At 43.4% G+C, this 572179-nt stretch overlaps 5 protein-coding genes, 1 non-coding gene and 1 pseudogene across 8 annotated transcripts; 4 read left to right on the top strand and 3 right to left on the bottom strand.

The window, feature by feature from the left end:
* Positions 1 to 90048: 90048 nt before the first annotated feature.
* LOC125116994 (NEDD8-conjugating enzyme UBE2F-like) lies at positions 90049 to 90663 on the bottom strand (annotated as a pseudogene).
* A 38010-nt stretch (positions 90664 to 128673) lies between these two features.
* LOC125117095 (U6 spliceosomal RNA) lies at positions 128674 to 128780 on the bottom strand. Its single transcript, XR_007132471.1, has one exon. It is a non-coding gene; the product is annotated as a U6 spliceosomal RNA (small nuclear RNA).
* Positions 128781 to 144714: 15934 nt separating this feature from the next.
* On the top strand, positions 144715 to 267361 carry PIK3AP1 (phosphoinositide-3-kinase adaptor protein 1). The gene is given in 18 exon segments (XM_047761949.1): positions 144715 to 144860; positions 152606 to 153019; positions 204953 to 205062; positions 205064 to 205090; positions 208472 to 208616; positions 210394 to 210536; positions 210665 to 210797; positions 213252 to 213448; positions 216025 to 216214; positions 231328 to 231423; positions 235830 to 236027; positions 238539 to 238604; positions 240429 to 240634; positions 243817 to 243889; positions 250528 to 250683; positions 255703 to 255773; positions 257324 to 257442; positions 264073 to 267361. Coding segments are annotated over 18 exon segments (2415 nt in total). The 5' UTR covers positions 144715 to 144847; the 3' UTR covers positions 264131 to 267361.
* A 4962-nt stretch (positions 267362 to 272323) lies between these two features.
* TM9SF3 (transmembrane 9 superfamily member 3) lies at positions 272324 to 339629 on the top strand. The gene is given in 16 exon segments (XM_047759479.1): positions 272324 to 272562; positions 282376 to 282454; positions 282457 to 282570; positions 292046 to 292168; positions 295278 to 295438; positions 296757 to 296834; positions 303768 to 303899; positions 305229 to 305395; positions 308622 to 308716; positions 312528 to 312658; positions 320982 to 321121; positions 323706 to 323774; positions 327529 to 327675; positions 328135 to 328218; positions 328342 to 328418; positions 335441 to 339629. Coding segments are annotated over 16 exon segments (1761 nt in total). The 5' UTR covers positions 272324 to 272466; the 3' UTR covers positions 335509 to 339629.
* A 4349-nt stretch (positions 339630 to 343978) lies between these two features.
* Positions 343979 to 492361, top strand: TLL2 (tolloid like 2). Of its 3 annotated transcripts, XM_047761818.1 has the most exons (21): positions 343979 to 344385; positions 380498 to 380608; positions 411650 to 411727; positions 429774 to 429929; positions 432716 to 432833; positions 438382 to 438560; positions 439470 to 439575; positions 448452 to 448576; positions 451112 to 451227; positions 456894 to 456996; positions 464841 to 464957; positions 466007 to 466152; positions 466640 to 466835; positions 475671 to 475796; positions 476761 to 476921; positions 477532 to 477712; positions 479115 to 479240; positions 481522 to 481649; positions 485267 to 485480; positions 488573 to 488823; positions 490660 to 492361. In XM_047761818.1, the coding sequence occupies exons 1-21, from the start codon at positions 344196 to 344198 to the stop codon at positions 490792 to 490794; spliced, it is 3063 nt and encodes a 1020-aa protein (XP_047617774.1). In that variant the 5' UTR covers positions 343979 to 344195; the 3' UTR covers positions 490795 to 492361. The 3 variants fall into 3 exon arrangements, with proteins under 3 accessions (XP_047617774.1, XP_047617775.1, XP_047617776.1); XM_047761819.1 differs by lacking the exons at positions 343979 to 344385; positions 380498 to 380608 and adding an exon at positions 410498 to 410612; XM_047761820.1 differs by lacking the exons at positions 343979 to 344385; positions 380498 to 380608; positions 411650 to 411727; positions 429774 to 429929 and adding an exon at positions 431444 to 431540.
* Positions 492362 to 497429: 5068 nt separating this feature from the next.
* Positions 497430 to 514680, top strand: OPALIN (oligodendrocytic myelin paranodal and inner loop protein). Its single transcript, XM_047760951.1, has 6 exons — positions 497430 to 498019; positions 501441 to 501476; positions 506825 to 506860; positions 508464 to 508583; positions 510908 to 510964; positions 512868 to 514680. The coding sequence occupies exons 1-6, from the start codon at positions 497822 to 497824 to the stop codon at positions 513042 to 513044; spliced, it is 624 nt and encodes a 207-aa protein (XP_047616907.1). The 5' UTR covers positions 497430 to 497821; the 3' UTR covers positions 513045 to 514680.
* An 8410-nt stretch (positions 514681 to 523090) lies between these two features.
* Positions 523091 to 556374, bottom strand: DNTT (DNA nucleotidylexotransferase). Its single transcript, XM_047762266.1, has 11 exons — positions 556154 to 556374; positions 542661 to 542835; positions 541356 to 541484; positions 539978 to 540148; positions 538847 to 538918; positions 536697 to 536820; positions 534669 to 534801; positions 533448 to 533556; positions 530373 to 530618; positions 525097 to 525180; positions 523091 to 523219 (listed from the first exon to the last, which is right to left on the bottom strand). The coding sequence occupies exons 1-11, from the start codon at positions 556354 to 556356 to the stop codon at positions 523133 to 523135; spliced, it is 1533 nt and encodes a 510-aa protein (XP_047618222.1). The 5' UTR covers positions 556357 to 556374; the 3' UTR covers positions 523091 to 523132.
* Positions 556375 to 572179: the final 15805 nt, after the last annotated feature.

Here is a 572179-nt window from a genome sequence, read left to right as displayed (position 1 = left end):
CGCAGGGCACTAACTTCCGTTTAAACATGATCCTGATCTTAATTATTTGACTTATTTGGGAGAAAAAGAGAAAAGAGAGGGAAAAGGTGAAACTAAAAGAGAAAGGGAACATGCAGCGGGTTTGGTTGAGATGGGGTGGGAGCGGAGGCAGAATGCAAAACCAAAAGAAAAACCGGTAGAGATCCCTCTTCACCAGTAGGCCCAGTGCCCTAGGATTCTGATCTCTTCCGCACCTTTGGGGTTTAAAATTAAGGATGGTGTATTCCTGCTTTTAGATATTTAAATTTAAATTTGAAGGCTTAATTTTAATTACTATAGTAGGTAATACAAAGTCATTAGAAATAGTTGACATCAAGGATCCCATTGGTGTATTGATCTTTGTCCTTTCAAAGGCTGTGGCCTTGGTTCTCTGAACCAGGTACTTGTGGAATCGCCTGTCCATCCATAAGGAGATGGATTGGGTGGGTCTCTTGGGTAGGAGGGATTTGAGAGGTATGGATAGAAAGGCACCTTTAGCCCCCTAAATCTTAAAAGCAGTCATGTTTCCATTCTCATAAGTCCACAATATTTCATTGGCTTAAGAGTATGTCAAATAAACATGAACAAGCTATTAAGTCAGGAAGTATTGAATTTCTTTGTACATGAAACTATCCTGAGTGGTGAGGGGATAGAACAAAAACAAGATAAAAGATTGCTATGGACAGCCATCCTGCACGTAGGATGGCGAGATGTCGCCAACCTGAAACTTTCTTCACCGCTAGGTGGTGCGTTTGAGTCTTTTGTGGCTTTTAACCAAGTCTATGGTTTTTGGAAGTATGTTTCATAAAGTTTGAAATAAATGAACAACATACAGCTCTAAAATGAGTTAACAATGAGTGTATTTTCCAATTATCCCACCTAAGTTGTTTAAAAAAATCATCAAACCGGAGTTCCCGATGTGGCGCAGCAGAAACAAATCCTACTAGGAACCACGAGGTAGCAGATTCGATCCCTGGCCTCACTCATTGGGTTAAGGATCCGGCATTGCTGTGGCTGTGGCGTAGGCCGGCAGCTATAGCTCCTATTTGACCCCTAGCCTGGGAATCTCCATATGCTGTGAAGGCAGCCTAAAAAGCAAATAATAATTATAATAATAAATAAAAATTTTAAAAATCATCAAAACCAAGGGTATTATTGCCTCAAAACAATCTCTTTGTCTCAGACATATAGATTAAGAGGATCCTAGACACTTCAAAGATCAACTTTAACATGAGATATATATTCTCTAATTTTTTTTCTTTTTTAAAGATGTTGAATATAGTTCCCTGTGCCATTTGGTAGGTCTTTGTTGTTTATCTATTTTATGTATAATGGTGTATGTATGTTAATCCCAAACTCCTAATTTATCCCTTCCACCTTTCTCCTTTGGTAACCACAAGTCTGTTCTCTATGACTGTGAGTCTGTTTCTGTTTTGTAGATAGGTTTACTTGTACCATATTTTATTTTATTTATTTATTTGGTCTTTTTAGGGCCACAACCATGGCATATGGAAGTTCTCAGGCTAGGGGTCGAATTGGAGCTACAGCCGCCAGCCTATATACCACAGCTACAGCAACACCAGATCCGAGCTGCATTTGTGAACTACACTGCAGCTCATGGCAACATTGGATCCTTTAACCTACTGAGCAAAGCCAGGGATCGAACCCACATCCTCGTGGATACTAGTTGGATTCTCAACCTGCTGAGCACAATGGGAACTCCTGTTCTCTAAGTTAAGGTAGGGAATTGGAAGCCCTAACAACTTGAGCAAGGTTATGTAGGTGCTAGGTAGAAGGAGGGCAACAAAAGCCAGAAGATAGGTTTCCCAATTCCCAATTCAATCTGTATTCTACTTTGAATTTTAATTAGTCTTCACTGATTTTAAATTGGGAACCAACATATAGCTGACCTCTTACAAGGTCTATTTGGAAAAAAGGATAAGGGGACTCGTAATAATATTTACTAAGTAACTACTGTATGTTTAGCATTGCAAGTTTATTCTGTGGGAATAAAAATGCCATAAAGTAGGTATTATTTTCTACCTACTTTTTACATTTTCCAGATTAGAGATTGGAGATTTAGAGGGGTTAAATGCCTTTGTACAAGGTCACAAAGCTACCAAATTGCAGAACCAGAATTCTAATTAAGAAGTCTCTGACTCCAAAATAATCTGAAGTGTCCTGGAAGTAGAAACAGGACTCTGAATGCAGAGGATATATTCATTCTGTATTAAGAATTGATGTTCTGTTACACAGGTGATTAGTTTCACAAACATTTTGAGCTATTATATGTCAGGCAGTGTCCTAAGCAGGTGAGGACACATAAATATCTAAGGCATATTTTCTTAGACCTCTAATGCTTTGGCTACCCTGGAATAGGGCCTGAGCTGCAAGTTCTTTCCCGCTCTGGGGAGAGTCAGGCAATATAACACAATGGTTAAGAGAATAGAATCTGAAGACAGCTTGTCTCTATTCTGATTCTATCCATGAGTAGCTATGCAGTTTTAACATACTTTTCTGGTTATCAGGTTCCTCATGTGTAAAACAAGAATGGGGTTTGTGTGAAGATGAAATGAAATTTTAGTCATATACAACAGCTAACACATCAGTGGCATGAAATGAGTGTCAGTTCTTGTGATTAGACCTTCCTAAGCTCCTATCTGTTTGTCCAGACTGCAGGGTGACAGGAAACCAAGGTGTTTGTGCAGTTTGGAGTCAATCTGTGACAATATGACGGAAGACCAGCAATGACTGTGGCCTTTGAAAACAACATTCTTTGAGTCATATTCTACAGTTCTCACGATGGGTAGATGATAGGGAGGAACAGAATACAGAAAGGACCATGGAAGGTGGGGTGTAGACTTTATGAACCATAGGACTCGTTGGTCAGTATTACATCAAGCTTGTGTCTGATTAGTTGGAGGTAGCATGTAATAGAGAGGATGAAATGGATTGGGGCCACTAAGAAAGAAAAGACAACCTGATGGGAAACTTTTAAAAAATATAGAGAGTCAATCATTGACAGATACTTTTTTGTTTCTTTTTCTTTTTTTGTTAACGGCCACACCTGTGGCATATGGAAGTTCCTTAGCTAGGGGTCAAATGGGAGCTGCAGCTACAGGCCTACACTGAAACCACAGCAATGCCCGATCTGAGCCGCATCTGTGACCTATGCTGTAGCTTGTGGCAATGCCAGATCCATAACCCACTGAGTGAGGCCAGGGATCAAAGCCGCATTCTCACAGACAATATATTGGGTTCTTAACCCACTGAGCCACAGTGGGAACTCTGACATTCTTTTTAAAACACTTTTCATTGGATTAAGTCATTATTTCTCACAATAACCCAGTCAGTTATCCCCATTTTTGTAACAGAGCAGAGAGAGATTAATTCGTCCAAAAAGTCACACAGGTCATAATAGATTTAGATTCAAATTCAGGCAATCTGATTGCAGAATCAGCTCTTTAACCTTTACACTATTTTGCCTCCAATTCTATTCAGGGAAATGGGACTTAGAATGAGAGATAAGACCCAGACAGACAGAAGGGAAGCCCTGTCCCTTGGTGGAACTACTCATGTTGGGGCTCTTCTTGCTTAGTGAAAGATTTTCAGAGTTCCTCTCTTCTTTCTTTGTCTGCCTGTGGCCTAGAAAATCATATGACTTCATTGTGTATGTGTGAAATTTATTTTTCTTTTGAAGTTTTATTGAGATACATCTCATGTACTATTTACCCACTTAAAGTGTATACTTAGTGGTTTTTAGTATATTCCCAAAATTGTGCAACCATCACCATAGTCACTTTGAGAGCTTTTTAATCAACCCAAAAGAAACTTAGTAGAATATTTCATTGTATAGATATACAATGTTTTATCTATCCATTCCAGTTGGTGGATATTTTGATTATTTACACTTTGGGGGCTATAAATAATGCTGTTATGAATATGTGTGCATACATTTTAGTGTGGGCATATGTTTTATGTTTATTTTAAACATGAATATATATCTACTTTGAAATAATTTCAAATTACAGACAAGTTGCAAGAACTTCCATATTCTCCCCACTTACATCCCCTAATTATTAATATCCTACCACATCTGCTTTCACTCTCTGTATGTATCTACATATATGGTTTTGTTGGTTTCGTTTGTTTGTTTGTTTTTGTCTTTTTGCCATTTCCTGGGCTGTTCCCTCGGCATATGGAGGTTCCCAGGCTAGGGGTCCAATAGGAGCTGTAGCCACCGGCCTACACCAGAGCCACAGCAATGTGGGATCCCAGCCGTGTCTGCGACCTACACCACAGCTCACAGCAACACCGGATCCTTAATCCACTGAGCAAGGTCAGGGATCGAACCTGCAACCTCATGGTTCCTAGTCGGATTCGCTAACCACTGAGCCACAATGGGAACTCCCTGGTTTTGTTGTTTTTATTGAGTCGTTTTTTGAACAGTCTTACAGAAATCTGTAGACTTGATACCCTATCAGTCCTACACATCCAGTGCATATATTCGCAAAACAAACACTCTCCTTTGTAACCATTATATAACCTTCCAAGTCAGGGAATCAACATTGATATAGCACAAACGCCATTAAAATTTCACTTTCTGTCTTAGCAATGTCTCTTTTCCTTTTCTGATCCAAAATCCTATCTAGGAGCTTAAACTGAATTTAATTGTCATGTATTTTCAGTCCCCTTGAATCTGGAACAATTCCTGCCTTTCCTCCTTTTTTATGACCTTGACAATTTTAAAGAGAACAGGGCTTTCATTCCATTGGATGATCCCCAAATGAGTCCATCTACTACTGTTCCTCATGACTAGACTTGGGTGATACATTTCAAGAAAACCATAGAAATGAGGCTAGGCTCTTTGCATCTCCCTGGGTCTCATGGTGTCAACTCTTTACACCACTGTGATGAGAACTCTTCATCTGGTCAAGTGGTCTTCTCCACCATAAAATCACATCATTTCCTTTGTACTTGATAAATGCTTTTAGGGACATATTCTGAGATTGTGCCAACCTTCACGTCACTCACCAGCTCTAACATCCATTTATTCTTGCTTGAATTACTCATCACAATGGTAATGATCAAACAGTGATTTTCTTTATCATTTCTTCTCTATTTACCAGTTAACATTCTATTATAAACAAGAGTTTTCCCTTTTATTTCTTTGCTTGTTTATTTTCTTATTTCAGTATGGACTCAGGGACTCCTGTCTCATTCAGTGGGTTGTAATTTTTTACTGTAGTTACTTATTTTCATGCTCAAATTGTCCCAGATTTGACCAGTGGGAGTCCTTCAAGATGACTTCTGTTCTGTTGGCATATCCCTGTTATTCTGTAAACATTTCCTTACTTTCTGGGACAAATAGTTGTTCTGGGATAATTTCTCTGCCTCAGCTCTGAAATCAGAAACAAGATCTGGGAATTTCCTGGTGGCTCAGCTGGTTAAGGATCCCATGTTGTTGCTGCTAAGGTGTGAGTTTGATCCCTGGCTTTGGAACTTACAAATGCCGTGGTTGAGGCCAAAATCAAAAATCAAGATCTGGACTTGCAGCGTGTTTACTGCTACTGAGGTATCATGGTGTCTCAGTTCTATCAGCTGTCAAAGTGAGGAAATATATATACTTATATATATATACACAAACATGCATGTATTTATATCTATTTCTAAGTCTGTCACTAAATATTTTAAAAACCCTGAGTTTACATTGATGCAGTCAATTCCAGTTCAACACCTCTAAGTACTTGTAAGCCTTTCCTGCTCTGTATTTGTAAATCTCCCTTTGACAGTGAGAAACCAGGCTCCCATATTTTTTTCATATTGATACGCGCGCACACACACACACACTTACTTGCTTGACGCCCTCTGTATTAACAGTCTCCTGACCACACTGGGTGCCTCACTGGTCTGCTACCTCTGCAGCTCCTTTTCCAGAGCATCGTCTATTTGGCCACCACCTAAATGTCATCTACTTGGCACACCACTACCCTGTGGATGTCAATTCTCCCCACGTTGAGTGACATACATTCTGTGCCATTCCAACCAATATTCCAAAAGGAACACAACAAAACCTTCCAAAATTTATAAAGAAAAGTAAAGACCTAGGAATAATTATGACATCAATTTAAAAAAAAGAAGAGTATGTTACACATGGAGGTGTGCAGCCTAGATCCTCCTTTGTGCAAGAACATACTGCCTAGCTGTGGGGAGGGCAGTCACTAAGCAGCTTCCAGCTCTCAGCTGCTTCAGGGTCAACCTCAGCTGCTGGGAACTCTCTTGCCCAAGGTTACTTCCTTCCAGGGCTGCCAGGATATGGTGACTAAGAGCAGATGTGCTTTAAAATCTGGCCATTTCAGCTTGATGCAGTACACTCTGATGATTAATGCTGCTTGCTCCAAAATGCTTCACTGGGTTGGCTGATCAACCTGCATCTTAGTTCAATTACTTTCTCTGCCCGGTTCTGCTTTCCTCCCTTCCCTTTCACAGGTGCTAATCTTTAATAAACCTTTTGCATCCCGAAGTCCACCTCAGCTTCTGTTTCCAGATAATCTAACATGTGGCAAGGAAGGATTCACTCTGCTAGAGTGGTACCATCATTACTGTAGTACTAGTGTAGGAAGAGGGTCATGGAGAATAATATCTTTGTGGCTTTGGTATGGGAATAAGTTATAAACCAGACCCCCCCCAAATATTTTACATACATATATATGTATACATATATATATATTTATATATAGAGAGAGTGAGTATTTATTTTTTTGGCTGTGACCATGGCATGTGGAAGTTCCCTGGGCCGGTGATCAAACCCATGCCACAGCAGTGGCCTGAGCCACAGCAGTAACAATGCCAGGTCCTTAACTCATGGAGCCACCAGGGAAGTTCTATAGTATATTTTAACATCAAAATCAATGGTCTGTAAAGGACACCATACACACAGATTTATGTCAAGAATTTAGCAGATACTTGATATACTGGAAGAAGATACCTGTAACATCTAAAACCAGTAAGAAATTTAATATCTAAAATATACAGAGAAATATTTGAAATCAGGAAAAATATAAGTAGCCTAATGGAAAAATGGAAAAGACCCTAATTGGGAAATTTAAAGGTATAAACACCATATGGCCCATAGGTGTATGAAGAAATACTAGGTTTCACTAGTAATCACAGGAACACAAAATAAAACTATGAGATGAATCTAAAAGTTGTTGTTTATTGAGAAGTAGGAACCCTTACATGAGAGCATTAGTGGGTGCAGCTGCCCTGAGAGCAAACTGGCCAGACACAGCTGTGCAGATCCCGTGATCCAGGGTCTTGGGGCTGGAGTCAAGAATTTTTTCATATTTTTTATTATTTTTTGGCTTTTTAGGTGCTAAGCCAGTGGCATATGGAGGTTCCCAGGCTAGGGGTCAAATCGGAACTGTAGCTGCGGACCTGCACCACAGCCACAGCAATGTGGGATTTCAAGCTGTGTCTGCGACCTACACCACAGCTCACAGCAACGCGGGATCCTTAACCTACTGAGCAAGGCTAGGGATGTGAACCTGCATCCTCATGGATACTAGTTACCGCTGAGCCACAACAGGAACTCCTGAAGGCAAGAATTTAAATTTGAATAGTCTATTACAGAGATGATTCCAGGAAACATCAGTAAGGAGTGGGAAGTGAGACAGAAGAGAAGAAAACCAATTAAGGATGCATTCTTGAACAAATTACTGATATGGGCAACTGGAGTTAATCTCTCTGGGGAAGTCTGAGACATAGTGCCTCAGATAAACCCACCTGAAGAATGAAGGGACTGGAGTATTTATACATGAATCCCTTTAATCATTGGTTAAGAGCTACTCTGAATGCAAGGGAAAGATTAATTTCCCAGACTTCTGCCTGCCCTGTTCATGGGCAGAGCAGGCTCCAGGAGCCAGAGAAAGCCCTCAGCTACAGAGATGCAGGTGCTGGTAAATGGTAGTCTTGAGCAGCTGTTAACAAAAACGGTAAGGTCCAAGGGCATAGGAGTAGGGTATTAAAACAGTATTTGCTGCACCCCGTAATCCTGCTCCATTGTGGCTATTAGAATGTGGGTATGAGTGGTGATGCATGTCACTAATATTAAGTGGAATTTTAAGATTATGGGGTATTTTCCAGATGACAATAGAATTAATCAACTAAGGTATAAGTGGTTTCAGGAGGATGTAGGGATAAACCTTAAATATCTTTAGCATTATTTTTTATTTCTTTTATGGAGTGAGTGAGCCTTTTTTCCATAAGCCCTCAGAATCTTGTCCTATGCTGATCAGTAGTTCCCTAAATATTTTGTTCATCTGCTTTTCAGGAAAAAACAAACTGTTCATTATTTTCTTTGTTAGGTGATTGTAAGAAAAAAAGAACCACCAGAAGTTGTTTATAACTTGGTGGCAAACAAAGGTTGTTTTCATGGAAAACTTGTTACAATTTTTAAAGCCTGAAAAGGTATAAAATGCAACTGAGTCAGGCAAAATGAAAGTACACAGAAGCAAATGAAGTTCTCAAAGTTTTAATTTAAATAAGAAATACAAAGTTTGGCATTCCCATTGTGACTCAAGTAACAAACCCAACTAGTGTCCTTGAGGATGTGGGTTTGATCCATGGCCTCACTCAGTGGGTTAAAGGATCTGGCGTTGCTGTGAGCTCTGCTGTAGGTCACACGTGGCTCAGATCAGGCATTACTGTGGCTGTGGTGTAGCTTTGATTAGACCCCCAGCCTGGGAACTTCCGTATGCCATGAGCGCAGCCCTTAAAAAAATAAATAAATAAAAATAAATAAATAAGTAAATAAGAAATATAAAGTTTGATAAAATCACTAAAAAGTACTTAAATATCCTTACTGAACTTTAGCAAAACACTCATTTTAAAATTTATATTTAATAATTTTCCCATCTAATGAAACAGGTCCTCATTCCTGAGAGACCCTTCTAATTTGTTTGTATTTAATCTTTTAAAAGATTGGTTGTTCAAAGCCAGTGTGCCAGCTACCCAAACAAATAGGTGACCTCTTCTAGTTAATGAACTAATTGTGAACAGAAATGCGTGGGGGGGGGGTCTGAAGATGCAGGTGCAGAGTCGTTAGAAGTTTAGACCAACTTCAAGGATGGATGCAGAATAGGTAGAGCTGGGCATAGAATTCACACCTGTTCACTCCTTTATACAATGGTCTTTTAACGCAGGCCTATGGGAGTATGCTATGTTATGCTATGCTGTGAGATAATATAATAGGATACTAGGTTATCATAAAGAGTGGTTTGATCATTGTGGGTGAATCTTATGTTTCTTGCAAGGAATACAGTGATTATTACTGCAGAAAGACAATACAGACATCAGTTTAGGTTTAAAAAAAAATCGGAATAACTTACGTGAATTTCTGGAATAATAATAGGAGCTTTATTATCACTAATAATGATAGAAGGACTAATAGTCCTCACTACTTATTGGGTGAGGACTCTAACCTAAGTCCTGAGCTAAACACCTTTTTCATGTAATACTTAAAATAATTTTACAAGTTAGGTACTATTTTAAAATCTCATTTTAGAAGTAAGGGAAATAAAACATGGAATTGTATTCTCAAATTCACACAACAGGTAGATGAAGGAATTTGAATTCAAGAGGTTCCAACAATTTGGTTTTTATCTTTTTTACTGTAGTGCATCACATATCAAGGTAAATTCTAGCTTGGCTTTGTATGTGTTGAAAGATAGCTGTCAAACTTCCTGTCAAACTTCCCTTTTACTTAATTAAACATTGTGCTATTGACATTTAACAAATACTTATCCACTAAGTCTTTGAAGTTTTACATCATTTTATTAGGATTTTTGTATTTTTAGAACATGAAAGCTCTTGGGTTGACTAATAACTGATATTTTGAAAAATGATAAAAAATGATTAAATTAGAATATATTTAATAATTCCATTAACCAATTCACACTCTTTTCCAAAAATAAATTCCTGTTACTATTCTTTTATTTGGGATTTCACCCTGAAATGCGTTTTCAAAAGTTTGAGCACTGTCATTTGCCACTAAAACTGTACTATTCTCAATGACTTATGTGGTTACATATGCTATGACTCTTATTATTTTACCTAAAGCACTGTCTGTAATTTCTTCTCAAGTATTGTCTTATTGATCCAATAACAGCTGTTCCCAAATCAACTGAAATGCAAAAGCAGCAAATTCTGAGGCACACACTGTGGAAGATTTGAAGTACTATAGATACAGTACAACATAAAACAAAGGACAGTTCATCTATTCTTGGAATGGGTGACATTTCATATTCAGAAGAAAGAGAATAAGAACACTAAAGTGATGAATGACATCTTGATCTTTTCCTCACAGTCTCTTAAAAAAAAGAAAACAATTTCCAGAAGTTGCTTGCAATTGATGTCACCTCAGTATAAAAAAATTCCCTTTACACCTCTTCTCAAAAATTACTCTGTACATCTCTCTGAATGCTTTTATTCTCTCAATCAGATTCTTCTTGACAGATGCTCTCCTGGAAATAGCGTTAATGATGCCAGTACGCTTTAGGTGTTCCAAACAGATAGATATTGCTACACAAATGCTTTTTCATATTATCTGACACAATTGATTCTGGAAAACTCTATCGGTCAGTTCTTTGATCCCTTTCAGAAATTTGAGGATCATAGTCATCTTTGAAATTTGATGGATATCTCTTTTGGGAGTCAATTTTCTTTATTACCTTCAACAAATCACTGAATTCTCTGGCCCTGGTTTTCTACTTCTATAAAAGGAGGTTGGATTGGCTAGTTTTTTTTAAGAGCTTGAGTTGCCTAAGTTATTAGGATTCATCAATGTCAAGTACCTGAAAATTTCAAATAAATATTCTATATTTGCAGATTTTAACAAAATACCACAATATGTTACATAGAATTGCAAAATCATAGTAACACATACTATGGTAATATTAAAATAAGTAAACTGAGCTTTGTATGAATCCATTTCATTTTAATTTGCTGTAATATTATAGTAATTGATATTTGGTTTTCATTGGGTAGTATAACATATCTAGAGTTTAAAGCATTAGAAGTTGTCTAGGAAGAAGATTGTATATGTAGGAAAATTACGCCTATCTCTTGGCCAAAGCCATCTAAATTTAGTAACACCAAGAGGGAAACCCAAAACAATTAATAGCAACAAAACCTAACACAAAACAAAAGGATTGTAAAATACATTTTATGTATCCAGTTACCAGGTGTTGTACCAAAATAGAGAAATCCTTTTTTTTTAACACACACACACACACATATACACGTACACACATATATTTATATAAAACATTTATATACATATTTTTAACATTTATATATATAAATGTATATTTTAATTTTCATTAAAACATAGTTGGTTTACAATGTTGTTAGTTTCAGGTGTATAGCAAAGTGATTTAGTTATACATATATAAAATATATATTCTCTTTTTACATTATCTTCCATTATAGGTTATTATGAGATATGAGATATTGAATGTAGTCCCCTGTGCTGTAAAGTAGGTCCTTGTTGGTTGGAAAAACCTTTTGCAGGATCTTCAGAAAGTGCTCAAAATGGCAGAAATTCAAGCCCATGTGAAGACTCTTAAGGCAATGGACAATAAGAACAAAGTTTTAATAAACTGTTAATGGAAAAAGCAGAACCAAATTAATGTTCAACAAAGGGAATTGGGAGTTCCCATCGTGGCACAGTGGAAGCGAATCTGGCTAGGAACCATGAGGTTGTGGGTTCGATCCCTAGCCTCGCTCAGTGAGTTAAGGATTTGGCATTGCCAAGAGCTGTGGTGTAGGTTGCAGATGCAGTTCGGATCTCTTGCTGTGTCTGTGTCTTAGGCTGGCAGCTGTAGCTCCGATTAGACCCCTGCTGGAAATCTCCATATGCCACGGCCCTAAAAAGAAAACAAACAAACAAACAAAAAAACAAAAAAACAAAAAACAAAGGGAAGTGATTATGTATGTAGTGAGACTGCCTTTCCCAGATTACCATATATATAGCTACTAGAAAGTATGTTCTAGAAGAATATTGGTTGACAATATGGCACAGCATGTTCACCACATGTTTCTAGTTCTCTCCACTTCTGAACATGATAGCATTTAATGTCTGGTCCCTTGTGACTGAGTGGACCATGTGACCCATTCTAGTCAATGAACCAATTATGAGCAGAAGTGATATGTATGACTGCAGGTTGGGTTATCTGAGTGTTGATGTAACAGCCTCCTGACACTTTTTTCTCTGTGGAATGGCAACCAGAAACATTCTAGGTGGTAGCTACTCTGTCAGCTTGGGTCCAGAGTGATTCTGGTGAGCTAAACCATTCTGCTAACGTTCAGTGAATATATACTGTGAGCAGATGTCCTTAAAATACTGAAATTCTGGGGAGTTCCCTGTTGGCTTAGCCAGTTAATGATCTGACATGTCATTGCTGTGGTGTGGGTTTGATTCCTGGCCCAGGAACTTCCACATGCTGTGGGCACTGCAAAAAAAAAAGGAAAAGAGTTGAAATTCTGAGATTGTTTCTCACCTTAGTAGAAGTGCATAGTGTGTTGATATCACAAACTGAACATAGCTGTTCACAAACTGAATATCTAGGTCAAGCTTGGGCCCAGTCCTTGCGTATCCCTTCTTGTAAGGGAAACTATTATCCTGACTTCTAACAGCATAGATTAGTTTTACTGAAATTCTACAGTATATACTTTTGGAAGGGCTTCTTTTGCTGAATATTGCACCTATGAGATCCATCTATATTGTTTCATTGGTTTGTGGTCCATTTTTTCTCATTGACCAATATTGTTCATGGTATGAATGTATTAAATTTTATGTTTTAATATTGTTACACTTTTGCATAGTTTCCGTTATTTCACTATTACAGTGTTCCAGTGAATATTCTGGCACATATATTTTCATGAATATCTGTTTGCATTTCTGGGCATATACCTATGAGTGGAATTGCCCAGAAATGCAATGCGCTTGTAAAGTTAGTATTGCCAACTAGTTTTCATCATTTCATACTCTCGCCATCAGCAGAGAAGTGTTTTGGATGCTCCAATATCTGGCATTTTTTTACTTTTTTATTTTGGCCATTCTGGAGATAACTAATGACACTGAGTACCTTTTCACATATTTATTGGCTATTTCAGTACTTTTTTTTTTTTTGCCACACCTGTAGCATATGAAAGTTCCCGGGCCAGGGATCAAATCCAAGTTGCAGCTGTGAACCACGCCACAGCTATGGCAAAGCTGGATCCTTAACCCACCGTGCTGGGCCAGAGATCGATCCCCCACCACCACAGAGACAGTGCCAGACATTAACCCACTGCACCACAGCGAGAACTCCAGCTATTTCAGCCCTTTTTTTGGTAAGCTATCTAGTCATCTTCTGCCTGTTTTTCTATTAGGTTGTCTTTATATTTCTTTATATGTCCCTTATTTATTTGTTTATTGTTTATTTATTTTTAGGGCTGCACATGCAGCATATGAAAGTTCCCAGGCTAGGAATCGGAGCTGCAGCTGCCAGCCTCTGCCACAGCCACAGCAAAGCTGGATTTGAAAAGTGTCTACAACTTACACCACAGCTCACAGCAATGCTGGATTCTTAACCTACTGAATGAAGCCAGGAATCGAACCCACATCCTTATGGATACTAGTTGGTTTCCTCCTACTGACCCACAACAGGAACTTGTATATATCTCTTATTTATCAAGTTATTTTTACATATAAGTTCTTTGTATATTCTAGATATGAGTCTTTTGTAGAGTATATATATTGTGAATATCTTTTCCCATTCTTTGCATTGGTTTTTCATTCTCATAATAGCATTTTCTTTTTGAACAGAAGTTCTTAATTTTAATATAGTCCAATATATCAAAAATCTTTTTTGGTTAGTGCTTTTGTGTCTTTGTTTTTAAAAGTTTTGCCTACTCCATGGTGAAGATGTCCTAAAAGTTTTATTGTTTTATTTTTCACATGTAGATCTGCAGTATATTTGGAATTAATTTTTGTGTGTAGAATAAAGTAATGATCAAGATATATGTTTTCTATGTTGTTAGCCAATTGCCTAAACACTATTTACTAAAATATTGTTTTTCCCACGGTAGTGTTATCTTTTATCATAAATCAGATGACCATATATGTTTGGGTGTGTTTCTGGCCTCTCAGTTACATTCCACTGATCAATTTGTCTTTCTTTGCACACTGTGTTAATTACTCTGCCTTTATAATAGGTCTTAAAGTCAGGTAGTGTAAGTTGTCTGGTGCTATTTTTGTTCTTCAAGATTGCCTTGGCTATTCTTGGCCCTTTGAAATCAATCCGAATTTTAGAATAAGCTTGTTGATTTACACACACACACACACACACACACACACACACACACACACACACACACACACACACAAAGTCCCTGCTGGGGTTCTGATTAGGATTGCATCCTTCTATTTATTTGAGTATTTAAAAATTGATCTCTGTAATATTGTGTAGTTTTCAAGGTAGAAGTTTCACATATCTTTCATTAAATTTATTCTTAAGTGTTTCATTTTTTTATGATATTCCAAGTGGGGCCTTCTTTGTTTAATGCTATTACATATATCTTATTTTTAAATAGACTTTTTGTTTTGGAATAATTTTAGATTTACATAAAAGTTGCAAAGATCATGCTCTCCATCCAGTTTACCTTAATGTTAATATGACCATGGTACATTTGTCAAGGCTAAGAAATTAGTATCAGTTAATAGTTAATAGTATTCTATTAACTAAAATACAAACTTTGTTTAGATTCCAGTAGTTTTTCCATTAATGTCCTTTTTCTGTTCCAGGCTCCAGTTAAGAATGTCACAGTGCAATTTGTCATTATGTCTTCTCTAGTCTGTGACAGTTCATCAGTCTTTCCTTGCTCCTCCTGACCTTGACACTCTTGAAGAGTGCTGGTCAGGTATTTGTAGACAATCCCTTATTTCGGGTCTGCCCGATGTGTTCTCATTGTTAGATTGGGCTTATGGGACCTGGAGAGGAAATCCACAGAAATGAGGTGCTCTTTTTAGTGCATCATGTCAAGTGTACATGATACCAATATGACTTATCATGGGAAGATGCTAGTCTTGATCACTTTAAGCTGACATTTGCCAAATTTGTTTATTCATTTATGTATTGACAGATATGTAGGGACAGTCAGTTAATGGGGCTTGTGTTAGTTTGCTAGGGCTGCCATAACAAAATACCACAAGATTGAGTGGCTTAAACAACAGAAATTTATTATCTCACAGTTCCCACCAAGACTGGTACATTATATTTTCATTTTGATTAAGTTCAAAGTGACTTCTAATTTCTCTTTTGATTTCTTCTTTGACCCGTGGGTTATTTTGAAACATGTTTTTTGTTTGTTAGTTTTATTTTTTATTTTGTTTGGCCAGGCCCATGGCACGTGGAAAGTCCCGAACCAGGCATCAAAACCTGTGCCCCAGTAGTGACCCTAGCCACTGTAGTGACAACACTGGATCTTTAACCCACTCTGCCGCAAGAGAACTCCCAGAAGCCTGTTATTTTGTTTCTAAAAATTACAATTTTTCTATAGATCTTTCTGTTATTGATTTCTAATTTAATTCCATAGTAACCAGAGAACATATTGTGTGATTTGAATTGTTTAAATTTATTGAGACATTTTTTTACGGTCCAGAATATAGTCAGTCCTGGTAAATGTTCAATGGGCTCCTGAGAAAAATGTATATTCTGGTGTTGGGATGGGTGGAATCCAGTAGTATCAGAGTGCTGCTGAAGTCTGCTATATTTTTGCTCATTTTCTGTGTATTTAATTGGTCGATCTACTTAATTATTGAATTAAGAATGAGATACTCTAGATACCTTGGTGACTCAGCAAGTTAAGGATCCAGGGTTTTTGTTGCTGTGGGGCAGATTTGATACCTGCTGGCCTGGGAACTTCTGTATGATGCAGGCACAGCCAAAAAATAAATACATAAAAAGAATGAGATGCTCCAAAGAGTACTGAAGCCTTTAATTATTATCATGGATTTGTCTATTTGTATTATGGTTTTGGTCTTCTCATGACCAGAAATTGCTGCCAGATATTGTGTATAAAGAACCATGACCATATTATGCTCCAGTGATATTATCTTTTCATTTTTTGGGCTGAGGAAGAGGGCTTATCATCTCATTTCAGTCTGGGAGTGAGTGTTGAGCATAGGGCGGATACAGAGAAAACGGGTTACAGTTTTGTTTAGACTCAGCCTATCTCTGATTTATTCTCTTTCCTAGGGAAAGAACTTCCAGAGCTTTTAATTGAGATACAGAGGTTTGTTTTCTCTGAGGTTTTCCACAGATTTTCTGTAGAGTCTGCCTTCAAACGTACTGTTTGTGTATTTAGTCTCCCACTCCAAGCAGCTTCAAAATTTGGCATATATCTTAAAGGGATATGGAGACTGGATATCTCCATTTCCCCCTGAAACATCCAATTTGTCTTCTTCGGCCCCACATACATACCAAAATCTAATTTCCCTGTTCCCTGCCCCCAGGGCCAACCCTAGATTCTCAGCCTTCAACTATAATTAGTTAGGTGTCTCCAGGGCAAAAATATAGATTCTCAGTGTCATTTGGCACCCCCTTTACCTTAACCTATTTTACCTATTTTAGTTTTGGACCCCTGTTACTGGTAGATACTGTGTTAATGCTTTCTTTTTTCAAATTTATGTCTAAACCTTTACTCAGATGTATGCTTTACCTTGTTTACTGTGATTTCACTGTTTTTAGAATATAATATAAATCAGTTTTCAAATGCATATTTTACCTTCTGACCCTGAAATGCACATGAATCATTAAAAAAAGAAGAAAAAAAAAGGAAAAAAGAAGCAGTTTTCCAGGACTTTGAATTCTGTCAACATGGGAGATTCGATACTGTTTTTATATTGTACCCTGCTACTCTGAAACAAGGGGATTTTGGAAGAGGTTAATTTTTTTTTTAAATACATCACAGGATTTACAATAAAAAAAGAAAATCTTTAAGCAATCGCTAACAAAAAGTAAGGTGAAACCAGGATGGGAGTGTGTGAAACAAGGAGCCAGGAGGTTGAAGTTGCCTTGTGGCACAACAGGTTAAGGATCTGGTGTTGTCACCGCAGCAGCTTGAGTCCCTGTTGGGAACTTCCATATGCCAGGGGTGCAGCCAAAAAAAAAGGAGCCAGGAGGTTGATATTGCCCTAAGAGTAAATGTAGATATATCAGTGTGTCAATTGATCAGTGACCAAGCCATGGACTAGTTCCAAATAGGTTTATTGAAAATGACATTCCTAAATAAAGAAAGATATGTTTAAAAAAGTTAAAGTACTGTCCTAGGATAGTAGGTCCTATTAGATCCCATTAGAAGCATCAAAAAAAAAAAAAAAATCCCAGTTTAGGCCTGTGGGATCCCCAAAGATAAATAAATATGATCTGACAATCAGATTAGCAAACATGAGAGAAAATAAGTCACTATGACTATGAGTCAGAACAGCAAACAGCAGATTTAAACCTCATGGTATTCAGATATTGGAATTATTTAAAAAATATATAAAATAACTTTTTATAAAACACTGGAAGAAATTTTAAAAATCGTATTACAAAACATCAAAAAACAAGAGACAATCACAGCGGTCTGGGAATTTATGAAACAGAGGTAAATAGTATGCTTGAAAATTAAAAACTTAATTGTTGACACTATAAAACTTCATAAAGCCATAGATTAAACAGCAGATTAGACATGGATGAAGAAAATATAATGGAAGCTGGATCTAAATAAATTTCCCAGAATGTAGTATAGGAAAATAAGAAAATGGAAATTATGAAAGTGGGATTGAGAGACATGGAAAATAAAATAATAAATCTAATTTATAGATTTCTAGGGAATAAATTAATGAGACTAGAGAAGAAATCGTTGATGAGTTAATGGATGATAATTTTTTCAATTCTGATGAAAGCTATAAATCCATAAATACACTGTGATTTATAGCAAGCTTGATAAGTAAAGATAAATCTAGACCTAGATACTTTTAGTAAAACTCCAGAACACAAAGGTTAAAATATTTTAAAAGCAGCTTAAGAGAAAAAATTATCTGTAAATGAATGACAGTTTGACTGACTGCAGATTTCACAGCTCAATTTAGAAAATATATTGATTGATACTATCTTCAAAGTGCTGAAAGAACATATCTGTCAACTTGAAATTAGAGAATACTTGTTCACCCCTCCTACATTGTGGTGGGAATGAACACTGGTGCAGCCAGAAGTTCCTTAAAAATGAACAAAATGGTTACAATCTCACTCCAGAGCATATAACCAAACAAAACTATAATTTGAGAAGCTACATGCACCTCCTATGTTCATAGAAGCACTATTTATAATAGCCAAGACATAGAAACAACCTAAATACCTATCAACAGATGAACAGATAAAGAAGATCTGGTGTGTATATATATATATATATGTATAACTATTATCACTATTACTCATCCATAAAAAGAATGAAATATTGCTATTTGTGGCAAACATGGTAGAACTTAGAAATTATCACACTAAGTGAAATAAATCAGAGAAAGACAAATAGCATCTAAAATATGGCAAAAATGAACATATCTATGAAACAGACTCACAGATATAGAGAACAGACTTGTGGTTGCTAAAGGGGAGGGGAAGTGACAGAGGGAAGGATTGAGAGTTTGGGATTAGCAGAGGCAAACTATTTAGGATGGATAAACAACAAGGTCCTACTGTACAGCACAGGGAAATAACTGTATTCAGTGTTCTGTGATAAACTATAAGGGAAAATAATATGAAAAAGTATATATATAAAACTGAATCACTTTGCTGTACAGCAGAAATTAACACGCTATAAATCAACTACAATAGAAATCTTAAAATTTTTTTAAAAAGAAAATAATCATTCACTCTAAGTTATATTCCACAAAACAAACTACAGGCCCAGAATAGAGTCACTTGTGCTAAACCCCAAGACCTAATATCTGACCCAAATGTAGTTTTAGCCTCACCCAGCCATAGAATTTTAAACCAAGAAGTATGGAATTCCCTGGTCAGCCCTAGTGAGGTAACCTGCCTCCCGCTAAGGGAAGATAACATGGCCTGAAATAATCCACTCTTTCCTGGTCCCACCTCTTTCTGAATGTGAAAACTTTCCATTTTGTGTAACTCCTAGCAATGCCTTTCTACGTGCTATGGGATGCTGCCCAATTTATGAATCATCTAATAAAACCAATTAGATCTTTAAATTTACTCAAATTTTTGTTTTTTTTAACAGTCCCTAGTGAAATTATCATTCTAGAATGAGGGCAGAATAAAACTATCCTAAGATTGATATCTAAGGGGATCTGCCACAGCAGACCTTCACCAAAAGAACTTCTAAAAAACTACTACAGGAATAAGAAAAATTATCTCAGTACAAAGACCTGAGATCCAAAGGGTAATAGTGAGCAAAGGTAAACCTGTAGTTAACATTAAATAAGCTTTATCAATAGGAAGTAAAATTGTCATAATGTATAATTTGTGTGTTTTTTAAAGGACTAAGTGAAAATAGTGGAAAGCAATTTATGAATTAGGAATGGAGGATTTAGAGGTTTTCTAAAGACCTTGTACTGTTCAGCAGAGGAGCAGTATGAACTATAGAATTGTTGATGTAAGTAGGTAGGCATGTTAAACTTTTTAAGAATAACTAGGAAAAGAATGGAATTAGAAAGTGGGCATTAAAATTTTCTAGAGCGGTAAAATGAAATAAGGCAACAAACAGGAGTTTCTGCTCTAGCGTAATGGCATCGGCAGTGTCTTGGGAGCGCTGGGACTGTTTCAGTCCTTCACCTGGCAGAATGGGTTAGGGATCCATGTTGCCCCAGCTGCAGCTGTGGCTCATATCTGATCCCTGGCCCAGGCCAAACTCTGTATGCCACAAGGTGGCCAGAAAAAGGAAAAAAAAAAAAAGAGCAAACAAAAACTAATGACTTTCAAAGGAAAAATGAGGAAAGAAAATAATTGAAAAAGCAAAACATATTCAGCAAAAATTTAGACAGTAGAAACAAATTTAGATATATCAATAATCACAATAAATGGAATTAACTAAAATTCCAGTTAAAACTTGTGGTCAAATTATAAAAAAAAGAATGTCTAAGTTTTCCATGTCTGACTGTAATGGAGTGATGGGTGTTAGACTTACTCTCCCACCACATACAACTGTAAAATTGGCAAAATGCTCGAAGCAACTGTTTTTAGGTACTGAACAACAAGCAATGCTTATCTGTGATTTTTGAGAAAATGGAAAGCAGGAAAGTGGAACCCAAGCAGAGCACAGAGATCTTGCAAAGCTGAGGAGGCAGAAAACAGACTTCTAGACTATTGTAGCAGCTGTAATTTGTGAGGCCGGGTAGAAGAGAGGAGGGATCTGCCTTAAGAAAGTATCTCAAAAATAGGAGTTCCCGTTGTGGCGTAGTGGAAATGAATCCGACTAGGAACCGTGAAGTTGTAGTTTCAATCCCTGGCCTCGATCAGTGGGTTAAGGATCCAGCGTTGTGGTGAGCTGTGGTGTAGGTTGCAGCTGGGACATGGCGTTGCTGTGGCTCTGGTGTAGGCCAGCGGCTACAGCTCTGATTGGACCCCTGGACTGGGACCTCCATATGCCACAAGTGTGGCCCTAAAAGAGACAAAAAGACAAAAAGAAAAAAAAAAGTAGCTCAAAAATATACAAAGGGATTCCCCTTAATGGAAACCCAGTCTTCTGCTGAATGCTAAGTTGCATATACACAGAAAAATATCCACAAGGCCTAGGAGGAGGACAGAGCTGCCAGTGGGTTGTAAGAACAGAGATCCTTGGAGTCACAGAGTGCTGGGAGACATTAGCATTCTGACCAAAGTAGAGAGACTTTGACTTGAACTCTGGGCCCTGAGTTTGGATCCCCAAACTTACATGCCTTAGGAAAAGGGTATGTTAGCTATAGGATAAAAGAACTGTGGACCAAACCTAAAAAAGTGAAAAAACAAAGCTGTGACTAAATCAAGCTAATCCAAAGCAAATTAACTTAGTTCCAGGAAAAGAAAATGATCATCTTAACATTTTTGAAAGGAAAACCCCAAAATCCAGCTGCACTACAATGTAGCATCCACAATGTACAACATTCAATAAACATCACCAAGTGTGAGACGGAGGGGAATGTGATAAAATCCCCAAGGTGGGGAGAGACAAAAGGAAAAAAAAAAAAACATATCCAGAGATAGCAGAGATTTTGTCAGGGACCCCAAAATAGCTATTGTAATTATATGAACTCCTTGAGGGTGAAACCATGCCTTCTCCCAAGGAGGTAGTAAAGGGTAAGGCTAAGAGTATAGGCTGCTGTTAAGTGTATGCCTGGGTTCAAGTCTCAGATCTGACATTTGTTAACTATATAAAATTTGTAAAGATATTTAAGTTGTCTAAATTCTAGTTTAATCTTTTTTTAAAAATTCAATGAATTTTACTTTATTTATGTACAGTGAGCATCACAACCTAATTTTAGAACATTTCCATCCCAAACCACCAGTCCATCCCTCCCCCACAACCTGCTGCCTTTGGTAACCATAAGTTTTTCAAAGTCTGTGAGTCTGTTTCTGTTCTGCACTTAAATTCATTTGTATCCTTTTTTTTAGATTCCACATATAAGTGATAGCATATGATGTTTGTGTCTCACTGTGTGATTTAACATCACTTAGCATGATCATTTCTAGGTCTATCTGTGTTGCTGCAAATGCTATTATTTTATTCTTTTTTATAAAAGGCTGAATTGTATCCGTTATATTCCGTTGTATATACATACCACATCTTTGTTATCCACTCCTCTGTCGATGGACATTCCATGTCTTGGCTATTGTATATAGTGCAGTAGTGAACATTGGGGTCCATGTATCTTTTCAAGTCAGGATTTTCTCTGGAAAGATGCCCAGGAGTGGGATTGCTGGATCATATGGTAACTCTATTTTTAGTTTTTTGAAGAATCTCCATACTCTTTTCCATAGTGGTTGCACCAATTTACATTCCCACCAAAAGTGTAAGAGGTTTCTCTTTCATTTTTTTCCCCCTCTTATTAGGGTCGTACCCAAAATGTATGGAAGTTCCCAGGCTAGCGGTCAAATTGGAGCTGTAGCTCTCAGCCTAAACCACAGCCATAGCAATGCAGGATCCTAGCTGCACCTGCAACCTATACCACAGCTCATGGCAATACTGGATCCTTAACCCACTGAGTGAAGCCAGGGATCAAACCCACATCCTCATGCACACTAGTCGGATTTGTTACTGCTGAGTCATGACAGGAACTTAGGAGTGTTCCCTTTTCTCTACACCCTCTCCAGCATTTATAATTTGTAAATTTTTTGAGGATAGCCCTTCTGGTAGTGTAAGGTGGTACCTCACAGTAGTTTTGATTTGCATTTCTCTAATAATTAGTGGTGTTGAACATCTTTTCATGTGTTTTTTGGCCATTTGTATGTTTTCTTTGAAGGATTGTCTGTTTAGATCTTCTGTCCATTTTTAAAAAAATTTTTAAATTTTATTTTATTTTTTATGAGAGTTGCAATTTCAGATTCTCTTTCCCTCTTTTCTTGTTTGACATACCCAGAGTACATGGAAGTTCCCGGGCCAGGGATTGAACCTGTGCCACAGCAGTGACCAAAACCACAGTGGTGAAAACACAGGAGCCTTAACCCACTAGGCCATCAGAGAACTGCCTATTCTGCCCATTTTTGATTGGGTTGTTCATTTTCTTGACACTGAGCTGCAGGAGGTGTTTATATATTTTGGGGATTAATTACTTGTCAGTTGCTTTATTTGCAAATATTTTCTCCTCTTTCTGTGGGTTGTTGTTTTATTCTGTTTAAGGTTTCCTTTGCAGTGCAAAACTTAAGTTTAATTAGGTCCATTTGTTTGTTTTTATTGTCATTACTCTAGGAGGTGGATCTGAGAATATATTGCTGCAGTTTATGTCAGAATGTTCCTATGTTTTCCTCTAAGAGTTTTATAGTATCCAGTCTTGTATTTAGATCTTTAATACATTTTGAGTTAATTTTTATGTATGGTGTTAGAGAGTGTTCTAATTTCATTCTTTTACATGTAGCTGTCAGTTTTCTCAGCATCACTCATTGAAGGGACTGTCTTTTCTCCATTGTATATTCTTGCCTCTTTATCATAGATTTGTTGACCATAAGTGTGTAGGTTTATCTCTGGGCTTTCTGTCCTATTCCATCTATCTATGTTTCCGGCTTTGTGCCAGTATCATCCTGTTTTGATGACTGTAGCTTTGTAGTATAGTCTGAAGTCAGGGAGTCTGATTCCTCCAGTTCCTTTTTTCTTTCTCAGGATGGCTTTGGCAATTTGGGGTTTTTTGTATTTCCAAACAAATATAAAAATATTTTGTTTTAGTTCTGTGAAAAATGTTCCTTGGTAATTTGTTAGGGATTGCATTGAATCTGTGGACTGCCTTGGGTAGTATAGTCATTTTGATAATACTGATTCTTCCAATCCAAGATCATGGTATGTCTTTCCATCTGTTTGTGTTATCTTCAATTTCTTTCATCAGTGTCTTATAGTTTTCAGAATACAAGCCTTTTGTCTCTTTAGGTAGGTTTATTCCTAAGTATTTTATTTTTTTTGAAGCAATGGTAAATGGGATTTTTTCCTAATTTCTCTTTCTGATCTTTCATTGTTAGTGTATAGAAATGCAGTTGATTTCTGTATATTAATTTTGTATCCTGCGACATTGCCAAATTCATTGATGAATTCTAACAGTTTTTTTGGTAATGTCTTGAGGATTTTCTAGGTACAGTATCTTGATATCTGCAAACAGTGATAGTTTTACTTCTTCCTTTCCAATTTGGATTCCTTTTATTTCTTTTTCTTCTCTGATTGCCATGGCTAGGACTTCCAAAGGTATGTTGAGTAGTAGTGGCAAGAGCAGATGTCCTTGTCTTATTCCTGCTCTTAGTGGGAATTCTTTCATCTTCTCACCATTGAGAATGATGTCAGCTGTGTGTTTGTCATATAGGGCCTTTATTATGTTGCGGTAGTTTCTCTCTATGCCCACTTTCTGGAGGGTTTTTATCAGAAGTGGGTGTTGGATTTTGTCAAAGGCTTTTCTGCATCTATTGAGAGGATCATATGGTTTTGACTCTTCAATTTGTTAATGTGGTGTATCACACTGATTGATTTGCAGGTATTGAAAAATCCTTGCACCTCTGGGATAAATCCCACTTGATCATGATGTACAGTCCTTTTAATGTATTGTTGCATTTGTTTCCTAGTATTTTGTTGAGGATTTTTGCATCAATGTTCATCAGTGATACTGACCTTTAATTTTCTTTTTTTGTGGTATCTATATCTGGTTTTAGTTATCAGGGTGATGGTGGTCTCACAGAATGAGTTTGGGAGTGTTCCTCCCTCTGCAATTTTTCGGAATGTTTTCAGCAGTGTAGGTGTTAGCTCTTCTGTAAATGTTTGATAGATTTCTCCTGTGAAGCCGTCTGGTCTTGGACTTTTGTTTGTTGGAAGTTTTAAAATCACAGTTTCAATTTCAGTGCTTGTGATTGGTCCGTTCATCTTCATCTTTTCTATTTCTTCTTGGCTTCATCTTGTAAGATTGTACCTTTCTAAGAATTTGTCCATTTCTTGTAGGTTGTCCATTTTTTTGGCATATAGTTGCTTGTAGTAGTCTCATATGATCTTTTTTTTTTTGTCTTTTTAGTTATTTCTTGGGCCACTCCCACGGCATATGGAAGTTCCCAGGCTAGGGGTCAAATCGGAGCTGCAGCCACTGGCCTACACCAGAGCCACAGCAACTCGGGATCCAAGCTGTGCCTGCAGCCTACACCACAGCTCACAGCAACACCAGATCATTAACCCACTGAGCAAGGGCAGGGACCGAACCCACGACCTCATGGTTCCTAGTCGGATTCGTTAACCACTGCGCCACGATGGGAACTCCTCATATGATCCTTTGTATTTCTGTGATGTTGATTGTAACTTCTCCCTTTTCATGTTTAGTTTTATTGATTTGAGTCTTCACCCTTTTTTTCTTGATGAGTCTGGCTAAGGGTTTATCAATTTTGTTGATCTTCCCAAAGAATCAGCTTTTAGTTTCATTGATATTTTCTATGTTTTTCTTCATTTCTATTTAATCTATTTCTGCTCTGATCTTTATGATTTCTTTCCTTCTACTAACTTTGTTTTTTTTTGTTGTTTTTGGTTTTTTGTTGTTGTTGTTCTTCTCTCTCTAGTTGCTTCAGGTGTAAGGTTTAGTTGTTTATTTGAGCTTTTTTTTTGTTTTCTGGGGTAGGCTTGTGTTGCTGTCAACTTCCCTCTTAGAACTGCTTTTGCTGCATCCCGTAAGTTTTGGATCCTTCTATTTTCATTGTTATTTGTCTTTAGATATTTTTTTATTTCCTCTTTGGTTCCTTCAATGATCCATTGGTTGTTTAGTAGCATGTTGTTTGGTCTCCTTGTGTTTGTGTTTTTTGCAGTTTTTCCTTGTTGTTGACTTCTGGTCTTATAATATTGTGATTGGAAAAGATCCTTGATATGATTTCAACTTTCTTAAATTTACTGAGGCTTGATTTGTGGCCCAGAATGTGATCTATCCTAGAGAATGTTCCATGTAAGCTTGAGAAGCATGTTATTCTGCTGCTTTTCAATGGAATGTTCTATAAATGTCTATTAAGTCCATCTGGTCTAATGGATCACTTAGGGCCTGTGTTTCCTTGTTGATTTTGTCTGGACGATCTGTCCTTTGCTGTAAGTGAGGTGTTAAAGCCCCCTGCTATTATTGTGTTATCATTAACTTCTCTTTATGAGGTTGGTAGCAGTTGCCTTATGTATTGAAGTGATCCCATGTTGGGTGCATATATATTTACAATTACTATATCTTCTTCTTGGATTGATCCTTTGATCTTTAGTTAATGTCCTTTATTTTTTGTCTCTTGTAACCATCTTCATTTTACAGTCTATTTTGTCTGATATGAGTATTGTGATTCTACTTTCCTTTGATTTCTGTTTTCATGGAGTATTTTCTTCCTTCCTCTCACTTTCAGTTTGTATGTGTCCCTAGAAGTGAAATGGGTCTCTTGAAGATAGCATATACATGGGTCTTGTTTTTGTATCCATTCAGCCAGTCTGTGTCTTTTGGTTGGAGCATTTAGTCCATTTATATTCAAGGTAATTATTGATATGTATGTTCTTATTGCCATTTTGTTGATTATTTTGAATTTGTTTTTGTTGGTCTTCTTTCTTCCCTTCTTTTCCTGTTTGCTTCTCTTGTGTTTTGATGGCTATCTTTAGTGTTGCATTTGTATTGCTTTTTCTTATTTCTGTGTGTATCTATTATAGATTTTTGACTTGCAGTTACCATGAAGTTTTGATATAGGATCATATATATATGATTGTTTTATACATACAAGATTGTTGTATTGTTGTTTTATATATACAGAAGATTGTTTTAAGTCGCTGGTCTCTTAATTGCAAATGCATTTCCAGTATCCTGCATTTGTACTCTCCTCTTCTCACAATTTCTGTTTTTTTTAGCATATTTGTGTGTGGATGATTTCCTACCTTTATCATATGTATGCTTTTACTAGTGAGACTTGTCATTTGTAATTTTCTTGTTTCTAGTTGTGGCCTTTTCTTTTCCACCTAGAGAAGTTCCTTTAGAATTTGTTGTAAAGCAGGTTTAGTGGTGCTGAATTCTTTTAGCTTTTGCTTGTTATGTAAAGCTTTTGATTTCTCCCTCAAGTATGAATGAGAGCCTTGCTAGGTAGAGTAATCTTGGTTAGAGGGTTCTTCCTTTCATCATTTTAAGTATATCATGCCACTACCTTCTACCCTGCCAAGTTTCTGCTGCAAAATCAGTCAATAACCTTATTAGGGTTCCATTATATGTTATTTGTTTCTTTTCCCTAGCTGCTTTTAAAATTTCTCTTTGTCTTTAATTTTGGTCAGTTTGATTAATATGTGTCTCCGGGTGTTCCTCCTTGAGTTTATTGTGTATGTATTTGTGCTTCCTGGATTTGAATGAGTGATTCCTTTGCCATGTTAGGGAAGTTTTTGGCTATTATCTCTTCAAATATTCTCTCTCTCTTCTCCTTCTGGCACCCCTACAATGCATATGTTGGTGTATTTAAAGTTGTCCCAGAGTTCTCTTAGACTGTGTCATTTCTTTTCAGTCTTTTTCTCTTTTCTGCTCACATTAGTGATTTCCACCACTCTGTCTCCCACTTAGTTTATTCATTCTTGTCTTCTATATTCTGCTGTGAATTTATTTCAGTTATTGTATTTTGCATCTCTGCTTGCTTAATCTTTAAATCTTATATTTCTTTGTTCAGTGTTTCTTGTAGTTTATCAGTCTTTTCCTCAAGTTTATTTCCAAGATCTTTTTTTTTTTTGTCTTTTTGCCATTTCTTGGGCTGCTCCTGTGGCATATGGAGGTTCCCAGGCTAGGGGTCGAATCGGAGCTGTAGCTGCCAGCCTACGCCAGAGCCACAGCAACGCAGGATCCGAGCCACGTCTGTGACCTACATCACAGCTCACGGCAACGCCGGAACCTTGACCCACTGAGCGAGGTCAGAGATCGAACCCGCAACCTCATGGTTCCTAGTCGGATTCATTAACCACTGCGCCACGATGGGAACTCCTATTTCCAAGATCTTGAATCATCTTTACTATCATTAGTCTAAAGTCTTTTTCATGCAGGTTGCTAATCTCCAATTGTTTTTTTGAGTTTTTTTTTTTTTTAACTTTTTCCTTTATCTGGGTCATACTTATCTGCCTTTTCATTTTGTATACATTTTTTGCATTGTCCTCTTTTTGTGCGGTCAATAGGGAATAGGGTTGTAGCCTCTCTTGCTTATGATGGGTTCCCCCTAGAGGCTGAAGTTGGTACAGGGGCTTGCTGCAGGCCTCCTGATTGGAAGGAGTGGTGCCTGTCCACTGGTAGGTGAAGCTGATTCTCATCCCTCTGATGGGTGGGACTTTGTCTCTGGGTGTGATTAGAGATAGCTCTGTGTCTAGGAGGACTTTAGGCAGCCTGTTTGCTGATGGGTGGGGCTGTGTTTCCTCCCTGTTTGTTGTTTGGCTTGGAGTTTCTCAGAGCTGATGGGTGGGGCCAGATTTTTCCAAAATGGCCACCTCCAGGGCAGTTCATATGGATGACTATTCCTGAGACCTCTGCCTTCAGTGTGCCTCACCAACAATGAGCCAGAGCCACCCCGTTTTCCCAGGAGATCCTCCAAGATCCTCAGAAAGGTCTTACCCAGATTTTTCTGGAGTCTGCTTTGCCCTGGGACCCAGTGCACATGGAATCTTATGTGCGCCCTCCCCTAGAGTTTAGTCTGTTTCCCCAAGTCCTGTGGAACTCCTACACATAAGCTCTGCTGGCCTTCAACTTCAAATGCTCCATGGCTGCTCCTCCCAATGCCTGACCTCCAGGCATGGGAACCTGACATAGGGCTCAGAACTCTCACTTCTGTGGGTAAGCCTCTGCCATATAATTATTTTCCAATCTGTGGATTGCCTACCCAGTGGGTATTGGATTGCTTATATCATGCAAGTGCCCCTCCTACCATCTCGATGTGGTTTCTTCTTTGTCTCTTGGTGTAGGATATCTTTTTTTGGTAATTTCCAATTTATTCTGTTGATCATTATTCAGCAGTTTGTTGTAATTTTGTTGTTTTTGTGAGGGAAGGTGAGCTCCATTCCCTCTACTCTGCCATCTTAATTCTGTCTGACTACTTAATCTTAAAATAGGAGAAAGGAGGGAGGGATCAAGATGCAGAAGAGTAAGATGTTGCACTTACCTTCTCCCACAAACACATCAAAAAAACACATCTACATGTAGGATGATTCACACAGAACATATACTTAATGCTGGCAGAAGAACTTAAACCTCCAAAAAGGGCAAGAAACCCTCCACATTACTTGGCAGAACAAAAGAGAAAAAGAGAGAGAGAAAAGGAATCAGGATGAGACTAGCATTCCTGAGATGGAGCTGTGAAAGAGAAAATGAACCCACACCTTTGGAAGCCACCTAACTGATGGGGAGACCAGCCAAGATGGAGGGACCTCAAAGTCACCAAGAAAAGCACAGCAGCTGGACTGAGGAGGGCAAAGCAGAGTGAGAGCCAGACAGATCATCTGCACCACCTTCCTGGACACCACAGCCTGAGACACTCAGGCAGTGGCTGAGCGCTGAGACTCAGGCTCTGGAGGTCAGCTCCAGGGTGAGGACTAGGGTTGGCTGTGTGGAGACAGCCTGAGGGGCTAGGGAGCAGTGTGCCATGGGCTGGGGAGTGGAACGCCACAGCTGAGAGAACCCGGGAGGAGGTCTGGGCCTGCAGGAGAAGCAAGGAGCCATTGTTGGGGAGGAGGAGAGGTGGACCACTGTAGGAATCTCTTTCTCTGCACACCCACGAACTCTTGAAGGGCGGGGCAGCTCTGGTGTGGCTACAGGTGGCAAAAGGCCACTTGCTTGGGCTACAGGAGACCAGGTGCTACTTGTGTGGGCTACAGGCGGCCAGGCACCTCTTGTGTGGGCTAAGGGCAGCGGGGGCGGGGGGGGGGGAGTGCTAAGTGTGATGAAGTGCCTCTTGTGTGATCTACAGGTGGCAGAGACAAACCACCTGTAGTTTGCCATCTCAGAAACCAGAGGGAGGAATGGCCTGCCACCACTAGGGGTCTTTGAACAGGCTCCACCTGCAGCCCCAGTCACCGCAGAGGTCAGCAAAAAAGAGGGCACTGCAGCCGAGTACCACCTGCTATTGCTCTTTCTCCTCTGGGAACACACCTGCCCTGCTGCTGCCACTGCCAAACACTTCAGGCAGTGCCTCCATATGCTTGATCACTCTCATGTCCCAGGACTCTGTAACTAGGAGCAGCCTATGCAGCATCTCCTGTGTGGGCTAAGTGGGACGGGGTGCTTCTTTAGTGGTCTCTAGGTGGCAGGGGCAAACCACCACAGTTATCTCTGACTCCAGAGGTAGGCATGGCTTGCCACCACTAGGGGTCTGTGAACAGATACCACTTGCGGCCCCAATCACCTCAGCGGGCACCCCAGAGGAAGGCATTGTGACCAAACACCACTTGTTGTTTCTCTCATTCCCCTGGGAACTTACACCCTTCCACTGCCACTGCCAAATGCTCCAGGCACCACATAAATCTACCTGATGCTCATTATCACTTCCCAGGGCCTTGCAACTAGGAGTAGCCTATGCCACCTTCCTGCAGGTCCTTGCTACTATCAAGAGCCCAGCAACCAGGCACTGACTACTAGCCCTGCCCATTGCCTCCTTCTCCCTGGAAACACACTCAGCACCCTGGGGATAACAGCCTGCTCACAATGAAGAAAGAGACAGCAAATATCTAAACTCTCATGCTAAAAATAAATAGTAACCTCCCACAAAATACAAAGGGGTGCTCTTGCATATAAATAGCCCTACAAGACTGCAGTTTGGTTTCCCTAAATTCACAGAAAAATAAAAATATAAGCAAAATGAAGAAGCTTAGGAACCATTCCCAGTTAAAGAAACAGGAGAATTCACCTGAATCAGCAAACATGAAACAGCATGTTTGAAAGGGAGATAGTGAAAATACTGAAGGAATTAAGGGTAAAAATGAATTAAGAGTGGATATAAACAGTAATGCAGATTACTTTAGAAAGGAACTAGAAAATATAAGGAGGAACCAAGAAAAATTTGAAAATTCATTTGCAGAGACACGAACTGAGCTAAAGACACCTAAGAGCAGAGTGAATAATGCAGAGGAGTGAATTAGTTTACTTGAAAGACAGAATAATGGACATTAGCCAATCAGGACAGCAGACAGAAAACTAAATGAAAAAACATGAAAGCAATATAAGAGATAATATGGGATAATATAGTGTGCCAATCTGTGCATAATAGGAATCCCAGAAGAAGAAAAAGAAAAGGGGATGGAAAATATATTTGAAGAAATTATGTCTGAAAACTTTCCAAATCTAAAGGAAACTGATATCAAGATACAGGAAGCACAGACGGCCCCAAACAAGTTGAACCCAAACAGGCCCACACCAAGACATATTATAATAAAAATGGCAAAAGTTAAAGATAAAGAGAGGATTCTAAAGGCAGCAAGAGATACACAAAGTGTTAGTTATAAGAAAACCCCCATAAGGCCATCAGCTGATTTCTCTACAGAAACACTACAGGCCAGAAGAGAGTGGCAAGATATATTCAAAGTTCTAAAAGGGAAAAATTTGCAGCTTAGAATGTTCTACTCAGCAAGAATATCATTTAGAATAGATAGAGAAATAATTTCTCCAACGAACAAAAGCTAAAAGAGTACAGCAATGCTAAACCTATCCTAAAAAAAATACTAAAAGGACTTCTCTAAATAAAAAAGAAGTAAGAAGAAATAGGATGGAGGATATCACAGTTGGAAAGCAATCACTTAAATAAGCCTGCATACAGATCTAAAAGGAAAAAAAAAAAACCTACTGTAAAAGGAACGATAAACACAAGGAACAGCAAAAGGACAAATATGAAGATACTTTAAAAGGAGCTCAAAATCATAGAATGTGGGGAAGGAAAGTAAGAAAACCTAGACTTTTTTTTAATAATGTATTTGAGCCTACATGACTTTCAGGCTAAAGGAAGCAGATATAGGAAGGGGTTAACATACTTAAAAAACAGGGCAACCACAAATCAAAACCAAACATTACATTCACAAAAATTAAAAAGTACACAAGCATAAAATAAATGGAAATCACTCAACCAAAATAAGAAAGGAACAAAGGAGAAAAACTTTCCTTGAAAAAGACACATGCACCTGTATGTTCATTGTGGCACTGTTCACAATAGCCAAGACATGGAAACAACCTAAATATCCATTGACCGATGAATGGATTAAGAAGATGTATATATACACAATGGAATACTACTCAGCCATAAAATGAACAAAATGATGTCATTTGCAGCAACATGGATGGAACTAGAGTCTCACACTAAGTGAAGTAAGTCAAAAAGAGAAACGAATACCATATGATATCACGCACTTGGAATCTAATATACAGCACAAATGAACATTTTCAGAGAAAAGAAACTGATGGACTTGTAAAACAGACTTGTGGTTGCCAAGGGGGAGGGGGAGGGAGTGGGATGGACTGGGAATCCGTGGTTAATAGATGTAGACTATTGCCTTTGGAATGGATAAGCAATGAGATCCTGCTGTATAGCACAGGGAAATATATCTGTAGTCGCTTGTGGTGGACTATGATGGAGGATAATGAGGGAAAAAGAATGTATATATATGTGTGCATGTGACTGGATCACTTATTTGTGCAGTAGAAAATTGACAACACTGTAAACCAACTGTAATGGAAAAAATAAAAATAACTAAAAAAAAAAAAATAGAAAGAATATCTTCCTCAAAAAAAAAAAAAAAAAAAAAGAATATCTTCCTCACAGGATTAATGGATAATGTGCAAGGAATGACTAACACATAAACAAGAGCTCTGTAAATATTATTATTACTCATGACATAGCACAGACTGGCTTATTTTAGGTGTTTGTGCCACAGCAGCAACCTGATCTGCTGCTATGACAATGCTGGATCCTTAAATCTGCTGTGCCACAGTGGGAACTCCTGGATGTCCAGTATTTTTTCTTTCTTTTTTCTTTTGTCTTTTTAGGACCACATCCATGGCATATGGAGGTTCCCAGGCTAGGGGTCGAATCGGAGCTGCAGGCCCTGGCCTACACCACAGCCACAGCAATGCCAGATCCAAGCCACATCTGCGACCTACACCACAGCTCACAGCAATGCCGGATCCCTAACCCACTGAGCGAGGCCAGGGATAGAACCTGTATCCTCATGGATACTAGTCAGATTCATTTCTCTTGAGCCATGACGGGAACTCCTGTCCAGTATTTCGAGTGAGAAAAAAATGAATGAATCCAGGGGCTATTAGCAATCCCAGTGGCACTCACTCGGGCAGGATTAATGAGCATTAGTTGTCAAAGCCACTCACAGCATCACACAATTGGCCGAGTGGAGGAGAGACAGACACCTGTAATCTAGCCACTTGGGATGATAAGACAGCCAAGAGCACAATAAGTTGAATCAAGTACTCTTATTTCACAGGCCACTTTAGGAAGAATTAAGTACCAAACTGTGCCTGGCCCAGCTGAAAGCACTTTGTTTATCTGCCACTCTGTTACTGATTAAACAGTAGGCACCCCTTTAGCCACACCCTTTTGCTCAAACACAATTAAATTTTAAAATAACATGGCTTTAGGAAGAACTGTACAAAGTGCAGGTAGTTGGTCTATGAGAGAGTTGGCTGGGTGTAGTCAGTAGCGATAGTCAGGAATCAGAAAACACTTTGTACCTGTTTGCTTTGACAAAGAATCAGATCCAAGATCTTTCTCTGGAGTGGAGGAAGACAGGGAGGCTTCAGAGCTGGGTTTTGAAATCTGTTTAAAACATCAAATATAGGATCCCACATGAAATCTGAACATGTGTTGCAAATTTTGACCCTCATGGAACCTCTTTGGCCATGTCCAGGAAATGTCTGAAACTCAGGCTGAGAGGATTTTGAGAGGAGCACTAGAGGGATGTAGGGGCCTTTGGTTTTAATTTAGGCTGTTCATGTTTTCTGATCTTCTGGACCTCAGAGATATACCAACTGGATCATAATTTCCCAAAGTGTTTCCTCCCTAGGATGTTAACAAGTGATCAGGAGTTCCCATCATGGCTCAGCAGATATGAATCTAACTAGTATCCATGAGGACACAGGTTCAATCCCTGGCCTCGCTCAGTGGGCTAAGGATCTGGCGTTGCCTTGAGCTGTGGTGTAGGTTGCAGACATGGCTGGGATCTGGCGTTGCTGTGGCTGTGGTGTAGGCCAGTGGCTACAGCTCTAATTTGACCCTTACCCTGGGAACCTCCATATACTGTTGGTTTGGCCCTAAAAAAGACAAAAAACAAAAACAAAAAACAAGTGATCAGGAAAAAAAGGCTTTCTACCATCTGAGGACACAGCAAGCCGTCTATGAATCAGGAAGCAGACCCTCATCAGACACCAAATCAACTGCCCTTAAGAGCCTCCAGCCCACAGCTGCTGTCAGGTTTGCTGCAAACAGCACCTGGATTCTTACTCAAACTTTCCACCACCCTCCCCCAGGGCATCTCCTGAAACCTGGTCCCACTTTATCCTTTCTTGGATTCTTCCCTTCTTTTGTGGGGGGTGGGATACTTTCCCCAGTAACTTCCTGAGAAAGGGCCATAGGAGATGTTGGAGTAGAAGGGCTGGAGCTCACCTCTCACAAAAAAAAAAAAAAAAAAAAAAAGGGTAGGGGGTTTCTGTTAACCAGTATTTCCCACACTGTCTGATGTTTACTACTGGTTTTGAGTTGATTTTAGGAGGTTCTTGGTTGAAATTAACATTTTTTTCATTCTAATCAATTTTGGATAATGGTTATAATTTTTCATTTATAGTCATGATATTAAAAGGCTTTATAATATTCCTTTTAAAAGATGAGTGAATTTAAAGAAAAATATTAAGTCAGTAATAGTACAGACTGTCTGCAGATATGGAAAAAACCGTGAAGGTGGTACTCAAATGACTGAAATTTGAAAAAATTCAGTTAAATCAAGTTAAACCGACTTATTTGTTGAAAGACTTCTCAGAGATTTTATCATATTGATAAATATTTTGCCTCTTCAAGAAAGAATTTGGGGAGTTCCCATTGTGGCTCAGCGGAAACAAATCTGACTAGTATCTGTGAGGATGCAGGTTCAATCCCTGGCCTCACTCTGGCTTAAGGATCCGGCATTGCCATGAGCTGTGGTGTACGTCACAGACGCAGATCGGATCTGGTGTTGCTGTGGCTGTGGCACAGGCCTGCATCTACAGCTCCGATTTGACCCTAGACTGGAAACCTCCATATGCTGTGGGTATGGCCCTAAAAAAGACCAAAAAAAAAAAAAAAAAAGGATTTGGGAATTCCTATCGTGGCTCAGCAGTAATGAACCTGACTAGTATCCATGAGGACTCGGGTTCGATCCCTGGCTTTGCTCAGTGGGTTAAGGATTCAGCTTTGCCATGAGCTATGGTGTAGGCTGCAGATTTGGCTCGGATCCTGCATTGCTGTGGCTGTGGTGTAGGCTGGCAGCTTCAGCTCCAATTGGACCTCTAGCCTGGGAACTTCCATATGCTGCAAGTGCAGCCCTAAAAAAAAAAAAAAAGAAAAGAAGAAAGGATTTTGCATCTAGCATTTCTTTAACTCATTTAACTATAGAAACCCTCTTTTCTTTAAAATACAGAGCCTCTTGTTACACTTTTCCTCGGGAAATTTCACTTCAGGAAATGCTGAGGAGAAATACTAGATGGCTTTAGAACTGTCTTAGGATTTTGGTTCCTTTTCCTCCCCTCTATTTGATGGAAAGTCTTAGGAGAAAGTACAAGGGTGGAACTAGAAATGGTCATTTAAGAAGGTTTATACATTGTTAAAAGCACATTAGCCCCTAAATGCAATATGGTATCCTGGATTAGATGCTGAAACAGAAAAAGGACATTAGAAAAGACTAGTGAAATTTAATTGGGAGTTCAGTTTATACTACTTAAAACTAGTGACATAGAGTCTGAAGTTTAGTTAATAGTAATGTAACAAGGTTGGTGTCTTAATTTTGACAGTATACCATGCTAAAGTAAGATGCTAATAATAGGGGAAACTAGGTGCTGGGGTAGGAGCTCTGTCAGCAAGCAGTGGATGGAGCTATGAGTTCCACTAGGCAAATCCACCAAGCCTGGTAATATTCCCTACTCACTCCGTTGCCTGGTCTCGCACTGCTCAGCATGAAAGTACAAGGGCTAAGCTGAGAGAGCAAGAGGCATCACATTCCCCCACTAAACTCTTGGTGAGGTCCCTCCATGTACCTTTGCTGGTATCGAATTTGACCCAGGAAGGGACACCAGGTCACAGTGAAGGGAGGGACATTTTTCACCTTCTTCTTCCACATTCTGATCTGGTTACTCACCTCTCCCAGTCATAGCCCAGCCCCTACATTTTTCATCTTCAAATTAAATTCAGGTCCAAAGTCCCTATGGGGCCAGAGAGGATAAATTTCTCCAGACCAAGGACCTGAGTGTGCTTACCAGTGATGGCTGAGAGCTGCGGGCAGTCAGATGGTAGCCATAAAATCCTCAGCAGGTGTTGGTGGATAAGGCAGATAGATTGGGGGAGGATTGTTCTAACTGAGAGAGGCTATGGGTCTATAACTCTGCTAACCCTCTGAGGAGCCTTTGTCTAGGTGATAAATGGGTGGAGACTAGAGGAGTAACCACTCACTTCCATGTGCAGACAGACACTGCATTTATTGCAGTCTTATCATAGAAGTCTACAAGTTATTATATTTCATAACAAACAGTTATTGGGAGGATGGAAGGAAAGCAAGACCTAAGGGAAACTGAAAGAGAGAGAGATAAACCTTAACAAAAACATTGTATGAAGGGCCTCTCTTAAGCAGTCTTAGAGAATCCTGATCCACCTGCATTGTTAACCCAGAATTTTCAAGATAAAATTTATTCTCATTGATGCTGATGAACACAAATATATGGAATGCATGAGATTGTCCTCAAGGTAGCATCAATATGGTGGGAAGGGAGGATAAGGACCATGGGGGGATCTGGTTTGGACAAGGCACTTGACTGGGAGGTAAAGGGTATTCAGCATCACATGTAGGCAAAATTTCACTATCTTTTCCAACTGGTTAGAGAAATGCTGTTGCTTCCTTATATATATTAATTTCTTTCTAGCTATTTAACCAGGTGCATTTATTAATTTCAATACTCTTAACCAGTTCTTTTTAGTTTTCTGGTACTGAAACTGCATCATCTACAAATAATGATTTTTGTTTCTTCCCTTTGATGTTTATGCCTCATTTCTATTTCATATCTTACTGCATTAGGAAGAATTTTCAAAGCAGTGGATAATAATATTTATAGTGGGTATTATTATTTTGAAAATCAGAGTGCCTCTCATGTTTCTCTTTTAATTGTATTTGGTTTAGATTAATTACTCTTTATATATACCTTTTTTTCCTCACATACTGACTTTTCTCTGCCAATTAACTCCTACCCATTCTACAAAGATCATATGAAATCCTATTACTCTCACAACGTGTATGCATACAAAATCATGTGTGAATAAACACGCTGCTAATCTTAACGGTAGTTTTTTACATTCACAAAGGACTTTCATATACAGATTCTCATTTGATGTTCTTGACAGACAATGGAGTAGGTATTGTTAGGACTTTTATTTTGGATATAAAAAAATTCAATCTTTTTGTGGCTGAGCAGCCAGCCCTAAGACAATAGTTAAATTGACTACAGTTTTGAGTTTCCCCTCTTCAGCACCATCATGCCCTACTGCTGAAGAACCTTCTCCAACATCCCCTTTAGTCTCTGTACATAGTTGTGCCCCCTTTCCACCCCTCCCAACTGCCATGTAAGTTCTGTAACTGGATTTATTCTCTTTTCTGAGGGGGTTGCTCTAGACATGCATAAATGTGTATTCCTCTCCCACCTGTTAGTCCTAGTGGTCCCAAGCTGAAACAACCAATAAAGACTGAATTAGGGGGAAAAATATGTTTTACATCTCAAAGAATTGTAAAAGTCAACACAGTTCAAAATACCACAAACAATTTGAAAAATAAGGTATTGAAAAGCATCTTTCAGGTTCAGTAAAAGTCAACAGGCTCAGCCCAAATTTCTACAGACTCACCAAATAAGGAAGTTTGGGGTAAAATTAGCAGCAGAAAATACACTTCTTAGGTATTGCTTCTCATAGTTTCATCCATTCATTCTTGGTCAGAAACATAAAGATCTGAAAAAAATTGTTTCACTAACCATTTGTAAAGTTGTTCAAGTCACTTCATGAATATGCATATATCCTTAGCTTAAAACTTCCCCAATTTTGCTGTTTGGTGAAACATTGCTTTGAGAAAGATCTCCCTCGTTCTCCCTATTTGCTGCTAGTTATAAATCTTTCCTTCTCCAGAACTTGAGCTAAGGTTGTATCTTTTGATAGTGAACCCAGTTTTCTGGCAATGCCACTGTAATTTTAAGAATAATTTCTTTCTTTCTCTTTCTTTATTTCTTTTCTTGCTTTTTTAGGGCCACACCCTCGGCATATGGAGGTTCCCAGGCTATGGGTCAAATCAGAGCTACGGCTGCTGGCCACAGCAACAGCCACAGCAACGCCAGATCCGAGCCGCATCTGTGGACCTACACCACAGCTCACGGCAACACCAGATCCTTAACCCACTGAGCGACACTAGGGATTGAACCTGCAACCTCATGGTTCCTAGTCGGATTCATTTCCACTGCACCATGACGAGAACTCTCTTAAGAATAATTTCTAATTGGCCCTGAGATTTTGCAAGCATTCTCTCAAAAGTCAATATTCCAGGCTGAACATAAAACTGGCTACACTAAGTCATACTACATACTCTTAACTGCTTGAGGTTAGGGAAAGGGGCCATTTAGCAAAGTTTAAAGGATGGCATGTGAAAATGCTTTTAAAAAGGGTAAAACACATGCATTGGGGGTTCTCCATTCTGGCCGTACAGTAAGATCAAACAGGGTTGGGAGAAAGAAATCTTGATTTTGAATATAGCAGATCCTTAAAGTCATTGAAATCCAAGTATTATTGTGCTAGAGGAACACCTGGCACTTACTACTTATCTATATTCAAAAAGTTGGGGGAAGTTAGGGAAACTCTTTCCCTTTTATTGTTCCTGAGATAAGGTGAGAGTGTTTTGAAGAAGAATATACACTATGTAAGTAATGCAAACAACAACATAATCTCATAAATCCTAAGAAGGAAATTATCTTACAATGCCAATTTGTCTAATAGTAAGTCAATTAAAGTCTAGTTGTATGTAGATGAAAATGATCACCATGACTTAAGAACAGTACATCTGCCTAAGATTCCCTAATTTTTATCACTCATCTCTACTTTGTTTTCCTTTCCTGGTTATTTGCCCACCACATATCCTTGGAGTCTAATAGGAATTGCTGTCCCTTGAGGAAGGCTTGTTCCTGATAGGAACACTGAGCCAAAGAGATGAGAAAGCAGTTCCCGTATAGGACCACCTATGCCCCCAGATGCCCTCTGAACACTGGCCTCCCAGAATCTTACTGTTGTAGATGTTGCCAAGACTGATGGAACCTCTTTGTAAAGACACTGCAAGTTCAAGATGAGTTTCTAAGGTGGGCTCTACTGACCAATATACCTAGGGTCTATTGTTAGCATTTTTAATAGAACATTACAAGTGTATAAGACTTACTGTTCTAGTGGATATGAACATGAGACCAAATCATAAAGGTAAAAACAGAACGAGAACTGTCAAAAATTCAGAAGTAGTGAAATTAAAACCACCAGGTCTGTAAAATAGGATTTAATAAGAGTTCATGGCACATACTGCAACAAGGGTTTGCAAACCAAGAACTTTGAAATACAAAACTGATAGGAGGTTCAGAGGCATGACCTTACAGGATGGCTTATAAAATGAAAATGAGGAAGTTGCTTAATCTTTACAGTGATTGGTTACTACAGTTGGGGCCTTTCCAGATGGTAGGGGATTGGTTAAAAGTATCTTTCTTTTTTTTTTTTTTTTTTACCATTTTTAGGAAGATGACTTAAGTTTCTATTATGATTATCAAAGACATTTACAAGAAATAACTAGATTTAGTTTTGCTTACATGGTTCAGGGAAATTTCAAGTTCGATCTCCATTTTGTATTGTTCTTTAACAGAACAAAAGGAGTAGGATGTTCTTTTAGAAGTATTTCTCTTAATCTTAGTATAGGAGACAGATAAACTGTCCATTCAACTCAAAAAAAATTTTTTTTTACTGAAATGTTTAGGACCAGCCATCTCAAATCAGTGTATTTTTTCCTCTTAGGATTACTGAGAAAACACTGGCAAATCAGTTACGTTTAGATCTTTTCCTCACTATTTGTGCAGACCAAAATCTCCCTTTACCAAATCTCATCCCTAGTATTAATTCATGTAACATTTAATTTTTTTAAAAAATCAACTTATTTTCCTTTCAGACCTCGATTGTGATTTCTATAACGAATTTCAAAATGTTTTGATTCCTCAGAAATATTTACAACTGGAAGTTCCCAGTGTGGTTGAGTGAGTTAAGAATCTGACGTCAGGGAGATCCCTTCGTGGCACAGCGGAAACGAATCCAACTAGAATCCATGAGGATTCATGTTTGATTCCTGTCCTTGATCAGTGGTCGGGGATCTGGCGTTTCTGTGAGCTGTGACGTAGGTTGCAGACATGGCTCGGATCTTGCAGTTGCTGTGGCTGTGGCATAGGCCTGCAATTGCAGCTCCAGTTCAATCCCTAGCCTGGGAAATTCCATACGCCATAGGTGCGGCCCTAAAAAGGAAAAAAAAAAAAAAAGAAAGAAAATCTGATGGCAGCATAGGTTGAAGCTGCAGCTGGGGCTCAATCCCTGGTCTGGGAACTTCCATATATCTGGGGCATAGCCATAAAATTAAAAAAATATATTACGATTAAATTTTTTTTAATTTTTTTTTTGTCTTTTTGCCATTTCTTGGGCCGCTCCTGTGGCATATGGAGGTTCCCAGGCTAGGGGTCTAATCGGATCTGTAGCTGCCAGCCTACGCCAGAGCCACAGCAACGCAGGATTTGAGCCGCGTCTGCGACCTGCACCACAGCTCATGGCAATGCCAGATCCTTAACCCACTGAGCAAGGCCAGGGACCAAACCCGCAACCTCATGGTTCCTAGTCGGATTCGTCAACCACTGTGCCACGACGGGAACTCCTAAATTTGTTTAGAGGAAGATTGCTTTGGGAGAGTATTTCCACAGGTAGCTAATCCCAGACATTAACTATGTTCTTGCAGTTATGTAAAAAATTTGGAAAAGATGGAAAAGATTAAGAAAGAAACTAAACCACTAAATGTACCATTAAGAAAAAACTCACACTTAAATTTAATATTATTTGGGGTATATTTTCTCTGTTTTCCCCCCTTGAGACAATGCTATATGTTCAATTTTATATTCTGATAATTTCAACTGTCAGTAAAAGTTGTAAAAGACTTTGACATGGTGGGGGTGATAACAAAAGAAAAAGTTACTTTTCATCACTTCGTGTCCTGTTTATAAGTCTCTGTTGACTCGTAGCAATGCAAATGACTCTGGGCCATAGATATGCAAATGATTTCTGTTGGGTAAGAGGGACAAATGACTTCAAAATTCTCAAGTAGATACAGTCAGTATTGTATCTATTTGTCAATTCATTAAAGTATTCCTGATTGACCTGTTCCTGTGGGATTCTTTGAATACTCTTTTGAACTGGTTATGATACCTAACTGGTCCCCCTCCCTTTTTTTTTTCTCTTTAGGACCACACCTGCCGTATATGGAAGTTCCCTAGCTAGGGGTCCAATTGGAGCTATAGCTGCCAGCCTACACCACAGCCACAGCAACATCCGCTCCAAGCTGCATCTGTGACCTATGCCAGGTCCTTAACCCACTGATCCAGGCCAGAGATGGAACCCACAACCTCATGTTTCCTAGTCGGATTCGTTTCCATTTGGCCACATCGGGAACGACTGGTTCCCTCCTTAATTAATGCATTAATTAATGTGTTAAATCTTTGATGGATGTTCACTTTATTTAGTTATAGAGGTAGAGTTGCTGCATTTTATATTTGTGTGAGGATCATGATTTTCTTTTTAAAAAATTATACTTTAGCACAATTAACATTATATCATAAACATTTCTCCTTTAAAAATTTAATTCATGAATTAACAGCTCTATGATATACCATCATGATGTTTTATTCACTCATTTTCTAATGTTCTAATGTTCTTATATGTACCATTCTCCATGTGTTCAATATTTACATTGTTTGCAATTTTTACTTTAAAAAAAATGTGAGGGAGTTCCCGTCGTGGTGCAGTGGTTGACGAATCCAACTAGGAACCATGAGGTTGCGGGTTCGGTCCCTGGCCTTGCTCAGTGGGTTAACGATCCAGCGTTGCCGTGAGCTATGGTGTAGGTTGCAGATGCGGCTCGGATCCTGAGTTGCTGTGGCTCTGGTGTAGGCCGGAGACTACAGCTCTGATTCGACCCCTAGCCTGGGAATCTCCATATGCCATGGGAGCGGCCCAAGAAATGGCAAAAAGACCAAAAAAAAAAAAAAGAAAGAAAGAAAGAAAAAAAAAATGTGAGAACATCTTTGTGCCTAAATCCTTGTCCACATTTAAAATTTTTTCCTTGGGATAGATTTCTATGAATAGAACTACTGAATTGCAGGGTATTAATATTTAAAATCTCTTGAAAGATGCTGCCAAACTGCTTTCTGTTAAGAGATGATTCTACTGGCAATAGTGAGACTACTCTTCTCATTAAACTCTCACCAACATTTAGCATTATCATTTAAAAGCTTTGGGAGTTTAATGACAAAATGGTATATTGCTTTGGTTTAAAACAAAACCATTTCTATATTTATTTTTAATTGTGGGAAAAAACACATAACATAAAATGTACTTTCTTAATCGTTTTTATGTGTGGTTCAGTAGTGTTAAGTATATTCACATTGTTGGGCAACAGAGCTCCTGAACTTTTTCATCTTGCAAAACTGACACTCTGTACCTACCTACCGGAACAGCAACTCTCTATCTCCCCCTCCTCCTCAGCCCCTGGCAAGCACCATTCTACTTTCTGTTTCTATGAGTTTGACTATTTATTTATGCTTTTTAGGGCTGCACCCATGAAATATGGAAGTTCCAAGGCTAGGGGTCAAATTAGAGCTTCAGCTGCTGGCCTATGCCACAGCAAAATGGGATCTGAGCTGCATCTGCCACCTACACCACAGCTCATGGCAACGCCAGATCCCTGACCCAGACCCACTGAGTGAAGCCAGGGATCGAACCCACGTCCTCATGGATATTAGTCAGATTCATTTCCACTGCGCCATGATGGCAACTCCAATTTGACTACTTTAGATACCTCATAAAAGTGGAATCGTAGTTATTTGTCCTTTTGTGGCTGACTTATTTCTCTTAGCATAATGTCCTAAAGGGTCTTCCGTGTTGTAGTATGTGCCAAGACTTCCTTCCTTTTTAAGCCTGAACAGTGTTCTATTGAATATATATACCACAGTTTGTTTATCCATTCATCTATCAGTGAGTATTTGGGTTGCTTCTACCGCTTGACTATTGTGAATAATTCTGCTGTGAACGAGTGTACTTTCAGTTCTTTTGGGTATACACCCAGAAGAGGGATTGCTGGATCAAACGGTAGCTCTTTTTAAAAATTTTTTGAGAAACCACTACATTGTTTTCCATAGTGGCTGTACAATTTTATAATCCCATCAACAGTGCACGAAAAATTCAGTTTCTTCACATCCCTGCCAGCACTTGTTAATTTGGTTTTGGATTTTTTTTGTTTGGTTGTTTATTTGTTTGTTTCAATAGTAGCCATCCTAATGGGTGTGATTTTGATTTGCACTTCTCTAATGATTAGTGATGTTGAGCATTTTTCATATACTTGTTAACCATTTATATCCCATCTTTGGAAAAATGTCTTTTCAAGTCTTTTGCCTTGTTTTAAAAACTGGGTTGTTTTTTTGATGTTGCTCTTGTTGAGTTATAAGAGTTCTATTCAAATTCTGAATACTAACACCTTATCAGATATATGATTTGCAGATATTTTTTTCCCGATCTGTAGGTTGCCTTTTTACTCCGTTGACTGTATCAGTTGAGGCACAGAAATTTTAAGTTTGATCTAGTTCCATTTAGACAAATGGCATCTTGTTTTATCCCTACTTATTTCTCCAGTGAAGTTGAATTATTTAAAGTTTACACTGGAGTCACATTTCTCCCAAATGTTGTGTTCCAAAAGTTAACTGCTAGGAGTTCCCCTTGAGGCTTAGCTGTAACACACCCGACTAGTATCCATGAGGACACAGGTTTGATCCATGGCCTCACTCAGTGGGTTAAGGATCCGGCACTGCCGTGAGCAGTGGTGTAGATCGCAAGCATGGCTTGGATCTCACGTTGCTGTGGCTGTGGGCTAGACCGGCAGCTGTAGATTTGATTCCTAGCCTGGTATCTTCCATATGCTGCAGATGCGGCCCTAAAAAGCAAAATAAATAAATAAAAAATAAAAGTTAACTGTTAAGGCAAAAAGACAGTATTCTGTTCTATTCTATACCATTCAGTTTTTTTAAATGCTGATTACCCTGTAAACTGATCTCACAATCAACTAATATATTATAATCCATAATTTGAAAACACTATCATAACTCATCCATAAAATATTAATAATATCTTCCATAGCTGATATTATCAGTTCTTCTAAATCTTTATCAGTGTTTCTCTCTGGGTCATAATTAATTCTGCAATTTGTTCCTTGAAGACAAAGCAATTCTAACCCACTTTATAAGACCATCTGAATAATGGTGTGTTTTGCCTGTGAAATACACTCATTGTGGGAAATTACAGAATTGAATCACATTCCTTTCTTTTTTCTTGAGCCCTTGCAATCAGATTTGCACAAGTCAAATTTACCTATGATTTGAATCTACTGAATCAGTTACTTCTAATTCCAAAACTGGAAATTGTATGTTTATATATTTTGACCACTTAATCTGTTGAGGACTTCTGCATTTTTCTTATCCCTTTTGTATAAGCTTCCCATTTTATACACCTTAGCTACTGAGAGACCGAATATAAAAACAGACAATAGCTAGATCATGTATGACAACAGAATTATGTCCAACAACCTCTGCTGCAGCCAGTCCAGGCCACCAAAACAGAACCTCTGTAGAAATTGGCCTAGACTCCTTAGGACTTGGTCAGTGATGGTCAGTTTTCCTTGTTTTTGTTTTTGTTCTCTCTTCCCAATTTCCAACTCAGGACCAAGCAGAGAAAGCCAAATATGCTCCTCAAACTAATGTCGTAAGATTCCCTGCTTCTATTTAGTATGCCTCTAGCTTCTCTGCCAAACAACTCCAATCAAAGCACACCTTAGGCCTTCTAGTTTTTTCACCATTAAGGCTTTCCCATTCCTCCTACAGGCTTTGAAAAGCTTGTAATGATGGCTCTCTTTTTCAGTAAACTCTGAATCCTCGTTTGTGTAGGTCTTAATTTCCATACTACATTTGTTGCAAATTCTCTTCCCATTTGGTTGTTTAAATTTTTTAATGATGTTATGTTTTTTTTATGATCCTTTTAACGTATATGATTAAAATTTTTATGTAATCAAATCTATTCAACTCTTCGGTGGTGAGACTTTTCCATCAGTTTTGCTTGGCAAAACCTTCCCAAGGACATATAATATCCAGGCAGGGGAGGAACCCTCTGGTTCCCTGGCTTCTTGTGTAACCTGCAGTCTACTAGCAGTGGGGGTGAAGGCAATCAGCGTCCCAGGATTCTTAGCTTGGTTCCCTGAGGTAGAGCTTCTGCCCTGTGAGTAGGCGCTGGGTCTAAGAAGAGAATCCTCAACCCCTTGTCCAACCCCTGGCCATCTGCCCAGAGTTTGTCCTTTGCAGCACATTGCTGGGAAGGATAAGAAATGCTAATGACCTGCCCTTCTTGGGGAAATGCTCTAGTTCTTGCCTGGGAGCTGGAGGGGAGAGGAGCTTCCATCCCACTGAGCTCATTGGGAGGAGTAAGTTGTGGCTCAAGTGCCACACTCACCTATTGATCTTAGCAACATTTAGTAGATGTTCTTGGATAAATGTTTCTTCATTTGCTGTATGCTCTTAGGGCGATTTTCAGAGTATTTAAATGTGCTTGTTTTTGTTAATTTTCTCCAGTTAGAATTATTTTGCCAGGTGGTTGGTCCTTAGAGCTCCTCATGCCACCATTTTAACAGTGTTTCTCAATAAACGTTTCTTTGCATTTTGCTTGTTTCATTTAATGATATATCCTGGAAATCACTTCCTATCAGTTCTTCCTCTTTCATTTTACAATGGCAAAGTCATCACCATGTGGATGTATCATAGTTTATTCAAACATTCTCTTATGAAGGGAAATTTAGGTTGTTTCCAATATCTTGCAATTACAAACAATACTGCAGTGAACAACCATATCCACGTGTGTTTTCATATTGGTGGAGGCATGCATTCAGAGTAGATTCCTAGAGTAGTATTGTTGGGACAAAATGTTTAAGTACATATATACTTTATCAGATATCAGCAAATTCCCCTCCAAAAGAGTTATACCAATTTCCCAGTTTTTACCAGCAAAATATGTGAGTACCAGTTTCCCCACAGCCTTACCAACAGAATGTGCTGCCATTTCCCCTGCCGCTGCCAATTTTTCCAAGTCTAGTAGGTAAGAAATGGATTATCAGTTTAGCTTCAATGTGTATTTCTCTAATTATAAGTGAGTTGAACATTTTTATGTACTTTAAAGGCCATTTTTATATCTTTTCGTGAACTCCTTGTTCCTATCTTTTTCCCTTCATTTTTTTCTATTGAGTTTTTGGTCCTTTATTCCTCAAATAAATTTTAGAGTTTTAAAAAATATTGGTGATATCAGTCCTTTATGTGTAATGTATGTTGCAAACATTTTCTCCCAGTTCATCAGTTATCTTTTTACTTTGTTTATGATACATATTTTTGCCATTCAAAAGTTTATTTTCAGGAGTTCAAGTTGTGGCTCAAACATTAGCAAACTCGACTAGCATTGATGAGGATGCGGGTTTAATCCCTGGCCTCGCTCAGTGGGTTCAGGATCTGGCATTGCTGTGAGCTGTGGTGTAGGTCGCAGATGCAGCTCGGATCCCGTGTTGCTGTGGCTCTGGTGTAGGCCAGCGGCTACAGCTCTGAATGGACCACTGGCCTGGGAACTTCCATATGCCCCTGGTGCTGCCCTAAAAGACAAAAAGCCAAAAAAAAAAAAAAAAAGAGTTTATTTTTGGAAGTTCCTGTTGTGTCTCAGCAGTAATAAGCCTGACTAGTAAGTATTCATGAGGATGTGGTTCGATCCCTGGCCTCTCTCAGTGGCTTAAGGATCCGGGGTTGTCATGAGCTGTGCTGTGGGTCACATAGGTGACTCGGATCCCGCGTTGCTGTGGCTGTGGTGTAGGCTGGCAGCTGAAGCTCTGATTTGACCCCTAGCTTGGGAACTTCCATATGCTGCAGGGTGTGGCTCCAAAAAGTTTAAAAAAAAAAGTTATTTTTATGTCGTCAGATTTATCAATCTTTCCTTTTATTACTCTTGGATCAAGTCACAGTTTGAAAGCTTTTCCCTGTATTCAGGTTAAAAAGGAATTTAAACATCTTTTTTTGGTTTATTTTTCTTTTCTTTTTTTCATTTAGATCTCTGATCAGGTTTGAGTTTCTTCCTGTGCATGAAATGAGGTATGAATGTAATTGTATCTTTTTCCAAAAGGGTCCTAGTTTGCCTCAGTGTCATTTATGTATTCCAGTGATTTCCGATGCCACTTTTGTTGTATACAAGTTTCCATGTCTAGTAGGGTCTCTTTCTGGAATTTCTTTTGAATTCTGCTGGCCAGTCTATTTAAGCATCAGTACCAATTGCTTTAATTTTAGAGGCGCTATTGCATGTTTTAATGTCTAGTAGTTTGTCTTTGTTTTTTAGTTTTTTTTCGGGGGTGCTATTTTTGCATTTTGTTTTTCTGTAAGAGTTTTAGTATCAACTGTTGGTATTTTTATTAGGATTATCTTAACTTTACAAGTTAACTTAAGCAGAACTGATATCTTTATGATGAATTGTCTTATCCAAAAATGAATGTCTTCGTTTGATTGAGTCTATTTTGTGTCTTTTACAAATATTTTGCTGTTTTACTCACGTGTTTTTTTACATTTTTCATTAAATTTACCTCTACTTACTTAATTTTATTTTTTTGCTATTGTCAGTGAGATTTTCTTTATCATTATATCCTCTAACTGGTTATTATTAATGCATATGAAGGCTATTGATTTCTGAGTATTAACTTTATATCTTGCTATCTTTTAGAATTCTTCTATTGTTTGCGGTAGTTTTATAATTGATTCTGAAAGGCTTACCCATAAACTGTTGTATCATCCATATATACATACATGTACCTCTTCTTTACCAATTCTCAGTTTATGTCTCTAAAATCAATTTTGTATTTCCCTAGAAATATGTACATTTAAATCTTTATTTCCCTAGGAAAATGTACATCTAATCTATGTTTTTAAACATTTGCATAATGTGCAATTTAATCTCATGATTTTTAAAATTTATTCTGTTTCCATGGTTGTGTTTCTCTTCTCATTTTTTATTTTGTATATTTGTGCTTTCTCCTTTCTTTTATGATCAAGTTATTGAGGGCTTTGTCTATTTTGTTAATCCTTATTAATTAGATTTTCTGCTTTTGTATTCCTTTCTCCATTATTGTTCCACATATCTTTAATAGTTCCCACCTTGGGCTTTTTTTTGGCTTGCTTTGTTGTTCTTTTCCTATTTTTTCCCCTAGTTTTTTGGGTTAGGAATTTATTTTCATTCTTTTGTTTTTAATTGATAAAAGTGTTTAGTATTATGAATTTTTCTTTGATTTTTGTTTTAATATATTCCATTGATTCTGACATGTAGTGTTTTCATTAATCATAGTTTTAGAAATTCTGTGATTTAAGTTTGCATTGTATTAGTTTTAAGTATGTAGCGTAATGATTTGATACATGTTTGTGAAATGATCGGTGTAACAAGTGCAGTTAACATCCATCACCATCTAAAGATAAAAAAAAAATTCTTTTTCTTGTTGCGTTTCTTAAGAAACTGAAAATTGTTTAATATAAAATTAAAATTTCCAGATATAAGGATCCGTTATTTATTTATTTATTTATTTTTAAAATTTCCGGATATAAGGATCCATTATTTATTTATTTATTTATTTTTGCTTTTTAGGGCCACACCCATGGGATATGGAAGTTCCCAGGCCAGGGGTCCTATTGGAGCTGTAGCTGCAGCCACGCGGGATTTGAGCCGAGTCTGTGACCTACACCACAGCTCACAGCAATGCCAGATCCCTAACCCACTGAGCAAGGCCAGGGATCGAACCTGTGTCCTCGTGGATACTAGTCAGATTTGTTTCCACTGAGCCACGACGAGAACTCTAAAATCATTCTTTTACTAACATTTTCCATGTCATCTCTTGGTTGGATAAAACTTTATATCTAAGAGATTCCTTTAGAAAGGTGCTAAGTTCATATAAGCTGAAAAATGTTTTTCTTGATACTTGAAAAATAATTCGGCTGTTTTGGATCACAGGTTTTTTTCATTCATTTTCTAGAAAATGCTGCTCCATTTTTGCTTTGCTTGGTATGTTGCTTTTGAGAAGCCTGATGCTAATCTCATTCTTATGCTCTTGTAAATTATAATCCTTTTTTGCCTGGAGGGTTTGAGGACTTTTTTCTTTTTTTTCTTTTTAGGGCCGCATCCACAGCATGTGGAAGTTCCCAAGCTAGGGCCCAGTTCCCAGCCTACATCAAAGCCACAGCAACTCAGGATCCAAGCCACATCTGTAGCCTACACCACAACTCGAAGCAGTGCTGCGCTCTTAACCCACTGAGAAAGGCCAGAGATTGAACCCACATCCTCATGGATACTACGCTGAGCCACAGCAGGAACTCCAGGACTTTTCTTCTTACTTTTTAAAATCTAATAGTTTTGCCAAGATGTGTCTCAGAGTTAGGGTTAATTTTCTCAGGTACTTGGTACTTTTCAACATGTAGATTGAGTTCTTTGTTTCTGAAGATTTTTCTTGGATTATGGTTTTAAATGTTAGTTCTGTTTCATTGCTTTGTTTTCTTTTCTGGGTCTACAGTTAAATAAATGACTGTCTTTTGCATTTCTTCTATTTCTACTCCTTCCCCCTTTTTCTTCTTTATCTTATTTTCATTTTCACAGTTGTTTTCTTTCCTTTTTTTTTTTTTTTTTGTCTTTTTAGGGCTGCACTCTTGGCATATGGAAGTTCACAGGCTAGGGGTCAAATCAGAGCTGTAGCTGCTGGCCTACACCACAGCCACAGCAACAGCAACATGGTATCCAAACCACGTCTGTGACTTACACCACAGCTCGTGGCAACACCAGATCCTTAACCCACTGAGCAAGGCCAGGGATTGAATCTCATCCTCATGGATACTAATCAGGTTCGTTACCTCTGAGCCACCACGGGAACTCCTTCGTAGTTGTTTTCTTGCCTTCCTTTCCAGCAGGGCTCTCATCTCAGGTGTTTACTTTTCTTTCCTTCTTTTCTGAAGTGTAGTACTTGACGACCTTTATACACATGCACCCATGTAACCATCACCCAGGTCATGTTCCAGCAGCCCAGACAGTCTATTAGCACTCTCCCTTCAAACGTAACCACTTTTCTGACCTCTATCCTTATTAATTTTTCCCTTTCTTAGTATTCATTTGTATGATATCATAGCGTATGTGATCTTTTATATCTGGCCTCTTTCACTCAATATCAGGTATATGAAATTCAATTTATATAGACCATACATAAAAAATGTTTTATTGTTGACTGCAAACATTCCCAGAGTACCTACTGTGTGCTGGGCTTTACAACAATAATAATAATCTTGAACAATGATGGCTCTGGCTAATTTTGTGTTCTTTCTGATGCCCAGCGTCAGTGGCATGCTACACACACACACAAAACAGACAATGAATATGCTTTTAAACATCATTCCCACAGGCTAGACAGCCTCTAGAATGGTATCTGAGATGGGGGTGAGACTGCCTTTAATTATACATCATGTTAGGCAGTGTTTCAAAACTTTTGTATCAGAATCACCTGAAAGGCTTATTAAAACAGATTTTGGGGGGCCCCAATTCCAGGAGTTTCTCATTCAGCAGGCTTTGAGTAGGGCCTGACAATCTGCATTTCTAACAACTTCCTAGGGGATGCTAATGTTGAAGGTCTAGGGATTACATTTTGGAAAACCTTGCTTCAAGGTTCCAGGTTTACAGAACTTGATGTGGTTCTCTCACTAGACCCCTCACACCACCATCTCCATCTGTGGCAGCCACTGACTCCCGCATCTCCTCTGAGAGCCTGAGGCCAGCTCAGCTAACTTCTGCCTGATCCCCATACCTATGCCCACGATCTCTCATCGGATGTCTCTGGGTGCTAAACTGGTACAGAAGAAGTGAGGCTCAGGAGTACAATGTAGTTGTCCATGCTGCTTTTTCATATTCTCAACCACACTGTCATCTTCGAAGTTGTTAAGGTTGGACATTTGGCCCAGGTCAATGTTTAGCTTCCATAAGCCCTTGGTGACTACAAGTAGATGGAGGTCTGCAATGACCTGGGGTGAGGCTGGTCTCTGCTGTTAGGTGGCGAACAGCAGAACTTTCCAGTGGCTTTACATTCTGGAATTTTTCAGACAGATTGGGCAATAGGCTGCTAAAGGACGTGCCAGAGAATCGGTGACTTCAGAGACACAGGAGTGTGTGCCAAGGGATAGGATACTCTCTGGGGTATCCAGTGAAGCTTGCCTTCTCCACCAGGTCCTGGATCCTGCTCCTCCCCAAAGAACCTCCTTTCTAAGAGGTAATTCTCCCAGCAAATAGCTTCCTCAGGGTGGTTTCCAGGTCATGGGACCCAAGTGTGTCAGGGGTTCTTGTCTTATAATTCTGGTCTTCCTCTCCCAGATGGGAAGACTTGTTTTCAGGATGCTACCATTGTCAGTGACAATGTTGCTGTGGCCACTCCATGGACGCTGGGTGGGAGGTGATGGTGCTGATGATTAGTTAGACATGACAATTCCCAGCTGAGGGCTACTTGGAATCTGGGAGTTTCAGGATGAAGGGGTCAGGGCCTGCTGCTTGATGATTTAGTTGATGTTTCTTACAGTCTCAAAGACATAGCTCTGGGAGTTCCCGTTGTGGTGCAGTGGGAATGAATCTGACTAGAAACCATGAGTTTGCAGGTTTGATCCCAGGCCTCACTCAGTGGGTTAAGGATCTGGCGTTGCTGTGAGCTGTGGGATAGGTCACAGACACAGCTCGGATTTGGCATTGCTTTGGCTCTGGCGTAGGCCGGTGGCTACAGCTTCAATTGGACCCCTAGCCTGGGAACCTCCATATTCTGTGTGTGCGGCCCTAAAAAAAAATGGACAAAAGACAAACAAAACAAAACAAAACAACTTACCTCTGGAGGTTCTGCTTCTTTCTACTTGCTTCACTGCCAAGTTGGTCCTGAGAAACAAGTTCAACAAAGGCTGAGGTGTTGGTTGTGGTTTGTTCTAGAGGCTTTCATTTTGTCTTGGGTCTCTTGAAGCACTTCCATGCACTATACACTGTCCATACTTGTTCTGCAGCTGCAGTTCATAGCTCACCTGTCATGGGCACCTTGAAAATCCCTAGAGGCTGGACTAGCTTTACAAATTAGCAAAGGACTATTTCCAAAAAATATCCACATTACAAACGGAAATTATTTCTTTTCTGATAAAAATGAGATAGTTCTTAAAATTGGCTGAGTTTATAGATTTTGAAGAAAAATTATGATGTAGCCGGCCTGGGAAGGACCTGTCCATAGAAGCCATCTGGAGCTGGCCTGAGGATATTTTACTGGGAAAACTAGCCCAGCAGTGCACAGTGCCACCTAGTGGTCAGTCTCCACCAGAAGGGTCTTCTGCAGGATGTGTAACCACAGGGAAGGGGTGGATCACAAGAGAGTAGAAACCCCTTTGGAATGATCCACAACAAAGTTCAGCCGCAACTGCTACACATCTACATCTTCTGTGTTTTTTGAGGTCTCGCCTCCTTTAGCTTACACTGTCCTCTTCTGTACAATAAGGGCAACCAGATGAACGTGACCATGTTCTTTATGTGGCTCAAAATCCTCTCCCAAAGCTTCCCCTCCTACCTCCTCTTTCTCTACTTGCAAGTAAAGAGGAAAATAAAATAGAAGCCTTTATTTTGAAATGAGAATTTAATTCTTAATTCACGCTATTGGAGAATGCTTGGATATAAGATGCATTTGGCAAAAGTGAGATGTGTACAAACTGCATAATGAGGTTACACAAAAGCATATTTGGGAAAGAATACGAAAACATTAATTTTTTCTTACTAATTTTTTTTCCTTGAATTGTGAAATCCACATTAGAAATGTGCAAAGTGGAAGAAGAAGCTTCACTTCTATCACTCAGTGCTGTGAACAGGCTTCCACGTGCTACAGCTTTTGATTCATGTTGTTTCACACTTCATTCAGTTGTTACCTTTGGCAGCTGGTGATACAATACCATTTGTTTGGAAATACAATCAATCAAGCAAGAAAAAAAAAAAGAAAAAAAGGAAGGTGTGAAAGTGCAATTGCTTAATTGATTACTTAAAATGGTTTCTTTGTCAGAGTGACCAAGAGTGCCTGTTACTCAACAGCATTAGATATTAGCAATATTTTTCCATTTTGCCTATCTCATAGGCAATAATGACAACTAGTGTTTGAGCGTGCATTTCTTTTTTAAAAAAATCTTTTTGAGGTATAGTTGATTGATAATGTGTTAATTTCTGCTGTACAACAAAGTGATTAAGTCATACATATATATGCATTTTTCATATTTTTTCTTATTTTTTCCATTATGTCTTATCACAGAATATTGCTCTATAGTAAGACCTTGTAGTTTTTCTGAGTGTGCATTTCTTTTTCTTTTCTTTTTTTTGTCTCTTTTTTTGTCTTTTTGCCTTTTCTAGGGCTGCTCCCGCGGCATATGGAGGCCAGGGGTCCAATTGGAGCTGTAGCTGCCAGCCTACGCCAGAGCCACAGCAACGTGGGATCCAAGCAGAGTCTGCAAGCTACACCACAGCTCACGGCAATGCTGGATCCCCAACCCACTGAGCAAGGCCAGGGATTGAATCCTGTAACCTCATGGTTCTCAGTTGGATTCGTTAACCACTGAGCCACAATGGGAACTCCAGAGTGTGCATTTCTTGTACTGTCTCTGAGGATGAACATTTTATAAGCTAACAATTAATGGTTCTCTGTGAATTTTTGTTCCTATTCTTTGCCCATTTTTCAATTACCTTGTTTGCATATTTTGTTATTTGTTTGAAGGAGTTACTTATGTTGCTGTATAACGAAGTGACCCAGTTATACATACTATTTTTCTCATCATTTTCTGTCACAGGTGATTGGATATAGTTCTCTGTGCTATAGAGCAGGACCTCATTGCTCATTCATTTTAAATGTAATAATTTGCATCTACTAATCCCAAACTCCCAGTTCATCCCATTCCTTCCCCACTCCCCCTTGGCAACCACAAATCTGCTCTCCATGTCTGTGAGTCCATTTCTGTTTTGTAGGTAGGTTCATCTGTGTCATATTTTAGATTCCACATGTGAGTGATATTATATAGTATTTGTCTTTCTCTTTCTGACTTACATCACTTAGTATGAGACTCTCTAGTTGAATCCATGTTGCTGCAAATAGCATTATTTTGGGTTTTTTTATGGCTGAGTAGTATTCCGTTGTGTATATGTACCATACCTTCTTAATCCAGTCATCTGTCGATGGATATTCAGATTGATCCCATGTCTTGGCTACTGTGAATAGTGCTGGAGTGAACATGAGGGTGCATGTATCTTTTTGAATGCAAGTTTTATCTGGGTATATGCCCAGGAGTGGGATTGCTGGTCAAATAGTACTTCTATATTTAGTTTTCTGAAGTACCTCCATACTGTTTTCCACAGTGGTTTTAACAACTTGCATTCGCACCAACAGTGTAGGAAGGTTCCCCTTTTTCCACACCTACTCCAGCATTTTATTTTGCTGTTGAGTTGTATGAGTTGTTTGTATACTTTTGAGATTAAGCCCTTGTCAGTTGCATAATTTGCAACTATTTTCTTCCATTCTGTAGGGGTTTTTTTTTAATGGTTTCCTTTGCTGTGCAAAAGCTTGTCAATTTGATTAGGTCTCATTGGTTTATTTTTGTTTTTATTTCTATTGCCTTGAGAGACTGACCTAAGAAAACATTTGTACAGTTGATGTCAGAGGATGTTTTGCCTATGTTCTCTTCTAGGAGTTTTATGGTGTCATGTCTTATGTTTAAGCCTTTAAGCCATTTGAGTTTATTTTTGTGCATGGTGTGAGGGTATGTTCTAGTTTCATTGATTTACATATGGCTGTCCAGTTTTCCTAGCACCAGTTGCTGAAAAGACTCTCTTTTCCCCCATTTTATATTCTTGCCTCCTTTGTTGAAGATTAATTGACCATAGATGTTGGGTTTATTTCTGGGCTCTCTATTCTATTCCATTGGGCTGTATGTCTGTTTTAGTACCAGTACCACACTGTCTTGATTACTGTAGCTCTGTAATATTGCCTGAAGTCTGGGGGAGTTATGCCTCCTGCTTGGTTTTTGTTTTTTTCCCTTTCAGGATTGCTTTGGCTATTCTGGGTCTTTTATGGTTCCATATAAATTTTTGGATTTGTTTGTTGTATTTCTGTGTAAAATATCATGGGTAATTTGATAGGGATTGCATTAAATCTGTAGATTGCTTTGGGTAGTATGGCCATTTTAATGACATTAATTCTTCCAATCAGGAGCGTGGGATATCTTTCCATTTCTTTGAATCCTCTTTAATTTCCTTGATTAATATTTTATAATTCTCAGCATATAAATCTTTCACTTCCTTGGTCAGATTTAATCCTAGGTATTTAATTTTGGGTGGAGCAATTTTAAAAGGTATTGTTTTTTATATTCCTTTTCTAATATTTTGTTGTTAGTATACAGAAATGTAACGATTTCTGAATGTTAATCTTGTGTCCTGCTGCATTGCTGAATTAGTTGAACAGTTTGAGTAGCTTTTGTGTGGAGTCTTTGGGGTTTTCTATGGATAGTATCTTGTCATCTGCACAAAGTGACAATTTTACCTCTTCTCTTCCAATTTGGATACCTTTTATTTCCTTTGTTTATCTGATTGCTATGGCTAGGACTTCCAATCCTGCGTTGAATAAAAGTGGTGAGAGTGGGCATCCTTGTCTTGTTCCAGATTCTAGTGGGAATGCTTTCAGCTTTTTGCTGTTGAGTATTACATTGGCTGTGGGTTTGTCATAAATGGCTTTTGTTATGTTGAGATGTGTTCCTCTATACCCACTTTATCATGAATGAATTTTAGATTTTGTCAAATGATTTTTCTGCTATTGAGATGATCATGTGGTTTTGACTTTTCTTTTGTTGATGTGGTATAGGATGTTGATTGATTCATGTATGTTGAACCATCCTTGTGAACTTAGGATGAATCCCAATTGGTCGTGGTGTATGATTTTTTTTTTTATGTGTTGTTGGATTGGGTTTACTAAATTTTTTTTAGAATTTTTTGCATCTGCATTCATCAAAGATATTGGCCTATAATTTTCTTTTTCAGTATCTTTGTCTGGTTTTGGTATTAGGGTGATAGGACTTCATAGAATGGAATTGTTCCTTCTTCAATCTTCTGGAAAAGTTTGAAAAGGATGGGTGTAAGTTCTTTGTATGTTTAGTAGAATTCACCTGTGAAGCCATCTGTTCCTGGACCTTTGTTTGTGGGGAGGTTTTTTTAAAAAATTACATATTTAATTTCATTTCTAGTGATCAGTCTGTTCTAGTTATTTATTCTTGATTTTTGGAAAGAGTTCTTAAAAATCACTAATTTAAAGAGTGACTTAAAGAGTTCTTAAAAATAAATAATTTAAATGAATAACAATTGCAAAATGAGCAAAACCCATGAACAGGTAAATCACATTAATAAATATTAATTTTAACTGATATAAGAAGATGGTCAGCCTTATTCATAATGAAAGGAATGCATTCATAATGGCATACCACTTTTCACTCAATAAGATTAACAACAAAAAGTTTTATTAATACCAAGTGGTTTTTTTTTTTTTTTCTTTTTAGGGCCACACCCAAGGCACATGGAAGTTCCCAGGCTAGGGGTCGAATTGGAGCTGTAGCTGCCATCCTAGGCCAGAGGCACAGCACTGCCAGATCCAAGCTGCCTCTGCGACGTACACCACAGCTCATGGCAACACCAGATCCTTAACCCACTGAGCGAGGTCATGGATGGAACCTGTGTTCTCATGGATCCTAGTTGGGTTCATTACCACTGAGCCATGATGGGAACTCCCACTAAGTGGTTTTTGTTCTGTTTTGTTTTTGGTTGTGATGTGCAGAAGTTTGATGTGGGATCTCAGTTCCCAGACCAGGGATTGAACCTGGGCCACAGTGGTGAAAGTGCTGAGTCCTAATCACTAGACCGCTGGAGACCTCCCTATTAATACCAAGTATGTATTGTCAAAGCCATAGACAAATAAAAAATCTCACACAATATAGGTGGAAGTGTAAATTAGTTCAATGTTTTGGAGGATTATTTGGTAGTATTGTAACTTTTAAATGCACATGCCCTTTCATCCAATATTTAAAATTCAAGGAATTGATCATATAACTTTATACATTTATGAGGGTATTTACATGTGTAAAGATATGTGATAGTCATAATAGCTTCTATTTATTAGTTCCTTACTATGAGCCAGGTACTGTGCCAAGCAATTTGTTTTGATCATATTACTTAAATTTCTCAGTAGCCCTAGAGGCTGGTACTATTAACATCTCCATTTTATAGAAGAGAAAACCAAGGCACAAACAAGTAATTAGCCTAAAATTACACAGGAGAGACCCAGGATTTGAACCCAAAGGGTTTATCTTCAGAACTCTCGCTTCTAATAATTCACTATTCAATTACAAATGATTAAAATAAAGCTGAAATAAATATATTTATAAATATGTATGCACATATGTAAATTTGTTCACATACGTTTGCATATATTCATACAGACAAGTGAATTATATGTACATATTCACATGCACCATTCATACATATACACAAGATATGTATATGTACACTTTGTTGGTAATGGGAAAATCCTGAGGAACGTAAATGTTCACAAATAGAGGAACAGCGAAATAAATTATGGTGCCTCCATATAATGGCATTTCATGTAACTATTAAATGAGGTCACCTTATGGAAGCCATGATACAGATGATATTCAAGACACTCTAAATTTTATTTTATTTTATTTTTTATTTTTTTGGTCTTTTTTTCCAGCCACACCTGCATCATATGAAAGTTCCTGGGCTAGGGGTCCAAACGGAGCTGCAGCTGCTGGTCTAGCCACAGCCACAGCAATGCCAGATCTAAGCCACATCTGTGACCTATGCCACAGCCCCTGGTGACACCAGATCCTTAATCCACTGGATGAGGTCATGGATCAAACCTACATCCTCATGGGCACTATGTTGGGTTCTTAACCTGCTGAACCACAACGGAAACTCCCACACTAAATTTTAAAAGGCAGGTTGTGGAGTTCCTTCATGGCTCAGTTGTAATGAACCCAACTAGTATCCATGGGGATGTAGGTTCGATCCCCAGCCCTACTCAGGTGGGTTAAGGATCCATCATTGCCTGAGCTGTGGTGTAGGTCACAGACAGGGCTCAGATCCCAAGTTGCTGTGCTGCAGATATGGCCCTAAAAAGCAAATGAAATGAAATGAAATGGAATGAAATAAAGTGAAATGAAATAAAATAGTTGAAAAAGTGTGTGTTTTCTATGATGCCATTTTGGGGTGTGTGTGTGTATGATTGTTTATTTTCTGGAATGATACAAAAGAAACTGCTAATAATGGTTATCTCTGAGAATAAGTTTTTGGTTTGAAGAAGCAGTGACTTTCTGCTTCTGTACAGTTTAATTTTCTATCATTAACATGTTTTAATTTTGTAATAAAAACTCAGTAAAAATACAAATTTGTATCATTTTCTTTTCAAAAAATTAAGTATAGTTGATATACAGTATTATATTAGCTTCAGGTGTACAGCAAAGTGATTCAGTTATATATACATATGTTTTCAGATTATTTTCCATTATAAGTTATTACAAGGTATTGAATATCATTCCCTGTGTTACAGAGTAAATCCTTGCTGCTTATATGTACAGTAGTTTGTGTCTGTTAATTCCATATTCCTAATTTATCCTTCTCCCACTCCCTTTCCCTTTTGGTAATTATAAGTTTATGTTCTAGGTCTATAAATCTGTTCCCGTTTTGGACATATATTCATATATATTATTTTTTGGATTCTACATATAAGTGGGATCATATAATATTTATCACTACTATAGCATTCTCCAGGTCAATCCATAATGCTGCAAATGGCAAAGTTTCATTCTTTTTTATGGTTGTGTATATATACCACATCTTCTTAAGCCAGTCATCTGTTGATGGACACTTGGGTTGTTTTCATGTCTTGACTGTTGTAAATAGCGCTGCTATGAACATTGGGGTGCATATTTCTTTTCAAATTAGAGTTTTCATTTTTTTCCGGATATATGCCCAGGAGCAAGATTGTCAGATTATGTGGTAATTCTATTTTTCAGTTTTTCAAAGAACCTCCATATTATTTTCCATAGTGGCTGCACTAATTTGCATTACCACCACCAATATAGGAGGGTTCCCTTTTCTCCACACTCTCTCCATCATTTATTATTTGTAGGGATCGAACTTTTTGACTTTTTGTAGACTTTTTTTTAAAACTCAATTAATTTTATTACATTTATAGTTGTACAATGATCACCACAACCCAATTTTGTAGAATTTCCATCCCAAGCCCCAGCTCATCCTCCCAGCCCACAACATGCCTCCTTTGGAAACCATACATTTTTCAAAGTTTGTTAGTCAGTATTTGTTGTGCAAAGAAGTTCATTGTGTCCTTTTTTTTTAGATTCCACATGTAAGTGATGGCATATGACATTGGTGTCTCACTATTTGACTAACTTCACTTAGCATGACAATTTCTAGTATATCCATGATGCTGCAAATGCCATTATTTCTTTCCTTTTAATGACTGAGTAATATTCCATTGTGTATATGTTACCACATCTTCTTTATCCACTCCTTTGTCAATGGATATTTAGGTTGTTTCCATGTCTTGGCTATTGTATATAGTGCTGGAATGAACATTGGAGTACACGTATTTTTTGAGTCATTGTTTTCTTTGGAAAGATGCCCAAGAGTGGGATTGCTGGATCATATAGTTTTTTGAGGAATCTCCATACTGTTTTCCACAGTGATTGCACCAATTTACATTCCCACCAACAGTGTAATAAGGTTCCTTTTTCTCCACACCCTCTCCAGCATTTATTGTTGGTAGACATTTTGATGACAGCCATTCTGGCTAGTGTAAATTGGTACCTCATAGTAGTTTGATTTGCATTTCTCTAATAATGAGTGATGTTGAACATTTTTTCATGTGTTTTTTGGACATCTGTATGTTTTCTTTGAAGAATTGTGTTTAGATCTTCTAACCGTTTTTTTGATGGGGTTGATTTTTTTCATATTGAGCTGCAGGAGGTGTTTATAAATTTTGGAAGTTAATCCCTTGTCAGTTGCTTCATTTGCAGATATTTTCTCCCATTCTGTGGGTTGTCTTTTGTTTTGTTTAGGGTTTCCCTTACTGTGCAGAAACATTTTAGGCCCCATTTGTTTATTTTTGGTTTTATCATCATTACTCTAGGAGGTGGATGTGAGAAGATATTGCTGTGGTTTATGTCAGAGAGTGTTCCTATGTTTTCCTCTAAGAGTTTTATAGTGTCCAGTTTTATATTTAGGTCTTTAATCAATTTTGAGTTTATTTTTATGTGTGGTATTAGGAAGTGTTCTAATTTCATTGTTTTACATGTAGCTGTCCAGTTTTCCCAGCACCACTTATTGAAGGGACTCTCTTTTCTGCATTGTATATTCTTCCTCCTTTGTAATAGATTAATTTACTGTAGGTGTGTGGGTTTAATTCTGGGCTTTCTATACTGTTCCACTGATCTATATTTCTGTGTTTGTGCCAGTAACATATGGTTTTGATGACTGTAGCTGTGTAGTATAGTCTGAAGTCAGGGAGTCTGATTCCTCCAGTTCCTTTTTTCTTACTCAGGATGGCTTCTGGGTCTTTTGTGCTTCCAAACAAACTTTAAAACATTCTGTTCATATTCTGTGAAAAATGTTCTTGGTAATTTTATAGGGATTGCATTGAATCTGTAGGTTTCCTTGGGTAGTATAATCATTTTGATAATATTGATTCTTCCAATCCAAGAGTGTGGTATGTCTTTCCATCTGTTTATGTCATCTTTGATTTCTTTCATCAGTGTCTTACAGTTTTCAGAATATGGGTCCTTTGTCTCTTTAGGTAGGTTTATTTCTAAGTATTTTATTCTTTTTGATGCAATGGTAAATGGTATTTTCCCCTAATTTCTCTTTCTGATCTTTTGTTGTTAGTATATAGAAATGCAGTTGATTTCTGTGTATTAATTTTGTATCCTGCGACATTGCCAAATTCATTGATGAATTCTAACAGTTTTCTGGTAGTGCCTTGAGGATTTTCTAGGTACAGTATCTTGATATCTGCAAACAGTGATAGTTTTACTTCTTCCTTTCCAATTTGGATTCCTTTTATTTCTTTTTCTTCTCTGATTGCCATGGCTAGGACTTCCAAAGGTATGTTGAGTAGTAGTGGCAAGAGCAGATGTCCTTGTCTTATTCCTGCTCTTAGTGGGAATTCTTTCATCTTTTCACCATTGAGAATGATGTCAGCTGTGTGTTTGTCATATAGGGCCTTTATTATGTTGCGGTAGTTTCTCTCTATGCCCACTTTCTGGAGGGTTTTTATCAGAAGTGGGTGTTGGATTTTGTCAAAGGCTTTTCTGCATCTATTGAGAGGATCATATGGTTTTGACTCTTCAATTTGTTAATGTGGTGTATCACACTGATTGATTTGCAGGTATTGAAAAATCCTTGCACCTCTGGGATAAATCCCACTTGATCATGATGTACAGTCCTTTTAATGTATTGTTGCATTTGTTTCCTAGTATTTTGTTGAGGATTTTTGCATCAATGTTCATCAGTGATACTGACCTTTAATTTTCTTTTTTTGTGGTATCTATATCTGGTTTTAGTTATCAGGGTGATGGTGGTCTCACAGAATGAGTTTGGGAGTGTTCCTCCCTCTGCAATTTTTCGGAATGTTTTCAGCAGTGTAGGTGTTAGCTCTTCTGTAAATGTTTGATAGATTTCTCCTGTGAAGCCGTCTGGTCTTGGACTTTTGTTTGTTGGAAGTTTTAAAATCAGAGTTTCAATTTCAGTGCTTGTGATTGGTCCGTTCATCTTCATCTTTTCTATTTCTTCTTGGCTTCATCTTGTAAGATTGTACCTTTCTAAGAATTTGTCCATTTCTTGTAGGTTGTCCATTTTTTTTGACATATAGTTGCTTGTAGTAGTCTCGTATGATCCTTTGTATTTCTGTGATGTTGATTGTAACTTCTCCCTTTTCATGTTTAATTTTATTGATTTGAGTCTTCACCCTTTTTTTCTTGATGAGTCTGGCTAAGGGTTTATCAATTTTGTTGATCTCAAAGAATCAGCTTTTAGTTTCATTGATATTTTCTATGGTTTTCTTCATTTTTATTTCATTTATTCTTGCTCTGTTCTTTACGATTTTTTCCCCCTCTGCTAACTTTAGGTCTTGTCTGTTCTCTCTCTAGTTGCTTCAGGTGTAAGGTTTAGTTGTTTATTTGAGCTTTTTCTTGTTTTCCGGGATAGGCTTGTATTGCTATAAACTTCCCCCTTAGAACTGGTTTTGCTGCATCCCATAGGTTTTGGATTGTTGTGTCTTTGTTGTTGTTTGCTTCTAGACATTTTTAAATTTCCTCAGTGATCCATTGGTTGTTTAGTAGCATGTGGTTTGGTCTCTACATGTTTGTGTTTTTTGCGGTTTTTCCTTGTTGTTGATTTCTGGTCTTATAATGTTGTGGTTGGAAAAGATGCTTGATATGATTTCAACTTTCTTAAATTTACTGAGACTTGATTTGTGGCCCAGAAAGTGATCTATCCTAGAGAATGTTCCATGTAAGCTTGAGAAGCATGTTATTCTGCTGCTTTTCAATGGAATGTTCTATAAATGTCTGTTAAGTCCATCTGGTCTAATGCATCATTTAGGGCCTGTATTTCCTTGTTGATTTTCTGTCTGGATGATCTGTCCATTGCTGTAAGTGGAGTGTTAAAGCCCCCCACTATTATTGTTTTATTGCTAATTTCTCCTTATAAGGTTGTTAGCAGTTGCCGTATGTATTGAGGTGATCCTATGTTGAGTGCATGTATATTTACAATTATTATATATTTTTCTTGGATTGATCCTTTGATCATTATGTAATGTCCTTCTTTGTTTCTTATAATCTTTATTTTAAGGTCTATTTTACCTGACATGAGACAGCTCCATACTACTCCAGCTTTCTTTTGATTCCCATTTGCATGGAATATTTTCTTCCCTCCTCTCACTTTCATTTTGTATGTGTTCCTAGAACTGAAGTGTGTCTCTTGAAGACAGCATATATACGGGTCTTGCTTTTGTATTCATTCAGCCAGTCTATGTCTTTTGGTTGGAGCATTTAGTCCATTTACATTTAAGGTAATTATTGATATGTGTGTTCTCATTGCCATTTTATTAAATGTTTTGGATTTGTTTTTTTGGTCTTTGTTCTTCCCTTCTTCTCTTATTCTCTTCTCTGTGGTTTGATGATTATCTTTAATGTTGTATTTGAGTTACTTTTTTTATTTGTATCTATTGTAGATTTTTGGTTTGCAGTTACCATGAAGTTTTGATATAGGAGTCTATATATATACAAGATTGTTTTAAATTGTTGATCTCTTAATTGTAAGAGCATCTCCAATGTCCTGCATTTGTACACTCCTCTTTTCATGATTTCTGGTTTTGTGTGGATAGCATATTTGTGTGTGGATGATTTCCTACCTTTGCTATATGTATGCCTTTACTGGTGAGCCATGTCATTTGTAATATTTTTGTTTCTGATTGTGGCCTTTTCTTTTTCACCTAGAGAAGTTCCTTTATTATTTTGTTGTAAAGATTGTTTAGTGGTACTGAATTCTCATAGCTTTTGCTTGTATGTAAAGTTGGTGATTTCTCCTTGAAATCTGAATGAGAGGCTTGCAGGATAGGATAATCTTGGTTAGAGGTTTTTTCTTTTCATCACTTGAAGTATATTGTGCCATTACCTTCTGGCCTACAGAGTTTCTGCTGAAAAATCTGCTGCTAACCTTATTGTGGTTCCTGTGTATGTTATTTGTTTCTTTTCCCTAGTTTCTTTTAATGTTTTCTCTTTGTGTTTAATTTTCATCAGTTTGCTTAATATGTGTCTCCAAGTGTTCTTCCTTGAGTTTATTTTATATGGTATTAATTGTGCTTCCTGGATTTGAGTGAGTGATTCCTTTACCATGTTAGGGAAGTTTTTGGCTATTATCTCTTCAAATATTTTTTCTGGACCCTTCTCTCTCTCTTCTCCTTCCAGCACCCCTATAATACAGATGTTGGTGTGTTTAATGTTTCCCAGAATTCTCTCAGACTGTCTTCATTTCTTTTCCATCTTTTTTCTTTTTTCTATTCCACATCAGTGATATCCACTTGTCTGTCCTCCACCCTGCTTATTCATCTTCTGCCTCCTATGTTCTGTGTTGGTTACTTCTAATGAATTTTTTTTTATCATTTATTTATGTGTATATTTTTTTCTACTGTGCAGCATGCATATATACATTCCCAGTTACACATGTATATATACATTCTTTTTTCTCACATTCCATGTTCCATCATAAGTGACTAGACAGAGTTCCCAGTGCTACACAGCAGGATCCCATTGCTTATACATCCCGAAGACAACATTCTGCATCTATTTGCTGCAAGCTCCCAGTCCCTCACACTCCCTCCTTTCTCCCTTGGCAACCACAAGTATATTCTCCAAGTCCATGATTTTCTTTTCTGTGGAAAGTGTCTTTTGTGCCATGTGTTATATTCCAGATATAAGTGATATCATATGGTATTTGTCTTTCTCATTCTGACTTACTTCACTCAAGATGAGAGTCTTTAGTTTCATCCATGTTGCTGCAGATGGCACTATGTTGTTCTTTTTATGGCTGAGTAGTATTCCATTGTGTATGTATACCACATCTTCCTGATCCAATCATCTATCAGTGGACATTTGTGTTGATTCCATGTCTTGGCTATTGTGAATAGTGCTGCAATTAACATGCAGGTGCATGTGTCTTTTTTAAGTAGAGTTTTGTCTGGATATATGCCCAAGAGTGGGATTGCTGGATCATCTGGTAGTTCTATGTTTAGTTTTCTAAGATACCTCCATACTGTTCTCCATAGTGGTTGTACCAGCTTACATTTCCACCAACAGTGTAGGAGGGTTCCCTTTTCACCACACCCCCTCCAGCATTTGTTATTTGTGGACTTATTAATGATGGCCATTCTGACTGGTGTGAGGTGGTATATCATGGTAGTTTTGATTTGCATTTCTCTAATAATCAGTGATGTTGAGCGTTGTTTCAAGTGCTTGTTGGCCATCTGTATATCTTTTTTGGAGAAATGTCTATTCAGGTCCTTTGCCCATTTTTCAGTTGGGTTGTTGGCTTTTTTGCTGTTGAGTTATATAAGTTGTTTGTGTATTTCAGAGATTAGGCCCTTGTCAGTTGCATGATTTGAAACTATTTTCTCCCACTCTGTAAGTTGTCTTTTTGTTTTCTTTTTGTTTTCCTTTGCTGTGCAAAAGCTTGTCAGTTTGATTAGATCCCATTGGTTTATTTTTGCTTCTATTTCTGTTGCTTTGGGAGACTGACCTGAAAAAACATTTGTAATGTTGATGTCAGAGAATGTTTTGCCTGTGTTATATTCTAGGAGTTTTATGGTGTCTTGTCATATTTAAGTCTTATATTTAAGTCTTTCAGCCATTTTGAGTTTATTTTTGTTCATGATATGAGGGTGTGTTCTAGTTTCATTGATTTGCATGCAGCTGTCCAGGTTTCCCAGTGATGCTTGCTGAAAATACTGTCTTTTTCCCATTTTATATTCTTGCCTTCTTTGTCAAAGATTAATTGACCAAAGGTGTCTGGGTTTATTTCTGGATTCTCTATTCTGTTCCATTGGTCTATCTGTCTGTTTTGGTACCAGTACCACACTGTTTTGATGACTGTGGCTTTGTAATATTGCCTGAAGTCTGGGAGAGAGATGCCTCTTGCTTGATTTTTGTTCTTCAGAATTGTTTTGGCAATTATGGATCTTTTGTGGTTCCATATAAAGTTTTGGATTGTTTGTTCTAGTTCTGTGAAAAATGTCCTGGGTAATTTGATAGGGATTGCATTGAATCTGTAGACTGCTTTGGGTGGTATGGCCATTTTTACAATATCAACTTTTCCAACTCAGGAGCATGGAATATCTTTCCATTTCTTTACATCGTCTTTAATTTCCTTGATTAATATTTTATAGTTCTTAGCATATAAGTCCTTTACCTCCTTGGTCAGGTGTATTCCCAGGTATTTGATTTTTTGGAGTGCAAGTTTAAAGGTGTTGTATTTCTGTATTCCTTTTCTAATATTTAATTGTGAGTATACAGAATTGCGACTGACTTCTGAATGTTAATCTTATATCCTGCTACTTTGCTGAATTTGTTGATCAGTTCAAGTAGTCTTTGGGTTGAGTCCTTATGGTTTTCTATATATAGTATCCTGTCATCAGCATACAGTGACAGTTTTACCTCATCTCTTCCTATTTGGAAGCCTTTAATTTCTTTTGTTTGTCTAATTGCTGTGGCTAGGACTTCCAATCCTATGTTGAATAACAGCGGTGAGAGTGGGCATCCTTGTCTTGTTCCAGATTTTAGTGGGAAGGCTTTCAGTTTTTCTCCATTGAGTATTGTATTTGCTGTGGGTTTGTCATAAATGGCTTTGATTATATTCAGGAATGTTCTCTCTCTACCCACTTTGGTAAGAGTTTTTATCATGAAGGGATGTTGGACTTTGTCAAATGCTTTTTCTGCATCTATTGAGATGATCATGTGGTTTTTGACTTTTCTTTTGTTAATGTGGTGTATGATGTTGATTGATTTACGTGTTTTGAACCATCCTTGTGACCTAGGATGAATCCCACCTGGTCATGGTGTACGATCTTTTTGATATGTTGTTGGATTCCGGTGGCTAAAATTTTGTTGAGAATTTTGCGTCTAAATTCATCAAAATTATTGGTCAGTAGTTTTCTTTTTTGGTGGTATCTTTGTCTGGTTTTGGAATTAGGGTGATGGTGGTGTCATAGAATGTCTTTGGGAGTGTTTCTTCTTCTTCAACCTTTTGAAAAAGTTTAAGGAGGATGGGTATAAGTTCCTCTTTGTTTGTTTGGTAGAATTCTCCTGTGAAGCCATCTGGTCCTGCACTTTTATTTGTAGGGAGTGTTTTCATGATGTATTCAATTTCATTTCTAGTGATCGGTCTGTTCAGTTGATCTATTTCTTCTTGATTGAGTTTTGGCAGGCTGTAGGTCTCTAGAAAGATGTCCATTTCTTCTAGGTTGTTGAATTTGTTGGCATATAATTGTTGATAGTATTCTCTTATGTTTTTTGTATTTCTGTAGTATCCGTTGTGATTTCTCCTTTGTCATTTATTATTTTGTTTATTTGGGTTTTTTTCTCTCCTCTTCTTGGTGAGCCTAGCCAGAGGTTTATCTATTTTGCTTACCTTTTCAAAGAACCAGCTCTTGGTTTGATTGATTTTGTCTATTGTTTTTTCGAATCTCTGTTTTATTGATTTCCTCTTTGATCTTTATGTTTTCCTTCCTTCTGTTGACTTTAGGTTTTGCTTGTTCTTCTTTTTCTAATTCATTTAGGTGGTGGGTTAAGTTATCAATTTGAGATTTTTCTTCTTTTGTGAGGAAGGCCTGTATTGCCATGAACTTTCCTCTGAGCACTGCTTTTGCAGCATCCCATAGATTTTGTGTGGTTGTGTCTTCATTATCATTTGTCTTGAGGTATTTTTTAATTTCCTTCTTGATTTCCTCATTGATTTTTTAATTTCAGTTATTGTATTTTGCATCTCTGCTTGCTTAATTCTTAAATCTTGAATTTCTTTCTTCAGTGTTTCTTGTAATTTATCAATCTTTACCTCCAGTTCATTTCCAGTGTCTTAAATCTTCTTCACTCTCATCAGTCTAAAGTATTTTTCATGGAAGTTGATAATCTCTGGATCACTTAGCCGTTTTTCTGTTTTTTGTGTGTGTGTTTTTGTTTTTTCCTTGCTCCCTTATCTGAGTCATAGAGTTGTAGCCTCTGTTGCTTCTGATGTCCACCCCCCTTGTGGCCGAAGTTGGTAGTGGGCTTGCTGTAGGCTTCCTCATGGAAGGGACTGATGTCTGCCCACTGGTAGGTGGAGTTGATTCTTATCCCTCTGGTTGGTAGGACTTGGTCTCTGGGTGAGATTAGAGGTGGCTGTGTGCCTCAGGGTGGGAGTGTCTTTAGGCAGCCTGTTTGCTGATGAGTGAGTCTGTGATTCCACCTGGGTTATAGTTTGGCCTGGGGCTTCTCAGCACTATTGGGTGGGGCCAGATTTTTCCACAATGGCCACCTGTAGAGTAACGCACACTGATGATTATTCCAGAGACCTTTGCCTCCAATGTCCTTTCCCCACTATAAGCCACAGTCGCCCCCTGTTTTCCCAGGATATCCTCCAAGAACTGCAGTTAGGTCTGACCCAGATTCCCATGGAGTCTCTGCTTTGCCCTGGGACCCATTGCACATGAAAGCCTATGTGCCCCTTTCAGGAATGGGGTCTCCATTTCCCCCAGTCCTGTGGAGCTCCTGTGCACAAGCCCCACTGGCCTTCATTGCCAAGTGCTCTGGGGGCTCCTACCAATGCCAAATCCCCAGGCATGGGGACCTGAGGTGGGGCTCAGAACTCTAACTCCCGTAGGTGAGTCTCTGTGATAGTTATTTTCCAGTCTGTAGGCCGCCTACCTGGCATGTATGGGGTTGCTTATATCATGTAATCACCCCTCCTACTGTCTTGATGTGGCCTCCTCTTTGTCTTCTGGAGTAGGATATCTTTTTTGATAGTTTGCAGTCTATTTGGTTAAAGTTTGTTCAGCAGTTGCTTGTAATTTTGTTGCTTTTGTGAGAGAAGGTGAGCTCCAGTCCTTCTACTCTGCCATCTTAATTCTGTCTCTAGACTTTTTGATGATAGCCCCTCTGACTACTGTGAGGTGATACCTCACTGCAGATTTGATTTGCACTTCTCTAATAATTAGTGAAGTTTAACATCTTTTCATGTGCCTGTTGGCCATTGTATCATCATTTCCTCCTCCTCTTTTCTTTTTAATGGATGCACCCTCAGCATATGGAAGTTCCCATGCCAGAGATTGAATCCAAGCTACAGCTGCAACCTATGTTGTAGCTGCAGCTACACCAGATCCTTTAATGCACTGTGCGGCAGGGAATCAAACCCACCATCTCCGCAGTGACCTAAGTTACTCAAGTTGAATTTTTAACCCACCACACTACAGTGGGAATGCCATCATTTCCTCCTTTTTAACCTCAGCAAATTTCCTATAAATAATGCTCTCTGTAACTTCATAACACTGTGGAGAGCACTGAATTCAGAACATAAGGCCTTTCTCTGATGGCCATGTTTTACCTTTCTTTTTTTAATGTTACAAATTACTTCCATACCACCCAAATTCAAGTCTCTTTAAATTGCAGCAGTATCAGTAAATTTTAAAGCAAAAATTTAAAACATTCAAAGATAGAAAAATTAATAAATATGTGAATACTTTTGCTCTATGTGTATGATAATTTTGTTGCCTGAGTAACACATAGATCCACCCGATTTTAGACTATCAAGTCCTTTCTTAGGATAGTGCAACTTTCATGTGTTAGTTACTTTGGGCTTTGCCCTGTGCCAGGACATTTTACAAATAGTATCTAATTTTCATTCCTATTGAAAAAACTAAAGTTTATGAACATCAAAAAATGTCACCAGACTCCCAAAGATAAGTAGAAGAACATGAGGTTTGAATTATACCTGATGTCAAAATCCTGTTCTAGGACTTCTGCTTCTGCCCAGGTTAAAGTAACAGGGACCAGATTTGCCATCTTTTCTGAAACATACAAAAAACAGAAAGATAGGAAAAAACAGTTTTCAAGACATCAGGCAATGAAGGACAGTGATTCCTGAAAAACAGGAAACAAGTGAGTTGAGCCCCAGAAGTGTTCCAGGTTATAGCTTTGAGAAAGTTTCCATATTGAGCATGGTAAAGGCAAACTATCTGAGCTGAGGAGATGAGATTGAGAGTCTGGGGAGATCAAGGCAACTAGAGTCCTCTGAACAGAATACTGGGCAGAAAGAGCTGGAAGCAGAGAGGGCTCTGAGCACATGCAGACTCTGGGCCCTTTGAATATTAGTTTATACTGATTAGCGCATACAGCCAAGGAAACTACCTCCCTATCTGAGGCAGGAAAAGAATCGCCTGAAAGGACTAGAGGTGTGAGTGCCTGGTGATCACACAGGCCAGGAATAGTGCTTGTTCCTATCAGCCAGGCTAGAAAATGTTAAGATTTACAGGGCCTTGGGTAGTGTACATAGAAGTCTTGTTTCAGTAGTTAGGACACTACAGTGTTCTAGACTGAGCACTGTTCCAGACATGACTAAAAAATCTTAAAAGCAAAATCTGAAAGGACTGAAGTATTTCTAGGTCACTCAGGTTTGCCTCAAAACAAAACTCAAGATAGCTTATAGGAATACAAAAAATATTCAGCCCTCAGCAAAGTAAAATATACAATGTATAGCATCCAGAAATGTTGCCACACATGCAAAAAACATGGAAACTACAACTTAGAATGAGGAGATAAACTGACTCAAACTGGAACAGATGTTAGAATTAATAGAAAGGACAGTAGGGTTGTTATAACTATATTATATTATATTATATGGCGTCTGCATGGCCAGGGATCGAACCTGCAACCTCGTGGTTCCTAGTCAGATTTGTTTCCACTGTGCCAAGATGGGAACTCCACAGATGTTTCAGTTTCAATGATGTTCAGTTTATATTTTTTCCTTTGGTTATTTATGTTTTTTGTATCATGTCTAAGAAATCATCAACTGGATTTCCCATTGTGACTCAGCCAAAAAGAATCTGACTAGTATCCATGAGGACATGGGTTTGATCCCTGGCCTCATTCAGTGGGTTAAGGATCTGGCGTTGCCATGAGCTGTGGTGTAGGTCCCAGACACAGCTCAGATCTGGCATTGCTGTGGCTGTGGCATAGGCTGGCAGCTGCAGCTCCGATTCTACCCCTAGCCTGGGAACTTCCATATGCCATAGGTGTGGCCCTAAAAAGCAAAAAATTTTAAAAAATTTAAAAAGAAATCATCACTTAATCCAAAGTCATGAAAATTTACACTTATATTTTCTTCTAAGAGTTTTATAACTTTACATTTACACCTTTGATCCACTTGAGTCATTTTTTAAATATAAGGCTATGAGGTAGGAATTAAACTGCATTATTTTGCAGATGGATGTCCAGTTGTCTCAGCACTATTTGTCAGTATTCTTTCCTCAGTTAATGGTTTTGGCACCCTTGTTGAAAATCAGTTGTTCATAGGTTTGAAGGTTCTTTTTCTGGATGCCCAACTTTATTCCGTTTATTTTCCTCATGCCTGTACCACACTGTCTTGATTTTTGTAGCTTTGTAGTAAGTTTGAAATCAGAAAGTATAAATCCTCCCAACTTGTTTTTATCTTTTCCTTTCCCCCCAGGATTGAAAAAACAATGGGGGGGGAACTCTTGAAATTTCATATGGATTTTAGAATTAATTTTGTTAATTTCTGGAAAGAAGCCAGGGAATTGGATAAGGATATCATTACATCTACAGATCAATTTGGAGATTTTTTTTTCTCTTTTTTTGGTCTTTTTAGGGCTGCACCTGTGGCATATGGAGGTTCCCAGGCTAGAGGTTAAATCAGAGCTGCAGCTGCCAGCCTATGCCACAGCCACAGCAACATCAGATCTGAGCCGCGTCTGCAACCTACACCACAGCTCATGGCAATGCCGGACCCTTAACCCACTGAGCAAGGCCATAGATTGAACCTGCGTCCTCATGGATGCTAGTTAGATTTGTTTCCATTGAGCCACAATGGGAACTCCCAATTTGGAGATTTTTATTGACATCTTCACAATATTAAGTATTCTAAATAATCTGTGAACATGAGATCCCTTTCTGTTTATTTAGGTCTTTAACTTCTTTCAGCAATGTTTTGTAGTTTTCAAACTAAGTTTTATATGTCTTTTGTTAAAAATTTCACAAAGTATTATTTTTCTACAGTTTATTTTTCCATTCAAATTTTTAATTTAAATAGTCATAAGTATTTTTGTGGACTTTGGATTTCCTGCCTTATTTAAGTCAATTTCACCCTACTCCAAGGATATACAAATGGTCTCCTAAATTTTCTTAAAATATATTTTTTATAACTTTTACTTTTTTGATACATTAGGAATTTTTGTACAAAGCATGAAGTAAGGAGTTCAGCTTTGTTTTCATCCAGATGAAGAGCCAATTATGCCAGCCATGTAAACCATACTTTCTCTACTGAATAAAATACCAGTTTTTCATTCAGTTTAGAATATATACGTATATTTGTTTCTCATGTTGCTGTATCATTCATTCCTTGCTTTGGGGGAATATACTAGAGGGTACTAGATTAAATCATTTCAAAGTCTGTGTGTAAGAAACAAAGTCTGAGAAGTCAGAGAATTGCCAAGAAATTCATGGGGGAAAAAAAAAAAGAATTTCAAGTAGAGATATAGTAGATGCTAAAAATTTCAATGATATTGTCCTAGGAATGGATGACTAAATAGATACATCTTGAATTTGAAAACTGTCTTTAGTCATGTTCCACTCTCTATTGTAGCTATTTTCATTTTGTTATCTTCCAGTCTTTACCTGTTTAACACAAAAATCAGCCTTCTGAAAGTTCCAAATTTACCAGTTTTCTGGACACACTTTTTTTCCCCTTTCCTGTCTTTCCCTGGCTCCCTCCTGCACTTTTCCTAGAACATTTTCATGGGTCCTGAAATCTCTACTCTCCCTTCCTTTTGTCCATCTTTCTATCTCTGATCTCAGTCTTCATCTACCAACTTTCTCCACTCCTTTCCTTCCCCCTTCACTTGTCCTAGGGAATTAAAAATTCATCTTTCTTTGTTTTGAAGAGATATACTGTGTTATTTATCTGTGCAACCTACACCACAGCTCACAGCAACGCTGGCTCCTTAACCCACTGAGAAAGGCCAGGGATTGAACCTGCAACCTCGTGGTTCCTAGTCAGATTTGTTTCTGCTGTGCCACGACAGGAACTCCTCAATCACTTCTTGATATTACTCTCTTTTTTTTCTTTTTTCTTTTTTCTTTTTTTTTTGGGGGGTTGGGTAAAAACTAAATAAAGCTATTTTTCTTTCCAATTGTTTTTTTTAATTTTTTTTAAAAAATGATTTTTATTTTTTTCCATTATAGTTGGTTTACCAGTGTTCTGTCAATTTTACACTGTACAGCAAAGTGACCCAGTCACGCACACACGCATATGTATATATATATGTATATATATATATACATTCTTTTTCTCACATCATCCTCCATCATGCTCCATCATAAGTGACTAGATATAGTTCCCTGTGCTATACAGCAGGTTCTCACTGCTTATCCATTCCAAAGGCAATAGTTCACATCTGTTAACCCCAGATTCCCAGTCCATTCCACTCCCTCCCCTCCCCCTTGGCATTCAAATTTTTAATTTAAATAGTTATAAGTCTATTCTCCAAGTCCGTGAGTTTCTTTTCTGTGGAAAGGTCTGTTTGTGTTGTATGTTAGATTTCAGATATAAGTGCTATCATATGGTATTTGTTTTTCTCTTTCTGACTTACTTTACTTAGTATGAAAGTCTCTAGCTCCATCCATGTTGTGGCAAATGGCATTATTTCTTTCTTTTTATGGCTGAGTAGTATTCCATTGTGTATATATACCACATCTTAATCCATTCATCTATTGATGGACATTTAGGTTGTTTCCATGTCTTGGCTATTGTGAATAGTGCCGCAATGAACATACAGATGCATATGCCTTTTTCAAGGAAAGTTTTGTCTCTTTATATGCCCAAGAGTGGGATTGCTGGGTCATATGGTAGTTCTATATTTAGTTTCCTGAGGTACCTCCATACTGTTTTCCATAGTGGTTGTACCAATGTACATTTCCACCAACAGTGTAGGAGGGTTCCCTTTTCACCACACCCTCTCCAGTATTTGTTATTTGTGGACTTATTAATGATGGCCATTCTGACAGGTATGAGGTGGTATCTCATAGTAGTTTTGATTTTCATTTCTCTAATAATCATTGACATTAAATATTTTTTTCATGTGCTTGTTGGTGGTCTGTATATCTTTGGAGAAATGTCTGTTCAGGTTTTTGCCCATTTTTCAGTTGGGTTGTTGGCTTTTTTGCTGTTGTATAAGTTGTTTGTATATTTTAGAGATTGAGCCCTAATCAGTGGCATCATTTGAAACTATTTTCTCCCATTCTGTAAGTTGTGTTTTTTTTTTTTTTATGGTTTCCTTTTCTGTGCAAAATCTTGTCAATTTGATTAGGTCCCATTGGTTTATTTTTGCTTTAATTTCTGTTGCCTTGAGGGTCTGACCTAAGAAAACATTTGTTAGGTTGATGTCAGAGGAAGTTTTGTCTATGTTCTCTTCTAGGAGTTTGATGGTGTCTTGTCTTATTACATTTAAGTCTCTAAGCCATTTTGAGTTTATTTTTGTGCATGGTGTGAGGGTGTGTTCCAGTTTCATTGGTTTACATGCAGATGTCCAGTTTTCCCAGCACCACTTGCTGAAGAGACTGTCATTTCCATATTTTATATTCTTGCCTCCTTTGTCAATGATTAATTGAAAAAAATATGGAACACTGGCCTCACTTAGTGCAGTAAGGATTTGGCGTTGCCGTGAGCTGTGGTGTAGGTTGCAGATGTGGCTTGGATCTGGCATTGCTGTGGCTGTGGCATAGGCCAGCAGCTACAGCTCTGATTCGACCCCTAGCCTGGGAACCTCCATATGGCACAAATGTGGCCCTAAAAAGCAAAAAAAATATATATATATGTATATATATATATATATATATATATATATATATATATATAAACAAACTATGACATATTTATCCAATGGAATACTTCTTAGTAATAAAAAAGGATGGACATACATTTTGGAGATGGGATTAAGATGGCAGAATAGAAGGATTGGAGCTCAACTTCTCTCCTAAAAACAACAAAATTCACAAATGAAGGCTGAGCAGTCTCCACTCAAATGGACTGGAAACCTTAAAAAAGATACCCTACTCCAGAAGAAAAAGAGAAGGCCACATCAAGAGGTAGGAGGGGCGATTTCACAGTAAAAACAACCCCATACCTCCCGGGTGGGAAGCTCCACAGACTGAAAACTAACTGGTTCACCGAGACTCACCTACAGGAGTGAGAGTTCTGAGCCCCACACCAAACACTCACATGCGGGGATCTGGCACTGGGAGAAAGAGCCCCTAGAGCATCTGGCATTGAAGGCCAGTGGGGCTTGTGCACAGGAGCTCCATGGGACTGGGGGAAAGGAGACCCCAATCTTAAAAGGCACACATGGACTTTCACGTGCACTGGATCCCAGGGCAGAGCGAGGTCTCCCTAGGAATCTGGGTCAAACCTGACCGCAGTTCTTGGAGGACATCCTGGGAAAATAGGGGTAAACCTGGCTTGTTGTGGGGGAGGGACATTGAAAGCAAAGCTATCAGGAATATTCAGCAGTTTGCCTGTCTCTAGGAGGTGGCCATTTTGGGAAAATCTGGCCCCACCCATCAGTCAGTGCTGAGAAGCCCCAGGGCAAACAACAACCCAGGTGGAATCACAGCCCCACCCCTCAGTAAACAGGCTCCCTAAAGACCCCTGAGGCACACAGCTGCCCCAATCCCATCCAGAGACTAAGCCCCTCCCACCAGAGGGATTAGAATCAGCTCCACCTACCAGTGGGCAGGCATCACCCCCTCCCATCAGGAAGCCTATAGCAAGCCCCCATACCAACTTCAGCCACAAGGGGGGCAGACACCAGAAGTAAGAGAGGCTACAACTCTATTATCTGTCAAAAGGTCACCACACCAAAAACCTGTAAAAATGAAAGGACAGAGAACTATAACTCAGAAGAGGGAGAAAGGAAAAACCCCAGAAAATCAGCTAGGCGATGAGGAGATTCTCAGCCTCCAGGAAAAAGACTTTAGACTGTTGATGCTGAAGATGATGCAAGGCATTGGAAATAAACTGGAGGCAAAGATGGATAACTTACAGGAAACACTGAGCAAAGAGATACAAGATATCAAACTTAAACAAGAAGAGATGCAAAATACAATAACTGAAATAAAAAATTCACTAGAAGCAGCGAACAGCAGAATACAGGAGGCAGAAGAACGAATAAGCGAGGTGGAGGACAGATTAGTGGAAATGACGGATGCAGAACAGAAGAGAGAAAAAAGATTGAAAACAAATGCAGAGAGTCTCAGAGAACTCTGGGACAGCGTGAAACGCACCAACATCCGTACTATAGGGATGCCAGAAGGAGAAGAGAGAGAGAAGGGGACAAAAAACATATTCCAAGAGATAATAGCCGAAAACTTCCCTCACATGGGGAAGGAATCACTCACTCAAATCCAGGAAGCACAACGAGTACCATGTAAAATAAACCCAAGGAGGAATACACTGAGACACATATTAATGAAACTGACCAAAATTAAAGACAAAGAGAAAATCTTGAAAGCAGTTAGGGAAAAGAAACAAATAACATACAAGGGAACCCAGATAAGGTTATCGGCAGATTTTTTCAACAGAAACTCTGCAGGCCAGAAGGGAGTGGCATGATATACTCAACGTGATGAGAAGAAAAAACCTCCAACCAAGATGACTTTATCCAGCAAGGCTCTCATTCAGATTTGAAGGAGAAAGCAAAACCTTCACAGATAAGCAAAAGTTGAGAGAATTCAGCAATACTAAACCAGCCTTATGACAAATACTAAAGGAACTTCTATGGGCAGAAAAGAACAAGAGAAGAAGGAAAGGGAAAAGAGCAGCAAAAACAAATCCAAAGTAATAAAATCACAATAAGAACATACATATCAATAGTTACCTTAAATGTGAATGGACTAAACGCCTCAGCCAAAAGACATAGACTGGCTGAATGGATACAAAAACAAGACCCATATATATGCTGCCTTCAAGAGACCCACTTCACTTCTAGGGACACATACAAATTGAAAGTGAGAGGATGGAAGAAAATATTTCGTGCAAATGGGGATCAAAAGAAAGCTGGAGTAGCAATGCTCATATCAGACAAAATAGACTTTAAAACGAAGAATATTTTAAGGGACAAAGAAGGACAGTACATAATGATCAAAGGATCAATCCAAGAAGATGATATAACAATTTTAAATATCTACACACCCAACACAGGTTCACTACCATATATAAGGCAACTGCTAACAACCTTAAAAGGAGAATCGACAATAACACAATCATAGTGGGGGATTTTAACACCTCACTTACAGCAATGGACAGATCAACCAGACAGAAAATCAATAAGGAAACACAGGCCCTGAATGAAGCATTAAACCAGATGGACTTAATTGATATTTATAGGACATTTCATCCAAAAGCAACAAAACACACATTCTTCTCAAGTGCACATGGAACATTCTCTAGGATTGATCATATCCTGGGCTACAAATCCAACCTCAGTAACTTTAAGAAAATTGATATCATATCAAGCATCTTTTCTGACCACAACGCTATATGACTGGAAATCAACAACAAGAAAAAACTGCAAAAAACGCAAACACGTGGAGACTCAACAACATGCTACTAAACAACCAATGGATCACTGAAGAAATCAAAGAGGAAATTAAAAAATACCTAGCAGCAAATGACAATGAAGATGCGACACTCCAAAACCTATGGGATGCAGCAAAAGCCGTTCTAAGAACAAAGTTTATAGCAATGCAAGCCCACCTCAGGAAACAAGAAAAAGCCCAAATACACAAGCTAACTTTACATCTAAAGCAGCTTGAGAGAGAAGAACAGACAAGACCTAAAGTTAGTAGAAGGAAAGAAATCATAAAGATCAGAGCAGAAATCAATGAAATAGAAACAAAGAAAACCACAGAAAAGATCAATGAAATGAAAAGCTGGTTCTTTGAAAAGATCAACAAAATTGATAAACTCTTAGTCAGACTCATCAAGAAAAAAAAGAGAGGACTCAAATCAATACAATTAGAAATGAAAAAGGAGAAGTAACAACGGACATCACAGAAATACAAAGGATCATAAGAGACTACTATATGCAACTATATGCCAATAAAATGGAAAACCTAGAAGAAATGGGCAAATTCTTAGAAAAGTACAATCTTCCAAGACTAAACCAAGATGAAATAGAAAAGATGAATGGACCCATCACAAGAATTGAAATTGAAACAGTGATTAAAAAACTTCCAACAAACAAAAGTCCAGGACCAGAAGGCTTCACAGGCGAATTCTATAAAACATTTAGAAAAAAGCTAACACCTCTCCTTCTGAAACTATTTCAAAAAATTGCAGAGGAAGGGATACTCCCAAACTCATTCTATGAGGCCACCATCACCCTGGTACCAAAACCAGACAAAGACTCCACAAAAAAAAAGAAAACTATAGGCCAATTTCACTGATGAACATCGATGCAAAAATCGTCAACAAAATACTAGCAAACTGCATCCAACAAATACATTAAAATGATTGTACATCATGATCAAGTGGGATTTATCCCAGGGATGCAAGGGTTCTTCAATATCTGCAAATCCATCAGTGTGACACACCACATTAACAAACTGAAGAATAAAAACCATATGATCCTCTCAATAGATGCAGAAAAAGCCTTTGACAAAAATCCAACACCCATTTCTGATAAAAACCCTTCAGAAAGTGGGCATAACGGGAACCTACCTCAACATGATAAAGGCCATATACGACAAACCCACAGCAAACATCATTCTCAATGGTGAAAAGCTGAAAGAATTCCCGCTGAGATCAGGAACAAGAGAAGGATGTCTGCTCTCACCACTACTCTTCAACATAGTTCTGGAAGTCCTAGCCACAGCAATCAGAGACGTAAAAGAAGTAAAAGGAATCCAAATTGGAAAGGAAGAAGTAAAACTATCGCTATTTGCAGAGGACATGATAGTAGACGTAGAGAATCCTAAAGACTCTACCAGAGAACTGTTAGAGCTAATCCACAAATTTGGCAAAGTCACAGGATACAAAATCAATACACGGAAATCGACAGCATTTCTATATTCTAACAATGAAAAAGCAGAAAAGGAAATTAGGGAAGCAATCCCGTTTACCATCGCATCTAAAAGAATAAAATATCTAGGAGTGAACCTACCTAAAGAAACAAAAGACCTATACTCTGAAAACTACAAGCCACTGATGAAAGAAATCAAAGATAACACAAATAGATGGAAAGATATACCATGCTCGTGGATTGGAAGAGTTAATACTATCAAAATGACTATACTACCTAAGGCAATCTACACATTCAATGCAATCCCTATCAAATTACCAAGGACATTTTTCACAGAACTCGAACAAAATATTTTAAAGTTTGTTTGGAAGCACAAAAGACCCAGAAGAGCCAAAGACATCCTGAAAAAGAAAAATGGAGCTGGAGGAATCAGGCTCCCGGACTTCAGACTATACTACAAAGCAACAGTCATCAAAACCACATGGTACTGGCACAAAGACAGGAATATAGATCAGTGGAACAGGATAGAAAGCCCAAAATTAAACCCTCGCACCTACAGCCAACTAATCTATGACAAAGGAGGCAAGAATATACAATGGAGAAAAGAGAGTCCCTTCAATAAGTGGTGCTGGGAAAACTGGACAGCTGCATGGAAAAGAATGAAATTAGAACACTCCCTAACACCATACACAAAAATAAACTCCAAATGGATTAAAGACCTAGATATAAGACCAGACATTATCAAGCTCCTAGAGAAAAACATAGGCCAAACACTCTCTGACATAAAACGACAGCAGCATCTTTTCAGATCCACCTATCAGAGTATTGACAACAAAAACAAAAATAAACAAATGGGACCTACTCAAACTTCAAAGTTTCTGCACAGCAAAGGAAACCCTAAACACAAAAAGACAACCCACAGAATGGGAGAAAATCTTTGCAAGTGAATCAACTGACAAGGGATTAATTTATAAACACCAAAATTTATAAACACCATCTGCAACTCCATACCAAAAAAACAAACAAGCCTATCAAAGTATGGGCAGAAGATCTAAACAGACAGTTCTCCAAAGAAGACATACAGATGGCCAATAAACACATGGAAAGATGTTCAACATCACTCATTATTAGAGAGATGCACATCAAAACCACTCTGAGGTACCACCTTACACCAGCCAGAATGGCCATCATCCAAAAGTCTACAAACAATAAGTGTTGGAGAGGGTGTGGAGAAAAAGGAGCACTAGTACACTGTGGGTGGGATTGTATAATTGGTGCAACCACTGTGGAAAGCAGTATGGAGATTCCTCAGAAAACTAAACATAGAACTACCATTTGATCCAGCAATCCCACTCCTGGGCATCTATCCCAAGAAAACCATGACTCGCAAAGACACATGTACTCTAGTGTTCATTGCAGCACTATTTGCAATAGCCAAGACATGGAAACAGCCTAAATGTCCATTGACAGAGGAGTGGATCAAGAAGACGTGGTACATATACACAATGGAATATTACTCAGCCATTAAAAGGAATGAAATACCAGCATTTTTTGCAACATGGGTGGACCTAGAAACTATCATGCTAGGTCAAGTCAGCCATACAATGAGACACCAACATCAAATGCTTTCACTGACATGTGGAATCTGAAAAAAGGACAGACTGAACTTCTTTGCAGAACAGATGCTGACTCACAGACACTGAAAAACTTATGGTCTCCGGAGGAGACATTTTGGGGGGTGGGGGGATGTGCTTGGGCTGTGGGATGGAAATCCTGTGAAATCAGATTGTTATGATCATTATACAACTACAGATGTGATAAATTTATTTGAGTAATAAAAAAATGGAAGAAAAAATAAAAAAGGATGAATGATTAAGATATGCTATAACTGGTAGGTTCCCAGGAGGATGGAGACAGACCCTCCCACCCCCCAAATGTGGCTCTCCACTTTGGAGACCTGCTGTGGACACCCTCTCTAGGAATGTGGATGCTCAAGCTGGACAGCAAGAAACAATGGCCTGTGGAAAACAACTGCCTGCTTAAATTAATCTCCTAGGGGGATCAACTGCCCTCTGCCATGGGACTTGACCCCATACGCTCTCTTGACCTTCCGCTCCTCCTTCATTGTTCCTGCCATGAACTTCAGCCACAGATTCCTGCCTCAGATCCTTTAGAAGTCTAGCACCTCCTCACAGTCAGGGCTGGTGCCATCTTGAGCTCAGTCCATCCCTGTCTGATGCCGTAATAAATTTCTCTTGCTTTACCCATTTGGCCTTGCATGTTCCTCCCTTGGAAAACCTAAAAATAACATGATGAATCTCCAAAATAATTATGCCGACTGAGAGAATGTAGACACACAAAAAAAGAGTACGTAATTTAATTTATATAAAGTTGTAGGAAATGCATACTAATTGTAACAGAAAGCCAGCCAGTGGTTGCATGGGGATTGGAATGGGTTCATAACTGGAGGAACAGGATGGAAGCGTACACAGGGAACAAAGAAATTCTTAGGGGTGATAATTATGTTCTTATCTTGATTGTGGTGATGATTTCATGGGTGTATCAGTATGTCAAAATTTATCAAACCTTGTAGTTAATTGGTTTGTTTTCCAGTCTAGAACTAAATTTGAGCCACTTTTGTTCCTAGATAAAATAGAGTTAACCTTTACTTTATAGTTAGCCTAATATCCAGTATTTTCACATCTCTGCAATACAGTCAGTATGTGGTGCCCCAAAGTGTGCCCTGCATTTCAGGTGAGAAATGAATGTTCCCATATCCCATCCTAGACCAACTGAATCTGAAACTCTGAGGATAGGGCCCATCACTGTGGTTTCATGACTCTTTCAGGTGATTCTGAGGAAGGCTAAAGTTTAAGAACCACTGTTATCATATGAACTGTTAAGTACGGCACAACAAATGTCAACTTACTAGTTAACGGCAAATTAAATAGCTTTTAACTGATGACCCTTTCCAGAAACATGTCCAAAAATATTTTCTAGAATGCAAGAAGGTTGAGTTGTATGTAAATTCTACCTCCGAAGTGGGTTATGGAACATATGTGACATCTAATTTTGCCATTGGATCATGCAAGCTCTTGGGGAGTTACTTTGACGTTTACTATAGTGGACTGCCCTGTGGACAATCTAAGCGGTAATTTAGAAAATAGAATCCTATTCTTAGGAATCTGAAAAATTCAAAAAAGCCTGCAGAGTCAACTTCCTTATTACTAGGAGACTGGAATTGCCGATTTTTTAAAAATGCAAATTTGCACAATAAACTTGCAGTACAAAGGGGCTGTGGTGTGAAAACAAATAAGACAATTATCATGCTAATTAAAGCTAAGCACCAGTTTCCAAGTTCAGTGGTGCTTCTTTCAACTGGTTTTTTTTTTTAATTTATTTTTTAAATTTACCTAGGGCGCCATTTGTTAATTTACCAAATAGAGTAGGCCAGACGGAAGAATGTAACTTCCATTTGGAATCATCTGCTTGACTTTGATAGAAGGAGCCAAGTTTTTCAGGGTCTGCCCAAATGTCTGAACAGAAGTGGCTCCTCTGTTCTGAGGGCTGAATCCACAAACAGGGATGGACTTTTCACAGCTTAAATCCTCAATTGTGCTTCAGGATTCAGTAAAACTCTCCGTGGAGTAAACGCTAGCTTTATGTGTCTCCCTCCTTGTCACATTGAAGATGAGTGCTAAGAGCACGGACCTGATTTTGTCTTTGAGTTAGTTCTCTGCGTTCCTACAGGATACAAATCCTAAAATCCAGGTCATTTATTCTCAGACTTCGGGATTTTGCAGAACAATCAATTAAAAGAAACACATATTTTTAAAAATAAGAAACTGTCATAAATGTAGTCATTTCAAGTCTGCCAGGGAGGGTCAATAAGAAATCAACCTTTACTATCACGATCACTTTATTTTAAAAGGACTTTTTAACAACAGCTGGAAAAAGTATAAAGGATATAGCTTAGAATAATGGGCTGTCCTTTCAAAGAAAGAGCCTGGAGTAGCCTAACACCAACAAAATCTCTTTGAGAGGCAGCTGGGACACAATAGATAAAGAAGCAGCTTCTGGGTTCAGTGCTGCCTGGGTTGGAATTCTTCTTCGACTACCTATCAGCTGTGCTGTGCTATCCTGGGCAAATCACTTTCTCTCTCTGAACCTTAGTTTCCTCACCTGTAAAACAGATTTAACAATAGTTCATAGTGGGTTTTTCAAAATTGTTATTGCTATTAATCCAATGTGTATTATCATTCTCAGTGTGACATTTGGTCTAATACAAGCTGATATATGGCTAGAAGCAGAAGTTCCTTCTTTTTTCCAAGCTTTATAACTGACATAAACATTGTGTAAGTTTAAGGTGTACGACGCAGTGATTTTATAGTTGTATATGTCGCAAAATGATTACCATAACAAGGTTAATTAACACATCTATCACCTCACATAGTTACTTTTTTTTAAGTTCGTAGTTTTGTGTAAGGATTCTATTAGTGATGTACAAAGATCTCTTGGTGAGGTATCTGGTACTCAGTTTTAAAATGTTAGTTATCACTGTAAATGTTGCCAAAACTTGGCCTCTGTCGGCTGTTGCAGAATAGAAACTAGGAGACAGAGTTTTGGGTGAAGGAGAAAGAGATAGAGAGATAGCTTTATTGCTTTGCCAGGCAAAGGGGCCACAGCAGGCTAATGGCTTAAAGACTCTGCCCACCTTGAAAGAGTTTAGGATGTGGTTTTATAGTTTGGGGAGTAGAAAATAGGGCCGTAGATAAGGATCAGAGTAGTAGCAAGCTTGCATTGTTTCTCAAAGCTGGTGTTTAGTGGCCACAGGACCGGTTCTGGTGGTCCTCCTTCTTCTGGAATGAAGAATGCTTCATCAAGTAGTTCCTCTATTTTGGGGGTTGGGGTTAGTTCTGCAGAAAGGCTCAAAGATATTGTTATGTATATTCCACAAAGAGAAACCAGGACTCTGCCCCAGAGCTGCACTGTTGTCTCTTGACTGCTCCTCCCTGGTCTCTGCATTCCCTCCCTCGTTAGCAGCTGCCCTTTGGAACTCAGGGAAGGTCATGGAGGCTGAAGCTTATTCCCTGAAAATAAGAAATGGAACAGAAAAGCAGGAGTCGCAACACTCATATCAGACAAAATAGACTTTAAAACAAAAGACATAAAGAAAGACAAAGAAGGACACTACTTAATGATTAAGGGATCCATCCAAGGAGAGGATGTTACTATTGTCAACATATATGCCCCAAATATAGGAGCACCCAGATACATACAACAAATATTAACAGACATAAAGGGAGATATTGATGAGAATACAATCATAGTAGGAGACCTTAATACCCCCCTCACATCAATGGACAGATCCTCCAATAAAGCAACAGAGATCCTAAAGGAAACAATAGAAAAGTTAGACTTAATTGATATCTTCAGGACACTACATCCAAGAAAATCAGAATACACATTCTTCTCAAATGCTCATGGAACATTCTCAAGAATCGACCACATATTGGGACACAAAGCTAACCTCAATGAATTTAGGAGCATAGAAATTATCTCAAGTATCTTCTCTGACCACAATGCCATGAAATTAGAAATCAACCATGGGAAAAGGAAAGAGAAAAAACCTACTGCATGGAGACTAAACAACATGCTACTAAAAAACCAATGGGTCAGTGAGGAAATCAAGAAGGAAATTAAAAACTACCTTGAAACAAATGATAATGAAGACACAACCTCTCAAAATCTATGGGATGCTGCGAAAGCAGTGCTCAGAGGGAAATTTATAGCAATACAGGTCTTTCTCAAAAAAGAAGAAAGATCCCAAATTGACAACTTAACCCTCCACCTAAATGAATTAGAAAAAGAAGAACAAAAAAGACCTAAAGTCAGCAGAAGGAAGGAAGTTATAAAGATCAAAGAAGAAATCAATAAAATAGAGACTCAAAAAACAATAGAGAAAATTAATAAAACCAAGAGCTGGTTCTTTGAAAAGGTGAATAAAATTGACAAACCCCTGGCCAGACTCACTAAAAAGAGGAGAGAAAGAACCCAAATAACCAAAATTATAAGTGAAAAAGGAGAAATCACAATGGATACAGCAGAAATACAAAAAACCATAAGAGAATACTATGAACAACTCTACGGCAACAAGTTTGACAATCTGGAAGAAATGGACAATTTTCTAGAATCTTACAGCCTACCAAAACTGAATCAAGAAGAAACAGACCAACTGAACAGACTGATCACTAGAAATGAAATTGAAGAGGTCATAAAATCACTCCCTACAAATAAAAGTCCAGGATCAGATGGCTTCACAGGTGAATTTTATCAAACATATAAAGAGGAATTGGTGCCCATCCTCCTTAAACTCTTTCAAAAGGTTGAAGAAGAAGGAATACTCCCAAAGACATTCTATGATGCCACCATCACCCTCATTCCAAAACCAGACAGAGATACCACCAAAAAAGAAAACTATCACCCAATATCATTGATGAATATAGATGCAAAAATTCTCAACAAAATCTTAGCCAACCGAATCCAACAACATACCAAAAAAATTATACACCATGACCAGTTTGGGTTCATCCCAGGTTCACAAGGATGGTTCAACATACGCAAATCAATCAGCATCATACACCACATTAACAAAAAAAAAGTCGAAAATCATATGATCATCTCAATAGACGCAGAAAAAGCATTTGAGAAAGTCCAACATCCATTCATGATCAAGACCCTCGCCAAAGTGGGTATAGAGGGAACATTCCTGAATATAATCAAAGCCATTTAGGATAAACCCACAGCAAATATAATACTCAATGGGGAAAAACTGAAAGCCTTCTCACTCCAATCTGGAACAAGACAGGGATGCCCACTCTCACCACTGCTCTTCAACATCGTTTTGGAAGTCCTAGCCACAGCAATTAGATAAACAAAAGAAATAAAAGGCATCCATATAGGAAGAGAAGAGATAAAACTGTCACTGTATGCAGATGACATGATACTATACATAGAAAACCCTAAGGACTCAACCTCAAAACTACTTGAACTGATTAATAAATTCAGCAAAGTAGCAGGATATAAGATTAACATTCAGAAGTCAGTTGCATTTCTGTATATCAGCAATGAAATATTAGAAAAGGAATACAAAAATACGATACCTTTTAAAATTGCACCTCACAAAATCAAATACCTTGGAATACACCTGACCAAGGAGGTAAAGGACCTATATGCCGAGAACTATAAAACTTTAATCAAAGAAATCAAAGAAGATGTAAAGAAATGGAAAGATATTCCATGCTCCTGGGTTGGAAAAATCAATATTGTAAAAATGGCCATACCACCCAAAGCAGTCTACAGATTCAATGAAATCCCTATCAAATTACCCAGGACATTTTTCACAGAACTAGAACAAACAATCCAAACATTTATGTGGAACCACAAGACCCAGAATCGCCAAAGCAATCCTGAGAAAAACCAAGCAGGAGGCATAACTCTCCCAGACTTCAAGAAATACTACAAAGCCACAATCATCAAAACAGTGTGGTACTGGTATCAAAACAGACAGACCAATGGAACAGAATAGAGAATCCAGAAATAAACCCTGACACCTTTGGTCAATTAATCTTTGACAAGGGAGGCAAGAACATCAAATGGGAAAAAGAAAGTCTATTCAGCAAGCATTGCTGGGAAACCTGGACAGCTGCATGCAAAGCAATGAAACTAGAACACACCCTCACACCATGCACAAAAATAAACTCAAAATGGCTGAAAGACTTAAATATACGACAGGACACCATCAAACTCCTAGAAGAAAACATAGGCAAAACACTCTCGGACATCAACATCATGAATATTTTCTCAGGTCAGTCTCCCAAAGCAATAGAAATTAGAGCAAAAATAAACCCATGGGACCTCATCAAACTGAAAAGCTTTTGCACAGCAAAGGAAACCAAAAAGAAAACAAAAAGACAACTTACAGAATGGGAGAAAATAGTTTCAAATGATGCAACTGACAAGGGCTTAATCTCTAGAATATATAAGCAACTTATACAACCCAACAGCAAAAAAGCCAATCAATCAATGGAAAAATGAGCAAAATATCTGAGTAGACATTTCTCCAAAGAAGATATACAGATGGCCAGCAAACACATGAAAAAATGCTCAACATTGCTGATTATAAGAGAAATGCAAATCAAAACTACCATGAGATACCATCTCACACCAGTCAGAATGGCCATCATTAATAAATTCACAAAGAACAAGTGCTGGAGGGGCTGTGGAGAAAAGGGAACCCTCCTACACTGTTGGTGGGAATGTAAACTGGTACAGCCACTATGGAGAACAGTTTGGAGATACCTTAGAAATCTATACATAGAACTTCCATATGACCTCACAATCCCACTCTTGGGCATCTATCCGGACAAAACTCTACTTAAAAGAGACACCTGCACCTGCATGTTCCTTGCAGCACTATTCACAATAGCCAGGACATGGAAACAACCCAAATGTCCATCAACAGATGATTGGATTCGGAAGAGGTGGTACATATACACAATGGAATACTACTCAGCCATAAAAAAGAATGACATAATGCCATTTGCAGCAACATGGATGGAGCTAGAGAATCTCATCCTGAGTGAAATGAGCCAGAAAGACAAAGACAAATACCATATGATATCACTTATAACTGGAATCTAGTATCCAGCACAAATGAACATCTCCTCAGAAAAGAAAATCATGGACTTGGAGAAGAGACTTGTGGCTGCCTGATGGGAGGGGGAGGGAGTGGGAGGGATCAGGAGCTTGGGCTTATCAGACACAACTTAGAATAGATTTACATGGAGATCCTGCTGAATAGCATTGAGAACTTTGTCTAGATACTCATGTTGCAACAGAACAAAGGGTGGGGAAAAAAATGTAATTGTAATGTATACATGTAAGGATAACTTGATCCCCTTGCTGTACAGTGGGAAAATAAAAAAAAAGAAAAGAAAAGAAAAGAAAATGAAGAAATTCCAGGTTGTAAATCCAAAAAGAAAAAGAAAAAGAAAAAAAAAAAGAAATAGAGGACACAGAAACGCTTGTGTGCCTAGGGGCCCCAAAGGGCACTTAGTTACATAAATATTAGTGAAAAATAATTTCTGTCACATCTCTTTTTTTTTCCCCTGCCAATAAAGCTAGGCAAACAGATATTTTGCACTTGATTTCACTGGTTCAAATGTCTTAATGCAGGGGTGAATCCATTTGCATCTCTTTAGTGTTCTTCCTCTGAAGCTTGTTAACCTGATAAAAACTGGCAATATTCAGCTGCTGATTCTGAGTCCTCCAAGTTCTAGAATGCTTCCCTCCAGGCAGTGCCCAGAACCATAGTACACTCAGAAGGTCACAGGTTTAGCTTCTGTGGCATCAGACCTTGTTTGGACTGATTCCTGAATTATCGCTCCTTTCCCTTAGATAAGTGAGGGTGTTGTTTTCTGATAAGTAACTACACAGGTGTTGTCTACTGGCTGACAGTCACATGACCAAATTCAGAAATGGTAAACTGCCTATGGTTGCTCTAGAAGGTTCCTCTGGGCAGCATGTGAGAATGGCTCCCTGCTTTTTTTTTTCCCTACACATTTTGAGCCTTAAAGCAAGAACTCATTTTGAAGTCCAGATTCTTATTGCATTTTGGCTGGATGAACAATTTGTCTTGCATATTTTCTTTGCATCTCTCTGCAATAGTTGCTTGACCCAACATCTTTCTTTCTGTACTATACAATGAAAACATAAAATAAGTAAAAATGGAAAAAATAAAGCATTCAATTGTACAAATTACAAGTCTGTTCTAAAATATGCTTACTTTAAATGAAATATGCATTTTACTAAGAGAGATACAATAAATGATTCTATGCATTTTGGGAAACCACAAGCGCTAGGCAGGGCCAATGTTTGAGGAAGTTTCCTTAGTTTTTAGTGGGTTTCTTATGGTTGATCTGTGAGTTGCATTTAACAGCATTAACATCACTTGTGTAAGGAACTGATTTTGTTTGGGGAAAAAATAAGGAAGCTCTAGCTTTAGTTTTGAGTTCAATAAAACTTTTCAAGAATTTTGGGAGTTCCTGTCATGGCTCAGCAGGTTAAGAACCGTATTAGTATCCATGAGGATGTGGGTTTGATCTCTGGCCTCTTTCAGTGGGTTAAAGGATCCAGCGTTGCCATGAGCTATGGTGTAGGTTGCAGACATGGCTCAGATCTGGTCTTGCTGTGGCTGCGGTGTAGGCCAGCAGCTACGGCTCCGATTTGACCCCTAGCCTGGGAACTTCCATATGCTGCAGGTGTGGCCCTAAAAAGAAAAAAAAAAAGAAAAAGAAAAAGAAAAGCTTTTAAAAAATTTTGTCTATAGCCTATACAGTATAGTTTCAAAAAAGTAAATATGACAAGGTGAGTAGACAATTCTTGAGAACCCCAAACACATTTCTTGCTGTATTGTGTTGAATTCATCATCTACAATGGGCTTTCATGAATGTGTCCTTCGTCAGGACAACATGATCCCAGGACTCATACATTCCAGTGGGACTGAGAAGGAGCATGAGGACTGGGGTGAGGAGAGGCTCCCTCTTGATGTTTCATGTTAGAGAGACATTAATAACACACAGTCCATGATCCTACAATCTTCTCTTTCTGTTACCTGTCATAATGCTTAATGAAGGCTTCAGCTTTATTCTGGAAGCCCTTACTGTCCTGTGAATATGTTCTATAGCGTTAATATTCAGTAAACCATCACAGTTCAATAGATCAGTAAAGAAAGAGTTTAACCCTCCCCAAACAATATCCTTGAGTGTTCTGGTGGGAGTCCAGCCAGTACCATCAGTCAAAAGTTTTCTTTGTAAACTTGGTAAACTTAGACATACTCACCTGTCTTGAATATGTTGGAGTGCCAGATCCTGGTCAGGCACTCATGTTGGGTGGGAGGTACCATGTTGTACACACTGGGAACTGAAGTTTCAAACTGAAAATTTCTACCCTAGCAGCAACCCTCATCTGGGGATACAGTTATCTAAAAGCAATGAAGCATGTTTGGATCAGGAAAATGTCCTCTACATGTAAGAGGCAAATTATCTGCAAGTTCTGCAACTTCTTTAACAAGCAGATTGTCTCTCATGGAAATCCTGAGTGGAATCAAGCTGTCGTCTGGGACCCTTGGAGACCATCATTCCACTTCATGTTGGTTACCAGCATTAGCCTTCTTGCCACCTTTATCCCAGAGAAAGGCGAGGTGGGCCCAGTGACCAAAACCATGCCAGTCCTGGCAAGAGATCTGGTACCTCATATTGGCATCAAAATCTCATAAGATCTTTTTATCAGCCTTTCCCTCCTTCCCTCTGCCTTGCCCGAAGAGAGGCTGGAGACTTTCCCATCTTATATTACTGAATATAATACAGTACCCGTTTCAAGGTTGGAGAAGAATTCAAGAGGGTGTGTGTGTGTGTGTGTGTGTGTGTGTGTGTGTGTGTGTGTGTGTGTGTTTTAGAGGCAGGACCTTCACCTCACCTATGTCTTTGGCAGGGCTTGGCAAGTTCCCAGAATTAAGCTGGATCATCCCAGAGTGGGGAGGAGGTAAAGCCCCTCTTTATGTGGATTTTCAGACACTGGTAGGTCAGAGGGGAGTGTCTGAATCTTGGGAGGGGGCTGTGGTAAAACGTTAAAGTGGTTCCCAGTGGATCACACTCTGTATGGCCACAACTTTTGGCAGTTAACTTTGCTGCTCCTCCCTTCAAAAAGTAGAGTCTATTTTTCTGAGCCATGAAATCTAGACTGGGCTGATGACTTACTTTGACAATAGAATATAGCAGAAATGTTCCAGAACTTCTGGGCACAGGCCTTAAGAGGCCTCATAGCTTTTGGTTTTTCTCAGAGACCTCAGCCACCTTGTAAAGAGGTCTAGGCCGGAGTTCTCATTGTGGTACAGTGGTAACGAATCCAACTAGTATCCATGAGGATGCAGGTTTGATCCCTGGCCTTGCTCAGTGGGTTAAGGATCCAACATTGCCATGAGCTGTGGTGTAGGTCACAGACGTGGGTTGGATCTGGTGTTGCTGTGGCTTTGGCATAGGCCAGCACCTGCAGCTCCAATTCTACCCCTAGCCTGGGAACTTCCATATGCCTCGGGTGTGGCCCTGAAAAAAAAAAAAAAAAAAAAAAGAGGTCTAGGCCATCCTACTAGGGAAGAGAGAGACCTTGTGGAAAGAAAGAATCAAGATATCTTAACTGACATGGGTGAGAGACCTTGGAACTTCAAGCTTGGCTCAACCACAAGCTGACTGTAGCCATAGGAGTGAGCCCAGAGTTTACCATAGGGAATAGAGATGATCTGGACTCACTTAACTCTGCCCCAGTTCCTGGTCCACAGGAATGTGAGCAATACAATGGTTGCCCTAAGCCATTACTTCTGGGGGTAGTTTGTTATACAACAATAGATAGTTGACATAGTAGCCATGTGGTTGCCTGGGCACCCCAGCTTTGGGGACTACAGTTAGTTTATCTGGGAGGAAGTGGACATCGCTTGTGGAAGAGGCTAATTATTGAATAGAACACAGTTGTCTGGACTGGGATTCATGATACAGACAGGGAAGTATCTTGGGTGGTGCCCATAAGCCTGCTGGGTGAGGCCTCCGAAAATGATGGAGGGTGAATTTCAGTCAACTACAGGAAGGCTGGAAGGATTGAGTTAGGTTTAATTTGATTTAAAAAAAATAAAGGTATATGATATTTTTGCACCTAAATGTTGTGGAGAAAGCCCAACAGACTTGCATAAACCTGTTTGTATATGCAAGGTTTACTATATTAAACATTCTGTTTAATTTTTTCTTTTTGCTACAAAACTTGGAAAAGAGTATTTTTTAAGCAGTACTAGCTCACAAAAGAAACCTATTTAGTCTTCACTTTTATGGCAGAAATGTCACAGTTTCTTCATCTCTTTCTTTGCTATATAAAGGGTATTTTTATTGATTGATTGGTTGCATCCAGTAATATATATATATATATATATATATATATATATTCCATATATATATATATATATATTCCATATATATATATATATTCCATATATATATATATATTCCATATATATATATATATTCCATATATATATGGAAATGGAAACATGAATAGCAAAACAGGTCAGGAAGGAAGAGGAGGAGATATTGGAGGGAAATGTGTTGCTTTCCTTTCCTATCCCCTATTCATTGTGCTGCTGAACTCTGAACTCTGACTCCTGGAGAGTAGGCTGGTCATTCAGCAGGAGCTCATGATGAATTTGCCAATCTTTTAGATTCACTCAATATTCTAACAATGTATCCAGTGTTTGTAATGCCTACTTGCCTTGAAAATTTTCACAGTAAATCAAACCATATACTGCTCTGCTCAGAACCCTCCAATAACTTCCTACTCAGAGTAAAAGTCAAAGTCCTTTTTATGGTGTGGTCATCAGAATAAGAGCCTCCCCAAAATGTCCACATCCTAATCTGCAGAACCTGTGAGTATGTTACTTTACATGGCAAGGGACTTTTCAGATGTGATAAAGTGAGGGATCTTGAGATGGGAAGATGATCCTAGATTATCAGGTGGGGCCAGTGTAATCACAAGGGTCCTTAGAAGAGGAAGAAAGAGACAGGAGAGTCAGAAAAGGAAATGTTATTAGAAGCAGAAATGCAGGGGAGGTTGGGGGCGAGGTGGAGATCAGAGATTAAGAAAGATTTAAGGATGCTATGATGCTGGCTTTATTTTATTTTATTTGCTTTTGGGGGCTGCACCTGGGGCATATGGAAGTTCCTAGGCTAGGGGTCAAATCAGAGCTGCAGCTGCCAGCCTATATCACAGGCACAGTGATGTGGAGCTGCAGCTGCCAGCCTACATCACAGGCACAGTGATGCGGGATCCGAGCTGTGTCTGTGACCTACACCACAGCTCACGGCAATGCCAGATCCTTAACCCACCGAGCAAAGCCAGGGATTGAACCCACATCCTCTTGGATACTAGGCAGGTTTGTAACCCACTGAGCCACAACGGGAGCTCTCCTGGCACTGGCTTTACAGATAGAGAAAGGGATGGTGAGTTAAGGAATGTAGGCAACCTTTAGAAGTGGAAAAGGAAATAGATTCTCCCCCAGAGCCTCCAGAAGGAATGCAGCCCTGCCAACACTGTGGTCTTAGCCTAGTAAAACCTATTTCAGATTTCTGAACTCCAGAACTGTAAGATGACAAATTTGTGTTGTTTTGAGCCACTAAGTCTGTGGTTATTTGTTACAGCATCAACAAGAAACTAATACATATGGTCTATAAGACTATGCAATCCATTTCCCTGTCCTGTCCACCACATCTCTGACTTTATTTCCATCAGTTTCTACTTCCTCTCCTAACTGTACCCCTACTCCCTCTGCACCCTGATTTCTCAAACATCTCAAGCACACGACCTCCTCAGAGTCTTTGCATTTTCTCTTTCTCTGCTTCCAAAAGCTTTTCCCTAAGCTATGCATGAGGTTCACACCTTCATTTCCTTCAGATCTGCTATTCCCGAGTCACCTTATCAGGGAGAGATTTCCTGAACTCTCCAAATGAAATAGCACACACACACACACACACACACCCATCAGTCTCTCTCCACTTAACATTTTGCTTGTTCATTTTTCCCCCACTGAAGGCAGATACTGTGTCTTCTTTGTTCACCACTGTACCAATAACTTCTAGAACAGTCTTGACTTATACTAGGTACATGAGGATTACTTATTGAGTGAATAAACATTTCAGGAGTAGTCTGGAATAGTAGGAAGAACACACACTTGGAGGTGATTGGCCTGTGTTGAATCTTGGCTTTTGGGTGTGTGGTCATGGCCAAGTTACTTGATTTGAATATCCATCCTGTAAGTGGGAGTTACAGCTCCTACCTCTTAGATTTGGCAGTGGGGTGGGTGGGAGGTAGATTAAGTGAAACAATGTCTGCAGGTGCCTCTCTCAAAGCTGGCATCCCTTTTCTTTTGAGTGAGCACTTAACTCCAGCTCATATTGTCTTCATAAAAGGGGAAATACCAGAAGAGGCCCTGTAAAAGCAGTGCTAAAGACTACAGCATAATTCAGTATCACTCGATGCAATAATTTCTGTTTCTTTATGCTTTATTCTGGGAAATTTCTTCTGACTCACCCTCCACTCACAGTTTGATATAGCTCCATCTCATAAACTGTTAAACTCATCCAGCGAATTTAAAATTTTTGTTATTATACTTTTTTATTGTGGTAAAATATCTGTAACATGAAATTTGCCATTTTAACCATTTTTAAGTGTACGGTTCAGTGACATTAAGTACATTCACATTGTTGTGCAGACATCACCACCAGCCATCTCCAGAACACTTCATCTTCCCATATGGAGATTTTTGTACCCATTAAACACTAATTCCCCATTCCCTGCTCCCCCCAGCCCCTGCCAGCCACCATTCTACTTTCTGTCTCTATGGGTGTGACCACTCTAGGTCCTTCATGTAAGTGAAATCATCATACAATGTTTGTCTCTTTGTATCTAGCTTCCTTCATTTAGCATAATAGCTTCAGGTTTCATCCATGTTGCGTCATGTGTCAGAATTTACTTCCTTTTTATTTTAATAATTATTATTTTTTCTTTTTGCGGCCGCACCTGCAGCATATGGAAGTTCCCAGGTCAGGGGCTGAATTGGAGCTGCAGCTGGGGTCTACACCACAGCCATGGCAACACCAGATCTAAGTGGCATCTGCAACCTATGCCACAGCTTAGCAGCAATGCCAGAGCCTTAACACACTGAGCAAGACCAGGGATTGAACCTGCATCCTCACGGACACAACATCGTGTCCTTAATCTGATGAGCCACAATGGGAACTCCTACTTCCTTTAAAAAGCTGAATAATATATCATTGTATGTACATATAGCACTTTGTTATCTATTCATCTGTCAGTGGACATCTGAGTTGTTTCTACCTTTTGGCTGTTGTAATTAATTCTTCTATGAACACTGGTATACAAGCATCTTTTTGGATCTCTGTGTTCAGTTGTAATGTATATACCCCAAAGTGGAATTGCTAGATCATATGGAAATTCTGCTTAGTTTTTTGGAGCAATCTCTGTAGTATTTTCCACAGTGGCTACACCATTTTATATGCCCACCAGCGATGGAAAAAGGGTCAAATTGCTTTATATCCTTGCCAAAACTTATTTTTTTTAAATGTTTTTGATCATGGCCATTCTAGTGGATGTGAAATAGTATCTCGTTTTAGCTGTTTTTATACTTTTGTGGTACAGATTTTCCATTAGTTCTTTCTTTGTAGTTTATAGTGTTCAGCCAAAATCATGAGTATGTTTACTTATCTCTTTAACTATATTCGGCATATTCGGCATCCCCTGCGGATCCATTTCTTTCTTTATTATTTTTTTCTTTCCTTTTTAGGGCTGCACCCATGGCGTATGGAGGTTCCCAGGCTAGGGGTCTGTAGCTGCTGGCCTACACCACAACCACAGCAATGCCAGATCCAAGCTGCATCTGTGACCTACACCACAGCTCATGGCAACGCTGGTTCCTTAACACAATGAGCAAGGCCAGGGATCAAACCTGCATCCTCAAGGATGCTAGTCAGGTTCATTAACCGCTGAGCCACAACAGGAACTCCATGTAGGTCCATTTCTATGTATGATTTTTATTTTGGAGTTTATGTTGTCTTGTTAGCTCAATGTTTGGTTATTTTATATTGAATAATGGGCCTTATACTTGAAATAATATGGAAACATTTCGAGACTTGAGATAATGTTGTTTTCCTACAGGGAGGCAGGGCTAAGGGCACGACCAATCCAAAATTGCCCTAATCCAATTTCAGTAACTGAAATGATTCAAAGCTGGGCTTCTTTTCCTTCAAGGACTGTTCTATTTTTAACTAGTTCTTATTCCTAGGTAACATTTTGGGGCCCCAACCCCAACCCAAGGGAGGAAGTTACCAGGATGCCCTGATCTGTGCAGGCCTTTGAGTCCAATTTTCATCACCCAAATTCCAATTACTATCCAAAAGTACAGCTTCATGTTTCAGTCTCTTAAGACACATTTATTCTGTTTGTTCTTTTAAGACTTCTTTTTTAAAAAGTGAAGTAAAATTGACATATAGCATTACATTAGTTTCAGGTGTACAGCATAATGATTCAGTATTTGTATATATTTCAAAATGATCACCACAGTAACATAGTTAACATCTGTCACTACACATAGTTACAATTTCTTTCCTGTGATGAGACCTCTTAAGGAGTTCCCTTTGTGGCTCAGCTATAACAAACCCAACTTGGATCCATGAGGATGCGGATTCGATCCCTGGCCTTGCTCAGTGGATTAAGGATCTGGCATTGCCTTGAGCTGTGGTGTAGGTCACAGACCCAGCTTGGATCTCACATTGCTGTGACTGTGGTGTAGGCCGGCAGCTGCAGTTCTGATTTGATCTCTAGCCTGGGAACTTCCATAGCTGCAGGTGCGGCCCTAAAAAGACAAAACAAAAACAAAAACAAAACCCTCTAACATTTACTCTCTTAACAACTTTTACATATACAATAGAGTGTTACTAACTATAGTTGCCATGCTGTACATTACATCACTATGACTTGTTTATTTTAAAACTGTTGTCGTAAGTTTTAATCCCCTTCACCCATTTCAGCCTCCCCTCACCCTCTGGCAACCACCAGTCTCTTCCTTGTATCTATTACCTTGGCTTTTTGCTTTTTTGTTTTAGATTCCACATGTAAGTGAGATCACATGGTATTTGTCTTTCTATAAGACACTACCTTCCTCTTTTTTCCATTGTGGTTCATTACAAGATATTGAATATAGTTTCTTGTGCTCTACAGTAGGACTTTGTTGTTTATTTTACATGTAGTAATTTGTATCTACTAATCCCAAACTCCTAACTTATTCCTCCCTACCCTCTTTTCCACTTTGGTAACCTAAGTTTGTTTTCTATGTCTGTGAGTCTATTTCTGTTTTGTAAATAAGCTCATTTGTATCATAGTTTAGATTACACATGTAAGTAATATCATATGGTGTTTGTCTTTCTCTGTCTGACTTCACTTAGTGTGATAATCTCTAGGTCCATCCATGTTGCTTCAAATGGCATTATTTCATTCTTTTTTATGGCTAATAGTAAACTGTATATTTGTACTACATCTTCTTTATCCAGTTATCTATCTACAGACATTTAGCTTACTTCCATGTCTTGGTTATTGTACATAGTGCTGCTGTGAACACTGGGGTGCATGTATTTTTTTGAGTTAGAGTTTTCATCTTTTCCAGATATATGCCCAGGAATGGGATTGCTGGATCATATGGAAATGCTATTTTTAGTTTTTTAGAGAATCTTCATTCTGTTCTCCATAGTGGCTGCACCAATTTACATTCCCACCAACAGTGTAGGAGTTTTTCTTTTTCTCTACACCCTCTCCAGCATTTATTATTTGTAGACTTCTGCCTGCTTTTTGATTGGGTTTTTGTTATTGTGCTGTATGAGCTGTTTGTACATTTCAGAAGTTAATCCCTTGCCAGTTGCATTGTTTCCAAATATTTTCGCCCAGTCTGTACGTTGTCTTTTCGTTTTGTTTATAGTTTCCTTTGCTGTGCAAAAGCTGATATGTTTGATTAGGTCTCATTTGTTTACTTTTGCTTTTATTTCTATTGCCTTGGGAGACTGACGTAGGAAAACACTGCTACGATTTCTGACGGAGAATGTTTTGCTTATGTTTTTTTTCTAGTTTTATGATGTCATGTCTTATATTTAAGCCTTTATTTTTTTATTTAAACCTTTAAACCATTTTGAATTTATTTTTGAGTATGGTGTAAGGGAATGTTCTAACTTCATTGATTTATATGTGTCTGTATAGCTTTCCCAACACCACATGCTGAAGAGACTGTCTTTTCTCCTTTGTGTATTTTTGCCTCCTCTGTCAAAGATTAATTTACTCTAGGTGTGTGGGTTTATTTCCATTGTCTGCTTTTGTGCCAATACCACACTGTCTTTGTTACTATAGCTTTGTAGTATAAGACATTACCTTCTTAATTGATAGTTTCCTCCTGGGGAAAATTGATTCTTTTTTTTCTCTGGATTTCTCTGTTTTCTCAGATATTGGCTTCATAATTTTTAATTTCCTTGATACATTTCTTATTACTTTTATTTTTTGATTATTTTTTATTTTTTTTACAGAATAAAACACACATATTTAAACACAGTAACATCCACACAGATTATTATATCATGGATCTTAAGAAACATATTAAGTGACTCCCTCCAGATCAGTGGAATGGAAAATATGCTGAGACAAATAGGAAATTTATTCTATACTTTATCCCATTTTGTATGGCTTCCATCTTTACTATTTAGTATTATCTATTACATTTCAATTTTTCTTTAAATATATTAAAATTGTGTATATTGTGCAACTAAAATTTATAAAGGAGAAAGCCTTATATACCATTAAATATTTTATATAGCATAATAAAAAGAATAACTTAATTGGTAAGAATAACAAACATAACACACCCTCTGAAAATAAGTAAAATATAAAATGCATAAATTGGTTAAAAAATAGTGTAACTATATAATTATGTCCTCACAATTTGTTACATCTTGTTGATTCTTCAATATAGGCATTACGCCATTCTAGGTTATGTGATAAACAGACATTATAGACCTTACATTGTACCATGGAGCAAAGTGGTTATTAATAATACAATTGTAGGACTGTATTATTTAATCGTACAGTTGTTTTATTTAATTATAATTATCATAAATTCTTTGATGGAGAAGAAATCAGGATCAGATCTAAGAAGACTTCAGCATTCCAAGAATGATGTCAAATGACCCCTTCATGGTGGATTATGCACTTATTTACTATGAGGTACATTTCTTCTCCAGAGATTCCTTGTTTGTGTATCAATTGTAGATTTTTGGTTTGCAGTTATTCTGAAGTTTTTATATAAGAGTCTGTATGCATATGAGATTGTTTTAAGTTGTTGTTCTCTTAATTGCAAGTTCATCTCCAGTGTCCTGCATGTGACCCACCTCTTCTCATGATTTCTGATTTTGGTGGTATAATTGTACGTGGATGATTTCGTATCTTTACTGCATATATATCTTTACTGGTAAGCCTTGTCATTTGTGGAATTTTTGTTTCCTGTTGCTGTGTTTTCTTTTATGCCGAGAGAAGTTCCTTTAGTATTTGTCATAAGGCTGGTTTAGTGTTGCTGAATTCTCTCAACTTTTGCTTATCTGTGAAGGTTTTGCTTTCTCCTTCAAATCTGAATGAGAGCCTTGCTGGATAAAGTCATCTTGGTTGGAGGTTTTTTCTTCTCATCACGTTGAGTATATCATGCCACTCCCTTCTGGCCTGCAGAGTTTCTGTTGAAAAAATCTGCCGATAACCTTATCTGGGTTCCCTTGTATGTTATTTGTTTCTTTTCCCTAACTGCTTTCAAGATTTTCTCTTTGTCTTTAATTTTGGTCAGTTTCATTAATATGTGTCTCAGTGTATTCCTCCTTGGGTTTATTTTACATGGTACTCGTTGTGCTTCCTGGATTTGAGTGAGTGATTCCTTCCCCATGTGAGGGAAGTTTTCGGCTATTATCTCTTGGAATATGTTTTTTGTCCCCTTCTCTCTCTCTTCTCCTTCTGGCATCCCTATAGTACGGATGTTGGTGCGTTTCACGCTGTCCCAGAGTTCTCTGAGACTCTCTGCATTTGTTTTCAATCTTTTTTCTCTCTTCTGTTCTGCATCCGTCATTTCCACTAATCTGTCCTCCACCTCGCTTATTCGTTCTTCTGCCTCCTGTATTCTGCTGTTCGCTGCTTCTAGTGAATTTTTTATTTCAGTTATTGTATTTTGCATCTCTTCTTGTTTAAGTTTGATATCTTGTATCTCTTTGCTCAGTGTTTCCTGTAAGTTATCCATCTTTGCCTCCAGTTTATTTCCAATGCCTTGCATCATCTTCAGCATCAACAGTCTAAAGTCTTTTTCCTGGAGGCTGAGAATCTCCTCATCGCCTAGCTGATTTTCTGGGGTTTTTCCTTTCTCCCTCTTCTGAGTTATAGTTCTCTGTCCTTTCATTTTTACAGGTTTTTGGTGTGGTGACCTTTTGACAGATAATAGAGTTGTAGCCTCTCTTACTTCTGGTGTCTGCCCCCCTTGTGGCTGAAGTTGGTATGGGGGCTTGCTATAGGCTTCCTGATGGGAGGGGGTGATGCCTGCCCACTGGTAGGTGGAGCTGATTCTAATCCCTCTGGTGGGAGGGGCTTAGTCTCTGGATGGGATTAGGGGCAGCTGTGTGCCTCAGGGGTCTTTAGGGAGCCTGTTTACTGAGGGGTGGGGCTGTGATTCCACCTGGGTTGTTGTTTGCCCTGGGGCTTCTCAGCACTGACTGATGGGTGGGGCCAGATTTTCCCAAAATGGCCACCTCCTAGAGACAGGCAAACTGCTGAATATTCCTGATAGCTTTGCTTTCAATGTCCCTCCCCCACAACAAGCCAGGTTTACCCCTATTTTCCCAGGATGTCCTCCAAGAACTGCGGTCAGGTTTGACCCAGATTCCTAGGGAGACCTCGCTCTGCCCTGGGATCCAGTGCACGTGAAAGTCCATGTGTGCCTTTTAAGATTGGGGTCTCCTTTCCCCCAGTCCCATGGAGCTCCTGTGCACAAGCCCCACTGGCCTTCAATGCCAGATGCTCTAGGGGCTCTTTCTCCCAGTGCCAGATCCCCGCATGTGAGTGTTTGGTGTGGGGCTCAGAACTCTCACTCCTGTAGGTGAGTCTCGGTGAACCAGTTAGTTTTCAGTCTGTGGAGCTTCCCACCCGGGAGGTATGGGGTTGTTTTTACTGTGAAATCGCCCCTCCTACCTCTTGATGTGGCCTTCTCTTTTTCTTCTGGAGTAGGGTATCTTTTTTAAGGTTTCCAGTCCATTTGAGTGGAGACTGCTCAGCCTTCATTTGTGAATTTTGTTGTTTTTAGGAGAGAAGTTGAGCTCCAGTCCTTCTATTCCGCCATCTTAATCCGCTCTTGTCACTTATTACTTTTAATATTTTATGCAACTTTTTCTGGTTATCTTTAGTTGACATCTAGTCGAAATTACCTAGTGCTCTACCTTTGCCTTTAGAAATATTCCCCAGTTCATTGGAGTGATCCATATAAGCCAGAGTTAAAAAGAACATAGGGACTTTTTTGGGGGGAAGGGGCGCACACAAGGCATATGGAAGTTCCCAGGCTAGCGGTCAAATTGGAGCAGCTCCCAGCCTATACCACAGCCACAGCAATGCCAGATCCGAGCCACATCTGATACTTACACCATAACTCACAGCAATGCTGGATCCTTAACCCACTGAGCAGGACCAGGGATGACACCCACATCCTCATGGGTACTAGTTGTTTGTTACCAGTGAGCCACAATGGGAACTCCAGAACATAGGGATTTCTGGAGCATTGGGATGGAACATTGGGTTTCCATTGCACTAGGCTTCTGAGGAGCCCTACAGAATATGCCTCAGACTGACCAGTCAAGGGATAAAAGGGAGAAGTGTTTATAAGTCTTCATCCATCAGCTTCCACCCAGCATTGGCAGAGGGTTGCCACAAAGTTTTGTATTGCCCTTGCCCCCTGGGTTGCACATGAGTGAGTGCCAAGTGTACTTGTACAATCATCCCACAGCACTGCATCAGAGGGCCCTGTGGTGGTCATAGGGAGATAAGCAGTGCATGCTTAGGCTGAGGCAGGGCCATAAGAGGCAGCTGAAGCCCATGTGGAATTGTGTCCCTGAACAATGGCCAGGGTTGAAGGTACAACCAAGAAGATGTGAGGCTGTGCACACGGGGGCCCAACACCTTGCATTCCTGAAAAACCTTGTGTTCTGCAAAACTGAGCAGTACAAATAATAGGGCTTATAGGTAAAAATAGGGTTAGAGGCCGATCACTCCATATCTTTAACTAGAAGGCCAATAAAAATAGTAGTCTCCACATAGGAGATAACTTGGTTGCCTAGACAGGCATCTCGGTGAGGCCAGAGACTGTTTCAATGGCTGTTTCAAAGGCACAATATGATAGATTGAAAAAATGCTGGCAGTACTTTAACTAGAGCTGGCTAGGCAGCTGCCGATACAGTACAGGTGGCAGTGGGTTCTGAATGCTGTTCAGGTAGGTCCAGGAAGCAGTGCAACCTGGCCTGGAGCTGGGAAAAAGGGCTCTGAGTGTGAGTACTCATTTCTAATTTTCCTAAAATATTAGCTGAAAGTAGTGTAGCAGCTGACCTATTCCTGATGATGGTTGTGATTTTCTTCCTGCAATAAGCTGATTCCCTTACAGAAATGTGCATTCTAGCAGAACGGATATGTTTCAGTGTGTCACTGTGTGGCCACTGTGGTGCATGCTGGCTAACTACTGGCCCATTTCACTGTGCCTGTGGGTTTCAGCTCACTCTGTGTTGATGCTGCACTTCCTCATTTTGTCCTTCAGATGCTGAGCTACTGTCCATTTAGGTTTACAGATGCATTACCATTTGTGGCTCCTCACCTGCCGATTTGGCTCCTATTTATTAGCAGATGCCAATTTGGACAACCTATTTATTAACTAACCTCTCTGGCAGCTTAAGGGATGAGCCCTCTACTCGCCTGGGAATGTTCCCCATGCCCCCATGACTGCCCCCATTAGAATCCCTGATGGATGTGTCCTGGTGCTTGGATTCCATCTCACTCTCTTGCTTCATACTCACCCATTATACATACATTAAGTAGGCTGCATATTATTGAGATAAAAATGAAACTAATAAAAAATGAGTAGATCATTTATCACAACTGTGATAAAGCAACAATGTTTCTAATTATTGAAGGAATAAAAGAATGATAATAACAGTGATAAACTACTTTTATCAATTGCTTTGCACCAGATACTTTTTTTTTTGCCTTATCTCAATTATCTCATTTAATCCTCAGACTCTGAACTCCAAGCCATTGCCAGCGATAATAGGTCCTTAGCAATAGGAAGAGGACTTTGAAGGGCTAAGTAATCTGTTCAGTTACTCAGAGTGGCAGAGCAAGAATAGGAATTGTGGAATTTTTTTTTTCTTTGTCTTTTTTGTCCTTTTCTAGGGCCATACCAAGGGCATATGGAGGATCCCAGGATAGGGGTCCAATCGGAGCTATAGCTGCTGGCCTATGCCACAGCCACCGCAACGCGAGATCCGAGCCGCGTCAGCGACCTACACCACAGCTCATGGCAACACCGGATCCTTAACCCACTGAGTGAGGCCAGGGATCAAACCCCCAACCTCATGATTCCTAGTTGGATTCGTTTCTGCTGCGCCATGACGGGAACTCCAGGAATGGTGGAATTTGAATTCATACATTCTTAACTATCTTTTTCTACTTTCTAATATAAATTGATAGATAATAAGGAAAAGGAAACTACCAGTAAACAGTAAAGTTTAAGAATATATACACACAAAATCTATAAGGAAGGAAAAGAAGAGATCGGAGGAAGTAGTTACAACAGATATAAAGTATTAACATCTGTCCTCTATGAAGGGTGTGAATAAGAGCATCAAGGAATCAATTACAACGAGACAAGGACACACAATATACAAAGAGAAAATACATACTTTTTAAAATAAGTGGCAAACTTTTCAACAGTGCTGGTAATCATGGACATGAAAATAGAAATAATAATTAAGTGTAATTTACATCTATAAACTTGAAACACTTTTTTTTTTTTTTTTTGGCTGCACCCATGGCATGTGGAAGTTCCCGGGCAAGGGAGCAAATCAGAGCCATAGCTATGGCAATCCCAGATCCTTAACCCACTGTGCTGGTCTGGGAATCAAAACCTTGCCTCAGCAGTGACCCGAGCTATTGCAGAGACAATGGTGGATCCTTAACCTGCTGTGCCACAGTGGGAACTCCTTGGAATACTTTTTTGAAAACACAAAATCCAACATAAATGAGGCTATAGAGAAATTTTTATTACTGTTATTGTAGATTGGTAGAATTGTATTGTATAAACTTTAACAATTATATATTGAGGGTAATAAAAATGTAAACTCCTCTTTCCATATTCCACATATTCCTATGGGTTTATTTTCAGAAAATAATAGAGAGCTTTAATTGTTTTAAAATATTTTATGACCAATTTTCCCCCAGCAAAAAAGTGGAAATGTATACAGAAATAGAGAAATGTGTCAATTATGTCTTCTCTACATGATGGAATTATACTGTTTTTAAAGATAAGTCTCATGATGAGAAAACTACATATGAAACAACCTCAATGAAAAGTAATATCAAATGTATATACATATATACAAATTTATATGTATATGTATTTGATAAAATAACATCAAACAAAAATAGAACACAAAGTTGTATGGACATAAACTGTGATTATGACTCCATGCATATGAAACAGGAAGAAAAATTGTTCTTTAAAAAGCTGGAGAGAAGGAAGTTCCCATCAAGGCTCAGTGGCTAATGAACCCAGCTAGTATCCATGAGGACATGGGTTCCATTCCTGGCCTTGCTAAGTGGGTTAAAGATCCAGTGTTGCCATGAGCTGTGGTATAGGTCACAGACCCGGCTCGGATTATGCGTTGCTGTGGCTATGGCATAAGCCGGCCACTACAGCTCCAATTTGACCCCTAGCCTGGGAACCTCCATATGCCAAGGGTGCAGCCCTAAAAAAAATGCTAGAGACAGGGAGTTCTCTTTGTGGCTCAGCAGTTAATGAACCCATGAGGATCCATGAGGATGTGGATTCAATCCCTGGCCTCACTTAGTGGGTTGATCTGGTGTTGCTGTGAGATGTGGTGTAGGTAGACTCAGCTCGGATCTGGCTTTGCTGTGGCTGTGGTGTAGGCTAGCAGCTGTAGCTGATTCAACTCCTAGCCTGGGAACTTCCATATGCTGTGGGTGAGGCCCTAAAACGCCAAAAAAAAAAAAAAAAAAAGCTAGAGACAGAGATCCTCAGAATGTGAGCTATCTTTGCTTTACCAAATACTCATGGTTGTAGCCATTTAGAACTTAGGGGTGGCCTGAGTTAAAGTGAGATAAGTAATATGATATTGCTATTCAAGATAAAGAAAGATGAATTTTCAATTTCCTGGAGCAAGTGAAGGGGAAAGGGGAAGAATGGAGAGAAGCTGGTGGAGATGAAGACTGAGATCAGAGAAAGAAGGATGAACAAAAGGACAGGAGGATGGAGATTTCAGGAGAAGAAATGGGCCATGAAAATGTTCTAGGAAAAACCACGATGAAGGAGTGCAAGAGGGAGCTAGGAAGAGGCAAAAACCAAACCAAACAAACAAGAATACTGTCCCAGAAAGCAGATTAATTTGAGATAGTCAGGAGGCTAATCTTTGGGTTACACAGATGAAGGGTGAAAGATAATATAAAGAACTAAAACTAGCTACTATATTAGAGTGGTAGACTGTAACTGTAAATCTTCAAACTGTTGAATTGGAGTTTATTTAGAGATACACATTCCATAGGCAGAAGCGGTCTGTCTCAGAAGGTGAGAGCGGCCAATACCACACTCTTTTGAAAAGAACAGTGTTATAGAAATTTTCAGCATCTAGTATGTCAAATCTACTCAAAAAATTTATTTCACGATTTCTTAGCTATCCTCTCACTTCATAGACCTTGATTCTTCCTTATATGTTTTTAAATGCTTTTATCCCTCACTCTCCAGCACACTACCCACTCAAACCAGTGAAGGAGTGTACGGCAAGCTCAGAAATGAATTTAAAGTACATATTTGAAGCTTATGTGACAAAGTTGTTATTTTATATCAGTGGAGGAAGTATGATTATGGCTAACATAACTGGCTCTTCATCTAAAAAAAAGCAAAGCTAGACTCTCCACTTCATGTTCTATACAAAAATAAATTCAAAGGAACCAAAGATGCAAAAGTGAAAAAAAGAAAAGTTTTGAAGAGAATGTAGGAAACGATTTATCAAATCTTAGAGGTGAAGGTGGAGATTGTCTTAACGCAAAATAGAATCCAAAACCATAAAAATGATTTATACAAAAAAATAAACTGTAGACAAGAGTCAATAGATGGTGATGGACTGGGGAAATCATTTACACACGTGCTGTATAAAGGGATCTCTGTCCCTGGTGTTTGACAAATTATCAATTGATAGAGGAAAAGACACACTCAGTAGAAAAGAGGGTAAAGGACACTGTGCTGGTTTTTCTGTTTGGTCCTCACTTCTGCTCTCCACCCTCTGCTTGCCTCTGTGCCGTGGGAATCTTGCTGGCTGGCTTGACCATTAGGTTCAGCCAACGGGCAGAACCAGCAGGAGATTTAAGGGCCGAAGGAGAGAGAAGATGGGATGTTTCTCTTTTCTGGTGATATGTTTCTGGCAGAAGCTAAGGGCTTCCACCTCTTCTCTCACAGGACAGCTTTTTCTCCATGGTTCAGTACTTACTGGGCTGACTAGGTACCACTAGTTCCCTGTCTTGTCTTTTCAGCTTTGGGAGGCATCAGTAGCATCCCACTGTTTTGTTTCTGGGTGCCTCACCAGCGCTTTGTCTTTTATCTACTCACTTAGTCCTGCCCCCAGCTCTGTAACTAGTGCCTTTATTGCAGCCCCTTCATTTGAACCATCTGGGGTGAATTCTTTTTCCTGCTGGGAGCCTAACAGACACAGATATAAACCAGCAATACACAGAGTAGGAAATGAAAATCATCAATAAAGATATGACAATGCCCTCAGCCTCACTTGCTACTCAGAGAAATTCAAATTTAAGTAACATGGGCAAAAAATAAGATCACTGATGATAACATGAGGGAATGAGGACTCTCATTGCCAATAAATGTGTAATCTTTGTGGGGAGTAATTTGGCAATATATATATATATAAATATTAAAATCTCACATATCCTTTGACTCATTTGAGGCAATATATCCAAGAGAAACAAAAGCTGTAGGAAGCAAGAATCTATGGACAAGTATGTTTATTGAAGACACTTTATGGGTACAAAAAATGGACTTAAGTTGAAGGCCCATCAATATAGGAGTAGTTGAAGATGGTACTGTACAATGAGATATTAAATTGGGAGCAGTTAAAGCAAATTGGCTCCATATTTATTGACTCAAAGGGACATTATGAAATAAGTTGTAGACCACTGTCTATAGTTTATGTGGCATAGATTGCCAAATGTTCCCCAAAATCCCTTTCCCACTTCCTTTTCCTTTGGTAACAGAATCTCTAAATTTTAACCAGGCACATGTCTGACCAGCTAAAAACTCTATTTCTGAGCCTCCTTTGCAGTTAGTTGTGTGCATGGTTTTAAATTATGGCCAAGGGGAAATGATTAGAGGCGATTACTGCACCTTTGAGAATCTGTTCTTAAAGGAAAGGAACACCCTCTCTGACCCCACTCTTGCCCCTTCCTTTTGCCTAGAACATAAACATGGTGTGAACCACCATGGAAAATGTGGTCGAGGCACCCCCTAAGGATGGTGAAGCTGCAAGACAGTGGAAGCTTGGATTTCAATGTGACTCCAGAGAATAGAACCACCTGGCCAGTTTTAGATCACCCGCCGGACTGTTATGCGAAAGAGAAGTAAATTTCCATCTTGTTTAAGCCACAGAAATGTTGGTCTATTATAGAAGCAGAATCTGAATCCTAACTCAGAACTATTTAATTTTTGTAAAAGAAATAATAAAACCCTTACATATATGTATATATGGAGCTTAGAGAACAATGTGGAAAGATGCATAACAACTCGTTACCTTAGTAACCCAGGGATTAGATTGGAATGGAGTTGGGGGTAATGAGCTTTGTGTCTGTAGGAGGACATAATATTCTTTCAGCTGTGTTCTAGGGGAGCTTCTTACTTTGCAAGGAGACTCATGCAAGTCAAATGAAGGGGGTTTTAAAGTAAAGATGACAGGTCCAATAGAATCTAAAATCAGGAACTTAAGTACAGCTGGGTTCATGGGAACTGGAAGGTAGTCAGGAACCACGGCTGATCTCTGCTTCCCTTTGTGGTCTTCTCCATCCTTCTCCCTTTTGCACATCTGTCTGTTCAGAAATAGCTCCACCTTGGCGATGTGCAGCCAAGAACCATCAGTAGTTCTCAAAAGTGTGGTCCTGGGACCAGCAGCATCAGAATCACCTGGAGCTTGTTAGAAATGAAAAGTCAGAGTTCCCATCGTGGCTCAGTGGTTAACGAATCCAACTAGGAACCATGAGGTTTTGGGTTGGATCCCTGGCCTCACTTAGTGAGTTAAGGATCCGGCATTGCCGTGAGCTGTGGTGTAGGTGGCAGATGTGTCTCAGATCCCCCGTTGCTGTGGCTGTGGCATAGGCCAGTGGCCACAGCTCCAATTAGACCCCTAGCCTGGGAACCTCCATATGCCACAGGTGCGGCCCTAGAAAAGACAAAAAAAAAAAAAAAAGGAAATGAAAAGTCTGGGGCCCCTCTCCAGACCTACCCAATCAGAAGCTCTGCAGTCTGTATTTTAACAAACACTTTGGGTGATTCTCTTGCACATTAAAGTTAGAGACCACTGGTCTAGATGATATTTCAGCTCTAATACCTACATTCAATGGGCAATAGGCGAAAGACTCTAATAGACTTAGTTTATCTTTTTTTTTTTTTTTTTTTTTTGCTTTTTAGGGCCACACCTGAGGCATGTGGAAGTCCCAAGTTAGGGGTCGATTCTGAGCTATAGCTGCTGCTACGACTCAGCCACAGCAACGAGGGATCTGAGATCTGAGTCGAGTCAGCGACCTACGCCACAGCTCATGGCAGCACCAGATCCTTAACCCACTGAGCAAGGCCGGGGATTGAACCTGCATCCTCATGGATACTTTTTTTTTTTTTTTAAACCACAACACACAAATGATAGGTCACTGGCTGATGGATTGTGTCAGGTGTCTGTCCTTATTCCAGTCTTTGAAAGGAGGCAGGCTCATAATTTAACTCTTACCCTGTTGCTGCACATTGTAAGCAGCTTTTTTTTTTTGCCGCTATAAATATTACTGTAGTGAATGTCTTCACACACACACATTCACAGAATCAAAAGCGTGCACTTATGGCTTTGTATTACTCTCTACTTCCATTAGTGGCATGAGATTGTAACAGAGCACTAGCATCAAATATTATAATTAAATTATTTTTTCTTTTTGGTTAATTTAACAGCATCATTAGAAAACAAAACAGTGAATACCTTTTTAAATATATACATTAATATATATGTGTATATGTGTGTGTGTATGTATATATGAGGGGGTATGTGCAGTGGATCAAATGAGAAGCTTGAGAGGTCCATTTCAGAGAGGTACCACTCACGTTGTGAGAGGGAAATTTGTGGGAAGCACACAACTGAAAGAGAAAAGGATGTTGAGCAGGGGCAGGGGTTTTGGAAAGAATGCAAGGCAAGTGTTGGGAGCTACCCAATAGAACTGCTAAGACAGGTCTGAAGGGATCACAAGACATCTAGTAGCTCATAGGTTAACAATTTCATTATATGCTTTATAGATTTATAACTTGCTGACTTAAAAGGAAGGAGAAGAAGAATAAGGAGAAGAGGAAGAAAGGGAAGCGGGGAGTCGAAGGAAAAGGAGAGGAGACAGAGGAGGAGGAGAATTGGAGGCAGAGTGTTTTTGTACATGTTCAATAATGTTGTTTTCCAGAAAAAATATGGGGCACAAAGATAGGGGAAAAAAAAGAAAAAATTAGAAACAAATTTAAGCTGTATAGACAATGAGGTTATTGTATTTGAGCACCAATTTAGCTTTGTGAAAATGAGAGAAGGAGAAAACAGGTCTAGCAAGTAAGGGTCCAGAATCCAAGGCAACCGCTGGTTTGGTACAATAGTGCCAGCGTTCAGAATGCAGTTGTTTTAATTTGCATTTCTTTGATGGCTAGCAATTATGAGCCTTGTTTTATATATCTGTTTACTATTAATTCCCCTAGTGCAAATCATCTCATTTCCTTTGTCTATTTACCAACTGAGTTCTTTTTTCTTTTCTTTAAATAGCTAGAGTGAGACCTTTCTATTAATTCCTTATCATATTTGTAACAAACATTTTTAAATTTATATAAATGTATAAATAAATCTAATGGCTTTTTAATCTTAATCTTGTTTTATTGTCAAAGTTTAAAAATGAAAACGATTGTATTTGGATATCTGGCTTTAGTGATACTTTTCTATTGTGTTTAAAGTTGAGAAAGTTTACAATCCTCTACGGATCTAATGAATACTCCATTCTAGTTTCTCTTTTTATTCAATATGATTTTTATATTTGACACTTCAATTGATATGGAGTATCTTTTTGCAATATGTTGTAAGATATGGATCTAATTTAATTTACTCTTCAAATTGCTAATTACTCCATCATCATTCATTAAAGAAAGGCTCCTCACTCCAGACTAAAAAGCTTACAGTATCATATAATGGCTTCATATTTAGCTGAGTTTATTTCGGATTCTCCATTTTGTTCACTACTATATGTTGATTTTCTTTCTTTTTGCCAGTGCTGCATTGTATTCCACTTCACTTTTGTTAGATAACCTACCCGTTTTATAAAAGCAATTATCCAGGAGTTCCCATTGTGGATCAGTGGATTAAGAACTCAAGACTAGTATCCATGAGGATGCAGTTCTATCCCTGGCCTCACTCAGTGGGTTAAGGATCCGGCGTTGCTGCAAGCTGTGGCGAAGGTCACAGATGCAGCTTGGATCTGGCATTGTTGTACCTGTGCTGTAGGCTGGCGACTGCTGCAACTTGGATTTGATCCCTGGCTCTGGGAACTTCTATATGCTCTGGGTGCAGCCCTGAAAAAAAAAAAGCAAAAAAAAAATCCATTATCCAGGGAACTCAAGGCAGAGTCCTATTATAATATTTTGGATGTTTTGGGCATGAATCTTTGATATATAACACATCTATATGATAATAGTACATAACAGAAAAAAATCCCTAATGTTTTATTAACGTAAAATAGTCCATCTTCTTTGTAAAGTTTTTATTAAAAGTTTATTCAGATGTAGTTCATATAGCATGCATTAATTAATTTACTTACTTAAGTATATTCACAGATATGTGTGTCCATCACCACAATCAGTTCTAGAACATTTTCATTATCCCCAAGAAACACTCATGTCCCTAAGCTGTCATTTCCCACCCATCCTCATTTCACCCAGCCTGGGCAGCCACTAGAGTACTTTCTGTCATTTTCTGAACTTTTCATGTAAATGGAATCTTGTGTGACTGGCCTCTCTCATTTAGCATAATGTTTTCAAAGATCATCTGTGTTGAAACACATATCAATATTTCATTTATTTATTTATTTAATTTTATTGTTTTTGTCTTTGTGGGGCCTCACCCGTGGCGAATGGCGGTTCCTAGGCTAGGGGTCTAATGGGAGCTGCAGCTGGTGGCCTGTGCCACAGCCACAACAGTGCCAGATCTGAGCCACGTCTGTAACCTACACCACAGCTCACAGGAACACGGGATCCTTAACCCACTCAGCAAGGCCAGGGATCAAATCTGTGTCCTCATGGATGCTAGTCAAAATTCATTTCCATTGAGCCATGACGGGAACTCCTAATTCATTTATTTTTCTTGACTAATAGTATTCCATCGTATGGGCTATAACACATTTTATTTATTCACTCATCAGCTGATGTACATTTGGTTTACTTCTACTTTTTGGTGATTATAAATAATGCTACTACAATAATGCTACGGAGTTCCTCCTATGGTGCCACAGGATCGTCAGCACCTTGGGAGCACTGGGATGCAGGTTTGGTCCCTGGCCCAGCACAGTGCGTTAAGGCTCTGGCATTGCCACAGCTGCAGCTTAGGTCACAACTGTGACTAGGAGCTGATCCCTGGCTTGGGAATTCCATATCACAGGGTGGCCAAAAATAAGTAAATTAATTAATTAATTAAAATAATACTACTATGAACATTTGTAGATTTGTGTGTGCGAGTGTGTGTGTAGACATACGTTTTCATTTGTCTTGGGAAGATACCTTAGGGTTGCTGGATCATATTGTACAGTTTTTGTAATAAAGAATTGTATAAAGTGAAAGCCATCTGTAGTGTCCCCCAGCCTCCTCTGCCCATCAAGTGAACCAAGTAATTTAAATTTGGTACCTATCCTTCTTTTTTCTAAGCATATATACCCCTTTTTCTTCTTTCTGTTAAAATTCTTCTTTTACTTTATTTTCCTTCTTTCTTTAAAATTTTCTTTCTTCTTTCCTTTCCCTCCCCTTCCTTTTATTTGACAGGAAAGGGAAAGGACTCAACAAAGGAATAACCACTTTGGGCCAGGGATAAGACTCTCCCTGCAGGCCATCGGTTATTGTGGGCTAATCCCCTTCTGCTGAGAGCAGGGAACAGAGGGGAGCGGGGGAGAGGGAGAATGTGACCCTCGCTCTCCCCCACTCACTGGTTCTTTGCACCTCCAGAGGAACTAACCACCACTTGGGTCGAAATCATTATATGTAGTAGAAGAGAGACATTCGTGGGCAATGCTTAGCCTTTAGCCCCACCTTCCACCCAATTCCTGCTAGTAGAGGGTAGGGTGGGGAGTGACGCTTGCAAAGCAAAGTTGATATTTATCAAGAAAAACCAAAAACCATTGCCTGTTTCTATATCACTGTAATCAGACCCATTACAGTTATCTTATAATAGCTACCGAGGTAATCTCTCTGACCAGTGCTAATGGTTTTAGTTGACTCTTCTGAGTTTTCTAAGAATACAATTATATCTCTGACAAACAGCCTCTATTTTTCTTTTCCTATATTTCTGCCCAGTTACTTTGCTTGTTGCATTAGAACAAAGATATGCAATTCCATCATACTTATAACAAAAATTATGTAACAGTATCTTTACTAATCTGAAATGAAATTCTAGGTAATGTAAAGTATTTAATGTCATGATTTCTAAGTATCAGTATCATGCTATAGTGTAAGGAGACATAAAGGAAAAGCATTTTATAATGACGCAGTATTATTTCAATATGTAAATGTTTGGCAACAAACACATCAACAGTCATAATGAAATTGCAGATGCTTCTATCTATGAACATTATCAGTGGGAATGTGACAACTATAAATTTAGACTAATACAGGTGTGTTGTATTCAAATACCTACAGTGGTGCTACATATGACAAGATTTTTCTAAATGGTCAACAACTCTTGGTACAATTTGGAAAAAGCTTAGTAAAATACACCATCAAATCATGTCATGGTTTCATTCCTAGAAAATTTTCCTTGTATATTAAATTCTTGCAAAAAAATGCCTTGAAGTTACATCTATTTAAAACAAAGCAGGATATTACAAAGTTGTGTGGAACTAGAATTCTTTAATCTATAGAATTGTCCCTTACATTGTAAATATCTGGTATCTTTGGCCACTACCCAATGTTTGCCATTGTTGTATACCCCTGATCGTTACATTAACCAAATATGCTTTCACATCCTTCCAGTACATTTCCTAGGATGTATGTCTATGTGGATCTCCTAAGATGCATGTACCTTTTTAGTTGAGTCCCAGTGATGACTTTAGAGTGAGCCCCCAGTACAACTTGTATTGAAATACTTGCTTCACCATTACATCTTAGTTCTGGATGAATGATCTTTGTCAAGTCAAGGATGTTTTTTATTACTAGTTTTTACTCTTTTTTTTTTTTTTTGGTTCTGGAATGTAAGTCTAAATTTTTATTGAATACTTTCTGATCACCTACTGAAAATATCTCAGAGCTATAATCCTTTATGAATAGAATGATTTATATTAACAACCTTTAAAATATTTATCACATGGTTTTAGTGTAAATTACAATATGTTTAGGGAGTTCCCATCATGGCTCAGTGGGATAAACTTGACTAGGATCCATGAGGATGGAGGTTCGATCCCTGGCCCCACTCAGTGGGTTAGGGATCCAGTAGGTCACAGAGTGGCTTGGTTCCAGCATTGCTCTGGCTATGGTGTAGGCCGGGAGCTGTAGCTCCGATTTGACTCCTAGTCTGGGAACCTCCATATGTTGCAGGTGTTGCCCTAAAAAGACAAAAAAAAATTACAGTATGTTTAAATAGTTGGAAAGTCTAAACTCCCTGGTTTCATTTACTTTTTATATTTTTTGTTAAAATACATGCGTACATATTTTGGTTTTTAATCAACTTTTTGAAGAATAATTTGCACACAAGGAAATCCATTTATTTAAAGTATACATTTCAGGAGTTCCCCTGTGGTGTGGTGGGTTAAGACTCAGCTTGGCACAGTGGGCTAAAGGATCTGGCAATCCTGCAGCTGTGGCATAGGTCACAGGTGTGGCTGGGATTCAATCCCTGGGCTGGGAACTTCCACATGCTGTGGGTGCAGTCATAAAAAAAAATAAAAAATAAAGTATACATTTCACTGAGTTTTGACAAACATATACCCACATAATCACTACCATAGTTTAGATATAGAATTTTCTATCATTCCCCTTATGTCCTTTTATAGGCAATTTCTCTCTACCTTTAGCCCCAGGCTGCTAGGGATCTACTTTCTGTCAGTATAGATTAAATTGATTTCTTAGGGTTTCATATAAATGGAATCATACAATATGTTACCCCTATGTCTGACTTCTTTCATTCAGCATGTTATTGAAGTTTGTCCATGTTTTGTGTACATCAATAGTTTATTCCTTTTTACTGATGACTAGTATTCCACTGTAAGAGTTTATCAATTTTTTTATCTGATGGACATTTGGGTTGTCTCCAGCTCAAGCTGTGGTGTTTAACTTTTTTGTGGGTTTTTTTTTCTTCAGGGGCACACCTGGGGCATATGGAAGTCCCTGGCTAGGGGTCGAATCAGAGCTAGAGCTGCCAGCCTATGCCACAGCCATAGTAATGAGGGATCTGAGCCGGGTCTGCGACCACAAGTCACAGCAACACCAGATCCTCAAGCCACTGAGCGAGGCCAGGGATCAAACACGCATCCTCATGGTTACTATTTGGGCTGGGAACCTCCTGTGGTGTTAAACTTTAAGAAACTGCCAAACTGTTTTTCAAAATGATTTGAAGTGGTCATTCCCACCAGTAACATTGATTAAAGCCTAATTCTTGCTTTCAAGCAGGTTTCCATCCCCAGGATGGAGCCGAGTCTACCCTCTCCCAATCTTTGCCTTTCTGTGAATAGTGGATGCTTAAATATGCAACAGGAAGGAGGAGGGATGGGCCAGGAAGTCATGGGGCCACCACTTGGATATGCCAATTTACACAACAGCCCCCTTTGTAGACATAGCCTGGGATCTATCTCCTCAAACCATGGGACAATGGCCCCAAATTCTCACCTTGGGACTTGATTCAGCAAGTGATAAACAAAGGTAGATACTAAAAGGACACAGAAAGGGGAAATCAATAGAAAGGGCTGACTGTCATGTATGTGAATGACCTCTGTGCTTGTCTTTTATAGAATGGGAATCCTCAGCCACTTTCTTTTTCATTATTTGTCAGAAAAACGTGCCTTGAGACTTAATTGCATCCCCTCCCCCAGCCATTCACCATACATCCCAGCCAAAGAGGAACCAGAAGTTCTGGTTCTGTCAAAAGGGGAAGACACGGTGAGGTGACTATCCCCAGACAGTAAAAACTCCCATAAAACTAATTTCAGGTTATCATAGCCCCATGCAGCTGCAGTCACTGGGTCTACAGCATATGGGTCTTTAGCTGTTAGACAAGCAGGCCAGAGCAGTTGGATACCATTATTTCATCAGAGTTTTCCTCTGGCGTTGTGGGCAGTTGTGGCTCTGTCTTGCTAAGTCATCTCAATGGTACAGAAGTGGACACCAGGAAGTGGCAGAGCACCCTTCGGAAGGCTTTGTCCAGCTGCAGGGAGTGCTGTCAGCTCCCTTCAGCTATCATTCCCTTCACAGGGGGCCTCAGTTGTAGAGAGCTGCCTTGTCCAAGGGCATGTCCTTTCCAGGCTGGCCCACTGATAGTGACGGGGGGATGGAGGCTGAAGCCCTGGCCTTTGGGACCAACAATTCTGATGGTCTAGTTAACTCTGGAGCTCCAGTGGGGTTGACTGAGGGTGTCCAAGATTTTGACTTCTCCTTCTGTCCACTCTTCCTCCTGCCCTCCCTTTCACAGATGTTACTTCCAAGAGCACTTCCTAGTTTGCATTCTGCACACTCAAGTCTGTCCCAAAGTCTGCTTCCTGGAGAACACATAGGTGACAATGATTTAGAAAAAGTAAGCCATGAACTTTTATAAATTTGTGTAATGGATGTTCCCATCACGGCTCAGTGGAACTGAATCTGACTAGTACCCATGAGGACTCAGGTTCGATCCCTGGCCTCGCTCAGTGGGTTAACAATCCCGTGTTGCCATGAGTTGTGGTGTAGGTCACAGACGCAGCTCGGATCCCGAGTTGCTGCAGCTGGGGTGTAGGTCGGTGGCTACAGCTCCGATTCAAGCCCTAATCTGGGTACCTCCATATGCAGCAGGTGGAACCCTAAAAAGACAAAAAAAAATTCTGTAATGAATGAATATATACTTCCAAATGCATAGAAAATTTGTGGAACTATACTGAAGACACTGTTAACAATAGCTACCACTAGGGACCAGGACTGGGGTCTTTGGGGAGTAGGATGTGTTACTTTATGCTCTCCACTATGAGCATGAATTTCCTTTCTTTTCTTTTCTTTTTTTTTTTTTTTTTTTGGTCGCACCCATGGCATGTGGAAGTTCCCAGGCCAGAGATCAAACCCGTGCTGCAGTTGCTGCCTGTGCCACAGCAGCAGCAACGCTGAATCCTTAACCTACTGCGTCACAAGGGAATTTCTTGCTTTTTCTTTATAATAAAAAGACCTCTAATTTTAAAGAGATATTGGATTGCAATAAACAGAATTGTCATAACTACCATTTGGGGACCACCTTCATACCTTTAGTATGTACTTTAGCATACATTCTCTAATCCTCACAACAATGCAGAGAGGTGGGTGTCATTATACAGATGAGGAAGCTGAGCTTCAAAGGTGCCAAATGACTGGTCCAGGAGCATCTGTCACGAAGCAGTGGAAACAGAATAGACTTGGGCTCCACCCCCAAAGTTCATGCTCTTTCTGAGCTCAGTCAGGGTGTGTGTGTTTCTGTCAGTTCAAATGAAGCTTGGTCAATTGAGACTGAGTTTCTGGTCTTATTGCATCATTAGTGACCTCTGAGTCATTTGTTGTCTCTGTGCTGCACTTATCTATAAAAATCTGAAAGGCAGTTTGATATAGAGACAAGATCTAAGGGATGTTGGGTTTGACTGAGCTGAGTTACTATGTGATTTTTAACAAGTTACTTAACCTCTCTGAGCCTCAGTTTTCTATTCTGTATAGCAGAGAAAATGGACTTTAGGACTCAAGGTTGTTATGAAAATTAAATGAGGTAATACAAAAGCACTTAATATACTGTAGACAACTCAGAAAGTAACTTCCTCCTCCTTGGGATGTAACCTTTGGTCCTTGGGGTTTTAGCATAGGTAACAACGCTTAATTTGCTATAGTTTTAGCATAAGTAACAACACTTAATTTGCTAAAGAAAATATATTTAATGTATGTGAAAGGACTGGTTTGGGATTCTTTCGTGAATCAGAAGAAGAAAGGAACAATTTTCCTTATGACCATGGTTTAACCCACATTAGGTCTACATGAATGGAAGATCTCCGAGGGGGCTGGGCTACCTTGGATAGGAACTGTCAGAGCAAGAGATCCCACCTAGAAAGTGTGAAGGGGGAAAAAAATCAATCCCTAGGTTTGGGAAGAGTGGTGCTATAGTGGATTCAGCAGTGGCCCTCAAAAAGTTATGTCTGTCTTGGCTCCTAGAACCTGTGGATGTGACATAATATAGAAAAAGGGTCTTTGCAGCTGTAACATCAAGATGATTATCATCCTGGATTATTCTATGGATCCTATATCCAATCTCAAGTGTCCTCACAAGAGACATGGAAGGGAGACATAGGGACAAAAAGCCCATATGAAGAAGGAGAAGAAGCTCTGGGTTATGCAGCCAACATGCAACTCCTGGAACGGCCAGGAGAGGGAAGAAGTAAGGATTCTCCCCCAGCCCTTCAGGGGGGAACAGCTCTGCAGAAACCTAGATTTCAGACACTGCCCACACTTTGATTTGGGACTTTTGGCCTTCCAAACTGTAAGAATAAATTTCTGTTATTTTAAGCCTCCCAGTTTGAGGTGATCTATCACATCAGCCACAGGAAACAAATTCAAATGCATGAGACAGCTTTAGTGCCAACTCTGGGAAAAAAATAAAGATTAAATGATATATAGAAAGGACCCACTTGACTAAATTTTAGCATTAGGCAATAGTAATACAGATCTCATGTAGATGACATGCTGACCTTCTAAAACAAAGTCACAAGAAAGGGAAGTAGGTTGGCAGAACTGCCAGGAGTTAAGGGCAGGAAACAGAAGAGGCCTTGTTTTGTGAAATGAGAGATGCACCATTTCAGATCCTGTCCCAATATTGGCAGAATGGATTTCCCTAACACCAGGAAACTGGACAGGGCATACAGAGATGGATCACGGTTCTATTAGAATAACAAAATGGGAGTTCCCATCGTGGTGCAGGGGAAACGAATCTGACTAGGAACTATGAGGTTGCGGGTTCAATCCCTGGCCTTGCTCAGGAGGGTTAAGGATCCGACGTTGCCATGAGCTGTGGTGTAGGTTGCAGACATGGCTCGGATCTGATGTGGCTGTGGCTGTGGCCAGCAGCTACAATTCTGATTCGACCCCTAGACTGGGAACCTCCATCTGCCGAGGATGTGGCCCTGAAAAACAAAACAAAACAGAATAACAAAACATAAAAAAACAAAATAGGAGATAGTCTAGATGCAGGAAGGGCTTCCTTTCAAGGAGCCACTGGGTACTGGCAAGTGCCTTCCTCAAAGTCAGAGGTTTGAGAAGAACAACTGAATGGTTTCTAGTGAAGAATCTCATGGAGAAATGACAGCAGTCATGCAACAGGATATAATGCACTCACTAAAGATAAGGCTATAGATTAATATTCACTGAAATGAAAGATGTTCAATACATATTAAGTGCAAGCAATAAAACAGTAAGTACAATATAATCCCTTTTTTCATGTGTAACATGGAGATGAAGATAATAGTACCCACCTTGTGGGGGTGTTATAAGAATTTAATTAATTAATATTGCAAAGTGTTCAGCAGCACCTGGAGCGTGTGGATGATAGACAGCATGATGGTTATTGTTATCCTCACTTTTAAGTATTCAGGTTCATAATTCTGACCCCTGGAGTGTTTTGGAATTCAGATTTTTTTCAGATTTTAAAAAGGTGCCCAATTAAGGAACATGCTCAGTGTGTCTGAACCAGCAACTTAAAACCAAACCCTCTAAAATTTCTGCAGTGAAACATGACTATTCACACTAAGTGGGATAATTGAAGACTATAAATAGCATCACATCAGCTTGGATCAGCTTGTGCAGCTAAATAACTTTGCTGCAAACTTAGAAAACAAAAGCAAAATTAAAACAGGCTTGTGTTTCCTGAGGTTCTTACTTTCTGGAATTGTGGATGCGGTCTATGGGTCTATGTTCTATGTAGGCATCAGGAAAGCCTGAAAGCACTGCATTGTGATAGTACTATTGCTGGCTTAGGGGTTTGCAGCCTACTTTTATTTTTCCCTTTTGACTTTATGTTTTAATTTTTCTGCAAAGAGTGTTTATGATGATGATGATTACTATTATTATTATTTTGCCTATAGTTTCTTGAGTTTTGACCTATTCAGATAAATTTAACACAGGAAGAATAATGCGTTGCTCCATGGACCTCCAAAGGATCCTAAGCACTGATTCACAACTCTCACTTTTGCCCTTAAGAAAATGCTTTTCTTGTGAAAGTGAAACAATTAAGGAGATGGAGTGAACTTTCCAAATCCTTTACTTGGGTCTTTAAGCCAGTACCAGGCAACAGTCAATGGCCAGAAGGTTCAACTCCCTCCCCACCCTCACCCCCCGCAAGAACCTTAACTTAACTAGGGTTTACCTCTTATCTCCTGATAACTGTGTACTTGTTTTATATTAAAAAGTAAAACAACATTAACAGCCACAGTAAGACTGGAAAAGAAACGGTGAGAATATGAAAGGAAGCAGGGAAAATGTCTGTGGTCAGTGTTGAGGGAGCAAAGGAAAAAGGAACCGGTCAGGCAGAGTTCCTGTCCCTGACTAGTGAGGAGGGGAGTGGGAGGTTATTTAGGGGAGCAAAGAAAGCGGTAGAGGGACAGCAAGTGAGAAGCAGAGAAAAGTGAACTGTGTCAAGAGCCAGGAAGGAGATGTCCGTCATTGAGCAAAGCTGTGGTCAAGCCAAGTGAGGCGAGGCAGCTGCTGGAGGTTGAGTTTGCAGCTCAGGAGAGGGCAGGGCCCCAAGGGGAAGTGTCCATGTCAAAAGGTCCGTGGAGGCCCTGCCGAGTCCTACAGGCAGCAGAACCAGGGAGGGCCCTTTTCTGCTCAGCTCCTTGGGCACTTGAACAATTTGAGGAGGGAAGTTGCAAATTCAGGAGGAAATTTCAATGGATGTATGTAGAGTTTTCTAATGGCGGACAACTTCTTACAATGAAAAACTAGGGAGATGAAAAAAGATATATGTAGGAGTTCCCGTCGTGGCTCAGCAGAATGGAACCTGACTAGGATCCTGGAGCTTTCTCCAGAGGAAGGGTCTTCTTCCTCTGAAATGGATACTCCTCCAGCTCCCTCCACCAGCAGTTGGACTTGGGTCTGGAGAGCATAGCTTGGGGCCGTTAGTTTTGTGGATACATGATGTCCTCTTCAGCTGGCACTTTCTACCTTTCAAAGGTTTGGAAGTCCGCACATGACTTGCCTGACAAGAACTCCATTTCTGGAGTACCTGGTGTGGCTCAGCGGAAACAAATCCAGCTATTATACATGAGGATGCGGGTTCAACCCCTGGCCTCGTTTGGTGGGTTAAGGATCTGGCATTGCCGTGAGCTCTGGTGTAGGTCACAGATGCGGCTTGACTGTGGCCTGCAGCTGTAGCTCCGATTAGATCCCTATCCTGGGAAACTCCATATGCCACGAGTGCAGCTCTAAAAAGAAAAAAAAAATCCTTTTCTATTTAGATTTCCTGTAAGTCTTTCCCATTCCTCTTCTTTTGTAATTTCCATTGACATAGGACCACTTTCTTCTACAAGTCTGGCCAAATTTGCTCGACAACCATCAATCCAATATTACCACACAATATTATGTATTATATATTTTATAGAAGTAATATGTATTATTTAAAATCATATACATATATATTTTTCTTTTTTTTTGGTTTTTAGCCTTTTTTTTTTAGGGCTGCACCCATAGCATATGAAGGTTCCCAGGATAGGGGTCTAATTGGAGCTACAGCTGCAGGCCACAGCCAAGCTGCATCTGTGACCTACACCACAGCTCACGGCAATGCCGGATCCTTAGCCCACCGAACGAGGCCAGGGATTGAACCCTTATCCTCATGTATAATAGCTGGATTTGTTTCTGCTGAGCCACACCAGGTACTCCAGAAATGGAGTTCTTGATCAGGCAAGTCATGTGTGGACTTCCAAACCTTTGAAAGGTAGAAAGTGCCAGCTGAAGAGGACATCATGTATCCACAAAACTAACGGCCCCAAGCTATGCTCTCCAGACCCAAGTCCAACTGCTGGTGGAGGGAGCTGGAGGAGTATCCATCTCAGAGGAAGAAGACCCTTCCTCCGGAGAAAGCTCCAGGAGGCCACAGCCCCCTCACAGCTCACAGAGGACCTCCACCCCAACTCTACCAGCAAAGTCTGCAGGCTTCCCAGGATGCAGGATGGCCAGCCCCTTGAGGCTTTGCAGTGCCTGAGGAGCAAGGCTGAGTAAGGAAGGTGGGAGCAGAAGTGGTTCTTCTTCTTCTCTTTTTTTTTTGTCTTTTTTTAGGGCCACACCCATAGCATATGGAAGTTCCCAGGCTAGGGGTTGAATGGGACATGCAGCCACTGGCCTACAATACAGACACTGCAACACGGGATCCAAGCTGCATCTGCAACCTATACCACAGCTCACGGCAATGCCGGATCCTTAACACACTGAGCAAGGTCAGGAATCGAACCTGTGTCCTCATGGATACTAGTTGGGTTTGTTACCATTGAGCCACAATGGGAACTCCAGAAGTGGTTTTAAACTAGGCCAAGAGGAACCCTGGGCCAAAGTGGTCTACAGCTCAAACAGAAGTCTTCTGCATTTTTGGATTGAATGAGTTCTCTTTTTAAAAAATACTATTTATTTCTCATGAAAAAATTAATATTTTTTGTCAGAAAAATTAAAATAAGAAAAGTAATTCATAATCTCATCTCTACATGTGTAGGTATATTTCCTTCCAGACTCTTTTTCTGTGGATAGAATGATCAATAATATATTTATAATAATAACAGTTATCATTCATAATAATTTAATTATACAATAAATATAATATTCTATTAATAATAGTTGACAATAGTTAATTATTATTATTGTTTAATTAGTATTTATTGAATGCTTACCAGAGCCTACCACAGTTCTAAACACTTTATAGCTATTAAAGCGTACAATTTTCATAATGACATTTTGAGACAGAAATTTTACTAACCCTATTTAACAGTTGAAGAAACTGAGGAACAGAGAGGTAAGGAAATTTGCCTAAGGCCATATAGTAATAAGTAAGGATCTGGGATTCAAACAAACCCATATCAGAGAGTGGAGCCTATATTTTCAGCTAAGGTGTACACTATATCGTATACAGTTTTGGGTCAAGGTTTTTCATTAACTGTCTTATTGCATGTTTCCCACATCATAAAAAGTATTTACCTAATGTTAAGTTTTTCCTTATAGTTTTTTTGTTTGTTTTTTGCCTCCGCGGCATATGGAGGTTCCCAGGCTAGGGGTCCAATCGGAGCTACAGCTGCCGGCCTACACCACAGCCACAGCAATATGGGATCTGAGCCTTGTCTGCGACCTACACCAACTCACAGCAGGGCTGGATCCTTAACCCACTGAGTGATGCCAGGGATCAAACCCACAACCTCATGGTTACTAGTTGGATTCGTTTCCGCTGCACCACAAGGGAAACTCCTGGGGTTTTTTTTGTTTGTTTGTTTTTTTGTTTTAATAATTTCTTGGTCCTTACCATCATTTGTTTATCCAGAATCAAGTAGAAGGAAATACCTGATTTAGTTTAAACCTACATGTTTATTTAATATGGCTGTATATAAACTACATATTTATTTAACATATCAATATTTCAGAGTGTTAAAAAAGAGTTTGTGCTGCCCAGGAGCTTTACCCCATGACTAAAAGCTAACAAAACTCCTGTCATTTTCTCAAATTCTGCCTCTTCTGTTCCTCTGTTCCTGACCTCAGGCATCTCTTCACTTATTTGGTTAACGTTTTCTGAGTACCTATTATGTACCCAGTAGTGAGGGTCCAGTGGTCCATAAGGCATAGTCTGTGCCCCCAGGAGCTCTTTGTTGCATGGAAGAGACAATGATAGAATCCACCAAGCTGGGGTAGCAAGGGGTGGAGGAGGGGAAATGGGAGGGAGCTAAGCTGGGAAAGCAACCCAGAGAGAGGCACTCTAACTGAGTCTCCAGGAAGGGCAGGAGGGAGGGCAGTCCCAGCATAGGGAGCAAAAGGTGCAGAAGCCAGCAAGCTCAGTGAAAAAGCAAGGCCCATTCATGTGACTATAAATATGGTTCCAGCAGAGGGTGCTTGTTTGGGGGGTGGGGAGGAGCAGAGAAGGTGGTGAGGAAGGGCAGGAAAATAGCACAAGATAGTTAGGGATTAAAACCTACTATGAAGATTCGTGGAGGGGGTTCAACAGGCAAAGGACATGCTGATTTGGGTTTGGAAAGACCATTCTGTGGAGAGTAGATTGGAGGGACAAATACTCCAAACAGGAAAACCAGTTAGGCAGCAGATCCAGGGATCCAGAGGAGAGATGATGGGGGTTTGACTTAGGACACAGGGCAATGGGGATGGAGAGAAGCAGCAAAGAAAGTCATACCTATTGGACATGGGAACTGGATCTGGTTGGTGAAGGAGAGGGAGGGAGAGGGGATGACCTAGGCTTTTGGCTTAGGCCATTGGGTGGATGGTGGGTAGGTGGTAGTGACCTACACCAAGATGGGGACTGTCAGAGCCACTTTTGAGTTTTGGTTTTGGGAACTTTGAGTTTTAAGTATTTAGCCAGCAGTTGGAGATATGTCTCTGGACCATGTGAGAGAAAACTAGACTAGAATGATAGATTTTGGAGCCACTAGGATTTGGGTGGTAATTGAACACGGACTGTCTGGAAGAGATCTTCTCTTCCTGACAGTTTATAGATTGAGAAAGAAGCAGGCCTGAGACCCTGGGAAACACCCGTGTATACATGGAGCAGGTGGAGGAAAACTGTCTGCAGAGGAGACAGAACGAGAGATCAGAGAGATTGAAGGAGAACCAAGGGAGATGGGACCCAGCAGCCAGAGGGGAGAGAGACGCAAGAAGCAAATCCATCAATAGAGTCAATGTGACTGAGCTGTGAAGAGAGAGATGGGTGGATACTTGAGCATGTTCAAATAATAATGAGACAGAGTGTCCAGAGAGGAAGAATTTGAAGATGGAGGAGACACAAAGACCCACAACTGTCTTCTTTTTTTTTTTTTTTACTAGCTCTTTTTTTTGTTGTTTTTTGTTTTTTGTCTTTTTGCCATTTCTTGGGCCGCTCCTGCGGCATATGGAGGTTCCCAGGCTAGGGGTCGAATCGCAGCTATAGCTGCTGGCCTATGCCAGAGCCACAGCAGCGTGGGATCCGAGCCGAGTCTGCGACCTACACCACAGCTCACGGCAACACCGCATCGTTAACCCACTGAGCGAGGCCAGGGATCGAACCCGCAACCTCATGGTTCCTAGTCAGATTCGTTAACCACTGTGCCACCACAGGAACTCCACAACTGTCTTCTTTGATGATGATAGTGATGATGGTGATGGCTCACTGAAATGGCTTATCCCTTATTACGTCAGAAACTTTGTCATCATTTTTAAATATTTTTTTAAAACCTTTTTATTATGGAAATTTTCACATATGCACAGACCTAACAAATATCAACATCATGCCAGTCTTGTTTCATCTTAAAATGATTAAAAATAAATTGGACAAAGGGATTGGAGAATTTATATAAAAAGTCTCTGCCATAAATACATTTTAAAAAATTAATTAATTAATTGTCTTTTTAGGGCTGCATCTGCAGCATACATAAATTCCCAGGGTAGGGGTCAAATCGGACTTGTAGCCCATGGCCTACACCACAGTAACAGTAATGCCTGATCCAAGCTGCGTCTGTGACCTATACCACAGCTCATGGCAACACTGGATCCTTAACCCACTGAGTGAGGCCAGGGAATGAACCCACGTCCTCATGAATACTAGTTGGGTTCATTACCTCTAAGCCATAAGGGAACTCCAATACCATGACATCTTAATTCCTATAGATTTACAGTAAGTTTTGTCAATCCTCCAACTTTATTCTTTTTCAGCAGTGAGTTGGCTATTCTCAGCCTTTTGCCTTTCTCTATAAACTTTAAAATAAGTTTGTTGATACACACACACACACACACACACACACACGCATGCACACAAAACTTGTTGATTGGGATTGAATAGAATCCACAGATCAAGTTGGGAAGAATTGATATCTTAATAATTCTGAGTCTTCAGGAGTTCCCATTATGGCTCAGTGGTAAGGAACCTGACTCATATCCAAGAAGATGCGAGTTTGATCCCTGGTCTTGCTCAGTGGGTTAAGGATCCGGTGTTGCTGTCAGCTGTGCTGTAGATCAAAGACAGGGATCAGATCCTGTGTTGCTGTGGCTGTGGCATAGGCCAGCAGCTGTAGTTCTGATTCAACCCCTAGGCTGGGACCTTCTATGTGCCGTGGGTGTGGCCCTCCCCCCAAAAAATGTATATATATAAAGCACAAAAAGACTCTTAAAACTCAACAGTAAGAAAACAGACAACCTGATTGAAAATAATGGGAAGATCTGAACAGACACTTCACCAAAGAAGATATACAGATGGCAAATAAGCATATGAAGATATACTCAACATCATGTGTCATTAGGGAACTGCAGATTAAAACAACAATGAAATACCGTCACAAAATTACAAGAATGGCTAGAATCCAAAACAATGACAACACCAAATGCCAGAGCAGATGCAGGGCAACAAGTACTCTCATTCTTAGCTGGTAGGAAGGCAAAATGATACAGCCACATTGGAAGATAGTTTGTCAGTTTCTCACAAAGCTAAGCATAATCTTGCCATATAATCCAGCAGTAATTGTGTTCCTAGGTATTTATTCAATTGAGTTGAGATTATGCCCACATAAAAACCTGCACACAAACCTTTATAGCAGCTTTAATCATAACTACTCAAGACGGGAAGCAACCAAGATGTCCTTCAATAAGTGAATGGAAAAACAAACGTGGTATATTCAAATAATACAATATAGTATTTTTGGTGATAAAAAGAAATGAGCGCTCAACCACAAAAATACATGATGGAAAAAGTTAAATGCATATTGCTAAGTTAAAAAGCCAGTCTAAAGAGGTTACATATGACATTTGGGAAAAGGCAAACTATAGAGGCTATAAAAAGATAAGTGATTGCCAGGAGTTCAGGGATGTTGGGAGAGGGACAAATAAGTGGGGCACAGTGGATTTTTAGTGTGGTGAAATGATTCTGTGCGATACTGTAAAGGTGGATGCATGGCATTATGTATTTGCCAAAACTCATAGAAATGTACAATTTTCTTTTTTTTAAAGAGTATGGGAAGAAGGAGGGCTGAGACTAACTAGATTCACACTCTATGTCCAGCTGCTAAAAGACTTCATTTCTATGCTCCCCTTTCAGATAGGGATGTAGATAAACTTGTTAGGTGGGACTTCCAGAAAATCTCCTAAAAAGGAGTTTGAACAGCTGGCATGTGCTCTTTTTGGCCCTTCCCCACTCAGCTTGCTTCCTAATTGGAATAAAGGATTTATGGTTGGGGCTGCAGCAGCCATCTTGGAGTATGAGGAAATCCTGAGGTAAAAGCCATTGCTAATGATGGCTGAGCAGAATTATCAAAGAAGCCTGGATTCTTGATGAACATAGTGCTATCATGCCAAACATGGCCTATTATACCAGGCTTCTTTTACATGAAAGAGAGACCCTTATTTCTTGTTTAAGCTTTTGTTATTTGTATCTACATTACTAGCTAAACACAATTCCTACCTTAAATACAAAATAATAAAACTATTGTAATGCTATTATAATAAAACTATATGTGTGTGTGTGTGTGTATATATATGTATATATATATATAGTAAAGGAATAAATAATACAAATGGAACCTCATACAGAGTCCAGAAACAAATTCGAATGGGGACTTAATATAAATAAAGATGATATTTCATTTAGAGAGGGAAATATGGTTTACTTAATACGTGGTGCTGGCAGAACTGACTTTCCATCTGGAAGAAAACATGGTTACACTTCTAACCCACATCATATGCAAAAATAAACTCCAGATGGATTAAAATTCTAAATGTGAAAAATAAAAATATTAGATACAAATGTAAGGAATTATTTATAAGGTCATAAAGTAAAGAAGAGCCTCTGAAGAAAAAGATGAAATCCAGAAACCCTAAGGGTCACCACCTGAAAATAACACTCATACATCACCTCTTAAAAATGAACATATTTTTGTATAGCAAAAAAAAACTATAAACAAAATCAAAAGACAAATAATAGACAAAATACTTAAAATATAGATGACAAAGGACACATGTTGCAAAGGTACCTTAGCTCTTACAAAACAGTTGAAAGAAGACAATTCAATTAAAATTTGACAAAGCGCTCAACAGGAAATCCCAGGAAAAAAAGTGTAAATCATCAGCGATATGAAAAGATTCTCAACCTTGATGGTGTTCGAGGAAACTCCAATTAGTACATAAAGAATACAGTGTTTTGATCCATTAGATTGGCAAAAATAAAAAAGATTGGAGAAACCGTCAATATGTATGTGGAATACTAATTTCAACCTCTCTAGAAAGTATTGTAACAATATATATTTTAAAATGCATATATCTCTTAACCTAGCAATCCTATTTTTTGCAATCTATCCTACAGAAAGAGTGACACCCGTACATAAAGAAATGTGTTCAAGGAAATTAATTCATGTAAAAAAGTGAAATGTTTCATGAATTTCTATGTTATTCACGTGCAGGGGTCCTGCTAATCTTCTCTGTATTGGCCCAATTTTAGTATATGTGCTGCCAGAGCTAGCACTCGAAGAAATTTTTTGTAGGCCTGGCTTTGCAGAGTCAAAAAGATGCACCTTGCAGAAAGAAAAATAAGAACTTAACATGAACTTCATCAGTAGAGGAGGGTTGATACGTTATGGTACTATGGATTATTATGCAAATTTTTTTGTCTTTTTAGGGCCACACCTGTGGCATATGGAGGTTCCCAGGCTAGGGTTCGAATTGGAGCTATAGTCACTGGTCTATGCCACAGCCACAGCCATGCCAGATTGTAGCCATGTCTGTGACCTACACCACAGCTCATGGCAATGCCAGATCTTTAACCCACTGAGTGAGGCCAGGGATCAAGCCCACAACCTCATGGTTCCTAGCAGATTCATGAACCACTGAGCCACGACAGGAACTCCCTAAAGTTTATTATAGTTGATTTACAATGTTCTGTCAATTTCTGCTGCACAGCAAAGTGGCTCAGATATATATATATATTTTTTTCTTTTATTATGTTATTTTCTGTCATATTCCATTACAAGTGATTGGATATAGTTCCTTGTGCTATACAGCAGGACCTCATTGCCTATCCTCTCCAAATCCAATAGTTTGCATCTACTAACCCCAAACTCCCAGTCTGTCTCACTTCCTTTCCCTCCCCCTTGGAAACCACAAGTCTACAAGTCTGTTTCTTTTCTGTAGACAGGTTCATCTGTGCCATATTTTAGATTCCACATATAAGTGATATCATATGGTATTTGTCTTTCTCTTTCTGATTTACTTTACTTAGTATGAGAATCTCTAGTTCCAGCCATGTTGCTGCAAATGGCATTGTTTTGTTCTTTTTTACGGCTGAGTAGCGTTCCATTGTGTATATATACCCCACATTCTTAATCCATTCATCTGTCAATGGACATTTAGGTTGTTTCCATGTTTTGGCAATTGTGAATAGTGCTGCAGTGAACATAAGGGTCCATGTATCTTTTTGAATGAATGTTTTGTCCAAATATATGCCCAGGAGTGGGATTGCTGGTCAAATGGTAGTTCTATATTTAGTTTCCTGAGGTACCTCCATACTGTTTTCCATAGTGGCTGTACCAATTCACATTCCCACCAGCAGTGTAAGAGAGTTCACTTTTCTCCACACCCTCTCTAGTATTTGTTATTTGTAGACTTATTAATGATGGCCATTTTGACCTGCGTGAAATTATACCTCATTGTAGTTTTGATTTGCATTTCTCTAATAATTAGTGATGTTGAGCATTTTTTCATGTGCTTCTTGGCCATTGGTATGTCTTCTTTGGAGAAATGTCTATTCAGGTCTTCTATCAATTTTTCAGTTGGGTTATTATTATTATTTTTGCTGTTGAGTTATATGAATTGTTTATACATTTTGGAGATTAAACCCTTGTCAGTTGCATCATTTGAAACTATTTTCTCCCATTCCATAGGTTGTTGTTGTTTTTTTTTTATGGTTTCCTTTGCTGTGCAAAAGCTTGTCAGTTTGATTAGGTCCCATTGGTTTATTTTTGCTTTAATTTCTTTTTTTTTAAATTTCCCCAATACATTATTATTTTTTTCTACTGTACAGCATGGTGACCCAGTTACACATACATGTATAGATTCTTTTTTCTGACATTATCATGCTCCGTCATAAGTGACTAGACATAGTTCACAGTGCTACATAGCAGAATCCCATTGCTAATCCATTCCAAAGGCAATAGGCTGCACCTCTTAACCCCAAGCTCCCAATCTATCCCACTCCCTCCCCCTCCCCCTTGGCAACCACAAGTCTGTTCTCCAAGTCTATGATTTTCTTTTCTGTGGAAAGGTTCATTTGTGCCATATTTGTTTTTATTTCTATTGCCTTGGGAGACTGACCTAAGAAAACATTTGTTGGTTGATGTCAGTGAATATTTTGCCTATGTTCTCTTCTAGGAGTTTTATGGTGTCATGTCTTATGTTTAAGTCATTAAGCCATTTTGAGTTTATTTTTGTGCATGGTGTGAGGGTGTGTTCCAGTTTCACTGATTTACATGAGGCTGTCCAGTTTTCCCAGCACCACTTGCTGAAGACACTCTCGTTTTCCCATTTTTTATTCTTGCATCTTTTGTCGAAAATTAATTGATCATAGGTGTTGCGTTTATTTCTGGGTTCTCTATTCTGTTCTATTGGTCTGTATGTCTGTTTTGGTACCAGTACCACACTGTCTTGATTACTGTGGTTTTGTAATATTGTCTGAAATCTGGAAAAGTTATACCTCCTGCTTGTTCCCCGCCCCCATAGGATTGCTTTGGCAATTCTGGTCTTTTATGGCACCATATACATTTTTGGATTGTTTGTTCTAGTTCTGTGTAAAATGTCATGGGTAATTTGATAGGGATTGCATTAAACCTGTAGATTGCTTTGGGTAGTACAGCCGATGATATTAATTCTTGCAATCCAGGATCCTGGGATATCTTTCCATTTCTTTGAATCCTCTTTAATCTCCTTGATTAATGTTTTCTAGTTCTCAGCATATAAGTCTTTCACCTCCTTGGTCAGGTTTATTCCCAGATATTTAATTTTTTGTGGTGTGATTTTTAAAAGGTATTGTATTTTTATATTCCTTTTCTAATATTTCATTATGAGTATGCAGAAATACAACTGATTTCTGAATGTTAATTTTGTATCCTGCTACTTTGCTGAATTAATTGATCAGTTCGAGTAGTTTTTGTGCGGAGTCTTTAGGACTTTCTCTATATAGTATCATGTCATCTGCGTAAAGCGACAATTTTACCTCTTCTCTTCCAATTTGGATACCTTTTATTTCTTTTGTTTGTCTGATTACTGTGACTAGGACTTCCAGTCCTATGTTAAATAAAAGTGGTGAGAGTGGGCATCCTTTTCTTGTTCCAGATTTTAGTGGGACGGATTTCAGCTTCTTTCTTTTTTCTTTTTTTTTTTTCAATTTTTTAAAACTGAAGTATAGCTAACTTACAATGTTGTGTTAGTTTCGAAGTTCCTGCTGTGATGCAGGGGAAATGAATCGGACTAAGGGCCATGAGGTTGCCAGTTCGATCCCTGGCCTCGCTCAGTGGGTTAAAGATCTGCTGTTGCCCTGACCTGTGGCGTAGGTCACAGACACGGCTTGGATGCTGCATTGCTGTGGCTGTGGCTGTGGTGTAGGCTGGCAGCTATAGCTCCGATTGGACCCCTAGCCTGGAAACCTCCATGTGCTTGGGTGCGGCCCTAAAGAGCAAAATAAATAAATAAGACAAAACAAAAACAAAATTAAAAAATTTTAAAAAAACCCAATGTTGTGTTAAGTTTCAGGTGTACAGCAAAGCATTTCAGATATATGGTTGTATGAATTACAGATTCTTTTCCAGTATATGTTATTACAAGATACTGAGTTTAGTTCCCTGTGCTGTACAGTAGGTCCTTGCTGTTTACCTATTTTATATAAAGTAATTTGTATATGTTAAGCCCAAACTCCTAGTTTATCTCCCCCCTCCACCCCCCATCCCCTTTAGTAACCATAGGTTTGTTTTCTATGTCAGTGAGTCTGTTTCTATTTTGTGAATAAGTTCATTTATGTAATTTTTTAAGATTCCACATATAAAGGATATCGTATGATATTTATCTTTCTCTTACTTACCTCACTTAATGTGATAATCTCTATCATCCATGTTGCTGCAAATGGCATTTTTTCATTCTTTTACCATATTTATGATTTATTCCTGTGATGTTTGATCATTCCTTATAGAGTAACACCTCAGACAACTGTCCAGCTGATCTGTTTCTTCATTAGGCCAAGATGCTAGTGATTTTAGATTCCAACAATAGAGGAGGAGCCATATTGGACCAGTCCTCCCACAGGTAGCACAATAAATTCTGGACAAAACAAATAGAAACAAGTACCTAGATGCTCTAGGGAGTAACAGGAAGCAGGCAGATATTGAAAAGACTCAACATTTAGAAGGCAACAGCACTGGGTTTCTCAGTTTTGTGGGTTTTTGCCAGAGGGCCAGCCCCAGTTTGTGCCCAATGAGGCAGGTAAAATTCATGTAGATCATAAACAGTTGAATTATTTTTTTCAAATGAAATACATAAACTTTATTTTTATTTATTTATTTATTTATTTTTGTCTTTTTGCTATTTCTTGGGCCGCTCCCTCGGCATATGGAGGTTCCCAGGCTAGGGGTCTAATCGGAGCTGTAGCCACCTGCCTATGCCAGAGCCACAGCAATGCGGGATGTGAGCCGCGTGGGCAACCTACACCACAGCTCACGGCAACGCTGGATCCTCAACCCACTGAGCAAGGCCAGGGATCGAACCCGAAACCTCATGGTTCCTAGTTGGATTCGTCAACCACTGAGCCACGACGGGAACTCCTGAAATACATAAACTTTAAAAAAATTTATAATAGATATGGTTACAAGAAAGCTTAGGTAAGTTTATTTTTTTAGCTATGTTTAATTGGCATATGATTGTTTAATTTTAATTTTCCCCCACATCAATAAGCTCAGCTAGTATGTTTGCAGCATTTCACTCCTGCTCTGTATCCACAAGTTTGTTTCATCTATTAGCTTCTTTCTGGTGGATGCAAGCATACATTGATTTATCTGTTATGCAGCAGTTGTTTATGAGAAGCCCTTGTAGGAGCCATGAGTAGTTATGGACTTTATTATTAGAAGCATCAAATAAATAGCAAATATTTTCTATCTGCCACTGATCAAGAATAAAAAAATCAGGAGTTCTCGTTGAGGCTCAGTGGGTTATGAACCCAACTAGTATCCAAAGGATGCAGGTTTGATCCCTGGCCTTACTCAGTGGGTTGAGGATCGGACATTGCCGTGAGCTGTGGTGTAGGCCGCAGACATGGCTCAGATCCCACGTTGCTGTGGCAGTGGAATAGGCCTGTGGCTGTAGCTCCAATTCCATCCCTAGCCCGGGAACTTATATATGCCTTGGGTGTGGCCCTAAAAAGGAAAAAATTTTAAATAAATAAGTAAATAAAGAATCAGGGTGCAGAAGTGTCATGACATAATTTCAGATAGAATATTAAATATGAAACTTTGGAAAATGGTATCAAAAATAGAGCTTTAATATTCAAGGAGAGAGTCACAAATTATTCATTATGTGAAATGGATCAAACTACTGGCAGATTGCTATTAAAAAAGAGCTCAAATTCTTATATTAATAAGTACAGTATATACCAATGGTTTAAATTTTCTATTAATAAACGATATTCACATAATAGAGCTTATTGACATTTGGTAGTAGAGGTACAGTCAAACTATTTTGAAGACTCAAAGGATACAGGAGCTAGAAAGGGAGTGGGGTTATCTCGGAAAGGAGAAGGCAAGAGAGGGCAGCTCCATACTTGCCCAAACCTCTGCTGACTCTTTTTTTTTAAATATAGCTAATGTTCTTATTTACTAGTGATAACACCTCTGATTCTATGGCCTATCTACCAAGACAGTATTAGCCGTCTTGAGATGATTATGGGTGGTACATGGACATGGCATTACATGACGCTTAATTACATAATGAGAATGTCCTTGAAGTTAAATCAAATAGAAAGGCTCGTTCTGGTGCTGGTGTGACTTGAACACCAGAATCTCCTAATCTCTCTTTTCAAGAGAAAGTTGGCTGCAGGCTAAGGGCCTTCCGGCATTTGTGTTCTCTTAATTTTTTGGCAAAGGATGCTGTTTTTATACTTATGGTTATTCATATAAGGCTTTCACTTTAAAATAAACAGGAGTTCCTGTCGTGGCTCAGTGGTTGACGAATCCGACTAGGAACCATGAGGTTGTGGGTTTGATCCATGGCCTCACTCAGTGGGTTAAGAATCTGGCGTTGGGAGTTCCCGTCGTGGCGCAGTGGTTAACGAATCCGACTAGGAACCATGAGGTTGCGGGTTTGGTCCCTGCCCTTGCTCAGTGGGTTAACGATCCGGTGTTGCCGTGAGCTGTGGTGTAGGTTGCAGGCGCGGCTGGGATCCCGCGTTGCTATGGCTCTGGCGTAGGCCGGTGGCTGCAGCTCCGATTCGACCCCTAGCCTGGGAACCTCCATATGCCACAGGAGCGGCCCAAGAAATAGCAAAAAGACAAAAAAAAAAAAAAAGAATCTGGCGTTGCCATGAGCTGTGGTGTAGGTTGCCGATGCTGTGGCTGTGGCGTAGGCCGACGGCTACAGCTCCAATTAGACTCCTAGCTTGGGAACCTCCATATGCCACGGGTGTGGCTCTAGAAAAAACAACAACAAAAAATTTTTTAAGTAAAAAATAAAATAAACCTAAACAAATGACTCAAAGCATTAAAAAGAAATAACAGGTAAAGTGCAGCTATGACAATATTTGTGATGGTGTGTTCACATGATTGAAGTTTGGGAAACACTGTGCTGACTCTTATATCTTGAAACTTACTTTAAGGCCATGGTTTTGGCAAATATTGAGATCCTTTGTGCTCTTATCACAAAAATTCTCAACTTCCCTTCCTTGTTTGGGGACTCATCTGGAATGGAGTTTTCACCAAGTCATATAGAAGGGAGAAAAATAATATAATGTGCTGAATTTTTAATAATACCATATATATTCAGTTTAAAATATTTCTCTTTTTCTGAAATCATATTACTTCTACTTTTTTGGTGTTAAACTCTCTTTCCTTTCTTGTGAAACAATAGTAATAACATTAATAGATTTTGGGTTGTTTTTTAAATGTCCTTACTTGGCAAATTAAAACATTGGAAATAAAACAATTGTACTGATCCAGAAAACACAAAATGTGGGTTCATTTCTCAGTCACTTTCTATTCATGGTATGATTCTTCTCAGTCACCCAGCCGTCATGAGTACTTCAGGAAGGGCGATATGGTCTGCTAACTCTTGAGCTATACCTATAAATGGCACACTCTGGGTAGCCCAACTAAGGCTAAAAGAATTGGACAGAAAGTTCTGCTGCTGCCCGCCACAGTGAAGAAGACAGAGTTGGCAGTTTGAGTCCAGCCAAAATAACTACCTGCTTTAGAGAAACACTTTTCAGAGGCAGAGTAGAACTCAGAGTCTCTACAAGTATCATTTACAATGTCTAGGGTACACACCAGTGTTACTATACTAGGCGCATGAAATCTGAAAACGAGACCCACGTGAAGAGAAAAGGCAATCAGTGAAGACCGATCCCAAATGTACCACATGTTGGACCAAACAAACAAGAGTTTAAAAACAGCTGTTATAACTATGTTCAAGGATGTAAAGAAAGGTACACTCAAAGTGAATGAACAAATAGAAACTATCAGCAGAGAAATGGAAATTTTCATAAAAAACCAAATGGAAATTCTAGAACTGAAAAATTCATTGGTTGGGCTTAAAAGCATTTTAGAGATGACAGCAGAAAGAGTCAGTGAACTGATTATAGATCAATAGGAATTATTCAGTCTGAAGAACAGAGAGAAAAAAAGAGTTAAAAAATTCTAGATCAATAGGAATTATTCAATCTGAAGAACAGAGAGAAAAAAAGTTAAAAAATGAATAGAGGCTTAAGTATCTGTGGGATAATATCAACAGATCTACAACATGTTAATGGGATTATAGAAGAGAAGAAAAAGAGAAAAATGCAGAAAAAATATTTAAAGAAATAATGGCTGAAATTCCCCCCAATTTGGTGAGGGACATAAAATTACAGACTCAGAAAGCTTAGTTGACCTCAAGCAGAATAAATACAAAGAAAACTACATCTGAGCTTTTTATAATCAAGCTGCTGAAAACCAAAGATAAAGAGAAAATACTGCAAGCATTCAGAGAAAAGTGATACGTTACATACAAGAGAACAATGATTTCAATGTCCACTGACCATCAAAAAAACAGAGGCCAGAGTTAGTGGAATAATATCATTAAATTTCTGTGAAAAAAAAATAAACCTAACCTAGATTTCTATATTCACTAGAAACACTCTTTAAGAATGAAAGTTAAATAAAAGATATTTTCAGTTAAACGAAACCTTAGAGGATTCATTGCCAGCCAAACACACTATAAGAGATACTAAAGGAAGGTCATTGAATTGAAAAGAAATAATATCATATTAGAACTGTCTGCAGAAAGGAAAAACAGCACCAGAAATGAAAATATATCTAAGTATAGAAAACTTTTTCCCTTTTTAATTTCTTTAAAATAATATGTAGTAAGGTAATGTTCAATGAAAAATTAGAACAGTATCTTGTGTACATTCATAGTATAAAATGTAGATGTTACCTATATGACAACTATAGCATAAAGCAAGGGGCTGAAGGCAAAGTAAATGGTTCTAAATAATGAACCATCTTAAATTTTATGAAAAGCAGTAAGACATTAGCTCTGAGTAGCCTATAAAAAATTGAAGATGCACAGTATCTTTTCACCCCTAGATCAGCCACTGATACATACATACATAACTCAAAAATGTATGTGTAATACACAGTAAATAAATTAAAGTGGAATTCTTAAGTATAGTCACTAAATGCAAGTAATCAGGAAAGGAAGAAGAGAAGAGCAAAATACAGAGGAGACAAATAGCAAATAAATAGTAAAATGGTAGCCCTAAATCTGTCCATATTAATAATTACATTAAATGTATATAGACTAAATACTCCAATCAATAAGCAGAAGTTGTTGTAATTGATAAAAAGAAAGATCTAACTATGTGCTATCAACTTTGGTGGATAAGTGAATATCAAGATGCAGCTAGGATCAAAGTAAATGGATGGAAAATTATGCTATGAAACAGTAAGCATAAGAATGAGAAAATGGGAGTTCCCGTCATGGCTCAGTGGTTAACGAATCCGACTAGGAACCATGAGGTTGCGGGTTCGGTCCCTGCCCTTGCTCAGTGGGTTAACGATCCGGCGTTGCCGTGAGCTGTGGTGTAGGTTGCAGACGCGACTCGGGTCCCACGTTGCTGTGGCTCTGGTGTAGGCCGGCGGCTGCAGCTTTGATTCAACCTCTAGCCTGGGAACCTCCACATGCTATAGGAGCGGCCTAAGAAATGGCAAAAAGACAAAAAAAAAAAAAAAAGAATGAGAAAATGGCTGTGTTAGCATCAGATAAAGTAGATGCCAAGACAATGATAACTGTCATAAATAAAGAGATGAAAGTATTTGCAGAGTCTTTATCAGATGAGAGGCTCAATTCATCAGAAAAACATAACAGTCCAACTGTGTATATGCCTAATAAGATTCTAAAACATGAAAGAAAATTTAACAGAATTAAAGAGAAAATTAGAAAATTCCACAATCACAGTTGGAGATTTGAACATGCATCTCTCTGCAATTGACAGGACTAGACAAAATTTAAAAATCAGAATAATACTATTACTCATCTTGAGCTATTTGACAATATACCAAACAACTGCAGAGTACATATTGTTTTCAAATTACCCATTCATCAAGATAGATGATAAACTTGGGCCATAAGACAGATTTCAATAAATTTAAATAATGAGGACATACAGAGTCTTCTTTATGACCATAAGGGAAGAACAACAATAAGATATCTTTTTAAAAACTCAAATATTTGGAGAACTCACTTTTAAATTATCCATGGCTCAAAGAAAAAATTACAAGGGACATTAGAACTAAATTTTAATGAAAATGGAACATCTAAAAATTTGAGAGATGCAGCTAAAGCACTGAATTGGAGGCGATTTATAGCTTTAAATATCTATATTATAAAAGATGAATGGAATAAAAATGGCCAAACGTTCAGCCTTAGGAAGCCAGATAAGAGCAAGGTGAACCCAAAGTAAACAGGAAGGAGAAAATAATAAAGAGTCCAAACCCATGAAGTAGAAAACAAACAATAAATAAATTAACAAAACCAAAAGCTGTTTCTTTGGAAACATCAATAAAATTGATAAACATCTACCTAGACTGATAGAGACCAAAAGAGCAAAATTGAACGATTGAGAGAGATAAAGAGAGATGACACAAATTACCAATTTCAGAAGTAATAGGGGGAGTTCTCATCCTGGCGGAGAGCAAATGAATCCTACTAGGAACCATGAGGTTGCAGATTCAATCCCTGGCCTCATCTAGTTAAGGATTAAGAATCCAGCATTGCCATGAGCTGTGGTGTAGGTCGCAGACTCGGCTCAGATCTGGTGTTGCTGTGGCTGTGGTGTAGGCCAGTGGCTGTAGCTATGATTTGACCCCTAGCCTGGGAACCTCCATATGCCATGCACATGTGGCCCTAAAAAGAAAAAAAAAGAAAAAGAAGAGGGGCTATCATTACAAATTCTACAGATATTAAAAGGATAATAATGAAGTATTATGACTGACTTCATATCAATAAATTTTTATTTTTATATTATTTTATTTTATTTGTTGTCTTTTTAGGGCTGTACACACGGAATATGGAAGTTCCCAGGCTAAAGGTTGAATTGGAGCTGTATCTGCCAGCCTACTCTGCAGCCACAGCAACATGGATCAGAGCCACATCTGTGACCTATTGAAGCTCATGGCAATCCCGGATTCTTAACCCACTGATCTAGGCTAGGGATCAAACCTGTGTCCTCATGGATGCTAGTCGGGTTCCTTACCGCTGAGGCACAATGGGAACTCCCTCAATAGAAATTTTAAAATGTAGATTAAATGGGTAAATTCCTTGAAAAATACAACTTACCAATACTGGCGCAAGACGAAATGTAAAACTTACATAGCCCTATGTCTACTGAGGAAATTGAACTGGCTAGCAAAATTTCACAGAAAAAAAAATTAGGCTTGAATAATTTTAGTGGTTAACTCTATTAAACATTTAAGGAAGAAATAATTGCCAGTTGTTCTCTATTAGAAAATACAAGAGAAAGGAATACTTTCAAACTTGTTTTATGAGGCCAGATTAACCCTGATGCCGAAAACTAATAAAATACATTACAAAAAAAAGGAAATTATAGTCCAACATCCCCCGTGAACACAGATGTAAAAATCCTTAACAAAATATTAATAAATTGGCAACATATAAAAAGGACAATACGTCATGACCAAGTGAGGCTTATCCCAGGCATTCAGGGTTGGTTTAACCCTCCAGGAGCTTGTGGTAGATTTATGGGAAAGAACTGCAAAGTTTAAGCATCAGATTAAGGAAGGAATTTTCTACAGTTGCTCTCTAATAGGGGAAAAAAGTAAATGGTCAGATATAGCTGAAAATCACCAGTCAAGGACTCAAGAATAAGACTATAATCCTGATTCTGCCTCCAACTTAATGTATGATATTAGAAAGGTTTCCTGCTGTATAGCATTGGGAACTATATCTAATCATTTGTGATGGAGCATGATGGAGGATAATGTGAGAAAAAGAATGTGTGTGTATATATATTTATATATGTATAGCCATACATGTATATACATGGCTGGGTCACTTTGCTGTACAGTAGAAAATTGACAGAGCACAGTAAACCAGCTATAATGGAAAAAATAAAAATCATTAATAAAATTTTTTTAAAAAGAAAGGTTACTTAGACTCTCTTGGCCTTAATTTCTACATGTGTCCAATAATGCCCTCTTAAAATAATTTCTAGCTTAAATATTCTCAGAGTATATAAGGCCCATCTTAAACATTTTATCACAGCTGCCTAAAATTTCTGCTTCAGCACCTCAGAAGGAAGAAGTAGAAAACGTGCAAGATATGCTTTCATGCACGAATGAAGGCACCATCTGCCTGAGACTTGAAATTGCCAAGGATTCAAGAGGGACCCTACACTTGAGAGCACTCATGTGTCCTCAGGAAGTAGTTTTAATTTACCCTCTGAAGTCATCCAGTATGTCATTGTGCTATGGAAAGACCATGGACTTTGAGTTGAGACTGAATTGCGTTTGAATCTCATTCTACTACCTACTGAATGACCCTGGAACAATTATCTAACATCTCTGAATTTTAGTTTCTTCACCTTCACAGTGGCAATAATACCTATAATTCAGTATTATTGTGAGGATTAACTGAAATAGTATAAGAAAGTTCATGAATTATATAGCAAAATAAAACCAATTATAAATCAATTATAATAATTTTTTTAAAAAAAGAAAAATTAACAAAACCAAAAGCTCTTTCTTTTTTCTTTCTTCCTTTTTTTTTTTTTTTTGTCTTTTTGCCATTTCTTGGGCCACTCCCGTGGCATATGGAGGTTCCCAGGCTAGGAGTCTAACTGGAGCTGTAGCCACCAGCCTACACCAGAGCCACAGCAATGCCAGATCTGAGCCGCGTCTGTGACCTATACTACAGCTCACGGCAGTGCTGGATCCTTAACCCACTGAGCAAGTCCAGGGATCGAACCTGCAACCTCATGGTTCCTAGTCAGATTCATTAACACTGAGCCATGACGGGAACTCCCCAAAAGCTGTTTCTTTGGAAAGATCAAGAAAATTGATGAACATCTACCTAGACTGATAGAGATTGAGAGGGCAAGACCGAGAGCTTGAAAGAACCCATCCATAGCTGTCCAGGGCTAGAAGGACTGACTGCAAATTCTGCCCCAGGAGACAGTGCACAGGGGCTGAGCAGGGAACTTAGTAGGGGCAGCCGTCCTTCCCTGCAAGTTTTGCAAAAACCGTCAAATGGAGATGTGGAAACAGACACCACTTTCCCCAACTCTGCCCTACCTGTTCTACAAAGAAAGCAGGTGGAATTGCCAGCATCAGGGACTAGTACTCTTGTCTCACCAAGGGAATATTGGCCTCTGAGTGACCAAACTGGCCAGATTCCAGAGGTCAGTGATGCACAGCAGTGGGAACGTTCACAGTTTGGATAACTGACCCAGCAGGCAAAATCTGACCCACAACTGGCAGATGTTCCCTGGCAGTTACAAGAAATATAGAAGTGTCCTTTTGTTTCAAAGTTGTCCAGATTCTCTTGGTTCGGAAGCAGGAAAAGGCCTCCACTCCCTAAAATCTGGAACTGGAAGGAAGACCATACATTTGGATAGTAGGGGAGCAGGGATCAGGGGACCTGACTTCAAATGAATGACTATCCCTTCAACAGAAATTTCTTCAGGTGTTCTCATCATGGCTCAGCAGGTCAAGGACCTCACGCAGTCTCCATGAGGATGCAGGTTAAATCCCTGGCCTAACTCAGTGGGTTAAGGATGTTGCTGCAAGCTATCTTGTAGGTTGCAGATGCCACTTGGATCTGGTGTTGTCATGGCTGTGGCAGAGGCCTCAGCTATAGCTCCAATTTGACCCTTAGCCCAGGAACTTCCATATGCCTCATGTGCAGCTGTAAAACACCAAACGTCAAACCAAAACAAACAAACAACAGAAAAGAAATAACGCCAACAAGGAATATAGACCAGCCAGGTCCACAGGCGTGTGAGGAGTGAGGGAGGGTGCAGGAGAGAGTAGAGTCTCAAAGACCAGCGTTCAAACAAATTTCTCCAGAGTATTCCACAGAGCCCTAGCATTGTCTGAACTGGAATGCCCTCATTGTACACATGAGGAAACAGAGGACTTTGGGAGTCTAGGCCCTGCGGTGGGTTTGGAGAGAATGTGGAGAGCTGAGACAAGAATCCAGGGCTCTGTTTTTCAGCTCAGATACCTCTTCCCTCTTACAAGTTGCCTTTCTCACCACCCACTCCCTTTCCTGGTCTTCCAGCGGTCCAGAATCCAATGTTCCAGGCTGGACTCTTGGAAGTTACTAGGGATCTCACTGCCCAGTTGTTTTTATATCAGCTCTCATTCTCCCAGACCCCTCACAGTGTTCCACTCTACTGACAACCTTCTCCTCAAAAGCCTCTTTTCTTGTCCTCCAGATTATTTTATCTTGCCTCTTACTTTGACTCTCTGATTGACCCAGTCTCCTTCGTAGACCTTCCTTCTCCCTAAGCATGATCCTTTCCTGTGGCTCTGCCCTTGAGGCCAGGCGCTTGCTCTCTTGTCCCTCTCCCCCATCCACTCACATAGCTTCAACTCAAGGGTGACATCCCAGCCAGGTCCTAAGCTCCTGTCTCTCTCTCCTGCCACAATAGAGCCCCTAGGACATCCCATGGACACCTCAAGTTCAACACTTCCAAACTTCAGCTCACCATTTTCCTTATTTTTATGCTTTTATTATGTACAATCTATTTTGTCATTTTATATTCACCTCTTTCAAGCCTGGAGTTCAAAGATTTTCAGTGCCTGAAAAGTCCCTTCTGTTCTTCTGTCCCAAATGTAAGGACTTCTGGGTCGTATTCATTCACTTATTCATGCAAACACTTTCTGAGCCCATTCTCTATACCAGAATTGGTAGCAAGTGCTGGAGGTTCCATGGTGAAAAAGACAAACATGGATTCTGCCTTGAAGGAACTTATAGTTGACTGGAGGAGACAAAAATTAAAATAAGTCATTGCAGAAATCTATCTATATAATTTCTACTGAAGAACAATACAGGACTCTGACAGCACATGATGAGGGGCCGGGGCTGGGGGGACATATGGCTAACCTGGTGTGGGAGGCCAGAGAACTTCTGAGCATGGGGAATAGGTATAAGGTACAGCAGGTAGTAAGCTCATCTCCCCTTTCAGAATTTCAGGTCTGTAGTAAGCAGAGCAATGTCCCCGCCCCCAATTTGTCCCCATCTCAACCCCTAGAGCTTGTGAACATGTTACATGGCAAAGAAGAATTCGGGTTAGATGATATTAAGGGTGCTAGTTAGTTGACCTTAAAATAGGGAGGTTTTCCTGGATTATCTGTGTGGGATCAAAGTAATCACTAAACTCTTTAGTGGAAGACAGGGGAGACAGAGATGTGATGATGGAAGCAGGATCAGAGAGATGCTATGTTGCTGGCTTTGAAGATGGAGGTGGGGGGGCATAAGTCAAGAAATGTGTGTAGTTTTCTCTAGCAGCTGAAAAAAGGCAAGGAACTGGATTCTTTACTAGAGCTTCCAGAAAGAGGCCCAATCCTGCCGACACCTGGATTTTAGCCCTGTGTGTCTCATGTTGGACTTCTGAAATAAGGAACTGTAAGATAATAAATTTGTGATATTTTAGGTCACTGGATGTGTAGTAATTTGTTTTGGCAGCAGTAGAAAATTAATTCTTGGTCTGAACCCTGATATTTCCATTTTGTAAATCCATTTCATTTCTTTCCACCTGCACTGGAACCCTATCTTTCTGTCATCTCTGCTCTCTGGTCCATCCCTGGGACCCTGCGTCTTTGAGGACTCCAAGAGCACAGTGTTATTCAGACCCATTCTGGGGCCGCGAAGGGAGGAGCACTAGAAGCAGGGAGGCGAGTGCGAGGGTTAATGGAGAGCTCTAGCCCTGGACTCAGGCAGGCCCAGTATGGAACGTCAGGTAGCATTTACTTCCTGTGGGAGTCTGATCCCAGGGATTCGGCGTGTTTCTTCAGCGCTAACTTGAAGACAGTGAGAGCCACTACCTCATAGGCATGAAAGGCAATGATAACTATATCATGTATTTATCATATGTGATTATCATTAGTGTTCATGTGCCATCAGGAGACCAGGTCCAAGGAATTACAGGAAGGTCACTGGAGGGTAATCAAGGGCAACACCAAGCACTCAGGGCCAGGTGCCAGGGAAGGTGCCCCTCTCCCCCTTCGTAGTCCCCTCCCCTTCCTGCCAGGGCAGCGGCTCAGGGAGAAAGCCCCAGGGGCTGGGGAGAGGGCTGGCCCAGGTGTGTTCATATACAGCCCCTGCCCCAAGTCACAGAGGCCGGGCAGCTCACCCTTCTCCCTCGTTATTCTCTCCACGCCCCCTTCAAGTCTGGGTGCCCTTGGGTAGCCGATCCGGCGGGTTTCACGGGAGTGGAGGGCGCATGAAGTCCCCTACCTCCTGCCCTACCCTGAGGGAGCGATGGTGGGGAGCGAGGGGGCGCGCGGGGAGCTGGCCGCCGGCCGGCCAAGAGGGGGTTCTCACTTCCCCTCCCCAACGGCCGCGGGTGCAGGTGCCGCGGGCAGAGCCCCACCGGCGGGGCGGGCCCTGTGGACACGCCCTCGCGGCGAGTCCTCGCTGCCCGTCCGGAGGAAGCTCCAGAACTGCGGCCGGTGCTGCGCTGAGCCGGGCGCTCTCCCGTCCCGCGCCAGGGACCCAGCCGGGCCCGCTCCGGCCCCGGGCCCAGCGCGCAGGGAGCGGGCACGGAGGACAGCAGCCGGCGGCATGGCAGCCTCAGGTGCGTAGGCCAGGCGCCGGTCCCTCTCCCCGCCTCCCATCCGCGCGCCCTCTCGCCCGCCGCCGCCCGCCGGGCGCTGTCCCCTTTTCGATTTCGGCTGCGTCCTTGGCGCGGGGTTTCTGTTCTTTCTGTTCTTTTCTCTGTTCCTTGTCGCAAACTTCTCACTCCAACTTTCCCAGGTTCCCGGTCCCAGCCCGTTGCGCGATTCTCTTCAGCCCTTGCCCAACCCCTCTCCTGTCCCCCTTCTCAGCCTCCTTTTCTCCCTCCAGCACTGGCCCTTGAGCTTCTGAGGATCATTCTCCCTGTTCTACTATGTCGGTGAGCCGAGAGTCTAGTTTAAAGAAGGTGGAGAGCCCACTTGTCTCTGCCGGCGAAACGCTTCTCTTGGTGCCCCATCGGGCCAATAGGGGGCGCCCAGACAGTCCAAGGTTGGAGGCGGGCCCTGGGGCCACCTTCCTAAACCAGCTTCCTCTACCCTCATAGGCTTTGTTTTTCCTCTAGAATTTCTGTAGGAGTCTAGGAACCTCATTCCTTTAGCTTTACTTTTCCTATGTCCTTTGCAGAACTTTGGGGATCTTGGGGAGAGGTGGAAGCAACCAGGTAATCATCAAAAGGCGTCAGGAGTCAGTTGTGATCAGCCTTGGGTTCTTTTCTTGTTCACAGGCACATACTCTTGGCAAGGCACTCGCTGAAATCTAAGACAAACATAGTGACGATGATGTAAATAGAGACAACTAATGAGCAGTGACTCCACAGTTTAATGGATATTGTGCACCTAAATGTGTCCTCAGTTGTGACTAGGTAACCCTAATCTCTGCTCTCAAGTTTACAGTCTGTGAAGGCATGCAATAAGTAAACAGAGAATTACTAGATGAGTAGTTTAGAGGTACCATGTTTGTAAAGGGGCTTACTTGTATTTTCCCAGCCCATCTTAGGATGTTTTAGTAGAGAAAACATGTGGAAACAGAATGTTAAAAGCTTCTTGAAAAATAAAATCTAGTTGGGCTGGGAGAAGGAGCTATTCTTGGAGAGAATGTGGGCCGATGCTAGAATGAAGGGCCAGCTCTTTCCAGACCTCCTGAGGTGTAGCCTTCTAATAGTACTTTGGAAGAAAAGGCCAATGGTGACAGTTCTGTTAGATTTGGTGATACAGGCTCATTTTTTAAGGAGAGTGGGAAGATAGCTAACCTTAGCCTCTTGGCTCTTTAGCTCAGCTCTGGAGGTTAGAAGAAGCTGTACTGTGAATAAGGTAATAGTAGGTTCATAGTCCCCACATCCCATTCTAAAGCCAGTGTGATGTTATCTAGAGGGAATCAGTTCATTCAACAAATATTTACTGTAGGCACTGTTCTAGGTGTCAGGTGTATATTCAGTAAATAAAACAGACATAAGCTATGACTCCATGGAGTTTATGGAGCAGTGGAGGAAGGCAGGCAGTACACTTAATGAGGAAAGTACATGGTATGATAGGTGCAGTGGAAAAAACAGTAGAGGGGTAAAGGCAGTTGGTGTTTAAAGGAGGCAGCCGGGTTAGGCCTCATGGAGCAAAGACTTGGAGGAAGGTGGGGGAGGAGCGTGTAGGAGAAGAGTGCTTTAGGCAAAGAAACAATCAAGGTGTATGTAATGTATTTACTGAACAGGGCCAGAGTGGGTAGGTGATTTAGGAGAAGTAGGAGATAAAATCAGTGAAGCTCCCTGCTCCTTCCATTGCTGGGAATAGGCGGTTGGCCGTTAAGTCCAAGAAACAGCAAACTTTGGGCAGAGGAGGCAGAGAAAACCACTCTCACCCAGTGTCCTGTGTGCATTGCTTCAGTGGGCATGGCCAGAGGGGCTAGGAGGGTATGCTCCTCTTCAGAGGGGGACTCAAGCCTGGTAGCCAAACCTGGGGCTATTTATGGGCTCTGTAGTGGCTTCCACAGACATCTGTAATGGTTACAGCTATCAAACCTTCTTGCCATCAGCATCCTCTATGGTGAGACACCACTCCAGGTGCTGCAAGTGCAAATTGGGCCTCTCGGGTCCCCAGGACTCCCCGAGGTCTGGAAGTACCAGGACCCATGATGGCAGGTCCCAGTGGTGAGAGTGGTGAGAGTGGTGAAAGCATCTCTTGGCAAAATGCTGTAGGTGCTAGAGTCATGCGGGCCACTCTTCCATGTGGTCTTCCTTTTTTTCTCCTCTTCCTTTGCCTCTTCTTCTACCTCCTCCTCCTTCTTCTCTTCCTCCATCTTCTTTTAAATAGTTTTATTCAGATATATTTCACGTAGCATACAATTCACTCATTCAAGTGTAGAATTCAATAGTTTTCAGTATCTTCATAGATATGTGCAACCATCACCTCCACAGTCAATTTTAGAGCATTTTCATCACCTCAGTAGACACTCCATACACTTTAGCCGTAGTTCCTCGTTTCTACCTCCTCCCTACCCCTAAGTTCTGCTTTGCCTCCTATTTCACTACTCTGGACTTTCATATAAATGGGGTCAGCATGAGGTCTTTTGTGACTGATTTCTTTCATGTAGCATAACGTTTTCAAGGCTCATCCAAGTTGTAGCTTGCATCAGTACTTCATTCTGTCTTATGGCCAAATTGTTTGGTCTTCAGTTTCCTTCCACTGAAGGGTAAGCATTAGTCTTTTATTTTTTTTAAAGGCACATGTGCTTGTTGAAATCAAGGAGAATCTTGACTCCCGGTCTTTGGAAGAACTTGGGAAGCAAGGGAAAACAAAAGGAAATCAGCCTGTTCTGGAATATTCTCTAGGCCCCTGAAGGTGTCTCTTGTACCTACAAATGAGAGAGAGGAGAGAGAAGCCATAACTAACTTTCCCAAGTGGCCAAATCCGGTTGAGTGAAAACTAGAATCCTTTCCTCCAAGTGATAGCCTCTAGGTATTTGTAGAAAGCACTCTTACCTTTTCCTGCCCCGTTTCTCCAGGGCTTCTCTTATCTCCAAATCCTTTGACCATCCCGGCTTGAAGGGACCTTTAATTTTTTTGTCGTCTTAACTTCCATCAACTTCCATCTAATCCTTGAGGTCCCTCAATACCCCTGCCAAGTCTCTAAATTTGAAACCTTCAGGGTCCGGAATCTCCTCATGTGAAACATTTCTAGACCTCTCCCTATCCTGGTCACTTTCCCTGTCTCAGAGTTCTCTTCAATATGGTGCTCAGATTCAAACACAGGGCTCCAGCACAGACGAACGGGGTGCCAGAGGCACCTACAGATTAAAGAAATGATCTGGGCTAGGTAGCTTGAGAAGCTCTCAAGCACGTCTCTGTTCTCTTCTTGGGTGGATTCTGAATCTCTCAAAGGAACCCCTCTTTCAGTCACTGTGTTTCTTACCACCACCATCACTCCCATTGCCAGCTGCCTCTATTGACTGCCATTCCTTTCTCCTTCTATAGCCAAACCTTGTCTTTAAGCTCCACAAGAATGAAGACCTTCCTTATTTCTGTCTAGGATTTATGGACTCCTCGTCGGTTCATGTATTTCATTTCTCTAAATAAACAAGCAAGCAAAAATTGGAGGGTTGGAGGATTGATTTGGCACATGTGAAGAAATGATTTATTGTTAAGTGAAAGAAAGTATCGTTGCAGAAAGGGGTGTCCCCGCATATAAGAGAGTCCCCAACAAAGTGTTTAGTCCTATGTTGTTACCCAGCAGGTTGTGGAGAGACTTTAATATCCACCTTGGACGTTTCCACAACTTCCCCAGCTTGCAGTTTCAGCAGCAGAGCAAAGTTTAGGAAGGTGATAGATTTCGTTGTCCTCATTTACACTGAGGCAAAATTTGCTTAGATATAGTATATTGGTCTGAAGTCACACCACGAGTTGGTGACCAAGTAGGTTGTGATATTAACTAGTCTGAGGTACTAACCACTTCCTTCTCCAGCAGAGGCATACCTCATTTTATTGCACTTTGGCGAAGATATTGTGTTCTTTTTTTTTTTTACAAATTGAAGGTTTGTGGCAACCCTTCTTTGAGCAAGCCTATTGACGCCATTTTCTGAACAGCATTTGCTCACTTCCTGTCTGTGTCACATTTTGGTAATTCTCAAAATTTTTTTTATTTTTGTTATCAGTGATCTTTGATGTTACCATAGCAAAAGGGTTACAAATTGTTGCAGCTCAGATAGTGGTTAGCGTTTTTTTAGACATAAAGTGTTTTTTAATTAAGGTATATAAATTGTTTTTTAGATGTAATGCCCACACAGTTACTGGACTACTGTATAGTGTAAATATAACTTTTATTTATTTATTTATTTATTTATTTAGCTTTTTAGGGCCGTGCCCGCGGCATCTGGAGGTTCCCAGGCTAGGGGTCTAATAGGAGCTACAGCTGCTGCAACTTACACCAGAGCTCAATGGCAACAGTGGATCCTTAACCCACTGATCGAGGCCAGGGCTAGAACTCGCAACCTCATGGTTCCTAGTCAGATTCATTTCCTCTACACCATGACGGGAACTCCTAAGTATAACTTTTATATGCATTGGGAAACTCAGACATTTGTGCGACTTGCTTTATGGCAATATTTGCTTTATTTTGATAGTCTGGAACCTAACCTGCAATATCTCTGAGGTATGCCTGTAATTTTGCAGTGTAATTTTCCAGTGGAATTTAACATTGGAACCTCAGGAGTGAGACTTTTTAAATAGGTTTTCCATTTAGAAGAGGCTAACCCCTTAAGCGCTTTTTATTTAAATTATATTTTTAAATTTTTATTTTAGAAGTTATATATTTAAAGAAAACTTGGGAAGATAGTACAGAGAATTCCCATATATGGCAACTGGTTTCTGCTGTTATTAACATTTAAACTTTCCTTGATGACTAGAGGTCTTTAATGAGCAGCAGGTACTGCGACATGCTGTTAACAGAGGAGCAGGAAGTGGTGAGGCGGGATCCAGGGTGAACCCAGTACTCCTTCCTTCAGTGGCCCCAGAACTTGTCTTCTTAAAACTGTTGTTTTGCTTTTGGGGCACTGTCCTCACAAAAGTGGCATAATTCGCTCGTGGCTACACAGTCAAGCAGCGTAGCATGGCTGCTTGCTTCCCTGCTAGGTCACTCAGTGCTCTGAGACCCAGGTTGCCTTCTTAAGGGTACGTCTTACATACCTTTGAGGGTGCTCTAGGAAGTTCTCTTCCATTTTCCTCACTTCTTTGCTATCACTTGTCAACCCTATTGAAGACATTACCAGTGGCTTCGCCATCATGAATGTACGGGACCACAGCCAGCCTTTTCTGAGATCTTATTCTGCTTCTAATTCATGTACACAAACTGTTGACATGCTGTTTCCTAGTATACTTGCCTCTGTGTGTGTGTGTGTGTTGGGGGCTGGGGGCGGGGAATGTGGCTACAGCTTCTCACTTTTGCACTTTTAACTAATCCTGGGCACAGCATCAGGAACTTTGCTTTCTTAATATTGTAATGAAATGTCAAGTCTTGTACATCACCTCCCTGATGGATGATACTTATGCATATTCATATGCAATAATCTTTACATTTAGAAGAACATTTGCCTTTGAGTATAAACCTGCCACCTAGGAAAGAAGGAAGGTAAATATGTTCTGATGCCTCAACACTGCTTTTATCAATGTGAACTCCACAGTTATGGAGCTTTGCCAATTTTATTCCTTCTTGAGTCCTGAAATTATTTTTTTCATTGAGGTGCAAAGAAACATTCTACACAGACAAAAAAAAAAAATCCAATCAGCAAAGATTTATTTTATGGAAGGCTGTAGTGGTGGTGCATTTAAATTTTGTCCTTGATCTGCTTAAACTTTGGGGCCAGAGTAAGCATTCCTAAAAAAGGATCGTTTTATTCACCGTTGAGAAAAAAGACCGTGCTCAGGACTGAGTTCTCTACAGAGCTACAAATGTTCATAGTTTTCCAGAATTGCTGACTTTTTTCTCAGTCACAAATCACCTTCTTTTGAAATTTGCCCACCTTCCCTTCACAGGCTGATCCACTGGCTCCTACTGGAAGCCTATTGGTTTTGTTTTGTTTTGTTTTTTTAATTTGTACTTAACTAGGGGTTCCAAAAAGAGAGACATGCCAATTTTTTGTTCCATTTACTGTTTTAAAAGTTTTAGCACTATCATCCCAGGTGGCTAACAGAACTGTGCTGGGTTTATATTTTATGTGTCATTGTTTTTACTTTGAATATGGTGGTGGGTGGGGGCAGGAAAGGGAATTCCTTCCATGATGTTTTCAGAGCTTAGAGCCTCAGATCTTTCCCTAGTCCTGCCTCTGACCTTTTTGCCAGGAACCATTCAGTTAAATGTGGCCCAGGGTTGGCATTTAATTGTGCTAGTCCACAGCTTAGATGATTCCCAAGTTTCACAAAATTCTCCCCTTCCTGCTCTAAGTGGGAGGATGGAAACTTATTACATTGTAGATGTATGGGTCCTTGTCTGTGCTCATTCTTTCCAAATCCCTTAGAATAGTTCACTGAATTAGTGGGAGATGAGGACCCACAATACTGGTAACAGGTTAAGAACCAAGCTTCTTTGAACTTTGATAATGGGAAGAGAAGATTTATTGCTTGTAAGATTCTTGACAGAATTCCTGTTGGGAAGCAGCAGGTGGATTGGCAAGAGGACTGGGTAGGGAACAAGGGACAACTTGAGTTTCCCTCTTGGCTCTGAAACTAATTTGCTGAGTGTGAGTTTAAGCAAGTTCCTTTACCTTCACAGATGAAGTATTTCTTTTTACTGTAAATGAGGAGTTTGGGCCAACTTGATCTGCCAAAGACCTTTTTAACACAACGCTTCTCTGAGGCTTTGGACTCTGTTTCTGGCATTTGGGCTTTTTTAGAGGAAGAAGAAAACCTATGTCGCAGATCATGTGTGGTGAGGGACACCTCATAAATGGTATTGTGCAGGTCAATGTGTTAATTCAATCATGGTAACTTTTATATTAATGCATTATTTATGTTAATGTAAAAAATATCAATCAGCTACGAGCTACCAGTCATTGAGGATTTACTACATGCCATGCCCTATGTTTAGCACTGTACATGAAATATTTAATTCTCACAAAACACTGATAAATATTGCCATTACATTTCTATTTACAGATATGTAAATGAGGTTTAGAAACTTTAATAACCAACATGCCCAAATTTGCACAGCTAATACTTCAGAGAGCCAAGATGCTAAATCTGGCTGCTCAATTCCAGACCTGTTCTTGTAACCACTATTTTTGGTAAAGAGCTAGCTTCTGGGATCAAACTGCCTGAACTCAAATTCTGACTCTGCTAGTATGGCTCTTGGGTAAACTACTTAACCTGCCATACCTCACTTTTCTTATCTTTAAAATCAGGCTAATAGTAATTGCTGATTACTTAAAAGGTTGCTGTGATGATAAAATGAGTTTATGAGGCAGTAAGCTTAGATGAGCGTCTGGAACATTGTAAGCTCTATATAAGTGCTTGCCGTTGCTATCGTCATCATCATTATCATCATCATTATCGTCTACTGCATCAGCTCTGGGGGGAAGAGTATGCCAGTAGAAGCAATAGCTTATGCAAAGATCTGAAATGGCAGGGTAGGTGTGGACAAAAGCAGGGAGTCTGGAGTGGTTGGAGCACAGACCATAAGTGAGAAAGGAGTCAGACAGGTACACCAGAGGCCGACCGTGAAAGATTGTGGGTACCACACTCCTCGTCTGGATGGTATATCTTGCAGATCATGGGAAGCCCTAGTAGGAGCAGGCGTGTTAACATGCTTCCATCCCTCCTTCTTTGCTCAGGGCTTGGAGGATGCGACATCCTCATCATTTACAGTTTGGACGCTGAGGAATGGTGCCAGTACCTCCAGAACCTTTTCCTGTCCAGTCGGCAGGTCCGTAGCCAGAAGACGCTGACTTACAGGCTGGGCCCCAAGACCTGCTTCTCGGCTGAGGACCTGAGCTTCTTTCTCCACACACGCTGCATCATAGTGCTGCTGTCTGCGGAGCTGGTGCAGTGCATCTGCCAGCCGACCCTGCTGCCCTTGCTGCAGAGAGCCTTCTACCCTCCACACCGTGTGGTGAGGCTGCTCTGTGGGGTGCAGGACAGCGAGGAGTTCCTGGACTTCTTTCCGGATTGGGCGCACTGGCAGGAGCTCACCTGTGATGATGAGCCTGAGACTTACGTGGCAGCTGTGAAGAAGGCCATTTCTGAAGGTAAGGGTCTCTTCTGAAGTACAGCTATGCAGTCTCTGGAAAAATGACCAACGCAGGCCCCAGCGTTTCAGGTGAGATATTGTCACCTTTAGACTAGTTATTCCTATCACAAACTGAACCTGAACCTCACTGCGCCAAGAGTCCCAGTCATATTTACTCGTTTAAAGCAGCCTATTTCTGGGATGAGGAAAGGATAGGGTAGGTCTCTGGATCGCATCAAAGGAAGATGACGCTTTCTCTTGTGTTCTGTGCTAGGACAAAAGCCGTCCTTCTAGAATCTTCTACACCATGGACGATATAGGACTCAGGTTCCAACCTAGAGGGCAGTGCGGTTGGGAGGCTGAGACTTAGCTTGGTGAGGGGGAGAGGAACGCGACTGCTAGCCTTTCTGCTTGCACGCTGCTTCCATTTTATCATTAGATGACCTTAAGATTTTGATTGAAAAGGTGTCACTTTTGGACAACATGTTTATTGAGAAACACTTCCTTTCTCTATTTCCTGTCAGCCTAGTTTCTGTCTTTTGCCCTGTTTCTCCTTTTAAAGTGGGAAAATTCCGATCCTCTCTGCCAGGGCTAATGAGTTCAGTGGCCCCAGGAAGTGTGACATATGCTCTGATTAACAGTAACGGAAGATGTGCTCTGGGATGGATGCATGTCACGCTTTTCTTCCTCTTTTTGTTTTCTATTTTTGCCTCCCTGTGGGCTGCAAGCAGGCTATGTGTTTATCTTCTGTTCTCTTGCCATTTGAGCTCTTCTATACCTGATGCCAGCAAAGAAGCCTGGAAAATTATGGAGCGATGTAACTATGTTCATTTACTCCTGGTGTGACTTGGGCATTAATTCGGCTCCTCTACCCTTGTCTCATTTAATGACTTGAATTAAGAATTCACAGATTCGGAGTTCCCGTCGTGGCGCAGTGGTTAACGAATCCGACTAGGAACCATGAGGTTGCGGGTTCGGTCCCTGCCCCTGCTCAGTGGGTTAATGATCCGGCGTTGCCGTGAGCTGTGGTGTAGGTTGCAGACGCGGCTTGGATCCCGCGTTGCTGTGGCTCTGGTGTAGGCTGGTGGCTACAGCTCTGATTTGACCCCTAGCCTGGGAACCTCTATATGCCGCGGGAGCGGCCCAAGAAATAGCAACAATAACAACAACAAAAGACAAAAAAAAAAAAAAAGAATTCACAGATTCTTCATGACCTTAAAAAAACTAATCAAGCTTCCTAGATGCTCTTATCCTAGGACTGGGCTACTCTAAACCAATAAATGTGACCAGGTCACCTAACATGGTAGGATCCCAGATCATTTTGTAATAGAAATGACTAGTGGGAACATAGATGATGTCTCACTTGAAACGCCTGGGACCTGGATTGGTCATTTTTCCAGGGTGTGCTTATTTTTACTTCAGAAGGACAAAGGGCAGAAAAAGCACATAATTTATGCTTGCATGATTGCACTTCATTGCTTTGACTGATCTGCTGAAACTTTAAGAGAAATGAGATGCAACTGGTTGTTTCTGAGGATGAGTTTCTCTCACTACTTAGGATGAGTTTATGGTCTGGTGGGCAGGCTGCTGTGACTCACCAACCAATCATTCAGAACACCATGGAAGTATTGCCACTGTACTGGCATCTCATGCTGTATGCTCTCACAGATTGTTCTATTACTAATACTATTTAAGGGATTTTCCATTGTGGCCAGCTGGTTAAGAAATTGACACAGTGTCCATGAGGATGTGGGTTAGATCCCTAGCCTGGCTCAGTGGGTTATGGATCCGGCCTTGTAGTAAGCTGCAGCATAAGTCACAGATGCCACTCAGATCCGGTGTTGCTGTGGCTGTGGCGTAGGCCGGCAGTCGCTCCATTTTGAGCCCTAGCCTGGGAACTTCCTTATGCTGCAGGTGCAACTGTAAAAAACCAAAAAAACAAAACAAAACAAACTATTTCAAAATAGATGAGAAAAGGGATTCTTGGAATATCATTTGGTTGCATCTAATTTCAGATGCCTAGATAAACTGATCACTTACGATATTTTACTTTTCACTAATGACTCTGGCACAGGTTGCTATGAGCCTATAGCTTCAAGTGTTTCAGAAAGAATGAAGTGTTTCACAGTGGTGTTTCTGTTCTGAGAGCAAACAACCTCTCATCAGAGATTATTTCATGGGAGATTAAAATAAGCTTCTCAGTGGAACATGTCTGTAATTTAGAATCAATGGATATTTAGGGAAAATATTGTAGGAAAGAGTAGGAGGAAGGATGGCTTATGCCTCCAAGATAACTTGCTTACCTGGTATTAGACTTGTGAATTTGGGGATTTGAGGTGCTGTGTTTGCCAGGATGGTTTGGGTTTGCTTTGAGGTATTCATAGCTATTGCCCGTGGTCAGCCCAGTGAGGTAGTGCTCTATCTCTGATTTTTGTACTGGACAAGCTTACTTAACAAACCCAAGACTCAAAGTCTGGCATTGTAGCAAAAACGAGGAGCGACACTATTACTTGGCTTGCTGCTAACTGGACGCCCAGTACCGGGCAGATTATGTAGCTTCTTGGGTTTCCATTACCTTCTCTGTAAGAGGCAGGATTCAACTTGATCTATGATACTTCCCAGGACTGAATCCAAGACTCCTGTAGGCTAGAGACTCTCAAAAATTTTTGAAGCACTACCTTATCTTCTGCTTTGACTCCCAGGAAATTTAGGGGCTAAAACAGTGTTTAAAGACAGTATTATCCCTACATTAAGTTTCTGATGTGGTTATGTTCTTCATTACAGTCTCTAAAACTTGTGATAATTTATTTTAATATCCCTCTGTACACATGAGGTTTTCTAAGGCACTTCAAAGTAAAAGCAAAAAAATAAAATTTTTCATACACCCCACTACTATAAGCTGTCTCCACCCCATGAAAAATAAATACATGAAATTTGTTTCTTTGACTTTCTCTATTAAAAAAAAAAAATCCCAGCAGGAAATGTAATAGACAGTTGATAATGGAGATGAGCTAGTGGGTAGAGATAATAATTGTGGGATTACTCATTGTAGGGCAATTGGAAAGGTACAGGGAGACAAATTTCAGGACATCTTTCTAACAATTAGAGCATGCAAAGATGGGATGGGTAGCCTTCCAGGGTGGTGAGTTCCACATCACTGAGAGTGTACGACAGAGGGGTGCATGTGTGATGTAAAAGGAATTTGGCTTTGGGAGCCATGGTTGAAGCATGGACCCTTCAAAACCTTTTGATCATAAAATTCTTGTACATGAATTTCTCTCTCTCTTTTCTTCTTTCTTTCTTTATAGGGCCATACCTCAGCCATATGGAAGTTCCCAGGCTAGGGGTGAATCGGAGCTACAGCTGCCAGCCTATACCATAGCCACAGCAGTGCTGAGCTGCATCTGCCGCCTACACCACAGCTCACGGGCAACACCAGATCCTTAACCCACTGAGTGAGGCCAGGGATTGAAACTACATCCTCATGAGTACTAGTCAGCTTCTTAACTCACTGAGCCACAATTGGAACTCCCAAGTTCTCTTTTTCATTAGGAACATATTTTCTTTTTCTTTTCTTTTCTTTTTCTTTCTTTTCTTTTTTCTTCCTCTTCTTCTTCTTTTTTTTTTCTTTTTTTGGCCACACACGTGGCATGCGAAAGTTCCTCAGCCAGGGATCAAACCGGAACCTCATCAGTGGCCCAAGCCACTGCAATGACAATGCTGGGATCCTTAACCTGCTGAGCCACAGGGAACTCTTAGGGACATGTTTCTGTGCTGAATTCAATCTTCCCTGGGGTTTCTAATATTGGTCTTCTTCCTGCTATGACCCCCAGCTGAAAATAGCAGGGAAAAAGGCCTCAATTCGATAATCTTCATAAGACTCTTGAAATAGTAAAGCTCATATATATATTTTTTCTTGTCTTTAATATAGTTCATGAGAAAAATTTTTATATAATATATACATATTTTTTCCTTATCTTTTATATACTTTGTGAGAAGATATGATGAAATACAACTTATATTTAAAGGCGGGACGGAAACAATAGACATAAAATTCTCCTGTATTTTTCTGGGTCTCCTTCCCTCAGAGCAGTGTGCATCTGCATTACACGTTCACCAGAGCTCCTCAAAAATGGAGTGCCTGCTCAACCATAAAGATCCGTGTTGGTTTGTTTTTTTCTTTCTTCTGATGCTAGCGGTGTAACTTCTTTAGAAAAAAAAAGCCTTCTTCATCCAGCATAGCAAGAAAGCCCACTGAGATCCACCTCTTCCCCTCCAAGCCTATTCTCAGAACCCTGGATGGGGATGGACTCTGTACCCTTTCCAATAAACCTTACAAAGTCCAAAAAAAAAAAAAAAAAAAGCCTTCTTTCCCAGTGCTGTAGGGGGGTCCTGGTGACTTGATGCTGGCTTTGTACAAGCCTACCTGAACCGTGTATCCTTGGTGAATTTTACGTAAAATATCAGTATGTCATTTTTATGTACAATCCTTTGTCTCAGAAATGTATTCAACTGTGCCTTTGTCTTCCAACATGTGGAACAGTTCTCAGAGCCTTCTGAGAATTTGCTTCCCTGATTATAATCCTCAGTTTGGCTGGAATAAAATTCTCTTTTTTTCCTTCTTGATAGTTGACTGAATTTTCATCAACAAACATCACCATTTAATAATATATTCATTGAGACTATTTAAAATTTAGGCTAAATTTTTTTTTGATGTGGGGTTTGGGGGATGGAGGTAGGTCCATAGCATGCGGAAGTTCCTGGGGCAGAGCTCAAACCCACACAGCAGCGACCCGAGCTACTGCAGTGACAATGCTGGATCCTTAACCCACTGAGCCACAAGATAACTCCCTAGGCTAAATTTTTTTAAATGATGTTTATTTTTTCCATTATAGTTGATTTACAGTGCTCTGTCAATTTTCTACTGTATAGCACAGTGACCCAGTCATATATATATATATTCATATATATATATTCATGTATATATATATATATATATTCTTTTTCCTCACATTATCCTCCATCATGGTCCATCACAAGTGACTGGATATAGTTCCCTGTGTTATACAGCAGGATCTCATTGCTTATCCTCTCCAAAGCGATAGTTTGCATCTGTTAACCCCAGACTCCCAGTCCTATCCCACTCCCTCCCCCTCCCCCCTTGGCAACCACAAGTCTATTCTCCAAGTCCATGAGTTTCTTTTCTGTGGAAAGGTTCATTTCTGCCATATTTTAGATTCCAGACATAAGTGATTTCATATGATATTTGCCTTTCTCCTTCTGACTTACTTCACTTAGTATGAGAGTCTCTAGTTCCATCCATGTTGCTGCAAATGGCATCATTTTGTTCTTTTTATGGCTGAGTAGTATTCCATTGTGTATATATGCCACTTGTTCTTAATCTATTCATCTGTCAATGGACATTTAGGTTGTTTCCATGTCTTGCCTATTGTGAATAGTGCTGCAATGAATATATGGGTGCATGTATCTTTTTCAGTGAAAGTTTTATACAGATGTATGCCCAGGAGTGGGGTTGCTGGGTCATGTGGTAGTTCTATATTTAGTTTTCTAAGGTACCTTCATACTGTTTTCCATAGTGGTTGTTCCAATATATATTCCCACCAACAGTATAGGAGGATACCCTTTTCTCCACACTCTCTCCAGCACTTGTTGTTTGTTGACTTGTTAATGACGTCCATTCTATCAGGTGTGAGGTACCTCATAGTAGTTTTGATTTGCATTTCTCTAATAATCAATGAGGTTGAGCATTTCTTCATGTGTTTCTTGGCCATCTGTATATCTTCTTGAAGAAATGTCCATTCAGGTCTTTTGCCCATTTTTCAATTGGGTTGTTGGTTGGTTTGTTTTTTTGCTGTTGGGTTGTATAAGTTGTTTGTATATTTTAGAGGTTAAACCCTTGTCAATTGCATCATTTGCAACTATTTTCTCCCATTCCATAGTGTTGTCTTTTTTTTTATGGTTTCCTTTGTTGTGCAAAACTTGTCAGTTTGATTAGGTCCCATTGGTTTATTTTTGTTTTTATTTCTGTTGCCTTGGGAAACTGACCTAAGAAAACATTTGTATGGCTGATGTCAGAGAATGTTTTGCCAAATTCTCTTCTAGGAGTTTTATGGTGTCTTGTCTTACATTTAAGTCATTAAGCCGTTTTGAGTTTATTTTTGTGCATAGTGTGAGGGTGTGTTCCAGTTTCATTGATTTATATGTGGCTGTCTAGTTTTCCCAGCACTACTTGCTGAAGAGACTGTCTTTTTTCCATTTTATATTCTTGCATCCTTTGTCGAAGATTAATTAACCATATGTGTCTAGGTTTATTTCTGGGTTCTCTCTTCTGTTCCATTGGTCTGTATGTCTGTTTCACACTGTCTTGATTACTGTAGCTTTGTAATATTGTCTGAAGTCTGGGAAAGTTATGCCTCCTGCCTGGATTTTTTTTCCCCCTCAGGATGGCTTTGGCAATTCTGGGTCTTTTATGGCACCATATACATTTTTTTTTTTTGCTATTTCTTGGGGCCGCTCCCGCGGCATATGGAGGTTCCCAGGCTAGGGGTTGAATCAGAGCTGTAGCCACCGGCCTACACCAGAGCCACAGCAACTCGGGATCCGAGCCGCGTCTGCAACCTACACCACAGCTCACGGCAACGCCGGATCGTTAACCCACTGAGCAGGGGCAGGGACCGAACCCGCAACCTCATGGTTCCTAGTCGGATTCGTTAACCACTGCGCCACGACGGGAACTCCAACATTTTTGGATTGTTTGTTCTAGTTCTGTGAAAAATGTCATGGGTAATTTGATAGGGATTGCATTAAACCTGTAGATTGCTTTGGGTAGTACAGCCGATGATATTAATTCTTGCAATCCAGGATCATGGGATATCTTTCCATTTCTTTGAATCCTCTTTAATCTCCTTGATTAATGTTTTCTAGCTCTCAGCATATAAGTCTTTCACCTCCTTGGTCAGGTTTATTCCTAGATATTTAATTTTTTGTGGTGTGATTTTTAAAAGGTATTGTATTTTTATATTCCTTTTCTAATATTTCATTATGAGTATGCAGAAATACAACTGATTTCTGAATGTTAATTTTGTATCCTGCTACTTTGCTGAACTCATTGATGAGTTAGAGTAGTTTTTGTGTGGACCTAGGCTAAGTTTTAGACTATTTAAAATTTAAAATAGGAATTCTCGTTGTGGTTCAGGAGTTAATGAACCCAACTAGTATCCATGAGGATGCGGGTTCGATCCCTGACCTTGCTCAGTGGGTTAAAGATCTGGCCTTGCTCTGAGGTGTGGTGTAGGTCACAGATGTGGCTCATATCCCACATTGCTGTGGCTGTGGTGTAGGCCAGCTGCTAAGGCTCTGATTAGACCCCTAGCCTGGGAACCTCCATTGGTGCAGCCCTAAAAAACAAATAAAAAAATAAAAAATAAAAAAAAATAATAAAAAAATTTTAAATAAGGCTTAAAGAGGAAAAGCTTTAGCGAGTAGAGCTGGTAATGGAGGTAATTATTCCAGAAACTTGGATTGAATGTGGTTACAGGTAGTTAGTTACACTTTCTCTTGCTGCTATGACATCTAAATAAGTACTTCTCAAACTTTAATGTTGCTAGAGGCCCTGGGGTTCTTGTTAATATGCAGATGCTGACTCCTTTGGTCTGGATGGGACCGAAGATTCTGCATTCTAACAAGCAACCAGTGATGCTGCTGCTGCTGGTCAGGGTCCACTGAGTAGTGAGCTAAGGTTTAAGCCATCCTTCCTTTGTCAGGTCAGTGGTCATGTACCTCTGCTATGCATGGACCATTTTCTCAAATCTTTACTTTTCTGGAGAGGAAGGCACCATCACATAAGAGTGACTCCTGGACATCCATCAGTTTAGGTATAAAACTGGGCCAGGGTTTCACCAGTAGACTTCAGGGTAGGGCTTCTAGTTCTCTTCCTCATCCCCAACCCACAGATCTAATGTGTTAGCTCTTTTAGCTTTCAAGCTCTCGGTTTTCCAGATGTAAGAGGTCCTGATATTGGAGTGGGGTATGTGTCTATCACAATCCTCACTTCTTATTTATTGAATAGGTCCGTTGATCATAATTACTCTTCCACAAAAAACTGTTTTGTAGGTTTTTTACTTTATTCTTCACCCCCCTCTGTCCAAATTTGTCAGACACCTTAAAATTGAGCAGATGTTTTAATTTGAGTCTTCAGTGTGTTCCAGCAGCCAATTTGTTCCCCAAGATCTTCATCTGTAAAATGATGGGGTTGGGGCAGATGCTTCAGAAGGTTTCTTCCAGCCTCCCAGCACTGTAATATATCATTATAAGTTTTTAAGTAGATGACAAATTACCCAGAAGATGTAAACTCATTCAGTTTAGTTCCAAAATGTCTATAAGGATATGTACCCAGTTGTAGAACACTGTGCTATTGTTCTGAATTTTTTTGGACTTGTTAGGTGATTATTTTAAAATAAGGAAGTGAGAAAAACCCAGGTACAGCACAGAAATTATTTCCTCATTTTACTGGTGCTCTATTCTTTGCTTCAAATCTCACTGGGATATAAAAATAGATTCTGTTAGTCTGTGTGGGAGAAGACTTGGTGGGTAATATTGAGTTTTATTTCAAAAGTTTTCATCATAATTTTGTGTGTCCACACATGTGTGTACATTTCTGCATGTTGAGGGGGATGAGAAGCACTAAACCCAGTTCTTCAAGTATTATTCAGTATTATACTGGAGCTCTTGTCTGCTTCTTTATATGCATTTTCTCTTTGCTTCCCCCATCCTTCCTCATGCCCTTTGTGTTGATGGTACCCACAGTTATAATGTATTTTGCCTCTTGTTCACATGGGGAAAATTTAAAGGACTCTGTCCACGTCTGGTCTTCCTTTGTTGAAATTAATGTTGATCTGAACATTCTAATCTGAATGTTCAGCTTGAGTTTAAAAGGAAAACAATTGGGATCTTTAAAAATGCTTTTAGCTAATCAAATGGATTCCAAATCTTTTCCCAGATTTAAAAAGAAACTTTTATTTCTGAAGCGAAATACAGTTGACCCTTGAACAACGTATGGGTTAGGGGCACTGACTTTCCCACCCCCACTGGCACAGGAATGATCTTCCAGTCGTCCCCTGGAATTGGCAGGGGATTGGTGCTAGGACCCACAGAGGATACCCAAATCCTCCAGTGCTCAAGTCCCACACGGGCCCTCGGTATTAGCAGTTCTGCGTTTGCCGATTCAACCAACCGCGGATCATGTAGCTGAACATTTTTAATGAAAAAAAAATCCGTGTATAACTTGTCTGCACAGTGAAACCTGTGTTGTTCAAAGGTCAGCTGTAATATGTGTTCATCATAATGTAAAAAAGAAAACAAAAAAATACCAATAGTTTATTTCCAATTTTAAAAAATTTGCAACAAGTCTTCAGGCAGCTTTGTGCCTAAATCTTTTTGACTCTGTGTTGATTTCCTCCCAGCTAAGTCTTTGTAGAGCCTTATGTCTGCTCTGGGCATTTCCCTCCCCTCCCCATGTAACCTGAATCCATAGCCCCTTACGGTGTTTTTTTGTTGGTGCAGTTTATTTTTCTTTCCCTTCCTGCCGAAGTCAATTATTTACATTTGCAGTTTCTCTTGCAAAGATAGTCACATGGAGAACTACCCTGTACCCCTTCTTCCCCTCATGGAAAGAGCTAATACTAAGGTGAATACTTATGACAGTCACTATGTTAAATACACCGGGCACTTTGGGGTTTTTTTTTCCTACCCTGAGTGGGTAGATGGTTTTACCTCTAGTCCACAGATGCGAAATCTAAGGTTCAGAGAGGTTAAATGACTTGCATAAGGACTGGGAGCCACTCTCATTGGAACGTAGGGCCTTCAGACTCATTCTCTGCTTTGCCTTGCTTACCACTAAGCCTCCTGCTTCCACCCTCCTCTTCCATGTGGGAACAAGAAGCCTGAAGAAAGCCTGTGAAAGAGAAAGGGTTAAGAACAATGAAGCTTTCCTGAGTTTTCTAGACCACAGGTTCCCAAGCCAGGCCGGCCATTGGCATTGCCTCTGCACTTGGTGTAAAATGAAGGTGCCTTGGCCCCACCCCAGACCTACTGAACCAGAGTCTAGGGGGTTGGTCTCAGGAATATGAATTTCAAAAACCTCCACAGTGGCTTCTGCTGTGCAGCCATGTTCTAGAGGCTGCAATGCCTGCTGCCTTTTCCCTTGGTTTTCTGGTTGGAGCTGCTGGCAGCAGCTCAGGCCCTGTGGGCTGTCACAGGGCAGGTCACGGGACAGTATTCCCAGAGGCTCAGAGCTTGGCCATGTCATGGCTCACTTCCACGTCACAGGCAGCAGCTCTTAGAGAAGGGAAGAGAGTCAGACCTTCCCAGCAAAGGGGAAGTCGCTGAGCCTTCCTCGCTCTCCTTGGTGTGGTGGCTTCGCTCACGGTAAGTCATTGATGGCTTCTCGGGCTTCTGTGGTGCCTTGCAGAACCTGAGGGGAGAATCTGACCTCGGGCGTCTTGAAATTGACTCTTTATTCGGCTGTCTTCCTGCCTGACGGCTGTGAGGTTGCTGGGTCTGTTCTTTCTCTCCTGTGGGTCTGTCCACACGTAAGGCTCCCTCCTTAAATGCCCTCTGCAAAAATACTTTCTTCCCTTTTGAAATAATCTTGATTTGGGGAAGAAGATGACTAGCTGGGATGGTGAAATCTGTGCTGGTGTCACCAAAAAGCTACAGCATGTCCAGGGGTCCTTTGGATTTCCCTTGCCGGGCACCTTGACTTGTAGAATAAGGTACTTTCTCCTGGCTGAACCTGGAACAATTAATGAGGGCGAATGCCCATGGAAGATTTTTGTGCCCGTGGAACTTTCCCCCTGAGACCTCGGGGTCCCCTGGGATTATGAGTTTTCTACAAAGCTGTGAGCCCAAGCGGTGTATTGGAATTAGCCACCCTGCTGCTTTGTTAGCCACCCAGAAATAGTCCTTTGCATTGTTAGACTTTCTGTGGTTCCTCAAGGAAAATATCTGCAAATCATTTGTCAACTGTGGTTGATGAGATGCAGTGAAAAGAGAGTGATGAATGCTGAAGTTTCCACTAGTGTGAGAATCTCAAGTTTGCACCTGTCTTTGTCTAAATTCTCTAACACGGGCCGGAATGGAAATATCAGATACAGGAATTTTATCGGTTAGTTTCTTACCCTGTTGTTTCTGTAGTCTTTGCATCTCACTTCTCCTGGGACTATTGCTAGAGGAGACTACTAGAACTTAGGAGGGACCTGACATCTGTTTTACTCCTTCAAAGCCCTTTTATAAACATTATCTCGTTTGCTCCATGCAGTTTTCCTATAAGGCAGACATTATTATTACCATCACCATTTTAAAGACGAGGAAAACAAGGCCTGGGCAGGTTCAAAGAATTGAAGGTCAGGTTCAAAGACTTGAAGTCACAAGCTGCTTTTCCATTAGAGCCAGGACCAGGGCTAGAGCCTCTTCCTTGTAGCCAAGGTCTGCTTATTGCCTTGTCTTGATATCACAGCGAGCCTTCCATCTGGTGCATATTTACTGAGTATTTATTATTCTCAAGGCCTTGTGCTTGATGCCGGAATAGAGCAAGGAAGACAGATCTAGTCGCTGCTATAATGGTATCTACCTTCTAGACCAGCGCTATCCAAAAAATATATAATGTGAGCCACATGTGACATTCAAAGTTTTCTGGTAGCTGCAGTAAAAATAAATAAGTAAAAAGAAACAAGTGAATTAATTTTAACAATTCAGTTTACTTAACCCAGTAGATCTAAAATAGTCTCATTTTGGAGTTCCCATTGTGGCGCAGTGGAAACGAATCTGACTAGGAACCATGTGGTTGCGTGTTCGATCCCTATGGGTCAAGGATCTGGCGTTGCCATGAGCTGTGGTGTAGGTTGCAGAATCAGCTTGGATGTGGCATTGCTGTGGCTGTGGCATAGGCCAGAGGCTACAGCTCCAATTCGACCCCTAGCCTGGGAACCTCCATGTACTTCGGGTGAGGCCCTAAAGAAAGACAAAAATAAATAAATAAATAAATAAAATAGTCTCATTTCAACATATAATCAATGTAAAATTAGTAATGAAATATTTTTAAAATCCTTTTTCTCATACTAGGTCTTTGAAGTCTGGCATGTATTTTACACTTAGAGCACACATTTTAAATATTCAATCACCACATATGGCCAGTGGCTACCATATTATACAGTGTAGACTAAGAAGGATGCTTACTTCTCAGAAAATTGGGGCCATATCTGCTAATATTTTAATACATTAAATGTCATGTGTGTTTTTAAAAAGATGCCTGGGGGAATACCCATTGTGACTCAGTGGTAATGAACCTAACTAGTATCCATGAGGATGCAGGTTTGATCCCTGCCCTTGCTCAGTCTGTTAAGGATCCTGCATTGCAGTGAGCTGCGGTGTAAGTCATAAACTTGGCTTGGATCCTGCGTTGCTGTGGCTGTGGCTGTGGCCAGCAGCTGTAACTCCAGTAACTCCAGTTCAGCCCCTAGCCTGGGAACTTCCATATGCCACCGGTGAGGCCCTAAAAAGCAAAAAAAAAAAAAAAAAAAAAAAAAGATGCCTGTCCTGTTTTCTTTATTCCTTCATTCGTTTATTCAACTAGTCGTTCAGAAAGTACTGAATCAGTTTCTGGTGCTGGTTGGTAGGAAACATCTCTTCATTTATCTCTTTTTTGCGTTTCTTCATCATTCCACCCCTTTCTTTGTCTCTTTCTATATTTTATCAGCTGTTTAGCTATGTTCCCAGGCTCCAGAGATACAGTGTTAGTTAAGACAAAATTAGTTTTGATTAACAACAGGGTTTCTTTCCTTGGAATGACCAGTTTATCATCTGAACTGTGACACTGAGCTCCTGGCAACCTTTGTGAGGGCAAAATCAAACCAGGGAACTTCTATCCTATCTATCTATCTATCTATCTATCTATCTATCTATCTATCTATCTATCTATCTATCATCTATCTATCATATATAAAAGTATGTATATAGCAGCATTTATATGTATTTATTTACATTTATGTTTACACTGTATATATGCATATATATTTAAAAAAATTTTTTTACTGGTTTACGAATTTTTTTTTCCTAGAGGGCTACATAAGAAATTATTGATAGTGGTTGCCTTTAGGTGGATGGAAGACATTTTGAACCTTTGTTTTAGACATTTTCCCAGTGTTTTAATTTTTCTACATTGTTAATTTTTACTCAGGAATTTTGAAAAAGAAAAGTTATGGGGTTGCCAGGATTTTATGGATCTAGAGGAAGGAGTTGGGCTTACACCCAGCTAATCCAAATAGGTTGCACTTCAGGTTAAATTCCTTTGTGCAAATTCCTTGGCCTTTTTCTTAGCTTCATTAGACTGATCTTTTGGATGAAGGGAAGTGGCATGGTATTGGTTTGAGTTGTTACTGTAATGTCTGTATTATCACTCACTCAGTGTGGGCTATGCCTGAAAAGAGGGAACAGTTACTTATCATTGAGTCCTATTTTTAATCTTGCCAAATGGAATTAGACGCTTGTAAAATGTAGATTGATGTCTTCGTAGGTTATTACAAACTTTATGATAAGAAGTAAGAGAATGTGGGTGTATATTTCACAGACTCTGATACTAACTGGTTGTGCCACTTTGGGCAAGTCAGCTGGCCACCCTGAACCTATTCTTATCTTCATTAAAATGCCAGGAGGAGCACAAGTTGACATCTCAGAACTTTATGGCCATGAAATCCCATGATTCCAACCATGTGTGGTTTTAAAGTTCTTGCATTTCATTGCTGGTTCTCAATATGATATTTTTCAAAATCCCACCAAGATATAGTATATTATTTCAGCTAACAGAATTTTAAACAAAACCTTAAGTGACAAAATAATAGCTTTCTGTTTATGGACATTATCCCACGTTCAGATGAGAACCTAATAATATGCCAATATCTGTGTGGGAATGAAAGAAGGCATGTATTTAACATTGTATATATACTGTTTATTATGGTCTAGATGTAGATTTATGAATACAGGTTCATAGGAAGATAATGGGGCAGAGGAAATGAGGGCAGATACGCATGACAGAATGAGTCTGTTAATTTCCCTATTTTTGCAGGATGTTTTGACAGCTTTTCTATTTAGTTTCCACCACCATTCACATGACTGAGAATGTGTCTGAGGTGGCTGAGGATGATTTATGCTGCAAATGACTCTTTATCTGCCCATTGGAGAAATTATTGAAACCATGGTAGGCGTGTAACATGGGTAGAAAACATCCTAATTTAGCCAGTTTGACCAAATTTAAACAGTGGTTAGTTGGTTTTCCAAGACAGAAAAATGAACAAAATCTGGAATTGACAAAATTCCCCTTTTTTGTAGGGGAAAAAGCATTTGGAGATGATTTTCACTGTGTTTATGTTTTTAAAGAAAATACTGGGAGTTCCCCTCTTGGCCCAGCAGTATGGAACCCGACTAGTATTCATGAGGATGCAGGTTTGATCCCTGGCCTCGGTCAGTGGGTTGGGGATCTGGCATTGCTGTGAGCTGTGGTGTAGGCTGGCAGCTGTAGCTCCAACCCCTAGCCTGGGAACTTCCATATGTTGTGGGTACAGTCCTAAAAAGCACACACACACACACACACACACAAAGAAAAAAAAAAAAAAAGAAGAAGAAGAAGAAGAAAGAAAAGAAAATACTGGCCTCCAGTGACAAGTGTTTTATATGTAATATATGCCCAGTAAATGGTGGATGAATGGATGACTGGACGGGTAGGTGGCTCCATGGATTGTTATTCATTTTCCTTACTCTTGAATGTCCTAGTTGGAGAAAAAGATACCCTTCCATGATCATCCTTCTTAGGGAGCTTGTGCTGCTGGTGCCATTTGGATCATCAGCTGTTTCCATGGGACGGGTTTGTCTGTGGTCATAGTCAGGATGTGTCTAAAAAGAAACTCTTCTCACTGATTCACAGCAAGACAGTCAATCAAGTGCATCTGTTTTTCTATGTCCACACTTAAAAATGTACCAGATACAACAGTCCATCTCCCAAAAGAACCAGGTGTGCCATCATAGAGGCCAGTAAACAATTTAAAATGTTCGCTCCACGGGACGGGGTTGTGTGTGGGTCATCAGTAGCAGAGATTAAATTGGGTGTGTCCTTTTGAAGAAGAGCATTAAAGTAAAGAAATCTGAAGAGTTCAGTAGAGACCCCCTAGAACTGGCTTACTGGTTTTGGGAATTCCTTGTACATTTTTTTTTCCCCTTGGGTTTGTGCCTTTTGCATATGTGTATCTTCCTTACCACTCTAACAAAGTTAGACCCACACTAGCCCTTTATTTAAAGGAATGCTGGTTGAATGTGCATATTTTGTCTGCCAACTTGCCAGTTTCACAGATTACTGGCTCTCTCTCTAACATCTGTTAACACAGGAAATAGAGGGGAGGCTGATAATGAAATGAAAATGTTCTACTTTTAAATTGGACTAAAGTAAGATTTTTTGTTGTTGTTGTTCTGTTTATGTTTTACACACACAGCTAATGTTTGAGGCTGTAGCTATGGGATGGTTAAAACTTGGTGGGTGTCAAGCCAAAAGACACAACCTAGCCAAAGATCAGGAGAATGATTTATTTTACTTGCAGCAAGTAAAGAGAACACAGGAACTTTCCCAAAGCAGTGTCTCCTTCAACTACAAAATTAGGGAAGTTCTAAGCTAAGGATATATGCATATTCATGAGGGGGCTGGAGCATAGAACTGGCACAAAGTTTGACAAGGTCCAAGCTTTAGCTGATTGAAGTCAGGAGGGTCTGGAGGGTTGACATCATCATTCCATCCTCCACCTGGGTGGGGACCTTAGTTCCTGTGGAACTCAAAGAGATACTACTATGTATATCCCTTGAGGAAGAACTAGGACTCTGCTTTATCACTATTGTTTGACTGCCTTTTTTCTGTTCCTGTATTCCTTTGTTCCCTTAAGATCATAGATTACTGAGACTTGTTCAAGGGCAAGCACTGCAGCCTGGCTTGCATCACAAAATGGGCTTAGGCCCAAAATGGCTTCTCTTAAGAAAGCCATTCCTGGAGTTCCCGTCGTGGCGCAGTGGTTAACGAATCCGACTAGGAACCATGAGGTTGCGGCTTTGATCCCTGGCCTTTGCTCAGTGGGTTAAGGATCTGGCATTGCCGTGAGCTGTGGTGTAGGTCGCAGATGCGGCTCGGATCCCGTGTTGCTGTGGCTCTGGCGTAGGCTGGCAGCTACAGCTCCGATTAGACCCCTAGCCTGGGAACCTCCATATGCCACAGGAGCGGCCCAAGAAATGGCAAAAAGACAAAAAAAAAAGAAAGAAAGAAAGAAAGAAAGCCATTCCTAGTTCTCTTTCTGATTAGGGACCTCCTATTTTATCTGCTTGTTAATCAACTTGTTAATTATTTTGAAACAGATTTCCCCCCCTTTCATTTTCCAAAACTTTTTTTTTTTTTTTTTTTGCTTTTTAAGGCTATACAGGCAGCACATGGAGGCTCCCAGGCTAGGGGTCGAACTGGAGCTGCAGCTGCCAGCTATGCCACAGCCACAGCAATGCAGGATCTGAGCTGTGTCTGCAACCTACACCACAGCTCACAGATCACTGAGCGAGGCCAGGGATCAAACCCACATCCTCATGGATACTAGTTGGGTTTGTTGTTGCTCAGTCACAGTGGGAACGCCCCCAAAACTTTCTGAATATCATCTCTCAAAGCCTTGCTTTATTGCTAGAGAAGATCTCTGACTGTGATTATAAAGCATTTCCGTATTAGAAGTTTTTCAGGAAAAATGTAATGCTGAAATAATCACACAGTAATTGGGCAGCCTAAATGTTTGTTTTTATTTTGTAGTCACTTTGAATTCAGAGTCCCATAGGTTATAGAAATCTTTTGGCACTGTTTCACTCCAATCCCTTCCATGACCCATAGTGTTCCTGTGATTAAAACTTGCCCATACTCTGGAAAGAATCTAGCTTTAGAGTCTCTAATGGGAAAACAGAGACAAGGAGCCACTGAGTCAACAAGATGAAAATATAGAATGTTAACATTAGAAAAGGAAACTTTAGGATCATCCAACCCAATCTCTCTAGCTTAAGATGAACAAAGTAGGACTCAGAGGGGTAGAAGAATTGCCCAGTGTTACACATTTAGTGGCAGAGATGAGATTGTTGATCTATGTTTATATTCAACAAATATTTATTGAGCTTATGGTGCCTGCCATGGGGGTGACACTCTGCAAGGCCCTGGGAAGACCTGGTGGAAAAGTCATACTCAGTTTCTGCTTTTGTAGAATTTGTGCGTCCTGAAGGTAGAGGGCCGCTAAACAGCCAGTTATCCTGTTAATTCCTTAATGCCAGGAGTGTCCACCATTATGAAGCAGAAGTCAGGGAGCTCCCTGTGAATAATAAAGGGGACCTGAGGTATCCTGAGAGCCCCTTTGGTAGTTCCTTACTATCATCCAATAAGGAAAGAATGACATTCTTGAGCATCCATCTTGGAAGAAAGAAGAAAAGGCTGGTAGTTAGGGCAAATGTTATGCTCCTTTTTGTCTCATGGTACTGTAGAGCCCAAGTTCCCATGGCTTTCAGGCAGGGCTGTCATTTTCTCATAGAAATGATTAGGACTGTCTAAAATTTTACAGTAGCTTTATTCAAGCACTCAGTTTAAAAAAGAGCATTTTGATTATTTCCTTAAGTTTGTAGATAGCAGTGATGCTGAGGTGTATTTATTACTCTCCACAGTTTGAACGTTTCACCCTCTAGTTCACATAAGTGTGAGTTGGTTGGAAGGATGGGCTAAAGATAAGTTGAAAATTAATAAAAATCAATATAAAATCCTGTCTGATGTTCAAGAAAATAATTGAATGGTGTTCCTGTTGTGGCTCAGCGGTAAGGAACCCAACTAGAATCCATGATAATGCAGGTTTGATCCCTGGGCTTGATCAGTGCATCAAGGATCTGCTGTAGGCTGTGGTGTACATCAAGAGGAGGCTTGGATCTGGAGTTGCTGTGGCTGTGACATAGGCTGTCAGCTATGGCTCCAATTAGACCCCTAGCCTGTGAACCTCCATATGCTACAAGTTCGGCCCTAAAAAGCAAAAAAAAAAAAAAAAAACCAGAGAGAGAGAAGGAAAATAATTGAACAGTTTTCTTAGAGCAGGATAAAGGGATATATATTTTAAGAGTAGCAAGTAGTAAGATCTGGTGGTCTTAGTTGAAGGCAAGCTAAGCATTGTCATCAAAGCATTGTCACCTCCAAAAAAGTGAATGCACATGAAGGTTTATGAACAGAAGTATTGGTGTCAGAGAAGAGGCTCCTCCACCTGCACTGGTCAGCTTACCTAGAGAAGGGAGGTTACCTTTCAATGGGAGGTCCATCCAGCCGGCCATTTGTCCACTCATCCATCCATCCAATCATTTCCTCTTTTGTATTCTCAATAGAATATAAGCCTCGGGAAAGTGGGGATTTTGTTTATTATTATATCTCTAGTGCCTAGGACAGTGCTTCACAGATAGTAGGCCATCAATAAATTGCTGAATGACTGAATAGAGTGAATGGGGTAATTTCAAATTCTGTCAAATGATAAATAGTTGAAGGAAATAAGCCTGTCGTAAAGAAAAGAAGTTTCACTGGAACCACTGAAAATGTCTTCAGAGTTTTGAAGGCCTCCTCTCAAGCATTCTGTAGTCCTATCATTTGCTTTTGATGACTGGGCAGCATTTCTGTGGACTTTCTCCTGTCCAGTTGGCAACATTTTCAATGGACAGTGACTTTACTTGTGATTCAGACAGTTTTCCAATATCACTTTCATCAACTTTATAAAATGATGCATCTTTTGAAAAATCTAGATTTACCCTGTGTAACCAAGTTACATTGCATTTATAATTTATTGTGAAGAAATTCTAAATCTAGGAGAGAACAAGCAATAAAAATATGACTTGAAGGATGACACTATAGACCAAGATTAAGCAAGCAAAGATGTTTAAGTGAGGACCAAGTTTTGTAAATGACCATTTTGTTAGTAAGTGCTTTTTTGTTATGAGAAATTTAACTTTCCTGTGTTACCGCAACTATGGAGAGTTGAAATAGTATTACTCAGAAAATGACAAGGCTGCCAGTGTTAGAACCACCAACGTGGGTTCACTGCCCCAAGCTTTGTTCCGCCAGGCAGACAACTGAGGGAATGAATATCCTGAAACATCTGTAACCCATCCTATTTCGCAGACCATTTGGGAAGCTTTGCTATGAATGTTGGAATCTTGAGTGAAAACTATCTTGACAGGCAGGAACACCGGCCCCAGTCCAATATATACCTTTTAACAAGGCTAAGTGTTTATTTGCAGTTAAGTCTCAAACTTCATTCCCTTCTTCCCATTCCCCACCCAAACACAACAAACTGAACTATAGATTTGTAGCATGGCAGAGGGAAAGTCCTGGCTTTCATGGTTTACATGAAAAAGAGGTAGGGGTTTGGAGTGTCCACATGCTCAATAGGAATCAGCAAGGTGTCACCACTACTCTAAGATGCAATTTTGAGCTGCCTTTCTGAATAATAACCAGCCTGGAAGAAGCGATGGCCCCTCTTGTGGTATAAACAGACTGTAGCTGCCCATCTGGAGTAGCTGTTGGCAGAAGGTGGGGGAGGGGAAAGTTAGGTTGGGGGGATGGGGAGACAGATAAGCTAGAGCTCTCTCTTTTTGAGTCCTGCTTATAAAGATGAGTGCATTACTCTGGACTTGTTTGCTCTTAAGGAGAAAACCCCAACCTGGGACAAAGAGGAATTAATCAAACTATGGGAGGGGCTAGAGTACAGTTGGTTCTGAGAAATAATGTGGATCCAAGGACTTGAACTCCACAGGGTTACCTCTCCACCTTTCCTTCTGTGTCTCTCAGCAAATTGGCATCATTCTCTGGTGAGTCATCTCCAGAAAGGAGAATTACAGCCTCTAGGAGCTGCCACACCTCACTCCTTCCAGTTCTAAATCTAGAGAGGAATTGATATTTGTTCTCTCTGTTCCAACTTTTAAAAATCCCAGGGTAGGTCTAACTAGTTGAACTTGGGTCAGTGGCCTGATTCTGGGCCAAGGGAACTGGAGGACTGTGAATGGCCCATATTGACAACCTGGGGTGTGGGATTCTAAACACTTCAGCGCTTCCACTCAAACCTCTTGGTGGGGGTGGAGGGATTAAGAATTTTCCCAGAGGGTCTGATATTCTGTTCTCCTCAAGCAGTGCAAAAGACAACTGCCACAATGAGAGATCTGCAAATGTGCCTGTGCCTAAGGAATAGAGGAAGTAACCAAGGCGTGTTTATTCAAAGTGTTAGCGAATTTGGAGCTAGAGTGAAACCGAGGCTCAGCATTGTCAGAGGACTTGCCTGAGGATACCCAGCTGGGTAGAGTCAAAAGCCTAGACCTCTAACTCCGAGCTCAGCATCTCATCCACTACACTTTATTGTCTTCCTAAAGAAGAACATATCAAGGAGAGTCGAGAAATTTACCTTCAACCATTTGAAGGGCTGTTATGTGAAAATAAGAATGGTGTGGTTTGATGAGGCTTTAAAGGGACGATTAGGATTGATGGGCAGTGGTAATGGACAAGCACACTTGAGCAAGAATGTCAACACCTGGAATGGCTTAGCAATGGAGCAGGCTGCCTCAGGAGGTGGTGGCCAAAAGCCCCACCATCAGGAGCCTTCAGGCTAAAGACTGCATCTTAGCATAGTCATGCTATCTTGGGCTGACTATCTTGAGCGCATGGTCTCAAGTCCCCAGGGTAAAGATGTTTATTCACACATCTGCGAATAATACTGAAGGAGGAATCCCTCAAGTCCCTCCAACCTAGAGACACTGTAGATTAGAAACTTAGATTATGTTCCTTTTCACTCTTTTCCTATAGTTTCCGCCAGTTTTATAGTATTTACAGTGCTGTGCTGACCATTTTACAATGATGATCTTACTGAATCTTAACCTGTAACCTAGACACTGTTATTATCTCCATTTCCCAGATGAGGCACAGAAACATGAAGCTACTTTCCCAATGGCACATGGGATCTTCAGATTTGTTCCCAAGCCTCTAGACTTAACTTCCGCACTCAGTGGCCTCTCAAAAACTATTTGTTTCCAGTTCCATTTTTACAGTGTCTCTATCAAGTATTCTGAAAGTGTGATCCTCAGAATACCTGCATCAGAACCATACATTTTTGGTTTTGATACAGAACCAAATATTTTGAACCTCATATTTTTGTAAACGTTCATGTTCTCCATATGTTTGAACCCCAAGTTTTTGGTGAATCTTTATGTTCCTGGGCCCTGTCTGTTACCTATGGAAGCAGAATGTCTGTGTGGAATGAACTTGGAATATGTAATTTTTTTTTTACAAGTACCCAGTGTGATTCTGATGGGCACTAAAGTTTGAGAACCACGGTCTACAGCTTTCTAAGGAAGGCTGGAAGGGATACTAAATCCTGAAAAGCCACGTATTTCTCTAAACAGCTTCGACTTTGCTCTGAAGGCCATGGGGAAACATTTTCTCCCCATGAGATGGTTGAGAAACAGGTCTGACATGATCAGGATTGATTTTCAGTAAGTTCATTCCGGTGGCCGTGTGGGCAGGCTGGAGGCACGAGAGGCTCTTGTTTCCTTCGGGGGAGAGGTGATATGGGCTGAGCTGAAAAGCAGCAGTGGGACCCCGATAGGGTTTTTTTTGTTGTTGTTGTTCTTTTGTTTTTGTTTTGGCCACACACACAGCAAATGGAATTCCTGGGCCGGGGATTGAACCCTTGCCACAGCAACGACCCCAACCACTGCAGTGACGATATCGGATCCTTAACCCACTGTGCCTCAGGGGAGCTCCCCATGGGCCCTATTTTTTAAGACAGCCCTTTCTCTAGTGTCAGTTGGGTGTAGAGCTAAACCTATATAGATCCTACTTAAAAGAAAAATGGAACCCATGTTACACCCAGATTTTCTGGTGAGATATTATAGTCAATTTCCATTGCTCATGTAAGTATTTTATTGAGATAACATCAAGTGCTAAGTTCCTCTGACATCTTCGTCTTGCCCTTTGATTCTTATCACCAGCCCCCCTTTACTATCAGTGATATGCACCCTGGAGCTCTCAGGCAGTATGTTTGTGCAAGGCCTCATCTTTGGTGTGGGTGGGGAGTGATGGGTGGCTGGAAGGACCACCAGTGTTGCTTATTGAATAACTAGGGGAAGTACCATGGTGTGTAGGGGTGGGATGGGGTTGTTGGTTCCTAAATCTGCACGTAAACATGAAAGAGGGGTGGTCAGGGCATTACATAGTGATGGCCAGGCAGCCACACAGTGCTGGAGGATGCAGAATGTGAGCGCTGTGGTTGCTTTTACAGATACTATGAAATGCCATTATGCTCCTAAGAGTCTGGGGGAGATGTCCTATCTTTAGTCTCTCTCCTTTACCCCATGGCCCACGTACGTCCCTCTTCTTTAGATTCTGATATCCACAGTCTCTCCTCTCTCTGGACTCCCATGGAACTCATTTGCAGGACATCCACAGGTAATGCTTTTTTATCTAATCATTTTCTGAATTTCAGTTGTGTTCCTTAGCTAGAGTTTAAATTCTTTCGGAGTAGAGCCCATGTCTTATTCCATGAGATTCCCCACCATGCCCAGCACAGGACGGGCACACAGAGATCTCAGTGAATGCTATTGGGTTGGTTAGCTGTTGGGTAGAAGTCTTGGATTACAGATATTGTAGTTACTTTGCAGCTGAAGCAGCTTTATGACAGAGTGATTAAATTACTCTCTCAGTAGGGTTATACTCATTATCTGTCACAAATGTACATTGACTGCCTACATCCTGAATTGTTGAGTGAATGATCTAAATAAGGAATCACATGCAGTTTCATATGTGCTTCAGGTGATCCTGCCACCCTCCCATTAATATGTATTTATTAAACACCCACTCAGTGAATTTAGTGAGGACTTAGTCCTATATTAGCTGCTGCACAGGCAGTGCAGATTCTGTAGCAAACATAGTCCCTTGGCTCAAGAATCCTCAGGAGCTAAGCTGGCGTGTGAGCATTTGTCTGTTAATGGCCAGTGTCAGTGTCCAGGACTTGCTACCCAACAGGGGGAATGGGAGCACGTTTCAGCCTTTCCAGTCTCCCCAGGTCAGAACTAGCTCCCTACTTCCCTACTGTTGCACCAGATCAGAACCTGAGCATGTAAAGAGAGCCATGGATAGGAGGGAAATTGGTTGGCTGAGGCAGTTAAGTCTCAGATTTGGAGTCAGGGTCCTGGCTGTGGTAGCCAGTTCTGGGACTGGGGGCAGAATTCGGCAAGACTCCGTTTTGTTATCTGTGAAATGAGGTGAGATACTTGCCTTACAGGGCTATCAGGAAAAGTAACTGTGAAGATGAATGGAAACTCATCACTCCCCTGCTCCCCACAGCCACCTCCTTCCCCCAGGCCCATGTCTGCTTTTTTTTTTTTTTTTTTTTGTCTTTTTGCCATTTCTTGGGCCGCTCCTGTGGCATATGGAGGTTCCCAGGCTAGGGGTCCAATCGGAGCTGTAGCCGCTGGCCTACGCCAGAGCCACAGCAACGCAGGATCCGAGCCATGTCTGCAACCTACACCACAGCTCACGGCAACGCCGGATCGTTAACCCACTGAGCAAGGGCAGGGACCGAACCCGCAACCTCATGGTTCCTAGTCGGATTCGTTAACCACTGCGCCATGACGGGAACTCCCCCATGTCTGCTCTTTGATCAGCATCTGTCTGGTAGGTTTGTTCCCCACTTTCTGTCCTCATGACTACTGGTTTGGTTTAAATCCTGATCATTTCTTGTCACAGAAACTGTATCTTTTATTTTATGGTAGTCTTTTATTTTTCTAATTTTAGAAATCTCTTTAAAATCATAAAGATAATATATGCTTATTATAAAATTTTTTCTAACCATCAGAAGTCTGTAGAGGAAAAAATGAAAATATTTATTTCCCCAATCCTCATTCTCTTCTGTAGAGGTAACTACTATAAACAGTTTAGTGTGTCTTTCCAGACTATCTCTATAAATTTATAAAATATACATGGACATCTTTTTCTCTAAAATAGAATCATTGTATACATATTATTCTGCAACTTGATTTTTTTGCAATTGATTGATCCGTTGTGAATGTATAGCATATACCCACGGACTTTTTTTTTTTTTGTAAAATAGAATATTAAATACATTTCATTTTGCAGCTTGTTTTTTATCTGAGCTTATAGACAACTACCTTTTCTTTCTTTCTTTTTTTTTTAGGGCCACCCCCATGGCATATGGAGGTTCCCAGGCTAGGAGTCCAATCGGAGCTGTAGCCACTGGCCTACCTGGCCTATACCATAGCAATGACAGATCCAAGCCACATCTGTGACCTATACCACATCTCACAGCAACACGAGATCCTTAACCCACTGAGCAAGGCCAGGGAGTGAAAGTGCATCCTCATGGATGCTAGTCAGATTCATTTCTGCTGAGCCACGACGGTAACTCCTAGACCACTACTTTTTATTGGTCTTCTTGTTTTAATCTCATAACTCTCCAGCCCATCCTCCACCAAACTGCTAGAACGATTTTCCTAAAATCCAAATCGTGAACCATTGACCATAAGATAAAGTCCAGACTTCTTAATATGACAATTCAAAACTCTCTACCGTCTGGCCCCTGCTGACTTCTGCAGTTTTTAAATATTTTTTTTTTCTCAAATGATTTTTATTTTTTCCATTATAGCTGGTTTACAGTGTTCTGTCAATTTTCTACTGTACAGTAAAGTGACCCAATCACACGTACACATATACATTCTTTTTCTCACATTATCCTCCATTGTGTTCCATCATCAGTGACTAGATATGGTTCCCAGTGCTATACAGCAGATCTCATTGCTTATCCACTCCAAATGCCATAGTTGGCATCTATTTGCAATTTTTTTTTTTTTTGGCTGCCCAGCATCTTGTGGATTTCCCAGGATCAGATATGAGCCACAGTTGTGGCTGGGAATTGAATCTGCATCCTGGTATTGCAGAAATTCCGGCGATCCCATTGTGCCACAGCAGGAACTCTGACTTCTGCAATTTTATTGGAGTATTTCTTAGTTTTTGTTGTTGTTAGCAGCAGAAACCTTTTGTCCTCTATACAAAATCTATATATACTCCCAGTGTATTAAAAGGTACAACATAGAGCTCTTGGGGTTAATGTGTACATAGGTGGGGCCTCTAGACCCACGTGTGCTCAGGCACCCTTCCCTGTACCCTAAGCCCCGTTCTCTATCCTGCTCCATGTTTTATTTTAGGGAAGGTTGGTCCTTTTTGAGATCAGCCTCAAAAGATCAGAGTTTTATACACACTTTCCCAGTTTCGCTTTAATCATTGTGAGCCTGCAGCCCAATACTTAAAAAATAAACAAACACACACAAGAAACAAACTCTTGGAAGCTTTTTGTTAACCTTCTTTCCTGGAGGAAATGAATTTTGTGTTTATAGACTTTTTGATGACGTGTCCTGAATGACTCCTCTCAGATTCTAGGATGCCCTCCCTTAGGGAGATTTAGAGGGCCAGTTTGGGAGACTCTTGCTGCTTTTCTAGCCTTTTTCATGGTGAACCTATTATGTGTTTGCCTATTGTTGACTTTTCTCTTCGCTCTGGAGTTACTATTATGTTTAGATCTCTATGACCAAAAGACTGTGAGGTCCTTTAGAACTGAAGCAAGGGGGAGTTCCCGTCGTGGCGCAGTGGTTAATGAACCCGACTAGGAACCATGAGGTTGCGGGTTCGATCCCTGGCCTTGCTCAGTAGGTTAAGGATCCGGCGTTGCCGTGAGCTGTGGTGTAGGTTGCAGACGTGGCTCAGATCTTGAGTTGTTGTGGCTCTGGCATAGGCCGGCGGCTACAGCTCCGATTGGACCCCCTAGCCTGGGAACCTCCATATGCCGCAGGAAGCGGCCCTAGGAAAGGCAAGAAGACCAAAAAAAAAAAAAAAAAAAAAAGAACTGAAGCAAGGGGACTAATTAGGGGACAGCTATCCATGAGCTAAGATAGTAAAGCAAGGTGCTGCATGGTCCCAATATCTGGCTTAGTACCTGGCATGCAGTAAATGCTCAGTAAACTTTTCATCCTCTGGAATTCATGTCAGGTATGATAGTTCCCTCTGTGACAAGGGTGAGGAGAAGATGCAGTTATTCCCATGGTGAGGATGTAAGGCCCATCCTTTGCTGTCCACATAGCTTTGAATGTGGCCCCCATGGCTATTGGCAGGTGAGCATGGTCAGCATCCTTTCTTGCTGAACCACAACCTGGCTGCCTCTGCTCCTTCTTGCTGCACAGACCTGATCAGAATGGGGGAGGTTTGGGAGTTCCTCTCTTTGCTTAATTCCCACCAGTGATAGGTTTGTGCCTTTCGAGTTCGCTGACCAAAGAATGACCACTCAAAAACTGTGCTGGGACTGTTTTAGAATCAACACTGGTCATAAGAAACTCTGAAAAAAAAAAAATCAAACCATAAATAACTCACAAGCTGAATTTTGTGGCTTTTGTGGATCTATTTATTTGTATTTTTCAAAAGCAGCAAGTCTACAGCCTTAAGATACTCAAAATGACATTCTTTGCTTCCTTTGACCACAAAAGCCACACATCTACTTCATTACCAGGAGGCTGTGTTGGGGGAGATTGCAACCTTCCAACTGATCTTTTAAAAAAGCAAAAAGTAAATGAGAAGCCAAGAACTTCTGTGTTGGTTGCAATGCATGTATTGGTTAGACTCAACTTTTTGCCAAGGATTGAAACTTTATCTTCAGCTTGACTTGTTAATTGGCAACATGGCATATCTATCAGAGGCTGTCACCTCAGATGTTCTGGTCTGTGATTTCTGTGATCATAGTTGGTTTTCCATTTTTTTACCCTTTTTGGTGCATATTTTTTTTCTAATATGGATTGTGTCTGATTGACCATTTGGAAGGTACCCATTTTGTCTTAAATTCTCCCAGTCGTGCCTCAAAGATTTTCTTATGATTGCTGATCCAGGTTCCTTGATCTTTGAATGCACTAGGGTCGTCTTTTTGATTGTTTCTGTAAACTCTCCCAGGTAACTCAGTGGCATGTATCGCCCCACTCCTCCTTCCCCACAGCCCAGGCTCCCCCTGCTGTGGTCTTGTGTAGTGGGACGTATTTTACAGCGCCGTCTGTCTGCTCCCAGTTCAAACTTCACTAAATGGATCAAGCCATCTTTTGTCTCTGCTCTGGGATTGGCCTCAGCATTGGTCTCTCTCAGGTCTCTCTCTCTCTGCTGGAGCTGGCACTTGAGATAAAACCAGTATCCCATTTCTGGTCTTGGATTTTTCTCCACATATATTATCTAACTTATTATGTAAGATTTGTCAATTCTGAACATATATTTCAGCAACTATTTGGAAATACCTCCCATCTCCTGCTCATGATACCGAACTAGCTATGCCAGTGTTCTTAAATGGAAAAGAATGGCTGAGAAGTTTCAAGACTGCCTTGCTTTTCAGAACACCTGCTTGTTAGGAGCATTTGGGGGAGTCCTCTTATCATTTGGAGTAGAACTCAGCCCTGTTTCCTGAATGGCAGAGTTGCATTGGGAGCAAGTCAGGACATTTTCAGAAATCTCAAAATGAATGTCCTTCAGTGAGCTCTACTAGGTCTTAGCAATAAAAGTGAGCCATTGGTTTAGTTTCTAGTGTCCAGACTGAGGCCATGGGCACAGCCATGGGAACATCTCCTATATACAGATCCAGTGTTTATTCCGATTGTTTGTTCAGAGAAAAATGCATTACTATTTCTCTGACATTTTGGTATAGAACATCTGCCATATGATGAAATTAGAAAAGGAAAGCTCTTGAGGTCTTGGATGAAGTCTCATGCATCTTTATAAGATGGAGCTCTCGGCATATGGTAGCATGTAGTGCTCAAAAAATATTTGATAAGTGAATAAATGAATGATTGGAGTATCACCACATTATAATTTGGCTTTAATTAAACAATTTAAAACAAGATCAAATTACTTGGCTTATAAAAAATGACAATCTCATTGTCTCAATTTTTAGTATAACCGAGTTGCCAGTTTCTGGGACTATAGGTAGCAAGGAAATAAGTTGCATAGGAATAATGAGATAGGTGCACATTAATTTGTTAGTGGGGTTAGGGTCATAAGTAGATTTTTTTTTTTTTTGGTTTTAGTAAAATTTAGAAAGGTATCTTTTCTTATCTTTTTTTCTAAATCTAAAATATAGTTCCCACATCTGCAAATATTCAGGGCTCTTGTGGCTTTGTATTCTAGAATAAGAAGAAAATTAGACCTCTTGGGTGGGGATATGCTATCCTTTTATCTCTGGCTTACTCTCCATTACCTTTGCACATTCCCAGATGATCTTGAGCCACTATCGCAAGTGAATGTCTTCTCTTCAGTCAACAGTCGAATCCTGAAAATTTCAGTTTTGCCAATTGCACACTGCATGATCAAACTGAACCTTATTTTATTTTTAAAACATAGTACAGATCCTTTTTGGAATTAGTACAATTTTCTGCCCTTGCTCAGGGTCATTGTCTTGGGGCTGCTTTCAACGGATGGTTGTCACAGTTATGAGTGAAGCCATGTTTTGCTTTTAATAATTTCCAGTGCAGAGCTGAATTCTCGAGACTTCAGGAACGTATGGCCACGAGTTGAGGGAAACGGTGTATGGTGCTAACTGTGTAGAAACCACTTCAAATGCCTGTTTTTAGAACCTTGTTAGAGTCTGTTTAAATGTAGGTTTTCAAAATAGATTTTTAATGGTTATCTTATGAATAGCTTGGATTTGCAACTGAAAAGAAAAGCAGCTCTTAAAAAAAAGAAGTAGATGATATCAGAGGGGGGAAAGTTGTATTTAATTCTGTGTGATGGTTGCTATGGTGATGGTTGAATGTAAATTTCACTTTATGTGAAACCCTACTACGGGTTTGATTAGAGACCAGAGGCAAGGCTTCGTGTCAGTTGGTGAAGTGGCTAAAAAGCACGTGCTAATGGGGCGAAAGAAAAGAAAGAATGGAGTCTCCCCACCCAGGTATCATGTCAGTGCATACATACTAGTCTTGTAATGGTGACCAAGGAAGTACAAATTAGAGCAGGGAACCAAAAATGGTGCTTCTCTTCTCCCTTGACAGTTTCTTCCTTGAGTAAACTAAAGGCCAAGAGAGCTTCCTTAGAGAGGAGGCAGCTCTTGCAAAGATGAACTCCCCTGTGCCAGTTTTATTGGTTTGAGGTAGGCATTTGGTTGTGGGACAGGAGATTCAAGCATCAGATGTAGGAGCTGGGCTGAGTGTCGTTTGCAGATCTTCTAGCTGCTATTCCCCATCTTTTCAGTCCTTGCTCAAATGAACAAGAAGAACAAACAAACAAAAACCTGGCCAGAGGGGTTAATAACATCCTGTTGCCCTAAAACTTCAGGCACTAGAATTGTAAATCCACCTGGAGTGCAGGCTTTTGTCTCTTAAATTTGGCAATTTAATCTAAGAAAGAACAGCTAAGGATCAGTGAATAATTTAGCTAATTACAAACAGGTGTTTGTTTATCTAACGCTTCCTCTTCAGTGCTACCTGCTTAATTCTTTAGTGTTTATGTGTAGATGCTCTCAAATACTTAAGTATTATTTATGTTTGTATGTATCTGTTTTTTAAAGAGGATAAGAGTGAGAAAGCATAGCGATTGCTCTCCATTCATCACTTTCGGTCAAGCCCTTGGGCAAAGTGCCGAGACCTCACTGCCCACCTAGCTAATTGCAGTGCTGAGCAATGAAGACAAGTGCGGTCAGTCTGCTCTGGGCACTCAGGGTAGTTGTCAGTGTTTCAATTTCAGTTGCCGCTACCCATGTCCTAGGTAAAATTGGAAAGTGATTGAATTTGCCTTTTGCTAACTTTCCAGCTCTTTCCCTTCTCCATTACGACTCGGCACCCTCTGCTTCCACACCTTCATGTCCAGTCTCTCACTCTGATTGTGGAAACACCCCAGTAGAGCTTTTTTTTTTACTCAACTAGAAATGCCCCAGTTTCCAGAATGATCTTTCTCTTTAGCACTCTCCCAAACTTAGTCAGAATCCCCTCTCAGAAGTGGCTAACCTCAGCAAAACATGAGAAGGTAATTGGATTAATGGTTATTCTTTAATGGTCATCCTTGAAGGATTACCTAGTGGAGTGCAAGAGTCTGGTCTTAGATTTCCTTTCTAGTTTCTTTCTGACTTTGAGGCATACGCACAAGTCAGATATCAAATTTGTTAGGGGCTGAATTGTGCTTACCTCCTCCAAATTTTTATGTTGAAATCATAACCCCTAGTACCTCAAAATATGAATGTATTTGGAGGCACAATATTATGAGGTAATTAAGATTCAAGTGACATCATTAGGATGGGTCCTAACCCAATATGACTGGCGTCCAGTTAAGAGGAAATCAGGACCAGTATGACTGGTGTCCCGTTAAAATGAGATTAGGACACCTAGAGGTGTGAGTACACAGAGGAAAAATCATTTGAGGGCTCAGGGAGAAGGTGGCTGTCTGCAAGCTAAGGAGAGAGGCCTCAGAAGAAACCAAACCTGCTGGTATCTTGATCTTGAATTTAGTCTCCAGAACTGTGAGAAAAATAGATGTCTGTCGTTTAGGCCACCCAGTTCTGTGTTATTTTGTTATAGCAGCCCTAGCAAACTAATACAGATTTATATATATATTTTTTTTTTTCTTGTCTTTTTGTCTTTCCTAGGGCTGCTGCCGTGGCATATGGAGGTTCCCAGGCTAGGGGTCGAATCGGAGCTGTAGCTGCAGGCCTGTGCCAGAGCCACAGCAACTCAGGATCTGAGCCACATCTGCAACCTCCACCACAGCTCATGGGAACGCAGGATCCTTAACCCACTAAGCAAGGCCAGGGATCGAACCCGCAATCTCATGGTTCCTAGTCGGATTCATTGACCACTGAGCCACGGGAACTCCTAATACAGATTTATAGATGGATAACATTTATAGGTGGCTGAGTAGTTATTACATTGAGTGGCAGAAGCATTATTTAAAATTATCTTGATCTTGTTCAATAGGGATAAACCTTAGTTCTGCTCTGAGGTTCATAAAAGCAACTCAATTAGTGCAGCAAGGTGGAAATCCAGCATGGCACTAACTTGTGAAGATGAGCTGCAGGTTCAGGTTGACCATTTGATTGGTAAGGAATCACCAGTATGATGTTGCCACTGCAACCTATTATAAAATTAGGCTATGTGAATAAAAATATAGCCCACCACTCATGGACTATTACAGTTTCGCTATATTCTGCCAAGAACAATGTTTCATTTTTAGGAGGAAACTGACAAACTAGATTATGTCCAGAGAAGGACAACCAGGGAGTTTGGAAACATGTTATATGAGCCATCATTTGGCGGAAAGAGTTGTGGCTGTGTTCTGAGTGGTGGGGGAAGGGAGAACTCTATTTGAGGTAGACATTTCTGCGAGGCTGGAGTGGTGGACATTACGGTGGAAGTTCCAACATTCTCCCACCATGGATGATTAGGGGACTCAGTGAGTGCTTGGCACTCCCCTGGTGACAGTTATCGTGCATGTGACATAAGTTGAAACAGAGTGAAGGGACGTGTTTATATTCCATGCTCGGGGGAACATTTTTCTCTTTTTTCTTCTGGTCCTTGTTGTCTCGGACGTGAACCTGCACCTGCCACAGCCATCTTGCTACCAACCTGAGAATGACATTCACACTGAAGATGACAGAGAAATGAAAGGACCTGGGGCCTTGATGGTGTTACTGAAGCCTTATGCCAGCCACCCCCAAACCCCCCAACTCCTGGACTTTCTATTCTGAGGGATAAAATGCCTTTATTTTTTAAGGCATCTTGAGATGGAATTTCCTTTACGTGCACAGAACTATGTTAGATTCTAGAGGGCGGAGCTGAAGATAAGGATGAACTTTCACAGATAATTCCAAATCCTCATCAGTGGAATAGACACTTTCAAGAAGGGAGATTTTGTTACTGTGAAGTATTCAAATAGGGATTGACTCTGATTTTTAAAAAATCCTTATTGAGTGAAATTTTACGCTAAATGATTCTTGTGTCTTTTAAACCCTGATGATCTAAGATTCAAAAAATAATTCTTACTATGATGTGAGTGACCATGAAGCTGAACTTTTCCCCAGGGCATTTGCATTATCTCCAGCATAACTCAGATGAAGCTTTTATTAGTAGCATGTGGAGGTGGGGGAGGTTTTCTGTGCATGAGAGCCTTCCAGGTGTCCCTTGCCCACTTCATATGAGTCACTCTCCTCTTTGGCTACAGGGGTCTGTGTCTAGGGTCCCCACTTTTGGAAGGTTGCTGAACCCTAACCAAAAGGGAAATAAACCATATTGTGACTGTTGGATTTGCAAAACACAACATACAAAGGGCCTGCCATACCACGTAGAGGAAAAGGAGCAAGAGGAAGTTTTGTGGACTGTGGGCTCTCAGTGGGAGGGGCTCAAAGGCTGAGGGGAGGGGCAGACAGGTAGACAAAAGGATACAGGATTACAGGGAAGCACTTTCCATCTGTGTTAACCCATGCTCCCTTTTGACAAACGTCCCCCTTCCGAGGTTCGTATTATAAAAATTATAGTTGAAAAAATGTAAAAACGTAATGGAACATTGACTGTACTTTAAAAGCTACACTGTTTCTCCATTTTTATTCATCGCTGGCAGGACATTTGCAAGCATGCCTGCCTTGGCTCTGGGGAGATGTGAATCACTGGGATAGATTTTTCTTGATACTGGTTCCAATGTTGATCAGGTTCCTTGTGGTTCCTATAATTAAATATAAAAAAAATGGTGAAAACTATATTTTGCCCTCATGCTCTTGAATTTGAATCAAAAAGTGTGATCCGACACTGCATCTTGTGTGACGTAACCAGGCTGGGCTTGCCGTTGGGGAGAAATGTTCACAGAAGGTGAGAATGTAGTTGGCAGGGCCGGTGCGGTGGCACTCACAGGGTGTCAGGGCTGGACAGCATACGCTTGTGTTGTCCGCTCTATTGTAACACAGAGGATGACATCTGTGAGCAGGGAAATGACTCACCAGGGGGCCCAGTGGTTAATGAATCACTGACCTGAGAGTAGGAATGTGAGAATGCCCAGGTTTCACTCCAGAGCATCATTTTTTAAGAATTTGGATTTGCAAGGAAATCAAAACTGATTGATTTTTCAGTCAGTGAGAGGGATCAGTGCAAACAAGGGGCCAAGGTGGTATGAAGAGGCTTGTAAATATTTTCATATTATAATGGCCCAGCTAGTGTTTCTCCCCAGTGATGGGAATTCTCTGTCCTGGATCCTGGGCACGTCTCATGTCAAGGTGGACCGGCACTTTCTTACCTCTGGCTGGGGAACCAGAGGAGAAAAAGAAGCCAAGTTTGGAGATGCGCTCATTGCTCATGAAGGAAGAAGCCAAACAAACCAGCAGCCAGCCTGTTCACTGCTTTGAGGCTTTACCTCCATTTCAGAGAGTGACCTTATCTTCTCTCAGACGGGAATGCCTAGTCAGCTTGGTTGAGGGGCATTCAACCAGTTTCTTTACTTCCTGCCCTTGGCTTTCCAACCTCAGGCTGAAACAAGGCAGGTCATGTGTTAGATTCCAGCTCCCACACAGGAACTTAAAATTCCCTGGAAAAGTCCCTGTAAAATGGACAGTATCATTCTGGAAGTTTCAGTTTGATCAGCTTGGCTAAGACATTAATTATTAAACAAAATCAATATTGTTAGCTTGATTTTGACTCTTTTCAGTTTAAAAAAAAAAAAAACCCTGAAGGACATTCCTTCAAAGATTAAAAAAAAAAAAAATACCCACCACCTCACCCCCAAGGCAGAAATCCCAGCATGTGTTTTTGGTGAGCCTCTGGGAACTGCAGGTGGGGGAAAATGCCTCTGAGGTGGTGGTGAAAGAGGTGTGGGTATGGTTTCCAGTCTGTGCGCTCCTTTTTTTTTTTTTTTTTGAGTTGTTGGTTGTGACTGCCACCAAGGGACAAGTGTCAGCAAGGTTGGGAGAGGCCCAAGCTGGCTCAACTGGGGCCATGGAAACTGTCATTGCCTCGGGACCTAGCCAGCCCAATGAGGGGATGCTGTGGCTCCAGTCAGATGGAGTGGCCAGAAGCTAGCAGCAGTCAGCAATCACCACCACCAGAAAGTTGGCCAAGGTTTTAAAGAAACAATTAAGATCGCAAAGACAATCAAGGAGTCCCAAACCGGTGCTCAGCACACATACGCCACGGAAGAGTCATGTCTCTGGGAGCCTCTTTTTGGGGGAAGATGTGCTGACTGTGCTTCCCTTCAAAGGCAGACAGCTGGCAGGGGACAGGCTAAGGACACTGCAGATGAAGTACAGCAAGTGCGAGAGAGCACGGGGGGTTGTGGCCATAGATGGATTCTGGCACCATACAGCCCACCTTAGCCTCCCCTCCAGGAAACAGGAAAACTAAGAAAGTCCCCGTGACCTTTTATTTGTAGACAAACTGGTTTGGTTGTTTGAATTGTAATACTGCCAAACCTTGGTTCTAAGCCTTTATGCCAGGTCTCTATGGTAGATTCATACAACTTAAATCTAACTGTTGCAACAGAGGGGGCTGTTCTCCTGTCCTAACTGCTAATGGAATACCTTATTATTAATAATAATGGTCAGGAAATGGCAGCTGCCTTTTTAATTGAGTACTTAACTATGTGTCAGGTACAATGTTCAACAGTAACAATCCTGAGAGGTTGATATTATAATTTCCATCTTACAAGTAAGGAAAATGAGGCATGGTGAGGTTAAGAAAATCACCTAAGGTTACCAGCTAGTAAGAGCCAGGATTCACCTTAGATTGTCTGGACCCCAAATCCCATCTCTTAAGGACTTCCATAAATGTGGCAGCCATTAGCATGCACTGGCAGACCTCCAGCTGCCAGGAGTACAACAGGCCAAGGGCCCCAGGCCTGCCCTCTGAATCCAACACAGCATTTGACCAAGCTCTGCTTCCCATGGGCTGCTCCCAGATAAAGACAGTGTGGCGGGGCAGCTACAATAGGCTGGTGCCTGGAAGACACAGGACTCCTCCAATGGCCAACTTCAGCTTTCGGAACTTTCCTTAGACCACTCCATGGTCTAGGATGCTTCTACCCATCCTTCTTTTTTTTTTTTTTTGTCTTTTTTGCTATTTCTTTGGGCCGCTCCCACAGCATGTGGAGGTTCCCAGGCTAGGGGTCGAATCGGAGCTGTAAGCCACCAGCCTACACCACAGCCACAGCAACGCAGGATCCGAGCCGTGTCTGCAACCTACACCACAGCTCACGGCAAAGCCGGATCATTAACCCACTGAGCAAGGGCAGGGACTGAACCCGCAACCTCATGGTTCCTAGTCGGATTCGTTAACCACTGCGCCACGATGGGAACTCCTACCCATCCTTCTTTCTTGCTGTTCTTCACTTGGACTCAGGTCCTCTGATGGTTTTCCTAGGTCATCCCCCCATTTTCTGTTGGAGGCACTTTCCCTCATAGAATCCCTGCATGTTTAATCCCATTTTAGTATTGCTCCTCAGAAGACCTGGACTAGCACAGTGTACCACACCACATTTCAGGGCAGTCTGATTCAGCCTGCTAGCATAAATCGGGGATTGGCTATCTCTTTATTTTTTTTAACTGTTTCTCTGTAGATTACACACTGAAAGGTTCAAAGCACAAGACCTTGCAGTGGTCCTCCCTGTGTTGTATTTTGCCCCCGTGCTGGTAACCTAGGTGGTTGGTCTTATCTCATTCATTGATTTATCCATTCACGCAAGAAACATTTATTGATTTCTCACTGTGATTTCTAGGCCCTGGGGATCCAAAGATGAATGTCAGGGAATCTGCCCTCAAAGAAATCACAGTCTAGTGGAAGAACAATTTGGTTGACAGATAAACAACTCTAATTGCTAATGACTCTTCAGTGCTTACTCTTTGTCAGGTACCTCTTTTAAGCGTTTTATATGAATCAGCTCATTCTATACTTACACCTACTGAATGGAATAGGTGGTATTATTATCTCCTTTTGCACACAGGGAAACTGAGACACAAAGAGAAGTGGCAGATGGGAAGTGGCAGCGTTAGGATTTGGATGCTCACAGAATGCTCTCATGGTCTGCTGTGCTGCACTGCCCCTTTCCCCATGCTGCCTCTTCTAAGGGAGCGTGACTGTGCCTGGGGAATGCAGGCTTCCACTGCAACAGAAACCCTGAGACCAGAGCAACTTGGTTCCCACTTTAGAAATTCCTAGCTGCCGTAGTGATCTGTTGGCTCTCTGAAGGGTGCAGATGCTTGCTTGTTGTGGATAATCAAGGCTTGCTGCTCCTGCCTGCTTGGAGGGAGCAGGATCTTTGCTGGTGTCTGTCTCCATGGCTACACGGAGCACCCTTGGGTTGCCTGACACGTACCTCCTGGATCCCATTTGACTGGCTAGCTCTAGACTACTGTATGCAAAGGTATGCTCCTGCCCATTTCCACATGGAGAATCATTTCATAGGAACTCTCATTCACTAAATGAATAATAGCAAAAAAGCACAACTTTGTCTAGCACTTTTCAGTGGGAATAAGCCTGTGTGGTAGGCCAGGCAGGTGTGAATATTCTTATTAAAATATATATATATGTTTTAATTAAAGTATAGTTGATTTGCAATGTTGTGCCAATTTCTGCTTACAGCAAAGTGACTCAGTCATTCATATATATATATACACACATACATACATATATATATATGTGTGTGTGTGTGTGTGTATATATATATATATATATATATATATATATATATATAAAATCTTTTCTATGTTTTTTCAATCATGGTCTATCCAAGAAGATTGGATACAGTTCCCTGTGCTATACAGTAGGACCTTGTTTTTCATCTAGTGAATATTCTCATTTTATTTTTTTTGTTTTTTGGTTTTGGTTTTGGTTTTTTTGTTTGTTTGTTTTTATTTTTTGTCTTTTCTGGGGCTGCACCCTCAGCATATGGAGGTTCCTAGGCTAGGGGTCCATTCGGAGCTGTAGCCGCCAACCTACACCACAGCCACAGCAACGCCACTGAGTGAGGCCAGGGATTGAACCTGCAACCTCATGGTTCCAAGTTGGATTCGTTAACCACTGAGCCACAATGGGAACTCCAATATTCTCATTTTAAAGGAGAGGAAATTGATTGAAAAGACATGATGCCCAGTGACTTGGGACACGGGACTTGAATCCAGGCCTTCTGTGGCCTCATTGAGTGTCTTCTTCCAGAACCCCTCCATAGCTGCATTTATGTTGTTAGGAAAGATTATAGCCTTGGCCTTGGTAGCCCAGGTTTTACTTATTGGGAACAATCAGCAGCTCCTGGGTTAAAGGAATTTTTATTTTGACTCACAATTGTTTAAGTGGAATTTGTATGCCGTCTTACTATTCTGTATGTTTTTGAAGCCCATCACTGAGGAGTATCACACCCCCACCCCAACTTGACCATTCTTGGAAGCCAAATACAGGATTTTAGGGTGAGAAGTGAGAGAAAGTTACCCATCCGAAAAATGGAAAGTGAAACTGACCAGTCCAGTTTCATAGTTTCAGCTGCTTAGAGTGCTAAAGGTCAGCATAAGTGGGGGCAGACAAACACCCTCTTGGCCTTTACTGGAAGTGTGATGACTGAGTAGTAGAGAGACAGAAGGGAGGTAGTTTTCTTTATAATTTCTTAAGCTTGGTCCTACCAAGAGTTGCCTTCAGCCTCTCTGTTCTTGGCAGGGTGAAAAGAAACTGCATTTTTGTGGCCTGTCCCTAACAAAAGCCCATTTGTCTGGCCTCACACCAGTAAATCCAGATATCAGTGTCTGCTTAGATTAGAATTGATTCCTGAACCAGGAAACCAAGGAGAAGCTGTTTAAAGACTAGTTATTAATGACCTCATTACAAGCCTGTGTCATGCCATTTGAGCGAAATTTACATAGAGAGAGGAAGCACATTTATAAGTGTCGGAAAGAGATGAAAAAAAAAAAGAGGAAGCCTTCGTGGGGGGCTGCGGTAGCCCCTGCTTTGTTAGCAACACTGGAATTTCCTGAAGGATGCAACTGGGGCTTGTGGACCTTCAACCCTGAGAGCCCTGATGGGGAAACTTTCTCCCCAGTGGTGGCCTTTGGAATGTAGGTACGGACAGTGCATCTTAAGGCTCTTGGTAAACTTGGCCGGTGAGGCTGTGCTTGGTTGGAGCAGCCCCAGAGATGATGGGACCAGGAAGAAATGGGTTTCTGTGAACCTGGCTCCCATGGTGGGGGTAGCAGGTTTTCCCCCGACTCTTCCCAGATTTATCCCAGAGGCTGGTTGAGGAAACTTCAGTCCCATGGCCAGGAAGCAGCTCACACATGGGAATTATTTGCCCACTGGGGTCATGTTTCTCAAGAGCAGCTGTTACCTTTGGTCAGGGAACTGGATGGGAGGTGGAAAACTTAAGTTCTTAATGTGGTTCTACCATTAAACCAACAGCTAATAGCCTAGGGCCAGCCAGTTCACATCCCTGTGTCCCCAGTTCTCCATCTGCAAAATGGAGATAGTCACATCTGTCACGTGTGTCTGGGGACACTGAAAGGAACAATGAGAACACATTAAACATTTCTGAGGCACAGCATGGTGCAAGAGCTCCAAATATTCCTTGGCTTCTCTGATGCAGATGGAGCAATGAGGCTCTAGTACCCATGAAAGTTTCTTGAAGGTTGAACTTGGGAGAGGGTTGGAGGGCCCCATCCCCATCTGGGCAAGTGGCAGGGCTGCAGGCAGATTTTGTCGTTGGTGGACCAGGGTGAGCCCACACTCTCATTGGTTGTCATGGCAGCCTCAGCTGTGGGGCTATTTTTATTTCAAGCTGAAGAGCAAGTAGGGTGAGTTGGGGAGGGGACGGGAAGAACCATCATCCTTTGCTTTAAAACAAAACAAAACTAAACTTACACTTTGAATAGCTCATTTAGAGCAACTAGGTGGGGGCTGGATAAAGGTCTTAGAGGCCTGAGGTCCTCTCCTCCTGTCCCATCCCCTTATCCTGAACTTTGAGTTCCTTGAGGAGGGCAAGGGGAATCACCTGGTGAATGAAGGAAAAACGACTCTGTCTGCGTGAGCTGGAAAAGACTGGGGTTGATGTACAGTAGATTTGTGATCCAGAGTCTCTACCAGTGCTGCACATCCACCCATGTGTAGTGAAACCAGGCAGCCCCAGGAATCTGCAGCTGGCACAGCACATCTGGATGACAGAGCAGGTCGGATGTGACAGGTGAGCCAGTCTGTGTCGGGAAAGTCAACGGCAGTGACTGTCTCAGGAAGTCAGTGTGGACTTGTGGGAGGAGCGGATCCATCCTTCCTCCTCCTTTCTATTCCTTTCTCCGCATTTCCGCCATGGGTTTATTTAAAGTCTGAATTGGGGATGTGTCCACAGGGCTCTGCCTTACCTTTTTGAGGATGGTGCTGATGAAGGCGACAAAGATAATGACTGCTGTCACTGTGATGAACTCACACTAACACCACTAGATAATCATCACCGCCTCCCTCCCCTGACTTTAGTGCCTGTAAGACATGTGGTGGGTAAGAGCCTGGCATTCCTCTGACCCTCTTAACATCGTTCCGATTGATGACCATATATGATATGACTTCGGGAGTTAGCTGGTGACTTGCAGGTTGGGTGCACTTGTCACTGTTTTGGGAGCTTTTGAAATGAAATGGGTTTGCTAGACGGGAAATTCAATACCCATTAACCAAGGTGGGTGAAAAGGGGGGAAGAAAGACCCAGGCGTGATGACTAAAATGAAAAAGCAGCCTTGATGTTTGCCAGGAAGCTGGGGGGAGGTGGGGCTGTTGCAACTCAAGGTCTGAGTCCCACCATTGCCAGTCTCTCACCTCCCCCTGCGAACCCACATGCTTTCACAGTGAAGCAGAAGCTCCTTCTTTGGGATCCACACACTTGGAATCTGGGGACAAGGCCAGGACAGAGGTCTCCCTTTGTGCTTTCTAAGGATATAACAATAGCCATGTCACTGATTTTCTAAGCTTATAGCTAGTGTAAATAAGATATACAGTAGGAGAAATGTTTTGTCTATTTCAGAACCATTTTTCTAAACATTTTGTGAACCATGCTTGTGGTATGCTTTCAGACACGGGGTTAATTATAGCATCTTATTTGCTCACGAAAGCAGATAGAGCAGGATGTTGGCTTGGTAACACTTTGTTAGCACCAGTTCATGTCATTTTACGGATTTGTGGGCACTGCTTGCTCAGAGTGTAATGGGTGGTCAGCCTTTCCCTTCTCAATTCTGACCAAGATTTACCAAAGAACTCGCTCATTCAGCTTATGTGTCTGGAATCATTTCAAAAACAAGCAAAGAAAAAATTTCAACTTTCAGAAAAGTAAAACTACGGGTTTAATCCGTATCTTACAGAATTTCCTTTATCCTGAGGAGTGTTTGCTGCCAGGTCTTCAGTGTACAGGCCAAACTCCTAGAATGGTTTTTGGGGTTCTCTCTGGCACCCAGCCTCCCTTTCCCCTCTCCCCTCACCCTCCCTCCCCACTTCATGTAGAAGGTGCCCCCCTTGCTTCCTGCAGCCCACGCACATCACTGGCTCTTATGCCTTGTATCCCTAACCGTGCCACGTCCTTAACCATACCTCGACCTTGCAAGTCCTTCCAACTCGGTACCCACATTCTCTGTGCCTTTCAAGGCCTTACTTGTCACATCTTTGGGGATATCCTTCCTTCTTTGATGCTCTAGTGGCCATAAACTACAATAGTGTTTTATAAGTCCCTGCTTATTTATCGAAATGTTTTGTTTTGAAGCTATTCCTATTCTCATTTGTCTTGGAAGTTTCTCTCCCGTGTGGTCCCCCAACTCTCATCGAGAACAAACATGTTCTCACCCTAGCACTTCTTGGGGGGAACTCAGATAGGCATTGAATATTTGTTATTCAGTGATAGGCAGTGGATGTTTGTTGAAGGACTAAAGGAATGAATTACTAATTACTAACTCAGACATTCACAGAAGGGTAATCTCAGCACCTAGATGTGATTTGCCTTAATGGAAGTAAATTAGCTTGTCTTCTTCATCCTTCAGGAAGCTTTTCTCAACTTCTCTAAACTTCTGTTATATTTTTCATGTGCCAGCACTTTTATAGATACTTAGAAACATAACTCTATTTAGTTATAGTTATGGTCTCATATTGCTTGCTGATAAGGTCTCACATAGTCCTCTCAGTTGTTTCACATGAAGCCTCATCTCCTGTTCGGTTAGAAGCTCCTTAAGGCCAGTGCCACAGAGGACACACTCTTGGGAACCCCCGTGGTGTTCTCATCATGTGTGTTCAGTAGATACCTGCTAGGTGATCTGGAAACTCCGGTTTCAGAACATTTTATATTGGGTTTTGAGAAATAGTTGTTTGATGATTTTACTGCTGTGGCTTAGATAGGATGGATGAGCATCAATAATAGCTAAGAAATCTCATCCTGAGTGGAAAAGCCTCCAGATGTTTCTCCAGACCTCAAGCAGCTCTCTGTACTGCTCCATCTGTGTGATGGTTAAATTTCTGTCCCGACCGAGATGCAAATGCAGAGGGAACTTAGCCCCTTTCTTTTGTGGACCACACTGAATACGTTGTTTGTCTATTCGTTTCTGCATTCTTCTAAAAAATCTTGGAATCTCCTTCACTCTTTCTTTTATCAGCCACACTGGAAGTCTTAGATGCAAATCGATAATGTCTTCCAACTTCATATCAACTCAGAGACACATGGACCCCAGACAGCCCCAGTGACCATTTCTATTTCATCCCATTTTTGACTAGGTTGGTGGAAAACTCTTAATGCTCAGTTGAAATTCATCTCCTTAATTTCCTTTGTTCACGTTCTCTTTCCCTGTCATCCAAAACTCAAAGAAAATAATTCATTTTTCTGCTGCAGGCCTTCTTCCTGCCTTCCCACCTTTGCTTTACCTTATTTTAAAAATCACGAATAAATTTACCTTGACAAAACCAAAGCAGCAGAGCATAATTCAGCTTTTGCCAAACTTCAGTTGTTTGAGGATCATCAACATGGATTTTGGTTTATCTTTTTTAACAGCTTTATTGAGATATAACTTATATGCCATACAGTTTGCCCATTTAGAATGCCCAATGGTTTGGGAGATAAATTAAATTATCAATTTTTAAAAATTATGCAAGATACATATAATACTTGGGCATTTTAACCAACTCGAAGTATACAATTTAGTGGCATTAATTATATTCCCAATGTTGTGCAATCTTCGCCACTATTTCCAAAACTTTCCATTGTACTCTTAATATTTTCTTTAGGGTAGTCCCCCCCCCCCCTTTTTTTTTCATTTCTAAAAGGAAACTTTGCCACTACAATTGAAAAACCAGTATTTCCTGACATATACAGGTACCTATAAAAATAAAGACAATAGGAGTTCCCGTCGTGGCGCAGTGGTTAACGAATCCAACTAGGAACCATGAGGTTGCGGGTTCGGTCCCTGCCCTTGCTCAGTGGGTTAACGATCCGGCGTTGCCGTGAGCTGTGGTGTAGGTTGCAGATGCAGCTCGGATCCCGAGTTGCTGTGGCTCTGGCGTAGGCCGGTGGCTACAGCTCCGATTCAACCCCTAGCCTGGAAACCTCCATATGCCACGGGAGCGGCCCAAGAAATAGCAACAACAACAACAACAAAAAAAAAAGACAAAAAAAAAGAAAGAAATAGCAACAGCAACAACAACTACAACAGCAAAAAGACAAAAAGACAAAAAAAAAAGACAATAAAAACCACACAGCGGTATTAAATTCTGCGGGACCGTCATGGCTACAGAAGCCTGTGAGCTTAGGGCCTTGTTCCCTCTGTGATGCAGAGGGAGATGAGCATGTTAAGGAGAGATTAAAGACGTCGTCCTACTTAACCGAGCCTTTCTTCTTGATATAAGTGGACTGAAAGAATTGGAAGGGGGCTGCTTTCTTATGATGTAGCTCGGTGTCACTGCCTATTTGCTGTACCCTTTGGGATCATCTCCAGTATACCAGGTACATGGTTCCCAGCGTGGGAGATGCTATCAGAGTGCATGACAGCATGCATGTGAGGGTCAGTTTTCTATACAGTGTGCACTGTGTGATTCGGACAATTTATTTAAATTTCAGTACCCTAGTTTTCTCATCTGGGAACTGGGCAGAATCATTCCAATTTCTTAGTTGTGATAAAATAGAATCACTTTATATTAAGGGTTTTGCTTATTTCTCGGCCTAGAGTAAATGCCTCAACAATAGCAATTACGGTCATTTTGAAAAAAACGATATCTGTTTATAGTACTTTCCCCAAAGCTTAGTATTACCTTACTAGAGAAGTTAGCTGGTGTACCCTGGATAAAAACACTTCAAGATCATTCTCTGGCCCTCCTTACAGTACCCCTTCCTCAGACTATCAGAAAACAGTCCCAACTGAATGCCAGGCAAGGCACAGGAAAGAGGCCGTAAGCACTGTGATCTGAACACTTAATTGGAAAGTGAGACAGTGCAGCTTTGGGGCAGAGGCCCTTGAAGCACAGGGGCACTGGCTGTTTTGGTTGGAGTGCAGTGTCTTTTGAGTTAAGCCCCATCCTTGGAATGTACCTGTTGGCCATGGTAGCAGGTCATGGCTTCTCTAACTAGGGCAGCATCGCTCAGAACAAGGCAGGACCACCAGGTGGTGGTGAGTAGAAGCCCATGTCATGCCTCACGAGCTGCACTCACAACCCCAGACTAGGAATAGCAAGTGACTCTACTTCCTGCCCCGGTCCTCTTCTACAAAGGAGGCAGGGGGTCCACTTCTACAAAGGAGGCAGGGCATAGACACCTGGGGGTGAATTCCCGCTCTGCCCCTGGCTTACCTGCTGTATGACATGGCCTGGGCCACTTTAATCCTTCAGGCTTGGTGTTTCCATCTCTAAAATGGGAGATTTCTATCTCACAGGTTGATGAGAAATAAATGAGATTAAGACTATTAAAGCAGTCACTATAATATTCAATTGTAACTTTTATTGTTATCATTGTTAGTAAGATGTCTGTCACCAACCCTCTTACCACAATATTAATAAATGGCCACTTTTATCATTATCATTATTAGTAATAGTAAGGAGTCTGTCACCAGCCCTCTTACCTACCATGACCTGGTCCTTGTGGTTTGGTGTGGGTCCAAGTGCATGCGTATACTCAGTTCACTTAAAATTCAGTTTCTTTGCATCCAAATAATGTTAAACATTTTTTTAGATTCTCTTGTGAAGGAAAAAAATTATGAAGCTTTAGTGTTGACAGATTATTATGCTGTTGTTGAAATATGTATAAATATGTTCAACTCCTGATGCATATCATTCTTTCCTAACTCCAAAAGCAAAACAAATGAACCAGATCCAAATACAGGCATAAAATAATAATAAAGGCAAACAGACTACATTTGTTTTGTCATAAATGATGGTGGTCTGCTGAAGTAGCATCATGAACATGGCACGAGGCTCTGGTGCCTGCTGAGTCTGTCAAAGGGGCTTGCCACAACCCCCCTGTGGGAAAGCCAAGAAAGGCTTGGCTCTCCACCGCCTTTCTCTATGTGAAGCTGTGTGTGGGGAAACCTTCGTGTGTTCACTGGGCACAAATGCCTCATTTGCATGTCATCCTGCTCCCCTGTCTTCTTTCCTCATTAGCCTTTGACATTCAGCTTCGCACCGCCTAGGTGCAAAACAATTACACACACACACACACACACACACTCACACACACAGAGGCACCACAGCCCTGTGGCTAGAGCCACTTATAATGGGGTCATCCCAATAACCTGGAATGTCTTCATATCCCATGTTAAAGGCATTGTCATCTAAATGAAAAGCCCAAGCACTGACTCCCATAAAGACTGTATCTGAGGATTTGGGGCAGATACCATTTTTGAGAACATGGATTCACATCCTGCCCAGACCCCCAAGGGTTTGAAGCAGCCTCCAAAATTAAACACAGCATACAAAAGAAATAGGCAAGACCAAGACCTGGATGTAAGTGTTAACAATGGATAAGAACCAAAGTTGAAACCGAGCTACCTGGCAGCAAGGGCAGAAGGGGAAACACCTTGTTGGCTTGTTCTTATTGTCTAATAAGAGAAAGCAGGCAAGTTCTCTGGAGAGACAAATTTTCCTGCCACTGAATTCAAGGAGCGTTTGCCTCATGGGTCCTTTATAGATGAGCAGGTTGCACAAAGAAAGTCTTTTCCTATATTAGTCTCCCCAGAGTTTCTCCAGGCCTCATAAGAGCTGAGAGGAAATTGTTAAATTTTAAAGCAGTAAGGATACTATTGGGTGTCTTAATAATACTTTAACTGGAGAGGATCCTGGGGGTTGGCAGAGTATCTTCGCTCCAACATTTATTTGAATCTTGGGGAAGCACAAATGGTGTTATTTTCAAGGTGGGGAGGGGGTGAGAGGAATCCCATATTCAAGTGGGAAACTTTGGGGCCGTCTCACTCTGGCAGGTGGGTTTCAGTGGTGCTTGTATCTAGGCTATTTCCTTCAAAAGAAACTGAATCTGCTGAAGTGGTTGGACCCTGGTCCAGTCCATGGTGTGCTGTGGAAGAGGCTGATGTGGCTGAAGGAACGTTAAGCAATGGTGCGATCCATCAGCGCCACCAGAATCGCCCTGCAGAGTGAACGGCATCCTGCCTGACTTCTTGAAATGAATTCGCTGCCAGTAGGTAATTCATTTCAGGTGACTAAATGAATAGACCTCTGGGAAGAAACTGTCTATAGGGCCCATCTGAACACTGAAGGGCTGTTCCATTAGGACGAATCTCATCATAAATGATGCCAAACTGGGGACATGATGAGCCAAAAGATTCAGCTGCTATTTTCTCTTCACTCCGCCCCCATTATCAAAGTGCTTTCTCATTGTGGAAAATATAAAAACACATGAAAGACTGAAAGATAGGAAGGAAGACAAGAGGGAGGGAAAGAAGTATCAGGCACAATCTAACCATACATTTTCTTTTGACCTTTTAAAATGCATTATCCTTTATATAATTGGTATCTTACACTGTAAGATATATGATTTTACATTCTGCTTCTTTGATTAACATAATGTCATAAGCTTTTACTTAAAACTTTGAAAATAATATTTTTAATATCCTCTCGTCAGACAGGTTGCTTTTCATTTTTTTCCAATGCAAGCAGTGATTTAGCAGATATCTCGTCTACATTTTGAACATTTATTTTCCTCCTTAAGAGAGATTTCTACGGAGTTCCCACTGTGGCACACTGGATCAGCGGCATCTTGGGAGCAGTGGGACGCAGGTTTAATCCCTGGCCTGGCACAGTGGATTAAGGATCCGGCGTTGCCGCAGCTGCGGCTTAGTCTGCATCTGCAGCTTGGATTTGATCACTGGCCCGGGTACTCCATATGCTGAGGGCAGCCTAAGAAGGAAGAAAAAAAAAAAGAGAGATTTCTAGAAGTAGAATTATGTGTCCAAAGGTATAAAACATTTTAAAGACTTGCTCTTTCTCTGTCTATGGACACATGGCTTTCCAGAAAGGTTGCACCATTTTATTTTTAATTCAGCTACAAACGAAAGTAACTACCTCACCTTCAAATATTAGTAATTTCAAAAGGTGAAATACCAGCATGTTATTTTTATTTGCATTTCCATGATAGTGATAATGAATGATATTTAATTTTTTAGAGGGGAAAGTAGATTTTATTTTCTTCCTTTGTGAGTTATCAGGCTTCAGACATTTTTAAAGAGATTTCAATGAACTCTTCACATGTTAAGGAGATTAGCCCTTTGGCATATTTATTTCAAATTTTTAACTATTGCCATTGAATTTTCAGTAACAATTTAATGAGATATAATTCAGGTAACATACAGTTTATCCATTTAAGGTATACAATTCAGTGATTTTTTTTTTTTTTGTATATTCACAGACTTGTGCAACTATCTCTGCAGTCAATTCTAGAATATTTTCATCACCTCAAAAAGAAACTTAACACCCTTATCTATCATCTCCCAGCCTTGCCCCCTCAAGACCTCCAGCACTAAGCAACTACTAATCTACTTAATTTTTTTTGTCTTTTGTCATTTAGGGCCACACCCGCAGCATATGGAGGTTCCCAGGCTAGGGGTCCAATCAGAACTACAACTGCCGGCCTACACCACAAGCCACAGCAACTTGGGGATCAGAGCTGCATCTGTGACCTACACCACAGCTCACAGCAACGCCGGATCCTTAACCCACTGAGCAAGACCGGGGATCGAACCCCAGTCCTCATGGATGCTAGTCAGGTTCGTTAATCACTGAATCACAACGGGAACTCCACTAATCTACTTTCTATTTCTATAGATTTACCTATTCTAGACATATGGTGGTATTTGGAATCATGTTATATGTGGTCCTTTGTGGCTGGCTACCTTCACTCAGCATAATGTTTTCAATGTTCATCTATGTTGTGGGTATAATATTGGTATTTTATTCCTTTTTACAACGAAAAAAAATTGTTTATCCATTCATCAAAGAATAGACAATTGGGTTGTTTCCACCTTTGGCTATTATGACTAATGGTGCCAAAGCATTACAATTTAGTTTTTAGGTTTTTATAAATTTGTTTACTAAAGTTTTAAATTCATGTCATCAACTCTATTGCTTGTTTGGATTGTATTTCTTCAATTATTTAAGGTAAACAGATATTTTCCCAAAACAATGAGATTTTCACCCATATTTTTATCTTTTTAATTTTTAAAATTTGTTTTATTGTTCATTTTATCTTCAACCCACCTAAGTTTTACTTGGTGTGTATAAGAATTAGGAAGACTCTAAGTAGTCTGTCTGTCCCTCCATCCCCCACCCCAAATAACTAAATTTTTCAGCATCATCTGCTGAGTCATCCTTCTCACCAACCATTTCTTTATTTTGTACTGATTTTTTTTTTTTTGGTCTTTTTGCTATTTCTTTGGGCCACTCCCGCGGCATATGGAGGTTCCCAGGCTAGGGGTCGAATCGGAGCTGTAGCCACCGGCCTACTCCAGAGCCACAGCAACGCCGGATCGTTAACCCACTGAGCAAGGGCAGGGACCGAACCTGCAACCTCATGGTTCCTAGTCGGATTCGTTAACCACTGCGCCACGACGGGATCTCCTTTTTTTTTTTTTTTTTTAATTTTGTACTGATTTTTAATGCTTTCTTTATCATGTGTTAAGTTTTTATGAGAATGAAGCTTGTGTTTGGGGTTATCTACTGTATTTAATTGCTCTTTAATTTTTAAAATAAATTTAATGTAAAATAAAACTATCCTTTATCATTTTTTTAAACTTTAGTAGAAGACAGAAGACCTACATAAATGGAATTTTCCTAGATAGGAAAATTGGATGTTATAAAGAAGAACATCATGGAAACTACAATTTAAAATTCAGGAGTTCCCGTTAAGGCTCATACTTAACGAATCCAATTACAAACCATGAGGTTGCGGGTTCAATCCCTGACCTCGCTCAGGGGGGTTAAGGATCTGGCGTTGCCAATGGCTGTGTTGTAGGTCACAGACATGGCTCGGATCTAGCTTTGCTGTGGCTGTGGTGAAGGCCGGCAGCTGTAGCTTCGATTAGACCCCTAGCCTGGGAACCTCCGTATGCCACAGGTGCGGCCCTAGAAAATACAAAAAAAATTTTAAAAATTAAAAAAATAAAATTCAATGCAAGGAGGGGTGTATGACTTGTACTATAACGTTTTATTTGAAAAGTGAGAAAGTTTTTCCCCCCGATTATTGTTTTATTTAGATTTTCTACTTATTTTGAGATAATGTTGGTAATTTATATTTTTCTATAAACATGGTATTGAAATTTAAAAACCCTCTCAGCATACAGTTTCTCACATCAGTATGTTTCTAAAATTAGGAGGTCCCATCGTGGCGGCAGTGGTTAACGAATCCACTAGGAACCATGAGGTTGCGGGTTCGGTCCCTGCCCTTGCGCAGTGGGTTAAACGATCCAGCGTTGCCATGAGCTGTCGTGTAGGTTGCAGACGCGGCTTGGATCCCGCGTTGCTGTGGCTCTGGGTGTAGGCCGGTGGCTACAGCTCCGATTCGACCCCTAGCCTGGGAATCTCCATATGCCGCGGGAGCAGCTTAAGAAATAGCAAAAAGACAAAATAAATAAATTAATTAATTAATTAAAAAAAAAAGAACTAAAAATTATTCTCCATGTCTGCTGTGATCATCTCTTTCTTATTTGGTTTATTTCGATTTCCATATTCTTTCCTTGATTATATTTACTAGAGTTTTAACTCTTTGGTCAGCTGACTAATGGGTCAGTAATTTGAGAGAGAGAGAGAATTTCTTTTTTGAAGCAATAGACTGTACTCCGAGTCTATCCCAAGGAGATTCTACCTGTACAATAAATTAAGATAGGTAATTGGCAATAGTTGGTACCCATCACTCCAGCCACTCGAAATAGTGTCAAAACAACTCTAGAGTAATACGTGGTTCCAGGAAGCTTCTAGTGGTTTTAAGTAACTGACTGAATGTTTTAAGTCAATGGGGTTATTTTCTCATTCAGGAAAAACCTGAGAAATGGCATGATCTAGGCATCTAATAATGCAAAATTAAAGCTTCATATGGTGTTATGTAATTATCAAGACAAATAATATTAATTATCCCTGATTTTTTTGGCTCTTTTCTTTCCCAGGTTCCCATGGTGGGTGGGAGTTGCTTGGGTTGGCATGTACAGCTCTGTCCATGGGTAGGACCTGGTCATTTTCTTTTTTTTTTCTTTTTTTTCTTTCTTTCTTTTTTTTTTTTTTTTTTTTTTTTTTGACTTTTCTAGGGCCGCACCCATGACATATGGAGGTTCCCAGGCTAGGGGTCTAATTGGAGCTGTAGCCACCAGCCTACACCACAGCCACAGCAATGTGGGATCCGAGCCGTGTCTGTGACCTATACCACAGCTCACAGCAATGCTGGATCCTTAACCTACTGAGCAAGGCCAGGGATTGAACCCACAACCTCATGGTCCCTAGTCGGATTTGTTAACCACTGAGCCATGAAGGGAACTCCAGTCCTGGTCGTTTTAGAAGTAACTGGTAAAGGAGGAACGGGTGTCGGGAAGGGCAGATTCAGTGAAGAAAAAGGTAGCCTTCAGTTAATTTGGTTTGGACAGCCGAGAAGTGGGGAAGACTACTGCAGTTAGCCTTTGCAGGAGGGTAATTAACACTGAGTGAGAGGGGAGGTCAGTGGGACTGAAGAGAAAGGAGGGGTAGAGGAGCCTGATGCTCCAACGCCAAGCGATAAACAGCATCACCTTCCTCGGACCCTTCAAGGACCTTTGCCCCCCTCTCAGCACTAAGTTCTGCCTGGATTCCTGTTGTGCAAACAAGGTCAGAGACCAGGCTGCACTCAGCCTGACCTTCTGGAGGAGTGTGTCTTGGGAGAAATCACAGAGGGGAAGAGCAGCAGGAGTACATTCCTCGCTGTCCATCACACTCTGGGGCTGTGTGTAGACATCTCTCAGCACACATGTCAGACTCGAAGACAAGACTCCTGTTGTAGCTGGGAAGCCTCAGCCCCTCTCCTGGCCTGAGCAGGTCCCAGAGGCCCTTGCTTCACTGTTATAGCAGTAGGACACAGTGGTCCTTGGTTCCCCAGCTCTGCTCTGCCTCCTCAGCCTTTGTGGTCCTAGGAGCACAGCCTCTCCCTGGCATGACCTGGGATCTAGGGTGCAAGCCTGTGTTACAGCTTTCTGTGGGGCCATAAGAGTGGCTCGATCTGCTGTCCCAGCTTTCTCCCAGGACGGATTACACTCCTTCATGGAAGGGCAGCCTGCAGGAATCAGCCAAGTTAACCCATTTAGACTGGGGGCTTTCTGAAGGCAGCATGAATGTCTGATTCACCCTAATGTCCTCTCAGTGCCTAACACGTCTGGCTGGCTGTGTAAGTGGCTTAGAATTGGAGAAGAGCAAGCCCAAGGAAGGGACTAGATGAGCCTTCCCTCTCCTTGTAACCATTCTTAACCATTTTGCTCCTTTTTGTTTCTCTTGAGGATCTGGTCAAGCTTAAGATTATCTCCAGAGAAATTTAGGCAAACACACAGATGCATGAGCACTTCCTCATGCGTGCGTGCATGCACACACACACACACACACGATCTTGCACACAGATACAAGTACCCTATCAATTGATCAACTCTGGTTAAGAGCCCCTGCGTTAGAGCTCTGGTAGGTTCCACTGACCCCATCTCAGCACCAACTCATTCTGTGCCACGCCCCATGCATCTGCACACCCCTGCTTGCCTGCTCTGAATCTGTGCACACTCTGATCTCTCCACAGCAGAGATGTTGGTTGTGGCTGTGATTTGGAACCCGGTTACACTCTAGGATTTGTTGAAAGCCATTGCTTTTTCTGTTGCTCCAGAGGGAGTATATAGGCTAGTTTTGACCTTGAGGAATAATGGCCTCCTGGAAAGCACAGGTTTTACTGGATGGTCAAAAGATGACCTTTAAGTGGACAGCCCATTCTTGACCCCATCTTTCCCCACAGTCACCAAAGCCAGCCCTGCAAGAAGTGCAGAGGTAAAGCTTCCAGAAGTCTGTTGTTTGAGACTAGACCTGCCAGCCTCAGACAGCAGCCTGTGTCAGATTTTTTGGCTTTTCCCTCCATCATCATCCTCTTGCTGTCACCCCAGCCTTGCGGCCTCATGGTGGTTGACTTTTTCCTATGAGGTCCTCTTTCATGATTCCTGAGTCACTCTCTTCAGCTTGTATTTGTTTGGAGCCATTTCCTGTTTGGTAACATTTGGGGTTTAAATGGGGTGAAACATGCCCAGCACTTCTTCCTTCTCTCCATTCAGCAGTGTTCTCTGTGCCGTAGATTCTGGCTGTGACTCAGTCACTGACACTGAGACCGAGGACGAGAAGGTCCTTCCCTACTCAAAGCAGCAGTGCCTGCCACTGGAGACGTCGCCTGGGAACCTGATGGTGGGTGCAGCCGGACCGCATTCGCTGTGGGGTAGGCACTCCTGGGCCTGGGGGGGGTGGATGTCTCTCAGAGCATGGACTTTGGGGCTTTCCAGTGGATGTGTTCATTGTGGGAAAGGGAGCAGGGCTCTCCTGTTGCAGCTCAGAGTAATCCCAGCCTTCCTGTGGGGTTTCCTGTTGATCAGCTACCCTGGGAACCCCAGTGCCTGGGCCCTGAGCACATCTTACACCTTTAAATCAAAGGGAGAGGAGCCCAGGAATGCATGAATGTGTTATCAATCCAAGACATTAAGTTCATGGATCAAAAACTTAGAAGATGTTGGAAACCAGCAGACGTGAACATTACAAGACACTGACATGCCGGCCCTGGAGTTAGAGGCCTGGGTCTGTTCCTGCCAGCCTAGCGCTGGGAGGAAGGAGAGGTAGGGAATTTGAGAGCTTGCTTCTCAGTCAACTGGCCCCTTTCATGGCCCAAATGAGTGCCTCGGAGCTTGACAGCTGAAACTTACTGGTCAGCATTGCTTGTAAAGGGTTAAGATTGATGCTGGAGTGTAATGTGATTAACATTTTCAGGGGTGGTGCCTTGAAGGTGATGGCCGACTGATAGGCCACTGTCATTTGAATCCTAGAATAGTATTGATAGCTTTTCATTAGCTTTCCTTTCCTGATGAGAAATGTGTGATGTTGCTTCAGAGCAGTGAAACACTTTCTTGTGGGTTGGAGCCCCGTGCCACTGTGGGTTCCTGGAGATGAGCGGTTGTGAGAGCCATGGCAACGGGAAGTCCTAGCCTCCCTGCGCTTGGGAGTGGTTTTCCGCGCAGCCTGAGGCCTTGAGGTCTTGGGCAAGGGCCCTCTCCGTGGGGGTTGTGAACTGCTGCTTTGGGCTGGATTGAACTCAGGCATGCTTGGTTTAGGCTGCAGAGTGTGTTAAAAATTGGACATGAAATTCTATTTCCAGCTTCCTTTGAATCAGAATCTGGTGATACAGGTCTGAGATGAGCAGCTGGACTGAGCAACATTTTATATGAGGCTGTGGCCAGGCTTTTGCAGGCATTTCAGTGTTCAGTCCCCTCATACTCCTTCCTGCCTCCCCCACACCCTTCCCGTTCTGAGATCGGGCTGGTGGATGCCTTTAGGGGAGGAAACCAAAAGATGAAGCCCCTCCCCTCACATACCTCCCTGGTTTTCCAGGCTCTGGCTCCTTTTCCCCCCACTGGCTCCCGCTGACCCAGGATTTTCACTCTGCCTGCTCCAGGTCTCTGGGTCCTGGGGCACCTGGGCTGGAGTTGGGTCATGACTGTCAATAGGGAAGACTCACTCATTCTCTCTGGCTCCTTGGGAGAAGGAGCAAGTGCAACAGGGCTGAGCCTGTAGGGAGAGTCAGGCCAACCGCAAACGCACATCCACCTTCAGCAGAGGCTCTGTGAGCCGGGACCACATGCCCTTCACCTACTCTGGAATTATGACTCTTGTCATGAAGGCCTACTATAAGGGCTTGATAGCAGAACCTTGCAGTGAACATTTGTGGATAACCTATGGCCAGAAATGTCTCCTTTCCCCCTGATTTTTGGAGGCCCTGTCCTTCAAAGTCTCAAGAGCTTAACCAACATAACCAGCACAGTAAAACAAATAATTCCGTTTGGCAGGTTCAGGTGAGAGATCTCAAAGCAAGGTGAAATAGCTACTTGGGCGGCTCAATGCCTTGGGAAAATCAATCCTCCAATAAGTTATTTTTGTCCATCTAAGAACAGCATAATTATAGAACCCAAGAGGGCTTCCCAGGCTGATGCCTCTCACTTTGTAAGGTGCATGAATCACCCAGGGGTCTTGGTCAAATGCAGACTCTGGGTTGGTGGGTCCAGGAGGAGACTGAGATTTTGCACCTCCTTAGCCTCACTTTGAGTAGCCGAGCTGGTCTAGAGTAGTGCTTCTCAAACTGTCTGTGGCAAAGAACTGTTTCCTAATTTTTTTTTTTTTAATTTCCAATTCTGCCCTGGACTAATACTTTTATAATATACAACAAAAAAGAAATGCTATAAAAATTAAATACGAAGACATATAAAATGCAAGCCTCAAGTTTAAAATTATTAGATTGAACAGACATAAAATTACTCCATTAAGAGAAAATAGTTTCAAATGATGCAACTGACAAGGGCTTAATCTCTAGAATATATAAACAACTTATACAACCCAACAGCAAAAAAAGCCAATCAATCAATGGAAAAATGGGCAAAAGGACTGAATAGACATTTCTCCAAAGAAGATATACAGATGGCCAGCAAACACATGAAAAAATGCTCAACATCAGTGATTATAAGAGAAATGCAAATCAAAACTACCATGAGATACCACCTCACACCAGTCAGAATGGCCATCATTAATAAATCCACAAAGAACAAGTGCTGGAGGGGCTGTGGAGAAAAGGGAACCCTCCTGCACTGTTGGTGGGAATGTAAACTGGTACAGCCACTATGGAGAACAGTTTGGAGATACCTTAGAAATCTATACATAGAACTTCCATATGACCCCGCAATCCTACTCTTGGGCATCTATCCGGACAAAACTCTACTTAAAAGAGACACATGCACCCACATGTTCATTGCAGCACTATTCACAATAGCCAAGACATGGAAACAACCCAAATGTCCATCGACAGATGATTGGATTCGGAAGAGGTGGTATATATACACAATGGAATACTACTCAGCCACAAAAAAGAATGATATAATGCCATTTGCAGCAACATGGATGGAACTAGAGACTCTCATACTGAGTGAAATGAGTCAGAAAGACAAAGACAAATACCATATGATACCACTTATAACTGGAATCTAATATCCAGCACAAATGAACATCTCCTTAGAAAAGAAAATCATGGACTTGGAGAAGAGACTTGTGGCTGCCTGATGGGAGGGGGAGGGAGTGGGAGGGATCGGGAGCTTGGGCTTATCAGACACAACTTAGAATAGATTTACAAGGAGATCCTGCTGAATAGCATTGAGAACTTTGTCTAGATACTCATGTTGCAAACAGAACAAAGGGTGGGGGAAAAATGTAATTGTAATGTATACAGGTAAGGATAACCTGACCCCCTTGCTGTACAGTGGGAAAATAAAAAAAATTATAAAAAAAAAGAATAAAAGCAAGCAGTATTTTTTAAAATGTTAAAAAAAATTACTCCATTAAATTGCTATAAAGGTTTATAAATATTCACCCTTGGTTTTTGTCATTTGTCTTGTTGAGACTCATGCCATGCAGTCAATGCCTGGCACTGGACTGCAGACCCCACCCCCACGCTGGAACAACCTCGTTAGGTGGAGCTAGGGCTTTGGGAGCTGGGGAGACCCTCTGGCTCAGCACCCAATAGAGGACCCAGGAGGGAGAGGGGTCAATGACTGGTCTCCCGTTCCAGGCAGAAACTACTGTCTACGTCATTGTGAGATGTAAGTTGGATGAGAGAGTGACAACGGAAGCTGAATTTACTCCTGAGGATTCTCCCTCAATAAGGGTGGAAGCCAAGCTGGAGAATGAATACACTGTTTCCGTGAAAGCTCCCAGTAAGTATCCCCATTTACCTCCAGAAATTAGACATCATGTTAGGGAAGAGGCCCCACTTGCTTTCTTTTACTAATCCTGTCTCTATTCAGCCTCTAAGAAAAGTGAGCCAAGATTTGGATTCGGTTGCCATGTTCTAAAGGAAGAGGAAGTTGCAGAAATGTACATGTATGATGGGGGGGTGGAGTGGATATATGAAAATGTTTATCTTTATAAAGTTAATTATTAGCATTCTTTGAAATTAGAGAAAAGTAGGAAAAAATTTATCTGACACACTACCACCCAGTCTTTTCTGCTTTTGTTCATAATTTTTAGAAACATAAGAGTTCTAGCAGTATCTATTACTCTATGTTCTGGTTTTCCTTACATAATCTTAATTTATTCATCCTTTTACTCCTGTGCCATTACATGGACTTTGTACCTTTCCATTTTATAACAATTTTTTTTCTGTTACAAAAGTAATGTGAGTTCAATGCAGAAAACTCGAAGAATGCAATAACCATAAAAGAAAGTAGATAGAAAATTACTCACATGTCCCCCCAAAGGAAATCACTGGTTTCTGTATTTTCCCACATCTGCACACATAGCTTCATACTGTCTTATAACTGACTTTCGATACCTAGAAATACACAATGAGTATTTTTCCATGTTAATAAATATTCTTTTATAACAGGATGCTTAAATAGTTACAAGGTAATCCATTGTATAGATGTACCATAATTTATATAACCAGTCCCTTGTGTTGGACCTCTGTCTTAAAACCATAATATTTAAAACTGTATAATAATTGAATAGAAGTGTCATCTTTTAATTTTTCATTTCCTCGTTGTTGCATATTTAACTTCTGATTTCTTTATGTCTTATTTTAAATGATGATGTAATGAGCATCTTTATGCTTGAAGGGTTTTTTTTCTTTTGTATTTAGGATTATTTCCTCAAGATTATTAATTCCTGAAACCATGGGAATTTTGAAAGGGTCTGAAAGATGGTGCTTAATCGCCTTCTGAAATATTACCACTCTCAAGTTTATTTGTTATATCATCACCAACATTAGGCATTGTCACTTTGGATATTTTTAATAATTTTGTATGTTTTCTAAAAGTAGTCCATTGTTTCAGTTTGCGTTTCTTTGATTATTAGGTTGAATGTTTTTCCATGTTCTTTGCTTGTTGCATTTCCTCTTTTGTGAATCGAATCTTTGTGGTTGGTGTATTTTTAATTTTTTCTTTCCCCCTCAAAACCCCTTCCTGTGGTGTAGAAGAGAGAGAGAGTACCCAGGGAGGCACATAGTAATGACGGCAACAGAGCTAGTGAATCAATTCTACTGGTCTAGGGAGGTTGGGGGTGGGGGGTGGGGGGCAGAAGTACAGGATTCCCCACCCCCCCCTGCCCCCGCTGCTCCCCGCCCAACCCCAGGATCCCTCCCACCTTCTGGTGACCACTGGCTGTTGTATAGAATGCTTAAAATCCAACTCTTCTTCTGTCTATTGCACCCCTGCGCCTATAGTAATGAGCAAAACAGATGAAAATCTTCCGAAAGTTAAATCGAAGGCCCAGTGAGGCTAATTCCTCTGACTCAGAGCCCTCCAGTGTGTTAATCTGTTCACTGCTACTTCTACTCTTTCCCTTACTTCGCTATCCTGCAGTTCACCTCCAAGATCTTTCTTCCGGCCCCCAATTGGTTTACGGTTAGAGTAAACCCAAGATCACTTTTCCCTATACCCTTGTTCTATCTTTTAAAAAAGGGAACAATTTTATAGTATCTTTTTTTCTGTTCAGATCTTTCATCTGGGAATGTTTCTCTGAAGATATATTCCGGGGACTTAGTGGCATGCGAAACTGTTATCAGCTATTATACTGACATGGAGGAAATTGGGAATTTATTGTCCAATGCTGCGAATCCCGTGGAGTTCATGTGTCAGGTAAGGGTGGTGAAAGGAAACCAGAGTTTCCTGGAGGTGGTGTTTCTGCTCATGGTTCATCAGCTTCATATCTGCTAGATGAGAGATAGCTGGATTTAAAATTTGACTGTCTTCACTTTTGTATTTAGGCCTTTAAAATTGTGCCCTACAACACAGAGACCCTTGATAAACTGCTCACGGAGTCCCTGAAGAACAACATCCCTGCGAGTGGGCTGCACCTCTTTGGAATCAACCAGCTGGAAGAAGAAGATATGATGACAAGTAAGTCAGCAGTCAAACGTCAGGACACCAGCCATATGTGGATTCCTGCCTGTTGATTTTGGTGTGCAATCAGCCTGCGCTTAGGCTTTCTGCTGGTTCCTGCTCTGTAGTTCATCCTTTGAGAAGCAGTCATTCTTCACTGGCTAGCCAGAGATTCTTCCAAATCGTAAATCCAAATATCTTACCCCCTTGCTAAAAACCCTTTGTGGTTCCCTTGCCTTCTAGATAAAGTCCAAGCTCCTTAACCTGTTACAAGCCCTTAGCAACAGGCTCCTGCTATGTGCCTCTGCTCTCATCTCTCTCCATTCTCTCCCTTGGCTTCTGTGCCCTACTCTAGGGAAGGTATGAACTGCTTTTCCCTAATGAAAATCCCACCCTTCCTCTTGCCACCTGCACCCACGGGAGTACAGTTTCCTCCTCTGCTCTTCCTGTGCAGCTGAGGAAGCCCTTCCTCAGGTAGGTTCCATCTACATGCCGCAGGCTCCCCGAGCATGTTGGGAACTAGTGCTCTTCAGCTGTGTCTGTCTTCTTTGCTAGGCTGTCAGCTGGGTGAGGACAGGGACTGTGCTGTGTGGCTCATTGTAGGCTCAAAAGAAATATTCGCTTGATGGGGGAGGAGCAGTCTCATGGGCATGTGTGACATGCCGAGAGCTGGGAGAACCGCTTGCATGGGGACTGTGCCCTGTGTGCTGGACGAGAGCCTGTTATGGTGCTTCTATGGACACTACTTTTCCTTTATGCCACGACTGCACTGCACTGCACATTGGGATCCCAGTCCCTGCTACCCATGCCTGCATTCTGTCCTTCCTCAGAACCATCAAGTCCTTCTCCCATTGCCTCTCCCCATTTTCCTACTGTGGAATGTTGTCACATCACTTCCAGCAGGCATTGATATTCTCTGTTCTTAAACAGGAGCGAGTATTTCATAGCCTGACAATCACGGGGAATCCTAGGGACATTTTTGGACCCTTTATTCCAAGGATCATATCCTGGTTAATAGAAGCTGAGTTTGTCTTATTTAAAAAGCATATAGGGAGTTCCTGCTGTGGCTCAATGGTAACAACCCTGACTAGTATCCATGAGGATCTGGGTTCGATCCCTGGCCTCACTCAGTGGGTTAAGGATCCAGCATTGGCATGAGCTATGGTGCAGGATTCGGCTTGGATCTCACGTTGACGTGGCTGTGGCATAGACTAGCAGCTTTGTCTCCAGTTTGACCCCTAGCCTGGGAACCTTCTTATGCAACAGGTGCAGCCCTAAAAAAAAAAAAGCCAAAAAAATTTATATATATATATATATATATGTGTGTGTGTGTATATATGTATATGTACATAAAAATATATGTATGTATATATATCTATCTGTTTACCTATTTATCACTATTGGGCTTAGAAATTAACTTTTATGAAGAGAAAAGATTTGTCCCTCAATTGCACAACACAAACCTGTCTGCTTCCTTGGTTGAGTTTATCCCACAGTGTCCAGATATTAGTAGGAGGAGAGATCATGGGAATCCAAGGACTCTCAGGATTACTTTGCTTCCCACCAATGAGAGGGTTAAATGACATCCTGCATTAATGCTTCGTCCAAAACCTTCCCTGGAGTTCCCGTCATGGCTCAGCGGTAACGAATCTGACTAGTATTCATGAGGACGCGGGTTTGATCCCTGGCCCCGAGCATTGGATTAAGCATCCAGCATTGCCATGAGCTGTGGTGTAGGTCGAAGATGTGGCTCAGATACTGCATTGCTGTGGCTGTGGTGTAGGCCAGTGGCTACAGCTCTGATTCGACCCCTAGCCTGGGGACTTCCATATGCTGCAGGTGTGACCCTAAAAAGCCAAAAAAACAAAACAAAACAAAACAAAAAACTGTGCTAAACAAAGAGCTCACTGAAAACCATCTTATTAATCCTCCCATGTCTCTTTGAGATAGTCCATAAATATTTTCTAGTTCAAAACTAAGGGCTGTGAGAATGCTGAATAACATGCCCAGGATTACTTGGCACACTTTATGAACTTGGAAATAAGAGCTAGGAAGATGGACTTCCTTCTTTTAATCAGCATAAAGCAATTGTTTTAAAGTGCTCTGAAATTTGCAGAGAAGGTTAAAACATGGTCCCCGTTGTACTTTGTGGCTTCTATTTAAGCCTTTAGAACATCAGCAGATTTTTGAACTGGTATTATTTCTCAGGATTCTCTGATCCTTTTAGAGAAAGAAGGTAGAATGTTGATTTTAGATTTGCTAATTAATTGACATATCATTTCTTCTGTCATCTGAGGACATAATCTTCGGTGATGCTGCAGAGGAAGCTGTGAGATGTTGGGCAATCAACCAAGAAGTAGGGATTGAATGCCTGTTGGGTGCCACACTAGGCTTGTCAGCTTCATCTCTATGAACAAGGTGCCCTGTGCCTTCCTTTTTATCTGTTCATTGTTTTCCTTGATAACTTTTCAGATCAGAGAGAGGAAGAGCTGCCTACTTTGTTGCACTTTGCTGCCAAGTATGGGCTGAAGAACCTCACTGCCTTGTTGCTCACCTGCCCGGGAGCCCTGCAGGCCTACAGTGTGGCCAACAAGCACGGCCACTACCCCAACACCATCGCGGAGAAGCATGGCTTCCGGGACCTGCGGCAGTTCATCGACGAGTATGTGGTAAGTTCAAGGCGGGAGAGGCCTCAGCGCTGGAAGTACATCCTGTGGTCCCAGGGCTGCTTTCTCACCAAAGACCTGGGTGGACTTCATCACTCGCATGTCCTCATGTGCCTCTTCTGGCAGGGCCAGTACAAGTGAGCTTAAGGGATGAGCCCTGGAGTCACATGGATCTGGGGCCAAATTCCTGTACCAACACTTGTCAGCTGACTGTGGGCAAATCTTCTCTCTGTCCTCTCTCAGTTTCCTAACATGCAGGAGGAGGATAATAATAGGTCTACTCCTAGGAGTGTTTTGAGAGTGAAAGGAAGTAATGTGTGTAAAGCACTGAGACCCACCCTTGAAGAATTTACAGACGTTTATGGGGTAAATCTGCTAAAGGTTGATGCTCATCCCTTTTTCCCAGTCACCTCCCCACCTACCTCCAAGGTACCTTGGCAGGATGCTTCCAGCTGCCATGCCCACCATCAAGCCCAGGTGAACTGTGTTAGGCTTGGTTCCTTCCTTAGGATAGACCATAGTAGGAAATCCCATTGTGGCTCAGGGGTAATGAACCCCGCTAGTATCCATGTGGGCGTGAGTTTGACCCCTGGCCTTGCTCAGTGGGTTAAGGATCCGGCGTTGGCAGATCTCATCCAATGCCTAGGCCTTGTTCCATGCCCTAATATTGCTTCCATTGTTTTGGGGGCAGCTGCCCTTCGAGGCTCCTTTTCTGGTTTTCTTCATTTTCACACTTAATGGTAGTGATGCGGGAAGAGCTCAGCCTCTCACATGGGTCTGTGGCCTCAACAGGAACAGTAAACACAATCCAGTCTTGCTCTTTAGGAGCAAGACTGACACCTCAGGAGCAAGACTCACCCACAGGAGTGAGCCTGACACCTCCCCCAGACACTTACCTCTCTGCTCCATACTTGACAATTACAAGGCAGTGACTCACTGAGATGTACAGATGTACAGAGAGGGCTCCCCCAAATTTGAGGGGGTGATAAAGCGTATTAAATGAATAGAACAGCATGAGTGCCTGTTTTGGTATCATTGATATAAATGAAGCTAAAAGGTGCTCACAGTCCAGGAGTATTTACTTGGCCTTACTTTGAAGCCACACAGGTATAAAATGTGGTGTTTCATTTCCCTGAAAATAGATGTTTTTAAGGACATAATGTGATCATAGTCATGACTGCTATTTATTGAATTTATTTGATAGGCAAACGCTTTATTTCCTTTAATCTCACCATAGTCTTTCAAAGTTGACAGTATTGTTATCTCTCTTCAACAAAGGAGAAAAAGGGCTTAGAAAGGCAGAGGGCCCCACACTAGTTAGAGTGGAGATGGGATTTGAACCTAGTTGATGCTGAAGCTGGGGCTTGTTTTCCTACTCTATGTCACAGGGATCTGGAAAGATTCACTGACAGTTTGCATTGAAGTTAATCTGGGTCACATTTCTCACATCATCTTTGTTCTCTGACTAGAATCACTTCAACCAGTGTATCCTCAGCATTGCCCCCAAAGGGTTGCTCTCCCATGTTGCTGATGACCTCGAAGCACTGCCCATTTCCCCTTTCCACTACATCAAAACCAAATGCCAGACATCGAGCCTCCAACCCTCCACAACTCTCACCTGGTTCACTCCTTGGGTCTCCTCAGGAAATCAGCACAGAGTGTCAATAGCATATTAGCTCTCTTGGGGTGGCGATGATGAAAATGAGGATTTTTGTGGGTTGTTGCTGAAATAAGGATTGTGAAACACCAAGGTTTCTTATCAGGAAAAGTTGTGCAGGGCTTCAGAGAAGCCAGCTCTTTGGCCTCACAACTACCTGGAGACAGAATAGCAGAGGGGGGCCTCTCTGATTTAAGGGCATTTCATCTAAGACTATCTCTGCTCTTGGGCACAGGATATAAAACTGAGTGGAGTAGGGGGAGACTTTGGAACAGCCTGCTGGGAGCAACGGGGACTAGTGAACTCAGTTCTTGAGGGACTTCTGACCACACACAACTGTGTGAACACCTTAGCTGCAGCCCTGTTTCTCCCATTTGAATTTCCATCTGGCTAATCAGCAAGGGTTACACCTTGGTCTGCCATGTGCTCCCTTTTGAGGAACCAGTAGGGTGTAGCAGAAAAGTCAGAACCCAGGATTGCAGACCCTGAGGAAGGCGCTAGATTTTCTGAGCTTTGGCTTTCTCTTCTGTGAACCAGGGAACAGGATACTTCTGTAAGTAGCAGTGGAAAGGATGTCATGAGATGATGTATAGGCACATCCTTTGCATTGTCCCTGGTGCATAGTAGGTGCTCATGAGAGAGTTTTTATTTTGTATCCTCTGGGAATCGCATGTTTAACACGTATCTCCTCTAAATGCATGACTCCGTGCTTAGTGTCGGAAGACAATACGAAGATTAAACACAAAACAAAGGAAAAAACTGGGAGCCTGGCCTCAAGGAGCTTTCAGTCTAGTGGGAAACACAGACTTGCACATAGTTGTAATTCTGACGCATGGGAGCCTTTCCTTTGCTGTCACAAGCCTGACTCTACCCAGAAAACCCGGCTGTGTCAGCGTGCCGTGGGTCCCACGTTCTCTTTCAGGAAACCGTGGACATGCTGAAGAGTCACATTAAAGAGGAACTGATGCAAGGGGAGGAGTCTGACTCTGTGTATGAGTCCATGGCCCACCTTTCCACAGACCTGCTCATGAAGTGCTCCCTCAACCCCGGCTGCGACGAGGAGCTGTACGAGTCCATGGCAGCCTTCGTCCCAGCGGCCACCGAGGACCTCTGTAAGTAGCCCGGCTTAGTTCTGCTTCCATCTTTCTGCTGACCAGTGGTTTCTTCCTTCTGGTGGGGGGTGGGGGGGGGGAAGTCCCTGCTTAACCCCACCCCACCCTGGAGAGGTGAAGATCCTATTTACACAGAGTTAGACTGGTTGTCATGTGCTGTGGCAAGCAGAATCCTCCTTCAGACTTCCCCTGCTGTGACTGCTGTGTTACCGGAAAGTTTAAGTAAGGGCCCGGGACTCGGAGCTGATGAAGGCTGCCTTGTGAGCTAACATCAGTAATTTCGAACTCTGGCAGTTCCAGTGGGCCCTTTTCCAAGCAAACATTTTGTAATGCCCCCTTACTCCCTTGACCTGAGATTCATATAATACAACCTGCCTCCATATGAAATTCTAGAAATCAAGCATATGTCCTAAGTGAAACATAAAAGCACAGTAAAAGGAGAGGAAATCCTCATATGTAACTACACATGAGGACATAATGAAATAAGGGTTGCAAAACACCAAGGTTTCTTGGATGCAGTCACCCACACTCAGAATCACTGCCAATGTCATGGCCTCCAACACGAGCTGACACGTTTATTGTGTCGGTGACTTGGATACTGCTGGCAGTGTTGGCATCAGCGCCTGGATCTTCCTAAATGGCCAGCGATTCCTCACACTCCTTTCCATTTTCATAGCAGTTGAATTCCTGAAAAACTCAGTGTAAATCAAAACCATGCAAAAATGTAAGTTGTATGTGTAAATGGAGCAGCTTAGTGTCTAGACTAAGAAAATTATAAACAAGGTTTTTTAATAAGCTGATTTTATTGGGTTACTATATAATAAAATTATTGCCAAAATACCATATCTCCAGGACATGATTTTTTTAGTAAATTGCTTACCAAATTTTGCCCATTTTTGGTGATCTTAATCATTTTTTTTCAATAGCAAAAGTAATACATTCTTACAAAAATTTGAAACAAAATAAAACTGTATAACCGAGTTATTAAAAGTCCACTCAACCAACCAGTATAACATACATAATAGTTTGGTGGGTATTTTTGCCCATATTTTTCCTGATACTTGCTGATTTAAATTTTAAAAAGTATATACACATGCATATGCATATAAACAGATAAGTACAAATGTATATGTACAAATACATATAATAAGCAGTTTTTTAATCTATATGTGTGTCTAGTAAATATTTAAAAGTCAAGAGGGACATAAAACGGGGCTATTCCCCACAAAGAAGGATGTCTAACATCTTTCTCCCTTCTGCTCAATGCAAGTAGCCTCCCTACATCAAGGTGACAGCCCAAAATACCCTCCTAGGTTTTTTCCAAACGCCCTCTAGAGGGCAGTGCCGCTCCCCCGAGAACCACTGGTTTAAACATTGGATTACAATGCACGGGTCAGAACTGAAGTAGGACTACGCAACGGGCCCTCTAAGAGCCTTCTTTATATGTTACCACCATTTACCGTCAGATGCTAAGAGCTCTGAAACATTGCCTACAGCTTTGCTCTCCTTCCTTCTGGTCTAATTAATCAAGTCAAGAAAGACAAGACAAATAACCATCAACGCATCCATCACTTTTATTGATGGAGGACTTTCTGGAATGGGCTAGATTGGGTATTGCCAACTTTCAGCCTGAGAAGAAGACAGTGGGGAGGTGGGCCTGATTTTCCCATCCATGAATAGAAAAGCGGGCATCAAGAGAATGCTTTGGAGCAAGAGATGCAGGCAGGTCGGGGGACCAGAGGTGAACCCTGACACCAGCAGGGCCTTTGATACTGCCACCCCAGCACTTAGAAGCTATGGTCCAGTGTTTGCGAGGTGCTTGCCAGTCAGATTGGCTGCTTCTCTTGGGGAGGGAGGGAAAGGGGGAAAGAGCAGTGGAAGCTCTTGCCCAGCACCTAACTGGGAGGAATGGAAGTGCTGGTGGGAGCTCCTCCTCAGTGAGCAGTGACCCGGTAGGGAGGTGAGGAAAGAAGGCATCACCCCTACCATCCACATCCTCCATGTCACTGTATCCTCAGAGGGACCGTACAAGGATGCTTTTCTTAGCCTGCACTTTACAAATGAGGAAAGTGAGGCACAGAGAGGTTAAGCAACTTTCCCAAAGTCTCACAGTTAATAAGGGATAGAGCCCAGTTTTGAACCCGGGTCTCTCTGTCTCTAGGACCATCATCTTCATTCTGGGCCTGAAATTTCCCTCTAACACCACAAATTTTAGTCCTGGTTTCTTTCAGAAAAACCATCTAGCAGCTACAGCCATGCTTCCTCTTTCTGTGGCCCAGATGTTAGCTCACAAAGCAGCCTCTGGCGCCCCCTGCCCTTACGCATCCATCCATCTCTCCGTGTACCCAATAAGCGTTCTGGAACAGCTGTGTTTCAGCTACTTGCCTCTCCCGGGAGTTGGTGAGACAGGGGGAGGAGAGGGGAAGAAATGGTCCTTTTCAGTGTGGAACAGAGAGGCATTCACAAAAGAACATTTGGAGAACAACTGGTACCCATTTGGGAAGTCAGGGACCAAGCTTTATCATTTCTGCCCTTTGGCCCTATTATGGGCAGTTGGACAATGAAAGAATCTCTCACTTTACTGGCAGTTTAGTGTTGACAGAGAGCCTTAACACTTGTTATTCCCCAGGATGCTCCCGCTCATGAAATGCCACCCCCTCCCCAGTGCACAGAGGTGGGGAATGCTAACAGCTGCCAGTCCCATCACTCCTGTCTGCCGAGCCCCTCACAGCGGGAGCAGTGAACCTCTCCAGCCCTTCCCAAGGCAGGGGAGGGCTACGGAGCTTGCCTGCTTTGTGACCAGTTGGCATGCAGTTGGGGGGATTCTGGTGGCTGTGGAGCTAGAAGGAGGCCACTGACAGTCAGGCTGGAGAATTGGTCTGTTTAGAGGATGGGAAAAGGAAACCCACTGCATTTTTCATTTGCCAGGTCATATAAACTCTGAATTCCCTCATCCTGGCCATTATTTGACTTGTGTTTCTCTCTCTGGGGCTTAATCTTGAGAATGACCATTTGCCTACTGTCCCAGAAGAAGCAGCAACTTGTACTTGGGGAGGAACCGTTTATTATACTACCAGTGACTCTCTGGGGGAGAAGGCAGTTTAGGTCATAAATAAGTAGGGCAAACTGGTATACCTAAGATGCATATTTGTAACACCATCCAGCAGAGTAATCGCTGGGAACATCTGCCGCCCCTTCCTGGTCAGCAGACTGCTTTCATCTCTGTGATCTCATCCGATCATCCTGAGGCTTGGTGCCTAGAGTTATCTTCATTTTAGAAAGGAGATCGCTAAGGTTCCAAGATTTAGTAACTTACTTGAGTCCTGTCAAGAGAGAACTGGATCAGGAATCCGAGTTGGAAGACTCCCAGGGGTCAAATCTGTCCACTGCCCACAGAGATAGAGGACCTTCCTGGACAGCCCTGGGATGGATACTTACAGGGGGGCTATTTCTAAATCTGAATATCCGAGGTTATCAGTGCCCCACTTTTGTTACCATTCAACCCTGGAGGCTGAAAGTAAACATATTAAGGAAACTAAGCTATGTTTGTTCACTCACCAACTTCCTCGCTCGCTCATTCCTTCGTTTGCTCACCGGACAAACATTACACAGTACAAACTCTAGGCCAGCCCCTCAGCATTGCTTTGGAGGTCATCTAACTGTGTTGGGACAAATCTGCCTCCTTCTGACTTGAGTTTTTAAAAAGGGACAATAATGAGATTCCCTTCTCCAAAGGGAACCCAAACAATCAGTTAGTAGGAGGTTGTCAGGGGAACTCCCTGGATTGAATAAAGGGGGCTGGGGGCAGCATTGGGTTCTGACCCTGAGAATTTATGGTCCTTCCCTTGAACTTCACACACACACACACACACACACACACACACACACACACACGCACTTCTCACACTCACAATCTTTAGTTTAGATATGCTGCCACCAGGTGGTAATTACATGTCTTTGTAATCAGACTTTCAACTTTGCTCCCAATTCTCTTGAGAATTTTTTGTTCCAGACCCCTACAGATTTAAACCATCATTTTCTGCTATATAGGAAATAAATGTTATTAAGGATAAGCTTATACAAACACTAAATGAAAATCATGGCACACTTTTCTTTGGGTGTTTTCACTCTCCTGGTCTTTTTATCATTTCCTTCTTTTGCTTCAATCCTGGCCTTCGGAGAATGATACGGTGGGCCTGGTGGGCCTTTGATTTAGGTAATACATTTTGTGTGTAGAACCTCACCAGTGATTGGTCACTTCCTGAGGCTCTGAGTACTCAGGTCTTGGGAGTCATTTCTGGGTGGCCCTGGTCCAGCTGTTTCCAAGGTGATCCTCTTGTGGATTTAGCACTGCTTCAGTATCTCAGCGGCTCGTCTTTCTCTATCAGGAGAGAGGAGTACAAGGAGAAAGGTATGAGGACTCACTACTAGAAACTAAACTCACACCTATCGCTCTAATCCATCCCACCTCCTCGAGCTGAACGTGCCCCTGCTCCTTCCACCCAGTTCCGCGGCTCAAGTTTGTGTACATTGGAGAGCCCACTTAGCCCCAGCTAACTCGATGGCTTCCCTTAGCAACCTCCTTGGTAACTGGCATCTTTGTAACAGATCACCTCCCGCAGTGTTTTCTTTACCTGAGCTCTCTAGTTACAGCCCCTCTCTGCAAGCTCGGTCGCCCCTGAGCTGGGAGCATAGCTGGGCACACACGGGAAAGGGCCTCATAGCCCAGCCACGTAAGGTCTGAGTTCACCTGAGGGACCATTTGTAAGCAAAATTGTCATGTTACTGATTTGCTTCTGGAACATGCTGCCTTCCCCATCTGCACGCTCTTCTCTCATGAGTCTTTCTTCCTGCACAGCCTCTGAGGCTGTGCCATCCTCCTGCTGTCCATCTTGGGGGCCAAAAAGTGCCTTATGGGCTGGGTGCAAGGCACAAGGTCTTATAGCAAGGAACTCACTCTGAGGCAGGGCTGTTCCTCTCTTGTCTTGGGCTGAAACTGACCCAGTGAAGCAAAAGGAGTCTCAAGGCACTTCTTGATTTTTGTAGCTTTTCCCTCCTCCAGATGTAAAGAACTGTGTTATGGACATTGGCACTTAGTGAAAGCATGCTGGATTGAATATTCTCAAGTTAGTAAGATCAAATCCTCACCACCAGCAAAGACCTTGCTCCCTTCTGCACCTGCGTAGCTGCAGGTCATGCCTTCCTCAGGGCTCTGCATGCACATCATCACTTTGCACTCCGGCTGTGCACCTGCTTCTCTGGTTACCTGCTCCTGCTTCAGTTAGGAAGTATGTATCATCCACACGCTGGACAGCAGGTGCTCCATTATTTCTTGAACTTGAGTGTTACCAGAAGATAAGAAGTCATCCTAGGAGTCCCCGTCGTGGTGCAGCGGAAACGAATCCGACTAGGAACCATGAGGTTGGGGGTTCGATCCCTGGCCTCGCTCAATGGGTTAAGGATCATGGTTGCCATGAGCTGTCAACCACGCAGACGCAGCTGCGGTCACAGACGCAGCTCGGATCTGGCATTGCTGTGGCTTTGCTGTAGGCCGGCAGCAACAGCTCTGATTAGACCCCTAGCCTGGGAACCTCCATATGCCGTGGGTGCAGCCCTAAAAAGACAGAAAAGACAAAAAAAAAAGTCATCTTAGATGTGTGGTATAGAATCATTTGTTGACATTCCAAGGCAAAGACTTTACTTCCCCGATAGGTGATAGACCTGTTAGATGTCCCTGAGGGTGGGACATCTTTGGCCCCTTCTCACTGCCTTGTCTTTGTGTCCACATGTTTGCTCATGCTGTTCATGCTTCCTGAATTGCTCTTCTCTTTTCTCAGCTGGGGAAATGCCCAGATTCTTTAACAAAGCCCAAAGACCTCCATATCCATGTGATCATTTACTTATTCCTCATTGGTTTGTTCATTCACACAGTCACTCATTCATTCAGCAACATTTATTGACTCCCTCGAGTGTTTAAGTCACTGTGTCAGGTGACAAGGAGTCAGTACGTAAGCGGGCATGATCTCTGCCTTCCAGAGCTTCCCTTCTAGTGGGACAGCTGGAGAGTAAACAAAGATACTGCAAAACTGAGTATATAACCACAAACTGTGACAGTGCAGTGGAGGAAAAGGATGTAGTGCTCTCAAGAGGGCAGCTAGTGGAGAAAGGTTTGGGGGGGGGTGTGACTTAACAAGTCCTGGTACCCACTGCACCCTACCAGGAACTCATTCCATGGACTGATTCCTGCAAGGCGGACGGTCTGTGTGCTTACCAGGAGCACCGCATTGAGGCAATGCTAAGAAATTCACAAACCTTAACATGCGGCTTCTCCTAACCCTTCCATGCTTAGACTCTCTTTTCCAATGCCAGTCCCTCCTTGGCCCCTCTAATTTCAGATGCCACTCTCCTCTCTCTATCTCCATGGCTCTGTCTTTCCCCTCCTCCAACTCCCTCTGTCTTTCTCTCTCATTCTCTCTCTCCTTCTTCCCCCTTCTCCCTCCCCCCACAACCTCTGTATGTGTGTGACTTTCTCTATGTCTCTGTCTCTGCCTCTCTGTCTCTATGTGTCTCTCTCTCCTTCTCATCACCTCTCCATGAGGATATGCGAAGGGTGGACTTTCTTATTGACATGATCAATCAAAGCACTCCATTCCACCTGCATGCAAATGGAACCAATCAGGTTTCAGCTTTTCTTCAAACATTTTACCCTCCTGCTCCTTGCTCTAAGGCTCTTTTTTTGGCCACAAAAGCACTTGCTGAGAAAAATTCTTTGGGGTTGCTTTCAGGCTTTGAGAGCCTTTCCAGAATAGTCTCTCAGTATCTGACATTTTACTGTATTATGTACTCAGATTAGGTTTTCTATTAAATTAACAACACATAATCTGGATGGAGATTCCCCTGTGATCTCAATTCATGTCCCATAGGGAGTATCATATGAGCTCCTTTGAAAATTCATTATAGCTCTTGACTCCTTCCTTTAATTAAGTGCCTGCCTGCCTTCTCTCATCTGTTCAGGCTTCTTTCTTCCCAGGAATGGTTTCATTTGGATTGACTCCGTTAAAAAGCACCGTGTAACTCTGCAGCTGGCTTTTCCCAGAAGGAGACTTTGGCCTCAGAGTCTCCTTGTTATTATTTTGTTCTGTTTTTTTTTTCCAATGAAATGAAAGAACTTTTCACTATTTCCTTAGACCAACAGGTTTCAGCACATTTCTTTTTTTTTTTTGTCTTTTGTCTTTTTTGTTGTTGTTGCTATTTCTTGGGCCGCTCCCGCGGCATATGGAGGTTCCCAGGCCAGGGGTTGAATCGGAGCTGTAGCCACCAGCCTACGCCAGAGCCACAGCAACGCGGGATCCGAGCCGCGTCTGCAACCTACACCACAGCTCGCGGCAACGCCAGATCGTTAACCCACTGAGCAAGGGCAGGGACCGAACCTGCAACCTCATGGTTCCTAGTCGGATTCGTTAACCACTGCGCCACGACGGGAACCCCAGCACATTTCAATTTATTTTTAACTGACGAGGTGAAGGTTAAGTGCTTAGAATCTGAGGTACAAACCCTGAGCATCCAGGGATGCAGGGACCTGTTGTTCTGCTTTCCTTTACAAAATATTCTTTGTCCGAAACTGACTCTACCTCCCGAATTTTCTATGTATTTCAGTCACTCACAGGTTACTCCCACTATGCCTGGATTTGTGTACACATGGGTTATCAAATGTAGTTTGATGGTTTTATCTCTCATTAACTCCAAACAACCTAGGTACACCTTCTTTTCTCTTCTTTATTATTAGTAATATTAGTAATATCTGCTACTATTAGGACTTACTAATATACCAATGGCACCCAGTGTTTTAAAAATAATTTCACGTGCCAGTGTCAGTCAGCTGGTAATTGTGTGCCTGGAGAGCTGTGTTGAGAAGGATTCTGAGGCCACAAAGAATGCCATGATTGACTGGTGATGTTTGCCTTGAGTATGAATAGGGACATAGAGGCCAATGTATGTATCTACTGCTCCTGGTCTAATTCAAAGATATTTATGTTCAATTCAGTATAAAAATAATCATTTTATTTAAAATATAAATGGAAAGAAAAAATTTTTTTCATTTAAGGCCGTGCACATCTAGAGACTCAATAGAGGCCTGAGCCTACATGGGCTGCTGAGTCCATGTGTGGAATGATATGATGGATTCACTTGAGTGCACCCTGACCCTTGTGCCCTACTCCCCTTGCCAGACCCGTATGGGAAGGAAATTCATGGCAGCCTGACTGTGCTGACCTTTAGTTTTATCTGCTTTAGGCAGACCAATGCTCCTGAGCCTGTGAATATCCTAGATTACATGGCAAAGGGGAAATAAAGTTGCCAATGTAATTAAGGTTGCTAATCAGTTGGCCTTAAAGTCACGGGAATATCCTGGCTTATCGGGGTGGGTCCAATACCACCACAAAGGTCTTAAAAGTAGAAGAAGGAATCAGAAGATAGGCCAGAGATGGCATCATGAGAAGGACTTCGTTCAGCTAAGCTTTCTGCCTGACGTTGCTGGCTTTGAAGATGGAAGAAGAGGGCCTCATGGCAAGGAATGCAGGTGGTCCCTAGAAGCTAGAAAGGGAGAGGAGACAGAACCTCCCTCCCTTAGAGCTCCTGGAAAGGAGTTCAGTCCTGCTGTAACCTTGATTTCAGCCTAGTGGGACCCAAATCAGACTTCTGAACTATAGAACTGTAAAATAAGTTTATGTTGCTTTAAGTCACTAAGTTTGTGGTAATTTGTTACAACAGCAGTAGAAAACTAACATTCTATCTAAGTTGCCCCAATATAATGATAATGGTCATCACTGATATTTAGTACCTGGCACTGTTACTAGACATTTTTTTCTTGTTTTTAAAATTTTTTTGAAACATAGTTGATTTACAATGTTGTGTTTGTTTCAGGTGTACAGCAAAGTGGTTCAGTTATGTGTGTGTATAAATATATGTTCTTTTTAATATTCTTTTCCATTGTAGGTTATTGAAAGATATTGAAATAGTTCCTTGTTGCTAAACATTTAAAAGCATTAATTATCTCAGTTGGTTCATATAGTCTTCCTCTAAGGTAGGTACTGTTATCTAGACCCATTTTACAGATGGAGGTATGGAAGCTTAGTGATAGCAAGTAACTTGCCCAAGGACACAGAACCACTAAGAATCAGAGCCACGGCTTGAACCCAGGTCTCTATACTAAAGTCCGTGTTAGTAACCATCATGCTCAGCAGCCGGTATCCTAGCTGTTATCCTAGATCTGTATAGCTTACCTAGTCTCAGTTGACATGTTTCTCTGACTTAAGTTTGTCACTTGAATGCATACCATTCACTTGGCTCCAGCCCTTGTCAGGGCCTTTACCACTGACTTCCAGGCTTTCTCCTGTGTCTACAGGCCCCCCTCCCCTTCCCAGTGCCCCTGCCCCCATCATGCTCTTCCAGCCAAGCCTCAGCTCCTCTGGCTTTAGGCTGTGTCCCTGCAATCAGCCTCTACCTATGATCCCGATGGTACCAGGTAGGGGCAGAAGGGATTGAGGGCGTCTAGAATTTCCCCTTGGTGCTCATTGCTGAGCCCTCTAATAAAGAATGTGATGGGCCTCAGGTAAGCACAAAGTAACAGGCATGAGACCTCCAGGTCAGGTCTGGACTGCATCGGCAGACCTTGTCCGAGGAAGAAAGAAGCCTGCAGCTCTGTCCAGCTAGCACTTAGTGTTCAGGAGCCATGACCAAGAAATTGTCTGGCAAACCTTGTTTGTAAGTCAGATTTCCACACATAATTCTATGGTAAAGAATTAGCATTTATTATCTTAAGATCCCCCAGCCCTGTGCTTTAAGTATATTCAAATATAAGAATATTGATTGGGTGTAATTCTTTATTAGGAAATGTAATACATATGTTATTTGAAAATATGTGTAGGTATCCAGCTATTAGAATTAACCCATAGGCATTTACTACTCTGAAAAGGAGACTTGAATTCAAACAAATAAAGTTACTGCTAAAAAGGTATACTTGGAGTCCTCTTTGTAAAGATGTTCTTGGAGTTCCCGTCATGGCTCAGTTGTTAGCGAATGCAACTAGGAACCATGAGGTTGTGGGTTCGATCCCTGGCCTTGCTCAGTGGGTTAAGGATCTGGTGTTGCCATGGACTGTGGTTGAAGTCGCAGACGTGGCTTGGATCTGGCATTGCTGTGGCTGTGGTGCAGGCTGGTGGCTACAGCTCCGATTGGACCCCTAGCCTGGGAACCTCCATATGCCATGGGTGCAGCCCTAGGAAAAACTAAAGGACAAAAAAAATAATAATAATAAATAAAATTGTTCTTAGAGTTCCCATCATGGCTCAGTGGAAACAAATCTGACTAGTATCTATGAGGATGTAGGTTCAATCCCGGGCCTCACTCAGTGAGCTATGGTGTAGGTTGCAGACATGGCTTGGATCCCATGTTGCTGTTGTGGCGTAGGTCGGCAGCTGTAGCTCCAATTCACTTCCAAAACTACCTGGCAATTTGCACATGCCCCAAGTGTGGCCCTAAAAAAAAAAAAAATTTCCTCTGTTTTAGACATTAGGCTGGCTATAGAATTTAATAATAAAGTTAATAGGGATAACAATAATAGTAATAGTAGCAGCTAACATTCATTAGCACTTCCTATGTGCTAGCTGCTGTGCTTCTCATTCAATACTCAGGAGAAACCCATGCAATACATACTGTTATTATTACCATTTTACAGACAGGAAAACAGAAGCTGAGTGGATGTAAACAACTTGGCCCAAGATAAACTATGGGCAAAGAGTTAATATAACAGCCATCATTTCCCCTTTCTGCAGGAGAATTTGACCTTTGTTGACTTCCTCTCTGTTACCCTGGTTACCTGATAAGAGCCATAGTCAACTATGTCTCTAGGCAACATTGCCTATGATAAAAATGGCTCTTAATTGGTTGCTAAATTGCATTTGAAACTGGGAGGAGCTGTATATAAACTACAGATACCTGAAAGGGACACCATACTGTGGGCTTCCCTGAGGGCAATAACTCTGGATGCCTCTTACGGGGACCCTGGAACCTATGCCTCAGGAGTTGCAAACAGAACTCTAGAGTTGAGAAGTGCTGCTCCTGTGAGGCACCAAGGCAGCGCCTCCACCTGCATGATATGGAGCTGATCTCCTTGCATGAGAGCTGCAGGACTGCATGCAGGCTGCCCTAGGTGAGGAAGGCCGCTTGGCACTGTCCTTTTGGCCTGTATTCTCCATCCTTCTGAGTAGACCATCATGGCCCATAGTCATCTTGCAAGGCTGAATGATCAATTGGATCTAAAAAATTGGATCTGAAAATCAGTTGGGGCATTCCTGCTGTGGCACAGCAGGTTAAGGATCTGGCATTGCTGCAGCTGTTGGCTCAGATTGGATCCCTGGCCCTAGAACTTCCATATGTGTGATTGCAGCCAAAAAAAAAAAAAAAAAAGCCGGTTGGACAGGTGAGTGTGGCAGTCCTACAGTCAGAAGGAGAAGAATCATAATTGGAACCTATGCATTTTGACCCTAGTGCCCAAGCCTCCCACTATCCTTCTAGGGTGCCTCAAGGAGGAAAAGAAATTCTACAAAGGTCACAGGACTGACATTTAGCAGATCCTAGTTTGTTCATTTCCAAAATCATGCATTTCGACACCAGTTAAGGTGTGACTATAGAGTCAAAGGAGCTGTTTGTCGCAGGTGTCTCATTTGCCCTGTCTTCATCATCATACATGGCGCATGGCTCAATAGTGTCACTGGAAGGTGACTCGATAGTGTAGGTGGACAGGAAAGGCTCAGCATTAAGTCATTCCCAGGGTTATGCTTCTTTTGTTTTGCTGTTGCTGTTCTTTCTCTCCTTTTCTTATCTCCTTCCCTTCCTTCCCCTTCTTCTTCTTAAACAAGAAAAATTAAACAAAAGGAAAAAAAAAAAAAACCACCACCACCACCACCACCAAAACCTTTTGAACTATTTTTAGACTTAGAGAAAAGTTCCAAAAATGCTAACCTTTCTGTATACCTTTCACCCAGGTTCCAGTTATCTTACATAACCGTGATACAAATACTAAAGCCGAGAAATAAACATTGGTGCAGTCCCACTAACTGACCTCCAGACTTTGTTCAGATTCACTAGTTTCCCCCCTAAGGTTCTTTTTCTGTTTGTAGGTAGGAGTCTAGATACTGATCCCAGACGGGATGAGGAGGGTCCTGCTCCCAGCAGGGCACCCCTGTAGCATACATCTTTCTCCTCAGTTTTCTAGCTCCAGGGGCAAAATGTTCCATAAAACCACAATTAAGCAATCTAAATAGAAAATTTCAAATAAGTGGAATTTTTCTGGTCTAGAATTCTTAAGGAATGAATTAAGTGTGAATTCTTACCAGAAATTTATTTTTAAAAGTGAAACACCTCTAGGTATGTTTCAAGGTCAGTAAATCACGCAAATCTCCGAAGTTTACAGACTTCAGTGTTGATAAGAGAGGTTCACTGAATCAACAGTTTCATCATTTGAAATCAGAGGGCTTTGGACCAGAGGGGATCAGGGTACGTTATATTCAATGCAAAGTCTCCACTGTTTCAAGAAACATTAAACTGAACAGGTAGAAAAAAGAAATTGTTTTTTCTTTCTTTTTTTTGGGGGGGGGTGGATAATAGTTAAGGTGACACAAACATGATCATAGCCCTGGATTTCTTTCCATTATTTTTTCAATAGGCTAAAAAATTGAAATCTAAAGAGACAAACAGTGAAAAAAACCTTTCTCCAGTCCTTGTCCAGCATCTTTCTAGCTCCTTGGAAACCACTGATCTTAATTTCGTATATCTCCTTCGAGTTTCTTTTTACACGGTATAAGAATACAAAAAATATAATCTTATTTTTCTCTCTTCGAGGACAAAGATAGCACATTAATTTTTGAAAGTATATTTCTTGTAGATTATGATTCAAAAAGAATATTTCTTTTTTATTTTGCTTCATATCTTTTTTTTTTTTAATAACATGTTATAGCCACCTGTGAATCCCCTCTGGAATCTAATTATCCTCCCTCCCTCCCCAGAGCTAACCACAACCATGAATTCAACATTTACTCTTCCCAGTATATCAGCATGTTTTCATATGTTTACTATGTATTTATGAATTTATAAACAAAATGTAGTATGATTTTCTAGGCCTTAAAACTCATATAAACTATTTCATGGTGCAAACACCAGTGGGCAACTTTCATAAACAACATTATGTATTTTTTTAATGGTCGCAAAATTTATATTTTGAGTATCAAAGGATTATCAAAGTTTAAAACAAAGTCCAGTAAGAGCTAGCCTGTGTAATAAGTAATATCTGGTCACTGGAAAGTTTAAAAATCAGAATTTTTTATAATTAAAAAACTCAATCAATCTGGTCATGACAGGTGAGCATAAGCATAAACCCATGGAGACCAAAACTCTGTGTGAAAACCATTTAATCACCACAGCAGTAACAATCACTTTGTCGTAACCTGAAATTATTTTTGCTTTTGGAGTCTAATTGTACATACTTGATCATAATTACTTAGGCCTTAAAAAAAATGTCAGTAGGGTTTTTTTCATATATGAATGCAGCACAAGCCACTGTAGATGATTTGGAAGACAAAAGTAGAAAATAGAAAATAAAATGTCTATGATCTGAAATGTCTACAATCTATCTGTATGGCTTCAGAAATAGTGACTATATGCATTTTGTTGTATTTCTTTCCAGACCTTTTTTTCTATGTACACACAAATAGTTTGTTTCAAAATTAGGATTATATCATGTGAACTTCATTAACATAACTTTATGACCATGACCTCTTTTCAACCGATATTCTTGAGAAGTGAGGTATAAACATAAACTCTGCAGACGAATTCACCAGATTCTATTTAACTGGTCCCCAAAGATCAAAGTAGTAAGAAAATAGTGTATCTGTGTATACTGATTAAATGCAAATGATTTTTTCCCCAAAGTATACTATTTGACTTCAAACTACATATTTGGCCGAAGCAAACAAGTCCCCAGTAATTACATGATATGACTCACTGAATGCTACCTCTTGATAACATTGAAGCTGTTCTTTTAACACAAGACTGAAATTTTGCTCCCAAAGTGCTTCGGAGCCATAAAGTAATAGTCACTGTTGGTTACTCAGGTTTGAATAGAATCTGCTGTGGTGATTAAATGGTTTTCAAACACAGTTTTGGTCTCCATGGGTTTATGCTTATTAGTGAAAACCCAGGTCTGTGTGCTTCTTCCTTGTAAATGACCAATTACATGGATGACCTAAAAATGGAGTTCTAGTTGTTATGTTTTTTGAGATGGTGCTATGTTGATAGAGTAGTTTCAATGCATTCTTTTTATCTGTTGCAAAATTGCTCATGGTTTAAATAAATTACAGCTTATTCTTTTTGTCCCTGTTTCCAATTATTTTTTTCTTGTTGATGATATGAAGAAGGCTGCATATATATGGATTTAAAAATTAAGCCCCATCTGGGAGTTCCCGTCGTGGCGCAGTGGTTGATGAATCCGACTAGGAACCATGAGGTTGCGGGTTCGATCCCTGCCCTTGCTCAGTGGGTTAACGATCCGGTGTTGCCTTGAGCTGTGGTGTAGGTCGCAGACGTGGCTCGGATCCTGCGTTGCTGTGGCTCTGGTGTAGGCCGGTGGCTACAACTCCAATTCAACCTCTAGCCTGGGAACCTCCATATGCCGAGGGAGTGGCCCAGGAAACGGCAAAAAAAAAAGACCAAAAAAAAAATTAAGCCCCATCTTTCAAACGCAGATAAGCACATCTGTACCTTTCGAGTCTTGTGGTCCAGGAAAGAGACCGAAGGTTGTGAATGTTGCTCTCCTTTATACCACACGCTTACTGAGTGTCCTTATTGAGCAGATAGCTAATTGGATGGGTGGACACGTGGATCTATGTATGGATGCATAGATAGTTAGATGTGTGGGTGAGTAGATGGATGGTTTTAATGAATTTTTGAATCTCTTGATTCAAGATCTCTTGATTTGTCAAACCTTGTATCTCCATCTGTAAAATATCCTTGCCTGTGTACAAGAACGACATACACACTCAGTCTCCTTTTCCTTCTAGATGTTGAAATGCTTCAGGCCAGTACATCTAATCCAATGGCTGGAGACAGTTACTCTCGGACCACTAAGGACTCTATGATCCGCAAGTTTTTAGAAGGTAAGTTGTAGCAGTGGGCAGAGAAACAGAGAAGAGGGGAAACAAATGTAAGACATTGCCTGGTTCCGTATGAGGGTTGCTCCCTCTGCATACATGGCAAATGGCGTGATTGAAGGTATTCTACTCCCATGAGCCCCTCCATCAGACTATTACAAGTGGGCCAGAAGTTCCCACCCTTGGAGCCACTCCTTTGGGTAAACAAGTTGCCTTCAGCAAGATCCCGTTTTAAATGCACCTGTTTATTTTTATTTGATCAAATTTTAATGAGTACCTCCTATGAGCCAAGCGCTATTTTGGATGTTGGGCTGGGGGACACAAAGGAAAATAAGATATAATCAGTACCCTAAAGCGACTTTCCTTTCTGGCGAAGGAAGATAAAATGTGGGAGCAGGCGGCATACACAGGTATTATTAAGTTGAGGCTGTATTACATAGTGATTAAGAACACAGACTCTGGTAAGTACCCAGTTCCCACTTCAGTTCCCTGGAAAACCTTGGACAAGTCACTCAAGTCATTCCTCTGGGTCTTAGTTGCCTCAGTTGTAAGATGAGATGAATATTGTGAGAATCATGTCATTTCTTGTACATTAGGCATCAGAACAGGACCAGGTATGTAACAAGATATAAACATTCCTTACTGTTATTGTTATTATCAATGAAGCTTTCACAGGTAGAGAGTGTTAAATTGTATGGGTAATTCCTTAACTCTGTCCAGTCATTTACACTTTATGGGCGGGGCTGTTGGTAAAGCAGGGTGACAAGAGGATGGGAAAAGTAGTTTTGACGGTAAAGAGGAAAGAGAAGTTCTCAGCAGCGATAGGTAACAACAGCCTGGCCAGCTGACTGTTTTTGTAGATAAACTTTTATTGCAACACATTGTGCCTGTTCCTTTCACATTGCCTGTGGCTGCTTTTGTACTTGAAGGGCAGAATTCAGTACTTTTGTGCATGTGAGACAGGAGGTGCCGGGATCCCCGTCATCCTGTAGGGTAGCCAGCACTCCCAGGACACTTCGTTTTGTTAACGTCAGAAATACCTTGCCAGAATTTCTTCATGCCCTGTACAGGATGTTCAAAGATGGACATAATGGGGCTTTCCTACGAAATGGAAACTTCTTTGGGGGCAGAGCCTTGGAACTCAGAGCCGTTTGATGAGTTGGGACCCCCTTGGTCAGGCATCTCAACCCAGGACACAGGGAAGCCAAGAGCATTCTTTTTACAGCTCAGAAAAGATGCAATGAAAAAACTCCCAATAAACTATTGGTTTGGAAGTCTCATAGAAAGAAGGCCCAAGCTTTCTTCATTCCTGTGTCTTAAATAGTCGTTTAATAAAGATTCGTTGACTGCCTGGTGCTAAAGAGAAGAAGGGGGCAGAGGAAAGCACCTACTATTTGCAGGCACTGAGCTATTCCTCTATTATTTCATTTTGTCCTCACAGTACTCCTGTGAGTAGCTCTCAGAAGGAAATCAGATTCAGAGAGGTTATATAACATACCCAAGGTCACACAGCTTTTGTGTGTGTGTGTGTGGACACGTGTGTGTATGCATGTGTGTGTTTGTGTGTATGTGTGTGTACAAAGGCAGGTCTTGAAGCCACAGGGATAGTGTGGTCAGGTCCCAGCACAGAGCATTGCAGCCTGTAACCAGGAAGGAGGCAGTGCAGATCTGAGGGCTATGGGACTCTAGGGATAGAGGGTGGGAGACAAGCTTCTGTCCTAAGTCTTTTTGGTCAGCGGGGAGCAGAATGGGTCAAAAGTTGCAAAAGAAGCAGTAGATCAAGGAAGCAAAGAGCACAGGCGTTGGAGCCAGCTTCCCCCGTCTGGCTCTAAGTGACTTTGGGCAAGTTACTTAAATGTGCAAGCCCCCGGTTTCTTCATCTGCAAAATGAGATTAATGATTGTAGTTACTCCACTGCATTATACGATCAAAGGAAATGATGCGGATAATACACTTGGAAGAGCACTTGGCAAATCCCTCAGGGAGGATTTGCTATAGTCATTTTGATGCTGAGGATGAGGGTGAGGAGTCGTTGCGGGTGAGGGTTCCAGTCCACTCTCACCCTGTAGCCCAGGCACCAGAGGGTGGCGCCAAGCATCCTTTGGCTTTGGGGACTGAGCTGTCTTTTCACTACTTCTAGTGGGATGAACAACTGAATCCCGACTGTAAAACTGAGATGATAGAGCCTAGTGCTCACTTTCTTTTCCTGCACCGATGGGTGGCAAATGAAGGTGACATCAATGTTTTCTCAGTTGCTTTGCATGGAGTTCTCAGCAGATGGTACAGAAGAAAAGGGAAAAGCCCTTTGCCAAAAGGCAGGACTATGCAAATAAGGTGTGGTCACCCTCTCTGCTTGATGACTGGCAATAACCCAGTTCATTTGACCACTGCTTTCTTTAAAAAAAAAAAACTTTTGTCAGTTTTATTGAGGTAAACTTAACAAAAATTGTATATATTTAAGGAATACAATGTGATGGCTTCATATGACTATACATTGTAAAAGGATCACCACAGTCAAGCTAATTAGCATTTATTACCTCACATAGTTACCTTTTTTTTCCTCTTTTTCTCCCCTACCCATCTCCCCTCTGACAACCACGTGTTTGTTCTCTGTATCTATGAGTGTGTTTCTGTTTTATTATGTTTGTTCATTTGTTTTGTTTTTCAGATTCCACATGTAAGTGAAATCATACGGTATTTGTCTTTCTCTATCTGACTTATTTCACTTAGCATAATACTTGCTAGGTCCATCCATGTTATCACAAAGAGTAAGATTTCATTCTTTTTTATGACTTGGTAATATTCCATTGTATGTATATGCCACATCTTCTTTATCTTTTCACCCACTGATGGACATTTAAGTTGCTTCCATATCTTGGCTATTGTTTATAGTACTGCAATGAATATTGGAGTGCATGTATGTTTCTGAATTAGTATTGTGGGGTTTTTTTCTGATAAATACCCAAAAGTGAAACTGCTGGATCATATGGTAGTTCTATTTTTAATTTTTTAAGGCGCCTCCATACTCTTTTCCAAAGTAACTGCACTCATTTCATTCCCACTAACAGTGCTAAAGTTTTCATTTCCTCACTTCCTTGCCAACACTTGTTTTTTATTGCCTTTTTGATGACTAGTTGCTTTCCCTTGCTGCTTTTAATATTCTCTCTATATCTTTAATTTTTACCCTTTTAATTACAATGCATCTTGGTGTGGACCTCTTTGTGTTGGTCTTGTTTGGGATTCTATGCTTCCTAGGCCTGGATATTTGCTTCCTTTCCCAGGTGAAGGAACTTTTCAACTATTAATTCTTCAAATATGTTCTCTGTCCCTTTGTTCCTTTTTCTCCTTCTTGGACCCCAATAATATGAACATTAGTCTGCTCGTTGTTGTCTCAGAGATCTCCTAAACTGTCCTTACTTTTTTTTTTTTTTTTGTCTTTTTGCCATTTCTTGGGCCGCTCCCACGGCATATGGAAGTTCCCAGGCTAGGGGTCTAATCGGAGCTGAAGCCGCTGGCCTACACCAGGGCCACAGCAACGCTGGATCCGAGCCGCATCTGCAACCTACACCACAGCTCACGGCAATGCCGGATCGTTAACCCACTGAGCAAGGCCAGGGATCGAACTAGCAACCTCATGGTTCCTAGTCGGATTCGTTAACCACTGCGCCACGACGGGAACTCCCAAGTGTCCTTACTTTTTAAAATTCTTTTTTTTTTTTTCTGTTCAGCTGGAGTGATTTTTATTACTCTGTCTTCCGGTTCATCGATCTGTTTCTCTGTTATCATCTCGTCTACTGTTGATTCCTTCGAGTGGGCGTTAACCTTTCGGTTATTATATTCTTCGAATCTACTTCTTTCTTCTTTCTATTTTTTAACTCATTGTTAAACCTCTTGCCGTGTCCGTCTGTTCTTCTCCTGAGTTCCCTGAGCATCTTTGTGATCATTACCTTGAACTCTATCAGGTAGATTGCGTATGTCCACTTTACTCAGTTCTTCTGGAGTTTTTCTTGTTCCTTTGTTTGGAATAGATTTCTCTCTCTCTTTCATTTTGCCTAATTCTCTGTTTCAATTTCTATGTGTTTGGTAGCTTTGTTATATCTCCCAGTCTTGGAGAAGTGGCCTTATGTAGGAGATGTCCTGTGGGCCCAGTAGCATATTCCCCTCTGGCTACCAGAGCTAGAGTGGTGCCCCCTACATGGGGGTACATGGGCCTTTCTGTTGTGCAGGGCTGATGACCGTGGGTGTGGTAGTAGGTGGGGCTGGCCCCTAGCTGGTTGACTGATGGGCCCTGTCGGATGTGGAGTCTGCCAGCTTGCTGATGGATAGGACTGGATCCCATGGAGGTGGGCCATAGGGCTCAGGTGTCCCAGGATTTGACACTTGCTTTCAATTGCCCTTCTCTGTGTTTCTAGGCAACAGCGTGGGAGTGGCCAGTCTGGAGAGGGATGCGCACCATCTTGGCCAGGAAGAAGATGTTTATCACACAGTGGATGATGATGAGGCCTTTTCCGTGGACCTAGCCAGCAGGCCCCCTGTCCCAGTGCCAAGGCCAGAGGCCAGTGCTTCCAGCACTCACCAGTTTTCTGACAATGAACCATACATTTCTAAAGGCAAGTGTGGCAGGGAATGATGCCCAGGGGGGTCTTCAGAGCCTCTCAGCAGGAATTCCCTGGATCTTTTACCTTCTGAACCATTGCTTGGATGCTATCCCCTTCAGAAAGGTCTCCAGCCAGCCCCAGGAGATGGAGTCAGAGCTTGGGGCAGATCCTGGAGCTAGACTGTAGAGTATAAGAATTACCAGATTTGTGCACCTGACCTCCATTCCAATTTTAATAGCATAAGCAGGTTGTAGAAAGTATGGCAAAAAGTCGTAATCTGAGGAACATAGCCCTCAACCAGAGCCGCAGGCAATTGGGCTGGGGTTGTCAAATAAAGTAGTGCACGCCTAGTTAAGTATGAATTTCAGATAAATAGTGAATAATTTTTTAGAGTAAATTGTCCCCACATGTTGTACTCTCTTTTCAGTTTTGGTATTGGCTTGTTACATCTGGAAACCCTAAAGTTGGGTAGAAATACAGTGGAGGGATATTACGTATTGCCAAGTGCCCTCAGTGCTCAGGGGTTTGCCATCCCTTTGGCATGTGTAGCAGACACTATTGGTGCCCTGTTCACATCCCCCAGCTCTTTATATTTCTGTGCCCACTGGACAAACCCTGTGTTTCTTAGCCTGGTAGCTTTCCCTGGCATGTCAGGCTGGAAGAGTTGGAAGATCATATCACCCCTGGATGCAGCCCTCAGCCACTGACTGAGTCGGGTTGGTGGCTAAGAACCTAAATTGCTTGCTTCTCTACCGGGAGAACTCTGAGGTGCATGTTCTATGTTGCCTTCCAGAGCTCCCTGGCTTGCTCATCGTGGTGGCTTACTGGATAACCCACCGCTTATTGCTTTATCCACTTCCCTGTCTTGCCTCCATCACCTCTCACGTAGACCACTTGTCTTTCCATCCTTGTCCCAAGGTCTGCTTCTAAGGGGACCCAAATGTAGAAGCATGCAAATGTCTATTAATAATGCCTAACTGGCAGGGGCAGGGAGAGGGTGTTGTTGGCCTGGCTCATTATGGGGGTGGTAGTTGGGACAGGGACACAGGTGATTCCTAAAGAGCCCTGATGGACTTGCTAGGAAACTGTAGGGAAGCAAATAAAAGGAGAGAGTCAGGAGATGACAAAAGGGGCAGTGGTTTGGAGACCAAAACACTGTGGGTTCAATTCCCAGCTCTTGCATTCTTCACCCGTATAGTATGGTACATTGGGTAAATCATTTGCCCCTCTGTAGCTTTGGTTACCTCATCTGTAAAACGGGTATCATAATAATAAATGTATACATTGATGCATAATAATACTCTGGGAGACCCTTATTGTGAGGGTCAGATGAAATAATACATGGGGAACTACTTTATAAACTATAAAGTAGTGCATACACATTCCTTGTATTAACTATCTTGCCAAGGTATTGCTGTCCTATTGGCATCAGTTTCAAGGTGTAGATTGAATAATGACAATAAAAGCTAACATGAGGGCTTACATGTGCTAGGCTCCGTTCTAAGCACTTCCCATGTACTAACTAACGTAATCACCACAACAACCCAATGAGGAGAAGGTACAGTTATCATCCTCATTCTACAGATCAGAAAACTGAGGCAAGAAGTCAAGTCTCTCATCCTAGATCATGTGGCTTATAAATAGCAGAGCCAGGATTTGAACCCAGGGAATCTGTGCAGAGCCCAGAGAACCGTAACCACTATACCGTCCTACCACTGAGAGAACATGTGTCACTTCCCACTTTTCTCTGTGAGCCTTTATGGGTTTGATGTACATCTAAGTCCCTTTGAAGCCTTGCATGCATTTTAACCTTTCCACTGCCCTGTCTGTCTTACAGCACTTGTTGAAATGGTAAGTGACACTTCTTTTACTCTGAAACATCAAAATGTTCTATGGCTCGCTACAGATGTTCAAGGATCTAGCACATGTCTTTGCGCACATTACCCCTTTTTTTTTTTTGTCTTTGTCTTTTTAGGGCTGCACCAATGGCATATGGAGGTTCCCAGGCTAGGGGTCTAATCAGAGCTGTAGCCGCCGGCCTACACCAGAGCCACTGCAACGCAGGATCCGAACTGTGTCTGTGACCTACACTACAGCTCATGGCAAGGCTGGATCCTTAACCCACGAAACGAGGCCAGGGATCGAACCTGCAACCTCATGTTTACTAGTCGGGTTTGTTAACCAATGAGCCATGACGGGAACTCCGTTTTTTTGTTTGTTTGTTTTTTACATTACTCTTCTCTTTAATGATCTCATAAATGCCAAGCACATCCTCTGGCTGGCTTTGTCTTTCCAGTTTGAGACTTTGTCTGTTTGGTCTCTCTTCATGTCGTAATCTCTACAGCTTCTGCTTATTAGTCAATTCCTAGCTAGAGTTTTGATTTATAGAACTGTATACGATGGCCCAAGATGTGATCCTTTTTTTTTGTACTTTTTTTTTTTTTGGTAAATGTGTCAAATATTACAAAGCCTTTTAGAATGAGATCTGATTTGGCTTTACTTAGAATAATTTTTATCTCACAGTTTTTGCAGAAAAAAGTCAAGAGCGGCCTGGGAATCTCTATGTTTCCTCAGAGAGCATCAGGAAAGGTAAGCCAAATGTCCTCAGCTTCCTTTTGTATGACCTGAACTTCCAGGTAGTAGAAGTGTTGGTATTTCAGTGATTTCCAGGTGTATCAGCTCCTTAGCATTGAAAAACATAGGTCCAAGGGATGCCCCGGAGCTGTACTGGTAGTAAGGGAGACGGGAGGTTGGAGTGCCTTCAAACATTGTACAAATTGATCACACCAACAGCATTAATACACCAAAAGGTGTCTGCAACAGCACACAAAAGCCCAATTTAAACATTGAGACTGATGCCAACAGGATGAAAGTAGGCAGCCCAGCACCCCGTCTTTACCTAATGATATAACCCCACCGTGCTATTTACCTACCCTATCTGTATTAACTAAACTATGCTTTAATTCACCTTGTATTTGAGTGACACTTTGCTAGCCAATAGGTAACACTTTTCTTCCTTTTTTTTTTTTTTTGGAAGACCATTTAAGGAAGTTTGAGGAAATAAGTGCCCTTTTGTTCTTGATTAATTTCCTTGTGCTAAACAGAGGCATTCAGTATTATTCCACTGATGATTCGTTTGAAAAGGAGCCATGACACCATCTAAACATTCGAAAGCAGCCCTAAGGACTTTGGTAGTAGGAGATTGAAACTGGTTGGCTTGTGCATTTGCCCCGCATACGCTATCTCCCAGTACAAGTAAAGACAGCCTTGAAGAGGGCAAACCTGGGAGAAAAGTATGTGAGTGTATGTAGTCCAATGGTTGATAAGAATGATAGGTAAGCTTCTCTGAAGCTTTTTCATTACCCACCGGTGAAATTGTCTCTTTTTTTCCTTCATGCCATCTCCCTGAATGGGAGATGCCCAAGTGGAGTCCTGCTGGAAGAATTTTGAATCAAAGATAGCCCTACAGGAAATGATCAGTAAAATGTCAGGTCATTTTCACATGCTCCAGTGGCCCCATCACCTCTGCAAGTAGCTCGTTCCCCACAGAACTTAGTGGAGTCACAGTCTGGAGAGAGAGACGGGTTGGCTTCATATTTCCCTAGAATCTCCAAAGCAGAGAACTATAAATTTTTAATGTGGAGGAGGGTCTGGCACAGGAACAACCCAAGGAGAGCCAGTTGGGACCCAGCACCTAATTTATGCCTGGTGACACTGGATCTAGGTCACGATTCCATTAGTATGTCAACCTTCTTGAGGATTTCATGCCCTTGGGTCCATAACCATTGTCCCCTATGCTGCCTGGAGGCAGGAGGATGGCAAGGGCTAGAAGTGGTGCTGGGAGAAGCATCCTGGTTAGACTTCCCTGTGTGTTCTCTTTTGGGAGTGTATTTTAGTCTGAATCAGTGGTTTTCAGTTGGAGGTGATTTCTCCTCCCCGCTTCCATTCCTACCAGAGGACACTTGGCAATGTCTGGGGCACTTTTTGTTGTCACAGCTGAGGAAGGAGGTATTATTAGCATCAAATGGGTAGAGGCCAAGGATAAGGCCTCATCTTACAGCGCACAAGACAGCCTCTCCCCCAAGCACAAAGAATCCTGCAGTCCAAGATGTCAATAGTGCCAAGGATGAGAAAGGCCGGTCTGAAGACTTCTCAGTAATTGAGGCTTAGTGGATTCTGTGGGCCCACCCAGGGGATGCCATATCTTTCTAAAATGTTGTGGCCTTGTCTACTTTAGTGTAACAGGCATTGAAATTATTAACTGCAGCCCTCTTTCTGATTCCATGTCACACCTCCCCTTTCTTGGTTCCACACACCCTCTTGAGCCCACCACCAGCCTCGTTAACCCCACTCATCCAGTCAGCAATCCCCCCGGTGTGGGGGGCTGTCAAGCTAAGTCACCGTCCTTTCCAGAGCCACCTGTCAGACCATGGAGGGACAGGCCTCAGTCGAGCATATATGACCCTTTTGCTGGGATGAAGACGCCAGGCCAGCGGCAGCTTATTACCCTCCAGGAGCAGGTGAAGCTGGGCATCGTCAACGTGGATGAGGCCGTGCTCCATTTCAAAGAGTGGCAGCTCAACCAGAAGAAGCGGTCTGAATCTTTTCGCTTCCAGCAGGTAACGGGCTCTGGATGGAATTTGTCTCATGTCTGTTTCTCTGCCAGACAGTAGAGAGAGCTAGGTCCACAGCTGGCTTATATGTCATTGTAACCACACACCTGTGGCTGGGCCTGAGCACATTTGTTTGCGTGTCATGGTGAGTCAGCGCACATGTGTACCTGTCACCTGTAGTCTGTAACCACGTGGCTCCCCGGCTGAGAGCTGGATGGCTTTTCTTGTTGTCATGAGGCTAGAGATCAAGGACTGAGACTCAACAGTAAACCCTAATAATGCGTCTGCCACGTCTCTCTGCATGCGGCCCTATATACATCTGCTTTCCAGCGTTTTCCTCTATCTACACTTCATGTCAACACTCCCACAGAACTATCACACTTTAGAACTAAAGAGAACTTGGACAGTTCCCAAGAATGATGATTAAATGAACCAAACCAGTCACAGACATAAAACTACTCAAGTTAAAACACATGAATGGAGTTCCCACTGTGGCTCAGCTTGTTACAGATGACTAGTAACCGTGAGTATGCAGGTTCAGTCCCTGTCCTCACTCACTGGGTTAAGGATCCGGTATTGCCACAAGCTGTGGTGTAGGTCACAGATCTGGCTCAGATATCGTGTTGCTATGGCTGTGGTGTAGGCCGGCAGCTGAAGCTCCACTTTGACCCCTGGCCTGCAAACTTCCATATGCCGCAAGTATGGCCCCAAAAAGCAAAAAAACAGAAACAAAACCCAAAAAGACCCCACACTCACATACATACACACCCACTCACACTCCACACACACACACACACACACACACACACACATGCAGTCTCCATAGGTCTGCATGCAAATGCAAAGACAAAGACCTGCAAAGACACCTACCCCAGCAGTTACCACTCAGAAGGAGACTGACTGGAGGGCTGGGCTGTCAGAGGAGACTTGCTATTTACCTGACGATGTAGAACTCCACACAGTGAGAAGTGGGGACACAAAAGCAGCACTTGTCCAGCTCTGACAACAGTCTAGGGCACTGTGCTATGTTGAATGGGCCTGATGTCTTCCACCCCTCGCGGCGTGCATGTGAAATCAGTGTCATTGCTCCCACTTTATAGACCAGGAAGGCAGAGAGGTGAGGAGGCAGAAACTGGATTCAAACGAGCCCTTTCTTACTCTGGAGCTTGTGCTTCCTTCATTCTTACCTTCTGCCTGCTGAGTCCCTAAAACAGGGTCACTTGCTATGCCAGCCTGCTTCCCTCTCTCTGGGGGTCCGAATGCAGGAAGCCAGGGCCTTCCTCCCTCAGGAGACCGAGAGAGGCTGAAGTGCTGCTGGGAACAGGCTGATCCTGGCCAAACACTGATTTTCTTTCCCTGTGCCAAGTTGGCGCCATGTAGCAGAATAGTTAGGAGAAGCCAGGGCTCCAGAGCCAGGCAGCCTGAGTTCAGCCTTATCCTGCTTCTTCAGGCTAAATGACCTTGGCCTCTTTGTAACTCTTCTTTCCCATCTCTGAAATGTGACAGCAGAGGGTTAGACGATGTAAACCTTAGAAAGCCTTAGCATGTCTGGCGCATAGTAAATGTATAACAAACATCAGCTCTCTTTGTATATCTACCTTTCCCGTGAACTTGCCCAAACTCTTGGGTGGAGCAGACAACGGGGATTCATGTTCAACATGCCAGAGAATCCCAATCCAGGGGAGTTGAGACTGCTCTGTCTTCTGACAGCCTCCTGGTACTTCAGAGCACCCCCATCCAAGGACTGCAGGCTGTGAGGACATTCCTGGGCTGCCCTTTCATCCTTTCCCTCCACCCCTCTGTCCACTCCTCAGTCTCTTTCACTTCCCCTCCCATGAGGAGGAACTTCCCAAGTTCCCTTCAGCTCCTTCTCTGTGCAGGTGACTCTTGAGTCTATGTCTCCAGGAACACCTTTCCAGCCACGGTCTGGCCATGTCTCCCAAGCTGCCCAAGACCTGTAGCACATCCAACAACAAACCGTCCTCCAGTCTGCTCCCCTTGCCTAACTCTCTGTGTCTGTTCTCTACAGTGTTATCTTCCAGACACTGAGCTTCAGGCTTGAGAGTCTCTTGGGCTCTCCTTCCACTCTCCCCCACATCCAGCCAGCTGCATATCTATCTTGCTTGGCCTTGCTCCATCACGTTCTTCCTCTTGCCTCTGCTCCTTTCTTTGCCTTCCCCCAGCCACCTCCCAGTGCTGGCTTCTATCACCTACATCTGTCCTATCACATCATCTCCAGTGGGTCTCCCTGCCTCCAACTCCTTCGCCTCCTCTCTGCCAGACCTTAAAGCCCACAACTTTCAGTGTTTTCCTGATGCTTCCTGGACCAAGCTCAGTCTCCCAGCTGCTGTTGCAACCCAACCAACCTTTTAGTCCCGCCTCCACGGCTCCCTCACAGGAACCTTCTGCTCCAGCCAGGGTCTGGATGTTAGTCCCTGGGGCATTTCCCTAGAATGCTCAGACACTCAATTTGGAGATGGTTGTTGTTTATAGGCCTAAAATAGCAATAAATTTTGACACTCACATGTCTGTTTAACATTTATTGAATGACGTGATAGACCTGACTGCAGGAATACAGGAAAGTACAAGACCTGGTTTCTTGCTCTTTGAGAGCTTACAGTACCTCTGAGGTGACAACACCACACACACACACACACACACACACACACACACACACACACACACACACACAGTACAAGACAGCATAGCCCAGTGCCAGATGGCATGGCCAGCACTAAAGATTGAAGCAACTAGGGTGGGGAGCAGCTTGGAAGGTGGGCCTTGACCCAGGCGTGGAACTTTATCATGGAATCAGTGTCCCTCAAGGTCAAGGGAATGGTGTGAGAACACAGTCTCAGAGGTAGGAATGTGGGTGGAAAGTTTGAGCACATAGGAGACTGGCTTGGCTAAGAGGCATCAGGGAGGGTAGTGGGTTATAAGGTTGGGAACCAGAGAGAAGGGGAGACATTTTCTTGTGGACCAGATGTCTTCTCTTCAGGCACAATTTCTAAAGGATCTTGGATTTCTCTGGGGGCCGATTGCAAATGCACTCAGCCTCATTTGCATGTTAGACATGTTATTGCAATGTGATATATATTTTGCAATAGTTTAAAATCAGAAAGAAACTCTAATGCCCAGAGGATGTAATTCTGATATGTACTTTAAAAATAAAATAAATTTTTTTCCAGGAAAATCTTAAACGGCTAAGAGAAAGCATCACCCGCAGACAAAGAGAGAAGCAAAAATCAGGAAAGCAGACAGGTACGTGGCTTCCTGGGAGTGCCGCATGGTGGGGGACTTTGCTGTGGTCTCTTGTCCTTGACTCTCCTTTCTGCTAGGGACTGAGTGGGTAGGCTGCGTGCTCAACACCTGTCACCCTGTTTACAGATGTGGGTCTCCCACTAGGCTATAAGGCGGGTAAAACGGCTCCTTTTGGGCATCAGCTTTGTCGTGTCAATTTTGTATATCTAGCACCTGGAACATAGGGCATGTCATCCAACGAATGAATGAATGGCTTGAACTCTGCATCCTTCCATCCTCCACCAAAGAGGATGATAATGCTTTCACCTGACTCTCTCCTTGGCATTTAGGAAGACACATGTTGTTTTTTTTTTTTTTTCTTTGAGCAGAGAGAGGAGACTCTCCCCTTCTCATAGTGTGTGTTTCTGATTCAAGCAGGGAACTGTGTCATTGGTGTCCACACCACACCCTGCTTTGGGAGCCCAGGTCTCAGGTGCAGCAGGGCTCCTGCCATGTGCAGCAGCAGTCCAATAGCAGGGCCATGGATTCCAGTTGTGCACACTGAGGACCAGGCCCCTCTGCTGCCCTTGACTGTCCTCCCCAGCTGCTTCCCATGTGGCACTGCCATCCCTGAGCGAGGAGTGGGCATTTGCCTACACTGCACATCCCTGCTGAGAGCCTCTGGCATAGTGGGTCTCTAGGATTTACACTGGCCAGCCTTATACCAAGAACTGCTGGCAAGAAAAGGGTTTCAGAGACACTCAGATCTCGAATGGAGCTCCATTACATAAAGAACTAAGTTAGTACATAACTTCTGTGGTCTGTCTCCAGTTGCCCTCAACAGCCCAAACTTCCCATGAGCTTGGTCAGGCTAGTAATACCGTAGTCTTCAAACTGGACATTTTTCTGCCACAGGCCCCTTGCTCATGCCTCTTCCTCCTCATTTATGTGAAACTACCAGACTGCAGGACCCAGTCTTGGCAGCCCCTTCTCAGTGAAGCCTTCCTAGACCCCTCCTGGCCATTGTACTTCTTCCCCATTGGAGCATCTGTAGAACCTACTATCCTGTCCATTCATCTGGCACCTCTCTTTTGCTGCCTCTGATTGTTATTACTTCATTCCTTCAAACCATCAGCAATTCCCAGAAGTTCTGTCTCCAAAGTGCGTGTTATCATTTCCGACCACCTTCCACGGGACAACTGCATCCAAGCAACCATCATCTCTTCCTGGATTAATGCAGGAGCCACTTCAATTGTCTCCCTATATCCATTCTTATTCTCCTACAGTTAATCCTACAATCTAGAACCAACAGCCTTTCAAAAATAAAAATCAGATGATGCTACTCCCTTGCTCAAAACTCTCAGGGGCTCTTGTCCCACCCAGAGTAAAAATCACACTCCTCACTGTGGCCTTACGAAGCTCTCCATGATCTGACCCCTGAGCTCATTCTCCACTTTCCCCCACACCTTGTGTCCTGGTTGCAACAGACTACTTGTTGCTCTGTCAAGCCAAGAGCATTTTCCCCAGGGCCTTTGCACTTGCTGTCCCCCTTCCACTTCTCTCCCCACATCTTTCCCTGTTGGCTCTTTTTCATCCTTCAGAGATAGGCTGTAAGCTTTCCTGCTCAGAAAGGTCTTCTCTGCCATTCTTTCAGAGTAGACCTCCACAACTCACTCCCTGTGCCATTGCTCACCCTCCTCACAAATCACAGCTGGCCTTACTCTTTGTTTCTATTCTCATGGTTATTTTCCACTCCCTTTCTACTTGCACCCCTGTCACCACCATCTGTGTAAGCTCCGTAAGGGCAAGAACTTGTCTGTCTTGTGTTCTGCTGAATCCCCAGTGTGTAGCACAGTGCATTGGTGGAGCTCGAGAAATCTCTGCTGGCATGGTTGATTTGAGTAAAATGTTTGGTGACACCATTCATTCATTCCACAAATACTTACTGAGCCACCAGGCACCCAGCTGACAACAGAGACCTACAGGACATGATCTTCACCATCTGGTAGCTTACGAGCTAGTCTTTTATTTATGTAGGTCTGGTTCTCCCAGCTAGAGCCTGTCCCACAATGCATAGCACTGTATTTTGCATACAATTATGAGCCTAGTGAATAGTAATGATTTTGACTACTTGGAAGAAGAGGGGTAAAGAGGCTGTCATCACGGCAGAAGGTCTGAGAAGTCTTCCTCAGACAAATGCTTAAGGACTAAGTTCTAAATGTATGCTGCCACTAGCCACACTCTTACTTGTCTGCCTTCTGGCTGAGAGACGGAGAAAGGTGAGAAGGCAGAAAATCTGTTTCAAGAACTGCAGGCATCCTAGAGTCAGACAATAGGGCTCTAGGTGGTAAAAGGGCTGAGTTGCTTTTTAAAGCTAGAGCACATAAACCCAAAGATAGAAGCCTTGTTTAAATGAAGCATTTCAAGCTTTTAAATATAGGCAGAATGGGTTCCCATCGTGGCTCAGTGGAAGCGAATCTAACTAGCATCCAGGAGGATGTGGGTTTAATCCCTGGCCTCTCTCGTTGCTGTGAGCTGTGGTGTAGGTCACAGACACAGCTCGGATCCTATGTTGCTATGGCTGTGGTGTAGGCCGGCGGCTACAGTTCCAAATCAACCCCTAGCCTGGGAACCTCCATGTGCTGTGGGTACGGCCCTAAAAAGACTAAATAAATAAATAAAGGTAGAATGAGGAAAGCTGTGATTTGATGCTACATGCGGTGTCTGAAGGCTGGTGAGTCATAGTTGGAGTCACATGTGCTCAGCAGCCTGACTCCAGAACCAAGCTACCTGTGTCATCACACCTGTACCACACACCACAGCTCCCCCCCTGGAGCCCCTGGAGATATTGAAGCAAGACAGACACACTTGCCAAGGAGTAGAGGGGTACAGGCCTGGGCCCTGGGGCCAGCAAGGTTGAGGTCATTTCTGCTCACTGTTCACCCCTCACTAGCTGGGAGCCATGGCCAAGATACTTCACCTGCCTGAGCCTCAGTCCTTGTCTGAAAAATGGCACAAATAAAAGTGCCCACCCAGGAGAGTTGCCGCAAGGATTCAGTGAAATAGGGTGTAACTGGGGTCTAGCCCAGTGTGTGGCCCGTGGCAGCAGGGAGGCACTCTCAAAACCACCTGCACGCCAGCTGGTGGCATCTCAGCCAGGGATTCTCAGGAAGAGTGCCTTGGGCTGGGACTCACCATCCAGGGGCCAGGCCAGAATCATGGCTTTTGACACAGTATACAAGTTCCCCCATGGCTAATCAGGCTCCAAATAAATGATACCCACCAGTGGCTCTAGTCTAAATTAAAATGTCAATGTCTAAATTTTTCCAAAGAAACATGGTTTAGATGCTCTTCTGTCTCCACCCCCATACTCCTTGTGAGGCAGACCCCCTGACTAGGATTTTTTTTTTTTTGGAGAAGCGGAAGGGTTAAGTACTTTTACTTTTTACATCAAGGGCTTTAATTGATGCCCTAACTATAAAAGATTAAACTATGTATAATTTGACTCTGAGCAAGAGTGGCTGAGGACCACAAACAGTTCTCATGGGGAGAATGTTCCACCATCAGCACTAAGAGTCTCCGTTTTTATTTTTTCCTGTGGTAAAATACACATAACATAAAATATATTATTTGGAGTTAAATGTACAATTCAATGGCATTAAGTACATTCAAAGTATTGAGCAGCCATGAACACTATCCATCTCTCGAGCCTTTTCTTCCCTGACAATGATTTGAGTGCAAGTGGCTGATGTGGGAGGTGATCCGGGCAGCATAGGGGAAGGAAAGGCATGGCTGCATGCAGCTCGCATCGTGGAGACTGCAGCTTCATCTTCCTGGAGCCGCTGGGAGTCAGTGGGGAGCACTCTGGAAAAGTTATCCCTCTCCAGGGGCATTTAAACACCAGCTCCTGGAGTTCCCGTCATGGCGCAGTGGTTAACAAATCCGACTAGGAACCATGAGGTTGCGGGTTCAATCCCTGGCCTCGCTCAGTGGGTTAAGGATCCAGTGTTGCCGTGAACTGTAGTGTAGGTCAAAGATGCGGCTTGGATCCCATGTTGCTGTGGCTGTGGTGTAGGCCAGAGGCTACAGCTCCGATTAGACCCCTAGCCTGGGAACCTCCATATGCCACAGGAGCGGCCCTAGAAAAGGCAAAAAGACAAAAAAAAAAAAGAATCTGTTCATAATAACTCGCCAGTCTCCCTTCAGCCCCAGGGAGCTGTTTTTCTCTCACCGGGAGAGTGTAGAGCACGGATGGTGTGGGAAATCAGAGGAGGGCTGGCCTGACCTGTGCTTTGCTGATCGCCCCAGCTGCACGGAGAAGAGTATCAATGTTTATACTCTGGGTGTGTCTGTGGCCAGTGCAGGGCAGGACCAGGAGGAGTAGACTGGGTCCCGGGAAACCTGGGCTCTGATTCCTGCTTTGTCACTGAGTCATTTCATGGTCCAGTACTTTTCCTTTTAACCACTTTGTGTCTCAGATTCCTCATCTGTGGCTACACCTGGCTTATCTACTTAATGGAGTAGCGAAGTTCAAAGGAGGAATAATAACATATGTGAACACACTTTGTGAAAAGTAGTGCGCAGTATAATGATGATAATTATTTTTCCTGGCAGTGTTCCTCTATTCAAAGAATATCGGGATTTTTTAGACATTTAGACTGGCTCTACTTGACGTTTTGAACTTTTGACTCTCAACTTTTTTCCCTGTATATTTTACTTTCCTTCCTCCTAGAACTGGTCGAGAGTTGAAAATTGTCTCATTGAAGTGAATTAAGCAGATAGGAACCTCCCTTTAAAAGACTGTTGCTAAAAAGCTTGGTCAGGAGTTCCCGTCGTGGCGCAGTGGTTAACGAACCCGACCATGAGGTTTCGGGTTCGATCCCTGCCCCTGCTCAGCGGGTTAAGGATCCGGCGTTGCCATGAGTTGTGGTGTAGGTTGCAGATGTGGCTCGGATCCCGCGTTGCTGTGGCTCTGGCGTAGGCGGGTGGCTACAGCTCCGATTAGACCCCTAGCCTGGGAGCCTCCATATGCCACAGGAGCGGCCCAAGAAATAGCAAAAAGACAAAAAAAAAAAAAAAAAGCTCGGTCAAAGCCGAGGGGGTGGGTAGGTGTCACCTGTTTGGGCTCTGAGACACCAAAGGCTCACACCCACATGAGATATACCCGCTGGACTCTGCCCACGTGCTTCCAAGCTTGGGCAGGTGCTTCCACCACTCTGTTGTAACCAAGAGAGCCCTAGGACCTGAGAAAGATCTGTGTTACACAGAGACCTGGAAAGCTGGTTACCACTAGGACCAGGCACTACACTTGGCACCAGAGTCTCTAGAAAGAGGAAAACGTGAGCCCATGCAAACCAGCAGTCCCCCCGCCTCCTTTTTAATATTCTCTCTGCAGAATGTTTCCCACACACTTGGTCTACCCTGCCCTGGCACCGGCTCTTTCATGCTCTGCAAGTTTACCCATTTACCTGTCTTGGCGGACCTCAGGCTTTGGTAAACAGAGCCACCTCTGCCACTGCACTCCCTCCACTTCCTGCCACACCTGTCCCCTGAAAGAGGACAGGCAGAGGAGGAAGTGCTTCCTTGAAAATAAGAGCACACATCCCAAAAAGTCCAGCCTTCCCAAGCTTACACCACTTCCCAGAGGCCCTGCCCTGGGGCTGTGGGGTGTCCAGGGCCTCAAGGGGTCGCTTTCATGCTTCCCTGGGGAGTAAGCTGGTCGGGCACCCACAGATATTTTGTCCCACTTATCAGCTGGAGTTGTTTTCTGCTCAGAGCACCCAAGGCATGAAATCTAGGAAGGAAGAAAGACTAACGACTGGGCAGGTCTAAGCCAGTAAAGAGATCAGGTTAAAGCGCCTTGCTGGGCAAAGGAATAATCTGTCTTTCTGATTCTGTAGGGTATAAACCACTGATCAGCTTTGCAAGTTACGAAATCTTTCACAAGCCTGGTGGACATCATTTCATGAACTCTCTGGACTGTTATTGTCAGTCATGGACCACCCGCCCATCCTCTATCATTTATTAAGGGATTTAGGGGCAGTCTGCATAGCGATTAAGAAGCTAAACTTCGGAATCTGGCTCAAATTCCGGCTGTCCCCGCTTACCAGCTGTGTAACTGGGGCATGGGACATGCTACTTCACTTCTCCGTACCTTAGTTTCTGTTGGGAACAATGACAATACTATTTATTTCCTGGGTGTTGGGAGGATTCAAGGAGCTAAAAATATGGAAGCTCTTAGAACTCTGCATGATGCACAGAATAACCTATTATTACAATCAGTGGTGTCTGTAACCCCTCTTCAGAAAGGGAAGTAATTCAGAGGGCTCCACAGCTGTGAGTGGCAGATCTGGGGCCCAAAACCTCTCCCTAATCACATGTTCTTTCTACTACCTGATGTGAAAAAGGGCATTTCTCTGCATCTCTCACATTTCTCCATCTCAATCATCTGTCAGCGATTGCCACATAGGATTCTGTGGTGTTTCAGTGGCAGGATTGGCAGGATGCTCACCTCCTCCCCCCTTGCACTGCCCCTTCTGCTTCTCCCCCCCACCCCCACCCCCACAAGTGAAGGATGCAGGTGGAGAGGGAGAAGCCCAGCAGTTTGGTAAATGGCATGCTGGAGCCTTAAAACTTATCCCTCTTTCCTCTAATTCCAGACTTGGAGATCACGGTCCCAATTCGGCACTCACAGCACCTGCCCGGGAAAGTGGAGATTGGAGTCTATGAGAGTGGCCCCAGGAAAAGCGTCTTCCCCCCCAGGACAGAGCTTAGACGAGGAGACTGGAAAACAGACAGTACCTCCAGCACAGCAAGTAAGCAGGAGACTATGGGCTTTGGGAACTTGCTCTATTGTGAACCCAGAAGACTTTTTTTTTTCTTTTTGGCGGGGGGGCTGTGCCCACGGCTTGCAGATAAAACCTGAGCTACAGCACAGCCATGACACTGCTGAATCCCTAACCACTAGGCCACTAGGGAACTCCATTTTTTTCTATTCTTTTTTTTTCCCCAAAAGATCTTAACTAGAGCCTGATTTAGGCTTAGAAAGTATAAGAAGTGGAAGACATTTAGCCTGTGAGGGTGCCTTTTTCAGGGGGGCCAAGATCCTGTCCTCAAGCATCCCCGGAGGTCAGATTGCATGACAATTATTACTCTGTCACTTTTATAAATGAAAAAAAATCTAATCATAGTATAAGTTAACATTTATTGAGCATTTTCTGTGTGCTCAGCTTCTTCCACAGATTCTCTGATTTAATTCTCATAATCACTCTGCAGGATAGGTCCTATCACGTCTATTTACCCTTCCTCTAGGTTAAATAGCTAATAAGTGGTGGTGCTCGGATCTGAATTCAGGCAGACTGGATTCAGGGCCAAGACTCTGCTTCAGCTGTGGTCAGGGGAAGGGAAGGGCACAAAGTCGGAAACATTAGGCAATAGTGGACTCAGATTTGCGAATTCCAACTGTACAGGCAAGTTGAGGTTCTCATTTGCAAATGTCTTCCTTTTGGCTTGAAAGCTTGAATAGGAATCTGATTGCAACAGACAATACACACTGATGTGCAGGCAGGAGCTGGGGCTTTGTTTTCCGATCCAAGGCGGTGTTAGCTGACTTCAGACACACCAGCTTCACCAGCCAAATAGATCAAGTGTCCCTTCTTTCATACATTTTAGTCTTATCAAAACAGCTAGGTGAGAAATAAAGGAGCAAGAGACAAGCTGAATTTTAGGGCTCACATCTCCTTAAATGTCAGATGGAGCACCCCCAAATGGTTGTAGGAACAGAAAGGTCAAAATTTTCTGTATCACAAACCCATTTGAAACTCTGATATGCTCTGGATGTGCTTCCTATAAAAATGCATGTGTGTATGAACACACACACACACACAGAATTTTGCCCAACCATGGACTCAGGTCAAGAACCTCCTTACTTTGTTTTGTTTTTTATTTTTCTTTTTAGGGCCATACCTGCAGCATATGGAGGTTCCCAGGCTAAGGGTCAGATGAGAGCTGCAGCTGCTGGCCTACACCACAGCCACAGCAACTCTGCATCCAAGCCGAGTCTGCACCCTGCACCACAGCTCACAGCAATGCCAGATCGTTAACCCACCAAGTGTAGCCAGGGATCAAACCTGCATCGTCATGGGTTCTAGTCAGGTTCAAAACTGCTGAGCCACAATGGGAACTCCAAGAACCTCCTTACTTTATTAATGGAGTGTTTGTAACCCAGAAAGGGAAAGTGTTTTCCCCAAAGTGCTGTATGTAGCCTGTCAGTGGCAAAGTGGGAGTAGAACCCAACCCCTCTCTCTGCCACTCTCACCTGTTGAAACAGATCTAAAGTGTATAGCACAACCACTTGGGAAGTCTGGACCAGACAGAGAAGAAAACCTCCCTTACACATTGGGGGGATCATGTATATCCAACTCCCCCATCCTGAGACAATTTAGGGACTTTTGACAAGTTCAGAAATAGGAAAGGTTCTCCCAGTGATCACAGGTGGCAGAGGAAGCTGGGGCAGGTGGCCCATCTCTCAGATGTGTCGTGGAGGAGAGAAGTGGTATAGACACTCTTGGGGTAAAGGCAGGGCTTTCTGGGAGGAGGGGGAATTTAGCAAAATAAATGCAGAGTACTCATTTAGGGTTCAGATTAATTTAAACCATCTTATGCATAGGTTTTACTTTGAGTTAGCTTGGAATGAGAATAGAATGGAAAGCTTAAAGTCAGCTTCTTGGAGTTCCCTGTGGCATAGTATATTAAGGATCCACCGCTGTTACTGCAGGTTCGATCCCTGACCCAGGAATTTCCACATGCCATGGGTGTGGCAAAAAAACAAAAACAAAAACAAACCATGCTTTCTTACCTTGTATGGTGGTTTACTGCCCAGGTATGGCTGGCTCATTGGGTTAGAAAATGTTATTAAATGCTTTACTGCAGTCTCTGTTATACAGTCATCTATTGCTATGTCACAAACTACCCCACAATGCAGTGGCTTGAAATAGAATCATTTATTTATGCCTGATTCTGGACTTGTCCAGGACTCAGGATGGTTCACCTCCACCCCACGTGGTCAAGCGGGGTCACTCATGCAACGGTATTCAGTTGCGAGAGGCCCCAAAGAGCCTCTCGCTCTTTAGGGCCTCTCTGCTTGTGGCCTCTAATTCAATAGCCTGAACTTCTTGTGATGACAACCAGATCCATAAAGAGGACATTGCAGGATGAGCTCCAGTGTGCAAAGTACTTATCAAACCTTGGCTTGCATCAACTCACTAAGGTCATACTGGCCAAAGTAAGTCACATGGCTGAACCAAGAGGGAGGTGAGGAGGAGGCTATACAAAGGTGTGTACACTGGAGGTGAGGGTCCTTGAGCCACTGATGAGTAATCTACCATCTTGAAACTTAGGAGGAGGAGGAGGATGATAGCTGCTATAATTAATTAAATGCTTACTCTTGCAAGACCCGTGCCAAGCATATCACCATATGATCTCATTCTATACAACAGTGCCATGAGATAAGGAAACAGAGACTGAGGGACATTAAGCATCTTGCTCTGGGTCACTTGGCAATTAGGCAGAAGTTCTGGCATTCACATCCAGATCGTTCTGCGCCCTCAACCATGGGAACATACTGCAGTCCAAAAAGAAACAGTTCCCAGGGCAAGGAGAGAGAGAGAGAGGATGGCCCAGGCTCTGATCCACCAACAGCCCCTCAACTCCTACAGTCAAACCCTAAAAACAGCATTATTTTATTATTATGGCACAGCTGTCATCTCCTGGGAACTACAGGAAAACTGTTGCCAGTTACATCTGATTGTGAGTAAAATTATAAGCACAAAATATCAGTGTTATGTTTAAGAGAACAAAAGTTTAATTACAGAAGACCATCGACCTTCTTGGTTGTTTGGTTCAGGTCTCTTAAGGATGATATATTTGGTCATTTTTTTTTTTCTCATTCATTGCTCCTTAAACTATTAAGGACAACATTGTGAGCTAGACTGAATACTAGAGACAAAAAGGTGACAGAGAAACAGAGCCTGTCCTCAGGAAGCTTGTAATGGAGGAAAGAAGACATAAAAATAGTACATGTTAGAGGCTTATCTGAGCCTTCTTCCCTGGTGACAGAAGCTTGGCAAGGAATGGGCACTGCCCTCTTCCCCCAGCAGCAGTGATGGGGGGCTGGGGCCAGAGCAGAGGAGTTGTAGCCAAGCAGGTCATCAGCCTGAAAAGTGGAAAGGGCCAGGGCAGATCAACCAGGGGCAAAAGTTCAAAGTCAAAAGCTGGGGGGTAAAAAATCAAGAGCATCAAGGGTTGGGAAAATGGTAGTTGGTGGGTGTGAATTTCTAGAATCCTGGAGGCAGTGCCTGGACAACTTTTTGCTCCCTCCTAACAGATAACCTTCAGAAGGAGTCTGGTTTGTCAAAGGAATGGGATGAACAGTGAATGATGTGGGAAGCTTGGCCCCACAGGGATGAGAGCCCATGGATGGGAGGGGTTACTTCCATTGGGGGAACCTGAAGAAGTTTTCATAGCATTTGTCCTAAGCATTGGAAACTGAGGAGGAGGTTTTAGACTTGTAGACAGAAGTGGGCTTCGGGAAATCGGGAGAAAATGACATTCTAGCTGAGCAAACAGTGTTATCTGTTGGTAACTGAATAGAAAGGGACAGCATCACATTCTCCTTAATAAACAAACTCTGAATCCCCTGGTTTCTGGAAATATTTTGACACATTCTTTTAAGTTTAAAACTCTGCCCCAGAGAAGTGATCCAAAATTATATTCTTAATCTGCCCTCTTCAAACTAACATCTAATTAGGCCCAATTTGACCTAATTAATAGGTCAAAGTTGATACCATAATGAAGTCAAAACTAAGACAATTTACCCATAAACCAATATGATGAAGAGCTATTTTAAGTGAAAATTTGGCAAACCTAAGATCTGGCAACACTGTTGATGGCACTATTGGTAAATCAAACTCAGAGTGTTAGTTGACTGACTGCTATTCTTCCTTCTTCTTCTTCTCCCCCCCCCCACCCCACCCCCCGCCTTCTTCTTTCAGCATGTTCTAGAGCTTGTTCTAATGTCACACTGTCCAATATGGTAGCCCCTCGCCCACACATGGCTATTTAATTTTAAGTTCATCACAACTAAATAAAATTTAACATTTAGTTCCTCAGTTGCACTAACCATGCGTCACACTAGCTACCAAATTGGATAGCGTATAACAGAACATTTCTAGAAAGTTCTATTGGATAATGCCATTTTGATGATACAGGTGATAAATCCCCAGCTACATCCTTGAGCACCTAAACCCACATAGTCATGCCTACCATGCCTGTAAATCATACTTTTGAATCTGTGTTCAGTGTTTTGTTTTGTGTCACACCGGCCCCTTTTTAGAAGTTATGTATACATGTGTGATACTTGCACTGCTTGCTGTAATCCCTAAATAAGTTAAAAGCTTCAGCAACAAAATTTGTTTGCAGGTTTTAGAAATCCCACTGAACATGTGAGAAAGAGAATCTCTGCTTCCTTGTCTGTCAAATTGGAGCACTGACATCGGATGGGATTTTTATAGGGATTAAAAATACAGGGCCGTCAGGTTCTTAAAGCACATGACAGGGGAGAAGCCTTCAGTAAGGGGTAGCTATAAAGCAAAACATGGTAATAAAAAGATGAGCCATTTCATTTTATGCTGTAAGAAAAACTGAACTCTAATGCCATGTTAGGAGATGGCAGCGTTTTGAAGAATTCCGCATTCACCGTTTACATATTGCTTCTATCAGTAAAAGTGAGTTAAGAGGGAATCCACAGTCCGGCTGATTTTGTTTGCACCCTTCAGGCAGCACGAGTAACCGATCCAGCACCCGGAGCCTCCTCAGCGTGAGCAGCGGGATGGAGGGAGATAATGAGGTGAGAGCCAGGGCCCCCACGCCCATATCTCATCCTGGGGGTCGTTTCACTGCAGGAAATAGAAATCCAGGTGAAAGAAGCCAGACACAAAAGGTCACCTATTGTAGGTGTATCCCACATATATGAAACATCCAGAACAGGTTGATCCATGCAGACAGAACGTAGGTCAGTAGTTGCCAGGGTAGGGGATGGGGAGCAATGAGAAACTGCTTAGTGGGTACAGTGCTTCCTTTGGGGGGGGGCACGAAAATGTTTGGTAACTAGATAGAGATGGCGGTTGCACAATATTGCAAATGTACTAAATGCCACTGAATTTAAAATGGTTAAATTTATGTGATGGGAATTTCATGTCAATATAAACAGAGGGAGGAAGAAAAGAAAGAGGGCAGGAAGGGAGGGAGAGAAGGAGAGAGGAAGGGTTGAGCTAAAAGGGGAATCTGTGAGCAGACCTGGCTGAGTGGCAGGGCCGGGGTCACCTTCGGGACCTCTGGGTCGGGAGCAGCGAGGCCTGTTTGTTTATCCCTTGAGGCCACACACTCTTTTGTCTCTTCTTCCCTATCCGCATCTGCCTTGTTCTCTCCCTGTGCTCTGGCCTCTTCTGCTTCTCCACATGCATAGTGGCAAAGAGTCCCTGAGAAGCACAAGGCCTCGGAGCACAAAGTTGCTGCCTTAGGCTGAGGCCCAATTTGGGTCGGGATGTGTATCCTGACCAGTGACCAGTGGCTGGGACGGGTGGGAGAGGTCACACGGGTAGTGACCAACTCACGGGCCTCCTTGAGGTAGGGTCCTGGGGTGGGCCACCCTTCCAGCCCACAACTTGTATTACTCTGTAACTCACTCTTCCACGGTCCCCCAAAAGGACTTGTGTTCAAAAATAAAATTTCTTCAGCTCTCTCTGGTTATACAGAGCAATGCTTCTCAAACTTTATTTATTTATTTTTTTAGGGCTGCGCCCACCGCTTATGGAGGTTCCTACGCTAGGGGTCTAATCAGAGCTACAGCTGCAGGCCTACATCACAGCCACAGCAACGCCAGATCCAAGCTGTGTCTACAACCTACACCACAGCTCACGGCAATGCCGGATCCTTAACCCACTGAGCAAGGCCAGGGATCAAATCCTTATCCTCATGGATCCTAGTTGGGTTCATTAACCACTGAGCCACGAAGGGAACTCCAGCTTCTCAAACTTTAAGATACATAAGGGTTGCCCGGGGTAACATGCAGGTCTGATGGGGCAGGTCTGAGGAGGTGCCTGGGACCCTGCAGTTCTCACAAACCCCCAGGGATGCTGATCTTGACGGCCCACATCCCAGTTTGAGTAGCAGGGAACCAGCATTCAGATCATTCGTGATAATTTGGGTCTAGCTGTCTCCTCTGGGACTCTGGGAATCAAAGTCAGAGGAAAACTACCCTGGCGTTGCTGGGTTGACTATCAGCGACCAGCCTTCAGCCGAAGCCTGAGGCGGGTGAGGAGCTTATGGGCTGCCGTGTCCAACTGTGCTGTGGCTTAATGTAATTTTCACCCTTCTGTCTCATCTTTTTTGCTGTAGGATAATGAAGTGCCTGAGGTTACCAGAAGTCGGAGTCCAGGCCCCCCGCAAGTGGACAGCATGCCCACCATGCCCCTTGAGAGGCCCCCCAGGGTGCCTCCCCGAGCAGCCTCACAGAGGTAACATGGAAGCTGACAGGAAATTTCTTCCTCAGTCTCTGAGTCCCAGGGCAGAGTCGGATCTGGGGAATCTAAGATGACCTAAGAATGAGCACAGGGCTAAACTCACTGAAATGCAAACTTTGGACACATTTCAATATGGGCTCTTTCTTAATGGAAGTGATGCTTTATTCAGTTGCACGTACTCTAATGAACAAATGCAGTATTTTGTCCGTGAAATACATTAGTAAATGTCAACATTTTGCATACTTTTTATCTGTTTGGTTAGTGTTCCGCTAGTAACTAATTCCATTGGCTGTCCTGGGGGGACAGTGCCTTTTTTTTGGCACCGGGAGATAAGAAGGAATTGGGAATGAAAACAAAGATGATCAGAGGCAAGCATGACGTGCTGGTGGGGAGCTATCTGGGGACACATTACCTGGGGTCACGTTTCCGGCAGCCACTGTGAACTTGGATGAATTATTTGGCTTTCGTGTCTGTAAAATGGGGATAATAATGGAACTTCCTCACAGAGTTGTAAGGATTGTGTTTCTGGCCCATAGTAAGAGCTCAACAGTCTGAGTGTTTTTTTTTTTTTTTTTTTTAATGCAGAAGAATGAACCTATGGAACTTTGGAGATGGGCATTAGACAAAAGCGTGCGACTGATTTACAGGGCTGACGTATGTCTTTGTCTGTAATAGGGCTTGGGCCTCTGGCAGGAAGCTTTTTAAGGTCCTGGGGAGCCACAGTAAAAGTGGTCAGAACTAGCCTGTGTGTCTGCCAATGTAGAAAAGAGTCTTTGGGAATAAAAGCCTAGGCTTGTCTTAGGAGTTTAAATCTTTGATGTCTTTAAAATACAGTGTCAGGAGTGGAGGGCGGGGAGTGACTCAGAGGACAAAGATTTTTTTTTCCCCAACCGGGATTTTTTTTTTTTTCCATCTTGAAACTTTTTTTTTTTTTTTGTCTTTTTGCTATTTCTTGGGCCGCTTCTGTGGCATATGGAGGTTCCCAGGCTAGGGGTCTAATCGGAGCTGTAGCCACTGGCCTACGCCAGAGCCACAGCAACGCGGGATCCGAGCCACGTCTGCGACCTACACCACAGCTCACGGCAACGCTGGATCGTTAACCCACTGAGCAAGGGCAGGGACCGAACCCGCAACCTCATGGTTCCTAGTCAGATTCGTTAACCACTGCACCATGACGGGAACTCCCTCCATCTTGAAACTTTTAACTCACATGAACCTCATCAGTAGAATTTGTTGAGAAAATGCAACAAGGAGACTTTTCTTCTGCTTTTCTGGAAAGAGCAGCTGCCTCTGCACTAAGGATCTTTCTCTTTCTCCCTTTGCTATTTACCACTTTTCCTTGTGCTCCCAGCAATGTTCACGTGCTGACACTCGTTTATACACAAACTTCCCACGGGCCCGAGCTGTATCGCATTCACCAGGCATGTTTCCCTGGTGGAGACCAGAGGTCACACAGTAGAACATTAGCCCTGGAAAGAGCCTTAGCGATAATCTAGCCCAGTATCCTGAAGTTGCATAATGTTCTATTGCTTGAAAATGATATGTAGTTAGTGATTGGAGGGGTATTTATGAAGAGCAATCATGATAACGAATGCTAATATTTATCGGCCACGTACTATATGCCAGATATTCTATTAAACACACTAAATGCATTAACTCATTTAATTCTCTTCACAACTCTAAGTGGCAGAAATAGAGTGTTATCTCATTTTGCAGATGTAGAAACTGAGGCTTGAGACTGGGTGGAGATTTGCTGTGTGGCAAATCTAGGTGTGCCTGACTCCAGGGTGCAGTCTTTTCATCATTTTGTGACGCCTGTCCAAGGAGGTCTAGGTGTCATGGGAGGAGATCCAAGATCTCAGACCTTTTATTCCTGAAGGTAAAGGCTTTGGAGGCAGTTACCTAATCATCTCAAGATTTAAAAGAATGCCAGTCTAGAGCTACAAAGACTCTGGAATTTTGTCAACAGGAAAGAGACCAACCAGGAAAACAGGTTCCAGAAATTAAAGACTAGAACCTGGGATTCATGTAATGTGTAAAGGGAGATGGCAGATGAATTGTTTGGAGGAGACTGGAAGCATGTTTGTGATAAAGGTGGGGAGAGAGGAGTTACCTGGTGGCTCAGCAGGTTAAAGATCTGGCATTGTCCCTGCTGTGGCTCTGGTTGCTGCTCTTGTGCAGGTTCAACCCCTGGCCCAGGGAACTTCTACATGCCATGGGTGCAGCCAAAAAAACAGATGGCCAGAGAAGAGGAGGAAAACATATTTTGCTAAAGAAGAGGTGTTTGCAAAGAGGTCTGTAATGGATAGAATCTGGGGTTTGGGTGCATTTTGGGTGTGATGATTGGCAAACATGCAACTGTTTTGTAAGTGTGCATGTAATTTTCATAATAAAATGCAGAGATGATTGAGTGAAGAATAAAATGGGCCTCTTTCCTGAATGCTTGACCCACTGACAGAGAGAAGGGGAGGCTGACCTGGGTGATCTCCATTCCACCTCCAAGTCTGGGTATTAGCAGCTCTTCCCCAGTCGTGTTCTCCTGAACACCGTGTCCCCGCCCCAATCAGCAATAGTGGGCGCAGTCTCCATCCGCTCATCACTCTCTCCAGTTCTGGTCCCTTCCTCTCCTCACTCTGCGTGCTGTCCCCAGGGCTTGAATTGCCAGAAAGACTCCAGATCTCCAGCTCCATCTCTCCCCTGGCTTTCCATTTCCTACTGTTCACGGGGGACTTACCAGATGTCCCTGGGAGATCTCAAGACACAGCCTGTGCAACACTGAACTCATCTTCCCACCTGCCGTCCTCTGCCCCACACTTCCTTCTCATGATTTCCCAGCCTGAGACCTGGCACCTGTTCTCTGTCTTCCCCAAGCCCCTCACCCAGAAGTCACCCTCCATCCCTGCCTCCCTTGCGGCTCCGCAGGCTCTGTTCATTCTGTCGCCCTTTCAGCTCTCAGAGCCTCCCCCTCCTTTCCATCTGCCAGTGCCTAAGTTCATCACGTAGGCCCCGTTTACCTCCCTGCCTCCACTCAGTCCCTCCTCCACACTGAAACCAGAGTGACTTTCTAGAACAGAAATAGCTGATGATGTCACTTCTGGCATAAAAGTCTTAAGTATAGTTCTGTATTTTTTAGCGTGCTGTGGCCCCTGGGCCCCACCCCGCTCCTGCGTGCGCTGATGTCTCCCTCCTTGGCATTTCCAGTGAGCCGTGCCATTGTGTGCCCTCTTTACTCAGTCTGCTCCTTTGGCCTGGAGCTCCTTGGCTCCTTTGGCTGTCTTCCTCCTCCCTTGCAAATTCCTAGGCATCCTTTAGGACTCAGTCCAAACACCACCTCTTCTGTGACGCCTTCCCTGATATTCCTTCTTGTGGTTCCCCACATACCTCTCTTATAATTCACTGCACATTATGGCTCTTTGCATATGTATCTGTCTCTTCAAGTAGATGGTGAACCTCATACGAATAGAGATTTTTTTTTGGCCGCATCCATACCATGTGGAAGTTCCCAGGTCAAGGATCGAACCTGCGCCACAGGAGTGACAACACCAGATCCTTAACCACTGGGCCACCAGGGAACTCTCAGAATAGAGATTGTTTTTGATTTAAAAATTTTTTTCTCTACTCTCTGCGGCACAGTGTGGAGTTAACTTAGTAATTGGCTCATACTAGGAACTTGGCAAATATTTATCATTCAAGTGAATGAGTGGGTGGATAGATAGATTGGGTTGACAGCTAACCATCAGGTCACATACCACAGGGCAGGTAGGTTACAGATTAGTGGAAAGAAGCTTCACAATCGTAGCTGTTGTAAGTTCCCAATATTCTTCAAAGTTAGGGAAGGCAGATGGTGACAAGAACCGGAGATGCTTTACATTTTTGTATGGCCTTTCCCTTGCAGGGTATCAGTCCCTATAGAGTGAGCAGCTGACCATGTCATACTCTTCACAAGTAAAGTCCTGCCAGTAGAGAAAAAAAGCCAAAATCTCGCTGAGACATCGCCCCGGTGTTTTTTGTATATATTTTGCCATTTACTGGTGATTTGCCAATCAGGAACAATCTATGCGCTTCCCTTTAAGGCATAGCCTAGGGACTGCCAAATCAGAACATACTTCTGAAGGCCTCCTGGAGGACCAAGGGTCAATCCCTTAGATGCTGACTTGTAGAGAGATTTATGGAGTCCCTAGAAGGGGCCAGAGCCGTCAGAGAGCAAGGGAACTTGGGCCTGAGGCTATTTACTAATAGGGAAACTCAAAAACATTCTGACCATACAATAGCATACCATCTAAATAAATAACAGACCTGCTTTAAGAGAATGTTAACCAACCTTAGGATTGCTGGGTTCTTGAACGCAGCTTATCATCAGTAAGACCTCATCCTCAACAGGAGGGGAAAGTGGCCAAAGGCCAGTTGTCTCTGAACTGGACAATCCTGCCTCCACCTCCAGGTTCCCAGTGTCCTAGAGAGACTGTGTCTCCACCAATCACCCTTGATTCTGATTTAATACCTTTATTTCCATGGTTCTGATACGTCTATAATCACAAATCCATTTTCCTGAGGTGAGGCTTTCAATCCTTAGCTGGGTTGTTCATCAGAATGAAATGTGGGGATAGTTTGCCTGTAGACCCATGCCATCTGCAGAGGAGGGCAGCAGAGGAAGAGGGGCCAGGAGGGAGCCATGACTCTCTTTGTGATGGAAGAGGCTCATAGCACATGCAGGGGAAAGGATCTGAGAATAGATCTTTGCCCATATTAATAAAATTATTAGCTTTTCCTCCTGAGTGCCTACTCCCAGCCAGGAACCCTGCTCTTCACTTTCCAACTCTCATCTCCAAGCCTTGTACAACAGTCCAGTGTAGGTGTCTTTTCCTGGGCTTGGCAGATGAGAACCAGGTTCTGAACTTGTCTTTGAGGTGTGCCTTGGCTGCGTGTTCTCATAGGCTCTGAACGTCCGTCCCCTGCAGTGCAGGGTCCTGATTTTCCCTATCGTCTGTCTCATCCATCACATTCTCACCACCTGAGGGTGGGATCCACACCCATTTTACTTGCTGTTATACCCCACACCCAGGAGTAGATGAATAGTAGATAAACATTTGTTGAGAGGAAGGAAGGAAGCCTAAGCTTAATCAGGTGGTAAGCGGTATCACCCGACTTTCTCCTTTAAGCCCAAGGTTCATGGCAGGTAGGGGAGACGAAAGGAGACTGTCCATTAGTTTCTCTGGATAAAGAGACAACTGCACAACCATCTACTCCCAGGGACCACAGCAGGACCTCCTGAGGATGTCTCTTGTTATTTTTCTCGACTTCCGTCTCCCTCTCCGGTTCCTAGGATAGCCTGTCTTTTCCCAGCTCTTTTGTCATTTCCTTGATCTACACAAAACTTGCATTCAAGAGATATTTAGTAAATATTTATTCATTGATTCATTCAATCCTCAAGCATGCAATTCCAGGGTAGCACAGTTCAATTACAGCATCTGACAAAGCTCTCTTTCTTGACTTATTGACTTGCTTCCAAGGGAATTAAATATTGGTTTTACAGCACACACGTGGAAATACCATCTGCAATCATTGGACCTTTCTGTAAATACACTCACCCAAGTCTACCTGGAGTGTCATTTAGGACTGTTCAAAAACCATCAAAACTACGGAACTTCTAGGAAAGCAGACGTGGAGTTGGGACAAGGTACTTAGTGATCCCAGGTGGAAGTAGCTGTAAGAAGCAAACTGCAGAAATTCTTAAGTCGTCTTTCAAGGGATCTCTCTACAACACTGTTTCTCCTGCCTGGCTGCATATTTGAAACACGAGAGTTTTAAAATATGGGTTTTATTATTATTTAGGTATGGCAAGGTTAACACATCAGGAGATGGCTGCCATTGCACAGAGAGTTTGTTATACTCATAGATCCCAAGTCGAGGGTGGCCCATTTATGCTGGGATGGGGCACACAGAGAAGCACCAGGTTGAGTTAGGAGAAAGGGCAGGGAGGGAAGAAACACAGGCAAGAGCCTTTGGTGTGGTTCCTGCAGGAAGGGACAAGTGAGGCAGGCCAGGCAGATTTAGGATTGGCTCGTTTGAATAATTTCAGCAGGCTCTGGGGAACGGGGCTGTCTTTAGTTGTCTGGCACCTGGTCCTGGGGTGATGAGGGCAGGTGGATAGTGGCCCCTGGATGTGAAAACCCTAAGGGAGGTGGTTGGAGAATGGGCTCTGGATTGGCTAGTTTGTATATGAAAGGTGTGCTCACCACAGGGTGTTTGACATCTCTAGGAATTCGCTTACCTCCCGGGATCAGCGAGGACCCAGATATCAAAGCCTCAGAAAATAAAAGACATGATTAATACAGCCGGTTGAAGGGGGGACATTCTTTAAAAGTTGTGATGTTTGAGCCCCTTCCTCCAGAGATTATGATGGAATAGGTCTGGGATGGAGCCTGGAAATTGGTATTTTTCAGAGCTCCACTGGTGATTTTCATGTGCAGCTAGGATTGCGAGCCACAGCCTAGCACATATGCTGCTGAGGGGACTGAAGCACATGTCCTTCGCAGAGTATACCAGGTTTGCAACAAATCATGGATGCCTTATAACTAGTTACTCAAATTTGCCTTAAAATAATTGCTTTATCTTTCATTTCAGGCCTCCAGTCAGGGAAACCTTCCATCCTCCTCCACCTGTTCCACCCAGAGGTCGCTGATTCCACCTCTGAAAACCTGCCTACTTCAGGACTTTGAGACGTGCGGTTTTTTAGCCTGTTCATGATGTCTTGGTGTTGAGCATTATGGCATGACTGCTGACCTTAAGACCCACTCTGACTGCTGATGTTGTTGTGGCCCTGCTGGTTTGGGCTTTCCTTGAAGAAGATATTATTAAGGCACAAAGAAGTGAAAACCTAGAGACTTCATTCACCGTCATCAAGTAAACTGCCCTATTCTTGTTTGCCAAGAGGATGAAGACTTACTTGGAATACTTAACTCTAATTTGGCATGTCAGAAACCTGAAAAGATTGGTCAGAAATGTACTTTCCAAGTGATTTTACTGAAATGCACTTGTATTAGGCCATAGTTATATGCTAGTCTAGAAGTGGTTGTGACTTAAGACTTAACAGTATTCAAGTAAGATATGTCCTAATTTTTAAATGATTCTTCAGCTTTTCTGTAGATTCAGGAGGGTGTTTAAAAATGCCTGGGCTGGTCACATACAGCAAACTCAAAAAGACTTTAGAGAGGGACTAGTCCTAACTCCTCTTATATAGAAGGCAAATCCAAGGCTTCACAAAAGTCTGGTACCGAGCACTCAGTTTGTTACAGGAAGAGGTGTGTCTAGAATTAGGACCTGTCAAGTCACCACACTTTCTGTCTCCAAATAGCCAAGCTCTCTCCCTCAAGAAATGCCCAGATGTAGAAGTTTGGTCAGTGACTGAGTCCTGGCCTTCCAAAAGTTTCCTTCCATGGCTCCCAGGTATGAGACTGTCAAGTATACGGGGCATGGATAATCCAGTGTGCCTTCAAAACAGTGATGCTACCAAGGAACATCTGAAAAATGGTTGAGGACCAGAAGCTTGGGGTACCAAGGAGCCCACTTACTGCTCTCCAGATGTTATAGATCTTCATTCTGGCCACAGGAGAGAGGAGAACCCTTGGCTTTTCCTCTGCTGAATCGTCAGAAGAAGGAAGAACCTGAAATAGAAGTAGTTATCTATTGCCTTGTACACCTGATATTACTCCTGACTTGGGAAATCCGTGCAGAGAATGGGAAGATTAAATATATCATTCATTTTGAGTCCCTAGCACATAAATCTACTTTCAAAGCACAGGTCCTTAATTTGATGCTTAAACATACAATAAGATTAGTATCAGACCTATTTTTTAAAAATGATTAGAAATCTGGTGATTCTCCATGCAATTATTCTCCATCCCACACAAATATAGAAAAGCCATACTATCGAAGATCCATTTAAGTACAGTTTTATTAGGTCCTTTTCTAATGATTAATGGTTCTTTTTCCACTTGCATCTCTCAGCCCAGCAAATAGGGACTTAGTGAAGTTAATAGCTTCTGGAGTCTTGGGGGTTTGTTTTTCTGTGTTTTTGTTCGTTTGTTTGTTTGTTGTTGTTTGTTTGACATAAAATACACTATTGGCCATGGCCATTAAGAGAGTATTTATGCAAAGGATGTGGCACATCATAGCCATTTTGCTCTGGTTCCTTTACTCTTCCTGTCACCTATTTGGGAGAAATAGGTTAATGTGAGAGAAAAGGAGAAATATGCGATTGGTATGATTATCCTTCCTGTTACTTATAGACAGTCTCTATGTTAAGCACATGTGATTTTGATAAGAAGCTATACTTAAAAAATATTCAATACCTCTAAGCCTCTTTTTGGATGCCAAATTTAGATCCTTTTTAAAACATTCTTTGATTAACAAGCATTTATCAATAACATGACAAAATCTACTACTAGTCAATGGTGTTACCTCTTTGTATACATGTCACCGTTTGTGCAATATTGGAATATTTTATTGCATTTTTATTCTTATATGAAAATAAGTGGAAAATATCAAATTGAAAGTACTCATGAGATACTTGGGTTTCATAAATGTGACACATTTGAGACACGGATGGAAATGATCAGGAGGGCCAAGTCAAAAATGGCAAGTCTTGGAGTTCCTGTCATTGTGGCTCAGTGGAAATGAATCTGACTAGCATCCATGAGGACACAGGTTCGATCCCTGGCCTTGCTCAGTGGGTTGTATCCGGTGTTGCCGTGAGCTGTGGTGTAGGTTGCAGACGCGGCTCAGATCTGGCATTGCTGTGGCTGTGGTGTAGGCTGGCGGCTACAGCTCCAATTTGACCCCGAGCCTGGGAACCTCCGTATGCCGCAGGTGTGGCCCTAAAAGACCAAAAAAAAAAAAAAAAAGCGAGTCTTAAATCCTCACCCAATGTTCATTGAACATCCAAAATGACTGGTTGCTTATAAAAGTAAAGGAAAAAGATTAAAAATGTGGATGAAACACTGTGATCATGTTATCAAAGAATATCTCTAATGATGGGCTGAAATTTTTCATTCTCTAGAAACAGAACCACCCATTATAATGTAAATTTATTCAACTTTTATATACATTTTAAGGAATCCATTATGTAACAAAACCACAGATTTCAATACAATGAGAATCAGAAACTAAATTGTAGCTAGGCGTCCAAAGAGACTGTTAAAAAGTTCTTTATATGATGCCTCAGGAGACAGCTCTGCCCCCATCAACCTTCCCTGAGATTTTGCAAACTGGCTCAATAGACAATGAAGTTATTGGTCATATTCATTGCCATTGTCTTTGCCTCTAACTCTACAAGCTCCACTGTCTTCCAGCTCCTAGGCCAGCACTCTTCCTTCATCTTATATTAACACCTGTGAGCAGATAACTCAACTATATGAGCAAGAAAGTACAAATGCTGAGAGACTATAAGCAGGTTTGTGTTGCAATCAAATAATTTAATTTGACATATCTAATGATGTGACTAATCCCTAATGCTTTGCCATAATTAGGCAAAGCAATAGTATGTAAATGACTTCAATGAATATTTTTACGAGTCAAGCTAAGTTACCCTCTCCCCCCCACCTTTGTCTTGCTTTGTTATTGAAAAAAGAGAGATCTTTGTCCATCCAATAGCACCTCAATGGCAGGGATTTTTAGATCCCTCTCCCACACGCCCCAGGAAGTAAGTTGGTTTTCTGTGCTTGTCTTCAAAGAATAGTGTGTGGTTTTGCTGCTGGTTGGCTGAGAAAGCATTAGTAACAGATTTATTTCTAACAAAGACACGTAGCTAATTTGGGCAACCAGAAGATTCGTCCTAAAAATCAATCCTCAGTTTTGAGGAATCTGCCTGTATAAATATTCGCTTTGGTTTAATAAATAAATGGTGTTCTATTCATTTCCAAGTGCGTTATTAAGAATATAAAATGCCCTTCCTCATTCATTCCTGATGGCCAGCCTGATATTACGTCCCCAGAGCAGTGAGAGGGTGAGTAGGAGGTTGAAAGATGTGTTCTGAATTCTGAGGCACAACTTAGAATTCGTTTTCTCATAGAAACTGTAATAAATAGTAGGTTCCCAGGCTAGCCCACCAAAACCCATTTAACCCACAACATAAGAGAAAACATCTTACTAGCTATGCAGTAAGAGTTAGCACAATGTAGGAAGAGAACAATGGCTTAGAAGTCAGGAAACCCGGATTTTATTTTGGTCTGCTACTGACTTGCTGAGTTCACCTAACTTGACTGTTCATCATCTATGAAGTGAAGTGTTTTGTGTTTAGTAATAACCCAGACACTTTCAACTCTAAGTTTGGGGCTAAGGCAAGGGGTGGGGAATCCCTCAATCTGAAGAAGGAGGGAGACAACCTTACTGGAGTTCCTAATTGGCAAGGGATCTTATTATGTTCCTTGCTCTGTATCATTGTTAGATCAGTTTAAAAAAAAAAATGCGTGAGAATGAGAACTGTACGAAAAAATTAATAGCTTTAGTTGCTCTTCAGTCTAAGAAGCAGATGTTTTAAGTGACTGGTTCCTAAAGAAAGAATGCAGAACAATTATAAAGTTCTTCACTATCTAGAACACTTCAGCTAGACAGAGAAGCAGGAGGTAGAAGGTGGTAAATAGCAATAGAAGGGCTGTTCATTCCAGCAAGACACACATAACAAAGTAGAAGGAATAGAATTTCAAAGAAAAGGTAGCAGAGGATGGAAATCAGAAGATATGTTGTCATCTATAGATGAGGACTTTTGATGATCATGTTTATCAAGAATAAGAATAAAAGATTTAGGAGTTCCCGTTGTGGTGCAGCAGAAGTGAACCTGACTAGGAACCATGAGGTTGTGGGTTTGATCCCTAGCCTTGCTCAGTGGCCTAAGGACCTCGCGTGGCTGTGAGCTGTGGTGTAGGTCGAAGATTCGGCTTAGGTCTGGCGTTGCTGTGGCTGAGGTGTAGGCCGACAGCTGTAGCTCTGACTAGACCCCTAGCCTGGGAACCTCCATATGCCGTGGCTGCGGCTCTAAAAAGACAAAAGACAAAAAAAAAAGAGTAAGAATAAAAGATTTAAATTTAGTTTTCTGGATCAGTTACTGGTTATAAACTCTTTAACCAATTGAGTTTTTTATTGGAACTACTATGAAAAAGAAGATATAACATCCATTTGGGAGGGTTTTCCTTTCACTGGCATTTTCCCCCTCAACCTTTGTTGGTGTCAGGAAATAAGGTCATTAACCTACACGAAGAAATGGATGAAATAAGATATATCAATGTTTTTCGCTCCATAGTCTGGCAGAACAACCCTGATTTTGATGGTAGCCCCGAGTCCTATTCTTGAGCCTGGGGTCATCAGGCTCTAAGAATCTTTGAAACCATATTCCTTTTCCTCTAATCAGTTACTTTATCTCCTATTCTAAGCCTACTGTTATTGGACTTTTATCATCTAAAGCCCTTTATCATCATTTCTTAGTACCTACTGGATTCCCTGGCACATAGTAGATGCTCATTTGGCCCTACATGCTCTTCCCTCCCTTAAACTTTCCCAAATACTCCATCAAAAGAGGGTCTGCTCTTCTCTTCTTGTGCATGGCTCTTATTGCTGTCAAACATTTTGCACAGTTGGTAGCTCTTTTTTTGTACAGTTATGCCTGTTCTCTGTCTTGGTTACAAAGTTTTCTTGTTTTAAGTCTACACTCCCCAAACGAATACTTTACACTTTTTCTTATGTCCTCCCCACCTCAAAGCAATCGCCAACCTAGTGCTCCTGACATCACCTAGCAAATGCTTACTGCCTCAAATCTGTGGAGGCTGGTGTTGGATGTCTAAGCAAAAAACTACTCCATCCATCTTAATTCAGCACTTACACTGCTTGTTCTTCAATTGCCCATCATCACTTGATTCAAAAACTGTGATTGTTCATTCACAGAGCATTTACTGAGCTTCCACTATGAGCAAGTCAGTTTGCTAGGGGCTCTGGGGAATATACAAAGATGTATGAGATGCGCCTCCTCTGATTTCTCTTGCAATTACTGGTGTATGATTCATTCAGCAATTAATCATGGACTGCCTTATGATGTCTTTGAGACTATCTAGAAAGTGTTCTTTAAATCCTTCTATGCTATTTGACTTTTCACTTATGAATGTCTTCATTCAGCAAATAGTTATCGAACATCTATGATGTGATAAGCAATATCCCAGCATCTGGGACACATATAAACAAATGATAGGGCTTGCCATCAAAAAAGTTTAGAATGTAGTAGAGGAAATGGGACAACGTAATTACTGCATAAATGCAACTGGAATCCTGAAGAAAGGATGCTCAACTTCCTAAGGGTGTCATGAAAGGTTTCACTGAAGAAATTGCAATTCATTTAGGCCTAGAGAACAAGTAAATAAAGATTGTCCATTCATTTCCATTCCGGACAAAAAGAACATCAAGAACAAAGGCACATGGGAGTTCCCATCGTGGCTCACTGGAAACGAATCTGACTAGTATCCATGAGGCCGCAGGTTCCATCCCTGGCCTTGCTCAGTGGGTTAAGGATCCAGCGTTGCCATGAGCTGTGGTGGAGGTCGCAGACGCGGCTCAGATCTGGCATTGCTGGGCTGTCATAGACCAGCGGCTACAGCTCTGATTCAACCGCTAGCCTGGGAACCTCCATATGCTGAGAGTGCAGCCCTAAAAGACAAAAAAAAAAAAAAGGCACAGAGGCATAAAAGAACCCAGTGTAAACATAGGGATGTAGCCTGAGCATAGAGGTGAGAGGTGAAGTTGAGGAGATAAACTGGGATCTGACTTTGCAGCTGCATGCTAACTGCAAAGTAGCAAGGAACTTTTTATTTTTCTGATTACACATGTAGCACATTTTCATTGTAAAAAAAAAAAGTCCAAATATTTGCTATTAACATTTTGGATCCTAATCTTTTGGATTGTTTTCTATGGGAAACTAATGTCACTGAAAATGGAATTATACTCTATATTTTCCAGTTTTTTTTTTTTCACTTAAAATTATATCTTGGCTACCATTCCATACCAGTAGGTACAAGTCTATTTATTTCTTAAAATGACTGAATGGATGGTAGTCCGTTAGTAGAAAGAAAGACTGATTCTGGAACCAGATGCTTGGACCAGATCCTTCAGTAACCCCTTAATCCCTCTGTGCTTCAGTTATCATATCTGTGAAATGAACATACTCATAGTGCCTGTTGTATTAAGGATTGAGTCAATACATATAAAATGCTCAGTTCCCGGGCCAGGATTCCCTTTGTGGTTCAAACCTGACTAGTATCCATGAGGATGGGGGTTCCATCCTTGGCCTCGCTCACCGGGTTAAGGATCCCGCATTGCCTTGAGCTACGTACGGTGTAGGTCGCAGCCGTGGCGAGGATCTGGTGTAGCTGTGGTGTATGCCAGTGGTGGATTTGATCCCTAGCTTCTTGATGCTGATGCAGCCCTTAAAAAAAAAAAAAAAGAATAGTGCCCGGCGAAGGAAAATCTTAGATGTGAATGTGATTCCTTGGGTGTCTTTAAACAATATTCAAGGAGTGTTTTAAATAAGAGAGAGATATAATCAGGTTTCTTTTTAGAAAGATCACTCTGCACCTGTGAGGAGGATAAACAGGGAAGGAAGTTTGGTGGCAGGGATTCTGTTAGGCGTCTGCTCCAACACATAGTGAGGAGTAGAAGATCGGCTGTTATTGGCAGAGGAGTAAGAGGAAAAATACATTCTTGAGACATTTCTAACATAACAAATGCTAGAACTTGTTGACTGCTGATGGCTGAGAGATAGAGACAATCTGACTACCACAAGTTTCAGATTTTTGGCTTACAGAACTGTGTATATGGTGGTGCCATATTCAAGTATTTATTGGACAGATATCTTTTGAGTTCCCACTATGGGCTTGGCACTGTTCTAGGCACAGTGAACAGGATCTCTTCTTAGGAGAGATGCTTAGTTCTAGGAGGTATTTCTATTTATGGACGGGAAACCCAAAAACAATAAATAAATCAACAAGAATTTCAAAACCTAATAGTAGGGGTTCAATAAATATTCGGTGACTTTAAGACACTCTCCAACCTGATACCAGTTTAAAAATCTCCCTTCCTGGAGTTCCCATCATGGCACAGTGGTTAACGAATCCAACTAGGAACCATGAGTTGCGGGTTCGATCCCTGGCCTTGCTCCGGCCTTGGATCCAGCCGTGAGCTGTGGGGTAGGTTGCAGAGGCGTCTCGGATCTGGTGTTGCTGTGGCCCTGGCATAGGCCGGCGGCCACAGCTCAAATTAGACCCCTAGCCTGGGAACCTCCATATGCCGCGGGAGTGGCCCTGGAAAAGGCAGAAAGACAAAACAACTCCCTTCCTGATGACTACAGAGCTGGTGATCCATTCCCAGCGGGAGCCGAGCGCCTGTAAGGGTTATTTGATCTGAACGCCGAAGCGAGAGGCAGCAGATCGGCCCATTACCCCACTTCGCGGCCTAGGAAAAACGAGGACAGGAAGAGTTAAGCGTTTTGACCGAGGTCGCCCAACTCCGAAGGAAGCGGCTTCGGCCTTACGAGACGGGCCAGGCCCCCGCTAACGGGGCCAGGCCAGGGCCGAGGGTGAGCGTCGCGGCTACCGAACCGGAGGATGGGGGGGAACCGGCGGGCGAGCCACTCGGACCTTCACTCGAGCCCTCACGCGGTCCTCAGCGGCCGCAGGCTCACGCCTCCCGGGCGGGGCGGCCGGCGGCGGTTGCAGCCCGGCGTCGCGAGGCACTTCCGGCGTGTGCCGGGGTGGCGGGATGACGTGGCTGAGTCAGAGGAAGAGGCAGGGAGGCGCCAGGGGGCGGGGGAGGCTCCGGAGCGGGCGGTGACGGCGGCGGCGCGGAGGAGCCAGCGGCTGGGCCCGGGCCCCGTGTGTCTGTCCGCGCCCCGTGGATGCGAATCGGCCGCGGCGGAGGCGGCGGCGGCGGCGGCGGCGGAGGAGGAGTCGGTGGGCCGGCGCCGGGCCGGTGGGAGTGCGGAGGATGAGGCCGCTGCCGGGCGCTCCCGGCGTGGCGGCGGCCGCCGCGCTGTTGCTGCTGCTGCTGCCCAGGGCCCGGGCGGACGAGCACGAGCACACGGTGAGAAGCGCCCCCGGCCGGCGCGGCAGCCTCCGCCTGCACCGCCGCCCTGGCAGGCTCGGCGCGGCCTGGAGTCCCCGGCGGCCGGGGCCGAGCCCCGAGGCCTCCCGGGGGCGCCTTCCGGTTGGGCCTGGCGGAGCAGGAACCCCGGGAGCTGGGAGGAGGCATTTCCGTGAGCTCCCGGGACGGGACTCTGCTCCCTGAACGCCTGGGCCTCCTTCCCCGACCCGGACCTAAATGGCGCCGCACCCCTGTGTCTGAGGTTCCTGGGAGCCGGGAAAGATGCGGGGTCTGAGGGTCGGTGCTCACCGGGCCGCAGGCAGCCAGGCTCGGGGCTGGTGGAGCTGCGCTCGGGCTGCTGGGGGCTACGACGCGGCGGAAGATGGATGCACCACGTATTACCCGTCATACACTAACCAGGAAATATCCACGTTATGGTCCTCACCGCCTTTATTTTCCCTTCTTCCCCAAGCCGGATTAAAACCCTGGCGTGGGATCAGCCTTGATAAACTTGGGGTGAAGAACACTACACGCGTACAGGCACTCCACCACACGTACCCCCCTGCGAGGCCTTTTCTTGTGACTTTTTCTTCACCCTCTTCTGGCCCCTAGGCCAGGCTCCCATCCCAGTGGTCTCTAATCAGGCGGCTTCTGAGTGACGGGGTCTTGAGTTTCTCGGTGTTCTGGTCTGGCTAGGAGCAGCCCGTTTTGCATTTGGCCTAAAATTGCTTGGCTGTTTATTTAATTGGCATTTTCCACGTCAACGCTTTTAGATGTTAATGACTCTTCTAGTGCCTTTCACTTAGGGATGTAACTCAGTGGTTATCTGAATGGTAGCGCCGAGCAGGGCAGTAAAATCGTGTAACTTAGAGATTGCTTGTGAGTAGTTGTGTGTTTTAGACCTTAACTCATTAATGATATTATTTTGCATAAGAGGTTGTGTAGTACTAAATCTGAAAGTCTTCTGTCATTCCTGACAAGTGAGGAAATGAAGCAATCAGACTTCTTTTCTCTAGTTCCTAGGTTAGCGAAGCTCATATTTTAGCTAATAAAAGTTCTAAACGGGAGTTCCCGTCGTGGCGCAGTGGTTAACGAATCCGACTAGGAACCATGAGGTTGCGGGTTCGGTCCCTGCCCTTGCTCAGTGGGTTAACGATCCGGCGTTGCCTTGAGCTGTGGTGTAGGTTGCAGACGCGGCTCGGATCCCGCGTGGCTGTGGCTCTGGCGTAGGCCGGTGGCTACAGCTCCGATTCAACCCCTAGCCTGGGAACCTCCATATGCCGCGGGAGCGGCCCAAGAAATAGCAACAACAACGACAAAAGACAAAAAAAAGTTCTAAACGTTTGGTTTGCTGTGACCTTCAATCACAGCCAGAAACTTCGCACCTGTACATTTTTTAACGGAGCACAGTCCCGAGTCGGTGACATGTTTTCGTGCTGTATTTGTGACTTTTCACCTGAAGATAATTTTGTTCACAGGTTAAACAGTTTAAAAATACTTTCCTATTGTTTCTTCCTTCGGGTAACTTGTCTCAGATTTTAAGAAGTGTTCATTTCCGATGAGCATCCTTTTAATCAGTGATTCCTAATATTTTTCCAAATTTTGAACACTCAGGGAAAGTTACCCGGTAAAACTCAGTACTGTCTTGAGAGACAGTATGGTTCCACCATACAGTCATATAAGCTGAAGAGTTGTGTTTTACTTTTTTATCATGTGTTTTATATAAACGGTTATAAATAGGGAAAATACACATTAAAATTTCACAAATTGGAGGTGAATAAAAAGGTCTTAGATTAATTTACAGATTTAAATTATAAACACCAATTTCATTGAAATTTTGTTGCCAGGAACATTTAAATGTCTAAAGCCAGAAATTGAATATAAACGATTTGATAAAAGGTTTTTGAGGTATATGGTCTATAGGACGAAACTGCTGGACAGAAAAAATTTAGAATCCATTTTATTTTGTTCATATTTACATTTGAATTGCTCTCACTTGGTTACTGTTATTAACACCTATTTTAAAAATAGGAAGAATAGCATTAAGATATAACTAAAAAATTTTAAATGGCATGCATATATTTTTTGGCTATTAGCCAAAATATTTTACTTAAGTTTCTTGAAAACGAGGATTCACCTCAAGCAGATGATAATAGTGCAATGGCTATAGTCAAGTGAATTTTTTTTCCACCAAGAAGAAACAGTGATACTGAAGGCAGGGAAAAATTGCTGAGGGAAGGTTGCTGAGTGTTTGATAAATACTCGTGGAACTGGATTATTAATTAGAGAACCATCTTCAGAAGTTAAAGTTGCTCTTTAGTTTACTTTCTGTGAGGACAGTTTTCAGATAGACATAATAATTAATAGGGCTTTTATAGCAATATGTGGTAGGCACTCTTCTAAGTACTTTATGTGTATTTTATTTTAAACATATATTGATAATCTTGTGATGTGGGTGATATTAGGTCCTTTTAATAGTTGAGGAAACGGATGCCAAAGAAGTTACTTGCCTGAGGCCACACAACCGGTACAGGTAGAGGTAGGATTTGAACTCAGGCCAACTGAATTAATACCCTTCTGTACTCATAGAATATGCCTTTTCTCCCAAAATGGCCAGTAAAACATTTGGTATTTAATTAATTCTCTGTATTGATAGTATTTTTAAGTGCTTAAAAGAAATGTTTTAGTAAGTCTAGCTCCATAGTGGGTTGTTGCTGAGAATGTGTTTGGGTTGGTATTAAAGAGGGACAAGGCTGACTTAAGGGGCCTGTGACCCATGCAGTCACTTAATGGGTGCAGGCACGTAGAGACTGTGCATGGTTTAATCCTCTGCTGTCACCGTCCTGAAATTCTTAATACTTTTTGAACAAGGAGTCCTACTTTTTTTTATTTTGTGCTGGGTCCCGCAAATTATGTAGCTGGTCCTAAGAAGGGGCAACTAACTACTTTATGCAGTTCCACAAAGCCCTGATTTCTCTTACTTTACCTACTGAATTAGGGTTCAGCTGACCATTTGACTCATGCAGCATTTTTTTATATGCTTATTTATCTAAAGCTCTTAATATTCTCTGAAGAATAATGAGAAGGAAATGTGTTGCTGACTTCGAGAGTAGATGCACTCGTAGAATATATACAGATGAGTTCCTTGTAGTTTTTAAAAGTTGATTCATGTATGAATTATAGAACGTACTCTTTTAAAGAAAACTTAAAGAATACTTTCTTGAGGAGTGCCCACTGTGGCTCAGTGGAAACGAATCCCCCTAGCAACTGTGAGGATGCAGGTTCGATCCCTGGCCTCAATCAGTGGGTTAAAGATCCAGCATTGCCCTGAGCTGTTGTAGGTCACAGATGAGGCTTGGATCCCGAGTTGCTGTGACTGTGGCTGTGGCGGAGGCTGGTAGCTGTAGCTCCGATTTGACCCCTAGCCTGGGAACTTCCATAAGCTATGTGTTTGGCCCTAAAAAGCAACACAAAACAAAACTCACTTTCATGAAAGACAGTTTCTTAATAAGTGATTTGAGAGTGAGTGATATTTATAGGGTATGGCTTATGCTTATTTTGTTTTCTGAAACTCAGAGCTCTTGGAAATATCTAGAGTTAGATTATCATGTCTTCTGAAATTCCAAAGGGCTACATTAAAAAGATTGCAAATTGAGAATCATAGAATTTTAAAATGGAAGCACTTGAGACCTTTGAGTTCAACACATTCATTTTCCGAAACGCCTGAAAGGCCCAGCGACTGGTCTAGGGCCACAAAAGGAATCTGAGCTACTTGATTTCTAGTCCTTGTTTTTCTGCCTGTCTTGTATATACAATTTCCATAGTAATACTATGAAAAAATGTCAGCACCAAAAAAAAATGAGTAATCAAGAGCACAGAAATCTTAATAGCATTTTATGGTTTGCACCAGAGCCTTGAATTCTTCTGCGTTGTGTTTCTTCAAGATCACAAAGTCAATTTTTTTTTTTCTGGGTCTGTTCCATACTAGGCTCTGTGCTTGGCACACGTGTTATTTTATCAGTACTTGAGTGACTTGAGTAATTAGGAAGCTACTAGGGATAAGACTGTGCAATGTTGGAAGCATGAAACTCTATTGCTTAAAGCAGTGAACACACCCAGACCATGTTCATTTAAGATGCAGTCTTGGGGGTGCCTGTTGTGACTTAGGGACCTCCTAGGTTAAAATCCCATTTCTTTGTGGCCCATTGTACCTCTGGTAGGTAATGTTGGAATGACCCTATCTGTGCCTAGGAGAGCCTGCTCTCAGCCTCTCCCGTAAGCATTATCACACTACTGGGTGATTGCAGAAATCTTTTAGGCAAATGCTTTGTCTCTGTTGGAAGTATAGGAACTCTTAAAAACATATTTGAAGATTTATGAAGAGAATAAACTGTTTACTCCAAGTGAATCTGTGAGTGCTTTAATATAGATCTAGTTTTAGGAAGTGCCATAATTCATTGTCCTATTTTCAGCTGTACTCTATCCGTGGTAGACTAAAAGTTTATTTAGGTACAATGCTATTTTGAGAGAGGAGTTATCTCAGGAGACTATCCAGAAAATACACTTCTAATTCATTTGTATTAGAGTTTTGATGTGTATGTTTTAAATAATTAAAAGGCATTGAAATGATGATTTCTGAAACATTTTCAGAACTGGATTTTGCTTTCTCAGATTTGCATTTTAAAGTAAATACATATCTTTTCCCTCATCCCATAAAAATGATGGCATTTGGGTGCTTATTCTGAGTTTCAGTCCCTTGCCTGTCTATATAAATTCTGATTTCTTTATTCAGATTGTACATGACTACATCAGTGACATTATAGCTTGCAGTGTCCCTCCTGAGAAAAAATAGCTTATGGTCTCTATCAAGGAGGGAAACTTCTGTACCTATACTTTCCCAGCATGTAAACAGTATTTAAATGAGAGACTCGGAGTTCCCGTCGTGGTGCAGTGGTTAACGAATCCGACTAGGAACCATGAGGTTGTGGGTTCGATCCCTGGCCTTGCTCAGTGGGTTAAGGATCTGGCGTTGCTGTGAACTGTGGTGTAGGTTGCAGACGTGGCTCGGATCCCGTGTTACTGTGGCTCTGGCGTAGGCCGGCGGCTACAGCTTAAATTAGACCCCCTAGCCTGGGAACCTCCATATGCCGTGAGTGCGGCCCTAGAAAAAGACAAAAAAGAAAAAAGAAAAATAAATGAGAGACTCAACATTGGTGACTTGAGAATAAAGTTCATTCCTTTTGAGATTAAACACAGGTGGCTTCTTAGGAAGGGTTTTTCTTAGGACAGATTAAAGGCTCAAATGGAAAAGTCGTTCAGTATTCACTTGCTTAGGTGCTTTGTGCAACTGTACTTTTCCCGTGTTTTCTTCACTTAGCTTTTGCTCTTCGGTTAATGAAGCTGACTAGGGATTAGCAAAAGCGTAGTCCTAAACTTGTAAACATGATAGTAATTAGCTAGAAAAATCTTGGGCAGATTAACATCTCTTTTTAGTTTGTTTGAATCTGTAAAATGGGGAAAATAATAGGATTTAGAAAGTTTTGAGGGATTAAATGTTTATGTGGAGACCGTAAGAGCTATGCTCGGCACTTGGTATGTGCTTATGTTAAGTGCTAGCTGATAACACGATCACAAAAGATGGGCAGCATGTGCCTTTTAGGGGTTGGTCAGTTAAAGCTTTACCTGAGGATTGGGGGGTTCGAGAGAGGAGGATTCGGGCAGGTCTCAAGATAAGTAGAAATTGACTAGGTGGGTACAGGGAGGGCATTATAGACCTGGGGGTGTGATGAAAGGAACAAGGCGAAGCAGGAGAGGAAAGGAAGACAACATTCGAAGCCATTTTGGCTGTAGGGTGGCCAGCACAGAAGTTGAGGATAACAGTAAAACTTCTGAGAGCGGGACAATGAAAGGAACGGTGAGGTGAAGACTGCAGGTGATCTGAATTGGCCTCCTGTCCTTTGGTTGCTGCCCAGGGAGGCCTCGTGGAAGGCGTGGCCCCCGTGCCCAGGGGTCCCTTGAGCCACTGCTGTTCTTGACTCTCTCTCCCCTTCTGATTACTCTCTGCAGTGAGTTAATAAAAACTCCATCTTTTGTCATTGGCAACTCAAGAGTTTTTCCGAGGAAAGTATTTAAAAAGAGCTTGCTAGGCCGTCCTGGAATGTTTTTGAAAGCAAATTAGATTAGCCTTTTGGCCAAGGGTGGAGGAAAGAGCCTAACCTGTTGCTGTTTTCACATAGAGTTGAAAGCCCAGGGCCTCTCCCTGCAGCTAAAGGAAAGGAAAGATTTTCCTCTTTAAAAAGTTGTGCGAGGTCTTCCTTTTAGTGTTTTCTAATTTCGGGATATTTTAAGACACATTTTCTTTCTTGAAAAAAAAAAAAGCAAACCTCTTGACTTTGTCTTGGGAACACTTATTCTCAGGGGTAGTCAAGAACAATAATGATTAAAAAAAAGGGACAATAATGAAAAGTAAACATTTTAAGTTCATGAAATCTGACTGTGGTCTGCATAAGGAGCAACGTAAAAAAAAGAAACATTTTCACCTTAATAGTCACCGTAACCACTGTCTGTGTGTGTGTGTTTGTGCACATGTGAATGTTTGTGTATATATTGCATATCTATATATATATATATATTTTTTTTTTTTTCCTAGTTACTATTTCAGTCCTCTTTCCAGGAGGAATCCTAGGATTCCTACCATTCCTACAGAATGGTACACGTTTTGTTGTAGTACAGTTTGCATCATGTCATCACAACTCTACCACCCCATTTAGGTTTCATGAATGAATAAAATGAGAGACTTCAGAATGTGTCCCTTAAATTATTTTAGTCCTGTGTTTCAGTTTACATAAAATAAACAAATGCTCTGTTTTAACAAGTATTTATGTTCAAGTTTTTGGTCTCTCTAATTTTTTTTTTTTTTTTTATGGCCACACCTGCAGCATAGGGAGGTTTCCCGGTTAGGGTTCGAATCTGTGCCCTACGCTGCAGCTTGCAGCAACACTGGATCCTTAACCCACTGAGCGAGGCCAGGGATACAGCCTGAATCCTCAGACCCTATACCGGTTCTTAACCCAGTGAGGCACAATGGGAGCTCCTGGTCTATATTTTTAAAGGATTATGAATATTAGGGTTTACAGAGAAAGTATTTATTTTCATTTATAAGTTACATGTATAAAATTTCTGTAGACTCTCATCAAGATTAATGACAAGAATAGGTCTTCTCTCTCCTGTTCTAATCCTAAATGGATACATTTGGTTACCTCCTCTTATTTCTCTAAAAGAATGTTATTGTAATCAATGCATGAATTTCAAAATTCTTTTACTAAATTGCTAATGAGTCTTACATTTCAGCATTTCTTCAGTGTTTTTTCATCATATTTAAGTACTTTTTGCGTACAGGATCCTATGCAGAGAGCTTTCTACTCTGTGAACAGATGTCAGTTCTAATACCAGCTCTGTTCAGTGGATAGTGATTGGTTTAGAGAACTGTTTTGAGAACTCTTACGCTATATCTGTATCTATATCTATACTGATGCAGAAAGAGATTCCTTGATTGATTAGTGTGGTGTGACCTTGAGCATTGGCTAGAAGCCTACATATATTTGTTAACCCCCTAAAATGACAAGAGCAGTTATGAATGGGGAATCTATGGACACATTCAGACCTTTTATTGGCTTTTTCATATATGAAGATTATCTATGCTTTCCCTGGATTCACTTTAAACAGCTGATGATTTTCTGTATCGTTATTCTCCCTGACCCTTCTCTACCAAAACAGAATTAATCATTCTTTTATTCTTGCTGCAATAGCCCTTTATTACCTTAAGTGTAACACTCATTTCTTCATTTTTAATCATTTACTTGTCTGGTTCCACCATGGGTTGTGAACTACTTACAAGAAAAGACCGTATTTTATGTATTTGTATAGCCTTGACACCTAATATCCTTGGTTACATGTCTCACGTATTCAAAACATCAGGCAGTTTCTTCTTTCCTTGGTGAGGGTACTTGGATGATGTCTTATGAAGAGTGAAACATTTATTATGTTTGAAGGTGAGGTGAGATCTAAGTCCTAGGATGGAGGTGGCATGAATCAAAGGAGGCAGATGCTCTGGGTAAGAGTTAGACAAGTCATGGTTTTTTGGAATGCAGAGGGACTTGGGGTTTGAAGCTCCATGTCTGAGAGTTTAGTGCCATTAGAAAAACAAAGTTTGGGGGGTGGGTTGGGTGGGGGTGAGTTTGGATTTGGAAATGTTGGATTTTGTTTTTGTTTTTGTTTTTGTTTTGCCGCACCCATGGCATATGGAAGTTCCGGGGCTTGTGCTTTGGTAGCAACCCAAGCTGCAATTCCCACTGCATCATAAGGGAATTCCTGGAGATGTTGGATTTTGGTTGACAATGTTTATTAGTTTTAGATGGAGGGTTGGAGGTCATGTTTGGAGTTGGGCCAGGTGGATAGCTTCCTTTGTTATATGCTCCATAGCACCCTGCTTTATTGTAATTGCTTGTTCAGTGTCCATCTTTCCCTTTAGACTCTGAGCTCCGTAGGCAGGGAATGTGTCTTGTTCAAAGGTGTATCCTCAGTTACAAACGTAATTATTGGCACAGGGTAGGCACTCCGTAAATAATCGTTTAGTGATTTGCCTTCTCTTATCAGTTGACTTAAGCTGCATCCTACATTGTCTTCAGTTTATGTTGCTGCTTAAGATTGCTATTTTTAAAATTACTCAGGTAGTTGCTTTTCATAGAATCATTGGAATTTTAAACTTGAGATCTTAGAAATTATAGGACTTTAGCAGGTCCTATAATTGGACCCTGGAAAGATGCAGTCACCTACCCAAAGTCATTGGACCACACTCCAGATTTAGCTACATATAGTATTCACTGATGGGTAAAGCCCAAACTTTTTATTCAAAGAAATTTGTATACAGTACCTGTCTTTCAGGCTGATAGAGGGAAAGATCGACTGATGACTTGAATAGCCTGTAGAGATTTCATAGTATGACTTTCTCTTTCTCTTGTTTAGTCATTTATCTCTTCTCTAGTATTTCCATCAATGGCTGTGGAAAAGAGGAGAGATGAAATTTTGTTTGTGCTTGCTGGCAACATTAGATTTTTGGACTTTTTCGTGATTAACATCAGGTTCTGGATGAGCTGTTGACTCTGATTCCTCCTGCCCTGTCCATGTTAGTATGGTGAATCATGTTGGTTCTAGGTTTACCATTTGATAGTGTAAATATTAATTATAAACATACTCTTATGGATTATTGGATTTTGTTTAAACAGTATCTTTTGTAGAACATAGTTTGGAAAAGGTGAATCTACTACCTGAGACTATAATCAGAAGATATAATTTTAAAATTCACTGAATTTCATTTTTGATGTGTGGACATCAATCATCCCTTTTTTTTTTTTTTTTTTAAGGGCCGAACCTACAGCGTGTGGAAGTTCCCAGGCTGGGGGTCGAATTAGAGCTGCAGCTGCTGGTCTATGCCACAAGCCACAGCAACGCCAGATCTGAGCTAAGTCTGCAACCTACACCATAGCTCATGGCAGCACCGGGTCCTTAACCCACTGAGCGAGGCCAGGGATCCAACCCACATCCTCATGGATACTAGTCAGGTTCTTAACCCACTGAGCCATGGCAGAACTCCTGACCATCATTTTGGAACACGTTTTCAGTATTTTCTTTTATAGCTTCCCAAACTGAGACAGTACATTTTGTTTAGAATAAATAACAAATATTCCCTTAATTTGGATTAGATTTCTTTTAAAAAGACATATTCTTACTTGCTTTTCTGTTTGTTTGTTTCAGTATCAAGATAAAGAGGAAGTTGTCTTATGGATGAATACTGTTGGTCCCTACCATAATCGCCAAGAGACATATAAGTACTTTCACTTCCATTCTGTGTAGGGTCAAAAAAAAGTATCAGTCATTACCATGAAACTCTGGGAGAAGCGCTTCAAGGAGTTGAATTGGAATTTAGTGGTCTGGATATTAAATTCAAAGGTATGTAAACCTTAATATTCTTTATGATAAAAGTTAGATACAGGCTAGGGTTTTTCAGTTTTCGTACTGTTGACATTGGGGCCACATAATTCTTTTGCGGGGGGCGTCCTTTCCATGGTGGGATGTTCAGCAGAGTCTCTGACCTCTATCCACTAGATGCCAGTAGCATTCTCTAGTTTCACAACCAAAGAATTCTTCAAACATTGCTGATCATCCTTGGTTGAGAACTGCTGCTCTAGACTCCAAACTAGACTCTAATCTCTAAGCCACATGTATTACGTTTAGAAAAGTGTATTAGAAACTGACAAAGATTTATTTTGAATATTTATAAAATAATAAAATAATTGTAAATTAAATTATATTTCCTTAACAAATTTATTTCTGAAAAGTGTTTTCTAGTAAACCCTTTGGTCATAATGTGGTCAGGGGAAAGCCTTCATAGATTTCTAATGAAGTAATTTCTGGAGGTGCAGAGATGTAATATGGTATATAGATACATTTTAAAATTATGTGTAAAGTCTCAAATTCAAGCTTGTACCATTGGCTCAGTGTATTTATCATTGTTGTGTGGATTTATCCTCTCAATACTTGTAGGATGGTGTGGTTTAAAATTTTAAGTCAGAGACTTGTTAAAACTGGGGGAGGGGGAATCCTCCTTATCTGTTTATTATGCAGGTACTGTTTTATCAGTTTATGAATATGTTTATACTTTTTATTTTTCTCTGTAAAATTTGTAAGAGAGTGTATTTCCTGCTTAGACATTTTTAACCTGGAGAGCAACAGCTTGAGTAACTGAATTTTTGCAGGATGTTTGATTAGGTGTCTTGATTTTCTTTAATAGAGGAAGGATCTTATAATCGGAAGCTGTAAATTTTAATCTTATTTCTTTTACTGTATTGATTTTAGTAAAGTTTTTACTCCAGTTTTGACTTCATTGTCTACATGTATAAAATAAACAGTAACTGACCTCTGATACTTTTAGCCTTTTGGGAGGCGAATATGAAATGAAATATTTCAAAGATAATATTTTGTTGAAGATAATGTGTAATTTTAATTTGCTAAATTTTATTCTTGTTTTAGGATTTTTTTCCTTACTGTTGTTGAAAGTAGCTATACATTTTTATATTCTTTTTTCCCCCTATATTATTCCTTGGGGCTTAATTTTAAAATTAAGCTCTAGAAGTTCCCGTTGTGGCTCAGTGGTTAATGAATCCGACTAGGAACCATGAGGTTGCAGGTTCGATCCCTGGCCTGGCTCAGTGGGTTAAGGATCCGGCGTTGCCATGAGCTGTGGTGTAGGTTGCAGATGCAGCTCGAATCCTGAGTTGCTGTGGCTCTGGCGTAGGCTGACGGCTACAGCTCAAATTAGACCCCTGGCCTGGGAACCTTCATATGCCACAGGAAGCGGCCCTAGAAAAGGCAAAAAGCCAAAAAAAAAAAAATTAAGTTCTAAATTTAAACCACAGTGGCATGGTCTATAACTTTATGAATTATTGTAAAACATGCCCTGAGGCTTGTTTTACTTTAATGAGGTAATTTAAATATTTAATTACAAATAAGGAGAAAACCGACTAGAACATGTGATCTTTGAGAACCTCAGAACTACAGTTATTCACACTTTCCTTCTCCGTATTTAGTACACATGGCTAGTTTATTAAAAAGGAACCAGAGGGAGAGAATCGACAAAAGTCCTACCTTGCTTCTGTGGACCGATTTCATCACTTTTTGAACTCCTCACTCTTATTTGCTAGAGTAGAGTTCTCATTCAGCTGTCTTAACCTCTCTTCTTTTATAAGTTTCTTGAGGCTCAGATGGAAAGATTATTTAGATAGGAAGGAATGGTTTTCATGGGCTATAAAAGTGGGATTTATTTTCCTTTCAGATTAAACACCTTTAGATGAAAAGAATCAGAACTGGCCAGGTGTTACTCCTAAGAATTAGTGGTTCCTTGGAGTCTTGTTAGCTCTGCGCTCCAGCGTGGCTATGCTGCTAAAGGAGCTGCCACATTAAGTGGTCCAGATGAAACAGTAAATGCTGAGTAGATTTTGCTTTCTGTCGTAGCTCCTTGCTTGCCTTGTTCAGAGATAGTTGAGCATGCTTTGAAAAAGTGTTTTATGAGGTCTCCTGGTTATCATATCATAGAATTTTAAAGGTAGGATTTTGTCAGATGACCTCAGAGATTGTGTCATCTGATTTCCTCTTAGGGAGGCTCAAAGGTGTATCACAGATATTAATACTGTCATGGAAACTTGAACCTTCTGCCCCTACATAAACTGTAGAGATACTTACATTTATATCTTTTATCCTGTAAGTATTTGACTTTTAAAGCTTCTTCTGAAGGCATCTTCAAATAAAAAAAGTAAAATTTCGGAAATATTGCGAAACTAGAAAAAAACTGTGTATATACACATACACATTTATATGTGCATACACAGAAACGCACAATTTTTTTTTTTTACCCTAGTTTATTCTCTCAGGCTAAAGTGAAGTTCATGAAATAAACTAGGGAACTAATGATAGTTTTTAAGGCTAATGTAAGTTGCTCTCTTTTCAGATTTTATGCATAGCTTTTTTCCCCCTTCATAATAGCGTTTATACTACTACTAGACCAAATCCTATATTGAGAACATTTAGAGAAAGTTAAAAGGAGGGCAGACTTAGGTATCTTTGAACCAGACCTGAATTCATTACCCTGTAACTTTTCGGAGTCTTGCCATTATAGAGTAGAAAGAACATGTGATTAAGAGTCAGAGAGACTTGATACCTCTCAGCTCTGCCTCTGCCTCCCTGTGTAGTCAGGGACAAATTATTCATCGTCTTTGATCTCATTTTCCATTTCCATCTATGAAATCGGGAAATAATATCCACTAGACAAAATCGCTGTCAGATTTAAATGAGATAACGCATGTAGATCACTTACATTCAAGAGATAGTCATCATTATGATTACAGACAACACATAGTGTATGTCTGTACTTGCAACTTGATTTTGTATTAGCACTTATGAACCATTAAATTAGTTTATTGACTATAGGATTTGATTTATCTTCAAGCTGCTATACTAGCTGGGTAGTTTAGTTAATTCCACTGAGGCAAAGACAGTTGCATTCTTGTTCCCTGTTGCATCTTTAGCTATTAAGGCATATTGAGCTCTTAATAAATTGTCTAGCACCTGGTTTGTGCCTCCTTGTTCTTTATGACAGTTGTTTCATTATGATCATTAGATGTTCTGTAATAGTAATTCCTAAGCAGGAGAGGTCACTACCCACTCTCTTCCCTCTCATTTGAGAATTCTTACAATATAATGAAGGAGATTAATTGTTGACAAGTTGACGACTTCTAGAGGATTCCTTCCTCCCATTTATTTTATTGAACTTCCCTTGAATTTTCTCTTCCTCGAATATTCCAACTTAACAGAGGGATGCAATTATTTTATCAGTATTTCTTCTACTTCTCTAGAGTCAAGTGGCAAGTTGAGAGTACTGCAGATATGGGGATATGCCAAGCAAGGGCTGCTGAGAGCCTTACATGTTCTGGCTCAATGCTTTTCAATCTTGCCTGTTTTATTTTCTGAATAAGTTTATGAAGTATATTATACCTGTCTTTCAAATGAGGAAGTTAGGGCCCAGAGGCTAATTAATTATTCAGGATTCACAGATGGAAAGTGGCAGAGTGAGGATTTTTGAATCCAGGCGGCCTAGTGCTAGAGTTGAGCTTTTAACCACCCTGTAGTACTTCCCTCTAGGTGGTAAAGCCTGATTGCCAGTGGGTGGGGAAAGGGCTTGGGGAGTGGCAGTTCCTTTCATTCAGCCTGAAGATTTTTACTTAAGGTAACCCTGACCATGTTTCCAGTCCCTGGATTCTACTGTTTTGCTCTTCCTGATTCTGGAGGCTCTCTGCTGAAGTTCTCTAAGGGAAAGTGCATCTGGAGGGAAGGAGAGGGTATCTGTCTCGTCGCGTGATAGGCGCAGGAGGGGGCCTGGGCCTCCAGCCCCTCTATAAACGTATTTGTATGCAGTTTCCCTATGTGTTCAGCCTCACATCTACCTGTCCTCTACCTTTCGACATCTGTGGTGCCTCCAAGTCCCAAGTGTCTCCTGTGTTTTGTGACAACAGTCCTGTCTTTTCTGTTAGGGCTTTCTCCCTCTTATTAGTCATTTCCCATCTTCCATTTGTTTTCCATTTCCCCAAAATTTGTTGAAATGTTTTTCTTACTGTCTTCTCCTCTTTTGTCCTTGTGCGCCTTCATCCTTTTTATTCCTTTATTGACATCTTAATGGAGTTTCAGGAAGTAAAACACACTTGTGGTTAGTCTGCCTCGTTTAATTGGATAGTCTGGGAACTTGATGCAGTATTTTGTCCTATTGGTTTCTACCAAAGCGTTTTAGCCAGGCCAAGTAATTTAAATCATGTGTTGAATTTCGACTGTAGATACTTTGAATTCTTGGTATTAGCAATTCCTTAAACTTTGTGCTAACAGCAACTTTGATAAGCATGGTCTTTCTGTAAGTTCTTATTCAAACCATTGATGACATTGTTCTCCTCAGATTAACATCTGTCTTATTTTGTTTTCAAAGGAATTTGAAACACAGAAACCACAGAGAAATGTAAAGAATATAAAAATCACCTGCATAGGAGTTCCCGTCAGTGGGCGCAGCAGAAATGAATCCATCTAGGAACCGTGAGGTTGCGGGTTCGATCCCTGGCCTCGCTCAGTGGGTTAAGGATCCAGCGTTGCCGTGAGCTGTGGTGTAGGTTGCAGACGCGGCTTGGATCCCGTGTGGCTGTGGCTCTGGCTGTGGCGTAGGCCGGCAGCTGTAGCTCCGATTGGACCCCTAGCCTGGGAACCTCCATATGCCACAAGTGCGGCCCTATAAAGACAAAAAAAAAAAAAAAAAATCGCCTGCATATAAATACCCGTAACATTGTCTCCATCTTTTCTTTCTGACCATCTTTACATTCATCCCTATAATTTAAAAATTTTTAAATTGGGTTCAGGTTATATATATGACTTTTTTAATGTATTTTGTGAACAATTATATAGTGTTTATTATGTTCCAGATACTGTTCTAAGCATTTGCTAGTTCATTTAATAAGTTACGTGTAAATTAGTTTTTGCTCTTCTTTTTTCTTAACATCCTGTAGGCTTGTGCTCATATTGTTACTCTGTTTAAAATGTGTTTATATAGTATTCTATTACTTGATATTGTAATTTCCACCCATTTCTCAATTACAAGATACTCATTTTCTTTCCTTCTTTCCTCCCTTCCTTCCTTGCTTTTGCTTTTTTTTTTTCTGTTAGAAATAGTACTGCATTTGACTACCCTGGTACCTAAATATTTTAATGCATCTCTGAATCTTTCATTAGCTTAAATTCGTAGAGGTGGAATTACTGAATCAAGGGGCATAAATATTTTTAAGGCAATTCTTGATACATGTTGCCAAATAGCCATCTAAAAAAATTGTATAGTTTATACTGCCAGTCAGGTTAGTCAGTAATCAATACTGTGTATATAAAAGGGTGATTAATTAACAGTGAATATACCGGTTTTTCTCCTTTTTTAAAAAGTTCAGTTTCTGGGCGCTTACTGTATTCCAGAGCCCTGTGGTAGGCTCTAGGTATGCAAAGTTGAGCCAGAAGCTCTGGCTTCAGGGGTCTGTGAACCCTCTGGAATTGTATACTTAATTTTGAGTGAATGTGCATTTTGAGGGGGCAAGGGAGAAAGTGGGAATCCTCTTTCATTGGATTCTTGAAGGGATGTGTGGTCCAAGAAAACTTAACACTGTCTGAGAATATATACTTTTCGTCCTTAAAACAATTCTGAGAGGGAGATAGCATGGATGTTTTCTGTTTTACAGGTAAGGGATCTGAGGTTCACAGAGGTTAAGTGACTTGCTTTTATTCACAAAGCTAGTAAGTAGTGGAACCCAGACTAAAACCCAAATTTGTGCCCATTTTTCTATCAGTTTGTCTATAGTGACTTCATGAGAAACTTTGCTAAGTGCTGCTGAATTTGAAGTAGAGTACTTCTGATTTTCCAATTTAGCAATGCTATCTGAAGAGAAGGTAAACAAAGTAGGAGTTCCCGTCGTGGCTCAGTGGTTAATTAACGAATCTGACTAGGAACCATGGGGTTGCTGGTTCGATCCCTGGCCTTGCTCAGTGGGTTAAGGATCTGGCGTTGCTGTGAGCTGTGGTGTAGGTCACAGACGTGGCTTGGATCCTGCGTTGCTGTGGCTCTAGTGCAGGCTGGCAGCTACATCTCTGATTAGACCCCTAGCCTGGGAATCTCCATATGCCATGGGAAGGCGGCCCTAGAAAAGGCAAAAAGACCAAAAAAAAAAAAAGTAAGGCATGAGATGTTCTTAGAGAGCTCATGAATAATTGTCACGTTCTTTTTTCATTGTTTTCACTGTCTATTCATTTATTGGTCTGGAATGTTGTTGAGAATTATTAGTATGTAGTTTCGAGAATCTCTTTGCTTTCTGTTTGAAAAATCAGTATTGACATTTGCCACTTGGTTTTCTTCTTTTTCCGCCATAAAAAGTATTTGCATTGGTAAGATCTTAATTGCCTCCTCTTTCAGGATTCATAGGTGTGTATTTCATATGAAAAGTATACTCTGTTGTAATTTTAAAGGAGTGATTTGTGTTGATAAGATTTTTCAGATTGTTTTCCAGCCGCGTAGAGTGCTGAATAGTGATCTGGCGTATTCAGGCACATTACATTTGTTATCTTCAAAACGGCTCCCTCCTGAGAGAGTGCTGTTTGAATGGAGCAACCAGGCTCTTCAGTAATTTGTGATGTTTGTATTTGCTTACATGCCTGCAAGAGGAATTTCATTAAAATATGACCACCCTGGGCCCTTAATATAGCCTGCCATAAGGATGTTTTCTCTCTTACCACAATATGTCTTTCCTAGATTTTATATCAGTGAAAGATACTCTTCAAGATTTTTCTTTGTCAGTCCTTCTGAGATACTCTGCTCAAATATTTCATTTGTTTCTATTTGGCATTTTCTCCTCACACTTATACACACACATCCTTTTCACTCACAGATGCAAGTACACGTGTATACTCTAACATACTTTGCCAAATAGAGGAAAAATCATGCCCTTAAAATTTGTTAGAAGTTCCCGTTGTGGCTCAGTAGTAATGAACCGGACTAGTATCCATGAGGACGCAGGTTTGATCCCTGGCCTCCTTCAGTGGGTTAAGGATCCGACATTGGTGTGAGCTGTGGTGTACATTGCAGACGAGGCTCGGATCTGGCGTTGCTGTGAGCTGTGATGTAGGCCAGCTGTGATGTAGGCTCCGATTCATCCCCTAGCTTGGGAACTTCCATATGCTGTGGGTGCGGCCCTAAAAAGACCAAAAAAAATTGTTAGGATTTTTTGTTTGTTTAGTGCCTGCTCTGTGCAGGGTACTGAAACAGGTCCAGCTGGAGCTAAAAAGGTTATAATCAATTATAGACATAGCTCTCCAGACCTGATGGTCTTTTCGAGGCACTAAGATACTGGTATGAGGTATTATAAGAGGTGTAGGCCTAGGTGCCATAGGAAGGATGGAGGGAAAGCCATGGTTCTTCAGGCTGTGGGATTTGAGAAGTGCGATAGTTGGGGAATCAGGGATTCCTCTGTGGGGAACAGGGTAGAGGAATGAGATTTTTAGGTTGGACGTGTAAGACGGAGTTTACCACACAAACAAAAAGAATCCAGAGGCCAAGACAGCACATGGTGTGTGAGAACTGCGGGCGGTTGAGTTCGACTAGAGTATAGGGAGAGAGAATGGCAGATAGTTGTAAAGAGAGAGTTCAGACTGTGGGGAGTCTTATTGGGTATCTCAGAACCTTATACGGGAGCAGATGTCTGATTGTAACAGCAAGGGACTCGGTGGCTTTGCAGCAGTGGAGCCACAGGGCCGCTGCAGCTGTTTGTTGCTTCTCATCCTGGACCTTGCTTTGGTTCTCCATCTCCCCTCTGTGGTTGCAGTTGCCTGCTGCCCTTGGCGCATTCGCACAATCCACAGAAATCCCACTTGGGGACCTCTGCCAGTTCCCCTAGCTCCTGCTCTGGGAACCCTTTGTGGTAATCCCGTCCTAACTCTCCCTTCCTTCTCTCCTCAGCCTCAGTTTCGCCATTGTGAAGATCCTAAATTTCTTTCTGCCTAAAAAGGGCCTGAGTAGAAGGAATATCTGTGTGAGATATTCCTTGTTGTTGGATGCAAAGCAGTTTTCTTCTCCCACTTTGAGAATAAGAGTATTTCCCTGCCCCTCTTTCATGGGACTTCAGTGGTTACTGCCAAATTTGGTTTTCCAATTTGGGGGTACCTACTCCATGAGCTCTAATAAGGGGAAGCTAATTCTCACTGTTGAGGATTGAGGAGGCATGTCTCTGGTATCTGGAGTTACAACTCAGATTGTTATTTCTAATAGAAATATATATAAACTTATACATATTATAAACTTATATAAATAACATATAGAAATATATTATAAACTTATATAAATAACATAGGTTATTAATTATGGTTTGGCTGCAATTTAGGTCTAATTTACATTTAAGAAATTTAACGTCGTTTCTTGCGGGAAGTTGTATTTCATGTTTTAAAAAACCAATATTATAGTACAGGAGAACTTAAAATCAAACAGCTCTGCTTTTTGTTTTGTTAAGATTGATTTCTCTTTTCTCTGATTGCTTAAGTAATATGTAAAAACATTGCATCCTTCTGATAGACATCTGGGGCATTTACAGGTTTTTTGGGTTTGGTTTTGTTTTGTTTAGAAACTAATGATCCTTAAGCACATTTCTGGAAGATTTATAAGTTAGAGTCCATCTGAACAGTATTTTCAGGTAGCAGTATATTTAAAAGCAGTCAAGAGTGGAAATGATTCATCTCCAGGGAACTTTTGGGTAATTTATAAACAGTGGCACCTGCTAAATAGAGGCTTGCTTTTAATCTTACAATGTATGAAGAGTCACTGGGATTCCTCATAGAATTTGTGCCTCTAGTGACTTGCGTTTCCAAGAATGTTCAAAATGAATATTTATCGCAGAGATCTTGTAGCTAGAAATTGTTAGTTCTACCTAGTATCATATTATTGCGTTTTTTTATAAAGTGGAAACTTTCCTATGTGTTTTAAGCTTTTCCATTTTTGTTTTTTAAATCACTTTATTCATTTTAAAGTCATTTTGTAAATGTTCTTGTATAATTTTCTTTATATAAGGAATGTGTTCTTCACTTAGTAAGAAATCTTTGAAAATAAAGATATTAAAATTCTTTTATTGTGAAAAAATCCTAAACATACACAAAAAAAGAAAGACTTGTATATTGAATCCCCATGTATTTATCACCCAGATTCAGCGATTACGAGTGGAAATTTTAACTTCAGGAAATGTTGCCTTTTTTTGTGTGTTATTTTTTCTGTAACTGTTTGCAAACCAGTGTACTAATTTGCAATTTTTATTTTATGCAGATGACGTGATGCCAGCAACTTACTGTGAAATTGACTTAGATAAAGAAAAGAGAGATGCTTTTGTGTATGCTATCAAAAATCACTACTGGTACCAGATGTACATAGATGACTTACCAATATGGGGTAAGCATTGTATGTTATATTTAAAGTTTGGGGAATGTTTTTGCATAATAAGCAAGATTTATGTAATGACTCTGTTAGGGTGACTGTGCATTGAGTCAATAAATGTGTGTACCCTATTTTCCACAGAGTGATTTCAACACAGATTTTATTGTTGCCTATTACTTGAAGGATTTTGATGTTGTCAATCCTTACATGAAAATCCTTCAAAATATAACTTTTTAGATTTAAAAGATTAAAAGGTGCTTTGAGCAATCTGAAATATCCCCCTCCACCCATTTTGCTCATATCTTTTTTGACTTATTTTGTCAAATACAATCAAAGGGACTGAATAGGATTTTAAAATTTTATTTTGGCTATCTCTCATGTGGAACTGTGGTAGTATGGTTTTTAGATATAACAGTCTCCTGAATGACTTGTTTTGCTAGTGCCTATGTTATTTTCCCAAACTCTATTATATTTAAGATTTTTTTTAAAAATTATGTTTTATTTTTTATGCTCCTGTTCATTTGTATTAATGGAGAACATTGTTTGTGCTGGACTTGATTAAATTATTTAATGTGCAGTGCATGGCCAGCTTTCATAGCCAGCATATGTGATCACATTTTTCTCTTGGTGGCTTTTTGTTGTTGTTTGGGTTTTTTTTTTTTTGGTCTTTGGATGTTTGTTCTTATATATAATTAATATTCTAATCTTTGAAATTATTAGCAGACTACTCTATTCATGAGCAGCAAACTGAAAGACTCAGTTTGCTCAGAATTTAATGTGGTCCTAAGGTGGAATTTAATTTTTTTTTGTCTTTTTTGTCTTTTTTTTTTGTTGTTGTTGTTGTTGCTATTTCTTGGGCTGCTCCCGCGGCATATGGAGGTTCCAGGCTAGGGGTTGAATCGGAGCTGTAGCCACCGGCCTACGCCAGAGCCACAGCAACGCGGGATCCGAGCCGCGTCTGCAACCTACACCACAGCTCACGGCAACGCCGGATCGTTAACCCCCTGAGCAAGGGCAGGGACCGAACTTGCAACCTCATGGTTCCTAGTCGGATTCGTTAACCACTGCGCCACGACGGGAACTCCTAAGGTGAAATTTATAAGAAAGTTAATCTCAAGATATAATTGTATGCATCATCATTACTCTATTGCATGTTAAGTATAAATAGTAAGCATTTCATATGAATTACTGTAATTAGTATAATAGACATTTCTGTGATCAGTTCTGAGGGTAGCAGGAAGATATGCTGAATATTTCTAAGCCTGTAGTTCAGGAGAACTCATTACTCTGGGTTTCCTCTTTTTTTTTGGTGAGAGAGCAGGTTCCTCTCCTGTTCTTTTGTATTTGCTTATGGGTTTCTTGTCTGACCTAGCAGCATGGCAGCTGTGCTTTCCTGTCTTAACGTGAGTCGTTTTTCGCTCTGGGCGTCTGCCATGTTTAGGGCAGATGCTTTTGGGTATCCTAGAATGTCTGAACCATGGGAAATCTTGTCAGAAAAAAATCCTTATCTGGCTTTTCTTGGGTTAAAGCTTTCAGAGTCTTTTAAAATTCCCTTAGAGAATACCATCCTATTTGGTTCAATTGTGTTTCCATGCTCAGAGTTTTAGAGTAGATAGGTAAAAAAACTTCAGCGAAATTATTTATTAGAAGTTTATTATCCCTCTACAACCTCAAACAAAATGAAACTGTATTCCTTGCACTTGTACCAATTAGAACAGCTTTGGTTAATAAGCAAATAATTCTTAATAAGAAATGATCATTTCCCCCCCTAATGCTTTAATCAGTTGCATTGACCGTAGAAGGAAGGCCCAAGGGGGAACTTGTAGCATCTAAGGCTCTAGAGAACATAGAGGCTTGGGTAGGGAACATTGGATAAATAGCTGACAGAATGAGGGCACAAGAGACAGATCCTCTACTACTACTATTCCCCTGTTTGGGTCTTCTCCTGCCAGTATCCCAAATTATGATCAAAATGATCATTTAAACTGTTGCCTCATCACCATTTATCTTCAACATTCTTTTATTTTGTTGACTTCCTAGGGGTAAGTCCAATAAAGGTATAAAGAAGAAGCATTTTAAATTTTGGTACCCCCTACACACATATGTGCAGCTTATTAGGAATGGATTGATCATAGATTATTGGAGAAAGTACTGCACTGGGCTTCTGGAGAACTTGCTTTTAATTTTAGTTTGACCACTAAGCTGAGGACCTTGCCAGATAGTGATATAGCACTTCCCTGAGATTTTAAGATATTAGGGAACATAAACCTATATGGCCGTGATTATTACAGTGGAGGTTATAATAAATACAAAGCATGAACTTTGAGGATCAAATTAGTGATAGGTTATGCTAAACTATTCATCACTTGTTTTTATCATGGTATGAAAATGGTTTGTGTTTGCCAAGTAGTTAACAAAGCATAGAAGTCCAGCCTGCACCTTTTCCTTGTTCTAACCATGAAGAATGTTGGTAATACTGCTTTTTTATAAAAACATTTTATTTTATTTTTTAGGGCTGCACCCACGGCACATGGAGATTCCCAGGCTAGGGGTCAAATCAGAGCTATAGCTGGCGGCCTACACCACAGTCATAGCAACATAGGATCTGAGCCACGTCTGCGACCTACACCACAGCTCATGGCAACACTGGATCCTTAACCCCCACTGAGCAAGGCCGGGGATCGAACCCGCAACCTCATGGTTCCTAGTCAGATTAGTTTCTGCTGTGCCACAATGGGAACTCTGTAAAAACATTCTATTTTTATTGTTGTTGTTGTTGTTGTTGTTGCTATTTCTTGGGCCGCTCCCGCGGCATATGGAGGTTCCCAGGCTAGGGGTTGAATCAGAGCTGTAGCCACCGGCCTACGCCAGAGCCACAGCAACACGGGATCCGAGCCGCGTCTGCAACCTACACCACAGCTCACGGCAACGCCGGATCGTTAACCCCCTGAGCAAGGGCAGGGACCGAACCCGCAACCTCATGGTTCCTAGTCGGATTTGTTAACCACTGCGCCACGACGGGAACTCCTCCTGTAAAAACATTTTAAATGAGCTTTTAGCTTCTAATTATTTTAAATATTAAGTGATATTACATACATTGTCTGAAGTGTTATTTGTTTTGTAGGTATTGTTGGTGAAGCAGATGAAAATGGAGAAGATTACTATCTTTGGACCTATAAAAAACTTGAAATAGGTTTTAATGGAAATCGAATTGTTGATGTTAATCTAACTAGTGAAGGAAAGGTGAAACTAGTTCCCAATACTAAAATCCAGATGTCATATTCAGTAAGTATTAAAGTAATTGTATACAGGAAGACGTGTTTGTGGCCTGATATCAACAATTAAGTGTGTTTTACAACTTTAGTAAATGAAAATGTATCTTGAGATGGGATGCAACAGAATATTATTAGAATGTATTTCCTCAGTGTATGTTAGTAAGCCTCCTGAAAGCAGGGGATGTACTTCAGGTCTATAATATTAGATACCTGTTATGCATTTGCAGGGCCTACCATTTGCTTCAGCAAAGTTTACCATTATAACTGGGCAGTTAGTTAGTTAACCCAGCCATGTGTTTTCATGGTTACTTTTTATTTATTTTTTTATGATTGTTATTTTTTCTATTATAGTTGATTTACAGTGTTCTGTCAATTTCTACTGTACAGCAAAGTTGGCCCATACATTTAAGTATATTCTTTTTCTCACATTATCCTCCATCTTGTTCCATCAGAAGTGACTAAATATAGTTCCCTGTGCTCTACAGCAGGATCTCATTGCTTACCCACTCCAGATGCAATAGTTTACATCTATTAGCCCCAAACTTCCAGTCCATCCCACTCCCTCCCCTCCCCCTTGGCAACCACAGTCTGTTCTCCAAGTCCAATTTCATGGTTACTTTTTAGATTGTAGTACTTCTTCTTTCTCTTTCCTCATTACTATTGCAGATTAAGAATTGGTGCTACATTGAAAATTGCGGAAAGAGTGTAGTTTACCGTATTTTGCTTTATCAGTTGGAATAAGATACTGCAGAGCAAGAGCTTGTCAAAGCCCCTTGCAACTATCAAGTTAATTCTGTTCTGTTAGGATTAAAAATAGAGGAAAGAAGAGAAATCCAATGTAGGTAGCCTCTCTCTTTGCCAGTTTTTTTCCTGGTAACTGGAATGAGTCCATTGCTGGTAGCCAGTTGTGTAAATTTTTCAAGATTTGTGCATATGTACCCAGTGCAAATAATATTGCATAACGTAAAGAACATGATCATTGTAATAAAACTAATGCAATCCAAAGACAAAAATATACAGACTCTTATTTTAATTAGTTTAATTCATTGAGTTCTATCCCATTTATCAGGTCAGAGTATATATATAAGTCAGTAACAGTTAATAGTCCTTGAAAACTGAAATGATCCCGTTAAGTTTTGTTAACACACTGAGAGGAAAGTTGGTTAGTTTTTTATCATGTATTTCAGCTTTTCAAATTGGTCATAACTTTCTACCATTTCTCTAGTTTCTTATTCCAAGTGTGTAAATCTTTTCAAATTTCGCTTAGAGTTTTCATATCAGATTATTGTTTACTGTCCTTGGTTTTCAAATGAAAAAATTTTTTTCAGGTAAAATGGAAGAAGTCAGATGTAAAATTTGAAGATCGATTCGACAAATATCTTGATCCATCCTTTTTTCAACACAGGGTAGGTAAATGGTGTATTTTAAGAATTCAGTATGTGCACCAGTTAGTTAAACAATGACTGTATGCCATGTGTGAGGCACTGTGCTAGAGCGATGGCGTTCAAAAATTTAACCATCTAATGGTGGTTTCAGAGTGAGCTCAGGGTCATAAGAGTGACAGAATTTTAGAGGAGCATCAAAAGCTCCCCTCATCGTACCTGATTTAAACCAGTGAAGTGATACACAAGGAAGAACACAACATATGGAAGCCAGGATACCATCTTCATTACTGATAAGGATTTTTTCTATGGGCAAGCAAGCTTCTTAATACCGAAACTCAGAATTGGACAAACTTAACACACTCAGACAGTGCTGGGCTATTTCGCTATTTCAAGTTTTCTTACTGGGGCGCCTGTGCTTGTAAACATTTTTAGTGTGGAGAAACAGAGCAGAATGTATGCATCCTCCAGGAAGGAATGAATATAAGAGTGGAGTAAGACCAGGAGTTTGTTTGTTTGTTTTGGCTACACCCATGGCATATAGAAGTTCCCCAGCAGGGATCAAACCTGCACCATAGCATTGACCTGAGCCACAGCAGTGACAGTGCTGGGCCGTTAACTGCCGGGCCACTAGGAAACTCCGAGCCCAGGAGTTTTTGCTAGGGGAAACCCTTCCACCTACAAGGAAACACCAAAAATGGGAAAAATGCATCTCACCCACTTCCAAGAGATACACATTGATCTCGGATCCTAAGTCCAGTGTCTTTGCTGCTGGGTTTTTTTTATTTTCCTTTCTTGTTTTTCTGGCCACACCTGTGGCATATGGAAGTTCCCAGGCTAGGGGTCGAATTGGAGCTGCAGCTACTGGCCTATGCCACAGCCACAGCCACACCGAATCTTAGCTGGATCTGCTCGACCTATACCACAGCTTGTGGCATCGCCAGATCCTCAACCCCCTGAGTGAGGCCAGAGATTGAACCTGCATCATGATGGAGACTGTTTTGAGTTCTTAACCCACTGTGCCTCAACGGGAACTCCAGTTACTACTTCTAATCTTTCACTGGATCCTAGGAGAAAAAAAATCTTTGTGGAGGGGTCTTCGAGGTTTAGTCCTTACTGAAGGATTTAGTGTGCTACTTGTCTCCTGGAGCTGAAATTTCCTCCCCTACGTCTACTCCCCCACCCTCAGCGTGTTTTCCTTGGATTTAGCGCTCAGACAGTCCCAAACATGGTACTCTAGCTAGAGGTATAGGCACAGATATCTTCAACTTTAAATAATATTTAAGAATATGAGGGCTCTCAACTGACATTCCCTACCAGGAGACCTAGGTCTGCTTTGTTTCTAGTCTTATGGGGTATTGACAGCTTGGAGGAAAGGCTACCTTTTGACATTTTTATTAGTAGAACAGTATACCATCGATATATTTTTGATGCGGTTTTTATTTTTTCTGTTATAGTTGATTATAATGTCCTGTCAATTTCTGCTGTACAGCAAAGTGACCCAGTCATACATATGTATATACATTCTTTTTCTCACATTATCCTCCGTCGTGTTCCATCACAAGTGTATATTTTTTAAACAAATACTAATTGAGCACCTGCTATGTGTCAAGCACTGTACTCAGTAAGTGGAATGCATTAGAGAATGAAAGGCAGAGATCCATGTCCTCTTGCAGCTTACATTCTAGTGGGGAGACATGCAATAAACATAATCACTAAAATGTATAGTATGTTCAAAAATACATCAAAAAGAAAAGAGCAGTGGGGCAAGAGTGTCACGGATGGGGCAACTTGTAGTTCTGAAAATACATCAGAAAAGAAAAGAGCAGTGGGGCAAGAGTGTCACGGATGGGGCAACTTGTAGTTCTGAACACAGAGGTCCTGGCAAGCCTCTGAGGTGGACTTTTGAGCAAAAGCTTGAAGGAATTGAAGGAACTAAGGAATGCAGGTATCTGGGAGCAAAGAGTTTTCCAGGCAGAAGCAAGACTGTGGAAAGGCCTATTAGGTGGGAACGTGCTCGGAGTTAATAGCAAGGAGGCAGGGTGGCTGGAGCAGAGCAAGGGGATGCGTGGTAGGAGATGGAGTCCAAGAGGTAGCAGGGTTCGGGTCATCGATGGCTGCTTAGGACTTTGAATGCATAGAGGGGCATGAGAGGGTAGTGACAATCTGATTTCTGTTTAAAAGGAATCTTTCAGGTTATTATGTCGAAAATAGGTTGTGTGGGACAAAGGGAAAAGCAGGGATACCATTGGAGAGGCTACAGCAGCAGTCCGGAGAATAAAGGTGGCTCAAACCAAGGCGTAGCAGTGAAGGTGGTGAGAAGATGCCAGATTTTGTGAATATATTTTGAAGGTGGAGCCATCAAGATTTCCTGATAGAAGGATAAAGAAGGTTTGAGAAACACTCCCAGAGTTTTTGCCCTGAGCACCTGTTAGAATGGGGCAGTAGGGTGGGAAAGCGGTATTAGAGATTTGGAGGGGGAGATCAGAGTACAGTGTGGGACCTCTTAGTTTTAAAGTGTCTGTGGGACATCCAAACAGAGATCCTGATCAGCTGGTTGGATATATCAATCTGGAATGCAGGAGAGAGGCCTGGGCTAGAGGTATAAATTTTGTTGCCGTTGGCATATAGATAGTATTTAAAGCTATGAGACTGGATACAATTACCAAGGAAGAATATGTAGAAATAGAAGAGGACTAAGGACTGAGTTCTGGGAGCAGCAGTGTAAGTTTAGGGAGAAAAGGAGAAACTAGCTAAGGGCTCTCAGGCAATACTGGTAAGGAATGGGGGGGAAAAAGAATGGTATTCTGGAAGCCAGGAGAAGAATGTCTGTTGTGGAGGATGGAAAGATTAGTTCTGAATTGTTGGTGATGGGACAGGTAAGATCAGTACTCAAAGAGACTGTTGATTCATCTGGAATCATCTTGATGACTTGACAAAGAGCAGGTGTGGTGTCGTGTGGGGCAAAATCTCAGCAGAGCTGCTGTAAGGGAGACTGGAAGGAAAGGAATTGGAGGCAGCAAGCTTGGCTACTAAAGGGAGCACAGAAATCGTGTAGTAGCTGGTAGGAAAGACGGAATTAGGAAGAGGTTGGGGTTTTTTGTTCTTGGGGTTTTTTTTTTTGAGATATAAGTAAAACATGTTTATATGTTAATGGGGCTCAGTAGAGAGCACAAAACTGACAATGCAGGGGATGGAGGTAGACGTACTGAAGTATTTTTTTTTTTTTAAGTAGGCAGGAGGGGGCAAGATCTACTGTAAAAGTGTTGGGATTATTTCTAATACAGTGACAATAAGCACAGACCTTGGAGCTCCAGCCAGATACAGACTCTGTCTCTGCCACTTACAGTAACCTCGGTCAGATGACTAGTTCTTTATCTTCTTTTCAATAGTGAAGCAAGGTTTATATTCCCTCTCAGAGTTGCTGTGGAATAACATTTGACAGTGTATGTAAAGCGCCTGGTCCAGTGATTCCATAGCAGGTGCTCAGGAAAAGGCGGCACTGGTGGTATAGTTGGTTATCTCCAATGTTCTAAAATTGCTAAGAAACCTGGGGTGCTACTTTAGGATTAGAAACACTAGGGGGTGCTGGAGTCAGCAGTTCGTAGGGTTAGTAACCTCTCTGTGACATCTCATGTCTTTATTGTTTTAAAGAAATATGTCCCTGGTTAATAATTTCAGAATCATAGCATTTTATAATTTTGGGGATAAAGGGATGTTATGTCAGATTATTATTATTACAGGTATTAGTTTAAAGTTTATCTTAGCCTAGAAAATAGAGAGCTTGGCTAAAAATTTTAGCACTTTGGGTTCATCTTTCTTATTACTAGGTAGTAACTATAAAACTTTTTCTCTTCGTGGCGTTCCCATTGTGCCACAGCGGAAGTGAATCCAACTAGGAACCATGAGGTTGTGGGTTCGATCCCTGGCCTTGCTCAGTGGGTTAAAGATCCGGTGTTGCTGAGAGCTGTGGTGTAGGTCATAGTTGCTGTGGCTGTGGTGTAGGCTGGTGGCTGTAGCTCTGATTAGACCCTTAGCCTGGGAACCTCCATATGCCGTGGGTGCTGCCCTAAAAAGCAAAATAAATAAAACTTTTTCTCAAAAAAAAAAATAAAACTTTTTCTCTTCAAAAATTTGATAAATGGACTGAAAAAAAGATAGCGATATATGTGCATGTATAATTTCTTCTCTCTTCTCCTTTTTGGTCATTGATTTGCCAGAGTGGAAACAAAATCAAATCTTTGTAAAAGCCTATTATTATAGGCTGCTTTTATAAATCTTAAATGATACTTTTGTGATAAATTTACATAATGTACAACCTTTTTGGTAAATATTTCAAAATATAATGCTTTCATTATTTCCTTTATAATTTCAGTGGGTATTCAGCAAATAAATTGTTGAGCGAAGGAAGAAATGATCTTATGAAGAGGCAGAGGCAATCGACTGCCGTCTGTTTTTCAGAGAAAGCTGTAGTTGTATTGCTTTCCTGTAGGCTCAAAGTGGGGAACAGAGCCAGGACTGCTTTTTACTCTAGCTTACATACTCAACAAGTTAGCCTGAGTTAGAATCTGTCTTAATTGTATAAGACAGCACATCCTGCATGTTATAAATATTCTGGGTATGTATCTGTGGAAGTTTAGAGCAGGAGTGTACCTGTGAACAACCAGAATATGTGTATGAGAGGTCTGTGGAAGAGAGGGGTTTTAAATCATAGAATTTACAAAGGTGGATAGAAGTGATTCCATGTGAGAAGAAATTACGAGAAGGATATGGAGGTGGAAGTAAGCTGTACTTTTGGGTCACTGAGGAAGGATAGGCCTGCTTGTATATAATATACAGTGGAAAGAAAGGTTGGCTAGATAAGGTGAGGTAGCCATCTTCAGGGGGTACAGAATATTAGGGAAAATCGTTTTGTTTTGATATGTGAGAAAATAGAGACTCACTATTTCAGAAGAGAGAAGTGATATATGAACATGATGTTTAAAAAGTTTTGCTGGATTGGAGTTCCCTTGGTGGTGCGGTGGTTAACGAATCCGACTAGCAACCATGAGGTGGTGGGTTCGATCCCTGGCCTCCATCAGTGGGTTAAGGATCCGGTGTCGCCATGAGCTGTGGTGTAGGTCGCAGATGCGGCTCGGATCCCGTGTTGCTGTGGCTCTGGCGTAGACCAGCGGCCATAGCTCCGATTTGACCCCTAACCTGGGAACCTCCATATGCCGCGGAAGCGGTCCCAGAAAAGGCAAAAAGACCAAAAAAAAAAAGTTTTGGTGGGTCAGGTTTTATAGGGTAGGCTGAAAGGAAGAGGAGAGACCAAACATAAAGCTTGTCAACTAGGAGATCAGGTATGAGATGATGGCATAGGAATAGAGAGGAAGTGATAAATACAAGAGACAGTTGGAAGGAAAATAAAAGCTTAATAATTACTACCTAGGAAGGATTAAGGAGATGGAAGAGCCAGAGATAATTCTAAATTTTCAAAGCTAAATATTTGTACCATTAACAGGGAGTTCCCATTGTGGTGCAGTGGAAACGAATTGACCAGGAACCATGAGGTTGCGGGTTCGATCCCTGGCCTCGCTCAGTGGGTTAAGGATCTGGCGTTGCCGTGAGCTGTGGTGTAGGTCGCAGACGCGGCTCAGATCCTGCGTTGCTGTGGCTCTGGCATAGGCCAGCAGCTACAGCTCCAATTTGACCCCCTAGCCTGGGAACTTCCATATGCTGCGGGTACAGCCCTAAAAAGACAAAAAAAAAAAAAAAAAGACCAAAAAAAAATTTGTACCATTAACAGAAATTAGAAATCAGAAGCATCATATGTGAGGCAGAAGATTATTAGTTTATTTTAGGGCAGCCTAGGTCTGGAATTCCAGAAAGACATTCACGTGGAAATGACCATTGTTAGCAAAAGTCTGAAACATGAATGAGAGAGCGGCCTAGGGACTTGGGGTGGGGTTGGGAGGCAGGCACAAGGTGTTACCATCTGCATTGGTGCTAGGTAAACGTTCTGAGAGCCTGAAGATGTCACAGCAAGTACGGGTATTGGAGCTTCTGGAGAAATACACAGAGTTTGGGGAAGAGCAGGTATCAAAGATGAAAGAGGGAAACAGCAGCAGTGAAGTTGGATGGTGTCGTGTCAGCAGAGGACAGACGTGGCAGGGATAGCGAAGAGAGGGTCACAGAATTGACTCCTGAGTTAGTTAAGTTCATCGCAGGTCTTGGAGAGAAATTTTGTGGGGCAAACTGAGATTGTATTGTTTAGGAATAAGTAGGGAAGAAGTAGAACGTGAAGTCTCCTTGTTTGAAAAGTATCAGCATTGAGAGGAGAGAGGTAAAGAAAAAAATGGATAGTGAGGGAACAAAAGTTCAGGCAAACACTTCAAAAGTCAATGATGATGACAACTTTAAAAATTTTTTAGTGTTTTATTATGTGCCAGACATTATGCAGTATGCTTTATATTTATTATCTTGTTTAAAATCACATAAACCTGGGGAGTAGATAACCATTTTATTTATTTATTTTTTATTTTTTATTTTTTTTAAAGTTTTTTTTTTTGTCTTTTTGCTATTTCTTTGGGCCGCTCCGCGGCATATGGAGGTTCCCAGGCTAGGGGTTCAGTCGGAGCTGTAGCCACCAGCCTACGCCAGAGCCACAGCAACACGGGATCCGAACCATGTCTGCAACCTACACCACAGCTCATGGCAACGCTGGATCGTTAACCCACTGAGCAAGGGCAGGGACCGAACCCGCAACCTCATGGTTCCTAGTCGGATTCGTTAACCACTGCGCCACAATGGGAACTCCCCCCAGTGCATCTTAATTATGGATTTTCATGTAGAAGTTTTAGAAGACTTGGGTTTTTTTGTTTTGTTTTTTTGCCTTAGCACCCCATTGTCATCATGAAATCTGTGAATTTTGTGACTTTTTTCATGTAGGTAATATTTTATTTTCTGCTATTTTAGATTCATTGGTTTTCAATTTTCAATTCCTTCATGATGGTTATCTTCTTGGTGGGCTTAGTTTCAATGATTTTAATGAGGACTTTAAGAAAAGATTATGCCCGGTACAGTAAAGAAGAAGAAATGGATGACATGGTAAGCAAACATTTTTACATTGTATTTAATAAAACAATTTAACTCACTGTTATTTTGAATGTTGGAAGTAGATCCATAATCTTGAGGTCAGATGAGTTTTAGAATTCAGAATTTCCAGGTTTTAGAAAGGTATAAGTCTCCCTAAGGGTCTCTAATCAAATATTTTAATGTTTTTACATGCCCTGATTACGTATTCTGTAATCAAATATATTAATTTTTTTTAGCAAAACATGTGAATGTTCACCCTAAGTGGGGTAAATAAATGGTATAAATAACCTCTTGTTAGTTCACTCTAAGATTTGCCACCAAATAAAGATATGTCAAACTTGTGAAAGAGACTCACTTTTCAGAGCTTTTGATTTCAGAATTACAGCTAGTAGGTTGTAGCCCTGTACTGGTATTTTCCTAATGCTGTTAAATATTGCATAAAATTAAGAGAGTGTGTGAAGGGACTGATTTCATTTAGTTAGGGGAGGTTTGTTTTCTAACTTCTTTTACTAAATTATAGAATATTGTTGTAAATGAGCAAAAGTGTTTTGTAGCATGTTAATGGCTATTCTTTGTTGTTTCCTTTTTTAAAAAATTAAAGTATAATTCATTTACAGTGTTGTGTTAGTTCCAATTGTACCGCAAAGTAATTCAGTTGTTAATGGCTATTCTGTGTTGATCTATTCCATCATTAAATAAGTTTGGAAACAGTTAAATTAAAATTGTAATATGTTCATGTGTATTGTGAAATATCAGAGGACAGATAAAATATCTGGTGCCTCTATTGAAAAGGCAAAATTGAATCCTTTTTTTAAAAATGCTATAGGCAGTTAAATAATATTTAACTGTTTGGCTATATTTCTCATATATTTTCTTAGGTTCCAATCCGTTAGGGACATTTCTATTCATAGGGCATCTAGTACTGGTTTTAATCTTTTTTGCTCTCCATTTTGCCTCTGGTCATATATGAGCCATAGTCATGATGTAAATGGCTAGAGTCGTGTCTGAAAGTAGTGTCCGGAGAGCCAGCATGCTCTTCTCCCAATCTGACCATTTCTTTGGGTGCCTAGACCTTTTCTTTTTCCATTCTTTGAGATTCTCTGAGTACAACCAGGAGCCACCTTCTTGAGCCTTAGTAAAATCACAATATTTTAACATTATACATTATTATGGCAGAGGTTATTTTAAATTCGAAATGTCTTTTCTTGATATTTTGAAACCCTTGGAATAGTTATAAGTCTGAAGGGAGGGAATGTGTAACTGTGGTTGTAATGTTTTACCTATTTTATGTATTTTAATTTCATTCTGAATTCTTTTCTCTCTACATATGTATGTATATAGGATAGAGACCTAGGAGATGAGTATGGATGGAAGCAGGTGCATGGAGATGTATTTAGACCATCAAGTCACCCACTGATATTTTCCTCCCTCATTGGTTCTGGTTGTCAGATATTCGCTGTGTCTCTCATTGTTATTATTGTTGCAATGATAGAAGATTTGTATACAGAGTAAGTTTGTGTGCTTAACTTTATTATTACTTTTTTGTTATTCTTGAGTAGTTTTAATCATCGGAACCTTTTAAGTCAATCATAATTAAACGTTTGCTGATTTCATTTGTCGTAGAATTTAGAATTTAAATAGCGTAAATGTCTTTATTGCAAACACATGAATGAACAGTATTCCTTAGCTATAAGTAGATTTTTCTGTTATATCTTAAAATTGCTAGCCTTGGTGAACATTTTGGTTTGTTAAAAAGATTATATTCCATTAGAGGTATGAGCAGAGTTACTTACAGTTTAGAGCTGTTTGACAGAGTGAATAGGCACTTTTTTGAAAGCTGAAGATCCAGTTAGATCTGCATAAGAAGCACAAGGAGAACACATTTACTGAATTAGTATTTCACATTTGCCTCCAGAAGAAAGCATTGTAAATAACAGGAAAAAGAGTGGTGGAAAAGGCATGTAAGTTTAGAAAAATAATTGGATGACTTATTATCCTATCTTTACAAGGCTTCTGGTATGTTTTTTCTTTGAAGACCGAAACCAGTTACAAGAAATTCTTGAAGTGAGGCCACTGAATTATAAGAAAAAGTTGTACATTCACCAAGATCTCAAGTCCCTGTTGAGTAGCCCTAAAACCTGGTGCTCACAGAACTATGACCTCAACAAAGCCAACACTCTCTGAGCTGGGGTGTAGATGCCACCCCATAAAGTCCTCAGTTAGAGTGACACTTGTCTTCAGTTACATTTCATACCTGTATTTCAGTTTATGATGCATTCTTGCTTAGGTATGCCTGGCATTTGATAGTCAAGCAGTAAATTGTTGCTGAAAGAACAGCTCTTTAAGTTGTATATTAAATATTTAACTGTTTTAAGTTGCTGTTTCTTCCACTGGTCAGTAAGCTTGAGAGCAAGGATTGGGTCTTAATCTGTGAATTCTCAAAGTACCTAAAGAACTTTGTGTGTGGAAGGTACTCAGTCAGTGCTTGTTGCACTGACGTGATCAACAAAGTTATTTCTCTGTAGTTGCTGTTGTTTTTCTTTAATATAACCTTTGTAATTTACTTACCATATAAGCTATAAAATACTTGATCAAAACCCAGACTTCAGTATTCCGTTGGGGAGTTCTTATTTTGGGATATATTTCAGATGAGCTAAATAACAAATTCAAGAAAAGCATTTCAAACCTTCCAAGAAGTCATGCTTTACGTTAAACACGAGATTAAATTCATCACTATGGAATTTTCAGACTGTATAGACACAGTCTTTTGAGTTCATAGTGGGTAACCTCCCCCGGAATCCAAGTTTTTGCTTTGTTCCTTCTCAGATGTTAGTGATTCATTTTTTAATGCCAACCTTGTCTGCCTATAGACTGTCAGCTTTTAGAAATAAGAAGCCTCATCTAATAGATGGTATTAGCAGGCAAGTCATGCGTTGTTATTTCAGTCTGTCGTTATTATCGATGATTGTTCTATGTTGTGCTTGTTTGAAGTAAACATACTTAATCACTTACATGATAAGTACTACAGCTATGAGTATTATTAGGATATCAAAGTGACTAACATTATTGCGTTTCCATGTTAGGAGCTTTATGCTCATTAGCTCATTTAATCCTCACATCAGCCCTGTGAAGGGACTATTATTATCTCCACCCCACAGATGAGAAAAGTAAAGCTCAAGGAGGTTAAATAATTTGAGTAAGATCACACAGCTTATAGTAAGGAGTATTAGTAAGCTGGGATTTGAACCTAGGCACTCTTACCCCAGAACTTGTGTCTTAATTTTCTAGGCTATGGAAATGAATATAGAGATAATAAAAATGCAAAGTGTTGAGACAGTGAAAGCCTTACACATAAAATCCATTAAGACTCACTCTAAAGTAGGGATCTAAAGGATTCTAGAAGAGAAAAGGCACATAATGTAATATGTGAAAATTACTTTGCCTCAGTGATGATCATAGCAATCAGGGAAGAAAAAATATTTAGGTAGGTAGAGGATCAGCATCAGTGTGGATTGCCAGTTACTGTGTTTAACCCTTGAGAAGCCATGATTCTCCCTGCCTCCCGCCCTTTTTGCTTTTATTTGGAGAAGGCGTGGTGTTTGAGAAGGGATGGGTAAATCTGGTAAAATAACAGCTGCTGCACTGATGTTTGCGAGGGTCAAATGGCAAGTGTAGGTGATGCAGCTGCTTAGATAACCACCCCACCCCACAGTCTTGGAGAGCTGAACAAAGGAGGACAGTCGCTACTCCGCACATTTTTCAATGTAGATGAAGATGATTTATTTGGGGTGGAAAATGTCCATAAAGTGTTTGTGAACAGAGACGCAAGGGTATGTCTGATTTTTAGAACTGTAACTTAAGCTCATACTTGCGTCTGGTTGAATCAGAGCTACAGCTACCAGCCTACACTACAGCCACAGTGATTCAGATCTGATGCCTCATCTTTGACCTATACTGCAGCTTGTGGCAATGCTGGATCCTTAACCCACTGAGCAGAGCCAGGGATCAAACCTGCGTCCTCACAGATACTAGTCGGGTTCACTACCACTGAGCCACAGTGGGAACTCCCCGTGGCAGTTCTTGTCAGTACTATTTGGCAAGGCCAAGGATTGAATCCACATCCTTATGAATGCGAGTCTGGTTCATTTCCACTGAGCCACAGCAGGAACTCCAATCTGAGTTAATGTTGGTTTGTGGACCTATAGCTTTTTAAAAATATTTTTAACAGCTTAAGGAACTAAGTAGGAAAAGTCTCAGTATTATACCATTTAAAGTAATAGCACTAATACGGGTTATAGTACCTACATTTTATTTGTATCAGCAGGCAAGAATTTTAAGCAGCTAAATTGAATTATGAAGGGGAATATTCTAATTTTCTTAACAGATGAATGTCTTTTTCCATATGATGTGATTGATTCACAAGGTTGCAAAACAATTTCAGTGCCAGGTTCTAATATGTTTGCCAAGGAAATGTGAAATATTCGTTTAGAGCATATTATGAAATTTAACTTCATATTTAAAAAAATTAGGATCAGCCTGTTACTTAAGTGCGGTTTTAACTAGAAATTCATTCACTAGGCAACCTTTTGAGGTCCTTTGCAGTACAGGAAGATATTTTTGTGTTTCTGTTAAATTTATCTTTGAAATTAAACTAATGTCAATGTGATGTACTGTATGATATTTTCTTTAAATTGTTGGTTTTAGTTTATCATGTGTGTTGTTTTTCCTTTTTAGGAGGGGGTCAATGCTCAGTACAGCCATATTTGTCTATGCTGCTACATCTCCAGTGAATGGTTATTTTGGAGGAAGTCTGTATGCCAGACAAGGAGGTAACTTCTGAGTTATTACTTTGCCTTTTTAATTGTAGATGTTAATACTTCACTGTGAGGTACATGGGATTTAAAATGGGCAGTACAGCCATTGTACAATCCTTTGTGGTCCCACTTAACATGATCTCTACCAAACCTGTTATGTTTTCTAACTTGCTTTTATGGGATTCTTGCATTGTATGTATTTCCTGAAATTACGAATCATTAATAGATTATCTCCATTGTCCACTGTGAAGTTAGCCCTGAGGAACATATATTTAAGTTAATGATTTCGTTTTGCTTTGAGGTGCCTAGTTCCCTAGTAATGCTCCGTGGAGGCTTCCACATGGAGTGCCTAGCTTATAGCTGAGTACGAAGGCGTGTTTCATGGTTTATGGATAAATGTCTGTGCAGTGGAAGGAGAATAGGAAAGAAAGCTGTTTATTTCTGTTGGCTCTTAAATACTTGTCAGAGGACCCTGTGCAAAGATTATCTCTCACAATCTTTTGCTAATAAGAAAGCTTCATCTTAAATACCCACTTGCTTCTTTACTATTGTGACCTGGAAATTATGGCGTATACATGGATAGTACTGTTCCTTGGTGATTCTGTGATGGCATTCAGAGTCTTTAAGTTCCTTTGTTTTTCCTGTAATTGTTTGGGGTCAGAAAAGTGCTAAAAGTAATAGATTTGCAGATTTGCACATTTCAGTTTATACGTGAAGGTTTGTTGAAAGACCTTAAAATTATATGCCCAGGGATAGAGATTTCCTAATGTCAGCATTAGGGGATCCTGCCTTCTTTTAGTAGACCAGACATGTAGGCTGTAGGAGCTCAGAGCATAGGATCATTTAAAATTCCCCCAGGGAGTTCCCACTGTGGCACAGTGGAAACGAATATAACTAGGAACCATGAGGTTGCAGGTTTGATCCCTGGCCTCCATCAGTGGGTTAAGGATCCAGCGTTGCCGTGAGCTGTGGTGTAGGTCACAGACGCGGCTCAGATCCCATGTTGCTGTGGCTCTGGTGTAGGCCGGCGGCTACAGCTTTGATTCCACCCCTAGCTTGGGAACCTCCGTATACTGCGGGTGCGGCCCTGAAAAACAAAAAAATAAAAAATAAAAATAAATGAAAAATAAATAAATAAAATTCCCCCAGGATATCCTGGTTTACCATGGCTTTTTTTCATTGGTCCTACCAGACTTAATGTGCTCTGTACCTTCAGCAGCGGTCATTCTTTACATTGCCTGAGGGAGTATCATTGTGATTTCCTGACTATTTTATTTATTTTTATTTTTATTTATTTATTTATTTTGTCTTTTTAGGGCAGCATATGGAAGTTCCCAGGCTAAGGGTTCAATCAGAGCTGCACCTGCCATCCTACACAGCAACGCCAGATCCTTAACCCACTGAGAGGCCAGGGATTGAACCTGTGTCCTCATGGATGCTAGTCAGATTCATTTACGCTGAGCCATGACGGGAACTCAGGATTCCTGACTATTTTAGTTAGCTCTTCAGTCTCTCTATTCTACCCCTAGATGAGGGAAATGAGTCTTAGCATGCAGGTCTTCCATCCTGAGGAAATAAGGATGCCTAAGGCGACTCCTACATTGAATTTGACCTGAAAACTAGTTAGGCTAAGAATTGTACAGTTTATGGTCTCCAGAAAAGTCTCCACAGCAGAAACAGAATATTCAAAACAGATTTATTCATACTTGGACATAAATTTGCTTTTAGTCTGATTACATGTTAAGAACCCCCAAACAAACTTAACTTTACTTATCCTTGAGAGTAGACAGAGTTTAGATGTAAGCCTAAGAGTATCAGAATTTACCAAATATAATCTAAAGATTATTTTCTGATTTGATAGTTCACTTAGTAGGTCAATCATATCCTAGTGTTTTGTCGAGTGATCCCTAAAAACAAGGTGAATATAGGTCAACCCAGAGAATCAAGAATTTTTCACAGTTATCTCAGGATTTGAACCATGGTGAAACCCAGGGACTTCACCCTGTCCTCAGGGCACCGCAAATGCTCTAGACCCAATTAAAGACCAGAGTCTCCAAGGGTGTGGAGGAACAGTAGGAAGCCTACAATGCACATGCCTGGGCTACTAATAGTATCCAGTGGAGTGTGCGTGGGATTCTTTTTTACTGTTGGATGGAAAGGGAAAAAGAGAAAATTGAATTGAATATACGATTTATTAATGTGTGTCTGAATCTGAGAGGACAGTGCAAAGTGCAAGAAAAGAGAATGGAGTCGAAATTTAATAGCAGAAATAATAACTTTAATAAGTTCTTACCCTTCTTGTGGTTTTGTTCACCTGCTGAGTATTAGTTTAGAAAGGAGGTGTTCTTGAAACTTACCTGAGAAAGAAATTAAATCGAAGAAAAGTTCAGAACCAAGTTGTTTTTCTGGAGGAATATCAAGACATGGGGTAGTAATTCTGAGTCAAATGTTTAAAAAGAGCTTTATATAAAAGAAAACAAAAGTTAGGTTATTGCATATTTTTCTTATAGCACTTTCTATTTGGGTCCCTACCATTAGTGGTTGTGAGGCTGAATTTTGATAGTGATCCCATGTTAAGTCTGTGCCTTCTGTTCCTAAGCAGTGTGGAGGTGCTTCTTTGGAGGCATGCTTGCTTGTGTCCTCTGCTGCGTTAGAAGATAGCTCCGTGCTCGCTTCGGCAGCACATATACTAAAATTGGAACGATACAGAAAAGATAGCTCCTTGTTGTGCTCCCGGTCATTAGGAACATGATTTAAAATTTTGATTACGTAATTTAAAAATTTCTTCCTTGGATTATTTAATAATAGCTCCTCACTGTATAGAATTTTGGCAATACAAAGAAGATCAAAGAGGGAATTCCCGTTGTGGCTCAGTGATAACAAACCCGATTAACAAACCCATGAGGATGTGGGTTCAATCCCTGGCCCTGCTCAGTGGGTTAAGGATCTGGCGTTGCCATGAGCTTCAGTGTAGGTCATAGATGCTGCTTGGATCTGGTGTTGCTGTGATGTAGGCCAGCAGCTGCAACTCTGATTGTACCCCTAGCCTGGGAACTTACATATGCCGCAGGTGTGGCCCTAAAAAGAAGCCGCAAAAAAAATTTTCAAAAAAGGGGGTTCAAAGAAGTAGTAAAACTTAATCTTTAGTTCTACTTGCTGAGAGAAAACTTATGAAACAAATTTTGTCTTTCTTTTTGAAACAGAAATGAGTTTAAATGTATGTTTATAATTATGTTTTAGAGAGCTAAGAGTAAATTTAGGGAATGTTAAACCCAAAGTTTTTGTTTGTTTTTGTTTTTTTTACTTTTTTTGTTCTTTTGTTTAAAGCAGTGTAACCCTCTTTCCAAATGAGCACACATGAAACGACAGTGTGTAAAACTGTTGAAAATGGACTTGTTGTAGTTGAATAGGGCCAGGGGACCAGGGCCCTTCCTTCACCAGTGACTTCATGGGCACCTTCTAGAAGCTCCAGAACTCCAAGTAATAGTTTGAAAAGACCTCTCTGGGTCAGCTTGTAGCCCAGAAAGATTGGGGGGTGTTACCAATGTTTAGTGGTTCAATGGCCAATCAGGACAAAACACCAGCATATTTTACCACAGTTGATCACTCTTTTTCAGTGCAGACACTTCAAAAGCTGTTTCCATTTATATGGAGTAGCTAGACTGGTCTCCATTAACCTGTTGTTTAAGGCAGTTATAGGATGTTAAGATTTAAGATCTTAACATTAAATTTTTAAACAATTTGGTACAAATAACCTCCTTGAAACATTGATATATGTCTTCCTGTCTACCTGTCTCTGACTGTCACAGTTTCCCTTTCCTTTCAGGAAGGAGATGGATAAAGCAGATGTTCATTGGCGCGTTCCTCATCCCAGCCATGGTGTGTGGCACTGCCTTCTTCATCAATTTTATAGCCATTTATTACCATGCTTCAAGAGCCATTCCCTTTGGAACAATGGTAAGTTGCTTGAGTCTTACTTTTAAACTGCAAGAGTATAGGCGTTCTAATAAGAGGCCTGCTCTCTCTCTCAAGTACCTCTCAACTAGGAGTTTTGGTATTTGCAGCCCATCCCTCAGTCCTGGCAAATTAGGCAAAGCAGTTTTTTTTCTTGATTCTGTCAACCAGTAAAGTGAAAACCAACTTTTAAAGTCAGCAAAAGAGAATATTGTGCTTTTTTATTAGGGATGGGAGAAACTGGTAAGTATATTTGAAAGGAAGAATGATGACCTACAAGACACATGGTGTTTTAAGGTGATGGGTGAGTGCAGTGATGGGAAGCAGAGATTCTCTGTAACTTTTTTTTGGTAACAGTGTACTATTTTTAGAACCTTATTAAAACATATTAATATCAATAATATGTGTTGTTATAGATATTAAAATTCTGTCTCACATCTTACCTGTTACCACTGACTTTGAAATGTTTTATGTTATTTAAATATATTAAAACTAAAACCCAGAAATACTGCTGCTTTACGGAGTTAACCCACAGTCTCTAAATTCTTCCTGTTGTTACCTTTTTACTAGAAATAGAAGTTTAGGCCTGGAGTAGACTTCAGTCATAATGTACACTTCTGCAAACGTGCACACACATGTACACACATATCCAAGTTGCAGGGTGGTTACTGCTTTTCAGAAAGACGATATACCGTGGTTAAGGTCACATGGATAGTTAATGGCAGAACTATAGCTTAAACTCATATATCTCCATCTGGATTTTAATCTTTTTGTTTGTTTGTTTTTTGTCTTTTTTTCCTTTTAGGGCCGAATTCGCGGCATATGGAGGTTCCCAGGCTAGGGGTCCAGTCGGAGCTGTAGCTGCCAGCCTACGCCACAGCCACAGCAACTCGGGACCCGGGCCACATCTGTGACCTACACCACAGCTCACGGCCACCCCGGATCCTTAACCCACTGAGCTAGGCCAGGGATCGAACCCACAACCTCATGGTTCCTAGTCGGATTTGTTTCCGCTGCACCATGACGGGAACCCCTGAATTTTAATTTTATTTTAGCTTTCTTCTCTCGCATGGGAGTAATTGAATGGTTTCACAGAAATTCCACATGATTGGTTGTTTTACAGTCCAGGTTTTTCAAAGACATCTTGCCTATACATTTTTACTAAGTCTTTAATGCTTTTTCTTCAGGAATATTTTGAAAATTGCTTCAAATTGAAAGTTGGTTTTTTGCCTTTTTTTTTTCCCTACAAGCCAAAGTAACTGAAATGGTTAGGAAAGGGTAAAGTAATTAATTACATTCAGGACTGGATAAGAAATTGCCTCATAGTAGTTCCCGGCCATCAGAAAATATATAGAGGGAGTTAAATTACTTCTTTTTTTTTTTTTCTTTTTGCTATTTCTTGGGCCGCTCCCGCGGCATATGGAGGTTCCCAGGCTAGGGGTTGAATCGGAGCTGTAGCCACCGGCCTACACCAGAGCCACAGCAACGTGGGATCCGAACCACGTCTGCAACCTACACCACAGCTCACGGCAACACCGGACTCTTAACCCACTGAGCAAGGGCAGGGACCGAACCCGCAACCTCATGGTTCCTAGTCGGATTCGTTAACCACTGCGCCACGATGGGAACACCTTCTTTCTTTTTTTTTTTTTTTTTGTCTTTTGTTGTTGTTGTTGTTGTTGCTATTTCTTGGGCCGCTCCCGAGGCATATGGAGGTTCCCAGGCTAGGGGTTGAATCGGAGCTGTAGCCACCGGCCTACGCCAGAGCCACAGCAACGCGGGATCCGAGCCACGTCTGCAACCTACACCACAGCTCACGGCAACACCGGACTCTTAACCCACTGAGCAAGGGCAGGGACCGAACCCGCAACCTCATGGTTCCTAGTCGGATTCGTTAACCACTGCGCCATGCCACGACGGGAACTCCTGGAACTCCACTTCTTAAAGAGGATCTGCTGAATTAATTATTTTCATAGTGATTTAAAAATTAAAATTCTGATTCTGTTATAATTTTCATTATAAAGTTTTGAATTTGATGTGGTGAAAATTATATTACAGGGTTGTTTTATTTCACTAAAATTTTAAATTTTACCGCTTTGTAAATGCGGTGTTTTTTTGTTTTTTGTTTTTTTTGTTTTTTTTGTCTTTTTACCATTTCTAGGGCCACTCCCGAGGTATACGGAGGTTCCCAGGCTAGGGGTCCAGTTGGAGTTGTAGCTGCCGGCCGACACCACAGCCACAGCAACTTGGGATCCGAGCCACATCTGCGACCTCCGCCACAGCTCACGGCAACGCTGGATCCTTAACCCACTGAGTGAGGCCAGGGATCGATGGTTCCTTGTTGGATTGGTTAACCGCTGAGCCACGACGGAACTCCTGTAAATGCGGTTTTAAATGTTAAATATTCACTGTGCCTTGCCTTTAGATAATTTAATAATTACTAATTATTTGAATATAGTATCAAACTATGTGCTGAGCCGGAGATGGTTTATAAAATTGATTTTTGGTGTATAAAAGACTGGCTCTTGGTGCTTAGCAGCCTCCTACAATATCATGGTCTTAATTTGCATTCTAACTTGTATACTGAGTGAAGGGCATCTCACTGCCCTCAAGCTTTAATCAGGTGTGTGGTCTGACATTTTTTTGTTTCTTGTTTCAATAATATCAGAACTTGTTTAGAACATGAAATGTGAGAACTTGAAATAAATATTTGACCTGGTTCTCTGTTAAGTGTTTTAACTACCTAAATTTGTATTTAAAATTATTTGACTTGTTGATATTATGAAATGGTTATATAGTCTCAAACTCCATGGTTCTCAGCCTTGGATGCACATTAGAATCACTTGGGAATTTTAAAAATTGCAATGCCCAGAGCTTCATCCTGTGCCTATTTATCTATCTTGTTTTGAGAAAGGAAAGGGAAAAAACAACAAAAAAAACCTGAAACAAATCACCACTATCAGTACCACAGCAACAAAGAAAATGTTGACTTTTTTAAGCGAAATCCTATGAGTCCTAGTTTTTTGCTTGGTAAAATGAGGATACTGCATACCACGGTCTCTATCTTTTTGGGTTCTTCTGAATACCAGATGAGATAGAGGTATGAAAGTGCTTTATAAACTACAGAATGGTATGCAGAGGTACCTGTCCTTATTATAATTCATCATTTTAGACTGGCACATCATTTCAGTCAGTTGAGATCATTTTAGATGCTGTCTTAATCATTCCACATTACCAGTCTCTGCTCTGGTTTCATGCACTTATTCAATTTAATCATCAGATCACTATGTCTTTATATAAGTCATTCATGGTTTTAGCTCTTAAATATAGGTCTATGATCCATTTTTAGTTAATTTTATATGTCATGTGACTTAAGGGTCGAGGAGTTTTGTTTTGTTTTGCTTGTGGCTGCTTATTCTAGCACCGTCTGTTGAAAATACTGCCCATTCTCCACTAAATTGCCTTATAACTTTTATTAATAATCAGTTGACTATATATATATATCTGGACTTTTTCCTGTGGCATCGATTGATTTGTGTGGTTTTTTTATGCCAGTATCACACTGTTTTGATTACTGTAGCTTTGTAATAAGTCTGGAAATCAGTTATTTGTCAAAGTTGTTTTGGATTTTTTAGGTGTTTTTGCATTTCCATGTGAAATTTAGAATTGGCTTGTCAGTTTCTACAAAAAAAAAAAAAATCCCTGGGATTTTTATTAGAATTGCATTAAATCTATGGATCAATTTGGGAAGAATTCACATCTTAACAATATTGAGTCTTTTAGTAATAAGCACAGTATATCTCTTGCCTTATGTAGGTATCTTTACCTTTGTAATGTTTTATAGATTTTAGTGTTTAGGTTTTGTATAGTTTTTATTGGAATTACCCCTAAATATTTCATAAAGTTCATGCTATTTATAAATGGTATTCTTAGATTAATAAGTTTGATTTTTTTGGTCACTAGTGTATGGAAGAACTATTTTTGCATGTTGGCTTTGCATCCTGCAACTTTTACTCACTTATTGTAATTTCTTATTTTGAAGATTCCTGAAGATTTTTTACATAGATTATCATATTGTCTGAGAATAAAGATGGTTTTACTTCTACCTTTCTGATCTATATGCTTTTATTTCTTTTTCTTGCCTTATTGCACTGGCTAGAACCTCCATACAGTGTTGAATAGAAGAGGTGAGAGCAGACTTCTTGTCTTGTTTCCAATCTTAGGGGGAAAGTATTCAGTCTTGTGCCATCAAGGAATGTTACCTATAGTTTTTTGTAGATGCCCTTCATCATGTTAATGACATTTCCCTCTGTTCCAGTTTGTTGAGTTGTTTTTTTGTTTGTTTTTTGTGAAGGGAAGTTGAATCTTGCAATAACTTTTTCTGCATCTTTCGAGATCTATGATTTTTCTTTTTTAGTCTGATAATATCATGAATTGCACTGATTGATTTTTGAGTCTTAAACCAGTCTTACATTTCTTTGATAAACCTCAGTTTGCTATGATGTATTATTTTATATGTTGCTAGATTCCATTTGCTAAAATTTGTTGTTGTGTGTCTATATTTATAAGAAATATTGGTTTGTAATTTTCTTATGTCTTTTTTCTGGTTTTAATACCAGGATAATGAATGCTAGCTTTATAGCATAAGTTTTTAACTTCAAATTCAGTGTTGCTTCTGTTGTCAGTGTTGCTTCTGTTACAGTACTGAAATTGCCCAAGAAACAGAATGAGGAGTTATTTATTAGCAAGTTGAAAATATCTGTAAAATAAATAGGCTTCTTTTAAGCGTTTGTGTTTGAGTTGGCAGTGTCCTGATTTTTGGATTGATTATTGTCAAAATGCTTAAATTGAAACTAAATAATTTTTATATAGACATAAAGGCACAATGTATGAGGTAGAAAAGGAATGATAAAAATTGTCTACTCTGAGCAAGTGTCAAGAAAATGCCTAAACATAATGGCTGACAAGATGATATATTTTCTGAGATTCACCTTACCTGTAAGCAATTACACTATCACCCTCAGTAAAGTTTATATCCTTTAGCATTCCAAAAATAGCTCATCCTAAGCTACCTTTTCCCTTTTGATTCTGCTTTACCACAAATTTCCTTAAAAGGCTAGCCTGGAAACAAAGATAATAGTCACATTCTTGGTTGTGACTGAGATTGAGACTAGTTGACCAATCGGTACATCTTTAGGGTATTAAGCAGTGATAGGCAGCACTTGTGTCTAATTTGTTCTTATGGTACCTAGGGGAGACCCTCAACCTGGAGTGAGATCTTCCTTCTCCTGTCTATGTTTTCACTCTATATTGGTCCATGAACTACAGCTAGGAGACTCCTGGGGGAGGGCCCTTGATTATTTTGAGTTCTGGGGTTTTCTTCAGTGTATTAGACTAATGGGTTTTTAACACTTAGTTGCTAAATTTCATTTTGAATGAAAGCTTAATGCAGAAGCCCAAGAAAGAAAACAGATATAAGCATGACTGTTAGTATAAATAAATTTTGCAAATTCAGTATTTCAGCATTCTAAATTTAATGAGACCAATAAAGTTGAGGTGAATGCAGATCTAATATCAAGGGGTATGGATAACATTCTTCAGAAACCAGTTTATTTGGTAGAAGATCAGTATTGAGAAAAATCCTAACCTCACGGATGATTTAGTTCCATGTGACTTTTTGTTTTGTTTTGAACAGCTTACCTTGCAGTCTCAGAGTATTCTTCAAGTAAACTCATCCAGAACTTGGACATAAAAGGAGTAGGAAATTGGTTTCACAGTTCCGTCACTAACAGTTGCTAACAAACAGCACACATTTTTTTATCATGTATAAAAAAAAAAGAAAAGGGGAAAAAATTAAACACATGCTAAACAGTTGATAAGGTCTTGATGAGACTGCTTATAACTTCCTTTATTGACTATTTTTTATGCTCTGAATGAGCACATAAGACAAGGTATTCCCTCCCTTCACCTGCCACTTAATTGTTTGGGACATGCATGTGCTATAGTGCATTTGCGTGTAAAGCTTTTAGTGAGCAAGCATGTGCAGGCTCAGACTGGGTCGGTGTGGGTGTGGGTGTGGGGCAGAGGACAAAAAACAGTGTGGCGTTACCAGCCTTCCTAATCAGTGATGCATTTACAAGAGTCCAAATGTATATACAGAGATAGTAGGAGAAACTTTATTCTGAGGTTTGTATGAAAGTGAGTTAACCTGATTATGGTATCTCCAGTTATCAATATTTGGCATTGAACTAACTTGAGTCTGTATATTTGTAAAAGGATAATTCATATCAAAAACTTGTGAAATTCCTGAAACTCTTCAGCAAATATGAGGGGTCTTTGGAACAGTTTGAAAACCACCTTGCTAGACCGTGTTATTCCACTTTTCTTCAATTCTTATTTGAAATCAGAGTTTCGGTAAATTAAGGAGAAAATACATATGTCTCTATTATAGTATGTTGATATTTATGAGTTTTATATGCTTAGTGATAGCAAAATAATAATTAAGAAAGCAATCAATAATAACAAAAATTGAGAGAATTCACCCCCCCCAGATATGAGGCATGTTTAAATCACAGTATATTCTAGTATTTAAAATATCTTTTTTTCCCTATAGTTTTTTTTTTTTCTTTTTACGGCCGTACCTGCAGCATGGGGGTCAAATCAGAGCTGCAGCTGCTGGCCTACACCACAGCCATAGCAGCGCAAGATCCTTAACCCATTTGAGTGAGGCCAGGGATCCATCCCTCATCCTCATGGATACTAGTCTAGTTCTTAACCTGCTGAGCCACACGGGAACTCCTAAAATACCTTTAAAACATTTTTTTATGTTTCACATATTCTTGTTAAATATTTCTCACATAAAATGAGCAAAAAGTCATATTACTAACAGGTCTGAAGTGAGACAGCAATGACTTGTGTTCCTAAGTCCGAGCTTTAAAATGGAATTCCCGAACTCTCTTAACTCTGATATATTTGTATAAGTTTTATCTGAAAGGAAGATGATAATACTCTTTGGCTTGTTTAAACACACACAAGCACACATAAAGATATAACGAAGATGAAGAGTTTTCACTAATGTTGCTTCAAAATAGACTCTTTCTTTTTCATGTAATTACTGTGGATTTTCTACCCAACACCTCTTCATTTCTCTGTTTCTTCACAATTTTCATTCCGCTTTTCTCTCACTTTTACTTTTGATTTATTAGAACCCCAAAATGTATAATTGAAACAGATCATAGAGGTGATTCAATCCTATTCTAGTTTTAGAAGTTCAGAGTGAAATAATCCTAGCCAGATGCTGGCTGGAAAAGAGCTTGAGTATGTCACTTTGAATATGCAGATTTCCATAAAGAAAAAAAAATCACAAAAATAAATACTTTCTTATAACCACTTTGTTTCTAGAATCTCTGTATGGTCTTCCCTGTAACTTTAGACTTTGAATTTTTTTTTTTTTTTTGCTTTTTTAGGGTCGCACTCACAGCATATGGACGTTCCCAGGCTGGGGTCCAGTCAGAGCTACAGCTGCCAGCCTACACCACAGCACAGCAACACCAGATCCGAGCCGCATCTGCGACCTATACCATAGCTCACAGCAGTGTTGGATCCTTAACCCACTGAGCAAGGCCGGGGATCAAACCCATAACCTCATGGTTCCTAGTCGGAGTAGTTTCTGCTATGCCACCACGGGAACTCCTAGACTTTGAATTATTAATTGATGGGAAAGTACCCATATTATTTTAGTAATAACACATGTATACATATATGGTGATATTCTATTTTTAAGATCCTAGGGCAGTGTAGACTAGAAATGAGCAGACAGATCTGAGACAGGCAGATCTGAATTAAAATCTTAGTTTGGCAACCTACTAACCATGTGATCATAGAAGTTTACTTAACCTAAGTCTCATTTTCTTCATCTGTAAAGTAGAGAAATAACGTATGTAAAGGTCCTTGTGCCTATTAGGAGCTCAGTGAAGGGTAGTCAAGTAAACGAGGTGGTTATAATGATAAAAGATAAAGGATGTGTTAAAAGCATGACAGCTGAAAGTGAAAGGAGAGGAAAAAGAATTATACCAAGGACGGTGTGAAAAACTAGGAAAAATTGGGAGCTGCAACAAATAAGAAACAGTTCAACTGGTATTTAGTTCAATTCTAATATTTTAAAGCCCATTCGTTTCTTATTTCCATTAGTATATATTCTGCACAATTTTAACCCATATTGAACTTAAACATTTTCTTCTGTGATCCAACTGTGTTTAAATTTTTGTGTCCTTTTTAAATGGTATTGTTCTTTGAGTAATTACAAACATTTTAATTTAAATTACAGGTGGCCGTTTGTTGCATCTGTTTTTTTGTTATCCTTCCTCTAAATCTTGTTGGTACAATACTCGGCCGAAATCTGTCAGGTCAACCCAACTTTCCTTGTCGTGTCAATGCTGTGCCTCGTCCCATCCCGGAGAAAAAATGGTAAAGAGAATGCTAAATTTTATGTGATTGCTTCTCACAGTATGTAAGTTCTTCAGGCTAACTATGTGTACGTAACTTCTAGAATCAGCATGTATTTGTTGTAAAGAGTGACTCTCTTAAGTTTCAACTTAAGAATTTGTCTTTTTTACTTTTTCCTTCAACTTACTTTGTTAGGAGTAGTAAAAGTGATGTTCTCATTTCACCTTTTGAATCTTGTGCCATTTTACAAAGAATTCAGTGCTCTGGTAAATATACTAGTGCAGAGAGGTAGGTGGGAGCTGAGACTGCAGCCGTTGTGTTTCTGCAGCCTACAAGCCAGGTTTGACCTGCTGCTTGTTTTTATATAAAGTTTTGTTGGAACATAGCCATGCCTGTTCACGTATCTTCTGTGACTGTTGTTATACTACGGCATCAGAGTTGAGTAGTTAGGACAGAGACCGTATAACCTACAAAACCGAAATATTTACTGTCTGAACCTTTACAGAAAAAGGTTGCCAACCCCTGGCTCATAATTTCACTCTCCTTTCCAGATAGTCTGTTATTTGAAACAGTAATGACACACACTTATAGCCATGTATTTCATACCAATTGAGAGATGAATTAGAATTGAGACCAATTATAATTTACTGACTGTGTTCTTTAGCTTCACATCTGGGATAGTATAGAATCTCTCAAATACATTTTGTCACACTTCATGCACAGAAGATCTCCCACAATGCGGGATTAATCCGGACAAAGGATGGCAGGTGTTTCTGTTTAACAACCAAAGCAGTTCATCTGTTGCAATGGTGTAAACATGGTTTGCATTTCATTTGACCAATCAACTTTGAAATAGTGATCCTTGATGGATTTTTAACTTGAGGTGATTCGTATTTTTTCAAATTTTGGACGTAAAATCAGATGTCACTAATGTGTTTCTGATTTATTCTAATTTGAACAAAATGTGAAATTGTATATATGGTTTGCCTTTTAAAATTAGTAAATTGACTATTTAGTGCTGATTTATGCTATTTTGCATTCTGTATTTTCCTAATTCTTAGTAGCAGACAAAAGTAGAGCACTCTTACTGTACATTTATTATATTCCCCATTTCATAAAAAGAGCTGTATGATAGACTACATATTCATAATAAGGGATATATATCGAAAAGCCTCTGTTCCTGGATATTTTGCCATATTGTAAATATAACTTATCTTCAGATACTTATGCTGTCTTTTGTAGACATGGAGGTATGTAGATATTTGCAGAAATGGAGGCTGAATAAAATAGCCCCATGGTTTAAAGGAGAGTGATCTGTTTCTGCTCTTAGGAGTTGTCCATGTTCTTTTTTTTTCTTAGATTGATGCTTATGAGAACTTCTATAGTCTGTTTTTTAAATCAACTATCTTTTTCAAGTCAAGACTACGCTGTTAAGGCCCAGTGATGTCAGCCATTATTGGAGAGGATAAGGTTAAAGAAAAAGCATAGTCAGAAATCACAAAAGGGAACCCTCTGAGTCGCTAGGGCTGGTGAAGGGAGAGGAAGAAGCAACATGTGACCTTGCTGATGTTTAGGTACAGGAAGGCTCGTGTGTCTCTCCATTTTCTTTATATAGTTACTTGGAAACCAAAATCTGCATACTAGATCTGGCTCTCATTGATTGTCTCTCTTTTGGGCAGATCCTTTTTAACCTCTGTGGATCTTTTCTTTTTTAGCTCTCAAACTCTTTCTTCTCAGTTTTATAGTTTGTTAATTCCAGAAACAGCAGTTTGCTATCTTTCATGTGCCATATACTGCGCTGGGCACAAGGAATACCTAGATGAATAGCTTCTGCCTGCCAGGGTCTATAAATCTGGTGAGGTAGGATATGTATGTCATTAGACAGTACAGTATAGTGTGGTAAGTGCTGCCACACAGTTACATCCTGCAAGTGGCAGAACCCCCCTCTTCGGGGGAGACACAGGGAAGGCTTTACTGGGAGAACCCTTGAGCCACTGCTTGCGGGAGAGAACTGTGAGGTGAGGAAAGGCATTACCAGTCGCAGTCAGTAAATGTTTGTTGAGTGAATGAATGAGGTTTGAATTTTATTTTTTATTCATTTTTTTCACTCCATTATTACTCAGAACTTGTACTACCTTAATTGTATAATTCATAGGTAAAAGGAATGACTGAACCAAGGGAAGCATGAGCAAAGAGATGGCAAGGCCACACATTATTTCGGAGAGGGGCGTCTCAATAGTTTTACTTTCTTATCCTATGGCTTTCTGTAAGTAAAGGACGATAAGATTTTTAGAAGTTGTTGAGTAGTGTAGAACAGGAGCAGACACTCAGAATCTTTGTTGAGTTCGATCAGTAGCAAGAATTTATGTTCCCCAAATTCTTATCTCAGCCTTTAAGGCCAAAAAGAATTTTGAGTATAACTGGTGGCTAATTTGGAGTCCTCAATGTTGTGCCTCTTTGAATTTTTGTTTTTCTTTTCACTGGTTTGTTTCTGTCCTTTACATTATTTTTAAGTACAAAACCATCTGATTTCTGTTATCAAGATTTATGTAATACAATGTGAAAATCATACTAAAAGTTTACTGTTAATTTTAATGTTTTCCAGGTTCATGGAGCCTGCAGTCATTGTTTGCCTGGGAGGAATTTTGCCTTTTGGCTCAATCTTTATTGAAATGTAAGTTTTAACAGTGTATTTGAGAGATTTAATAAAGTGTAGGAGTTAGGGGAGGTATAGAATCCCAGATGAAAGGCATCTAGGAGTGAGTCGATTAAGTCTGTGCTCCTGGAAGGGAGTCTATATAGTCAATCTAATGGTAGTTTTCAGTTTTGTTCTCAGATATTCAGGTGACGTTCATACTGCTTTTGGATTATGTTTTAGACTTGTCTCACCAAATAGGAGTGCTTAGAAATCAAAGCATGCATGCTAGAGAATGCCAGATCAGCCTTTAATCACCTGCATGATGCAGGCTATTACTGATTTTTATTTTTAATATAATTTCTAAGGGTCCAGGGAACTCAGTAAACCATTACCTACCAGTCAGTCTAGACTCTGACATCTTTGGATGCACAGTCATTCCTAGTCTTCTTCCATAGAGGCAGGAGTGCTGCGGGTGCGTATGAGTTTGGCGATGGGAGGTATGCCACCTTGTTCCCAGCTACCATGCTTCATATCAGCATCATTGGTCCCCACCTTTCTTTTCTCAGCCTCTGTTCCAGTGTTCTTTGATGGGAATGCTCTGACATTTTAGGCAAGACAGTTCTTTGTATGGGACTTTCTCCTTTTTCTTTTTCTTTTTTTAGGACTGTACCTATGGCCTATGGAAGTTCCCAGGCTAGGGGTCAAATTGGAGCTGCAACTGCTGGCCTGCGCCACAGCCACAGCAACAAGGGATCTGAGCCGCATCTGCAGCCTACATTGCAGCTCATGGCAACACCAGATACTTCAACCCATTGAGCGAGGCCAGAGATCGAACCCGCATCCTCATGGATACTAATCACTTTCATTACCACTGAGCTGAACGGAACTTTTTCAAGAACTGCAATCATATACCTCTGGCTCCTGCTCATGAAATGCCAGTCATTGTGATTACTCAAAATTCCTTTACGCATTTCCAGATGCCTCACTGCTGATTCTCTCCTGTACAGTGGATGCCTCTGTAACAGGTGTGATTGAATCTGATAATAGGTTAATTGAAAAAGTTGGCTCTTGTAAGGGAATTATTTTTAAAAGATATATACCTAACATTTTATTTTGACTTAAAACAACTAAAGACACATCATTCAAAGATTTTTTTTAAATATAGAGCCAAGATCTTTTCTTCTTACCTAGTTGACATTTACATCATTTTTCTCTTGACATTTATAACCTTTTCTATTTTCTAACCTTTCTAAGTGGAGCAAGAATATAAAGTCCTGTCTAAAGTATTCTAAGTACAGAATCCTTTTAGATTTGTATATTTGTCCCCCAGCCTTTTATAGTTGTCTCACTTACACCTAATTTTATAACTTTTTTAGTGGCTCACCTTATTGAATTTTTCCAAAGCAGTCAACATAGTTTTCATAGAAATCATACATTTGGAGTTCCTGTCTTGGCTCAGTGGAAACGAACTGACTGGCATCCACGAGGACACAGGTTCGATCCCTGACCTTGCTCAGTGGCTTAAGGACCTGGTGTTGCCATGAGCTGTGGTATAGGTCACAGACACAGCTTAGATCCCCTGTTGCTGTGGCTTTGGTTGTGGCATAGGCCAGCAGCTGCAGCTCTGATTCAACCCCTAGCCTGGGAACCTCCATATGCCTCTGGTGCAGCCCTAAAAAGACAAAGGAAAAAAAAAAAAAGAAATCATACATTCTTTTAGTTCTCATGTCTGTTGGTTTATGTAACAATTAAATTGTCTGATTCCACTAACAGGACAGCTAACATAGATCTAGGCCTCTCCTGGTGGTCACCTGACAGCTGTGGATATTGGTGGGCACCTAAGAGGGGCTGGAGAACATGTCACTCTAGCTCATGGTTCAGTAAAGCCAGTTCAGGAAATTCTTTTGTACTGACGTGTGTCTTCACCCTGACTTGACGTGCAGCTATTTTTTCCTTCATACCCCATCCATACTACCTTCTGAATCACATCTCCTCCTGCTTTCTTGAGTGCTCTGTTCCATTAGATAGCCTCTCCATTGTATCTTTAACTTCTCTGTTTTGATCACTCTCACACCCATTCTTCTCTTGGTAACCACAGTGATCTTTCTAAGGTATCAGTCTAAGCATGTTACTTATTTGCCAAAGACTTCTCATTTTCATTGACATAATAAGGTCCAGACATAGTCAATAAAGACCATAATATAGAATCTGGCTCTCTTCTCTTCTCTAACCTCATCACTTATCTCTCACTCTTCATTTGAAGTTCTAGCCATACTGAATTTTTCTGAATACAGTAAACTCCCTTATTTGTGAGACTTTGCCTCTGCTGTTCTTTTTTCTTTTTGTCTTTTTTTGCCTTTTCTAGGGCCGCTTCCATGGCATATGGAGGTTCCCAGGCTAGGGTTCGAATCGGAGCTATAGCCGCCGGCCTACACCAGAGCCACAGCAACGCAGGATCTGAGCCGCGTCTGCAACCTCCACCACAGCTTACGGCAATGCCGGATCCTTAACCCGCTGAGCAAGGCCAGGTATCCAACCCGCAACCTCATGGTTCCTTGTTGGATTTGTTAACCACTGAGCCACAACGGGAACTTCTGCCTCTACTGTTCTGATGCCTGGAGCATTCTTCTAGTTCCCTACTCACCATGCCTTACCTGCTTCTTCTCACTGCCCTTCCCTGCCCCCAGGGCCCCACCCAGCCAAACCAGTAAGATGCCCCTCTTAGGCACACTGGTGAAGCACCTGTCACATTGTGGCATGAATTGCCCCTTTACTGCTGTTTCCCACTGAACTAATCTCCTTGAGAGCAGAGACTTTGTCTTCAGTTCTGTTCACACAGTGCTTCTCCAGTATGTGCAGGGCCTCTCTGTAAATACCTGTTGAAAGAAGGGGTGATGAATAAGGTAACTAACAAGCAGAAGGGAAAAAGAAAAAGAGGTTAAAAAACCCTATTCCAGAGTTCCCAGTGTGGTGCCTTGGGTTAATGATCTGTCTTGTTTCTGGAGGCGCTGGTTCAATCCCCATCCTGCTGCCGTAGATTAAGGGTCTAGTCTTTCTGCAACTGTGGCGTAGGTCACAGTTCCTGCTTGGATTCGATCCCTGGCTCAGGAACTTCCATATGCTACAGGTGTGGCCAAAAAAGAAAAAAAAACAAAAAAAAACAAACCCTTTTCTGTTTTAATGATGGCTTGAGTAATGGAACTAGAGTAAAGGGTCTTTTTTTTGGGGGGAGGGTAAAATCTTAATGCCTTTTCTCTCTTGGTCCTATGAAAGTGGCATGAAGCTTCCTTAGGTTTTCTTTTCCCGATTATTTTTATTTTCCTAATTTTATACATTATTACTATATCAAACCTGTTTTTTATTTAATAGGGTGTTTTATAAAATATAAAATACATTGCCTTGTATAGTGTTGTATCTAGGAAAAAAATGAAAGAATAAGGGAATTGACTATTTTAAAAATGTGAATATTTAGCTATTTTCATTTTTCTTTTCTAGAGTTTACTCCTTAGGCTTCTCGTGTATTCAGGTTCGCTTAGAGATGAATACCCTACCCCGCTAATGGATCTGTTCTTGAAAGATTGCTAAGAAACTATTTTTGAAAGAATTTTCAAGGATTTAATGATAGATGAAAGGGTTGGTAAGGGAAACTTTTGTAAGTCACTTGAAAGAAAAATACAGAGATTTAAATGAGAAAAAAGTAAGAACCAAGATGTAAGGGAGATTTAGCAAGAACAGGAGGAGCTATAAGAATAAAGACCCGAAAACCATGTCTTCGTTGCACTTTATATAGGTATTTCATCTTCACATCTTTCTGGGCGTATAAGATCTATTATGTCTATGGCTTCATGATGCTGGTGCTGGTCATCCTGTGCATTGTGACCGTCTGTGTGACCATCGTGTGCACATACTTTCTACTAAATGCAGAGGATTATAGGTGGTGAGTACCTATTTCTGGGAGGAACCTCTGAGGACCATAGTATATTAAAATAAATTTCCCTTTGAAGTGTATCAAATGGAGTAAAAGGTCTGTATAGAAATTTTCTTCCTTCAGATAGGGTGGGAATTTTTTTTCAATTATAAAAATACTAAAGATTTTAGAGGAGAAACAATATCAGTCAAAAAAAATTTTTGTGTTAATGAGGGTCACTGTTTTTTAAACACAGCGAGACATCTGAGAAAGGAAGTGGTTTATTTAGGATCACTTAGAATAGGAAATCCACAAAATTTAGGATCTCTCCTTCCAGTTCTTAGGCTTTCTCCTTATTGATATATTTAAATGCCATTGTGATGCATGTATTTTTAAATATAGAGAATTTTAAAGGGCGTTTTCATAAAATTCTTGGCTTAAAATCTTTCAGTGCCATTCATTCAAAAGCGTTACTTTTTTTTTCTTCAGGCAATGGACAAGTTTTCTCTCTGCTGCATCAACTGCAATTTATGTTTACATGTATTCCTTTTACTACTATTTTTTCAAAACAAAGTAAGTGGAGACATTCTCTCATTTTGTATTTTAGGAACTAAGTTTGTCATTTAAATTCTAGAATTTAGGCCTTATGTTGAAAGAAAAAATGGATAAACTATATAATTTTAAATTTTATTTCAGGATGTATGGCTTATTTCAAACATCATTTTACTTTGGATATATGGCGGTATTTAGCACAGCCTTGGGGATAATGTGTGGTAAGTTCTGAACTTCTTGGAATATCATGAGTAAGTCTTTGAGTGTTTCTGAATCAGAAAAGTACAGTAATTGGAAATTAAGAAATTACATTCTGTTTGATCAGGAACATCAAAATAAACTCAAGTGTTTGATTTCAGTCCTTTTGACTATTCCTCAAAACCTAGTTTATTGCTTCATTGATTTCTTTTTTAATTTCCTGTTTCTAATAATTCTATATAGCACTCTTTCCCACACCACAATTAGTCTTCTCATTCATGTTGAGAATTGACTTTTTTTTTTTTATAGCTTAAATTAGTTGGAAAACATTATTATGTGAACAGGTTAAGGTTTTGGCTGAATAAGTTTTGCTTGGAAGTTTCAGTTCCACTGTTCATGTAGGTAGCAGTGTCAGGAGGCAGCACAATGGACTAGTTATGAGTACACACTTGGGCGTCTGCAGACTGGGCTTGAGTTCTGGCTGTGCTGCCTGTGCTTCTATATCTTGATCCAGTTCCTCAAGCTCTCCAAGCCTCTGTAAAATGGGGATGATACCAGTGTTTCCTGGGTTTATCACAGTTTTCCATTAAATGAACGAGGTAATAGTTATCAGCATATAGCAGAGTCTCTAGTATGTGTGAAATTGCTAGAAAATAAAGAAAGAACTTCTGGAAGCAACGCAATAGGTGGAAAAGACGTGGACTCAAGAGCCCGAGAGACCTAGATTAAATCTCCATGCTGCTACTCACCTTTTTTGTTGGCATGGGAAGGCATATTAACCTTTCTAAATTCTCATTTTCTAATCTGTAAATTCTCATTTTCTAATGCGTATCTTTCAGAGTAGTTATTTGTCATAGAGCCGTGTGTAAAGCACCAAGTTAATGCAGGTCTGTGAGTAGTGGTAAGAGGTAGCCAGTTACATGGGAGATTGGTGGGGAATTTCTGGGATGAGCTGGAGGGCCAGTCAGTCCTGATGGTGAATCACGGTGCCCCTGCTTAATAGCCACCTTACTCCCACCAAATTATTTTGCCTTTCTTCCTCAGCACTCTCATTACAGAAGTAATGCCTGCCTCACAGGGTTGTGATGAGGGGTCATTGTTTCATTGTGGGTTAACATCAGGTGGACAACAGTTGCTCAGTGAGTGCTGGCTGCTGCTGTTACTGGGCTGACGAGGGCCAAGAGTCTTGGGCTGTCCTACTCTTCTGGGGTTGTGTCTTTGTTTCTGTAATTTCTTTGGGTGTCTACACGTTGTGTTTTCACCTCAGAGCAATTTCATGACAGAGTCCCAGCCAGAGGTACCTTAAGGAAAACACGTACAGTAATTTACTTCTTTTCTGGTTCAGGTTTTTAACCAGTAAATGAGGCTAATTCCCTAGTTACCTAATAGAAATGAAGTCAAATTTAAGGACTAATCACTATGGAAACATTTCCAGATAGTGTATAATTCAGACCCCTCTCTTCTCTGCCTGCCACTTTTTTTTTTCTTTTTAGGGCCACACCTGAGTGAGGCATATGGAGATTCCCAGGCTAGGGGTCGAATAAGAGCTGTAGCCACTTGCATGCGCCACAGCCACAGCAACATGGGATCTGAGCTGCAACTGCAACCTACTCCACAGCTCACGGCAATGCTGGATCCTTAAGCCGCCTATCAAGGCCAGGGATCGAACCTGCAACCTCGTGGTTACCAGTTGGATTAGTTTCTGCTGCACCACAATGGAAAGTCCAACTTTTTTTTTCTTTTTTTTAAATATATTTTTGCCTTTAGCTACAGGGTGGGCAATAGAATAAGGAAGATAGAATAATCTTGTTAAAAGCTAGGTCCTGGTGTGACATTTGTGGACCTCCTTAGGGTACTAACACTGTTTTTTCCCCCATCAAAAGAGTCTCTTCCACAGATTGGTGGTTGCCAGAGGTCGAGTTGGTCAAAAGGTACAAACTCCCAATTATAAGATGAGTAAGTTCTGGAGATGTGATGTACAGTATGGTGATTAGGTTAAATAAGACCATATTGCATATTTGAAAGTTGTTGAGTGATTAGATGTTAAAAGTTCTTATCACAAGAAAAAAAAAAAAAGCCTGGTAACTATGTGAGGTGATAGTTGTTACTAACAAAATTTATTGTTGTGATCATTTCACAGTCTATACATATATCAAGTCATTATGGTATACACCTTAAACTAATACAGTGTTATCTGTCAGGTTAAAAAAAGAGTCTGTTGTATTCATGTCTACCATGTGTACCACCATCGTGCACACACGCATACAAATGACACTGACAGGAGTTCCCATCGTGGCGCAGCGGAAACGAATCCGACTAGGAACCATGAGGTTGCAGGTTCGATCCCTGGCCTTGCTCAGTGCGTTAAGGATCCAGCGTTGCCATGAACTGTGGTGTAGGTCACAGATGCAGCTCGGACCTGGTGTTGCTGTGGCTCTGGTGTAGGCTGGTGGCTACAGCTCCGATTAGACCTCTAGCTTGGGAACCTGCATATGCCGCTGGTGTGGCCCTAAAAAAGACAAAAGACCCCCCCCCCAAAAAAAGACACTGATGGTAAAATAGTAAAACTAATTCCACCAGCTGTAAGGGAAGACAGTTTTCTGTATTATAGTTACATGTTTTATTTATAGCTGCTGTGATAACTGTTCCCTCAGATAATTAATTAATTGAGGAAAAGATGGATAGGAGCTGAAGGTTAAAACTAGGTATGTGTTATGTAGGAATAACCTATCCCTGGGCAGTGAGAATTTTCTCTTAGTATTATAGTATTATTGGCCAGCTTTCCTTCAGAATATTGCTGCTCAGATTCCTCTTTGTTTAATCTGAGATCTTTCTTGATTATCATCAGCAATCAGTGAGACACGGAGTCCTGGGATTGTGCAGAAGGTTACTTTTTTTTTCTTCTTGAATGTCTTTATAATGTGATCTTAGCAAAACCAGAAGAGGTAATATCTTGACATTTACAAAGAAAATGGAGAGTATTTAGCTGAATTTTTTGAGTGCTTTTCCTGTTGAAATTTCATCTTGCTGCCTGACAGTCTTGGCACATTTATAGTTCCCTGCTGTTCTGGCAGTGTCCCAACATTTAGTCTCTAATAGGTTTATATGCCTTCAGTGCTAATCTATTTTTAGGGGGAAGGGGAAACAGTCACACTGGAAATGATTAAAATGTCATCATAATACAAAAATATACATACTCACTAGGATGTGTTGCTAAAATCCTTTTTCAGGCAGTAATTGAAAGAAAAATATTTGGTTTTTTTAATGCAGAAAAAAGATAATTATGTTAAGGTGGGAAACGATTTTTATAGTTTTTAGATTTAAAACATAGCATTTTAGTTTTAAGGAAATTAAGTTTAAAAGTATATTATTTCCAGAGTTCTCATTGTGGCCCAGTTGGTTAAGGACCTGACATGGTCTCTGTGAGGTTGTGGGTTCAATCCCGGGCCTCACTCAGCGGGTTAAGAATCTGGCATTGCCACAAGCTGCAGCATAGGTCACAGATGTGGCTCAGATCTGGTTTTCCCTGGTTGTGGCATAGGCCCCACCTGCAGCTCCAGTTCAACCTCCACATGCTGCAGGTGCAGCCATAAAAAGAAAAAAAAGTATATCATTTCCAAGACATTTACTTTTCCTAGAGAGCGTGTTTGGTGTCTTCCTTTTATAAAGTTGTATTTTTATAAGCTTATTATTGAGATACTCATATAAGATTAGGAATAGTGATTCTCTCAGTTTACATTGTTTTGCTTTTAAGCATATTTCTGTTCAAAAGGGAACAATGTTTTATAAGTCTGAAAAATTGGATTTGGTTATTGGACTAGTGTTATATTATGCCAGTTAAATTTTTGACTCTAGTTAATATTTTATAGATATTTTTATGTTATAAGAATTCAGGTTTATTTTTATAAAATTGAATGTTGTTTTCTCTTACCTTGTAAGGCTTGCATGTAACTATTTCAGAATGAATTGTCACTATTTTCAAGTGTAATGTAAATACTTCGTATTATAAAATATCTATAATTGCAGAAATAATTAAAAATAGGTTTGCTTTGAGTGTGCTTTTGAAATATTTTCAATATTTAGTTACAGATGTTTTCCTGTGGTGCAGCTGGTAAAGGATCTGGCCTTGTCAATGTAGCGGCTTGAGTTGCTCTGTCATGCATGTTCAATCCCTGGCCCAGGGAACTTTCACATGATGTGGCATGCCCCCCACCAAAAAATAACCCAAATATTTAATTCTGGGAAATTTTCAAATATATACAAAAAGAGGAACAATACTACCTATATAGGTAGTGAGTCCCCATGTACCTAACACACCTTAACATAAGTAATTTTCAACTTGTAGCCAATTTTGTCTTAATTGTATACCTGCCTCACCTCCCTTTTTTCTGACATGACTGACCTCATGTCATTTTAACCATAAATATTTCAGGGTGTGTGTGCGCGCGCACACACGCGCGCGTGTGTGTGTGTGTGTGTACAACGTGCAATGTTTATATGCTATAAGTATACAACTGTAATATATAACTATATTATATACTGTATATTGTATATACATATATAATTTCTGGGTTTTTTTGGTGTGTGTGTCTTTTTGTCTTTTTAGGGCCACACCCACAGCATATGGAGGTTCCCAGGCTAGGGGTCCAGTCAGAGCTGTAGCTGCCAGCCTACGCCACAGCCACAGCAATGCCAGATCCAAGCCGCATCTGCAACCTACACCACAGCTTATGGCAATGCCAGGTCCTTAACCCACTGAGCAAGGCCAGGGATTGAACCCACATCCTCATGGATACTAGTCAGGTTTGTTTCCTCTAAGGGGGCCACAGTGGGAACTCCAATGCCAGATCCTTTAATCCACTGTGCTGGTGGGCCAGAGATCAGACCCACGCCTCTGCAGTGACTCAAGCCACCACAGTCGGATTCTTAATCTACTGCGCCACAGCAGGAAATCCATTATACTTTCTCAATATACTCAAATACTCAGTATTCAAATTTAACCCGCGTATCCTTATTTCTCTTTAATACTGTTTGTTCACATCAGGATTCGGTTAAGGTCCATCCATGATTGCTTGCTTAAGCTGTCTTTTAAGGATCTTTTAATCTATTGATGTTTGCTGTCTTTTCCTTTGCATTTATTTAGGAACCTTGGGTTTTGGTTGGTTTGTTCATTTTAATTCCTGTAGGGTTTTTCACACTCTGGATTTTCCTGATTATAACCCTGAGGTGTTATTTAATGTTTCTCCAGGTGCTTCCCTCCATATTTCCTATAAAGTAGTATTTAGATATATAGGCTTGATCATACACCAGAATACTTGTCCAATAATACTTAACAGGTAGCTTGTAAATTTTCATCAGGCAGTGTTTATTTATTATTTATGTATGTATGTATTTATTTATTTTTGTCTTTTTGCCATTTCTTGAGCTGCTCTCGCGGCATGTGGAAGTTCCCAGGCTAAGGGTCCAATCAGAGCTGTAGCCACTGGCCTATGCCAGAGCCACAGCAACGCGGGATCCGAGCCACGTCTGCTACCTACACCACAGCTCACAGCAACGCCGGATCGTTAACCCACTGAGCATGGCCAGGGATCGAACCCGCAACCTCATGGTTCCTAGTCGGATTCGTTAACCACTGAGCCATGACAGGAACTCCCAGGCAGCGTTTAATATGTGGTTGTCTCTGTGAGGTTAACAGCCATTGATAATTATTGCCTAGCTCAAATAACTCATTACTGATTCTAATATTCTAATTCTGTTGTTCCTTTTTGTATTTATTAGCTAAGCAGCTAATAAATATAGTTTCTAAGGAGAAACTTCGTCTCATCAACTATTTGGTTACCTTGAGGTACAGTTCATATACCTATAGGAAAGGAAAAAGAAACTTGCTTTTTGTCTTGCATACACCAGTTGGGTGAAGATGGCCAATTAGGTGTTGTGTGTGTGTATCATTAATAACTCATGGACGATTTACTTTTAGACTTTGAATAATGGGTTTAGATGGTACATTCCTAAATCCAATGGAGAATCTTTTCTATGACATGAATGACCAGCTATCTTGTTCTAAAGGTCCCTTAGTATTTGCACTAAAGAACTATCAGTTCATTCATTCATTCAACAAACATTAAATAGTCAATACTCAAACACTCTTTTATGCATAGGAGACAATTTTTTTTTTTTTGTCTTTTTGCCATTTTCTTGGGCCGCTCCCATGGCATATGGAGTTCCCAGGCTAGGGGTCAAATCAGAGCTGTAGCCGCCAGCCTACGCCAGAGCCACAGCAACTCGGGATCCGAGCCACGTCTGCGACCTACACCACAGCTCACAGCAACGCCAGGTCCTTAACCCACTGAGCGAGGCCAGGGGTCGAACCCTCAACCTCATGGTTCCTGGTCGGATTCATTAACCACTGAGCCACTAGGGAACTCCAGGAGACACTTAATTTAACAAAACAGGCAAAAATACTCTTGACCTACTTACCTGTCTCAACCATTCCCTTAAATACCTCCCTTTCTACCAACCACAGAACTTCTACAATTTAAATATGAAAAAAATAGTAGCCGTCAGAAATGCCTCCTCTGTAGAGCTTCCAGTGACATTTGGTTCTCAGTCCTTCCCTAAAAGAATCCCCAGTTCCTTCTTACTTACTTATCCATAAGGTATAATGTATTCAGGGAACATGTTAATACTGTTTTAATGACCTAGAATAATCTGTGCTCAAATTTTAAAGACATTTTTTCATTTAACTAACTTTTGTCATTCTCAAATTATTCTTTATAAGGGATTATTTTAATTCATGTAGTTCATAATTCATGTAACGATTGATACTTAATTCTAAAAATATTACATTAGGTCAAACTTGGTGTATAATAGTAGGTGATTTGCAAAACAGATGACTTAGTTTTAATAAGTTCGGAGAGGATACTAACGTAAAGATGTTATCTTGGAAAAAGAACAACTTTCCACAGCAGAGATCATTTATTGTTCGTAAATGATGGATACTGCTCTTTATGTGTATGTTTCAAAACATCTTATTTTATCTTTACAGGAGCAATTGGTTACATGGGAACAAGTGCCTTTGTCCGAAAAATCTATACTAATGTGAAAATTGACTAAAGACCCACGAAAACCTGGAACTTCGGATCAATTTCTCTTTCACAGGGATGGAACTTGCACAGCAAAAAGAGCGCAAGAAGAGATTTGGGCTTTAACACTGGGTACTTTGTGGGTCTCTCTTTCATGGATGGCTTAAAGTAACATCTATTTCCATTGATCCTAGGTTCTTACTGACTGCTTTCTCCAACTGTTCACAGCAAATGCTTGGATTTTATGCAGTAGGCATTGCTACAGTACATGGCTAATCTTCCCAAAAACTAGCTCATTAAAGATGAAATAGACCAGCTCTCTTCAGTGAAGAGGACAAATAGTTTATTTAAAGCATTTGTTCCAATAAAATAAATAGAGGGAAACTTGGATGCTAAAATTACACGAGTAGAAATCTTCCTGGCACTAGTGTTTCTATGTTATTGAAGAATGATGTTCCAGAAAGATTACTTTTTTCTCTTATTTTTACTGCCATCATCAACCTTTTGTGGGACATTTTTATATACTGAACCTGGGTTCTTTTTTGACCTGCCTTTTTTTTTTTTTTCAATTCAGTTGCATCCTTTTTTTTTTTAAAGAGAGAATTTAAAAATATTAAATCCTGCATGTAATATATCTGCTGTCATCTTAGTTGGACCAACTTCCCATTTATTTATCGTAAAACTATCCAGTTACATCTTAATTCCATCCAAAGAAGATACAGTCTGAAGATAGAGGTGTACTCTCTACAATGCAGTTTACTGTACAGTTAGAAAGCAAAGTGTTAAATGGAGAAGATAGTTGTTTTTATTAAACATTTTGAGATTTAGATAAACTACATTTTAACTGAATGTCTAAAGTGATTATCTACCCCCTCCCCCCAAGTTAGTCTTACATCTTTTTTTGGGGTTTGAATGAAGGTTTTACATAAGAAATTATTAAAAACAGGGGGTGGGTGATAAATGTATATAACATTAAATAATGTAACGTAGGTGTAGATTCCCAAATGCATTTGGATGTACAGATTGATTACGGAATACTTTTTTCTGATGATGATGGGTGTAGAAATGTGTGAATTTGGGTGGCTTTTTACATCTTGCCTACCACTGCATGAAACATTGGGGTTTCTTCAAAATGTGTGTGTCATACTTCTTTTGGGAGGGGGGATTGTTTTCTTCTGTTTTTTTGTTGTTGTTGTTGTTTGTTTTTTTGTTTTTGGTTTTTTTCCTGAGACTCCTGCAGGAGCTAAATTTGTAATTTCGAAACATTTAATTTTGTTAATCCTGTCTGGGGCACTTAAGTAACATCTAAAGCATTACTGCTTTAGAATGTTAAAATAAAATTTCCTGGCCAAGTTGTTTTGTGAAAATACATGTGTTTGCAATTTGAAGATATCTTTTCAAAAGGCAATATTACTGAATGCAATTTTTAAGGCTATACCGTAAACCATGCTTTTCTAATACAGGGGACCTGCACTTTAAAATCCCCGAACTTGCTTACATCAAGATTATCCAGTATAGTCACAAAGTGAGTGACAAGTCCTTTGAATGAAATTGTGGCACAAAATCTGTATAGGTTGGTGTACCATGAAAAGTGGGGCTGGGTAGAAGTAGTTAGCTTAGTATGGGATGAGCAAATAAAGGTTACAGTTTTCTAAGAGAAGTAATTTTAATTTTTAATACATTTTTCTGGAACTGCCCATAATGTGAAATTTTCCTAGAACCATTGAGTTTCTAGTTTAATAGTTTGCTATGCAAATGACCACCTAAAACAATACTGTATATTGGTATTTTTAGAAAGACTCAAAACAGCTGTAGTTAAACCTTAATGTGAAACTCATACCATTCATAATTACATAAGGTATTTTCATTACAAAATAGGTTTCTATAAATTAATAGGCTCTGTATCCTATCTTGTAGCGTGTAAGGAATGTGAAGGGTGAAAAGTTGAATTTCTTATTACTTATGTATGACTGATATGAACAAACGGGAATTTGATCAGAAGCTGTAGGTAAATCCTCTTCTTCAAGCCAAAATGTCATATGAAGTGTAATCTACTGGATCTCCCATTTTCTTTTCCTTCTCACGCCTGCTTTTAAGATCTTATAAGAAAAGGAAAAGTCAGTACTTAATGACTTATGGGACTTTTAAACTACATGAAAGTACTTATAAGAACATAAAGTCTCTCTGATAGAGTGTAAATTGCATGGCAGGCTTCTAAATAAAATGAAATTTGGTTTTCATGAATCTTACAGGTAAGATGTAGGGCTTTAAAAAAATGAATAGTTTAGCTGCTTTCAGGTACACCAATTCTTCTACTAAATTGATCTCTTATTTGATGTCTTTTGGAATCTTCAGTGAAAAACAATTTTCTAATTTCTAAATACATTAAGAGCTCCATTAAAATGAGTATAAATCACCTTGAAAAGTCCTTTAGAAAATATGTATTGTTTTATGGCTTCATAGAGGGGCTGAGAGAGAGAGAGAGTGTGTGTGTGTGTATGTCTGAAGAAGATGTAATCCGCAAGTAGTTTAGCTCCCTAGCTCTCAGTCATAGAAGAGTAAAATATAATGTTATTTAAGTTAATTAGAGAGTAGGGTTTTTCCATATAAATGCCTTTTGTCTTTCATTTGTTAATATTTGCTCAACTTATCAGCGGATGCTTTGAACACTATCAAAACCTGGAGATAAACGTTCCCCTTGTATCTATAAGCACGCTTCTCCTGAAGTGTAGCTACATTAGTAATTGACACCGTTAATGCATATACCCTGGTACGAGAGTAGGATAAGGATAATGTAATGTCTGGAAGGATGGTAATGCATTCTTTAGTATATCATGTTGGACTCCCGGATTGTACTGCATTTGCACATAAATCAAGCCCCATACCCTTAGAATTTGTTATACTGTGGTGATATCGGAACCTAGTGAGTGGTACACTTGGGTGTTTTCCATGGAGAGTGGATGGACCTCTTTATAAAGGTGGTTGCTGCAAATTCCAGTTCTTCCAGAAGCCACTTTATTTAGGGTTTATCCACAAATTGTATTAATTTTAATAAAGCTTTTGTTTCCTAAATGTTTACTGACCACCTTATGCCAAATATCTTGCAAATAAATATTTTAAGATTTCCTGAATTTTTACAAATGTAAAAAAGAAAAATGTATTAATGTAATTTGTTCAGGAAAAGCTACATTCTGAAGGGCTTCTATATATGAATTCTGGGAAAGAAAAGCCTATTTGTAATCTATACTCTGTAGTTCCATCTGGATTTTAAGTTTAGATTTCATCATGTCTTGGTGCTTCACTCTTGATTTATTGGCACTCATAATAAATAGGAGTAGTGACGTATGAAAACACAAGTATTCATTAATGTTTCATATCTTCATAAAATTGCATAGTTGTGAAGCTATATTTTATCTAAGACGTCAAAGAGATCAGAGAAGTGAAAATTTATAAAGACTGTTTGGAAGTGTGTACAGAAATAGACTAGACTAGATGTAGAGGTAGGGTAGATCAGAAAATTGACATTTTATAAGATTTAAATTCAGTATGTGGAAAACCTTTTTCTCCTATGAGCATTTTCTAAAAGCCATCTGATTTGACATTCTTATTAGAGCTGTAGGCAGAATTGTGCAAAGACAAACGTAAAAATTAAGTTTTTATTTCCCTGTATTAGGAAGTTGAAATAAACTGTTATGAAAAGTGTTTACTTTGAAGTATTGGTGACCAAGGCTTGCCAATAACTGATGGATAAAGCAGCATTCTGTGTGTTTACCCTAAGTCATCAGTTTAGGTCATTTGAAAGTTATCAACGTTATAAGTAAGAACTTGAGGAAGTAACAGGACATGCTGTTTGAAGGACAACTGAGTATCCTTGGAAAAGCAGCCCCACTTGGGCTTTTCAGCTGTGTCAAACATGAATCTAAATCCCCACAGAGTACGGACAATTGGTGACAGAGTTGGAAGGAAATAGTTACTGCTCAATGATTTCTTCCATTTTTGTACTCACCCTTGATTTGTGTAGGCCGTATTCCAGCTGGCTTTTTAGTGCTAGAAATTGAATACAGTAAATAATGTATCACATTTGAGGTTCTAACCTAGTCTGTTAATCTAACCGAAGTTGGATTTTTAAAAAGTAATAAAAAGTCAAATGTACTTCCCTTGGATGCTTTATTTCTTTACTTTTTGAAACAGGTAAGCCAAGCATAAGGGATAACCTATTATTATTGGCACACATATGAAGAGATTACTAATAGCTTTCCACAATTAAATAAAGCAGGGGTCAGCAAACTTTCTGTAAAGAGCCCGATAGGAAATATTTGAGGCTCTGAGAGCGGTTCAGTCTCTGTCACAAATGCTCTCTCCTTGTAGCCCAACAGCCACAGGAGGCAGTACATCAACTAATGAGCAGGGCCGTGTTCCAATAAAACAACAAAAACAACCAGTGGGCGGGAGTCTGCTAACCCCTGAAACAAAGGCTTTAAAGTTTGAGATTTGGTTTTCCCAACTTTATAGTTTGAGAAAAAAATTAAATGTACAGAAAGTCAAAAGAGTGGTAAATGAAGATGGTTTGTCTTTTTAAGAAGTGATTTTTGATTATCACTCATTTGACTTTTTTTTATATACACGCTCTGACTCCCTGCATTCACACCCCACTAGCCTTGTGCCTGTCATTCTCCTAATTGATCCTACATCACATTTATCTAGTGCTTAACCACTGTTTCACAGCATTTTCGAGTATGGTCTCTCAAAAGTATCCTCTGAAGCTCGTAAGAAACATTTTATAGTTACGAAAATAGAGCACCTACAGAGTCTCTTTATTTCTAGCCCAGAAGTTATCAAAATCAGTCCTATCGTCTTGACTGCTCTAACTGTAAAATGGGAATATCGCCTCTCCAGCCAATGGAGCAGATAATAAACACAGCAATCACACTGGAAATGAGTGTTCCATACCAACAGAAGGGATTATTTTTATTGTACTATGTGAAAATTAATGGTTAATTTCTCCGGGTCGCCTTTTCTTTTTTTAAATCTCCAGTTTTAACTAGTTAATTCAATTCTTGGTCAGCCTCCTTGGTTCTTCCTCGGATTTTATTACCAGCCTCAGTTGTCACCTACACTTGGCAGTTCTTGTTAGCCAAATAGTTTCAGTTGGTGTGAATTTGTGTTCCTTTTGATCGCTTTAGTGAACACTTGTTTGGTTGGAAAGCTAGGAGTGTTAGGAAACCTGTTACATAACCAGATTCAGGATTTCAAAGTGAGAACTATTATTAAGGAGCTGATTGACAGCTGAACATTAGAAAAAGGGGAGGGAATAAGTTTGCGTTGGGACGTGTGGAGTTGATAGTAATATGGTCTACAAATGTATTTCAAGGTATTTTCAAAGTCTGGCATGCTTAGGATGACAGAGTTTCACATTTTAAAAATGCGTGGTTGTTGGGAGAATTGGATATAAGTCATTTGAACTGGCCACTGTCACCGTTATTTTTAGTGGCTCAGTCTAAACCACTAAGATTATGGACTTAACCTTGGAGGTCCCTGAAGGGAAGAGAGAGTCTAGGGAGTAAGACATGGAAGGTGGTTTCCAAGTTGGAATGGGGTCTGACAGGTCTGCTGCAGGTTAGAGACCCAGAAGTGTAGGATAGATGTAGATAGGTAAGCGTCATAGGTGTGGTAGCTGCCGTAACGTTGGCATGAACATGATTATGAAGTTGTCCCCGGCACGGACATGGAGGTGTGAGGCAGCAAGGCCCTGCTGGGATGGCTGCAAGGTGTTTAATGCAGCAAGAATGGAGAGATGGGGGTGGCAAGAGCTATGGCTGGACTCCATGTGAAAGGACAGCCTGAGGGTGGATGGAGGGCCTGGCGTGCTACCCTCAGGGGCGCTGTGCAGAGGTTTCAGAGAGCCTTAGAATGTTTTAAACAGCTGCTGAAAATTGTAACAGTGTTAGGTATCTTAAAAACACAAAGGACCTTAGTGGTCAGTTAATATAAACAAAGAAATGAACCAGCAGATGAGAGTGCCCGGTTCATCCTGGAGGTTCTGCTCCCTGCCTTGGAGATGGTGGATAGTGGCACCAGGAGCAGAAAGCGGCCTCTCTGGAGTCGTTACCAAAGATAAGACATGGTAGACGCAGAGGCGCTTGTGAGCTACTGCAAGCGAGCCGCGTCAGTCTGGGCACAGGGCTATAGCTGGAATGAGTTGGACGGAGGACAGATATCGGACTAAAAAAAGGGGAAAGCTTGTACCCACTTGGAGGTTTTCGCAAGACCGAGCTATGGGAAAGAAACCCAGGAATGTGATGATCGAACAAAGCTGAACAACTTGAGATTACTTTTATTCTAAGTCCATCTCTAGTTTTTTCATGAGATCCAAAGAAAAATACCTTTTAGAAGTTCTTTGAACCCTGGTTAGCATTTAATATCTATATAAGTGGTAGGTGAATCAGAAACCATAGAACCGAGAAAAAATTTTAATCATCCCTTTCGATTATTCCAATATAAATTTTCTGTACTGTGACCCAAATATTTTGTTGATATTTGTTGTTTGATAGCCTTTTAAATACTGTTTAAACAGGGATTCTGACATAAAACTGTGCAGTTTGCTCATCCCGGAGCATGGCTACCTTCAAAATATTTGGGCAAAGATTGTTGGTGAGAAGCCTGGCAGCTACTCACCAGGTGGGGATTAGAGGCAATAAAAGCTCACGACCTCAGTGCTTTCACAAGAGGTAGCCTGTAATGTCTGTTTTCCTGAGGAATTATCTGCTAATAAGGAGGCCAGTTGGCTGTTTGCCTAGTGCCATCTGGAGACCTGGAAGTGTCACAGAAGTTTGTTAGGCCTTTGAGATGATGACTCTGTGGACTTGTCCAACCACAGGTGATGCCCTTCACTGGGTTTAATGCAGAGACCTATGGTGTTGGGTTTGGCTCCTTCTTCGTTCAGGCAGAAATGACATTCAACCCCTTCCCACACCTATTGCCTGTTTGATGGTCACTCCATCTTCCTTGCCATTTGGTGGCATCCATTCCCCCAAGTTCCCTCCTCCCATCTGATAGTTCCCAACCAGATATTTTTGCCCAATTTGGCTCTATCCTGTATGTGCCCATTTGATGAAAACTCAGCCTGAAGCAAGGCCAACTTGTATCTCTAAGGGCCAAGACAAAATATCCAGTAGCACACTTCCAGTGTTTAACTTTTAAACCTTTACAGGTTTGAAGGACTTGCTACCTAACTTACTAGATGAGAAGACATTATCTTAATGCAAGAATTTGGAATCCTGGGTAAAGCCCAGCTCTGGACTCTCTGTAGGTTATTGGTGGCTTCGAAACTATGTGAAAATCCAAAAGGGAAGCTAGGTCCATTTCTCTGCTTGCAGTTTAAATGAAAAAAAAAAAAAAAAAAAGATTCGATTGGGTGTGATGCCGAAAATCTGTACACATTGGTGTATTTTATTTCTTGATTGGGGCAATTTCGCTTGCATAGAAAAGTCTTTGAAAAGCCTCTTGGTAATGGTACTTTTTTTTTTTTTGGTCTATAAATCAAAATGGCTCAGTTTGACAATTTTTACGTTTAAGGTACAGCATAGGAGGGAGTTTCAAATATCTCTTGATTATCCTCTTAATTTATTTGGGCATATGTTTTTAATTGGCAAAAAAATAACCAAGCTTCAGAAATTGGTCATTTTTATTTCAAGTTAATGGCAAGTGGCTTATTTATAAAAAACATTTGTCTGTAATTTAACACAAATGGCACGTACAGCCATTTGTTCACTTGTCAATCTTTTTGTCTATATGGAAGCATTTTAGATTTACTAAAGGATGGGGCCATGTAGAGGGGAAATTCGTCATTTAAAATCATTCTGCCCTAAGCCACTCATGTCATCAGCCACACATTAGGTTAGGTGGGTGCTGCAGCAAGTGCCCTTCACGGCTGGACAAGGGAATCTTGAGAAAGTGGAATCATAGTCCTCGATTTTTTTTTTTTTTTCCCCTGCGCCGAAAGCAACCAGAGAGAAGATTGACTACATCCCTAAGAAATTATTGTCCGGAAAGCACATATTGGGTTGGTAATGGAATCATTCGCATGGGTTCCTGGTCCTGCGCTCGGAGCTCCAGCCACTGCTGCCTGCCTTCACCCACGTGTGCACTGGGGAGTTGTAAAGTGAGTTTTGAGAATATAACAAGGCAGGAATTCCAGCCTTGATCTTCAGGAGCAGCGTTCTGGGTGGCCGGAGGCGCGTTGGCTCCCGGAGAACGGCGCCGTCGGCTCGGTGGGACCGCGGCGGACCTCGGGTCCTTGCTCACAGCATCTTCACCTCGCTCCCCTTCCTCCGAAGTTGCGGAGGTGCCGGGAAGAGGAGGGGCCTCGCCTCGGGCGCCCGAGTGATTGGCTGCCCAGGGTCCCTGGCGAGGGCTGTGTGGTCCAGCCCGGGTGGAGAGGGGCGGAGCGGCCACTGCTCCAACCACAGCCACCACGGCCACAGTCGCAGCCGCCGCAGCCTCGGCCGCCGGCAAGTAGCTCCGAGTCGCTGCTTCCTGGGCGCGCCGACGCGGACCCGGGCGTCGCGCTCTGCCCGTTCCGCGCCCGAGCCATGCCCCGCAGCCACGCTTAATCGCCTCGCCCGGGCCAAAGCCGACCCGACCCTGTGCACCGTTCCTCGCCCGAACCCAGCTTTCAGTGCACTTAACTCCCTCGGTTTTCGCCTGCCCCTCTCGACCATGACCCGGGTGAGTGCGCTCGGGGCCCTTGTGCCACTGCTGCTGCCTCTCCTGCTACTGCTGCTGCCGCTGCCCCGCGACGCCGGGGGGCTCGGGGAGCGCTCAGAAGCCGCCTGGGACTACTCGGCGCTGGAAGGCGAGGAGGGCGCAGAGCAGCAGCTGGAGCATTACCATGACCCGTGCAAAGCCGGTAGGTGCCGCGGGGGAAGTCCGGCAGAAGTTTGCCTTTGAAATGCAAATGAGATGGTGGGCAAGCCCCCGCCGCAGTCTGTGGGGCGGGTCTCCCCTCCCCTCCCCTCCCCAAGATCCCCCGGGCTCCCTGGGAAAACAATGCCCCAGAGGGACTGCTTAAATACCTCTCGGGCTGGGACGTCCCAGCCCCAGCTTTGCGGAGCGCACAGGGTGGCGGCCGCGGGAGCATTCCCAAAGCGAACGACGGCGGGTGACCGGGGCGGAGAGGGCGCCCAGTGGCTGGGGCGGGCGCCGGGGTTGCCTGACAGCCAGGTGGTCAGCACGGGCCACCGCCGGACGCGCTGGGCTGGAGCAGAGGAGTAGGAGCTGGGCTGAGCGCGGTGTTTCCAGACTTAGATGGAGTTGCTGGCTCCGATTTCACGGCATTTGTAAGTTTCACGCAAAGTTTCCCCACATCTCGTGGTTACTCTTGGGAAGAGAATTTAAAAACCGAAAAGCTTCACTGCAGGCAAAAGGAAAGCGGTAGCCGAGGGGAAAATATACATGACTCGAGTAGTCGCAAACTTCCTTGTAGCCCCCGCAGCGTAGTCGCGGCCTGGGGGTCGTTGTGGGCCAGAGGAGATGGAAGCCGTCAGGTGCTCTAATCCCGCCAGGAAGCCGCGCCCCAGGACGCGCGGATCTTTCTGGTGCAAATAGCTGCCGAACACTGCAGCTCCAGCTTCCCTCGGGCCACCAACCGGAACAGTTGAGGCGTCAGCCCCAGAAGGGCCCAAGCGCATGTTCCAAAGAGTGCCCATGGGTCTGGGGGTAGTTCCCAGCTGGGAGAGCGGATGGTCTCAAAAGCCCGCTGAGCCGCTTCTGGCTGCTGGCCAGGGGCGCGGGTAATGGTGTTTATCTCCAGGCAGGATCTGGCTGTTTCACTGGGCGGCCCTCAGAGATGAGGGGACGGAGGAGGGCAGGGTGCTTTTCTTCCAGTAGATGAGAGAAGTGCCATGGGCCATAGTGGCCCATTCCCTGGAGACTTCTAGTAGCCTCAATTTCCTCCTCTGAACTGGGGACCAGACCTGTAGGTGGACTCAGATAATTTCTGGGAAAACTCTCTGAATGATGGTGATGACACTGATTTGTGTTGTTACTGCAGTGACTGAGGGCTAGGCTGGGGGTTGGGCAGGTCAGAACTGGGTGAAGTCCAGGGGCAGGTTCCTGGAGGTCAGAGGACCTAGGAGGGTGTGAAAGCTTGAGAATCTTGTGAAGGTTGAAGTTCACACCAGGCTTGAGGGGCCTGGTTTTACCAGGCACCAAGATTCCTCCAGAACAGCCACCTATTACTGTACCTTCTGAGTTAGGAAGGTGGGCAGGGGGGGTGATTCCTGGGTAATTTGAGAGACCATCAGCAGGTAGCCTATCTCAGTTCCTCACTGGACCAAGGTTCTGACCAGATTGAAAAGTCTCTGGAGCACTGAAAGGTAGCGTTGACCTGAAAAGAGGGGGCACGGAGGCTGCAAAAATGGGATGGGGGCTGAGTGGGGTAGATCAGCCATCACCTGCACTTACTGGGTCCTGGACTCAACTGGATGCAAACTGAGGCCTCTGGGATGCAGTGTGAGCAGCTGGGACCTGGACTGGGGCAGCCGTCCATGTGTTCAGGAATGTACTAAGCATCTCTGGGATGCTGGGTGCTGATCAGGACCCTGCGAATCTGGGTGAAAGAGGTATAGGTCCCCAGCTCACGGTCTCAACCCGTGGAATAACCCGGAAGCAGGTCTGCCTGTTGGGACCTCATTTTTTCTCCAGAAATTCTGGAGAACATGCTGGATAGCCAGGACCTGCATGTTCCGTGACTCTTGACAGACAGGATGGGATGGGCAGGCAGGGCAGGGAAATAGGTATATGGTTTCCGCCAGCTCCTTGCATCCTCTGCAGCCGCCCTCCTTACTCCCAAACCTCTCCATCTGGCCCTCCTTCATGCTGATGCTAAGAGTGGCCAGAAGAGGGCGATGGCAAGGAGGACCTGGGGAAAAGGTCACATCAGGAGGCTCATGCTTCTGGAAATTCCCTGAGCAAGGCAACAGGCTTCTGGAAGGGCAATAAGCAGTTCACCAAAGAACAGGCGTCTCAGTGAAAGGATATGCCCCTCACCTCACGGGGAACACGGCTTTTCCCGATTCTGTATTCAAACCAAACCTTAAGGGGCAGCCTTTCCTCTGATCCCAGTCGCAGGCTAACTCCCTGACTCCTCAGTCAGAAGCCCCTCTACCCAGGAGGTGCCTCAGGGCTTCGAAACCTAAACCCCCTCCCACCTGGCCCTTCTGGAGTCGGGGGGCGCTGGGGGGAGGGGTGGCGGTGTTTCCATTCTGCTGTGGATGCAGAGTGCAGACAGAGTCTGGGATCTATTCCTGGTCTCGCAGGAGCTGTGTTCCCGGGCAGGTCCCCTCCTCTCTGGGCCTCAGTTCCTCATCCATAGCCTGAAGCTATTGGACTAGTTAGGGTGGCAAACTGACAGGTCCGGGGAGCTGGCTCCCTTAGTCCGTATCAGCCATCTCGCCCTCTGCCCTCTTTACATCTTGTCTGCACTTGAGGTTGGACCCCTGGCCCCTCCTTCTATGACCTTGGCTTCCAACCCACAAACTGGTAAGTGTCCTGTCACTTGCAGTTTTACCATTTACACGTTTTACTGTTTTTTTTTGTTTTTTTTTTTTTGCTATTTCTTTGGGCCGCTCCCGCGGCATATGGAGGTTCCCAGGCTAGGGGTCAAATAGGAGCTGCAACCACCGGCCTACGCCAGAGCCACAGCAACGTGGGATCTGAGCCGCGTCTGCAACCTACACCACAGCTCATGGCAACGCCGGATCGTTAACCCACTGAGCAAGGGCAGGGACCGAACCCGCAACCTCATGGTTCCTAGTCGGATCTGTTAACCACTGCGCCACGACGGGAACTCCAACACGTTTTACTGTTGACTCTGCCATTTACAAACTGTGTGACCTTGGGCAAGTCACTTCATTTCTCTGTGCCTCAGTTTCCTCATGTATAAATGAAGATGATTCCTAATAGATGAATGTGCGTAGGACAGGACCCGACATACCGTTAGGTATTTTGTAAACAAATTTCCTAGAAACTTGTCACAAGAACATCTTCCCACTGACCTTCGAAGCAAGTTTTAAACGGTAAAATTGAAATGTACTGATGAACAATCTGTTTGATGCTGTAAAAAGGGGTGCTTTTAAAATCAGATGATCACAGAATAGGAGAGGGTCTGGAGTTCCCGTCGTGGCTCAGGGGTTAACAAATCCGACTAGGAACCATGAGGTTGCAGGTTCGATCCCTGGCCTTGCTCAGTGGGTTAAGGATCCGGCATTGCCATGAGCTGTGGTGTGGGTCACAGACACAGCTCGGATCCCGCATTGCTGTGGCTCTGGCGTAGGCTTGGCAGCTACAGCTGTGATTAGACCCCTAGCCTGGGAACCTCCATATGCTGCGGGTGCAGCCCTAGAAAGGGCAAAAAGACAAAAGAAAAAAAAAGAATGAGAGAGGCCTGGAAAGCTCCCCTGGCCTGGGGCTGGGAAGAGGCGAGGGGCTTCCAGGGCGTGGTCTCCGGCGGGTGGTCTAGGCTCTGCAGTTTGTTTTTCATCTGATACTGTAAGTGAGGTCAAGAGTTCAATTGACTGTCAATTACAAGGCATTCTTCCAACCACTGAGAGAAACTTTTACAAAGCATCTGACGGCTTCTCCTGCTTGCTTGCCCTCACCCATAATTCCTTAGCTGTATTCAGAGCCAGAGGACTGGGTCCTTATCCTGACTCTTCTTACCCTTGAGCAAGGGTATGGCCTTGAGCAGATCCTTCACCTCTCCATGCCTCAGTCGTCTTATCTGCAAAATGGGATTGAGATCAGAACTGTGTGCCTTGGAGGGCAGACATAAGGCTAGTTGTAGCTGTATTCCTAAGTCGTAGAGTCTTAGACAGACCTTCTGTGTCGATAGATGGGGAGGTGAGCCTGAGAAGCACGGTGAGCATGGCAGGGAAAGAACTCTAGTAAAAGGAGTGGAACCCAGGTAGCTCATCAGCAGATGGGGCCATGTCCCCACATGGTTCTTCCATAAGGCCTCCCAGAATTATCCACCCTGGGAATAGGAGGCTGATGTATTTATCCAAAGGCTGCTGTCCTTCAGTGTAAGCTCCTTTTTCCAGTTTCTATTCCTGTGTAAAAACCTACCCAAACTCCGTGGTGTAGAACAACCACATTTTATTTTGTTGCTGATTTTGGTGGTGAGTTTATTTGTTGGTCGTCAGGCGTTTGGAAAGTGCGTGGCAGTCTTCCTCTGCTCTGCAGTATCTGAGCTTCTGCTGGGAGGGCTTGCAGGCAGGGGTGACTTGACAACTGGGGGCTGGAATCTTCTGATGGCTTGCTTGTTCTCTCCCTTCTGGCAGTTGAGGCTGGCTGTGGCCTGAGCTCTCAGTTGGACTGTTGGCCAGAACAACTTCAAGTGGTCTCTGTGTGGTCTCTCCATGTGGGCTGGTTAGGCTTCCTCATGGCATGGCAGCTGGATGCTAAGTGCACACATCCCAAGGGAACCATCTGGCAGCTGGATTGCCTTTTCTGACCTTGCCTGGGAGTTCCCGTTGTGGCACAGTGTTTAATGAATCCAACTAGGAACCATGAGGTTTCGGGTTCGATCCCTGGCCTCACTCAGTGGGTTAAGGATCCAGCGTTGCCATGAGCTGTGGTGTAGGTGACAGACACGGCTCGGATCCTACATTGCTGTGGCTCTGGCGTAGGCCGGCAGCTGTAGCTCTGGCTAGACCCCTAGCCTTGGGAACCTCCATATGCTGCAGGTGCGGCCCTAAAAAGCAAAAAAAAAAAAAAAAAAAAAAAGAAAGAAAAAAAGAAGCTGCAAGGGCAACAGATGATGGGACTGCCCGGAGCTGAGCTGAGGATGTGGGATTCAGGTCCCAGCATTGCCTACCTGAGGCTCAAAGGATATGCCAGGACTTGGTCAACTGTAGAGTGCTATGTAGCCTTTTGGGTTTATTATTAAGCCCAAGGGAACTGGCTGACAGCCGGCTTTACTTCTCAGCTGGTGGTGACTTAATATATGCCAGGGCCTTCCCATGATTAAACACATATATTCTTTCATTAATAAATACCGACAGCAGTCCCGGACCGCTTATGGCTCAGGAGCCAGGAGTGAGGCTGCTGGCCTGGGCACAGCCCTTTCCTTGTGAGGAAGTTTGTGGTCCTTTCTCACACTCTTAGACTTTACTTCTGCCTGGAATTTGGGGCCTTCCTCCATCCTGTCCTTCTCTCCCAGATACAGTGACCTTATCAATCAAGTCCTTATCTGGAGTCACCCAGAGCCCTCTAGGACAGCACTCTCTGGGGCAGGTCCTGCCAGCAGCCCTCATGTTACTGATGCGAGGCTGGAATGTTAAACCAGGTGAGGTCAGGGATTTGTGTCCACGCTGGTCACTGCTATAAGCCTAGTGCCCAGTGGCACATTGTGGGTACTTGTCGATATTTGCTGAATGAGGGGAAAAGGATTGGGTCCATGGCTGAAGGACGCCCCCAGCTCACTGTCAGCCTGGAAAGGGAAGCAGAGCCCGCCTGGTGGGTTGTAGCCCTGCTGAGAGTGCTCCAGTTGGGGCGGAGGAGGTGGGGTCCTGGGCAGCCCTCCCACAATTTCCACCCTTCGTGGCAGGGGCAGGCGCCCTGGTTTTTAAAGCACAGATGTGAGGCTCCCATGGTGCCTCCTGGAAGCCTGTCTCTGTGGCACAGCCTGTCCCCAGAGTGGGGAACTGCCATCTCCCCAGCACCTTATCTCTCCCTGTGGGCCACACCCAGGTGAGGGCGGCTGGCAGGGTTACAACTTTATTTTTATCCCTACTTGTCACTGTATCTTTTTGTTGATTCGGGCAGGTGCTGATTTGATGGAGTCAAAATATTTCAGGGCTGTATGGAAATGAAGTGTTGATCTTTCTCACATCTCCAGGCAGGAGCAGCATCTAAGCCATCTCGGTCTCCAATTTTTCACCCCCAAAGTGCACTGGGCCAGGGCATGAGGGGGTTAAGAGCATGGGCTTTGGCTTTTGACAGACCTGGGTCCAGAATCTGCTGCCCAAGCCAGGCTTGGTGGCCTTGAGAAAGTTACTTCACCTCTCTGAGCCTCAGTTGCCTCCAGAAGAACTATTAATATTCACTTCTCAGGGTCTTTGCAAGGATTCAATGATACCATGTCGGTCACATGCTCAGCACAATTTCTGGCACAAGACAAGAGATCAGCAATGGATAGGTACACTTATTCATGGGTATGTGCATTATTCATGAGTATGTACAATATTTGAGCACAAAGCAGGTGCTCACAAGCGCTCAGCACAGTTTCTGGCACAAGGCAGGAGATCAGCGATGGCTCTGTACCCTTATTCATGGATCTGCACAGTATTCATGCATATGCACATTATTCAAGCACAAAGCAGATGCTCACCAGTACTTCCTGACCTCTCCCTGAAATGTTATGCAGGTTGGTAAACAGGGTCTCAGAAGAAGTGAAGGGTGAGGACGGGCCAGGGCAGACAGAGCTGGGAGGAGGAAACATACCATCTTGGCTCCTGAGAAACTGTCTTGGCTGTTGAGCGACGGAGCGGTTCAAGCTGAGGATTCCAGCTCAACCAAATAGGCGGAGAACATGTGGCCATCAAATGCCACATGGAGCTCAGAGGTCCCAGCTGGGGCCAGGACTCACACTGGGGTGGGCAGCATCTGGGGTGGGGAGGCTGGAAGGGAACGCATCAGCCCCTTTTTGGGCAAGAACGCTCCCAGAGCTGAATGATACCAAGCACACCACTCTGTTGACCTTCCACTGTCCTCTCCAAAAGCCTGCCCAGTCCTCCATGCTCTGCAGATGTAAAACCACTGGGGAGACTCACTAAAAGCAGTTTGACTAGTACAGAAGAGGCTTTTCCTGAGCATGTACAACTAGATCTGCAGACCGCCTTCAAGCGCAAAACCACACTGCATGACACTAATACAACGACAATGCATTCATATTGTTTTCATTAGTCGTCGACTTGCACAAAACACCGGAAAAAATGACCGTCCCCAGAGGAGACGTGCAGCTGGGGTGGCCCACTTCTGCATCTGGAGACAGCCTCAGACTTCAGCCCCCTGCCTCACCCACATGCTCCTTTGACTTCTGATGCAGTCCGTGTGGGGACGGCGTTCAGCTTCTGCAAACAGAAAAGTCCACAAGTGGGTGCCCAAGTCTGATGTTAGTGGAACCTGATTTTCCATCTTTCTCCAGCCCAGCTGTGTAGCCGTCAGCATCTTGCACCCCCTTCTGGGGGCGGTGTGTGTGTGCACATGCGCGCATGTGTGTGTGTGTGTGTGTGCCGAGTAGTGTCCTTTAATCTTTTGTCCACTCTGGTGAGAGGAGGGGTGGGGCTGTCACAACAGCCCCAGATCTGCAGGGTGCCTGGCACATGCAGGGCCACACCCTGGGTGCTGAACTGCTAAGTGTCAATCAGACCTCAGCCCTGTCCGCAGGAGCTCATGGGCATGGCCCGCTCAGCAGGAAGATGCTCCTGAGGGAATTGGGGTGCAGACAGGGCAGCCAGCCCCCTCATCCCTGGACCTTCCGCTCACCACTGTTTCTCTGGCCACTTGCAGGGCCCTCCCCGGCTTGTTTGAGCACCAGGCTCCTCCTCAGCCCATTGGTTTAGTACCCAAGCTTTGGAGTCAGGCTGATGTGGATTTTCCTTCTGAGCTCTGTCATTTAATTAGCCATGAAACCTTGAGCAAATCCTGCAGCATTTATAGCCTCAGTTTCCTCATCGACATAAAGCGGTGAATAGAAACTTCTATTTTACCATCTGTTGTATGAAAGACACTTGATCCTGTGCTCAGCCAGTAGCAAATAGAAGCACTCGATAAATGTGAAATGTTGCTAGCATTTCATGGCCTCTGAAGAACCTGTCGTGCACGTTAAATTGAATTTCATGAACAGCATCACTTTCTATTCCCTCAAGAGCACCAAGAAGCTAAGTGAGCCAACTCTAGGGGCAAATTGCCGAGTTCCGATCCTGGCTTTCCCACTGAATGGCGTGGGGCCCTGAGCCAGCTGCTTAGGCTTTCTGCATCTCAGCCTCCTCTGTACAGCGTGGATGCTAACATTTACCACAGAGGGTTATTATAGGGTTAGGTGAGCTAATATAGACACTTAGAATAGTGCCTGGAAGACAATAAACATTGAGTCAATATTATTGTTTTTTTATTATCATCCCACGGAAATCCCACAATGTTTCCAAGGGCAGGAAACCAAGTGTCTGAGCAACTGGGGCAGGTAATTTCAGAGTTTTATGTTTCCTAGTAATGCTGCTGCTGATGGCTCCTCTACATCCAGAGACCTTGCTCTAAAAACAAATCCACTGGATGGAGTTCCCATTGTGGCTCAGCAGTAACGAGCCTGACTAGTATCTCTGAAGATGTGGGTTCGATCCCTGGCCCCGCTCCGTGGGTTAAGGATCCAGCGTTACTGTGGCTATGGTGTAGGCCAGCAGCTACATCTCCAATTTGACTCCTAGCCTGGGAGCTTCTTTGTGCCATCGGTGCAGCCCTAAAAAATCACACAAAATAATATAAACAAATCTGCTGGAATTCCCTGGTGGTGCAGTGGATTAAGAATCTGGCATCGTCACTGCTGTGGCTCAGGTTGCTGCTGTGACACAGGTTCGATCCCTGGCCCGGGAACTTCCACGTGCCATGGGTGCCACACACACCCATGAATCTCACTGGCTTCCTTGATGCTATAGGCAGGGGTGTTCCATGTGCTGCAACCAACCAGATGTCCAGACTCCACCCAAGAAGCCAGCCCCTAACCAGAGATATGTGAATGAGCTTCCGTTCAGCCAACAGTTCCTTCCAGCCACCCTCTTTCCCAAAGCATTCCTGAGGGTCCAGATAGCTGAGGTGCAAGCAGGATTTGGGACGATATCACATTCGATGGCAGTGCACATCCTTCTGTCATAGATAGTCAAGCAGTCTGGAACAGAGGCTGTAACTTCATTGGCTTCCAAACCTTTGCCTTTTTACCCGTCACCATGTTTTTTAAGAGGATGAATAATGGTATTAACCCTTCACATTGCTTACAGCACTGCCTTAGAGCCTTGGGCCACACCTATCTTTTACAAAGCTCTTTTCCTTCTGTTCTCTCCACTGGTCTCTCAATGAGCCAGGAGATGGCTCAGGCACTCGCGGGAAATAGTCCGGGCACTCACGGGAGATGTTCTGGGATCTGATCATCTTGTCGACATTGCAGGATGAGGGTAGAGGCTTGGCTGGGATCTGCGCCAGACAATGAACTTATAAGCGATGGGACAAACCTCAAACCTGATCTCCCCTCAAAGCACATGGCCTCTCCAACCCTGGAATGGCTTCCGTTCTCCTGGCTCCCACCTCCTCCCCACCCCCCAAGTCAACCAGCATCTCCCTCCTGTTCAGTCTGAAGGTCATGTTTGTACACTTGTTCCCCAGGTCACCGTAGCCAACCACCTTCTCCCTACCTTTTTCTCTATCCTTGGCTAGGAATCCAACAAGGATAAGACAGTCTGGCCTTCAGAGCACTCTTAGTCCCAAAGCATAGGGAAGAATCAATAATACAGGTGTTGAAATGCATCTGCCTCCCCTTCCCCCATCCCCTTCTTAGGAGGCCACAGGCAGTGCCTGGGTGTCAGGTCAGTCAAGGTGGATGGGTCCAGCCCCTCTCCCCACCCAGAGGGAGAGGACATAGATATCCCCTGTTTCCTAAGCAGGCTCTGAGTCAGTGGCAGCCTTGGTGACAGAGCAGAGCAGTGAGACATCCTGTTTCAGAGACCACTTTTGGCATCAGGCAGCCCTCGGCTTGAAGCCTGCCTCTGTCCTCACTGCCTGTGTGATTTTGACTTGGTTTCTTAACCTCTCTGAGCCTCCCGTTTCCTCATTTGGAAAATGGGAATGATATAAAAACCCATCAACCCAGTTTGTTTGTGGATTGAATGGGGCGGTGAACGTGAAGCATTTAGAGAGCGGTCATTAATTGTTCGCTCTTCTCCTTGCTGTTATGATTACTCTTGTAATTGTTCCCCTTTTAAGAATTTCCCTATAAGTGACAATCTCTCAGCGGCCCATGTAGGCTTCTCTCTCCCTCTGCAGAGAGTTCTCTTGGGATCCAGAGCGTGCAGCAAGTGATAATTTATTGCTCCACAGCACGCTCGCTCTCATCCATGAAGCAGGGAGTGAATGACAGATAAACCAAATGCATAGAAGCCGGTTTCTTATGGTATCCTCTCAGCCCGCTCCTGATCCAGTTCTGCCTGGATGCAAACCTAGCAACAGGAAGCAAGCTTTCCTGCTGATTGGTTACAGACCTATCCGTGATCACGCCACCCTCTAACCACTTCTGTCAATTACCAATAAATATTCTCAAGCTCGCCCGCATGAGCCCTTGAGTGTTGATGTTCAGCCCGGAGTCTTTGCCCGCTCCGCCAGCTGGGCCACTTATCTCCCAGCTCATCCTGCAATTTGCACCCAGCCTCCCCCTTCCTCCCACCTGGGTTACTGGCCTTGAGTTGATGTGAGTCCTGCGTGAGCCAGTTTCCCACAGAAGAGGCTACCTTCTGCCCTTACTCTTTTTCCTGGGTCAGTGTCTCCTCCCCACAGAGCTGGCACTGGCGCCTCATCCTCTCCCCTGGGCTCAGGGTCTGCTGTGGCTCGCTGAGGCCTGAGCCCCAGGGTGGCAGGTACCAGGTGGCACCCAGTGGTGGTGCCAGGGGCTTCAACCAGAAACCAAGCGCCGTCCTGGATACGGGTCTCTCCCTCCCCGTCTCACACAGTCCAACCTGAGTCCTGGCAATTCTGTTTCCGAACTTCAGCCCATCCACTTCTCTCCATCTTCACTGGCACTGTTTGGTCTAAACCCCACTGGCTCCCACGTGGGCTACTCGGATGGTACCTGAGGCCATCTCCCTGATGCCCCCTTGTCCCCCTTAATCTGTTTTCCAAGTTGCAGGCAGAATGATCTTTTGGAAATGCGTGTTTGATCATATTTCAAAATCAACCCATGTAGGACCCTCAGTTTACATGCCGCCCCTCCGCCCCTGCCGCAACAAAGCCTTCCCAGGCCTGATCTCAGTCGGGTCCCTTCTCTTAAATCTCTCATCACCTTTGTTTCCCTGCACGGCACTTTTTCCTGTCTGTAACTGGGTAGAGTCATTGTTGCAACTATTGATTTGTTCGTCGACTGTCTCCATATCAGACAATGAACTCCAAAGGGTAGAAACTAGATTCATTCATTTGGTTTCCCAGTCACCAGCACGGTGCCTGGCACATGGTGGGTTTTCAACCAATATTTGCCAAATGAAAAACTGAGCAGATGAGATACCATAGAGATTTGGAAAAGGTGGCAATTCCTGTAAGACAATCAAGGGAGGCTTCCTGGTAAGCCCTGATTTTGGCCTGGAAGGATGGATAGGATCTGAAGAAACTAGGAGCCAGGGGAAGGCATTTCAGGCAGAATAACTGGCTGAGCCAAGGCAAGGCCGCAGGAAGGCTGTGGATGTGTTGGAGCGGTGGGATTACCTGGTTCACTTTGCAGAATAGTAGTGACAAGACGGAAGGAGGCTCGGAACAGAGAACATCAAGCTGAGACTTGCCTCGCCACCCCCGCTTCACCTGGGATCAAACCCCAGGCACAGCAGGGACAAAGCCACATCCTTAACCAGTGGGCTGCCAGGGAACTCTGAGACATTTAAAATACCCTGCTTAAGAAAAGGGAGCTACTGACAATTTTTGAGCAGAGAACCATTGTAATGAAGATCTATGGTGTTTAGGATCCGTAGAAGCAGGAAAGAGAGGGACCACCTATCTCTAGGCTTGGGAGCATGACGCCCAGACTTGGGCTTAGGAAGGGAAGCGAAAGGAAAGTGGGGGAGAGATCGTGGCTCTGTGTGTGAAGAGAGGCCCCAGGCTGAGCTCCACCTGCAGGTCATAGTGACACAAATGAGTTCATCCAGAGATGCTCGGCAAGCGTTGGGGTGCCCTTGAGATGGGCAGGAAAGGAGATTCTTTTTAAACATAAAACGGCTTTCTTAATTACACAGCTAATACACATCCACTGGAGAACATTTTGAAAATATAGAAAGCAAGCAGGAGTAAAAATTTCCAGTAATTCCATGACCTAGGAATAACTGTTGTTAACACTTTATTGTGTATTCTTCCAAAATTTTTCTATGCGTGGTTGTACTTTTTTAATGCTGTGATATTGTTTTGAACTTGCTTATAGTTCACTTTCACTTAGTACCATGAACCTCCTTCCATGACAATAAAAATGCTTATATAGTAAATATACTTGTATAGCATCGATTTAAGTTGTTCTGTATAGATGCATTATAATTTAATCGATCCCTTGTTGGGTATACAGATTTTTTTTTCCAGTGTCTTCTTTTGCTTTTTTTTTTTGTCATTTTGCCATTTCTTGGGCCGCTCCCTCGGCATATGGAGGTTCCCACGCCAGGGGCTGAATCGGAGCTGTAGCCACCGGCCCAGGCCAGAGCCACAGCAATGTGGGATCCAAGCTGTGTCTGCAACCTACACCCCAGCTCACAGCAACACTGGATCCTTAACCCACTGAGCAAGGCTAGGGACCGAACCCGCAACCTTATGGTTCCTAGTCGGATTCGTTAACCACTGTGCCACGACAGGAACTCCTCTGCTTTTGCTTTTATAAATAATCATGCTGGAGTCGTCCCCTTCTTTTTTTTTTTTTTTTTTTTTGTAGGGCCACACCCACGGCATATGGAGGTTCCCAGGTATAGGGTCAAATCGGAGCTGTGGCCACTGGCCTACACCACAGCTACAGCCACATTAGATCTGAGCCACTTCTGCCACCTACACCACAGCTCACGGCAACGCCAGATCCTTAACCCACTGAGCAAGGCCAAGGATAGAACCTGCATCTTCATGGATGCTAGTCAGATTCGTTTCTGCTGAGCCATGACGGGAATTCCTGGAGTCATCCTTGTTGCTAGATTTGTAAGTACATTTTAAATTATCTTTTTAGAAAAAAATTCTACCCATAAAATTGCTGGGTCAAGAGTATAAATGCTTTTAGGGGTTTTGATTTTTCTTTTCAAATTGCCCTTCAATTTTTTTTTTACTCTTTTGCACTCTTATTAAAATGAACATTTTGTATTCTAGTTTTTAAAATCTTTGTTGGTTTGATAAGAGAAAATAATTTATAGTTTCTTCAATTTCCATTTATATTATAATTGTATTTCTTTTTCAAATGATTTTGAAACTTTTAAAAATGTATTTTGGAGTTCCTGTTGTGACACAGCAGAAATGAATCCGACTAGTAACCATGAGGTTTGGGGTTCAATCCCTGACCTCGCTCAGTGGATTAAGGATCTGGTGTTACCGTGAGCTGTGGTGTAGGTCAAAGATTCGGTTTGGATCCTTTGTTGCAGTTGCTGTGGTGTAGGCTGGCAGCTGCAGCTCCAATTCAACCCCTATCCTGGGAACTTCCAGATGCTGCAGGCGTGGCCCTAAAAAACAAAAAACAAAAAACAAAAAAAGAGATTTTGATGATTTCTAGTTCTTCTGCTATGCATATGCAGTTCCTATTTATGGACTTTTTTCCTTCCTGTTTATGGACTTTTTTCTTCCTATTTATAGACTTTTTTCCTTTCTGTTTATCCTTATTTTTCTAATTATATGGTTATTTCAAAAACATTTTGGAGAACTGTTAAAGGTTAGAACTTCAACCTTTATCTGTTGTGTTTGTCACAAATAATTTTTGGAGAAAAGATTTTTAAAAAGCAGAAAGCTTATCCTGTACTGTATCCTTTTTTTTTTTCTTTTTTTTTCCCATGGAGATGATTGCATGGCTCTATCAGTTAAGATTAGGGTAAATTGCTAGTAATGAGCCCATGTTAATTGGCTGTGGCCTTCAGGGTCCAGCTGGGAGACAGAAACCACATCAGTAATTTCAGAAGTAATTCAAAAATTTAATATAAAGGATTATTAACTAGAAAAAGGGGATTGGCTACTAAAGGAAGTAGAGCACACTTTAAAAAAAACAGGAAAAGCAGATACAGGGAGCAGCTGTTAGGGAAGGAATATATTTGGAAGGGGTCACCTCCCTCCACCCCAATCCCTCCAGGCTGCAACTTCATAGGAGAGGATGTGGATGTGGCCCACTGACAGTTGGAGGGGTTTGTTGAGATGCAGCAGAAGAGGCTGACAAGTGGGCAACTGCCCATTGGAGTCTGGGCAAAACTCTGAAGGTTAGGAGTTCCCATTGTGGCGTACCAGAAACAAATCCAACTAGTACCCAATGAGGATGTGGGTTCGATCCCTGGCCTTGTTTAGTGGGTTAAGGATCCGGCGTTGCCTTGAGCCATGGTGTAGGTCACAGACCCTTGCTGTGACTGTGGCATGGGCGGGGAGCTGTAGCTCCAGTTCGAGCCTGGGAACTTCCATATGCCTCAGGTGCGGCCCTAAAAAGCAAAGAAAACAAAACAAAACAAAAAAACCTCTAGAGTCTGGGCACCAATGGGTCTCCCAAACACTGCTGGTGGCCACTCCACAGGAGCAAGAAAGATGAGGGCACCGGAACCAGGAAGAGAAGTCCCTTCCTCCTGCCGCGTCCCTCTAGTGCCCTCTACTGACAAAGCCTAACATTGTGCCAGCTGATGAAAGAGAAAGGTTTCCCGGGTCCCGCTCCAATAACACAAAGCATGACAAAGAAGGATGGGTTGATGGAGTTCCCGTCGTGGAGCAGCAGAAATAAATCTGACTAGGAATTATGAGGTTGTGGGTTCGATCCCTGGCCTCGCTCAGTGGGTTAAGGATCCAGTGTTGCCATGAGCTGTGGTGTAGGTTGCAGACATGGCTTGGATCCCGAGTGGCTATGGCTGTGGTGTAGGCCGGCAGCTGTAGCTCTGATTGGACCCCTAGCCTGGGAACTCCCATATGCTGCAGGTGTGGCCCTCAAAAGACAAAAAACAACAAAAAAAAGAAGGGTGGGTTGAGAGCTGAGAGGCAATATATTGATAGCTGGAACATTGGTCTAAACAAGCTAGAAACTTCTTTCTTTCTCACATCAAAGTCTAGAAGTCTGCAGTCCATGGCCTTACAGCAGTTCAGCTCCAAGAATTTGTCCAGGGTCCCACCTCCTTCTAGCCTAGGCTGAGGCCCTGGTCTTCCTGGTCAAAGATGGTAGCCGGGGCTTGAACCATCACAAACACAGTCTGGAGATGGAAGGCAATGGGGGGAGGACAAGGACAAAGCGTTTGAGAGAAGGTTCACAGGAGATGCCGGTTGCCAGTTCTGCTTTTCTCTCATTGGCTGGAAGTTAGTCACATGACCACAGATGTTCTGTGGGATTCTGGAAAATATTTTTTCTAGAACTTCTGAACTAAACTTCAGAAGTTCTGTTATTAGGAAAGAAGGGAGGAAAGGTATTGGCAGACAATAAGCCACCTCTGTGACAAGGGACTACATTTGGCTGAACCTTTATGAAGAAAATTTAATCCATGTGATGATAGGACCATGACTGTTACGGAGCATGAACCAGATACACAGGTAAGACCTTGGAGTAAAATCTCATCGAATGTCAGAGCTGTAAGTTACTCTTGGAATTATTTATTCTGTTTTTCATGTTTCCTCTGAGAACCCTGAGGACCTGGAGGGGCAGTAACGCATCCGAGGTCTCCTTTACTCTCCATCTAGTATGTCTTTCACTCTCTGCACTCCTTGGGGTCTCCAGGGGGCCTTTGTCTTCAGAATGAGTCTTGCATAATTACACTGGTGACTTAATGTTCTACAAGCGATCATTCCACGGTGGAGATATTTGGGATTATGAGATAAGCTTGGCCCTGGAGTCCGGCATGTACGATGCAAAATTAGAGCCCAGGAAACTTCTGCTCTGTAGGACCTAAACTGCACCCTTCTCTTCCTTGCTGAGTGGAGGCCATGTGAGCTTAGGCTATGGGAACACAGCAGGTGTGAGATAGCAAGAGTCAGATGCTGCTGGAATTAAGCCGTAAAAAGTGTTCTCTTAGGCCAGAGTAGCCTTTCACTTTACCAGTCCCAACGCCAGCTTCCTATCTAGCTACAGAAATAACGGGAGGATTTTCTTAGAATAGCAATATAAACCAGGGTGCCAGCAGGAAACAGACTTTACCCAGGTTTTTCAAAGGAAAGAGAGCTTCATGTAGCGACTCCTTACAGAGGCAGGGTTAAGGGGACAAAGAAGAGCAGGAGGCACTCAGAGATTGTGGCTTGAAGGCACCGTGGAGGGAGCGGGGCTACAGGAGCTGGAAGTGTGGGCGAGAGGGAGGCTGAGGGATACAGCACCAAAGCAGGGACAAAGCAGGGAAGAAATGCTTGCTGCTCTCTCCCCTCTTCCCTCTCATCTACCAGGGTCTCCTCCTGGTTGAATGCAACCAGGAGCCAGAGAGCAAGAGCCACTCACAGGGCAGGGCAGAGAGGGTGGAAAGTAAGGATTAAGAAGAATAACTTGAATCATAGCTCAGGGAGTTCCTGTCATGGCACATCAGAAACGAATCTGACCAGGAATCATGAGGATGCAGGTTCAATCCCTGGCCTCGCTCATTGGGTTAAGGATCCGGCATTGCTGTGAGCTGTGGTGTAGGTCAAAGACTCAGCTTGGATGCAGTGTTGCTGTGGCTGTGGTGTAGGTCGGCAGCTGTAGCTCCGATTCCACCCCTAGCCTGGGAACCTCCATACACCGTGGGTGTGGCCCTGAAAAGCAAAACAAACAAACAAACAAAAAACCAAACCAAAACAAACAAAAAAACATAAAAAGTCATAGCTCAGGCCTTACTGCAGATATCCCTTTACCCCTCCCCCAGGCCGGTGGCAGACACAGCTAAGTGATCGTGGCTCCTTTTCCCACGGGTCCAAGAAGTCACCTCACAGCACTCAAAGAAAGCACCACCAATTGAGTGCGGTTGGCATCTGAGAGGGAATGTATTTGGAGCTATAAAACTTAACTAGTCTTGCAACATGTGACCTACCTGCTCATGCCAGTCTGGTAGAGAATTTTTTTTTTTTTTCCTGAGCAATTAGCTGAGCAGGTATTTCATAAGCCAAGTAAGGCCTGCATGGAAAGCCAAGCTGTAGCACGGCTCTGAAAGGCACTGATGTAACCCTATGGTAATATAGCGAAAGAGGCAAAGCGGGAGGCCAAATCTGCTTTGAGTAAGGTGGCCACCAGTCCAGGCACCACCTGATGCTCTTGGCTCCTCTGTAAAGTAGGATGATGCCAGCCGAGGCAGAAGGCAAAACTGGGCATTCTCTTGAGATGGAATCAGCTTTCAGAGCCAAGTTACTCTGTAATGTCCAACTGTGTGTGGTGCTCTCCTAGGTCCTGATTGACCTTTAAAAAAAATTCTTTTTAGTTAAAGTGTAGTTGATTTAGGTTATTGTCTTAGTTTCAGTTTACAGCGTAGTGATTCAGGGGTATTTTTTTGCAGATTATATTGCATTATAATCTGGAATATAATCCATTCCATTATGGGTTATTACAAGATAATGGGTATAATTCCCTGTGTTGTGCAGTATATCCTTGTTTCCTATTTTACATATAGGAGTTTGTAGCTGTTAATCCTATATCCCTAATTTGTCCCTCCTCTCTTCCATCTCCCTTTTGATAACCACAAACTTATTTTCTGTATCTGTGAGTCGGTTTCTTTTTTATACATACATTCATTTGTACTATTTTTTAGATTCTACATATAAGTAATATCATATGTGTCTTTCTCTGTCTGACTTATTTCACCAAGCATAATATTATTTATTTGGCTTTTTTTGTGTGTGTGTGTTTGTTTTGTTTTGTCTTTCTGTCTTTTTGCCTTTACTTGAGCCGCTCCCACGGCAAGTGGAGGTTCCCAGGCTAGGTGTCTAACAGAGCTGTAGCCGCCGGCCTACGCCAGAGCCACAGCAACGCAGGATCCGAGCCACATCTGCGACCCACACCACAACTCATGGCAATACCAGATCCTTAACCCACTGAGCAAGGCCAGGGATCCAACCCGCAACCTCCTGGTTCCTGGTCGGATTTGTTAACCACTGCTCCACGACGGGAACTCCAACCAAGCATGATATTCTTTAGATCCATCCATGATGCTGCAAATGGCAGTATTTCATTCCTTTTTATGGCTGAGTAATATTCCGCTATATATAATATATACATGTGTAACATATATACAGGTATTATATATATTATATATAACAGAATATCTTAATCCAGTCACCTATTGATGGGCACTTGGGTTGCTTCCATGTCTTCTAATTTAAAAAGCGCTACCACAAACATTGTAGTGCATGTATCTTTTTGAATTAGTATTTTTGTTTTCTGGGTATATACCCAGAAGTGGAAGTGCTGGATCTTATGGTAGTTCTACTTTTAGTTTTTTAACTATTTTCCATAGAGGCTGCACCAATTTCTGTCCCCACCAGCAGTATATGAGGATTCCTTTTTCTCCACATCTTCTCCAACATTTGTTATTTGTAGACTTTTTGATGATAGCCATTCTGACCAGTGTGAGGTGATACTTCATTGTGGTTTTGATGTGCATTTCTCTAATAATTAGTGATGCTGAGCATCTTTTCACGATTGACCTTTAGCACGGAATGTCCTATGGACTCTCAGGTCCTGCTACATTTCTGATATGCACGCTCAGACCCCTGAGTTCAGACTCTTAGGTGGCTTTGAATAGAAAACTCTTAGCTGGAACAAATGGCCAATGGGATAAGAATGTTGCCTGCATAGTACAGGGTGTAGATGACATATAGGTCCCAGTTCATCTGCCATTTCTATCCATTTGTGCTGGCTTTCTGTAGATTGTGTTGAGATGGATTTGGAGGCCATGTCCAGGTTCAGTAGACAGGAGGGCTGTGATCAATTATGGGTATTTTCCTTGGGAGAGAAGGGCTAAGAGGGGCTCATGTTTGTCTCATATTTGCCATCCCTGGCTTAGAGTCAGCAGATGTGGCTTTTTTTTTTTTTTTTTTGTCTTTTTGCCTTTTGCTAGGGCCGCACCCGCAGCATATGGAGGTTCCCAGGCTAGGGGTCGAATCGGAGCTGTAGCCGCCGGCCTACACCGCAGTCACAGCGACGACGGATCTGAGCCAAGTCTGACCTACACCACAGCTCATAGCAACACCGAATCCTTAACCCACTGAGCAAGGCCAGGGATCAAACCCGCAACCTCCTGGTTCCTAGTCGGATTCGTTAACCACTGAGCCACGACGGAACTCCCAGGTGTGGCTTCTAAATGTGATATTTTGAGCAAGTCATTTAACCTTCCTGGCCCTCAGTTTCCTGATATGGAAAACCAGGATGTTGCTTAGGTGATTTTTAAACTCTCTCCATCTTAGAAATTCCATGATTCAAACTAGCTTTTTTTTTTTTTTTTTTAAGTCTTCAGTGTATAACTTGCAGCAAATCTGTTTGATCCAATTAAACTAGCTCCAGCTCCCCCCGCCTCTCTGCCATATGCCTGAATAACTAAGCCCTCCATGCCTCGTGAAGGCCATTTCCCCAGGCTGGAGCAGCTGGAGACCTTGGAAACGGAGCCTCCCACACTAAACAAATCCTCCTCTTTAATCTCAACCAAAGGGTCCAGGAGGCGTGAGTGAGTCACATCTCGCCCTGGTTCCTCTCCTCCGTCCTCCGAGAGCCTAAACCTCTCCCCTCCTGCTCTGCAAACGCGCCTGAATGCAGAGTCCTGAAATTGAGGTTCATGGTTTCAAAGTTCATGGTCCTGAGAATAAACAAAAAAACTATTGTGGTTGCATAGAGCCGTGGACCCCATTAACACCGCCCCATGAATATTTATAGCGTGGAACTACAAAAGAACATAGAGGCCATATTGTGTTTCCTAGAACTTTCTTTCCATGGGGTCCTTTCTCAGTGGGCCGCTTTAATGTAAGCTTTGCTTATTTAGTTGCACACTTTAAGCCGATTAACTTTTTACTGAAAAAAAAAAAAAAAAAAACCCTCCCTGTTTGTTTGTACATACACTCCCTTGACAAAGATGCACAGAAAACTGCTTGAAACCTGTTCAAATCCCTCTGCTGGAAACGCGAAGTGAACTAAATGTGGCTCTGGGTAGGATTTCCCTGTAACTCTCCCCGCCTCTGGGCCTCCACCCCACCCGCAGCCTGTTTCCCGAGAGGAATTCCAATGGTTCCAAGGCTCCCGAATGAGTTCCTCCCGTTATCTCAGCTTCTCGCTAGGTGACTGTCTTGGGGGACATTAGCGAGGTCCTTCCTGAGTGGCTTGTCATGGGGATGGACCAACAGCAGGCCCCGGGGGATGCCCTGTGCTCCTCTAATAGAAATTGTAGTGGAATCGAATATTAGAGCTAACGGGACCTTGAGACCTCAACTCTACTGGCCTCCAAACTTCAGTGACCATGAGGCACCTGTCGGGGTGGGGGTGGGGCACGAACTTAACATGCATATTCCTGGGCCCTGTCCCCGGAGATTCTAATTCCACAGATGTGGGTGGGGCCTGGGGATCTGCCTAGCAACACTGTCCTTAGACAGTTCTAACAAAGTGGGCTGTGGCCCTGCCTTGAGAATCTCTGAGCCGGTTCACCATCTCATTGTATGGGTGAAGAAAATGCCACCAGAGGGAAGAGCGGTCTGCCTAATGTCACACACAGCATCCAAGCTTCCTCTTCCCAGTGTAGACCATGCCAGTGGTTCCATACTGCTTTACCTTGGGCCTTTCAAGTCCCGAGACGCAGCTCTACTGCAGAGCATTTGTGATTAGGGCCGTAAGTGGAAAGCTGATTGAAACCTATGCAGCCGAAACAAATCTGACTAGGAACCATGAGGTTGCAGGTTCGATCCCTGGCCTTGCTCAGTGGGTGAAGGATCCGGCCTTGTCGTGAGCTGTGGTGTTGGTTGCAGATGCAGCTCAGTTGCTGTAGCTGTGGTGTAGGCCAGCAGCTGTAGCTCTGTTTGGACCCCTAGCCTGGGAACCTCCATATGCAGAGGGTGCGCCCCTAAAAAAAAAAAAAAAAAGCAAACCAAAGAATGGCCTGGTTGGCGCAGGTGAAGTAAGCTGAGGTCAGGTGAGAATCTGCTGGAAGTCACTCCTGCGGGATAAGAGTGAGCCCTGGGGCGGGGCAGGGCCTGTGGCCAGGATGGATGGGAAGGTTGCTGGGGGAGCTTTCCTCCAGTTGTGCCAGCCCTCCCTGGGCCTTCCACTCTTGAGGAACAGTCTTGGCAAGGATGTAGTTGGTGACAGAAGGTGACAGCAGTTGAAGGGGCCTCCCTCTGACTGGCTGGGCTGCTGCCTGGCTCACAGACTCCCCAGCTCTGCAGACCCCAAGCCAGGGGCCATTGGACATCCTCAGGGGCACCCCAAGAGACACTTATGATCTCAGGTGGGAAGGGTTGTAAAGGACCTCTCGTCAGCCCCTCCTGCTCTTTGTCCCCTCCACTAGGCTGGCTCGTCTTGGCCAGGCCAGTGGCTTATCTGGGGATGGGGCTCTTACCATGACCTTGAGCTCAAGCCCCACCTTGAATCCCAATTCTAGAAGCTGGGTCCTGTGTGAGGCAGTGAACCAGACTCCAAAAAAGCTCAAGCCCCGCCTCCTCCTCATGGGCTGTAAACTTGGGATAGCTGTGAACTTCCCTAAGCCTGGCTTTCCCCCATGAAGTGGGGCTGGTGGCGTTTGCCCTGCCTTCCCTTAGAGCTTCAGCGAGAAGCATTCGTTCGCTCACCAATGAGCATTCGTTCATTTCCCAAAACAGAAGGTCCCAGAACTGCAGGTCCTTGCCAGATCCTAAGGAAGGTGCTGGGGGGTGTGGATAAAGGAGAGTGTGTGTGTGGAAGAGACGCAGACTGTGAGGCGCTGCACGAGAGTGAGGGACTCCTTGTGACTAGCTCTACCTTGGGTGCTCTCTTAGCCCTAGGGCCTGTTCCCCATGTCTCAGCCTGCCCCTCCCAACCTCTTGGTTCTGGCAGCCTCGCATCCTGCTTCACTATCGTCAGAGGTCCCCCAGTCCACATGACTGAGTCCCCACTTCAGCCAGGCCCCCTCCACCAGGTCCCTTCTGCTCCTGCCCTACAGCGACTTGCTGTTTCTCCCCTCAGGGCCTTTGCACGTGCTGTTTCTTTGGCCAGGATGCCCTTTTCTTGTTAACTACTTGCCAAACTTCTGCTCACACATCACCATCCTATTTAAATGTCACCCCTCTGCAAGGCCTTTCCTGATCCCACACCCAAGGCTGAGTTAGTCCCTCTGCTCCATGCTTCCATCCTTGTCTGAGCAGTGGGGGTCACTTTGAGGTAAAGCTGCATGGCCTTTGGGAGTTAGAATTGAGAGGTGGCCTAGAGCGAGTTGCCTAATCTCTTTACTTTCCTCATCCAAAAAACAAAACAAAACAAAACACGTAATGATGCTTCTTGCACAGAGTTGCAATCGTGAGGGTTAGAAGAGAGTGGAGAGCCTGGCATGTGGCTGATGCTCAAGAATTACCAGCCCCTTCCTTTTCAGTGCTTGATCCCAAGAGAAGAATTAAAACCCCAGATTTGCAAGAAACAGAGAGAGCTGCTCCGAGATCAAGGGAGATGCAAATTGGAAGGTTGTGAGAAGAGGCCACTCAGCCATGGTGGGTTGGACCCAGAGACCAGGAGGGCCCTTCTAGTCCTAGGTGTCTGTAATTCCTGGAGGACTGCTGAAGACTGCAGTGATCTCCAAAAGGTTGTTCCTGAGGATAGAAGATTCAGTGAAAAGAAATTCCAGGGCAATCTCGTTGGGAAAGGCTGCATTGTCTTTCTTTTGGAGAGTTGTGACATTTGTTAGGATTGTAAAGGCACTGAGAAGTCCTGCAGGAAAGAAAGCGATTCATTTTATGTTATATATTGAGATATAGCTGACTTACAATATTATGTTTCAGATGTACAGCACAGTGATTCACAATTTGTAAAGCTCACACTCCATTTACAGTTGCTATAAACTATTGGCTATATTCCCTGTGCTGGAAAGTAGGTCTTTGTAGTTTATTTACTTATTTATTTATTTACTTACTTGCTTGCTTGCTTATTTTGGCCATGCCCACGGCATGAGGAAGTTCTTGGGCCAGGGATTGAACCCGTGCCACAGCAGCGACCCCAGCCACAGCAGTCACAATGTCAGATCCTTACCCTGTTGAGCCACCAGAGAACTCTCCTGCAGTTTATTTTGTACTTAGTAGTTTGTAACTTTTTGTCCCCTACCCCTAACTTGCCCCTGCCCCATTCCCTCGCCCCACTGGTAACCACTAGTTTGTTTTCTGTATCTGTGAGTCTGTTTTTGTTTTGTTGTATTAACTAGTAAAGAAAGCAGTTGAAATAGCATTTCTTAACTCCTTAGAATGTGAGACTTTGGGCTTGGTTGAGGAGGGCTGTGATTTGGCAATCAAGGAAGCCTCTTTTGACCAAAAACACCCATGAAGCATCATCTTATGTACATGACCTTGGCCAGTTCCTTCCTCTTCTCTGGGCCTCCCTTTGAAGTTAATGTATAGGAGACATTTAGCCTGGTCCCTGGGATAGAGGGCTATTTTCTTCACCTGTAGATAAAGGGTGAAAAGGGCAAAATGCTGTGCCATGGGGACTCAGATAGGAGCTGCAGTGATGGGGCCTTTCCCTGCAAGGATTAGGTCATGGTCGTCTCTCACAACCTTTAGGGTCAGGCTTATGGAATCATATGGGGAACATGACATAACTTTAGAAACTGAGAGAGTTTGCATTTACTGTTATTACAGTTGTGTTCTGGAGCTGGCTCTTACTGCTCTTACTGCTTGGGAGAACCAATTGTACACACATCCTCCATCCCCATGTTCTGCAACCTTGAAGTCAGCCACGGTGGGAGTATTTACACCAGGGAAATGAGCAAACGCTACAAATTAAGGCTCTCCCCTCCCTCAGCCAGTTGTTAAATATCAGCACGCCTTTGGTTATATATCGTTAGGAACTATTTTGTTAAAAATAGTCTTTTATGTTTTCAAATTTATTATATACTAGCTTTAAAATTTTGACTATAAAGGTTTCTATTTTTTATTTCTTCCTTTTTTTTTGCTTTTTTTTCAGGGCCGCACCCACGACATATGGAAGTTCTCAGGCTAGGGGGCAAATCAGATCTACAGCTGCCGACCTACGCCACAGCCACAGCAATGCCAGATCCTTAACCCAATGAGCGAGGCCAGGGATTGAACCTTCATTCTCATGGATACTAGTCAGATTCGTTTCCACTGAGCCACGGTGGGAACTCCCATTCTATTTTTGATTTCTGAAAAGCAGTTTTCCTAAAACAGTTACTATCCAGAGCTTTATAACAAAACACTACCACCTGGTGACAGCTCCCTAAATTGCAGGTTGAAGATCCAGTGGGGTCAGCCAAGACTGGAGCAGATGACATTTTCATTGATGGGTATTTTAGGTGCTTCCTATGGCATATCCATTCAAATTCTACATTTCTGTGAAGAATTAACCTACCTGACCTTTTTGTGACAGCCATGTCAGGCATAGAGAGGTGCAAGGGAGCTCATGTGACCTCCTGGCAGCCAGGAGAGGCGGCCTCGGATCTGTACACCGTCCTTGTCACCTCCATCTGCCCTGGTTCATATTGGGAGGTGGAGGGTCTGTCGGCCCCTGGGTACCAGGGCCCTGGTGGTACTTACTGTGGGGTGTCTGCTCATCTCTAGCATTTCAGCATGAGGTGCTGGTCCCTGCAGATGAAGCCTGTGTTCCTGACCCTATGGCTCTGGTTAGAATTCCTCCTTGGTGACCTTTTGCCCTGACCGCAGGTCTCAGCTGGTCCACTGGCCCCCTCTACACTTCTACATCTTCCTTAGGCATGTGGAAGCATCTGGAGCCCCAGACACCAGGAGCGGAGGGCCAGGTCTGGGAGCACCCTCCAGACCAGGTCTCTGCACACCCCTCCACTCACCCATCCCACTGCCCCTATGTGTGGCGGGTGGGCAGCTTCTCCTAGACTTGCAACCTCACTGGGCTGTGCCCCAAGAAGTCAGCTAAGAGCCTTATGTGCCCAGGTTCCCTCCCACCACACGTCCCACTCCTGCCCCCTGACCAGAGGGCTTCCTCCTACTTCCCCTTCTGGTGACTCTCCCAGATCATATCTGACTCCTTCCTTGAAGTGGCTTTCATGCTTCTTCCCTCACTGGGGCCATCATGGCAGAATGGATGCAGGAAGCAAGACTCGCTATGTATTGAAAATTCACTAGTTTTTTTATGCCCAGATATTCCCATCATTTCAAAAAGAAGGAGAGGAGTTCTCTTCCCGGCTCGGCAGTTAACAAACCCAACTAGAATCCATGAGGACGCAGGTTTGATCCCTGGCCTCGTTCAGTGGGTTAAGGATCCAGCATTGCCGTGAGCTGTGCTATAGGTCATAGACACAGCTCTGATCTGTCGTTGCTGCTGTGGCTGTGGTGTAGGCCAGCAGCTGTAGCTCCGATTCAACTCCTAGCCTGGGAACCTCCATATACTGCAGGTGCGGCCCTGAAATAGCACACACACACACAAAAAGGCTGGGAAAGGAAGGAGACATGGTTATTTCCCAGGCAGGTGGCTGGGAAGTAATTTGACCTTGCTTTGGGCGTTGAATTTACATAAACAGAAGTTGAAACACGTTCTTTTTGTTAATTTATCAGTAAGTATTTTCTGAGTATATTCTGGATACCAGACATCGTTCTGGGCATTCTTGAAACTGTAGCAAAAAAACAAAATAGAGACAAAAATCTTTGCCCACTTTAACAGACCTTCTAGTGGTATCTTGGGTCCTGGTTTTGTAGTGGCTTCCCAGCCAGGGCAGTCATTCAACCTGATTTTTGTGGATAATTTGTTTTTGCTTTTGTCCTGAGAGTGGCTTGGTGACTCTCCTGTGGGATTTAGAGCTGATGGCCTGTCCTCATTTCCTGACATGACCTTGGCCTGTTGGACTGAGACACAGTGACCATCCCTACAGGAGAATATGCACTTCCTTCTATTTCAGGTGAAAACAACCCTTAATGAAGAGCCGAGAAGCTCTGCTGGGTCTCAGATCCCATCTTAGGTGGGGAGACTCAGGGCAGAGACAGTCCTCTGAAGAGTCCGCAAGGCATTCGTTCAACAAGTATTTCCTGCCCCCCGACTGTGTACCATGTGCTGCGCTGTAGGGCAGGCAGACACGGTCCTTGCCTTCACGAAACTGCAAAGACAGAAGTTCATTAACTTCTTTCCGTTGGGATGAGGTCACAGAGGAGAAATTGGAGTAGAATGGCTGTTTTTTTAAGAGTGTGGCCTCATGACTCAGGATGGCTCTATTCAGGTGCGGCAGAGCTTCCAGTGACTCTTCTGGAACAACAGGAGCCTTCAGGTCATTTGGGAGATGCCAGCAAGAACTACCTTGGAAAAAGCAGGAGACCTATGGGAATTCCCATCGTGGCTCGGCGGAAACGAATCTGACTAGCATCCCTGAGGACTCAGGTTCCAGCCCTGACTTCCCCTCGCTCAGTGGGTTAAGGATCCGGTGAGCTGTAGCTCGGATCTCGTGGCTGTGGTGCTGGCAGCTGTAGCTCTGATTCAACCCCTAGCCTGGGAACCTCCATATGCCTTGGGTATGGCCCTAAAAAGAAAGAAAAAAAAAAAAAAAGCAGGAGACCTAGGCTTTCTGTGGTTGAGAGGGGGAGACTGGTGCAGAAATGGGCTCCCCCAGAGCAACACAATGCAGGCTTCAAAGTCCCTGCCATGCAGATGGAGCCCACCCTCCCAGGGTGTGAGCCTGGCTGGAAGCTCTGGGGGCATCTGTGCCATCTCTTAGGCTGTGTGCTTGGCTCACTACATCCTTCCTTCCTGCCGCCCTTCCTTGGTCTGCTATTGACCTTGACTTTTTCCAGGAGGAAGAGCCATGAAGCCACAGGAGACACTGTGTTAACATGAAGTTGTAAATTCCCCAGAGTGACACCACTTGCCTCCAAGCGGGCTCCTGAGCTTCCTCGTGTTCTCCTGCAATCCACTGGTTGAGATATTTGAGGAACTGTGGTAGGAAGAGCATGTTAGGTAGGAGTTTGGGGTGCTGGTTCCCCACTGTTGCCTCACGCTTATTTACAATTTCCAAAGCCAATTTCTTCCTCCTGTGGGTGGGGGTTTCCACCCCTGGCTGCCAGATGCATGTGGACAGATTCTACTCTCCAAGTTCAGAGCATAATAAGAAATATCCTGAGGAACTCCCGTCGTGGCGCAGTGGTTAATGAATCCGACTAGGAACTGTAGGGTTGTGGGTTCGATCCCTGGCCTTGCTCAGTGGGTTAACGATCCAGCGTTGCCATGAGCTGTGGTGTAGGTTGCAGACTCGGCTCGGATCCTGCGTTGCTGTGGCTCTGGCGTAGGCTGGCGGCTACAGCTCCAATTGGACGCCTAGCCTGGGAACCTCCATATGCCACAGGAATGGCTCAAGAAAAGGCAAAAAGACCAAAAAAAAAAAAAAAAAAAAGAAGTATCCTGGACCCGAGTCTTGGCTCTGCCACATTACATGTTAAGTGACCTTGAAGCAATCACTCAGCCTCCCTGCACAACGAGGTCCTGTCAATGGAATAGGGTCCGGGTGGGACTGATTCTGGTCCTCTGGTCCAGGGTACCCGTCACTCTGGTTTGAAGCCTGTCCCTCTAGCCTGATGCTAGGGAGCTTCCAGAGCCCAGAGCAGCACTGGCAAATCGTTCTAGGGATGCATCCTTTCCAGGTGATGGGCAGGTAGCCTTTCGTGCTGTGTCTAGAGGGATACCACAGGAACTGCCTTTTGGATCCTGAGACAGGATCTGTGGCACAGAGGGGCAGTGTGTGGGATCTAGACACAGTGTCGGGGAGCCTCCAGGACCCCAGGAGAGGAGACCAGGCCGGGTGTGGGAGGGGGCTCTCTGGGTCCTGAGATGGATGGCGTCCTGTGGCAGACCATGTGGTCTTCCCAGTGTGTGCTCCAGAGGTGGGCCGGGCCAGGCTCCTCTGTGGATGCTTTGGGCCAGGGCTACCTTGGGCTGTGTGCTAGCAGTAAGTCAGTGACCCCCAGGGGGTCACACCTGCTAGAAATCTCTTGGCTTCATTGTACCTCACCATTAATGTGAGCCGTTGCTGCGGATCCTGATGTCTGGTGGGTGTGCCTCAGCCGACCAGCTCATATTTACCCACTGGTGGCAGGTGCCAGCCTTCCTCATAGGATCTCACTTGATGCTTGTAACAGCCCCGTAAGGAAGATATTTTTATTGTTAATTCCCATTTGAAAGGCGAGGGAACTGAGACTCAGAGAGGTTACTTGCTCAAGGTTACACAGGCACACCTTGGACAGTTTATCAGATCCACTACCTTCACTCTTAGCCACAGCATCTCAGATGATGACTTTTCTGTGTGTGTGTAAAGGGGGGTTTGCTATGGGAACTATGTGTGAGCACCACTAGAGCCTGTCCTTAAGGCGTTTAGAAACTGGCAGAACTTGGGAAGCTGAGCAGAGGCGAGGAGCCAAGGAGGGCAGGTTGGGGACTGGGAAGAGCCCAAGTCTGGGGTTCTGGCTCTGCCACTTCCTGGCTGCGGAACCCTGAGCAAGTCATTTTCTTCTCTGAGCCCTATTTTCTTCCTCTATAAAATGGGAACAAGAATGATAAAGAAGGGATGCGTGTGGGAAATCCAAGATTAATTGTAAAGCATTATAGGAATATTATTTCCTCCCCGTACCCCAGCTTCACCTCCTCCACCTCCCCTCCACCTTGCATGCATGGGCTCCGTAAATATTTCTTAGGCAGCTAGATGAGCAAAATTTAGCCCCCATAGTCTGGTTGATACGGTCTGATTGACACTGTTTGTCCTCAAGGAATGCAGAGAGGGGAGGACATGCTTCAGGGGTGGGAGGGGAGACTGTCATACAGGAGATGTGATGATGGGAGCTGAGTTGAGCATCAATAGTGACACCACTCTTCCCCGAATGCTTACTGAGGGCTAGGCCCTGTACTGAGTGCTTAAATTAAAATACTTCTTTCATTTGATTCTTGCCAACTCTAGTTTTCTATGTCTTTCTTCATCTCTCTCTCTTCTTTCTTTTTTTTTTTTTTTTTTGCTTTTAGGGCTGCACTTGGGGCATATAGAGGTTCCCCAGGCTAGGGGTCAAATTGGAGCTATAGCTGCCTGCCTATGCCACAGCGATAGCAACTGCCAGATCCAAGCAGCATCTTCAACCTACACCACAGCTCATGGCAACAGCAGATCCTTAACCCACTGAGCAAGGCCAGGGATTGAACCTGGGTCCTCATGGATCCTTGTAGGGTTTGTTACCCCTGAGCTACAACAGGAACTCCCTAGGTCATTCTATTTTAAGATAGAGGAAACTGAGGCTCAGAGCAGTCAAGGGATTTGCTCAAGGTCACACAGCTATTAAATGGCAGTAATGAACTTTGAACCTAGGATCCCTTTGGCTTAAAAGCACATAATTTGGAGTTCCCGTCGTGGCACAGTGGTTAACGAATCTGACTAGGAACCATGAGGTTGCAGGTTCGATCCCTGGCCTTGCTCAGTGGGTTAAGGATACGGCGTTGCCCTGAGCTGTGGTGTAGGTCGCAGACGCGGCTCGGATCCTGCGTTGCTGTGGCTCTGGCGTAGGCCGGTGGCTATAGCTCTGATTCAACCCCTAGCCTGGGAACCTCCATATGCGTCAGGAGCAGCCCAAGAAATAGCAAAAAAAAGACAAAAAAAAAATTTTTTTTTAAAGCACATAATTTTTTTAATTTATTTATTTAACTTTATTGGAGTATAGTTGACTTACAATGTTGTGTTAGTTTTGGGTGTACAGCAAAGAGCATAAATTATACAGATATATACATAGACTTTTATTTATTTATTATCTTTTTAGGGCCACACCCGAGGCATATGGAAGTTCCTAGGCTAGGGGTCAAATCGGAGCTCTAGCTGCCAGTCTTCACCACAGGCACAGCAGTGCGGTATCTGAGCTGTGTCTGTGACCTATTCCACAGCTCACGGCAATGCTGGATCTTTAAGCCACTGAGCGAGGCCAGGGATCGAACCTGCATCCTCATGGATACTAGTTGGGTTCCTTACTGCTGAGCCACAACGGAAAGTCCACACACAGACTTTTCATCAGCCTGCCTCCCCAGGTGAACAGTACAAAGCTTGCAGGCACAAGTGCCTTCATGGAGAATTCCCTGTGGGGGAATCGGCCTAGGGCTCCTGCCCTCTGAGGTCCGAGGGACCCTGAATGCTGGGCGTTGAAGGGCTCGAGAGCAAGGGGAGACCAAGGCGAGCTAAGCAAGCACTCGGGACAGTGCAGAGGCATTTCTCAGCAGCCCTTTGACTTGGGAAGTGGTTGCCAAAGAGCATCCCTGTGCAGCCTTGCCCTGACCTCTGTCACTCTCTGGTTTGCAAACTGGTATGTTCAGGGGCACTGGCAATTTAGCAAGTGATGCACTAGACAGAGAGTTTAAGGGAATGAATATCCAGATTTTAAAGCTGCCATGTAAGATTCTGTATTCAGACTATTGGAGGAGGCCCTGGTCATGGTGATCCTTTCCCTACTTTACAGAAGAGAGGCTCACCTGAATCCCACTGCGAGCATCAGCTGGGTACCAAAACCTCCCCTCCCTAAAGGGAAAATGAGAAACAACTAATTATAGAACAGCCTTCTTTGATGATGAGTCCATGCATTGTACACCTGGTATTCTCCTGCCTTTTTCTTACCCGTGTGAATTTCTGTTAAGGGGGGATACTTGGTGCTCAGTGGAATATTTTGAATTCAGAACAACTGAAGGAGAGTAAGTTAATGACAGTGATGCTTTTGAGTATAACTGAAATGTGTTCTGGACTTCTGATATTTCAAGATATATGGATAAAACCCAAGGTGAATATTTCTTTGTCTTCTTTCAGATGCAGCGTATTATTCAAGAAGGTAGCTAAATCTATTTTACTAAATCACATCACGAAACATTTATTTCAGTTATAGGCCATCCTCATCTTATAAAATGTTTACTAACTTTTTTACTTCTGATGAAAAAAATGAAAAATGGACTTCAACTCATGGTGAAAAATCATAAATGTCAGGCTCACGAGATACATAAGGATATGTGGTTTTTCACCATCAACAATCTAAAGTCTTTTTCCCGGAAGCTGAGAATCTTCTCATCGCTTAGCTGATTTTCTGGGGTTTTTCCTTTCTCCCTCATCTGAATTCTCTGTCTTTTTCTTTTTTGTCATTTTACTTTCTCTAGGGCCACTCCCGCAGCATATGAAGGTTCCCAGGCTAGGGGTCGAATCAGAGCTGTAGCGTCTGGTCTACACCAGAGCCATAGCAATGCAGGATCTGAGCCGCGTCTGCAACCTACCTACACCACAGCTCACGGCAACGCTGGATCCTTAACCCACTGAGCAAGGCCAGGGATCGAACCTGCAACCTCATGGTTCCTAGTCGGATTCGTTAACCACTGCGCCACTACGGGAACTCCTGTCTTTTCATTTTTATAGGTTTTTGGTGTGGTGACCATTTTACAGATGGTAGCGTTGTAGCCTCTTACTTCTGGTGTCTGCCCCCCGTGTGGCTGAAGTTGGTACAGGGGGCTTGCTGTAGGCTTCCTGATGGGAGGGGCTGATGCCTGCCCGCTGGTAGGTGGGGCTTAGTCTCCGGAGGGGATTAGGGGCAGCTGTGTGCCTGAGGGGTCTTTAGGCAGCCTGTTTACTGAGAGGCGGGCCTGTGATCTCACCTGGGTTGTTGTTTGCCCTGGGGCTTCTCAGCTGCAGACTGACGGGTGGGGCCAGATTTTCCCAAAATGGCCACCTCCAGAGAAAGGCATGGGCTGCTGAATATCCCCGAGAGCTTGGCTTTCAATGTCCTTCCCTCACCGCAAGCCACATTCACCCCTGTTTTCCGAGGAGGTCTTCCAAGAACTGCAGTCAGGTTTGACCCAGATTCCTATGGAGACTTTGCTTGGCCCTGGGACCCAGTGCAGGTGAAAGGCTGTGTGCACCTTTTAAGAATGGGCCTTTTAAGGCCCGTAGAGCTCCTGCACACAAGCCCCGCTGGCCTTCAATGCCAGATGCTCCTGGGGCTCTTTCTCCCAGTGCCAGATCCGCACACGTGAGGGTTTGATGTGAGGCTCAGAACTCTCACTCCAGTAGGTGAGTCTCTGTGAACCAGTTAGTTTCCAGTCTGTGGGGCTTCCCACCCGGGAGGTATGGGGTTGTTTATATCACGTAATCACCCCTCCTACCTCTTGAGGTGGCCCCCTCTTTGTCTTCTGGAGTAGGGTATCTTTTTTAAGGTTTCCGTTCCATTTGGGTGAAGATTGCTCAGGCTTTAGTTGTGAATTTTGTTGTTTTTAGGAGAGAAGCTGGCCTCCAGTCCTTCTATTCCGCCATCTTAATCCCATCTCAAGGATATGTGCTTTTTAAACATCATTGCAGGAATACACGAGCACAAAGGTTTGAGGACGGTTGTGCTACTTCCTTGGCTTCTTGGCGGCTTCCCAGGTGCTGTTCCTCTACTTCCTTCTCCTTCCGTCCTCTCGCTACTCTTTCTGCTCTCAGATTTCGAGAAGTGCTCTTGATTGCACACCTCTGTGAATACCATCATTGATGCAGGACATTTTTTCTTTGAGGAAAAGATGACACTGCATTGTGGACTCACTTGTGCTAAGCCTTCAGGAAAGTGGGAAGGGCTCAGGATGGGCACCTGGAAACCATCTTTGGCCAAGGCTACTTTATCACACATTTCAACAAAGGAAAACAAGTGTACATTTCAGTGATTTAAGCAAGTTCATAGTTGTGCAGCCATCACCACCATCCAGTTTTAGAACATTTCTACCACCTGGAAAAATATAAAGACCACGTTTATAGTCAAGTCTCATTCCCACCCCTAGCTGTAGGTAATCACTAATCTTTGTAGTGCTCTAAAGTTGTCTTTCTAGACATTCCATATAAACAGAATCATATAATATGCAGTCTTCTGCATCTAGCTTCTCTCACTTAGCATGACGTTTCTGAGATTCATACGGGTTGTAGCATATATCAATAGTTTCTTTTAAATTCCTTGATGGTTTTCCATCCTATAGAGAGATCACATTTTGTTTATCCATTCAGCAGTTGATAAACATTTAGATGGTGTTCAGATTTGGGGCAGTTATTAATACGGCTGCCATAAACATTTGATTACATGTCTTTGTGTAGAACTATGTTTTCATTTCTTTTGGGGAGATCTCTAGAAGGGGAATTGCTGGATCTTATGAGAAGTTTAACTTTTTAGGAAAATGCCCCAAAGTTTTCCATAAGGGGTTACCACTTTACATCCCCGCCAGCAGTGGATGAGTGTTCCCAATTCACCACACCATAAAGCTGAGTTTTAATCAGTCTTTATTACTCAAAGCCCTCCCCAGTTTTCTTTTACTGTTAAGTGATGAGAATAGCTTGGCTCTTCCAGCTCTCCAGACCCCTGAATTTCTGGACTCTCTCGGTTCCTTTTCATTCCCACTATAAATTGCCCACTTCTTCTTCTTTTTTTTTAAAATTTGATTTCTTTAAACAACAAAACCAAGAGGGTTCACCAATTTCTCCCACCCGTCTCACTCCTTGCCTCTGGCAATGACTAATCTCTCTTCTCTGTGTGTATGAGCATATATATGTATGTATGTGTGTAAGTGTGTGTGTGTGTGTGTGTGTGTGTATGAGATCACGTGATATTTATCTTTCTCTGTCTAACATATTCACTTAATGCCCCCAAATTCCATTCCTGTAGTCACAAATGGCAAGATTTTGTTCTTTTTTAATGGCTGAATAATATGAACACTTAGGCTGTTTATATATCTTGGCAATTGTAAATAAAGCTGCAATGAACAAGGGGATACAGATATTGTTTCAAACTCGTGTTTTCATTTTCTTTCACTAAGTACCCAGATGTGGAACTGCTGGATCATATGGTAGTCCTATTTTTAATTTTTTGAGAAACCTCCATACCATTCTCTGTAGTGGCTACACCAATTCACATTCTCACCAACAGTGCATGAGGGCTTCTTTTTCTCAACATAATTGCCAGCACTTGCTTTCTAATCTTTTTGATAATAGCCATTTTAATAGATGGGAGGCAATATTTCATTGTGGTTTTGATTTTTTGATTTTTACTTTTGTTGCTTTTGCTTTTCTGTTTTTCATATTAAAAAAAAAAATCATGGTCAAGACCTATGTCAAGGAGCTTATTGGCAATGTTTTCTTCTAGGCGTTTTATGGTTTCACGTCTTATGTCCAAGTGTTTAATTGATTTGGGATTAATTTTTGTGTATGGTGTAACATAATGTTCCTGTTTTATTCTTCGGTATGTGGCTATCCAGTTTTCTCAACACAATTTATTGAAGAGACTGTCTTTTCTCCATTGTGCATTCTTGGCTTCTCTGTCATAAATTAATTGACCGTATATGCATGGGTCATATATGCATGAAATCAGGGAGCATGATGCCTCCATGCCCAGTTCTTTTTATATTCCTTGTAGTATCTTGGCAAACGCAGCTAATGGCAACTAAGGCATGCTATTAACATTCTGATTCCCAGTCTCTTAAAGCCATAAGCTCATTCAGTTCATCATCTGCTTTCCAAGTTAATGCAGGCAGTCATTTTACCAAATACTTCATCACTGTGTAACATAGATCACCTCCTTCCAGGCTTCAGTAATAATTTCCAGTGCCTGGCCCAAAGACAGTATTACAGTAGATCACTACTTCTAGAGTTCCTTTCATGGTGCAGAGGAAAGAAATATGACTAGGAATCATGAAGTAAAGAATACTACTTTTTTTTTTTTGTCTTTTTCCTATTTCTTGGGCCGCTCCCACGGCATATGGAGGTTTCCAGGCTAGGGGTCTAATCGGAGCTGTAGCCACTGGCCTACACCAGAGCCACAGCAACGCAGGATCCGAGCCGTGTCTGCAACCTACACCACAGCTCACGGCAACGCCGTATCCTTAACCCACTGAGCAAGGGCAGGGACCGAACCCGCAACCTCATGGTTCCTAGTCGGATTCGTTAACCACTGCGCCACGACGGGAACTCCAAGAATACTACTTCTGATAGCAGTTTCTATAGTAGTCAGGATGAAGAGGTTGTGCTCCAGTAACAAATAGCCCCAAATTTCCAAGACATAAAGTAATGGTTTTAATTTTCCTTGTTCGTGTTGCATAGCCATCCTGATCAGCCATCCCTCTGCTCCACATCATTTTTACCTTAGAACTTAAGGTGACAGAGTCACTCACCCCTATCTGGGACTTGCTTGTCCTCTGGGAAAGAAGGGGACATGGTGAATCGTGCACTAAGTTCTTGATGCTTCTTTTTGCTTTTTTTTTTTTTTATTTTTGGCTGTACCCACAGTACTTGGAAGTTCCCAGGCTAGGGATCAAACCCATGCCACAGCAATGACAATGAGCCACAGCAGTGACAACGCTGAATCCTTAACTGCCAGGCCACCAGGGAACGCCTCTTCTCACATTTAATTAGTTAGAACAAGTTAAGTGACCAATGCTGACATCAGTGGGGCAGAGAAATAGAATCTTTTCCCAGGGAAGGGTGGAAAATATTGTGAACAATAGTATCATTTATTATATTATGCGTTTTCTTTCATATCCTAAGAACTCTGAAGAGGAGAGAAACAGCTGTCTTCATGTGATCATTTTGCCCAGAGCTGCCTACAGCCACAGTTGGGCAGGGTGACCTTTCAAAATACCTTATAGACCTAGGTCTTTGGTCTTCATTTCCGTTGCCTTCCTAGCCTTCACCTTGGGGTGAATCATAACTGGACTGGTCTCCTGCGTTCTCCTCACCTCCCTTCCCCTGTGGCTTTGGTGCACGCAGTTTTTATCTGTCATTCTTTTTTCTCTACCAGCCTTTTCTCTTAGGTTCAGGGAGAAATTTGATTGGATGGATTGTCATCTCTAGAGTTTACAATTCAGTTTCCAATACCCTCTGGTGCAGCAGTAAATTCATTTCTTGATCTCCAGCTTAAATGGATCCATTTATGTTTTTTCTTCACAGCTGTCTTTTGGGGAGACATTGCCTTAGATGAAGAGGACCTGAAGTTATTTCACGTCGATAAGGCCCGTGACTGGATCAGGCAGTCAGGGGAGGAAATGGGACATGGCACAGGTAAGAGCTGCGCCCCCTCCAGCCCTGCCCTGGAGGGAAGGGTCCGGGATTCCAGCAGGGGTAGATGTGGACCACAGGTCATTGGTATTGGATCTGTCAGTCCCATGTCCATCGCCAGTGGAACTCCGGAGGGGTCACCCCTCCTTCTCCATTTCAGGCTGTAGAGCTGGAGCCACCAGGTTTGCTTACGCTTCTAAGAAAATCTTCGTGTGCCTCTTTATCCTAAGGTTCAACCTTGAGTTGAGACTTGAACTTCACAAAGGTTCTCACGACTCTGGCTTCAGGGTCTAGCATTTCCCAACTGGAGAGAATTTCTGGATGGGCTCCATTTAGGGCATGTCTGATGGTGATGCTGATAGCGATTAGCAGAGGCTTGCCCAGGGGATATCGTGCACTCACTTGGCCAATATCCCAGGCTAAAGTCCCCTGGACTGAGGCCGGGAAACACTGATGGGGCTTCAGACCTCGATTACTCTTCTCCCGCCCTCCTTCCTAGCCTTCACCTTGGGGTGATTCATAATTGGACTGGTCTCCTGTGTTCTCCTCACCTCCCTTCCCACTGGGCTCAGACCCCTCCCCTCTGTGGAATATACATTTGGAGAAGCAGCTTGGGAGGCTGAGCTGTAGGGGCTGATGGGCTATGTGGCTGATGGTGGCTTATTATTTGGTGACCAAGGCTCATGTGTGCCTGATGCTACACTGTCTCTGCTCCTGTCACCCCTCCACCCAGCCTCCCTTCCTTTCTCTTGAGGCTTCAAAAAATGTGTTAAGAACACTTAACATGAGATGAACCATCTTAATGAAATTTAAGCGTATAATACAGTATTATAAACTATAAAGCACGAGGTGGTCCAGTAGGTCCCTAGAACATTTGTCTTGCATAACTGATGTTTATACCCCTTTTTAAAACAACTACCATGGGTCTAATGCGCTAGTGCTGATGAGATAAAGAGGAATAAGTTGTGACCTCTGTCTTCCAGGAGCCCTTTCCTGCCAGGCAGATGGGTTTAGACCTGGACATGCTCGTTAGCATCTCCAAAGTTCAGCTTTCCTATCTGTAAAATAAGGATGAAACCAGCACTCACTCCACAGGGGGTTGGGAGGATGGACTCTGAAAGTATGGGGCTAACCTGATGCCTGGCACATGGCATGTTCTCAGGCAATGGCAGATCCTATCACTGAGGTGCCCCCAGTCCAGGGGAGTGAGGCAGAAATGTCAATAGATAAACTGTAATTCTTCATGGCAAGTACGACAATGCATCAAGAGCAGTGGGAAGAGGGAAGAGAGAGTAGAGAAGCCAACCCAAGTGGGACCAGAAGGGCATCATCGGAAGGGGCACTCTTGCCTTGTGTCTTGAAGGATGAGTAGGAGTTCTTTGGTGAAGAATCAAGAAAAGACATTTCCTATGTGAGAATTCAGTCCAGGACATGCCCAACAATTTGGAAGTGCTGTGTTCTTGGCCATGTATTCCTTTTTGTGAATGCCCAACCTTAGGCTGTGACCTTACATGGCCTTAATATACACTCAGAGAGTAACAGGTATCTGTCTCAGCACACTGATCAACATCAAATTTAAATAATTCAGTATCCCGTGAAAAACCATCGTGGAAAAGAATATGAAAAAGAATGTTTCATAATAATAATATGTGTAACTGAATCACTTTGCTGTACAGCAGAAATTAACACAACATCATAAATCAACTGTACTTCAAAAAATAAATTTAAAAGAGACATTTTAGGCAGAGGGGAAGTTATGTGCAAAGGCAAGGCATAGGAGAGGGGCTGTCTTGATTTGAGGAACAGAGGAAAGGTGTGGTCACTGCAGGGTGGCTCTTTGCAGGGCTGTAGGAGAGCAGTGTCCCAGGAGAAGCGGCCTGGGGTCGATGATGGAGGTGCTGTTGGCGGGGTGGGTAGGAATCTGCCTGCGATGGGAGGCCACTCCCGCAAAGCACTGTTGCCTGTTGCAGTAGGGGGCTGGGGCTCTCCCCCTGTGGGCCCCAGGGGTCCTGCCCAAGGTTTCTGAACAGGCATGTGACTTGCTCTTCGTTAACTTGGGGGAGCCTCGGTGGAGGGTGGAGTCCTCTCCCACTGTTCTCTGCAGCCCGCCAGCTGCTCTGAGGTCTCTGGCTTCCTGGATGGATGCATGGGCAGCCTCACTGTGCTGCTTGCTGGTGGTAATGGTGGGAGAGGATTGTCAGGCAGCCCCTTCCCCTCTGCTGATGGACTCGGCGGCATCCAAGAACACCCCCGAAGCCCCCCACCCACAAGGTGTCTCACAAGGCTCCAAGATTCCACTAGAATGAATTCACCAATTCTTCATTTCAGCATTGCCTGGCATGAAAGGCTCTGGGGTGGTCTGTATCCACTTGGGAAGGAAGGAGAAAAATATATTGTATCCTGCTTCTGGGTGTGGTCCCAATTCATTCATTCATTCACTCATTTAGTCCTTGAAGACTCCACTGAGTGTTCCCTTTGTGCCAGGTCTCGTGCCAAATCCCGAGTAGCTATAAACTGTCTTTTTCTTCTTAAGGACCCACCAGCTAGTGGAGGAGTTAGATGCAGACACCAAAGAGTGAAGAATTAGAGGTGAAGAATTAGGAAGGACAGTGGGAGTGGGGGCAGGGCACCAAGAAGAACTGGGGCCATTGTTAGGGGATAGACAGGAAGGCTTCCAAGAGGAGGGGTCCTGGGGAGGTGGAGGGGTTTTTTTTCCAGGTTAGGGAAGAAGGAGTCAGAGGCTAAGAGGAGGGCATTCCAGACAGACGGAGGGGTCCTTCTTGGGGTGAGAGAGGGACCCAAGAAAGGGGATGGCAGCTGAGGAAGTTACACGCTGTCTTCCTGTCCAATGGTTGGCTCCCTCTTTCTCTGCGGGGGCTGTGGGACTGTTCCCACAGTGGCTCATGGGGAGCATGAATAGCTGCAAGAACCAGACCAAGTCCTGGGCTCCAAGCTCCACACAGGATATAAGGATGAGGGGAAGGCCAGAGGGCAAAGGTTGTCAGGAGGTCAGGGGTCCCCATTGCCAGTGGCTGGGAAGAAGGAGGGGCAATCAGGCACTTTAGAGCTTCTTTTGGGTGTCTGGCTCCATGACTATTGCTTCTTCAGATTTGGAGGAGCCTCTCGAGTATGACAGGAAAAGCCTATTTGAATTTTATTTATTTTTTAATTTTTAGTTTGTGTTTTTAGGTCCACACCCGCTGCATATGGGGGTTCCCAGGCTAGGGGTCAAATTGGAGCTGTAGCTGCTGGCCTATGCCACAGCCACAGCGATGCCAGATCCGAGCTGCTTCTGTGACCTACACCACAGCTCACAGCAACACCGGATCCTTAACCCACCGACCAAGGCCAGGGATCAAGCCTGCGTCCTCATGGATACTAGTCAGATTTGTTTCCACTGAGCCACGATGGGAATGCCCCTATTTGAATTTTAAATGGAATTTTAGAATCCAAATTATTTTTCACACCATTAAATGAACTCTATCAAAAGCAAGTACCTCAGAGTTCTCTTCATGGCTCAGCAGTAATGAACCCAACTAGTATCCATGAGGACATGGGTGCAATCCCTGCCCTCGCTCAGTGGGTTAAGGATCTCTTGTTGCCGTGAGCTGTGGCGTGGGTCGCAGATGCAGCTTGGATCTGGCATTGGTATGGCTGTGGTGTAGACCAGAAGTTGCAGCTCCAATTTAAGCCCTAGCCTGGGAACTTCCACATGCAGTGGCCTTAAAAAACAAACAAAAAAGACACACACAAAAAAACCCCAAAAAACCCCCAAAAAAGAAACCCCTCTTCATAATTCTATCACTCCAACTAGCCATCCCTTTCCTCAGCCACATTCTTACCTGAAGGCCTAGAGAAGTTGACCTGATTGTAATCTCGGTGTGATTAAATTTTTTAACTTTCTTTTTCGCAATATTACTTCACTACTTAAAACTAGCGAGCCTCGCATATCTCAGACGTAGAGTATTGTGCTTTTACATGAGTCCGCATCACCCTAGGCACCACCCAGCCCAAGGTGTGAACATTTCCAGAACCCCGGAGACTCCCTGAGGCCCCCTCCCAGCCAGCGCCTGCCCCCAAGCAGCCACAAGTCTGACCTCTCTCTGCACAATTCATTTTACCTGCGTGAGTGCAGTTGTCCAGTATGTGGTGTCTGTGTCTCTCCCTTCGCTCAGCTTTGCCACTGTGAAACTCCCCCACGTTGCTGTGTGAAGCACCGGTTTGTTCTGTTTTCTTGTTGCGCTGAGTTCTCCTGTGTGCTTGGATCCTCGTTTATGCGTTCTTCTGTTGACTGACATTTGGGTGGTTTCTAGTTTTTGACCATGAAACTAAAGCTGCTGTTGGCATTCTGGTTTTTATCCTTCGGGGGATGCGAACACTCATCTCTTTAGGGCATGGATGTGCCCAGGAGTGGAATGGCAGGGTCTTAGGGAAAGCAGAAGTTGTTAGAAGATGCAGGAGTCCTCGTTGTGGCTCAGTGGTTAACCAATCCTACTAGGAATCGTGAGGTTGCAGGTTCAATCCCTGGCCTTGCTCAGTGGGTTAAGGATCCAGTGTTGCCATGAGCTGGGTGTAGGTCTCAGACGCTGCTCGGATCCCATGTTGCTATGGCTGTGGTGTAGGTCGGTGACTACAGCTCCGATTAGACCCCTAGCCTGGGAACCTCCATGTGCCGTGGGCGTGGCCCTAGAAAAGACAAAAAAAAAAAAAAAAGATGCAGTCAAATTTTCCCAGGTGGTCATAAAAGTTTCACTCTGCACAGGTACCAATTGCTCTGGAAAGCAAGAGGGATGACCCTGCAGGATCCAAGGAGTCCTTTGGATCTTGGTCTCTCCAGTTGGGGCGCTCACACCCTCTAGACCTGCACAGCAGTCTCTTGATGCCCAGACACCCCGACATATGCTCAGGTTGTTCCTACCAGCCATCCTCCTGCTACCCTTGGGGACCTGCCATGGCCCAGCATGGGGACCCAGTCTTGGCAAATGTGAGTGAGAGACCCCAGAGAGAGGCTGGGCCTTGGGCAGCCACCATACTAGCTGTATGCCCAGCTGCTGGAGAGGGGCCTGCCCAGAAGGTTGCCTTGAGGATGCTGCAGTGGAGGGAAGCCTAGCAGCGCTGCCTTCACCTCCCTCGTGGCGCTCTCCCAAGGCCGCCACGGTCATCCTCATAGCCCAAGGACCCTAGTACCTGTTTTCGCTGTCCTTCTCCCCTGTGAGCTGAGAAAGGGCAGAGAATATATTCGACTTCGGATCCCCCCAGAGGTGGCCTGGCACTTTGTATCTTGAAGGCACTGGCCAACATGGTTACAGAGGCGAGAAGGAAGAGGGGGTCTGGGCATGAGGCCTCTGAAACCTGTACCTTCCTGGTATTTCCATCTTCCCAAGCTTGAGATATTTTTTTCCAGTGTATTTTTATGGCAGGGTGATTTTTATCCTGATTACTCTTCTCTGAGGGCCAATAGTACTTTGCATCTATCTAAAATAGATATTTTATTTTCAGAATGGGAATATTTTAAATTGTTTTTGCTGATTAAACTAATAGTGCTGGTTGTTTAAAAAAAAAAAAAAAAAAAAAAAAGAGTCCAATAGCTTACAATCGTGGAAAGCAGAGAGTGAAAATCCCCTTTTATCCGCCCCAGTGGTCCCCTGTCAAGATCTGTTTGCTGAATCCCTTCCAGCCTTACTGTGCTCAGGCCATGTGCGTACAGATATTTTTTTAATGTAAGAGGAATTTTTGTTAATACCCTCTTGTATCACCTGCGTCTTTAGCACCACATCATGGGCATCTTTTCATGCAGTACTTTGTGGTCTATCACATTTAATGTACAGCTCTGCCACCGTTTATCAAACCGATCCATACAGATGGGCATAAAGGTGGTTCCCTTCCCCTTTCTTTTCCCCCTGAAATGTTTTTTTCTGTTAGAAAGATTGCTGCTGTGAACAACATCGTGCATAGGTCTTTAAACAGTTGCTTTGACTGAAAAAAATAAAAAGGAACCACACCTTTATCCGCTTTTTGTGCTTCCAAATGTGTGAAAAGATGTATTCTTAGATATTGGTTGTCTCATTTCCAAGCTTTTGTAATTGCCACTGCTTTTTTTTTTTTTGGTGGGGGGGCGGTGGGAAGAGGGCTAAATGCCTGGAGGGGGATGGGCTGTCATGCAGCCCCAGAAACCTCCTTTCCCTGGTGTATCGTGTGAACTTGGAGCTGCTTTCCTGGTTGCCGAATGAAACGATGTCCCTGCCCTGGAAGGAACTTCGTTGGCCTCATTTCCTAGATGTGCCCAATGTCCCCAGTTCAGGCAGCGGCAGAACCAGGACTAGAACTTGGGTTTCCCATCTCCCAGGCTGTGTCCTCCATTGTCCCCCCCGCCCCCGGCCCCTGCCCCGCTTCCACCATGTTGCCACTTGAATGGAGAACAGCAGAGGTGCATTAGTCATTCCTTTGCTGGAAATGGGAATGTAGGCTGGAGTCTTCTGGATGAGAAAGTGAACAAAGATCTGGTGCTGAGGTTGGTTTGAGAGCCCACTCAGGGTGCTATGCTGGCTGAAAGATAGCCACTGAGGGCTCTGGGACCCCCAGTCAGGAGCACCCTGGCTGCTCACTTAGGGCCCCAGGCTTGTGATGATTCGTTCCAGTCGGCCTCCCTACCCCTAGTCTCTGCTTCCCCATCCCGCTCCGGGGTCTGACCTTGCAAGCATTGTGCTGCGTTGAATAGGGTGCCCCCTACCCCCCAAAATTTATGTCTACCTGGAACCTCAGAATAGGACTTCATTTGGAAATAGAGTCTTTGCAGATCTAACTGTTAAGGCTCTTGAGATCATCTTGGACCCCAGATCCAATGACTGGAGTCCTTATAAGAAGAGGAGAGGACATAGAGAGACACAGAGAAGGCACATGAAGAGGGAGGCAGAGACTGGAGAGATGCAGCTACAAGCCAAGGAATGCCAGGGATTGCTTGGAGCTGCCACGAGCTCAGAAGAGGCGAGGAAGGATTCTTCCCTGGAGCCTGAAGAGGGAGCACGGCCCTGCCAACACCTGGACTTCAGACTTCGGGACTTCAGAACTGGCAGAATAGGTTTCTGCCGTTTGTGGAAACTTGTTATGGCAGGCCTGGGAAACTAATACAGCTCTGCTCCCTAAAGCCTTTCCATCGCTCCCTAACAGCTATCAGGAACATTTCTTTCTGCCCCCCAAGGCCCGCCACACTTTTCCCCCAACCTACATACCCGGCTTCCTTCCCTCTCCCCATCCTGCAGCCAAACACAATGCCGTTGTGTCCGTACAGACCCCGAGTGCCCTTCCTTCCAGCCTTCTGTTCCAGTTCTGCCCTCCGCTCCAAGACCCCAATCTATAGAAAAAGAGGTGAAGGTCCAGGGACACCCAGAGACTCACCCAGGGCCCTATGGCTGGCAGGCTTCATGGCACCTCTTTACTCAGCACAGCTGCCGGCTTGGGAGGCCACCTAGGTTGGACTAACCTTATTTCGTACTTGGGACCAGGAGAGCGCTATGCCCCCCATTCCCCAGCCGTGAGAGCTGCCAGAGGAAGTGGCAGCAGCCTTTGAGATGTGTGTAGGGGCTAGGAGGCAAGAGCCCATTCTTCAGGGAGAGACAGTCCTTCTGTGTGCATTTTATTTGCAGTGAGAAGAATGGGAGTTGTGGGCAGGCATGGGCCAAGCTGTTCTATGAATGGGGCCCTTGAATTAACATTGCAGAGTTTCCTAAAGCTGCTAATCGGATTAGCTGTGTAGTGAAGGAAGTACTTAGCGGGACACACACACTCTCGATCCTCCTGCATCCTCTCCGATGTGAAGGTGCCGAACCTGACAGCCCCATTTCCAAGTTCAGGGAAACCCCATCTCCTAACCACACAAGATGTGGAGGAAAGGCCTATAGAGTTTGATGTTTTGGGATTTTTTTTTTTTTTTTTTTCCCTGTGCTGTGTTGGATCACAGTTCCCAGACCAGGGATGAACCCAGACTGCAGAGGTGAAAGCGCTCAGTCCTGACTACTAGATCACTAGGAAACTCCCTGTTTTGGACTTTTTGTTTGTTTGTTTTCTTCCCTAAAGGGTCTAGCAAGCCATGTTGAACATTCATTCTTATCTTTGCAAACGTCTGGAAACGTGGATAGGAAATCTCATCTTGCCGTTATCTCCATCCGGGTAATGGATCCGATTTCTTGCTCTCTGTAATGAAGACTCTGAAAGGGGAAATGGTTTTAATTACTTACTGGCTCTGATGGAAGCTGGTGTTTCCCGCCTTGTCTATTCTGAGCCACTGGGCTATTTAAGAAACCAAAAACTAAAAAAAAAACAGAGCACAGCGGAAACAAATCAGACTAGCAACCATGAGGTTGTGGGTTTGATCCCTGACCTCGCTCAGTGGGTTAAGGATCCCGAGTTGCTGTGGCTGTGGCATAGGCCGGCGGTTACAGCTCTGATTAGACCCCTAGCCTGGGAACCTCCACATGCTGCGGGTGTGGCCCTATAAAGACAAAAGACAAAAAAATAAATAAAATAAAAACAAAAATAAAAAATAAGAAAATAAAATCAAAAATCAAATAAACCATACTTGCCCTAAATTCTCAGCTTCTGAACTCCTGCCGTCTGTGTAGAGGGTAAGCCTAACAGTTTGGGCATTTGAGTTTAAAATAATAAAATGAGTGCGAGAGAGTCGAAGACATAAGATTGGATCACTTGCCTCCTCTCCCTGGGCCTCATCACTCAGAGGTGGACCCCACAGAGCCTTCAACCCCTTACTTCCTTTCCTACTCTCTCTGAGACTTGGAGGGGCATGTGCCAAGGGGCTAATTTTAGGCGTAAAAGGTTAATGCATACCCATGAGAGATCCACATGTGCTGCATGGGTTCCTGGGTTCCACCTTCCAAAGCTGGAGGGTCTAAAAGAGACCCAGCATATCTCTGTCCCCATTATTTTCAGCTTTGAAGCCTTCGAGAGAACTTGTGGGTGGGGCTGCTCATCGACAGGCAATGGTTTTTCTGGCTCTGCTCCCGTGGAGACATTCCCCAAGCTTTGTAGACACGGCTTCCCCTTTTCATTAATTGTCTTTATTGGCGATGGGAGTCCTGCTGACTGACCACTGTCTGGGAATGACGTGGGGCTAGTGGGGGCTCCCTGTGACATCTTGTAGAAGAGACTGTGTCCTGATCTTACGGAGGAGCACCAGCTTAGACTTGCTGGGGAAGCTCATTGGGCTCAAGGCTGTCCTCTCTCACATTGTGCAATGCTGAGTACCACCTCGGTGAGATGTGGTGGCCTCTGCTGCTGGGGCCACTGGCTCAGAGAGCAGGAGAGGAACCAGGAGCTGTCAGGGAGCATCCTCACTCATCCTTTTCACTGTCTTCTCAAGAGCTTTGGAATAAGGTCCCGGGAACTTCTCTTCTCTATGTATATTGTACTTGACATTTTGTGGTTCCCAGACAGACCCTGCTGAGAGTCTGAGGAATCTTTTCAGCACTTCTCTGAGGAAAAGGTACCTTCACAATTTTGCTTGCAATTTCAAGAAGTTTACTCCAGGGATCCCAAGTTATGAAACTCTGGTCCGTGGTCCCCCTTTTCTGTCTCTTTCTTCCCTGTTGGAAGTGTTCTTCTCATCCTGGTCCTGTAGCGCTGCAGGGCAGAAAGGCACAGATGTTGGGGTCAGGCAGGCCTCTCTGGCTCTTTATGGATTAACTGCGAGAGTTCGGATGAATCCTTCCTTATTTGTGAAGTGGGATATTAACATCTCTCTTGCAGGGGGCATTGGGAAGTGTGATAGGTACAGCACTTATCCCAGAGTGTGACACGTGCTAGGTGCTCAGCAAATAGTAGCCACATGGCCGCTGGCCACTGCCTTCTTGTCTCGACGCCCCGTCTCTATGCCCCTGACTTCACACTCAGTACTCTGCCTACACCCTCTGGGGTCTCTGGCACTGGGCCTGCACCAGTGCGATCTGATTGGATCCTTGGATTTAGGTCCCAACAGCACAGGGAGAATCTCTATCCAACCCCAACAGAAAGCTTTCCCTAGTCTTCCTGAGTCCCATCCCTGGGTCATGAAGTTGGCCAGAGATCTGAGAATCGATTAGGTGCTGGTTCTTCATCGATGTAACAACAAAAAGAATAATAACAACTACCATTTGTTGTGTGTTAATTATGTCCTTTCTTTTTTTCCTTTTCGGCTGCCCCACGGCATATGGAGTTCCTGGACCAGGGATCAGATCCGAGCAACACTAGATTCTTAACCCACTGTGCCGGGCCGGGGATCGAACCTGCACCCCAGTGCTCCAGAGACTCCAGGGATCCCATTGCACCACAGCAGGAACTCCTAATTCTGTCCTAAGTGATCTCATTTAATTTTCACACAACAGCTCTATGTCACAAGTCCTGTTAATATCTATAGATGTGAAAGCTAATGTTCAGAAATTTGTGTGATCTGTCTTTGATCACATAACTAATTATTGGCAGAACTAAAATAGGGCTTAACTCTGAATAATATCAAAGGCTGTTTTAGCCTCCATACTCCATTGCTGCTAGAAAGAGCTGCGGGCATCACCACGCACCCCTTCTCCCTGAGCTGTGAAGACTTGGTCTCCCTACCACTGCCTTTGAGAGAGGATCAAAAAAGATGAGAACTCATTCCTCAGGCTTATGGGGCCACACCACAACTTCCTCTCTGTTATCTCTGGTTGCCATTCAGGGTGCGCCTTGCTGCATCCACCAGACTGACAACAGCTGTGGCTTGTCTTTGGTCTCAGCCCTCTCTCTTTAGTTCCAGCATCAGTCTGGGCACTGGGATAGTGCCAGACAAACCAACCCCCTGTGAGTTACGGATGGGGCCACGAGCCTCAAGAGGCATGATGGCCTCCTTGCTTCTCTGCTTCCCCAGGCCCGTTTGCATCAGGACTGTTTGAATGTGTGATGCCCAGAGTGGGAGCCAGCGATGAAAGAAGGGCTCGTGCTCAGAGGTGGTGCCCTCGGGGGCTGGGTCAGCCCAGATCACCTTGCAGGAAGTGTCTGAAAAGGGCATCCTTTGGCCACATGGATAATGGTTTCTTTACTGAGCCCTTCGTACCTATCCCCAGCTGTGGCCCTTAGGTCTTTTCCAAGCCAGAGAGGGCATCACCAGCCTCCCTGCTCACTCCTCCAGGCCCCTCTCAGCCCTTTTCTTTGAAGACCTGCGTCCACCCCCTCCCCCAGCTAATGGCTCCGTTTCACCCCTGCCCCTCCCTTGAGAATTAGCCTGGGCTCCCATGGTCTAGAACTTGGTCTTTATGGCTGCGCTTCCACTTTGGCATGCCCTACACTTTCCTTATGTCTGCCTCGCAGCTCTGCTGACTCTCTCACACCATCTGCTGGATCAGAACCCCTTTCCCCCTCTCGTCCTCCTCTCCCTCTTTCCTCCCTTCAAGCAACAGATGCTATTTGGGGACCTCTTCTGTGCCGAGCACCAAGGATGCAGCAGTACCCACTTTCTCCTCTGCCCTCAAGGAGGTGGAGTTTTTTTTTTTTTTTAATTTAATTTTTTTTTTCCTGTTGTACAGCGTGGGAATCAAGTTACTCTTACATGTATACATTTTTTCCCCACCTTTTGTTCCGTTGCAGTATGAGTATCTAGACATAGTTCTCAATGCTACTCAGCAGGATCTCCTTGTAAATCTATTCTAAGTTGTAACTGTTAACCCCAAGCTCCCGATCCCTCCCACTCCCTCCCTCTCCTGTAGGGCAGCCACAAGTCTATTCTCCAAGTTCATGATTTTCTTTTCTGTGGAGATGTTCATTTGTGCTGTATATTAGATTCCTGTTATAAGTGATATCATATGGTATTTGTCTTTCTCTTTCTGAGTCATTTCACTCAGTATGAGAGTCTCTAGTTCCATCCATGTTGCTGCAAATGGCATTATTTCGTTTCTTTTTATGGCTGAGTAATATTCCATTGTGTATATATACTGCATCTTCCTTAATCCAGTCATCTGTCGATGGACATTTGGGTTGTTTCCATGTCTTGGCTATTGTGAATAGTGCTGCAATGAACATGCGGGTGCACGTGTCTCTTTTAAGTAGAGTTTTGTCCGGATAGATGCCCAAGAGTGGGATTGCGGGGTCATATGGAAGTTTTATGTATCGATTTCTAAGGTATCTCCAAACTGTTCTCCAGGAGGTGGAGTTTTAATGATGGACGTGATTATGGTCAGGCTTGGAGGACTGGAGGAATGAGACAAGCTGTGGTGGGGGAGGACCTGGGGCCAAAAGACCCCCAAGGGGCACCACCAACCTCCCAGAGGAAGTGTGGTCCCATGGATGGCACTCATGCCTGGAGCTAAGACCCCAGGGGACCCCGGGCAGGCCTTAGGGTTGGCATCCACCCTGGGGCATAGGACCTGATGGGAAGCAAAGCAGGGCCACGGAAGCAGGAATGTTCATGTGAGGGCAGAGACCCAGGCAAGCAGCATCTGAGAGGCCTTAATAGAACCCACAGAGAGTTCCAGTTCTATGCTGGGGGCTCAGAAGAGCAAGGCAAGGAGCCCTTGAGAACAACAAGGTAGAAACTTGGCCTGAGAAAATAAAATGGGGACAAGGGGCAGAAGTTAAGCAGAATCCCACATATCAAAATCGGGGCCAAAGGTAATGTGCTGCTGAGACCTTCGAGTACTGAGTCCAAACTCCTTAAATCCCCCCCAGCCACAACCAGCACAGGCTCAGTGCACAGGCAGCAGTCAGCAGCTGGGAGAAGAGGGCTGGGGTGCAGGAACCGGGCAAGGCCTGGCAGTTATTCCACCCGTAAAGTTTTCAGTTTAGTAGATGAGTTGAGATGATAAAGAGGCATCTGATAAAGGCACATCTGCTCTTTGGGAAGAAAAAAAGAATGCAACATAAGGATTCTATCATCTCCTTCCCTGGGGCCTCATTCAGAGACTGACTTATACCTTGGATTGAAGCCAGAGTTCACTGCGGACTTGAAGTGTTGGGAAAAGTTAATTCACCTTTAGGTTGATTTTATGATGACTGCGTTTGTCAGAATTTGGAGAAACTGGGCTGGGAGTCCACTTGGAATCACAACGAACGGAATGCAGAGCCAGGTGGGGGAGGGGGCACCCTTGGGCACCCATCCAGTGAGCCGTCCTCCCAGGCCCCCTCATGGCCCGGAATCTGGGAGCCTGAGTCAAAATTGGGAGATTAGCTTGAAAAACCAGGATGAATGAGAATTTGGCCTCTGACATTCTAGGCAAGGTTCTTTCAGTCTTTTTGTGTTTGTGTGTCTTTTGAAGGCCACACCTGTGGCATATGGAGGTTCCCAGGCTAGGGGTGCAATCAGAGCTGTAGCCACAGGCCTACACCACAGCCACAGCAATGCCAGATCTGAGCCTTATCTGCAACCTACACCACAGCTCACGGCAATGCCGGATCCTTAACCCACTGAGTGAGGCCATGGATTGAACCCAAGTCTTCAGGGGTACTAGTCAGATTCATTTGCATTGGGCCACAACAGGAACTCTAAGGCTCTTTCAGTTTTGAGATATAGACTCCCACTCAAGATAGCTCAATACAAGAATTTATTTAAGAATATATTCTCAGAGCTCCTGTTGTGGCTCAGTGGTAACGAACCTGACTAACATCCGTGAGGACACAGGTTCGATCCCTGGCCCCGCTCAGTGGGTTAAGGATCCGGTGTTGCCATGAGCTGGTAGGTCACAGACACAGCTAGGATCTTGGCATTGCTGTGGCTTGCAATTAGACCCCTAGCCTAGGAACTTCTTCCGTATGCCGCAAATGTGGTCCAAAAAAAAAAAAAAAAAAAGACAGAAGCAGAAGAGCTGACCTTTGGGGGACTTGAGTAGAAATTGGAGAGAAAAGAACAGGCTGGCTTCTAGTTTCAGGGGCCACAGAGTGTCTTATTTGTGCTTTTTCCCCTCGTGCACCTGACCCATCATGGCCACCGTGCCGGAGTTTGCATCGTGATGATCCCTCTGGATGCTTATGGTTCCCACCTCTGTAGGGGTACTGGGGACGCTCTAAGAGTGGAAGACATCTCCAGGGGAAGGAGTATAAAGCGAGCTGCTCAGTATAAAGCGAGCTGCTCAGTGCCCCAGGAAGGTGGGAGGAAGAAACAAAGTAGTGAAGGAAGTGGGTGGCACGTCTGTGTCTGTGGCTCAAGAGAGGAATGAAGGATGGACTTTGCGGGGATGATGGAGGAGCAAAACGACCCCCAGGTGTGGAGATGTGGAGGCAGCTCCCTTTGGAGTTAACGTGGTCTCGGGGCCAAGCCTGGTGACCTCACACCGACGTTGGCCATTTATGTTATTTTCATGGGAAAATATTTTAGGAGTTCCCATCTGCCATCTTAATATGTGGAATTGGGGACACGGCCTCCTGGGAGCTGTGGATGGCTTGTCTCAGGTGAGGACCGAACCCTCGCCTCTCAGTGCAGGCCGACAGAATGATCCCTCACCTCCCCCATCTCACGCTTTGGTTCTTCTTAATCTGAGTCTGTTTTCATGGTCTGCTGATTGTGTGTGTTTTGTATTTATCGAATGGAATCTCTGTTTTCTGTTCTTAATTTAAAGAGGAATTGATCTCCAAGGCAGAAGGAAATGAAATAAGTCAGGGTGTGGAAGATTGTTTACATCGAAGCCACTGACACTAGAGCCATCAACTGGAGGGCAGCACAAAAAAAAAAAAAGGTTTTAGGTATGGTTTAAGAGCACCCTGTGGCTGAATCCTTTTTGAGAAAATAAAGGATGTTTTTATCCAGTAAGTTATTACCCCTTAAACTTTTTTAACATAGCATTTTTGGTTTCCTTACACCTTTGCTCTTGTTTTTCTTGGCCTCTTTTGGATGTGTGCATTTTGGATGTCTGACCTTTGCTTCCAATGCATTACTACTCAAGCAATTTTTTTTTTTTTTTTTTTACTGGGCACGATAATGAAATAAATTGTTTTCAAACAAAACCTGTGCCCCAACCTTTCAGTTACCCACTGCAGGTGTGTCAGTTCACCTCAGGGGACCTCCTTACCTATAGAACAGAGAGGGATGGACTTTAATCTTCCTAAGGGCCTGGAATGAGGTTTCAGTTATTTTGCCAAAGATAATCAATGTGTAGTGTCTGCCCTCTGCGTGGCTGATTAGACAGTCTTGTCTTCAGCTCCCCCTTCATGGGATGCCTCGTGGACCTTTTGAACAGTCTGCTTAAATTGCACCTAAACTGAGACCCGCCAGTCGGCTCCCATAGGTGTCGGCAGCAATGTGGCTGTAGCCTCCCTTTGTCCCATCTTCGAAAACAACAATGGGCTGGAGAGAAAAGGTTGAGAAAGGTCATATTGCCTCCCACCACCAGAGCCACGTGAAGGATGGAGACACTGGGTACCAGTAACAAGGGGGCTAGACTGGGAGAGCCGGAGATGCAGCTTGAGGGATGGCAGGTGGCACTGCGGTGCAAGTTTGGTATGAAGGTTGTCCCCATCATGCTAACCTGTGGCTGAAATACAGAATGCCCAGACAAAGTCACATTACTTCTGGGACTTTGTACACTGAGGTCTGCAGGTCATTATTTCTGGTTTTCAAGGAAGCCCAGAGAGAGGAGGTGATGATGGTGGTGGAGTGGCCAGTGGAATCTCATCCTGCGTTCTGGTCATCTTCTTTCTCTTGGGGTCTTTTAATGAGACTGTTGCCCACAATACAGAGTGAGAAAAGCCCCAGCTGGCCTTGCCGCTGAGCCTCTGAACTTTATCCGCCCATATCTTTCTCCTGCTGCTCCTTGCTTCTGCTTCCCAGGCTCTCCATGAGCCTGCATCCCTGGATCTGGCTGCATCACCCGAGGAACTCCTGTCTCCCTGACCTGGGCACCCCCTAGAGGCACGGCTTTCCCATTGACTCTGCAGCCCAGAGTCCTAAGTGGCCAGCCCACTAGCCAAATCTGGTCTGCAGATGTGTTTTGTTTGTTTTGTAGTGCTTAAAACATTTTTTTTCATTTACTGCCAAAATTTAAAAATCAGATTTCTCATAAAAACTCAGAACTCTGGCTTCTCCGGAAAGTTGGAAGATCTGTCTACGCTGGTCCAGCAATCCCACATGGCAGCAATCAACAGAGTTGTGCAATGACGGGTTGGATTCTGGAGGAGCAGGTGCTCTGCGGTTTACCACAGACCCCACTACTCCCTATGCATCTTTCGCGCTGACCTCTTTCACACAGATTATTGCCTGCCTGGGGCCCCAACGCTAGGCATTGGTGGGTGCATATTGCACCAGTAGGTAAGGGACAACATCCTTGGGCCCTAATGCAGGCCCCACGACCCTGCCCAGAATGCTTTCTCTTCTCCATCAAGGGAGGAAGGTCCTAAGCTTCAACGACTGCCTGGTAGTCTGGAAGATCCTTCTCATGGATCCTCTTTAATTCTTTTCTTTGTACTTTCCATCTCTGCCCCTTTTGCAACACAGCATGGCCTATCCCAGACTCTGGGTGACACTGAGCAGGAAATGCAAAACAGGCCAACAAGACAGTGTCTGGCAGCAGGGGGATTAATGGCCCAGCACATGCGTTGGCTGTAGAACAGGTTCTTTCTGCTCCAGTGACTCAGTGGGATGGGACCATGAATAGGTATCAACCTCTCTGAAACAAAGAGGTCATTCCACTCACTGATACATAACGCCATCACCCAGAGAAACGCTAGTCACCTTGACCTCTATTTGCCTATTCTTCTCTTAAAGGTGATGTCACTGCTCTGCACTCCTCTTTAACCTGAGCTGAATTCTGTCCCAAAAGTTCAAAGACAGGACACAGAACTCTGTAGTTCTCTTCTTGCTTCTCTCCTCCAGTTCCCTGCGGTGGGCTTGGGCTTCCTTTCTTTGGTTCCTAAGTTCCTTGCTACTCTTTCTGATGAATGGGATTTGCCCTTTGAGACACCTGTAAATCTCTATGGGTCATTTGATCATCTGTGCAAAGTCCCTGTGATAAAATCTTTGTAAGATGTTCTATGAGCACAAATATGTATCTCTTCTGAAGAACATTTTACCAGGCAGTGAGAAAGTCTCAGCCCCCTTGGGTGTAAGTAACCCTTCATTGTCTGGGGTTTACCTTCCTTCTCTGCTCTTGTCAAATGCCAAGGGACAGAGCAACGAGGCAAGGAGCAAGGGCAGGGGGTTAGACCCCCCCAGTTCTGTGACATACCAGCTGGTGACCAAGATCAAGTGCTTTAATCTCCTTGAGCCTCAGTTTCCTCATCTGTAAAATGGGGGCAACTAATAATACCTTCCGTCACACAGGGCAGTGAGAATACATGCAACTGAGATCATACATGCGAGCAGTAGTCACATCTATTCAGTCCAATTCAAATGGACATATTCGTTAAGCATCCGCCATGAAACCACACATTGGAAATAGGCAGGATGTTGTCTCTGTCCTCAAGGAGTTAAGTGTCTTGTAGGGACAACAGACTTGGTCCACAAATAACTGCACTCCGGGCATGGAATGATCAGAGCCAGGAGCTCCTTGAGCAGAGGGACTATGTCTGATCTGTTTTTCTATCGCTGGCACCTAGCACAGTGCCTGGCACAGAGAGGTGCCCTATAGAAGGGTGCTGAATGAGGGAATGAATGAGCGGATGATGATGAGTAAAGGGCCATAAGGGGCTGTAAGTGAAGCACAGAGGCAGGGGGATGGCTTCAGGGAAGAGGCTGAGCTGGTCCTGGAAGGATTTTGTGTGTGTGTGTGTGAAATCATATATCTGGGGGGCTTTTTAATTTATTGGAGTGAATTTGACTTACAATATTGTATTAGTTTCAGGTGTACAGCAAAATGAATCAGTTATATACATATAATATATATATATATCCATCCTTTTTCCCCCATATAGGTTATTACAAACTATTAAGTAGATTTTCCTGGGCTATACAGTCGGTTCTGTTAATCCTCTATTTTATACATTAGTGTGTATGTGTTCTTCCCACCCTCCCAATTCTCCCCCCGCCCCAAGGGTTTCACCTATGGTAACTGTAAGATGGGTTTTGAAATCTGCCAGCTTGTTTCTATTTTATAAATAAGTTCTTTTGTCTCGTGTTTTATTAGATTCCACGTACAAGTGATATCATAGCAATTTGTCTTTCTTTGTCTGACTTACTTCACTCAGTATGATAATCTCTAGGTCCATCCATGTTGCTGCATATGGCATTATTTCATTATAAATTTGTGTTTTTTAAGCCCGTAAGTTTGAGATCATTTGTTACAGCAGCAACAGGAAACTAATACGTGCCTTCCCATCACCAGGAAGTAAGTGCTTCTGGTAGCTCCGCAAATCATTGCTGCCCTCAAGGGAACTTGCCCAGCTTTTTAAAAATGTTTGAATTATTTTTATTGTAGTTGATTTGCAATGTTCTGCCCATTTCTGCTATACAGCAGCATGACCCGGTTATACGTGTATATACATTTCCTGGAAGGATTTTGATTTGGGCTGCTGTGGGGAGGGCATTGCAGGGGGAAGGCAGAGCCTGAACAGAGTCATGGAGGTGTGAGCTTGGCAGTGAGAACTGAGCCGTTCAGACTGGTTGGCAGGCCCGTGAGAGGGTGAGATGGGAGGGAGAGAAGAGAAGCTGGAAAGGTGTGTTGGGATCAGACTCCAGAGGACTTGGGCTGAGGACTTGGACTCCCCTCCGTGGGCCCTCCTCCCCCGCCTCAGTGCCCCCAAGGCCCTTGCCCACCCTTCTTCCCTTCCCTCAAACTCAGCCAACAAGCCCCTTCCCGGAAGGGCCCTGAAAGCCCAGATGGCTTCCTCTTTCTCTCGGACTGGACTGCAGGTTGCATGAATGATCATGTATCTGTGCCCTCCCAGGGCCCAGTCCTGTGAGAGGCACATTTTAGATACTGACCAGATTTGCTGAATAAATGACTCTTCACAAAATGAAAATTCCACATCCACCCAACTCAGCATCATTGCTACCATTAATCTCTTTATTTTACCACTTTGATTGTTGGGAAAAGGTACCTTAATTTTGCTTCTATTTTCATTTCTCGGGGGAAACTTCTTTATATAATTACGTACTAATTAGACTTTCATTCTACAACATGTTCACCGATTTCCTTTATCCAGTGTCTGTCAGATACAAAGTTGCTCTCATTGATTTGCATTAGCTGCTGAATGTAATATGGACAGTAACCATTTGTTCTCTTCAAGGCAGGTATTTTCCCTTATATGGATGATTTGTTTTCATTTTAGGGGGGTTCGTTTTTCCGACATACAAATGCTTTAAAGTTTTTGAAGTTAAATATATCAAGTCAAATTTCTTTTCCTCATACTTCTAAATGTGTCAAATTATTCCTACAACAGCTTTGGGAAGTAACATGTTTAAAAAATTTTTTTTGTGGTTTGTTTATATGTATACTTTCAGTCCACTTGGATTTTCAGGGGGTATCCCTCCCCTAACTTCTGAATAATAATCTCAACCCCATCTAATTCATGTTCTTTCCGCATCTCTCCTTTATCACATAGTGAGTATTTTTATATGTAGTATTAGCATTTATGGTCCATTCATCTGTGTCTTTTCATGTTAATTTCTTTCTATGTTTTACTATTTGGTGATAATCCCTCCTCATGGCCCTTGCTTTTCATTTTAGATTTTTTTTTTTTTTTTGACCCCACCTGTGGCATGTGGCATTTCCTGGGCCAGGGTTTGAACCTGAGCCACAGCAGCAACAACTCTGGATCCTTAACCACTAGGCCACTGGGAGATGCTAGAAAATTCTCAAAGAGTCTCACTTGGTTATTCTCCTACGAGAATTTGTGGATCACTTCTCCACGAAAATCTATGGGGATCCCAACAAAATCCTCCTGAATTTGGATCATGAATTACATTAAACTTACAACTTCATTTGGAGAAACTGACACATTTGTAGTATTTGCTCAGTTCATCCAGGAACACAGAATGTCTTGTCTTTACGTACTACTGTTTTTATAAACTTCAATAAAAATGTATAATTCTCCTCTTGCAGTTATCTACACTTCCCGTTAGAAGTTTTTTTTTTTTTTTTTTCCTTTTTAGGGCATATGGAGGTTCCCAGGCTAGGGGTCTAACCAGAGCTACAGCTGCCTGCCTCCACCACAGCTACAGCCACGTGAGATCCAAGCCACGTCTGTGACCTACACCACAGCTCATGGCAACGCCCGATCCTTAACCCACTGAGCAAGGCCAGGGATTGAACCTGCAACCTCATGGTTCCTAGTTGGATCTGTTTCCACTGCTCCACGACGGGAACTCCATTCCCATTAAAAATTATCCCGAGTCTCTTATGTTGACTCTTCTGAATGGGCCCTCTGAAATTTTCTCCTTTTTGGCATATGTCAACTTGAAGGATGGGCAAGAGGGTCCCTTTACCACGTCTCAGAGCTAAGTAAGGCGGCCCCTCCATTTCCCTTCTCATATCTAGCTGGGTACCGAGTTACATTCATCCCACCACCTAAGTAGCTCTCTTCAGCACCCTTCTCTCCATCCCCACAGGATGTCATTCTCTGGGATGCCATCGCTTCTTGCCTGGGGACAAACATTGATACCTGTTGTAGCCTCCCATCCTGCAACCTCCCTTTCCCAGGCCCCTCCCACCAGTGGCTGCCTCCTGTATGTTGGAGTACTGTCCCTGCCCTGGGGACACATCCGTGAAGAAGATGGAGCTGGCTTTTCAGAGAGTGTCAGGGAGGCAGGCAATAAACATGTAAGCAAATAAATGAGATCATTGCTGGTAATGCTCGGTGATGCCCAAAGGAAATAAATGTGCTAATAGTAATAATGCTAACTCAACCAGTGCTGATGAGGGCCAGGCATGAGTCTCTGGCTTGAATGTATCATCTCTCTTAATCTTCCTAACAACCCTGAGGTGAATACACTCATCCTCATTTTATGGATGAGGAAAATGAAACATAAAGAGGTTAAGTGACTTAAGATCACACAGCTAGTAAGTGTCCAAGAAAAAGGTTAACCTTGGACGGCCTGACTCCAGAGCTGACACTCTAGGTCCATCCTGAAAACCACCTGACTTGCTAGAATGTTAGGTATCTGGAGATCAGGCAGGGGGTAGGCTGCTCCATTCGTGGTCCCTGCCAAAGGTCAGCTGGTATAGTCATTCCTTGTGACTCTGGGCTTGGTTGTGTGACTTGCTTTGGCCAGTAGGATGTTAGAAAGCGTGACAGAAGCAGAAGCTAAAAAACACGTGCATCGTAGGGCGCATCCTTCTTTTTTTTTTTTTTGTCTTTTTGCTATTTCTTTGGGCCGCTCCCGCGGCATATGGAGGTTCCCAGGCTAGGGGTCAAATCGGAGCTGTAGCCACCGGCCTATGCCAGAGCCACAGCAACGCAGGATCCGAGCCGCATCTGCAACCTACACCACAGCTCACGGCAACGCCGGATCGTTAACCCACTGAGCAAGGGCAGGGACCGAACCCGCAACCTCATGGTTCCTAGTCGGATTCATTAACCACTGCGCCACGACGGGAACTCCGGGCGCATCCTTTTGGATGCTGCCTCCACAAAAGCATCTCAGCCAGCCCCCAGCCATTTCAACTCATCTCTGCTCAGGCCCCAGAGCAGAGACAAACCAGCCCCGTTTGTTCCTTGCTCCAACTCCTGGCCCTCAGAATGAGAAGCAAGCGTAAAATGGTGGTGATTTTAAGCCACTCTGTTTAGAGAGAGAGATAGTTTCTTTTTTCCTTTTTCCTTTTTTTTTTTTTTGGTCTTTTTAGGGCTGCACCCACAGCATATGGAGGGTCAGGCTAGGGGCTGAATCTGAGCTGTAGCCACTGGCCTATGCCACAGCCACAACAACATCAGACCCGAGCCACATCTGCACCCTACACCACAGCTCCTGGCACCGCCGGATCCTTAACCCACTTGAGCGAGGCCATGTCCTCATGGATGCTAGTTGGGTTCATTAACCACTGAGCCATGATGGGAACTCCTAGAGGAATAGTTTCTTATGCAGCAGTAAATGATGGAAACAGCCAAGATGCCAAGGCCAGGCTGGGTATGAAAGATGAGGGCCAGGTGTTCAAGAACACCTAGGGTCTGGGGCTCAGGAGCACTGGCAATGTGAAGCCAGGTAAGCAACAAGAACTCCAAGAGCAGATCTCAGCAGAAGGTGCCGTGTAGTTCCACCAACAATCAGGGACTAGGGAAAAATGCAGATCAGACCCTTGGGGTGGGTGGAAGGTCCAAAACCAAGCAGGACAGACATCTGGCTGGAAGCTTTGGGAAGAGAGAGCTCAAATTTGCATGATTAAGAAGCCTCCCTTGAGCTTCTGCCTGGGGTAGAAGCAAATTCCTAGGCCTCATCAGCCAGGGCTAGGACACAGGTGGGAGCCCATTAACTGACTGGGGATGAGGTCTCCCAAGAGCCCACCCAACAGTGTCCGAGAGAAGGCTCCGACAGGCCCTTTCACGTGCTCACCAGTGAGCTGTCCTCTCTTCCTGTCTTGCCAAGGTGTGGCCTCATTATTTTTTCTTTCCATGGTCAGAGCAGGAAGAAAAAAAAAAAAAAAAAGGTTGGACCACAACCTTTCCATCTGCGTAAACAACGAATGTTTCTTTCCCATCAGAAGAGGGTTTCCCCAGCAACTGCGTGTGTGTGTGTGTGTGTGTGTACACGTGTGTGCAGACATGCACTACCAAGTGCAGAGCCCATGTTCTTAGGCAAAGTGTATGCTGGAATCTAGTTCTTCTTTCTGAAAATCCTTTTACTTCCTAATTACAAAAAGTAACATGTTGAACAAGATTTAGAAATTACAAAAAGCATATGAAAAAATTCCCCCAAAAATCACCAATGGGAGATCATCGGCATGGATATTGCGGGTATTTCCTTCCAGTATTTTTTCCATGTTTTTCTGTTTATGCCTTTTAAAAAGTAAAAGATGAAATCATGCTGGATCCTATTAGAATCATATTGGGTACCACTTCCTAACCTGTTTTTTGATTTATAACATGGACATTTTCCCATCTCGCAAAGTTTTTTCTAAAACAGTTTCAAAGGTTATATAAAGTTCCATTATGTCATAATTCATTTTACCACCCCCCCCCCGTTGGGGGTATGGTTGTTGCACTCTGTCTTTATGAAAAAAGTGTTGGGATGAACATCCTTTGTTTTTATTGTCAGTCAGTTCCTTCGTACTGGTATCTGGAAGTCCTATTATTGTGTCAAAGTCATATTATTGCTTGTTTTAAAAGACTTGGTACCTCCTACTAAATTCCCTCATAAAATGTTACCAATTTACATTCCTCCTCCAACAGCAGTCTGTAAGAATTCCTGTTTTATTATACACTTGCCAATATTAAATCGCTTCATTAACAAAACCTGGCAATGATCTTTTATCTCATTTTCCCTTTCCCTTCTGTAGCCTTTGAAATTTGGCATAGATGTAAAAGGCACTTGGCACTGAATTGCTTAGCATGGCACATTGATTACCGTAGTGGTGGCCTGGTTCATTCCTGTATCAACCTCTTCAAGGGGCTTTGCTTTTTTTTTTTTCCCCTAATGAATAATTAAAAGCTCTACTGAGCAGGTGTGCCTTGCCAGTAGTTTTCTGACAGAGGCGTGCAGATGTTTTATACGTTGGCCTGGGATGCTTGCTCAGACCACACCTGTGCAGGTAGAGGGTAAAGAACAGGGGTTTCAAGCACAGATTCTGGAGTCAGAAGGGCCGGCCTTGAAAGGCAGAATCAGTCACTTACACCTGGGTGACCTTGGACACCTTATCTATGAACCTCGGTTGTCTGCAAAAGAGGAACGATATTACTGACCCACAGGACTGCTGTGCTTATTACACATGACCAAAGAGCATGGTAAATTGACTGCTTAAGACACAGTTGTGAGGGTTAGGCTCAAAGTTCCTGCTGGAACCGGCCCCGCATCCCTCAGGCGTCAGCCTTAATTCCAGCTCCATCAGAGTCTTATTTTCCTCCCTCTGGACTCTTTTACTTGCTGGTGTTTTTTTTTTTTTTTTTCTTCCTGCTAGAATATTCTCCCCAGATAGATGTTCCCCTCTCATTACTCAGGTCTCAGCTCGAAGATCATCGACTCAGACCTTCCCTGGGCTCCGAACCCCCATTGCTCTTTCATAAAACCCTATTTTAATTTCTCCAAGGTACTTAATCCCTCCCTGGAATGATCACATTGATGATTTTCTTCCCTCTGCTAGAACCAGGAAGGTACCTTGAAGATCGGCCCTTGCTTGTCTCTGCCTTAGAGAACCCAGCACAGCATTGCTCAAAGCAAATACTCAGCCGGTATTTATTGAATGAATGGACTGCCAGTGAAGTGATGTTTAGGACCTTGTGCTAGAGATTATTTTTAAATTTTCCTTAGAGTAAAACAAAGCACTTTTATGCTAGATTTACCTCTGATGAGTCAAAGCTATAAATACAGGTATTAAAAAGTCAGTAAAGGTGAGAGCTAAGGTTGTCCTGGCAGAGTTACTTCAGCATGTGATGCATCTTAGAGGCTTTTTCTTTTTTTTCTTTGTCTATTTGTCTTTTCTAGGGCCGCACCCGGGGCATATGGAGGTTCCCAGGTTAGGTTCCATATGCCTACACCACAGCCACAGCAATGCTGGATCCGAGCCACGTCTGCAACCTACACCGGAGCTCACGGCAATGCCAGATCCTTAACCCACTGAGCTAGGCCAGGGATCCAACCTGCAACCTCATGGTTCCTAGTCGGATTCATTAACCACTGAGCCATGACAGGAACTCCATCTTAGAGGCTTTGACGCTAGATTTAGAAAATTTCAACCTCTCCACCCAAATGGCTCCGCGTCCCCAGTGATATCTTAGCTACTCTAAGCCTCAGTTACCGTGCATCTAAAATAGGAATAATACCCATCTTAGAGGGTTGGTCTGAGGGGTGATTATGAGATGGCATATATAAGTACCTGCAAATAATCAGCACTTTAAAAATGGTGGTTATTTTTGCGTTTAAAAAAAACCCAAAAACCAAGTAATGTTAGGCTCTAAGAATGAGACAGAAGGAAAAATTAATCTAAGGTTTTTGTTTATTAATTACCATATTCATGAATATTAATTCACAGTCACTGAATGAACATATATTCAAATGAACAATATTGCTCTACGGCTTCCTCCTCGCAGGCTTTGGAAAAGCCCATCCCTTTCTGCCGGGATGTCTTTGGATGGATATAGTTAATATTTCATTCATTATGGTGGAGGGGCGTTGTGTGTACATCAATGCCTCATATGATGCATACAATTAAGCCACTTTTTGTTGGGAGCAGAAGAAAATTGGGCTTTCCCAAAGAAAAGCAGCTTGCTCCCAAAGTTGCTAACAGATTGCTTCTTAATTGAACTTGGGAGGTGAATTATATGGTGAATTAGAAAAAAGAACAACTCTGAATTTAGTGAATTGTTCCATAAAGGAAACTGCGGGATTGAATTGCAAATGCTGGACAGAAACCTTTCAGCCTGGCCCCAGGCATCACGGGCTGCTGACCTCTGCTGTGTTTCAGTGAGAGCGTGAACAGGCCGGGAGCTCTCTTTTCAAGGCCTGGAGGGCATTCTTTCCCAGAGACCAGCTGTAAGCCTGGGTTTCTTATGCAAAGGAGACATTTGAATAAACCCCTGTGACTAATGAAATCTACAAGGTCTTTGCATATCCTCTCACTGAAGAGGTAATTAACCAAAGATCAAATATGGGCATTTATATGTATTTCTGTTCAAATATTTTTTTTGTCTTGCAATCACACCCAAGGAAAAATTTATCCCTACTCCCTAAATACCCCCTCCCCCCATAGCCCCTAATCTTTGCATCAGGCTTCCTTGCTCGGTATGCTTATGGCTGCAGTTTTAGCCACAGTCACACTGTCTTACTCATTTACTTGCTTTTACTGAAACAGAGCAACACGTTCCATCAACTTGGATCTGAGAAATGACTTTTCTTGTTGTCTCTCTGTCTCCAGCTCCACCTCTCCCATTCCCTAGTGAGCTTAGGAGGAGAGAGGTTGGTTGTAAGAAAATATCATCAGGGGAGACCACCTTACGGGGTTCTTTGAGCAGAGAATCTCAATTTTGGTTGCACCTTAGAATTACCCGGGGAGCTTTTTAAAATCCCAACAAGGTTCAGGCCATACCCCAGACCAATTAAATAAGAGCCTCTGGGGGTGGGATACAGGTGTCAATATTTTTCCAAAAAGCTTCCAAGGATGATTCCCAAAGTGTAGCCAAGGTTGAAAGCCATTGTTCCAAGAATATCTGCTTCCCTCCTTCCATAAGCTGGTAAAGACCAAACTTTCATCAGTTACACTGAGTTAGAAATGATTGGGTTTTCTATTTAAGCACTGTCTACCTGACTCTTCCATCTTCCCATCCATCTATTCCTCCATCAGTCCATCTATTTATCCATCCTTCCACCCACCACATATTTTATTGAGTGTCTGCTATGTGCCAGGCACAGTGCTGAGTGTTTATTATTGGACAAGACAAGACCCCTTTCTTCAAGATGCTGAAAAGTAAAAACCAGACTAGGGGATGAGCTGAGTAGTGAATACTTTGTAGTGAAGGCTGTCCAGGGAGCTGGTGACACAGAGGAGGGGGTTTCTAACCCAAGAGAAGGAATGGGGCTTCCCAGAGGAAGTGATGTCCAAGCTGAGCCTTGATGGTCCGGTAGGATTTGGCTGGGTGAAGAGGTGGGTGTGGCTGAGGAAGGTGCCTCAATAGAAGGAAAGGGGGAATCCAAGGTGCAGTAAGTAGCTTAGGTGGCTGAGCATCGAGTGGGAGTGGGGTTGTAGCAGGAAGCCCTGAGGTGCCAGGTGGAGGAGGCGAGCAGGGCCATATCCCAGGGGGTCCCTTAGTCCCCTTAGGAGTTAGAACTCATCCCAAGGGAGGCAGGAGCTTTGGGAGGGTTTTCATCAGGGGAATAGCCAACCCACATTCACTCCAGGCAGATCCAGGCTCAGCCGTCCTGGAAGCAGGAGATTTGCTGCCCTTCTGAGAAAAAAGACAGAGCCTCCAGGCTCTCACTGGTAGGAGGCAAAGAGAATGTGTGGTAACTGCTGGGACCCCAGTCTCATCACTGACTTTGGATGTCCCCTCATAGACCTCCTGGAAAATGCCCTGGGTGCCTCAGGAATAAGCAGCCGCTCCCAGACACCCCACTTGTTCTCCTTGTTCCTTCTGGATCTGAGGCTGAGGGGAAGGACTGGTGGGTAAGTCAGGACCCACCTTCAGGTGTCTCCATTACTATCCATCTCTGTACCTTCAGAACAGGCAAATCATGTCGCCTCCCGGAGCCTTGTTGCCTCATCTGTGAGATGGGGATGTTTATGGCTCTTTTGTCACTGAGTCTTCATGGGCTAGATTTACAAAATTCAAGGCAAGGAGAGCCCTGTTCTTAGCACATGTCAACACTGTATTTGGCATATAGCAAACACTGACTTTTTTTCCCCATCTCCATCTCCTCGGGGGCATCTGGTCTCCCCTCAACTTCAGAACTTTGCTCTTATAACCCCAGGGACCAGGGGGCCAAGGCAATCAGAAGCCCTCACCCCTCCCCTCCTCTGCCTGCTGCAGACCTGAATATCAGCCTCTCCCAGCCATTGCTCCCTCAGTCACAGCCTCCAGCTAACCTTGAACCAGGCTAGGTATCCTTGTAAGCTGATTTCTGTGCACCCTCCACTCCCATCCCTTTTGCAGTAGAGACCCTACAAGCCGGGTAAACCCTATCCCAAGCAGGTCTAAACCTTCCAACCCTCCATGCCAGGCTGGTGCTTTGTGGAATCTCCTTTCAAAGCCCAGCTCCTGTGTCCCCATCCTGTCACATTCAAAGCGAGTGCAGTTACAAAACCCTTTCCTGCCCTCTGGCTCCCATCTAGATCTCTCAGAATGAAAACCAAAATCCTGAAAACGGCCCACAAGGTCTGCCATGAACTGACCCTCTGAACCCTCCACCACTCACAGACCTTATTGCCTACTGTTCTTTCCCTCGCTCATTCCATTCCTGCTGCCAGGCACGCTCCTGCCCCAGGGCCTTTGTACCTGCTGTTCCTTCAGTTGCAATGCCCTCCCCCAGATATCTACAGACTCTCTCCCTCCCTTTCTTCAGGCTTCTGCTTTTCTACCTTTCATGAAACAGCAACCCTCAGCCCTAGCACTCCCTGTTCCCCAAACCCCTATTTATTTTCCTCGTAGTGCTTATCAACAACCAACTTCTATATTTAGCTGCCTATTTGTTTATCATTTTCTCCTCTATCCTCCACCGGAATGTAATTTCCATGAGGTCAGGGCAGAGTGTGTTCACTGTCATATCCTGAGCAGCAGAAACAGCATCTGGCATGTAGCAGGTGTCGGATAAATATTTGTTGAATGAGCCAGCGCCTAAACAACCCATTACCTCATTCGGAACTCACAACAGCCCATTTGACAGATGAAAAGTACTAACACCCAAGGTCTCATCCTTGGTTACACAGGGAGTAGGGACTAAGCTGGTCCCAGAGCCTGGGACCCAGGCTTTCCTTCAGTCTGCACAGGGCACATTCCTCTGTTGGCCAGCGATTTTCAAACCATCAGGATTTCCCCTGACCTTTAGCCCAAGCGGAAATGATAGCACAAACTGGAAGAATACTCAGAGGGCTGGGAGCTAGCTGTGAACGCCCCGGCAGCTGCAGGGAGTGTGTGAGTAGATTCTGACTTGGCCTGAAAGACAGCAGACGAGCAGGATGAAGGCACGCAAACATATCAGCGTGCGCCTGGTCTGCCTCCAGGGTCAGTCACCAGAGGGAAAGAGGTGGTCTGCGTGTCAGGAGTCGGGATGCGGGGCTGCAGGGCTGTCTCCCGTGATTGTCCGGGGCCTGAGCCTTAGGTTCCGTGTTTGGGACCCTTCCCTGAACAGGCTGGAAGCTGGGGCACAGGAAAGATCCTCAGGCTGCGGCTGATGGTGTCCTGAGCCCTCAGCCTCCCTTGTGGGCTGGCAACTCTGGGCTGATCCTTTCGTGTCTCAGTTTTCCCCTCCGTAAAATGAGTTTACACTTCTTCTGCCACAGATTGTTTTAATTAAGGTCAAAGGGGAGATGGGGAAACTGCTTTGTAAGTTGCAAATTTCTAAACAAATGTCAAGAAATAATTTTGCCCAAGTAGATCATCCTGTAGGTGCCTTGATGTGGTTTCCTGTGTGTGACAGTCTCTCCTGAACACAGGCTTTGTTCTCAACTCTGCTCCTAGGTATCGGGACCCATCCAGCTGCTCAACCCCCAAATGTAGGAGTCCCTGGGGGCCTCTCTTGGCCTCATATCTAATCCGTCAGCCTCTTCTGTTGCTCTGCCTCCAACTATATTCCCGATGCCCCTGCAGATCCAGCCTCCCTCTCTGCCAGCCGTGGTCAGCCCCTGCACATGGCAAGCTCATTCCCTGTCCAGGTTCTTTCCACATCCTTTTTCTGCTGGGATGCCCTGGCCCAGATCTCTGTGTGGCCGAACTCCTTCTTGTCTTCCAAGTCTCAACCCCAATGCCACCTCCCTAGAGGGCCTTCTCCAATCACTTTCTAAGCAGCCGCTCCAGTCCGCTCTACCACGTACTGCATTTGATTTTCCAAGCGTTTTCTGAACCTGCAATCAGTTTATTCCTTTGTTTTCTTACCTTTTCTTTACTGTCCAGCCACCCATTTGGAACGTATGCACCATCTGTCTTATTCACGGCTGGATCCCCACTGCCTGGGATTGGACCTGGCTCACAGTAGGTCTAAAGATAGATAGTGACTAAGCATTTTCCTGATGGGGACAGCAGTGTGCCTGATTTCTAGATGATGATACTAGCAAACAAGTACGTGCATCACTGTCCTTGACTGAGACAGTGTCAGCAGAGTCTGATTTATAAACAGGGCAATTTCTAAAAGGAGACTCACCCCAGAGAGGAAAGCAGGCTGGCTGTTTAAGCCAAGGCAGCAGCAACTGTCACATCACGAGCTGGGAGCAGCACTGGTGGCGTCTCCCTGCATCCTAAGCCAGGGACTCCAGAATCAGAAGCAGAATCAGAAGTAGGAGAATATCCTGTTTGCTCTGGGCTTTCTCAGGGAGGTGGGGGTGAGGAAGCTGACTCTGGAATTTGCCTGTTAGCTTTGTATATTTCACCCCAAGTGCCTCTGAACTGATGGAGGAGAGGATACTTTTCTAATTTGTGAACTATGTGTGTGGTTATAAGAAAGCGGGTCTTTCTGTTTCAATCTACAGAACAGAAACAGACTCGTGGGCAGAGAGAACAGACTTGTGCTTGCCAAGGGCGAAGGGCAGGGAGTGGGATGGATTGGGAATTTGGGGTTAGTAGATGCAAACTTGTTACATTTAGAATGGGTAAGCAATGAGGTCCTGCTGTATAGCACAGGGAAGTATATGTAGCCAGTCACTTGTGATGGAACATGATAGATGAGAACATGAGAAAAAAAGGTATATATATATATGTGTGTGTATATACATATATATGTGTATATATATGTGTGTGTATATATATATATGTATAACTGGGTCACTTTGCTGTATAGCAGAAATTGGCAGAACATTATAAATCAAGTATAATAAAAAAAATTTTTTTTAAAGAAAGCAGGTGTTTTTGGCCTGAGCATTAAGAACAGTGCCCAGCATGTGCTAAAGGCCCAGTCATCAAATCATCAAATCTTTACTGATCCACTGGTGATTCCTTTTTTTGTTTGTTTGTTTTGTTTTGTTTTGTTTTTAAGGCCGTACCTGCAGCGTATGGAGGTTCCCATGCTAGGGGTCAAATCGTAGCTACAGCTGCCGGTCTACACCACAGCCACAGCAATGCCAGATCCAAGCTGCATCTGTGACCTACACCACAGCTCACAGCAACGCCAGATCCTTAACCCACTGCACGAGGCCAGGGATCAAACCAGCAACCTCATGGTTCCCAGTTGGATTCATTTCTGCTGCCCCACAACGGGAACTCCTCACTGGTGATTCTGATCATTCCCCGGGGACCAGGTTTGTTCCCTCAATTTGCAGGGCTGGTGCAAAGAAAGCTGTTCTGTCCTCATGTTTCTTTTCTTCTCTGTTCCTTTAGGTGGGCTTGGAGAGCAGCCTTCTGAGAGCTGGCCAAACGCTACAGCCATGAATACCAGCAGCCAGGAAGCTAGAGAGGGTAATGTAAGGCCCACCAGGCCTTGGGGGACTTCTTGGTTTTCAGTTGTAAATGTCACATACCATAAAATTTAACATTTTAACTATTTTAATGTGTACCATTTAGTGGCATTAAGTACATATAAAATATTGTGCCACCATCACCACTAACTAGCTCCCGTCATTCACCATGTCCCTCCCCTCCCCCGACCTTGGCTTTGGGACGCTCTTACAGTACTTTTTATTCTTTACCTTAGTGGACTAGAAACACTAAAGTCTGTGGAATAAGAGACTGAGTCCTTTTGTTGAGTGGGGTGGGCTGGTTGCCAGGGAAAGGTGTAAGGTGGCATTTGGTTGATCCAGGACTGGATGGCCTTCAGTTAAATTCGGCAATCTGGCCATGACTTTTCTCTCTTTTCTCACTTGGCCAGTGAGCTGAAGGCTCTGAGGGCTGAGAGGAGTGACGAGGAAGGTTTAGAAACGAGGGGTCTGACAGAATGTGTGGGCGTGGGTGGCAAAGAAAGTAAATTAGAGCTGAGGTGGGAACTGGGGAGACCCCATGGGCTGCTGGGAGTGGCTGCTATTGGATGGCTGTCTGTGGGCAAGGCTGCCTGGAAGCACCACCTTGGCCTGTCTGCTTGTTGGTGCTCAGACCCACCTGTGCACTGAGATGCTAGCTGGAGATCATGAGAGGCACCAAGCTGGGAGCACCTCAGTTTTAGAGAAACTCCCTGTTCAGAAGCTGTGCTGGAGGAGAAGGGCTTCTGTCCAGCCTGCATCCTGCAGGAATCAGGGCTCACTGCTGACAGTGGCCTTTCTTTATCACAGACCCAAAGGAGTCTTTGAATATTTTTTTTGCTTCTGCTTTTTAGGGCTGCCTCTGTGGCATACGGAGGTTCCCAGGCTAGGGGTCGAATCCCAGCTCTAGCTGCTGGCCTCCGCCTCAGCCACAGCAATGGCAGATCCGAGCCACGTCTTTGACCTACACCATAGCTCACGGCACCGCTGGAACCTTAACCCACTGAGCGAGACCAGGAATCGAACCCCCGTCCTCATGGATACTAGTCCGGTTCGTTTCTGCTGAGCCACGACGGGAACCCCAGGAATCATTTTTTAAATGCCAGAATCCCATGTTTCAGGGATGCCTATGTAGAGTTGAAATACAAACCCATTATTTGCTTTATTTTATGTCTTTGCTTTATTGTTATTTTATATTTTACACATACGCATACATATATATAATTTCACATGAATGCATGAATGTGATGATATCATGATATACTTTTTGCATTTTTTTTCTTTTCCCTGTTTTTTTGACTACTTCTTTCACTCCTTTTTTCCACACATTGTCCCTCTACTCTTCCCCCAGGTAATGCCCGCTAATAACTTTATATGCACCCTTCCATATTTTTCCCCATACATATGTATTCACATATATACCAATGTAGAGATATGCACATATACATAAACATACCTATAAACACATATAAACATATATCTACAGATATAAGATTTGTCATTTTTTTTAAAAAATGAGATTATATTTGATACTGTTTTTTTTTTTTTGGTCTGTTTTTCTATGGCTGCACCTATGGCATATAGAGATTCCCAGGCTAGGGGTCCAATCGGAGCTGTAGCTGCCAGCTTACGCCACAGCCACAGCAATGCGGGATCCAAGCTGTGTTTGTGACCTACACCACAGCTCACAGCAACGCCAGATCCTCAACCCACCGAACGAGGCCAGGGATTGAACAAGCAACCTCATGGTTCCTAGTCGGATTTGTTAACTACTGTGCCACGATGGGAACTTCTGATACATATTTTTTATGCCTATGCTTTTCTCATTCATCAATACCTCAGGGCCAGCCTCTCTAAGACACTTGTTATAACTTCAATTTATTTTTTTGACTAGTTGCAAAATATTCCTGGTATGAATGGACTATAATTTATTCAATCCTTCCTTTATTAATGAATACTTCAAGTTTTTGCCATTGAAAACAAAGCTGCAGTGAAATTCCTGAATCCTTACACACTTATTCTGTTTTTAACAGATGTTGCTAGAATAAATTTCAAAAGGTGTAACCATTTACATTTCTATAACAATTTATAAATGTGCTACTTTTGCCATATGCTCCCTGGCGCTTGGTGCTGTCAATGTTTTCAGTGATGTGAATAATATCTCATTATTACTTAATTTGTATTTCTCTGACTCCTGGTGACTTTTTGCATCTTTTCCTACCTTTCCCAGTGATTTGGGGTGCACTTCTGTGACTCACCTCTTCTCTTCTGGTCCTTGGCCCATTTAAAAAAAAGTTGGTTGCGAGTTCCCCATTGTGGCTCAGGGGAAACAAATCTGACTAGCACCCAGAGGACGCAGGTTCAGTCCCTGGCCTTGCTCCTAGTGGGTTAAGGATCCAGCGTTGCCATGAGCTGTGGTGTAGGTTGCAGACTGGGCTCAGATCTGGTGTTGCTGTGGCTGTGGTGTAGGCTGGCAGCTGCAACTCTGGTTTGACTCCTGGCCTGGGAACCTCCATGTGCCGTAAGTACGGCCCTAAAAAGATAGATAAATAAATAAATATTGGTTGAAGTATAGTTGACTTACAATGTTGTGTTTAATACCTGCTGCACAGCAAAGTGATTCAGTTATATACATATACATGTTCATTTCCATTATGGTTTATCACGGGATGTTGAAAATAGTTCCTTGTGCTATACGGTAGGACCTTGTTGTTCACCCATCCTGTATATAATAATTTTTATCTACTAATCCCAAACTACCAAGCCTCCCCCCCACTCCATTCTCTCCTCTTTAGCAACCACAAATCTGTTCTCTATGTCTATGAGTCTGTTTCTGTTGCATAGATATGTTTATTTGTGTCATATTTTAGATATCATATGGTATTTGTCTTTCTCTTTCTGACTGACTTCACTTAGCATGATAATCTCTCTAGCTCTATCCATATTGCCGCAAATGGCATTATTTCATTCTTTCTCATGACTGGGTAATATTCCATTGTAGTATATACCACATCTTAATCCATTCATCTGTTGTTGGGCATTTAGGTTGTTTCCGCGTCTTGGCTGTTTTTGAATAGTGCTGCTATGAACATAGGGCTGCATGTATTTTTCCAAATTATAGTTTTGTCTGGATATATGCCCAGGAGTGGGATTGCTGGGTCATATGGCAACTCTGTTTTTAGCTTCTTGAGGAACCTCCACACTGTTTTCCATAGTGGCCACACCAGCTTACATCCCACCAAGAGTGTAGAGGGTTTCCTTTTCTCTACACCCTCTCCAGCATTTGTTATTTGTAGACTTTTAAATGATTGCCATTCTGACCAGTGTGAGATGGTACCTCATTACAGTTTTGATTTGTATTTCTCTAATAATTAGCGATGTGGAGCATCTTTGCATGTGCCTATTTGGCCGATTTGTCTATTGGCTTGTCAGGCTCTTCTTATCCATCTGACCTCAGTTAGGGAAAGGCAGAGTCTTCTGCTCCCACTCCCCCACCCCCTCCACCCCCCGCCCTTTGACAAACATGCAGCTAATTCTCAGTCACACCGCATATTGCTGGGACTGAGCACAAGATCCCTTTAAAATCTGTATTTTTCTGCTTTGCTTTCTTGAAGGTATTTTGACTTAGGCATGTCCAGGCTCCTAGATGGCTGATAAATTCAGCGTCACTTCATTTGGGCCACAAATGACTACTAACAAGCACTTTGTGGTAGAAATGGAGCACAGGGGATGAAACCAGAGGGCTGTGATATAGAGGCCACACCTAATTTTTCCTTCACGATTTAAGTGATTTATTATTGCATAAAAACCAGCCCCAAACTCAGTGACTTCAAACTGTGATTGTTTTTTTTTGTTTTGTTTTTTGTCTTTTTGCTATTTCTTGGGCCGCTCACGGGGCACATGGAGGTTCCCAGGCTAGGGGTCCAATCGGAGCTGTAGCCGCTGGCCTACGCCAGAACCACAGCAACGCAGGATCCGAGCCGCGTCTGCAACCTACACCACAGCTCACGGCAACACCGGATCGTTAACCCACTGAGCAAAGGCAGGGACCGAACCCGCAAACTCATGGTTCCCAGTCGGATTCGTTAACCACTGCGCCACGACAGGAACTCCAAACTGTGATTGTTTATCTTTCATGATTCTGTGCGTTGACTGGGCTCAGTGGGGTGGTTTTTCAGCAGATGTCAGCCGGGGTCATTCACTTGACTGCATTCACCTGGCAGCTGGGCTGAGGGGTCCAAAAAGCTTTAGTTACATAGCTCCTCTCTCCACGTGGACGTTCACCATTTAGTTGTACGACCTGAGGTGTTTTTGACAGCATAGCAGCTGGCTTCCTAAAAGAGAGAGGAGACAGAAGCCACCAGTCCATTTAAGGCTTCGACTAAGAACTCTTAGAATGCTACTTCTTCTGCCACATTCCATTGGTCAAAATAAGCCAAAAGGCCAGCTCAGTTTCAAGGAGGAGAAAACAGATTCCACCCCTGAATGTAAGAAGTGGCAAGAGCTTACAGAGATGAGAGCCATGGCCGTGTTTGGAGACCCTCGAATATGCCTTCCCTCGCTGCATCTTACCTGCTCACCTGCAGCACTGTCATCAGGATTTCTTAAGTATGAAAAATCACCAGTTTGTCGGGTGTACAATGATCCAACCAAATGAACTTGAACAGTTAGACACGCTTGGGTTTGCATCCCAGCTCAGCCGCTTAGTAGCTATGACCTTGGTTAAGTTATCCAGCTCCTCATCTAAGGTTTGGAGAGAATTAGAAATAATATTTATGTAGAGCGCATAGCCAGGTGTCTGAAACATGAGGTACTCAATGAATGTATCTCCTCCACGTCTCTCTCTTTGCCTCCAAGAATTATATTATCCAGGCCCGAAAGTGCATCGTCCACCTCTAGCCTGGGATTCCACAGCTGTTCAACAGCTGTGCAGAAACACCGTCAAGGACGACAGGAAGGAGCAAGGCTCCAGCAGCCCATTAAAATTTTGCCTCTGGTTGGGTTGGGTTGTACATGGTACTCACTCTGCGACATTCTTGGGCGTTTTAAAGAGGATGATGGCAGCACCGTCACACCCACGCCCCGCACCCCTGCAGCTGATGACATCCACAGTCTGCAAGCCCTCAAATGACCCTGGTTTGTTTGAAGAGGATAATGTCAAGGTTAGGCCAGTCCATCCACTCTGTGTTACAACAGCAGACGAGCAGGTCTTTAAGCATCTAGGGTGAACCTAAAGAGGAAGGAGACCCCAAAGGCGAGGTGAGGGCAGGCCCTTCTGGCTTGTCCCTCTAGCCCCCCACCCCCACCCCCAACCCCGACTCTGTCCAGCCAGGACATTGCCAGGTACCAGCCTGGGTGCCTCTTGGTTGTGTTTGAATTAAAGAGAAGACAAGTTGTGTCCATCTCAGATTCCTCTTTGAATCACAACCCACCCCTATTCTACCACCCCCCGAAAAAGAGACCGCCCAAGCAGGAGAAAGGATCTAAGGGAAGCCCCTGCCTGCTGGCTGCAGCAGTGGATTTGTTTCCTGGCATTATGTGGCTCCCATCAGCCCTGACGGTGGGGATTTGTGCTTCCGGCTTTTCGGAGGGCTGGAGGGCTTGGAGAATTGCTCATTCAGCATCCCCCCAGCAGACCTTTTGGTCTGAGTCTTTCTCCCCTGGAGATGAGAGCTCAGCGTGCATCTGGGGGCTGATAATGGAATGAATGTGATGGAGTGTGTAACTGTTCCTCAAATGAAGCTGTGACTGTTTTGGTAGAGCCCGATTTCCAGAACCATATTTAGGAAAGAGAATGGACCTTTCACTTTCTATACAGTCCCTAAGGGCTTTATGCTGAAGCAAATAACACAGGAATGGGGTTGTGCCAGAGAACAGGGACACCACGAACTTGGGTACAGAGCCCCACATAGCACACAAACCCAAGTGTCGCTTCTGCCAGTGTGTCTGGGTGTAAACTGTGAAACTTGAGGCATTCTTTCTAGCCTGTCCGCAAATGAAGCGTTGAGAGCGATTACAGCAGCTCACATGGAGCTGTTACCACGGCAGGCATTGGATCTTCATTGCCTGGATCGATGCCCATGAACCAGCAGCAGGAAGGAAGGCTCAGGGGACCATGGCTTGTCTAAAGCCACACAGGGGGTGAATGGCAGCATTTATCTTGAACCTAAATCCCCCTGACCCCAGGCCTCTTGCTTTTATTTTTTCCTTTTTTTTTTTTCTATAGGGCCGCACCCTCGGCATATGGAGGTTCCCAGGCTAGGGGTCTAATCGGAGCTGTAGCCGCCCACCTATGCCAAAGCCACAGCAACTCCAGATCCAAGCCACATCTGTGACCTACACCACAGCTCACAACAACGCCAGATCCTTAACCCACTGACCAAGGCCAGGGATCCAACCCGTAACCTCATGGTTCCTAGTCAGATTCGTTAACCACTGCATCACGATGGGAACTCTGTCTCTTGCTTTTAATCTTTGGGTTATACCAGCAATTGTCAAACTTCCCTGCACTTTCAAATCACCTGGGGGGCTTAAAAAAGCACAGATGCCTGGACAGTCCTCCAGGCCACTTGAATCCTATTCTAAGGCCTGGGTGGGGTGGGGGTGGGGACTGAAATTTTTTTTAAAGTGCCTGGATTGAATCCAAGGTGCAGCCAGCTTTGGGAACCCTTGTGCACAATAACCCACAGTCTTCCCTTTCACCCAGCCTTTCAGAATCACCAGAGGCAAGGTGCGAGTTTGCCCATCACCCATGAGGTGCGGGGTTCTGCGGAAGGCTGGTCTGTCAGGGTGTTTACTTCCAGTGTAGGAGGGGCAGGTTGACGAATCGAAAATCCGCAGTTCCTTGCTGGAGAAGGCTGGGTCAGGCCTGGTTCTGTTTATGGCACGGCTGTGCCTTCAGCTGGAAACGGAACATTGAGTAGCGATGGCCACTCTGCTTTTTCAGAGAGGACTGGGTCCACTCCTAGAGCCAGAACATTTAAATGGACTTTATCCTCCAGCTCACCCCACCCCCAGCGTGTTAAATCCTTTCAGACGGCCCTGTGTTCCTCTTCAAATGCAGGACTCTTGGACCATAATAAATAATTACATCCTTCTATTTGGACTCTGATTCCAGATAGTAGTAATCCAAGAAAATCCAATAATGACAGTTGCATTAAGATCCTTCTTCCAGGCTAAGCAGAACATCTGTTTAGACATATTTTTAATCGGCAAATGCTTCCTGTGTTGAGTCCTCGGCAAATTAAATTTCTCACTGGACCGAGAGGGAAGCTGTCATTCAATAACCCATCTCTGGAAATTACACCCCAGTCTCTTTCCAGGTGCACTTAAGATTTTCCCATGCTGCACACAGGCCCAAACAATACTGGGTCACGTGTTTATGTAGCACAGCTTGTCTGAGAAACATGGGATGTCCCTCAAATAGAGAAGTATTTTTGCCCATTCTCCAATGGAGAGCTGGCGGCAGAGGAAAATTAAGAGACTTGTTGAAAACCATATGGGAAATGAATAACAAACTTCCACTTGCTACATCGCTGCCTGTGATTACTTAAGACATGATGATTCTCAGGATTTAAACATTAAGGGCTTCAGGGCTGCCAACATTTTTAGAGAGGTTTCCGCCGCAGAATTGTTGGGCCTGTTGGGCTGTTTATTTTTAGAATAACTCATCCATTCTTTAATCAATTTTAATTCAGAATCCAAAAGCACCGCATGCTCACCACCAACCAGACACTGTGCTGGATGCAAGTGGAGTGGTGAACAAGCCAGCCACAGTCCCTGCCCCTGTGGAGCATCCAGTCTACTGGGGCAACTCACATTTGAAATTTGGATGCAATCTGTAGTCCTGGGCTGCAAGAGCAAGTTAGAATATCTGTAGAAGCCAAGCAGGTAATGTCAGTGGGTGAACGGCTGGATGGGACCCTGTGAAGTGGGAAATAGATTCTAGCAACCAGGAAAACATGTGCCCTGACTGTGGTGAGCAGGTGCTACTTTACTGCTGTGGGTTGAACATGATGGAAGATGGGATTGCTATTGCCAAATATTTCCATTTTTAAAGAAAAGCTAGAAAATCTGGATTTTATGCGAAATTCCTTGATTTTTAAAAGTTGGCTTCTCAAGTGAGATTAAAAAAAAAAAAAATGAAAACAAAACACCGTGTGAGCCAAAAGCACCCAGGCCAAACAAAACACATCTGTGGGTTGGGTTTATCCCAAGAGCTGCAAGTGTGTGACTTCTAATGTAGAAATTCTAGCAGGAAGACAATTATATTCAGGTTTAAAAATGTATTATGTGCCAACTTTCTGGTCCTGGCAACTGAACTGGCAGGAACCCCTTTTATAAACATAGAACTACTAGGAAAAAAAAATAATCTTCCCCTTACTTCAAATTAAAAATGCAAAATACAGAGTTAAACTCAAAGAAGAGAAAGGGAAATTGTCATGATTAGAAAAGGATAGGGAATATGAGCCCATAGAACTAAGCTTCAGATTACGACAAAACTCTGCAGAGGGCATTGAAAGTGGGCCAGGATTTGGGGTACTCAGGGCTGGTGTTTTAATGCCCACGTAACAGCTGTATAGGTTTAGGATATTTGGCCTTCATCTCACGTGAGGTAGTAAGAGGAGACTGAGACCTTGCATCAAATGAACTCCTCCAAACGGCTTCCTATTTATTAAAACAAAACAAAAAAACCAAACCAAACCGAACCAAACAAAGAGGCTAGGAAAAACTCTGCTTAGTGGTTGAGAGAAGTGACAGTAAATCTTACTATCTTTCCTAGGTGCTAAGTAGGGGCAAAAAATTATCTTCTGTGAGAAATTGAACCCCAAACCTTGTTCCTCATACAGGTATAAGTTCTCAAATTACATTTCCTATGTATGGAAACCCTAAACTTAGAAATTAATATAAAAATTGATCTAGGGCCCAGAGAACCCCAAGAGCCCTGAAAAAAGTGGAAGAAATAGGGTCACTCTCATTATTGAGGGCATATGGGACTCATTCAGAAAGGAGTACCCTCCCCTAAAAATGAACTTTAAACACAAATATTAAAAATACAAAAAGTTAATTCATGAGGGAGAATCAGCAGAGACAATAAATTGGAGAATTAGTAGCCCAAGATGTAAAAATGATAAAACAATCTGAGGGAGATTCAATAGGTGTACATAGAATGACAACAAAGCCAATGGAAGAATTTGAAACTAGAGTTGCAGCAGGGGGAGAACTGATCAATTTAGAAGTCACTAAATAGGGCTTCTAGAAATAACTATATTTATTGAAACTGGAGTGGAATAAATAAAATATTGAACACAACTGAAGAGAGAATTAGTGAAGTAGAAAATAGATCTGAGGAAACCATATTAATCTTGCCACTGAGAGAGAAAGAGACGTGGAGGATAAAATGAGACTATTCAATAGGAAATCTAGAAGATGAGAGAATGCTCGTAGAGACTGGGAAAGAGGAGGCAATGGTTAAACAGATAAGGATTTAGGATCTTCCAGAATTGAAGGAAGATGTCAAATTTTTAAAATTGTACTCTTTCAAGTAGAGAATTAAAAAAAATCCACATGCAGACAATTACAATGTTGCTGAGGAACACCAAAGACAAAGAACAAAAGAAGGAAAAAAACGGAACAAAAGACAGATAATGGATGAAGTAATAACCATTAAACTAAAAGGATATATCCCACTGACAAAAATGAAGAGCAAAAGTCATTGAAATATTGCTTTTGAAGTGCTAAGGGAAAATATCTGTCAAATTAGAATTCTAATCTTTGTTTCCAGAGTGAGGATTTAAAAAAAAAAAGAGAGAGAGTTCCCATCATGGCTCAGAGGAAACGAATCTGACTAGTATCCATGAGGATGCAGGTTCAGTCCCTGGACTCGCTCAGTGGGTTAAGGATCTGGCTTGCTGTGAGCTATGGTGTAGGTTGCAGAGGTGGCTCTGATCTGGCATTGCTGTGGCTGTGGTGTAGGCCAGCGGTTACGGTTCTGTTTCTACCCCTAACCTGGGAACTTCCCAGGTGCCTCGGGTGCAGCTCTAAAGAGACAAAAAATAAAATAGAATAAAAGTGAATGAAGATAAAGAGTGAGGGTAAGACAAACTGAGAGTTTATTATCATCATGAAATAATAATAAAAGGTGCATCTCCAGGAGGGAGATTTGGGATTCAAGAAGTAGAAGTGACCAAGGAATATGAATATGAAGGTAGATATAGATCATCAGTAATAGTGACTAATTTGGGGTCTTAATAAAGTAAGTAGACAACAACATGAAAACTTGGAAGGTCTGTTTACAAATTAAAATATCTCAGGAGATTTGTATTTTCAGAATGAGAAGGGAGATCCTAATTTCTTCAAATCTATTTTCTATTTCACTCATTCTTTGTATTTTAAGTGAAGAATAAATGTTAAAAATTGAAGGCAACACTAAAGAATGGAAAAGAGATAATGGAAATAGAAAGTAAATATAAAAAAATCTTGGAGTTCCCATCGTGGCGCAGTGGTTAACGAATCCGACTAGGAACCATGAGGTTGTGGGTTCGGTCCCTGCCCTTGCTCAGTGGGTTAACGATCCGGCGTTGCCGTGAGCTATGATGTAGGTCGCAGATGCGGTTCAGATCCTGCGTTGCTGTGGCTCTGGCGTAGGCCGGTGGTTGCAGCTCCGATTGGACCCCTAGCCTGGGAACCTCCATATGCCACGGGAGCAGCCCAAGAAATAGCAAAAAAATAAAAACAAACAAACAAACAAAAAACTTGGCAAATTAGGAATAGGGAGAAATTATCTTAACCTGATAAAGAGCATCTACCAAAAACATCATACTCTAAGATCAGGAACAAGGCAAGGATGTATGTGTATGTAGAATATCTCAAGGAATCTACAACAATCTAACAAAAAATAAATTTTTAGAACTAATAAATGAGTTTAGCATGATGGCAGAATATAAGACCCAAATAAAAAAGCTTGCATTTCTAGGATACCCTCCTACACTGTTGGTGGGAATGTAAATTGGTACATTTACATTCCCAGATGTAAATATCTCAGAAAACTAAATATAGAACTACCATATGATCCATGGAGTTACTATCATGGTGCAGTGGAAATGAATCTGACTAGGAACCAGGTTGTGGGTTGTGGGTTCGATCCCTGGCCTCACTCAGTGGGTTAAGGATCTGGCGTTGCTGTGAGCTGTGGTGTAGGTCACAGATGCAGCTCGGATCTGACATTGCTGTGGCTGTGGTGTAGTCTGGCGGCTACAGCTCCAATTTAGACCCCTAGCCTGGGAACATCCATGTGCCTTGAGTGGGGCCCTAAAAGGCAAAAAAAAAAAAAAAAAAAAAAAAAGAACTACCATATGATCCTGCAATCCCACTCATGGGCATATATCTAGACAAAATTTTTCTTGAAAAAGATACATGCACCCATATGTTCATTGCAGCTCTATTCACAATAGCCAAGACATGGAAACAACCTAAATGTCCATCAACAGATGAGTGGATTAAGTACAAGTGGTATATATACACAATGGAATGCTACTTAGCCATAAAAAAGAACAAAATAGTGCCATGTGCAACAACATGGATGGAACTAGAGACTTTCATACTGAGTGAAGTAAGGGAGAAAGAGAAAGACAAATACCTTATGATATCACTTATATCTGGAATCTAATATACGGCACAAATGAACGTTTCCACAGAAAAGAAACTCATGGACTTGGAGAACAGACTTGCGGTTGCCAAGGGGAGAAGGAGGGAGTGGGATGGACTGGGAGTCTGGCGTTAATAGATGCAAACTATTGCATTTGGAGTGGATAAGCAATGAAATCCTGCTGTATAGCACAGGGAACTATATCTAGTCACTTATGATGGAGCATGATGGAGGATAGTTTGAGAAAAAGAATGTATATATATGTGTGACTGGGTCACTTTGCTGTACAATAGAACTTGGCAGAACACTGTAAACCAACTATAATGGAAAAAATAAAAATCATTTAAAAATGCTTGCATTTCTAATAATGAATGCGCAGAAACCAAAATTAAAAACACAATACCATTTATAATCACTCAATAAAAATAAAACACTTATATATGTAAAAATACATGTATGATATCTGTGTACTGAAAATTACACAATGCTGAGGAAAAGAAATAAAGACCTGTTTAAATGAAGAAATATACCATGTCCATGGATTGAAAGGAAGAGGCAATATAAAAATGTTAATTCTCTCCATTGATCTATAGTTTATTTATTTATTTATTTATTTTTATTTTATTTATTTTTATTTTTTTATTTTCCCACTCTACAGTAAGGGGGTCAGGTTATCCTTACATGTATACATTACAATTACATTTTTCCCCCAGCCTTTCTTCTGTTGCAACATGAGTATCTAGACAAAGTTCTCAATGCTATTCAGCAGGATCTCCTTGTAAATCTGATCTATAGTTTAATATAGTTTAAAAATCTCAGCATAGTTTTGTGTAGGCATAGACAAGCTTACTTTAAAGTTTATATAGAAACATAGTTAAAACAATTGTGGAAAAGAAGTCTAAAATGAGAGTAATCACTCCACCTGATGTTAAGGCTTAATATGGTCCTTCCTCAGTATCCTTGGGAGATGGGTTCGAGGACCCTTTGCAGATACCAAAATCTGTGGATGCTTAAGTCTCATATAAAATGGCATCATATTTGTGTATAAACTACACATATTCTCTCATACACTTTAAGTCATCTTCAGTTTACTTATAATACCTAGTGCCGTATAAATGCTATATATTTGCTAGTGCACGGCAAATTCAAGTTTTGCTTTTGGGAATTTTCTGGAATTAAAAAATTCTTTTTGATCCACAGTTGGTTGAATCTGTGATGTGAAACTCATGGATACAGAGGGCTGGCTGTACAAAATTACAGTAATCAAGCCAGTGTTATATTAGCAGAGGGATAAACACATCAATCAATGGAACAGAACAGAGAATCCAGAAGTAAGCCCAATTACGATATGACCTAGCAGTTCTACTCTTGGGTATTTATCTCAGAGAAATACAAATTTATCTTCACACAAACACCTGTACATGAATGTTCATAACAGCTTTGTTTGTAAGAGCTGGGAACAACCCAGATGTCCTTCAACAGGTGAGTAGTTAAACAAATTTTAGGGCACACATACCATGGAGTACTACTCAGCAATAAAAACAAATTGATACATGGAATGACTTGGATTAATCTCCAGGTAATTGCACTGAGTGAGAAAAGCCAATTCCCAAAAGTTATATACTGTAGGATTTCATTTAAATAATATTCTTCAGGAGTTCCCGTCGTGGCGCAGTGGTTAACGAATCCGACTAGGAACCATGAGGTTGCGGGTTCGGTCCCTGCCCTTGCTCAGTGGGTTAACGATCCGGCGTTGCCGTGAGCTGTGGTGTAGGTTGCAGACGCGGCTCGGATCCCGCGTTGCTGTGGCTCTGGCATAGGCCGGTGGCTACAGCTCCGATTCAACCCCTAGCCTGGGAACCTCCATATGCCGCGGGAGCGGCCCAGGAAATAGCAACAACAACAACAACAAAAAAGACAAAAGACAAAAAATAAATAAATAAATAAATAAATAAATAATATTCTTTAAATGAAAAAAATTTGAAATGGAGAACAGATTAGTGGTTGAAAGTGTAGGGATGGGCTGGGGAGAGAAGGGAAGGGAGGTGGTAGGGGTCGAATGGGAGCTGTAGCTGCTGGCCTACACCACAGCCACAGCAACACAGGATCCTTAACCCACTGAGCACGGCCAGGGATCAAACCTGTGTCCTCATGGATGCTAGTCAGATTCATTAACCGCTGAGCCATGACAGGAACTCCAGATGTGATTTGAAAATGTTGACATGAGGGATCCTTTCTTATGTCAATGGAATCATTCAGTATCTTGAATGTGGTGGTGGATATGCTAATCTCCTCATGTGGTAAAATTGTGTGGAACTAGACACATGCACATACACACACACATAGGCTGGGGAAATCTGAATGAGATCAGTGGTTGTCCATATGCCAGTTATGATGTTATACTATAGTTTCATAAAATGTTACCATTAGGGAAACAGAGTAAAACAACAGAGTGAAACCAAAATCTCTCTGTATTATTTCTACAATTATGTGTGAATGTAAAATTATCTCAATTAAAATTTCAATTTATGGAAACTCTTTCCTTTATAGTAAAAAAATAATAATGAACCTTAACATTATGACTGTTGTAAAGCTTGTCATATGTTATGGGAAATGTAATTTGCTCACAGAATAATACCTGTTGAATGATTCATTTAAGACAAAAAACATAATTTCACAAAAAGGTTGAAAATAAGTGGATGGAGAAAAGCTATATGAGGCAAACCCTAATCAAAATAAAACTGATATAGTGATATTAATATCCATCAAAATAATCTTTATTATGGATGAGTATTATTACAGATGAACAGGGTGTTTAATGATAAACAATTTAGCTGGAACATTCAATAATTCTTAATTTGTATTACTTAACCAAGATAGCCTTGAAAAATATAAAGGGGAAGATGACAATTCACAATCTTAGTTCTCAAGGTTGTTTAAAATACTTTTCTCAGTAGCAGATACACGAAGGAGCCAAAAATATTTGTAAGTAGAATATTAGAACAACATATGTAGCACCCTTCAACTATCAATTTTGGAAGCTGATGCACATTACTTCAAGGATATATGGAACATTTACAAAAACAATCACGAATCAGGCTACAAAACAAGGCTCAAAACACCAAAGAATTGATACCTTGGAGCATGGACCGGCATTCACGGCCAAAAGGCCAAATCCAGCCTGCCATCTGTTTTTGCAAATAAATGTTATTGGAACACAGCCATACCCATTCATTTACATAGTGTCTGTGGCTGCTTTCATACCACAATAGCAGAGTTGGGTAATTGCAACGGAGACTATGTTAACCACAAAACTTAAAATATTTGCTGTCTAACTTTTTACAGAAAAGGCTTTGGAGAATATATCCTTGAAACAGAGACATGTTAGAGATCAATGAAACACACAGAGGGGGAAATGTTTAGGGAAAAAAGTCATTCCTCTAAACAATTCAAAGACCAAAAAAGAAAGTCCAAATGGAACTTACAGAATATATCAAGGTCTAACTTTGAATTGTACATGTCAAAGGATGAGATGCAGGTGAAGAGGAAGTCAGAGAGATTTTAGTGCTAAAATAGAATATAAGAAAGATTGAAAATTAATGTGCCAAACATTCAACACAAGAAGCTGGAAAAGGATGGCTAACTGATTTGTAACAAGGGTGTTGAGACAATTCTATGGAGGAAAACCTAGTCTTTTCATCAAATGGTGCTGCTACAACTGGATATTGCATACAGAAAATGAAATTAGACCCCTACCTCACGCCATATACAAAAATTAACTCAAAATGATGAAAGGTCTAAATATAAGAGCTAAAATTATAGAACTCTGAAAGAAAACATAGATATAAATCAGTATGAGGCTGGATTAAACTGTAAAGTCATGCCTCAGAAGTACCCTGGGTTCAGTTCCAGACTACTGAGATAAAGTGAGTTGCACAATTTTTTTTGGTTTCCCACTGCATGTGAAAGTATTGTTTATATTATACTGTAGTCTATTGAGTATGCAAAAACATTATGTCTGCAAAAACAATGGACATATCTTAATTAAAAAACACCTTACTACTAAAAAAATGCCAACCATCTTTTGACAGCTCAGGGTTGCCACAAACCTACATTCTGTAAAAAAAATAAAAATAAAAAAATTTAAAAAATTACAACAAAGAAAGTGCAATTAAATGAGGTACCCCTGTAATTTATTATATTTGACACAAAAAGCATCAAAAGAAAAAAATGGACAAATTTGACTTCATCAAAATTAAAATCTTTTGTGCTTCAAGGGACACTATCATAAAAATGAAAGGACAACCTACAGAGTTGGAGAAAATATTTGCAGACTGCATATCTGACATGGTATGGTCTCCAGAGTATATAAATATAAAGTATAACCCAACAATAAAAAGACAATCCAATTAAGACATGGGCAAAGGAATTGAATAGACATTTCTCCAAAGAAGACATACAAATGACTAATAAGCACACGAAGATATACTCAACATCTTTAGCCATTAGGGAAATGTAAATCAGAACCACAATGAGACGCTACTTCATACCTATTCGAATGGCTGTAATCAAAAAGATTGATGATAGGAGTTCCTGCTGTGGTTCAGCGGTTAATGAATCTGACTAGCATCCATGAGGACACAGTTTGATCCCTGGCCTTGCTCAGTGGGTTAAGGATCCAGCATTGCCATAAGCTGTGGTGTAGGCTGCAGACATGGTTCAGATCCTGCGTTGCTGTGGCTGTGGCATAGGCCAGCAGCTACAGCTCTGATTCAACCCCTAGCCTGGGAACCTCCATATGCTGTGGGTGCAGCCCTAAAAAGCAAAAAATAAAGGATTGATGATAACAAGTGTTGGCGAGAATGTAGAAACACTGGAACCCCGATGCTTCATTATTGGGAATGTAAAATGGTACAGTTGGTAGTTCTCCAAAACATTAAACAAAGAATAGGTGTGTGCCTCAACAATTCCACACTTTGACACATATACAAGAGAACTGAAAAGATATGTCCCCACAAAAATAGGTACGTTATTGTTCAAAACTGCATTATTTGCAATAGCCAAAAAGTGGCAACAACCCCAATGTCCACCAAACTGAAGGATGCATAAACTAAGGTGGTATACCCACACGTCACATTATTATTCCTCCGCAAAAGCAGCAAAGTACTGACATGCTGTAACATGGATGAACCTTAAAAACATGCTAAGTAAAAGAGGCCAGGGACAAAAGGCCACCATGTTGCATGATTCCGTTTACATGAAGTGTCCAGAATAGGCAAATTCATAGAAACAGAAAGTGGATTCCTGGTTGCCAAGGGCTGCAGGGAGTGACTGAGAACAGATGATAGGGTTTATTTTGGTAGTAAAGAAAATGTGGAATTCTATAGCAGTGATGGTTGCACAACTTTGTGAATATACTAAAAACCACTAAATGGTACACTTTAAACGAGCTGTTATAGGATGGGGTATTATAGCAGCTATGATAGTGTGTGGATTATGTCTCAATTTTTTTTAAAAAAAGAAGCTAGAAAGGAAATATCTGTATAAAATACATGAAAATAGAATAAAATTAATGAAATAATGAAAATGAAAAGAATCAACAAAACAAAAGCTGATTTTTGGGGGGGGGAGAACATAAAAACAAAAGAGGAAATGCTCCAAGTGAGAATAGTAAGGGTTAGCAAGTAAACTTAAAACCTTAAACTATCCAAATGATAAAACAAACGTGGATTCAAGTTGCCACAGGTTTAAATGGTTCTACACACTTATCTATTCTCTTCTGTTTCTAGGGCCCTACCTTGAACTCAGAACCTTAAATAGACCCTCCATTTCTTTTCCACATTCCTCCCTGAAAGGTCCAGATCTGCCAAAAGATTCAGAAGAGCCGGGGAGTTTTATGAGGCTCTGCATTTTCCAGAGGTTTATCTTACAAAAAATTTGTTTCCCCAGCATTGCAGACTAGTTCACTTTATTTGTCATACTGGCCAAATTATTTCCAAAATTTGCAACGTGGACAGTATTTGGTCAAGGCAAGTGGCCGACTCAGCTTATGGCTGGCTGGTCTTCTCCACCAGTGACCTTGACTCTGAGAAGAAAATACACCCCTAACTTGGCTCCATCCGAGTTGTCCTGGCCACTTAATTTGTGGCTCACAGGCTGCCCTGACCCCCATGGGGTTTATTCAAGGCCTCCAACAAGCCAGATCCTCTTCTCTCATAGGCCTGGGACACTTGCTTTTGTCTCGTCTGGAAAACTACCACCTAGATTCAAACAACAGACCAAATATCCCCGATAGCAGACATGCTTTGAATATTCCCTTTCGTGGATTCATGGATAATATCCTCTTAACCATGCGCCCAGGAGGAATTAAAGCAAAGTAAATGGCAGCATGACTCTCTTGCAGATGGCAAGGAGAATGCCATGCTTCCACAGAGCCCTGGGAACTTGCATGCTGGAGCAGAGACCTTCTCTCCCCGGGTCCGAAGAGCCACAACCTCAAGGACAGAGAGGATTTGGCCGGGAGGGGTCATCCCCTACGTCATCGGAGGGAACTTCACTGGTCAGTAGCTCCAGAGGAGGCCTGCTTTGGGGCTGGGTGCTTTGTCTCCCTAGGTTGGCAGAGTCCTCCCTGGAAGGACTCAGGGGGGATGGAGATGCTGGGGCCATCGCCCCAATTTGTAAGTCATTGCACCCGTGGGGTCTGGGGCACTCGGCCTGGGGACACTGCAGTCTCTGTTGGGGCTTTGACCTCAAAGTTGGTCACCTGGTCCTGAGGCTTCATAGGGAGGTGACGTGTGACCCTGGTCTTGAAGGATAGACAGGATTTGCTCAGTGCGTATGTGAGCCGCTACACATGCTGGCTTACCTGTCCTCCTCCTGGATAAGCACCCTGAACCCCCCAACCCTACCCCCATCAGTACCCCACAGGGTAACCGGAGGGGCCTGTGAACGTACATGTCAGACCACCTGGGCCCAATCCTGGCTGTGACACTTACCAGGAGTATGCCCTGGGGCGAGTTACATAACCTCTCCATGCCTCAGTGCCTTCTTCTCTAAATGGGCATGATAATATTTTCTACCTTACAGGGCTGGTTTGAGAATTAAATGAGTGAATTTAGAAAAAGCACTTAGAATAGTGCCTGGTAGATAGTAACTAGTAATTATTTGGTATCATTATCTTTAAAATACCTACCTAAGTCATCCAATGGCATCCTATCACTATTAATGACACTGCAACTTTGACCATGGGCTCGAAGCCTCCTCCAGGCAGCCCTTGCGCCGTCTCCCGCCCAGTCCTTTATCCCTCTCTCCCCTTGGCTCCTCCTTGGCCCCTGAGCTCTAGCCTCACCAGCCTAGAGCCCCCATCATTACCTCCTCAGCACACTTGAACTTGCCCTTCTGTCAACCTGGAATGTTCTTTCCCCAGATCTTCTCTTGGCTGCCTTCTTTTTAGCATTAAGGTCTTAGGTCGAATGACATGACCACAGAAAGGCCTTCTTTGACTCCCTGGAGCTCCTTTCTCTGCCAGCTCCTCTCGCTCCCAGCACCCTGCTTTAATCTTTCCAGTACTCCCATTACTTGAAATTATTTCATTTTTTAAGTGGTCTGTGCCCAAACACTGTGGGATCTTTTTTCTGGCTGGTTTTCATTCTTTATCTCCGACACCTGGAACAAGGACTCGCAACAGACCATCACAGTTGCGCCCACCGCAGGCCTGTGGCCAGTGTTAGTTGAATGCATGAGTGAAAGGCCACAGGGAGCGGCTGCATTTTCCAGACTTTTGATGTGGATGGCATGTATAAGCTCGTCTCCTCTCTGTGGTTCTGTGACTTCTACTGTGAGAGGCATTTGCTGAAGCAGATATTCTAATCACTTGCCAAGCCACCGAAAACCACTGATGAGCAAAAGACTGTGAAGACTCTAACCGCAGGGACTTGGAGCCTGGAGAGTATGGAGCAACTCCCCTTCCAGGGAGCCACCTCGCCCTCCCTCTCTTCTTGGTGGCATCCATGCCCTTGGTTGCCTTCCACTCTTGCAGCGTTAACCCAGAGCCTCCAGTGCCAAGTCCTTAACTAGGTGCTGGTGATGAGACAATGATCAAGATATCACCCTGCCCTCAAGGCCCCCAGTCCTAAAGACAGAGAAAGAGGCCTTCTTAAAGCATTGAAAGGTAGGGATTGTCATCAGCTACTAATTTTGTTCTTTGATAGCTTAACCGTGTTCTTTCAGACCTGTTGTGCTTTTCTGGCCAAAGATTTATATGACTTTCATCAAAATTAGCTAATTTTATATAGCAAACTTTCTTTACACAGAGGTATCTACTATTCTATAATTGGTAGGATTGCTATTTTGGTGAGAACTCTATAACCAGTTTGAACTAAATAGGTCAAGATTTTCCCCCATCATGGGCAGCTAAGTTACTCTTTATGCTTCTGTGTATGTTTTGGAAAGACAACAATATGACCCCACACCATCTTCTAGGCTACAATGGGAGCCTCTCAGTGGTTGGTTGGTTGGTTGGTTTTTGCAGCAAGGTTATTCTAGAATTCAGACCTGACTCCCAGCCATCTTAGGTACTTCCTAAACAACTGTTTTTCTTGATCCTTTTCATTGCTTTTAGCAAAATTAAAACATAGTAGTCTTCTTTACTTCAGGTTGGTAGATTTTGATACGAATACCTCTTGGCTACTTATTGGTAACTATCAGTGTAGAGTTTACAACTACTTTGTTCTTGCTCCTAGACAGTTTACTTATTGCTAACTTTTTAACACATTTTTCATCAGGGAAATATGAAGGAAGGCTCAGAGAAAGTATGAAATTCATCTGTTTTCAAAGGCCTTGTGGAAAATTAGGCTTAAGGATCCCCCAGAAAACACTGAACCCCAGTGCAAAAGTAGCATGAATGTACATGCAAACAGAATTTCTAGAGCATCTGGAAATACCCTCCTAGGTATAAAATAAAATGAAGGGGTGGAACATATTGCTGGTGAGTTATTTCAAGATCCTAAAATTTCCAAATTGAATAACTTGGGTTACATCTTTTAAAGTTTAGAAAAGTATTTTCAATACAAAGAAAAAGGTGGGAAGCTGGGGACATTTTGAAAATCTATTTTTACCCTTTCTTCCAATTCACAAATCCCTACTCTTTAAATTTTGGTAATTCAGGAAAGTCGCATTGTATTCTTAGCCAGGGAAATCCTTTGTCCTAGTGCCATTTTATTCTGGGTCACTGAAACACGCTTTGATCATTGGAACAAGCTCTGTCGTAAGCCACCATACCTGTGAGCACCTAAGGACGGCAGGGTTCCATGAGTGAGGTGACGAGCACCTGCCCTGTCATTTCAGGAAGCCAGAGGGCCATTTTTAAGCAGGCCATGAGACACTGGGAGAAGCATACCTGTGTGACCTTCGTGGAGAGGACGGATGAAGAAAGCTTCATTGTGTTCAGTTACAGAACCTGTGGGTAAGTAAGTAAAAGCAAGTGCACCTCAGCAGAATCAGAGGCAGACAAGTCAGACAGCTCATGAGCCTCGAATTTCTCTCTAAAACAATTTCCTATATGCTGTAACATAGAGGAGCCCAGCATTTGTCAGAAATTCTTCTTGCCCTTAATGAACTCACAACCCAGGGACAAAGTAGGCGGGTCAAGAAGAAGAGTCTAGGATGACAGGGGTCTGGATCTCCTATCAGGAGAGCAGTTGAACGACCTAGGGATGTTTCATATGGAGAAGTGGTCCTGAACCAGTTTGGGTCCAGGGATCCCACTGAGAATCAGACGAAGCTATAGGCTCCCTCATGATGGATGTACATATATGCAAAATTCTGCGTGAAATTTTACGGGCTCCATGGGCTAAGAGACTTCCTCCAGAAAACATAACAAATAATGAGATGACTGAATTATGACTAAATTTATCTGTTATGCCCATAAGTGTAAGTCTCATATACTCTCCTACTAAAAGAAAAAGTTTCCCATATTATAGTTCAAAAACATAAACCCAGCTACATGCTGTATACATGAGATGACTGTTGAAGAAAATGATCCAAAAAACTACAAAAGGAAAAGGTAAGAAGGCAAATAATAACAAAAGAAAGCTGGCATCACAATTCTAGCTGTAGACAAGGCTTTTTGTCATTTTTGACTCTGTTTTTAAGCTCAGAAAGTGTTAAAAAAAAAAAGTGGGACACTTTATAATGAGAAAGAGTACAGGCTACAATGAGAATATAACAGTCATAAATCTTTATGCACCAAATAGCATAGCATTAAGAGTCATAAAACAAACTCCAGGGATTTCAAGGGGAAATCAACAGAAACACCACAGCAGAAGACTTTATTTCATTTCTGGCAACCCAAGTACATCAATGTCAAGTCTACCAAAAAAAAAAAAAAGGTAGAGATTTGAAGAAGACTGGAAAAATACAATTAGTAGAGTTGATCCTGTGGGTCTATCACATTCTGTAACCCGATAACACATTTTTAAAGTGCCTATTGAACATTTATAGACATTGCCCATCTATTAAGTATTAAGAACACCTAAATGAATTCTAAAGGCAGAAGTAACATTAACATATTCTCTGATTTCAAAGCAGTGAAACTGGACATGATGACATAACAATAACAGCAAAAATAGAATAAAGACTCCTGCATTACTTGATAAGTTAAAAGCTTCCTTTTTTTAACACTTAGGTCATAAAGAAGTCAGGATTAAAATTACAAGCTGTCTAGAATAATGAAAGCCCTACAATTCAAAATGGAAGAGATATGGGTAAAGCTATATCCAGAGGGAAACCTACAGCCTCAAATATCCACGTCATTAACTAAGAATGACAATGAAATATTCAATTCAAAGAAGTCAGCAAAATAGATAAATACATGAACCCCACCACCACAACAAAATAAACCTAATGAGAGCACAAGAAAATGGACAGGGTAACACATTATAGGACTAATAAAGTGTGAATTCTTTGAATTAAAAAAAAGCTATAGACAAACTACTTATTAATCTAAGACAAAAAAGTGACAGTTCAGAAAAATACAAAATCAGAAATAAAAATGGGGAAAATAACGACAGATTCAACAGAATCATAAAAGAGTACTTTACAAAACTCTAGGGCAAGAAATGTAGAAATCTGAATAATGTGTATGACTTCAGGGTAAATATAAACTGCTTGCACAGACCAGTAGCTTTGAAAGAAACTGAAAGATTGAAGGAAAAACTTTCTCCCCCACAGCACCAAATCTGGAGTTTCACAGGTGAATTCTTTCAAAACTTCAAAAAACAGATTATTCTGGGACTTTTTTTATGTGGGTTTTTTTTCCTATTTACTTTTTAGGAACTATCACAGCATTGCCACCCCAGAGTGAAAAAGATGGCACCAGAAAAAGAAAATTATAGACTCATCTAACTTATGAATAGCCATGCCAAATCCTTACTAAAATGTTGGCACAAAGAACCCAGCGGTATAAGGACAGGATAGGCTGCCAAGAAGGTTTATCTAAAGAATGTAAGACTGGTTCGATGATAGGAAAGCTATTCTCATGATTCCACAGACTGAGAGATCAAAGGAGAGAAACCATATTCGTGTCGCAGGAGATGCTAAAAAGTCATCTGCACATTTCAACATGCCTTTGTTGTTTTAAAAAAGTAATCAAAGTAATACAGGGGTAGATGTCACGGATAAATCCCTAACTCCCCCCCCCCCCACACCACACACACAGAGAAATCCATATATTCCAAAAGCCCACATCATGCTTATCGATGATGATTCTAGAAGCATTTCTGTTAGAATCAGGAACAAGTTGAAGATGGTCGTGTTCACCACAATTCTTTAATTTTGTTTTTCTAGAAATTCTAGCTGTCGTAATTAGACAAGAGAAAGAGATAAAATGAATATTCGCAGGAATAAGGTTTGGCCTGTATTGTTTAAAGCTCATGTGACATGTACCTAAAAAAAAAAAACAGAAAAATGGAGTTCCCGTCATGGCTCAGTGGCTAATGAATCCGACTAGGAACCATGAGGTTGCAGGTTCGATCCCTGGCCTTGCTCAGTGGGTTAAGGATCCAGCATTGCCATGAGCTGTGGTGTAGGCTGCAGATGCGGCTCGGATCCCGCGTTGCTGTGGCTCTGGCGTAGGCCGGCGGCTACAGCTCGTATTCGACCCCTAGCCTGGGAACGCTAGTACAGCCCTAGAAAAGCCAAAAAAAACCCCAAAAAACCAGAGACATTTGAAAAACTATCAGAAACAAAAGAAGACTCTGTTAAGGTGACTACTTTCAAAATTAATAAGCAAAAATTAATTACTTTTCCTTTAATGAAGTACTTTGATGTATTATTGTAATGGGGGAAAAATCATAGCTTTAATAGAATATAGGAGATAACATATCTAAGAATAAACTTAACAAAAAGGCAAAAATATGCCAGACCTGCCTGGTCTTTCTTCCAGACCAGAAGAAAATGCCAAAACTCTAAGGAAACTGTAAAAAAAAGATGAAAATGCATAACGTTTCTTGGTATGGAAATATCCAACATAGCAAAGATGTCAGAACTTCCTAAAACAATGTATAAAGTCATGCCATTCTGATTTAAATGTATGTATATATTTTTTAGAGCTCAAACAAATGAAATGAGAGTTTTTCTGGAGGAATGACTGTGTAGAAATAACAGAGAGGGAGGGAGGGAAAGGACAAACAGGAGTGACAGGGACAGAGGCGGGGGAGGGCAAGAGGCCTGATGTTCTATCCCGACATATAGGATATTAACATGCAAATGAATATACTAACAATCAAAATCATCTGGAACACAATAAAAATAGACATAGGGAACAAAATTTCAAATAAATAGCTTATGCAAGAATTTAGGTAGTATTTTAAATGAGTAAAAGATGGATTAGTCAGTTGGCATGTTTGAATCTTGCAATAATTAAATAGCTCATTGTGAAGAAAGTAAAGCTAAAATTAGCTTTACTTACTTAAAATTTATTTAATCAGTCTCTTATTAATGTACATTTAGGCCGACTCCGGTTTTTGCTATTTAAGCAAAGCCTCAGGGGAGAGAAAGGCAGAACAAACAAAAATACAGAAATCTGAAAAGTAGCACAAGGAAGTGACAGTGGATTTTACTTACAATCTTGGAATGTAAATGGCCTTTCTAAGCAGGACATAAGAAAATAAAGACATTACGTTAAAATTTTAAAATGCTATATGGCCAAAACACCACATAAAAAACAAAGTCGACTGAGAAATAACAAAGGGAGAAAAATATTCCTAACACGTTTGATAGTCAAAGACTTGTTCCCTCATTTACAAAGGGTTCTTATGAATTAGTAAATAAAAAGGTGGACACCACAAAAGAAAATTGGGGAAAGATTCGATCTTATAGCTCACAAGGAAAAAATATAAATGTCACATAAAACATGAAAAACTGTCCAACCTCAGTCCAGTGAAATACCGCTTTTCACCTATCAAATTGGCAAAAATCGTTTGGCAAAACCAGTGCTGGCCCAGTTGTGGGGAAATAGGACTTTTTAATATACCATTAGTGGACATATAAAAAGACACAACATTGGGGATTGCACTGTAGTAGTATCTGTCATTTAGTAGTCTCTATCACAGTGTCACATTCAGTAGCATCAAATACATATATGCTTTCATCCACTAATCCCATTGCTAGGATACCGAGAATAAGTGAGACCCCAATGGTTGTTTTGCATTTTGTTTGTTTGTTCTGTCTTTCTCTCCCCTGAGGCTTTGCTTAAACAGCAAAAACTGGAGTCAGCCTAAATGTACATTAATAGGAGACTGAAAAAAAAAAAAAAAAAAAAGGAGTTCCCGTTGTGGCGCAGTGGTTAACGAATCCGACTAGGAACCATGAGGTTGCGGGTTCGGTCCCTGCCCTTGCTCCGTGGGGTAACGACCCGGCGTTGCCGGGAGCTGTGGTGTAGGTCACAGACGCGGCACGGATCCCGAGTTGCTGTGGCTCTGGCGTAGGCCAGTGGCTATAGTTCCAATTAGACCCCTAGCCTGGGAACTCCATATGCCGAGGGAGCAGCCCTAGAAAAGGTAAAAAGACAAAAAAAAAAATAGGGGACTGATTAAATAGATTTTAATACTATGTTGCTTTGACAGAAAAATTAGAGAGATTTACATATGCTATTATAAAGAGATCTCTAAATTAAGGAGGAAAAAAGGCAAGATGGACAAAGTACATGGTGTATTTTGTAATTAAAATTCATATATAGGTATATAGATGTATTACATTTTCTTGAAGAACTGTTAACTATAGTTATCTTTGGAGCCTTAATACTTAAAACTCTTGCAATACGGGCATGTATTTTTTAAATGTTTTATACAAATTAAATGCGTGGTGGGATTATGGGCCATTTAAAATTTTTTATACCTTGCTACATTAGGAATAATGAATGTATATTTTAAAAGTAATTATGCCCAGAAGGGGAGTCATCGCTGAAGCTCCTCTGATAATAGCATAAAGACTCATGTCTGGGAGTTCCCTTGTGGCACAGCATCGTCATTGCCGTGGCTTGGGTTGCGTGATGTGGCGCAAGGGTTCAATCCACGTCCCAGGAACTTCCACATGCCACGAGTGCAGCCACCCTCCAAAAAAAAAAAAAAAAGATTCCTGTCAGCCAGCTCCTTCCATTGTCTCCTCCTTGTCATCAGAGATGTGTGGCCCAGACTTGAGGGTAGAAGGGTGGGGGAGGGTATTGCATGGGGGAGGGTATTTGCATTTTTCCTGGAAGAAAGGCCCTATCTTTCTTCAGATTTTCCGGTGGACCCATGACCACCAAAAAGGTCAGGAACCATTTTTCAAGGGAAGTCCTGTTTTGGGAGGGAAGTTGAATAATGAGATTGTTTTCAGCTCTCAAAGTCTGTGTTTCTTTTAGACACACACACACACACACACACACACACACAAATGCACACACACGGAGGGAGGGGCGTTAGACTCTTGCCATTCCTTGATCTGCTGACCTGGGTATTTCTGCGATTGTCCAGCTGTTGTTCCTATGTTGGGCGCCGCGGAGGAGGCCCGCAAGCCATATCTATTGGGAAAAACTGTGACAAATTTGGCATTGTAGCACACGAGCTGGGCCATGTGGTCGGGTTCTGGCATGAACACACCCGGCCAGACAGAGACCAGCATGTCACCATCATCAGAGAAAACATCCAGCCAGGTAAGGAGTTTGTATGGAGACTAGAAGCCACCGGTCAGGCAGGTGGCATCCATGGGGTCAGAGGAGAGTGGAGAGGGGGTTGCTGGGAGCTGACCACCACTCATCCGTAAGTACGGAGGCCTTTGTCACCAGCACTGTCTGTCTGTGGCCCTTTCAGAGCTGGTAGGTTGAGCAGACGTGAAATGACTTTCCGTGTTGTAAAGGACAGTGAAACCCTAACAGGAACAGAATCGATCAAAACAATGTTGCAGCATCAAAGCTGATAAGCCAATAAAAAGAGTTGTCCTGGTTGCTTTCCAAAGACTCATTTTGGCTGACCTAGGCAACACATATTTTTGACACTGAAACATAATTTGAACACAAGTACAAGGGAAAAAAACACTATGTCTGCCTATCCCGAGACAGAGAAAGTGTCTAGATTTTTAAAAAATATCTCCTCCTGTTAAACAGTTTTATACAGCCCTTCATACTGAACGTGAACGTGGCTGGTTGAACAATATGGTTGCCTTAAAAGTGCTTTCGAAAGTCTGAATTGTGAATTTGGGATTGAACTTAACTCTTGGATTTGCTTTCTTGTGTCCCTTTAATAGCAAGATTAGAGATTTTTAACAAAATATTTTTTGCGCAATCAGGTTGATCACTAACCTGTATATAAACTTAGTTTAAGAGTTTTGCGTGGATTTTGAGAGGGGTCTTGGCTGGTGGGGCTGGGACAACATAGGGCTGTTCTAAATTTTAAGCTTCCAATCTATTAAAAAAAAAAAACAGAACCACCACCAAGCCTGTCACTTGAGTGACTGGGCTAACAGAGCTCTCGGAAGTTGCTATGGGCCCTCCTTCTCCCCTCTCTGCCTCCTTTCAGGTGCCTGCCTTGGTTTTCAAAGGCCTTAACAGAGTGTTGTGTCACAGGTCAGGAGTATAATTTCTTAAAAATGGAAGCTGGGGAAGTGAGCTCTCTGGGAGAGACGTACGACTTTGACAGCATCATGCACTACGCCCGGAACACCTTCTCAAGGTCGGAATCTATGCTTATGCCTCGTGTGTGTTATACTATGCCTGCCGCAGGCTTGGGTCGGATTCCTGGAGGTCTGCGGAGCACGGGTCTCTGCATGTTCCTAGCACAGTTGGCATGTCTGTCCTTGAAATACAGTGGCCTCTGGGCTGCAGTGAAATATAATCTAATCAGGTTCCCGCTAATAAGATTGAATCCCATTGTGAAGCTGGTGTTCCATCATGCCCTAGTGTCACAAGCAGCAAACTGGAAAGGGGAAATTATGGAGAGGTTGGCCAGGATAATAACTTAGAGGCTCTGTGTAAAATCTCCAGTGGGTAGGGGTATCTTCTAAAGTGCGTCCTTGGTGTAAGCATGGTGGCACTTACCAGTTCTCCTAGACTGTGCCAGAGCTGGGGAGGCGGTAAATTGTGGATTTATTTTATTTTATTTTATTTTATTTTATTTTATTTTATTTTATTTTTTAGGTCCGTACCTATGGCATATGGAGGTTCCAAGGCTAGGGGTCCAATCAGAGCCACAGCTACCGGCCTACGCCACAGCCACAGCCACAGCAACGCAGGATCCCAGCCACAGTAATGCGGGATCTGAGCCACGTCTGCGAACTACACCCCAGCTCATGGCGACGCCGGATCCTTAACCCACTGAGTGAGGCCAGGGATCGAACCTGCAACCTCAAGGTTACTGGTTGGATTCATTTCTGCTGCGCCACAAGGGGAACTCCATGTGGGTTCATTTTAGAGGTGAAGAAAATGAGACTCCAGCCAGCTCGAGGGTGCACGGGTAGCTGGGGTCAGAATAAGAACAAAGATTCAGGTCTCCTGCCTGCTAGTCAGGCATGATGGTGACTGGTGTCCCCAAGTGTGTCCAGAGCAGATATTTACAGCTGGCATCAGCAGGATCTGTTTTGATGAGTTAGTGCTGTGCTGGACATGGTGCTAAGTATTTTCCACATTGCCCTTGCTTCTAGATCATCTAAATCTTTTCTATATAGAAGTTTTCCCCCGCTAGTCCCAGTTTTGTAAATCTTTCCACTCTTGCATTAAAGGAGATACAGGGCAAATGTTTTCTCTCTTGGAATTTTTTCCCCAGTCTCTTCTTAAAAGCAGCTTGTTTGCTTTTTGTTTGTGCCTGCGTGTATTTATTGAACCATTAGAAAAAGATATGAGGTGATCCCCAATATATATGAGAAACAAAATAGGTGAGGAATCTTGGGAATGGGGGAGGGAGAAATTAAGGCCAAGTAGCTGAGTTGAAGCTTGGAATCAATTTGGGATTCAGAATATAGGCCATAAAGTCATGTCCCTTTTGTTGGGGTTGGCAGCAAATCCTGCTCTATGTTTCCTAGCAAGTCACAGGAAAGAAGGAGACAGTCCAATTCATGAGTCTCTATGTCCATAAAGAGCAAAAGAAACTTCAGGAGCCACACAGCTCTTGCGAGTAGAATGGAAACTATTTACCCAGGCTGCTTGGCTCTTGGGTAAGGCTGCTGAAAGCATCCTGTTGATGCAGTCACAGAACCCTGGGACAGATGCTCCAACCCTCAGCCTCCCAAGTTCCTCTGGCCACACAGCTGGGTTAATTATGATCATCCTTTACCCAGGCCGGAGCTCTCTGGAGCTCTAACGGGTGGAATTTGGTTGAAGTCAGCATCTCTGAACAGCTGGCACAGGAGCGACCTGCCCTGTTCTCTTTACTCTTCTCCTGGCTCTTTCTCAGAAGATATAGAGGGCGATGCGATGTCACGAAGAGACCACTGACCTGAGAGTCAAAGGCTGGATTCCAGTCCCAGTTCTCCCACGCACCTTGCGGTTGAGGGAGCTCTAGACAGTAATTAGGGGCAGCGGCGAGCAGGGTCAAGTCCCCACCTCCCTGGACCTCTCTTCCCTCAAGAAAGAGTTGGACTAGATGTTCCGGAGCCCTTCCAGCTCAAACATTTCATGGGGGCAGGGGCCCTCACCCTTGGCATATGGAGGTTCCCAGGCTAGGAGTCAAATTGGAGCTGCAGCTGCCGGCCTACGCCACAGCCACAGCAATGCTGGATCTGAGCTGCTTCTGCGACTTACCCCACAGCTCATGGCAATGCCGGATCCTTACCCCACTGAGGGAGGCCAGGGATCCTCATGGATCCTAGTCGGATTCGTTTTCACTGCGCCCCAACAGGAACTCCTGGCTCAACATTTCATACTGTAATTTCTTAATTGGAATGGGTGAAGGATTGACGGATATGGTCACGCTCATGGCCATGTGGAAATCTAAGCCTTCTTCATCCACGCCGGGAAACTAAGGCATTGAGGGACCTACTGTGGGGGCTATGGGAGGCGGGGTGAGCACCCCACTCTGCGCGTGTTGCAGGTGGGATGCTTGTGTGTGGAGCTGGGCTGACTCAGGTGTGGGAAACACTGCGGGGAATAGCTAGCCTGCGTCACGTCAGCCCCAGGGGTAGCAGGCTACTAAGTAGAGCCAAAGTATTGATCTTTTTAGGGAATCAGGGTCAAATTGATCCAAGGGAGAAGTTTGTACCTGGAGTCTTGTTTTTATAACTGTCAAAAGTCTTTGAATTGCTTTATAACTCATCTATTACTTATTCTTACACATTTATTAATATTTATCTGTTGTACTTCCCTCTCCCTCGCTAGACTGAATCCCTTTTTTTTTTTTTTTTTGCTTTTTTTAGGGCCCGCACCAGCGGCATATGGAGGTTCCCAGGCGGGGGTCGAATTGGAGCTACGACTGCCGGCCTACATCACAGCCACAGCAACGCCAGATCTGAGCCACGTCTTCGACCTACACTGCAGCTCATGGCAACACCAGATCCCCAACCCACTGAGCAAGGCCAGGGATAGAACCTGCGTCCTCATGGATACTAGCTGGGTTCATTAACCACTGAGCCACGATAGGAACCCCCGAGACTGAGTCTTGGAGGATAGAGACTGTCATTCTCTTCTAGTCCCCAGCACCCACCACAATCCCTGGCACAGAGTAGTTGTTCAATAAGTATTTGTCAAATGAATAAGTTAATGAATGAGTCAGAGGAGGCAGGGAGATCCTCAGGGCTGGGGACTAGGTGAGGGAAGAGGTGTCCATCATCCCCAAGGCATGGCTCCCCACTGTGCAAATACAATGTCATTCATTAAGGAGAATCTGCACGTATCTACTAGGCAGGACATTCTGGATGAATTGCTATTAATGGGTGGTTGAAACTGTATTGCCTTCTGTGTCTCTGATGTGCCTGATACCGTGCAAAGCTCTGAAGCCAGGGGCCAGGGTAAGAATGCAGATGGACTGTCTTCTGGTGCCAGCATTTCTTTTCTTGTCTTTCCAGGAAAACGTTCTTTATTTTTTCTCTGTGATTTCTAACCCATAATGCCATCCCTTTTGCCCCTCAGGAGATAGCCATTTTAATATTGTAGTCAATGGAAAGCATTTTATTAGCACAGACCCATGGAAACCCGTGGACCAAGCCCGTGAAATAATAGTTCCCCATCAAAAGTGTCCCTAGAAGGGAGGTTGGCCGGGGGGCAGCACGCGGGTGCCATGGGTGGCTGGGTGAGCGCAGAGCAGAGGAGGCTTGGGAGGGAGGCAGACTTTCCCTTCTGCTACCACGAGGTTATCTATTGTTGCGGAACAATCCACCCCCTTAACTGTTTATATAACAACTTATTTTTGGTGACATTGTGGGTCCTTCTGAGGTGTTCTTCTCTGGTCTTGCCTGTGATCACTCCTTTGGCGGTGCCATTCAGTTGGACGATGACCAGTGCCAGGTCGGGCCATTGTGCCACCTGTCCACTGGGGCCCCTCGGTTCTCCTCCATGCGGCCTCCCATCCTCTAATGAGCTAGTCTGGGCTTTTCACCATGTGGGAACTCAGAGTTCCTAGAGGGTAAGCTGGGAAACTGCAAGAAGACCCAGTCTCCAGAACATGCATGACCTCACCTCTGTCACAACCTGTTGGCCAGAGCAAGGCACAAGGCCAGCCCAGATTCAAGTGATGAAGAAACAGATTCTACCTCTTAATGGGAGGAGTAGCAACTTCACGTTGCTAAGGGATGTGGCTACGAGGAGGCATGGGTTCGTTATTTTAACCATCTACCCCAGCTACCCTCACACCCTCTGCCCCAGAGTTGAGCGTGGTTTCGGCAAACCTGTTTTGTACCATTGCCCTCTGCCAATTTTCTGCACGGATTTTCAGAAAATGACTTTGTTCAGTGGGGGTGTTTAGCAATGGCATCTTTCTCAGGGCGTCTTCCTCCCTGACTCTGCGTCAGTCCTCTTGATCACACATCCCCTGGAGCTGGTCTTCACCGCATCTCTGTTTCTTTAAAAGAGCAGAAAATGGCCTCTAGAACATTTGTTCATCTCGGGGGCAAATGCTGCTTCTGCTGATGGGAAACCCAGGCTTCGTGAGTCTTTACGATTGAGCTGTCTTCTTCCAAGTTTATTCCCCCTAGTTTATTGTGGTTCCTCCCTCCTCCCCTGAGTTGGACCCAGGCTGTGGGGAATGGTGTCTTTGGAGGCTTTGTTGGGCAAGAGTCCAGGAGATGAGGCGATAGTTCTCTGGTCCAGGGGCTTCTTTGTTTGGAGAACTCAGGGCTGACAGTTTTATTCCTTAAGGGCATCTGCCAAACCTTTTCTTAGTTTAGCAGAATGTCAATGCTAAGAGTTGCCCTACATAAAAGGGGGGTTGTAATTGCAGCAGTTTACACAGGGACGTCTCTCACAGTAAACATCTTCCAGAGCCCACCGCTGTGCTGACGGCTTGGGGACGTGTCAGGGAGGGGGTCTCAGCCCATAGAGCCAGCTGAGTGTGAGCCAAGGTTGTTCCTGCCGCTTTGGTTTTTAAAGTCTCCAATCTTCCAAACTCTAGTGTGTATCTAACGTGCATTAAGACCCATTTCTTGGGTGGTGGGAAACACTGGCTGGAGGGAGCAAGATGCCAGGAGGCAGGCTCCAGGCCTGCTTGCATTCAGTCCCAATGCCAGCTCCCCATCCCTAGCTTTGTACTCGGGGTGAGTCCTTTAGCCCTGCAGGCTTGGTTTTCTCACCTATAGCAAGGAACCCTCGTAACAATGGCACCTGCTTCCTAGGGTGTTCTGAGGATTAAATGAAATGATGCATTTAAAGGGTCCAGCCAGGGTCCTGTGAACACCAGCAAGTGTGCGTACACGCTCTCTGCACAGCGGGCTGCTGGCCCTGTCGCCGACACTGCATAGTCTTCTGCAGGGTCAGTTTGCCTGAGTTGCCAAGAGCTTGCACGGAGCCTCACATTTTGTGCAGCACAGGGTCTTTCTCCAGGGAAGTAAAAAAACAATTACAAGCAAACACATTTTATGTTAGGGCAGAAATACCCATTTTTGAGTTCATAGGTGATTGGATTTAGAGCTGCTTGTAGAGTTTCTCACTAGTAGTTTCAAACTGGGTGAGGTCAGTGAGGGAGAACAAAGACTCCACCAAAGTTTCTTTAAAGGACCCAGAGATGAGGCAGCAGGAACTAGTGAGGCACAGGCAGGGATGAGCAGCGATGAAAAGGCTGGGGAGAGCAGTGATGAAGAGGTCATTGGCAGATGATCCAGGCTCCCATGTGCCAATGTTGGAAAGAAAGTGAGCCTGAAATCTGACTTAGGAAAAGAGTATATACAAACACAAAAATGGAGAAATGAGGATAATATCTATTTTCCAAGGTAGTGCAGAACTTAGGGAGAAGGAAATGTTGGAAAGAGAGACAGAAAAGAGAAAGTGGAGACCAGCTAATAATTAGATACCAAGCATTTTTGCACTTCCTTTTTAGTACAAATAGCTATTTTGCGGAGTTCCCGTAGTGGCTCAGTGGTTAACAAATCTGACTAGCATCTGTGAGGATGCAGGTTCCATCCCTGGCCTTGCTCAGTGGGTTAAGGATCCGGAGTTGCTGTGAGCCGGGGTGTAGGTCGCAGATGCGGCTCGGATCCTGTGTTGCTGTGGCTGTGGCGTAGGCTGGCAGCAACAGCTCCGATTCGACCCCAGCCTGGGAACCTCCATATGCTGCAGGTGTGGCCCTAAAAAAAAAAAAAGAAAAGAAAAGAAAAGAAAGCAATAAAATAAAATAAAAGTAACAATAGCTATTTTGCAAAATCTTTTGATGCCAGTATCCCATCTTGACTGTGTAAGTTAATTCAGGAAGCATTTCTTGAGGTCTGCTATGCTTCAGTCCCTAAGGGCAGAAATGAAGGACCCAGACTTTCTGCTGGATGAACTTAGTGTTTAGCAGAGAAGACAATTACCATGACACCAAAAAGAAAGAAAGGAAAAAAAAAAAAACAGTATAATAAGTAGAAGCTAGACAAATAAGACCCAGAAGAGGGAATAGAAAGGACTCAGGGAAGGGAGTTCCCCTAACGGCTCAGCGGTAATGAACCCAACTAGTATCCATGAGGACGTGGGTTGGATCCCTGGCCTCGCTCAGTGGGTTAAGGATCTGGCCTCGCCGTGAGATGTGTAGGTCACAGACGTGGCTCTGATCCTATGTTGCTGCAGCCACAGCTCCGAGTTGATCCCCAGCTTGGGAACCTCTATATGCCGTGGGTGCGGCCCTGAAAAGACAAAAAATGAATAAATAAATAAAAATTTAAAAAACAAAGTCTCTGTTTAAAAAAAAAAGCCACAAGGAAAAGAAAGAGAAAGGGCTCAGTGAAGACTTTAAAGAGGGAAAACCATCTGATGGGGTTTTAGAGAATGAACAGGAGTTTGCTGCTTGTCAAGAAGATGGGAGGAGGGCAGCCCTGGCAGAGGACCCTTATTGAAGGGCATGTTGGGTGCTGGCAGGAGTATGAGGTTGCTTCTGATAATGAGTGCGGTGGAGGCATCAGGAGAGGAAGGCAGAAGCCTCAAGCCACAGGCCTGGAGATCTAGGTGCTGATGAAAAGCCAGTGAAGGCTTCTAAGAGGAGTGGGCACATGCCTCTTGCATTTCAGGATGATCGCATTGCAGCATAACACGAGGAGCAGAGGCAGCTGCATCTACAGCAGGGAGGCCAGTGGAGAAGCTACTGAAAGAGTTCAGGACCGGGACACAGATGGCTAAGGCAATGGTCTGGAATGAGGAGGGCATGGATTCAAAGGCTGTATGGATGGTGCTGTGGACCTGATTTCCTGCTTTGGCAAAGGAGCAGGAGAGACGGAGTTCCTGCTGTGGTGCAGTGGGTTAAGAATCTGCCTGCCTCAGCTTGGGTCGCTGCAGAGGTGCGGGTTTGATCCCGGGCCCAATGCAGTGGGTTAAGGGATCCAACATAGGTCACAGCTGCGGCTCGGATTCAGTCCCTGGCCCAGGAACTTCCATATGCTGTGCGTGCAGCCATTGAAAAAGAAAAGAAAAAAGGACCGGAAGGGAATGGACAGAGCCAAGGGCACCTTCGGATTCAGTCTCAGGAGGCAGGTTCGTGGAAGGAGCAGGAGAATGGAACGTGTTAGGTTTTGGAGGAGTTGGTTTTAAGAGCTCTGCAAGATAGCACAGTAGAGGAGTCACTAGACATCTGTCTTAGCAGAAGGTTCTAGGGCCAGAATCAGAATTAGCTGTCAGCCTCTAGGTGTTGGTTAAAACCCAAAGGAGCAGGTGGAGCAGGAGAGAAGAGGGAGAGGGCACAGACCCAAGGGACGGCACTCCCGGAAAGCGGAAGAAGCGGATCCCAACTTACTGCCCAGAGAGAGCAGTGCCTTGGGAACCAGGGAGAAGGGAGGCCAAGTGGGAGTGGAGTGGGGGTGGGCAGAGGTGGCAGCGCCGCAGAGAGGGCAGGTGAGGTTGACAAGGGCGCGTGCCACCTGCCAGTTGGCGGGGACTGGTGACCACTGCTGATGTGATCGGGTTGCAGCTGGATCGAAGAGTGAAGGAGAGGTAGGCAGCAGACAGGGAATGGAGACAGTCTTTCCAGAAATGTGGTTAAGAAGGGACAGAAAGGAATAGAGTGGTAACCAGAGAAGGTATCCCTTCAAGAGAAGGCCCTCCCCTCCAGGGGAGGTCCCAGCCCTGGGAGTCTTGGAGCAGTGTGGGAGGCTCGGGCAGGGGGTACCCCACACCTACAACATTAAGGTGTGAGTAGGGCCGGTCCTCAGCCAGGCATCCTGGTGAACATTTGTCTGCTTTGCTCATTTGAGAGTTCGCACTCACATCGGTACAGAATAAGATGTGAAGTTAGAAGGGGCTCCCACGACCATCGAGGCCAAGGTCTTTTCGTTCCGAGGGGTGAACTGAGGCACAGCGAGGAAAGGGACTGGTCCAAGCTCAGCCAGGTGGCAGAGTGAGGCGTTACATAGAAACCTCTGGGGCCAGAGCTTTCCTGGCTACCTCCTGTCCTTTGCATTCATCTCATTTTCCATCTGATTTTCTCTCTTGCCAGCAAGCGCCTCCCCCCACACTCTGGACTCCTTTATTCACCAGCTCATCAACCAGCGCTTGCTGACCGGCCCCTGAGAATCTCACACTGTACTGGTTCCCAAGCTCTCTCTGGAGCCTCTCCAAGACTTTGCCATGTTCCATGCTGCCCGCTGCACACCTCCAGAGGGCGCCACTCACGTGGTCGCCTCTCTGAACACTGCTCCCTGCATTTGGGCAGTGGACCTGTCAGGGGCTTTGTGGAAATGCTCGGTACTCAGGGCCATGGGGCTAGGGCATATTTTTAAACTTGGCAGAGTTGTTTTCCCACTGGAAAGTGAGCAGGCAGCCAATGCGATGGGACGCTAACATGCCAGCCCGAGGGAAGGCAGCCTCTTCAGTCATGCCAGCCTGGGTTGAGCAGGCCAGGGGGTAGGAATGTTGACGGGAAATGAAGAAATGAAGACTCAATCCCCGCCCGGGTGGCCTGACAGCCTTGACTTTTCATTCTCCTTTCTCTCTCTCTTCTTCCTGTAGAGGAGTTTTCTTAGACACCATCCTCCCCCGTCGAGATGACAATGGCGTCAGGCCAACCATTGGCCAGCGCGTGCGGCTCAGCCAGGGAGACATAGCCCAAGCCAGGAAGCTGTACAAATGCCCAGGTAACTGTGAATGGAACACAGGGCTTCCATGGCCTCCCTAGTGCCCATCGCGACAACTCGACTGCCACTTGCAAACAGCTCCGGTGCTGGGAAGACAACTTGGGGGACGTGAAGAGTCCTTGGCAGCTATAATTCCCAGTGTGCTCCTTTTAGGAGGTGCTAGACAAGGCAGAAAGTCCAAACAGTGGAGGGATTGCAAGTAGTGAAGCAAGTAATAGGTCTTTGAGGCCATAGCATAACTTGCGGGAAGCTTGGGGATGTTCTGGCAAAGCCCTGATGTTCAGAGGAGGAAGAAGGCACAGCGGAGCAGCAGTGGACAGCAGGGCACTGTGGTCTGCCTCCCATCGTGGTAAAAGTGCTCTCCTTTCAACCGGAGTAGGGCATGTGGGTTTGGCAAAAACAAGAACCAAGCATTTTGCAGACAAGCAAAGGGTGAAGGAGAAGGTTTGGGGGAAGGTAGAAGCCAGCTTCCCAAACACTGGAAGGCCGGGGGCGTCTCGGTGCTGTAAATGAGGTCATGGCTATGGTCTTGGGCTCTCTTGGCTGTCCAGGGTGCTGGTCAGTGGCCAATATGCTGCCATTGGAGACCAGACAGTACACCGGATTCAAGCAGATGTCTGCCTCTCTGACAGTTGAGAAGCCCCTTCCCCTTGAGTTTGCCTTCTCTGCTCCCGTCTCCTTGGCTTCAGCATCATCACAACCCCTGCTGCCCTGGAGGGAGCACACGTTGGCCCCTTTAAGCTCCTGAGCCTCGGTGCAAAGCACTCATGTACAGCAGCCAAGCTTCTACCAGTGATGGGAGAGAAGGCAATCCAGTGGTTGGGGAAGGAAGAAGGAAATTCCATTACCAACAGGTCCAGTAATCTGATAGTCTTTTCCAAACTCCCCGACCAGACACATGGTTTGATCATGCAACAGACTATTTGAAATAAAGGGCCATCTTAGAAAATTGAACTTTCACTTTTTTTTTTTTTCAGCCACGCTGCGGGCAGGACACACTCCCTCTCAATGCCATGGCCATGTTCCGCCCCTAAGGGATGGCAGGGCTGGTGCTGCTTCCCTCCCATGCTGCTGTTCTGGGAGGACCGCCAACCTCTCCTCACCCGCCCCACGCCCCAGACCCTCTGTGTCCTGAACCTGAGCAGAAAAGGCCTGTGGCTGCCCCAGCTCGTATGCAAAGGACCGTGTGGGACTGCTCCATCATGAAACTCTAGGAAATATGTCCACCCAGTTCTTAGTCATCTGGGGGCATGTTAGAGCTGAAATACAGGCCACACATATCATATAACCTTGCTGAATTGAGAGAGAAACCCTAGCGCAGTCCCTGGGAAATGCTATAGTATTTATTTAGTTATAATGTATATGCCTCTTTCTTCCCAAAAGGATTGGAGGCAGCTGGTAAATACCGTGGAGCCCTGCAGTAATGTATCGGTTCTTGCAGAATGTTGATGATTATTCTAAAATAATTTCCATGAACCCTCGGGGGGTGTCGACTGCTGGGCATAATCCTCGTGATGCCTGGCAGTTGTTGGGTAACATGATCTCAAAGCCCTGATATGCAGGATTTCCTGAGGCTGATGATGGGCCGTCCTCCAGCTCTCCCTTCCTGCAGCTCCCCAAACGGCATCTTCAAGTAGTTTCAAGTGGTGACTGCAGATCGAGCGTGGTTGAAAGAAGGTTCAGCGCAGAGGCTGAATCACATGTAGGAACAGAGGTGCAAGGATGCGTGAGAGGAGGGCCCCTCTGCAAATGAATGTCCCTGTCTTTGGGGTCTGATCCCTCGAGGTGAGGGGATGTGAAACCAGAAGCTTCCAAGCTAAGTCATACAGTTTCCTCTTTTTGGGGAGGACAAATCAGGGGGAATATTTTTCACAGAGAGAAGGACTAGGTTCTAGACTCCAGGCAGCCCACACACATTCAAGCCTGCCGTAGAATTTTCCAGCTTCCCGTGCCTCTGGGCAGTTCCCTCTGTTTTCTTGACTGTTCCATAGCTCTCTCAGAGGTGGGGAGCAGGAAAAGAAGAGACAAGATTCAGACTAACCGCTGACATAAGTTTCAAAGTGTTTTTCTTTTGGCTTCACCTGCTTGCACTTTTGCATTCTCTCTGCCACAGATGTCTGCTTGTAGGAGCCAAGCTGCCCTGATCCAATCTTTTTAACAGCAGACGATTTCATTAACCCTCTAGGTCAGTCCTACCCATTTCACAGATAAGAAAATCAAGGCCCAGCAAAACTGGGACCTTGCCCACCACCACACAGCCAACTGGAAAGCTGAAATTCAAACCCAGCTCTAGGCTGGGTGCAATCCTGAGTGCCTCAGAAGAAACCCCCAAGGTATCCCTTTTTGGTCCCCAGACCTGATTTTTGCTTTTATGAGCCAGAAAAATGGCAGTCTTCTTGACACGCTATTTGCCAAGGTGTTCTGAGGGTTTTGACTGGTGAGGGAGCAAACGGCTCATCAATCCTGCCCAGGGAGCCGCTTGGGTGGCAGGTGTGTGCAAGTGCCTGAATCACACTTGTCGTTTTGCTTGTGCAGCGTGTGGGGAGACCCTGCAGGACACAACGGGAAACTTCTCTGCGCCTGGTTTTCCAAATGGCTACCCCTCTTATTCCCACTGCGTCTGGAGGATATCGGTCACTCCAGGGGAAAAGGTAGGTGTGAAACCCCCTCAGGAAATGACAACGTGTTCTTTGAGTTGAGTGAGGTGTGAGGAATTAGTATTATTACTAACAGCAGGATAACAGCTGCTGTGAGCACCCACTATGTGCTAGTCACACTGTGCAAACTTGCTTAACATTCATTATTTCAGGACTTTTCCACCAATCTCCCCCACACGGATGGAGGCCCCTGTACTAAATGTCTGCAGGAGTTTTCAGTCAAGTTCACGGTTTGTAAAACAAAGTAGGCTCTACCCTCCTTCCTTGATAAATACACCATCAGGATGCAAGGAAGGCAAGGATCCATTTTAGAATTTCTTGACACCTCAGAGTGCTGGGGAGAACTCGCCCCAACTGGTGCTCACCCTCCTTCCCATCTCAGCCCCAGTTCCATCTAGAAGCATCCAGGGCGACACCCCAGCCCATGGTCCCAAGCACCCTCCACTCCTACCTGTTCCCCTGTTCCCTGAACTCCAGCAGCTGTTCCCCAGCTCCTGCTCTAGTGAAGGTTCCCTGGCCAGATGTGCCATCCCTCATCTCAGGAGGATGGACCCAGGACAGAGGTCCTGGCACCCTCTGGAAGTGGCTTCAGGGAATTCCAGAGTTCCGGGTAGAGGTGCAGTCTAGGAGCTGGGAAAACTCTGGGTGGGCACCTTCTTTTTGGTTCTGAAGATTCCATGACCCTCTAAAGCTGAGCCCCCAGGGCTGGGGGCTCTCTTTCCTGGTCCAAGGATAGTATATTCTTGACCCTCTGCAGGGTGCATCCCCTTATATCCATTATATGAACAGGGAATCTGAGGCTCAGACATCTTTAAAAATTGCCTGCATTCGCAGGAAGACATAGAACTGGGAACTGGGACTTCCGATCCTCGAAGCTTGATTTTTGTCTCTACACCTTTTTGCAAACTCCAGCGTTCTTCAAGTTGTCTCAAGCTAGATGCTATTTTTTTTTTCTTTTTGCCTTTTCTAGGGATGCTCCCACGGCATATGGAGGTTCCCAGGCTAGGGGTCGAATCGGAGCTGTAGCTGCCAGCCTACACCACAGCCACAGCAACGCGGGATCCGAGCCGCATCTGTGACCTACACCCCAGCTTATGGCAACACCGGATCCTTAACCCACTGAGCAAGGCCAGGGATCGAACCAGCAACCTCATGCTTCCTAGTGGGATTCGTTAACCACTGAGTCACGACGGGAGCTCCAGTGCTGCTACCTTTGAAATGTCCTCTCTGCCCTGTGGGTCTAGCTCCCTATAGTCATCCTTCTCATGGCTCGTCTCACAGTATCATGACTGCTGGCTTATTTGGCTGCCCCCCCCACCCCCAAACCCTAAACTCATTGAGTGCAGATGTGGTTCACCCCCCAGCACCCAACGCAGCCCCTGACACAGAGTCACACAATAAGTATTTGTTGAATGGATGTGTGGATGGATGAGCAGCTGAATGAAAAACTTCTAGGTGGGGGTGCTATGGGGGAAGTTAGATTTTCAGGTACCTGTAGCCAATCTTCAAATACTCCTAATTTATCACATTTAAAAAATGTCCACTTAGATGTTAACTAAAACATATTACGATAACTAGAAAGAAGTAATGGCTAGGAACACTCGTGAACATTTTCAACAGGCTGGGCACTATTCTCAGCATATTGTGTGGAGTCTCTCGTTTAATCCTCACAACGACCTCATGTGACAGGTCCATTACCGCAGTCCATTATCACTTTATAGGTACGGAAATGGACTTGCTAAGGCTGCTCAGTTTGTTGCAGAGTTGGGACTCGACCCCAGGCAATTTGACTCTTCGGCAGGGTGCATCCTTGACCCCAGGCTTAGCCATCATCCTGTATTATTCTACAAAGGGGACAGGCCAGTAGACACTTGAACATGCATTCATACACACGGGCACACTCACATGCACACATACACCCATGCACACACACAATGCCCACACGCACATGTCCTTTCTCTGGCTCTAAGCATTTATGACAGTGTGGTTGTCATCTTGAGCCTGAGAAATTCCAGACCTGTCTGCCTGGGGCAGATGCGCCATCCCTATGCTGGCAGGAGACATCCATGGGAGGGAGGCAGGAAGGCGAAGGAAGAGGCAGGGATCTGGTAATCCCCAGGTGGTTGAATTGCCCTGAATAGCAGAGGCTGTGTTTGAACTGCATTAGATTCACCAGGCCTTAAGCATTATTGCTGATGGGGGGCAGGGAAAATATATCATTGAAATTCCAGCACCAGTTATTTCAACTTCGGCTTCACCTGGCTTTCCCCAGAGTTGCTAGTAATCAGCAAACTTGATTGATGTGCATCCCGCCTCTTGTTCATCACCTCTTCCCCCCGTGGTCTTTATGGTTCACTAACATACTTAAATAATTAGCCTGAATAATTACCCGTTCATTCGGATCATGAATGTGTTCCCAAGGAAGTTATAATAACATTTCCTTTTGGAAATTTTAAAAAGCAAAGGCTAAAGAATTATATTGCAACCAGCCAGCAAGGATTACTAAGCCCTTCCTCCTGAATTCCAGCGCAGTGGGAGAGCCAAAGGCATCTAAGGTTCAAGCCCTGTCTTCTGGAGACTTAGAATTTAGTTGGGGTCCTCCCTTCACCTCTAACGTGGCGGATTTAATTGGAGGAGGGGTGTTTGCTTGGCATCCGTTTTTTGTTTGTTTTCTTTGCTTTGTAGAGCTGCGCCCTCAGCATATGGAAATTCCCAGGCTAGGGATTGAATCAGAGCTGCAGCTGCCAGCCTACACCACAGCCACAGCAACGCAGGATCTGAGCTGCTTCCGCAAGCTACACCACAGCTCACAGCAACACCAGACCCTTAACTTGCTGAGCGAGGCCAGGCATCGAACCTGCATCCTTATGGATACTAGTTGGATTCATTTCCACTGAGCCAGAGTGGGAACTCCTGGCATCAGTATTTTTTAACTTCTGAGGTAACTCTAATCCACAAGCAGATTCAAAAGCAAGTGACAGCACACATACACGTGCATGCGCACATACACACACACACACACACACACACACACACAGAGGAGGTGAGCTGGCTTGTTATTTTCTGGCACTGACTTCATTTCTTAGGAGATTACAGGGCTCTGTGGACCATGATCCTTGTCCTGAGACCCGAACAAGGGAGCTGGTGGGCACCGTCCAGACAGACAGGCTGTGCAAAGAGCACTCAGTGTGTTCCATTTGTGGTGCATTGAGTATACACTCAGTGTGGCTTGATTCTTAAATCTCCGTTTATAGAGCATCTATCATATGCCAAGGGTATACACAGGCTAAATACAGTTTCCCCTGCTGTCCCCTCAACAACCCAGTGGTGTGCGTGTTGATTTACCGATGAGGAGGCTAAAAGCCCAGGATGACAAGTATTTTCCCCCAGATTCCAGAGCTGGTAAGGGTAGAGCTGAGAAGAAATCCAGATCTGCCTGCCTCTAAAACACCTGCTCTGAAATCACTCTAAGAGGAGGGGTGGGAGGGAGTTCCAAAGAGGGAAAGACCACATCCATCTGGGAAATCAGGGAAGGACTCGGGGAGGAAGGAGGCACCCCGGATCTGAGCCGGAGGGTACCATGATATATTGGGGTACACCTTGAAATAAGGTCCCATTGGCTGGGTGCTGGAGGCTCTGGAAAGTAAGCAGAGTTTCATTTATGCAATGGAGGTGTAGGGAGCCACTGAAGTTTTCTGCGTGTAGGAGGCATCTGGTAAACCTGAGCTGTAAGTGCAGGATTGGTCCAGAAGACCTGGTACGAAGGATGGACGGGGCACGGCAGGGAGGAGTTCCAGAATCATCTCAGCAGGAACAATGCAGGCAGGCCTATTGAAGGGGCAGCGAGACTGGCTTGGAGTGGGGACACAGACATCTTAACGGAAGAAAGTCTGTCAGCATCGGGATGAACAATAGAGACGAGGCGGAGCTAACCTCAAGGTGTGGCACCTCTGGGACTGGGGGCAAGGGTGTCACCTACATAGAGGGAAGCTGGTAGGATGAGGCTTTCTGCTGGGTGTCCTCACAGTTAATGGAGAGCAGGGAGGAAAGGAGGCAGCCCAGGAGAGAGCAATGGACAGAGGACAGACCAGAGTGGCAAAAAACAGACAGGAGAGGTTCAAAGCAAAGGAGCCATAGAGAATGAGGACAAAGAAAGAAGTCCTTTCAATATGGCTAAGAGGGCACTGTGAACTCTGACCCACAGCCTCCAGCCTAAGGGTTTACTTAGAGATGGTGGGACTTGGGGCTGTAAGACTATGAAGTAGCCAGTGGATGGAGGAGAGTGGAGATGCTAGAAAAAGATGAACTGACTGAGGCAAGATCCTCCTGAATGGACAAAGGCATAGAGTTGGGGTGCAGGGGCTGGGGCTGGACGCTTCTGCAGGACCACGGCTGAGAGCTGATGGGCGAGGACTCCTAAGCATGGGCAGGGAGAACCCTGGGAGCTGGAGCCTGCCAAGACCTCGGGCACCATGCATAGTGGGGCTTTAATGTGCATGGTGGGGCTTGGGGGGTAAAGGGAGAGGGTAAACCTGACTTTGGTCTGGGCCCAGGGTGCAGCGCTTGTGTGCTGAGTCCACAGGCCACCTAGCCCCCTCCACTGCTCGTGGGCAGGGCGCCCACGGAATGGTCTCAAGGGTGTCCAGAAGACCCGAAACCCTCTTTCCCAGTCCCTCTGAACCCCATCTCCCCAGCCTTTGTGCCTCTTCCTCCCTCCTTCTGCCCCCTCGTTCCGGACACGCACACAGCGACCTCTGCTGGATGCACAGTACAGTTCCCCAGCATCTCCTTGCCCTGCTTAGGTCAGTACCTCTCACCAAAATTCTGTCCGTGCCTCCTTCTCTGCCCCTTGGGCCCCTATTGCCCTTGAGTTAAATGCCACCTCCTCCAAGAAGCCTTCTCCAATATCCCTGGGCAGAATCTAGTTGTCCTTCCTTGGGACGCCAGAAGGCCCTTTCTGTCCATCCTTCTCTTTTTAGCATTTATACTAGAGTGTTACTGGCTTGGCACATCTGCCCTTCCCTCATTCTCTGTGCTCCCTAAAGGCGAAAACTCTGTCTTGCTTACTCATCTTTCTATCTTGATTGGCAACACAGATGGGCCCACAGTAGGTGTTCAGCTAACAGTAGTGGAGTGAATGAATGAATGTGTGAATGGACTAACTGTAGGGAGGCCGTTAGACACACCACACCTCAGAAGAGTGAGGTCATGGCCAAGGGAACATTGGTCACAGAGGTGCCTGGATGCACTCGGGCTCACCCCAGACCCTTAGGAATGATTGATGATGTTTTAAGATCTTTGTGTATCTCTAAACTTCATTGACCCCTTACCTCCTTTCAAATCCCCCATCTAAAGGCATCCTGGCCGGTCTTTTTAATGCATCTTGCCTTTTGTAAACCACCAAGTGACTTCAAAAGCTCTAGCTATTCCCCAGACAGAACCAAAGGACCCATCTCCTCTGTTTACTCCCCATCCTGTTTGAGGTTTATTATTTAATGTCATGAGGTTTCCTGTGAATTGTGTTTTCGAGAGGACACTCCTACTGTGGTCTGAGAGCTCTGTATGCTAAAGGGTAACGTGAGACCCCTGGTATGCAAGACACAGCTTCAAAACTCCTCCGGCTTTGCTGCCAAAACTCACTTTACGGTCCCTCTTTACAGATCGTCTTAAACTTCACATCCATGGATTTGTTTAAAAGCCGTCTGTGCTGGTACGACTATGTGGAGGTCCGGGACGGTTATTGGAGGAAAGCCCCCCTGTTGGGTGAGTTGACTTCAGAAAGCCTTAAGAGAGGTTGATCAGATGTTCTCTGCGATGCTGTTAATGTTTGGAGGGTCCATCCCGCCAGTCACAGGAAGCTCTCAAGGGTCGGTGTCATTGTAAAACTCCAAACACTCCATTTGGCCACACATGTTAAAAGCTTTTAAAACTGTGACTACTCTTTGACCCAGCCGTTCCACTTCTCGGAATTTATCCTAGGGAACTAATTAAGGAAGTGTACAAAGCTCTCGCTACAGGGATGTTCACTGAAGCAGGAAACATTGAAAACAATTTAAATATTCAACAGCAGGGGGTTAGATGAATAAATTATAATACATCTTTTCGATGGAAAAGTATCCAGCCATTATAAAGTTGCGGGGGCGTGGGGGGCAACTGTATATTCTTACAGAAGGATGCTCATGGTACATTGTGACACAAGAAGGTGTTGCAAAATAGGATATGTGGTAGGATACCATTTTAACAAACATACACTTGTGTATATATTACCCAGTTACTCCAAAACCAGATGCCTTTAGGGACAAGGTGTAAATGAATGAGACCGTGTTGGTACCATAAAGTAAGGAGTAGTAGGGAGCATGGAAAACCAAATAGTAAATATCTTGACTCAAATTACACCCCCCGATGTACTTAAAACATTGTGTAGGCTGGATTTGACTGGGCAAAACCATTTTGAGATCTACACTGTAAATAGTAAGTAAAACTAGAAGTATAATTACATAACACAGGGTGGTTGTTTCAGGATGATGGAATATTTTTTGAAAAATTATTCTGTTCTGCCATGAGATTGCAGGTTCGATCCCTGGCCTTGCTCAGTGGGTTAAGGATCCGGTGTTACCGTGAGCTTGTGGTGTAGGTCACAGATGCGACTTGGATCCCGCGTTGCTGTGGCTCTGGCGTAGGCCAGCAGCAAAAAAGCTCCGATTAGACCTCTAGCCTGGGAACCTCCATATGCTGTGACAGTGGCCCTAGAAAAGACAAAAAAAAAAATTCTGTTATGGGTTTAGCTCTATTTTGTAATTTTTCCTATGATGAGCCTGTATTCTTTTGGGGAGATGAACAGTGCATGAGTTCTTCCATGAAAAGGCAGGTGGACTTTTGAGTGAGAGGCCGTGGGCAGAGAGCGTGAAGAGAAAGGTCAGTTCGCTCAGGATGGGTCACCAGAAGAGGGCTCTGTCAGGGTGACGGGGGAGATCAACGCCATACAGAGAACCGACAGCATCAGTGTCAGGACAATGGACGTGGGGATTCCTTTGGCCCAGGAATGTCAACCACGGTGGAGCTGGAGAGAGAAGCAGAGTCACAAGGAGGCAGATGGGAGGGTGTCCGCTGAGACTGGGTTGTCCTCGTTTTTATTTTGAGTCTTTTTGTCTTTTTAGGGCTGCACCTGTGGCATATGGAGGTTCCCAGGCTAGGGGTCCAATTGGAGCTGTAGTCACAGGCCTATGCCAGAGCCACCACAATGCGGGATCCAAGCTGCATCTGTGACCTACACAACAGCTCAGGCAAACACCTGATCCTTAACCCACTGAGTGAGGCCAGGAATCGAACCTGCGTCCTTGTGGATGCTAGTCCAGTGTGTTAACCACTGAGCCACAACGAGAACTCTTGTCCTCATTTTTAGAGTGCTCTGCAGGGTGGGCTTCTGGTTGGGACCAGTCTGAGTTCTCAGTGAGAACTTTGTCCCTGGCATATCTTCACGTGGGCAGAAAAGCCACACATGTTATGCTTCCGATGACGGGCCTAAGTGTGAGCTGCTGTTAGGACAGCTGACTAAAGATGGAGGCAGAAAAGAAGAGAGAGCTATACTGGGGAGTTTCACTGCCAGAGCAAGCCTGACTTGATGTCAGGTTCTGGAGTGGGTCTGAAGAAAATGGGACAGAGGGTCTAGCTTGGACCCAAGGGGGCCTGGCAGATATTAAGCTTCTGTATGGCCACAGGGTCTCAGCCAGGTCACCTACCATTGGGAATGGCACACGGAGAGCCAGAAGCTTAACTTCCTAGAGATAGAGCTAGAGAGGAATTTGTGTCCCCGGGGGCTCGAAAGCCGCCAGGGCAGGCTTTGAGTGGTAACAGGTTACCACTGTTAGGAGGGCCAATCAGGTAGCGAGCAGTCCAGGAAAGAAAGCCAAGAAAGCGATCCCCAGACCAAGCACAGACAGGAGTATGGGCACCGCAGAACGAATGGGTTATGCCACCCAGTGGCGGGGTGGAAGCTGTCTGATTTGGACTTCTGCATCCAGTGTGAGCAGATGCAGTGTGTGCTGGGGCCAGCGGGAGGCATGGCTTTCTCAGTAGTTCTGATCAGGGTGCAGCAAAAAAGACAGAAGGCTGCTTTCCTGATAGCAGAGTTTCCCAAACCTGGCTGATTTCTATGGGAAGATGTCTATGAGTACAAATTCCTGGGAGACCTCTGAATTGGAACCCCCATGAGGGAGGTGGGTTAGGGAATGAGCCTGCTTACCTGTAAATGTGTGAACATAGAAGAGGGACTGCAAGGGTGCTTATCAAACCAAAGAAGGCAGTCACCTCTGAGAAAGGAGGCTTGGAGGTGGGGAGCAGCCTCAAGGCTTGGTTCGTATACTTCTGGATTATTTGGCTTTTTTACAAGAATGCATTCAGATATTATTTGGTCATTAACAAAAGAAGCTGTGCGGGGAGGAGTTTCCCATGGACTCGCAGACCCCTCAACCTGGTGGGGACCTTAGAGACATTTCATTCCACATCTTCATGAGAAAACCACACTCCCCAAGTGCAGATGAGCTCACTGAGGCCACACAGCCTGCTGGTGGCTGAGATCAGGGCAGAACTGAGATGTCCTGCTGATGGGGGCGAGGGGACGGCTGAATCTAGAAGGAAGTCCCCATAAGACTGCCAGATAAAATGCATGATTCACTGTTTATCTGAAATTAAAATTCACCTGGGCTTCCTGTATTTTCGTTTGCTAAATCTGCCAACCCCATACCCCCCAGGGAATGTGATAGGCCTGAAAGGCTCAGGAGGAGGAAGTGCTCTGTTCCTAAAGTTCCCTGGAGAGGGCCAAGGCATGCTCCTGAAAATGGGTGCAGGCAGTGGGATTTCCAGCCATTCCTTTTCCTTGAACTTGAAACAAGAATTTTCCCACTACAGATCCTGGAAATGCTGACCACCCCTTCCTTGATTAGATGGGGCTTTTGCTGTTCATCATTGTCCGTGAATTTGTTGGAGGTGGTTTGGGTTTTTGCTCCTATTTTACACAGTTTTATGGTGAGTGAGTGAGTGAGTGTGTGTGTGTGTGTGTGTGTGTGTGCCGAGTGTGCTGCAGCCAAGGCATGGCCCAGTGCCTGTAACCGTCATTCTTCATTTGCAGGAGTTCTCCTTTGCCAACTATTTGGCCTGCTCTGATGTTTCCAAATGCAGTTGTTAGTGAACTTTTGTGTTTGGAGCAAGTGCATTGTGTGGGGCGAGCTGGTCCCTGGGAGGGGTCAGTGCCATGAAATCTGCCGGGAGGAGGCAGGTCAATGCCCCTTTGGCAGGAGGGAGAGCGGATTAGAGCGGATTGTGAAAGTATGCATCTTGCTCTGAAAAACTGTGCATTGCATATTTTCCCAGGGCAGTGTGTGAAAATCCAGGCATAATGGACACATAACTTTTTATGAATGAACCCTTTATGACTCCCCACGGAGCCCACTTGTAGTGTCCTCATCTGCATTTCCTCTCCTTGATATCCTTATTAAACTCCTCCTCCAAAGGCGAAAACCAGATTTCAGTTTAGGAATTTGACACCTTTTCTCTAGTCCAATTTCTCTCCAGCCTCGGGAGAAGGCCGTTTGGGGCCCGGGCTTTTCACATCGTGATTAAGGGGAAATGTAAGTAGATTGAGAACGTTTCATGGCTGCTTAAAGACAGCAGATTGGTTTTTCAGCTTCAGGGGTCACCTAAAGAGATTGCACCTAAAGAGGGGAGGAAGGTGGCTGCATCCAGAACTCATGCAGTAAGCTGCAATACTGTCCCGTTAATTGGATTCCCCTCCCTTATTTCTGCTAGAGGAATTACGCTAACAATGCACTTTTGTATGCACAACCGTCTTTGGGGCATTCTGTGCCACCACAATGCACACAAAAGCCTTTTTTCCGCCCTTTCCCTGAAGTGGGGAGGGAAGCTAGGAAAAGCCAGGCTGGCCAATCAGTGTCGCGTGGCCCTGCGACTGGGGGCCCCCTGGGCAGAGGCTGCCTCCCAAATGAGCAGAAACGATAGCATGAGTCCAACCACCAAGCCTGGCATTGCCACTGGCTTGCTTCATGCTTTGCGTCTTTGATCTTCACTCCTGTGTCTGTTTTCAAATTGGAAAATGGGAATGGTGAGGACATTCCCAGAGAGCAGACTGGATGCCTCTTAATCCAAAAATGTGCAGTGTTCAGAGCTGCATCGTAAAAGGAGAATTTCCCTTGGATGGCGGTGGCGGTGAGGGTGACAGTGATGAAGAGGGTGAGGCTGATGTCGAAGGTCAAGATCTCAGGCTGCCAATGTCCAAATTTCACTTTCATCTACAATCTTGAGCGAAACTCAAATCCAATTCTCCAAGCCTCAGTGTTCTCCGAAGCGAGATTGATAATAGCACCTAATTCAGAGGGTCGTGGGGAGGCAAATAGATAATCCATGTAAAGCGCTTAGGACAGTGCCTGGTGTAGATGCCCCCAATTCCAAGGGGGGCTTTTATTAGAACCATTATGGTGAAGGTGGGAATGTGAAGACATCAGTCAAGGAATTGGGCGGGGGGGGGGGGGCAGGGCAGGGCAGAGAGTTCTAGTTAAGAATTACAAGGCGATATCGGGAGGTGTCGCTTGGAATTTGTTAGTTGATTCTAGCAAGTCTAGCCCCCCCGCTCCCCAAGTCAGTAAAACACGCCTGCACCTGTAATGCCTTCTCCCTCTGGAGTACAGAGCAGAGGTGGTAGGCTGACCTGCGGCTCCGGGGTGAGTGGTTCATTTCGAAGGCAGCAAGGCAGTGGAAGTCGCTCTCTCTTTTGGAAATCTCCCCAGCGGCTGTGACAGCTGGGGTTTTAAAAGAAGTTTGGACTTGAAACTTGGTTTGGCTCAGAAAGTGCTCCTTTTGTGAACCGGCATTGTCTCAGTGCTGCGCGGCGGCTCCAGCTCCTCGCTGCTGAGCGTCCTTCCCCAGGCTGACACAGTGTTTTCCAAGAACTAATTGATACTAATTGGCCATGCCCGAGGAACCATTTCTGGGAGTGTATAGGCTTCTGCTGGATGTTTCCTTACCGAATTCTTCGCAGCCGTTTTAGCACATCTCCCTTAATATTAAGCTCCCCCACTCCAAAAAGCTTCAGGTGGCCAGAATTGGAAGGAAGCAAAAGGAGATTAGCAGCCTAGATCCCCAAATCTCTCCAAAGTACGTCTGTCTGCCACAGTTGGCCACTAGGAAACGTCTGTCCTGGCATTCATTCCTCCCCCAATCCCTCTCCCTCATTCCTCAGAAAGACAAAGCCAAGTTTTCGCTTCAAGCGTTGTTCTAGTGGCTGACACAGTGCCGGCAGCAGTAGAGTACCCACCGCATATCTGTCAAGTGGACTTTAACAAGTGTTCTGGAGATGAAATTCACATACCATACAACTCATCATTTCAAGTCTGTAAGTCAGTGGTTTTTAGTATAGTCACAGAGTTGTATTGCCTTTTTTTTTTTTTTTTGCCATTTCTTGGCCTGCTCCCTCGGCATATGGAGGTTCCTAGGCTAGGAGTCTAATCAGAGCTGTAGCTGCCGGCCTACGCCAGAGCCACAGCAACGCGGGATCCGTGCCGCATCTGCACCCTACACCACAGCTCATGGCAACGCTGGATCCTTAACCCACTGAGCAAGGCCAGGGATCGAACCTGCAACCTCATGGTTCCTAGTCGGATTCGTTAACCACTGAGCCACGACAGGAACTCCAGTCACAGAGTTGTATAACCATCCCCCTAGGAAATCCAAACCCATAAACAGTCACTCCCCACGTCCCCCCAGTGTTAAATGGATTTTTGAGTGACTCACACAGTCAGTGCTTGGCAGAATCTTGGATTTCCTGTCCAGATAGACCTTGGCTGGTCTGAGTTGTGAACTGATCAGTATGATTCAGCCCAACTCCCACCCCACCCCCGTCCCTGTTCTTGCCCGTCTACCATCCTTCTGTGACATTGGAAATGATATGACTAAGGATGACGCTGCTCTGGGGAGACCTGGCCTCCCCACTTGCCCTTTGTAAAGAGTCCAAATATCATACAATGTACTCATGTGTCTAAGAAATACACACTTATTTGTATTTTCAATAATGCAAGTTCAATGGCAATTATGAGCTCTTCTCCATCAGGTAGTGGGAACGTAACTGCCGTCAATTTGTGTTTTGTCCCCCCAGGGTGCCAGTGGGGGGCACACTTTGTGCCAGGGCATGGTGGCTGGGGAGGCATCCGTTTTTGCCATTCCAACTGTCTTTGCTGGGACACCCTCACCTCCCTCTGGGCTGCAGTCCTCTGTCCATCTAAGTGGCTGCCATGGCTCCCCCTTGTCTCCACCCTCAGCCAGTTCAGATGGATAGCAAGTCCCCATCTCCCTGGAGCACACAATGGGAGACAAGCTATGGCTCCCCAGCGCTAGGAAAGTCACTTCCATCCCCTCCCAGGAGTGCTGTATCATGTCCTCCTTCGCCCAAAGAACTGCATGCCTGTCTCCTGGCCCAATGTCTTAAGAAATATAGGAGTTCCCATCCTGGCTTAGTGGTTATGAATCTGACTAGTATCCATGAGAAAGCGGGTTCAATCCCTGGCCTTGCTCAGTGAGTTAAGGATCCCATGTTGCCATGAGCTGTGGGGTAGGTCACAGACGTAGCTCAGATCCCACATTGCTGTGGCTCTGATTGGAGCCCTAGCCTGGAAACCTCCATATGCTGTAGGTACGGCCTAAAAGGAAAGAAAGAAAGAAAGAAAGAAAGAAAGAAAGAAAGAAAGAAAGAAAGAAAGAAAGAAAGGAAGGAAGGAAGGAAGGAAGGAAGGAAGGAAGGAAGGAAGGAAGGAAGGAAGGAAGGAAGGAAGAAAGAAAGAAAGAAAGAAAGAAAGAAAGAAAGAAAGAAAGAAAGAAAGAAAGAAAGAAAGAAAGAAACCATTTAGACACTCTTGTTCTGCCCCCAAATGGGACATAGGGAATCCAGGGTCTCGTTGCCCCTCCAGGCCCTGCCAGGGACTGCCCAGGGCAGGCACAGCTCTCTGCTTCTCCCAGCTCCTTACACCTCCTGGGGGTCTCTAGGATCCTTCTCCACCCAGGGCACAGGGTCCTTGCAGAGGTTCCATGGTGCCGTTTCCAGTCCTCTCTCCTGCTAGTCCCCTCACTCCTCCATCCTAGGAATCTTTCTAAGACTACAGGGATGTATTTTCCCAGGCTTGTAGAATTCAAAAGCCAAGAAGACCCAATTTTGTCATCATGTGTCCTCTGGCTACCCTCCCCTGAAGCGAGGAAGGCATAAGACATGGCCCCCAAATAGAGGGGTGGATATGTCATAGAAATGCCACAAGGACTCATCACTCTCAGGCCACTGTCCCGCCACACCCTCAGCTTCTTGACAAGCTGTATTGGCAGGAGCGGGAGTGCCTGGGTTACACCCTGGGTCCTTCGATGATTGGCGTCTGGAACTCTCCTGAAGGAGGCACAGAGGTGGGTGACTGCTTCCAACCCAGCTTTCGATCCCATATGTGCTACAGGATGAGTTGCCGCTGCACGGACAGCTCACCTTGAACCCTCTCTCTCCACCCGCACAGAGTCCCTCTTTGCCATCTACTGGCAGCCTGACCGTTCTTTCTGCTTCCCAGGTAGGTTTTGTGGTGACAAAATCCCGGAGCCCCTCATCTCCACAGACAGCCGGCTCTGGGTGGAATTCCGAAGCAGCAGCAACATCCTGGGCAAGGGTTTCTTCGCGGTGTATGAAGGTTTGTTCATGATGACAAAAGCCGCCCACGGGGCTCCCCGAGATGCCTCAGTGCTTCTCCTGCAGCCTGTGTCCCTTCCCACCCCAGCATGTGTGGCAGCTGCTGGACCCATGAGGGTGGGGAAGCCCCTTCCCCGTGTTCTGGAAGCTGAGAGGCCAGCTAGACTCCCTTCTGGGCAGGTGTCATCTGCCTGTCACCACCCTTATTCTCATCCAGCAGCGGTGGTATTGGGGGGGGAGGGGTGTTGGTGGGGGTGGTATGGAACCCTGTGAAAATGAAAACACTCTCTGAATAGTGGCTCAAGCCTGAGCAAAGAATCCAGAGCCTCTGAGTTTCATTTGTGAAAAAGGGGACATTGGACGATGTCAAGGAATTTCCATTTATATTTCTTGGAAGGGCCTCTGAGGCCACCGTGGTGGCTGAGTTGAGGGAACCAATAGATCTGGGCTCTGGCCAGTGGCCACCAGGGCAATTCCGCTTTGTTTTGTTCCATATGTTGTGTTTCTCTGACGAGTTACCTCTATGCCCACCCTCCCCTGAAGGAAAACTATGTAGTTATTAAAGCCCCATAGGGGCTTAAACTAATTTTGGAGAGGCCATAAAAGAAATAGCCTGGGGGGGGGGTGTGTGTGGTGTGTGTGTGTGTGTGTGTGTGTGTATGTGTGCATGTGTCACTGTGTACCAGAGGCCCTCCACCCTCTGTGTCAGAATCACCGTGGGGTCTCAAAGGTCACTGCTGCTTGGAGCTCCCACAGGTACACCTGATCAGAACTTCTGGGGACGTGGCCCCAGCTCCCATAGCTCCCAGGTTGATTTTGATGTACAGCAAAGGTAGAGAACCGCTGCTCTACATGGTTGTTTTATTTATATGAGAAAAATTTGGAGGTGCAAATGAATGAAATGATGCCTTTCTGGCGGCACAGTCTTGGTTGGATGGAAGTGAAAAAAATGTTGGCAAGTGGAGCCACCTAGTGGTGGCAAGTGGCTGGCCCAACTTCCTTAGTAAGCTCTGATCAGGGGCCCCCTTCCTCCTGGCTCTTTTTCTAAAGCTACCTGTGGGGGAGACATTAACAAAGACGCTGGTCAGATTCAATCTCCTAACTACCCGGATGACTACAGACCTTCCAAGGAATGTGTTTGGAAGATTACGGTTTCGGAGGGGTTTCACGTGGGGCTTAGCTTCCAAGCTTTTGAGGTGAGTGCTGCTCAGACTGTCTTTCCAAGGAGAAAGCAAACACCAGCTTTCACTAGACACGCTACTCTATAAAGATGCACTTAGTTTTTTTGGTTGAAAACAGGAACCTAAGAGACCATGTCAAGCCCGTGGTGCATTTTGCCCGGACATCTGGTGTCAAAACTTCTGCAGGCTTTGATATGGCATCTGTCTCCTTTCTGAAGGCAGCTGGAGAGGGTCGGGGAATGATCCAAGTGATAGTCTAGGCTGGGATCCCAGAGCGTTTTCTCGCATCTTTCTTCCCCTCTCATCCTCCCTTAGTCACCTTGCAGCTTGATTCACCCTTGACTTTGCCCAAGTAGGAAACAGCTTGGAAAATCCCAGGACATACTTGGGGCCTTTTGCCTCTTGGTTAGATTTTGGAGTGTGATGTTTTGGTCCCTTTTTAAAATCAAAAACCTTACAGCCAAAGCTCTGGCTTCCATGTTGCCCCTGTTTCTCCGTTTAGATCGAAAGGCATGACAGCTGTGCATACGACTACCTGGAAATCCGAGACGGCCCCACGGAAGAAAGTGCTCTGATTGGCCACTTTTGTGGCTACGAGAAACCAGAGGATGTGAAGTCCAGCTCCAACAGAATGTGGATGAAGTTTGTGTCCGATGGCTCTATCAATAAAGCGGGCTTTGCAGCCAATTTTTTCAAGGGTATGAATTAGCAATTGTTTCCATTTTAGTCACAGGAAGAGGTATTGCCCCACCGGCCCAAGAATCACAAAACCCATATGGAACCTTAGCACCCAACAGGGCTCCCTACAGTGGGGAGGCAGCGAGCCGAGCCCTGTCAGAGCTACGCTTCAATTCCCCTGCAGAATTCACGACTGACTCAGGAATTGGTTTCTTTCTATGCGGCAGAACGCTGCACTTGGAAATTAGGTTTAGAAGTTTACAATGTCAGTTTAATGAACCTAGTGAAACATTGATAATGATCCATATTTGTATAGTCATTATCATTGAGCACCTACTATATGCCAGGAGCCATGCGAGGTACTTGGTTTACATGATGTCATTTAATTCCCCAAATAATCCTTTGAATTGGGCTTGGATCACGCTTGATCAAGGTTGAGAAGGCTGCTAAGAGTCACTCAGACACTTAAGTGGCAGATCAAGGGTCTAAACACAGGAGTTCCCATCGTGACTCAGTGGAAACGAATCTGACTAGCATCCATGAGGATGCAAGTTCGATCCCTGGCCTTGCTCAGTGGGTTAAGGATCCAGCATTGCTGTGAGCTGTGGTATAGGTTGCAGACACAGATCAGATCTGGCGTTGCTGTGGCTGTGGAGGAGGCCAGCAGCTGCAGCTCTGATTCAACCCCTAGCCTGGGAACCTCAGTGTGCTGCAGGTGCGGCCCTAAAAAGACCAAAAAAAAAAAAAAAAAGAATCCAAACACAGTCTGATTCCTAAGTTCAAACTCCTTCTGGAATATTGCCTGGTCTTCCCTGATGTGGGCCAGAGAGACAGCCCAGGTTTTCAGCTCTTAAAGTATCAGATCCCAGCCTGCAAGCCTGCTCTCAAGTGGGCGGGGCTGGGGAGGAGCCCGAGAGGGTGTGGTGCTCGGGGATAGATCTCCTGGCTGCCTTAGGGACCTTCTGCTCTGCAGGGTCTGGGTGAAACCGGACCCAGAAGGCAGGAAGCCCAAGGGAAGACCCGCATTCCTGGCCCCAGCAGAGCAGGCTTCCTAAGACTTCTGAATGTGTGGGGCTTCCTTCTCTGCTCTCAGGCTCTGGAATCCCTCAGATTGTGTTTAGCCCAGTGCACTGTGACAGGGCGCCCACTAGCGCACCAGCAGGGGTCCCCCAATCAGTGGCTGCTTTTCCTCCTTCCCTCCTTTCTCTCCCAAGGCTCCTGGCTGTGCTAACCCAGAAATTCTGGTCCCGTCCTTATACCCAGTCTCCCCATCTGTCTCCTCTGTAGCCCCTTCTCCCAGGTTCCAAGTGAGCAGATAGTGTCAGAAGAACCCGCTTCAAGCTGTGTGACCCTGAGCTGGCAGCCCTTTATCCTTTCTGAAGCCTCAGTTTTCCTCTCTGTAAAACAGGAAAAAGGAAATCTGCCCGTTTTACCCAACCAGCTGTGAAGCCCCGATGAAACGATAGCTATGGAGATACTTCCTAAGCTGAAAAGGGCCACGCAGGTGTGAGGGATTCTTACTCTTTTTCTGCTTCGAGGCATCTAGAGACAGCAAACCCAAACAGAATCAGAGCAAGAATCACAACGAAGAGCTGGAGACAAATTAACTCTTTACCAAGCCGCTCCCCTCCCCCATCCCACTCTCCCACCACCACCCCCCCACCTCCCCATCCACCCAAAAAACAAAACCCAGCCACAGCAAGTGTATTTCGAAGGCAGGTCAGCTAGTGGTTGTAGCAGGAAGGACATGTCCATCTTAGTTGAGATGCCTGGACCGTCACAGCCTCCCCCCTCCCACCCTAGCCCAGACTGCACCTGCTCTGTGTCTCCCAGCCTGGGGACACCACCATCTGACTTAGCTGCCACATTGGCTGTTTGGGTTTCAGCAAGTTATAAAACCTCTCTGAGCCCCAATCTCTCTACTTGTAGAAATGATACGACCAGGTTATCACAGAGCTATGGTAGGAGAAAATGAAATAGCATGGAGTGAATATGCATGGTATCATGTTTGCTCCCATTAATTGTCTTTGCTAAGGAGGGAGTCTCTAAAGTGGTTATATTTCAATCTGGAAAAAATGATGTGAGAATTTCTTCTTGCTGTTTCCATGTATCAGTTTCTTATCGCTGCTGTAACAAATGACCACAAATGTGGTGCCTTAAAACAACACCAACTCACCATCTTGTAGTTCTTAGGCTCAGATTTCCCTGGCTTTTTCAGCTTCTGGGGGTGGTGCCTGCAGTCCTTGGCTGATGGTGCCTTTCAGTCTTGCCAGCCAGCAAGGGCAGCTGAGACCTCAGGCTTCATGGCAGACCTCTGCCTCCATCATCTCCTTTTCTGCCCCTGACTCTGCTCCTCCCATTTTCAGTGGTGAGGAGCCTTAGGGCTACACTGGGCCCATCCAGACAATCCAGGATAATCTCCCATGTCAAGAACCTGATCTAATCACATCTGCGGAGTCCTTTTAGCCACAGAAGGGTAAAGTGACAGATTCCCAGGTTCCAGGACTTAAGATGTGGGTGACTTTTGGAAACCTCATTTTACTTAACATGTCACAAATAATCATGAGGTTTTAGTCTTACTGTTCATTTGAATTCTCCTGTCCTTCACCTCCCTGACTTCCAGCCCCAGGTCTGTAAATTAGGTGTATGAGGCTTCTTTCAGGTAAGATCACTGATAACCAGTTGGGAGTGGCCCTCTCACACCTCATTCCTGGTGCTGCTGATCCGCACTGCAGTTTTGGAGAGGACAGGCTGAAACTGGAAATTCGGGCTTCTGACTGAACAAATTAAAAACAAATGTGGGGAGGTCCCCTTGTGGTGCAGCGGAAACAAATCTGACTAGTGTCCATGAGGACATGGGTTCGCTCTCTAACCTCTCTCAGTGGGTAGGGGATCCGGCGTGGCCATGAGCTCTGGCGTAGGTCACAGATGCAGCTCGGATCCTGTGTTGCTATTGTGGCTGTGGCTGTGGCTGCGGCCGGCAGCTGTAGCTCCAATTTGACCCCCAGCCTGGGAACTTCCATATGTCTCAGGTGCAGCCCTAAAGAGCAAAAAAAAAAAAAAAAAAAAGCAATTGTGCCCAGTTAAATTCCAAGTTCAGTAAAGAATGGTCTTTTAGTATAAGTATGTCCCAAATAGGGCATACCGTACTAAGAAGTAACTGGTCGTTCATCTGAAGAAATTCAATTTTTTTTTTTCTTTGCTATTTCTTTGGGCCGCTTCCATGGCATACGGAGGTTCCCAGGCTAGAGGTCGAATCGGAGCTGTAGCCACAGCAACGCGGGATCCGAGCCGTGTCTGCAACCTACACTACAGCTCATGGCCACGCCGGATCGTTAACCCACTGAGCAAGGGCAGGGACCGAACCAGCAACCTCACGGTTCCTAGTCGGATTCGTTAACCACTGCGCCACGACGGGAACTCCTAAAAAAATTCAATTTTAATTCAGCGCCTTCTTCTTTGTGTGTGTGTGCATGTGTGTGGCAAGCCTACTGGAGATGCCAGTCAGTGCAAGGGAGAAGGGTGTTTCTTTGTGATCCTAAGCTGTCTATAAAAGACTGAACCCAGAGGCTTGGCTTGCTGTGAGCAACCATGATAACCAGCTCTGTTTAGTAGGTGCCATCCTCTCCCTACTCCGTATTTAACATGTATTCAGCAGTCATCAAGCTCTATGCCAGGGGCTGGGCTAGGGGCTAGGGACAGAGGAAAACACGGTCACTGTCCTCAAGAGCTCAAGGAGACCTGTGAGTCACTGGGCAGTGACAGTGTGTGACGCGTGGACCTCGGAGGAGAGTCAGCATGGGAGTGGGGTCAGCACCCAGCCTAGGGCCTTCCAGGACGTTTCAGTTGGCAAACATCTGATGAGACACCAGTAAAGGTGGTAACTGAAGCTCATCCACACGAACTTGGCGCACAGGCCCAGCCTGACATTTCGTTTATGTCAGGAATGACTGCAGAGAACCCCATAGAGAAAAAAAATAACTAGACGGCATTGACCTGGACCCTGAATCATCAAAGCAGAAGCAGGTCTGGTGGAGGCCTCTTTGGGACCTATTAAAGGAGAAAGAAAAGGCAGCTGTGGAATGTGCCAGAAGCTGCATTAGGTGCCTCTCTCTGTCTTCAGAACAACCAACCCTCGCTTGGCATTATTATCCCCGCTTTAAAATCGAGGAAACTGAAGCTCTAAGGTGGCAGAGCCAGAACTAGAGCAGAAGCAGAGGACCTCACAGCTCACTCTCCTTCCTCTCCAGAGACCTGAAAGGCCCAGGAAAGTCACGTGAAGGGACTTGAAGTTTTCCTCAGTGTCGTGATTTGATTCTGACACTCGCCCCCTTTCTGCCTTCTCAATGCCAGGGGAGTACAGGAAAAAATGGCCCTAGATTTAGCCTCTGCAGTTCAGGGTCTAGTCCTGCCCACATGTCTTTCTCACCAGCTGCAGGCTCTCAGGCAGGTCCATCCTGTCTGCTTTGTTCTCTACTGTGTTCCCAGCGCCAGATCCGCAGTGGACTCGATTATAGGGCAATGGATGAATGAATAAGGCTCAGATCCCCCATTTGAGGATTGGGCTTGTTGCTCCCTGCTCTGCCTACCTTTCAGTTTCCCATGACGATGAGCAAAGCCAGAGGCCAGTGCAGAGTGGTGCTGTCCAGCCGAAATAGGAGGTGTCACAATGCAACTTTCTTGTAGCCACCTTACCATAAAAAAAAAAAAAGAAGAAGAAAAGAAGGGGCAAAATTAATTTTATTTTTTTGCTTTTCAGGGCCGCACCTGTGGCAGATGGAAATTCCTAGGCTAGGGGTTGAATCGGAGCTACAGTTGCTGGCCTATAGCGTAGCCACAGCCACACCCAATCTGAGCCATGTCTGCAACCTACACCACAACTTATGGCAACACAGGATCCTTAACCCACTGAGAGAGGCCAGAGATCAAACCCACATCTTCATGGATGCTAGTTGGGTATGTAACCCACTGAACCATAATGGGAACGCCCCAAAATTAATTGTAATACTGATTTATTTAACCAAATATATCAAAAATACTGTCATTTTAATATGTAATAGATGTACACAACATTAATGAGAGATTTTATGGCTTTTTTTCCCCACTGTCTTGGAAATGCAGCGTCTCTTATGCTCAGGGCACCTCTGAATTCAGACTGGCTGCATTTCAAGTGCCCAGTTCCCTCATGGGGTCTAGCACAGGTTAGCACAGATTTAGAGGCCAGATCCAACCAGCTTCTTTGTAGCTTTTTCCCAGCGAGGCCGTCAGTTGGTGTCCTCTGAGCATGCAGTGACCAGTGCATGTGTCAGGACTTCTCTGTTGAAAGAAACCGGAAGAGTAACTAACTACAGAGGCCACGCAAAAGAGCTGGACCAGCCAAAGAAGCGCTTGCCTTGGTGCCAGCTGGCAGGAGTCTCTGCCCAGGGCTCAACTGGCACATGGCCCTGACCAGGGTGCCAGTTGGCCTCTGCATCCCTCTGCTGGTGCCAGATGGCAGTCTCTCTCCGGGCCTGCTGGCTGGGCAGCAGGCAGAGCACCTCACATCTCTGCTTACTTCGGGAGGTGGCAAGTGCATCTGAGGGTTGGCAGGGCCATTTTGGTCCCACCCTCTTCATACAAAGAACGGGAGGATTTCTTTCCTCCAGCCTCACATTCTACTGTCCCCACGGCAGGGGGCGGGGTGATGTGGGGAACTGGCTTCCTTCCACATACTTCAAAAACCTTTAGGAATATGCCCTGCCTTCCCTTTCTTTAACTCCCTCAAAACAATTTTTTGAGATCCTACCTGCATCCTCTCATTAGCTAACCTCAGAATGGTTCCATCTTTCACTAGTTGAGAGAAGGCAAAAAAAAAAAGCCAGAGTTCTGCTATGCAAGGCTGATCCCCGGTTCAGCTTCTTTTTCCACCCACACGCCCTCCCAGATTTTTCTGAGCTGCTTGGCCTTGGCCACGGTGGCCCAGAGCAGCATAAGCCCAGGGGCTTGAAGCAGATGCTGCTTCGCTGCAGCCTGGAGGTGAAGCAGAGAACAGCTAGGCTCTCCCCAAGAGCAGGGGCCCTGGCACACTTCCATGCCGTCCCCCTGCATTGGAACGGGATTGGAAATGGCCAAACAGCCCACCACTCTTTCTGGAGAGAGTTCAGGTGTAAATGTATACATTTCACCTACCTTCCTGGGCCATGTACCCTACCCTTCTAGTCTCTAGAGTAATGATCCCCCCTTTGCTATAGGTGCACATCCAACCCACCAGCCTCTCTGCCTCCACCTGGCTAAGATGGTGCCAGGAGGCTTAGCAGTGGTCCTGCCATGGTTGCCCATGACATAGCCATGTCCTGCCCACATTCCTACGTCTTCTGGCACAGTCCTCCCCACTCCCACCACCCATCCCGGCCCTTTGTTTAGAATTGTTCTATTTGATGGGCTCCTTCTGTGGTTCCTTTCTGTCCTCTCCCTCTGCCCACCCACCGGTTTCCTGACTCTGCTATGTCGCTTTCCTGTCCATCGGGTCTTTCTTCATCGGCCCGCCCTTGCCGCCATTCCTTCTCTCCCTTCCTGCTTGGTCTCTCGGGGCTGCACCTGTCTACTCTCACCTGACGCAGGGATGCCAGATAACCGTATCCTTTTCGCCACCCCCACCATCATGTCTTCCCACCCCCTGGATTTCAAAAGCGGCCCTGCGCTTGTCTAGAGCGATAGCTACTGTGTATTGAATGTTTATGTGCTGGGTGCTTCACAGACAGCGTTTTCAATCACCACGACCCTAAAAACTGGTATTATTCTCATTTTAAAGCAGGAGAAAGGCTCAGAAAGGTCAATTATAAAATTGCCCAGTTTATTGAGGAAGGACCCCCTCATGGACCCAACCCAAGTCCATCTGGTTCACTCTAAAGACTGGACTCTTTTTCTTTTTTTTTCTTTCCTTTTTAGGGCTGCACCCACTGCATGTGAAAATTCCCAGGCTAGGGGTTGGATCAGAATCAGAACTGCAGCTGCCAGCCTATACCACCATTCACAGCAACACTGGATCCTTAACCCACTGAGCAGGGCCAGGGATCGAACCCACATCCTCATGGATACTAGTCGGGTTTGTTTCCACTGAGCCACAATGGGAACTCCTGAAGACTGGAGGCTTTCTATTTCTCCTTATTGTCAATTCTCCTCCTTTTATACTTTCTAGCAAATGTCAGAGAAAGTGCTTTGCCTATGTAAAGCAGTATATAATTTCAGGATTGTTATTACTTTAGCAAATGTAATGCTTATCTTATTTGAGGCTATGGGCAGCTTCACTCCCTTGCCTGGAGCATGTCTCCTAAACCAAGTCTCCCTACTGACCCACTCATTTAAGCTTGAGCCCCAAAAGACATCATTCTTAGAGTCACAAAGTTTACTCTCCACCATGTGAAATGATGGGATATTTACAAACTGTCCTTTACCCAGTGTCAAGCCAGCAGGTTGATGAGTATTTTGTGCTCATAGGTCAGGGAGATTGGAAGGAATGGGTTTATCTGAGATGGAGTTTATTTGAGATGGAGTTTATTTGAATTGGAAAAAGGAGACACAGTGGTTTGCATTTTCTGCAGGACCAGAGGGTTGGAAGCTGCAAGGAGTCCAAGTTGTTAACAACTCAGATTTCAAAGGACAAGAAGTACCTTTGAAAGCAGTGAGAGTCCTATCTCTAGGTGTTTTCAACCAAGATCTCTGAAGCCATCTACCAGAAATGGTATTTAAAGGATCTTTGCTGAGGTGGCAGGACTGGGGATCTTTTCAAGTCTCAACCAACTTGAAAATGTCCTGATTTCTTTTATGTATGAGTGATGCACTGTCTTTTGAGATTTTGTGAATGTTCTATTCCTTCCTTCCCTGGTGTTAGGAACCAACACTTCCACCTACTCCCCCACCCTTGTGGTTTGTTTTGTTGTTGTTGCTGTTGTTTTAAGATGTCTCCATGTTAAGTTGTCTCTCCACTAGATGCTGCGGCTGTTAGGCTACAACCTGCATGCTCCTTTCCTAAAAGGAAATTACCACACCCTGGCAATAGAAAATAATGATTTTTCCCCCTTTTACTTCTGATACTCTTCCTGGAGATGCCCTGTGCCTGGGTTGTTCTTTTCTTCTGCAGTGCCTGGGCCGACATGTCCGGAGAGATTCTCCCATGATTCCTGTGTTCTTCCTCTGGACAGCACTCCTGCCCCAGACCCATCGCTGGACCCTTGTCAGGGCTGAATCCTATCCAGCTCCTCCGCTAACTCACTCTCACTATGGCCTCTTTCTGCAGTTTCTCCCAGAAGCGTTGGCTCATCTAAGAGCTCAGTGTTTCTGGAAACGTGACCATCTCCCAGGACATCCCTTCTGCTTAGTGATAAAAATGCTAAGGGCAGGCTCCGGTTCTCTCCCTAGAAAATAAGCATATGTCTTCATCTAGGACTGTGTCCCTTTGTCCTCACCCTTTGCCTAATGTCCTGAGAAATTCCACATATATGGTGGGGATCCCCAATTTTATGGCATTAGAATAGATGGTCTTTGGTACGGAAACTTTGAGATTTTTCAAGGTCGCAAAGGAATACCGCTGACTGAATCTTTCAAAGGATGGAGTTATCCAGGTGGGACCCCCCCTCTTGGAGGAGACCTGCTTCTGGCTAACAAGTTAGTCTTGTGCGTTGGCAAGATCCCACTCGTTGCTGTGGTTGCAGCTGGTTTCTGAGACATGGACAGAGGGCTCCTTGGAAGGTGGTCACCAGGAGTCATCCTTGTTCTTAGAGGACATTGGCCGGGAATCCTGGGGTGTGGAGCGTGATGGGGGAACAGACCCGGCAGCTTTGTGATGACTTCATAAGGATAACCTTCCTCCCCAACAGAGGTGGATGAGTGCTCCTGGCCAGATCACGGCGGGTGTGAACAGCGCTGTGTGAATACCCTGGGCAGCTACAAGTGCGTGTGTGATCCTGGCTACGAGCTGGCCACTGATAAGAAGGCGTGTGAAGGTTGGTGCCAGACCTGGAATAAGAGGGGATGGGGGCCAAGTCTTAGGAGAAGTGGGGTGGACAGAGATGGGGCAGCTCATTGGCTATGAAGTAACAATGGGCTGTGGTGGGGGATGGTCCCCCCTACTTCCTGGAGGGAAAAGCAACTTACAAACACAGGTGACTTTCAAACTCCACCCCAGCAATTGTGCAAGTGGAGCCATGGTTCATTTTCTTCTGTGCCCATGTAAAAGTATTAAGGTGGAAAATAAAACAAATAACTACGAGCACTTCCCTGTGACTCAATGAGTAGTGCCTTTCATTCACTCCATTTCTACCTGGATGGTGGTATTTTTCTTGTCCACCTGCATGACTCTGCTTGCTCATGGAAACCAGGGACATTGCATAGCTTGGTGCAAGCATTTCTGATTTTCCTATGCACAAGTTACATGAGGCCCCCAACTGTGCCACTGGGTCAGAGGTACGTACAAATGCATTGGGTTTTTTTGTTGTTATAATTTTATTTTTTTGCTTTTTAGGGCTGCCCTCACTGCATATGGAAGTTCCCAGGCTAGGGTCAAATCAGAGCTACGGCCACAGCAACACGGGATCTGCGCTGCCTCTGCGACCTACACCACAGCTCATGGCAATGCTGGATCCTTAACCCTCTGAGCAAGGTCAGGGATTGAACCTGTGTTCTCATGGATACTGGTTAGATTCGTTTCCCCTGAGCCACAATGGGAACTCCCTGGTTTGTTTTGTTTTTTTTTTTTTGGTTTTTAAATCAGCAAAGACTTGTTCTCGACCCCATCCCTCCAAATCCTCAGTTAAAACAGACTAGAAGGACGCTGAATTAATCAGTGCAGATTGTCTAACTATTTTTTATTATTATTAAAGAACAGCAGGGCTTATTGCTGTTTGGGAGGAAATCGCAGTCACTTGGAACTAAAACCAAATGAATCTTGCTTCTTTCCCCCCTGTGCAGTAGCCTGTGGCGGTTTCATTACCAAGCTGAATGGAACCATCACCAGTCCTGGGTGGCCGAAGGAGTACCCCACAAACAAAAATTGCGTCTGGCAGGTGGTGGCCCCCGCACAGTACCGGATCTCCCTGCAGTTTGAAGTCTTTGAACTGGAAGGCAACGATGTAGGTTTCTGCGCTCTAATCAGCTGGGGATCGTGTTGGGATGTGGCTCAGGGCTGGAACCCAGCAAGGCGCTCAGCAGGCAGGGAGGTGGCCTCCTAGGATCAAGGAGTCAGCTGGGGAGTGTTTGGTGCGGCAGTTCCAGCTGCACGCCCTCTGCAGGTGGAGTGCTTTGTCCTCTTATCGCTGATAGATCTAAAGAGAATCAGGACAGGAGGTGGGTCTTGGGGTGGGAGGTGGTCACGACAGGCGTGTCTCCTGAGGTAGAGATCTAGGGCTTAGTGTCCAGCTGGGAGAAATGGAGGGAGTGAGATGCCGCTGGGGACTAGGGTGACATCAAGAGCCCGTTCCCACCCTTGGGCAATGGTCACAGGATGACAAGTCAGCCTCCTGAGGCCCAAATAGAGCCCCACAGCTGGAGCTGGTCAGGTGTGCCCCCTGTCTGCACCTGGGGCTGGAGGGGTCCCAGTAAGCATCGAGAGGACCCTCCCGCTGGACCTGGCTGAGCCCATCTGCCCATCTAGCCGGGGGAAGCTCTCAAGAAGGGGGTCCTGCAGTGCACTGGGGTCTGGGGTGGGGGCGCTGGGCGGCTCCCCATGGTGCTCCCTCGCAGGTGTGTAAGTATGACTTCGTGGAGGTGCGCAGTGGCCTGTCCCCCGACGCCAGGCTGCATGGCAAGTTCTGCGGCTCCGAGACGCCCGAGGTCATCACGTCGCAGAGCAACAACATGCGCCTGGAGTTCAAGTCCGACAACACCGTCTCCAAGCGTGGCTTCAGGGCCCACTTCTTCTCAGGTGTGCGGGTTGGTGGCAAGGCCACAGGCCGAGGGTGACCCAGGTTTGAGGGCTCCCAGTCTCAGGGCGCCTGTCTTCCCTTCTCTGCCCACTGCCCCTGCCTTCACGGCATCCCTGCCTTGGACCCAGGTTTTATAGAGTGGTGGCTATATTATTATAGGGTTGCCAAACAAAGGACCACAAACCAGGTGGCTTAAAGCAACAGACATGTTTTCTTCTACAGCTCTGGAGGCCAGAAGCCTGAAATCAAGGTGTGTAAGGGCTGTCCTCCCCCTGAAAGCTTGGGGGAGATCTTTTCTTGCTTCTTTCTAGCCCATGGCTCTAGTGCTGAAGTGCTGGCCAGGCTTCATCTCTTTATTTTTTAAGTCTTAGTTGTCCTCATGAAGTAAAAGGGCAAAACTGAAATACCAAGGGTTGCATGCCACATAACCCACAGTGGGCAGAGGGCACAGAAGAGGGTGATGCCACTGACCCCCGAAGTTATCCTAGGGGGAGGCCCGGGGTGGAGGCTGGTCCTTGATTATTACGGGAAGAAGCTGGCTTGGGAGCGAGCTGTACACTGCGCCAGCTTGTGCTCCAAGAACCGTAATGACGACAACAACAGCTAACACTTAGTCCAGCCCTAGTAACAAATAAAAACTGACACTCAGGGCTGGATGCAGTTCTAAGCGCTTTCTCTGTACTCATTTGCTTCCGCCTCTCAACAGCCCTATGAGATAAGGATAGCGTTACTGACTCCACTTGACAGGTGAGGTCGAGGACTACCCAAGGTCACAACAGCTGGAAGAGGAAGCGCAGGGCTGACACTGCAACATCTGGCCCACAGCCCGCACACTTATCTGCTCCACTGGCAGGAGGAGGTGTGAGGCATGGAGTAGGAGCCCAGGCCTCCGGTCACATGGGCTGCTTGCACACCAAGTGACCTTGGGCATGTTAGCATTCTCAGCCTCAGTTTCCCTACCTGTAAAATGGGGGCATAGGCACCTCCCTCTGAGGTTGTGTGAGAATTAACTTAGATAATACAGAGAGTGCTTAGGGCACTGCCCATTGCAAAGTAAATACTCAATACATAGCAATTGTTTTTATTAGTTAATATTATTGTTATCATTAATATTAGCTTATCGTTTAAGGAGTCCCTGGGGTTTGGTGGGGAGCAGGGGTGGAGAACATATACACACGTTAAAGTGCTTTAGAAGCAGGAGGAATTCAATTCCTACCAGGGCCAGGCCATATCAGAAATGCTGCCCCCACCCCACCCCCGCTGCCACCAGGTAAAAGGATAATCAGAGTTGGACAATCAGGGAGGCTCCCTGGTGGAGATTCCTTTCGGATGGGGCTCTGAGCTGTGAGGGACGGTCCCAAGCTGGTGGTTCCCCTTAGGAGAGTCCGTTGATCTCTGCAGACAAGGACGAGTGCGCCAAGGACAACGGCGGGTGCCAGCACGAGTGTGTCAACACCTTCGGGAGCTACCTGTGCAGGTGCAGGAACGGCTACCGTCTGCATGAGAACCAGCAGGATTGCAAAGAGGGTGAGGCTGGACAGTGGCTGGGGGCGGGGCCAATCTCTGCTACCTAAGTTTGCGCATGTGTGTGAGAGCCAGAGCGGGGCTTCCTCTTGATTGGCTGAGCCCTGAACTGAGGCACAGCTTCAGCCTTCCCTCCTCCCACCTTCCTGCTCAAGAGTTATTTTCCCCTTCAGGAGGCTTGCAGGCGGCCTCACGTGTCTCCCGGAGTCATTACTGAAAAGTGGTTAAATCCCCCAGGCTCCAGAATCATACCACCTAGGGTTCTGCTGTGTGACTTTGAGCGAGTTACCTCACCTCTCTGAGCCTCTTCTCTTTAAGAGAGACTACACATACCTCCTTCTTAAAGTTTTTGTGGAGGTTAAATGAGAGAATGCTGAGAAAATATTTCAGGCAGGCTGACACATAGCAGGCACTTGAAATGTCTGTAAGTAGCCATTTATGCCATAAATCTTTTTTTTTTTTTTTTAACCACGGTGCAGGTCTAATAGTAAAATAGAAATAGGGGAAGACTTTGTTCCCTGTTCCATTCACTGTCCAGGGTCCTCCAGGGCCAGATGGTTTTTCACGTCCAGTCCTGAGAAAAGCCTTCCCCTGTTCGTACCCGGCCCTGCAAAGGGAGTTGGAGCATCTCGATGACGGCACAGGCCTCCAGGCCTTGCCCGTCTCCCCCGCCTCCTCCTCCGGAGCCCTGCGTGGAGTCCGAGTGAGGAAAGAGGTGAAGACCTGAGGCCCCTTCTCTGGGATAAGCATTCTGGACACAGGAGATGCTGGCCGGGTCGCCACGGGGACTGGTCAGGGCCTCCCGGGGATGCTATAGAATGAGCTTAGACATCCTCAGAAACAAAGTGCAACCCCGGCTCCAGCCCAGCGCTGAGACCCCAACACGGAGGTCACAGGTTGGGTTGAGAGGCGCGTTGGAAGAATTTGGAAGCAACTGCCTTCCTGGGACTTAGAAAGAAATCGCTGTCAAGTGCCTGTGGTGCGAGAGAGGCCAGGGGGGATGTTCTAGGCCAAGGTCCCGTCAGGTGAACGTATGGGTTCCCCTGAACAGGAGGGGGCGTGAGGGCGAGCATCCTGCCTCTGAGCAGCTGCGGCTGTTGGCGCCTGTCCTCCGTGTGGCTCCGGAGCAGAGGCGGCAAATCAGCTGAACCTGCTCGCAGCCGCCCTTGCCTCCAACTCGCCCCCAGTCGCCCCCTCCAGCAGCCTCAGCCTGAAGCTGCAGGGCAGCCTGGGAGATGGTAGGGGTACCTCCTCAGCGCCCTGTATTTCCTACCCAATAACCAAGGGCAGGCCTAGGTTCAAGTCCCGGCTCCACTCCTGGCCAACAGGTCGCTTGCATTCTCTCGACTTATTTTCTCAACTGGAAGGTAGTAAGGATTAAATGAAAGGATGCATTCAAAATGCTTAGCGCAGTGCTCACCACAGAGGGAGACCAGTTCTAGCTATTGGCCAAATTGCTACTTACTGAGCAAGTTGCTGGACCACTCTGCTGTAACCAGGGCCATTTCTGTAGCCTCCAATTGAAACTGCTTTGGAAAACTGAAAGACAGAAGACACTGTGATGGATATCTTTGTTAGCACTTGCCAAGCTTTTCACATGCATTTTTTTTTTTTTTTTTGCTTTTTAGGGCTGCACTCGCAGCATATGGAGATTCCCAGGCTAGGGGTTGAATTGGAGCTACAGCTGCCAGCCTACACCACAGCCACAGCAATGCCAGATCCGAGCTGAAGCTGCAACCTACACCACAGCTCATGGTAACCCCAGATCCTTAACCCACTGAGTGAGGCCAGGGATCCAACCCACAACCTCATGGTTCCTAGTCAGATTCGTTTCCTCTGCACCACGACAGGAACTCCAGTATCTCATTTTACGGATGCATTGTTCCCCTATGAGTTTGGCACTGCTTTTACAAATAAAGATACCAAAGCTGACATAAGTGCCTAAAATCCCACAGCTTTGTAGGTGGTGGAACCAGGACCTGAGCGGAGGCCCATCTGACCCCAGGGCCTGGGATCTAAACCACTACCTCCCCCATATTTCCAATGACAAGCACGATGCGCATAGCAATAGTAAGAAACATGACCTGGCTCCAGAAAGGCAACGACACCAAGTAAATCAGCAAATCTCTGATCCAGGGGACCCTTGATTCAGGCCAGCCTCTGCCTTGGCATTTGCTGACCATGTGACAAGAGACGCTAGGAGACCATGTGACAAGACTCTTCCAGAATGCCTCTTCTGCTGCCCACAGGTGAATGTCCTCTCTTTCTGCATGTGTTCCCCCAGCTGGCTGTGCACACAAGATCAGCAGTGCAGAGGGGACCCTGGTGAGCCCCAACTGGCCTGACAAATACCCGAGCCGGAGGGAGTGTACCTGGAACATCTCTTCAACTGCGGGCCACAGGGTGAAACTTGTGAGTCATTTTCATAGTTTATGGACAACATAGACTCCCGTTAGCAGCCCCACCTGAGCGTGACTCCCTGCTCTGCCTCTTCCCAGCTCTGAAACTTGGGCAAGTTACTCAGTATTTCCAGGACTCAGTTATACTCTCTGGAAAATGGGGCTGCTAATGAAACCTACCTCATGGAGCTGTTGTGCAGATTCAAAGTGCATCCAAAGCCCTCTGTCCAGAGTGGTGGGTGAGAAAACTCCATAAACAGCACCTGTTCACAGTGGTGTCAATATGAGCTGGTACCCACCACACAGATCTGAGGTGCTGTTTGAGATTCAGTTGTTTGGGGGCATAATATTTAAAAAAAAAAAATACATTCTCCAAGGTAAAAAACCGAAATGTAGTCAGTACAGAATATAGGAAAGTGGAAATCAAAAGTTTCCAGATCTCCAGGCCCACTCTAGAAATGACCTTTCGGAACATCCTCTTGTGACTCCTTCCAGAAATTTCTCTGTGTGTATGTACATGCAGAGGAAAACAATACATATCCTTTTTCTTGCTCACATTTCTCAATGGACTCACTATATATAGTCTTCTATGTCTTAACTTTTTTTTCAATTAACAATAGGAGATTAAGTTATGTATGCTGATTCTCTCTTGAATTAACAAATAAGTATCTTTCAAGCCTATTTTTTTTTTTTTTTTGGCTGTCTCATGGCATTTGGAAGTTCCAATGCCAGGGATGGAACCCAGGCCTCAGCGGTGAACAACTCTGGATCCTTAACCTGCTGGGCCACGTGAGGAACGCCTTTCAAGCCTTTTTTATAACTCCCATCCAGGAGTTCCTTCATGGTGCAGTGGTGAACGAATCCGACTAGGAACCATGAGGTTGCGGGTTCGATCCCTGGCCTTGCTCAGCGGGTTAAGGATCCGGCGTTGCCGTGAGCTGTGGTGTAGGGCGCAGACGCAGCTCAGATTTGGTGTTGCTGTCTCTGGATCTGGCGTTGCTGTGGCTCTGGTGTAGGCCAGTGGCTACAGCTCCGATTGGACCCCTAGCCTGGGAACCTCCATATGCCGTGGGAGCGGCCCTAGAAAAGGCAAAAAAAAAAAAAAGATAAAAGTCCTATCCGTGCATACATATGATTGTGGTCTGCACACCATGCTGAGTTATTTCAAAGGAGAAATGAGTTTTTTCCTACAAGTCTTGTTTCTCAGCTGCCAGGGACTCCCCGATCCGGGAGTGTAGAACAGACCCTCTTGCCCGGGGGAGAAGTTGTGTTCCAGCAGACAATTTTTAAATGGCTCTGGAGGTAGCTAAGGTCTTCAGAAGGTATATGGATGCCCCCCTGAATTATGGACCAATCATTCAAGGAGAACGGGAGAGAACAAAGAAAAAAGTGTTGATAAATAGATGATCATGCTGGAACTTGCATGGCTGTTTCTTGGCAAGAGCAGTGAGGAGGAGGGGTAGGTAAATGCGCGCCCGGGCTGAGCGTGAGTGCTGGTGTCTCTCTGTGCCAGGCCTGGGGCTTCGAGGGGTGCGTGACCACAGGTGTTCAGGTGGGGACCTGTCCATGTAGGTAGGAAATGCTTTCAGCAGCTCTACCGGGTATTTACAGCTTTGACTCTGGGTAGAGGGCCTTAGAGAAAGGCTGCCATCTGCTGGAAGATGCTCGCCATGGCAACACAAATCTCTGAAGACGGTGGGGGAATGGCGCCCCCTAAGGTTGGGAAGGTGCAATTTGCACACCTGGAAGCGGCGCTTGGGTGGAAGGGCCACAAGATTTTAGGAACTGCCGCAAACATCTTTTCCTGGTCTCTTAGCACTGCGGATCTAAAGCAACTGATCACAGTGGCCAGAATGAGCCCAGACGTCCAATTTATCTAAGGCTCCGCAATGCACTAGTTCTTAAATACGTCCCTGGGAAGTGGATGTTGGGTATGTTGATCACACCCTCCTTTTTGCTACCACAGTGTGAGCTGAATACTTACCAGGAAGCTAGTGTTTGTCTGCATGGACAGCCACAGGGCGTCCAGTGGACCTTTGGGGAGCTCTCCACCTCCCTGGTCCATCATCACCGCCCCCCCCCCCCCATTGCATTGCCTCCACTGGTGTCACTGGCCTCCCATTCCTATTCCTGCCCACCATCCCTAACCCCACTCTCTGGCTCCCACCTCTCTTTCTGTAAGTGTGAAGGGCTTTGCCTGTTTCAAGTACATTTGTCCTTTTTCCGAAAGCCAATGGCGCCTCTGTTTCTCCCTCTCCACCTCCCTCCCTGCCCTGCCACCCCAGCCCACTTCTTGTGGCTTGAGACCCCTTCCCACCCCACCCCCAGTTAATGTTCTCTCTCCTCTGTCATTTGGTCCAAGTCTTCGTTTAGGGGTTTGTTTGGGGGTTTTTTTTGCCATTTTTTGGGCCGCTCCTGCGGCATATGGAGGTTCCCAGACTAGGGGTCGAATCGCAGCTATAGCCACTGGCCTACGCCAGAGCCACAGCAGCGCAGGATCCGAGCCATGTCTGCGACCTACACCACAGCTCACGGCAACGCCGGATCGTTAACCCACTGAGCAAGGGCAGGGATCGAACCTGCAACCTCATGGTTCCCAGTCAGATTCGTTAACCATTGCGCCACCACGGGAACTCCAAGGTCCAAGTCTTCGTTTAAAGTGTCCCCTCTCACCTTGTCCCATCCCCCTCGTAGCCATGGGCAAGCCATTGGCCAATCATCTGCTCAGTGCCTGGGAAGCCCTACATTTGGCCTGGAATAGGAGGCTGCCCTGGCCTGCTTCAGGGGGCAGTATTTAGGGGGAACAAGGAGGAGGAAGGCAATATAGCCTGATGATAGTCAGGAGTAGGGGCTGGAGTCAGGCTGGCTGGGGGGTGTGAGCTTGGAAAAGCCACTTAACTTCCTCAAGACTCAGTTTCCCCTTCTGCACACTGGGGATAATAATAGCTCTTCCCTCACAGCCTCATCAGAATTAAGTGAGAAAATGCAGGGTTCTGCGTGGAAAAAAAACACTCAATGCAGGCCGGCCGTCCTGAGGACAATGACGTGGAGCAGCGCACACGTCAGAAAGCCTCATTCACATTGTCTATGCTGAGGGATGGGCACAGCACAGTGCAGAGGTGAAGGGCAGGCCTGGTCATGGCCCAGCTCTGCCGGCAAGTGACCTTGGGCAATCGATCTGGCAGCTCTGGGCCTCCGCTTCCTCATCGTAAAGTGGGGGTTGTGGCAGGCACCTCACAGGGTTGTGAGGATTACTACTTGCAAAGCACTTAAATCTGCTCCCGGCCAAGGGTGAGCACCGGGGCACTGCTGCTCTCATCATTAAGTGACAGAGAAGCTGCGGGATGTGACAGCCACTAACAAGCATTGAAACTGTCTGACCCCAGCCGTCTTATCCACAACGTGGTTGTGGTAGCCACAGCTCGTAGGATTGCTCTGGAAACCAAAAGAAGGGCCAGGTGGAGACCCTCTCTGCAGAGGTGGCCATCACCCCATGGGCTCCACGCCCCCGCACAGCTGGCTGAGCAGGCGCGTGTCCCATGGCGCCCCGTTTTCTCCCATCCCTGGAGAGGTCCCTCCCCCACCCCAGCTGAAGTGACCCTGCCTCGCTTTCCGCCCTTCCGTTCCCAGACGTTTAACGAGTTCGAGATCGAGCAGCACCAGGAATGTGCCTACGACCACCTGGAACTGTACGACGGGCCCGACAGCCTGGCCCCAGTCCTCGGCCGTTTCTGTGGCAGCAAGAAGCCAGACCCCGTGGTGGCTTCGGGCAACAGCCTGTTTCTCCGGTTTTATTCGGACGCCTCCGTGCAGAGGAGAGGATTCCAGGCCATGCACAGCACGGGTTCGTGGGCTGATCCCCAAGTGGACTGGAGATAGACGGGTGATGAAGGCAGGGAGAGGACCACCTTTAATCCTGATGGTGGGGGGCAGGAGGTGTGTGATAACACACGTCCCCTTTAAAATGAAACATGGGGGTTCCTGTTGTGGCTCTGGCTAGCAGTTAACAAGTCTGACCAGCATCCATGAGGATGCGGGTTCCATTCCTTCCCTTGCTCAGTGCGTCAAGGATCCGACATTGCCATGGGCTGTGGCATGGGTGGCCAATGTGGCTCGGATCTGGCGTTGCCATGAGCTGTGGTGTAGGTCGCAGATGCGGCTCAGATCCGGCGTTGCTGTGGCTATGGTGTAGGCCAGTGGCTACAGCTCCGATGGACCTCTAGCCTGGGAACCTCCATATGCCCCAGGTGTGGCCCTAAAAAGCAAGAAAAAAAAAAAGATGAAATGAAACATGGACAACCAGAGGGGAGAGGGTTGTTTAATTTTAATGTCTTTAATTGACAACACTTAAGGTGCATGGGCAGCCGTTTATTGGTGCCATGCTTCTTTCCTCCCTTCTTTTTTCCTCCCTCTAAGATTTTATTTGTAATTTTGCTGGTCTGTGAAATCCACAAGTCTGGGTGCAGAGGGGCGGAAAGCAGCCCTCAGTGCGTCAAGGATCCCCTCCGGGGACCAGGTGGAGAAAATGAAAAGTGTTTCTATGCCCCATTATTTTTCCTCCTTTAAAATCTAAACACCTTTTTTCGGTCGTTTGGAGGAAAATGTTGATCACTTACATTATTTACTGTGTTAAATGGAAAAAAGTCAGTTAGGACACTGGCTCTGTTCTTTAGCCATTTAAATGATACAACCTGGGACTAGAAGCCCGGAAGTGACTTTGACTCTGGCAAAGTGGCGGCTGCCTGCAGCCCCCTCAGAATCTGAGATTGGTGACGATGATCCCTGTGAGGTGTTCTGATCCCTTTACAGCCCCTCCTCCTGGTTTTTTTCCCAGAGTCAGAAAACATGAATCAGGTGAAACTAAATGACAGCCAGGACCTTCGCAGCCTGGCTTGCCCTTGCCCAGGAGGAAACTCTGCACAGTTCACGGCTTCCTCGTAACTTTTCCTGGGAAGCTTTTTTTTTTTTTTTTTTTAATTAATTAATTTTTGTCTTTTTGCCTTTTCTAGGGCCACACATGGAGGTTCCCAGGCTAGGGGTCGAATTGGAGCTATAGCCACTGGCCTACATCAGGGCCACAGCAAAGAGGGATCTGAGCTGCATCTGCAACCCACAGCACAGCTCACAGCAATGCCGGATCCTTAACCCACTGAGCAAGGCCAGGGATCGAACCCGCAACCTCATGGTTCCTAGTCGAATTCGTTAACCACTGAGCCACAACGGGAACTCCCTGGGGAAGTTTAAAAGCCATTGACTAGTGACTTCATCTTCTTGTCCCTGTAGACTGATCGTAGGTGCCGAGGGTAGGTCAGGGTCCCTGCACAAAGTGGGGACACACTCAGGTAGATTTAAGGAGATTTTGTTTTATATTTTTTATTTTTTTGGCTGTGCTCACAGCACGTGGAAGTTCCCAGGCCAGGGATCAAACCCGAGTGACAGCAGAGGCGGCTGTAATAAGGGACTGTTTGTAGAGGGGTGGGCAGGGTGTGGGGACACCACAGGGACAGCACTCAGGGCTAGGAACTGCAAAGTTGTTACTACCCCCGGCCCAGATGCCAGAGGAGGGAGTGGTTCCTTGAGCCTGGAGACAAGAGGGAGGCAAGCAGAGGGCCCAACAGGAGCTGTGACTTGCAGTCAAAAGACACAGCCTGGGGTGACCAGACAAGGAGGGGCCTGGAACCAATGCCCAGATCTCCCTCCTCCCTTCTCTGTTCTGCTGGTGTTCCCTGTGGCTGGACCGGAGGGCAAAGGGCCCAACCATGCAGACCCAGGAGTCTGTCCCCCTGGGCCCAGAGCAAGTTGGGAAGCATGGAGAGGGGAGCTGGCAGGATGGACACAAGGCACCTTGCCCTGCTCACTGCCCCTTTCACTGCCAGCCACGTCCCAGGAATTTGAAATTTCCCAAAGACAGATGAGACCTGGAAGAAATTCTAAGCCAGAGCACACATGGGGCAAAGAGTTGGCAGTCAGACTGGACTGGGACCAGGCTGGAGATGGAGCTCTGACTGAGCAGAGAATGCTACCGGACAGTGCAGAAGCCACAGAGTGGGGAGGAGGCCAAGAGAATGTTCAGGTCCAGCAGTGGAGGGTTTTGTCTTCAGAATTCCTGTTGCTTTCTAATTTCCCATCAGTCTCATTTTTCATTGTGCGGTTTCTAGCGGCCTGGAATGGGATGGGACCCGAGCCAACCAGGGTTACTATTCTAGTAAAAAGCGCAGAAGCCAGGGCTATGGAATACAAGTCCAGAGTACCAGACTAAGCGCCCCTCGCCTTAACAGCCGCAGGGAATTAAAGTGGGTTTAGAGCCGGGCTCTCAGGTTTGAGAGCTCACCAGCAGTTTCGATGTGCTTTGGTGCCCTCTGCCGGCAAAAATAACAAATTACAGTAAGTCGGTGGGGCTGGTGTGAGCCCTTCTCAGAGGTCCTAGCGCTTCCAGGAAGTGAAGTGGTAAAGCTCCAACCACATCCCAGCGATCAGTCGGGCAAACCATCCATTGGCCGCATGTTTCCATAACTAGAGAGAGGACAAGGTCCTTTTCAGTAGCAAGCTCAGGGATTCCCCGAGGCCTCCCTGTGGCCCAATAGGGATATAGGATCTTGGCTTGTACCTGAGGGCCAATGTGGACTCCCCATTGAGCCCTGAAACTCCTGGATCTCTTTTACTCCTCGGTAAAATGGGATGACGAAACTAGACAGGCCTCCCCCACGGGGCGTACAGCGGGCTTTATAGGTCTGTACCGGGGGTGTGGAGAGAAGTCCCAGGATGGGGGGATGGAGGATGGGGGGATGGGGGGATGGAGGATGGGGGGATGGGGGGATGGGGCGATGAGGCGATGAGGCGATGGGGCGATGGGGCGATGGGGGGTAGGTGCGGGGAAAGACGCGGGGCCCGGGCTCTCCGTGCAGAGGGGGCATCGCGCTTCTCTCTCCGCTCCAGAGTGCGGGGGCAGGCTGAAGGCCGAGGTGCAGACCAAAGAGCTCTATTCCCATGCCCAGTTTGGGGACAACAACTACCCGAGCCAGGCCCGCTGCGACTGGGTGATCGTGGCGGAGGACGGCTACGGCGTGGAGCTGATATTCCGGACCTTTGAGGTCGAGGAGGAAGCCGACTGTGGCTACGACTATATGGAGGCTTACGACGGTTATGACAGCACGGCGCCCAGGCTCGGCCGTTTCTGCGGCTCCGGGGTGAGTCCTATCCTGTCCGGGTGCGGCCGGGGAGCGAGCGCAACGACACTGAGCAGGAGCTGAGCTGTCCTGGCCACCCCTTCCGCTGACAGCACCCTCCAGGAGGCCGGTCTGCTGGAGCAAAGAGGGAAACGTAGCCAGAGTTGACTGGGGGTTGGAAGGCAGAGAAGCCAGAGGGAAGGTTGGGAGGTAACACGAAAGCCGGGTACTAAGGTTATCTAGGTAAGTGCATTTTCTTTTTAGGACTCTCTTCCTACTTTTGCAAAGAGTTCATGCCCTCAATCCCTATTTTTATTTAGCCTTCAGGTTGTTTTTAATTATACATTTGTATTTTCCATATACTCACTGTTCTCTCTTCAAGCAAAACCGAATGCCTGTGGAAATTACTAATCACTTGTGTGTGTGTGTGTGTGTGTGTCTGTGTGTCTGTGTGTGTGTGTGTCTTTTTAGAGCTGCACCCATGGCATATGGAGCTTCCCAGGCTAGGGGTCAAATCAGAGCTATAGCGGCTCACCTACACCACAGCCACAGCAACGTGAGATCTGAGCCGCATCTGCGACCTACACCACAGCTCACAAATCCTTAACCCACTGAGCAGGCCAGGGATTGAACCCGTGTCCTCACGGATACCAGTCAGATTCGTTTCCGCTGAGCCATAATGGGAACTCTGAATCACTCATTTTTGATAAGCAGAATAATTATGCTTAAGGTCATTATCATTTTTCTCATTATCACCTCTTTCCTGGGCCACCTTCTCTGGACAGGGCAAGCCTATTTTGATCACCATGTCCCCACCGCCTGGCACAGGGCCTGGCAAATAGTTGGCTCTCAGTGAGAGTGTGTGGATCAGCCAGTTCAGCATCCAGGTCCCTCTCTGGCTGCACCACCCGGCACTGGCCACACAGGGTTCCCAGCTCTGTCTTTTCCTCCACCTCTGGGGCTGATCACTCAAGCATCTTTGCAATTGGTTGGATTTCTATCAAATAATTTTGGAGTCATTACTATTTGTGCTAGACAGAACCTCAGACTGGCATGTGTATGAGTCCTTGAATAATTTCTCTTCCTCTTCTCTCATCCTTTAAAGAAGAAAAGATGACAGAGTGTGGCTTAACTGATGTGGTTGAGAGATAAAGTCTTTTGAACCGCAGGGTCCACGTGCAGAAGAAAAGCTTGGAAGGTCCTAAGCAGTGAAATGTATGGGAAGCCCATCTAGGTTCTGTTAGAATCTGGCAGGTAGCAGCCTCGGAACCTGGCTCCCATTTACCCACCACCTGGCAAAACCTTTCTGACAGAGGTAGTGACCCCATCCCATGTTTTGTTCTTGGACAGGACATTGGTCTCAATGGTGATCTTTGTTTTAGCACAGTGGTGGCCCTAGAGCTGGGTGATTCATGGTACACACTTGACAGTCATGGGGCCTGAGCTTGGGCCCCTCTGGTTGTATGAACTTGAGCTTCGGTTTCCTCAAGTGGAAAATGGCAGGATGAATCACCTGCCTTGTAAAGTTCTTGAGATGAGATCTGAAAGTGCTTAGAGCAATGCCCTTAATTAATCTATGTACTTAATAAACAATAGACTCCATATGAGCTATGCATTTAGGATTGTCTTTAGAAAAGCAGGGCGGGGGTATATGTGTCTCTGAAATAGAATTTGCAAAGCTTTCCTTTGAGAAAGAGCTTGTTGTGATCCCCTTCAGAGTCTCTGGGGGCCAGGATGCCTCATCAGCCACCCTGTCTTTGTGTAAGGTTCTTATTTATTTTCATCAGCCTTATTTTCGCCTCCAACCACAGCCAATGGGCTTAAAGCCCCCCTGGGTTTCCTTTCTCCTTCCCTCAGCCATTGGAAGAAATCTACTCTGCAGGGGATTCTCTGATGATTCGATTCCATACGGATGACACCATCAACAAGAAAGGCTTTCACGCCCGGTACATCAGCACCAAGTTCCAAGATGCCCTGCACATGAAGAAATAATATGGCTGTTCTTGAAAGATGGGGACGGAGACTTTAAAAAATAATAATAATAGCACCTTGTGAATCTGCTGTAAAGCAGTGTACAGTATTTTTCCCAAACAAAAAAAAAAAAAAACTCAAAATCTGGTCTTGGAGGTATATGTATCTGATGAAGTTCGGCCAAAACAAGGAGAGACGTTCCTTTGATTCTGGCTGCAGTGTTATCAATCATGGAATTTTAAAGATTAAGATCTGACGTCACTGACTATTCAAGCCATGCCGCTCATTCTCATTGTCCTTTGCTCCTTTGGGGCGAACACCCACTCTTGGGTGGGTCATTCCTTTATTTCTGGACATGCTTCCATGGGTATCAGGCAGTGTGACCGTGTTCTAGAGACTCGGGCCGTCTTCTGTCTACACCAGGTAATGAGGATAAAAGCGTGGCATTAGCTCATGTGCTCCCCACAGCTTTGGCTGGAGACTTGGGCTAGCTCTCTGCCGGGGACATGTCACCCAGGAAACCCAAGATTATGGGTGTCAGGATTAAAAAAGGCATCGCAGTAAGTAGCACCTAGAGGGGCTGGTGTATGAGGATCTCCGTCCCTGAGCTGGGAGACCTCCAGCCTTTCCTGTCCTTGGGCTTCCCATGCTGGGCCTCCCCCATCTCTAATTACATTAGGGGACTAAGGCAGCCACTAAGATTTCCAGCAGAACATCTACTGGTGAGAGTCCCCCGTCTGCTGGGGCATGGGGGGGACCATCCGGGCTCATCCTGATACTCCTGCACTTGCCAACTTGGAAAAGATGCCACCTGGCCTTGGGATTCCATGGGCTGAGAACACCTGGTCCTCCAGCTTTGGAGGCACTTACTTGCTGTGGTTGACCTTGACTCTTGACGACCAATTCAAACTGCACTTGCAAGGCGTGCAAAGACATCTTATGAAGGAGACCATTCAGGTCCCATATGGGGTGAACTTCATCGAAAACTTGGTTAATGTTATGGAAGAAGCAACCCCTGGGGGAACAAGTCCACCTGCAACAAACTTCCTGAAACCAGTCAGGTTGAAGAGCGCATTGGTGACTTTGCTGAGACTGACTAGCATCCCATCACCAGCTTGCAATCAGAGTTCACCACCCTTGGCACTTGTTCTACAGAAGGGTAGAGGATGTTGTTTACATAATTTTAGAACCTCCAGGTATACTTTAAACAGCGAGGTAGTTTTGAATGGCATTTCATTAAGGCATCTATGGGCATTATGAGCTAAAAGCTGTGGTATGTTAGCTTTAAAAGAGTATTTATGTTGGAATAATTTTTAAATAATGTTTACATAACCGTTAAGTCCTGTGTGGTTGGTATTGAACACAGGACAGCGCATGAGATTGTTTTCTCTGAGAGCCAAGATAGCTCCCGAGCACCTGAATTCCTTTGGGATAAATCTACATCATTTTAAACAAAGTATTTGCAAAAGATTAAAGGTTATATTTTTTAAAGATCAGGATATGCCCCCAGAGGACTATGTCTCATTAAAATGACTGCTGGGAGTTAAAAAAAAAAAAAGATGAAAAGGATGAAAAATACAAAGAAAGATAGGAGAAATGCATGGGAATATTTTTTCCTTAAAACAGAAAAAAATCAAAGTATTATTAATAATAATATATGTCTGTATATATGTATGTATGTGAAGGATCAGCTGACCGAGCCTTAATCAGTACAGTGTGATAAATACCGACCCACTGACTATAGCTTTACTGAGTAGGGCCCTTCATCTTCTGGGTCTTCTCTCACCAAGTCCTGTCTTGGCCCTGGATGGAGGATCAGCCTACATTCCTTTTTATTTTTACTTTTTTTTTTTGGCTTTTTTAGGTCCCCACCTGCGGCATATGAAGATTCCCAGGATAGGGGTCCAATCGGAGCTGTAGCTGGCGACCTACACCAGAGCCACAGCGACGCCAGATCCGAGCCGCGTCTGCAACCTACAGCACAGCTCATGGCAACGCTGGATCCTTAACCCACTGAGCGAGGCCAGGGATCGAACCCACAACCTCATGGTTCCTAGTCAGATTCCTTCCGCTGCGCCACGATGGGAACTCCTCAGCTTACATTCTTATATCGTGATTTATCACAGTTCTGGTCCCGGAGGGTCCTTGATTCAGCAGATGGAGCAGCTTGTCACGTGGTCTGGGTCTTACCTGCCTCCTTGGGTAGATTCCGTTTCTCTGATTTCTGTGTTTGGGGGGGTGGGGTGCTTTAATTTTGTCTCCTCTTCTCTGTCAAAGTTGAAACTGAAATGGGGATGCCTAAGGTAGCTGTTAAAGGTCTCTCTCCAAGGACATGAAAACTATGTAGTTTCAGCCTTTAGAAGTTTAAATAAGATTAATGGTTTCCCTGGAAAACTGGAGGGGGCAGATGTCAGGAACAGAGTCAGCTCTGCGTCAGGATTTGCCCCCTTGTGAAACAATGGTCCTTATTTGTCTCTCTTTAGTATGGCTATTTTTAAAAATGCACAACTTCAACAATTATCAGCCTATGACCAATTGGAAACAATGGGACGCTTGTGAAAACCTTTATTCAGGCCTTCTGTGCGTGATGTATTCCCAGAAAGGACAGGTTCGGTTTCGGCTGGGGCTGGCCAGGCTGCCGCCCTGGAAGCTCACAGAATATGCGTACAGCGCAGGTTCTGCAAGGAGCTGCACAGCCGGCTTCCCAAGGGCAAGTCCCTCAGCAGAAAGAGCCAGGCCCCAGCCTTGGCACTTCCAAATGCTCAGTGACCTTCCTGCACACCTGCCAGGGGACATTACCCCTGCCTGCTTTGTCCTTTAACTGGAGGTCGGGCCCTGGGGCTGTCCAGCGCTCTAAGACTGGTTTCAGACCAGAGAATTATCTTGACCTGATGGAAAATTCGGGGGCTAGGTCTTCGGTCTGGCCCAGTTCTCGTGTAATCGGGTCTAGCTGATGTTAGAACCTGGACCTGGATCCAGGGCCCGGTGGGTGTCTGGAGTTAACTTCAGCCTGTGGAATGTCTCCATACAGAAAACGAGGCTGTGCGTTGATTTGCTCGAAGACTCTTTTCCTCCAAAGTTAAGTTTCAGATGATTCATGAAACGTTCGGCCTGGCGAAATCATTTGTAAAATCTCGTTCACTGGCGAGTCACACTGGGGTTTGCCGTTGATCTGGTCCGCTTGGTATGTCGCAGAGAATTTCATAATATTGTTATTTTTCAAGGTCTGAATGAATGTTCCCTTGGCTTCAGCTGATGTTTTTCAAGTTTCCTTTGTAGACCGACCTTCTGAAAAAGAATCCCAAATGCCTGAAAGTTTTCTTTAAAAAAGAAAAAAGAAAAACTGTTTAGACCGTTATCTATAAATATACCGTATTTTTAATTTTGTGTAATTGTACATTTCATGAAAGGCTGTCAGCTTCAAAGAGAAAGCGAAGAGGAGCTAACATATGTCTTTGTCTCATTAAAGAATGTGGATCTATTGATGAGTCCTGGGTCTGTCCTCTTGGTGATCATTTTCTCCAATTCCACAAGAACCTGGGGAGCAGGGGAAAGGGCGCCTTTTCTAGGGCCTCTGCTCTCTGGTGAGTACCTGGCTCCAGGACAGAGCTCCCTCCGACCCAGAAAGTCATGAGCAGATCTAAAGAGGGCTTCAGAGTTGCCCCCTTTCTTGGACCCAAACAGGTTGAAAATCTGAGAACATAATTGTGGAGCTGCTGGAGCCAAGCTCAGCATGATAAACACACCCCCATCCCGCGTGCCCCCCTCTGTCTCTCAGCAGCTCTCCCCATCAGGTTTTGAGATGGAGTCTGAGGACCACATGTGCCATCCAAAATCAAAGGTCCTGGCTCCTCAAAGGGGCTCCCTGTGTTCTGGGAACCACTCCTTGCACTCTCCCCTCCAGGCCTAGGGGGCTGTGATGCTCTGCCCATCTAACTGCGTGGTCCCCTGGGGGAAATTTTTTTTTTTTCTTTTTGCTATTTATTGGGCCGCTCCCGCGGCATATGGAGATTCCCAGGCTAGGGGTCCAGTCGGAGCTGTAGCTGCCAGCCTACGCCAGAGCCACAGCAACGTGGGATCCGAGCTGCGTCCGCAACCTACACCACAGCTCACGGCAATGCTGGATCGTTAACCCACTGAGCAAGGGCAGGGACCGAACCCGCAACCTCATGGTTCCTAGTCGGATTCATTAACCACTGCACCACGACGGAAACTCCCCCTGGGGGAAATTTTTATACATAGTCCTTTTCGTAAGCCCTCCTTAACTATAACTAATTGAACACATCCCTCATTTCCTGTGGGGCCCCTGGCTGATACAGGGTCATTTCTAACACAAGGACAGAGATGCCCGCTAATCAAAGACTGTCTTATGAGTTTGACCAGATAGAGATTTTAGGATGTGTTTGGAGTTTTGTGTGTCATATCAGGGAAGGGTGTGGGACCATGTTTTTTTTTTGTTTTTTTTTTTTTTGCCTTACCCAAGGCATGTGGAAATTCCCTGCCCAGGGATCGAACTTGCACCACCACAGTGCCTGGAGCCACAACAGTGACAATGCTGGATCCTTAAGCTGCTGAGCCACAAGGGAACTCCTGGGACCATGTTTTTAAAAACACTCAGCTGTAACGCAAAATGATTTAACACATGCAGCTGTTTTGTGTTATATGTACAGGGTCAAGTTTTCATGACCTTTCTGCCCTTTGCTGTCACTGGTACCTAAAGGATGAGCTCCAGTGGTGCGAGGGTGTGGATGCTTGATGTGTCGGTTTGTCAAGATGGGGTCGCTTATGCCAAAACAACAAAAAAACCACTCTGACGTGTCAGGGTTCTTACAGGAGAGAGACCTATTTCTTGCCCACACTATATGTTCGTCTCTTTTATCTGGAAGCCCCTCCATCCCACTCTCAGTCAGGAGTGGCCTGATGGCGCAGCGGCTGCCGGGAACTTGCTGATTTCTGTGGCGGAGGGAAGCAGTGTGACAAAGCACACGCCAGCTCTTAGAACCACCCGGCAGTGACACATCACTTCCACTCACATGTCACTGGCCAGAGCAACTCACGGAGCTGCCCCTAACTTCACAGTAAGGACGAAATGACCTAAAGATGTCTGGTGGGTCCCACCAGTGACTCTCACAGGTGACATTCATAGATGGGGAAGTGACCAGAACCCTTCTGTCTGTTTTCACACTGTCCCTCATCACTGCTTCCTTACTGATTTTTTACTTTTTCTTTGTAGGGTATCACCTGCAGCATATGGAAGTCAAATAGGGGTCGAATCGGAGCTACAGCTGCCGGCTGTTGCCATAACTACAGCAACGCAGGATCTGCACTGTAACTGCCACCTACACCACAGTTTATGGCAGCGCCGGATCTTTGACCCACTTAGTGAGGCCAGGGATCAAACCCGCATCTCTGACCCTATGTCAGGTCCTTAACCTGCTAAACCACAACGGGAACTCTTCATATGCATCTTAAATGCCATCTCCCAGACAGTCTGAAGCAGCTGCCTCCTGGTCACTCCAGTCCCTCTTCCCTTCCTCCCCGCTTGCTCTTCTACAGTCATTTTCACTTGTTCTTTTTTTAAAAATATTTTTATTTTTTTGTCTTTTCTAGGGCCACTCCCGCGGCATACGGAGGTTCCCAGGCTAGGGGTCCAGTCGGAGCTGTAGCCGATGGCCTACGCCAGAGCCACAGCAACTCGGGAATCGAGCCGCATCTGCGACCTACACCACAGCTCACGGCAATGCCAGATCCTTACCCAATGAGTGAGGCCCAGGATTGAACCCGCAACCTCATGGTTCCTAGTCGGATTGGTTAACCACTGCACCATGACGGGAACTCTGATTTTCACTTGTTCTGATGGCTGTTGGTCTGCGCTCCCTGAATACCTTCCCTAAGAGTTGGGGTCTCATTTGTCTTCATCACCAAGCCCAGGACAGTGCCCAGGATAATGCTTGGCCTGTAGACCAAGGGTTAAAAAGGGTTGTTGAGTAAATGAACAAATACACTCAATGAAACCACCAAATTATTGGTTTAATCTTGTTGTTTTGTTAACGTGAGACTGCAATTCCTCCCTTGTTTTATTTTTATTTGTTTAATTATTTACTTTTTAGGGCTGCACCCACAGCATATGGAGGTTCCCAGGCTAGGGGTCCATTTGGAACTGTAGCCACTGGCCTACGCCACAGCCACAGCAACACGGGATCCAAGCCTCGTCTGCAAACTACACCACAGCTCACGGCAACGCTGGATCCTTAACCCACTGAGCGAGGCCAGGAATTGAACCTGCAACCTCATGGTTCCTAGTCGGATTCGTTTCTGCTGTGTCACGATGGGAACTCCCCCTCCCTTGTTTTAAAGATGCAACTCCTGGAGTTCCCATCGTGGCTCAGTGGTCAACGAACCCGACTAGGAACCATGAGGTTGTCGGTTCGATCCCTGGCCTCGCTTTCCTGTGGCTGTGGTGTAGGCCAGCGGCTACAGCTCCAATTGGACCCCTAGCCTGGGAACCTCCACATGCTGCAGGTGCGGCCCTACAAAACGCAAAAAGTAAATAAATAAGGAAGAAACTTCCTAACAGAGAGCTCTTAAGAAATATAAGGCCTCCCTCGTCAATGCTTCCTCCACCAAAAATGTGCAAACGAAAGAGGGTGAGGCTACATTCAAGGGCGTGCGCTCTCCGTGGCAGCTATAGCCCCGCCTCCAACACAGAGCAGGCTGCACCCCCCACCTCCCAGGCTTCCCTACATCGACACAGGTAATGTGTTGACTCCATCACTGCGGGGACGGTGGGCAGTGCCACTGCCTGGCAGCTGGGGATGGAGTGGCCAACCCAGCCTCACTCGGCCTGTGTAACCCATTGTCTCTAAAGAGCAGCTGGCTGCAGAAGCCACCAAGGTCTCAGGCCAGCTGTGGGCTCTTTGCTGAGGTGAAGGGGTAACCATGGAAGAGGCTTGAAAAGTCAGTAAGGACCAAAAATGACTGCGAAGTGATTAGATGACCCGGGGCCTTCCACGGTGGCCATGACACAGGAGACCGTCTTCCCCGGGGGATGGGCCAAGGACTCAGCTACTCCCCTGACCATAAATGGCTTGGCCAGCATTCTCTTGGAGCCACCTCTTGCTCTGTCACCCTTGCTCTCCCAGCTGGATGGTCCTACAAATGCAAGACACACGCCAACAACACAAGCAAGAAAGGAGCTTGCCAAGGGCAGTGTTCAGAGAAGGCTCCTGGGAGGCTGTCGGAAATGGTGAGTGAGAGCTTGCATCTTTCCTCTGCCTAACCTTCATTTCTCACCATAAAAAACAATCCCTGGGCTTTTGAAGCTCACATCTCCCAATTCAAATATAAATGTACCCTTGATGCAAGGAAGTTAAGGAGCTTGGCTTTTTAAATTATTTTCCCATATGCAAAATACTAATTCTCATCTAATATTTGCTGACCCCATCTCATATTTTAATATTAAGGTTTTGTTTTTAGCCCCCCACGTACAAAGGTGAAAAGTGAATATTTCGGCTAAATCCCTTTCCCAGTCAAAGCAATGGGTCAGATCAATGCCTTTCTTCTTATTTGTTCAGTGTGCCTTTGGCTACATGATCAGCCACAGAGATATTGAGAAGTTGCATCAGAAACTACTCACCTTTCTAACTGACTAGTGATACGTGTTTGGTTGTGACTCAATTGCATGAAATTTGCTAAGTTTAGAAAGGCTGCTGGGATTCCTTTATTAAAGAGATTATGAAAAGTGCAGGTGTTGGAGTTGAGTGATCAAATTCAACCCAGCCTCTCCCACTTCCCATCTGGGGACCTTGAGAGACCCGTCCTGGTCACAGTCCCTTCACCTGTGAGGTAGAGATGAGAGTGTTTCCCTTACAGGGACTTTGTGAGTGCAGAGTGTGACACACAGCATGCCTTCAATTACAGTGAGTAGTTATCCGTCCCCCTTCCCATCACAAACAGCAAACTCATAATGAGTGACCCCCAGCCACTGAGATCCTCATGTGCCTTCAGAACCGTTATATAGGTATTCCCCTTGTGGCTCAGTGGTTAACGAATCCAACTAGGAACATGAGGTTACAGGTTCAATCCCTGGCCTTGTTCAGTGGGTTAAAGATCCAGTGTTGCCGTGAGCTATGGTGAAAGTTGCAGACATGGCTCAGATCCTGCCTTGCTGTGGCTGTGGCGTAGGCCGGTGGCTACAGCTCTGATTAGACCCCTAGCCTGGGAACCTCCATATGCCATGGGTGCGGCCCTAGAAAAGGCAAAAAAAAAAAAAAACAACAAACAAACAAACAAAAAAAAAAAACCGTTATGTAGACCTCACATAGTGCCTGTACCAAATTCTAGTACTTTGAATATTGCTAATCCACGTTGGCATCTCCATCCAACAAGATCTTCCCAGGGCCTTCCCTGGGCCTTGCTCTGTGCTGGCCAGGCCATGAAGAAGATAGCACCTCGCATGCATATTTTATAATTTGGGAAGAGCTGCCACAGATATTTTTTGGGGGGGAGGTGCTTATCTTATGAGATGGGCAGGGCAAGTTAATAATATCCCCATTTTGAGGATGAAAAAACTGCCCCTGGGAGAGAGAATAGATTTGTTGTAAGGAAATGGAGACCAGAGAGCTGGAGTCACTTTTCCCAGGCCACACAGCTATGAAGTGGCTGAGTCTGGACTTGAACTGAGATCAGGAGACTCCAAGCCCAGGGATGCCTTGCCCCCCCCTGCTGCCTTTCTAAAGAACACTGCCTCAGATTCTTCTCCACCCATATTTTCGTGATTTTTTTTTTCCTCTGTAAGAGCACCGTAGTGTGTTTCTGCAAGATATGAATGCCTTTCTGAAACTGGCCAAAATCTTCGTCATCCAAATGTTGATAAACAGCACCTGCAATGGCCCACTTGTTGCTGCTCTTCGCTTCTGCTGTCCCCCCAAAGAAGCCTTTGTCCTGGGCCTGCTGACATCAGTACCCAGGCTCACTGATGAGATAAGGCTTTGGGCAGCTGTGTTTGATGCAGTGACCACGCAGGGTCCTCTGGGAGCTTGGTTGGCATTAGCATGAGGAGCAGTGGTTAGGTCTCTGGAACAAGATGACCCTGATCTGAGGTGGCCCAGCTGTCCCTCTTGCTCTAATACTATCCTGGAAGAGGAGGTGGAAAGTGCTGTGAGCCTGGGGGCTCTGGTTATTCAGCAGAAACTAGAGGAGATGCGAGGAAGCCTGTAATGTGGTAGAAAAAAGCTGTCACCAAAGACCCAGGGTCTGGTGACAGCTAGTGAGCTTGGGAAACCCATTCAAATTCTCGTGTTGATTTTCTTCCCGGTAAAGTGATGGCCCCCTGTTGCTAAGAGACAGAGAAGATAACAGTTGCCATGGAAGCGTGCTGGCTGGCTGGGGCCATCCTAATTGGAAGACATAGTCTCTGGGGCAGGGGGTACAGGATGGTAGGTGCTTAAAACATTTCTGTCCCCAAAAGAGTTTCTCACGTATTAACCTATCTGAATTCCCGCCTCCCAGTAAGCCAGCTAAAGTATGTGTTTCATCAGTTTTGTGTACATCAGGACTGTCTTCTCTAGAACTATCTTTCAGGTTGGATTGGAGTCACATGGACCAGCCTATTTTAAGAGATGAGCTCTAACGGTTCTCATTTGTCCATGAGGCAATTTCTCAGAGGTCCCTGGGCCTCTGTTTCTTCTTTTTGTTTGTTTGTTTGTTTTGCCTTTTTAGGACCGCACCGGCAGCATATGGAATTTTCCAGGCTAGGGATCAAATCGGGGCTGCAACCGCTTGTCTATGCCACAGTCACAGCAACGCTGGATCTGAGCCACGTCTGCAACCTACACCACAGGGCACGGCAATGCCAGATCCCTGACCCACTGATCCAGGCCAGGGATCGAACCTGCGTCCTCATGGATGTTAGTCGGATTCGTTTCCACTGAGCCGCAGCAGGAACTCCCAAGTTTCCTCTTCTTTACATGGCAGTTTTGAGATAGATGATGTTGGAGACACTTCAGGCCTGAAATGTTAGGATTCTTTTGGATTCTCAAACCCTTCCCAATCTTCCCATGGTTGGGTAACATTTAATTTTAAAACTTAGCAAACACCTGGCTCCTAGAGCGACACAACAGGGTCGTGGGAGGCTTCAGGAAGATCAGGAGCTGGAGTTTAAGTCAAGCTGTGGGGGACCAAGGGGCTGGGTCTCCTCCCAGGAGTGAGTTGCCGGAGCAGGTGTTTTTTTGGAACCCCTGGGGATCTTCCACCCTAAGCAGAAAGTGCCATCCCGTCACAGATTCCTTCTCTGAAAGGAATTCCAGGGGGAAAAAAGCAATTTTTAGCACTCTGCTGCCCTTCTAGTAATAATTTTGCTGCCATGTTGTGTCAGGACCCCTCAGGCAATAGCTTCACTGGCTGGTCCTTTAATCCAGCCCTGTTGAGAACCTGGGAGGACAGCGAGGGCGAGACCACCTTGATGCCGAGGGAGGAACTCCTGACCTCGGGACCCGCCTCTCCCCTGCCTTCTCTGGAGCCAAGATTGGGTGGGGAGGCGGGGACCGATGGAGCCTGTGGGGTCGGTAAATTCTCTTGGAATCCACGGGGGTCAGTGATGTGTGCTGGATTGGTTAGGGGCCTGGCTGACCATCCCCAGCACTGTAACGTTTCCTTCTCTCTTCTAGAGTTTTTCACTGAACTTCACGCTCCCCGCCAACACAGTGAGTACCGTGGTCCCCATTCACCAGGCAGCTCGGCCAAGAGCAGTGCAGAGTTTATCCCAGGCCTCCAGAACACCGTGGCTTGAAGCTCATGTAGAGAGAGACTTAACACAGGTTTCAAAGGCACCCTGAAGGAGTTCCCATCGTGGCGCAGCAGAAACGAATCCGACTAGCGACCATGAGGTTGTGGGTTCGATCCCTGGCCTTGCTCAGGGGGTTAAGGATCCGGCATTGCAGACGCGGCTTGGATCTGGCATTGCTGTGGCTCTGCCATAGGCCAGCGGTTACAGCTCCAATTGGACCCCTAGCCTGGGAACCTCCATATGCCTCCCACAACGAAGGCACCATGAAGAGTTGGGAGGGTGCCAAGAGAAATATTTTCACTTCTAAAGATTATCAATATACCTTTTGAAAAGGAAAGTAGCAAAAAACCAAAACATTGAACTGCTCTCCGCAGAAAACACTGGGGCCACTCCTTCTGGTCCTGTTTCAGTGAACATCAATGTTGACTTTTGCTGTCTTTGTACCATAGTTTTCTTCCTCTACCTATAATTTGGTATGATAAAGGTTTCCCATCAGCCTTTATAACCGTAGCTGAGAATAGTCACACGCTATTTCTTCAAGTGAATTATTTCTTTCAATGATTAATCACAATTAGGAACAGACACAGGTAGAGATAAATCTTCGTCGGCACTTGAGATGATTTCCTTGGAATGTAGTCTAGAAGCGGAATTATTAGGTCAATAAGAAGGAACATTTTATGACTCTGGATTATGATACTTAGTTGTGAGTCCAAATGGAGATTTTCTTTTCTTTTTTTTTGGGGGGGTGGGGTTTAGGGCCACACTTGTGGCATATGGAGGTGCCACAGGCTAGGGATCTAATTGGAGCTACAGCTGCCAACCTATGCCACAGCCACAGCCACATGGGATCCGAGCTGCATCTGTGACCTACACCATGCCTCATGGCAACGCCAGATCCTTAACCCACTGAATGAGGCCAGGGATCGAACCTGCGTCCTCATGGATGCTAGTCAGATTCACTCCCGCTGAGCCACAATGGGAACTCCCCAAGTAGAGATTTTCAGTTGCTGATGGTGGACAGTTTTAATCCAGAATTGATCCTCTATCTTCTATCGTCATGTTGTGTAAAGACAACACTTACTCCAGGATTGTTTTCTGACCGGAAGGGCTGCCATGATAGAGCTAGGCATTTTCCTAGCCCAGTTTTGGTTGGTTTTGGTTGTGCCAAATTTTCCTAATAAATTGTGTAGTCATTCAAAAAGAATAAACTGAACCTGCCAAGAAAGAGGACGCCTAAGCCAGTGCTCATGGTTGCTGTAACTTGGGGACATCTTTCTGGAGCACAGCACAGAAAGGTAGGAGCTTCTGGTGCCCACACTGGCTGCCCTCAGGTCTGTCCCCTGACTCTTGCAGCCCCTGCTCCGCCCTCCTGGTGCTGCCCTGTCTTCTGAACCTCCCTGACTCGCTCTGCTCCCTGCTTCAGCCTCTGCCTGTTTCTGCAGACAACTCCCCCGTCTCTCTCCTTACCTGTCAAATCTTTTTACATTGGTCACTTTTTTTTGTCTTTTTTGCCTTTTTTTTTTTTTTTAGGGCCGCACCCACGGCATATGGAGGTTCCCAGGCTAGGGGTCTAATCAGAGCTGTAGCCACTGGCCTACACCAGAGCCACAGCAATGCGGGATCTGAGCTGCATCTGCAACCTACTCCACAGCTCACAGCAATGCTGGATCCTTAACCCACTGAGCAAGGCCAGGGATCGAACCCGCAACCTCATGGTTCCTAGTCAGATTCGTTAACCACTGGGCCACGATGGGAACTCCTAAATTGGTCACTTCTGGAACTTTCTCCCGGCTGCTCAAAGCTAGCAGGTCTATAGAGACCTCAGGTTCTGTCGTATCCTGGCTTGGCCCATCCTATGAAGGTAACTCAGGGAAGCAAGAAGCCTTGCATGGGGCAGTGGGGTGAGACGGAGGCCCTTATGCGGCTGGTCATCACTTGAGGAGCCTTTCCTTGGTTAAGAGCCGATTTCTCTGAGAACGGCCCCTCCTCCCTTTGAGCCTCTGTAGGGCCACAATCATTCCTAGTCTGCCTGGGACTATCTGGCTTTAGCCCTGAGTGCCTCACGACCTCAGCAACTGCTCTGGAAAACCGGGGCTGTTGGCCACCCAACATGGAAGCTCCATTTCTGCCACGTAACCCTTCCCTTGTGGTGCAGCTGGATGACTGGGCATGCCCCCAGCCCTGGGAAGCAGGACATCGTGGACACAGGGCTCATTAGAGCCTCTCTGCAGGGAGGTTGGAATAGGGCTGCCTAGGCAAGTCAGTCCCTGCTGGGCCATACCGAATAGTCAAGTAGAAAAACTGGGTTAAAAAAAAAAAAAAGAAGGGTGTTTCCATCCTGGCTCAGTGGTTAATGAACCTGACGAGTATCCATGAGGACATGGGTTTGATCCCTGGTCTCTCTCAGTGGGTTAAGTAAGGATCTGGTGTTGCCATGAGCTGTGGTGTAGGTTGCAGGTGAGGCTCAGATCCCGAGTTGCTTTGACTGTGGTGTAGGCCGGCAGCTCCAACTCCAATTCAACCCCTAGCCTGGGAACCTCCATAGGCCATGGGTGCAGCCCTAACAAGACAAAAGACAGAAGAAGAAGGAGAAGATGACAACTATCTATAGCAAACGCTGTCAAAAACAAACAATACAAAACAAAACAAAAACCTGGGTTGGGATACTGAATTTGGTCATGGAAGGCAGTGTAGCACAATGGTTAAGAGCTTGGCCCCTGAAGCCTGACCCCTCGACATCTGCCCTGAGGGCTGTGTGACCTCGCACAGGTTACTTCACGTCTCTGTGCTTCATTCTTCTCATCTGTGAAGTGGATCCGTATCCTCCTGCTCACTGGCTGTTGTGAAAAGTAAATGAGTCGATATAGGACAAGTATGTGAACAGCCTGGCACGTGCTAAGGGCTCCCTAAGCATTAGCTGGTACCATCAGCAGTATTCTCGATGGCAGAAAAATCCATCTAGAGAGAGAAGGAAGCAATTAGGCAGAGAAGAGCATAAATAAAAAGCTGTCCTGCCCAGGAGATGGAGAGATGGCAGGAGGAATGGCTTCAGTCCTGACAAGCTTGTCCCTAGCTCCGGGCACTGGAGAAGCCAGATTCTCATAGCCCATGGGCTCCATGAGGCAACCCTGAATTCTTAGAGTTAACTCAAAACCAGCCCAAGTGAATGTTTGTAACCTCAAGATGAAACATCTCACCTGAAACAATATCCACTTCTTCCCATCACCCTGAGAAATAGAAGGTTTTAGGCAGAAGCAGCATGAAGGTAATAAGGGTGGTTGGGTGAGACTGTGTTGCTGTAAAGCAGTTACCATTTAAGTACCAAGTGTCAGCGCCTGGTTAGCCAATCATTCCTTTGATGGGAGCTCCCTGGGAAGGAGGCCTAGGTTGGAACGCAAACATCCAAATTCAGGTTAGATTTATGGCTCTGTGTGAAAGCTTGGAGAAGACCCGTAACTTTCCTGAAATCTGGATCGCTTTATTTTTTTTGCAAAACAGAGACAATACATGCCCAAAGCCCAAGCCCCGGGCCTCCTCTGTCCTCCCTAAGATCGAGGAGAATATTCAATAAATAACAGGTCTGGCCAGAGCTTTGCCCAGTTTAAAGGAATGACAAAAGCTTGTGCTCCTGATGCTCATTTTATCCGTATGACAACCCTAGAGGCGGGTACTAACAGCCCGATTTTATAGAAGAAGAAATGAGTCCCCTTGGCCTGTGAGTGGAGAAATCACCATTTCACCCTGGGACGTGTGACCCCAAGACACATACTCTCTTTCTTTCTTTCTTTCTTTCTTTCCTTTATTTTTTTTTTTTTTTTTGGCTGCACCCAGGGCACATGGAAGTTCCCAGGCCAGAAATAAAACCCACCAGGACCCAGCCTCTTAACCCTGCACTGCACCCCCTGCATGGCCTACAAGTGTTGTTTGCTAAGGCAGAACTTTGTGCGCTGAGATTTGTTGATCCTGAAAAGACTCTCATCTGAAATATCTCACAAATGAGTAAAATCTAGTGCCCTTCCCTGAGTGGAGGTGTGAACTGGAAACTGTCATGTATTCATTCAGTGTGGAATTATCCCGGGAATGTGACTACTTCATGACTTCAGACAGCTGCCAAAGCTATTTGCATGTTTAGAACCAAGTAAGGATTCCTTAAAGAGACTGATCTCCACTAATATTTATATATCTTTATTTTTTTTTCTTTTTAGGGCTGCAACTGCAATATATGAAAGTGCTAAAAACTAGAAATAACATGCTTGACCCAGAAAAGACGATCAAAAAGGATAAATATCACTTACCAGCTGTGTGACCTTCAAGATGTCTTAACCTCTCTGTTCTTCAGTTTCTTTTTTTTTCTTTTTTTTGTCTTTTTAGGGCCACATCTGCGGCATATGGAACTTCCCAGGCTAGGGGTCGAAATGGAGCTGCAGATGCCGGCCTACGCCACAGCCACAGCCACAGCAATGGTGGTTCCAAGCCACATCCTTGACCTCTGCTGCACCTTGCAGCAACACCAGATCCTTAACCCACTGAGCGAGCCTGGGGATCAAACCCACATCCTCATGGGCACTGTGTCAGGTTCTTAACCTGCTGAGCAGCAACAGGGACTCCTAATATTTATATTATTTTCCCTTCTAGCACTGAGGAGGAGGCCCAAAGTAGGCTGGGAAGGATGTGGGGACTTGGGACAAGAGAAAGCCTTTTGAGCTGTCACATGCATTAGGACAAATCCACAGGGAGAATTACGATGACCTCACCTGCATTTCTGATGCTTCTCTCCTTGTAACCAAATTTTATCCTTCTTACCTGAGAAGCCATCAGGGAAGGTTCTATTCGGCAGTCATTGTCATCTGTTGTTTTTTTATTTATTTTATTTTTGCCTTTTTGCCTTTTTCTAGGGTTGCTCCTGAGGCACACGGAGGTTCCCAGGCTAGGGGTCTAATCGGAGCTGTAGACACCGGCCTACGCCAGAGCCACAGCAACGCGGGGTCCGAGCTGCGTCTGCAACCTACACCACAGCTCATGGCAACGCAGGATCCTTAGCCCACTGAGTGAGGCCAGGGATCGAACCCGCAACCTCATGGTTCCTAGTCGGATTCGTTAACCACTGAGCCACGACGGGAACTCCATCTTTTTTTTTTTTTAATAGAAAGTTTGGCAAAGGGATACACTTTAGGTACCATACCCTAACCTTGCACAGACTGTCTCATAGGATATGCATTCTACAGATTTTGGTTTTTTAAAGATGTGTATTCTTTTTCCACACAGACGTCCTCCCCAGTTGTTACCGGTGGAAAAGGAGCGGTAAGTCTAATGCTTAAATGATGGCACCTTGGTCTGGTCATTTAAAAAGTGGGGATAATGCTGGACCCATCTCGGGCATTTGTTTTGAGGATTAAAGATGTCACCAAGCAGTTTTATTTGCCTCAACCAGTGACCAACTCAGGTTAAAGGGGAAGGAGGACACGCAGCATCACGGATGATTTCACAAAGTGTAGAACAAAAGACCTAGACACAAGCATACGACCTTCTATGTGCATCTAGATGGTGTTGAAAAGCAGACGCGACTCACCTATGGTGATGAATGGCAGGTTAGAGGTCACACACGCAGTGACAGGAAGGAAGCCTGAGAGGGACTGGGGGTGGTGGGGGGCTGGTTAGGTTCTGTTTCTTCATCTGGGTGCTGATTACATGGGTGCATTCATCATGTGAAAATCATCACATATAAAAATCATATGTATATTTGTTTCTTGGTCTTTTTGTGTTTTTAGGGCCGCACCAGCGGCATAGGGAGGTTCCCAGGCCAGGGGTCCAATTGGAGCTGTAGCCCCCGGCCTACGCCACAGCCACAGCCACAGCCACATCAGATCCAAGCCACATCTGTGACCTACACCACAGCTCACGGCAACGCCGGATCCTTCACCCACGGAGTGAGGCTAGGGATCAAACTCGCATCCTCACGGATGTAGTCGGGTTTGCTAACCACTGAGGCGCAACAGGAACTCCCAAGCTATATATTCATAATTTATATACTTTTATGCACGTATACTATTTTTTAATAAAATCACCCCCTTTCCCCCAAATGAAGAATTCAGTATTATATGACAGTTGCACATTTATAGGGATTCTGAACACTGTCTTTGGTTTTTCCAAGTAATCTGCAAATCTGAAAATGTATAGGGCTATAGGCGTGGCTGTTCCCACTCAGATCAAAGCAAAATGGGAATCTGGAAATTAATTGGCTCATGCGTTTGGTGTAAATTTTAAAAATTCATATCAAAATGATGGGGGATACACTGAAACTGTTTACTTTTTTTTTGGTAATAGATGGGAACAGTATCTAATTGTTGCTTTGAACTGTATCTCAGCTTTTCCTGTGTTGATGGGACATTTGTTTTTCTATTCCCAGGAATGGCCTGTTGGTCTTTGTCCAATTTTCTCCTGCGTTATGGCCTTTCCCCAGTTGATTAGAACTATGTACATTGAGTCCTATGAAAATGAGCCCTTTGTCACGTACATTGTACATGAGTATCCCATTACTCTTTTGATTTAGGGCCTGTGCAGGGTTCTGTCTTTTATTTATTTATTTATTGTCTTTTGTCTTTTTCTAGGGCCACACTTGCAGCATATGGAGGTTCCCAGGCTAGGGGTGGAATCGGAGCTACAGGTGCCGGCCTAAACCACAGCCACAGCAACGCAGGATCTGAGTTGCGTCTTTGACCTACACCACAGCTCACAGCAATGCCAGATCCTTAACCCACTGAGCGAGGCCAGGGATCGAACCCCCAACCTCATGGTTCCTAGTCGGATTCATTTCTGCTGCGCCACGATGGGAACTCCTTATTTTATTTTTAATCAATTGAACACTTCCTTTTCCTGGGAGAACCTGACTGTTCTCTCTGTGCAGGACTGTGGGCCCTCTCTGGGATTAGCAGCAGGCATCCCATCCCTGGTGGCCACAGCCCTGCTGGTGGCCTTACTGTTGATTCTGATTCACCGCAGAAGAAGAAGCAGCGAATCCACCGAGGTGATCAGCAGCTTCTTTGGGTCTGGACGTGTTGGCGGGGAATCGTCTTCAAGGAACTGGCTTTGGGCCCAGGGTGTCAGGACCCGAGTCTGTTTTCTGAGGGCAAGAAGGCCAACGTTCCTGGGCCTCGATCTCTGTGTTGGATTCATGGCATTACCTCCAGACAGGGCTGATTCGTCACACAACCTTCAAGTCACTTGAGGATGGTATTTTGGAGGGGGGGGGGGGACAAAAAGTAGCAGCAGAGTGGGATGTTTGTTGCCATGGTGAACACATCCATAAAGTGAGTGTATTTTCTTTCTTTCTTTCTTTCTTTTCAGGGCCATGCCCACAGCATATGGACGTTCCCAGACTAGGGGTCTAATCAGAGCTGTAGCTGCCAGCCTACACCCCAGCTACACGGGATCCAAGCTGCGTCTTTGATCTACATCTCATAGCAACTCTGGATCCTTAACCCACTGATTGAGGCCAGGGATCGAACCTACGTCCTCATGGATGCTAGTCAGATTTGTTTCCGCTGAGCCACGATGGGAACTCCGTGAGTGTGTTTTCTAACCTTGAGGAAAAAGGGGCACAAGCTCCCAAAAAAGGGTGGAAGTGATCTTAGGAAGATAGAAGACGGACACGGAGGTATCTGTCGTAGGGACGTGTCCAGCAGTCTGTGACTCCACTTGTCACATCTGAACACATACCAGTCACAAGAGAATCTACTCACCTCCCCCCTTCCAAACACCACACCGCTCTGGAGACCATGCTTAGAATTCAAAGGCCACCCTGACCCATAACCAAACAGGCTCCACGGCTGTGAAAACACCATGTAGTGTGGACTCTGGGTTCTAATTCCACCCCTATTTATGTACAGTCCTGGTTGTTCTCACACTGGTAAGCATTCACGGGGAGTAGAAAACCTAAGTTCTTTTTTTTTTTTTTGTATTTTTAGGGCTACATCAGAGGTATATGGAGGTCCCCAGGCCAGGGGTCGAATCAGAGCTGTAGCCGCTGGCCTACACCACAGCCACAGCAACGCTGGATCCAAGCCACATCTGCAACATACTCCACAGCTCATGGCAATGCTGGATCCTTAACCCATCGAGCAAGGCCAGGGATCAAACTCACGTTCTCATGGATGCTAGTCGTGTTCGTTAACTGCTGAGCCATGACAGGAACTCCTAGAAAACCTAAGTTCTAACCCTTGCTCTGCCACTTTATGATTTATATGATCCTGGACAAGTGATGACATTTTCTACGCCCGGGTTAGTTCAACTCAAAAATAAGAGTCATAAGAACTACCCCCTAGGGCTCCCTGGTGGCTCATCAGGTTAAGAATCTGTTGTTGTCACTGCAGTGGCTCCGGTCACTGCTGTGGCTCTGGTCACTGCTGTGGCTCAGGTTTGATCCCTGGCCCAGGAACTTCCACAGGTGTCACCAAAAACACAAACAAAAAACCCAACCCACCTTATTTTAAGAGGTAAGCAGAGGAGTTCCCATCATGGCTCAGTGGTAACAAATCCCAACAGGATCCATGAAGACACGGGTTCAATCCCCCACCTTGCTCAGTGGGTTAAGGATCCAGCATTGCCACAAGCTGTGGTATAGGTCACAAACACAGCTTGGATCCCGTGTTGCTGTGGCTATGGTGTAGGTTGGCAGCTACAGCTCCGATTCCACCCCTAGCCTGGAATTTCTATATGCCTCAGGTGCAGTCCTAAAAAGACAAAAACCAAACTAACCAAACAAACAAACAAAAAAAGGTAAGCAGAGTTGTAAGGATCGAATAAGATCCTGGGTACGAAGTGTGCTGACAAGCTGTAAACTTTAAACATGTTAAGAAGTATTATGGTTGTCGGTATTGTTTATTTAAGCAATAGAACCTCAACATTCAGGGCACTTTAAAACCACCTTGGAGGTTACAGAAGTACCAACCACCAAAACCAATTAAATTCTGGGTGAAGGAGCTGTGGCATTAGTACTAAAAAGAAAGCCCAACAGCAAAAAATCCACCATTCAATATTTACTACAGATAATTTCAACCAGATGCTAAAGTAGAAAGCATAGTATGATGAATCTAGTTATCAAACCCAATCTTGTTTCGTCTCCACTCCCCACTTCTCCACACTCTCAACCTGTACTATTTTTGAAATAACTCACAGTTGTATCTCTTGTTTATGGGTTTTTTTGGGGGGTGGGGTGGGGCAGTTATCTGTTTATTTGGTTTTGTTTTGAAAGCTCTCTGGGGAGTTTAATGGTTTTAATCATTATCACGGGCAAATGATGTAACCTTTCATTTCTCCTTCTTTTTAATTTTATTTTTTAAACCAATTTAGGAAATCGAGAGGCCTTGTGAAATTTCAGAAATCTATGACAATCCCAGGGTATCTGAGGTAAGAAGTCTTGGTATAGAATCACTATACATCATTCAGTCAGTGAACAAACCAGGGTCTTAAAGCCTCTTGTGGACAGAAAGTACAGTGCGTGCACTGGTGGTGAAACTCAAGCACAGAGGAGCTTCCCATTACATTTGTATTGGCTGGACAGGAATTCAAGATTGATTTAATATTTAAAAATTAATATCTCTTATTTCACTGACAAAAGAGAAAGATCATGTGACCATCTCCACAAGAGAAGTGAGGTCAAAAAAATTAAACAGCCCTTTGTGATGGGAACTCCTAGCAAGCTACAAATTTAATAGGAACTTTCTTACCTTGAAACTAAACATCTTTTTAAAAAAATTACAGCAAGTATCATACCTAAAGATAACATGTTAATGAATTCTTTTTCATATCAGTAACAAAACAAGGGTGTTTATTAATATCATTTCCACTCAATCCGTACTTTAGGTCCTAGACAATGCAATAGGATAAGAAAAAGAAGTAACACTAACTTCTTGGATGCAGTGGAATCCTTTCACAATGTATATGTATATCAAATAATCACACCATACTCTTTAAATATCTTACAATTTTATTTGTCATTTATACCTCAATAAAGATGAAAAAAATGAAGTAGAGAGCATAAGACTGGAAAAGAAGAAACAAAATCATCATTATCTACAGACTATATGAGTGTCTATATAGGAAAGCCAAATTATCTACAGGTAAATTATTAGCATTAACAAGAGATTTTGACAAGTTTTCTGGATATAAAATCAATATTAAAAATAATTTACATTTCTAAAAATCATTAAAAATGAATTAGAGGAGTTCCCATTGTAGCTCACTGGAAATGAATCTGACTAGGAACTATGAGGTTGCAGGTTTGATCCCTGGCCTTGCTCAGTGGGTTAAGGGTCTGGCATTGCCACGAGCTGCAGTGTAGGTTGCAGACTCGACTTAGATCCTGCACTACTGTGGCTGTGGCGTTCGTAGGCTGGCAGCTGTAGCTCTGATTCGACCCCTGGCATGGGAATCTCCATATGCCACAGGTGTGGCCTTAAAAAGCTAAAAAAAAAAGTAGAATTAGAAAAAGTAATTTTTAAAAATCCCACATGGTAGTGATAATAAAAATATATAACATGATAAGGAATCAATCCAACAAAAACATGTAATCCTTTTACAGAGAATAACGAAACCTTAGTAAAAGATATGAAATAAAACTAATAATGGGAGTTTGTATACAATGCCCCTGGATAGGTAGACTCAACAGCATGCAGATGTCAAAGAACTTCAAATTGATCTATATAATAATCTAATTCCAGTATAAACCCCAATAGATTTTTTTCATAGACCTTATTAAGGTGCTTCTAAAATCTACATAGAAGACAGAAAAAAAATTGTAATACCAACAAACAGATAGAATAGAAAACAAGTAGTGGGAGTTCCTATCATGGCTTAGTGGTTAACGAATCTGACTAGGAACCATGAGGTTGCAGGTTCGATCCCTGGCCTTGCTTAGTGGGTTAAGGATCCTGCCTTGCCGTGAGCTGTGGTGTAGGTTGCAGACGCAGCTTGGATCCCACGTTGCTGTGGCTCTGGCGTAGGCTGGTGGCTACAGCTCTGATTAGACCCTCAGCCTGGGAACCTCCAGATGCCACTAGAGCGGCCCTAGAAAACGCAAAAAAAAAAAAAGCAAAAGAAAAGAAAATAAATAGGAAGAGGGTAGATTAAAACCCAACCATATCAATGATCACATTGAAGATGTCCAATGTCTTGAAAACTCTTTGTTTCAAATGTCTTGTCTGATGTTTGGTTGTTTCAGGCGGGAAGGTAAATCTGGTTGCTGTTACTCCAACTTGACCGGAAGGAGAAGACTTTGCTGTATTTTTTAAAACCTATTTGTTTTTTCAAGAATCCTAGGAGGTCACCCACACATGAGAAGAACATAATGGGAGCAGAAGAAGCCCACATATACGTGAAGACGGTATCAGGCAGCCAGGAGCCCATGCGTGACACGTACCGTCCTGCCGTGGAAATGGAGAGAAGGAGGGGACTTTGGTGGCTTATTCCCAGACTGAGCCTGGAGTGATGCAGCCCAGCCAAGGAGCAGATCCGGGGCTGGAACAGAGCTAAACACACAGGCCTTTGCACTTGGAGTGAGGAGAGACGCCAAGCTGCTTCTTAACCAGTCCAAATTTCATTTGCAGATCTGGAAAAGTTTCAAGTTGATTTTTCTCTTTAGGGGACTGATCTGATAAAGTGCATTCTGACTCTCAGATCTTGGGGTTCAGTGCAATGAATTCATTGTGCTTCCAAAGGGAGCCCTCGGATCCTGTCCTTGAGCCCAGTGGGAACTTGCTTTTCTTGGTGACTGGGCGAAAGGGGTTTGATTTCTCGGTGACTGGCCTCCTGATCTTTTTTCACATCCATTTTCTCAAAAGAGCCATCAGACCTGGCTGCCATGGGAGGGTGGCCAAGGCTAGCATGGTGCAAGCTGGGCTGGGCTATAAAGGGGATGTGTGAGGAGAAGCAGTTCCTTATCTTTGAACCACTCGGGGCAGAAATCACAAGGAGCCACATGTTCCCCAATCACAGGGGCAGCACGTGGCTGCGCATTCACCACTCCCACTTGTGATCGGGGGTATCCAAGGAAGGCAGTTCTGCAGTGGGCTCTGTGTGTGTGTGCTGAAGATAAACAGTGTGGAGGGAAGGCAGAGGTTATTTCAAAAGGTCATTAGCAATGAGGACTATACCCATTTTTGTGGGAGTGGAGAGAAAGGCTCAAGTCCTGGGACGGTCATGGGGAGAAACTCACTAGGAGGAAGCGAGATCAAGAGGCTCTGAGTGGCTGAGGGCCAAAGGGATGGGCCCTGTGACTGTCCTTGTGTCACATTGTGACTGTCAGTAGCATTGAAGCATTGTGATTGTCATCTGAGGGGAGCTGGTGCACAGAGGCAGCTGGTCTGGAGATGCCTTTGCCATCACTTCTGTGAGGAGGCTAATGGGAGTCCCCCTGTGCAGGCCCATCGTCCTCCTGATGAGAGAGCCCGGGTCCAGGGCATCCTGGGGTTCACCCACCAGCTCCCTGGGCCACCTTGATAAGCTGTGGAAACAATCCTCAGGGCCCCTGGTTGCTCAGAAACACACCTCCTCTTCTTCAAATAGCCAAGGAGAGGTTCTACAAACCCACTCACTGCCACGTACCAGCATGCGCCCTTCAAAGCTCCTTGTGACATTCAGTTTTGCGCTAAGTCCACTAGATCTCGTCACCTAACAAGCAGATTTTAAGCAGACGTGCCCAGTGACCCGGATACTTGTGCTTATCTTACATGTTGGGGAGGACTTTGGATTTGCTGAGAACATGACGGTGGCCTTGGCTTTGAGGCTCAGGTGTGAGTTCTGGGGCAGATCAAGAGTCTGAGCTCTGTATGTGCAGAATGGAGAGCGCTGTTTTCGTCCTCCTACCCTTAGGGCTGTTGTGAGTCCCAACAGAAATACGCGCAGGTGATGATAAGTCTTGTGGTCTATAGAATAAGGTGTGACTTGTATTTTTGGACCATTTATTTTAATTCTACTTACAGGCCATTGCTTAGTATCTTTATTTGAAATGGTTTCTACTAAACTAGCAAGGTTCAGTATTTCTGTCACTTTTTTTTCCTGCTCTGATGCACAGAAACTTATTTTGGAATAAAGTAGAAAGTAAAATGGCCATTCTTGTGGACCTACAACATGTCTGTGGTTTTTCTTTGCCTATATTAAAGTAAATGACATTGACTCCTGAGGCTGGAGTCAAGATCATCCCAGACATAGTCCCAGGGCTGGCATGGTCTCGGCTGCCCTGGTGATGGAACTGTTTGTTCCTTCTCGGAAGGCAGATTCTGTTGTAAGGAAAATGATGAGACCAGAAGTCAGATGTTCCGCCTTCCCAACTGGGGCCAGTGCTGGCATTGGGATGACCTTGGGCCAGTTGCACTCTAGAAAATGCAAACTAATCAAAGGTGACGGAAAGCACATCAGTGGTTGCCTGGGGATGGTGGGGCAGGCATGGGTGGGAGGGGGAGAGATTGCAGAGGGGCACAAAGAAACTTTGGGAGGTAATAGATATGTTCTCTATCTTGATGGTGGTGCTAGCATCATGGATGTGTTACACACCCACACTTCTTAAATTGTACACTTTAAACGTACAATTTATTGAATGTTAATTTAACCCCTGTTAAGCTGGGGGGTTTTTTGTTTGTTTGTTTTTGTTTTTGTTTTTAAAGCATCCTAGCCACACAGAGCCACATTCTCTTGTTCTTTATTCAGGATTTTTCCAGGAGAACTAGAAGATTTGAGAATGTGGTGGGTGTCCTGGAAGGACCAATACAGCCTTTCTCTGCAGAAGCTGGAACTAGACAAGAATAGATTCATGTATTCGGTGCCTAAAAGGTGGAATGAAATCCACTTTCAAGGGTTTTCCATGTCAACCTGACCTAGACATCTGCAAAGCTTCCAACATCACTGCAGAAGTATTTTTACCCCAAAGACAGAGAGGATGAGTTACCCAAACTGGAGGCAAATTGGGATAATTTTTATTTTATTTTATTTCTTTTCTCTTTTTGCCTTTTCTAGAGCCACTTCCCATGGCATATGGAGGTTCCCAGGCTAGGGGTCCAATCGGAGCTGTAGACACCAGCCTACCCCAGAGCCACAGCAATGCGGGATCCAAGCAGCATGTGACCTACACCACAGCTCATGGCAACGTCGGATTCTTAACCCACTGAGCGAGGCCAGGGATTGAACCAGCAACCTCATGGTTCCTAGTTGGATTCGTTAACCACTGAGCCACGATGGAAACTCCAAAATTGGGATAATTTTTAAACCTAGATTTAGGAAGATATGAGTTCCCTGAAGTTGTAGGCAAACGCTATTTCGGTATAATCATTACTCAGGGCTGAGGTTCCCTACTTCCCTTCAGAGTCTCAAAGGGACCTGCAACACACCTCCCAACAATTCAATGTAAACAGGAATAATCACAGTTGAAAGTTCGTGACAAAGATTTCTTTGTCTTTCTGACAACTTTTCTTAGGCAACTTGTTCCCACGCTTTTAATACAAACTGCTTTAAAATGAATAATTGTTGTGCCTTGTTAGTTTAATAATTATATGTCTATTGAAACAGGAAAACGGAATGAAAAAATTCATCTTTCCTATGTAGGGGCCTGTTTTCACAAAAGTTGCGGAGATTATTTGCCAAGCATACTTAATAGAAATTATCGGTAAGGAGGCTGGGTGTAAGTTTTGCTGTACTTAACACTAGATGCATCGGGTTGGAAAATCATTCAACCACCAAAGGAGCTCCTGCCCTTAGCAGTATCGTTGTTATTATTTTTATTATTATTATTAATAATCTTGCAGCAAGAAGGTAGAGATGTCTCTCTTTTTTTTTTTTTTCCATTTCTTGGGCTGCTCCCACGGCATGTGGAGGTTCCCAGGCTAGAGGTCCATTTGGAACTGTAGCCACCGGCCTACACCAGAGCCACAGCAACGAGGGATCCAAGCCACGTCTGCCACCTACACCACAGCTCACGGCAACGCCGGATCCTTAACCCACTGAGCAAGGCCAGGGATCGAACCTGCAACCTCATGGTTCCTAGTCAGATTCATTAACCACTGAGCCATGACGGGAACTCCGAGAAGGTAGAGATGGTGAAAGTACTCTCTTTCTGCCTCCTGCATCCAGGTGAGGAAAGGCTAAAACATTGGACACATTTTTGGACTTGTTTCTGGTAAAAATATTATCCCTACACACCAGGGGCATAGGATGTAAAATGCATTGCAAGCCACTAAGGTGCACTTGGACTTGGTGTTATGAAGAGTCTCCCTTGTGTCCAGCTTCAGTAATCAAGCTGCATTTCTTGAAAGAGCAATATTTTCTCTCCCTTGGATTTATACCAACCTGCATGAGAGGACTGATTTGTCAAGTCATATGCCTGCCTTTCTGGAAAGCAGTCCTCAGGAGCCTAAACCATGCCCAGATGATATGAAAAAGATGAATCTTTCTTTCCCTATGACATTGTAGCACTTTTTAGTTTTCAAAGTGCATTTCATTCATTATTTTGTTTAATTTTTACACAAAACCCAGGAGGAGATGTGGTGTGGATGTAACTTATGCCAGTTTTACAGATGAGAAAACTGGGGCTCTACAAAAGACAATTTTATTGGTCCTGAAGATTATAAAGCAAATTGCTTTGAGGGATGATTTAAGTTTGTAGGAAGAGTTTAGGATAATGAGTTGAACTGATTGTGCTGTTCACGGTCCTTTGATATACATGCTGCAGGGAAGTGTTTGAAATACAGTAGTGTAAATCAGTTGACAAAAAATGCATTAAAAGCAGATAAAATTGACTCCCACTTGGCTCCCATCTGCTCCTAAGAGATTCAAGTCAGTGAGTACCCGGAGTTCCCATTGTGGGCTCAGTGGTAAGGAACCCAACTTGTATCCACGAGGATGTAGGTTTGACCCCGGCCTCGCTCAGTGGGTTAAGGATCCGGCATTGCCGTGAGCTGTGGTGTACCTTGTAGACGATGCTTGGATCCTGCTTTGCTGTGGCTGTGGCTGTGGCTGGCAGCTGCAGCTCTGATTCAACCTCTAGTCTGGGAACTTTCCTATGCCGTGGGTGTGACACTAAAAAGCAAAAACAAAACAAAACAAGTTGGTGAATACTCTCAAGTCCCCATAAAGCAGCCCTTGGCTTCCAAGAGTCATGGGACAGGGTCTTTGCCTCCTGTCACTGCCAGCCTTGTGCCCAGAGAGTTGCAGCTGGTGCAGCTGGTGCTGGCCAAGTCCAGACAGGCTCAGGTCTGGGGACCCAAGAGCCAGGACACTGGTCCTAATTTTCATCACTTCCTGTTCTGGCTTCAGGGGCTTGGTGCTTACTAGGGTAAAGCACAGCAAGTGAAGTATTGACAGTATAGTCAAATGTCATTTCCCCCAAGGTAATTATTAACCTGTTCCTTGATCCTTTCCAATCCAAAAAATCCCAGTTTAAACACTTTACAGCATTAACTCATTTAATCTTCCAGCAGATGCAAAGGAAGGGACCCTTATCATCTTGATTTCACGAGAGGAAATTGCTCAGAATGAGTGAATGAATGAGCTTTCCAACAACAACAACAAAAAAATTGAGGTTCAGAGAGGTTAAGTAACTTGTCCAAAGTCACGCAGCTAGTAATTAGGGGAGCCCAGCCAAATGTGCATATTTTCTGTCAAATCAAGAAAAGCTCTGATGTTAACTGTGCGACTTTGGACAGGCCAGTACCTCTGACTAGACCTTGGTTTGTCACCTACAGAACAAGAAGAGTAGACTAGAGGGTCTTCAAGGCCCTGCTCAATATTCTTGGGCTTCTTACCCTGTGATGTTGTACTTGCTGCCGAAGGTTCTTCTTTCTGCCACCAGAGGGCGCTCTACTCCCAAAGCAGGAGGCCCTGGGGCAGGCCGCGTTTCCATTGAGTCGCCACGCTAATTAATAAAATTCTGGCTAAGAGCAAAAATTTGTGTGCAGTTTCAGAGGGAATTTGTGGAATTCCTAACAGACCTTTCCAAATAAGACAGTTATCTCAAGAAGCCCCATTAGGAGTTCCCATTGTGGCTCAGTGGTTAACGAATCCTACTAGGAGCCATGAGGTAGCAGGTTCGATCCCTGGCCTTGCTCAGTGGTTAGGGAGCCGGCGTTGCCATGACCTGTGGTGTAGGTTGCAGACTCGGCTCGGATCCTGCATTGCTGTGGCTGTGGCGTAGGCCTGCGAAGGCAAGTAGGCCCCAAACATCAGCCCCCAGCGCTTCTCTCCCCTCTCTTCCAGTTCTTGCCACATCCCCGTCCCAGTGGTAATATTTACTACATTTTTCCTACATTGATTCACTTTTCTCATTTAATCAGTCTAAAGACATACACTAACGGAAAAATCTGGAATATCATACTTGGGAAACCCTGGGGCATTGGAAGGGACTAGGAGAAAACAGTGGGTTTGGGGATTTGAGGCTTGTGACCATGACCTGCCTGTGATGTGAGACCACGAGGCCTTTCTCAGCGTGGGCGGCTGCTGTCCTCTTCCCGTTCCTCCAGCTCACCTTAGCCAGCAGCTCCAAGTGTGACGGGTGTGCGGATACCTGAAACCCCCTGCAGTGTATGGCTGTCTTCAGCCTGAACTGTCTTTTGGTTCCAAGATGGGCAGAAAGTCTCCAACCATCTGACACTTTAGGTCCAATAGAATGGCTTTTTTTTTTTTTTTTTTTTGGGTGCACTGGGGGCATATGGAATTTCCCAGGCCAGGGATGACCAGTGCCACAGCAGCCACCCGAGCCCCAGCAGGGACAACACAAAGTCCTTAACCACTAGGCCACAAGGGAACACCTACAATGGCTCTTACTGAAAACAAAATCAAGGCGTTCCCATCATGGCTCAGTGGTAACAAACCCAACCAGTATCTGATCCCTGGCCTCGCTCAGTGGGGTAAGGATCCGGCATTGCTCAGATCCTGCGTTGCTGTGGCTGTGATATAGGCTGGCAGTTGTAGCTCTGATTCAACCCCTAGCCTGGGGCGGCCCTAAAAAGCAAAAAAAGAAAATAAAAATAAAAAATTTCCTAAAACACAGTTAAGGTCAAATGAAATGCATCTCTGGGCTCTATGTGGCCAATTTTTTATCTCTGTATACATCGCAAAAACTTATTCCTCCTTTGACATTTTCAGCATGTATGAAAAAGCTTGGGAAGTTCATTTCTAGAAGTTCTTTCTGAAAATGATAGTTCTGGCTCAGCGATCCTCCTGGCATCCTGGAAAACACGACCTACCTTCCCAGCTTCTGTGCCAGAACTAGTGTGGCTCCAAATCCTCCCATTCTTTAAAACAATGGAATCCACTCTAACATACGACGGAATGAAATCTCGCCATTTGCAACAAAACGAGGATGGGCCTGAAGGGTGTTACACTTATCGAAATAAGTCAAACAGAGAAAGACAAATGCAACAAGCTAGTGAATATAAAAAAACAGGAACAGACACACAGATAACAGAGAACTAGTGCTTCCCAGAGGGGAGAAGGGTGGGAAGGGGCAAGACAGGGGAAAGGGATTAAGAGGTGTAAACTATTAGGTATAAAATAAAAAAGATACAAGGATGTAACATAAATCACAGGGAATATAGCCAATATTTTATAATAACTTTATTTATTTTGTCTTTTTGCCTTTTCTAGGGCTGCTCCTGTGGCATATGGAGGTTCCTAGGCTAAGGGTACAGTCAGAGCTGTAGCTGCCAGCCTACACCACAGCCACAGCAACATCAGATCTTAACCCACTGAGCAAGATCTTAACCCACTGAGCAAGGCCAGGGATCGAACCCACTTCCTCATGGTTCCAAGTTGGATTTGTTAACCACTGAACCATGATGGGAACTCCTATAATAAATTTAAATAAGGTATAATATATAAAGATATCAAATCACTATATTGTATACCTGAAACTAATGTAATATTGAAACTAATGTAATAATGTATATTTCTTTTCTTTTTTTGCTTTTTAAGGCTGCAACTGCGACATATGGAGGTTCCCAGGCTAGGGCTCAAATCAGAGTCACAGCTGCCGGCCTACACCACAGCCACAACAATACTGGAACCGAGCCGCGTCTGCGACCTACACCACAGCTCACGGCAACGCCAGATCCTTAACCCACTGAGTGAGGCCAGAGATCGAATCTATAACCTCATGGATCCTAGTTGGGTTCGTTAACCACTGAGCCACAAAGGGAACTCCATCAACTATATTTCAATAAAAGGAAAGAAATCTGCTGGTTTCCTTCCTCCTCTGGGTCAGCAGTCAGGAATACAGACCAGCCTGTCTTTGCTCCTATGGATTGACGGCAGTGTGGCCCCCAGCCCCTGGGGAAAGGGTGCTGTGTGTCAGGACCCAGCCCGGCTGACACCTGGCACCTTCGGTCTCAGGGACAGTCTGGTGGGGTTCCCTCTCAGCAGGGTCTGCCTGACTCCCCTGGGTGCCTCTGATTTCCAAGAGGTAACAAGCAGCGAAGCCACATAACTGCCTCTGAGCAAGGGCTGCGTTTTGTTCATCTCGGAGTCCTCAGGATCAAGTCCAGCCCTTGGCACAGACCAGATAGGGGGCTCCTAAATAGAATCACCATACAATTTATCCTCCAGACCAGAAGCTTTGAAGAGGGAAGGACTTGCTATCACAGTTATGCAGGGACAACAGGCATAAGCTGGCACTGTCCCAGGCAAATCAGGTTGAACAGTCACCCTCACAATGTGTCTGTTGAATGACTGAGTAAACTCAGCTAAGAGCCCATCCCGAACATTCTGGTTTGGGACACAAGAGCACGGCCATTAGAGTCCGACAGACCCTGACTCAGTTTGTCTGCATATTAACTTGAATTTGAGCAAGGAGCATAATTTCTGGGCCCCAGAGATTTCTCTCATTTGCAAATCAGACGTCCTACCCTCCTCGGGGGATATTGGGCCCATTAAAAGGAATGATGCCCCTGAAACACTCCACAGAATACCGGGATAGCCAATGCAGTTGTGATGTGATGCTGATGGCACTGGTGGCCCCTATCTGTCCTGATGGGTAGAATGGGCAATAGAAGGAAACCTCAAGGTCTTTCATCGTCCTAAAACCCAGACACTGGGGCGAGTTTCCTCTGGAGTCAGCCCCGCCTCCTCTCCTTTGCATCTTCTACAAGCTTAGCCTTCAAACCCCAATGCCTCAGCTGTGCAGATGTATCCTCTCCCCCGCTTCCAATGGCACCCCAGATTAATCAGGATTAGAGAGAGTTTAGAGGAAGAAAAAAGAATGGAAGGGAAGAAGCTGGTGTTCATAGGTCAAATTCCTCACCGTGCCTGCATCCAGGCCCTTTGCAACACGTCCCACTGTGACACATCCTTGGAGCCTTAGCGTTGTGACCGGCTGTGGCCATTGAATATTAACAGACATGGAGAGAGTCTTGAAAAGCAACTGCACACAGGGGTTTTCTTGCCCTCATGCCTCTGCTGTTATGATGAGCAGGAGAGGCCATGTTAGCCCCCCAGTCCCAGGAGGAAGGGATGGTGGACCTGAGCAGCAAAGCTCAGCCTTGTTCAGCCAAACACCAAAGGGATTCAAGACCCTGTTGGGGATAGTTTTTTAAGCTGCATTTTTGGCCATACTCACTGGTACATGCCCCACCTCCAGGTCCAACCCCAGGCCCCCTCCCTGGGCCCCGGGCAGAGTATCAAGCCTCTCCAGGGGGCCCTGGATCTGGGCTTGTCCTCTTCTCTGAAGGGCTGGAAGGGAAGGGCGAGGCCTCCCAGCTCTCCCGCAGGCTGAGGACACAGAAGCAGCTGGAGCAGATGGGCTTTCAGGTCCCTTCGAGGCAGAGACCCAACGCCTTCCTAGAGGAAGCAGGAGGTCCAAGTAGAGGGACTGTGTTCCTGAGATACTGGGCCACTGAGATCCAGAGATAGACTCAGAGACGGTGGTTGAGCAAACCGTGCTTCCTGCCGAGTGAGAGCAGTGAGCGTACATCCCAAACGCAGCCTCGTGCTGGGACACAGCTCCAGGTCACGGGGGAGGAGCAGGCTTTGACCTCAGCTGAGGGTCAGGAGTCACCTCCCCCCAGCCCAGAAGCTCCAGGAAGGATGCTCACCCTCCCCCCACCTTTGGACTCTCTGATCATCTAATTAAGCCTCTTTCTCCCCTCCAGGCAAACCTCAAACTCGTTATTCTCTCATTTTGTTACATTTCTGTTTAAGAATAGTTTAAAATATTTGAGTGAAGAAAAAAAAAGACTCTGGCATCTTGTTTTCTCCTGTTTTTATTGGAAATATATGGTATTTCAGCTACACTGTGGGGAAAGTGGGCTTTGATGAGCTTCCCTGGAAACGAGCCACCAATTATAACACCGTTTCTATGGGAAATGCATTGTGACTTCTAAGCAACAGTCCTACAAAAGGCCTATTAGAACACAACCCATTACCAGGTGGTGCCTGCTTATGTTTCCCAAACTATTTATTTCTAGAAGCAATCTGCATATCAGTAAGTCTTAAAGAATCCTAAGTTTTCCCTAGGGCATCTTTCACTATAATATGAAGCATAATTTAACCTGGTTGAAAAAAAAAACCAAAAAAACAGAAAAAAGTCAACAAGTGTCTCTAGGCATTTCTTTCCCACGGTTCGATGTAATCCAATCCCAGGTGTGCAAAAATTTCTTCTTCACTTTCTGCTTTGAGAAATATCCTCTGAAAGCATAACAAGACATGTACAGTCAGGTATTTTCATCAAGCATTTGGGTGCAGACATAGTGAAAATATTACTTATAAAACTGTCTTGTCAGAATGCATTATCGCCAAAACATAATGCTCTGCTTTTGAGGATAAAAAGTCATCTTAATTGACTTCTGTAATTTATATTTTCCCACTTCAAAATACTTAATAAATAAAGGGAAAATTATGACAGCCTTAGGTATTCAGCTAAAGTCATTTGGTATTTTTCCTCTGGGCCTATAGTTCTTAACTCCAATTGTTCATTAGAACTACCTGAAAGAGGTTTTTAAAAAAACATTGAAAACCGAGCTATTCCTCAGTCCAAAGAAATCAGATCAGGAAAGGTTTTATCATCCATTTAAAGGATCGGGGAAATTGTCCTGTGCAGCCAGAATTACGTATTACCGCCATAAGGAACGAGGAGCGGGGATCACAGGAAACTGGCATGTACAGGGCTCTCCTCCTGGCCTTCCACCCCTGCCCACACCCCCACCAGGCTCCCACTCTGTGATCTCTTTTAGACCTAGCGCCTCTTCTGGTCCAGCCCTTCTGGTCTATGACAGTGTGCTGGGCATGTAGGAGGCACTCACTTAGGTTGAACTGTTTATTGTGTGTCAATGAGTAAGTCTTCCTAGATCGTGGACTGTGAGGCTACCTCTACTCACACACTAGACGACTGAGGCTGTCCTGCCAACATTTACGGCCCTCTCTTCTGACAGAAGCTTCTTGATTTTTCTTTGGGAAACCACCCCTCCCGACTCTCAGTCTCTGAGGGTCAGAGAGACTAATCCCACCTCCACAGAGGGGCACACAACCCAGGCTGAGGCACGGAAAAGGCTTTGGGAATGAGCATATAACCCAGGCCTGGCCCATAATCATCAGCCAGGGATCTTGCCAGAAGTGTTAGAAAAGAGGTTCTTCTCTGTTGGGGTAGCTAAGTTGGAAGGATTGGATTCATGGGAAAGCTTGAGTACTAAAACCAACACTGAGAGATACCTTCCTGAGCACCTGGATACAGCCATACCTGAAGTCAATGTTACCCCCGATGCTCCAGTATATAAGCCATATTCTTTTTCTGCCAGTGCCATTTTGTCTTGGGTTGTTGACACTCATCAGACAGCTCTACTAAATATACCTCATTTAGCCTGTAAGCTCCTATAGGGTAAAAACCGTTACTTTTGGTTATTTTGTCTCTTCTTTCTTCTCAGAGCTTAGATTAGTGTCCTTGATCACCAAAAGAAGAAGGGATTTTGGCACTGGTGGATTTAGCAGTTGAATATTTGACTCTTCCTAATTCATACGGTAATTTATCATTTTACTGAGGCAGCATTTGGATCGAGACCACTGCAAGGCTAGCCTGCCAAGTGAGTCTCAGCCAGTGTGTGAGCCAAGCTGACCACTCATCTACATCTCGGGGTAGCTCCGTTACTCTCCTTCTTGCAGCTGATGCTCATTAATGACCCGTGTGGTCACTCAATGTTACTTCCTACTGCATTTGAGAGGTACTTGAGTGATATTTGTAACTTGAGGGGATCCTTGGTTTTCTTTGGAATTACTCACTGCAAACACCAAGGATATACCAAACTTAATGAATGTTCACTGCTGGACTAGTTCTGGGGGACCAACTAGCTCATCATGTTTGATCTTAAAGCATCTGAGGTGCATTCTAGGCCAGGTGGGGGCTGTGCACCTTTCAGGAACTTTCCAGCTGCCCTCAACTGTGATCTTTGGGAACAGGGCACTCAGGGCCAAGGAAATTGGATCTGGACCCTAACATCAGTTCAGGAAAAGTGCTCTAGGAGCCATCTTTGGGGATGAGGATCAAAGCGGTCCATCTCAGGGAGACAGCTCACCTTGGTCTTGTCATACAAAGCATGGTTATCCAGTATCATCTTCCGCTCATGGGTGGCATAGCGTCGGAGATCTCTCTCAAACTGCTGGATGAGAGATAATGAAAATAAATTACTCACAAGTCTAGAATATCTTCAGTACTATGTGTCTGGAGTTATTTAAATCCCTATAATGAAATATCTATCTCCACTAAACATTCTCCCAGAAATTTTCCCTCCCAGGGCAACAGTTTGCAAAGCCCCAGGCTCACATGCATGCATTAGACTGTAAGCTCCGTGAAAACAGGAATCTGATTTGTTCTGTTCATACGCCTTCCTCCATTGGTGCCTGGCACATAGAGGATGTACAATAAGTGTTTGTTGAATGAATAAATGAATGTTATGTGGATTGTGTCCGGAATAATATGTGGCCCAGTGTAAATGCTGGATAAATAACAGCTGGTGCTGTTTTTTATTTAGAAAATCACTATTGTAAAAGAGGAAGAAGAGACTGGAGACCCAGATTCCAGTCTGGATTTTGTCCCTATCTGGCTGTGCATCTCTTGGCAAGTCGCCCTGCCTCCCCGAATCTTGGTTAGCCAAACAGGAGGGTGCAGGAAGTGTGTGAGAAAGATCCCCTCTGGCTGTAACATTCTCTCATAGGTGATTCTATAAAACTGATGTTCTGAGCTACCTGCCTCAGAGTAGCATCAGCCATGATTGGTGTGAGCTCTGAGGCCCCAGGGAGCAAAACTTGAAGTCTTACAAGAAAATCTTGGGAAAGGAGGACAATGAATGAAGTTGTCCTTGGGGAGAAAAGCACAGATCTAGAAATGTCCTTTCACATGGGATTAGGGAGCAAGCATGGAATCATTGCACCCTCTAGTGGTGAGTCTAGGGAAGCTGGGGGACACTGGGAATTGTCCTTCCTGACCTGGGTGCCTAAGACAGACTTTCCAACCAGAAGCCTTTTATAAGGTGGTGGAGGGGCAGGTAAGGCTGCAGAAGAATCAGAGTGAGCAGATTTTGGGTGCAGCAGCTGCTGGTCCATAAAAGAATGGGAGTGTGGCTTAGCATACAGCCTCCTCCAGAGCCCTGGGCCATTTGCCTCCTGCCAACCCCCACCCCACCCCCACCCCCAGCACCTAGAGCAATGACTGCTCACTCTGGGTGTAGGAAAGGCTGCAGAGGGTGAGGTAATGGGCACAGTGAGTGCCTGCCCTTGGCTCTCCAGTTTCGTGTGGTGAGAGATCTACTGAATTATAATGTCTTCCATTTGAAGGGTAATAATAATAATAACCAATTTTTATTGAGCACCTACTATGTGCCAGGTACATTCTGGGTGTTTGGTATAGAACAGTGACCAAAACAATGATGTCTGCCCTGGTGGGGCTTGGAGTCAAGCAGGAGACACAGGTAAGACAGCGTAACAGAATAAGTAAATTTTTTTTTTTTGCCTTTTCTAGGGCTGCTCCCATGGCATATGGAGGTTCCCAGGCTAGGGATCTAATCGGAGCTGTAGTCACCAGCCTACACCAGAGCCACAGCAACATGGGATCCGAGCCACGTCTGCAAACCATACCACTGATCACAGCAATGCCAGATCATTAACCCACTGAGCAAGGCCAGGGGTCGAACCCGCAACCTCATGGTTCCTAGTAGAATTCGTTAACCACTGCGCCATGACAGGAACTCCAGAATAAGTAAGTTTTATGATATGTTCAAAGATAATGCTGTGTACAGAGCAAGTCTTGCGAGGAAAGTAAGATTTGAGCAAGGAATTACTGGAGATGATGGGGGTGACCTTGGCGCCTTTAGGGAGAGAGCAGTAGGAGAGGAGTTCAGAGAGATGAGGGGGGTGAGGAAGGTCATGCGGGGCCCCGTGGTCACTGGAAACCTTTACTCTGACTTGACTGGGGAGCTCCTGCCTGGTTTGGAGCAGGGGAGTGGGCTGATCTGACTTATGACAGGATCACTCGGCTGTAGGGAGCAAGGGCAGAAGCAGAGCGACCAGAGAGAATGGCCAAGGCCATAATCTAGGCAACCACATTCTAGTTAACGTGTGCGGGGAGCTTACCCTATGCCAGGCACCGGGCTGGTTTCTTGCCGTATATTAAGTTCTGATTTGCTCTATTACCACTAGTATGCTAGTACGTAACAGCTTCTCAAAGAATCTACCATCACCTCTAAAAGAATAGCATGAAGCACACAATTAGCCTCAAAATTGTGTGAAGATGAAAGCATTGTCTCATTTAATCCTCATTATAATCCTATAAGGTTAGTACCGTTGTTAGCCCCATTTTTCAGAGGAGAGAAAGAAGCCCAGAGAGCTTAAGTAATTTACCCAAGGCCACACAGCCAAGGATAGAGCAAGAGCCCAGACTGCTGAATCCCAAAGCTCAGGATCTTCACCCTGAACAGTTCTGCCTTCTGCTTTACAACCACTTTAGTTTCTCTCAATAACCCAGTGAGATAGGCAGGGCAAGGATGTTGTCTTGTTTCGGATGTAGAAAGTTGAATATTGAGCAGGGGCAGTGGTACCACAGTCTGGCTGTATCATCGATTATAAAAGATTTCAGGAGTTCCCATCGTGGCACAGTAGAAACGAATCTGACTAGGAACCATGAAGTTTCGGGTTCAATTCCTGGCCTCGCTCAGTGGGTTAAGGATCTGGCGTTGCCTTGAGCTGTGGTGTAGGTTGCAGATGTGGCTTGGATCCCCTGCTGCTGTGGCTCTGGCATAGGCCAGCAGCTATAGCTCTGATTGGACCCCTAGCCTGGGAATCTCCATATGCCACGGGTGTGGCCCTAAAAAGACAAAAAGACAAAAAAAAAAAAAAAAAGATTTCAGAGGTGGGCCGAAGCTGCTGCATACCGTTGTGCAAGCTGTGCACTGCAAAACTCTAGAGGGCGCCATTCATGTGTATAGTCTTTGTAGTTACTCATGTGTTTATTACGACACTTTTCTGGAAAGCGGCAATAAGGTACCTTAAAAAAAAAATGCTTTTTAAAGCTGGTGAAAAGCAGCCATTTGAGCTAGGAAAGATGCTGGGTCAGCCTAGGCACTGGCCACCCTCATCCATGTGTTTCCAGGGGAGAGAGGGTGTCTGCTCTCATCATCTGACACCAACATGGGCAAAAGTCTTGAAGAAATCTCAGCCAGTAAAGCATGCTGACAAACAGCATATCTATTTTGAAGAGACATGACTCAGAAGAAAACAGAAGCTGCTTCTTCTTTTTTTTTTTGTCTTTTTTTTGCAATTTTTGGGCCGCTCCCGCGGCATATGGAGATTCCCAGGCTAGGGGTCGAATCGGAGCTGTAGCCACCGGCCTACGCCAGAGCCACAGCAACGCGGGATCCGAGCCGCGTCTGCAACCTACACCACAGCTCACGGCAACGCCGGATCGTTAACCCACTGAGCAAGGGCAGGGACCGAACCCGAAACCTCATGGTTCTTAGTCGGATTCATTAACCACTGCGCCACGAGGGGAACTCCCTTCTTCTTTTTTTTAACTAATGAACTAACTCCATATCCAGTCCAGAAATTTCACCATACCTGGCTCTCAATTTCATGTGTCCCTGTGAATGCATCCTGCTCAGGAAATCTTTAGGGCACAAAAAAGTCCTACGGAAACTTTGTCAGCTTAGTAGATGAGACAACCTGGGAAGTTAACAACCCCAAACTGAGGTGAGATTAATAGGTAACTTGAATTGTCTTGAGAACATTTCCCAGGTCCTGAAATCTTTGGGTAAAAAGGTGAAGTTGAATTTCTCATCAACAAAACTGTAGACCAGACCTAATCCTTACCACCACTAACACATATCCACCTGGAAACAAAACACATCACATTCGGTGGTCGCATAAGAGGAGGCGTAAAGATATTAACACAAGAAGCTACCGACTGCTGAGCCCTGATCACATTTAAACACAGGCATCTCATTTAACCAGATGCAACCTTAGGCGGTAGGTGTCACTATTGTCCACAATACAGATGGGGCAACTACGGCTTGAAGAGGTTATAATTTGTGTAAAGTCCCCCAGCTAAAAAGTGGCAGAGCTTAGTGCTCTGTTGGTGCCCTGCAGAACGAGTGGAAGTAATTTCTGAGAAATCTGAGAAGAGAGGATGAAATGTGCTAAAAAGATGCTCGTCTTAAAAGCAAAGTGGACAAAGAGAAGCCCTTTCTGGCAGTGATTCCTGACTGGCACGACCTTGTATAACCCTGGACTTCTTTTTGGAACTCTCCCCTTTCTCAAGAGACTCTGTTCCCGAAGGTGTATGTCTGTCAAACAAACTGCATTTGTGATGTATTGTTTCATCAGCTTTTCCAAGTTCTATGAATGAAAGATGCCAACCAGCATTTCTGATTAAGGGAAGAAAGCCTAGTGCTGATGCCCGGTGCTGACGTATTCCAGCCCAAAGCAAACACATCTGACATTTAACTCAAGGGTGGGGACAATTCATTTCTGTTTTGTCATTTATTCTATAAAACCCTCTAAGGACTCATGTTACTCAGCAACAGCCAGCTACTTGGGAGAACAGTGTGGGGTGGTAGCTGGGAGGGTGGCACACAAGCTAACGGGACAAATCATGGCACCACATCTGTGAATATCCCACGATGGGAGCTGGAAGCTGCCACTCGAACACCACTAGCCCTGGGCCTGGCAGGGTGCTGGGGGGGCTTTGCCAACTTTGTCTCGGTGGATCCCTGCAGCCCAGGGAAGTGGTGAAGTCTTCGCCCCGGCTGTCATGGTGGGAAAACTACGTCTTAAAAAACATAAGGAACTTGACCAAGATCACCCAGCTGGTAGGAGGCAGAGCAGGATCTTGTGAGCTGGTTGGGGGTGAGTCAAGTCTGTCCTGTTACATACCAGGCTGTTTTCTCTGCTTTGGTTGTGTTTGCACTCATCCTGCATCCAAATCACCTACGGGGCCCTTTCAAACACAAGTTGAGGGGTTCCACCCCCAGAGTTTCTGATTCAGTAGGTCTGGGGTGGGGTGGAGAGTTTCTATGTCTAGCCTGTGCCCAGGTAAGGCTGATGCTGCTGGTTATGAGAATAACTGTTCAAAATGTATCTGTTTCACTTGACCACGTGCAGGTGAAATGCACCTGCACACTTCCTCCTCTTCTGTCCACCCCTCCCCTCTTCCCTACCCGCCCCTCCCCCTTCCCCATTCACCCCTCCCCTTCCCTATCCTCCCCTCCCTTCTGCTGTGATTGTCTCTCCCCTGGGCCCAGGTAGATCCAGCCTACTTCTTCTGGAAAGCTAAGGCCACCCTATGGATCCAGGTGGCACTTACCCGGGAGCCGGTCCAGCCTAGCAGGGCAAAGGCACGGAGCTCATAGGGGCACATGACCAGGTCTACACGGATGGCTTTCCAGGTCTTCCCCTCCTGTTGGCTGGACATCCCACTGTCCACTCTCTGATGGTGCAATTTTAAAATCAGAAAGCATTTTTGAAAATGATCGAGAGCATCCACATTCCTGCTTGGCAACTTGGACTTTTCAAGTGTTGACTCCACCAGGTCACAGTATAACAGTAATCCCTGAAAATAAGCAGAAAGATGTTGGGACGCGTCCCCCATGGACAGGGTGGGAGATTTTTATACCGGGCTCCTCGTGAACGCTCTTATAGGAAGCTTTGCAGATTTGAGTAGAACATAGATGCTTTGGCCTTGTCTTGTGAGCCCCCTCGGCAACACTAGAAGAGGACCCCAAGGAGGGGGTGTGTTAATTCCTCGCTCTCTGCAGCAGAGGAATTTAGCGATTAGAGAGGCAGAGCCAAGGCTACTTCCTGCCAAAGCGGCCAGAGAATTCACTCCTCCAAGTGTCTGATCGCAGACCAGTGCTCAGAAACTTGCTTCACCTCCTTGAGTACAAACCAACCTTGAACAAAAAACCATACTGTTTCTAGGCAGTTGCTCTGACTTAGCGTTCCTCTGTACTACAGTGATGACCAGGTTTCCTTGGCCCAAAGGGTTGTGGCTGGAGGCTCAGCCCCACTTTTGGGCAGGGTGACTCACTCTTTCTAGGGAGCACTTTGAGGCTGGTACCCTGCCTGCCCTGGAGACTAGAACAAAGTCAGTGGCACATCACTTAACATTGCCTCATTGGAAAGTTACACCCAGTGATCTGCAAGCCTCCCACTTATTCGGGGACTTCCTTGCAGTACAGGGCAGACGTGGGGTAGTGAGAGGCTTTCAGGCAGAGTTCAACACACAATTGTGCAGGAGAGATCATGACAGGAGTTCCCGTCGTGGCTCAGTGGATAACGAATCCCACTAGGAACCATGAGGTTGCAGGTTCAATCCCTGACCTTGCTCAGTGGGTTAAGGATCTGGTGTTGCCATGAGCTGTGGTGTAGGTCACAGACGGGGCTCAGATCTGGCGTTGCTGTGGCTGTGGTGTAGGTCACAGACGGGGCTCGGATCTGGCATTGCTGTGGCTGTGGTGTAGGTCGGCAGCTGCAGCTCCGATTGGACACCTAGCCTGGGAACCTCCATATGCTGCGGGTGAGGCCCTAGAAAAAGATAAAAAGACAAAAAAAAAAAGAAGAGAGAGAGAGAGAGATCATGACAGCAGCCTCTGCTTAACAGGCATTTATCAGGCGCTGCGCCATGTACTTTATCTAATTCTCTCAGTTAATTCCCCCATTAACAACACGAGAGAGGCTTGCTATCCCTGTTTTACAGATGTGGAAAGAGAAGCTTGGAAAGATCGAGGAAAGAGTTCCAGGTCATACAGCTAGCACATGGCAGGGTTGTGCTTTTAAAATTCCAAATCTAAGGAGTTCCCGTTGTGGCTCAGTGGATTAAGAACCTGACTAGTATCCATGAGGATGCGGGTTCCATCCCAGGCCTCACTTAGTGGGTGGGAGATGGATCCGGCATTGCCATGAGCTGTGGTGTAGGTTGAAGACTCTGCTCGGATCCTGAGTGGCTGTGGCTGTGCTGTAAGCTGGCAGCTGTAGCTCCGATTTGACTCCTAGCCTGGGAACTTCCATATGCCACAGGAATGGCCCTAAAAAAAAGACAAAAAAAATTTTTAAAGTTCCAAATCTAAAACCCACGTGCTTAAGGTCCATCTCCACCTGTGCCTGCCTGTCTCTGCTTGAGGACCAGCAGTATGGCCACCTTGCAACTGAACAAAGACCAGTGCAAAGGAGGGCCCTTGGCCCCATCTCCCAACCTCATCCCATCTTGGGCAGGGACAATCTCAGAGCATGGGAAGGGTGATGCCTATAAACCACCCTTGCCAGAGCCCCTGGGTTGGGGGCCAGGCAGTCTCCTCTCCCCCAGGCTGTGGCTGGCAGGGTCCATCAGTGAGCTTTCTGTCCAGGAGGATCCTCTGGCTTTCCTGCTTGAGTAGAGCAGTGGGGCCAGCCAAGGTACAACTCACCCTTCCTTGTCTGGCCTTCCCTTAGCTCAGCCTATGATGTTCACTGTCAGAGCTCCTGGCCAGCTCCTAAGAGAGACAGAGGGGGCCTCCTGGGTGAATTTGGATCTGGTTCCAGAGTTGGGTCTTCATTTCCAGTGCCTCTGGCACCAGGGGATGTGTGTTTCTTATTCTCACTGTGTCTGAGGTCTTCTCTCTCTGGTATATTAGGGAGTTTTGTCCACACATAGAAGATGCTAGATCATGCAGGAAAAATGGAGCCGTGCCAGAAAAACACAGACTCCTCAACCCACTCAGACCTACTGGTCCCCAGGGAAGGGCCCTCTGGTCTCCTTGGGAAGTGGAGCTCTCACTGGAGCTGGGCAGGAGTCAGGGCCCTGCCGGTGGCTCTGGCCATAAGGTCATCCTTGAGCTTCCTCCCCTGGGCATAGGCAGCCTGTGGCAAGCTTGATCTCAGTGGGTGGGGGCCCTGGGACAGGACCTCTGCTGGGCCCAGCTTGCCCTCATTCATTTTCTTCTTCCCATTTCAGGCGTGTATTGACCAGCACAGAGTTCAAGGCAGCGGTGACATCTCTTAGACTGATTTTATCCCAGTCTAAGCCCCTCCCCTAAGCTTGCTGTGCCCCAGCTCACACCTCCCAGGTCTTCTCAGCTCACGCTCTTCATTTTGTTTAGGGCTCTGATGCCTCTACGTGTCCAACACAGAGACATAGCTGCCCTCGGCCCCTTCAGTAACAGGACGAATGTACACACACAAGCTCATAGCAGGTACTCGAGGCCCAAGGCTGTAAGTGTCACTGCAGGCCACTGGCATTGTGTAAGCTGTTGCCAATAGTTGAGAATCAATTAGACGGTCATTACACAATTACAAGGTAAAGAGTGTGCCAAATTCAACTTCATTTAATGTAATATTTAATACAATATATTAATTAATATAATTCTCGAGCATCCAAACGTCTACTTAGGGTCTTTCTTCTTACCTCTCTTTCCCACAAGTTTACCACCTTAGGCAAAAGCTGCTGCTCTTCATCATCTGTTGATCCTGGGCTGGTAATTAAAAAATCTACGTCATGCCCCATCTTCTTACCCCTGATTAAAAAAAAAAAAGTATAAAATGGAGAGACATTAGATTTATAGCTCTTAATTTTAGTTGAAAAGCCACCTGCTTCTCTATGGCCCGTGCTTAAGGTTTGTAACACAAGTGCTCATGACGTATTTTTTTAAATAAAATTTAATTAATTTAATTAATTAATTAAATAAAATAGCACTGTTTCCATACTCTGCTCCTTAAAAAATAAATTTATGACACAGAAAAAAATTTGTAATCATATACAGTATGCATATTTTCATGTATACGTGGGTAAAAACGGCATATTATTTCTTCTCCACACCCACACATGCACACACACCCACACACAGAGACAAGCATGGCCACAAGAAAACCAAGAAATCTATACACGTAATGGAGAGGGCTCTTGGAATTATGACATAGATTAAGGGCCTTTTTTTAGATTCAATCTTCCCTTCCACTTTCTCCATCACCTCCCCAAACCAGCAGGCACCACATAAGAGGGCCACAGGGAGAGTTGGAAGAGAGGCTGCAGGAGGAGAGGAGTTGCTTTCTGAAATGGAGGCTTCGCTATCCAACAATTGCAGGCATCTCTGTGAAGAGTTCATTCATTCATTCATTTGCGGACTCAGCCAGTCTCTCAGAAGTGCCTACTTTGTGCCAGGCACCACACACTGGTTCTCCCTGAGCATTAAACCTAAGAACTCAGTGGGGAAAACATGCAAACAAACAATACACATGACTTGGCAGTTGTCCAGGGGGCACTGAGGAGGGGTGCCTCACCCGGCATGGGGAGGAGGGCATCAAGGAAGGCTTTCTGGAAGAGGTGGCATCTGAATGGAACCTTAAAGGATAAGGAGAAATGAGCCAGGTGACAAGTTGAGGAAAGCCAGTCCAAGCAGAAAGGCTGGACTGAGCAGTCACAGAGACAAGAAAGAGCTCATGTGTGTGCAGGGAGTAACAAGTCACTTGGGGCTGCTGGAGTGACCCACGAGGTACAGGAGATGAGGCTGCAGTGGGAGGCTGGTGCCAGACCACCAAAGGTCCTTTGGGCCAAAACCTCTGAACATGGGCGGGGGGCACTGCAGGTGTCAGAGCAGCGGAGGCTGAAGCAGCCTTCCTCACTATTTACCTCCGAAATCCTCCCGTCATGGTGACGAAGGCATCGGGCAGAAATGCCCGGACCGCCTCTTTAACCAGCACGCCAACTGCCTCCGCTTCGGCCCTGGTCACACAGCTGACAAGGTCTTCGTAATAGAGGAATCCTGAGAGGCCATCGGACAGGTCAGTGGAGAAAGGGACACGCCTTGTGTGAAATAACCAGCCCTCAGTGGGAGGGGATTAGCCCTCACATGGAGCTAACATAAGCACAGATGTCCACACCAAACTGTTCCAGAGACTCAGTAATCTGAGTCCTCTTGGTGGTGAGGTTTTTTTTTTTTTTTTTTCCTTTTTAGGGTCGCACCTGAGGTATATAGAAATTCCCAGGCTAGGGGTCGAATCAGAACTGTAGCCACTGGCCTACGCCACAGCCACAGCAACGCCAGATCCGAGCCGGGTCTGCAACGTCCAGCACAGCTCATGGCAACGCTGGATCCATTAACCCACTGAGCAAGGCCAGGGATGGAACCCTCATCCTCATGGATGCTAGTCGGGTTCATTACTGCTGAGCCACAAGGGGAACTCCCATTGGTGGTGGATTTTTCATGTTAACGATGGCACTTTGCTTTCTGACCGAGAGGCTTACCATTTCCTGATGAAATTTGATTTCCTAGAACCGGGCTCTTCACCTCTGCCTTCCTACTGAAGAATCAGCCCTCTTGATTAATAAGCTGAGCTCTATTATTTTAAAAAGACCAGTGCATAAAGATTTGGCATGGGACGGGTTTCGGGTTGGAGAGAGATGAATTAAAGAGTTAAAGTCAAGAATAGGAAGAGGGTAGACTTGCCCTTGAGGCGAGTTAGAAAATGTCTCTGGTGGTCCAGCTTATTGCTTCTTTGTCTGATCAAGAGGAATTAAACAAAAGGTCAGAGCTGTGCTGATGATGCAGAGTGGTTCTAACGACTTGGTTAGTCCCACAGCCCCATAGAGGGAGGTGCAGAGTAGAGGTATAAAGAGGATGGGAGTTTTATCTCCAAGAATTGGGGTGAAGCACGGGAGGGGAGGGGCACAAGGTGCAGGAGAGATTCATAGAGCCCAAGGGGCAGCTAGTTATCCTTCAATACAGGGCACTGCCCTCTTTCCTTGGATACCCAAGAGCCAGTCCTTCACACTCTGCCTGAATCTGGGCAGAATAATGGGAGGCTCCGAAACCTCCAGAGGATGCCCATTTCCTAATTGTCAGGTCTTTGGGGGCAGTCCTTTCTCTCTTTTTTTCCCCAGCTTTATTGAGGTATAACTGACAAAAATCGTGCAAATTTAAGGTGTACAACATGAGGTTGTTGCATTTTTTTTTTTTTGGCTTTTTGCCTTTTCTAGGGCCATTCCTGCGACATATGGAGGTTCCCTGGCTAGGGGTCTAATCAGAGCTATAGCCGCCAGCCTATGCCAGAGCCACAGCAATGCTGGATCTGAACCACCTCTGTGACATACACAGTCATGGCAATGCCAGATCCTTAGCCCACTGAGCGAGGCCAGGGATCAAACCTGAAACCTCATGGTTCCTAGTCAAGTTCATTAACCACTGAGCCACGACTCCACGACGACGTGAGGTTTTGACACATGTATACATTGTGAAGTGTTACCACAATCGGGCTAATTAGCATACAATGAAATAAAGGTAATCTTCTCATTTGCAACAACATGAATGAACTAGAGGGCTTGAGGCTAAGTGAAATATATCAGACACCAAATGACAAGTATTGCTTGATGTCACTTACATGTGGAATCTAAAAAACCAACTCTTAGATGCAGAAAGTAGAATAGATTTTAACTGACTTGTTCAAGATCACACAGCTGGAGAGTGTCAGAACCAGGATTTGGATCCAGGTCTGCCCAATTCCAAAAGCTTGGGCTTTTAGCTATATCATGAATAGAGGCCAAACAAGTGTCCAGTTAACCAAGACTGGAGTTGAAGTGTGAAGAACGGCTGCCCGATCCCTACCACAGCCTGACTAGCCCCCGGCCACAACGTGAGATTTTTAAGGAGAGACAAGTCACCTGCTTTCTGCATTCTTGTGAATGTCAGGGTTTTGTCCGACCTTATTTTACTCAGACTTCTGAACCCCATCCTGAACCATCTCTCAGATGTCTTCAATCCCACTCCAAATACAGAAGTAAAGAGCTGAAACAAAGGCAAAAGTAGGCCTTTAGTTTCTAAAACAATCACTATGACAATGAAGTGATACTTTTCAAGGTTAAGTGATTTTTAAAAGTGTGAACAAACCTCTGACCTAGTTTTTTCTGAAAACGACAAGCAGGTGGGTAATGGTAATTCTTCAGAGGTGCTTCTATTTCAGGAGGGTCTTTCCTGATATATGTATTACTAAACAAAGCAAAAACAAGGAGGCAGCTCTGGCACTGCCAAGGTTTTGGTATAACCACTAGGATTGCCTGCACTGTCAATGTGTGACAAGAATCTGAATCCAACATTCCCCTTCGCCAAGAGTCTCTCACACACACTCATGCATATTCATCCTCACAATTTAAAGAAGGGTGCACAAATTTAGGTTGCATACATTTTCCATCATCACACAACTGGTACGTGGTAGAGCCCAGCCTCATCCCAGCCTGTCCGTACTCTGAGCCTGGGCTCCCGCCCTCCACCAGTGTTTAGGCCTGACCATCACTTTAATTAATTAATTAATTAGTTTTTGCTTTTCAGGGCTGACCCTCGGCATATGGAAGTTCTTCTCAGGCTAGGGGTTCAATTGGAGCTTTAGATGCTGGCCACAGCCACAGCCACAGCCACAGCCACAGCAATGTGGGAATCCAAGCCACATCTGTGACCTACATCACAGCTCACGGCAATGCTGGATCCTTAACCCACTGAGCCAGGCCAGGGATGGAACCCGCATCCTCATGGATACTAGTCGGATTCCGTTTCTGCTGCGCCATAACAGGAACTCCCCTGAGCATCCCTTCTGAACTGGAGGGACTGGTGGAAGTTTCTGCTGCCTGCAATTCGGGGGTAGGTAGGGAATATTGGAAGGTAAAAAATGCTGCTTCAAAGTAGACAAGGATGCAGTGAGGAGCTCTCCAGCACAGGTTTATTCTTTAAGGGCAGATTAGTTTTGTCTCACAGTGCTAGTGTTTCTAATAGGGATGGAGTAGACACAGGTAGGTGTAGAAGTCCCAGTAAAGGACCATAGAGAGGGAAACCTAGGGGGCTTTGGGAGATCACTGTAAGCTAATAATTTTTTCAAAAAAGCCATCAGCACAAGGCAGGCTTGCTTGATTAGTGGAGGAGTGAAAATTGCCTCAGGTCTGTTGGGTGGGGGATGGGATGAGGCCTGCATTCAGATTCAGACCCAGGGCAAGAGTTTGAGGACCACCCTTCTGCTGATGTGAATACACACCTTACAGGATACTAAGGAGGAGCCACTACTCCCAGAAAGGGAGAGGTGGGCTTTTCCAACCCCCACTCTCCTTGGAGGATAAAACTGTAGCCCACGGGGACCTCAGGGCAGAGCTTCCTTGCCTGCCCGCTTGTGTCTTTCACAAGTGTCCTATCCTAAGAAATCTATTTCTTGCCTATCACTTCATCTCTCGCTGAATTCCTTCTGCACAGAGGTATAAAGAACCTGAACCTCAGTAAGTCCAGACATCGGGTGAGTGCTAATTTAAAACGTGCGCTCAAGTCCCAAACTGGGTTTAGGCCGGGTTTGAGTCCCGGCACCTGGGTTCAAGTCCCAGTCTGTGTTCTGGCTAGGTTCAGGCCATTAATACTCTCAATTTCATTTCCATGATCTTTGTACCCAGGAGTGACAGACTCCTGGGAGGTAAGGTCACTTGCATCTCACCGTAGCCTGGCAGTAAGCTCAAGCACCCACATTTATTTAGGCATCTGCTCCCTAGACCACCCCTATGGACCGCATTGTGCCCCCTGCCCCTGGGTCCCAAATTTATATGTTGAAATACTGACCTCCAATACGATGGTATCTGGAGGCGGAGCTTTGGGGAGAGCCCTAACCAGAGCCCAACCATGCTGGCACCCTGATCTCAGACATCCAGCCTCATAATGGTGAGAAAATAAATATCTGTTAAGTCACTCAGTCTGTGGCATTTTGTTATGGCATCCCACGCTGAAGAATACAAGTACTTAGAATAAGTAATAGGATTATCTGATAAATACACATAAAATCACTTACTTTGAAGGACTGATAACGTTCATCATTTAACACAGCTTTAACTTCAGAACTTTCTCCATCTTCAATAATTTCCTGCATGTACAGTTGAGAAAGATTTTAAATTGGTGATGTGACGTAATCATAGTCTGAGATGTTCAGTCCCCAGATCTAGCAGCTTGAGTTGTTATTAAATACACCAGGTATTTCCTTGGCTGATCCAGAGAAAAGAAGACATTTCCTGCTTGAAAATCCCAGGTCATTATATTTCCAAGCACCCCTTTACAATCCTCAGGGAGGAAGGTACAGAACGATTAGGGTCAAAATCTACAGAACACCAAACTAAAATATTCCCTGACAAAAGTATGTCTCTAAGCATTCGTGATAATTTTCTTTTCAATGGATATAAACTAGCACAAGCAAGAGGACCATTCATCCGAGCAGGTTTGTTCTGGACCCACTAAACATCTATTCCAAGTTCAAGCCCTATGATGTCTAGCTTAGAGCCACCTAACCTCCTCTAAATAAGGGTTGGAATTATTTCCCTTGAATCATTTACCTTGCACTGGCTATACGGAAACCTCTTGGATGACCACCTTGCCTTGCTGGGGAATCCTTAAACATCATTAAATAAATGAATACCCATTCCTGGCTCTCTTCTCAGAACACACAGGTAGAGATGCAGAATCAGCCCCACTGCCCATCAAACCCACCACCATTCTGGAGGTAAGGTCCCCTGAGTGGAAGTGAGGTTCTTCACACAACCTGTGTTCAAAGTCATAGCACCCCTTCCTGTTGAGCTTTTAGGTCACTAGAGTCTTTTGTAATAACACTGGAAAGTTCTTTTTTGACTGGCTGGCCCCAGGTGGCTCCCAGTGTGGTAATACTGGGGTATGAATTACACATAGATATGTCTGTCTGTCTGTCTATCATCTATCTATCTATCTATCTATCTATCTATCTATCTATCTATCTATCGATCTATCAATCTATCGATCTATCGATCTATGTAATATATATATGCATATTAGAAAGGAAAATAAGTCATGAATACTGCATCTACATAGGTAAAGGAAAATCTATTTACTGCATCTCTCTCTCCCTCCCTCCCTCCATGCCTATGAGGAGGTGGGACAAATCACATTTCACCCTTACCTCTATGACACACTTCACTTTGTCCCCCAGGCAGGGAATTCCTTCTGTGTCCTTCATACTGATGATTGTGAATGGCAGAGATTTAAGTACAGAAGCCGCTCTCATAAATGCGAGACAGAAGGTTTCATTTTCTCTAAACTCATAATTTTCAGCCAGCACCTCAAAGGCATCCTGAAGAATAAAACCGGGTGAGCAAAACACAGTCTGTTTCCCAGCCCCCAAGCCAGTGGTCACTTGCAAATGCCTCTTGCTCTCCATTAAGTATTAGAAAACCTCCTATTCTCTCGAAGATCGGGCAGGCTTGGGTCTCCTGTACCTTTGCCCCCATCCCCTGTTGGATGAGCAGAGTTGAACTGAAAAGAAAGGCCACAGAGTGCTTTGTAAGGAAACTCTGCGTTCACCGGCATTCAGTATTCAGGAGAGATTTAACTAAAAACTGATTTCACCCTCGCCGCACCTTCCTAGTTGTTATTTGGCACTATCTTTGGTGACTTTTCCATTAGCCTGTGTCCGGGATTCTGCCTTGATCACTGACAAGCCCAATATCTGGGCTTGGATGTGAACACAGCACTTAGTACAAGCTTGTAGAATGAGTGGGTTTAATCACAAGTGGCACAAAGCCACAGCCAGGGTTATTTAAGGTAGGGCTCGTTTTCATTTCTGGCGGAGGAGGAAGTAGCTGCAGCTGTGCGGAATCGTGCTAAATGTGTCCAGTAGCTGCAATTTCCTGGTCTTCCTTGCACATGTGGGGCTTGAAGTCTCAAAAGGAGAAGTTTTTGTATTTGATATACTAATGCATATTGTATCCATCTGACTATTGACTCTAGGCTGGAGGACAAGCTGTTGGGGCTTGTTAGAGTCATTTGAAACATAATTATTGAACTTCAGGGTGGAATGCGGCTTTAGAGTTGACCTAATTAATTTCTTACTGAGCCGATAAGGAATGGGCTCAGAGAGAGGCATTAACTTGCTCAAGCTAATGAATATCAGAGAGGCTGAATCTAGGGCTGCTGATTTTCAATCTTCTGGTTTTCCAGCAAAAGCTATTTATTCACAATTGCTATTTCTATAATTTGCTTTTACTATGTAGCGGACTAATTACAATCCATATCCGGGTTTTCAGAATATTCGCCTGTGTTGCGTGTTGTGTCCATTAATGACAGCTCCCAATAAATAGTGACCTATCATATCTAAAGAACATGCTCGAAATATATTTGTCTACTTCCATGACAGAAAGAGGAACCACAGGTCAGCTTAGAGGAGTGGGTAAGAGTGGGGAAAACTTTCCTAGATTTTCAGGAAACTTCATAGTCTAATTTGGAGATCCATGGAAACAAGCTCTCCATTTGCTCTACCTGTTGTTGTAAAGCCCCATTACCGTGAATATGTGGTTACAGTTGTTTAAAGTGGTTCGTCTCTGACACGCGTACTGAGAGATCTTTTTTACAGCAGGCGGTGGAGTGTTCTGAGAGCCTGGGCTGGGGCTGGCTGAACAGTCTGTTCTCACCTAAACAAATGCATAAGCATCCATTTTTAATAACAAGTGATAGTAATAATAATAGATATGTATGAAGAAAACATTGGAGGCAGTTTGATGCTAGTTATCTCCAGAAAGAGAATAAAATTATACGTCTCTAATATTTGAATTTGCTATAATTAACATGCATTACTTTTTGCAATCAGAGAAAACAACATGAAAAAGAACCACCAATTCAATATCATTTTCCTTTTCTGTGAACTTATGTAGTCCATTGGTGAAGGATTTGGAATTGAGCTTAATTTTCTTTCTTTCTTTTTTTTTTTGGCTTTTTGCCTTTTCTAGGGCCACTCCCGTGGCATATGGAGATTCCCAGGCTAGGGGTCTAATCAGAGCTGTAGCTGCAGGCCTACGCCAGAGCTGCAGCAACGCGAGATCCAAGCCACGTCTGCGACCTACACCACAGCTCATGGCAACGCCGGATCCTTAACCCACTGAGCAAGCCCAGGGATCGAACCCACAACCACATGGTTCCCAGTCGGATTCATTAACCACTGAGCCACAACGGGAACTCCTCTGTACTTTTAAATTGAGGTATAGTTAATTGACAATGTGGTGTTAGTTTCAAATGTACAGACAAGCGATTCAATTATACACACCCATATTTATATATGTATTAGTTTTCAGATTTTTTTTCATTATGGGTCATTACAAGATACTGATAGAGTTCCCTGTGCTATATAGTAGGTCCTTGTTGATTATTCATTTTATATATAGTAGTGTGTATATGTTAATCCCAAACTCCTAATTTCTCTCTCCCATCCCTATTTTTTTTCTGTATGAACAATCACAGTAAGAAAAAAATAGGAACCACCTATCTTCTGGCTGATAGAACATCAAGACTTCAATATGTTGAAATATTTGTGTACAGACTTATTCATAAAGAAAGTTACCATTTATGAAGTACATATTTATATCAGGCTCTGAATTAAGCACTTTCTGTGTATGTGCTTCTAATCCTCATAACCATCTTACAAGATAGGCAGGTGCTATTGTTCTCAGAGTATAGAGGAAGAAACCGAAGCTCAGAGAAGCTGAGTGACTTACTCAAGGTCACACAGGGAGTAAGTAGAGACAGTTGATTCTACAGCCCATGTTCTTAATCATCAAGCAAAGGGCAATGAAAATCACAACCATGACACTTACAACGAGCTGGTGTTTTCCTGTCATCTCCACGGGCTTTCCTGCTCCCATACTTTCTATCAGCCAGGAGACGTCAAGGAGTTCTAGCTGTGAGCTGGCTCTTATTTTCTGTGCCTGAAGCCACTCCAGAACCTCTGAACCAGAGTTGTTTTCTGCCACAATGTGGGTGACAGAATCACTGCAGAATGCAAGACAAAGTTACCAGGGGAAGGCACTTTGAAAATGAGAAGGTCTCGGAGTTCCTGCTGTGGCTCCATGGAAACGAAACTGATAAGTATCCAAGAGGATGCAGGTTCCATCCCCAAACTCGCTCAGTGGGTTAAGGATATGGCATTGCTGTGAGCTGTGGCGTAGGTTGCAGATGCAGCTGAGATCTGGCATTGCTGTAGCTGGCAGCTACAGCTCCGATTTGACTTCTAGCCTGGGAACTTCCATATGCCATGGGTGCTGCCCTAAAAAAGAAAGAAAGAAAAAGAAAAAAGAAAGCTCTCCTCTTTCCCTGAGGAGTTCAGAGCATTCCATCCAATGGAGAAAGATGCACGGTAGATCTGACCACAGGCACGGAGAACTTAGGACTCCACGCGAGGGGGTTCTATTTCAATTAGTGTGGCAACGGCAGTCTACGTTACGTATCAGATACAAGAAAACACTTGGAAGGTTGTGGTGTCATTGGAAAACCAAGGTCTAAAGAGGAGGGAGGATGAAATCATTCTTAAATTAGCACCTTGCACACTGCCTGAGACTTTGAGGTGCCACTTCATTTTTATTTGCAGAGGGCTTTAGCTCAGTGTCTTTCAAACTTGCTTATGACCCAGAGTTAAAAACACACGTTTCACCGTGACCCCAATAGAGATAGATATAGATGCAGATATGCTTATAACATCCCACTAAATTAACCTCACAGCCCATTAATAGGTAGTGACCAGCCTTGGAGAAATACTGCTTTATGTGTATGTCAAAGCACGATCCTGTGATGGAAGATCCTGTTATCTTTTCTCTAATAAGTACTGAGCACTCACCCTGTTTGAGCATCATCTGAGCACTCTTATACACATCATCTCATGTAATACATAGCTTCCGAAGTAAATGTTATACCAGTCACACTTCAAAAATGAGGAACATGGGAGTTCCTGTGTGGCTCAGCAGATTAAGAAGCCGACGAGTATCCATGAGGATGTGGATTCCATCCTTGGCCTCGCTCAGTGGATTAAGGATCTGGTGCGGCCACAAGCTGCGGCATAGGTCACAGATGCAGCTCAGGTCTGGCATTGCTGCGGCTGTGGTGTAGGCCAGCAGTTGCAGCTCCGATTTGAGCCCTAGCCTGGGAACTTGCATGTGCCCCAAGTGTGGCCCTAAAAAGAATAAAAGAAGAGGAAATTGAATAACAGAGAGGTTAAGACATCCTGAAGGTCACACAGCTGGTAAATGATATTTATCCTTTTGATTGTCTTTTCTGGGTCAAGCATGTTATTTCTGGTTTTTAACAAGGTTTCACAGTCAGCATCATCTTTGGAACCAGTCATTTTTAAGGCTCCTTCAGTTCAAATAGTCTATGGATCTGGGAAATAGCAACAGCAAATAGTATACATAGGCATCTAAGAGAAAAATGGAATTAGTTTCTTTTTCCCACTTCTTGTGCTTGACTTCTTTTTTTCTTCTTCTCCTTTTCTTGATTGACTCTTGGATTATTTTTTGTCTCATTGTTATATCCACAGCCCTAGGTTCCTCGTGGTGGTGATGGGAAGCAGTTAGTTACCAAAGAAGATAAGGGAAGTTTCTGGGCATCAGCATCATATGTGAAACAGATAGCTAACATTTTGTTATGATAGGACATGAGCCTGGGACAAGATCTGCAAGTGGAGTATGAAGAAGGAAAAGAATTTGGTGAGGGCTGCGAGAGGTGGATGGCTTTGTAGAAAAGCGGGCTCTGGCCCCAGTCTTGATGGAAAGGAGAGACAGGTGTCTGGAAGGCAGGACTTTGGGTCCTCCTGGAAGAAAAGTTTCAGAGGACAGAGGAAAGGAAGGACGTTGGTCTGAACTGGAGTGAAGAATTCATGTTGGGAAGTGGTTGTAGATGCAGCTGAGTCAGTGGGGGCAACCGCACTATAGACAGTCTTTGAAGCCTCGTTGAGGAAGTTGGATCTGGGGTTTTGGAGCCACTGGCAGCTTTTGCGAGCAGGACATTGATGGCATTGCTATATATATATTTTTTTTTTTTTGGTCTTTTTGCCATTTTCTTGGGCCACTCCTGTGGCATATGGAGGTTCCCAGGCTAGGGGATCTTATCGGAGCTGTAGCCGCTGGCCTACATCAAGAGCCACAGCAACGCGGGATCTGAGCCGAGTCTGCGACCCACACCACAGCTCAGGGCAACGCTGGATCCTTAACCCACTGAGCCAGGCCAGGGATCGAACCGCAACCTTATGGTTCTTCGTCGGATTCGTTAACCACTGAGCCATGACGGGAACTCCGGCATTGCTATATGTTATTTAAAGAGACTAATCTGGTGCATATAATGATTTGGAGAGGGGAGTTATGGAATGAGGAGGGTTGGGGAGGGTTGGGAGCTCCTTTAGAGGATAAATCATTGAACCAGATATAAGATGATTTTTAACCTCAGCCTGGTTCCTGTAGTGCCAGAGAGGAAGGCAAAGGAGACTTTATGACGAACAGCTGGCATTAGCTCATCTATAACAGGTGAAGTGAAGAATAGAGTCAGATATTACTCCTGCCTATCTATCACAGTCAAGCGTCATCATTTGTGGTAGAAATAGGGATTCAGGATGGTGCAACTCTTTGGGGCGGGGGGGGGGGAGCGGAGGAATTGAAGTTTATTTCAGGCATGCTGCATTGGAAGGATGGCTAGAGATCCAGATGAAAATATCTGGCTGATAGTTGGGATCGGAGGCTGGCACTGGGAGAGAGGTGAGGGCTGGAGATCAGAGCTGAGACCACCTGGAAGGCAGGATGGGCAGCACGCCCAGGCAGAAGTAAGTCAGGGTAAGACAGCCCTTGGCAAGGGCTAAGAGGAGGCGGCTAGCTGGGTCTTCCCTGTTGTATGCCCACATAATTCCAAAGATTATTTATGGTAAACTTATTGGAAGCTTGTTATGTTTTCTTTGTTGAAGACACAACAAAAGAATTAGTAGTGTTACATAGTCAGTACTATCCCTTCTGTATTTCTGCCCTTTGAAAGGAAACTTTATTACTATATTACTATCGTTATATAACATTTATTGTTATTATTATTATAAACAGGGTTTTGTCTAAACCTCAGAGGGAGGAGGGTGTGCTGAGCAGGAGCTCTGGGACTCGGCTTCCAAATTAAAGCCCCTCGCCATCCACTCTTGCGCCCCACTGCATCCCCCCACCCCAGTACCTCTTCACTTGGGATTTCCTGGGACAGTGTGGGGATGTCTGAGCTCACCTGTTGGGTGAGGACCACATGCATCTCTTACAGAAGTCACAGAAGCCTGTTCGTGCACATAGGCTATACATCCTATGAAAGGAAAACCCTGATTGAAACTTCCAATCCCTGCTCATTAAGCAACTGGCAAACCAAAGAAAACAACAGCAACAATAATAAAGCCATACAGAAAGAAAAAAAAAATCAAACAAAACCTCTCCTGCCATTCACACTGTGCTACTTAAGAGTTCAGTACGACGTGTACTTACAAGGTAAGAGATTGAAAGTCAGCATTAGAAACTTCGGCATCAGCACAGTACAACCATATCTTGGAGATACCGTGGGTTTGGTTTCCAATCACAATAAAGCCTTTGCTCGCCTTCAGTTCTGAGCCCTTAGCAGACAGTATCCCCAAGGAGGGTCACCACCTCTAGCCTGTTTTGCTGCCAATATCGTATTGCTGTGTCATGGCAGCTATGTGCTGGTATAGCGGTTCTCTCTGCCCTGTTGATACTCCAATATAAACACTGATAATATTAGAATATTACCATGTGCCAGAACCACGGTGGGCACATTTCATACAATACCTCATTTAAGTGTCAGTAACACAATGACAGGTATGATTATCCCCATCTAAAAGTAAGAGAGCTTAGGTAGAGACATTAAAAATCACCCAGCTACTTATCAGTGGAGCAGGGATTTAATCCGAGGTCTGTTGTAACCCCAAACCTGTGTGCTGGACCCCACTGACCAACCCCTCTGTGACGTCGGCTTATCCCATGGCTGCGGTGAGAGTGTCTCTTTCCTCAGAAAGAATAACATCTGAATGGGTATGACTGCTGTCATTACCATCACCCTGAAGAGTCTCTCCAAAGGGCGCAAAGAGAGATGGAATGACACTTCCTGTACAACACTATTAGACACACTCTCCCTGCTGAGCCACGTAGAATTCACGTTGTGATGTTTTAGGTCCAATGTACATGGGCTACAATAAGGACTGTCCCAGAAAGTCTGAAAGAAGAGTTGCCATAGCTACACACCAAGATGGAGAGTTCACAGGAGGCTGTCAGGCTCCCTAAGTTCTGCATTTTGCCTAAACTGTAGAGGAATATAGGATGAGCCCCAGGGCTCCTCTTCCAAATTCAGCTCCCTCACCATCCACAGTTAGCATCCCTGCCCCTCCACCACCATCTCTTCACCTAGAGTATGACAGAGACATCCAGAGTGCCTGGGGAGGAGTTCCCGTTATGGCGTAGTGGAAACAAATCTGACTAGGAACCATGAGGTTGCAAGTTCGATCCCTGGCTTAGCTCAGTGGGTGTAGGATCCAGCCTTGTCATGAGCTGTGGTGTAGGTCACAGACGTGGCTCAGATCCAACATTGCTATGGCTGTGGTGTAGGCCAGCAGCTGTAGCTCTGATTCGACCCCTAGCCTGGGAACCTCCATATGCTATGGCTTCAGCTCTAAAAAAAAAAAAAAAAAAGAAAAAGAAAAAGAAAAAAAAAAACAACCAACAAAGCAGAATGCCTAGGGAGGTGCCATAAAACAATTAAGAAACAATTAAATATTGGTATATATGAAAGAAAAAGAAATACTTCAGACCACTAGCAAGAATAACTATGTGTATGCATGGGCCCACACGCGTGTGTGTGCACACACACACACACACATGTATATTCTTATTCAATTCCTGCAAGAGTCTTATGAGGTGGGCAATAAAGTTAGTATAATTACAGATGAGAAAGCCAAGGCCTTTAGAGGTTACACGAAGCCAAGATTCAAACCCAGGTGTGCATGACTCAAGCAATCTCTTAACGTCTACTAGACTGTGGTTAGACCCCTGCATGAGGTTTTGTTTTAAGCATTTTTCTATATTTTCCCACTTTCAGTCTTGAACCATCTATCATCACTTTTTTACTTCAGGGAAAAAATACACACGGATGTCATTTTCAAGGGAAAATAAACCTGGGGCTGGGGTTGAGGTAGTCTCTGTCCTGCCCTGGACTTTCTTCTTATGATAAAAGGTGGCAGCAAGCCTCAGGCAGCTGCCCTTAACCTCTTCTAAAAACCCTAAGGCGCTCTGGCTGCTCCTGAAATATTGGTGGATTCGGTTCTTCAAGTGCACTCAGTTTCTCAGTCAAGATCAATTAACAGTGCCTTGGGAGTTCCTGTTGTGGCTCAGCGGAAACAAATCCAACTAGGAACCATGAGGTTGCAGGTTCAATCCCTGGCCTTGCTCAGTGGGGTAAAGATCCGGTGTTGCCATGAGCTGTGGTGCAGGTCGCAGACTCAGCTTGGATCTGTCATTGCTGTGGCTGTGGCATAGGCTGGCAGCTGTAGCTCTGATTAGACCCCTAGCCTGGGAACCTCCGAATGCTGTGGGTGTGGCCCTAAAAAGACAAAAACAAAACAAAACAAAAGCCTTGGACTAGGTTTGGGAGGGTGTGAATCCATTATAGGGATTCTGAACTAGGATTTGTCCCTCAGTTTCCCACAGGGAAAAACATGCAGGGTCTTCTTCAATCAGTGCTGAACTGAAACATAGTTGGCTTGGTCCTTGATGTCCCTGAGGGAAGGGGCAAATGTCATGATCTGCATGATTATAGTCATGCCCAGTGCCCAACTCACAGCCAGATTCACAGTAATGGTCAATAGGGAGACCCCGGCAGAATGAAGAAACCCAACAGATTAATCCATAGCTCTAAAGGCATGTTTCTAAAAGTCTAGCATCTACCAGGGATACTCAGTCCCTGGCTGAAGCAGTTACCGGCCCTGTCAATAAAAGGGAAGGGGGGAGTTCCCGTTGTGGCACAGTGGAAATGAATCCGACTAGTATCCATGAGGTTTCGGCTTCACTTCCTGGACTCAGTCAGTGGGTTAAAGATCTGGCACTGCTGTGAGTTGTAGTGTAGGTTGAAGATGCAACTCAGATCTGACGTTGCTGTGGCTGTGGCGTAAGCCGGCAGCTGTAGCTCCGATTTGACCCCTAGCCTGGGAACATCCATATGCTGCAGGTGTGGCCCTAAAAAGCAAAAAAAAAAAAAAAAAAAAAAAAAGGAAGAGAAAACAGTCTCTAATTCTCCCTGGAAATTCCTCATATTTCAAAGCCACCCCAGAGCCCAAGAACTACACTTTGTGAAGCAGCGCTGCTGAGAAAGATCGCTCTTTCCCTGCCCCAGCTTGGATTCGATCCCCACACTGGACTTGAGGCTCAGTTACAGCAATGTTTCTCCACATGGTACTACTCACTGAGCTACAGGTATATGAGGTAATTTTAGGGAGAACACAATCAAACACTTTAAAAGTTTATGTTTATTTATATTTTAAAATTATGCATCTCGAACCCATTGTTTTGACGGATGTTATTCCTTAGGACAAAGCTAATTTTACAATGATTACAATGATTACAACGATTCAACTTTGGGGCAATTCAAATAAAAGCATTAAGTATGTAATAACACACGTGGTAAAAAGAAATGATAAGAATTATGAATGTGGCCTGCAGAGGTCCAGAAAGCTCCAAATTGAGAAATAAACTCATTATCTTTCTTCTTCTTCTTCTTCTTCTTCTTCTTTTTTTTTTTTTTTTTTGCCTTTCCACATGCACCTTCAGCATATGGAAGTTCCAATGCTGCGTCTTGTCTGCAACCCACACCACAGCCATCCTTCTTTGCAGGGAGCCAAACTAACACCCCAGTCTGACTTCCCTAATCCTGCTTTTTTCTTTGTCTTTAAACCTGTTTTCTTTCCCTGGAGAGGGCATTCATGATTCTTCCCACCTGACAGAGGACTTATTTTGTAAACAATGATTTCAAATAGCTATTTACAGTTAGACCAAGATGTTTACGGTTTAAAAATCTTCCTGCCAATTTCCCTAGCAACCAATCTGTTTCAGAATCCCTGACACAGAAAAATCAAAGTTGTTTTATTTGATTTTATCCCACACTTTTACGAGCACCAGTAAAGACAGTTTTCTATTTCCAGTTCTTGATATACTTAATATCAAGAGAGCCTTGCCTTGATTTTTTTTGTACCTCATTAAATGAGACTATGAGCATTTTCATTAATTTGAAATTCATACATTTTGAAAATAATCTGAACCAGAGCAGGACTAGAGTTTACACTGCATGCTCTTGAACTTATAAAAATAGTATTCATTACTTTGCTGATCACAGTGGTAACACTGATGCATTGTAGAAAAAAATGCAGAGACAAAAACTGCTCTTGGTAATCATAAGTTCCTTTTGTTCGTTTCATATTCACCAGATAAATCATTGTTTGAGAAAATATTTCCTGAGGCCTACTCCATGTAAGAAGACAGTCAAGGGTCTAAAGATGAGATCTACGTAATGGCCCCAGTGACGCCCTTGCCCTCATAGGGCATAACTGGATGAGATGAGCAGCAAAGCCAGCCAAGTGGAAGAGCTGGGGGCCAACTCCAGGCCATGGATCACACCTGTGACCAGGGACAAGGTTCCCTCCTCTAGGTAGGCTCAGGGGTCTTAGCCGTTAGATGCAGAGAGATGTAGGGAGAAGGCATTCAAGGTTGGGAGGAAAAGAGTGAGGAGAAAACATAAAGAGAAACCAATGAAGATGTGTTTGGATACTGGATCTGGAAGGGGTACCAGGTGGGCCAGTTCAGCATCGTATTTTCTAGAGCAGGTAACGCATCTCTTTCATCTGGTGTTCAGTTTTTTTTGCAAACAAAGACTTTTAATATTTTTATTTCAGATGCCACAAATTTGAAGCGATAAGACATTGTCAAAGATAAACAAAGCTGGACACTAGCCAAAGCAAGAAGAATAGATTTGATTTGGTAATAGCTATTGCAATAGGGAAGCCAGTCCAGCATGAATAGAACTCAGCTTTGAGGGAACAGAAGGCAGGGGACCTTTTAAAGGCTGGAGTGTGCTAAGGGAAAGGCACATAGGGGCATTAAGAAGGTTGGAGTGGGTGACTTGGCCACCTGGATCTGCCCATTGCTGCTTATTCAGAAGAGAAACACTTCTGGAAACTTAGTGACAGGAGGCAGTGGTGAAAGAGCAAAGGGCCCCACTGAAGTTAGGCCCTTCCCTAACGTCCCCACAGACACCAGAAGTGAGAGTGATGTCCCTGGATGTTTGTTCTCAGGTCCTTGAGAAGACAGTTCTGGGTGGTTGAAAGATTTACCACCCAGAGAAAGGATTTATAATGGAAGGTTTCCAAAGCAATTGTCTGGCCCAGGGATCTATTTGCCTATTGCCAGGTTTTGGCTGGAAGAAATAGTAAGTTCTCCTGGCAGCCTAGAGCTTTCTCAGGCAGGCATTTTAAGGGGATGAGGGAGTTATAGGGGCATGGCCTTAAGTTGCTAGAAGCCATGATAGAGTTTGGTCAAGGAGGGTCTTTATCAACATTCAGGTGGGAGTTCCCATTGCAGCCCACCAGAAATGAATCTGACTCATATCCATGAGGATGGATCCCTGGCCTCGCTCAGTGGGTCAGGGATCCAGTGCTGCCATGAGCCGTGGTGTAGGTTGCAGATGCAGCTGAGATCCCAAGTTGCTCTGTCTTCAGTGTAGACCGGCGACTACAGCTCTGATTCGACCCCTAGCCTGGGAACTTCCATATGCCAAGGGCGCAGCCCTCAAAAGCAAAAAAAGAAAAGAAAATTCAGGTAAAAAAACAAGTTTCTTTGGGACTTTGAGGAAAATAGTTTTAGGATAATGAATGAGGTAGAAAACACAATTCAAAAGTCACATAATGAGTGGATGGAAACTACAGGCAGATAGGTTAGATATAGCTAAACCAAAACGACACAGAAGGCTGGAAGTAAAGGTTGGGTAGGAAAATGCTAATTTAAAAAAAAAAAAGGAAGACTAGTACATACTTGGAAAATACATTATGCTTTCTTTTCATACTAGGAGACAATAAGGACACTCTTCCTGACTCCCTTGTCTGATTGTAAACTCTTTGCTTGCAGGGCTCTAGTTTTCTTCTATTTTGTGTCTCCAGAACCTGACGAATCTTGTGCAGAGTGGGTAATAACAGGATCCTTTATTTGTGATGCCAGGATGGTCTACCTTGCTTTCATCAAAAACAAGGCCTTCCAAGGGCACACCTGGAGACAAATGACGGAAGTCCAGGCAGGGCAAAATTATCATGTGACGCGCTTTTACTGCTTGAACAGGGGAACTCAGCAAGTATTAAACTGCTGGGTGATGTAGTCCATCAATGATTCAAGTCAAGACAGATGATAGGCTTAGCTAATGTATTCATAGAGGAGGGTTGATGTAGATAAAAATTTTTAAATAGCTTAAATTAAAAATAAAAGAAGAGGAGTTCCTGTCATGGCGCAGTGGAAATGAATCTGACTAGGAACCATGAGGTTGCGGGTTCGATCCCTGGCCTCGCTCAGTGGGTTAAGGATCCAGCATTGCCGTGAGCTGTGGTATAGGTCACAGACGCGGCTTGGATCTGGCATTGCTGGGGCTGTGGTGTAGGCCGGCAGCTGTAGCTCCGATTAGACCTTTAGCCTGGGAACCTCCATATGCTGTGGGTGTGGCCCTAAAAAGACAAAAAAGACAAAAAAATAAAAATGAAAAAAAAATAAATAAAAGAAGAAAGTGACAAACACTAGATTCAGATCCTTCTCTAGCTTGTCCCAGAGAACGTGAAGATTATGAGATTGCTCTAAAATGTGGAATATTGGCCATGGAATAAAGTTCAGTAAACTTTTCTCTTTTTTTTTTGCCTTTTAGGGCCACACCCATGGCATATGGAGGTTCCTAGGCTAGGAGTCAAATCGGAGCTACAGCTGCTGGCCTACACCACAGCCACAGACAGCAACATCAGATCCGAGCCAAGTCCACCACCTACACCACAGCTCAAGGCAATGCCAGATCCTTAACCCACTGATTGAGGCCAGGGATCGAACCCGCAACTTCATGGTTCCTAGTCAGATTCATTTCTGCTGTGCCACGATAGGAACCTTTCAGTAACCTTTTAAAGGAGGGCAAAAATGCCTCAAAGAACTTGACACCTCCTCTGATTTATCGTTTAAGAACCAGCTTCCTACAGTACATGGAATAGCATGTCTTTTGCAATATAACATAAATATTAAGGAAGTCCAACTCAAATATATAGTGCACATGTGCTGGGAAATGAAATAGTTCCAGACAGTTCAATACTTCAGGTACACCATTTCTGAGCTGTATGTTCAGGTCCAGGTAAAGTAGAAATCAGATTTTTCCTTAAATCTAATCTTCCTGGCAGCCAAAGAATGTGCTAGAAGCTATGGAGATTACTGTCTATTTTCAGCACATATTTTTTTTTTTTAGCTCCTCTTTCTTTGAATCTTTTATACCAAAGGAGAAGTCTAGCCGTTCCTATTGAGAAGGAGCTTTTCTTTTAAAAAACAACTTCCAGGAGTTCTGTTGTGGTGCAGTGGAAGCAAATCTGACTAGGAACCACGAGGACGCAGGTTCGAACCCTGGCCTCGATCAGTGGGTTAAGGATCTGGCATTGCCATGAGCTGTGGTGTAGGGTGCAGATGCAGCTTGGATCTGGCATTGCTGTGGCTGTGGTGTAGGCCAGCAGCTACAGCTCTGATTGGACCCCTAGCCTGGGAACCTCCATACGCTGCAGGTGGGGGCCTAAAAAGCAAAAAATCAAACCCACCCCTCAAAAAAACCCCCCAAAAAACAACTTCCATTATTTCATTTTTAAAATATATTCTCATTATAAAAAATCTGTAAAACACAGAACACAAAAGCAACCATAATCTCTCCCTACTACCCCCTTCTCCACACAATAACCACTTTCAACAGGTCGATGGGTTTCCTTCTTATCTTTGTTCTATTGATATCACTTGACCTAATTCACTTTGTGGGGAGAGAGCCTTAGGGTTTTACCATAAAGGTCAGTAGATCCAGCTAAATTACAAGAAAAGAGCCCCACTTTACATTTGTGTGACTCTTTCGATTTATCCAAGTACATTGGCATCCATCATCACATCTGGGATCACATCAGATAGACTAGATCCTTTATCAGGAAACTAAGGTCTTGCCTCATATCACATGGCTGGGAAGGGTCAGAGCCAGAATTCGAGGTCTCTAGATTTCTTATCTAGAGATGTTTCCCCTACAATAACTTCCATTGTCCTTTCCAATTAAAGTCTATGTGACTATGTATGGAAATTCCGTTGGAGAGTTAGGACTTCTACTTCCTGTGGTTTATTTTTGTGCCATAAAACACATTTGTACTTAATGTGTCTTCTGAGCAGTCAGCCTGGGAACATAGCCACTGTCACATCACAGCAGCAGTTGGTTCACTCTGCACCAGCTTCCTCTGTTGCCTGAGCAGCTGTGCTTGGTCCCTGGCAGCAGGCATCTGGGGCACAAACCTGCCTCTTTGGGTCTTTAGTCAAAAGAAGAAACTTGCCTCCTGTCATCTCTCCAAGTACCTGCCTCAGCCACAATGTGCACATTCGTAGCTGTGCCTGTAACTAAAGTGTCAGCCTTTGCTGAAGTGTGGATGTTTCAACAGAGAGCTGTCTATGTAAGTGGTACCTTCGCCATCTGGTTCTCACCTTCCTATCTGGCTCTTACCAAATTTCTTTACCACAAAAAGCAGTTCCATATTTGCAAAATCTTTTAGTTTCTTCTTTTTCAATTTCCTTTTTTTTCATTTCAGTTTTTAGCCACTTTACCTATGCCATTTCTCCCCCCCTCAGTTCTAATACCGTATGTGAGTCTGTAAAATTAGGCAGACCCAACAATTAGGTGACATCTATGATTTCATGAAAGGGATGTTAACCTCAAAATCTCATCAAGGTTTTTAAGTTTAATATCCCTGAAGAAATAGGGGTTAAAAAGAAAAAAAGAGATGGGAGGTCGGGGGGGTTGGAAGGAGACCATATAAAGAGAAACCAGATGGAAGAAAGACCATGGGAGACACTGGAATTTCTAAATGGAGCATTTCAGTTAAAAAAAAAAAAAGAAAGAAAAGAGAGAGAGAGATTTCTGTCAGATTGACCTTCATATGAATTATAGGTATTATGAGAATTATCATATCTGATTATTGATTTTTGACATGTTTCTCCAGCAATTTGAAAGTGACACTTCATCAGGAAATGCTTGTCAGTTTTATTTTTAAATGTCAAAGACTATTTTCAAAATAAAAATTTATTGTCACATAAAATTCTTTTAGATTTTCCTGGGGGGGAAAATGTGGTTATCGTATTCCTTGGACAATCAAAACCAACCAGTTGCATTAATTGTCATTCTCTACTCATTATGAGCTCTCTGGCAGTTCTGTTTGAAACTATTTATGCAAAGGTTCGAATACCATTTGTGTGTAGAGTTTGTTTCATTTTCTCTCCCATCTATTTGAGACCAGTGAAGAGCTTACATAATCGAAAGAGAGCAAGGCTAATGCTAGGATGTGAGTGGGTTTGTAAGGGAACCAGCTTGCTTCAACTGCCTCCTTGTCTGGGCTCTGAGCTCATCACTCTCAGTGTGATGTCCATCCCATGTAGACAGAGCTGGCCCGAATCATTAACCCGCACCCCTCTCTACAAACCCCACTCAGAAAAGCATGATCAAAGCCACATTCAGGTGCCTATGGTGAGCCAGCTACAGTCACTCATCCTAGCCTGTCACAGACACTGCCCACTTTAGCAATGCCAGATGTGCAGCTTAAGGGCCACGAAACCACACCATTCTTTCTGCCTCAAGCAGCAGACAGTTTCTGATTGAACTCAGTGGTGCCTTTGTTTAACTTGGTCCAGAACAAACCTGAGTGGTTTCAGCATCGAACTTTCCTACTAGATTACTGTGTATCAACCCTATATACCTCATCTTGTAATAATGAATGGCGAAAAGAAAAAATCACCTTATTTTTTGGTGCCAACTGGTTCCATATAACTGTATCAGATCCACACTCATCTTATTTTCCTGAATTACTTCCAGTTCGTTCTTTGATTTAATTCCTGTTGTCCTAGTGGGAATATCACCTCTTCTGTATGTGGAAGAAAACATGGATCCCTCGCTTCCAAAGACGCTGTTCATGAAAGCCCTGCTTATTTGCAAACTGAAATCCGTAATGCCTTACCTGAGCTCATTTTCCACCCTGAATCCTTTCCTTCGGGCCAGCTCCATGAGGAAGGTTCTGCGGGTGGTTCCCATTTTCTTTTCCAAGATGAAGAGGACCAGATCTCGAAACTTGATGTCATGAGCAGGGGAGGCCATTGAGGCACCCACCTGCCTGGGTCTCTTCTTCCGAGGGCTTGAAGGAACAGTTTGCGGTGGATCCATGGGAACAGGCTGCTGCTGCCTCTGGTTGTGCCATCAAGGGTTGTCTCCAGAAGTGAGGGAGAGCCTGCCCCTCCTTCATGAAGGGCCCTGATGTCACCTCACCATCTCATCAGGCCCTGCCCTGCTCATGGGTTCCTGCTGAAGATCCATGGGGATTTTCTATTTGTTCAGTTCATTTATCCAATATGGAGATTATAATGGAAACAGTAAATTATCTGGTGTTTCTTATGCATAATCTCATCAGATCCCCAGAATAAGATGAGGAAGGTAGGGAAGCATCGTTGTTCCCTTATTATTAATTAATCCATTTATTTACTTATTATAAATTTGTTTGGACCCCACTTGCCTTTTTGATGTTTTTGTTTTTGTTTTTTGTCTTTTGTCTTTTTTTTTGTTGTTGTTGTTGCTATTTCTTGGGCCGCTCCTGCGGCATATGGAGGGAGGTTCCCAGGCTAGGGGTTGAATCGGAGCTGTAGCCACCGGCCTACGCCAGAGCCACAGCAACGCGGGATCCGAGCCGCGTCTGCAACCTACACCACAGCTCACGGCAACGCCGGATCGTTAACCCACTGAGCAAGGGCAGGGACCGAACCCGCAACCTCATGGTTCCTAGTCGGATTCGTTAACCACTGCACCACGGCGGGAACTCCCTTTTTGATGTTTTTTGAACCTCCTAGGTCGCATGCATTCTTTTTCTCTCAAAGAGAAGCACTGCAATACATTGGATTTCTATAGGTTGCATGGGTGTTATATGTTTTGGGTGGTTGTTTTGATTTTACATAAATGTTATTGTTATATTTCTCATTCTGTTGATCATCTTTTTTTTTTTTTCACTCAGAACTATGTTTTCAGATCCATTCACACTGCTCCATGTTCTAATCTCTTGCCCCTAACTGCTCCATTGTATTCCATGGAGGGCATTTTTTTTGTTATGAGGGTGCATTTTATAAGTGTGGAAACAAAGTCTCAATGAACTCAAGATCACAGAATAAGGGGTAGAACCAGATCTTGATTTAAGTCTTAAGGTTCCAAATGCTATATCTATCTCAGCTTTTTCAGCAGACTAAGGTTGTCTGTGTGGTAGACTAAATAGTCTGTTACATAAGCCTAAAAGCAATCTTTTGGGATGAGATGGGATGATCTTTGGGTGAAATTACTCCCATAAAGAGACACTTTCATACCTTTATGTGCAAAATAAAATTAGTGTCTTTCATCAATACATTTTATTGATCTCTTTTCCTGGGCATCTCCTCTGTGGCCATGGCAAGCACCTACAAGTCTTAGCTGACTGAATCCTCACAACACTAGTACCTGTCTGGTAGGTACTAGCATCCCCCCTCCCCCCGGGGGGTAACAACTTACGAAAGGTCACAGAGCTAGTCAATGGTCACAAGCAGGAAATGATGGAGCTGGGACTTGAATTTAATCTAATTTAAAACCTGTGCTCTTAACTACCAAGAACTTTTCCTCTCCATGTGTCTTCTCCAACAACAAATCAGAGCTCTGCTCATCCACTTTCCATGTTTGAGACTGTTGCTACCTTCAAAAGTACATGAGCTCCTCTCCACAATACCAGGGGAAAGTGATGTGACAGTTGCCTTCAAGTATACACGAAGTTGTCTGTGTTGCCCAAGAGAGAAAGATCAAAAATCTTCAGATGGAACTTGAAGAGTAATAGATTTTAATGCTGCAGTATCAGCAAGCTAATCAAAGGAGGTCAAGTTCTCCTCTCTCCAATCTTGCAGTCTCTCTCCAGTGCCCCCTACTGGGAGGGCCTAACATGGAGCCAGCTGACAGGAGGGATGGGGTTTGCACAGCCCCAGCCCCAACCTCAAAGAACAGATCAATTTTGTGGTTGAGAGACAATAGCCTAATAACCAGACATATATCATCGCATTAAAAATTTTTTTTCTTTTTTTTAGGGTTGCATCTGCGACATATGGAAGTTCCTGCGCTAGGGATTGAATTGGAGCTGCAGTTGCTGGCCTATGCCAGAGCCGTAGCAAGGCCAGATCTGAGCTACATGTGACCCATGCTGCAGTTTACAACAACCTGGATCCTTAACCCACTGAGCAAGGCCAGGGATTGAACCCGCATCCTCAAGGACGCTATGTCAGGCTCCTTAACCTGCTGAGCCACAATGGGAACTCCACACTTTTTAAATTTTTGATAGCAGTCTTTTCAATACTGATGATTCAAAGCAAATTAAATAAGACATTGTTTTATAAAATATTTTTATGATTTAATCGCTCTATAAAACATATAGATCTGATTTCAGATCAAACTGGGCTTTTTTTTTTAAACATTTTTTCCCCCTTTTTTTGCACAACCAGACATAGCTTCATCACACCCTTCAGACATACATTAGCCAAGAAAATCTTCTTCTTAGAGGTCTGAGTCTCAAGTCTGCAGGGCTTTTCCTAGAACTCCTAAGGCACCAGAGTAGCAGGCAGCACCCTTTCCTCGGAGATCTGTGTTCCAGCTCCATGGGGACTGCCTGACCCAGACTTCGAGGTTTCAACAATGTCCCCTCTTTCCCTTTGTTCCTATAGCCTTAGGGGTGGGACTGCTTCCTCAGTTGCTCTCTCAGAGTTATCTCAGTGTGCTCATTTTGCTTTGTACCCCTCTGATGCCCGTTAAACCAATCCCCTGTATTGAATTCTCTTTGTTGAAATACCTAGTGTGCTTTCCTTTCTCCTAACTGGACCCTGACTGACTGATAGATACATTGTCCAGTGAAAGTAAGGGTGTCGGAGTTCCCGTCATGGCTCAGTGGTTAACGAACCCGACTAGGGACCACGAGGTTGCAGGTTCGATCCCTGGTCTTGCTCAGTGGGTTAAGGGTCCGGTGTTGCCGTGAGCTGTGGTGTAGGTCGCAGACATGGCTTGGATCCCGCGCTGCTGTGGCTCTGACATAGGCCAGCGGCTACAGCTCTAATTAGACCCCTAGCCTGGGAACCTCCATGGGAGTGGACCTAGAAAAGGCAAAAAGACAAAAAAAAAAAAAAAAGAAAGAAAGAAAGAAAGAAAGTGAGGGTGTAGGAGATGGGGACTCACTTGCACGACTGGAGGCATACTCATTCGAAGGGGAAATTTGTCTCTGAAATGATACATGTATTACTGCTGGTCACAGCCCACTGGCCAGAATCAGCCACATAGTTCCACCTAACTGCAGCAGGGCTTGGGAATGCAGGGGAATACATGAGATTAGGCAAAGTGTTCCTGTTCCTGCCATGCCTAGGATCAAACTAAGTGCTGGCTGATGGCTGTGGAGACCCCCAGTCAAGTAGGTATTGTGGCATCTGCACTAAGCCTGGGGCAGATATCAGGGAGGACCAGAGCCCTGCACTTCCTAGAGGGGAAACTTCAAGAGGAGGACCACACGGTATAGTGGCCAGGCCATCCTGGGCCCTTGCTAGGATTCCAAGCTGTGGGTGTGGTCCTAGGGACAGGAAGATCTGAGCCCCATGAAACAACTTCATATCAACTGTTCCTTCTTTCAAGCATCATATAGAGGTGAAGGTCCTTTATAAAGTGCCTAAGGGGCTATCCTCAGTCTGGGTCAGATACCCACTCTGCTTCCAGTCTTCTATGCCTCCTTGCCCATAAGAGCACAGGTTATTCTGAGTTGTGATACCCTGATCTCTAGGTGTACATGTTTTTTTCTTTTTAGGGCCACACCTCCAGCATATGGAATTTCCGGGGTTGGGGTTGAATCAGAGCTGCAACTGCTGGCCTACACCCCAGCCACAGCAACACAGGTCCTAAGCCTCGTCTGCGACCTACACCACAGCTCACAGCAATGCTGTATCCTTAACCCACTGGGCGAGGCCAGGGATCAAACCCACAACCTCATGGATACTAGTCGGGTTCGTTTCCCCTGCTCTACAAGAGGAACTCCTCTATGTATATTTTCTATTGGACTGTAAGACCTATTGGGGCAGGGGGCAGGGAGCAGGGAGGTCATATTAACATCTGCATCCCCAGCACCTAACATAGCTCCTTGTACAGTAGGCATCAGTAAACATAGAATAAACTAAACCAAATCTAACCTGTTTTTACTATTAAGCTTTTATGCTGTTTGGATAACTATGATATGAATCTTCTGCCATGTCTGCCCTTCTCCAGGCTACGAGTTTCCACCTAAATAGCTCCTCAATGTGAGCAAGTATAACACAGCTGAAAAGGAGCCAGACTATCTGAACTCAACACCCAGACACGTATGAGCTGTGTGACCTTGGGTAAGTTATCAAACCTTTCTGTGCCCAATTCCCTATATGTGCAATGGAGGTTATAACGATTTCTATTGTATAGGTATTTATGAGGATTAAATCAGCACCTCAAAGATTCTTGGCAGGCAGCAAGCACTAAAACTGTTCACTGTCATTATAAGCTCAGCCATGGTTCAGTGGTTCATGAACCCAACTAGTATCGATGAGGATGCGAGTTCAATCCCTAGCCTCAATCAGTGAGTTAAGGATCCGGCGTTGCTGTGAGCTATGGTGTAGGTCACAGGTGCGGCTCGGATCCCATGTTGCTGTTGCGTGGCTGTGGTGTAGGCCGACGGCTACAGCTCTGATTAGACCCCTAGCCTGGGAACCTCCATATGCCATTGGTGCGGCCCTAGAAAAGACAAAAGATAGCTCAGGCTTCTTGCCCCCTTCCCTCCTCTGTCCCCCCTGGTATTCCCACACACACATGACAGGTATTTCTGTTAGAGTACTTCTTACTGGTCTTTTGATTTCCCTGGACTATCCCCAAAGCAGTGCCAGGCCCACTCAAGAACAGACCCAGGATCTCAGTGAGACAGGAAGGGTGTCCTGCAGTGGTCCCAAAATGGGCGCTGGGTGACACTGCAAAACAAAAAGTTCTCTAATGAACGGAGGGAAACTAGACAAACTTTACGTGTGCTGCAACTGTCAACTGAAAAAAAAAAAAAAAAGAACAACCTAAAAGTTGAGAATTATGTTTTTATTTGGCAGATAAAACTGAGGACTTAAGCCCAGAGCACAGATAGCACAGTTAGGGACTGCTCTGAAGAGGCAAGGCGGGGAGCTAGGAAATATAGGAGTTTTTGCAACAAAGCCCAGGTAGTCAGAAAATCAAGATTACTGTTAATTAACGAATGCTAGATATCCCAAGTTAAGGAATTTAGTGCTTTTTTACGTATGGGAAGATGCAAAATCTGGGCTCATTGAAATCATTCCTTTGATAGGCACCCTAGCTCTCTGGGGCCAGTATCCTGTGCTTTCTCCTCCTGGGTCTCCTTAGGGTGCGTCGCTGTGGGTGGCTGCAGTGTGATGGCTTGGTGGCAGCAAGAGCCTTTGCTTACTGCTGTGGCAAGCAGCATTTTTCATTGACAGAACATGAAAGACTTCAAGAAGCCTTGCAGTAAAGAAACCTGTTTATTTTTGCTTGGTCCAGGGAGTACCCACTGCAGCTCAGCAGGTTACAAGCCTAACTAGGATCCACAAGGTTGTGAGTTAATCCCTAGCCTCACTCAGTGGGTTAAGAATCTGGCGTTGCCATGAGCTGTGGTGTAGGGCACAGACACAGCTCAGATCCCGTGTTGTTGCGGCTGTGGTGAAGGCCAGCAGCTGTAGCTTCTGTTCAACCCCTAGCCTGGGAACTTCCACATGTTGCAGGTGCAGCCCTACAAAGAAAAAAAATTTTTTTGCTTAGTCCAGTGTATTCCTAACTTTCTGGTATGTATGTACTGTTTGCTTGTTTTCTAGAACACATAGAGCATCTTATTGAACACTTGATGGCTACATACATACTTGGAGTTCGACAGGCCCGGTAACCACCCGTCACTCATGCAGTGTGTGATCTTGGGGAAGTCACTTCACCTGTGGGATTCTCAGCTTCCAATCTGTAAAATAGCAATCAGTGTGCTGACTTCATCATATTGTAAGTGATAAATAAAACAACATGAACATAGCCACCTGGCCCACTCTCGGTGTTTGGTCTTCATCCTACCCTCCCCTTCATCCTGACACTCCCCTGTGCTGGAGACAAGAGCAGTGGTCCTGGCTTGGGTAGGTGATGACAGCTGTGAGGAAACAGAGAGCACACCTGGCCATTGGCTGCCACTCGCCCACTTCTATGCAACTGCTGCTCTTCTTCATTTAACATTGATTTATTTTTCCACTTGGGGGAATGCTTGGTATCCACATGATCGAGACCTTTACTGAATCTGAGTGTCTGGGCAGGAAAGGAGGGAGAAGGTTGCAGGTTCTCCTTGGTTGGGTGGAGAAGAAGGCTGCTTCGCATCAACAAACATTATTTTTATCCCTAGAAGTCCTGGTGTTCTTCCGTTTCTGGGCATTAGAATAAGTCGGTTTCGGAGAGATCACTTCTGCTTCCGGCAGTTTTATTTTCTTTTATATCGAATATCTTATATCATCTACTCCCTTCAAGCTGTAGATCTGGGAACTCTGCCATCCTCAAATGTGTGGGCTGGGTTTTGTTTTGGTTTGGTTTCTTACCAAACACCAGCTTCCTCTGCTGCCTGAACAGCTGTGTTTGGTTCTTGGCAAGCGTGTGTTTTCTGGAGCTTAGAAATGCCTCCTTGGGAAAATTTGTAGAGTTTCTTGAATGACAAAAATCTTGGAAAATTTGTTTCCTGCCACCAAGAAGTGTAGTTTTGTATCCTTGACGCCATTAAACACAAGGAAATTCTAGATGTTCGTTATACCTTGGGGTTTCACCTTTGTCCACAAGGTGAGAAATGATGGCAAGGACCAGATAATTGGCCACAGCAGCTTATTTGTGACTCCAGCCTTCATTCAAAAATACTTATTAAATTCCCGCTGTGCACAAAATGGTGGGTGAAAGCCTGAGTGTCAAACATTGAGGGAAGAAAGGACAGGTACTTGAAGAAAAAAGGTTTGAAAACGACAACTGGGATTTTTATCTGCAAAGAATTGAAAGCTACTGAAGGCGTTTGAGCAAAGGCAGGATGTAATACAATGGAATCTCAGGAAAATCAGCCAGGTGATAATGAATGGGATGAATCATAGAAAGGGAAGAAACTAGGAGACACTTGGAATAATCAAGGCATGAGGTAATCAAAGGCTGAGCTGGGATAGCTGGAGGGACTCTAACCGAGCCTGAAGCAACAGTGGCAGGTCCTGGTGTCTGTGCTGTTGGCCATGGGTTGGGCAGACCAAGGTCAGCAGTGGTTGCTGAATAGTTGGGGGTAAGTCCTCCAGGGCTGCCAGAACCTAGGGCTTTCCAACTCTTTATCTCCAGCCCACACCTCGCTCTTGAATGCCTGGCCCATTTAGGCTCCTCTTATGGGTTTTACTCAAAATGCCTAAAACAGAACAGCTCGTCCTCACTCCCCAAAAGGCTCTTTCATCTCCTTCCATCAGATGCTCTTTTTTTTTTTTTTTTTTTTTGCCATTCCTTGGGCTGCTCCCACGGCATATGGAGATTCCCAGGCTAGGGGTCCAATCAGAGCTGTAGCCGCCAGCCTACACCAGAGCCACAGCAACGCGGGATCCAAGCTGCGTCCGGCAACCTACACCATAGCTCACGGCAACACTGGATCCTTAACCCACTGAGCAAGGGCAGGGATCGAACCCGCAACCTCATGGTCCCTAGTCGGGTTCGTTAACCACTGAGCCATGACGGGAACTCACCATCAGATGCTTTTTAATTCTCTCCTTTTCACATGAGATGGTGTTTCTGAGGTAATCAGTAACATCTCTATGACCTCTGGATTGCAAACCAGAAATAAGTACAGGAATCAGATAGGCAGCCAGCAGCACAGGAATGGTTAACAATCAGTTCTCAGAGTTCCAGAAGATTTCACCTTTGAATGGCGTTAGCTGGCTCCAGTATGCCACTGTGATCTGAGTCACTGGATCAGCTTCATTTCTAGTAAACTGGAGGATCTGACTTGATTTTTTTTTTTTTTTAGCTCCCACCTTCAAGACACCTATATTTTATTTATTTATTTTTGTCTTTTCAGGGCCACACCCGTGGCATATGGAGGTTCCCAGGTTAGGGGTTGAATAGGAACGACAGCTGTCGGCCTACGCCAGAGGCACAGCAAGCAGGGATCCAAGCCATGTCTTCAACCTACACCACAGCTCATGGCAATGCTGGATCCTTAACCCACTGAGTGAGGCCAGGGATCGAACCTGCGTCCTCATGGATGCTAGTCAGATTTGTTTCATCTGAGCCACGAAGACACACACACACACACACACACACACACATATATATATATATTTTGTCTTTTTGCCATTTCTAGGGCAGCTTCCGTGACACATGGAGGTTCCGGGCTAGGGGTGGAATCAGAGCTGTTGCTGCCAGCCTATACCAGAGACACAGCAACGTGAGACCCGAGCCACGTCTTCAAACTACACCACAGCTCATGGCAATGCCAGATCCTTAACCCACTGAGGAAGGCCAGGGATCGAACCTGCAACCTCATGGTTCCTAGTTGGATTCTTCAGAGCCACGATGGGAACTCTGAAGATACCTATATTTTAATGGAGAAGTTGATGACAGAATCATACTGTGATAATGGCACAGCAATTGTGGTCATCTGTTAGGCTCTATGAAGTGCATTAACATTTAGCCTCACACACACTCTTCAAAGCACCCTGGAGGATATTTCATTTGTCCCTCTTACAGCCTCCTCCGGGAGGAATTCAGAGGAGTGAGGGAGGGGAGAGCCAGGAATGACAACGTAAAGGAGGGAGACTGTCCAGGGCCAGAAGGACTGGGCCAGCTCCCAGAGAGCCCTGAAAGCCTGAGCTGGAAGCCTCAGAGAGTTTCTGAGCAGAAGAGAGGCAGGAGCAAGTTGGCCTAGCAATGATATGAACGATAGTCTAGAAAAAGGACACCTCAAAGATGTGGAGACCCAGGGGGAGAATGCTGATGGAAGCCCAAACAGAGGTTATCCATTCATTCATTTGTTCATTCATAAATATTTATTGTGTGGCTCCTATGTTACAGGCATTATTCTACACAATAGGAATACAGAGTGACTAAAACAGGCTGTCCCAGCCCACACGGTATTTACATTCCATTAGAGGGAGAAAAATACCAATAAATACAATTAATAAATGAACGAGAGTATGCCAGATGATAATAAGTGCTATGGAAAGAATAAAGAGGTTAGGGTGGGGTCAGAGTAGTAATTTCAATTAAGATGATCAGAAGGCCTCACTGAGGATGTGACATTTGAACAAAGACCTGAAAGAGGCTAAAGGCAGGGGAATGAAGACTAGAGATAAATGCAGCAGATCAAGGGAAGCAAACCCAAAAGAAACAACCTCATTTATTTTTATTTTTTGGTCTTTTTGCTTTTTCTAGGGCCACTCCCGTGGCACATGGAGGTTCCCAGGCTAGGGGTCTAATAGGAGCTATAGCTGCCGGCCTACACCAGAGCCACAGCCACTCCGGATCTGAGCCACATCTGCGACCTACACCAGAGCTCACGGCAACGCTGGATCCTTAACCCACTGAGCAAGGCCAGAGATGGAAGCCGAAACCTCACGGTTCCTAGTGGGATTCTTTAACCACTAAGCCACAACAGGAACTCCAAAAAGAAACAACTTTAAAAAGACAGAATGCCATAATCATTTAGACAATGATTTGGAAAACAACGGGATCATAACAAAAAAGTGTAAAATATATAGAATTAAACAAATTTGGAAAGTGTTTGACCTTCATGGTTTGAAAAGAGTCAGTTGAATTTTTGGTTACTCTTTACTAGATTTTATGGGGTAAATATTAAGCTATAGTAGTATTTGTACTTCCCAGGGGTCTGAGATGGCCTCAGGTCATAGCAAAATGAATAGCAAACCAAGCCTGATGATAATACTATGCTTCAAATTCCCTGATTACTTCTAGTCCCTTAGGAATGGGCCTTTTCCCCCTCCTGCTATAAACATTTATCACCAAGGTTGCCGGTACCTCCTGCAGGGGATGCTGTGGTGTACTGCCTATAGCCCCCCCTTCAGGACCCAGGCACCCACTTCCTCTGCCGCCGGGAGTGTTGCCAGCTGATGGCTCACTGCCAAAGGGAGCCACCTGGCCTGAGGTCAGGACCCTCTCTGGGGACAGCTGCATCCAACTCCCGGTGGGGGAGGGTTATGAAGGCTAGGCCATCTTGTTTCAAGGGATGAAAATGCTGAAGGATCCCCATCCCCTGAGCATCCCGCAGGATTGGCTGAGGCCTGTGATGTGACCACATTGTGGATCAACTCTTCCCTCTACCTAGTCCACTTCCTTCACCACCCCACAGATGTTGATCCCAAGAGCATCTTCAATAGACTTCCTGCACACAAATCCCCATTTCCCGGCCAGCTTCTTGGGAACTCACTCTAAGAACATTCCTTTGATACTTATCCTATTTTGATTGCCTCCTGATCCTAACCACCTTTCTTTATGTAGACAAGCACTGCTGGCCTTCCTATCGAGGTCACAACCTCCTTGAAAGTAAGGAGATTGTCCTTCATCTCTTTGTGTACCCTCCAGGGTCCTTGTACACAAATGACAGTCCCTAATTACAGCTTAAGGAGCCATTTCTGCTTTCATCCAGGAGACCAAAGAGAATTTCAGTGGATGAGACACCCCTGGTGCACAGAAGGAGAGAGCTCAAGCCCACAGATGTTTGTGCCAAACCATTTTTCTAAAGCTGGTTTTGCTGGGGATGCAGCCAAAACCCTCTTATTCCCTGCCAGGAAGTGAAAGTCTTTTATCACCACCTGGGAGGAAAAAGGGGTTCAACCGCTCAGGCCCAGTAGAAACAATCTCACATTGGTTAATATGGTATGAAACTCAACTCTTGATAAAACAACTTTGAGAAATTTATTTTGAGTGTGTGCTTCTCAAAGAGAGTAAGTTAGGAGGTGAGGAGCAGGGACTCACTTTCAACATCATAACCTTTTTTTCATAAAGTTTTGTGAGCAATTGTTTACTTTCTAAAAATAACAAAGAAATTCATATGTAATGTTTTAAAACTATGGAGACAAGAGTCTAGCTTGTAGTTCTGTGCTAAATGGTGTGATAAAATTTAACCAAAATGTTTGAACTTGTATAAACTATATGCTACTCTGATATAAAAGAGCCTGGCTCCTTTCAGAAGTTTTTAGAGGTAACAGGTTACTTTGTCCTAGAGAAAATATACCTATTTTCAACTAGGAAGTCTGAACTTCATTAGAAAAGGCAGACGAGGGTGCAGAAGAAAGAATTTGACTGAAGGAAGTGGTTTGCTTCAAGAAAGCTTGAGAGGAGGACAGGGGGAGGGGGGGCAGTTTCAGAAAAATCCAAGACGAGGCTGGTAGCTCTGAGAGGAAAACTCAGTAAATTCCAGATAATAGGGTCTCCTGGGATGTGGTGGATGTCAGTCAGCTCAGGCAGCTATGGAAAAAATACTATAGACTGAGTGGCTTAAACAACAGAAATTTCTCAGGGTTTTGGAGGTTGCCAAATCCAAGATCAAGGAACCGACCTACATGGTTCCTGGTGAAGACCCTCTTCCTGGTTTGCCAATGGCCACTTCTTGCTGAGCCTCATGTGGCAGAGAGAGATTACGTCTTTTGTGTCTCTTATAAGGGCACTAATTCTATTTATGAGGGCTCCACCTTCATGACATAATGGACTCCCAAAGGTCTCACCTCCAAATACCATCACATTGATGATTCAATAGGTGAAATGTGAGGAAACACAAACATTCAGTCCATAACAATGGGTAAAAAACAAGAGCAAAACCGGAGTTCCCGTCGTGGCGCAGTGGTTAACGAATCCGACTAGGAATCATGAGGTTGGGGGTTCCCTGCCCTTGCTCAGTGGGTTAACGATCCGGCGTTGCCGTCAGCTGTGGTGTAGATTGCAGACGAGGCTCGGATCCCACGTTGCTGTGGCTCAGGCGTAGGCCAGTGGCTACAGCTCGGATTCAACCCCTAGCCTGGGAACCTCCATATGCCACGGGAGCGGCCCAAAGAAATAGCAAAAAAGACAAAAAAAAAAAAAAACAAGAGCAAAACCAAAAAACACTGTTTGCCTGATATACACATACATTGTTACATACGTATTTTTTTTTTCTCTACTTAGAACTTTGGTTATGACCCTGGTTATAAAATAGAACTATCTGAGCTTTTAAAATATCAGGGATCAGCAACAAACTCAGCAAAGTAATAGGTACAAGATTAACATTCCAAAATCATTTTTTTTTCTGTATACAAACAATGAAATATTAGAAAAGGAATTAAAAAAAAAACTTTTTAAAATTGCACCCCCCAAAATTACATACCTAGGATTAAACTTGACCAAGGAGGTGAAAGACTTATACGTGGGGAACTATAAAACATTAATCTAGGAAATCAAAGAAGATTCAAAGAAATATAAAGCTAGCCCATGCTCCTGTACTGGAGGAATTAATATTGTTAAAATGGCCACACAACCCAAAGCAATCTACAGATTTAATGTGATCGCTATCAAACCACCAATGACATTTTTCACAGAACTAGAACAAATAATCCAAAAACTTATATGGAACCATAAAAGACCCAGAATTGCCAAAGTAAGGAAAAAAACCAAGGCAGGAGGCATAACTCTCCCAGACTTCAGACAATATTAAAAAGCTACAGTAATCAAGAGAGTGTGGTACTGGCACAACAACAGACACACGAATCAATCGAACAGAATAGAGAACCCAGAAATAAACCCAGACACCTATGGTCAATTAATCCTCAACAAAGGAGGCAAGAACATAAAATGGGGAAAAGACAGTCTCTTCAGAAAGTGGTGCTGGCGAAACTGGACAGCTGCATGTAAATCAATGAAACTAGAACACACCCTCACACCATGCACAAAAATAAACTCAAAATGGCTTAAACACTTAAACGTAAGGCAAGACACCATAAAACTCCTAGAAGAGAACACAGACAAAACATTCTCTGACATAAATGGTACAAATGTTTTCTTAGATCAGTTTGCCAAGGCAATGGAAATAAAAACAAAAATAAACAGATGGGACCTAATCAGACTTACAAGTTTTTACACAGCAAAGGAAACCACAAAGAAAAAAAAAAAAAGCAAGAAACAAAAACGAAAAGACACCTATAGAATGGGAGAAAATTGTTGCAAATGATGTAACTGATAAGGGCTTATCTCTAAAATATATAAACAACTCATTAAACTCAACTACAACAACAAAAAACAACCCAATCAAAAATGGGGAGTTCCCATCGTGGTTCAGCAGAAACAAGTCTTACCAGTATCTATGAGGAGGCAGGTTCAATTTCAGGCCTTGCTCAGTGGGTTAAGGATCCAGTATTGCCATGAGCTGTGGTGTAGGCTGCAGACTCAGCTTGGAGCCTACATCGCTGTGGGCACAGCTGCAGCTCCAATTCAACCCCTAGCCTGGGACCTCCATATGCCACCATGGGTGCAGCCCTAAAAAGACAAAAAAAGAAAAATGGGCAGAAAAACTAAATAGACATTTTTCCAAAGAAGACTTACAGATGACCAGTAGGCACATGAAAAAATGCTCAATATCACTATTAGAGAAATGCAAATCAAAACTACAGTGAGGTACCACCTCACACCAGTCAGAATGGCCACAAATAACAAATGCTGGAGAGGGTGTGGAGAAAAGGGAACCCTCATTCACTGTTCATGGGAATGTACATTGGTACAACTATCATGGAGAACAGTATGGAGGTTCCTCAGAAAACTGAATATAGAACTACCATATGATCCAGCAATCCTACTCCTGGGAATATACCCGGACAAAACTATAATTCAAAAAGATACATGAGGAATTCCCGTTGTGGCTCAGTGGTTAGCGAATCCAACTAGGAACCATGAGGTTGTGGGTTCGATCCCTGGCCTTGCTCAGTGGGTTAAGGATCCGGCCTTGCCATGAGCTGTGGTGTAGGTCGCAGACGTGGCTCGGATCCCGCATTGCTGTGTCTGTGGTGTAGGCCAGTGGCTACAGCTCCAATTAGACTCCTGGCCTGGAACCTCCATATTCCATGAGTGCGGCCCTAGAAAAGACAAAAAAAAAAAAAAAAGATACATGCACCCCTATGTTCATAGTAGTACTATCACAATAGCTAAGACATGGAAACAACCTAAATGTCCATCGATACCATCCAGAGATGGATGGATTAAGAAGATACAGTACATACACACAATGGAATACTACTCGGCCATAAAAAGAACAAAATAATGTCATTTGAGGCAACATGGATGCAACTAGAGATTCTCATACTAAGTGAAGTAAGTCAGAAGAAGAGACAAATACCATATGATTATCACATATATGTGGCATCTAAATTATGGCACAAATAAACCTATCTAAAAAACAGAAACAGACTCATAGACATAAAGAACTGACTTGTGGTTGCCAAGGGGGAGGAGGATGGGATGGACTGGGAATGTGGAGTTAGTAGATGCAAATTATTACCTTTAGAACGGAGGTGCTACTGTATAGCACAGGGAACTATATCCTGTCTCTTGGGATAGACCATGATGGAAGATAATATAAGAAAGGGAAAGTATATATTTGTATGACTGGGTCACTTTGCTACACAGCAGAAATTGGCACAACATTGTAAATCAACTATACTTTAATAAATAGAAATAAATAAAATATCAGGGATCAGGCTCCATCCTAGACGAACGGAATCTGAATCTCAGAGGGTGGGAGTGGGACTTTAAGCATCTGTGTTTTTTACAAGTTCCATAGTTATTCTCCTATGCTGCCAAGGCTGAAAAACTGCTGGTTTAAAATTGCATGTGCCTTGCTGCCATTGCTAGCTCTATTTTGTTCTCCTTTATAAATAGCTATAAATATATAGAGACATGGACTCCTTTTCTATTCTCTTTTCATATTTAGATTTGCTAAATGTAATCACTACTTTTCATTGGTGGAACACTTTCCTCAATATTCTGAACAACTCAAATTTGTACCAACCAGCACTTGCCAGATAGCATCATGAAGGGCACTGGGAGAAGGCACTGCCCTCCTTTGAGTACTAGCTTCCCTTCATCACCACCCCATGAGACGGTGTCCCAGATGCCACAAGACTTCTCCTATATATCCGGGCACCATCCTGAGGGTGTTACATTTCTTGGAGTTTTCCAAGTAGAAATGGAGTTACCTAATGGAACAGTTTAAATGCTTGGATTGGACCAAATGGCCAGATGGGACTAAACTTTAGTACTTTCCCCACAGTCCAGCAAAAAGAAAATCAGCTCTTCCATAGACAAAATAACAAAGCTTGTACTTTTCTCCGTACACATGAGGTAAGGTACGTAATCTTACACCCTGACACATGAGCTTATGAATCCATCTGCATCTATCTATCTATCTATCTATAGACGTATCCACACACTGTAGACCGAGAACTTTAGACATACAGGCCAGCAGTGGGCAGCACCTGGCATGGTCTGGGATTCTGGTGGCAGAGAAGGAATACCAGTTTCTTGGAGGCAAAACCTAACATACACACGTGGGAAATGCTGCAAAATGGAACCCATTAATGGTGCCAATGACAAGCCAGTTTGCCTGGGATCGGTTGCCATCACTCAGAGAGCTGGCCAGATACAGCATGGCTTCATTCCCAATGATTCTGCTGTCCCATGCACAGAAGTTCTAGCTGTCACCATTTGGTGTCACTATTTTCTATCTTAAAATGTCTCGAAGTTGTAAAGCAAAGTTCCTGTTGAAGAAAGTCTGGAGCATCTGATTGTGAATAAATTACTTTATTTAAAATTTAAAAAATATTCCTCCAGCAGTTTCTCAATCTTGACAGCCCAGCAGGGCACCTGTGGAGCTTGTGAAAAAACA

This window comes from Phacochoerus africanus, chromosome 15 (genome assembly GCF_016906955.1).
Source record: "Phacochoerus africanus isolate WHEZ1 chromosome 15, ROS_Pafr_v1, whole genome shotgun sequence".
Taxonomy (NCBI): domain Eukaryota; kingdom Metazoa; phylum Chordata; class Mammalia; order Artiodactyla; family Suidae; genus Phacochoerus; species Phacochoerus africanus.
This window is presented reverse-complemented; position numbering and strand designations above follow the sequence as displayed.

Coding starts and splice junctions, on each gene's coding strand:
- TLL2 (XM_047761818.1), top strand. CDS start 344,196: ATGACCCGGGTGAGTGCGCTCGGGGCCCTTGTGCCACTGCTGCTGCCT. Junction 477,713..479,114: donor CAGGGCCCACTTCTTCTCAG/GTGTGCGGGTTG, acceptor TGATCTCTGCAG/ACAAGGACGAGTGCGCCAAG. Junction 488,824..490,659: donor GCCGTTTCTGCGGCTCCGGG/GTGAGTCCTATC, acceptor TCCTTCCCTCAG/CCATTGGAAGAAATCTACTC.
- OPALIN (XM_047760951.1), top strand. CDS start 497,822: ATGGGCCAAGGACTCAGCTACTCCCCTGACCATAAATGGCTTGGCCAG. Junction 501,477..506,824: donor TCACGCTCCCCGCCAACACA/GTGAGTACCGTG, acceptor TTTTCCACACAG/ACGTCCTCCCCAGTTGTTAC. Junction 506,861..508,463: donor TTACCGGTGGAAAAGGAGCG/GTAAGTCTAATG, acceptor CTCTCTGTGCAG/GACTGTGGGCCCTCTCTGGG.
- DNTT (XM_047762266.1), bottom strand. CDS start 556,356: ATGGATCCACCGCAAACTGTTCCTTCAAGCCCTCGGAAGAAGAGACCC. Junction 542,836..556,153: donor AGGGTGGAAAATGAGCTCAG/GTAAGGCATTAC, acceptor TGCATTCTGCAG/TGATTCTGTCACCCACATTG. Junction 533,557..534,668: donor ATGACGGGAGGATTTCGGAG/GTAAATAGTGAG, acceptor TTTTTTAATCAG/GGGTAAGAAGATGGGGCATG.